Here is a 537239-nt window from a genome sequence, read left to right as displayed (position 1 = left end):
TCTGTTAACGACGTGCAATGAAAACTCCGATAATATTTGTATTTCCCTTTTGACCCACATTAAAAAGTGTCACACAAGCATGAAGATGTCGGGGGACATTCATGCAGACACCAATGGGTTCTGCAAAGGGTCATGAAGTAACACTAATTTTCCCAATAGGAAAACAAATCAGAGCTAACTACATACGGTTTTTAGGACTACACAAAACTTGTTTGTAGGACATGTTGGGATCTTTTTGTTTCGGTGAAATGTATTCGGAAAATGACGGTGATTTAATAACCATATCGACGTATATTTGGAGTAATGCAATGACAGTGTGCGTGTGGTCCTCCCACTACAACTATCGAGGCTCTCGTTCTGGTAACATGATGATCGATGCTTGACTACCGTTTGACAAATACAAATATTTTGCGTTTATCCATAATAATCTCATGTAAATTAGCCAACCTGCATAGCCTACCACTACTGTATCTGCGAGCTGTTGGCTAGAGCGCAGGTGCCAAGACCAGAGTAGGCACATTTGCTATTTCACGCAACAGTTTTTGACAGAACGACCGGTTTGGGTGAAAATGCAATAGAAGCACATCAAACTTTAGATTTTTATTTGGTACATAAAATGTAAATTGTCATAACTCACGGATTTTTATCCACAAATCCATTTGGTGAAAACATACCACAGTTGGGGAAATGCGCATAGGCTATGTCCTCTGCAGATTCTATGAGAATCTTGTCGCCAAAGGGATGGAAACCTAGCTAGAGCGGCAATTTATTTTCATACGAATATTCTACACTGAACGAAAATATAAATGAAACATGTAAAGTGTTGGTTTCATGAGCTGAAATAAAAGACCCCAGAAATTTCCCATGTGCACAAAAAACGTATTTCTCCCAAATTTGTTTACATCCCTGTAAGTGAGCATTTCTTCTTTGCCAAAATAATCCATCCACCTGACAGATGTGGCATATCAAGAAACTGATTAAACAGCATGATCATTACACAGGTGCACCTTGTGCTGGGGGCAGTAAAATGTGCTTCTTTTTTTGTCACAACACAATGCTACAATTGCAATTGGCATGCTGACTGCAGGAATAACCACCAAAGCTGTTGCCAGATAATTTAATGTTCATTTCTCTACCATGAACTGCCTGCAATGAGATTTTGGCAGTACCTCCAAGTGTAACCACACCTGCCCAGGACCTCCAAATCTGGCTTATTTACTTGCAGGATCATTTGAGACCAGTCACAGCTGATGAAACTGATTAGTATTCCTGTCTGTACTAAAGCCCCTTCGTGGGGAAAAACTCATTTTGATTGGTTGGGCCTGGTTCCCAAATATGCCCACCCATGGCTGCGTCCCTGCCCAGTCATGTGAAATCCAGATAGGGCCTAATGAATTTATTTCAATTGACTGATTTCCTGATATTAACTGTTAATCAGTAAAATAATTTAAATGGTTGCGTTTATATTTTTGTTTAGGTTAAAACGCACATAAAGAAAATATGGGCATTTTCCCTCCAGTGGTGTTTCCAACAAACTGAATTGTTGCGAAGAAAAATCAGTGTGTGATGAAGTAGTGCACACAAAATAAAAATGTTCACCTAAGTTTTCATGTACCTAATAAAGATCTAATGTTTAATGTTTTTTCCATTACATGTTCAACTCTACCGGCAGTTTTGTCACTAACACTGTTGCGTTAAACAGCAAATGTGACATTACTCTGGTCTTGTTACATGCGCTTTAGCCAACAGCTAGTCTACATAATTAGATTATTATGGATAAGACGAGCATCGATCATGATGCCACCAGAATAATTCCTCGACATTTACTGGAAAGGAGCATGAAACGTGCACGTTCAACACCCTTTGAAGGTAATGCCTTTACTCGCATGGAAACGTGGTTACTGATAGTCCAAATATGTGTTTTTTTTTTTTTTGGGCTCATTCAAACAGCGTGTCGACAAAGGGAGATGTGCTGTCAAACCGGCCCAGTTTTCTATTGCGGTCAAGTGAGCCGACACTCGCAAAACGCAGTCAAGCCATCTGCACTTGAGTTTGCGGCTGGATTCTCATGCTCGAAAACACAACACTTTACGGTATCGCGTGTTTTCTGGTAGAGAAACTGAATCGAATGAACTCTCGTGCACAGATAGAGACGATAGCTACAAATCATTCAAAGCAAACAGTTTAAAGCACACTTATTCAATCTTCCATAATCATAATTATACCAAGTCGGGTTTTTTTTCACTTTCAAAAATCACTTTATCAGGGGTAGAGTGAGGCTGCAAAACCTGCAGTGCTGTTAAGGAAATGTTAAATTGTTAAAGCAAGATGTGTTTACAGTCCTGACATACAAACACTGCACTAACACACACCATTAGGCTACTGCAACCTCACTCTACCCATGATATCAAAGTCATTTTTGATAAATTCAAGCGGCAACTGAACCGCAGTCTTTTACTGGGTTCGATTGATCTGCTTTTTGTCTCTGACAAAAAAAAGAGTTGTTGACGTCCACAAAAAAAATCACACTGCCTGCTCGATAGGAATCCAGCTATGCCCATACAAAAATGAATTTGTTGCGGCAAACTTCCTACAAATTTGCTGCACGATAAATAGTGTGCCACAAAATGTTGCTAGAAGTTTGGAAATGTTTGCCACTAGTTGTGAATCTGCTGCAAACCTTTGGCGACAATTTTTTTTAGTGGCAAACAGTTTAGCTGTTTGATTGCTAAACTGTTTGCCACTAAAAAAAATTGTCGCTAAACTTTAGCAGAAGCCGTTTCTTCTGGTTAACAGTTCCAAAATCAATAACCGCTGATGACCAATCAGGGAATTAGAAAGTGACAACCAATTAGGTGGTTTAGACAAATCTGTTGGAAAATGGAAACCAAGCTATCTCGCTAGCTACCAAAGTTCTCAGTTGAGTGTCTAACTTATCAAGTAAACTTCCTAATAAACGCTAAAATTGTGTAAGCTAATTGATGCCTTGTTAGCAATGCAATGTTTTATGATATAGAGTGAAAAACATTTTGTTGATACCAGTTTCAATCTGTCAGCACCACTGACTGGCTAGCGCTCAGCTAGCTATTAGACTGTCTCTTAATGATGAAGTCCTCAGCTGGCTAGCGCTTAGCTAGCATTTTTGCACAATTAATGTGAAAGCTAGCTACCTAACTAATTATTTGCCTAAACAATGTTCCCGTCTTTGAATACCAATATGCTAGTGTCACTCTTCAGTAGCACATCAGCTAGCATAACAGCTAAGGTAGCAACAATATGAGCTGACTTGACTTTTGCAAATTGATAACCTTTCCCTATCAGTGGTGTTGGGAGGAGGATGCACTAACACCCTGGAAAGATGTTTGTGGTGCACTCTCTCATAACACTTTTTTTGATTGATAAATGAGTGTATCGTCAAGCTTGATAAGGTAAACAAAATATTCTCATAAATGTAGTCCATGCATTAATTATTTGTAACAATTAGATCATTAATTGCTTTAAACTAGTAGCTAGCTCATGACATTTTTACAATAAAGGCAATTTTGACTTTGCGGCTTGCATAGTCAATTTTCTTTATGGTGAAACCAAAAATGTGCTTTTTGGTCATAATTTAAGGTTAGGGCTAGGCATACGGTTAGCAGTGTAGTTAGGGTTTGAAATAAGATGTTATGAATATGGCTAGGCCAGCTAGTGACCACTGCAGAGCTGCATCCCAATAAATGCCAACCTGCACATCGACATGGAAGGCTATGATTCCAAACATGGTTAATGTAAGTAACTAAATCATCTAAACTGTAACAGGGAAAGTAGCAATTAAACAATTTACCTCAGCCCACAGTTTCATCCGATACTGAAATAAAAACGTATTGACCTCATGTAGCCTACATTTAAAGTTCAAAGGATGACTCAATCTAGCCTTTTTCTGCAGTGGGCTAAATTAGGGTCACACAGTGTTTCTTGGTAGTCAATTTTACTTTAAAACAAAGTATTCACTTCACATACATGGTTATGGGCTTGAAAACTGAAGACACCTGTACCATGTCAGATATAGAGTTTAAATGTATTCAATTTTGAGTTTGCATCCCAATATTACATTTCATATATATCACAGAAAACTGAAATATAACAAAACCGTTCGTTTGACATAGAAACACCAGATTTTAAGCAGGTTTACTAATAATGTTTATTAATTATGAAAAATATTACAAACATTCCACCCATGAGACCACTAGAGGATGAATTGTTCATTTGACTGCAGGAAAGGGGTGTAGGCTATTTGAAAATTAAAACAAAGTCAGGGACTGGCCGGCCCAGCCAATCCCAATACAAAAGCACTCACAGCTGTTCTATCAGTAGGTCTACAAGTGCCCACTGGGCGCAGACTTCAGTTCAACGTCTAGTTTTAATTTACATTTGGTTGAGTTGTCAACTAATGCGAATTCAACATGAAATCAACAAAACATTTCACCATGTCATTGGATTTAGGTTCAAAGTTGGGGGGAAAATATGAAATTCCCTTATGTTGGTGAAATTTTTTCAAATCCAATTAGTTTTCCATCAACTTCATCACATTATATTTTTTGTTTGAAATTACATGGTAACAACGTTGATTCAACCAGCTTTTACCCAGTGGGTGGTGTATTGATGCTGGGGTGTTCCTGTGTTCTCCCTTGTGAACTACTCAGGCCGATTGGGAAGTGCTGACTCTTCCTGCCATTAGGAAAAGCCGTCATCAATCAAGAGTATGCACTCTTGAGTAAACATTAATTATGTTTGTGTACTTTGATATCCCAGATAGGACATGACAGGAATTTCCTTCCCCGTTGACGCCCCAGCAAGCCGACTACTAAAAGCCAACCATTATCACTGTCTAACGTGGAGTTAGACTGTGGTAATAGTCGGAGCACACTGAGGGAACCAACACAGGTTGGCTCCATTTTTTTTGTCATTGCACCTTTAATAGATGGATGATATAATGCCTAATGTTTAAAGGTTTTTCTACAGATCTTTTTTTATTTTTATTGACTGACAATATTTTGATGACTCATTGACTGCTACCCATTGATTCAAGGCTGCTTCAGGCTGAAGTACCAAATCAAAGAAGGCACCTGCCCACATAAACTAGACACCCAGAGTGTGTATGCCAGAGGCTAAAGAGTACTTCTACCAGGCTTGTACAGGAAACGGCTTATTATGACGATCTACCATGTATATGGTTGAAACGTTTGGTATGTTCTCTCAGTATGTTTAACCGCAAGTTAATTATTTGTGTGGGTCGTTTTGTATGTAATATTAAGTACATTCAATAATATACCTATATTGTTTTGCCTATGTGCCTCTTTACTAATCAAAACCTCTGTTCTTCAATGTCATTTAAGATCACGAAAGGAGCAGCGGTTTTCACTGAATTGGTTCATTTCATAAGGAAGCTTAAAAGGAGTTGGGAAGGAGTTGAAGCAATACAGGTATTTTCTTGTGTTAATTAATTAAATGTAATGTGGATGAGGGAATATATTGGAATAGCTATCTTTCTAAGTTTTTTTCTGCATGTTACACAATCAAATATTTGATCTGTCTTGTTTCAGGTCATGTGAAGGACACACGTCCATGGAATTAGCCTTTGATCTGTAAATCACCCTGTTCAGATTTTTATCATCCATTTTAGTATTTCTTAAGGAAGGGCTTGTGAGCAGACTTGGCATTTTGACTTGACAACCCTGCATGCCAGTAACTCATGAGGGATAACTATTTCTGAAAATGGACTGAATATAAGTTCCACTAGACCTCCAGAGACCCCCAGAGAGCCAGGAGGAATAGCCCAGACCGAGTCCTCGCATCATGGGTGAGTGGAGCTTCCTCAGCGGCCTATTCGATGCCCTCCAGGTCCACTCCCCTATGCTGGGCCGCTTCTGGCTGCTGCTCATGCTGGTCTTCCGCATCCTCATCCTGGGCACTGTCGCCGGCGACTTGTTCGAAGACGAGCAGGGGGAGTTTGCCTGTAACACACTGCAGCCGGGCTGCAAGCAGGTGTGTTACGATGATGCCTTCCCCATCTCCCAGTACCGCTTTTGGGTGTTCCACATAGTCCTCATCTCCACGCCGTCCCTCATCTTCCTCATGTACGCCATGCACCACCACAACAAGAGGACCATGCAGTTAGGCCAGCCAAGGTTCAGCCAGCTGATTAGCAACGCTGCCAGGGAAGAGCGCCATCTCCGACAGCTCTATGTTATAAACGTGGCCTTCCGTTTGGTGACAGAAGTGGGATTTCTGGTAGGTCAGTGGTGGCTGTACGGTTTCCAGGTTGAGGCCCAGTTCCCATGCAGCCGCTTCCCATGCCCCTACACGGTGGACTGCTTCGTGTCACGCCCCATGGAGAAGACAGTCTTCCTCTGTTTCTACTTCGCCGTGGGAGTGGTTTCTGCCTTGTCCAGTTTCGTAGAGCTCGTCTACGCTTCATTGAAGTGGTTCCGTCCCACCGGGGAGCAGCCAGAGGAGCGGGTATGCGACTGTCAGAACCTCCGGAACCTGCAGCAGGAGGAGGTGGAGATGGAGGAGGAGGAGCAGAAAAGGAGGGGAAGGACCATGTCCGAGGGTGGGAGTAGTAGCGTCAGAATGAAGGGAGGGGCGGTGAGGGGCAGCGCCAGCAGGAAGGTGTCTAGCATTGGACACAAGAGCGTCGGATATCAGGGAAACAACCAGAACACCAAGACCAGTGTTTCTCCTATATTCATTTAGCAGGTGTGGAAATTGTTGCCACTGCTGCAAAAAATTATGATGTAATTTTTGGTTTTAATATATATTTCTGCCAGACACACTTTTAAATGGATAGTCGTTGACTCAGTGATTGGAAGTCTATGGGACCGGCTAGCATGTTGTTGCGCTAACGCTAGTAGAAATCCACCCCCCGCTACCCTTGCCACCACTGCTGAAACAAATCCTAGGGGAAACACTGAAGACAGTTACGGTGTAATTTAGATTCATTTGAAAGAAATCATATATTCAATTAGACAGTGGATTTGAGTACATTTTGATTTGATTTATTAGGATCCCCAATCATTTCTCTAGAAGTAAATTATCTCTCCAATTTCAATTACAACCGAAAGAGCTCATGCTGTGTCTCTAGCCCTCACTCACCTCTTCTGTTTGACGGTGATACCCTTCTGCTGCAGCGACTTCTCATTGGTGAGCTGCAGGAGGGTAATCTCTTTGCGTCTGAACAGGTGGATGAAGAAGGCCTCCAGCAGCTTGTCCAGGGTGATGCTGAAGCCAATGACGACAGCTAGTTAATGCATGGTTGGTATTACTACAATAACGGTAACTGCAGTAACAACTTTTTCCCTTTTCGATTACAAGACCGGGAAATGAGGGGAAAGGAAATTGGCCCACACTTAAACGTATTTTCATTGGATTTACACAAATGAAGGCCCTGTGAAAGGCTAGTTCCTGTCCACGAGGTGTACATCAAATTGGGTGTACAGCAAATTGCATCACGCTCACGCTACATATACAGGAGATATGCTCCAGACCAGTGGGCCATTCTGGCTTGGACCAGGCTACTTACTTACTTTAAACAAAGGAAAGTCATGTGTAATGTAATGTTATTAGGTTACATGTAACAGGTTTGCAATTTCATGCACTTGGAGTACTTTTTTTGTTTATTTTTTGTTGGTATTTAGACAAGTTATTTCCCTAAAATGTGTCCAGAAAAGATTTGTGTCAATACTCCATACAGGAACTGCTCGGAGACGAGACCTGTAAACAAGTCATAACGAGACTGATTGGGCAAGACTCAGGAGGATGCATGAACAACAGGGGGGGACTGATATTTGGAGCATGTACACAAAGAATCTCTGAAGTGCATACAGTATAGGCACGGTCATAACTGTGGCTCCATGGTTTCCAATAAGGCCTTCCTACATCCAGCCAATGTATTTCAGGGTTCTTGTGTGTGGACAGTGATATTTTCCAATGGCATTCAAATGTGCTGGATTATACCAAAGTATTTTGCTGTTGGCGTTTACAGCAAATGTCTTATTCATCTTGATCCATTTTATGCAGACCAAGAGTGAGTTAAAATGAAGTGCAATACAGATCAAATAACTTGAATTGAATATACTGTAACTTGGTATGTGTGGTGTGTATGAATCTAGTGTGCAAAATATGACCTACATGAGATCCATGATTACGTCATTTTCATAATTTAATCTCTGCTCGACTGAACCTTTGCACCCGGTGGAGAGCCAAAGAGCCTGCTACATGCAAGGTTTCCTGTTAAGAGTGAATGAAGAATGTTGCACACTGTCTGATACCATCAGTGTTGTGAGACTGAGTAATATCTTATTTTCACTGGCAGTGAAACGTGTGCACATGAATATGCACAGGGGTATGCAAAGCCGTTTTTGTGACATGGAAATAAATGTTTTAGAATCAGTCTTGTAAACCTTTGTCTTATTTTAAAAATATACAGTTTGTAGGACTCTCATAATAACATTGATGTACCTTTGCTATTACAACTATGTAATCTACTTGAATGCAAGATGGTAACACCTTTCATTTCCCTTTCTCATCGGGTGGAGAAGCTAGACCCGATGCCTGTCTTAACTGCAGTGTGTATCAAAGAACAATGGGGGTCAGCAGAGTCATAACTATGTGTGCCTGGCCTTGTTTCTCATCGGCTGCTTTTAGACAGGCATCCCAAGTCTTGTATTTTTTTCCGCTAATTGGTCAAAAGACCAATCACATCAGATCTTTTTGCACCAGATATTTTTCAGAGCTTATCTGATTGGTCAGAATACCAATTAGTGAAACAAAGATCAGAATTGGGCTGCCTGTCTAACGCAGCCATGATATATCAGAATTATACTCAACGGCAGTTACACTGAACATGACACAAACTGCCTGGGTTTTGAGACCTTCAAAAAATATTCATACCCCTTGATTTATTGCACATTTTGTTGTGTTGCAGCCTGAATTCAAATGGATTAAATATATTTATTTTCTCACCCATCTAACCACAATACCCCACAATGATAAAGTGAAAACATGTTTTTAGACATTTTTACTAATTTATTGAAAATGAACTACAGAAATATATAATTTTCATAAGTATTCATACCCCTTAGTCAATAGTTTCTAGAAGCACCTTTTGGCAGCAATTACAGGTGTTAGTCTTTCGGGATAACTCGCTATGAGCTTTCTTAATCTGGATTTGCCCATTCTTTTCAAAGTACTTCAAGATCTGTCAAATTGGTTGTTGATCATTGCTAGACAACATTTTTCAAGTCTTGTTATAGATTTTCAATTCGAATTAAGTCAAAACTGTAACTCTGCCACTCAGGAACATTCACTGTCTTCTTGGTAAGCAACTCCAGTGCAGATTTGGCCTTGTGTTTTAGGTTATTGTCCTGCTCTGTCCGATGGAAAGCAGACTGAGACAAAAAATACATATATGGAGAGTGGTACTCAGTAATGTGTTGTATTGGATTTGCCTCAAACATAACACCTTGTATTCAGGACACAAATATGTTTTGCAGTATTACTTTAGTGCCTTGTTGCAACCAGGATGAATTTTTTGGAATATTTGTTATTCTTTACAGGCTTCCTTATTTTCACTCTGTCAATTAGTTTAGTTCTGTGAAGTAACTACAATGTTGTTGATCCATCCTCCATTTTCTCCTATCACAGCCATTAAACTCTGTTTGGCCTCATAGTGAAATCCCTAAGTGGTTTCCTTCCTCTCCGGCAACTGAGTTAGGAAGGGCACCTATTTTCTTTATAGTGACTGGATGTATTGATACACCATCCAAAGAGTAATTAATAACTTCACCATGCTCAAAGGGATATTTAATGTCTGATTTTATTTTTACCCATCTACCAATATTTTGTATCTTTGCAAGGCATTGGTAAACCTCCCTGGTCTTTGTGGTTGAATTTGTGTTTGAAACTCACTGTTCGACTGAGGGACCTTACAGACATTGCAGAACAATGCTTTTACAGAGATGGGGTAGTCATTAAAAATCATGTTAAACACTATTATTGCACACAGAGTCCATGCAACTTATTATGTGACTTGTTTAACACATTTTTACTCTTGAACTTACTACTTATTGACTCAAGACATTTCAGCTTTTTACTTTTTATTAATTTGTACAAATTTTTTAAAAAATAGTTGAGTAAATAAAGTGCTACCATAATTTGTACACAGATACTAATATGAATTCCTGTTCACATTTTACAATAAGGTACTGCTAAATCTCTTTCTTTTGCAGTTGTAAACCACTTATAGTAACTACTTTACTTTTGAAACCCCTTTATTAATTAAGAGTTCTTTAAAATAAGTGTTACCAAATGATTTTTTTGTGAGGAATTAACTAAATGGATTGTTGATGTATTTGAAATATTAACAAAAGACAAAATAACATTTCTTAAATGTCTTAAATTTCTCCAGTATCATGATTATGAAAAGCAAAGGTTAAGTAACAACTCACTTTTGATTATGTATTAAATAAATGTTTTATTGTCACACAAAGGACAGGTGCAGTGAAATGTGTTGTGTTACAGGGTCAGCCATAGTGGTATGACACATGTGGAGCAAATGAAGATTAAGTGTAACCAAACAAGTTAACCCCAGACTTTCACTCTTAAGGCAATATGTGTGATTTCTAGTTTTTTTGTCTTAAATCAAATGAGCTTACAATATAACATTGAGCCATGGATTATCAATATTTAATAAAAAGGCATATTTCAAATAGGCTTTCAAATCTTAAGAAAGTTTTGCACAATGTATGGAGAACTTCCAATGTCAAGGCTGTTACTAGCTGTTGTAAACGCTCAAAAAGGCTTCATGTTACTTTGTTTGAGAAACAGCCTTTAGCCTTTTCTAAAGACTGACTGGTCCAGTCCCTGGAAATGTGGACGACACCTCAGTCGCTTCAGTAGGCTTCTGTAGCATGTTGCTGGGTCAGGGGTTTGAACAATGAGGCTAGGGATTCTTTAGGTTCGGTCAGGTATAAAATAAAAGGTTAACCAGGTAGGAAGTCAGATCAGGAGCAGCAACCATTAGTACAGTTAGCAAACAGGTACAACACCAGAATAAACATGGGCAAGGTAAGCACTGGGAAGGCTTCTTATATGTTTTAAAAAAATATATATACTTTAAATTCTTGTTAATCTAACTGCACTGTCCAATTTACAGTAGCAATTACAGTGAAACAATACCATGTTATTGTTTGAGGAGAGTGCACAGTTTTGAACATGAAAGTTGTTAATAAACAAATTAGGCACATTTGGGCAGTCTTGATACAACATTTGGAACAGAAATGCAATGTTTCATTGGATCAGATTAAAACTTTGCACATACACTGCTGTCATCTAGTGGCCAATATCTAAATTGCACCTGGGCTTTTTTTTTTAACGATTGTTTTTTTCGTTGTATTATCTTTTATCAGATCTAAAGTGTTATATTCTCCTACATTCTTTTCACATTTCCACACACTTCCAAGTGTTTCCTTTCAAATGGTACCAGGTCCTTGCTTCAGGGCCTGAGCTACAGGCAGTTAGATTTGGGTGTCATTTTAGGCAACATTTTTAAAAAAGGGGCCGTTCCTTAAGAGGTTTTGATTGTCATAGATTTTTATACAAAACTCCTCTTAACTAGTGTTCTAGCACCCCAAGCAACAATATCATAGTTGGTTACCAGTGTGACTGAAAAGCATCCAAAAATGTTGTTTCATACAATTGTTTAATTAGGGATTCACAAAAAAGCTGTGAAACCTATTGTTATTTTAGGATTTATATCATTTGCATAAAATAGCTCAAGCATAGACTGGTAACTTTTTTTTCTAGTTTGGCACACAGAAACTACAGGCCATGAGTAACTTAGTCAGAAAGAATGGCATTGATTGGCCTATAGGTGTCAATAAGTCAAACGGTATGAATACTTTCTGAAGGCAATGTATATATCAGTGGAGGCTGGTAGGAGGAGCTATAGGAGGACGTGCTCATTGTAATGGTTGGAATGGAACAGTATCAAACACATCAAACATATGGAGACCACGTTTGATTCCGCTCCTTTCATGCCATTTCAGCCATTACAATGAACTCATCCTCCTATAGCACCTCCCACTAGCCTCCAATGGTATAGTTATAAAATTCATTCTTGCTGTCGATAATTGTAATGTTATATCTTCTAATAGTAACTGTATCCACTGGTTAAATGGGAGAGGGTGAGGTGGTTGCCATCTTAGAGCCCAATTCTCTTTCCAGCAGTTATCTTCTCTGATTGAATGAAGATATTCAAGAGGCTATCATCATTAAGAGAAAAAAAGTCACCTGGTAATATAAATGCTTATTTAAGATCTTGCAATGTCCTCAAGCCATTACTATCCATGATATTGCCAAGGGTATGGATTACGGATACCGCATTTGGACCATTGGGGTGATGTGAAAGGCTGTCTTCCCGATGATCGCAAGACATTATTGTTTAATATTGGAGTCTGGCTATGCCATTTAGTTCCCCGATTGCATAGTTTTCAAATTTTGCGCCAAATAGAAATAGCTTGAGCAATAATAGGGCCAAAGCGTGGTTTACATTGTTTAAGAGATACGTAGATCAATGAACACCACTTCTTCCAGTGCAATGGGAGCCATCATAGTTATCTCTATTCTCAGCCAGGGAGTGGAAGAGTCATGTCTCAATTTATATTTGGGTGAAATGCTAGTACTTGGAAATACAATTTGAAGTTTGGAACAGATAGCACTCCAGAGTCTATCCCTCTCTGCAAATGTGTTCATTTAATCTGGGATCTCTTACCTCTCCATATACATTTTGAAAATGCACTGTGGATTTTATCCCAATAGCCAGAAAGGCTCATGAAATTCAACCGAGATAATAAAAAAAAACATTTTCAACGTTTTTGGCAATGGTTTTATCTAAAGAAGGAAATATATCTATTCTTAAATATTTAAAATGAGAAATGATTGGGGATTCCATAAGTAGAGGTGGGGTCCTCTGTCAGGTTCTTGGGGGGGCAGTAGGTCAGATTTGGTTAGATTCGTTTTATAACTTGAGATAGAGCTGAATTTGTCTATGATCTTCAAAGCGTTTGGGAGAGATGAGATACATTGTCTAGATGAAGTAAGATATTGTCAGTGTATAATGAGATGACGTGTGGTCCTGTGCAGTTCAGTATAGCATAGCACTTGCATCACCAGGGTTGTGGATTTGATTCCCATTGGGGACCAGTGTGAAAAAATGAAAATGCATGCACTCTCTACTGTAAGTCACTCTGGATAAGGGTGAAATGACTAAAATGTAAATGTGATCTGAAGAACTGAGATATATTGGTGTAAATTCTTTTAATTATCGAATTGCCTGGACCAGGGTCTCCATCGACAATAAAAATAGCAGAGGTGAGATGGGGTCACCTTGCCTTCTACTTATTCAGAACGGAGCAGAGAGGGTATGGCAATACCCTCTCTGCTTACTATAGCTTACTATGTTACTATAGCTGAGGGATTGGCATATAATATTTTAATCATATTTAATCAAACCCATTATCAGGTTTAAGGTATGACCCAGATGCAGACGGTGTCAAAGAAACAAAAGTTTATTTCTTGTACAGGGGCAGGCAAACGACAGGTCAAAGGCAGGCAGAGGTCAGTAATCCAGAGAGGGTGCAAAAGGTCCAGAACGGCAGGCAGTCTCAGTCTCAGGGTCAGGTCAGGCAGGGGTGTATAATCTAGTGAGGTGGGGCAAGGTAAAGAACGACAGGCAGGCTCAGGGTCAGGGCAGGCAGAAGGGTCAAAACCGGGAAGGACTAGAAAACAGGAGCAAGACAGACAGGAGCAGGGGAACAAACGCTGGTAGGTTTCACGAAAACAAATTGAACTGGCAACAGACAAACAGAGAACACAGGCATAAATACACATGGGATAATGGGGAAGCTGGGCGACACTCATATGTTTCAAAACAGACCAAAGATACATTAGGATCATTGTAGAAGCTTTTTCAAAAGCGTTTTCTGCATCAGATACTAGAGAAGACCATAATCCAGCAGTTTACATAATTAAAAAATTCAAACAGTATCTTCTAGACAATTTCACAGCACAGACTGCGCTTGTCAAGGTAGTGAATGACCTACTGCTATTCTTATTAGGAGGTTGGAAGACTTGGTTGGTCTACGAGGACAGATTCTTAACTGGTTCAAATCCTACCTCTCTGAGCGCTAACAATTTGTTCAGCTAGGCAATAATTTATTTGACGTTCCAAGGTTGAATTTGGTGTTCCTCAAGGTTCTGTGCTTGGACCCCTTTTATTTTCCTTATACATGCTACCCCTTAGAAAATGTCATCCACTAGCACAACATACACTTTCACTGCTATGCTGATGACACCCAATTGTATTTTAAACCAGACGATACTTTACAGTCAGCCTGCCGTGCATAACAGATGGTAGTAACTGGATGGTTTTAAACTGATGATACTACTTGGCCACAAGAAACTCACAAACAAAGTTTCAGCGCTCACTCAACATTAATGGTTGTCTCATTACACCAAACATGGACGTTAAAAACCTTGGTGTTACCTTTGACCCCGGCCTAACTTTTGACAACCACATAAAAGGCATATCCTAAACATTTCCATTTTTTTCACTTCATCCCTCAGCCAGATGCCGAAAAATTGTTCCATGCGTTTATTTAATCTCGATTGGACTACTGCAATGCCCTCCTCTCGAGCTGCACATACTGCACTATTAAAAGCCTACAACTTATACAAAACACTGCAGCTCGCATTTTAACCAACACTAGAAAGCACATCACTCCAGTTTCATCTGCCTGTATGGTATTGGTCTGATTTTATGATCTTCCTCTTAATATTTAAAACCTCTGCTTTGCCTTGCCTGGTTATATCTGACAGACATGCTCGTTCCACACAACCCCAGTGAGGGAGCTCTGCTCCCAAGGAGCTGGTCCACTTACTGTACTTAAATGCAGAACCAAAGCAGGGGGTGGAGCATTCTCTATCAAAGCTCTCCGGTTATGGAACAGTTATTGCCCTGTCAGGTAAGAGGGGCAGACACCATTGAAGTTTTTAAATCACTTTTAAAACCTCACCTTTATAGCCTTTAATCAGTGGTTATTTTCGTCATCCTCTGTGTTTTATGTCATTTTTTTTGTTCTGTTACTTTTTACCTCGCCAATTTCATGATATTCAACGAGTAGTTACAGTCTTGTCCTATCGCCGCAACTCCCATACGGACTCAGAAGAGGCGAAGGTCAAGAGCCATGCGAAGCCACACTGCTTCTCGACAAACTTCCCGCTTAACCCAGAAGCACCAATTTCTTCGGAGACAACACCGTACAACTGGCGACCGTGTCAGCATACATGCTACCGGCCCGCCACACAAGTCGCTAGAGTGGGATGGGCCAGCCAAACCCTCCACTAACCCGGACAATTGTGCGCCGCCTCATGGGTCTCCCGGTCAGGGCCAGGATAATGACGCCTCTAGCGCTGCGATGCTGAGCCTTTAGACCGCTGCGTCACTCTGGATGCCCTGGTTTATGTTTTTTTATTCATACTTTTTACTGCTCCCTTTTCCTTTTTTCATTTTATTGTTTTAATGTAAAGTGAGTTGTGATTTAAAATGCACTTTACATAAAGTTTGATTTGATTTGCTACATAGACACAGGGAATGGATATTGTGGTTGTGACATACTTAGCGAATAATCATTCTACCCAAGGTACGTTTTTGTAACCCACAGAAAAAAATGCTAAACCCTTATGTTAATCCTTATATTAATCCCTTATAATTATATAATGCATAATATCCTGTGCATGGATATATCAATATTATGCCTTGATCCTGTCGATTCCAACATGTTGGCCTACATTGTCAGTTCCTTGTGATTATTCCTCAAATGATTATTGTTGTAAAACAGTTTAAATCTCCCAACTTTCTAAATCTCCCCATGAAGTATTTCTAGCTCAAACCTCCTCCCTCTCAGCTCCCTCTATCTTTTCCCTGGACACAGCATACAGTATATTCAGATTGTGAGGAGGTGGTGCAAGGCTTTGATGTTTCATAGAACAGAATTATAGATGTCTTTTACATAACCGCTCCCTCACTGGAGGAGAGGAAAAGACAGAGAAAAAGAGGATTATCGGCCCAAAGTTTTTAACACTCTCTCGACTGGCTGGCTGTCTCTCTCATCCTCTCCCTACCCCTCTCTCTCTCTCTCTCTCTCTCTGCCCTCCCCCTCTCTCCCTCTCATCCCCCCCCCCCTACCCCTCTCTCTCTCTCTCTCTCTCACCCCTCTCTCATCCTCTCCCTACCCCCCCCCCCTCTCTCTCTCCTCCTCTCCCTACCCCTCTCTCTCACCCCCCCTCTCTCATCCTCTCCCTCCCCCTCCCCCTCTCCCTACCCCTCTCCCCTCTCTCTCTCATCCTCTCCCCCCCTCTCTCTCACCCCCCCTCTCCATCCTCTCCCTACCCCTCTCCCCTCTCTCTCACCCCTCTCTCATCCTCTCCCTAACCCTCTCTCTCTCTCTCATCCTCTCCCTACCCCTCTCTCTCTCTCATCCCCCCCTCTCTCTCATCCTCTCCCTCCCCCCTCTTGCCCATCTCTTTCTCCCCTCTCATCCTCTCCCTCCCTCTCTCATCCTCTCCCTCCCCCCTCTTGCCCATCTCTTTCTCCCCTCTCATCCTCTCTCTCTCTCTCTCATCCTCTCCCTCCCCCCACATCCCTTTCTCCCTCCAACTCTCTCTCTCACTCTCTCTCTGTGAATCCTTGGAGGCTCCTATACGTGTTTCTGTCTGAAGTTGAATTTAGGTTGGCTGTTTGAGTGGTTGTCTCTGTAGATTAGGAGAGAGGAGAGGAAAGAGAGGTAGCATATTTACCCCTCCCCCAGGGTATTTTCTTCCCTTGCCAGACGTCTCAGGGATCCCCCAGTCAACACCTGTAGTCCCCTCTGCCTCCCTCTAGGCTGGGGTTCAGGACTGTTGCAGTACACTGACAGCTCCACGTGGTTGACAACCAGCCAGCTGATATCTTGGCACCTCTTCCTGTATATTCTGCCCAGAACTGATATTAGCCTACAAAGACGCAGGATGTGAATATGTACTATTCAGTGATGTGCATGGTTGACTATTCCACATTGTCATGAAGTTGCCCTGTTGGTGAGGGTTATGACCCCCATAAATACCTTTCCCCCTTTTCTCTCTCTACTCTACAGAATGGACTCTTGGAAGGACTCTTGTTAACATAGAGCGAGTATGGTAACATCAAAAGGTTGGGGAAAATAACTATCTTTATGTAATCCAACCAGTTGAAAGTATGCGTTGGTACTTAAAAAATATGATGTCATATCAGTTGTCGTCTGAGACATTATTACTGATGATAGGATGACAAACTATATCTTGGAAGTCTATACATTCAAGTTATCAGATTCACATGGAATTGTTGTGCAATTTAAATGTTGAAATATGAAACTATTTGTGAAAAGATTAAATGTAATTTTAGTTTTTAAAATGAGAGAATTGTTTTCATAAGTAAAATATGCTCAGTGGCCACGCATACGTGAATAGGCATTGGTTGGAAATAATGAACCAACCCCTTTTCTACATTTCTATAAGAGCCCCCATGACTCAATTCACGGCGAACTAAGCCAACCTCAGTGTGAGCTCTGGTTGCGAATGGTTGAACGACTACAACCTAACGAAATTAACATTGTGTTCCTGATGACATGAGGACTGATGTCCATACGTTTAGACGGGCGAATTTCAACGTGGAGGTGACGATCGCCACGCTGGAAGGAGGAATTTCGACTATACCAGCCAGAATATAGCATGAGCTTATAGTATGGCAACTTGGTATGAACTTTGAACTCTTATTCACTAAAGAAGTGATACATCCTAGACGTTGAGTTAGCAGCAGCAGCTGTAAACGTACATGGCCTTGGAAAGGACGGACAATCTCTTCAGAACGACAGAGTACTACAACGTATCCGTTCTACCACACCACGATGGTACTACAACGTATCCGTTCTACCACACCACGATGGTACTACAACGTATTCGTTCTACCACAAGATGACAGACTACAACGTATCCGCCCAGAAATATTCTTCAAAGGACAAGGGAGTTCTCTGCTGGGCGACCCAGCCTTCCATCTTCGACCAATCTATCGAAGCGTAGCTCAGAGTAAATATATTTCTTGCATTTTCCTTTTCCGAATGGGCGGTTATTTAGAATGCATAAGATTCGGTATTTCCGATAGCATAGCTTCATAAGATCAGATAGACCCAATCCTTTTGTTCGTCAGTCTTCCCACATTTTAATTAAAACCCAACCACCTTTCTTTGTCTAACCAGCCGTCATATCAGTTTCTTCCGCTAGGGCCGTTTTCTTTTATGACATAATTAGTAATCAATGTATGATCCATCCTGTGTAGATGTAATTCTGTGTGATTATTTCAATATTTAGTAAGTAAATAAACCAAATTTTGTATTGCTGATTCAACTTGTTAGCCAGGGTTCATGAAGATAACCAAGAATTCTATGACGTTCAGATGAGACTGAATAAGGTGACGATTAATAATTGACTGCTATTGATATAAAAGATTACCAGGTCTTTAAGAGTTTATTCGGAAGACAACAGCGCTATAAAGGAATCTATAACCATTCTTCCGTGGTGCCCCAGCTTCCTAGTTAATTACATTTACATGATTAGTTTAATCAGGTAATATTAATTACAGAGAATTGATTTGATAAATAGCATGTCATATATCACTTCATCCATAGTAAAGACAACATTTAATGTGACTTCAGTAACTGTACAAGAACCTCTTAAGGATGTCTAAAATGACATACCCAAATCTAACTGCCTGTAGCTCAGGACCTGAAGCAAGGATATGCATATTCTTGATTCCATTTGAAAGGAAACACTTTGAAGTTTGTGGAAATGTGAATGTAATGTAGGAGAATATAACATTAGATCTGGTAAAAGATAATACAACGAAAAAAACGTGTTTCCCCCCCCCCCCATCATCTTGGAAAGGCTAATATATGACTTAGGAATCTACATGCAATTTAGATCTTGGCCACTAGATGGCAGCATCGTATGTGCAAAGTTTAGACTGATCCAATGAACCATTGCACCTCGGTTCAAAATTTGGTAGCAAGACTGCCCAAATGTGCCTAATTGGTTTATTAATAACTTTTCAAGTTCATAACTGTGCACTCTCCTCAAACAATAGCATGGTGTTATTTCACTGTAATAGCTGCTGTAAATTTGACAGTGCAGTTAGATTAACAAGAATTTAAGCTTTCTGCCAATATAAGATATGTATGTCTATGTCCTGGGAAATTGTCATGTTACTTACAACCTCATGCTAATCGCATTAGCCTGTGTTAGCTAAACCATCCCCGGGGGTCCCACTGATCCAGTAGAGGTTATTAACATGCATGTGAGTGTACCAAATAGTGTGTGTAGGGTAGATATAATGGTCTAATGCAGGCCTGGGCAATTATTTTCCATGGAGGGCCATATTATAATAGATTTGTGCCATCGCGGGCCAGAATCATATTACAGGATTATACATCATGTGTATGCCTGTGTTGACAGATATATCTACTGTCTATCTACTGTCACATCCAGATATGCTACTTATTTAACTTTTTTAACATGCACAGAAATAAACCACATTCATGTTCTCATTTGGTAGGTATTTTCATTATTAAACATGCAATGAACTACACAGAGGGAAAAGTACACGGACAGAACTCTTGTCACGGGTATGGGTATGCACAAAAACACAAGAAAGAGAGAGAGCTCAACATTTCATTTAAACCACCCAAACGGTGTGAAGTCTCTGATGGGTATTGACTAGAGCAGTGAAGTCAGGTAGAGTTTCTGACGTCGCTATTCGCAGGATTGCTGAGAGGTGAGAGTCAGTAAGAGATGATCTGTGCCTGACTTGTTATATTTCATCACTGATTTTCAGTTCACATATATAGGTTGACCCAAACAGTACAAACATCTGCTGAGCATGACTCCTAATCTTTGGAAATGGTTGTTCATCGAGAGATGCATAGAACCACATTAGTGGCATTGTTTTGAATAGTTCTCCAATCATTGCATCAGACTGAAGATCGATAAGCTCAAGTTGCAGGTCAGTGGGAGCGTTATCCACATTGAAGGTGAAAGGAGAGGAAACCAACAGCAGGTCATTCTCCAACACTTTGAAATCCTCAAAACGATGAGAACTCACCGTTCAAAGCATGCAGCAGCGATGTATACTTCTCCCGCTGGTCAACTGATAGGGAACAGACTAGTAGTGTCGGAAGGTCATCTGACAGGGAACAGACTAGTAGTGTCATCTGATAGAGAACAGACTAGTAGTGTCATCTGATAGAGAACAGACTAGTAGTGTCATCTGATAGGGAACAGACTAGTAGTGTCGGAAGGTGGGTGAGATTGTTGTCATCTGATAGGGAACAGACTAGTAGTGTCATCTGATAGAGAACAGACTAGTAGTGTCGGAAGGTGGGTGAGATTGTTGTCATCTGATAGGGAACAGACTAGTAGTGTCGGAAGGTGGGTGAGATTGTTGTCATCTGATAGGGAACAGACTAGTAGTGTCGGAAGGTGGGTGAGATTGTTGTCATCTGATAGGGAACAGACTAGTAGTGTTGGAAGGTGGGTGAGATTGTTGTCATCTGATAGGGAACAGACTAGTAGTGTCGGAAGGTGGGTGAGATTGTTGTCATCTGATAGGGAACAGACTAGTAGTGTCGGAAGGTGGGTGAGATTGTTGTCATCTGATAGGGAACAGACTAGTAGTGTCGGAAGGTGGGTGAGATTGTTGTCATCTGATAGGGAACCGACTAGTAGTGTCGGAAGGTGGGTGAGATTGTCTGCTTCTACTTGCCGGGTCAGGAGGAGTAATTTACCCTTGACGGCTTTGACAAGGCTCTACATCTGATGTGCAAAAAGGCCCTTCCCTTGTAGTTCGGAAATCAGTTCATTCATGAGGGCTATGATGTCCACGGTGAAGGCAAAATCAGCCAACCATTCTTTATCTTGCAGTTGAGGGAAATCCACATATTTTCCATTCATTTGCAAAAACTCAGCCATTTCAGACTTCAGGTCCCACACACTTTTAAGCACCTTCCCCAAACTCAGCCATTTCATGTTTGTGTGGTAGGGGAGATCTGCATGACCCGACTCTGTCTCTTCCAACAGTGAGACAAACTGCATGTGGTTTAAAGATTTTGCTCTTATGAAGTTTACCACTTTAGTGACTGTATCCGCAAAATGGATCATTTTCAGAACACATTTACAGAGCACCTCTTGATGAATAATGCAATTATTCATGCAATTAATGCAATTTTCTGGTCTGGGTTCAGCTCAGCTACTTGATCTTGTATCCTTTTCAAAAGGCTAATGTTTTTTCCTGTGAAGTTTGGGCACCCATCAGTGGACACTGGATAACTTTTCAAAACTCAGTCCCAGCTTTGCCGCACACTTATTAACCTCCAATAAATGTTTCCCTGTGCTCTTCATTGACTGCACTGAAGCAAGCTCCTCTGTCATTTCAAAGTCAGGGGGTATGCTTCGTAAGAATATCAATAATTGCACCGTGTCACTTGCATCACTGCTCTCATCCAGGGCCAAGGAGAAATAGGTGAAATCCTTTACCTTGTCTTTCAACTGTTGTTCCATATTCTCTGCGAAGTCCTCAACACGCCGTCTCACTGTTCGTCTTGACAGAGAAACATTTCCTAACAGCTCTTTCTTCTCGGGTCAAAGTGTCTGGACAAGTTGTAGTCTTTCAAGACAGCGTTGCTATCTTTGCACAATAAGCAAACAGTTTTCCTTATATCTCAATAAATAAATATTTCGATGTCCACTCTTGCTGGAACACCCTACATTAATTTTCTACTTTCCTTTTCTTTGAAAAATATTTTTTTGCGCAATTTCTAGCTAGCTACTATTTGTGGCGTGTGTGTCAGCCTGTCAGTCACTGTCCTCGTGCAGTTACTATGTCTTCAAAATAAATGTCCCACAAGCGGTGGGAGTTACATCATTACACAATGGTGAGTATTCATTGGGCTTTTAATTTGAGTAAACAAATACGTTTTTCAAAACTTTACTATCATAAATTCTTTATGTGATCTGAGCATGATTCCGCGGGCCGTATTGAATCAGTTCGAAGTCCACATACGGACTCCGGGCCGGTCGTTGCGCAAGGAATGGTCTAATGACTGTAACCCATGTAACACCTAGCTTAGTGCCTACCATAGAAATACAATGGCTAGAACAGCCAAAGCCCCTTTAATTCTACTATGGTAGCCCCTCACTGGACAGTACTCCTCAGTCTATGGAGTTGCTAGAGAACACGGGTCACTCTGCTGTGCCCTCTCCCTCCCTTTCTCCTTCTCTCCCTTCCTCTTTTATCAGAACCGCAGGACTGCTACTGTGTAAAAGTGGTACCTCTCTCTCTCTCTCCCTCTCTCTCTCTCTCTCTCTCTCTCTCTCTCTCTCTCTCTCTCTCTCTCTCTCTCTCTCTCTCTCTCTCTCTCAAACCATGTTTAAATCCAACAATTTTTTGGAAAGTATTACCTAATGCATAAAAAAAATTGAGACAAGCCTGATGAAAATGGCAAATGGGTGGATATTATTTTGTTAGGGAAATACAGTTGAAGTCGGAAGTTGACATACACCTTTGCCAAATACATTTAAACTCAGTTTTTCACAATTCATGACATTTAGTCCTAGTAAAAATTCCCTGTCTTAGGTCAGTTAGGATCCCCACTTTATTTTAAGAATGTGAAATGTCAGAATAATAGTAGAGAGAATGATTTATTTCAGCTTTTATTTCTTTCATCACATTCCCAGTGGGTCAGAAGTTTACATACACTCAATTAGTATTTTGTAGCATTGCCTTTAAACTCTTTAACTTGGGTCAAACGTTTCGGGTAGCCTCCCACAAGCTTCCCACAATAAGTTGGATGAATTTTGGCCCATTCCTCCTGACAGAGCTGGTGTAACTGAGTCAGGTTTGTAGGCCTCCTTGCTCGCGCACGTTTTTTCAGTTCTGCCCACAAATGTTCTATAGGATTGAGGTCAGGGCTTAGTGATGACCACTCTAATACCTTGACTTTGTTGTCCTTAAGCCATTTTGCCACAACTTTGAAAATATGCTTGGGGTCAATGTCCATTTGGAAGACCCATTTGCGACCAAGCTTTAACTTGATGTTTAACTGATGTCTTGAGATGTTGCTTCAATATATCCACATCATTTTCCTACCTCATGATGCCACCTATTTTGTGAAGTGCACCAGTCCCTCCTGCAGCAAAGCACCCCCACAACATGATACTGCCACCCCCACAACATGATGCTGCCACCCCCGTGCTTCACAGTTGGGATGGTGTTCTTTGGCTTGCAAGCCTCCCCCTTTTCCTCCAAACATAATGATGGTGATTATGGCCAAGCAGTTTTTTTGTTTCATCAGACCAGAGGACAGTTCTACAAAAAGTATGATCTTTGTCCCCATGTGCAGTTGCAAACTGTAGTCTGGCTTTTTTATGGCGGTTTTGGAGCAGTGGCTTCTTCCTTGCTGAGCGGCCTTTCAGGTTATGTTGATATAGGACTCATTTTTCTGTGGATATCGATAGTTTTGTACCTGTTTCCTCCAGCATCTTCACAAGGTCCTTTGCTTGTTGTTCTGGAATTGATTTGCACTTTTCGATGATATGTTGTGTTGTCCTCCCACCACGACGTGGGACGTGGAAAAGCAGAAAGAGTTTATTTGGCAGATGGAATCATTTATGCAGAACTTCACATGGTTAAGTGAATGGTGATGAGCATGATGCAAATATCCAATTAATATTGAGGGTGTTATTTGTATGCTGGGGACAGGATGATCGTGTTTGCCTGCCAATTATGAAATATAAATGATCTTGCTCTTATCCTACCCTCTTCAATTTATCAGCGAACTGTTGTCTAGAGAGCATGCACCAAGACAAGATGGGCCAAGTTAGCTTTTTATCACAACAGTTTTTGTCACCAAACCATATCAGTAAAGTTGAAAATGTGATGGAAATGCATTGAACTTCTGTTTTTTATTCGGTACATGGAAACATATGCGAAAAAAGTGTTTTCATGTGCACCAAGTCATCACCCACAGCTTTTCATCCCCAACAAGACAGTTTGATGGAAACCCGTGTTTCCTGTTGCGCTCATATGTGGACCTAGGCATGTCTGTGTCCATGTGTGTGTGTGTGCATGTGTGTGTGTGCTTTTGCGACCTTGTGCACTCATACGTATGTATATGTCCTTGTATATTCATTTGTAGCCCTGTGTGTGTGTGTGTGTGTGTGTCGTCCTTGAGCGTGCATATCTGTGTGCGTTAGTGCGGCGTGCAGTGTACAGAGCCTGTCCAGAGCAGTGTGCTCAGCAGTCGTGCTCGGCAGCACACTAACGCGATGTGACAGGGCAGAAATACCAGCTCCACCGCCCACGCCCACACATCATCTCCTCTCCCCGCGCTACACCCACTTCCCATTGGCTCCTCACCTCCGATGCTCTTGTCTTCTGCTTGGAAACAGGAGGACCTAACCTCCACCTTCCTATCCCTCCATCCCCCATCGCCTGTTCAACCAACTTCACACCATTAGGTGTAGATCCAGGAAATGTTAATGTCATGTGGTCTGTGGTAGTTGGTATTGGATCAAACACATCAAACTAATGGTTGCCATGAGTTTGATACCATTCCGCTCAATCCATTCCAGCCATTGATGTCAGTCAGCTCACCTCCATACCCGTCCCTCATTCTCCATACCCGTCCCTCATTCTCCATACCCATCCCTCATTCTCCATACCCGTCCCTCATTCTCCATACCCGTCCCTCATTCTCCATACCCGTCCCTCATTCTCCATACCCGTCCCTCATTCTCCATACCCGTCCCTCAAGGCATTCTTGTTATTTTCTTATTTCTTCCTCCTCTGCTTGGTTGCTTCACAACAGACCAAGGTGACGATCATATAGCATGTCATTTGACCTTTGCGGCTGTCAATGATTTGACCTCTGACCTTTAACCCTACGTGTGTTTGATCAGTGCTGTCGAATAGATAATAAAAGTTGAGCGGCCATCCGTGGTGGCTGGTGGCACTTTAAATGGGGAGGACGGGCTCATAGTAATGGCTGGAATGGAATCAATGGAATGGTATCAAAAACCCATCAAACACCTGGTTTTCCATATATTTGATACCATTTTATTAACGCCATTCCATCCATTATTATGAGCCGTCCTCCCCTCACCAGCCTCCACTGGTAGCATACATAATTCTTATCAGTTCTTGATTCTTACCTAATAAGCAGTGTATTTTAAAGCTGAGTGGGGAATAAAAAGGCAGATCCCCCGAAGCAGAAATAGAAATACTGTAGAAGCATTGCTCTCTTGACATTCAGATTAAAGGATGAAAACTTCGATATTAAGTACTCTGCCTCTGTGCATACTGGTGTAGGTTATACAATTTACTTTTCGGACGGTGCCCTTTAAGAAATGGCCTCCTCATCAGTTTGACAATCATATAACATGTTATTTGACCTTAGTGGTTGTCAGAATTTGACATTTCACTACTGTATAATATACAGCACATCAGCATGACACATCCCACTGGTCACACACTGGTTGAATCAATGTTTTTTCCACGTCATTTCAGTTCAATTACGCAGAAACCAATAGGATAGAAAAACAATAACAAAAACATACAGTACCAGTCAAAAGTTTGGACACACCTACTCATTCAAGGGTTTTTCTTTATTTTTACTATTTTCTACATTGTAGAATAATAGTGAAGACATCAAAACCATCAGATAGCACACATGGAATCATGTAATAACTCAAAAAAAGTGTTCAACAAATCAAAATATATTTTACATTGGAGATTCCTCAAAGTAGCCACCCTTTGCCTTGATAACAGCTTTGCACACTCTTAGCATTCTGTCAACCAGCTTCATGAGGTAGTCACCTGGAGTGCTGCTTTTCCTTCACTCTGCGGTTCAACTCATCTCAAACCATCTCAATTGGGTTGAGGTCGGGTGATTGCGGAGGCCAGGTCATCTGATGCAGCACTCCATCCACTCTCCTTTTTGGTCAAATGCACCCCCACACCATCACACCTCCTCCTCCATGCTTCACAGTAGGAACCACACATGCAGAGATCATCAGTTCACCTACTCTGCGTCTCACAAAGACACATGGGTTGAAACCAAAAATCTAAAATTTGGACTCATTAGACCAAAGGATAGATTTCCACCGGTCTAATGTCCATTGCTCTTGTTTCTTGGCCCAAGCAAGTCTCTTCTTATTATTGGTGTCCTTTAGTAGTGGTTTCTTTGCAGCAATTCGACCACGAAGGCCTGATTCACGCAGTCTCCTCTGAACAGTTGATGTTGAGATGTGTCTGTTACTGTAACGTCTGCTTCCAACTCACACCCTCAAACACTTGGATCCCCTGAACGCAGCTCACTCTCCAGATCCCAATCACCTGTTCACGCACCTGTATGTCATTATCACACGCTATTTAGTTCAGTTCTTTGCACCCCATCACTGTGATGTATTGTTTGTTTTGTGACACACGGCTTTCAGAGCACTGGGTTTCCCGTGATTGATGCCTCCCATGTATGATCATTTTTGCCTGCCTCACAAATGACGCCTTTTGCCGATTCCCTGCCTGTACTTTAGCCTATCGGATTTCCTGTTATCTACCTATTGCCTGATCTCCTGCCTGATCTCCTGGATTACGCTACTAGCCTTTTCCCTGCCTGTACTGTTGCCCTTTTGGACCCCTGTGTATGACCTTCTGCCTGCCCCTGGACCCAGCTACATGCCTCCTCGTGTGGTCCTTTGCAAGCGCCCTGTGCTTGAAACCAGCTCTCTGTCTCCCCTCGTGTCAATAACAGTTACTTGAACTCTGTGAAGCATTTATTTGGGCTGCAATCTGAGGTGCAATTAATTGCAGATTTCTGAGGCTGGTAACTCTATTGAACTTATCCTCTGCAGTATAGGGAACTCTGGGTCTTTCTTTCCCCTGGCGGTCCTCATGAGAGCCAGTTTCATCATAGCGCTTGATGGATTTTGTGACTGCACTTGAAACTTTCTAAGTTCTTGACATTTTCCGAATTGACTGATCTTCATGTCTTTAAGTAATAATGGACTGTCGTTTCTCTTTGCTTATTTGAGATGTTATTGCCATAATATGGACTTTTACCAAATAGGGCTATGTTCTGTATAGCAACCTTACCTTGTCACAACAACTGATTGGCTCAAATGCATTAAGAAGGAAAGAAATACCACAAATTAACTTATTGTATACCAGGTGACCAACTCATGAAGCTGGTTGAGAGAATGCCAATAGTGTGCAAAACTGTCATCAAGGCAAAGGATGGCTACTGGGAAGAATCTCAAATATATATATATATTTTTTTATTTGTTTAACACCTTTTTGGTTACTACATTCTTCCATGTGTTATTTCATAGTTTTGATGTCTTCACTATTATTCTATAATGTAGAATGAGTAGGTGTGTCCAATTGACGTCTGTGCCCAGTGGGTTGATTCTTTCCAAATAAGAAGTGTATTCTATCGTTCAGTGGGGTTATAAGATGGAAAGTCCCCTGAAGCACACGTAGAAGTAGAAGCATTGCTCCCTTGACCTTCGCTTAAAAGCTTCTATATTAAGACAAAGTCTCTGTTTTCTCCCTTGAGCTCGGTCCTTCTAAACAGTTATTTTTCTGTTTCCTCCTCTCTCTCCTCCCTTTCTCTGTACTGTATCTGTCCTTTATTCCCTCCCTCCCTCCCTCCCTCTGTGCTGTTTTTCTCTCTGTCCTCTGGGAAAGGAGAGGGCTGCATGCAGACATGGTGTGGATCACTGAACTTTAAGACAGCGCCTCTGAAGCCCTCCATTTCTCTAGATTACGGTTTCGAAAGCTCTTCGTGGGATGCAGGAAACTGATATGATGTTCTGTTCTCTGCCATTGTTACTGTACGGGGGGGCTACTGCTCATGTTGGAACGGGGTATTTTTCATTTGTGCTGCTCATATATTGCATTGTCCGTCTCCCCGTGTGCTTGTCATATGTATGGTATTAACTTGTTTCAATATCCCTTTGCTGTTATCCCCTCTTCAAACAAACATATTGGGTTTGACAGAATGCTGTGTATGCATGTAATACTACTCTTTGACCTTAATCCTTGGATAGAGGTCCATGCTTTCGACTGCATTCTTCTCCAGTCCAGTGGGCATATTCCGCGGCTCTTCCTTAATTCATGTTTTTTCCCCCGATTCCTCAATTCTGTCTCCTTGTCTCCTTGTCTCCTTCTCAACCGTATTGGAGGAGAAGATCCAAGCTCCCTCCCCTCGGACCTTCTTCACCCACGTGTTTTGAGAGTCAGACGAGGAGGAAAGAGCATGCGAGGAACCTTAGACAGATCAATTGAGAAAGAGCCTGAGCCTCCCAGGAGCCCCTCTGCTGTCCATTAACCAATGTAATGACTTGATCGCCTAAGTGGACGTATAAAATACTATTTGTAAGCTGTGGGCAAATTGGGGTAAATCAGGAAGAATTGGAACAGCCCTGCAGAATGTGATGTGTGGTTGTCTTACCGAGCTATCTTAAGATGAATGTGCTCATTTTAAGTCGCTCTGGATAAGAGTGTCTGCTAAATGACTAACTCCAGAAAGTTAGTTTCCAAAAAGTGTGCTGCTTTTGACCAGAGCCCTGGACTATTTTTGTTGTATAAAAAATGTAATGAACCTTTATTTAACTATTGAGGCAATAGGGTGTATAATTTGATATGTAGCCTTGGTAATAAACATCACTTGTGAAATGAAACTGCAAATACATTTGTTTAATTCCTTCCTGAAAACCGCTACACCGTTATTCTTGAACTATTCACATGATGTTAGAGACCAATTCTGACATCTACCAGCAGGTGGCGATATTGGCTTACCTGTTCTTAGGTCAAACCCAACAACTCCTTGGACGCAATTGAGCCCTCTCAGAAACTTTTTGGTGTACGTGTGTGCGACCGTGCGTGCGACCGGGCTTGTGTATGTCTGCAATGCACTGTGGGAGGATGAGGATCAGAGAGTTCATGTAATATGCCGACGCAAGCATGTGACAAGCAAGGGAGTGCATTTCTGAATTTCAGAACGTTTGTGCTCATGTTTCCACGTCTGTGTGTGACCTGTCTGTCCTCTAGCCCCGCTCTCTAGGCAGGTAACCTTTAGTGTCTGTGTGCCTGCCTGCCGGTTAGCGAGCCGCACTGAGCCATGTGGTGCGCCCTTGCCCTTGTCCTTTTCTCAGGGTTCCGGGAGATGTGATGTGACATTGGGGGCGAGGAGGAAGAGGTGTAGTGGGGGAGCTAGGGAGGTAGGTAGTCCCTATCAGGTCTTTGGCAGTTTCTCAGTAGAATAGTCCATACACAGGCAGCCAAGCTTACAGCTAGAGTAACCCATATGATAGTACAGACAGTGTGCAGAAAAGCACAAAATCACATAGATAGGCCTACACAGTCACAGAGCCATATATTGCTCTATACTGTATATGGCTTATAAATGGTAGGATGTCCAATCGAAAATGCATATTATGACCAGTGGGTAAAATGTGTTAATACTGTAGATACTCACCTAAGAAAACCAGTGTTCCCAAGCCTCATGTCTCTATCATAATGCGTTTGAAGGTTATTGCCGTTTTTACCCTTGTAGGACGACCAAGTTTAGTGGGACTAGATCAATGAAGGCCAGGCAAAAAAAAGTGGTCAAAAAATCTGGAAAATAGCAGAAAGGAAAACTGCCAGGCTCCCGTTGAACTCGTCATCGTTCTTCTGGAATCCGGAGGACATAAAACAATAGAGGTAAGATAGATATCGATTTTGAGACATGACGTGTAGTATTTTCATATTTTACTGTACAGTTTTAATATATATGCAAAATTCTTCTTATTTTTCAAAGATTGCTCAGAAAATCTGTAAAAATCTCTGTGAAATGTCAACATAGCAGTGAGAGTACCGCAAGCGGTTTTATTTTCAAAGACTTTTACATTTAATTCAGCTCTTGTCATGACAATAATTATGTAGCTTTTTTACGACCTGCGGAAACAACTTTGCACACAAGCACCACAACATGTCAAAAGTCTTCTTAGATATGACGCTACAAGCTTGGCACACCTGTATTTGGGGAGTTTCTCCCATTCTTCTCTGCAGATCCTCTCAAGCTCTGTCAGGTTGGATGGGGAGCGTTGCTGCACAGCGATTTTCAGGTCTCTCCAGAGATGTTTGATCAGGTTGAAGTCCGGGCTCTAAATGGGCCACACAAGGACATTCAGAGACTTGTCCTGTAGTCACTCCTGCATTCTCTTGGCTGTGTGCTTAGGGTCATTGTCCTGTTGGAAGATAAACCTTCGCCCCAGTCTGAGGTCCTGAGCACTCTGGAGCAGGTTTTCATCAGGGATCACTCTGTACTTTGCCTCGATCCTGACAAGTCTCCCAGTCCCTGTTGCTGAAAGACATCTCCACAGGATGATGCTGGCACTACCATGCTTCACCATAGGGATGGTGCCAGGTTTCCTCCAGACGTGACGCTTGGCATTCAGGCCAAAGAGTTCAATCTAGGTTTCATCAGACCAAAGAATCTTGTTTCTCATGGTCTGAGAGTTTTAAGGTGCTTTTTGGCAAACTCTAAGAGAGCTGTCATGTGTATTTTACTGAGGAGTGGCTTCCGTCTGACCAATCAACCATAAAGGCCTGATTGGTGAAATGCTGCAGAGATGGTTGTCCTTCTAGAAGTTTCTCCCATCTCCACAGAGGAACTCTAGAGCTCTGTCAGTGTGACAATCAGGTTCTTTGTCACCTCCCTGATCAAGGTCCTTCTCCTCTGATTGCTCAATTTGGCTGGGCAGCCAGACACTAGGAAGAGTCTTGGTGGTTCCAAACTTCTTCCATTTAAGAATGATGGAGGTCACTGTGTTCTTGGGGACCTTCAATGCTGCAGAAATGTTTTGGTACCCTTCCCCAGATTTGTGCCTCGACACAACCCTGTCTCGGAGCTCTTCTAACAATTCCTTTGACCTCATGACTTGCTTTTTGCTCTGACATGCACTGTCAACTGTGGGACCTTATATAGACAGGTGTGTGCCTTTCCAAATCATGTCTAATCAATTGAATTTACCGCAGATGGACTCCAATCAAGTTGTACTAAACATCTCAAGGATAATCAATGGAAACAGGATACACCTGAGCTCAATTTTGAGTCTCATAGCAAAGGGTCTGAATACTTATGTAAATAGGGTATTTCTGTTTTTTCATTTTCAATACATTTGATACAATTTCTAAAAAACAGTTTTTGCTTTGTCATTCTGGGCCATTGTGTGTAAATTGTTGAGGATTTGTCTTTATTTAATCAACTTTAGAATAAAGCTGTAATGTAACCAAATGTGGAAAAAGTCAAGGGGTGTGAATACTTTCCGAATGTACTGTATTATACAGTACAGAAATCCTTACCCGTACTGCATTCAACAACAGCACATACTTCTGGATACACGTGAACACGCATTGGCCTAAGCCAATATGATTTAAGTCTCTTTGGATAAAAGCGTCTGCTAAATGGCATATATTATTTGTATTATTATTATTATTTAATTCACTCACATGGTTTGATAAATGAATACAGAATATTTATCTCTGTATAACAGTTGGACAGAGTCCAATAGACCCTTTTACCCCTCCTGCAACATCAGCCCCTCTACTCAAACTCAAAGTCATAGGAACGGGGAGGCATTTGGGCGCTGCACACAGATGGGTAGAAAAAATGAAATCTATTAGTCTGACAGGCCTCCTAGAAAGCCCAAGACACCCTCCTGGGAACTGCTTGGAACGCTTAGCGAAAACCAGAGAGGATAGAGAGAGTGGACCGAGCAATCTGAGGGCGAGGGAAGACAGAGATAGAGAGTGAGAGGGGGAGGGAGGGAGAGAGAGAGTGAGAGATTTGGTTTAACAATCTGAGAAAGAGTGATAGAGAAAGAGTGTGTGTGTATGAAAAAGAGAGACTATTGTAAATACAACCCATATTTATGTTTATTTATTTAACTATTTAGTTAACTATTAGCACATAATATGACATTAGAAATGTCTTTGTTTTTTTGGAACTTTTGTGAGTGTAATGTTTACTGTTCATTTGTATTGTTTATTTCACTTTTGTTTATTATCTACTTTGAGAGAGAGAGAGAGAGAGAGAGAAAGAGAAAGAGAGAGAGAGAGAGAGACCCTTAGCCAGCCAGGTGAGGAGAAAACAGCATAGCTGAAAAAAGTGTTATTTTCTCTCTTCTTCTATTGAAGGCTATCTGTCAGATCACAAAGGGGAGAGGGAGAAGGCCTCACTCTGGACTGGGGCTTCAAGGCTGGCCAGAGGTGAGAATGCAGGACTGAAAAAGACAAGAGGAGACTTGGAATGAGGGATGGATGGAAAGAACAGGGAAAGAGGTGACAGATGAGAGAGAGGGAGCAGAGAGAGGTACAGTATGGGGGAATGGACAGACAAACTTTGCCCTCTTTTACATCTTTGCTTTCTTTCACTTATTCATTCTTCTATATTTGTTCCTCGTTAGTTGTAGAGAGTTAACCCCACCATAACTACTCTGCACTGAACTGTACTGTACTATATTGTGCTCTACTGTACTCTGACACCCGTCTTCATCTGCTCCATACTAAACCCCAGTTCCACCCCAGCCCCTGCTTCAGTGTCCAAGTCCCAGACCCTGATCATGTGATTCTGACCTGCTATGTTTTACAAGGCTGCAGTGCAGCAGCAGGAGCCTCTGGGGGACGGCTAGGCTGCGTCCAATAGCAGCAGGAAACAAAATGTTGCTTAGAGGGGAGTGGAGGTGTTTTGCTTCTTAAACGTCCACTGGTCTTTCAAATAAGGTTACCTTGATGTGTATCTGTTGAAATAGTGGGGATTTTCACTAGGGCTCATGCAGGTGGTGAAGGTAGGAAACAACATCTCCACTTTGCTGATCCTCAACGCCCCACAAGGGTGTGTGCTCAGCCCTCTGCTAAACAGCATTCACTAACTCAGAGAGGCTGCTGCCTACGTTGAGACCCAATCACTGACCACTTTAATAAATAGATCACTAGTCACTTTAAACAATGGCACTTTAAATGATTCCACTTTAATCATGTTCACATATCTTACATTACTCTTATCACATGAAAATACTGTATTGTATACCATCTATTGCACCTTGCCCATGCCGCTCGGCCATCGCTCATCCATATACTTATACAGTGGGGAGAACAAGTATTTGATACACTGCCGATTTTGCAGGTTTTCCTACTTACAAAGCATGTAGAGGTCTGTAATTTTTATCATAGGTACACTGTAACTGTGAGAGGAGGAATCTAAAACAAAAATCCATAAAATCACATTGTATGATTTTTAAGTAATTAATTTGCATTTTATTGCATGACATAAGTATTTGATCACCTACCAACCAGTAAGAATTCCAGCTCTCACAGACCTGTTAGTTTTTCTTTAAGAAGCCCTCCTGTTCTCCACTCATTACCTGTATTAACTGCACCTGTTTGAACTCGTTACCTGTATAAATGACACACACGCAATCAAACAGACTCCAACCGCTCCACAATGGCCAAGACCAGAGAGCTGTTTAAGGACATCAAGGATAAAATTGTAGACCTGCACAAGGCTGGGATGGGCTACAGGACAATAGGCAAGCAGCTTGGTGAGAAGGCAACAACTGTTGGCGCAATTATTCGAAAATGGAAGAAGTTCAAGATGGGGCTCCATGCAAGATCTCACCTCGTGGGGCATCAATGATCATGAGGAAGGTGAGGGGTCATCCCAGAACTACACGGCAGGACCTGGTCAATGACCTGAAGAGAGCTGGGACCACAGTCTCAAAGAAAACCATTAGCAACACATAACACCTGCAGCGCATGCAAGGTCCCCCTGCTCAAGCCAGCGCATGTCCAGGCCCGTCTGAAGTTTGCCAATGACCATCTGGATGATCCAGAAGAGGAATGGGAGAAGGTCATGTGGTCTGATGAGACAAAAATAGAGCTTTTTGGTCTAAACTCCACTCGCCGTGTTTGGAGGAAGAAGAAGGATGAGTACAACCCCAAGAACACCATCCAAACCGTGAAGCATGGAAGTGGAAACATCATTCTTTTGGGATGATTTTCTGCAAAGGGGACAGGACGACTGACCCACCGTATTGAGAGAGGATGGATGGGGCCATGTATCGCGAGATCTTGGCCAACAACCTCCTTCCCTCAGTAAGAGCATTGAAGATGGGTCGTGGCTGGGTCTTCCAGCATGACAACGACCCGAAACACACAGCCAGGGCAACTAAGGAGTGGCTCCGTAAGAAGCATCTCAAGGTCCTGGAGTGGCCTAGCCAGTCTCCAGACCTGAACCCAATAGAACATCTTTGGAGGGAGCTGAAAGTCCGTCCGTATTGCCCAGCGACAGCCCCGAAACCTGAAGGATCTGGAGAAGGTCTGTATGGAGGAGTGGGCCAAAATCCCTGCTGCAGGGTGTGAAAACCTAGTCAAGAACTACAGGAAACGTATGATCTCTGTATTTGCAAACAAAGGTTTCTGTACCAAATATTAAGTTCTGCTTTTCTGATGTATCAAATACTTATGTCATGCAATAAAATGCAAATTAATTAAAAATCATACAAATGTGATTTTCTGGATTTTTGTTTTAGATTCCGTCTCTCACAGTTGAAGTGTACCTATGATAAAAATTACAGACCTCTACATGCTTTGTGAGTAGGAAAACCTGCATAATCGGCAGTGTATCTCATATTGTTTTCCCCACTGTATGTACATATTCTCATTCACCCCTTTAGATTTGTGTATTGGGTAGTTGTTGGGGAATTTGTTAGATTACTTGTTAGATATCACTGCACTGTCGGAACTAGAAGCACAAGCATTTCCCTACACCCGCATTAACATCTGCTAACCATGTGCATGTGACCAATAACATTTGATTTGATTTACAGAACACACTACTTTTGACCAGAGCCTACTATGGGCCCTTGTCAAAAGTAGTGCACTATATAGGTAATAGGGTACAATTTCAGATCTTCCACTTAGTGACTGTGGTTTTTTAAAGCCCCTTATAAGTAAGGGTTCGTCTAAGCATGTCATTGGGAGTTAATCTTCTCCCTCTCTCCCTGGATTAAATCTGTGGAATCTGAAACACTGCACTCCCCTCCTCCTCTCATCCTCTCCTCCTCTCCTCCTCTCATCCTCTCCTCCTCTCATCCCCAAATGAGCTGACCTCTGCTATCATTCAGATCTGGCAAGCAGTAACTCCTCTACCCTCCTCGCTTTCTCTCTCTACAGCTGGATTATATGCCTGTAGACCTAGACATATCCTGTTGCTCCCCAGCCCCCTATATATATACACACACACACACACACACACACACACACACACACACACACACACACACACACACACACACACACACACACACACACACACACACACACACACACACACACACACACACACTCAGCTACATCTGTGTAATTCCTGAGAGATTTTGGCCCATTAACCAAGTGAAGCCCAGTCCAGAGCAACAATCGCTCAGATCGCTGCCGTTCCCCCCCTTCTTTGTTCCCTCAAATCAGAAACAGCTGCAGTCGTCCACAGTTGTAAGTCATTCATTCATTGGAAATGTAAAAGCCACTAACTGAACCCCTCATCGCTAACCTGCCCCTTTGCACCAGGAGATAGGGTGTGTGTGCATGTGTGCGCGTGCGTTTGTGCGCATGTGTACTCTACTGTGCATACTGTGCTAGGTTATACAATATACTTTAAGGATGGTGCCCTTTAAATTTTTCACTGGAGTGGGCTAAATCAGGGTCACACAGAGCGTTTCTTGGTAGTCGTAAACAAATCTACTTGGAAACAAAAGTATACACCTCACACACATGGTTATAGGCTTACAAAAAACAAGACACCTGTACATTTATTTAACTAGGCAAGTCAGTTTTAAGAACAAATTCTTATTTTCAATGACGGCCTAGGAACAGTGGGTTAACTGTCTTGTTCAGGGACAGAATGACAGATTTTTACCTTGTCGGCTCGGGGAGTCAATCTCGCATCCTTTCGGTTACTAGTCCTACACTCTAACCACGAGGCTACCTGCCGCCATACCATATCAGATATAGAGTTGAAATGTATTACCTATTGAGCTTGCGTCCCAATATTACACTTTATATACATCACAGCGGCAGGATTTTTGAAATAATGTTTATTAATTAGGCTTTGGTCATTCCACTGCAGGAAAGGGGTCAAATATCAAATCCACATCATGGGAAGCAGCGCCACTGTTTTCCCCAGCACCATTGTTGCTATATTTATTTTGTTGTTGAAATGGAGGAGAAACAGAGCCTCAGGCAGTGTGGTTCTTTTTTTGTTGCAGTATTTCTAAATGGTATATATATAATACCCCACACTGCCTGAGTCTGAATATATATATATTTATATACTGTGCATTCGGAAAGTATTCAGACCCCTCTAATTGTTCAACATTGTGTTACGTTACAGCCTGGTTTTGCTTTGTCGTTGTGTGCTATTGTGTGTAGATTGATGAGTGAAAAAAACTATTGAATCAATTTTAGAATAAGGCTGTAACGGAAAAAGTTAAGGGCTCTGAATACTTCCAGTATACAGTGGGGCAAAAAAATTATTTAGTCAGCCACCGATTGTGCAAGTTCTCCCACTTAAAAAGATGAGAGAGGCCTGTAATTTTCATCATAGGTACACTTCAACTATGACAGACAAAATTAGCAACAAAAAAAAACAGAAAATCACATTGTAGGATTTTTAATTAATTAATTTGCAAATTATGGTGGAAAATAAATATTTGGTCAATAACAAAATTTTATCTCAATACTTTGTTATATACCCTTTGTTGGCAATGACAGAGGTCAAACGTTTTCTGTAAGTCTTCACAAGGTTTTCACACACTGTTGCTGGTATTTTGGCCCATTCCAGTGATGTTTTGGGGCTGTTGCTGGGCAACACAGACTTTCAACTCCCTCCAAAGATTTTCTATGGGGTTGAGATCTGGAGATATTTTATGATATTTTATTATAGATTATTGAACAGTGCGGAAGAAAACCTCCCGCCGCAGTTATTTATTTTCATCAGGACCAGAAAGAAAGGAACGCTGGCCAGTCGTTTCTTTTTTTTTTTTTGAATTTTACCCCTTTTTCTCCCCAATTTCATAGTATCCAATTGTTGTAGTAGCTACTATCTTGTCTCATCGCTACAACTCCCGTACGGGCTCGGGAGAGACGAAGGTTGAAAGTCATGCGTCCTCCGATACACAACCAACCAAGCCGCTGCTTCTTTAACACAGCGCACATCCAACCCGGAAGCCAGCCGCACCAATGCGCCGGAGGAAACACCGTGCACCTGGCCACCTTGGCTAGCGTACCGGTTACGACAGAGCCTGGGCGCGAACCCAGGACTCTGATGGCACAGCTGGCGCTGCAGTACAGCGCCCTTAACCACTGCGCCACCCGGGAGGACCCTGCCAGTCGTTTCTTTTACACTTGCTACATACATTAAGTTACTTTATGAAACACTTTGGAAGTGTTGAAAAAATAAAAATGGAAGGGAAGCCCTGCTAACGTACACAATAGAAGGTTTTGGTAGACAAAAAGTGCTGGTCTCACTCTAGGTTTTTTTTTTGACAAGCAAGTTTGTTTCACTGTGGTTGTTTTTTGTTGTGACTCGTTCAGAGTAAACATGACCTTACGTGACCCAGACTGTGACACCTCTTGCTGCCAAACAGGAAAGGGTACAAGCCTACAACCTGCTCGCCCGTCCAGCATCACTACTATGGATGACTTGTAGGCTTGTACCCTTTCCTATTATTTTTAAAACCTCGCTGCCCGCACCCGTCCGCCCGACTAGCATCACTACTCTGGACGGTTCTGACTTAGAATATGTGGACAACTACAAATACCTAGGTGCCTGGTTAGACTGTAAACTCTCCTTCCAGACTCACATTAAGCATCTCCAATCCAAAATTAAATCTAGAATTGGCTTCCTATATCGCAACAAAACATCCTTCACTCATGCTGCCAAACATACCCTAGTAAAACTGACTATCCTACCGATCCTCGACTTCGGTGATGTCATCTATAAAATAGCCTCCAACACTCTACTCAACAAACTGGATGCAGTCTATCACAGTGCCATCCGTTTTGTCACCAAAGCCCCATACACTACCCACCATTGCAACCTGTACGCTCTCGTTGGTTGGCCCTTGCTTCATACTCATCGCCAAACTCACTGGCTACAGGTTATCGACAAGTCTCTGCTAGGTAAAGCCCCGCCTTATCTCAGCTCACTGGTCACCATAGCAGCACCCACTCGTAGCACGCGCTCCAGCAGGTATATCTCACTGGTCACCCCCAAAGCCAATTCCTCCTTTGGCCGCCTTTCCTTCCAGTTCTCTGCTGCCAATGACTGGAACGAACTGCAAAAATCTCTGAAGCTGGAGACTCATATCTCCCTCACTAACTTTAAGCACCAGCTGTCAGAGCAGCTCACAGATCACTGCACCTGTACATAGCCCATCTCTAAACAGCCCATCGATCTACCTACCTCATCCCCTTACAGTATTTATTTATTTATCTTGCCCTTTTGCACCCCAGTATCTCTACTTGCACATTCATCTTCTGCACATCTACCATTCCAGTATTTAAATTGCTATATTGTAATTACTTCGCCACCATGGCCTATTTATTGCCTTAACTCCCTTATCTTACCTCGTTTACACTCACTGTACATAGACATTTTGTTTTCTTTTGTTCCACTGTATTATTGACTATGTTTTGTTTATTCCATGTGTAACTGTGTTGTTGTATGTGTCGCACTGCTTTGCTTTATCTTGGCCAGGTCGCAGTTGCAAATGAGAACTTGTTCTCAACTAGCCTACCTGGTTAAATAAAGGTGAAATAAAATAAAAAAATAAAATATACCAGACCACTTCTGCATACCTGTCACACAGTGAGTGTACTATGAACACTAATCTACGCACTTCAGCCTAAATGTTTTACTTACATGCCGATGCTAACAGACATGGGACCTTGTGCTAAGATAATGGTGCGCAATTCCACAAACTTAGAAGGAGGCCATTTCTTAAAGCTGAAATCCTTACTTGGCGAAACTGCCATGTCCGTTTGGGATATTACAACGACAACGAAGTTACTGCAAACAACAAACACATGTTTTTTTCCCTCTCGTACATCATTGCACAAACAACCACAGTGAAACGGCTCGCTCGTCCAAAACAATAAAACTACAGCGAGAAAACAACACTTCCAAAGTGTTTCATAAAGGAACTTAACGTAGCAGGAGTAAAAGAAGCGACTGGCCGGCGTTCCTTTCTTTCTGGTCCTGATGAGAAAAAATGACTGTCGGGGGAGCTTTTCTTCCGCACTGTTCATTAATATAATATAATGTAATATTTATATATATATATATATCATTTAGCAATCCAGTAAAGATGGGGGAGGAGTTAAACGGGTTGCCTTGGTTTTGGAGAATAGTTATGGAGAAATGGAAGGTTAACACGGGCAACAACGTTTATGTTTTGGTGTATTACTCAAGCCCGGTTCTTTCAGATATTTTCTCTTTTCCCTCCCTCCCTCCCTCCCTCCCTCCCTCCCTCCCTCCCTCCCTCCCTCCCTCCCTCCCTCCGTTATCCCCCGTGGAGATCTCTCATTTCCGCCAGACCCAATGTTGATTTCATACTGGAGCTCAGGGCTTATACTGGGAGACTAGGAGACTGGGGAGAGAGGTGCGTGCGCTTGTCTGTCTGTGCGTGTGCAGGCGTGTGTGCGTTCCAAGGTCTTATACAGGTTCCCCTTGGCACCATTTTTAGGTATACAGAAGTCCCACAAGATAAGATGGTGGCTAAGTCATGCTATTTCCAACCAATAAAAAAGTCGCACTGTACCTGCCCCAAAATAGGAATTGATAGTCAGATGTATGTATGTATGCCACAACAGTTTCATGGTGAGTGCTCAAAATGGTCATTTCACTACTAGCTGGTTGGCTGAGTATGACTCATAGATAGGAAAGACATGCTTGCTATTTCACACATGCTTCTTCCTTCCTTCAGCAGCTGCAGCCTCCAAGTTTTGTTTCTCCTTTTTCTGAAACTACGCGCGTCCCACAACAAGTTCCCCAAACACACCATCTCATCGGACCCTCTCCTCCCCAATGCCACACCCGAAACACCGAGATGGGTGTTTCAATGTCATCTAACTGAATCCATAGAAGTTAAGTAGTGTTTCACGTTACCCTCAAGCACTCCAGTAGTCTCGTGGTAAGATTGAGACTTCTTCCAAACAGTTTGTGTTATGAGATCATTCATCTGGAGAAAGTCTCACCACACCCAATGATGGTGTGGAATTCATTTTGGTGTGACAGGAACTGTCGACGTACTAATGATTAGAATGGTTCTTCATGTTGGGATGTAGATCAATGAGGTACGAGACCGCAAGAGCTGGGAGGGCAAACTCGGCTCTTGATTCAGTCTAGTCCACTTGGCCCAGAGTTAGGAACGTTGCTACACAGCTGTGTTGTCTCCTGCTCTGCTGTGCAAACTAAAGTAAAGATTCCTAAAATAATAATCAAGAAGTTGTTGGTGTCCTTCATTTTCTTACCTGAGCTTTGTGGTACCTTGTGGTACGAACGATGTTTCCTAAGCCCCTGGCAACCAGGCTCAAAGGCAATGCAAAGGAAGAATCCCATAGAGGGATTTGTTTTAGTAGATTAGATTGAAGTTGTGTGGGAAAAGAGTGTCTTCCCGTATGCACCCTTAATCTAGATGCTTCTATTTCTATCTCCAATGGGGAAATTGAAGATCTCAGAAATGCATTGGTATGCTGGTCATGTGTTTAGCATTTCTCTGTAATGACGTAAGGAGCTGAATGCTTTATATGCACTCAAGTTAGTTCGCTATGTTTAACGTGGCTATTTCACCCTGTAACAAATTGTCCAGGATATGTGACACAGGCGAACACATCACACACTCGCACACACACATCACAAACACACACGTACCTCTCACCACTCACTTCATATGGCACATTTCCGGTTCTGCGTACCATGGCTGTAGGGGCCGCTATCACTCACTCACGCACACACATTCATACACACACACGCGCGCGCACGCGCGCACACACACACACGCAGGCACATTGCGTGACTGAGGCTTCACACCTCACTCTCTCTCGGTCAAGCATGAACAGGCCTACACCCACAGTAATGTGAGAAGTTGACACCGTGGTGTAGTGTGTGTGTGTGTTGTGGCACACAGACACATGACTGACTGGGCCCTCATCTGCACACACACACACACACACACACACACCCACAGACCTTCTATAGCCCTCATAGCTTATCTCACACTGCCGTGTCCCCTGCTCACTGGTTCTCGCATCCTTTCAGTACTACTATGGATCAACACTGCACACCTAACACGTCAACAAACACTCATTCTACGCTGTGACATTTGTTAAAAACGCCCCTTGTTTGGGAAAGAAATCACAGATGATAAACCCTTTTTATCATGCACCACTCAGACCCAATAGACTATAACTTCCTGAATAACCTGCAGAACAGAGTAGCCTTTCCTTTCCTTTTTAAAAAAATGTTTAAACATGTATTTTTGTTTATAAAAAAAGTACATTACAGATCCGAAATGGGAAATCCTTACATTTTATTTTAGATGTATTTTTTACGATACAAAACATCCACATACCGACGACATACAGACGCTCACAAACATCCACAAAACACCCCTGCCCAGACCCACCTGCTCAAACCCCCATCTCACACGCCCATATCACTCTCCGCCATTTTGTTTCTCTCCGTTGCCCACGCACTTTCAACCCCTAGATAGTAAAGCCTTTAACCTTTCCGTTGTGTTAACGATGGAGGCTTGGTTGATTTCCATTATTTCAAGATGATTCATGAGAAAAATGGGAAATCCTGTAGACATAGTTTATGACAAAACCACTATGTCTACTTGGCTAGTATTCCTCTTCCTTTCTCACCATCCTCTTGTTGCTTTCCACCTGTCTGTGCCCGGGGTTTTGAAAGGCGGTGTCTTGTGACTGGGTGGCAGTGCCCGCAGTGCCCGGGTGGTTAATTGAGCCATTACCAGGGCAGGCCTGTGACAGCGTGCCACCCTGTGCCAAGATGGGGCGTTCTCAGGGCAGTGGCCCAAGAGGAGGCCCTCATAGCATGTCCAATCGCCAGGCCCCTCTGGCACAGAGAGGGGGCACTCACTGGGAGACCCAAAGGGCATTTCACCCAGAGTGCACTTAACCTATGCACTTTTGAATGCACTTTAAGTGACAGGGGGAGGTCCAGGGCAGGTCCGCCAATGCACACTCACTTTGAGCGCACACTTTAAAAGAGCTATTTTGAGAGCGGGATTTTCATCAATGGCCTGTTTGAGAGTGAGGGACGTTGGAGGGAAACAGATTTGTTAAAAAGGTATTGTAGCCTGTAGTTTATGATAGACTTTGCTACCATTTCAGCACATGTCAGTTGACATTTGGAGTATGAAGCTTGACATCAGAGAGTAGAAGAGAAGTGACAAAAATGTACTCAAGCATATTTCCAAGCTTTTTCTCCAGCATAGTTGTGTGTCCACTGTGTGTGTCTTGGCTGAGCAGGGCGTGGGCTGATCTGAGAACAGGCGGAGGCTGGAGTTATAGTGTTTGGAGGAGGGAGGGACAGAGGGGTGTGGAGGAAGATTCTTCTCCGGCTGCGAGGGATCAATTGTAGGATTGTAAACATACTGTCGACCCCCACTGCCTATTTGGAAATGCTTGAGCCATGGGTGTACACTTGCCCCCCCCCCATCTCTCTCTTTCCTCTTCATGTTTCCTGTTGGGCTGGCTAGACTCTTTTGACAGATTTACAACTTTGGGGTCAAAGTTTTCCGACGGCAGCAAATAAATCTAACACCACCCCCCCCTCGGCTGCTCCCCCACCTGATAAACAGACACTCTGAGTCGGAACCTATCCCCCTGCATCCTTTCATGTCCAACGCACAACCAGCAACTGGCTTCTTGGAGAAAAGGGTGTGTGTGTGTGTGTGTGTTCACACGAACATGTGTGTGTGTGCGTGTGTGTGTGTGTGTGTGTGTGTACAAGTGTGTGTGTGTGCACATACACACATTGTATGTGTGTTTGGGGAGGTATGTGTGCGCCATTGTGTGTGTGTGAGCCAGGGTAAGTGCCTTGCAGTTTTATGGTTAGAGGGAAAGAATGCAGGACATTGTTCTTGAACCATAAAGACAGACGGTTCATGTTTCAAGCGTTTCGGGGGTTGATGATTTTTTTCATTCCCTCTCTCATCAGATTTTTATGTTTCTCTTTGTGTGATATTCGCTCTTCTCCTCCCCCGGATGGATACGAGCGGGGGTATGCCTCATTCCAACAGCATGCCATCATCTGTCTTCTCTCTCTCGCTCTCTCTCCATCTCCCTCTCCCTTTACCTCTCTCTCTCTCTCTCTCTCTCTCTCTCTCTCTCCTCCTCTCCCTATAGCATACATTTATTTTTATTTGCCTGCCTTTTATCGCTGTATCTGTGTCGAACATCAGTTGCTCTGAGCGAGAGACAGAGGAAGTATTGAAGGCCTGTCACAGTGGGCCTCGGGCCATGGTGATACCCTCCCTTACATAGTGATCTCCATTTATCTACTATACCACTGATGGTGGGGGTGATCAGCGTTAATGCCGACAAGCAATTTAGAATTGATCAGGCTTTCATAAACCCTCCAACTCCAACCAATAGGTTCCATAACAGTGTTATGGGAAGAGAGTTTTCTACTAATAGCGACAGAATTGCCAGAGTTTCATATGTCTTCCTTCACTAGCACTGTCTAGCATTTGCATTGTCAGTTGGTCCAGTCATGCATAGGCTATGTGTACCATAGATAGTGGTCTGTATAGTGCATACAGATACGCAGGAAGGTACCGAAAGGTTGCTGGTTGCTGGTATGAATCCTGAGCCGACTAGGTGAAAAATCTGCCAATGTGCCCTTGAGAAAGGCACTGAAACGTAATTGCTCCTGTGAGTCGCTCTGGATAAGACCGTCTGCTAAAAAGTCTCCTGATTTGAAGCGTGGAGCGCAACGTGGCATCAAGCAGGTCCCGTGTGGCTCGGTTGGTCGAGCATGGTGTTCGCCAGGGCTGTGAGTTTGATTCCCACCGGGGACCAGTACAAAAAAAAGTATGAAAATCTATATGCACTCGCCACTGTGAGTCCCGCTGGATAAGAGTGTCTGCTCAATGACTCAAATGTTGAAAAAAAAAATCTTCTAACTTTTGCTCTTGGCCTGGTTGTGGAAACCGTAAAGACATCCACCATCATACCTCAGCCGCTGCAAAAGCCTTGTAAATCTCATGCTATTTTATTGAGTAAGCGGAGGCGATGCATTACCTCACCAAAGCCCTCTGCGGAGACAATCACTCAAGAGTAAGCTCTGCCTATTTCATTCTTTGTTACCGTGAATGTATCTCCGATTCACCTGGAAGCCTTTTCACGTTTCTCCTCACACACGGACACATGCAGTACATCGCTGACACGCGCGCAGTCACGTGCTGTGGGATCAATGGGAATGAATGATCTGCTCTGGTGTTGGCAGCCCATTCCCGATCAATGATCACATCGTCTGGTAGCCGAGGTTCTACCGACTGACTCGCAAAATGCACAGAAACGGGTCAGATTTTCCATCTTATTACAGAAGTGTGATCCTAGCATATAAATTCTCCTTCAGTGTAAACAGTCTCCTCATTCCGGCACACCCAGATATCTAACGTGACAGAGAGTCAGGCTGCTAGTGTTTCGCAACCAGTGTGTTTTGTCGTATCAGATGAATGTTGAAATGGATGAAATATTACAACATTTCGGAAGCTTCACCAAACAACGTCGATAGTTATTATCACAAGTTAAAGTTTTTTTTAAAAGACCTCTTCCTAGCAGACTATATGTCCTTGCCCCAGAAGTGAGTGATTTGATGGACACAGAGAAAGAATGACATGGGGTGGTGGGTACAGGAAAGAGGGTGAGGACTGAAAGGTAGAAATGGGAAGGGAAGGTGGAGAGTGGCGCGGGTTAAGTCAAGCGTCTGACATTCTCCAGAGGTCTTCTTATCTACAGGTGTAGGATCTTAATTTGATCATTCTTTTGCTGCTGAGCATTTTCCTGCACAGCACGAAATGCAAACTTACATTGTGTTCAAGGTTTTAAAACGCTTCTAAAGTTTGTGATTTCCACTTTCAAATGTCAGACTTGATTTGCCCTAATGGAAAAATGTATCAACCCCTACAACAAATGTCCATGAATTATAATCCACATAATAATTCAAATTTTCTGTTGCTGCTGTTTATTTCCCTGCTGTGGCAAACTGGCTCAAATTTAAGATCCTACATCTGTAGCCCTGAGTGGAGAAACTGCTTTTTACTGGAGCGAAAGATTGGGATGAACAGATCAGGGGTATGGGGGTTTAGGGGATTAAAGAATGAACAAACCTGTTGTCCTCTTTCCTTCCCCCTCACTCTTTTTTTTAATCTCTTTCTCTCTTCCTCTCCCTCCCTCGCTTTTCCTCCATGCACCTCGCTATGGCTCAGAGTCCTCATGTAACCTTTTGTCAATTATTGCCTGTCTTTTCTTGAGTTTTCTCAAACTTTGCATTATCGGATTAAGGTTTGGTTGGTGGTGCAGTCTCGAATATCCTCCCTCCTCTCTCTACCTCCAACCCTGCTCTCGTCCAGTCCCGAGGGGGAACCCTGTCTAGTCCATCCGTCTGCATGGATCGTTTATGGTTCCCCTGCCTCCAAATGTCACTCCGCTGGTCCACGATGGGACGAAATTGGCAGGCGACTTTCCACTTCACCAGGCCTGTGCCCTTAAAACGAGGCTCTAAAAAAGAGGGACGCGAGAGAGCAACCAGAGATGGAAGGATAATGAGATGTGTTGATGGAGGGTGGCAGATCGAGGAGGAGGCGAGGAAGGAGGGAGGGAGGGAGAGAGGGAAGAATGGGGAAGGGTGGGAATGGAGCCAAACAATGAGAGTTATCATGACCTTTGGGGACGAGGTTTGAGGTTAACTTTGCTCTATTTGCTCTGTGATGTGCATTCCTGAAACGCATGCACTCACTGTTTCAGAAATCTGAATTTGTGTGTCCCTGGGGTGATTCCCTAGAGGAGCTTCACAACCCAAGAGGATACTGGGAGTTTGATTTCAGCTCACCCGACCCACCTTCGACCACCGCATCAGACAGACTGTCAAATCCTCATTCTTCCACCTCCGCGACATTGCCAACGTCTAGGTCCTAACTCTCCCGCCCTGCCGCTGAAACCCTCATCCATGCTTTAATTCAATAGAATTGACAACACTTCTTTGGAGAATATGAATATACCAATCACCTATAATGTCAACATGAATTGAATAAAATATGATGAACTCTTTCTAACTCTGCTCTTACTTCTCAAACTGAGAGTTCTAGTCTTCCTCAGTGACGCATTATGCCTCTCAATCTCCGCCGTTTCAGGTTTTCCTCTACCCCTCCCAGATTGACACTGTGATCAATGAGCAATTAAACGGGACAACATCACCGGGCTCTGCTTACCTAGTCCTACTGGGTGTTTTTACGCTAAACTGTGGATGTCCATACACTTGGAAGGGGCAAGGCACAACCAGGGGTGGGAGTTGGACCAACTCAGACTCCGTCTTGTGTGTTACTGTAATCATGGTCATTCAAGTATGGGCTAATGACATGGATGTTTATGTGCTAATGAGAGCATTATTGATTGCTCAAAAATGTATCGAGGAGTAGTCATTGGTAGGAGCCCACGCACTAAAACGTGACTGAAGATATAGAGGATGTTGGCATTTAAGGAAGAAAATTAGATCGTTTTGGGATTTTGATGTCAAGGGCTGTGGTTACAAAAGCACCAACGTGTGGAAAAGAAGAAGAATGGGCAACGTGTATATGGTCCAACTAGTTTTTTTCAACCTCTAGTTCTCCTCTTGCTTGACCAATAGTCTTCTTGTCTTTCTTCTCCTCCGCCACATGCCTCCTTCAGTCATACTAAGTACAGTACACAGCCTGGACAGCGCTGTCTGAGGCAAGGTGTCAGGGAGATGTGTTTGTGCTCTGTGTTGTCTGAGAAGAGTGCTGCTCTCGGTGGAGGGAGTGTGGGGCCTGTTTTATCAGAGCGCTGACACACAACTTTAGGCGTCTGGTCTGACGAGGCAGAGGCAGATGTCTTCTGTCAGCTGGATCCTCTGCACCCTCTCCCTTTCCCTATCCCTCTCTCTCTCTCTTTGACGCTCGCTCGCTCTCTCTCTCTCTCTCTCGCTCTCTCTCTTTCCCCCTCTTTTTTTTTTGTTTGTCTTTCTTTCTTTCTCTCTCTCTTTCGCTCACTCTCTCACTCTCTCGCTCAGATATGATAGGGGTTGATCAAGCCTGGGGGAGAGACCAGGAATAAGAGGCTCAAAATAATGTGTGGGTGCTTGTGTGCGTGCATGCATGCACGTATGAGTTCGCTCGCGTGTGTGTGTGCGCGTGCGTGTGTGTGTGGTACAGCACAGATGAGAGAAAAAAAAAGTACAAAGCTGGTGTGTTTTGGATTAAAGAGAGGGATAAAGCCATACAAAAACAATCAGCTCAGTTGCTAAGGTCCAACCCCCCCCCCCCCCCCCCCCCCCCACTTTACATCGCTCCACCGCTTCTCCTCGCTTTCTCTAACACTCCTCACTTTTACAGGCTTCCATTTCCACTAAATTAGTGCCCAGGGTTTTAATTGCAGTTTATAAAGCTCAGTTATTGGTGCGAGAGTGTGCGTTTGTGTGATCTGGCGTCCAACGAGCCTGACTGGGCCTTGGGCTTCTCCCAGCTGCGGTTGTTCTTTCCTCCCCCCTCTTTTTAATACCGGAATGTTGTTGCGCCTAACCATACACGCTGCTGTTTTTACAGAGAATTAGCCCTCATCATACCCACGCCTGGTTGTGTGGCTTACATTGTAAGTGGTTCCCTTAAATTGTCCCTCCGTGTTAAAACTGCTGGGCACGCGCCATTAGTGATTTGTGAGCCTAGTTTGTTCCTCTCAGACGTCAGATACGCAGGTACGGCAGGTAGCCTAGCGGTTAATAGGGTTTCGCCAGACACTGAAAAGTCGCTGGTTCCTGAGCCAACTAGGTGAAAAATCTGTCAATGTGCCTTTGAGCAGGAGCTCCTGTAAGTCGCTGGGGATAAGGTTGTCTGCTAAATGACTCAAATGTAAATGTTATTGTATGTAAATGGCGATGTTATTCATCTTTCTTTGAGCCTCTTTCCAATTGAACGATGGACCTTCTCCCAAGACCTCTCTCCCGCTGCAGCATTCATAACAATGGCAATGACGTGACCGAGTGATGGAGGTGGAACCCTTGCTACTTTGTCTCTCTCTCTCTCTCTCTGTCTCGTTCCCCCCTCTCTTCCTACATCTCTCTTTCTCTCTCTCTGTCTCATTCCCTCCTCTCTTCCTACATCTCTCCTTCTCTCTCTCTCTGTCTCATTCCCCCCTCTCCTCCTACATCTCTCCTTCTCTCTCTCTCTCTGTCTCGTTCCCCCCTCTCCTCCTACATCTCTCCTTCTCTTTCTCTCTCTCTGTCTCGTTCCCCCCTCTCTTCCTACATCTCTCCTCTCTCTCTCTGTTTTTCCCCACCTCTCTTCCTACATCTCTCCTTCTCTCTCGCTTCCTCCATCTCTCTCTCATCGTGTTCTGGAGGCACCCCGGAGGCTAATTGAGCCTTAATTACATTTGTTGGAATTGATTTGTGATTTAGTCTTGCCTCTGTTGTTTCAGCTCATTGGCCCCCATAGAAATGCCATTAATGCACCATTATTTTCACGGGCAGTCTAATTAAAGGGACATACTCTCTTGGTTTCCGCTGATCAGCCGGTGGGAAAGGGGGCATGTTGGTAACTGGCCCCTCAATGATCCAAAATGGCCTCCGCAACAGGGAGCACATGGCCTGCACTGCAGGGTAAATGCTCTGCAGAGATACGTCACTTTGGAAATGACCGAGGAATGAAGGCAGTGACATATGTAGCTGGGGATGTAGTATGTATAAAATGTTCATGGGTTGATGGGAGATGAAGGGGCGAGATAATCACAGAGGCCTCTATGCATTCTGCTCTGTTGTTTTTCCTTTCACCTTCCTCTGTCATCGCCGAGCTACCGTGGTGTCACCTTACCTGTCATCCCTGTCACCGTCAACCCCGTAACCTGTCCTCGTTAACCCCGCAACCCCGCTGGGTCATAGCTGCAGTAACCTTGGCTTGCTGACATTGCGTTGGTGGTCTGACAAAAGCTTACTTGATAACAAAGTTCCTGGCACAAAGTTCCTGGCACAAAGTCTGGCACTTCGATGATCTTTCCTCCTAAAATACATTGTAAAAGGTGGAAATTAGAAGGGGCACACACTGAGTACACCAAACATAAGGAAAACCTTCCTAATATTGAGTTGCAGTCTTAATTCGTCAGGGCATGGACTCTATAAGGTGTCGAAAGCGTTCCATAGGGATACTGACACATGTTGACTACAATGCTTCCCACAGTTGTGTCAAGTTGACTGGATGTCCTCTGGGTGGTGGAACATTTTTGATACACACGGGAAACTCAGTGAAACTCAGTGAGAAAAACCCAGCAGCGTTTCAGTTCTTGACACAGACCGGTGCGCCTGGCACCGACTACCATAACCTGTTCAAAGGTACTTCCATTTTTTGTCTTGCCCAATCACCCTCTGAATGGCACACATACACAATCCATGTCTCAATTGTCTCAAGGCTTAAAAATCATTATTTAACCTGTCTCCTCCCCTTTATCTACACTGATTGAAGTGCATTTAACAAGTGACATAAGGGATCATAGCTTTCACCTGGATTCACCTGGCCAGTCTATGTCAGGGAAAGAGCAGGTGTTCGTAATGTGTACCCTCGGTGTGTGTAGAACTGAAAGTCTCACCCCTCCAAACATTTACCTTAATCCCTTCTGGACAGCAGCCAGGCCCCAATAGCTCAAATTCCCTTAATGGGTCACCTGAGAATTACAGAGAGTATTATACTGCTAGTTGCTTCGCATCGCCGGCCATAGGAGTCAAATACGGCTGATTCCCCGTCCCCTCCCATAAGACCAAAGCAGACTTGAGGCAGCGCTGGCAGATACTGTATTTTGCTTGTTTTAAAACACTGGTCCATCCTTAAGGGAGGGCCGTGGGAGGGGAGCAAAGGGGAGAGGAGAGTTGTGGTGCATTCACATGTGGAGCACAAAGTAGCAGCATGTACTCTCTCTCTCTCTCTCTCTCTCTCTCTCTCTCTCTCTCTCTCTCTCTTTCTCTCTCTCTCTGCCTTTCTTTCCCTCAGCTAAAAGCCCCGAGCAGCACCAGCAGCAGCTCTCACTCACTCAGTCAGTCAGACACTGACGTTTTTCCTGTGCTTTTCGGTGTTGTCTGCATGTACTCTTTCTGTCTGTTATGATTGTGTATAATGGGCTTCAACTCTGAGCGCTGGCTGGCAGGCTGACGGGCGTGTTGAACAACTGCTTCACAGTTGGCTGAGGGAGGGAGGGAGGGAGGGAGGGCAGGGAATGGGGTCACTTGAGTTTGTTGCTCATAGGATATCAATCAGCTCTGTGTCTCCACCCCCAGAGCAGTGGAGCTGTTCCGTTACCTCCCTCTTCTACCTCATAAAACCGCCATCTTTGGGAGTGTTATATCAACAATACCAGTGTCCGCAATAAAAATGCACAAGTAACTGTATTGTTTTGATCTAGGTCTATATATGCGATATGGAAACAGAGATGATTTGAGTACTACTAAGCTTAAACCTTATATTTCTTTTCTATAGCATTTTCTGACCGTGATATCTCACATTGCATACGCTTCATGACAACATGAAGTTGTCGGAGGTCAGATAACACAAGAGATGGTCCTATTTGTTGCAGGTTGCTTGGGAAACAAAAGCCAAGAAAACAGCGGAGGACAGGAGTTCCAAGGAGACGGGGGAAAAAGTTACCATGTCAGGAAAACGTATCATTGCTCCGCAAAGGTGTTTTTCTAATCTTTGTCAACGCCATGCTTTCGGCTGAGTCATCTGGAAAAAGTTGGGCTTTTCAACATTCTTTAAACTTGTGTAATGCAGCGTAAGTGCACTTCATCTTTAGCCTTACAGTAAATGACATTCAACCACACTTCAACAGGCTCCCATACTTTGAAAGTCACACAAAGAAAAGTAAGTAACATGCAGAGAGGGGCGATAAAGGTTTCGCAGGTTTTTGGATATTGCTCAAACTTTCTCCCGCGAAAGCCCTGTTAATATAATTTCTCCTCCGGCTGTGGCCAGGAAGGAAGGGGTTAAACCTGTCTGCGGACCACATCTGGGAATCATTTGAGACATTCCACAAGGCTTACCACATGTTCTTAGATGGACAAAATCCCGCGAAAGGTTCGGTTGTCAGGAGTTTGAAAATGTTTATTTTGGGGGGGGGGGAGAAAATGAAGGAAAAAAAACGAGAAAAGGAAGATTCTGGACCACAATAACCAATTACATGCATCTAATATAATCTTGTCTGCTTATTTCCTCTGATTCTCACAACTTACAACCATAAAGTAGACTAACATATAAAGTGGACTGACATATAAAGTGGACTGACATATAAAGTGGACTAACATATAAAGTGGACTGACATAAAGTGGACTGACATATAAAGTGGACTAACATATAAAGTGGACTGACATGAAAGTTGTCTCCTTTCAACGCACTTGTACATCTGCACTTAAAAACAAAAGGGACACAGACATATTCAGCGACTCCAATACATTCATCGGCCATCTTATTTCAATGTGTCCAGAAGGCCTTGTGGATGCCAGCCTTGCCACAAAGAGCCTTGCCCGTTGGTTTCACCATTACACTGTGCTATGTCTATGGGATGACACGCTAATAAAGGGCCCACAGCAGTGATGAATGGTTGGCTGCTGTGAGGTAGCGAAATTGGTTGTTTCAGGGGTGGAGGGATATTAATGGTGAGGGAGTATGTGGGTCTTGATTGACCACAGAGGCTTGGCACGGCCCTGCCCTCCCGTCTCCCGTCACAGCTTTCTCTCTCTGTCGGTCTGGGCCGTATCCATGAGGCGTGTCAGTGTAGGATTGCTGATCTAGAATTAATTTAGCCTTTTGGGAAAAGAATGAATAACGTTACATGGACAAAGGGACCTAATTTTAGATCAGCACTCCATAAAGTGCTGAGAGTAGAGTGGCAGTGCGGATCTAGGATCCGTTTAGCCTTTTACATTGTAATGAACAAGATGGGAGGAGACCTGATCTCAGATCAGCACTCTGAGACGTTGTATGAATACCGGCCCTGGTCTAGAGGCAGATCTGAAACATTCTCCAAACCTACACCAAGCTGGCCTGCCAGGTGAAAGCCTCTCGATTTCAGTGAAGTAGGCGACTTAGGCTCTCATGTGTCACATGATGCACGGGCCGCCACACTCTACTTGTCGACTGACATTTGGAGACCCTGGAGATGTTGCTCTTGGGTGGGTGACACTCATGTGATGTGTAGGTGTCACATTGTCATCCTAGTCTCCCGCTCTGGCTGTGACTGGTGTGGTTGCATGCGGCCCACGCTGGTAGTCAGTCACTGGAAATAGCCGGGCCAGTAAATGGTATCCTGTGTTTACAGGAGGTTGCGAGGGGCACTCAAACACCTGCTGGGGGCTCACCACGTGCCTTGTTAAACTGAAACAGGAGAGACTATGGGACTTCTTCTTGAGAGCTGCTCCTAAGACTAGGTTGTCAGGGAGTATTTGGGACTATTTGTGCTAGCACTGGCACTTCCCCTAGATACAAATATGGAAAGCCGAGGGAACCAGGAGAGCCAAAGAGCACATTTTTGTTGTTGACCCATCCATTTTACAGGAGAGATTCCAGGGTCAGGATACCACCGTGAAGTCTCTCTAAGCTCTTCACATGTCAGGCCTCATAAGGAGCTTCTTTTAGATTCTAAAAGGATGAGCGTTTACAATGTTGCAGAGTGAATGATGAATTGGGGCTAACCTGAAATCATTTCAGTCTGCCGCTTTAAAAAACACAAACTCAGTGATTGTCAGCAAAAATGTCATGCCAACCAAAGCCAAATATATACAGTACCAGTTAAAAGCTTGGACACACCTACTCATTCAAGGGTTTTTCTTGATTTTTACAATTTTCTCTATTGTAGAATAATAGAGAAAACATCAAAACTATGAAATAACACATGGAATCACATAGTAAGCAAACAAGTGTTAAACAAATCAAAATATAGTTTATATTTTAGATTCTTCAAAGTATCCACCCTTTGCCTCGATGATAACTTTGCACACTCTTGGCATGTTCACAACCAGCTTCACCTGGAATGATTTTCCAACAGTCTTGAAGGTGTTCCCACATACGCTGAGCACTTGTTGGCTGCTTTTCCTTCACTCTGAGGTCCAACTCATCCCAAACCATCTCAGTTGGATTGAGGTCTTGTGATTGTGGAGGCCAGGTCATCTGATGCAGCACTCCATCACTCTCCTTCTTGGTCAAATAGCCCTTACACAGTCTGGAGGTGTGTTGGGTCATTGTCCTGTTGAAAAACAAATGATAGTCACACTAAGCCCAAACCAGATGGGATGGCATATCACTGCAGAATGCTGTGGTAGCCATGCTGGTTAAGTGTGCCTTGAATTCTAAATAAATCACAGACAGTGTCACCAGAAAAGCACCCCCACACCATCACACCTCCTCCATGCGTTAAGGTAGGAACCACACAGGCGGAGATCATCCGTTCACCTACTCTGCGTCTCACAAAGACAAAGAGGTCTGAACAAAACATTTCAAATTTGTACTCATCAGACCAAAGGACAGATTTCCACCGGTCTAATGTTCATTGCTCGTGTTTCTTGGCCCAAGTAAGTCTCTTCTTCTTATTGGTGTCCTTTAGTAGTGGTTTCTTTGCAGCAAATCGACCATGAAGGCATGATTCCCGCTGTCTCCTCTGAACAGTTGATGTTGAGATGTGTCTGTTACTTGAACTCTGTGAAGCATTTATTTGGGCTGCAATTTCTGAGGCTGGTAACTAATGAATCCTCTGCAGCAGACGTAACTCTGGGTCTTCCTTTCCTGTGGCGGTCCTCATGAGAGCCAGTTTCATCATAGTGCTTGAAGGTTTGGGTGACTGCACTTGAAGAAACTTTAAAAGTTCTTGACATTTTCAGGATTGACTTACCTTCATGTCTTAAAGTAATGATGGACTGTCATATTATTCACTTGGTCTTTTACCAAATAGGGCTATGTTCTGTATACCACCCCTACCTTGTCCCAACACAACTGATTGACTCAAATGCATTAAGAAGGAATGAAATTCCACAAATGAACTTTTAACAAGGCACACCTGTTATTTGAAATGCATTCCAGGTGACTACCTCCTGAAGCAGGTTGAGAGAATGCCAAGAGTGTGCAAAGCTGCCATCAAGGCAAAGGGTGGCTACTTTGAAGAATCTCAAGTATAAAAATATGTTTTGATTTGTTTAAAAATGTTTTGATTACTTCATGATTCCATGTGTTATTTCATAGTTTTGATGTCTTCACTATTATGTAGAAAATAGTGAAAAATACAGAACAACCGTTGAATGAGTAGGTGTGTCCAAACTTTTGAGCGGTACTGTAGGCTAAATGCATACATATGTCGACGTACATAAATCACTGACAGCTGTATCCCTCCTTGTCACATCAGGTGTTAGGCTTTAAAAAATAAGCGGTTCACATTTGCAACCTTTCAAATAAAATAAAATGTTACTGGTCACATACACATATTTAGCAGATGTTAGCATGTCAAACCCTAGATTTTTTTCAGTTTATTCAAAGCAATAAAAGAAATGTACGCTGTATGTCTTTTGACATCCCCGAGCCTACTTTATTTTGGTGTAAAGTGGATTAGGCAAAGCATGCATAAAACATGCATGACATGGCACTGCACTACAGTTAGTCCATTAAGAGACTGTACAACATCCCTGCTAACGTTAGGGGGTAAACCTGACTGCACGTCCAGGATGCAGCTGTACCGAGGACACCCTGGGGGCCTTCCAACCAAACCTAGAGATAATGTTAAGGAAACACTATGGCTGCCAATAGAGTAAAGTCCCGCTGTCTGTCTGCAGGCAAATGGTAGTCTACTTTCGGTACACGTAAGGATATCACGCCAGGGCTCAATTTCATATGCCAAAATCCTGTGAAATAGGCCTATCTCACACTCTTTTTAATAGGTCTATCTCACGCTATTTTGTCAGCAACCACTTCCACCAAAACATGCTTTGAGCATTTGAAGACCTTTCACTCCGCTTCCAAGTCCTCCCATAGCCCTACCACTGTGTCCACCCACGTCACCCCCAGCACAGCATTCCTCACTTGTGTGCTGATATGTAACAGTTGACACAGCTCAATGCCACTCTGCTTTGTTGCAGCAGCCTCAGAGGCATTGTTGGACAAACATCCAGTGTAGCTGCCCGCCATACCAAGCTTGCAGGGAAAAACTTTGAGGGTGGGTTACTTACAATGGGAGGAACGTATAGTATCTCACTGACTAAATTGTGTCCTAGTGTGACCAAAAACCCAACAATCACTCACAGAAATGGTCTTATTTCTGGCAGTAGGTGTTGACATGAAAAGCAACAAACAAACCTAAGGACAGAAACGTGTGCTCTCCCTCCGTTGTTCACGCCACAAAATAATGGTCCGCTGACTGTACCTAATTCAATTCAAATACGGTCTTTGAATTATTAGAGTTGCCCTGTCAAGATTTCCTGGGGAGCTGATTTTCTAAACCATACTGTACTGTCTTTGGAAAAAAGTGACCGAACATCTGGAGTTAACAGGACATCCCCTTTCAGAGGACCACGCCATAAAAGGAGAGGGGGCGGGGAAAGTGGATTGTGTTGGAGTTCATAGCCGGAGCACGTGACCTCAATGGCTGCGGCTGCAGAAGCTGTGCTGAACTTCTCTGCACACTGAACGCCTTTCACCCGACGAATTGCCGGAGGGTGGTTTGGGTCGAAACACGTTGTTATCCACTGTTGCGAATGGTTTTACAGGTAACAACTTTGGAGAGACTATCAAAATAATCATACGCGTCTCAGCTTCCACCAACCACGGAAGCAGGAGGAGTCAACAGGTACAAGGTATTTGAAATTACACTTGTCGCTGGATGTGGCATACCGTGTTAACATTTTGAGTTTGCTGTCCAGTTGAATATTAACATGAGCTAACAGGTAAATGTCATGACTAATTGAAGTCCTTCAATCCGAGGAGATTCTAATTTTCAGTTGGCCCATGCATTGCCAGTTTATTATGTACACTAACCTCATACTGTACGATGTCGATATCATGCATACAGTTCGACGTGGTGTTAGATGTTATGAGTCCGGTGCTTGACAGTAGCTATCAACAAGCAACCCTTATCTAATTAGATAACAAAACAGAGTTATTTTATAACAATTTGCCGTATTAATTTCCCACAATTGAAATAGCACAAGCAAGCAACAAAATATAAACGTTGTAATAAGGGACAGCAAGCTACCTATAGTTTAGTTCGTGGATTGGATTTTTGACATGCTGATAGTTTTCTCAATATTTAGCTACATCGCTACTCCTTGTCGCAAGGTCAACCAATCAGCCTGCTAACTTTTTCACAATATTTATTTACCATGTTATGAGACAAGCGTACCCACATAAACAATATCTAATTAAGTGGTTTTTAGCTGCAGTTTAGGGGGAGCTAGCCATGGAACGTCAAGACAATGGAATATTAATGTTGAACAATCCCAAAACTGTGTGCACAAATGTATTCCCAAGACAGTGGCACAAAAGTATTTTGTTCTCTGCAAATAACTTAAATGTAAGTCACACTGTGAAACAGATGCCTCCCCCAATTTGTTTACACCTTTGATGCACCTTTGTCAAGATAATATGCCCACATTTGCAGCCTCCTCAGAGGAGCGTCTGACCAAATTAAATGTCACAATTATGTATGACATAATTATTAACATTGTGGCCATGTATTTAGTGAAAGTCTAGTGTAATTTCGAAATTGCGGGAGTTAGGATTTCCTTCATAACAGTCAACTTTATTATTACCAATTATTACGCTTTTATTAAGTCTTTAATTTCAGCATGATTCAAATCCATTGTTTCCTATGTAGATCTGTAATAACATTTTCATTGGGATTCGGTATGACGATGAGGTAGTCTTATCACGGTGTTATAATCAATCATTCACCATACGATATCATATATGTTAATAATGCCCTCCTATGGATTATTCCAATGCCCTGTCCAAGACTGGCTGCATAATGTGTAGAACAAACTACTGTTGTTGTTGTGAAAAAGTCATTTGCCCTTTTCTCCGTAAAACCTGTGACATTCAGAGCAAGATGCATCAGAGGCTTAGTCGCTGAGTGGGACATTTGGTGTGTCTGAGGATTTTCCCACCCTGTCACCTTCCCGCTTGGTGTGAATCACAGTTACATGTTGTGCCTAGGGGTGTGCATATTTCCCTTTTAAGACGATTCGATATGTATCTAGATGCGTTTTAGTCGAAACTGTTTGATTAGAGGAACAAATCGATACGATTCGATGCACTAACATTTGTTGCATAAACACATACATTTTCCATTCAAAGTGAAAGTCTGCTGATTATGGATCTCATGGGCTTGGGTTCTCTGAGCTGGATCTGTCTGAGCTGACCTGCGTGTCCTCGTTATGAAATGATCAACTTTACCCTACATATCTAAAAATGACTAAAATACATTGATTGTTTTAAGCAAAACTACCAAAACTATTGCTGATGGTGAACCTGAACAATCAAAATCTAATTGAATGTAAGCCCCGATCAGCATGTAGCCTACCTATAGCCAGATGAGAGTTGTCTCTGATGGTAGCTTAGGCTACTTTTATTCTGGTAAAACACCATTTTCAAAATATTAGTCACTCGACTAATAAAGCCTAATATTGCGCAAGCCATTTTACATGCATTTGAATGCGCAGTTTGACTAGGCTGCTAATATTGCCTGGGGTTGTTCAGCATGCAAAATGACGTGTGGATCAATGACTGTCATAATAATTACGTGCTTAGTTTGACACTGAAGGAAAAGAGGCAGTTGTTATTTTCAGAAGGTAGAAAAGTAATTTGAGAAATGTAAGTGAACAGGCGATTCATAACATTTAAATCGACTTTCTGACCGATGCATGCTTCATTTGGATCAGTGGTTTGGGGTCTCGCAGACCGATATGTTAAACATTTGAACCAGGGACCGATGCATATTGGTGAATCATTACACCCCTAGTTATGCCATAACTGCAAAGACCCTAGTCAGCTGTAACCTAACCAAGCAGTAGGTTCACTTAGAATTGCTATGACTGTCACTATAGTGTCCTAATCCTGAAAGCTACTGTCATGTAATGATCAAACTGCCCATTATGCCCCCGTCCCACCCCCCAGGATGCCTCTTTCCCAGATCTAAACAAATGTAGTAGGATTTGCACATGTTTACACACAATTTTTATATAAACTTCTGTTGTAACTATGTTGTACTATAAACGGCATGATCGACATGTTGTAGCCTACAAACTTATTTTGTAACTATAATAAACGTCATGATCGCAACCGTCGCATTCTGCATGGTAGTCTTTTAATAAATTTAGATCAAAGCCAAATCAATGTCAAGATCACATGATGACAAAAAAACATGAGCCGGTGCACACCCAGAATAATAGTTTGCGTGGAGGTGCTGACTAACGGCAAATTAACCATAAACTATCAAAATAAATAAAGTAGCACACTCCATGTGTAATCTCCCACCAATTTAATGGGTATTTACCAACGTTTCGGCATCACTGTGCCCTTTTCACCCTGAAGAAGGCACAGTGATGCCGAAACGTTGGTAAATACCCATTAAATTGGTGGGAGATTACACATGGAGTGTGCTACTTTATTTATTTTGAAAGATCTCATAATGATTCATTCGTATTCTACATAGTCAAGCACCAAAACTTTTCAAATGTTCACATTAAAAGGCTATTACACCCGAAAAACGTGGAACGTCAGGTGCGTCACATTCAGAGCCGCAAGGGAACGAGATCAGAATGTCTGCTAAGGAGTTATCCATCAATTAAATAGGTAGCCTAGCCTACAAAACTAAAAACGATCCATATTGATAAACATGACATTAAATAACGCAGCCACAACCCGAGGACCCCGGTGCCCACGCATTCAGAAATCAAAAGATGGTGTAGTATTTAGTTTAGAAGCTTTGAAGAAGGCCAAGAGAACAATAAACACTTTTCAATGACAACTGAAATCCACATTGGGTAAAAAAAAATACAAACGATGTAGCCTACGATGCAGTACTTGTGATCATTTTAAGGAGAACAAAAACTACTTAGCCTACAATTGAACACCACCGCGGAAGCTTCACTATTTGGCATCTTCCCAATTAAGTAGCCTAGTTTTGTTGTATGGCTAATTGAAGAGAACTAGTGCTGATCACTCGAAGCCCACCTCTTCCAATGCACTGTGGAAAAGTGTGCATAGAATTATACTAGATGTAGAGCCGAAATTAGTATAGCATCCTTGCGTTTCAAACATACTTGATTTTAGAAAATTCACATACTATAAAACATAATATTTTTGCATACTAAGAATATGTCATGCGCAAATGCGTTGTTTCACGCTAAAAGTACGGTTGTTTAGCCATTCGGAAAAGGCATCAGAAAATCCAGTCACGTAGCCACTCTGTATGTAATATAACCTGCCATTTTGGTCCTTCAGGTCGGTGGAAAATGAAACAATTATAGAAGTTTAATCTGCTGTGTCACTGTCGCCAACTCATGATACAGGATGAGCCCTATGGGAAAGATTTAGTCTACTGACTGGACTGGTACGTCAACAATCCAATCGTCCTTGGGTTCCGCCTGTCCTCCCTCAAGGGCAAGAGGATCTGAGATGTGTTATGAGTTTGGCAACTAAAAAAATCAAAATGATGGGCATTAAAATGGAGTTGGTCTGCCATTTGCTGCTATAACAACCTCCACTCTTCTGGGAAGGTTTTCTTCTAGATGTTGGAACATTGCTGCAGGGCCTTGCTTCCATGAGCATTAGTGAGGTCGGGCACTGATGTTGGGCGATTAGGTCTGGCTTGCAGTCGGCGTTCCAATTCATCCCAAAGGTGTTCTATGGGGGTTGAGGTCAGGGCTCTGTGCAGGCCAGTCAAGTTCTTCCACACTGATCTCGATAAACCATTTCTGTATGGATCTCGCTTTGGGCACCGGGGCATTGTTATGCTGAATGGGCCTTCCCCAAACTGTTGCCACAAAGTTGGAAGCACTGACTCGTCTAGAATATTGCTGTATGCTGTAGCGTTAAGATTACCCTTCACTGGAACTAAGGGGCCTTCCCGAACCATGAAAAACAACCCTAGACCATTATGCCGCCTCCAATAAACTTTACAGTTGGCACTATGCATTGGGGCAGGTAGTGCTTTCCTGGCATCCTCCAAACCCAGATTCTTCCGAACTGCCATATAGTGAAGTGTGATTCATCACTCCAGAGAACGCGTTTCCACTGCTCCAGAGTCCAATGGTAGCGATCTTTACACCACTCCAGCCGACGCTTGGCATTGCGCATGGGGATCTTAGGCTTGTGTGTGTGCGGCTGCTCGACCATGGAAACCCATTTCATGAAGCTCCTGACGAACAGTTATTGTGCTGACGTTGCTTCCAGAGGCAGTTTGGAACTCTGTAGTGAGTGTTGCAACCGAGGACTGATGATACGCGTTTCAGCACTCACAGTCCCGTTCTGTGAACTTGTGTGGTCTACCACTTCATGGTTGAGCTGTTGTTGCTCCTAGATGTTTCCACTTTATAATACAGTTGACCGGGGAAGCTCTAGCAGGGCAGACATTTAAGGAAACTGACTTGTTGGAAAGGTGGCATCCTATGACGGTGCCATGTTGAAAGTTACTGAGCTCTTCAGTACGGGTCATTATACTGCCAATGTTTGTCTATGGTGATTGCATGGCTGTGTGATCCATTTTAGAAGTCTGTCAGCAACGAGTGTGGCTGAAATGGCCGATTCCACTAATTTGAAGGTGCGTCCACCTTTGGCCATGGAGTGTCGTTAGAATTCTATGGTCATAAGTTATCAACTTCAGCCTTGCAGGCACCTCAAGTCAATGTGTTCATCAGGTTCTCTTGTGGCAGATACTCTATATGTAGTCTATAGTGCAGACGTGCTGTTGTTGGTGATTGTCTATTCTACGTTTTAGGATTAGACCATACAATGTGTTTTAGGATAGCAGAAAACTCAATTGTATAGCCCAGTACTGTATTTTGAGTGTAGATAGAGTTGGAGTATTTTTTTGAGCGACCGTCAAACGACTTGTGTGTCTACGGATGTCGGTTTCCTTCTTGTATGAGATATGCCACTTAGAAACCTCTCACGACTTGGTTTCACATTGCGATAAATGTGTCATCACTCACTCACTTGCTTTGCCGCCTCACCATACCTCCTCTGAAGTAAGACAGGACCTCCCCCCTGCTCTCCCCCACTTTTTCCTTCCTCTTCAAAATCATGTGTGACACTGGAAAATGTTATTTGATAGTAATAAACATGATAGTGATTCAAGATGGCTGACGCTTTCTTTTTTTTCTTGTAACCTGTGGAACAAATAGTTTGTAAAGTTCAAATGTATTGAAAACGTATCAATCCAAGATATATCAGTATTTTATTTATTTTTCGTCCACTTTGAAATTACAGAGTATTTTGTGTAGAACGTTGACAAAATGTTGAAAAAGTAAAGGGGTGTGATCAATATTCCCACATTTTTTTTTAAGGCACTGAGCAAATTTCAGGTCTGCTCAGCGCAAACTTAATGTAACTTCTGGAGCACGTTTACTGTGAACATTGAGGCTGTACCCGCTTTAGGTTACAGTTATAACAATGGCCAAGTAGGCTACTGTGCCAATTTGATTATAATGTAGGCCTATCAACAAAAAAACAATGGAGAAAATGCATCTCATAACATTGTAACATGGAAATGGTCTATTATTCGGCCTACAGTTGCAGCATATGTGTGGTGTTCAATGTGGGCAATCCATCAGACTTTTGAAAATAACAGGGATTGTCATTCACCTGTTAGGATTTCATTCACCTGTTTATCCACTTGTGTTGTGTGATGCAAGAAACCACTTTACAAAATAACATTCATTATCATTGCCATACCATTATTACAGCGAATCAGACAAGTGATGCTACCCTCTGCATATTGGCTATTTAGCTTGTTCAAGCCCTGCTCAAAATACAACACTGCCCTTTTTGAGACAGAAAAAATGCTCTTTACCTGACTTGCTTTTCAAAGATGGCTAAAATGCACACGTTTTGTGCTCTTGTAGGAAGTAACCACTCCCCTATTGCTGACTACAAGTGATGGGCTAATAACTCACTAACTAGCAAAGGATATGAACAAAATGTCCTCACATGTAGCACTCGCTTTGAACTCAAAACAAGTGCATCTACTCACAACCGCTCAGTTGTAAACACAGTCCAGTTCAAAGGGAATGGCACAGATCCATATATGGCAATGGTCTATTTGCATATAGGGGAACTGCTGCTCTGAATGGTTATGGCGCACTGTGTAGTGTATGGGCCTGATTTGTGCCTGTCAATGCAATGAAATCCTACTCCAATGTGCTCTGCCTACAAGAAAATCTCTTGCAGAGTTTTAGTATGTTGCACTGAAAGTGGCTAATATTGCGTTGATTCGTTCACAATTGGCACAGTAGAGGGAAACATTGATAGTGTTAACTGAACTAATTGGGATGTTCAATCTCGTGCTTCTCTGCGCGGGCTGATTTCCCTTCTACAAGGGAACATTGAGGGTGATTACTTTCTGAAGCCACTGTACAAGTCATTACCAGTACCTTATTCAATGTGCAGGGTTACAGGAGTGGTTGAGGTAGGTTTATACATATGAAGTGACTGGTAGTTGGATATACATGTAAACAGGGCTGAAAAGTGACTGGTAATAGGAAAATATCAATATTTATGGTAATATACTGTAAACAGGAGTAATAGTGACCAGTGGCAAGATAAATAGATACTAATGGCAATCAATAACAGCAGCATAGGTTTGAGGCTGCGTGTGTGTGTGTGTGTGTGTGTAAATGTTTGCCATCAGTAGTGAGTGTGCGTTTGAGTAAGGGTGAAGGGTTGTGTCAGAGTGGGTCGAGATCTGTGGATGGGCATCGAGTTAATGTGGATAGTCTGTGGGAGATCGGTAGTTGTTAGCCATTTAACAGTCTTATAGCCAGGGATAGAAGCTGTTTAGGGGTCTGTTGGTCTGAGCGTTGATGCACCAGTACTTAGGGCTGGGCGATATGACCTAAAAATCATATTTTTTTTCAAACTTATGAGTGATTCAAGGTGTATTTTTGATAAAATAATTCAGTTTTTAGTGGGTCTTATGGTTGTGGAAGGCTTATATTTAGCCTAGGTATAACTTCACAAGACCGGAATTCATTACATTATTGCTGACTGTCTGAAATACAGTGTATTGACCTTTAATTGTACAACAATGCTTATAAAAAAAATATATATTTTTTTTTATAAGCATTGTTGTACAATTAAAGGTCAATACACTGTATTAAAACCATGAATAATGTACATTCACTAACAATGACTAACTTCCCTGCAGCAGGCATTAAATGATCTCAAAACAAGTGCATCAAAACAAGACAATGAACACAGGTCTCATCAAAAATCTCTCAAGCCCACGTGATAGTGACTAGCCAGCTAATAAGTTTAGTCAACTTGGATCTGTTTGCTAGCTTACAAGGCAGAACAGTTTAATTGTTTAATTACACCCTTCGCTCTGTCTCCAACTGTTTGAAAAGCATGTTAGCCTGTACTACTTTGTTCAGATGTTGAAATCAAGTGGCCTAACTTAGTTCTCAGACTAAGAACGAGTTGACAATTCCTTATATAATTGTGTTTTATGCTTCTTGCACATTTATAAAACAGACTAGACGGCTTGTATAACAGTCTTTCCAGAATCAATGTTCATTGGTGCTCTCATTTTAGTAGTGACTGCGCTGCGTGCAGTTTGAGTAGTTGAGACATAAAAATGGTATCGTTGGAAAAGTTAACATCTGTATTACTGTAAAATATGACCGATTCTGTTGGACTAAACTACAAATGCAAATAGTAAGTTGAAACCGCTTGTCAGAGAGGAAGATGTGATCTCTCAACTTTGTTGGCGTGTGAGGCAGGGCTTGGTGTGTGTGTAAACCATAGAGAAAGAGGTGAAGTGATAGGTTTCCTTCTCGCTAAAATCTGTCCATTTATAAGCTCAATGCGTTTCTATAGGCTTATTTTGGACCTAAGCTTGACTCCCATTGTTAGGGCGGAATCTCGTCATTATATATAGATCTCTGGTGTAAATGGGGAGGTGCACAGAAGGAGCGAGAGACAAGAACAAAAATACAATGCGAGAACAAGCGGACATAAACTCTCATAAAAACGAAAAATAACAAAACCTTGATTCTTGCGATACAGACATTTGGAATATCACGCAAAAACATGCATTTGAATTAATCAAATTAATTTGATATATCGGCCAGCACTAACCAGTACCACCTGCCGGACGGAAGCATAGAGAAGAGTCCATGTCTCGGGTGGCTGGAGTCTTTGGCAAATCTTCGGGCACCGCCTGGCATGTACGTCCTTGATGGCTTGGAGCTCGCTCCCAGTGATGTGCTGGGCGGTCTGCACCACCCTCTGTAGGACCTTCCGATTGAAGGCGGTGCTGTTGCCATACCAGGTGGTGATCCAACCAGTCAGGATGCTCTTGATGTTGCAGCTCTAAAAGTTCTTCAGGATCTAAGGTGCCATGCCAAAAGAAATAGCCTCCTGCGGAAGAAGAGGTGCTGCCGTACCTTCTTCATGACTGTTTTGGTGTGAGAGGAGTATGTGAAGTCCTCAGTGATGTGGACACTGAGGAACTTGACATTCATGACCAGATGAAGTGAGATGGGTTATTGGAGGATGGTGGGAGTGTTTCCACTTTGAAATCTGAGAACAATGAGACAGATATTTCACGGGATGTATAAATGTGAAGCATCCGGTTGGCGTTTCCACTCACTACCAAATATGGTAGTGAGAGGAAGCCCAGTGGGAGAAGATGGAACGAGATTCATTCTGGCTGACATTCTGCTAATTTACTCTCAATACAGTTTTCTGTTCCCAAAACTACAATATTTTACGAACAGAGTGGACTAAGTTTAGTAGACTTTACACTTTGCCAAAGTTTGAAAAAATGCCGTTGTTTACAAGGTGTTCAAAGGTGAATTTAGTTATTGTGCACTTCACAGAATAGGTGTTCCCCAACGGAAATATGCAAATGAATACTAGAACGCAGCAATAAGATCTCGCTAGCTTGTGCTTGGCTCTGCCCACCTTCTTGCTTGTTCTGTCCATAATGGCTCATTTGTTCCCATTTGAAACAACAGGCTTTAGTCTATCTTGGTTTAGCTATAAAAATCTTTGAGATTAGTATCCCACAGAGCCGCTGATTTGTGATGTAATTTTGTATTTGGGAGCTTTTATTCCTAAAAGTGGCCTTTTACTCTCTGTAGATTGTCATTCACTGTTTATTGAAGGTAGAATTAGGAGTTCAAATGATACGGTAGCTAAATACTAAGCCTATCTACCAAATATACTCATGTCTAGCAAGATGGAGGGCTATAAGACTCCTAGCAATGTGGTGGGGTTCAGGGATGGGCAGAAATGTTTGCCAAACTGATTGTAGCGATAGAAAGTACAGCTACATTTGGTATAGAGATTCTACCAAAAAGGCAACCTCAACATATTTTAACTTTGGCTAGCCGAGGCACACAGTGGGTGTATAGCCTTACCACAGCCCTATCTGTCCCTTGTGTTCAGTCGGTGACTTCCTGCTTCCCAAAGTTGAGACTGTGCAGGAGAAATGACAGATGAGACAGGTCCCCCACAATGGCAGGTTACCCTGGAGATATCACACGGCGCTTGCTAAACGGTAAACACCTCAACCGAGTCGACCCGCTCACGCTGAGGTGCCGGGGATTGTGTGGGTTTTATTTTAAGAGTGAGGAGCTCCGATCTGAGCGAAACCACAGTTTCGAGAGCTGAGGCTTTGGTTCTCTTTTATGAAAGAAATACATTAGTCAGTCAGACATTTTGGGAGTTTGTTATAATGAGCAGTAGTGTGGTGTGTCAAGTCTTCCAACTCTGATGTTGTTTATCATGAAGTTGTTTCTTAGCCGTTGACTAACTGTTCACACAGGGAAAGAAACACTTGCTGAATAGAGAAGGTAGGAGTTGGAGTGCAGCTGAATAGTGTGGCTGACACTCATGTAGGTCAAGGCCTGGTTTCATCAAACAGGCCCCTGCCCCAGACCTCTTCAGAATGAGTAGAAATAAATTGCAATGTTCTAGTGGTTTTGGCTGTGGTACTCGCTAACGTTGCCGCTGCCTGTGGGAATAGGGCGAGTGTGGGAAAAGACTGAGGAGGAGGGTAGGAGTCGCTGCCATGGGAGTGGAGCGGTGTGGGGATTGGGGAAGTTAGGCCCCTGTGATGTAGGAATATAGGAGCTCTAGTCAGCCTGGATGATGGGAGTTTGACAGGCCAGCTCACGCATACTGATTCTATCTCCACCCGGTCCACCGTCTGCTTCCCTACTCTCCTAGTCCTCCCTGGGACCATGAAAGGGTTAAGTCATCACCCCCTTTTCTATCGCCTCCTTTTATTTCTCCCTTTATGACTTTGATGGTATTAAATAATCTTTACATGTCAGAGTGCACAGCTCTCCCGTGTTCATGTAGGAGAGCAATTAGATCAGAGTGGTAGCTCTAACTATGCTTCATTGAAGTCTTAAAGTGGCAGGGCGCCTCCCCTCAAGTTACTATTCCAATTAGAGGTCGACCGATTAATCAGAATGGCCGATTAATTAGGGCCGATTTCAAGTTTTCATAACAATTGGAAATTGGTATTTTTTTATACCTTTTATTTAACTAGGTCAGTTAAGAACACATTCTTATTTTCAATGACGGCCTAGGAACGGTGCGTTAACTTCTTGCGTCGAGCAATCCCGTATCCGGGAGCGTAATCATAGCCTCAAGCTCATTACCATAACGCAACGTTAACTATTCATGAAAATCGCAAATGAAATGAAAGAAATATATTCACTCACAAGCTTAGCCTTTTGTTAACAACACTGTCATCTCAGATTTTCAAAATATGCTTTTCAACCATAGCTAAACAAGCATTTGTGTAAGAGTATTGATAGCTAGCATAGCATTAAGCCTAGCATTCAGCAGGTAACATTTTCACAAAAACAAGAAAAGCATTCAAATAAAATCATTTACCTTTGAAGAACTTCGGATGTTTTCAATGAGGAGACTCTGTTAGATAGCAAATGTTCATTTTTTCCAAAAATATTATTTGTGTAGGAGAAATCGCTCCGTTTTGTTCATCACGTTTGGCTAAGAAAAAACCCTGAAAATTCAGTCATTACAATGGCAAACTTTTTTCCAAATTAACTCCATAATATCGACAGAAACATGGCAAACGTTGTTTAGAATCAATCCTCAAGGTGTTTTCACATATCTATTCGTGGCAGTTGGGTTTCTCCTCGGAAGCAAATGGAAAAATACACGCAGCTGGAGATTACGCAATAATTGCGACGGAGGACACCAAGCGAGCACCTGGTAGATGTAGTGTAAAATGGTCAATCTTCCAATGATATGCCTACAAATACGTCACAATGCTGCAGACACCTTGGGGAAACGACAGAAAGTGTAAGCTCATTCCTGGCGCATTCACAGCCATATAAGGAGACATTGGAACACAGCGCCTTCAAAATCTGGGGCACTTCCTGTTTGAAATTTCATCTTGGTTTCACCTGTAGCATTAGTTCTGTGGCACTCACAGATAATATCTTTGCAGTTTTGGAAACGTCAGAGTGTTTTCTTTCCAAAGCTGTCAATTATATGCATAGTCAAGCATATTTTCGTGACAAAATATCTTGTTTAAAACTGGGAACGTTTTTTTATCCAAAAATTAAAAGAGCGCCCCCTATATCGAAGAAGTTAACTGCCTCGTTCAGGGGCAGAACGACAGATTTTCACCTTGTCAGCTCGGGGATCCAATCTTGCAAATTTACAGTTAACTAGTCCAACGCAATAACGACCTGCCTCTCTCTCGTTGCACTCCACAAGGAGACTGCCTGTTACGCGAATGCAGTAAGCCAAGGTAAGTTGCTAGCTAGCATTAAACTTATCTTGTAAAAAAACAATCAATCATAATCACTAGTTAACTACACATGGTTGATGATATTACTAGATATTATCTAGCGTGTCCTGTGTTGCATATAATCTGACTGAGCATACAAGTATCTAAGTATCTGACTGAGCGGTGGTAGGCAGAAGCAGGCGCGTAAACATTCATTCAAACAGCACTCTCGCGCGTTTTGCCAGCAGCTCTTCGTTGTGCGTCAAGCTTTGCGCACAACCGATCAACTCCCGAGATGAGGCTGGTGTAACCGAAGTGAAATGGCTAGCCAGTTAGCGTGTGCTAATAGCGTTTCAAATGTCACTCGCTCTGAGCCTTCTAGTAGTTGTTCCCCTTGCTCTGCATGGGTAACGCTGCTTCGATGGTGGCTGTTGTCGTTGTGTGGCTGGTTCGAGCCCAGGGAGGAGCGAGGAGAGGGACGGGAGCTATACTGTTACACTGGCAATACTAAAGTGCCTATAAGAACATCTAATAGTCAATGGTTAATGAAATACAAATGGTATCGAGGGAAATAGTCCTATGATTCCTATAATAACTACAACCTAAAACGTCTTACCTGGGAATATTGAAGACTCATGTTTAAAGGAACCACCAGCTTTCATATGTTCTCATGTTCTGAGCAAGGAACTGAAACGTTAGCTTTCTTACATAGCACATATTGCACTTTTACTTTATTTTCCAACACTTTTGTTTTTGCATTATTTAAACCAAATGGAACATGTTTCATTATTTATTATATTATATTAAGTTAAAATAAGTGTTCATTCAGTATTGTTGTAATTGTCATTATTACAAATACATTTAAAAAAAATAGGTTGATTAATCGGCATCAGCTTTTTTGGGCCTCCAATAATCAATATCGGTATCGGCGTTGAAAAATCATAATCGGTCGACCTCTAATTACAGTATTCCTAAACCCAGATGGGAAGTCGGAGTCCCAATGCCATTGTGTTACCTACGCATTACTGGAAGGCTGTGGTGAGGGATCTTTAATATTATCAGCTATTGTATAATCTCATCAGGAAAAAATGGCCTAGAATGGATAATCAGTTCTGATATTTTAAGTCCCTCACCAGTTTAATATGCCTGAAGAATTAGGTCAGTTTTTGTCTTCTTTTGAAATGAGGCTAACCTTAAGTCTGATCACTGAGCTATTATTGTGATTCATTGTATCGGGTGTGATTGAAAAGACAATTGATTTAGACATTGAGATTCTGAGCAGATTTAGCCTACATAAGGCTGTTTTTCAGATTGCTGTGTGGAAGATGAAGCAATAGCTAATTAGTACATTTAATTTGGTGTAGCTTACTACTTTATCTATATTGAGTTCGTACTGTCTATTTTGGTACATTTCACTTTGTTCTGGCATTGCCGTACACGCACACACTGTCGGCCTAATCTATTCTACCACGAGAGACCTATTGCATTTCACAATTTGTGTGGGGATATTGTGGCAGTGTCATTTTTCCACATCCATTTTGTGCCTTTGCTTTCATAGAAGTCTCTTTTGCCCAGTCGGACAGTCCCTCAGCTTGACGGCTGACATTTCCAGTGAAAGAGCTCTATTGTCGTCAGTTAACCCCCCTCCCATCCATAAAACAATGGTATCAATTGCTTCCACTGAGTACATCCACGTTGCTGTAAAGAGCCAGGCCCATTCTCCTTCCAGCCAGGCAGCCAGTCAGCCACTCCAGGCAGGCAGTGAAACCTCGTCTTCATTCCCATTGACAGCCCCTGGTAGTTGTACAATACTAACCGATTCCAGCCCAGGCAGCTAGTCTAATAATATCTCTGTAGCATGAGAACCAACCTTTTATCGTGCCTGGCCTGCCACCTCGGAAATGCACAATTAATAATGGTCTCTGTATATATTTATTTTCCCGGGGCGGCTATCAGCGGGGCGAGACTGGCCGCTTTGGGCTCTCCTGCCCCTTTCCTAATGAATGGCTTCTATTCCATTTCCCTTCATTTTCCCCTGGACACTGACATTAACGTTGACGGATGATATGTTCGTTCATTGAAACTGGGATCTTAAGCACATTGTCATTGAAAATCGTATTCACCCTCCCACCACCACCACCACCACATGCTCTCATTCGCTTTCCCTTCTCTCTCTCTCTCTCGCTCTCTCTCTCCCCCCATCTCTCCTCCCTCCTCTCCCTGTCTCGGTGCTCTCTGTCAGCACCCAGGGACATGCCTTTAATATTCTTGTTAGAGCAGCTCCACTGCACAGTCTGAGGAGTTAACCCCCTCCTGCCAACAGCTAGCCTGGCGGCCTGGGGTCACTTCAGCACAGGGTACTTACTACACCAGCTAGCAAATGTTCTCCTCCAGGAAATGGTCCTACGAATCTAACACAATGTAGCTTGCACAGTATGTCTCTGTTTCCTTGTGCATGTATTTCTAGGGACCTTTTACTTTTTGGTCAGTCAATCACTTTTGTCGTTGTGAAATTGTACCTCTGGGCTTCTGTCAAGGCAGAGACACTGACAGATTATCTGGTTGACGTCCTGCATGGACCTTTTCTTTGTATAACAGGTCCTGCCGTGTTGGCGGGTGCCAGGCGGGCATAGATGGCGGCATCACTCTGCTTCCTGCCTGCACATTAGATGAGGCCGGTGCCAGATCTGTGTGAACGGGAGGATAATGACCCAGAACAGATCTGATAATGCTTTGGCTGCTGCTTCTGCTAGGGCAAACTGAAGAGCTCAGCTCATAGTGTCATTATCATACTGTGTGCTGTGCCCTGCTCACTTCAGCCAAACCTCTTTTGTGAGCTGCTGCCTGCTGCTGCTTCCACTGCCTCTATGGTCTGTCAACACAGCAGAGCCGGGGAGAAGCCATCCCATCGCTCTGGATCTCAGTCATGGTACACTGCTTCAGAGAGGCTGCTGTTGTTCGCTAAACTGATGAGATTCCAGTGCAAGGATCCAGAGCGGAGCTAAGTTAAGCCTCCAGTGGCCAGACTCGGACCACATCAGTCTTTTAATGGGCAGAATGGGTACAGGCTTTCACCCTGCCTGTGGTGATGTCTGACCATGTCAGCTGACATGATTTAACAAGCCGATGAGAGACTTGCTGTGTAAGTGACGTAGATCCTAATACACAGTGTGTCTTGCCATCAGCCTAGGTTGTGTAAGTATCCTATGTGTTATTACACACCAACACGATTTTCTTTAGTTTTTGGTTAACATGAATGACCATGCAATATACTGTTCCAACAACTACACTACATATGCGAGAGTATGTGGACACCCCTTCAAATGAGTGGATTCGGCTATTTCAGCCACACCCGTTGCTGACAGGTGTATAAATCGAGCACACAGCCATGCAATCTCCATAGACAAACATCGGCAGTAAAATGGCCTTACTTAGTTATATTTAAAAAATAATACTGAAGAGCTCAGTGACTTTCAGTGTGGCACTGTCATAGGATGCCACCTTTCCAACAAGTCAGTTTGTCAAATTTCTGCGTTGCTAAAGCTGCCCCGGTCAACTGTAAGTGCAGCTATTGTGAAGTGTAATCGTCTAGGAGCAACAACGGCTCAGCCAGGAAGTGGTAGGCCACACAAGCTCACAGATAGGGACCGCCGAGCACTAAAGCGCGTAGTAGAGGTCAACCGATTAATCGGAATGGCTGATTTAATTAGGGCAGATTTCATGTTTTCATAACAATCGGAAATCGGTATTTTTGGACACCGATTTGGCAGATTTGATTATTATATAGATTTTTACACCTTTTATTTAACTAGGCAAGTCAGTTAAGAACACATTCTTATTTTCAATGACGGCCTAAGAACGGTCGGTTAACTGCCTCGTTCAGGGGCAGACCGACAGATTTTTACCTTGTCAGCTCGGGGATTCAATCTTGCAACCATACGGTTAACTAGTTCAACGCTCTAACCACCTGATTACATTGAAGTCCACAAGGAGACTGCCTGTTACGCGAATGCAGTAAGAAGCCAAGGTAAGTTGCTAGCTAGCATTAAACTTATCTTATAAAAAACAATCAATCAATCATAATCACTAGTTAACTACACATGGTTGATGATATTACCAGTTTATCTACCGTGTCCTGCATAATCGATGCGGTGCATATTCGCGAAAAATAACTGTCGTTGCTCCAACGTGTACTTAACCATAAACATCAATGCCTTTCTTAAAATCAATACACAAGTATATATTTTTAAACCTGCATATTTAGTTAATATTGCCTGCTAACATTAATTGATTTTAACTAGGGAAAATGTGTCGCTTCTCTTGCAACAGAGTCAGGGTATATGCAGCAGTTTGGGCCACCTGGCTTGTTGCGAACTGTGTGAAGACTATTTCTTCCTAACAAAGACAGCCAACTTCGCCAAATGGGGGAGGATTTAACAAAAGCGCATTTGCGAAAAAAGCACAATCGTTGCACGACTGTACCTAACCATAAATATCAATGCCTTTCTTAAAATCAATACACAGAAGTATATATTTTTAAACCTGCATATTTAGCTAAAAGAAATCCAAGTTAGCAGGCAATATTAACCAGGTGAAATTGTGTCACTTCTCTTGCGTTCATTGCACGTAGAGTCAGGGTATATGCAACAGTTTGCGCCGCCTGGCTCGTTGCGAACTAATTTTCCAGAAATTTACGTAATTATGACATAACATTGAAGGTTGTGCAATGTAACAGGAATATTTAGACTTATGGATGCCATCCGTTAGATAAAATACAGAACGGTTCTGTATTTCACTGAAAGAATGAACGTTTTGTTTTCGAGATGATAGTTTCCGGATTTTACCATATTAATGACCTAAGGCTAGTATTTCTGTGTGTTATTATGTTATAATTAAGTCTATGATTTGATATTTGATAGACTGCTCTGACTGAGCGATGGTAGGCAACAGCAGGCTCGTAAGCATTCATTCATTCAAACAGCACTTTCGTGCGTTTTGCCAGCAGCTCTTCGCAATGCTGTTTATGACTTCAAGCCTATCAACTCTCGAGATTAGGCTGGTGTAACCAATGTGAAATGGCTAGCTAGTTAGCGGGGTGTGCGCTAATAGCGTTTCAAACGTCATTCGCTCTGAGACTTGGACTAGTTGTTCCCCTTGCTCTGCATGGGTAACGCTGCTTCGAGGGTGGCTGTTGTCGATGTGTTCCTGGTTTGAGCCCAGGTAGGAGCGAGGAGTGGGACGGAAGCTATACTGATAAACTGGCAATACTAAAATGCCTATAAGAAAATCCAATAGTCAAAGGTATATGAAATACAAATCGTATAGAGAGAAATAGTCCTATAATTCCTATAATAACTACAACCTAAACGAAGGAACCACCAGCTTTCATATGTTCTCATGTTCTGAGCAAGAAACTTAGCTTTCTTACATGGCACATATTGCACTTTTACTTTACTTTACTTTCCAAAAGTTTGTTTTTGCATTTATTTAAAGCAAATTGAACATGTTTCATTATTTATTTGAGGCTAAATTGATTTTATTGATGTATTATATTAAGTTAAAATAAGTGTTCATTCAGTATTTTTGTAATTGTCATTATTACAAATACATTTTAAAAAATCGACATCGGCTTTCTTTGGTCCTCCAATAATCGGTATCGGCGTCGAAAAATCATATTCGGTCGACCTCTAGAGCGTGGCGTGTAAAAATGGTCTGTCCTCTGTTGCAATACTCCCTACCAAGTTCCAAACTGGCTCTGGATGCAAGATCAGCACAATAACTGCTTGTCGGGAGCTTCATGAAATGGGTTTCAATGGCCGAGCAGCCACACAATCCTAAGATCACCATCCACAATGCCAAGCGTCGGCTGCAGTGGTGTAAAGCTTGTCACCATTGGAATTTGAAGCAGTGGGTTTGGCGGTTGTTTGCCCGAATGCATAGTGCAAGCTGTAAAGTGGAGGAGGAATAATGGTCTGGGGCTGTTTTTCATGGTTTGAGAAATCTTAACGCTACAGCATCCAATGACATTCTAGACAATTCTGTTGCTTCCAACTTTGTGGTAACAGTTTGGGGAAGGCCTTTTATTGTTTCAGCATGACAATGCCCCCGTGCACAGAGCGAGGTCCATAAAGAAATGGTTTGTCGAGATCGGTGTGTAGGAACTTGACTAGCCTGCACAGAGCCCTGACCTCAACCCCATCGATCACCTTTTAGGATGAATTGGAATGCTGACTGCGAGCCAGGCTTTAATCGCCCATCAGTGACCGACCTCACTAATACTCTTGTGGCTGATTGGAAGCAAGTCCCCACAGCAATGTTCCAACATCTAGTGGAAAGCCTTCCCAGAGGAACGGAGGCTGTTATAGCAGCAAATGGGGGACCAACTCCATATTAATGCCCCATGATTTTGGAATGAGATGTTCGACAAGCAGGTGTCCACATACTTTTGGTTATGTAGTGTATATGTCTTATTGCAGTCTTAGTGTTGATGAGTTTATTTCACCCAGCCTTTGTCCTGTGGTTTCTTGTCAGAGAACGTGTTGTTTTCTCCATGTAATGTACACACACACACACACACACACACACTGCAGCAGGCACATTAGCCTTTACATTCTTACTGATTCGTGGCATTGGGAGAAAGGCATATTGATAAATACCTGGAGTACTCACTCATCGAAATTGCTAAACTAAATTGGGCAGAACTGAGACTTATGCGGCGCAGTAAATTAAACAAGCAATCTTCTCTGCTGGGTGACGGCACAATGGTGATTAGGCTTTCGTGTGAGTTACCATTCATTATGTATGACTGTGCTGTGGGCTGCCTGCAGTTAAATAGACCCACAGTCCATTGACTGGGTGCATTATCAGAGACCGAGCGAGCGGGAGGGAGTTAAAAATTGCTTTAGTTCCTGTCCGAGTTTCATTTTCAGCCAAATGAAGGTGGAAACCCCAAGCGTGTAGTTTGGCGTCCTGCGTGTGTGAAATGTGGTGGGGGTGCTCCAGGAGGTGTTCGCTGCTTTGTGTTCCGGGGCTATTTCCACAACGTCTTTCGCTATGTACACACCAGCCACTCTTCGTTTGTCAAAGCCCTCTCTGCCTCTAACTTGCTGCTCCCGCCCTAATATAAGGCGATCTTTGTCTCATCTGTAGCTCCATGTATGTTTCCCTACAACTCGTATGTATCTTGAGAGGCTTGCTCTGTTTAGCTTGTGACATTTTCAGTAGCTTACATGACTGTGTTCAGCAAACACTAGAATCCTATGTTATGTCAACATGATTTTGCTGAGCACAAGTGTTGATGATCAGGGAGTCTGAGCTGAGCAGGACTGTTACGATGTGTCTTGTTTCATAAGGTTTAAAGGGTGTGAAGGTTTTATATGCATAGGCCTATTTGATGAAGAGTGTCACCTACTTTCCATGGCTGTCCAGTCCACACACTGTCTTTGTAGACCTTAACAGCAGACCCAGGAGTAGCCCTATGGCAAATATTTGTGTTATTGTCAACGTTATGATTTTTCTGTGAGATTGACCTGGTAGTTATGTTGTGTTGGAGTGCTCCATTACCGTATAATGTGTTGCAGTACTCTTATTTAGTACAATTATATTTAGCCTGAATAGAATAGCGGCAACAACGAAAAATAGATGTGACCTAATGGAAATACATGTGAGCTAATTGCCCCTCTGAAAACGGTATCTTTTCTAGGTGTTAGGCAAGGCTGGACAGACTCTTATGAAAGAGTGGAATGCCAAAATTGAATGCGTTTTGTGTTCGTTTGATAATTGCAATCACCAAGGAATTTTCGGCCCACACACAACTTATGAAACGGGAGCTGAAACGAACGCTATGTTTGTTTTGCTTGTCGAATTCTTGCCATCTCTTCGGCGAGGGTGGATTTCTCTAGCGTGAGCAAGTCTCTCTCCATTGTCCCAGTGTTGGCGGTTCCCACATCGTACAACAGGATGCGGTCATCCTCAGTTGGCCCCTAGCTTTCAGTAGTCACTCGCTCTACTCATCTGCAGTGCAGCAACCATTTTGGGGCTGCACTCTGTTCTGAGATGCTCTGTGGGAAGGTCCCCGAGGGGTGGGGTATTCTCTGATAAGCATTTCCCAAATCTATTTCTCACTATATTTCTCCCATTGGTTCATTTGGACAGCTAGACATTGTGTTGTAACTAGCACTCACCACAACACACACCCCCGGCATTGTTTTCCTATCAAGCCAAATTGAATTTTAACTGCCCTCATGAAGCATGAAATACTGGGCTTTATATTGACTCTGGCAGGTATTTAAACTTCTGATATGATCCAGACCACAGTCATTAAATCGTCAAACTGACGCAATGTTTCATTGCTTTTGCCTGAAGCCAGCATGGCATGTTTTTCCATTCAGGGATTCCAATATTTGTCTCTCTCTCATAAACACTGGGCATCTGGTTGCCTGTAGTAAGTCTTCATTAGCGTAGAGGTTGATGTAAAAATGCGGTTGAAATTCTATAGAGAAAGCAGCCTCCTTGGTTCTCATTTGGAAGCTAGCAGAGGTATGATAAATGTAGCCATCACCTATTGACCCATAGAGGTCAACTTGGTGCACTTAACCCCCAACCCCCTCTATCTCAGTCAGCCCGTGGATACTCTGCGCCAGGCCAAATTTGTCTAACTATTTGTACTTTTTGACCGTTGTCTTCTACTTTACGCCAACTTATAATTACCAGCTAACTGTGTACTGTCTTGTTTACAGTTCACTGTTAGATTCTTCCCCAATTCCTCTGTGCAGAAATACATATTATTGGCCTTCAGGGATGCTTGGCCTTCAGCAATATTCTCTGTTTTGATCTCAAAATAGGCCATCCACGTGAATCGTGTAGATCTGAAGAAAAATGTTTGGGAATGGGAGGGGTGGTCTGTTTCTCATATCGAGATCATCCCTACTCGTTCTACAATGAGAATATCAAACCAAGTTCAGAGCGTGGTGTCAGATATGTCAGATCAGAATGAGTGCTTCATCCAAAATCAGCTGTGATCAGCCAGACGCATCCCCTACCAGCCGTTACTCACCTGCTTCTCCGTCCTCTCTTTCTGCTCATCTCCATCCGTTTTAAAATGTCATTTAGCCGTGATGGCGAGCTGGGGTGTACAGACGGTGATGAGTCTTCTGTTGTTAAATGTGTTTAATTATTGGAGCAGCTCGCGGCGTGAGCGAAGTAGATGCACTACTTTTAATTTTGCCTGTAAGAACCAAGAGCCCAGGCCAGTCTGTCTAGGCTTCTCTGTCACGCAGCCATAGAGTGAAAAAAGAGCCCAGGCCAGTCTGTCTAGGCTTCTCTGTCACGCAGCCATAGAGTGAAAAAAGAGCCCAGGCCAGTCTGTCTAGGCTTCTCTGTCACGCAGCCATAGAGTGAAAAAAGAGCCCAGGCCAGTCTGTCTAGGCTTCTCTGTCACGCAGCCATAGAGTGAAAAAAGAGCCCAGGCCAGTCTGTCTAGGCTTCTCTGTCACGCAGCCATAGAGTGAAAAAAGAGCACAGTGACAGTTGTGCTTGCACCTTTACATAGTTGAAAACCGCGTGTCTCTAGCCCAAGCCATTCAAAAGCTGTGCCCCATATCATCCGAGCTATCTTTTCCCCTTTCTACTTCAATTCACACCCATTTCATGTCATTGAATAGACCATGTCGCGTGCGGTTTTAAACAACTGGAAGGCCACTAATTGTTGGTTTTGATAACAAACAACCATGTTTAGTCATGTTACCTAGCTAGCAAAAAATCTGGTAAGTTGACCAATAGGCTATGCACATTTGGATGCACATTTGGATGGCACAGGAGGAGTGGAAAAGGGATAGATGGCCTACTCAAAGGTAGGATGCATATGCCTAATCAATGTAATTCTAAGCTAGAGTATCTTAATAAAGAAATCGTTATATTTTTCTGTTTGTTATATTCTGTTTCGTGCCTATCTTTTCAAATGTTTCCTAATTTTTGGCACCCTTGATAGATAATCTCTTATCAAGGGTGCCAATAATATGGACATGACTGTAAATGCATAATGATCTGCGTGTCATTTTGTCAGTAAGGGAAAACGCACCTATATGAAACAATCTTTAGCCTGCTATTCAGATAACTATACCATCTCTCACACACACGCACTGCTCCCAACGTAGAAAATGTAGGACCAAACAGAACTGAACTAACACCAGAAAAAGAGCGCTTAGAAATACATTGGTAAGGCATATGCATCCTACCTTCCAAGCGTACTGTATCTCTTTGAGTAGGCCATCTATCCCCTTTCCGCTCTTCCTGCGCCGACCAAATTTGTGCATAGCGTATTGGTCAACTTACCAGGTTTTTGTTAGTGGCCTGCCAGTAGTTTTAAAAGCATATCAAGGATCTGGGAAGATTCTGTATGGAGGAATGGTCTAAGATCCCTCCTCATGTGTTCTCCAATCTCATAAAACATTTTAGAAAAAGGCTCAGTGTCGTTATCCTCGCAAGGGGAGAATGCTAGAGTATTGAAAAGAGGGGTGCTAATCATTTTGATACAGTGCCTTGCGAAAGTATTCGGCCCCCTTGAACCTTGCGACCTTTTGCCACATTTCAGGCTTCAAACATAAAGATATAAAACTGTATTTTTTTGTGACGAATCAACAACAAGTGGGACACAATCATGAAGTGGAACGACATTTATTGGATATTTCAAACTTTTTTAACAAATCAAAAACTGAAAAATTGGGCGTGCAAAATTATTCAGCCCCCTTAAGTTAATACTTTGTAGCGCCACCTTTTGCTGCGATTACAGCTGTAAGTCGTTTGGGGTATGTCTCTATCAGTTTTGCATATCGAGAGACTGACATTTTTTCCCATTCCTCCTTGCAAAACAGCTCGAGCTCAGTGAGGTTGGATGGAGAGCATTTGTGAACAGCAGTTTTCAGTTCTTTCCACAGATTTTCGATTGGATTCAGGTCTGGACTTTGACTTGGCCATTCTAACACCTGGATATGTTTATTTTTGAACCATTCCATTGTAGATTTTGCTTTATGTTTTGGATCATTGTCTTGTTGGAAGACAAATCTCCGTCCCAGTCTCAGGTCTTTTGCAGACTCCATCAGGTTCTTCCAGAATGGTCCTGGCTCCATCCATCTTCCCATCAATTTTAACCATCTTCCCTGTCCCTGCTGAAGAAAAGCAGGCCCAAACCATGATGCTGCCACCACCATGTTTGACAGTGGGGATGGTGTGTTCAGGCTGATGAGCTGTGTTGCTTTTACGCCAAACATAACGTTTTGCATTGTTGCCAAAAAGTTCAATTTTGGTTTCATCTGACCAGAGCACCTTCTTCCACATGTTTGGTGTGTCTCCCAGGTGGCTTGTGGCAAACTTTAAACAACACTTTTTATGGATGTTTTTAAGAAATGGCTTTCTTCTTGCCACTCTTCCATAAAGGCCAGATTTGTGCAATATACGACTGATTGTTGTCCTATGGACAGAGTCTCCCACCTCAGCTGTAGATATCTGCAGTTCATCCAGAGTGATCATGGGCCTCTTGGCTGCATCTCTGATCAGTCTTCTCCTTGTATGAGCTGAAAGTTTAGAGGGACGGCAGGTCTTGGTAGATTTGCAGTGGTCTGATACTCCTTCCATTTCAATATTATCGCTTGCACAGTGCTCCTTGGGATGTTTAAAGCTTGGGAAATCTTTTTGTATCCAAATCCGGCTTTAAACTTCTTCACAACAGTATCTCGGACCTGCCTGGTGTGTTCCTTGTTCTTCATGATGCTCTCTGCGCTTTCAACGGACCTCTGAGACTATCACAGTGCAGGTGCATTTATACGGAGACGTGATTACACACAGGTGGATTGTATTTATCATCATTAGTCATTTAGGTCAACATTGGATCATTCAGAGATCCTCACTGAACTTCTGGAGAGAGTTTGCTGCACTGAAAGTAAAGGGGCTGAATAATTTTGCACGCCCAATTTTTCAGTTTTTGATTTGTTAAAAAAGTTTGAAATATCCAATAAATGTCGTTCCACTTCATGATTGTGTCCCACTTGTTGTTGATTCTTCACAAAAAAATACAGTTTTATATCTTTATGTTTGAAGCCTGAAATGTGGCAAAAGGTCGCAAAGTTCAAGGGGGCCGAATACTTTCGCAAGGCACTGTATATATATTACTTAAACAATCTCCAAAAATATTGTAGCATACAATATAGCTCAGTACTTTATATTATTTATTTCATACAGTATTTTTTTATCATTTTATCAAGGGTGCCAATAAATATGGACCTGACTGTATATTCCTTCCATTCTTCCTGCCAAATCACAGGGATGCCAGGGATCACAGGGATGCCAGGGATCACAGGGATGCCAGGGATCACAGGGATGCCTTTTGGATATGAGCAAATCAACCCTTTCTGCATACTTTCTGCAGTAACCTATTCTATTATACAGTAAACAGTTTGGAGTTAGATTCAATGTATTGTATTGAGTACTGGTGTGAATATCAGGGACAGGTTTTTGTGAAGAACATGCAGTACATATAGAAAACGAGAACAGGCGTCCTGGGGGGGCTGGGCTCACAGGACGCTAATAATCCCCCACCCCGTTGTATCACAGTACATGCTCGCTATTGTGATACTTGGCCTGGTATCGCATCATTAGTCAAACTTTAGTATTGTGACAACCAGTGCTTGACTGAAATAGGTTCCGGTACTCATTTTGGAATGCCTGTACAGTTGTATATTTAGGTGCAGGAGTTCCACAATACTTTTGAGCAAATATTCTGTAAGAGGAACAGGCGCTCAACCAGTAGAAAATTTGAGGTGCTCTGCTCCGGTGAGATCCTGCCCAAGTCGAGCACTGAACAACGCTAAAAATGTTTTGTACTTTATGCAAATGTAAACGTTTCCATGTGGGGTGGGGTGGGGGGGGAGTAACCTTTTAGGGACTCGCCATTTTGCATCCTTTACCTTGTACCTTCTAAAGTGACTTTGGCTCGAGATATATCCTCCTCCCTCAGCTTTGATCTGACCTTGGTCCTCAAATATCCATTTTTTTGGGGGATCTGACCAAGGAGATAAGGAAATTATTGCAAAAAATCATATGTAGCAAATTTGGATGAAGGAGGGCAGTGACGCAGATAAACTTCCTAGTTGGATTCTGTTTCACCCCCCCTTTCCCGCCAGCAGTGTAAAGAATTACATGGAAGCTTTTGTTCTTTTGAAAATCCACCTTATAATGTCTACAGCAGGCTCCGTGTGTGAGCTTGTCTGATTAAAAACCGTCCTCCAGTGCCCAGTTATTGCTACACAATACACCACCACCCTGCCCTAGATTCTGTTAAACCCAAGCCAAATCGCTCTCCACTGTCAAGTCCTCTGGAAGTGAATGGTAAGTGTCGGTTGAAGAGACTATGCAGTCAAAGAATATGGTACAGGTGACAGGTATAATACCATTGTGTCTTTAACATGCTGCCAAGTTGGTTTTGCTCAGGTCTTCAGATGGCCCTCCCCCCACTTCAGTGTTCCGCATGACACTGATTGAGCCATTTCACACAGCTAAGCCGTGCTACGAGTCCCACTTTATAATGAAATAATACTGCTAAATCAAAGCTTGACAAATCTACTTTCTCCATGTTCTCACATTGAGGATTGGGAGGATTAGACCAAACATTTTTTTTAGTGCCACCATCTTTTCAGCTGCTTTTTAAGAATCTGTTCCAAATAGCAAAATGTGTGAATACAATAAAGGGTGGGGGGAGCATTGTTAGGGGAGCTGGCGCTGTGAAAAGGATATTATTATCTAGCAGTTAAGCCCAACATGTACATGAAAATATCCAGAATCCCTTTGCAGCGGTTTTGGCACCAGGCAGTTGTTAAGCGGAAGTCTTCTGAGACTTTCTCACCCCCCCCTCTCTCTCATCGTCTCATGCGCCCAAGCAGTTTGACATTACAGTGCGTGATAAAGTTGTTGAAATGCCACAGATCATGAAAAATTGAAGAGGACTTTTTTTTTCTCCATTCAGTGGAGTTTTCCTTAGCTTTCCTCTGAGACCTAGATCCTGATCTGAAATGCTGGAATGAACAGCGTAGTGCTTGTGTGCAGTCGTCTAGTTAGACTGACTTACTGCAAGTCAGCACAGCAGGAAGTTTGTCTAGATGAGACAACCCAACTTTTCTAGAGGGACGGAGTTGTTGGAAGGTAGGTCATCTAGATGTCGACAGTTAAGGCATTTCCATCTACAATGTGTTTTGCCCCTGACGCACCATCAATACAAATAGGCGTCAATATCCGTCCGGGCTCCCATTTTAAAACAACGACACTGTGTGGTGTTTGCTGTGCATTCAGCACTTTTGAAAAGCCATCAGGGTATTGAGCCGCAATTTCCTTCAAGGTCTGCATCAATTCCTCTCCTCTCTTTTGACTGTGACAAATGACAAGGGGCGTATGAATGTATGAATAAATGAATGAATGAATGAAACCCAGCGCTGCTCACTCACTCAATGTACCCCTCATAAAAATCACCAAGGCAGTTCTTCTGTGATTGCCTCGCTTGAAAACTTCTCATTAGACGAGTGTTTGGGTGATTAATCAGGATATTGACCATTGAAGGCAGATGGGGGAGGGGTTAGTTAGGGTCAGGGTCTTTAGGTTTGTGGTGGTGATCATCGTCTAGCAACACCCCCAAGGGCAGGAATGTTTGGGTTGCGTTGTACGACAGGTGGCGAAGAGACTAATTGATTTATGATCATGGTGATATACGATCTATCCCCTATTCTCCTCCCTACAAATACAAAAAGCAGAGAACGCCGGTGTCGCCCTGAATTATTACAAACTAGGCCAGTTAAAACGCAGAGCCTTCAACATTAGCATATGAAAGGGAGCAGGAAAAGGTGTACCAAGCTTCTGTGGTTTACCTTTTTGTGAATGCAGTTGAAAATGTGACCAAGCGTTCATTATTTTGGTGGCACATGGGAAATTATAATCTCATCATAATATTTACCAGCATTATCAAATTATAAGCACACAATATGATTTAGTATCTTGCCATTTTTTCCATGCTGCCCCGGGGGCAAACTTTACTAAATTAAATATTGGTGCAAAAAATAGCTTCCCTATTTCAATGGCTTGGTCAGATTAATGGCTTGACCAATGTGATACTTCTTATTGTGTACCTTTTTTAATTATGTTATGATTGATACTGTTCGCTTAACTTACTAAAAGTGAACGAAAATGGCAGGACAAATGCAAAACAGTATGTATGTATGGATGTTTTTTATATATACATATATACTAGTGTGAAAGTTGAAATCCCTCTCACATGATTGTAAATCAGAGAAACTCCTATCGTCACCCGGTCATATTCTGCACATTCTGTCTCATTGTCACGGCGTTTGAGAGGTTCTGTTGGAGTGAGTTGTGTGTCTCTACTGACAACCCTAATCTTTGTGTTTTGAGGTTCCACGGGGTGGCGTTGCATGACCCTCCCTGTTTATTTTGAAGGGTCTGAATGGACAATGGCGGTCTGTGACCTTGGCGTGAATGCGCATCTTTCGATCGCAGCGCCATCCTTTGGGATGTGAAGGGTCCATGGCTGTGGGGGCTTACCACTGAGAGCCAATGGCCTGGGGGCGGGTGTGTATTTGTATAGCGGGTCTGGTTAAAACAACACGTTATGTTTGTCTAATGCGAGCTCATGACTTTGGTCACAGGGCTGCCATTTCCAGATGACCCCCAGTGAGGAGACGACTGTTGTAACAACGCTTCACTCCCTCCGCACTCATTTATTCACACTTTCATATTTCATGGCCCAACGTGGCAGGGAGCCGCTGTCAGAATGAGTTAGAAAACGTCAGGTGTGGATGAATGTTTTTCTTTTGAGAGCTAAATCCGGCCTCCTGTTGAGGGGCCCAGTCTCTTGCAGGTGGAGCTGTGCTCTCAATCGGTCCCACTGTGTTATCATTTCAAACCCGTGCGACGGATACCTCCCGATTGAGCCAAACGGTGTGGGTCACGGCTATCGGGTTCCATTTGAAAAGCAGACGTACGTGTTTGGCAGCCGTCCAACCTGCCCCTCCATTTGTGTGTGTGTGTGTGTGTGTGTGTTAAGAGGTTAGCGTCTGCGAGAGCGTGGTCTCCAACAGCAAGGATAAAGATGTGATTACCCCAGGCTACTCCTGTCTATTCTCATCAGCGTTGGCTCCGAGCCTCACACCCAGCCCCCCCCCCCCCCCCCCCCCCCCCCCCCCCCTCCATAAATGAAGACATGATGGACCTAGTGGACCAGCAAAAGGCCAGCCATTACAAGCAAAGCTGACACGCTGCGCCAGCAGCAGCTGAGAGGAACGACGAGCAGAACTCCACTCAGACACAGGCCAGACCTGCAAACAGGAAGAGAGCGCTGCAGTGAGACAGGAAGTGAGGTCGGGGGTTACATGGGGCCCTAGCATGGGGCAGCTAATTGTCAGATTGGAGACACCGGATACCAGAGGAAGTGGAGCATGGAAACTAGCTTACAGCACAGAGTTTCTAAACCAAGAAATGCAACATGTGAGACTTCTGGGAATGCTTGTGAAGCAGACCATGCAGACCAGGCTGCGGTTTGAGGAGTTGATAAGGAATAACTTTTAGTGTCTCTTAGTTGAAAATGTTTTCTAAATCTAAAAGCGCAACCTAGATTCAAACCAATGTGTTAAGTAGTTGAACATGTTATTACTTCAACCCTGTGAAAGTTACGTTCTGAAACGTTTCATTTTAGTCAAAAACAACTTGATATCGAAGTGCCTTTGATTTTGATGGCCTTCACATGCGCAGTTCAGCGCGAGACGACCGCTAGACCCAATGACGCGTTTCTGCGAATCAGCATAGCTAGCCAACGTAGCCACAAGCGCGACCTGGGATTTCTATTGGATTTCTAGTCCCACTGTCTTGTCTTTGCTTACAATTATATTTGACAAAAACCCATTTTAAATGGTCAGCCCTGGCAAGGATCCTTAACTGCAGTCCAAAACAGTTTTGTTATTCTTAAGGATTCATCTAAGATATTAATGTCTTTTTAGATATCCAGGTCTGCAATTCATGTCATGTTGCTTTTGGTAAAGTATGGCCTGGCACATGTCACATTTCCAGTTTTCCCCTTGAAACTTGGCATTAATTACGATTTGCATTTGTGGCGGGACATATTAGTAAACAGTCGCTATGTTTTAGCGACGGCTTCTTTAGCGTAAACAAAACCGATGCAACTAAACCAAGTGTCCCGTCTAACCGCTATCTAACCCAGAATTTCCCTGGTTGAAGTAGTCTTTGTCCCATGTCATGCTGAGGGTGATTTCTAGCCTCTGCCACCTGATTCACATTGCTGTAATTGAGTTGCAGCCATTCACACTGCGAATTTGTAGGCCTTAGGTAATCCGCACACAGACACCACAAAAATACTTTTTTTCTCCCACTTTCACATGATGTCGGGAGGGGGAAAAAAGAGCGCCCAATCTGGTGGCACGAGAGATTACCCGTAGCCGAGGGAGGGAGTGGGAGAATGTGAGAGAGACTTGTGAGTGAGGCGACTGTCACTGCCGCGGCACAGAGAGAGGGAAAGATTGAGTGAGGCTGCATGCAGCATGTGGATAAGGACCAAAGCTCCCAGTTTGAGGGGCTCTCTCTCCCAGAGCTGAGGATCTGCAATCAATTGACTGGGAGATTTCCTCGGCCAAAAAAAAGGGCGGATTTACGTTTTTGGGGTAAGCCCGAATTTGTCGGCCCTGTGAAACCTCGGGAATGGTCAGACCGAGTCCTTCTAAGAGGCAGCGGGTGCTCATTGGTTTCATTTGTCTTTTTCGTTGCATGCCACTGTTTATCTTAGTGGGTTTTGTGGTTGATTTGTTTAAGTTTAGAGAGCCGTGTCAAGCCTCTGTCTTGTCTTACCTTGTGCTGACATGGTGAAGTGAAGATCACTTACCGTTGTATTGTTGGAATGTCTTCAAAGGCTTCACCCTGTTTGTCAAACTCAACACACTCACCCATATTACGTAACCAGTGGCATGTGGCCTACGATCTGCGAGTGTCAGATCAAGTGTAATTCCACTGTTTTTCCTCATTTGGAACATCTAGTAACAGTTTTATTCCCAAGTTAAAATGGCAAAGATAAAGCAGAACTGAACAGCTTTTCATTAGGTTTAGGCAGAGCAAGTCAAGTTGCGTTTGGTGACCTTTACAAGTGAATAGGCTTTGGTCCAGTGCCCTACTTTAGGCTATAGGCCACGGCACACAGTAAAGCAGGACAGTGTTCATTTCAGACGGCCAACCAGACTGTGACCAGAGGGATGAGATTGCGGGTTTGTCCTGCCAGCACCACAGGGAGGTGATCAGTCCCTTCCAGGTGGTAACAGGAAAGACTGATAGGATGTGCATGATGACGCCAAGGCCAGCCCTGCCCCTGCCCAGCCCTGCCCCCTGTTCCTGAAGTATGCCTGCCTCTAGACAGACTGTGTGCATCCACAGAGGATGTCCATGTGTCTAAACTATGGCTGACAAGTCGCCTGGCAAAACCCCCATTAGGCTAGCTAACCACATTTGAGCTGAGCTGGCATATGGCTGGCTGGGGCTGGCCAACTGGCCTCCTCCTCTCTTTTACTTTCTGTCCTTTCTATGTGCTCGGGACATATTTTTATTTTTTTTACTCTAGCCTTCCTTTCTCATATGACTTTGAACTCTAGGAAATATCACTCTACCCCACTCCCGATTGCTCTTTGAGTTTGCTTCAGGGTTGAAGCAACATTTGAACTTGCCTCTCAGAAGTCCCAGCTTTTAGGTGGTGAGCAGCTCCAGCAGCTGATGTGTAACACATGCCTTTAATGATTCTCACTCTGTGTGCGGTCTGAAGCAAGTGGTTACCTTGGTCTTCTTCATGGAAAGTATTATGGCGTTTTCATTGTCGGGTGTGTGATCTTGTGATTTCTTTAAGCAAATGAAACCCACAGAGTTATGAAACCCACAGAGTATCAGGCGAGTCCTACTGGAGCTAAGAATGGCTACAGTATGGTGTTGCTGTCGCAATTCCTTTGACACTCGGGTATTGTGTGATTTCTTTAGGAGACGGTATAGAGCTAGTTATTGAATGGTTCCGATATTTATGTGTGTTCTCACAAAGCCCTTTGCCCTCGAATGTTCTGATATTATTGAGCGATTCTCAGCAATGGAATGTTCGATTTCTTGTGTCGGCTGAGAAAGAACTCGACTAAAGTATTGTTCCTATGTAGCCACAGACAGGTTTGTCATCTGTGAATTTAGCTAATCATGAATGAGTGTTGCTGCCGACAGTTGAGGGGTTCTCTGTGCCATAGTTTGTTGGTGGTTAACTTCCCCTAAAGCTGTGGAATGCTGGGAATCACCCCCCCCCCCCCCCTAGCGACGTGGCATGTGACAGTGGCCCATCCAAACCTCATCACTGAGAAGAGATTGTTTCCTCTCTCCATATCTCGTAGCCCCCAGCCCCCCCCCCTCCCCCCCCCGCTTTTTACACACCTCTCCATCTATTTCTATCTCTACACTGTCTCAAAATGAAGACAGTCCCGGTGCTTGACACGACTCTAGTAGGCCAGCATAGGGTTTGAAATGTTACGAGGCTCATTCCCGGCCTACTGTGTCTACTATAGAGTCTGGCTCGTTTAATGGTGAGCAGAGGGAAAGTGGGACAAACTCTCTGACCCGGAGTCACACACAAGGGTCCTTCACAGATATGTGAAGTGCTGTAATGTTTGGTATTGTCTGACGCATGTCTGGACAGTGGCGACACTAAACTGGAGCCTGTGAAGATGTTTTGAATTTAAACACTTAACACTTTGTATGTGACTACTGTAGTACTTGGACTAAAGATCATTTAAATTGATTTGGTTTTGATGTTTAGCACCCACACTGCCCGAATTCCTCCATTGCACTGAGGCAGTCTGTTAAGAGCTATTGTCGAGCGAGAGTGTGGGGGAGACTTATGATCCCCACAGCAGTCGTGAGCATGCAGGCGAGAGGGCGTAGCTAGCTCCAGACTGAACAGTCTGCAGTTCCTCTTCTGGAGCTTTGGGGCTACTCCTGACAGGATCTTGGCAGCGGGAAACCTAAACAAATTCCCTGTGCCACTCCGGAGCGGCGGCTCGCTGAGGCTCTCCCTGTTACCATACATGCACAGCTCAGCGTGGGCCAGCTGTGGAGAATGACAAGCTGTTAAAGGACCAGGTGACCCCTCGAGGCCTTAAAAGGGGGCGGCTGTGCCTCTTCCACGGACCGGAGCTCTGTACTGCAGCCTTGTTGCAGTCTGACAGTGACTTTTGTTGCTGCCCGGCCCGTAGACTTCCTCTGAGATTACAAACAACAAGGATCAGCCCGGAGGATGGGGAGCTACACTATGAGGGCTCCAAAATGGCTGTATTTTGCCGAACCAGTGAAATAGCGAGAGAGGGGAAAAAGTCATCAGAAATGTTGCAGTCTGGGGATGTGGAGCAAGGAAGTCCAGGCCCTGTAATCCAGTATGGAAGAACGGGTGTGGAGGGCTCCTTCTCATAAAGCCTCGAAACGAGCCAGACTCTCGCTCTCTCTCTTCCCCCCCCCCTCCCCTCCCTCGCTCTCACTCACTCACACACGAAGCACAGTACTGTATTGTGTGTGAGCACTAGCTGCTCTGGTCACCGGCCAAAGCCAGGAACCCAGATCGCTGCAACAGAGGACCCACAGCCACACAACTAAAGGGCGGGGAGGTAGGAGTTGTTATATAGTTCGGTGGACGGCCGAGCCAACAGGCACCGCTCACTATAGCTGTCCGAGCTCAGCAGCACTTCAGCAAAAGAGGGGTGAGCCAGTTAACTAGATCTTTGATCAGCTGGAGAAGGTTTTTTTCAACAGGGGGATGCAGCCGCCGGGCCTTGACTTGGCACACCGGCTCCATTTCATAACAACTGGTAAAGGCATTTGCCTGGCTTTTAATGGTCACTGCGTCTCCATAACGTCATCCAAGTGCACAGTTTTCATCCCGCTCCCAGTGACGGTGGTGAGATCTGCACTGGAGGAGTGGAGAAGAAAGAAAAGTCTAAATTGAGTTTAGTGCCGAATTATATTATTGTGAATCTTGGGGCGACACTGGTGTTTTTCCTACGGTGCTGGAGCAGGGCTGGACTTGGACTGCATCATTTGTTTATTTTACTGGCCTATTGAGAGTGTCTGCAGGTCTCAAATCGCCTGAAATGTATCACGTTTTCAATCTCCGCCTCTTGATGGAGCGTCGACAGGCTACCACGTGGAGGTTTTTAAAGCATCTGATCAAACATTACCCTACATTACGTGTCTTCATTTAATTGTCATATCAAACTGGAAGGCCTACAGCATTGCAATGTGAAAGGGCACAGGCACTACATTTTGCTATTAAAACCTAAAAAGACACTATGGCACATTTAGTTATGTCATCGGCACACATTTTGTAATACGGAAATGCAGTAATACTGTTTTTCTCTGCGCTCCGAGTCTGACAAGATAGAGGAATAGAACATTCAGTGCTCCCTGACTATGTGCAGTGGGAGTGCGTGACAGAGTCTTAGGATCAAGCTGTTCCACACACACACACACACACACACACACAGACCGAGAGGGAGGGAGAGATCCTGGTGTGGTGGTATTCTCCTGGGATGCCGCTAGCTGGTGTGCCCCCCTCCCTCTATGGAGCGTAGCCTTTCTCCAGTGGAGAAAAATCTCCAATAGACGACAAGGGAGGTAGTGACAGCGGGGAGGGCCCCAGCTGCACTCAGGCCCCACTGCACACATCTCCCATAATGGCCACCTATCGATCCCCGGCCCTCCTTGTCCACACTCAATGCAGATCGATGCGCACCTAACAAAGAGTCTCGGGAGGCTACTTCACATCCTGCGGTGTGTTTCTCCACCGTAGAGGGGAGGACAGCTCTGTGTGTGTGTGTGTGTGTGTGTGTGTATATGTGTGTGTGAAGGAGGGGAGGGGTGTACGTGTTCGGGTGCGCTGGCCTATGTGTTCTCACTGTGGTATGTTTCTGTGGGCATGTGTGTGTATTGAAAATGCATGTATTGAAAATCTTGTCCAATCACGTTAACAGACCTTGGCTGGACTGGAACAGGGATGCAACAGTCAATAGTGTCAGAGCAAATAAAGCTTAAAATAGAAAAGGGTGCAGTCACCACTACCATCGAAACGCTACCACATGAAGACGTTAGCCTAGTGGAGCAAATCAGACACACAAACTGTTTCACCCTTTCGCAGTCCACATTCTCTCGCATCACTTCAAAACCCAAAAAGCAGAGGGAAGACCAAAAAATAATAAAAGGATTTGAAAACGGATTAATCAATCGAAGAGCCACATGAAACTTTGCTTGTTATTGTTAACAGTTGATTTATGAAGGTCTTGGATGTGGGTCAAGCATTCCCCTCCCACACCTCTGTTCCTCCTTACCCAGCTCGGTGCTCACCCCCCCCCCCCTGGTCTCTTCCCTGCTTCCCTTCTCTTCCCTTTGTCTCTCATCTGGTTCTGTGTTTTTGTTAGAAGACACTTGATTAATGATGCCAAAGACAAAAGGCTCCAGTTTGAGCAAGGGCCACGGCCCAGATAGAGCTAAGGTAAATAAAAAAACATGTGCTTTGGACAGCCACTGAGAGCACGACTGGACTGGAGAAATTGATGACAGGGCTTCGTCTGATATATTATATGCATTTATATAGCCTTGAGTGGGAAAAGTAGTGCGTCAATGTTCTATTTATACGATGGGTAGGCCTAGAATGCCTATTTGCTGTGTGTGTGTGTCCAACTGGCAGTGTGGACAGCTCAACAGTTGCTGTGTCATGTGACTGGGATAGAGGTCAGAGGCTTTGTACATGCACTACATTCCCAAAAGTATGTGGACACCTGCTCGTCGAACATCTCATTCCAGAATCATGGGCATTCATTTGAAGTTGCCTTTGCTGCTATAACAGCTAGAGGTCGACCGATTTATGATTTTTCAACACCGATACCGATTAATCGGACGATTTAAAAAAAATAAAAAAATTGTGTTAATAATATATATATATATTTTTAAATTTGTAATAATGACAATTACAAAAATACTGAATGAACACTTATTTTAACTTATTATAATACATCAATAAAATCAATTTAGCCTCAAGTAAATAATGAAACATGTTCCATTTGGTTTAAATAATGCAAAAACAAAGTGTTGGAGAAGAAAGTAAAAGTGCAATATGTGCCATGTAAGAAAGCTAACGTTTAATGTTCCTTGCTCAGAACATGTGAAAGCTGGTGGTTCCATTTAACATGAGTCTTCAATATTCCCAAGTAAGAAGTTTTAGGTTGTAGTTATTATAGGAATTATAGGACTATTTCTCTCTATACTATTTGTATTTCATTAACCATTGACTATTAGACGTTCTTATAGGCACTTTAGTATTGCCAGTGTAACAGTATAGCTTCCGTCCCTCTTCTCACTCCTCCCTGGGCTCGAACCAGCAACACAACGACAACAGCCACCATCGAAGCAGCGTTACCCATGCAGAGCAAGGGGAACAACTACTAGAAGGATCAGAGTGACGTTTGAAACGCTATTAACGCGCGCTAACTAGCTAGCCATTTTACTTCGGTTACACTAGCCTCACCTCGGGAGTTGATAGGCTTGAAGTCATAAACAGCGCAATGCTTGACACACAACGAATAGCTGCCTGCAAAACGCACGAAAGTGAATGTTTACGCGCCTGCCTCTGCCTACCACCGCTCAGTCAGATACTTAGATACTTGTATACTTGTATGCTCAGTCAGATTATATGCAACGTAGGACACGCTAGATAATATCTAGTAGTATCATCAACCATGTGTAGTTAACTAGTGATTATGATTCATTGTTTTTTATAAGATAAGTTTAATGCTAGCTAGCAACTTACCTTGGCTTACTGCATTCGCATAACAGGCAGTCTCCTTGTGGAGTGCAACGAGAGAGAGGCAGGTCGTTATTGCGTTGGACTAGTTAACTGTAAGGTTGCAAGATTGGATCCCCCGAGCTGACAAAGTGAAAATATGTCGTTCTGCCCCTGAATGATGCAGTTAACCCACCATTCCTAGGCCGTCATTGACAATAAGAATGTGTTATTAACTGACTTGCCTAGTTAAATAAAGGTATATAAAAAAAATTACGCCCAAAAATACCGATTTCCGATTGTTATGAAAACTTGAAATCGGCCCTAATTAATCGGCCATTCCGATTAATCGGTCGACTTCTAATAACAGCCTACACTCTTCTGGGAAGGCTTTCCAATAGATGTTGGAACATTGCTGCAGGGACTTGCTTCCATTCAGCCACAAGCATCAGTGAGGTCGGGCAGTGACGTTGGACGATTAGGCCTGGCTCACAGTCTGCATTCCAATTCATCACAAAGGTGTTTGATAAGGTTGAGGTCAGGGTCAGGCCAGTCAAGTTCTTCCACACCGATCTCAACAAACCATTTCTTTATGGACTTCGCTTTGTGCACGGGGACATTGTTATGGTGAAACAGGAAATGGCCTTCCCCACACTGTTGCCACAAAGTTGGAAGCACAGAATCGTCTAGAATGTCATTGTATGCTGTAGTGTTAAGATTTCCCTTCACTGGAATTAATGAACCATGAAAAACAGCCCCAGACCATTTTTCCTCCTCCACCAAACTTTACAGTTGGCACTATGCAATCGGGCAGGTAGCGTTCTCCTGGTTTCCACCAAACCCAGATTAGTCTGTCAGACTGCCAGATGGTGAAGCGTGATTCGTCACTCCAGAGAACACGTTTCCACTGCTCCAGAGTCCAATGGCGGCGAGCTTTACACCACTCCAGCCGACGCTTGGCATTGCGCATGGTCATCTCAGGCTTGTGTGCTGCTCCTCGGCCATGGAAACCCATTTCATGAAGCTCTCGACGAACAGTTAGTGTGCTGACGTTGCTTCTAGAGGCAGTTTGGAACCCAGTAGTGAGTGTTGCAACCAAGGACAGGCGATTTTGATGTGCTTAAGCACTCGGCTTTCTTGTTTTGTGAGCTTGTGTGGCCTACCACTTCACGGCTGAGCCGTTGTTGCTTTTAAAGGTTTCCACTTCATAATACCAGCACTTATAATTGACCAGGGCAGCTCTAGCAGGGCAGAAATTTGACAAATGTACTTGTTGGAAAGGTGGCATCCAAGTTGAAAGTCACTGAGCTCTTCAGTACGGGCCATTCTACTGCCAAAGTTTGTCTATGGAGATTGCATGGCTATGTGCTCGACGTTATACACCTGTTAGCGCAACGGGTGTGACTGAAATAGCCACGCCCACTAATTTGAAGTGTCCACATACTTTTGGCTATGTAGTATGTATATAGTGGGCCGCTGTTATTCATTTATCTGTATCTATGTTCTGCAGATGTGTTTTTTTTCTCAGTTCGGTGAAAATAAGTTTCAACACCTGAATGCTTCTGTTCTCTTTCAGGCTTTACAGGAAGGAGGCTTTTGTCAACGAGGATGTTGTAAAGAAAATTCCATTGAATGATAAGGAACCATCCTTCGTTGCAAGTCAGAATATTGATGTCTGTAGCTTTTAGTGTTGACAATAGTGCGGCTCGGTGCAGTGTCTTACTTTATCAGCCTTCGGTGTGTGCGTGTGTGGCAGCATTGGCACAGCTGTAATTGGGAAATTCCACATTAATGTAATTGCGCTGAGGCTCAGATTTTTCTCTTAAAATGTATTCCAAACGAAAAACATTAATGTCAGTTTAACACACCATACAACCCAATTTGACCAAAACACATTTACTGGAAGAACAGTGCCGATGCAAAGTTTGGTGACAGTATTTCTGTAAAAATGTCCCTCCAGTTTTTAATTTTTTTTCATGCAAACACATTTAAAAAAAAAAAAATGATGTTAAATATCTGCTCTGAATTAAGATTCAAAGATGTCTTCAGAAAGAATGGGCTATCAGCTATTACATGACACCTTGAGTGTGGAAAAACTATCTTTTGATTATTGAACTACAGTAAGTGAAGTGGTAACAGAATTGCGGTAACAGAATTTGGTCATGGGTCCCTGATCTGTACAACACATATGAATGTCTTTCTCTTCATGATGATGTTTCCTACAAAGGTAGAAATATGTAATATCCTCCTTTACATACTGTATTTGGGTATTTTTTCTACCAACTGGCTATTATTTTCATGACATTGGCAAAGTAGTTTACCTCCATCTATTGGTCACGTCATTGCCATTGTTATGAACGTTCGTCCCACAGACACCGCAGCCACATTGAGGACCTAAAGTAGAACGGGAGCTACTGACTGTTTCGCCCAGTGATGTAGTGGAGTCACTAAACCTTGAGTCTGAATCGAGTCCCAAGTCCCCAGTGCTTGAGTCCTGGTCCAAGTGCTCAAGTCTGAGTCACTGGGTCCACACGAAGTCAAAATAGTTATTTACCCTGTCAGATAGCGTAGTGGCAAGAGGAAGTTAGTCAAATTGTTTGCTTTCCTTTTTCCTTTCTGTCTGCGCTACAACATGTTTGCCTAAAGGCTACAAGTGACGTTACCAGGGCCACGTACAGTTGCGAAACGTTCGCGAACGTAGCAGATATGCTTGATAAGTGTAAAATGCGGCCCACCGACGCACGATAGAAGTCCAAATCAATGGAGCACAGGTATTATTGGTCATGTCTATTGAATGGTAGCCTTTTTTATTGATTTTGATTTCACCTTTATTTAACCAGGTAGGCTAGTTGAGAACAAGTTCTCATTTACAACGGCGACCTGGCCAAGATGAAAGATGCAAAGCAGTTCGACACAAACACCAACACAGAGTTACATATGGAATAAACCAACATACAGTCAATAATACAGTATAAAAAAGTATATATACATTGTGTGCAAATGAGGTAGGATAAGGGAGGTAAGGCAATAAATAGGCCATGGTGGCGAAGTAATTACAATATAGCAATTAAACACTGGAGTGATAGATGTGCAGAAGATGAATGTGCAAGTAGAGATACTGGGGTGCAAAGGAGCAAGATAAATAAATAAATAAATACAGTATGGGGATGAGGTAGTTGGATGGGCTATTTACAGATGGGCTATGTACAGGTGCAGTGATCTGTGAGCTGCTCTGACAGCTGGTGCTTAAAGTTAGTGAGGGAGATATGAGTCTCCAGCTTCAGTGATTTTTGCAGTTCGTTCCAGTCATTGGCAGCAGAGAACTGGAAGGAAAGGCGGCCAAAAGAGGAATTGGCTTTGGGGGTGACCAGTAAGATATACCTGCTGGAGCGCGTGCTACGGGTGGGTGCTGCTATGGTGACCAGTGAGCTGAGATACGTCAGCCTAAGGGCCTAGAATAAGCTGTTATCTCTGAGGAAAGGAGGGAGACTTGGCTACGTTGTCTACAGAATCTGTATATGAAATGCAGTGGGAGAAGTGGGAGGGTTGAACGAGACTACAAATTTAAAGACGGCCTACTTTTCTATAGCCTACTCAAGGAAGAGAAAAACATAGCTAGACTGTCGTTTTGCTGTTAAACACACTGCTGTTATTGTTTGTAATTTTGTAAAGAAGCTTGTTTCTTAACCAGTCAAAGAGTAGCTAACTAGAAGGCTGGTGGTGACTGGTTAGCAAGAGAGTCACGATGCGATGTGTATAATCGGAGGTGGAACCAGAGCGGAGCCTGTCTGCCCACACTCATCATTTGCTCACCAGCTGATGTAGGCTGTGTTTGCCGGGTGTGACTGGTCCTTCCCACTGCTAAACAGAAGTCTGTTGCGCATCTGTGCTATATTACTTGTGCTTACCACTGAAAGCTCTCAATCTCCAAAAATTCCACTTAGTAGTCAGATTTTAGTCAGAGTGATAATTTTGTCTCGTTTTAGTGAACTAATTTAAATATGTATATATTTAGTCAGTTATAGTCTCGTCAATTGCCACTGACAGATGGGTGTTTGACAAATATTTTAGTCACAATTGTTTTGATGAAGTAAGCATTGTTAGCCAATTCAATTGTAAAAATTCCGTTACAAATATTTCTAAAATTCTGTTACCAATATGGTAACAGAATTTTGAGTTTTAATCACTTAATAATGCATAAAAATGATTATATCTGTAAAACTTTGAGCTTTCTATCCTCATGAGGGAGAGAAATGAGAAAATATCTTAAATATATGTGGATTTTTGGTAACGGAATTTAAGGCACAAGGCAATGTTTATGTTACAAACGGCAGAAGAAAATGATCCTAAACTAATAAAAAGTGTTTATTTGTTGGCAGGGGTCTGTCTTTCTAATGCCTTTTAAGAATATTTCTGGTAGATGGTTTATAAGACTCCCTTTCCATTTGTTTGACAAGAAATCAAAGCCTTTGCTTATTCAAACATTCTAGGATGGAAAATGGTTAAAAAAATCCATTCATTAAAAAAAAACATTGACTCTTAGCTTTCATTTGATACTCATTTTGTCATGCTCCTATAGACCTCACATGTTGGTGCTCATGGGTCCTTTTACATGGAAATGACCAGTTACAGTTTCCAAGGAAATGCGTTATTTTCCAGGAAGTATCCAGCTAATAACAAACATGTGCTCTGCTCTTACAGTTTTCAAACGAGTGTGTGTGTTCATAATGCACTACACAGACGGAAGGAAAAGGGGGAACAATGACACGGAGTGACATACAGAAACAGCAGTAGTAGTTGTAGTAATAATCGTCGTCATCACATTACTGTTTGTCACCACTCAGCATCCTTAAACTTTTATAGGCCCATTCCCTCGAGCAGCTAAAGCCAAACTAGGCTATTCTTCTTCTTCTCTCTCTCTCTCTCTCTCTGTTTCTGTCTCGCTCTGTCTCTGTCTCTGTCTCTGTCTCTCTCTGTCTCTGTCTCTCTCTGTCTCTGTCTCTCTCTGTTCGGTGTCTTGATGTTTTAAGTATTTACTCATCGTCACCACTTTCCCTTCCCATGTGCCTCTGCTTGGCTGAACAGATGACTATACAGCCAGAGCTGAAGCTACGACCGTTTCAGTTGTTTTTATCCATTCTATCGATCTCATCCCTCTGTTCTAAATCTCCACTGATGTGTCTTCGGCACTGAGCTTTTTCCGTCTTTTCCCCAGAGGGTGTCTGTTCTGTTCCTTTTTTCCCCGGTGCATTCTTTTCATTTTTCTTCCCCGTGTCGTTTTTCTTGCGGTAGTGTCAGATTTTTGTTATGTATGCACCTGGTGCCTTTGATCGCAGCCCTCCTCTGTTTTGTGTACATTGCATAACCACCCGCTGCTACCATGGCTAGAGGTGTACCCTCCTTCCCTCCCTCCCCCTCGTTCTGCCTCTTCTGTTTCTTGGCAGCCATCCAGGTCACCCTCTGCCTCCCTCCCCTGTTCCCAAACCCTGAAAGTCGGCTCAGTCGCTCTCTCTCTCTCATTCTCTCTCATTCTCTCTCATTCTCATTCTCCCAGTTGTCTCATTAGCTGCCGAGGAGTCTCTGTATGTGTCTCCTCCCAGGCAAAGTCTCACTTGACTGAGCGTACCACTTGCAGTAGCAGGGGCTCGGTACATTATTACCACAAAGCTGTCACCAACAGTATGAAGTAGCCTCTCCTCTCATGAGCCTTGAGTGAACACAGGGCAGGGAGCCTCTTAACAACACACACACTACCCATCCTGGGTGTTTTTGGCACCCAACCTAGGTGGTCCGAGGTGAGGAATGCACTGTGATGGATACTGTTCCATCTTCCTCCCTGTGTGTGTGTGTGTGAGACAGTCAGAGGCCTGTTTTGGATTGGCTCAGGTTTCAGGGTTGTGCTGGAATGGGCCTCTGCCTTATTGGCACTCTGACCCCCAGGGGTCATCGTCCATTACCACATGAAACCACATAAATGTCACCGGCCCTCCTGCTAAAGCCATTTGTCTTCTCCTGGGTTATTCGTCCACATCCCAGACCCCCACCTGCTTTAGTCTGACCAGTTCTCTCTCTCTCTCTCTCTCTCTCTCTCACGAACACACACGCACAGCATGCACAGTAATGGGTGCACACACACACACACACAAGTGCACGAGCGTACACACACCATCCGAAGAAGATAAACCCAACCGCTCCACTTCAAACAGCCTCAGAGGAGCAGGGGAGCTCATCCCACCATCCCTCCCTCCCTTCCGCCGGAATAAAAACACACTGTTGAGAGGAATCTTATCTGCTCCCATTGTTCTTCATCACACAGTGGTACTTCACTCCAAACGCGTTTTGAAGTTTCAGTGTCTATTGATGCATCCCCAAGTCTTTAGGATAGCGAATGATTGTCCAAATGACCAAGGAGGTCACTTAACCTCTGACCTTCTGACCTTAGCTTGATTCATGTGGTCATCTGAAGATTAATGTTGTCAAAAGACAGAGATGGAGTTGCACTCAAACAAATTCAGTTGTAGTACTTGTTGGTAGTAGTAGCTCACCTAATGTCATCACAAATACAACGGATCTAATGGAAATCCATGAGGCTGTTTTTGTAAACATGTCATCCCAGGTATTTTTTTCATATATATATATTTTTTTTAACCTTTATTTAACTAGGCAAGGCAGATAAGAACAAATTGTTATTTACAATGGCGGCCTACCCCGGCCAAACCCGGACGCCGCTGGCAGACGATGCTGGGCCAATTGTGCGCCACCCTATGGGACTCCCAATCACGTCCGGATGTGATACAGCCTGTAACATGACCCCATTCACATTCAGTAGCCTTTTTTGTCCGTTGTTTGAGTGCAAAATAGTTGGTTAAACCATGAACCTAAATAGAAAGCCCAGTGCTTTATCAGTGCACAAGACAATGCTAACTTACACATGCATACTGTGTATTATACACATTATCAATGGTACTTACCCATACTTATGCCAGCAGCATACCACTCTGCATCTCACTGTTGACTTGCCTCTGAAGCTAAGCAGGATTGGTCCTGGTCAGTCCCTTGATGGGAGACCAGATGCAGCTGGAAGTTGTGTTGGAGGGCCAGTAGGAGGCACTCTTTCCTCTGGTCTAAAGAATATATACTAGGGCAGTGATTGGCGACATTGTCCTGTGTAGGGTGCCGTCTTTCAGATGAGGCGTTAAACTGGTGTCCGGACTCTCTGTGGTCACTAAAGATCCCATGGCACTTATCGTAAGAGTAGAGGTGTTAACTCTGGTGTCCTGGATAAATTCCCAATCCGGCCATCATGGCCACCTAATCATCCCCAGCTTCCAATTGGCTCATTCATCCCTCCTCTCCTCTGTGACTATTCTCCAGGTTGTTGCTGTGAATTAGAATGTGTTCTCAAATCAACTTAACTGGTTAAATGAGGGTTTAAAAAAAAAAAAAAAACTTACTGAGTGGTTGTTTACAGGAAGCTGTCAGGCGCGAGTCTCGTTGATGATAAATAAACAGGGAAGTGTCCTCCCTAATGATGGCGTACACCCGGCGATGGTGTATATCGATTGAAAGATTGAATGCGCCTCTCAAGGGCCTTTCCAACATGAAGCATCACTCCACCGTTGTTTTTAATTATTTATTTTTTTACAACCCCCCTCCTTATTTATCTTAGATGTCCACATTGGTTTCTAGAAGGGGGAAAATGAACACATTCATCACTGGAGGATGTCGATAGAGAGAGCGTTGGTAATATGAATGCAGAGAATGTGATAACAGATGAATAGACTGCCACACAACAGTCCGAGAGAAGTGCTTGCTATAGTGCTTACATTTTAAAATGGAGTAGTTTGTTTCGGTTTTCAACTGTCTTTCTTTTGAACTGAGTGGGTTAGATAAGCAAGTCCTCGAAATTGTGTCGTGTAAGGCTATAGCTGAGTCGAGGGTCAATTCAGGAATGTCAGTCAATTCAGGAATTTAACTCTACTCTTAATAATGGATTCCACGTGTCATTCAACTGAGAATGGAATTGACTCCAGCTGCCGATACTGTCATAATGCAACGTGGGCTGCCTTTTCTATTCTATTTTATGTACATTTCTTTCTGCTCTCATTGTTTCTCTCTCCTCTCTCTGGTCTATGCGTGTAGAGCTGATTGTGTCAGGGGACCAGAGGTGTATTGTTTTCCTATAGCAGTTTTATTCCTGCGTTAGTTGTCTTTATCTCTGGTTCTTTCCAGACTTCTCATGCTGCGATCATAGAAACCCCTATATTAATATGCTGGGGGTGTTGAGTGGCTTAGGGAGTGCTACTTTTGAGGTTCTCCACAGTTTCCCAACGGTTCATTTTCAGTGTTACGATAAGAAATCAAGGATCTATTTAAACTATATCTGTGTTTTTAGTTGTCTCTGCCTTTGACCTACTTTAATTCTATACTTAGCTGTGCTTTAACCAAGCCTCTATCAAGGCGAGGAAGTGTATTTACAGTGTATTTACTACAACAACGCTGCCAAAAGCTCAATGAATAGCCCATCTTCATATAAATGGACCCAATCTCTGTCCCATTCCAGTAACATGCACCAAAATCAGTGGGCTCATCAGATGCAAGATTTGTCGAGCTGTCTTTTCTAAAACTGGCGTTTAACCCCTTTATCTTTGGGGGGGGGGGGGGGGGGGTTGAAGAGATCTCCGTCTACTTGGGAGGGAGCCCCCCCCTTCACCCCTCCCCCACTGATCAATGGACAAGGGGGTGAGTGTATTGGTCTGCCTGAGAGGGGGTCTCTTTAATGTTTAGTTTTTCAGCAGACCTAGTAAAGTTGTAATGTGGCTGCGGCGCTGCAGCCTCGGAGCTGGGAGGCTCCGACAACCTCGACCTCGGCATCATTTGTTTGGACGAGGACCCGTCAGCGCCTGTCGCGCGGCCCATGATGAAGTGTCACCCGGTAATTGTCCTGCGAAGCATCCACATCTCCACGGGGCTGGGAGGAGGGAGGGAGGGAGGGAGTGGTGGGGGGAGCTGACGGGGAGAGAAATGATCCCCTGGTCTCCCCCTGGTCTCTCTCAGCTGCACGTTTTTAGGGGGATGCCAAGTGATTCCAGTTTTACCAGTGAGTCCTAAGGAGTTGGGTCTGTTCAGTTGTTTCAGCAGAACAAAGCATGTGTGTTGCGTGTGATTACTGTATTTGTGTGAAAGCTTATCGTAACCTACGGTAATAGGCTACAGAGCCTGTGTTTAATCACAGCAGATCCGTACAAACCCCATACACACATTTCCATCTTACCATTATCTACCATCATTTTCTCTTTCCGCTCTTTGTGCTTGCATTGCTTGCCATACATACGGCACTTAGACTTCAAACCATATTTTTGTCCTATTCCACAGAAACAAATTAAACTACTCTGCTATCTGTCTGAAAAAAACGTATTTGTAAGGCCGGCACAGTTAGTAAACAGATTTAGCGGCTATCGATCGTGAGATGTCTCTCTATGTAATGAAAGGCTTTTACATGACTCACGTGGCTATTTATAGGCCGATCCATAACGTTGGGTGTACAGTGGGGCCTAATGTGCCTTTCTCTGGCGGCTGCTGCATAAATTGTCAGCGGGAGCATTAAATCAGAACTACTGCAGTAAATGGCGGGCCCTGTGATGGAGGACAGGAAGGAGGAGAGGGAGGAGGTCAAGGAAAGGGAAGAAGGTGAGAGGAGAAGGAAAATGGAAGGAGGGATGAGAGTAGAAAGAAGCGGGAGGGAGGAGAGATCAGTCCATGGAAGGAAGAGGAGAACGGTAGTACAGTAGTAGTAGAGAGCCATGGTGGGGCATTAAGAGGATAAAACAGGTAGAGACTTGAGATTTAAGAGGAGGAAAAACAGCTGAATTCATTGCAGACCATTGCAAAAAAGAAACGTCCTCTCACTGTCAACTGCGTTTATTTTCAGCAAACTTAACATGTGTAAATATTTGCATGAACATAACAAGATTCAACAACTGAGACATAAACTGAACAAGTTCCACAGACATGTGACTAACAGAAATTGAATAATGTGTCCCTGAACAAATGGGGGTCAAAATCAAAAGTAACAGTCAGTATGTGGCCACCAGCTGCCTTAAGTACTGCAGTGCATCTCCTCCTCATGAATTGCACCATATTTGCCAGTTCTTGCTGTGAGATGTTACCCCACTCTTCCACCAAAGCACCTGCAAGTTCACGGACATTTCTGGGGGGAATTGGCCCCAACCCTCACCCTCCGATCCGTCAGGTCCCAGACGTGCTCAATGGGATTGAGATCCGGGCTCATCGCTGGCCATGGCAGAACGAGCAGTATGGCTGGTGGCATTGTCATGCTAGAGGGTCATGTCAGGATGAGCCTGCAGGAAGGGTACCACATGAGGGAGGAGGATGTCTTCCCTGTAATGCACAGCGTTGAGATTGCCTGCAATGACAACAAGCTCAGTCCAATGATGCTGTGACACACCGCCCCAGACCATGACGGACCCTCCACCTCCAAATCGATCCCGCTCCAGAGTACAGGCCTCGGTGTAACGCTCATTCTTTCGACGATAAACGCAAATCCGACCATCACCCCTGGTGAGACAAATCCGCGACTCATCAGTGAAGAGCAGTTTTTGCCTGTCCTGTCTGGTCCAGCTACGGTGGGTTTGTGCCCATAGGCGACATTGTTGCCTGTGATGTCTGGTGAGGACATGCCTTACAATAGGCTACAAGTCCTGAGTCCAGCCTCTCTCAGACTATTGCGTACCGTCTGAGCACTGATGGAGGGATTGTACGTTCCTGGTGTAACTCGGGCAGTTGTTGTTGCCATCCTGTACCTGTCCCGCAGGTGTAATGTTTGGCTGTACCGATCCTATGCAGGTGTTGTTACACATGGTCTGCCACTGCGAGGACAATCAGCTGTCTGTCCTGTCTCCCTGTAGCGCTGTCTTAGGCGTCTCACAGTACAGACATTGCAGATGTGGCCAGGGCAATAAATTGCAGTCCTCATGCCTCCTTGCAGCATGCCTCAGGCACGTTCACGCAGATGAGCAGGGACCCTGGGCATCTTTCTTTTGAGTTTGAGTTGAGTTTATTTTTTATTTTTACAGGGACAGTGCACATTAATCAACGTTTCAGTAAAAGTGCCGGTTTTAGCCAGCCGGCTAATTTTCAACCGCAGTCCCTGGGCAGGTTATTAAAAACAATTACAATATAGACAATAGCAACATAGAACAAGCAAGACGTAGCAACATAGGACAAGCAAGACGTAGCATACAGACAGAGCAACATAGGACAAGCAAGACGTAGCATACAGACAGAGCAACATAGGACAAGCAAGACGTAGCAACATAGGACAAGCAAGACATAGCATACAGACAGAGCAACATAGGACAAGCAAGACGTAGCATACAGACAGAGCAACATAAAACAAAAAGCAGCAAGACAAAATTCATAAAAGTAACAGTGTTTCCACACCTCACAAGCTACAGACAACAGACAACATGGAAAGCGGCAACACACAGCTAGGGACCATGTTCACAAGCTGATTGACCTTTAGCCATGTCTTCAAGCATTTTGTGAAAGTGTGATATGTGGTGCAGTTATGTGTGTCTGATGGCAGTGTATTCCAGACATGGGAAGCTCTCACAGAGAATGCAGATTTACTAAAGGTGCTTTTCCTTAGGGGAACTATACAGTCACCTCTCATGGCAGACCTTGTGGATCTGCTGCCATATGTCTGGGTTTTCTGTTTAACAAAAATATTGAGTGGAGGGGGAGCCAGGCCATTTAGGATCTTGAATACAAGACATGCGTCGGTGTATTGCACAAGATTTTCCCAACTCAAGAGCTCATGCTTTCTAAGGATGTGACAATGATGATGGCTATTGGGCTTCCTATCAAGCACTTTGAGAGCCTGTTTGTAGACAGACTGAATAGGTTTTAATGTTGTACAGCAAGCTTGGGCCCAACTAGTCAAGCAGTATGTTAAGTGGGGGAGTATCATAGATTTGAAGTACAGTTTTGCTACCTCTGTAGTCAAACAATTTCGTATAAATCGGAAATTAGCTAGGTTGAATTTGGTTATTTGAATTACCTTTTTCACATGCTTTTTAAAAGAGAGGTTGGAATCAAGTATGATGCCAAGGTACTTAAAATCGGATACCACCTGGAGCTTCTCCCCTGACACATAGACATCTGGCTCAGTAGCATCTGTTGCCCTCTTTGTGAAGAACATGCAAACAGTTTTTTTCACATTGAGATGCAAACACGAGTCACTGAGCCACTTTGTAACCTGGACCATTACAGTAGTGAGTTATTGTGCAGCTTGTTGTTTGCTCTTTGCATGCACATATATCACTGTATCATCTGCATACATTTGAACTTCAGACCCAGTACAGACAGAAGGCAGATCATTAATGTACAGGCTGAACAGGAGGGGCCCCAGTATTGACCCTTGGGGCACGCCCACATCATAGCTACGAGTGGGCGACAGCTCATTGCTCACTCTGACACACTGAGTTCTGCCTTCAAGGTATGATTTCATCCATCTCAAGGCATCAGGGGAAAAGTTGAACTTGGACAATTTTGTGATGAGAATCTCATGGTTAACAGTATCAAAAGCCTTCCTTAGGTCCAGAAACACAGCCCTAACAGCACCCCCTTTGTCCATCTTGGACTTCACATTTTCCAGAAGAAAGCAGTTGGCAGTTTCTGTGGAGTGTTTCGCTCTGAAGCCAAACTGCATAGAGTGTAATGTGAAGGGGCTGTTGTTGAGGTGGGTAATCAGTTGTTCTGCTACACACTTTTCAACAACCTTTGACACCACAGGTAGTATACTAATGGGCCTGTAGTTACTCACGTCAGCAGGGTCACCTGATTTAAAGATGGCCGTTATTATGGCCGACTTCCATACCCTTGGAAACACACCGAGACCAATAGATGTGTTGGTGACCTTAGTAATAGGGCCAATGAGTGACTCTTTGTAGTTTTTAAGAAAGGTAGAGTCCATCCCAAACATCTTTGGCTTTAGAGTTCTTTAGTGAGCTAATCACCTTGTTCTCCTTTGACTCAGAAAGGTGTTAGAAAGGTGTTTTGGTGTTAGTGTCTTAACGACCCGTTCCACAGGTGCATATTCATTAATTGTTTATGGTTCATTGAACAAGCATGGGAAATAGTGTTGGAATCCCTTTACAATGAAGATCTGTGAAGTTATTTGTATTTTTTACAAATTATCTTTGAAAGACAGGGACCTGAAAAAGGGACGTTTCGTTTTTTGCTGAGTTTATATTAGTTTCTATGGTTGCAGTGCAGCAGTGTGGCCCTGGCAGTGCCTCTCTCGAAATGAGGAGAAGGCCTCCCTTTAATTGAGGAGAAGGCCTCCCTTTAATGGGCTAGCCGGGGGCTCTCTCCTTTTCTTTTTCTCTCTCTTTCTTGCTGTTCCTCTCTCTCGCTGCAGCTCCCCACGGGGTTTGCAGCATTAACACTGACACACAGGGAGAAGAGAAGCAATAACGCAGTCCAAATTACCACCAAAATGCACACACACACACACACACACAGCCAAGATGATGATGAATATCTCTGCTGATTAGTTGGCTTAGCAGAGGAGGGAGGGAGGTGCTCAGGCAGAAATTGGGGTGCAGATTATGTTGAGGATAACTATCTTCAGACGCTGCTTGACAGTTGAAACTAAGGAGGGGTACTACTTCAGTTTGGGGTTTGCCTGAATAGAAAAGTTGCTGTTCGGGGAGATGGGCAAGTAGGGGGCACTCATCCCCATGGACCAATGAAGCTTTACACCTGGGCCCGTATTAGCGTCTCAGTGTAAGAGTGCTGATCTAGGATCAGATAAGCCTTTTGGCTCATAATGAAAACGCATCCTAGATCAGCAGTCCTGCCCTGAGACTCTTTTTGAGTACGGAACCCTGATGGTCCCATGAACCCATCTCCCACAGTTTTCACACGACAAAGAGCCTCTATTGTCCAAGATGGTGGTTTTAATTAACACCGTCAAGACCCTCTTCATTAGAGGAAGTCCTCTTCAGTGGAGGGAAGCTGAGCCCCCTATTAGCCCCAGATGGTTATATACAATGGGAGCTATTGCTAGCTAGGCTCTAGACTAGAAGCTAGGCAAATGGAAAAGGGGTGTCTTTAATTGTGCCTTGGATGGGATCCTCTCCTCCAACACTGCTCCCAGGGCTCCCAGCTGCTCTGACGCGGCTGGATAACTGGCTCCTGAAAGGTTCCTCGAGCCAGAGCTAAGAGACAAAACGGGTAATGGTTCGGAGGGCCTCCGCTAGCCCGGCGGTGCTCGCTAGCGCAATAAACGAGCCGTGGATGAGCCAATTTCCTCTGGCACGGCACCCCTCCGAGGAGTTTGCAGAGTCAACGAGAACCACCTGGGCCGTACAGTGATTGGCCCTGGCAGTGCGGCATAGCGTTCTACTCGTCAAAGTTTACTGAGGTATTGTTGAACCCAATTTGGTGGTTGGACTGAGGAATAATGTTTACTGTAAGAGAACGTTTGGAGGTTTGTCTCAGAAACCCAAAGACCAATGTTATTGTTCCCCTGGTGGTGTGGACAGTATGCTAAGTGAGCTACATCAACGGGGATTCAACCATCTGTAAAATCTATGTTTTTTTCACCCATCTGATCTTCATTGGGCTCTTTGGCCTGTTTTGAGGCTTCAGTTCAGCATTGTGTTGCTTGTTGTTTGGACAGAATTAGACTAGTTGGATTAATTGAGTCTGGCATGTATTTGACTGTGTTTGTCAAATTTTCTCTGTGGTCAGGGGTCAGTGGTCAGCAGTGGCCTAAGGATCTAGGTCACTACGAGGAGTTGGGGACATGTCCGTGTGTGTGTGACCCTCCATTCCTCCTCTCCTCAGGGAGTATCATGGATGGATGACTCAAATCAAATTTTATTGGTCACATGCACATATTTAGCAGATGTTATTGTGGGTGTAGCGAAGTGCTTGTGTTCCTAGCTCCAACAGTGCAGTAATATCTAACCAATCTAAAAGTAAAATAATGGAATTAAGAAATGTATAAATATTAAATTGAGCAATGTCGGAGTGGCATTGACTAAAACACTGTAGAATAGAATACAGGATACACTGTATTTTATTCAATGCCACCCCGGCTGCATGCTGGCTGGAGTACAGTAGAGCTGATTGCATTTGATGATAGCAATACGTATCTTAGTGTGTGTGTGTGTATCTGTCTGAGGAGGGGGGTGTATCTGTATCTGACCAGAGGCAGGCTCACACGAGGGGCCTTCACAGTTCACTGCCCAGGTCTGTTTCTGGCGGGCATATGTTCAGTGTGTCTGCTTTCCTGGCCCTCTTTGTCCACTGCCTAGCCCCCTCATCTCTCCATCTCCCTGCTCTCTTTATTGTTCTATCTACCCTTCTACGTGTCCCTCCATCTCTCTCGCTCTTCATCCTCTCCTTTCCTCTATCTACCGCTCTCCCTCCATCTCTCTCGCTCTTCATCCTCTCCTTTCCTCTATCTACCGCTCTCCCTCCATCTCTCTCGCTCTTCATCCTCTCCTTTCCTCTATCTACCGCTCTCCCTCCATCTCTCTCGCTCTTCATCCTCTCCTTTCCTCTATCTACTGCTCTTGCTCCATCTCTCTTTGGTCACCCTGTGCTCCCTCGCTCCATCTCTCTTTGGTCACCCTGTGCTCCCTCTCTCCATCTCTCTTTGGTCAACCTGTGCTCCCTGAAGTCAAGTGTCCTCGTTGTTTGTCAGTCAGTCTCTCCAGCTGAAGAGGACCCCGATCTGCTCCTTGGCATTTGGCCCTCTAATTCTGTTGGCGGCCCATTAATACTCTTTAAATCCCAGCTTCATGAGAATCCCTCCATTGTTTCCCACCGAGTGAGTGAGTGAGTGAGTGAGTGAGTGAGTGAGTGAGTGAGTGAGTGAGTGAGTGAGTGAGCGAGCGAGTGAGCGTTGGACGATTATGCTGCTGAAGCCTCATAAAGAAACAAATCATAAAGAACTGAATCATAAAACAACAAGTATAACCTCCTATTTTTCTCAAAATCCTCCACTGCCAGGTTACATGCATCATATCTGGTCTGATCCTTCATTCATTGTGCTTTGTTGTGTTATCAACAATGAGTGAACGTGTAGCTAGCCTATCAGAATGCCAAGTCCGTCATTAAGTATGCGTAGCTAGCCAATAGGAGTGCGTAGATAGCCAATAAAAATAAAATGAGCTTCATTCCCAGAGCCAAAGGTTATAATGTGTCTACAGTGTGTTTGACAGCTGCCTCGGTTTTCAGCGGACAAACAAACCCTCTAACTGATAACATTGAACAAATCACTTTCTAGTTCTGGCACATTACTGTTCTGCAGGGCTGCTGGGCTACAAATCAATCCAGCTGGCCATGTCTTCATTTCAGATGCAGCACGATCGTTACCGTTGCTCTGTCTGTAGTGCCGATCGAGGCCTTTGTAGAACTGAACGGTTTGATTTTACATGTGCAGAATCCAAAAATGCCCTCTCTAGTTGCAAACGGAAAACGGCCCAACGCTTGCACTCCTAGAGGCAGGAACAGCCAGCCTGGTCAAGAGAGGAGGAAAAGGAGAAATGAAGGAGGGATGAATGGATGGACAGGAGGGGAAATATGAAACAGTGGAAGCTCTCTCTCTCTCACGCACACACACACACACTCATACTCACTCTCTGTGTGTGTGTCTGTGTGTCTTTGTTCGGCGGCGGGCTCCTCTTGGCACGTAAATCATAATGGATATCATGAACCAGCTGGGTTGGTGGGGCCTGTCTGTCTGGTGGCTGTGGGGCTACTGCCATGACCTACCCTTTCTCTATCACACGCATCAGTTGATCACACACACGCACACACGCAAGCATGCGCGCACACACACAGACACATCAGTCAATCACTATGTATACACACACACACACACACACACACACACACACACGCACACACATGCACATATACCCATATGTTTTCATGTCATACACACACAGACACACACACATCCATAGACATACTGTAGTAAGATAGGTTTACACACACTCACACACACTTGTGCCAGACACACATTTAGTCGGGCCCTCCTCACCAGACACAATGGACATTAGTGGCTCAGCTTGCCTTCAGACTTGATGGGAGGGATGAAAAATGGAACTTATCCTGTTTTACCCCCCCCCCCCCCCCCCTCCTCCCCCTCTTTCCCTCTCACTTCATCCCATATCTGTCCCTTGTCTGGAGGACACAGGCAGCTGTGGGTACAATACATGGGACTGCATCTCCTCTCCCTGTATTCAAGACTGGGCCTTTACAACATGGCTGAAGCCATGAGTCCATGGTCATATTCATTAGGTACAAAACGGAAGAAAATGGAACAAAACAGGCAGGGACAACATGAACTTGTACATTTAGGAAGTGTTTTCGCTACAGTGTACCCTAATGAATACTTAGTTGCACAGCAAAACACATTGCCAGTGAGTGAAGAAGGCTTTGTAGGGCTCTCCGCCTGTATCTCCGCCTGTATCCTATGAATTTAAAGCACTGCGTCCTAACATTGTTACAGTAGCAACATTTGTCAGTGTGAGTGACCATTAGGAAACCAAATTAAGTGTGGTATAGTGAGTGAGTAAGCTGTAATGTAATGGATTCCGTCATGGCTGACCCTCCCAGCTGAGCCAGGCTCAAATGGCTGTCATTTGTGGGGGAGACTGCAAGGAGACCTGGGAGCCTAGGGGTAGGAGTGGTGGTGGTGGGGGGGACAGCTCCAGCCCTCCCTGACTAATACAGCTAATAAACTTCATTTAAGCTAATGTCCTTTTCCTTTTGTCCCTCTCTGTCTCTGTCTCTGTCTCTGTCTCTGTCTCTCTCTCTCTCTCTCTCTCTCTCTCTCTCTCTCTCTCTCTCTCTCTCTCTCTCTGTCTTTTGCTTCCCCCCACACGCTTTTGATCTTTCCCACTTTCTTTCTCTCTCTCTTTTTACTCCCTCTTTCTCTCACTATTGCTTACTCTCGATTTTTTTCTGCTTTGTTTTTTCTCTCTCCTTCTCGCTCTCTCTTTTTCTCTCTCTCTCTCTCTCTCTCTCTCACTCTCTCACTCTCTCTCTCTCTCTCTCTCTCTCTCTCACAGAAGAGGGGTACCCAAGCTATCGAGGCCACCTGCCATCCACCCGGAAGCACAGTTGGCCGGTGAGTAGACCACTCCATCAGTCTGAGCACTGTCATTAGAGCAAGGAAGAGGAGATCACCGGTAGGCAGGCACACACACACACACACACACACACACACACGAGAGAGTCAACTCCAGCTTACCGTATCACTCATTATCACAAACACTGCACTGTGTCCTACTGGTAGTGAAAGCTACTCCTTAAGGGTAATGTTGTATACACTTGTGGTTAGTTTTGGATTGCTGTGCGTGTGACGTGATTGCTGTGTGTGTGTGTGTGTGTGTGTGTGTGTGTGTGTGTGTGTGTGTGTGTGTGTGTGTACACTTACTCTCTCCCTATAGTTTCTGTGGTAGTGTGCTTTCATGCGGTCATTGGAGTGTGTGTAAATGCACTGTCGGTGTTCATTTGAAGAGGAAGCTGTAGTCTCACTGTGGCGGAGGGTCAGATGGAAAATGGCATAGGTACAGGCCCCTGTAAAGGTGTCTGTTCTTTGTTTGAATGTCAACACTGTGGCGAGGACAAGCAAGCGCTTATATTTAGCAACGGTTTGTTTCTTGTTCCTGCCGATCGCGTGTCACACGAGAGGACAGAATACATGCTCGCCGTTTCTACCGGAAAATGGTACGCAGGTAGATTTAGATTTTCCACGTCCTTTTTGGATGTTGTGCTTATGTACGACAACTCTTTAACGTGACCTGTGTTTGCCACCGTTGAACGCCAAGAGATTTGCTTTACATAATATACCAGTACATCCTTCCTCTGGCTTCCCCTTAAATGGAATCATCTTCCCATGTGCCGCAAGTCCGGACCCGTGAAGATCAACTTAGACCACAAGAACAAGCATTTACAGGCAGGCCAACGTTAAGATAATCAGATGCATCTACAACTGAGAATACGCCTGAGGTCGACATATCTCCTCTTCAAATTGAACTCGCTGAACTAGATCCCGATACGTAGCCATTTGTGGCGAGCGAAGCAGTCTGGGCTCCATGGATCCTGTTGAATGAGGCGTGATCATTTTGACATGTGAAAGTTTGAGACCGTTTCCGACTATTTTGTGCAGAGAACCTAATGATATCATCCCATTTGCAGCCGAAACCCCCTGTTCCACAGGGATTTCTCTCTGCCCCGTGGATGTTGTTGAAGCCTACTCCACGCGAGAAAAACACTATGCTTCATGTCTCCGAGCTGAAAGCAGGAAGGGGGTAGGAGGGGAAAAGCCACATTTCATGACCATGAATTATAGATCACTGTGTTTCTTGTCGGACACATTTTAAGTGGAAATGTCCTCTCATTGCCTGTGTGTGTGTTTTGAAGTGGAGGCCGATTACTGCGTGTTGTCAGGGCTACCAAGATTTCAATGAAATCCTGAAGAAAAAAGGGCTGAGGTGTGAGCTTGCCAGTCCGTCTACAGGACTCTGTCTGCCAGTGTTAACCCACCCAGACGCGCAGCAATAACAATAAATCCTACAGGCTAATCACCCTCGGCTCTCGCCTCCAAACCGGAGCGACGCAACATTACCCAGCGCTCCCTTCAATTAGGCCATTCATCACGGGTCTTATCTGGCCGTGGGTTTGATTGAGTGTTGCGAGGGGAGGCGTTGAGGCTGCGTTTCGACGTGATGGGGGCGGGGAGGGGGAGGGGGGGCTGGGGGGGGTGTTGATGGTAATGGAATTGGGAATGGGGGGTGAGGGGTAGAAGTACTCTCTAGAGGTGAGGGAGGGGGGTGAGGAGAAGGAGGTGAGGGAGCTGCGAGCCAGACTGAACCAGATCGACAGGAGTGTATAAATCAAACCAGATGATAGGCTCCTATCCCGCTACTCTGATTTGCTTGTCTGAGCCGGCAGATTTTTCTCTTCTTCCCCCTGTTATGTGTGGGCTGGCTGGTAGACGAGGCCTCCCTCTTTTTCTCTCCCCCTGAAACAGATTTGTCTGGGGCCCCTGTCCAATCTCCAGCCGCGCTGGGTGTTGTGAGACAGGCGACACATTTTAATAACCAACTCGGAGGTGTAATTTAAGGGCCCGCGAGGAAGATTGGACTGATTTATGTGGGCCAGCCCTAATGGCAGCACAGATATGGCTCCCAGCCTAAATTGGTGGTAATGAAAGTTTTGTGCAAATGGAGGCTGGGAAAAGGCATCCTCGCCCAGTCGCTGGCTGTCCATCTCTATTTCTTTCTTCCCTTTCCCCCATCTTATTTCTCTCTCGTTTGAGATCGATCTGTCTCTCTATTCCGCTCTGCCTCCCTCCTTACCTACTGTTTCTGACTACAGTGTATCTCTCCCTCTCTCTTCATCTGTCCCGCCCTTTCTCTCTCTCTCTGTCTCTCTCTCGCTCTATCTCTGTGTGGAGATGTGGGGGGTTGGTGCAGATGGGTTGGGGGACGGGGGGGGGGCTTCTCCGGTGGTGTCGAGACAGATTCATCCATAACCACTGACAGATGGCTGTCTCCCTCTCCTTCTGTCCCTCCCTCCCTCCTTCTCTGGAATCACTTTCAGCAGGCCTGCAGCACTGACAGTCCTGCTTGAAATGCACCAGACCAGAGATATACATATTTGAAGCTGTCCACTATATCATCATGTCTACCTACCTGTGCTCATCTTATATTCACTTTGCATTTTCCGTATATGTCAAGGAGATACAAAAGCTGCACATACTTCTGGTTCAGACCCAGTTGTAGTAGACAATGAACCTAATATCGCCGTGAACATGACACCCATATTTAGATTCCCTAGCAATTCCTCGAATGCTGAGAAGTGTGTGTGTGTCCAGACTGGTCCACGGCTTCCTCTGACCACCATCACAATGAGAAGGAAGAAGAGAGTGGGAGAGAAATAGTGAGTGGACCGAGATGGATAGAAACAGGCATAAACAAGTGCAGGGTAAGAGGATATAGGAGTGAGTGAGAGCGCTCCCACGTGGGAGGGCGAAACCCCCACGAGAATAGATTGTCTGTACCGCCCCTCAATGCAACTGAACAAAGTCAAATGTAATTTGATTTGAATGCGCGCCTCCCAGGCCCAGCACTTCTGTCCTTTATCCCTCCTCCTACCACACACGCGTCTCATGGACGACTAACAGAAATGTTTTCAGTGGCGGTGTTGGTCGCCTCCCCTCCTGTCCTCTGCCACGTTGAGTCAGGCACCGATCTGTGACTGAGAAGTCCGTTGGCGTTTTCTCTGAGGCGGTGGTGTGACACGCAGAGTGCTAATTAGATCAAAAGGAGGATTTAGTTTTACGAGCATTGTTTCAACCCTGTAATGAGACTGAAGAAGGCTGCACATATAGCCTATACTAGCTAGGAGTGCATATACAGTATAGAGGGCTCACACACAGATAAGAAAAAAAAGTGTTGGAGGTAATACTGTGTGTGTGTGTGTGTGGGGAGTTATCGTTTCTACGAAGAACTCTGGAGTACAGAGAAAAACAAAGACATCACATAAGGCGCCAGAGCTCTGCCCACTCTCCCCCCTCCACCCTCCCTTCGACCAGGGCCCCCTATAAAGCCAATTTCCTAACTCAAGACATATTGCACAACAGCCATATCCTTCTGCAACATCCTGAGCAAATATGAACCAACAGTACAGTTCGTGCCACACCACAGTAGTTTCCTACTCTTCACCCAATCAATGAACAGCGTTGGGCGGTGCAACATTTAAAAAAAAAAAACTTTTTCAGCCAACCGTGTAAATAGTGTGACAATAACAACCCTAGTGACGCGGAGCTCCGTTGTCCCACTCGCCCGGGCCTGGACAGCGGTCGACACGGCCTCGTAAATGAGTGTCAACCGCTTGTGAAGTTGACCTTGGCCGCCGTAGAGCCGTTGATTACTCCAGCAAGTCTGCGGCTGTCTCCCAAAACACTGCTCACATATACACACACACACACACACACACACACACACACACACACTGCTTGCTCAGTCCCCCGAAATGGCACTAAAATGCATTTTGGGCTAAGATCATACCACTAATTCAGCGTCTTCCCAAGGCCCTCTCTGAGCAAAGCTGTTCTGGCTGTTCTGTCCTAGATGCTATGTTGTTAATGGTCCAACATGTCTGTCAGGCTCTGGTGGAGTGGCACAATGTTCTGGGGAGCATGGTTGCTTTGAATTTAACAACTTTATTGTCCAAGGGTTGTACTTACATTGGACACTGGTGAAGGTATGGAGGGTTCCTCACTGGCTTCGGTGACAGAGTGGATGGTGTTTGTGTGTGTGTGTGTGTGTGTCCCCCCCACCCCCACCCATTCTGTACATTATATTAGTGAATGGTTGCGCACAGAGAGAGGTGGGGGTGGTTCTGTTTATTTGTTACCCAGCGTTGGCTAGTGGCGGAGGCGTGGGGGCAGGCTGGCATTTATTGGGACGACTCATGTACTGGAGGTTGCTCTGCAGAGTGGTCACTAGCTGGCACAGCCACAAAGTCATAATCTGATTTAAAACCTAACCTTAACCACACTGCTAACCCTAATGCCTAACTGTAACCTTAAGTTAAGACCATAAAGCACATTTTTGTTTTCATAAATCTTTACAATACAGACAATTTTGACTTTGCAGCTGGCCCATCTAGCGGAAATCACTCAGTTCATCCTCCAGAGCAAGATTCATGACAAACGTCAACCTGCGGCATAGGGGGGACTGGTGGAGGAGGGGGGTGCCTCAGCGAAGGCGCTGATGGGAAAGAGATGAATCGCTCGCCGGTGTCAGAAATGGTCACATGACGTGGGGGGGGGGGGGGGGTTGACTGATTAACCTGTTTACCTCCCTGAAAATGCTCCAGGCGCCATTCTGATTAAAGTTCAGACTTCCATCTATCACCGCCACCGCCCTAGCCACGCAGGCAACCAGCCCCACCACCACAGCAGAATGAATGGGATCCGTTGCAAACATAATATTGTTTGCCGGGTGGAATCATTTGCATTTGGCCATCATGATCCTCTCCGAATGGAGGCATAGAAAGAAAATCCACTGGCAATTACTAATGGGTTTACCCTATTCATCTTTCTCTTTCTCCGTCTCCCTCTCCAGTTCTATCCTTCTCCCTCTGCAGTTCTCTCCGTCTCCCTCTGCAGTTCTCTCCGTCTCCCTCTGCAGTTCTCTTCGTCTCCCTCTGCAGTTCTCTCCGTCTCCCTCTGCAGTTCTATCCGTCTCCCTCTGCAGTTCTCTCCGTCTCCCTCTGCAGTTCTCTCCGTCTCCCTCTGCAGTTCTCTCCGTCTCCCTCTGCAGTTCTCTTCGTCTCCCTCTGCAGTTCTCTCCTTCTCCCTCTGCAGTTCTCTCCGTCTCCCTCTGCAGTTCTCTCCGTCTCCCTCTGCAGTTCTCTCCGTCTCCCTCTGCAATTCTCTCCGTCTCCCTCTGCAGTTCTCTCCGTCTCCCTCTGCAGTTCCCTCCTTCTCCCTCTGCAGTTCTCTCCGTCTCCCTCTGCAGTTCTCTCCGTCTCCCTCTGCAGTTCTCTCCGTCTCCCTCTGCAGTTCTCTCCGTCTCCCTCTGCAGTTCTCTTCGTCTCCCTCTGCAGTTCTCTCCTTCTCCCTCTGCAGTTCTCTCCGTCTCCCTCTGCAGTTCTCTCCGTCTCCCTCTGCAGTTCTCTCCGTCTCCCTCTGCAATTCTCTCCGTCTCCCTCTGCAGTTCTTTCCGTCTCCCTCTGCAGTTCCCTCCTTCTCCCTCTGCAGTTCTCTCCGTCTCCCTCTGCAGTTCTCTCCGTCTCCCTCTGCAGTTCTCTCCGTCTCCCTCTGCAGTTCTCTCCGTCTCCCTCTGCAGTTCTCTCCGTCTCCCTCTGCAGTTCTCTCCGTCTTCCTCTGCAGTTCTCTCCGTCTCCCTCTGCAGTTCTCTTCGTCTCCCTCTGCAGTTCTATCCTTCTCCCTCTGCAGTTCTCTCCGTCTCCCTCTGCAGTTCTCTCCGTCTCCCTCTCCAGTTCACTCCGTCTCCCTCTGCAGTTCTCTCCGTCTCCCTCTGCAGTTCTCTCCGTCTCCCTCTGCAGTTCTCTCCGTCTCCCTCTGCAGTTCTCTCCGTCTCCCTCTGCAGTTCTCTCCATCTCCCTCTGCAGTTCCCTCATTCTCCCTCTGCAGTTCTCTCCGTCTCCCTCTCCAGTTCACTCCGTCTCCCTCTGCAGTTCTCTCCGTCTCCCTCTGCAGTTCTCTCCGTCTCCCTCTGCAGTTCTCTTCGTCTCCCTCTGCAGTTCTCTCCTTCTCCCTCTGCAGTTCTCTCCGTCTCCCTCTGCAGTTCTCTCCGTCTCCCTCTGCAGTTCTCTCCGTCTCCCTCTGCAATTCTCTCCGTCTCCCTCTGCAGTTCTCTCCGTCTCCCTCTGCAGTTCCCTCCTTCTCCCTCTGCAGTTCTCTCCGTCTCCCTCTGCAGTTCTCTCCGTCTCCCTCTGCAGTTCTCTCCGTCTCCCTCTGCAGTTCTCTCCGTCTCCCTCTGCAGTTCTCTCCGTCTCCCTCTGCAGTTCTCTCCGTCTCCCTCTGCAGTTCTCTCCGTCTCCCTCTGCAGTTCTCTTCGTCTCCCTCTGCAGTTCTCTCCGTCTCCCTCTGCAGTTCTCTCCGTCTCCCTCTGCAGTTCTCTCCATCTCCCTCTGCAGTTCTCTCCGTCTCCCTCTGCAGTTCTCACCGTCTCCCTCTGCAGTTCTCTCCTCCCTTTCCAGTTCTCTCCGTCTCCCTCTCCAGTTTTCTCCGTCTCCCTCTCCGGTTCTCTTCTTTTCTCTCTTCAGTTCCACCCTTCCCCCTCTCGCCAATCCTTCTCTGGCTCTGTGTCCTTTTTATATGAAAAATCCCTGAAAATGGCAGTTGTGTGTTGTCGTCTTCCTCTGGTGACATAAGCTACATTCCCCAGCTTGCGGCCGGCTCTTAGTGCCTCCAACATAATATGATTATGCATGGATGGGGATGATTTTGTCAGTATGTTGCTAAACATAGCTCTCCCAAACCCCAAAAAGTAAGGGGAAGAAATGGAACGCCACAGTAGCGATTGCACACAATGTTCTGGTCACTCATGCTCAAACGGGAAGCCTTTAAAAGCTTTCATCGGTGTGTGTAAGGACACTATGGGACGTGTGAGGTAGCAAGCCTCATGATCTCATAGTGGGGGGGAGAGAGAGAGAGAGACACACACTTTTATTCAGGACATGACCCATGTTGTTGTCTTTGCCTCCCATCACACCAATCCTCATTAATCATGGCAAAATACTTCATCTTCTCCCGATTTCAGGTCCCTCTCAAATGTTGCTTTCTGATCTCCCCCCCCCCATCTGTGGCAGATAGAAATGAGGTCAGTATTGTATTTAATCACGCTCACGCTGTGTACCTTTTTTTCTTTTCATCTCCGGGAGCCGTCCAAACGGTTTTATTTTAGGAATGCTTCTTTGTTTTACTGTTCCCCCCACCCCACCCCACCCCACCATTGTTTATCCTTTCCATCGCTCTCTCGTTTTCTCTTGTTCCCTCTCTCTCGCTCTCTCTGTGTGCCTCATCCATATGCCATTGAAAACTGACTGAAAACATATGTGCCCTGCATATTCATGTCTATTCATTTGATCCCTGTTGTCATCTACTCACAACAAGTGATACAAAACAAAGGTTGTGTTGTGGTGTCCTTCATTACATTTGATCCATGTTTAATAGGCCTACTTCATCGTAGGAAGCCCAAATTAAACAGCATGTCATTTCCGGGCTGTTTTATAGGCTAGTATGATTAACTTTGCACTCGAGGAAAGTAATTCAATTCAAAGTCATGGAGCGCTATATTTTTGGCTGGCTTGAAACAAATGCCGAATGCACGCTCGTTGGCAATTTTTCTTGGCTATTTTTTTCCCCAAACGGTTGCGCCAGGATTGCCAGTTTACCCGTCTTATATGAGCTCGCTGAGGTGGGAGGGGTGGCGATATCTGAGGTGTGTCCTTAGAAATGTGTGCCAATTTCAGGCAGCGCTGGTGGAGATATTTAAGACCAACCAAAAGCCGGTCTTAGCGGTAACGCGGTTGGTTATGGCATGGATTTTGACAGCGGAAGCACAGCCTATCCAGCCGTGATGCACGTTGCCCATATGCGACGTGCTATTTGTGCCTCTAAACCTTCTATTCACATCGGCCTACCTGCAGTGCAAACTCCGTTCGGCTTGTATCCATCCCCATTTCCAAAGGACAGCCTCTTGTCCAGTTACCAAAGACAAGCTCCACCAAACATATTCAAATGTCCTATAACACCACATCAATGGAAGATGTGTCTCGCACAATACAATTTACGGGAGACTAGTATTTTTATTTGAGGAAAGTGCAATGCATAAAGACCTGTAGGCATATACTCATTGAAGCCAATTCTTATTATTTTTAGTTTTTATTTTTTTTGTTATTTTATTTAAAAAAAAAATTTTACCCCCTTTTCTCCCCAATTTCGTGGTATCCAATTGTTGTAGTAGCTACTATCTTGTCTCATCGCTACAACTCCCGTACGGGCTCGGGAGAGACGAAGGTTGAAAGTCATGCGTCCTCCGATACACAACCCAACCAAGCCGCACTGCTTCTTAACACAGCACGCATCCAACCCGGAAGCCAGCCGCACCAATGCGCCGGAGGAAACACCGTGCACCTGGCCACCTTGGTTAGCGCACACTGCGCCCAGCCCGCCACAGGAGTCGCTGGTGCGCAATGAGACAAGGACACCCCTACCGACCAAGCCCTCCCTAACCCGGGCGACGCTAGGCCAATTGTGCGTCGCCCCATGGACCTCCCGGTCGCGGCCGGTTACGACAGAGCCTGGGCGCGAACCCAGGGACTCTGATGGCACAGCTGGCGCTGCAGTACAGCGCCCTTAACCACTGATTGAAGCCAATTTCAACAATGTTGACTGTCAAGACTTCAAAAATATTAAGCAAACACTAGATGGTTTTTTTTGTACTGTTTGTACCTACAGTAGCCTATGCTATTTAATAAACTGTAGTATCAATCCACAATGGACTAGGATGAGAATATTCTGTGCTCCCCGCCGTGTTGGAGTTGATGACAATGCAAAGACCGTCAGTAAAACCTACAGAACCAGTGAGTGGCCCAGCACTCGTCATGCCTCCAATTGATTTATTCATCAAAACCCAGCCCTTTTGAGCCACCACCAGCTACTTCGCCCATAATTCTGGATAAGACCAGCTATAATACCCGCTATTTGAGGTCCTGCGATGGAGAGGAGATATGTGACCTGACCTTTTTCATTTTAAACATCTCATATTTTCCTTCAGAACTGGATCTGTTTTACTCATTGATGCATCTGTCCTCTTGTAGGAGATCAGTATGAATTTAACTTTATGTAGTGGCTTAATGTTTGGTATTTCATTTAGCTTGTTTTAGCCCGAAGAGGCCTGGCCAACCCTTTAGAGCCTTGTTCCTCTCTAGGGTTCTGCCTAGGTTCCTGCCCTTTCTAGGTCGATTTTCCTAGCCACCGTGCTTCTACGTCTGCAGTGCGAGCTCTTTGGTATTTTAGGCTGGGTTTCTGTTTAAGCACCTTGTGACAACTGTTGATGTAAAAAGGGCTTTATAAATACATTTGATTGATTTGATTTACTTTGTAACAATATAGTAGCATATGTCTGTATGTATACCCATCTGTCATTGTTCAATGTCAGCTGCGGTGGGTACTGGGTATGCGTTTGACTGCTGCCCCTTTATGATCTGCTTCTCAGATATCTTCCTGTTACCTGTCATCCTATCTCTCTATTTTGCATTCTCCCCCCTTTCCTTTCACAGATGGGGCTCTCTTAGCTTCTCAGTTTAACTATAACACTGAGCTTGTTTGAAGGAAGATTTTGGGCAGGGTATATGCAAATTAAGGCGGCAATATGTAACTTTTGGGGTGGCCTGACCAAATTCACATAGACATTTGTGTTATAGATCTGTCATTCTAATTGGAAGCAAGTCTAAGAAGCGGTAGATCTGTTCCTACGTGCACACTTTCTAGGCTTCCCATTCTTAAGTTTCGTTTTTGCGTCTTTTACTTTCGGTTTTGTACAGCAGCTTCAGACAGCTGGAATACAATATGGAAAATATATTTCACAGCAGTTTAGATGGTACAACAATTCTCTACACTATACTTGCTTGTTTTGTCACAAACTGAAATTAGGTGAACTATTCTAATTTTAGCAACCAGGAAATGGCGGAGCGTAGTGCATAGTGCATCTTTAAATACTGTAGTTAATACTGTATAGTTAAAAAACAGTAGTGCTTTTGCGAACAGTACTGTAGTATTCACTGTACTGTTTTTTGCGGACTGTAGTATTTACTATAGTATTCTACAGTATACCGCAGAATTCTATAGTAAGTGCGACACGTGATCAAGGGATACTACAGTGTATAGTATTATACAGTTTACTATAGTATGTACTGTAGTATTCTATAGTAAACCAACAAATAAATCATGTGGGAGACCTCACACAGTTGGATAGAAACAGAAAGAGTCGGACATAACAATATAAAGTGAATGGAGTTGTATTTTACATCAATACTTTGCACAACGGCTTCATTCAATACAGGAGAAAGCCACAGATTCCTTTGGCATTGGTGCATATAATTATTGTGTATGTAACACTTCTATCCAGCAAGCACCTCATTCTCATGGTGGTATTTTCTTACTGTATGCCATCATGTAGGCTAGCTTTCCACTGTTACAAAGTATCTGTTGACTTAGGCAGATAAATCAGACTGCGATACCAGCTGGAACGAAGCACCTCAAAAACGTGGAAAGTTGCCTTACGTGCCAGAATGTTGAATAATATAAACTTTTAACTTACGCTACCGGTTGTGTGTGTGGTTGGTCATTCTGCTGGTCGGAATTTGAGACAAAATATCCACGGGAAATGATTATTTACCCAACTTGTTAGTGCCGGTACTGCCATTGAGATTTGTATCAGCACATGCGCAAAACCACCTGCAACAAATCTTGATTGCCACACACAGACACCTGCGTTTAAAATAATACGTTCCTGAGGATATTTTGTCAAAAATGTCAACCCGAAAAAGAACCAACCCCACAAACAATCGTCAGAGTAAGGTCAAAATGAAAATGTGTGTCTTTAAAAAAAATGTACATCTTTATTCTTATTTGCTATTGGAATGGTTATTACAGTAACCGCGGTCATTTGGCTGGCCAATATCCATCATCCAAAATTCCATGACTGTCACAGCCCTAATGATGTTGTTTACTCACGGTCTCCCAGATGCCAATCAATCAATCAGTTAACCAATCAATAGTCATCTAGTAAACCCTTGAGGACAGAGCAAAAGACTCATAGAACAACTACACTCCAATCAATTACTTTTCACCTCTTAGCTGCACGGGCTAAAGACGTAGCTAGCTAGAGAGAGTGTCCCCACAGCGCGCACACACACACATACACACACACACACACACACTGAACTTTGAGCAGTGTGGTGACACTGTAAGGGAACAGAACAAATGAGTGGAAGATTCTCAGCTAGCTCCCAGCTTTAATGGGAGCCTACAGCATAACACAGCTAATGGATAGCCTGGCATGGGACTTTAACGACCGCAGGGGGGAATTTTCTTCATATTTGTGTGAATGCAGAGATTGAGTGGATGTGTCTTTTTTAATTTGATTTAAAAAACAATTCTCTGTCAGTTGTTACTTTAGGCTATATTTGAGGCTATGAAATACTATACAGGAGAGCATGATGGAGAGTGTGGTTTAGCGCGGTCATTTGAACGTGTTTCAGTATGAATGAGGTATGGAGAAGCTTTAGAGTCGCTTAGCTGGGGCCACACTAGAGGGAACTTGTGTGACAGTAAATGTCTCTATTATAGGTTTACCCTTCCCGCCTCTAGTCTAGGTCATGCTGCCATTGCTGAACTCTCTACCATGCTGTAGCATGGCCTATTAGGTAATTGTGTTTAGTGGGCGTCCATCTGGTAGTGTGTGTGGGATTGAGTGTGTAAGCATCCAGCTGCTATTCTCAATTAGCCTAAAAAAAAAATGTGGGTGTGTGTACGGTACTTTATACAGCTGCCATTCTCACGTGTGTGTGTGTGTGTGTGTGTGTGTGTGTGTGTGTGTGTCTTTGTGTACAGTCATTGGTTATTCTGTACTGTACATCAGTGTGTGGCTGTGAGCTTATGCACAGCATGTCCAATGTGACTGACAAAGTAAGGTCATGGTATGCTATTGCCTAGCTGCAGCCTCCATCTACTGCCCTCAACCCTGACCCACAAACCCCTGGCCCCATGGCATTCCATTCCACTACTCTACATGCGCACAGAGGCACACACACTGCTCCAGGCTGTGCTGACATACCACACTGGTCTACCACCACATTGGCCTACCACCACACTGGCGAAAAGCCATGGAAGTTCATAAATCCAATACCCCTGGATAGGGAGTCATACAGTACAACAGTTAGCTCCGGTCCATTACAGATCGGCTACTTACAATGACAGTAGGGAGCGACAAGAGAGGCTGGTGCAAGAGCTGCAGAAAGGAAGAAAATGAGTTACATGATCTTGCCTTCTAGGTGCCACCTATCATTTCTTATCCTCAAGTAATAACAATAATCCTTCCTCAAATTCCGGAGGTTCTTGTGGCACCCAAAAACTTAAGCCATAGTCCAGAAAGGCAATAGGGAAGATGTTGGGACTAGGGCTGTGGCGGTCATGAAACTTGGTCAGCCGGTGATCGTCATGCAAAACACTGCCGGTCTCACGGAAATTGACCGTAATTAACATAAACACATTTAGTATCTCCTGGCTTCCATGCATAGCCTACAAGCCACCGATGCAGACTATTGGAACATTTACATTTTTAAAAAGTCTAATAAATCCATGTAGTGTAGCCTAGACCTTCACAATAAATCCATTCTTTATTTTAGACAGGTCTTAAGAAGAATGAGGAGAATGTAGTCTATTTCAGAAGAACAGAATAGCATACTGAGTTGTCCTTATGTTAGGTCCTGATCTGGCTATGCCAAATGGCTGTGGGCTACACTAGTTCATTTAGCTTAGAATTACGTGGCATTTTATATTATTTTATAGTATGAAGAACAGGCCTATAATTGAACATAGCTGAATAAAATGGATAGGATATTTTCTCCAAACGATTTCCGAGGGGGGAGTGCACATGTGGCTATTCTGTGTTCAAATCAAATCAAATTTTTTTTGTCACATACACATGGTTAGCAGATGTTAATGCGAGTGTAGCGAAATGCTTGTGCTTCTAGTTCCGACAATGCAGTAATAACCAACGAGTAATCTAACTAACAATTCCAAAACTACTACCTTATATACACAAGTGTAAAGGGATAAAGAATATGTACATAAAGATATGTGAATGAGTGATGGTACAGAACGGCATAGGCAAGATGCAGTAGATGGTATCGAGTACAGTATATACATATGAGATGAGTTTGTAAACCAAGTGGCATAGTTTAAGTGGCTAGTGATACATGTATTACATAAAGATGCAGTACATGATATAGAGTACAGTATATACGTAGACATATGAGATGAATAATGTAGGGTATGTAAACATTATATTAAGTAGCATTGTTTAAAGTGGCTAGTGATACATTTTACATCAATTCCCATTATTAAAGTGGCTGGAGTTGAGTCAGTGTGTTGGCAGCAGCCACTCACTGTTAGTGGTGGCTGTTTAACAGTCTGATGGCCTTGAGATAGAAGCTGTTTTTCAGTCTCTCGGTCCCAGCTTTGATGCACCTGTACTGACCTCACCTTCTGGATGATAGCGGGGTGAACAGGCAGTGGCTCGGGTGGTTGTTGTCCTTGATGATCTTTATGGCCTTCCTGTGACATCGGTTGGTGTAGGTGTCCTGGAGGGCAGGTAGTTTGCCCCCGGTGATGCGTTGTGCGGACCTCACTACCCTCTGGAGAGCCTTACGGTTGTGGGCGGAGCAGTTGCCGTACCAGGCGGTGATACAGCCCAACAGGATGCTCTCGATTGTGCATCTGTAGAAGTTTGTGAGTGCTTTTGGTGACAAGCCGAATTTCTTCAGCCTCCTGAGGTTGAAGAGGCGCTGCTGCGCCTTCTTCACGATGCTGTCTGTGTGAGTGGACCAATTCAGTTTGTCTGTGATGTGTACGCCGAGGAACTTAAAACTTACTACCCTCTCCACTGCTGTTCCATCGATGTGGATAGGGGGGTGTTCCCTCTGCTGTTTCCTGAAGTCCACAATCATCTCCTTAGTTTTGTTGACGTTGAGTGTGAGGTTATTTTCCTGACACCACACTCCGAGGATTGGTCGGACCAGCGTTGAACAGACCTCAGCGCGGGAGCTTCTTGTTTTAGTTTCTGTTTGTAGGCAGGGAGCAACAAAATGGAGTCGTGGTCAGCTTTTCCGAAAGGAGAGCAGGAGAGGGCCTTATATGCGTCGCGGAAGTTAGAATAGCAATGATCCAAGGTTTTGCCAGCCCTGGTTGCGCAATCGATATGCTGATACAATTTAGGGAGTCTTGTTTTCAGATTAGCCTTGTTAAAATCCCCAGCTACAATGAATGCAGCCTCGGGATCTGTGGATTCCAGTTTGCAAAGAGTCAAATAAAGTTCGTTCAGAGCCATCGATGTGTCTGCTTGGGGGGGAATATATACGGCTGTGATTATAATCGAAGAGAATTCCCTTGGTAGATAATGCGGTCGACATTTGATTGTGAGGAATTCTAAATCAGGTGAACAGAAGGATTTGAGTTCCTGTATGTTGTTGTGACCACACCACGTCTCGTTAACCATAAAGCATACGCCCCCGCCCCTCTTCCCCTCGTTGCGTGGAGAAACCAGCTGGCTGCACCAACTCCGATAGCGTCTCTCCAGTGAGCCATGTTTCCGTGAAGCAAAGAACGTTACAGTCTCTGATGTCCCTCTGGAATGCTACCCTTGCTCGGATTTCATCAACCTTGTTGTCAAGAGACTGGACATTGGCGAGAAGTATGCTAGGGAGTGGTGCGCGATGTGCCCGTCTCCGGAGTCTGACCAGAAGACCGCTTTGTTTACCTCTTTTACGAAGTTGTTTTTTTGGGTCGCCGGCTGGGATCCATTCCCTTGTCCTGGGTGAAAGGCAGAACACAGGATCCGCTTCGCGAAAGTCATATTCTTGGTCGTACTGATGGTGAGTTGACGCTGCTCTTATATTCAGTAGTTCTTCTCGACTGTATGTAATGAAACCTAAGATGACCTGGGGTACCAATGTAAGAAATAACACGTAAAAAAACAAAAAACTGCATAGTTTCCTAGGAACGCGAAGCTCTGCGGCCATCTCTGTTGGCGCCGGAAGTTAACAAAGAAACAGGCCCTCCTGCTTTAATTTAGAGTTACTTATACAACTTTAGATGTGATACAAATGTTATGAAGGCTATATGTTATGATTTGTAATACATTATACGGCTGCATGATGTGACTAATGATGTAGCATGAAAGGCATGGGCTCTGTTTCCTGCCCTGCCGCACGTACTTCATCAGTCTCTCATTCATAATTTGACAAGCACTTGATAATACTCTCACCCATCAGACTATTCTTCATTTAATCTGGTCTTTACATATAGCCTATGGGTGGAATTAGTTTTGATTTAGAATGGCCGACAAAAAAAAGTAATCCGTAGCCTGCACTCGAATAGCGAATGGTGGTTACTTACGGTTATGTTTTGAATATGTAAGCGTAGGCAGCACGTCCATAAGGCTAGTGGAAGCTCATGTTTTCCAAAAGTAAATTGAATTAAATTGGCAAAATTATAAAGCCTAATTATTAGAGGTCGACGGATTTATGATTTTTCAACGCCAACACCGATTATTGGAGGACCAAAAAAGCCAATACCGATTTAATCGGCCGATTTAAATATATTTTTTTGATTTTTAAATTTGTAATAATGACAATTACAACAATACTGAATTAAGACTTATTTTAACTTAATATAAAACATCAATAAAATCAATTTAGCCTCAAATAAATAATGAAACATGTTCAATTTGGTTTAAATAATGCAAAAACAAAGTGTTGGAGAAGAAAGTAATATGTGCCATGTAAAAATGTGTGCCATGTAAAAAAGCTAACATTTAAGTTCCTTGCTCAGAACATGAGAACATATGAAAGTTGGTGGTTCCTTTTAACATGAGACTTCAATATTCCAAGGTAAGAGGTTTTAGGTTGTAGTTAATATAGTATTTATGGGACTATTTCTCTCTATACCATTTGTATTTCAAATACCTTTGACTTTTGGATGTTCTTATAGGCACTATAGTATTGCCAGTGTAACAGTATAGCTTCCGTCCCTCTCCTCGCCCCTACCTGGGCTCGAACCAGGAACACATCGTCAACAGCCACACTCGAAGCAGCATTACCCATTACTCCACAAAAGCGCAAGGGGAATAACTACTCCAAATCTAAAAGCGAGTGACGTTTGAAACAGTATTAGCGCACACCCAGCTAACTAGCTAGCCATTTCACATTGGTTACACCAGCCATTAGGCTGGTAGGCTTGAAGTCATAAACAGCGCTGTTCTTGCGAAGAGCTGCTGGCAAAACGCACAAAAGTGCTGTTTGAATGAATGATTACGGGCTTGCTGCTGCTCAGTCAGACTGCTCTATCAAATCAGACTTAATTATAATATAATAACACACAGAAATACGAGCCTTTGTTCATTAATATGATCGAATCCGGAAACTATCATTTCGAAAACAAAACGTTTATTATTTCAGTGAAATACGGAACCGTTCGGTATTTTATCTAACAGGTGGCATCCCTAAGTCTAAATATTCTTGTTACATTGCACAACCTTCAATGTATGTCATAATTACGTAAAATTCTGGCAAATTAGTTCGCAATGAGCCAGGCAGCCTGTTGCATAACCCTGGCAAGAGAAATGACACAATTTCACCTGGTTAATATTGCCTGCTAAACTGGATTAGTAGTTATAACTAGTGATGATCATTGATTGTTTTTTATAAGATAAGTTTAATGCTAGCTAGCAATTTACCTTGGCTTCTACTGCATTCGCGTAACAAGCAGGCTACTCGTGGAGTGCAATGGTTAGACCGTTGGACTAGTTAACTGTGTGGTTGCAAGATTGGAGCCCCTGAGCTGATAAGGTGAAAATCGGTCGTTCTGCCCCTGAACGAGGCAGTTAACCCACAGTTCCTAGGCAGTCATTGAAAATAAGAATGTGTTCTTAACTGACTTGCCTAGTTAAATAAAAGGTATACTTTTTTTTTTTTTTATCGGAGCCCAAAAATACCGATTTCCGATTGTTATGAACTTGAAATCGGCCCTAATTAATCGCCCATTCCGATTAATCGGTCGACCTCTACTAATTATCCTACTCCTGTCTATACAGAACAAACAAAACAGTTAATTGAAGCATGATTTGGCCATTCGCTTCTTTAAGAAAAATCCGTTGTGGATTGTTTTAAATCGCATTGCGATTTAATTGAGTGAACAACAGTATAGCCTATCTTATTGGCACCAGCGGAGCGCATTGGCAACATTCCCGGTGGCTGCGTCCCATTTGACTTCAAAACTGCCCAAGTCACTCCCCTCCTCAAGAAACAAACACTCATCTGACGTCAAAAACTAAAGACTTGTAGCCATTCTTTCTTTTCCTTCCAAAACACTTGAGTGCTCTCTCTGATCAACTCTCTCGTTGTCTCTCTCTGAACGATCTTCTTGATCCAAAGCAGTCAGGCTTCAAGACGGGTCACTCAACCGAGACTGCTCTTTTCTGTGTGATGGAGGCTCTTCACACTGCCAAAGCTGACTATCTCTCCTTTATCATTCTCCTAGATCTATCCACTGCTTCAACACTGTGAACAACCAGATCCTCCTTTCCACCCTCTCAGGGCTGGGCGTCTCAGGCGCTGCACACTCTTGGATTGCATCCTACTTGGCAGGCTGCTCCTACCAGGTGACGTGGAAAGGATCTGTGTCTGCAACACCTACTCTCTAGTGTCCCCCAGGGCTCGGTTATATGCCCTCTCCTCTCTATACACCAGGTCACTATGCTCCGTCATATCCACAGTCTCTCCTATCATTGCTATGTAGATGACACTCAACTTCCCCCCCTTCTGACACCCAGGTTCATGCTCTACAACATCCGTAGAGTACGACCCTACCTTATACAGGAAGCGCTGCAATTCCTAATCCAGGCACTTGTCATCTCCCGTCTGGACTACTGCAACTCGCTTTTGGCTGGGCTCCCAGCTTGTGCCATCAAACCCCTGCAACTTATCCAGAATGCTGCAGCCCTCCTGGTGTTCAACCTTCCCAACCATGCCAAATTCTGGCTTCCAGTCTAAGCTCACATCCGCGACAAGACCATGGTGCTTGCCTACGCAGCAGCAAGAGGAGGAACTACCTTCAGGGTATCCTCAAATCCTACACCCGAACCCGAGCTCTCCATTCTGCCACCTCTCTATTCTCTTGGCCTTTGAATGCACTAACTGTAAGTAGCTTTGGATAAGAGTGTCTGCTGAATTACTAAAATGTAATTGTCAGTGATTAGAGGGACAATAGATCGCAGAGTACCAGGCCATTAACGACTGGCAGTTAGCAGGTTCGGTTGGCTACTAAAGACCATCAGCGGCATCAGAGCTCCATTTTGGAGATGCATAGTTACCGTGAATAAACAGTCATGTGGAATTTGACTGTGGATATGAATTTGACTGTGGTAATATGGTCACCGTAACAGCCCTAGTTGGGACACGCAGACCAATAAGACCTTGTGCAACGTTCCCTCTCGAATCGTCTGCCTTCCCGCTCCCCCCTTTTACACACACACACACATACACACACACACACTCATAATTGAAATCACTTTAATTGCTCCGGACCTGAAGCTGCTCCTAGATGCGAGCGTCCCAGTAAACAAGCTTCTAAAATAGGCCTTCAGTAATACATGTGACATTTAGGTTGGCAAGCTGGATGTGTTTTTTTGCCCGGCAATAAAAACAACAGCTACGCTAAAACACAGTGGACTGGTAGCCATGTGGTAGCACTTGTCACCCTGTTTAGCGGCGCACTGGTTTGGGTCAGTACACACAAGTAGACAGCGCGCGCGCACACACGCACGCACACACGCACACACACACGCACACAGTGAAGGCCTAGACTGGTGTAACGCCTCTGCCGTGCTTTGGTACGTCATTGGATCTTTTGTCATTGGATCTTTAGTTTTATTTTTGTATTATACTTCATAGAAATATTTGAAGAAAAAAAAAATCTGTTGCAAGAAAATTGAGGTTATACAAAACATTTCACTGTGTTTCAACATAACTCCAAGGTTATACAAAACACTTAACCAGGTTTCAACATACAATCTCCAATGACAAAAGATCCAATGACGCACCCAAGCACAGCAGAGGCCTCTTCCTGTTTTTAGAAAGGCTCAAGCAGATCAAATAATGTAGCCAGACGCATGTCTTACACAGGTTTAGGCCGTGTGTGTGTGAGTGAGACGTGCTCCGGATATAAGGAAATTATTGAATATTAGGAGATGATTGAATGAGAATAATACGACATCCTTTTCAGCCAGCTGTGTCACTGCTCATGAGATTGAAAAATTATGTAACCGTCTCTTGGAGGTGGGAGTGTGCTTGTCTTGAATGTGTGTGTGTGTGTGTGTGTCAGTGGGTGGGGGTGTGGGGGAGTGTGTCAGTGGGTGGGGGGAGTGTGTCAGTGGGTGGGGGGAGTGTTGAGTCTAGCTGAAGGGGTTGTGGTTGTGTTCAGCAATATGGACCTGATTAGGAGTGGGCTTTTCCTGCTCAGTGTGACGGGGGCTAGAAGCCCCTCTGCTGTGGAGAGCTGTTGTCCTCTTCCTGGAAGTAATAGATAGCTGGAAGACTGCTTGCTGTCTCTGTGTGTGGAGATGAACGTTCTCTCTCTCTCTCTCTCTCTCACACACACACACACACACACACACACACACACACACACACACACACACACACACACACACACACACACACACACACGTGTTAAATTAATGGTATATTAGGGTCTTGCTCTTACAACTAGCCTCTCTAATTCCCAGAAGGGTAACTCCACTCCCAGTACGCAACCGTGTGAGGCAGACGGTCATGCAGAAATTGAAGATTGATGAAATGTTTCAAATGTAGATAGGCCTTCTATTTAGGATTATTTGAGTAGTTGATGGTGGGCTGTTGAATTCTACAAAGATGACTCAACTCTTAAGGCAAGCAGGGAGAAATTACCTCTCAAGAAGACATGGCAACCAGGGAGATTCAGAGACTGGCACCGTTCCAATACTCTGGACAAAGCTGCCTTTTCTCATTTCCTTTCTTTCCATTCCTTTCCTTTCTTCCCACGTGACTTGACCTAGAAAGACTCAGGGCCCTACTGTGTAACCACTGATAGATAAATAAAATAATTTCACAGTCTTATCTTGTTAGGCTAGTGGTCGTGAAGGAAAGGAGACTAGGTCGGTAAGCTTTTGAAGACTATTGGGACCTAGCCAGAGAGGCAGTGATGGGGTAGTAGAGGGTAGAACTGAGTACAGAGACGTTTTGCTAGTATGGGACTGACTGTGGGGGAAAAACAGCAAAGACCACAACTCCAGACCACAGGAGCACAACCTCAGTGTTTCTCTCTCTCTCCCTCTCTTTCTTTCTCTGCGTGTCCCTCTTCTCTCACGCCTCTCTCTCGCTCCTCTCCCCGCTGCCTCTCTTCCTCATGCACACCTTTTCACTGCTGTCTCCTTATTCTCTCGCTCTCTACATTTAGCCTTTTAGCTTCACCTCCACACTGGCGCTGTACGGTATGCAAGTGGTGCTTTGTTTTGCAGGAAGTAGCCTTGTCGTTTTTAAAACTTTTGTAGGCTTTTTGACTGTTATTCAATGGGCAAAAACGTAGCGCAATGGATTTTCAGTGGAACAACTTCATAAAAGGCATCTGGCCAAAGTTAATTCAAACACAAATATAATTGTACATTCAAAAGGTTGGGGGACATGATACAGAAGTAAAGCAGAAGAGGCTGCCCCCCCCCCCCCCCCCCCCCTCACCTCTCCACTCTGCTCTGTTCATATTTCATATGAAGCAATCATTTCCATACGACCAGCTGTGTAAACAGCGGGACCAGCCCTACATGTTTTCTCAGAGAGAAAGGCAGAATTGATGCCGGAAAAACTTGGACACAGCGTGCGCGCGCGTGTGTGTGTGTGTGTGTGGGCATGTTTTTACTGGATGTGGGCCTGTGTGTGTGTGTGTGTGTGTGTGTGGGCATGTTTTCACTGGATGTGTGTGTGTATGTTTTTACTGGATGTGGGCCTGTGTGTGTGTGTGTGTGTGGGCATGTTTTTACTGGATGTGGGCCTGTGTGTGTGTGTGTGTGGGCATGTTTTTACTGGATGTGTGTGTGTGTGTGTGTGTGTGTGTGTGTGTGTGTGTGTGTGTGTGTGTGTGTGTGGGCATGTTTTTACTGGATGTGGGCCTGTGTGTGTGTGTGTGTGTGTGTGGGCATGTTTTTACTGGATGTGTGTGTGTGTGTGTGTGTGTGTAGGCATGTTTTTACCGGATGTGGGCCTGTGTGTGTGTGTGTGTGTCTGTTTTTAAGCTGTCTGTTTTTAAGCTGGATGTGGGCCTGTGGGTGTGTGTGTCTGTTTTTAAGCTGGATGTGGACTAATGTTGTCACGATACCAGTATCGCGATACTAAGGTGTAAGGAAGCAAAGTAAACAAAACATGAAACTGACCTAAAACAGTCCTCATGTCGGGAAAAAAACAGCATTATGCTATCACCCAGAGTCACATTTGTTTATTTTCTTAGCTATAGCACACAGTATTTAAAAAAATAAAACATTTGGCCAAGGAAAATCTGGTATTGTAGTATCGCGATACTGGTATTGTGACAACACTAATATGTGGGGTAGTCTGTGTGCTTTTTAAAAAATTTTTTTTTTTACATGACTCATGTAATGTGCTTCCTTCTAAACCAATTGGAGTCTGATGTCAATCGTGATTTTTAATATAGCTTTGTGATTTTTAGTACAGTGGTGTGATTCTAGGAATGGCTGTATGTCAGTGATGCTGACTAGTGGGTGGAAAGATGCTTAGTCTGATGGCTTACTCGGTGTGCCCGTGTGTGCGTGCGTGCATGTGTTGGTCGTAGATTTGTCAGTGCAGCGGTGTATGTGTGCTTATAGACATATGGCTTTAGGCGGACAGCAGCGCAGAGTGGTGTGTGTGTGTGTGTCTAATATGGCAAGAGCTAGGAGAGGAGATGGCCACCACACTCGGCACGGACACACACACGGACATACAGACAGATCATCCCTGAGCCTATTTTTGCAGGTGCATGCTCGCTGGCATTTGAGATAATTAAAGCTTGACCTTTTTGATGGGAGCCAGAAATGTCACGGTTCCTCTCTGCCTCTTCTGTCGACAAGTGCAGTCACCTCCTGTCACCTCTCCGTTCAAGCACACACACACACACACACACACACACACACACAAACACACACTCACACACACACACACACACACACACACACACACACACACACACACACACACACACACTCGCTGAGGAGGCAGGTGTCACGACTCCTACTGAAGGTGGCTCCTCTCCCTGTTCGTTTGGCGCTCGGCGGTCGTCGTCACCGGCCTACTAGCTGCCACCGATCCCTTTTGTCTGTTTAGTTTCACCTGCTCCTTGTTGAGGTTGATTAGTTGGGCTATGTAAGCCGGTAGGCCCGCCTGCTCTTCGTGTGGGCTTAACTATTTTTCCCACTGTGTTTCTGTGTGGCAGTATGTATTGTGCTGGGCATTGGTTATTGTGCGCCCGGTATTCTTGGGGAGCGCTATTTTGTCCCTGTGCGTAATAAACGCTTTCCTGAACTTTCTGCCTCCTGCACCCGACTCCGCACCCCCTACGCCCAGATCGTTACAGCAGGGCTCTACGCTGACATTTTATACAAGTAGCACATGTGCTCCTACGTTGAAAAGGTTACGCGGAACAGAATTAAATTTAGGCGCGCAATGAAAGTATTTGAGGAAGAGTGTTTTTATGATAAGAAGTCACTCAAAATGTATCAATAAAAGTTTTTTTTAAGTGTTCCGTGCTCAATCATTTATAATGTACCCTCATGTTTGAGTCACTTAGGTCAGTGGTTCCCAAACTGTGGGTTCCCAAAACCTGTTTTCGCTTTGTCATTATTGATAAAAAATTTTATCCATTTAAGAATAAGGCTGTAACGCAACAAAATGTGGATCTTAAAACCAGTCAGCATCTGGTATCTCCTTTGCGTAGAGTTGACCAGGCTGTTGATTGTAGCCCGTGGAATGTTGTCCCACTCTTCAAATGGCTGTGAGAAGTTGCTGGATATTGTTGGGAACTGGAACACACAGTCGTACACGTCGATCCAGAGCATTCCAAACATGCTCAATGGGTGATATGTCTGGTGAATATGTAGGCCATGGAAGAAATGGAAAATGTTCAGCTTCCAGGAATTGTGTACAGATCCTTGTGACATGGGGCAGTGCATTATCATACTGAAACATGAGGTGATGGCGGCGGATGAATGGCACGACAATGGACCTCAGGATCTCGTCACGGTATCTCAGTGCATTCAAGTTGCAGTATATAAAATCCAATTGTGGAATCATAACCCCACCGCCACCATGGTGCACTCTGTTCTCAACTTTGACATCAGCAAAGCGCTTGCCCACACAACGCCATACACCTGGTCTGCGGTTGTGAGGCCAGTTGGACATACTGTCAAATTCTTTAAAACGACGTTTGTTGCAACTTATAGTAGAGAAATGAACAGCAACAGCTCAAGTGGACAGTCCTGCAGTCAGCATGCCAATTGCACGCTCCCTCAAAACTTCAGACATTTGTGGCATTTTAGTGGCCTTTTATTGTCTGCACCACAAGGTGCCGCTGTGTAATGGTCATGCTGTTTAATCAGCTTCTTGATATGCCACACCTGTCAGGTGGATGGATTATCTTGACAAAGGAGAAATGCTCAATAACAGTGATGTAAACAAATGTATGCACAAAATTTGAGAATAATTTCTGGGATCTTTTATTTCAGCTAATTAAACATGGGACCAACACTTTACATGTTGAGATTATATTTTTGTTCAGTGTAGTAATGTTCGAGTCACTCAAATATCACATGAATACACATTAGACATGGCAAGATGTATAGAACTGCAATAAAATTAGCTTTAAAACGTAAACATTTCCCAGCACCCCATGACAACATTTTTGAAATTGCAGGAAATAAGCTTTGAACCTGCAGAATGTTCTCTCAGCCAACAAGAGGGGTGTGAACAGTTTGTCATGAACAGTGCTCGTGCCAATAGAAATAGACGTTAGATGTTCCCCAGTGCTGAAACTGGGTCTGAGTGAAAAAGTTTGGGAACCCCTGACTTAGGTGAGACAAATTGTTCAGCTGTCCCTTTAAACGGTCGGGACGCTGCCATTGTAACGGTGGGATTCACGTCTGTCTGTGAGAGATGAAATTCTCCGTCTCTCTTCACTAGCAGTTGAGGAACCTCCAACTAACATTGAAAAACAACCTAGTGTATGAGCAAAATGATGTAAATGCCAAGAAAAACAAGGACAAAGTCACACTTTAGTAGACTTTCGGGTAAATTCAGCAAGCTTCTATGCCTGTGCGCTTCTAAAAATGTCACATTGCTCCACGAGGTGGGATAGCTGTATGGTTTTTGTGATTAGCTACCGGCTATAAAACAAAACGGAAGAAATACTTTGAAAATACCTACGACAGCATTTTTCTTGCTATAGATCACAACTCGCACATGTGCACATACTTGACTTTTTCAGATCTCACACATCTATGTTTAGGCGCATATGCATGTAAAATGGTCGCACTGTAAAGCCCTGGGAGGGCCCGCTCAGTCCTAGCCCTCCCCCTTGTCCAGTGTCTTTCCTTCCTCCCTAGCCAAACGCTGCCAGCTACAGTACAGCCAAGTTGTACTGTAATGTTCTATCACTGTCCTGGGGGATGCTGCCATGACATACCTAATGTGCATTGTAATTGGGGACATGACTTTTCACGTATAGTGTGTGCTGGCTTCTGCACAGACACAGAAGCGTGTGCGTGCACCGACACACCTACACACAATTGATCCGGTATGTATATGCCTTCCCCTGTACCCACACAGCCCTCTCCTCGTAAACGTTTTAGTGCTTTGTGCTGCTGCCGCAGCCGCTCTGTACTATGTGTGCCAACCACCAAGCCATATTCACTCTACTGTATCTTTTCTATGGAGCAGCTGATGTTGTCATTGTGCAAAGGTGACTCTGTTTAATGAGATGATATTTGACCCCCCCCCCCCCCCCCCCCCCACTGTGCCTGAGTTGACCGTCATCAGGACTCTGTTTTCTTTAGACCTTTCACCTCCGGGTGCTTTGTTGTAGAAACCGAGGCATGTTGCAGACAGCCAGTGTTGTATAATGGTTGTAATGGCTCAGCAAACTTTGCTGACCTCTTTCACACTTAGCTTAAGCTACAGCTGTGTAGTGGAAAACACAGTACTCTACGTGCTTGCAGATTTTCCCGATTTTCCCAAGAGAAGAACATTGTGTACCAGACTCGCTGATCTTCAGAGGCAGGCTAATCTTCTTAGCATGTTAGCATAGCGTTAGCCTACTGTAGGGTTTGTAGACCGTCTCTTAGACTATAGGTTGGTCTAGGACAGTAGGGCTAGTTTCATTGAACTGTGCTAGCGTTAGCGCCACTTTAGCGTCATCATGCGGTCGGGGTCAACCAGCCAAAGAACCCCTGTTCACCCCCTCTTGTTTTCCAGGGCCATAGCTCGTGTTTGTCTCTTCACTGACGTTGACCTTTTTACTCCGAATGTGTGTGTGTCTGCATGCGTATGCCTTTGCCATTCCCTGCAGACATGTTACGAACGCAGCCCTCACCTAACCCCCTCTGCCCATCGAAGCTTTTCGATTATTCATTCAGCATCGGCTGTCAGATCCTCTTAAAGTCACTGCCTCCTGCGACTACATAACCTCCGACCTGCATTCTCCCTATGCGCGCGCACACACGTGTCAGTGCAGCACAGGCACAAGAAGTGATCCATAATGTTTGTTTAGTGCGGCTCTCATCCTCTCTCCTAACAGATCAGATACAGTCCCTTAGGACTCAGCTTCTAAATGCACTTGAGATGCACTGAAAGAAGGACACTGAAAGAAGGACACTGAAAGAAGGACACTGAAAGAAGGACAAACAGAAGTCTAAAAAAATAAATACAGGATGGATAAATGGATGTCAGAGAGAGATGTCTGACTAGATAGAGGCTTTTTAAAAAGTATCCATCATTAGAGAGCCCTTTTGAAGGTCCCAGTATCCCCATCCACTCGTGAGTGTACATGCGTGTGTTTCTATTCCAGGGTTAGTCATCCATTCGATCACTCTGCAGGCTGACAGCACAAGGACGTTCAGTATGATCATCTTGTAGGGCTCCAACCATCCTCCGCAGCACTGACCTTCATATAGAACACATTACATGGGATTGCAAGGAGAGTGGGGCTGCCAGGGTTGGGTTATATATTTTTTCAAAGGCAAGTCAGCTGAGAACAAATTCTTATTTACAATGACGGCCTAGGAACAGTGGGTTAAATCTGCCAGATTTTTACCTTGTTAGCTAGGTGGTTTATCTTGCAACCTTTCGGTTACAAGTCCAACGCTCTAACCACTAGGCTACCTGCCGGGTTATACATGGTTGGGTTATACATGGTCAATTGAGGGAGAAGGAAGGGGTGGAGGGGCGGTGAGCGTGTGCGTGCGTGGATAGTAAAAGAAGGAACATTTGGGCAAGTGGGGACGTTTTGCCTGTCCCCACAAGGAAATAGCTATTTTGGGGCTTAGGTTTAGAGTTCCAGGTAGAGTAAGGTTTAGTTTTGGGTCTAGGTTAAGGGTTAATGTTATAATTGCAAAATGGTTTTCTAATGATCAATTAGCCTTTTAAAATGATAAACTTGGATTAGCTAACACAACGTGCCATTGGAACACAGGAGTGATGGTTGCTGATAATGGGCCTCTGTACGCCTATTTAGATTACTCAGCCGTTTCCAGCTACAATAGTCATTTACAACATTAACAATGTCTACACTGCTACAGCGGAGGACCCTGCGATAGCGGAGGACCCTGTGTGGTACAGGGATTACGTGTGCTCAATTACACTTCTCCTGTCTGCAGAACACTGTTATGATGTGTGATTGCATGTTTTTGAAAATCCTGAACGGCTGTCACTGTGGCTTTGCTTTTGTGAGAATGAATCCGTGTACATATATTTTTAAGAGTGAATGCATGCGTGTTTTACAATTCTACACGGAGTTGATTTGTATGCATTGGTGAATATGTTTGTGCTAGTTTGCATTTGTATGGTAGTGTTTGTTTGAACTTTGCCTCGAAAAACTGACTGTTACATACTTGTTGGCATCTTTCTTGGTCCAAATGAAACAAGAGCCTTGTATAAGAAGTGTCCTTTTGAGATCTACCACGATAATGCCTACACATGACAAAATCATATGTGCTATTTTCCATTTCAATGCCTTGTGACCTCCAGGGGTGGGTAGGTTACTTTCTAAATGTAATCCGTAACAGTTTCTAGTTAACTGTCCAACATTTGTAATCAGTAACGCAACTTTTGGATTACCCAAAACTCAGTAACGTAATCTGATTATTCCTTTACTTTTAGATTACTTTCCCCTTAAGAGTCATTAGAAGAACACAAAAATGTATGTTACCAATTGAAGGACATCTATTGCAGGATAAATCGATGTTAAATTTGACTTTATGGGTTGGTTATGTAGGCTTCTTCTAACCCATCGCTTTCTACTAGAGGTCGACCGATTATGATTTTTCAACGCCGATACCGATACGATTAATCGGACGATTTTTTTACATTTATTTTTTATTTGTAATAATGACAATTACAACAATACTTAATGAACACTTATTTTAACTTAATATGATACATCAATATAATCAATTTAGCCTCAAGTAAATAATGAAACATGTTCAATTTGGTTTAAATAATGCAAAAACAAAGTGTTGGAGAATAAAGTAAAAGTGCAATATGTTCCATGTAAAATATGTGCCATGTTAGAAGGCTAACGTTTCAGTTCCTTGCTCAGAACATGAGAACATATGAAAGCTGGTGGTTCCTTTTAACATGAGTCTTCAATATTCCCAGGTAAGAAGTTTTAGGTTGTAGTTATTATAGGAATTATAGGACTATTTCTCTCTATACCATTTGTATTTCATTAACCTTTGACTATTAGATGTTCTTATAGGCACTTTAGTATTGCCAGTGTAACAGTATAGCTTCCGTACCTCTCCTCGCTTCTCCCTGGGCTCGAACCAGCAACACAACGACAACAGCCACCACATCAAAGCAGCGTTACCCATGCAGAGCAAGGGTAACAACCACCCCAAAGCTCAGAGCGAGTAGCGTGCGCTAACTAGCCAGCCATTTCACTTCGGTTACACCAGCCTCATCTCGGGAGTTGATAGGCTTGAAATCATAAACAGCTTGACGCACAACAAAGAGCTGCTGGAAAAACGCAAGAAAGTGCTGTTTGAATGAATGTTTACTCGCCTGCTTCTGCCTACCACCGCTCAGTCAGATACTTGTATGCTTGTATGCTCAGTCAGATTAAATGCAACGCAGGACACGCTAGATAATATCTAGTAATATCATCAACCATGTGTAGTTAACTAGTGATTATGATTGATTGTTTTTTATAAGATAAGTTTAATGCTAGCTAGCAACTTACCTTGGCTTACTGCATTTGTGTAACAGGCAGTCTCCTTGTGGAGTGCAACGAGAGAGAGGCAGGTCGTTATTGCGTTGGACTAGTTAACTGTAAGGTTGCAAGATTGGATCCCCCGAGCTGACAAGGTGAAACTCTGTCGTTCTGCCTCTGACACACTCAATCCAATTGAGATTGTTTGGGATGAGTTGGAACGCAGAGTGAAGGAAAGCAGCCTACAAGTGCTCAAGACTGTTGGAAAAGCATTCCAGGTGTGGCTTGAGAGAATGCCTAGAGTGTGCAAAGCTGTCATCAAGGCAAATGGTGGCTACTTTGAAGAGTCTCAAATATACATATATTTTGATTTGTTTAACACTTTTTTTGGTTACTACATGATTCGATATGAGTTATTTCATAGTTTGTCTTCACTATTAACACTACTATCAACACTGTAGAAAATAGTAAAAATAAAGAAACCTACTCATTCAAGGGTTGTGTACACACTTTTGACTGGTACTGTGAATTAACTTTTGACTGGTACTGTGTATTAACTTTTGACTGGTACTGTGTATTAACTTTTGACTGGTACTGTGTATTAACTTTTGACTGGTACTGTGTATTAACTTTTGACTGGTACTGTGTGTGTGTGTGTGTGTGTGTGTGTGTGTGTGTGTGTGTATAAAGAAAAGACTTGAATGAGTAGGTATGTCCACACTTTTGACTGGTACTGTGTGTACATACTGTATGTACGGACGTATGTATACACAGTACCAGTCAAAAGTTTGGACACAACTACTCATTCAAGTCTTTTCTTTATACACACACACACACACACACACACACACACAGTACCAGTCAAAAGTTAATACACAGTACCAGTCAAAAGTTAATACACAGTACCAGTCAAAAGTTTGGACACAACTACTCATTCAAGGGTTTTCTTTATTTTATATATATATATAATTCATTAGTCCAAAAATTGATGTAGTAACTACAGATTGCCCCTTTTAAGTCAAAAACAATGATTGATAGGCAGCTTAAACTTATTGAATTCAATCATTATTGGGTTCAAATACACATTTAGATTTGTGAACAGCCATCCACAACAACCACAATCCGTAAGGCACAAATAGCTAAATGAGAGATCAACAGTGTGATTCACATCGATGCGCTATGTAGATAACAATAATAAGTGATATCCGTATCTCCGTAGACTACACTGCTGTTGTCCTTACCTCCAAGCGTTTATTCAAGTTGGATAATCTTTGGATGCCGACAGCAGTCGTACCATTGGAAGACATAGTTTGGACTGTACAAAAGCCCATTCCTGCTCTTGTCCCACGATCCATCAAACCCATTTTGTGTGTCCTCATAGTGGTCTCTGACTTGTGGTCAGACTCGCTCATGTGGAACAAATTTATACTGCCGCCTTTTTTCAATGCGGATTTGAATGTCATTGAGAAAACAGAAGTGTCAAAGATATTTTTTTCCGCAAACCTCCTTTCTGAATTTAAAAGTAATCCTCGGAATTAATCATCTAGTTTTTCGAAAGTATCTGTATTCTGATTACAAGATTTTTGCTGGGAACGTAACGGATTAGAGTTACCCTTTTATTGTAATCCCTTACATGTAACGTATTACATGTAATCTGTTACTCCCCAACCCTGGTCGCCTTTAAGTGAACTGTAGACCAATCTCTCTCCCAGGTTTCCACGTATCGACAGACAGAGAATGTAACGGAAATCTCTTGAACACAGTGAGAGCAGCTAGATGTGAGAAATACGTATTTCTGTACAAGGGGTCAGTTGTAAGGTCGTTTAGTTTATGGTTTAAAATGGCCGGCTTAGGTGACGTAAGTTCCAGATGGCTTGGGGATAGAATACATACAGTGCCTTGCGAAAGTATTCGGCCCCCTTGAACTTTGCGACCTTTTGCCACATTTCATGCTTCAAACATAAAGATATAAAACTGTATTTTTTTGTGAAGAATCAACAACAAGTGGGACACAATCATGAAGTGGAACGACATTTATTGGATATTTCAAACTTTTTTAACAAATCAAAAACTGAAAAATTGGGCGTGCAAAATTATTCAGCCCCCTTAAGTTAATACTTTGTAGCGCCACCTTTTGCTGTGATTACAGCTGTAAGTCGCTTGGGGTATGTCTCTATCAGTTTTGCACATCGAGAGACTGACATTTTTTCCCATTCCTCCTTGCAAAACAGCTCGAGCTCAGTGAGGTTGGATGGAGAGCATTTGTGAACAGCAGTTTTCAGTTCTTTCCACAGATTCTCGATTGGATTCAGGTCTGGACTTTGACTTGGCCATTCTAACACCTGGATATGTTTATTTTTGAACCATTCCATTGTAGATTTTGCTTTATGTTTTGGATCATTGTCTTGTTGGAAGACAAATCTCCGTCCCAGTCTCAGGTCTTTTGCAGACTCCATCAGGTTTTCTTCCAGAATGGTCCTGTATTTGGCTCCATCCATCTTCCCATCAATTTTAACCATCTTCCCTGTCCCTGCTGTAGAAAAGCAGGCCCAAACCATGATGCTGCCACCACCATGTTTGACAGTGGGGATGGTGTGATGAGCTGTGTTGCTTTTACGCCAAACATAACATTTTGCATTGTTGCCAAAAAGTTCAATTTTGGTTTCATCTGACCAGAGCACCTTCTTCCACATGTTTGGTGTGTCTCCCAGGTGGCTTGTGGCAAACTTTAAATGACACTTTTTATGGATATCTTTAAGAAATGGCTTTCTTCTTGCCACTCTTCCATAAAGGCCAGATTTGTGCAATATACGACTGATTGTTGTCCTATGGACAGAGTCTCCCACCTCAGCTGTAGATCTCTGCAGTTCATCCAGAGTGATCATGGGCCTCTTGGCTGCATCGCTGATCAGTCTTCTCCTTGTATGAGCTGAAAGTTTAGAGGGACGGCCAGGTCTTGGTAGATTTGCAGTGGTCTGATACTCCTCCATTTCAATATTATTGTTTGCACAGTGCTCCTTGGGATGTTTAAAGCTTGGGAAATCTTTTTGTATCCAAATCCGGCTTTAAACTTCTTCACAACAGTATCTCGGACCTGCCTGGTGTGTTCCTTGTTCTTCATGATGCTCTCTGCGCTTTTAACGGACCTCTGAGACTATCACAGTGCAGGTGCATTTATACGGAGACTTGATTACACACAGGTGGATTGTATTTATCATCATTAGTCATTTAGGTCAACATGGGATCATTCAGAGATCCTCACTGAACTTCTGGAGAGAGTTTGCTGCACTGAAAGTAAAGGGGCTGAATAATTTTGCACGCCCAATTTTTCAGTTTTTGATTTGTTAAAAATGTTTGAAATATCCAATAAATGTCGTTCCACTTCATGATTGTGTCCCACTTGTTGTTGATTCTTCACAAAAAAATACAGTTTTATATCTTTATGTTTGAAGCCTGAAATGTGGCAAAAGGTCGCAAAGTTCAAGGGGGCCGAATACTTTCGCAAGGCACTGTAGCAATTGACCCATTTTCAGCCTCCAACCTTTCCTTTGATCTCGGTCGGCACGTTGTGGATACACAACCTATAGCTAATCCACCATATCTAAATATGCAGTGAGCATGCATTTCCATGATTATGCTGTGTTTTAAGCCTGGTTAGATGATTTACTCTGATGTTTTGACATGTGAAACAGACCAATATGTAACTGTACCTCAGCTATTATGTAGCCTATGTCCTCTCAATATGGCTCTAAACAGTAAAACAGGTGGGTAGTACAAGTGAGGTTTTAAAAGTGAAATAAAACAGCTCCCGTGGGTTTTTAAAGCTCTTTCGTTATTGTAATATGCCCCTCGTGCAGAGCCCTCTGTTTTTAAGTGTGGGTGGGTGGGTGGTAGGTATCCGGCTTCCCAGGGATATGACAGGGAGAGCACTTTGTAGAGCCCATAAAGCCATGCTCTCAGCCTGATGAAGAGACAGACACAAACCAGGGGCACTGCACCATATAAACCATGTCTGGGAGATGGACATAAACAAACGTGTGCTACATTTATTTTATTTATTTATTTAACCAGGTAGGCCAGTTGAGAACAAGTTCTCATTTACAACTGCGACCTGGCCAACTTAGTTTCACTTGCATTTAAAAGCAGTTGAAGGCCTCAAAGGAGTGTTGTATGGCATTGAAGCTCATTTGGGGGTTTGTTAGCACAGTGACCAAAGAAGGGCCAGTTGTATACAGAATGGTGTCGTGTGCGTTGAGGTGGATCAGAGAATCACCAGCAGCAAGAGCAACATCATTGATATATACAGAGAAGAGTCGGCCCGAGAATTGAACCCTGTGGCATCCCCATAGAGACTGCCAGAGGTCCGGACAACAGACCCTCCGATTTGACACACTGAACTGAGAAGTAGTTGGTGAACCAGGTGAGGCAATCATTTGAGAAACCAAGGCTATTGTGTCTGCCGATAAGAATGCTGTGATTGACAGAGTCGAAAGCCTTGGCCAGGTCGATGAAGACGGCTGCACAGTACTGTCTTTTATCGATGGTGGTTATGATATATTTTAGGACCTTGAGCGTGGCTGAGGTGCACCCATGACCAGCTCGGAAACAAGATTGCGAGAGGGAAGAGGGAGAGAGGGAAGACCGCGGCAGCTTTCCAATCTTCAGGGATCTCAGACTATACGAAAGAGAGGTTGCATAGGCTCGTAATAGGGTTTGCAACAATTTCGGTGGATCATTTTAGAAAGAGAGTGTCCAGATTGTCTAGCCCAGCTGATATGTAGGGATCCAGATTTTGTAGCACTTTCAGAACATCAGCTGTATGGATTTGGGTGAAGGAGAAGCGGGAGGGGGGGGGCTTGGGCAAGTTGCTGCAGGGGGTGCTGAGATGTTAGCCGGTGTAGGGGTAGCCAGGTGGAAAGCATGGCCAGCCGTAGAAAAATGCTTATTGAAGTTATCGTAGATTTATTGGTGGTGACAGTGTTACCTATCCTCAGTGCAGTGGGCAGCTGGGAGGAGGTGCTCTTATTCTCCATGGACTTCAGTGTCCCAAAACTTTTTGGAATTAGTGCTACAGGATGCAAATTTCTGTTTGTTTGAAAATGCAAGCCTTATCTTTCCTAACTGACTGAGTATATTGGTTCCTGACTTCCATGAAAAGTTGCATATCGCGGGGGCTATTCGATGCTAATGCAGAACGCCACAGGATGTTTTTGTGCTGGTCAAGGGTAGTCAAGTCTGGGGTGAACCAAGGGCTATGTCTGTTCTAAGTTCTACATTTTTTGAATGGGGCATGCTTATTTAAGATGGTAAGGAAAGCACTTTTAAAGAGCAACCAGGCATCCTCTACTGACGGGATGAGTTCAATAACCTTCCAGGATACCCGGGCCAGGTCGATTAGAAAGGCCTGCTTGCTGAAGTGTTTTAGAGAGCGTTTGACAGTGATGAGGGGTGGTCCACAGATCCATTGCGCATGTAAGCAATGAGGCAATGATCGCTGAGATCCGGGTTGAAGACAGCAGAGGTGTATTTAGAGTGCAAGTTGGTCAGGAGGATATCTAAGAGGTTGCCCATGGTTACGGATTTAGGGTTGTACCTGGTAGGTTCCTTGATAATTTGTGTTAGATTGAGGGCATCTAGTTTAGATTGTAGGACGGCCGAGGTGTTAAGCATGTCCCAGTTTAGGTCACCTAACAGTACGAACTCTGAAGATAGATGGGGGGCAATCAATTCACATATGGTGTCCTGGGCACAGCTTGGGGCTGAAGGGGTCTATAACAAGTGGCAACGGTGAGAGACTTGTTTCTGTAAAGGTGGATTTTTTAAAGTAGAAGCTCGAATTGTTTGGGCACAGACCTGGATAGTATGACCAAACTCTGCAGGATATCTCTGCTGTAGATTGCAACTCCGCCCCTTTGGCAGGTCTATCTTGTCGGAAAATGTTATAGTTAGGGATGTACATTTCTGGATTTTTGGTGGCCTTCCTAAGCCAGGATTCAGACACGACTAGGACATCCGGGTTGGCGGAGTGTGCTAAAGCAGTGAATAAAACAAACTTAGGGAGGTGGCTTCTAATGTTAACCTGTCTAGGACTGCTAGCGGAACCCCTCGCCAACAGCCAATGAAATTGCAGGGCGCCAAATTCAATCCACAGAAATCTCATAATTCAATTTTCTCAAACATACAAGCACTAGGCACCATTTTTAAAGATAAAATTCTTGTTAATCCAACCAATTGTGTCCAATTTTAAAAAAGCTTTTCGGCGAAAGCAGAACATATTATGTTAGGTCAGCAACTAGTCACAGAAAGCATACAGCGATTTTCCAAGCAAAGAGAGGAGTCACAAAAAGCAGAAATATTGATAAAATTCATCACTAACCTTTGATATTCTTCATCAGATGACACTCCCGGGGCAACTTGTTACACAATACATGTATGTTTTGTTCGATCAAGTTCATATTTATATCCAAAAACATCATGTGAATTTGCACAGAGCCGCATCAAATTACAGAAATACTCATGATAAACATTAATAAAAGATACAAGTGTTGTTCACAGATTTAAAGATATACTTCTCCTTATTGCAACCACTGTGTCAGATTTAAAAAAAAAACTTGATGGAAAAAGCAAACCATGCAATAATCTGAGTACGGCGCTCAGACGACATACACAACCCAAGAATATATCCGCCATGTTGGAGTCAACATAAGTGAGAAATAGCATTATAAATATTCACTTACCTTTGATCTTCGTCAGAATGCACTCCCAGGAATCCCAGTTCCACAATAAATGTTTGATTTGTTCCATAAAGTCCATCATTTATGTCCAAATTCCACCTTTTATTAGGGCGTTTAGAAAACAAATCGAAACTCACGAGGCGCGGGCAAGTCCAGCGGAAATGTCGGACGAAAATTCCCAAAAAGTTATATTACTGGTCGTAGAAACAAATCAAACAATGTATAGAATCAATCTTTAGGATATTTTTATCATAAATGTTCAATAATGTCCCAACCGGAGAATTCATTTGTCTGTAGAAAAGCAATGGAACGAGAGGTAACTTTCTCATGACCGCACGTCACGAGACCGAGGCTGCTGGCAGACCTCTGACTCATTCCCCTCTCATTCAGCCCCCCTTCAAAGTAGAAGCCTGAAACAATGTTCTAAAGACTGTTGACATCTAGTGGAAGCCTTAGGAAGTGCAAGATGACCCATATCCCACTGTATATTCAATAGGGGCTGAGTTGAAAACCTACAAACCTCACATTTCCCACTTCCTGGTTGGATTTTTTTCTCAGGTTTTTGCCTGCCATATGAGATCTGTTAAACTCACAGACATCATTCAAACAGTTTTAGAAACTTCAGAGTGTTTTCTATCCAATACTAATAATATGCATATAATAGCATCTGGGACTGAGTAGGAGGCAGTTTACTCTGGGCATGCTTTTCATCCAAAAAATGCTGCCTCCTATCCATAAGAAGTTTTAACATTCATGAAACCAAGGCTTTTACTGTTACAGAAGTCAACAAATGAGAGCACCTGGGGAATGGGAGTGGAGCTAGGGGCTGCAGGGCTTGGGTTAACCTCTACATCACCAGAGGAACAGAGGAGGAGTAGGATGAGGGTACGGCTAAAGGCTATAAGAACTGGTCGTCTAGTGCGTTCGGAACAGAGTAAAAGGAGCAGATTTCTGGGTGCGGAAGAATAGATTCAAGGCATAATGTACAGACAAGGGTATGGTATGATGTGAATACAGTGGAGGTAAACCTAGGCATTGAGTGATGATGAGAGTGGTTTTGTCTCTGGAGGCACCATTTAAGCCAGGTGAGGTCAGCGCATGTGTGGAGGGTGGAACAAAAGGGCTAGCTGAGGCGTATTGAGCAGGGCTGGAGGCTTTACAGTGAAATAAGACAATAATCACTAACCAAAACAGCAATAGACGAGGCATATTGACATTAGGGAGAGGCATGTGTAGCCGAGTGATCATACATGACAAAAAGTATGTGGATACCTGCTCGTCGAACATCTCATTCCAAAATCATGGGCATTTACATGCAGTTGGTCCCCCCATTACTGCTATAACAGCTCTTCTGGGAGGCTCCCCACTAGATGTTGGAACATTGCTGCAAGGACTTGCTGCGGGGCACTGATGTTGGGCGATTAGGCCTGGCTCACAGTCGGCATTCCAATTAATCCCGAAGGTGTTCAATGAGGTTGAGGTCAAGGCTCTGTGCAGGGCAGTCAAGTTCTTCCACACCAATCTCAACAAACCATTGCTGTATGGACCTCGCTTTTTGCACGGTGGCATTGTCATGCTGAAACTGGAAATGGCCTTCCCCAAATTGTTGCCACAAAGTTGGAAGCACATAATATTCTAGAATATCATTGTATGCTGTAGCATTAAGATTTCCCTTCACTGGAACTAAGGGGCTTAGCCCGAACTATGAAAAACAGACTCCGATCATTTTTCCTCCTCCACCAAACTTTACAGTTGGCACTATGCATTCTGGCAGGTAGTGTTTTCCTAGCATCCACCAAACCCAGATTAGTCCGTTTTACTGCTAGATGGTGAAGTGTGATTCATCACTCCAGGGAACACGTTTCCACTGCTCCAGAGTCCAATGGAGTCAAGCTTTACACCATAGAAACCCATTTCATGAAGCTCCCACGAACAGTTATTGTGCTAACGTTGCTTCCAGAGGCAGTTTGGAACTCGGTAGTGGGTGTTGCAACCGAGGACAGACGATTTTTATGTGCTACGCGCTTTAGCACTCGGCGGTCCCGTTCTGTGAGCTTGTGTGGCCTACCACTTTGTTGCTCCTAGACGTTTACATTTCACAATAACAGCCCTTACAGTTGACTGGGACAGCTCTAGCAGGGAAGATAATAAAATAACTCATTTGTTGGAAAGATGGCATCCTATGATTGTGCCACGTTGAAAGTCATTGAGCTTTTCAAGTAAGGCCATTCTACTGACAGTGTTTGTCTATGGAGATTGCATGTTTGTGCTCGATTTTATACACCTGTCAGCAACGGGTGTGGCCGAAATAGCCGAATCCACTAATTTGAAGGGGTGTCCACGTACTTTTGTTTATATAGTGTAAATCCACACGCAACCCCACTTTTATACAAAAAGTCAGGCTTCGCTGAATAGACCTACAGGTGTGATTGAAGAATGAAGCAGGTGTTAAACATGGGCTTTGCTACACGGAAAGCAGCAGTTGACGACTTAATTGTCTACACTTCAATAAAATCGGTATCCCTATTTCAATATCTTTAGTAATACCAGTATCATGACATTAGCTTCTATAACCTTCAATCTGTCTTTTTTTCTTTCTTGGACCAGAATGAGTCTTTCTCTCTCTCCTACCTATTGTTACTGCAGTGAGGTTTCAACATCTTCATCGAATGTTTTCATAATTTATCTGCAGATAATTGCCAAAAAACAGTAGTAGCCTACCAGAATGGAAATTAGAGCGCCAAATGAACCGTCGTCAACCAAATAACATTGAATAGCCTATGCACTCCGACTCCGTGGCTGGCTATATAGGCAGATGAAACAAGCGAAAGCATTGAATGTGGCACAAACAATGTATTAAATGGATTTCAACTCATCGTTACCACCTTCATTACATGGGACATGTACATTCACTCCTCCGCAGCCAACCACAGCACACACAAATAACACAGGTAGCGAGAGGCGGAACAGACTGACAAACCAGCAGTGCTTCCCTGTCATCACTTGCTTTGTGACTGACAGGCGCCTGCCTATCTTATCAATAGATCGCTAGAAGACGCATATCGTTCATTCAAGAGGGAGAAGGCTATATAGACTTTTCTGACACACATCTCACCAAGGAGGATGGAGGTGTGGGGTTGGTGGAAAGGATTGCTCAAGGAAGCATTATACACATGAATCACGCATGTCAATGAGACATTTTATTTCAACAGATTCTTCCCCCTTGCATGATTCATGTGTATAATGCTGAGAGGGAGTAAGGTGGTTGTGTGAACCCGTTAAGGTTCCTCAGACCGTTGCTCCGTGTGTAACACACCGGACTCATGACAGGGTCATTAGGGTCAAAATATGTCATAGAAATGTCATCAAACTGTTTCCTAGATTTATACAGAGGCCTCCTGTAGCTAGACATGTTCCAGTTACCTGGCTGTAGCTAGACATGTTCCAGTTACCTGGCTGTAGCTAGACATGTTCCAGTTACCTGGCTGTAGCTAGACATGTTCCAGTTACCTGGCTGTAGCTAGACATGTTCCAGTTACCTGGCAGTAGCTAGACATGTTCCAGTTACCTGGCTGTAGCTAGACATGTTCCAGTTACCTGGCTGTAGCTAGACATGTTCCAGTTACCTGGCTGTAGCTAGAGACGAGAGTTGTCTGAGTAATGGACTAGAATAGGTAGTCTTACAGTATATTGTGTTTGTCTAATGTTGGTAAAACAATGGGTATTCTTGCATGACATATTCTGACATTTCATGGTGTATAGAGACTCAGTTTAATATAGTGTGTGTGTGTGTGTGTGTGTGTGTGTGTGTGTGTGTGTGTGTGTGTGTGTGTGTGTGTGTGTGTGTGTGTGTGTGTGTGTGTGTGTGTGTGTGTGTGTGTGTGTGTACATGTGTGTTGTTCAAACCTGCTGTATGGCTTTGATGTGTGTGTGTTTTCACGTGTATCAGTGTGTCTTCCAATCTAATTTTATTGGTCACATACACGTGTTTAGCAGATGTTATTGCGGATGTAGCGAAATGCTTGTGTTTATAGCTCCAACAGTGCAGTAATATCTAACAATTCCACAACAATACACACAAATCTAAGTTAAGGAATGGAATTAAGAATATATAAATATATGGACGAGCAATGTCAGAGCGGCATAGACTAAAGATACAGTAGAATAGCATTGAATACAGTATATACATATGAGATCAGTAATGCAAGATATGTAAACATTATTAAAGTGACTAGTGTTCCATTTATTAAAGTGGCCAGTGATTTCAAGTCTATGTATATAGGCAGCAGCCTCTAATGTGCTAGTGATGGCTATTTAACAGTCTGATGGCTGTTAGAAGCTGTTTTTCAGTCTCTCGGTCCCAGCTTTGATGCACCTGTACTGACCTCGCCTTCTGGATGAAAGTGGGGTGAACAGTTGTTGTCCTTGATTATCCTTTTGGCCTTCCTGTGACATCGGGTGTTCTGGAGGGCAGGTAGCTTGCCCCCGGTGATGCGTTGGGCAGACCGCACCACCCTCTGGTGAGCCCTGCGGTTGCGGGCGGTGCAGTTGTCGTACCAGGTGGTGATGTAAAAGTTTGTGAGTGTTTTAGTTACGAAGACAAATTTCTTCAGCTTCCTGAGGTTGAAGAGGCGCCGTTGTGACTTCACCACACTGTCTGTGTGGGTGGACCATTTCAGTTTGTCAGTTATGTGTACGCCGAGAAACTTGACGCTTTCCACCTTCTCCACTGCGGTCCCGTCGATGTGGATAGCGGGGTGCTCCCTCTGTTTCCTGAAGTCCACAATCATCTCCATTGTTTTGTTGATGTTGAGTGAGAGGTTGTTTTCCTGGCACCACCCTCCCAGGGCCCTCACCTCCTCCCTGTAGGCTGTCTCGTTATTGTTGGTAATCAAGCCTACTACTGTTGTGTCGTCTGCAAACTTGATGATTGAGTTGGAGGCGTGCGTGGCCATGGGTGTGCGTGGCCATGGGGTCATGGGTGACCAGGGAGTACAGGAGGGGCCCCAGTGTTGAGGATCAGCGAAGTGGAGGTGTTGTTTCCTACCTTCACCTCCTGGGAGCAGCCCGTCAGGAAGTCCAGGACCCAGTTGCACAGGGCGGTGTTCAGAACCAGGGCCTCAAGCTTAATTATGAGCTTGGAGGGTACTATGGTGTTGAATGCTGCACTATAGTCAATAAACAGTATTCTTACATAGGTATTCTTCTTGTGCAGATGGGATAGGGCAGTGTGCAGTGCGATGGCAATTTCATCATCTGTGGATCTATTGGGGAGGTAAGCAAATTGAAGTGGGTCTGAAGTGGGTCTGAAGTGGGTCTCAAAGCACTTCATGATGACAGAAGTGAGTGCTATGGGGCGGTAGTCATTTAGTTAATTTACCTTTGATTTCTTGGGTACAAGAACAATGGTAGCCATCTTGAAGCATGTGGAGACAGCGGACTGGGATAGGGAGAGATTGAATATGTCCGTAAACACTCCAGCCAGCTGGTCTGTGCATGCTCTGAGGACATTACTAGCGATGCCGTCTGGGCCGGCAGCCTTGCGATGGTTAACAGTCTTAAATGTCTTACTCACGTCGGCTACGGAGCAGGAGAGCCCACAGTCCTTGATAGCGGGCCAAGGACTAACACACCTTGGACTGTGAGTACACACTGACACAAAAACCTCCCATGTGTTTAATATAACTGGGCTTTGGGAAAGACCTCGGGGACTAACAACAGTCATAATTAGCGACGTTTTCTTTTGATTCATGTTCATTTATTTCTCGGACATTTCCCCAGGGTTTTCACTCCAGCCTTGATAATGAGTGTGTGTATTGGTAGAGCTATCACATACCCACACATTCTGTTCATGGCTTTTAATGCTCCGTAAGATAATTAAGCTGAAATGGTTGTTTTTGTACCATTTCAGATGAGACATTTCCAGTAATTAGCTTCACTTCCATGCTTTTAAATAAAGAGGGGAAATATGTTGGCATCTTAAAATAATGAACTCTCTCTCCCTCTCTTTCCGTCTTTCTTTCTCTCTGTCTGTCTGTGTGTCTCGTCTGTCTGTCTGTCTCTCTCTGTGTCTCTGTGCTTCTCTTTGTGTCTCACTTGTGAGGGATGAAATGTAATGTTTTTGAAACTTATTTTTGTTATGTATGACATTGTCCCAAAGTGGTTTTTAAATTCTAAATGATCTCACTCTCTTTCTCTCTAGGTGAAGATTGAGGGCCACTAAAAGAGACACTCTGAACGGTTGGGGGTATATACCAGAGCTGACTCTTGCATAGGCACCATGTCTCTACACATTCCCCATCTCTGGAACCGACTCCACAGTGGAAGACTCATTATAAAATCCTTGTGAATCTTCATAACCGCCTTCATAACCACTATCCTGTTCCTCTCCTCTCCATCAGTCGGTAACAGGCGGCCATTTGGGGATTTCCACAATTGTAGTTTCCTAATTGAGGGCATTTCTCCAAAGTCACCACGCCACGGGAATACCCCACACGTCCATCGTCCGTATGGGCACTAGAACCACTCCGTAACCCACACTGACTCCGTTCTGTATTGCCACAATATTGTTTTTTTGGTGTCGAGGTGGATTGAGCCAAAATGGCTGGGAAGAGCAACCCGATCCCGGGCCCTCACCTCAACGGCTTCCCCATGCCCCACTACTCATACTTCTTCCCCCACATGCTGGGGGGGCTCTCGCCCCCGGCCCTACCCGGCTTGTCCCTCAGTGGCTACAGCACGCCATCGCCAGCCAGTAAGTACCCCTACTGTACGTCCTTTAAACCTTCTCTCTGCTGTTTCATTGGACTGTGTGGTGTATTGTTAGTGCTCACTAAAGCACATGTGTTTTGGCTGCATTGTTGACTGGTTTACCTCAGAATATTAGCCTATTTCTGGAATAGCCAACTCCTTTGTTGCTGCCATGAAACAGGCTGGCACTCAAGGTATCAAGAGTATTGGCCTGTTGCAGTATTTTGAGTCTGAACATTTAGTTCCAAACAGCCTACCACTATAGTTATTGTAGAGACTGCGTTTGAAAGGTCTTGTATAAAGGAACAGAGATTTCCATTGTGTGGATCTGAGCTGTTCTGCTCCTCAGAAAAGTGGGTCTATATTAGCAGATAAAATGTCTCTGTGTTGCTGTGCTGATGGCGGGAATGGAATGCTATAATTGCGGTGTTACCGGCCTCCTGCAGTTGTTGGCATATTTGCCTCAACAATTTAGCTTAGCTATTTATTGATTATTGAAGGTTGGATGTTGGAGAGAGCTTTCATCTTGTCCTGGTTAGGTCATGCACGTGTGATATACTGTCTGTGATGGTAAACCGAGCATAACACACACACACACTGAATACTGCCTAGATCAAACAGGACAGGAGGGCAGGGTAATCAACCTGACATCTCAAAATGGACACACCTCTAAAGCGGATCTTATCTAGCCTATGTAAAATGACTACAGGTTGCTATAGGAGACGTAGTCTCCAATCTCCGGCCAGCCAGGTGGTTTGGGGTCAGTGTATTGACTTTCCATCTGGGTGTATTAGCATGGTGTTCATTGGGATTAGCATGGTGTTCATAGGGATTAGCATGGTGTTCATAGGGATTAGCATGGTGTTCATTGGGATTAGCAAGGTGTTCATTGGATTAGCATGGTGTTCATAGGGATTAGCATGGTGTTCATTGGGATTAGCATGGTGTTCATTGGGAAAAGCATGGTGTTCATTGGGAAAAGCATGGTGTTCATTGGGAAAAGCATGGTGTTCATTGGGAAAAGCATGGTGTTCATTGAGATTAGCATGGTGTTCATTGGGATTAGCATGGTGTTCATTGGGGAAAGCATGGTGTTCATTGGGATTAGCATGGTGTTCATTGGGATTAGCATGGTGTTCATTGGGAATAGCATGGTGTTCATAGGGATTAGCATGGTGTTCATTGGGATTAGCATGGTGTTCATTGGGATTAGCATGGTGTTCATTGGGATTAGCGTGGTGTTCATTGGGGAAAGCATGGTGTTCATTGGGATTAGCATGGTGTTCATTGGGAATAGCAACAGGAGGAACTGTGAAACGCAGTCAGTTGTATCCACATCCCCCATTATTTCTCATTTGAGTTGTGTCTGTATCAATTTGAATAAGGAACATTCTGATGGCAGTGGTACATTGCATAGTGTGTGGGTGTGGGGGGGCACTGCATTGCTGTCTGTGGTGTGTGTGTCTTGTCGGGACTCGCTCCCAGTGTTTGGCGAGAGGGGCGGCAGGGTTCCTTCCCTTTTGCAGGACAAACATTTCCTGTCAGTAAACACTGGGGAGCTAGCCAGGGACACTGACCACCTCTTCCTACTCAATCAGTCACTAGGAAGAGTAGTTTCTGCTAAAGCTAATGGGGATCCAAATAAACACAATAATGCTACGAGACAGCGAAGCAGTGTACACACACTCACACACGTACACTCAGTGACGTAATAGTTTGATTTTCCTCCTTGCGTGATTTATGTTTGTAATGCTTACTTGAGTAATCATTTTTACCAAATGCCACATATCCTTCCTCTGTTGGTGAGAGGGAGTGAGGTGGTTGTGCGTACCCGGTGTCAAGGTTTCTCCATCTGTGTTAACACCCCTGACTCATAGCGGAGTAATAATGGTCAAAATATGATATCATAAACATTTCATAAAACTGTGTCCATGAATTATACAGAGGCCTCCTGTAGCTAGACATGTTCCTGTGTAGCTGGCTGTAGCTAGACATGTTCTTGTGTACCTGGCTGTAGCTAGACATGTTCCTGTGTACCTGGCTGTAGCTAGACATGTTCCTGTGTACCTGGCTGTAGCTAGACATGTTCCTGTGTACCTGGCTGTAGCTAGACATGTTCCTGTGTAGCTGGCTGTATCTAGACATGTTCCTGTGTAGCTGGCTGTAGCTAGACATGTTCTTGTGTACCTGGCTGTAGCTAGACATGTTCCTGTGTAGCTGGCTGTAGCTAGACATGTTCATGTGTACCTGGCTGTAGCTAGACATGTTCCTGTGTACCTGGCTGTAGCTAGACATGTTCCTGTGTAGCTGGCTGTAGCTAGACATGTTCCTGTGTACCTGGCTGTAGCTAGACATGTTCCTGTGTAGCTGGCTGTAGCTAGACATGTTCCTGTGTACCTGGCTGTAGCTAGACATGTTCCTGTGTACCTGGCTGTAGCTAGACATGTTCCTGTGTAGCTGGCTGTAGCTAGACATGTTCCTGTGTAGCTGGCTGTAGCTAGACATGTTCCTGTGTAGCTGGCTGTAGCTAGAGAGAAACACACACACACAAGGAATGGGCTGGAATATATAGTGTGTTGTATTTTGTTGGTAAAACAATTGGTATTCTGAAATGACATTGTGTGTGTGTCTTGGCCTAACAACAGTAAACATTTGTGAAGTTTTCTTTAGGGTAAATCTATTTGAAATCAATCACTTTTTGACAGCATGCCTTTTTGATTTGAACGAAACCGTCCATACATATTTGCAGAAAGTAACATTTTGGACATGAATGCCAAAACATTCAAGAGATAATGGTGCTAAAAGTTGATCTATTTTGGATACCCCACCCTACCATGAGACATCCATGTCTTCATCACTGGAAAATATCAAATATTTATATCATTTAAAAGCTTACAAACAGGGTTGTCAAACTATTTTATTTATTGAAAAAAATAACAATTGTCATTTTCTAACCTTAAACATCAATTATCTAAAAACACAGAAATTCATTTTTTAAAATGTTTTATATGTTTTTAGTTTAGACCCTGTTTTAATACAAGTTACATTCCCACTTTCAAATGGTACCACAAATATGGTTGGAGGTCCACACATCAGAAAAACTTTACTTGAACAGGAATATCTTCTGTATTAAATTATGTTGTGAATCCTCCATAGGAAACCAATTGAACTCATAGAAATGTAGATAATAGAATAGACATGACCATTTAAGTTGACGGTGGGTGGCTCGGCGGCCATCTGTGTGGTAGTAAAGTTGAAATTTCAATTTAAAAAAAAAATCTATTGTGTTCCAGCTGAATTGATGTGGTCTGAAGGAATAGATCCTTGATTTAAAATGACACCCACTCTGTATTCAAGAGCATGTTGTGCCCTCAGTCGGTTGAGACAACACAAAAACCTGAGATGACGTAAAGTAGGGTTTAAACTACAACATATGTGATTATGAAAAAAAAGAGCTTATGCATTTTTAGATGATGTAAAAGTGTTATAAAAAAACATTTTTTACATTTTGTTTAATGAAGTTGTTTTACAACCCTGTTTGTACGCTTTTAAATGATATCAAACTCAACCGTTTATCTTTTCCAGTGATGAAGACGGATGTCTCTCGTGGTATGGTGGGGTATGCAACAAGGGTCAACTTTCGCACCTTTTGTCTCCTGAACATTTTTGCACTCCGGTCCAAAAAGTCAATTTCTGACCACTTTTTCCACAGGCAAACATGTATAAAAAGTTTTATTTAAATCAAAAGGGATGCTGTCAAAAATGTATCGAATTGAAATGGATTTACCCTTTTGGTTTTGCGTTCATTGATGTTTCTGTGACTTTCTCCAGGGTTTTCACTCTGCCTAGATAATGAGTATTATTTAAATTTTATTTTTATTAGTAGAACTATCACACCCACGCATGCTGTCCATTGCTTTTAAAGGGCAGTTCCACCAAAATTAACATTTGGGATGTTATTATGGACTGTTTAGTGAAGTCCTACACATTTTCAGTCTCATTTTGACTGTTTTGTCCTGGACAAAATGGGAGAGTGCTGCTCTATGACATAGATGAGTAGGATCCCTGCCACGATGTCATTTCTAGCGACTTGTATAACGTGTCTGTAGTTTTCTGATCATATATTGCTCTTCTTTTCTCCTAATAACAGCTGTAAATATTTTAAATACAGACTCAAAAACCTATAGAATTACATTTATAGTCAGTTTACGCTAATATTTTTCTGTTGTTCAAGGCCCAAACTCCCATGATTCCAGCCAAACCACTCACACCACCAGAGACGATAGAGAAAGCGAGACATTTCATAGGCTTCCTTTTTCTGGTTCATATCCAGTCAATGGACTAAGCAGACCAGACCCAGCTGCTATGTCATTGAGAACCACCCCTTAAGCTGACCAGAACTGTGACAGTTTGGGCTATATACCATCCTTGTGCCATACCAGGGTATGCAGCACATGCACAGAGAGCCTCAACAAGGTAAAAATCTGTCGTTCTGCGCAAGCCAGTTAACCCACTGTTCACTAGGGCCGAAGACGTGGATGTCGATTAAGGCATCCTCCCGCGTCTCTGATGCAAAGCGGTTGGGTTAAATGCGGAATACAGATTTCAGTTGAATGCAATCAGTTGTACAACTGACTAGGTATCCCCCTTTCCCCTCTTCTCTTTCCATTTACCCATTATCACCACCACTCTCTCTCTCTCTCTTTCTTACCATCACTTTCTTTCCCTGACACACACACATGCATACACACACACTCTCACACACAACCACTCTCACGAAACACAGTTAATCCCCGGCCACTCAATTCACATTACAACCTAAAAAAAGAGGGAAAGAAAGAGAAAGTTTGTTTGGAGCTTTAGAATATGGGGATTTACAGAATGTCAGATTGTTGGAGGAAATCCAATCCTTTTTGGGGGTTTATGGATTTCAAAGCTGCAGTGTACTAAATGTAGGCTGCAACACACAAACTGGACGTTTTAGGGAAGCGATTTGTCTCTCTTGGGCTTCACAATTCTATTGCAGATCTGTGGGCAGAAATGTAGTGGACATTCTGTTAGTGCTAGCAATAGCACTGGTGTCGACGCAGTGCATGGCGGCCAAGTTATTTGTTTGTATGTAGAGCATATTTTCCACTTATTCAACTTTTTCCCCTTAGCAACATGGTGTATCGTAGACTCCCAAGCCACAGGGTGTTTTGGGATTGGCAGGACGATTTAGGACAAACCAAATCATTTATAAAATAAATGAGTTACTTCATTAGAGGATGAAGTAGCCAAATGATCATCCATTTCAACTGTCACCCTAATTTCTCTTTACTTTGCCAGCCTTGATTCCAACATGGTTGCTCACAAAACACATGACCAACTCAGTTGAGTGAAATATTATGTGCTCATTCAACTGTCATTTCACTATTTTCAGATGGATCATACTCACACATTCTGACTCGCACCCTAGCAGACCTGGGTTCAAATACGGTTTGAAATAATTTAAAATACTTTATCTGTGCTTGATTGAGCTTTCCTGGCTTAATGGACCAATAGAGTAGTCCCAAAACTGCAAACCCAACCCATCTGGCACTTCAGGCAGGCTAGAGCAAACTCTCATATCATTTCAATGATTGCAAATACTAGTTGAACCCAGGTCTGCACCCTAGAGAGCCCAGCCCGTCCAGTCAGTCAGTGTTCCAGGTGCTTTCTCCTGAGTGGCCAGAGAGCAGTCACCTGGTTCAGTCAAAGCTATTCTCGAGTTCAGTCCCTGCAGGCCAATTATTGGGGCCAAACAGAGCAGAAGGGTTAATCCATCCATTCTCGGCTAACACACAGCTCAGCGTAACCTTACCTAACCTCCAGAGGTGTCTTTACCTCCATTATCGGAAAATTGTTGGCGAAGGCAACCAACCCTGGAACTAGTCACTAATCCATCCTTTCTTTCAGTAGGGAGCTCATTTAGCATTTATGCTGCTGGGGAATGGGAAACTAGGCTAGAGGCTAGGCTACCTGTCACTCCTGGCTAATGTTTCGATGTTGGTATTATCATGAAGCTAGGCTAGGCAACTGGGTCAACGATAATTTCTGTCTATTCTATTGATGTTGTTATTAGCAGGAAGCTAGGCACGCTAGATGGTAGGTTTATTAGCTAATAAGCTGAACCTTGTTACATCAGATGTAGCATGTAGGCAAACCATAGTGGCTCTAGTATTACTGGGAAACTGGGTACATCATTCCTGGTTACTGATGTTATTATATTATACCCTTATGGTATAGTTGGCTGTATTGTTTTCCCCCATGGAACTCACTCTGTACTCCAGTCATTGCTTGGTGGGGAAATCCAACCCCGGCTGGGGCAGTGTTGCTGTAGATTTGGACTTTACGAGCGGCAAATTGGAATGTATTAAGCCTTTCAGAGGGGTGGGGGAATATTAAATTATATTTTCAGAGGCCGGAAACATTAGGAGCCCTGTTGTGTGTGTGTGTGTGTGTGTGTGTGTGTGTGTGTGTGTGTGTGTGTGTGTGTGTGTGTGTGTGTGTGTGTGTGTGTGTGTGTTAATGTTGGCGACCTCTGTAGTGTTTTAAACTGTACAGATAGAATGTCCTGCCTGTGAGTAAATATGGATATGGTAGTGTGTGTGTGTGTGAGTGAGGCGGCGGCATGGTCAGACAGGTGGTGTGTGTGTCTGCGCTGGTGGTCCGTGGCACTCTGGGGACATCCCAGGGACAAGCCCGGATGCCATGTGGGTGGGCGGGCAAGCCAAAGAGGAAACTTTTGGGTTTGTAGGTAAACAGAGAGTAGACAAACAAACAGAAGACAGTTTACTAGTCGGACCATATATACGCTGAAGGGAAGCCGCAGTTGCAGGCTGGAATGGACAGGTTAACTCCAGATTTGGGCCTTGCACTGCACGCGCACACACACACACACACACACACACACACACACACACACACACACACACACACACACACACACACACACGGTTTGTTCTGTAGGGATAAAGATAACATTGAGTAGCCTACCACTTGTGAATCATACCACAACCATTAATTTGCCACCTACTTCAACACAGGTCACACACACAATGTACCCTGAATGTAAAGCTCAATTGTGTGACTTCGGAACCACATTGAATGTTATCTCAGGCCATATCACCCATCAGTATAGATAATTCCTGCCTATATGAGTATAGAAGGTAATCAACACAGTAGCATTGAGGTACACACACACAGAGAACCTCTCAGGAGATCAGGTCATTATTGGAAAATAGAAACTCATTTGAGCACTGCTCATATTGTGCTTATTAAGCACGCCATGTAAAACACATTTCTCCCCAAGCCGGCTCTCCTTCATTTAGTCATTTAGCCCTAATGACTGATTAACGGTTGGTAATTAACTGCAGAGTCGAGAAGAGCGTCATCTATGCGGTGATATTTTCATTTGTATGTTAAATACCCTCAGAAAACTTTTGGTTTAGCATGTCAAATGTATGTCGGTCACATGTAGAGATGTTTCAAAAATGAAAAGCATGTTATACCCCACATTTTGCCTTTGTAATGTTCACATGTTCTATTGCAAGGTCAACGCTCACAATACCACCAGTCTGATACTTTTCTGTCTGGTCATCAGATCCCAGACCAGTGTAAACTGTGCTTATTGTCATCTGAGCAGTTAGCCCTGGAGCCTGTCTGGCGCGATGGCCGCTATGACAGCTCCAAGGTGACTCTGCTTTGGGTGTGGGTGGTGTGAGTTCTTTATCAGAAGGCTGGGGACATCCCCTCCGGACACCACACAGAGGGGAGGGAGAGAGAGAGATGGATAGAGGGGGGATGAAGAGAGAGGGATAATGTGAGACAGTGAATCGGAGAGAGAGCGAGATGACAGAGAGTGAAAGAGGGTGGGAGAAAGGCTGGGAGAGATGGAAAGAGGGAGAAAGACAGAGATGGAAAGTGAACCAGACAAGGCCCCCTGTGCAGAGGCAGCAGAAGCGGGCGCCTGGGGCGTACACACACTGGCTTTGGCAAGGGCCAGTGTTGTTGGTGAGAGCTGCCAACCACCAGCAGCTAAGCCAACAGTGCTCCCACAAGAGAGGCCACAGACTTCGGTGTCTTTCCCTCCCTATCTTCCTCCTTTTTATCGTCCCTCCCCCCCACATCAGCCTGACAGTACTATCATTATTCAATTTATTTACTAATTTCACATTATTTCCATTTGCTTTGAGGGAACCGGGGGGCCGAAACCCTTCCCTGCCCTGAATACTTGAACCTATCCAAAGCATTATCCCCCATCCATTGGCTTGGCAAGTGTCGCCACTGCTCTCTCTCCCTCTTTCTTTTCTTTTCTGTAGGTCTTTTTTTTGCGGCCGCTTATGCAAATGAGGACCCTCCTTTTCAAAGAGCTGTCTTCTGATAATCCGGTGGATGGCTCCATTTTCTGAGCCCCACACATTCATGCAGACACACTCGTTGACACTGACACACACACACACACACACACACACACACACACACACTCAGTAAATGTTGAGCTAGTTGAACTATAACAACTTCAAAAACACCATCTTGCCACTAGCAGCTATGCGACAGACTATAAACAGCAATCTAAATCTCCCCTCTGATGCTGCAGGAACTCAACTCTTTATTTAAGCTTTCTTCAAAGAAAATGTGTGAGTCAATACAAGGGTAAAGAGATACAACTCACACACACATACACTCTCGACACCCCCTTTGATGTTCTATGTAGGGTTGGGCGGTATCCAGATTTTCATATTGTAATACCGTCCTTCTCTCATTCTGGGATTTACAGTATGTACCGACATAGTACCCAAGGAGGCGTCATTAAACGCAAAAAATATATATTTCTAGAATGCTAAGAAAATGTGCACAAGTTATTGTGAATCTCCATGGAGGCTGCTAGCTAAACATGCTAATGAGCAAACGAAAATAAACTAATTTGCAAAGACAGGCAATCCAGCTCATAAAGTTATACATATAGGTAGGAGCTACCAAATGTAATTTTTGTTGAGTTTGGACATTTACAAGCGAATGTGAACGCGAGACATTGTGCAAATGAACAAAATGTTGACGCATGCTTGCCTGAAGGAAGAACCGTACTGACTCTGAATCAGCATGTGTTCACACTGTGTCTGTGTGGAGTCGCTAGGACAACGGGTCTGTCTGCTCTGCTCAGAGAATAACTGGGAGGAGCAGGCAGTCGAGAACGGAGAGGAGAAAAAAACGCAAGGAAATCAAGATAGCAGTGGCCAATATTCCCTCTAATTTTGGGGGGCACTGAGCAAATTTGTGAGAGAGAACTTGAATGTTGTAAAAAATTTCGTGCAACTTCTGGCATGCGTTTCCAGTGAACACTGAGGCTGTACCCTTACAGGTTTAGACAGTAGCCAATAGGCTATTGTGGCTATTTGTGCATAATGTAGGCCTACCAACAAAACCAATGGAGGAAATCTTTCTAAAATGATCACATGGAAATAGTTTGGGATTTCTATGATATTGTCTACAGTAGCCTATATGTGGTGCTCAATGCAGGCCTACATTGCATGAGACTTGAAACCTTTTCACATGTACCAACAAACGGGTGTGACTACCACTACAGTGGTCCCTGCAGCATACGCTCAAACTGGTGTGATTAGAACGCCAGTTTAGATTGACGCAACAGTCAGCTTTTGAGTTGGCAACACTTTGTTTTCACAGAAACATTTTGCAGTAACACATTCCTTACAAAGTTATGTCCTGAATGTGACCATTTTTGGGATGCAATGTTCAGACATTCACAGAAGTAGCGACAGCATAACACAATCATCCAAAATGGAAAATGTAGGCTACATTAGTCCTAGCGCTAACTGAGGAAAGATTGAAGTAACACAAGCGGTCATATTTAGAGAACTCTCGGCTGACAGAAACCACAATATGAATTAGCTAATAGCAATTACTATTTATAATTCATCACATCACGGGTGAGCTCACTATTGATCTAAATTATTGAGTAAAACACTTTCTAGAAATCAAAAGTAACCTGACGATGGGTAGTTTGTGCGCACTGACATGTTTGTTTTTTCGCGTCAACCAAAGATAAGAGGAGACAAGATGTTTGGTCTGTTTGCATTATGCATGTTGAAGGGGGTGTGTCATCTACGATCATTCACTTCAGGAAGTTTAGCATACATACTTCATGCTACAGTAGAAACGACAACACGATTTACAGAAAATAAGGCACAGTAAAGCCTCAAACATAAATTGTCCGCAACACTGAAATGGGCTACTTCTATGTGAATTAACGAGGAGGCGGAACACACCTCAATTCAAACTGTTGTTAGAAAATACAACTCGAAAATAATTTGAAATTGACGAGTTGAAACACAGCCGATAGATAATTAGCAGGCAGCGCATGTTAACTGTCCTGTTGTGTAACAATCACATTTTGGAACAGTGAGCGCGTTCTGACATCAAGTGCATAAAACAACTCGCGCTGGGGCGACCATTAGAGATATTTGCAACTCACATGTGAAAAGGTTAAAGTTTTTACGTAAAAAGAAGTGCCTGATATTAGTGTGTTGTATAATGCAAGAAACCACTTTACAAGATACTTTTCATTATTATTACCATACAGAGAATTAGACAATGTAGGCTATCTAAGCCCGTCTCAAAGTACAACACTGTCCCTTTTAATTATTAAGACGTAAGCATTTTACCTAACTGGCTTTTCAAAGACAGCTTGAAATGTAGCCTACACGTTTTGTGCTTTTGTAGGAAGCAGTAACTCAACTGTCCTATAGTATCTATAACTGAGGCGGCAGGTAGCCGAGTGGTTAGAGTGTTGGACTAGTAACCGATAGGTTGCAAGATCAAATCTCTGCCTACAACAAAATCAGACTCAATCTTGCAAAGTTAGATTTGTTTTGGTTTGTTGCATTAAAAATGGGGCTGATATAATGTTGATTCGATCACAGAAAAAAACGTTGATCTATATAGTGCAAACTAACTGTGCGAACTCAGTGAAGTTCAATCCCTTGCGTCTCTGCTTGGCCTGGCATTTCCTCTGCGCTGCAGTCCTGGAGGAGGTGCGCGGACGGCGCACACCCGCAGTTTAGAGGGAACATTGGCAGTGGCAGCTGTACAGATAACTCATCCAAAGGGCTTTGACTTCTCAAACAGGGCAGAAAGATAACACAATATGATGCGCATGTAACAGTATAACTTTAGACCGTCCCCTCGCCCATACCCGGGCGCGAACCAGGGACCCTCTGCACACATCAACAGTCACCCTCGAAGCATCATTACCCATCGCTCCACAAAAGCCGCGGCCCTTGGAGAGCAAGGGGAACCACTACTTCAAGGTCTCAGAGCAAGTGACATCACCGATTGAAACGCTATTTAGCGCGCACCGCTAACTAAGCTAGCCGTTTCACCACTTACTTATACTGAACAAAAATGTAAACGCAACAATTTCAAAGGTTTTACAGCTCATATAAGGATATCAGTCAATCTATGGATTTCACATGACTGGGAATACAGACATGCATCTATTGGTCACAGATACCTTGAAAAAAAAAATGGGCCTCACAATGGGCCTCAGGATCTTGCCACGGTATCTGTGAATTTAAATTGCCATGGATAAAATACTATCGTGTTCAATTGTCCGTAGCTTATGCCTGCCCACACCGTAACCCCACCGCCACCATGGGGCACTCTGTTCACATCGTTGACATCAATCAGCAAACCACTCACCAACACGACATCATACACCTTGTCTGCGGTATTGAGGCCGGTTGGACATACTGCCAAATTCTTTAAAACGATGTTGGAGGTGGTTTATGGTAGAGAAATTAACACTCAATTGTTTGGCAACTGCTCTGGTGGACATTCCTGCAGTCAGCATGCTAATTGCACACTCCCTCAACTTGAGACATCTGTGGCATTCTATTGTGTGACAAAAGTGCACATTTTAATGGCCTTTTATTGTCCCCAGCACAAGTTGCATCTGTGTAATGATCATGCTGTTTAATCAGCTTCTTGGTATACCACACCTGTTAGGTGGCTGGATTATCTTGGCAAAGGAGAAATGCTCACTAACAGGGATGTGAATAAATTGGTGTACAAAATTTGAGAGAAATACGCTTTTTGGGCATGTGGAAAATTTCTGGGATATTTTATTTCAGCTCATGAAACATCGAACCAACACTTTACATATTGCGGTTATATTTTTGTTAACTAGCAAGTTTCAATGTTTTTCACGCAGAAAAAAAACATCTTGCTGCGTTTTGTAAACGCAGATCTAAAATGCTTCTTATTGTAATTTCTGCTCGGCCTCCGACTAATTTTGTGGTTCAGTTGCACTTCTCCACTTGGATGGTGAGAATTCACGACACGAACGGGCATTCTATCAGCAGACAGCAAGCACCCTGACTGATGTGTAGCTACTTTCTCGGTGTAGCCTACCCTACTTTTCTCTGGTACTTTTCTCGGTGTAGCCTACCCTACTTTTCTCCTGTACTTTTCTCGGTGTAGCCTACCCTACTTTTCTTCTGTACTTTTCTCGGTGTAGCCTACCCTACTTTTCTCTGGTACTTTTCTCGGTGTAGCTTACCCTACTTTTCTCCTGTACTTTTCTCTGTGTAGCCTACCCTACTTTTCTCCTCTACTTTTCTCGGTGTAGCCTACCCTACTTTTCTTCTGTACTTTTCTCGGTGTAGCCTACCCTACTGTTATCTGGTACTTTTCTCGGTGTAGCCTACCCTACTTTTCTCTGGTACTTTTCTCGGTGTAGCCTACCCTACTTTTCTCTGGTACTTTTCTCGGTGTAGCCTACCCTACTTTTCTCTGGTACTTTTCTCGGTGTAGCTTACCCTACTTTTCTCTGGTACTTTTCTCTGTGTATCCTACCCTACTTTTCTCCTGTACTTTTCTCGGTGTAGCCTACCCTACTTTTCTCCTGTACTTTTCTCGGTGTAGCCTACCCTACTTTTCTCTGGTACTTTTCTCGGTGTAGCCTACCCTACTTTTCTCTGATAAAATGCAAGATTAACTTCATGCAAAGCATTAGGAAATGTAGCTGGCTACATTCTTTCTATGGTAAACATTAGAAATATGATGGCCATGCATTGTTTTACCAAAAAATACCTTGCCTTTTCATCATAAGATCATTTACTTGTGTGGCCAAATAGTGTCATCTAATTTTCTGCCGAATGTGTTTCAATCATGTATTTTCTGTGAAGGAAAACTATAGTTGCACCGTCGTCCCAGAACAATCTCTCTTAGTTCTATTTACAAACCCTGTAAAATAATGCGGCAGGTGAAGTGAAAATGTGATCTGCTTGATCTCCCAACGTATTGCAGAAGTTGACTGCAGGCATTTACTTAAAAAGTAGCGACAAATATCAAAGCTTATTGGGAAAAACTTCAAAGACATCTTTGAAAAGGTATCGAAAAACCATCCCGTAGCTATTTCCAAATACCCCAGTATACCGCCTAAACCTAATTCTATGCATTCAGATATAATATATGTCAAATGCCGTCCCGTATCATTGAGACTTCATTAAGTGTATTACGCTGACAGTGTGTTTTGAATGTCGGTCACAGAAATACAGGCCAGTTACCTAAGGGGTAGAAGGGCGGGAGAGAAGGGGACGAGCAAGGGTTGGGAGAGGTCGGATGAGAGTCATTGAATTATCACGCAGAGGGCCCTGTGCTCGTTGTTGGTGTTTGCGAACCCTTTCTTAGCGGGTAATGTCCGTTTCCCCTACGCTACAGGAGCCACGGTATAGAGCGGGGGTAAGAAAGAGGTCTGCTGTGCTGAGATTATTTGGGGCCAGTGGCTGGGGTGCTCTGAGGGCCCACACCGCTCTACACACACACACACACACACACACACACACACACACACACACACACACACACACACACACACACACACACAAAGCCAATAGAGATAAGAAGCCCTATTCATTACTGAGCGGTGTGAGAAGCACTTCATAAACAGATCTCCTTCTCACTCCCACCCTGCCTCTCGCTTGCTCTTTTCTCGATCCCGCTCTCTTGTTCTCCCTCGCATTATCTTGCTCCCCCTTATTCTCACTCTCGTTCTCACTTTGTAGCACTTGAACCTTGACAGATCACATCCACAGTGCTCTGTTTGATTAGGTAGCCTAATTAGAGATGTCCGGCTCCACTCTGTGATCAGTAGACTGACCTGAGGTCTACCAGACTCCCCCTCTCTCTGAGGGATACCTAAACAGATTCCGTCTGTCCGTCTGTCCGTCCGTCCGTCCGTCCGTCCGTCACTTTTGATCTGGAGGAGCTAAGCAGTCATAGCCAGGTCCCTCCGAAGAGATGATTAACAGTTTAACTGAATGGAATCCCCCTATCCTGTACATCTGTCATCAAGAGCAGAGCCTTATATTGCCCTCAAAATAAGTTTCTGATTGGTGGTTTTCAACAACAACAAAAAAGCCACAGTGTCAGTTTCTCTTAGCTGGTGTTTAAGACCTGAGGGACCAGGAATTCGGACGCTGGAAAATGAATGACATTGATCAATTAAGTACCGTTAGAGAAGAAGCGAAGCTGGCAGTACCCTCCAGGACTAGAGTAGAACACACACATACTCTTTCTCATACTGTTAACACAGAGCCTACTCAGGATAAGGCAATGATGTGTTTGTGAGTAGCATTGCTTTCAATAAACCTGTATTGTCAAAGTTCACTTCCTGAGACACTATGCAGATGTTTACAGTAGTGCTTCGTGGTTGACATTGACAGTGCTTTATATGGACAGGTCTGCAGCGATCAAGGCTTCTATGTGATTGTATGTATTTAGCTGAATGCCATTTTGTCCTTCAGCTCTAGCTTTCATGTTCCCACCTCCACGGCCCGGCTCCAGTGACTCAATGGGCTATGGCGCTGGTGGACCAGCTCTGACACACGCACACAACTCATCCTTGTAGTAAAAGCGGGTGATCTTATCTTTTCCATCAAGGGGGAGATCAATGCGATTAATCACCCAGAGGGAGAGCAGCCAAATACCTGCAGTCCTGCGGAGACACACCCAGGAACTCCCCCTCTCACCTGGAGCCTAATCCTCATCCATCACATCATCCCCCTCACCCCCACAGAGCAGGAGGAGACAGGGGAGGGAGGGAAGGGAGGAGGGTGACCGTGGGCCCCCTGGGCGTCTTAAATCAGTCATGACCCAGATGCACCCTTCACCAAAGAATCAGGGGACATGTGTGTCTCACATGGACTATTGTGGACTGCTATTAGAATGGGCGGGGATGTTCAACCACAAGTAGGTTAGTCTTCTCTTATTCACACCGATAGTTCATATGCCCAGATGGTCCAAACTGGTTTTGGACACATGATCAAGTGGGATTTAAGTAATCTAAAACTGTTAGTTGCTATCAATACCTTGATTGTACTGCGCCTGAATACGAGAGGTATGTTTACCCACCAGAAACAAGGTCAATCTCCTCATAGTGCGTGTTGCTACGGCAGAGAGAGATGAGATGTGGTGGAGGTGGGATTTTGCTGATTCTATGTTTCCTGTGGGCATAAGAGCATCTCTCTCTCTCTCTCTCTCTCTCTCTCGCTTGCTCGACCTCTCTTCTCGCTTTCCCCCTCTAACTTTCCCCCTCTTGTTCCATTCTCTCTTAACCCTCTCTTTTCTTCCCTTCTCTTCTTTTCTCCTCTCCATTAGCTCTCTGTGTCAGGATCCTCCCTCACTCCCTCTATAGGGGTATCTGTAATGAGGGAGAGGCCAGGCAGGGAGAAGACAAGTGAAGTGCCTCTGACTGTGTTGTTTCAAACTGATTTGATAATTGAGCCGTTTACACAGTGTGAGATGCTAGACGGGCCAGCTGGTTTGATTACATTGACGGAGATGTGTGTGCATGCATTTCTGTGTGTGTGTGTGTGCTTTGGTCATGTGTGTGTGTGTGTGAGTGTTTCTTTGTGTGCCTGTGTGTTTGGAGGATATGTGTGTGTGCGTCTGTGTGTGTGTGTGCTTGTATTTCTGTGTGTGGATGTTGGTCTGCGGGTATGTGTCTGTGTGTGTGTGTGTGTTTTGGGAGCAAGTGTGTGTGTCTGTGTGTTTCTTTGTGTGCGTGTTTCTTTGTGTGCGTGTTTGGAGGATATGTATGTGTGCGTCTGTGTGTGTGGGCTTGTATTTCTGTGTGTGTGTGTGTGTGTGTGTGCGTGCGTGCGTGCGTGCGTGTTTTTGGAGAATGTCACCCCAAATAGGGGCTTTGCTGGTTGTCTTCCCATGTCTGGGTTGGATTAAGTGGTTTTGGTCGAGGGACATGTATCAGTTCTCAACGAGAGCATAAAATGAGACTCCAGCTGTACTAGCTTTTCTCAAACTCTTAAAGTCTCAGAGCCTTGAAAAATATATCTCACGTCAAAAACAAATACGCTACATTACCAAAAGTATGTGGACACTCGCTCTTCGAACATTTCATTCCAAAATCATGGGCATTAATATGGAGTTGGTCTCCTTTTGCTATTTGCTGCTATAACAGCCTCCGCTCTTCTGGGAAGGCTTTTCACTAGATGTTGGAACATTGCTGTGGGGAACTTGCTTCCATTCAGCCACAAGCATTAGTGAGGTTGGGCACTGATGTTGGGCAATTAGGCCTGGCGTCGGCGTTCCAATTCATCCCAAAGGTGTTTGATGGGGTTGAAGTCAGGGCTCTGTGCAGGCCAGTCAAGTTCTTCCACACCGATCTTGACAAACCATTTCTGTATGGACCTTGCTTTGTGCACGGGGGCATTGTCATGCTGAAACAGGAAGGGCCTTCCCTGAACTGTTGCCACAAAGTTAGAAGCACATAATCTTCTAGAATATCACTGTATGCTGTAGCGTGAAGATTTCCCTTCACTGGAACTAATGGGCTTAGCCCGAACCATGAAAAAGAGGCCCAGATCATTATTCCTCCACTTTACAGTTGGCACTATGCATTGGGGCAGATAGCATTCTCCTGGCATCCTCCAAACCTAGATTCGTCCATCGGACTGCCAGATGGTGAAGCCTGATTCATCACTCCAGAGAACGCGTTTCCACTGAGTCCAATGGCGGCGAGCTTTACACCACTCCAGCTGATGCTTGGCGTTGCGCATTGAGATCTTAGGATTGATTGCGGCTGCTCGGCCATAAAAACCCATTTCATGAAGCTCCCGACGAACAGTTCCTGTGCTGACGTTGCTTCCAGAGGCAGTTTGGGAATCGGTAGTGAGTGTTGCAACTGAGGACAGCACTCGGCGGTCCCGTTCTGTGAGCTTGTGTGGCCTACCACCTCGCGGCTGAGCCGTTGTTGCTCCTAGACGTTTCCACTTCACAGTTGACCGGGGCAGCTCTAGCCAGGCAGATATTTGACGAACTTACTTGTTGGAAAGGTGGCATCCTATGACGCTGCCAATTTGAAAGTCGCTGAGCTCTTCAGTAAGGCCATTATACTGCCAATGTTTGTATATGTCTGTGTGATATTATGATATCTTAGAAGCTTAGTCTTCATTTTGGACTGTAAACTTAGAGGACATTGTTCGCTATGTGGGGTGTGTGGTTATATGTGGTGTGAACATGAAGAGCTCTGGTTGAGTCTTAAAGGTCTGTGGCTCTGTTCAGTTGGCCTCTTATTGATTGGGGGATGGGATGTGCAGCCCAAACGACCCATAACCCTCCGGATGAATAGACTAGCCCAGCTGTTTGCAAACTTTTTAATGTCTAGGACCCCCAAATATTATGAGCTATGAGGCTGAGAGAAAATGTTGCAGTTTTAAAGCACATTTCCTGCTATTCTGCACATTTTGCCCTGGCTTATGCCTTTTTCAAATGCTATCTAACCTTTTGGTCCCCTAACTTTTGGTTGGGGGCCTCCCCAGCTGCCGCCAGGAATAATAATAATAATTGGGGTTGGGCACGTGCCCTGCGTTTACGTCAGTAGTACCGCATTGACTACCACTGGTGTACAGAGTGAGACAGGCAAGTGCAAAGGCTATTTGCATATTGCTGGAAAAAATATTATTGTCATTGGGGGTGGAAAGACAGGAAGATGGATCAAGATTTTACCAGACATGTATAATTTGTAATTTAAAAAATATTTTTCTCACATTTTTACACGGACCCCCACGGGTCCGAGGACCCCAGTTTGATAACCACTGGACTAGCCTACATCTGAAGAGACATCAAACAGACATGAGGGACAGTGGTTCTGTCTTTAAGTCTTTGTATCCTCTCTCTCTCTCTCTCTCTCTCTCTCTCTCTCTGTCTCTCTCCCTCCGGTCTATCTATCTTTCTAATTGATAGCAGCTCGTTGCCGGTGGAGAGGGGGAAGAGGGAGGGGAGAAGGGTCAGACAGCTACTAATTTTGTTTCATCCACATGTGGCTCTTCCACCATCTTGGATCTAATTGTTCCTCCCATCTCTCCCTCCCTCCCTCCATCCATCCCTGCCATACTGCATCTGTTCTCGGTAAATGGGTTATTGGTCATAATACATGAAGGATAGGTAGTGGGAAGGAAATGAAACTGAGATATTTATTAATACTGTAAAGAAACACTCCTGATTTTTTTACGGGGCCAATATGCACTTGGTTTAATTAAATGGCCACCTTACACCACCTACCTTGTCGTTTTAAGATTATGATTATCATTACTCTACTATGTTGTATTGTAATATAACATTAAATATATATTAGGCATTTTTCTCACTTTGCTTTAATACATGATGTTTTTTCACTCTAATACCAGGCCTGTATGGTATAATGGTATTATTTTACAGTAGTTTCTTTATTCACCCTGACCCACTATTCCCCATAGGGTACCCTGTTCCCTGTATAGTGCATTACAGGCCCTGGTCAAAGTAAAAGTAGGATGCTGTTTTAATGTGTTCTGTCTGTAACTAGGAGGAGTGAGAGGTGTTTAAGGTTGCACTTGCGTGTAATTTGTCTAGCCTGTGCTCTTTATAGTCGTCCTACTTGAAGCCTGGGATCCCCTCTGGCCCTGTTCCAGATGTTAAAGGAGGAATGCACAGCAGTAAGACATATGCGCGCGCACGCGCACACACACACACACACACACACACACACACACACACACACACACACACACACACACACACACACACACACACACACACACACTCTGGAGGGTTGGGGCTCAACAGGCAAGCGTGGCATATTAAGGGATTAGAATACCCACCTCAACACACACACAAACATTCAGATAAACATAAGCAGGCACACACACACAGATGCACATAGGCAGGCAGGCAGGCAGGCAGGCAGGCAGGCAGGCACACAGGCACACACTCACACGGCGTCCTTCCTCCTTCAGTCTTTCCCGAGCCCTTCCCTTCGACTTCAAAGCTCTCAGCTCCTTGAGGACTTCAAACGCTGGAGGGAGCATTAAAACAGATAATTTATTTTCTGTAAGGTCCTGATTTATTTGATTGAAAAACTAAACCACAAACCAAACAGACATTATTTTCCTTCCCTGACCTGGTTCACCAGGAGACCCCAAATTACTACCAGGTGTGATTCGACCTAAAATGGCCCAAGCCTAGCAGGACTCAGAAGACATATAGCTCTCTACTCTTTCTCTGTTTTTGTCTTCATCTATCCCTCCCTTTTCTCTCCCTCTATAGTCATTCCTTCATTATTGGCAGGGATGGATAGATTAGTTAAAATCATACACGTGCGCACAAACACTACTGTGTCTGCATGTAATCCCACATACACACCATCTCTCTTTGCCTCTGCTGATGCTAGACTATGGAGACGGAGGCTGTGTCCCAAATGGCACCCTGTTCCCTATATATGGTCAAGAGTAGTGCACTGTATGGGGGAAAGGGTGCTATTTGGGACGTAGCGTCTGCACGTAATCAGTGGTATTAGTGTGTGGAGTACAGTGTGATGGATGAGGCTGGATTAAAGGCGATCAGTCTCTTTCAGGGAGATCTGTGTCTGGTCTAACATCTATAACATCTAACAGCAGCCCGCAACTACTGTATTACTGCACTGCACATCTTCCTAGTCACTCACTGGAGGGATGGAGGGGGGAGGAAGGGAGTGAGCAATTCTTCCCCTCACATGCGCCAAGTCCAACCGGTGTAGGCTTTACCGTGAAATGCTTACTTACGAGCCCATTCACAACAATGCAGAGTTAAAAAGAACAAACAATTTGCAAAAAATGAAATAGGTATGTAATGAAAAGAACAATAACGAGACTATATACAAGGAGTAGCAGTACTGAGTCAATGTGCAGGGGTACAAGGCAGTTGATGTAGAGGTAATATGTACATGTAGGTAGGGGTAAAAGTGACTAGGCAATCAGGATATATGATAAACAGAGTAGCAGCAGCGTATGTGAAAGTGTGTGTGTGTCACAGAGTCTATCAACTGGAGGGAACAGTTACTGCTTCTGCATCCAACTTGATGACAGCAACGGTAGGCAGGCAGGCAGGCAGAGAGGCAGGCAGAGAGGCAGGCAGGCAGAGAGGCAGGCAGGCAGAGAGGCAGGCAGAGAGGCAGGCAGGCAGAGAGGCAGGCAGAGAGGCAGGCAGGCAGAGAGGCTGGCAGGCAGGCAGAGAGGCAGGCAGAGAGGCAGGCAGGCAGAGAGGCAGGCAGGCAGAGAGGCAGGCAGGCAGAGAGGCAGGCAGGCAGAGAGGCATGCAGGCAGAGAGGCATGCAGGCAGAGAGGCATGCAGGCAGAGAGGCAGGCAGGCAGAGAGGCAGGCAGGCAGAGAGGCAGGCAGGCAGAGAGGCAGGCAGGCAGGCAGAGAGGCAGGCAGGCAGAGAGGCAGGCAGGCAGGCAGGCAGAGAGACAGGCAGGCAGGCAGAGAGGCAGAGAGGCAGGCAGGCAGGCAGGCAGAGAGGCAGGCAGAGAGGCAGGCAGGCAGAGAGGCATGCAGGCAGAGAGGCATGCAGGCAGAGAGGCAGGCAGGCAGAGAGGCAGGCAGGCAGAGAGGCATGCAGGCAGAGAGGCATGCAGGCAGAGAGGCATGCAGGCAGAGAGGCATGCAGGCAGAGAGGCATGCAGGCAGAGAGGCATGCAGGCAGAGAGGCATGCAGGCAGAGAGGCATGCAGGCAGAGAGGCATGCAGGCAGAGAGGCAGGCAGGCAGAGAGGCATGCAGGCAGAGAGGCAGGCAGGCAGAGAGGCAGGCAGAGAGGCAGGCAGGCAGAGAGGCAGGCAGGCAGGCAGGCAGAGAGGCAGGCAGGCAAGCAGAGAGGCAGGCATGCCTGCAGAGTGAAGAGACTGAGAGGGGGAGGGAGGGATCATTACTGCAGCCTGAAACTGGCCCAGAGATGAAGCCATCAGTCAGTCATCACACCACGCTCATTTACTGAGACGAGCAGCCGAGGGATGGTGTCTCTCTCCGAGAGAGAGAGAAAGAAAAATGTGGGTGTTTGTAAGAACATATTAGATGTGCACTCTTGCGTGTGGAGGTTGAGTTTGTGAGTGTGTTTTTGTGTACTTTTGAATGTCTGTATTCTCATTAGTGCATCCAAGTGTGTGTGTGTGTGTGGCCTACACGTGTGACCCTTTCGTGTGTGTGTGTTCATACATGTATGCTTGTTGATGGCATTGTCTTCTTCTCCCGGGGGTGTTATCTCACTTCCTCTGGGCTTGGGACCAGACCGCAGAGCAGAGAGAAAAGGAACTGCTTTATTGGCAAGCCTGTCAGGCCTTCCTCTGGATGGGGAGCAGGAGAGCGACTAATTTCTCCATTTCCATCTCTATCCCTCCTGGCTAACATGTGACTCATAAAGTAGTACAATGTATTTGTATGATAGCTGTCCAATCCATTTTTAGGCTAATTGTATCTCTAATAGTATATCCAGTGTCTTGTCAGGACATGCTGTCCAGTTTCTAAATGATACAATGTAGAGAGAAACATGTCTGTTCCTTTGTTTGTTTATTTATGTGCTGTGCATTGTAGCACATTTTCAAGGATGTGTGGTGAAGCTCGCCAACCCTGTTCCTGGAGAGCTACCCTCCTGTAAGTTTCCGCTCCAACCCAGATGTAACTAACCCGATTCAGTTTACCAAACAGTTTATTATTAGAATCAAGTGTGCTAGATTAGGATTGGAGTGAAAACCTTCAGGAAGGTAGCTCTCCAGGAACACGGTTGGCAAGCCCTGGGCTAGATCATTCCTTGTTGTACATTAGCCTCTTCTGTTACAAGCAAACAAACTGAGAAATGTGATGGAAAACGATTTGTGAAAGAAAAATACAGTTGTATCCTTTGCCATCGAACTTTGGATCACTGGAGCCGCACTATCAAGCAATTCGAGCTATTTCATTTATGTAGCATCTCTGCCGTATGCAAGCCAAGTTGACCGAAACAGTCTTGTTACAGTTGCTCACCTTAAATTTCATGAATGTGGTGTCCATGTGTTTGTCTCTGGGTAAGTGTCGACATCAGGTTTTAAATCTTTCTCTGTAGTACAAAAATACATTGGCAAGAGATTGGACTTTCGTGGAATCCATATCCCCTGCCACATTTTCAGACCAGAACTGGATCCCTCTCTCTAGTGTGTGCGTAACCTAGGTTGGTCCCTGTACAATATGTTGAATATGAGTCCTGAGTGAGCTGGATTAACTAAACGCCGGTGAGGTTGGACTTGATATCTTGATATCTTTGATGGGGTGATATCGTTCCATGTTTGGCATACTGAAGACGGGCTGGATGGAGAAAAGCCTGTCTTGTGTTTGAAGTTAAATATGCCCTTTGCAGACTTTGAACACCTAAATGTATTGGTCATCTGATTCATCCGCCCACCTACAGTGTAGCCTACGCTAGCTAGCTAGCAAAGCTGCACATATGCACACATGCCACCAGTCATCCACTCACCTAGCCTCCACTACGCTAGCTAGCATAGCCGTACAGCTCTGCACAGCAGGAGGACCAGCCCTAGTCACTCACCCAATGATAGCCTTCACTACCAGTCATCCATTCACCTCTGTTATGCTAGCTAGTATAGCAACACACAGCAGACATGGAGACATGGCTAGGGCTAATACAGTGACCGTATTACTGCCACACCGGCAGTCAGGAGTCATGACCACAGTCAAATTCCATGTGACCATTGAGTCACAGTAACTAGGCTTCTCCAAAACTGAGCTCTGATGCCTCGGATGGTCATTAGTAGCCTACCAAACTTGCTAATTACCAGTATACGATCACCTGTTGTGACATATCATTTTTTTACCCCACCCCTGTTCCGACAGGTGCATGATACTGGCCCATTCTAAATCAAAACTAATTTTGCACATTATTTAGTATATGTAAAGACCAGTGCTTAATTTGTAAATCAGGAGGGAACAAAAAGTAAGCTTGAGAGGGGTGTGACCTACAGAGCTCACCTTTATAATAAAGCATTGCATGCATATCATTGCATTTGCATAATGGCACAGAGCAGTAGATTTGAGGCACTTACAGAAGTTACATCGATGGGGGGGAAAAGTCTCCTTTTTATGAGCACATTTCATGCATTTCTAGGTCATTTTACATGACTGGAGACTGGCAGAATGTATTTTAATACCGCAAAAATGATCGAAATGACAGGCTACTTTGACACGGAGAATCTGAGATCAATAAACGACCTTGTCTTGAATCCATCAATAGCCCCATGTGTGTGGAGATGCACCTGCACTCGAAATAAGGATTTTTCTTTGAATCATTGAAGCAAATAAATTGTTACTCCGCAGCAAGTTTGGACTCTGCTCTTGATAAAGTCTGGGCTATGGACTTTACATTACAAGGCAAAAGCAAAACTTTTTTTTTTTTTTTACAAAAAAATCTGTGGTGCGCTGTACCGCCTACGCTCCTTACAGCTCTGACATGAAGAACATTATAAGACCACACTGGCATGTATATTACAAACTGTGTTTCATGATCTCCCCCGTTCACTCATTCTAGGTCCCGCAGCCTAAGGGACATGCTGGTGCGCGTAGACACTTATGATGCATCGAAATCTCCTCAGGAATGACTGGGTGATGCCCGTAGTTTCTTCCCCTGCCGGCCTCATGAGGAATTGAACCTTGTATGCTTGTTGTAGTTTTGTCTACACGCACCAGCTCTCTGAGATTTTTAGCCTACTGAGTATTTCATATCAATTGCTTCTGATATTGCTATGTAGCCCAGACTGTTGTCTTGCCAATTATATGTGACATTTGAATTGTCCATTTTTTTGATACTCTTCTATATATTCCTTGTTAATATGCATTGACTCCCGATTCGCCAGTCTCTAATCAACTATCAGCTTGCACCTGTGTCTAAGTACGTGTCTTCTTCATTTGTTTGTATGGCACTGATGAGGGCATAAGGCCGAAACGTATGCTCTGCACCTTTTATTTCATGTTTATATAGCACCTTATACTTTCACATTAATTATACTGTTTTTGCATCTCGGCCTCCTTGGGATAATCCTTTTCATGGTTTTGAGTGGGAGTGCTTTTTGAACTCTACAGATACACACCGGCCGCCTTTCATCCGAGCCTAAGCGCAAACCCTCAAACTGGCTTTCTACGTACAATATGAGGAAGAAATTATAATCCTAAAAAATCTTTCCAGTTCCACTGACTCACCCAATGATGCGCAGCTCAGTCGCTGGTGATGGCCAATGATGCGCAGCTCAGTCGCTGGTGATGGCCAATGATGCGCAGCTCAGTCGCTGGTGATGGCCAATGATGCGCAGCTCAGTCGCTGGTGATGGCCAATGATGCGCAGCTCAGTCGCTGGTGATGGCCAATGATGCGCAGCTCAGTCGCTGGTGATGGCCAATGATGCGCAGCTCAGTCACTGGTGATGGCCAATGCGCTCGTGCCAAAAGCCCATCTCTTGTTTTACTTTGTAAAACAATATTTGGAAGTTGATAAAATATTTTTGTACCCTACAGCAGCATATGATGAGACTTTTCTTTTCAGCAGGAGCTATTTGCTTTCCAACCTGTGTTTTCCAGCGATTGAATTTGAAATATTGCGAAAGGCCGGTTTTGCCTGCATGCTGTTCACTGACAGATTTTGGCTACACACAATCCACAGCTAGGCTATTTTGTGAAATAAGCTATTGTTCCTCTGCATCTAAATGATATGCTTTTTCATGGTGTAGAACACCATTCTGAATGATTTGATTTCTTTCTGAACAGACAGCAGTAATTCTATAACTTTGGCAAATGTATTTCAAGTCGTAAGCCCAGTCATTGTGCAATCGCAATGTTTTGTCAGGCCACTATTTAATAAAAGCGGATCCCAGCTGCCGGTGAACTAATGCTACAGCATGCAATGACGTTCTAGACGATTCTGTGCTTCCAACTTTGTAGCAACAGTTTTGGGAAGGCCCTTTCCTGTTTCAGCATATCAATGCCCCTTTCACAAAGTGAGGTCGGTGTAGAATAACTTAACTGGCCTACACAGAGCCCTGACCTCAACCCCATCGAACACCTTTGGGATGAATTGGAATGCCGACTGCGAGCCAGGCCTAATCGCCAAACATCAGTGCCCAACCTCACTAATGCTTTTGTGCCTGAATGGAAGCACGTCCCCGCAGCAATGTTTCAGCATCTAGCGGAAAGCCTTCCCAGAAGAGTTGAGGCTGTTAAAACAGCAAAGGGGGGACAAACTCCATATTAATGCCTATGATTTTGGAATGAGCTGTTTGACAAGCAGGTGTCCACATACTTTTGGTCATGGAGTGTATTAGTAGGCTATATGTAAGAGTCCAGATTACATTGAGGATACAGTGTGAGCATATTATCAAGTGCTTTTCAAATTGTGAATGAGAGACTGATGAAGTGTGTACAGCCTGCAAAAGAAACAAAGCAGAGCACTTCCCTTTCATCCATTTTTTTTCAAATCATCCATCACACCATGCAGCCTTAGAATGTTTTAGCCAGCCTAACGTTTGCATCACAACTAAAGTTGCATAAATAAGTTAAGCATAGAGGAGGACCTGTTTCTTTTTTAAAAACTTCTGAACACAGAATAGCCTCTGGTGCGCACTCCCACGGAAATCGTTTGGGGGAAAAATATCCTTTTGATTTTATTCATCTGTGTTCAATTGTATTGTTCTTTCCATAAAATAAAATAATGCCAATTTTATAAGCCTCGCCTGCTAAATTAACTAGTGTAGGCTACAGCCTTATGAAATTGCCAGATCAGATCTGTTCTTCTACATTTTTCTTCATATCATAATGTCTCTTTAGACCTGTCTAAAATAACTAATGGATTTATTGCGATGGTGTGTAAGCTATATTACATGGATTTATTAGACTTTTTAAAATGTAGATGTTCCAAAGGTCTGCATCAGTGGCTTGTAGGCCAGGCGTGGAAACCGGAGATGCTAAACGTGTTTTATGTTAATTAACGGTCAACTACCGAGAGACCGGCAGTTATTTGAATGACCATCACGGACTGACAACATTTCATGACAGCCACAGCCCTAGACATGCCACCAGTGATCTTTCTCAACGCTCCACTAACATAGCATCACTGCTCAGCACAGCAGGGCCAGCTCTAGGCACTCACCCCGGTGTCGGCAGCGCACAGCGGGCCCAAGTCAAGGCCACGCAGGAGAACAACAATGCCATTTCTGAATGCAATCACATTGCACTTTGGGAAATTATTAATACACTACAGCAGCAGGCCTAAGGGACCTCCTCCTCTTCCTCCTCCTCTTCTCCTCTCAGCTGAGATGATGATTCAGGAATGACAGAGCCTGGGTGCAAGCTTTTAGAGAAGAGGGAGAGGGAGGGAGGGTTAAAGGAGTCCCTAACACAAGATTATTTAACTGGTTTGATTTAGCGGCGTGCCTTTCTGCCATCTCAGGGCATCCTCCTGTGGATTGGGGAGGAGAGAAAGAGGGGGAGGAGAGAAGGGGACATTTTTTTTCTTGCCATTTCCCTCCTTTTCTTTCTATCGATCTGTTCCTTGTGCTGTCTTTCTTTCTCTCTCTCTTACCCTTTCTCTCATCCTCCCTCCCTTTTTCTCGTCTTCCCTTCGTCTGTCTTTTCCACTCTCTCCCTCCCCTCCTCCTCTTACATTAATATTTAATGCCCTCCAACAAGCTTTCTGTGTCGTTCCCACTGAGAGTGTCAGCAGGGCGCTCTGTGCCCACCCTCTGCCTCCGCTGTGTGAGTATCGCTCTCCGAGCCGCTTACACTCGCGTGCACACATACATAGGCTTCGCCTCGGGATGGTGCTACATCACAACACGGCTGGCCCTCTCTCTCTCCCCCTAACTGTCTCCTTGCCTCTCTCCTCTCTACCCAACAAATATGCTCCAATCAATAGGGGCCTCGGTCCTATCTCCGCCACATCATCTAGCTCCCATCTAGGCCAATCACATTTCACCCTGCCTCAGGGGTCCTACTGGGCACCACAGGAGGCCCAGCCAGTAGGAATTAGATCATGGAGCCCTTGAGTATTGGATTTGAGCTGCACCCCTCCTCCTCTCCTCCCCTAGTCCCATCATCTCTCTCGCTTCCCTACCTCCATGGTTCCCCATAGGCTTCGTTTAACTTCTCCTCCTCTCTCCGTTTCTGTTATGACGCTAGAGATGGCAAGAACTAGGGCTTATGTCTTTTGGCCCTCCCTACCTCTCCTTTGCGCTGCTTCTCTCACTTCGCACTTCATCCTGTGCATTCTTCTCCTCTCCTCTTATTCATCATCCTCCTCTCCTAAAGCCCTTAATCAGAGACCCCCCCCCCCTCGCTTCCCAATATCCACCATAGTGAATAATGGATGTCGGCAGGCTGACTTGATTAAAATAACACATCAAGCTTATCCCACAACCACTACCACTCCATTGAAGAGAGGCTATGAGTCAATGTATGCGTTCCAAATGACACCCTATTCCCATTATAGTGCACTATTTTTGACCAGGGACAAAAGTAGTCCACTAGAATGGGAATAGGCTGTAATTTGGGATGCAGACAATAATGAGCAACCAGTACTGTCCCTGTCATAATGGAATGTAAGGGAGAGATGTATTGTCATTCTATTTCATTTTAGATACCCTCGGATGGTCGAACCTCTAACATTAATATATTAGCATTTAGCTCAGTAAAGGGGAAGTATGACCGTTTCAGACTATAGGTACACTACGTGTTAAAAGTTATTATCTCCTAATGTCGAGCCTGTCTGTGCATGTTTGTGTGTAAGCGTGTGCATGTAACATACACGTCATCCAGTGTTCCCACCAAAACCCAAACCCCCACCAATTACCATACAGGCCTTGGAAGAGGTTCCCAGAACCAAATCCGAGCCCAATCCCTACCCCCTGTGTTAAAGAGGAGAAGATGAAGATTACGGTTGACACATGATGCATGTTCAATTTTGCTAATTTAGCTCTGTGCTGCCTGGCTGTCACCTTTGATTCTCTGCTCTAGCAGCTGTACGCCAATTCCACCTCTCTCTCTCTCTCTCTCTCTCTCTCTCTCTCTCTCTCTCTCTCTCTCTCTCTCTCTCTCTCTCTCTCTCTCTCTCTCATGTGACCTCTTCTCTCTCTCTCCCACAGACTGTACTGTAGGAGTTGTCTTTGGAAAGTAATATAAAAAATATGAGATTATATGTAGGACTTATTGAGGCTAATGTCTAACTAGGTGGAAAATATTTGTGTTTCAGTCGTTGTTGCTTACAGTGTCGTGTGTGTGCGACGGCATCGCTCTAAATCAGGGATAGGCAACTTTGATGGGGGTGGGGGCCTCAAAAACGTTTAACTCATCATGAGGGGCCGCAGTGGCTCGTGGGTCTGCGTACCCACATCTTGTGAACCAACCCTCATACACACACAGACACACTACCACTACAGTAAGTCAGGCTCGGTCTGCCACTGGAGGTCATTGTTCCCCATATCCCAGGGCAGTCACTTAGTTCAATTCAATTCAAGGGCTTTATTGGCATGGGAAACAAATGTTAACATTGCCAAAGCAAGTGACGTAGATAATATACAAATGTGAAATAAACAAATAAAATGAACAGTTTACATTACACTCCAAAAGATTAAAGACATTGCAAATGTCATATTATGTACATACGATGTGCAAATGGTTAAAGTACAAATATATATGTTTTTGCTGTTTGTTTTGTGTTATAGAGCCGAAATGATTGGAGAAGTGGTTTACCCATACATCTCCATTTTGGATAGATAATTCTTCCTGTTGTTTGTTTAGTGTTTTCCAATTTTCCCAGAAGTGGTGAGAGTCTATGGATTCTTCAATTACATTGAGCTCATTTCTGACGTGCTGTTCCGTCTTTTTCCATAGTGTATTTTTGTATTGTTTTAGTGGTTCACCATAGTGAAGGCGTAGACTCATGTTTTCTGGGTCTCTATGTTTTTGGTTGGACAGGTTACTCAATTTCTTTCTTAGGTTTTTGCATTCATCATTGCTGTGATCTGATAGGCGTGTCAGTGGGCCGACTGTGAACGCTCTGAGAGACTCTGGGTTGAGGTCAGTGATAAAGTAGTCTACAGTACTACTGCCTAGAGATGAGCTGTAGGTGTACCTACCATAGGAGTCCCCTCGAAGCCTACCATTGACTATGTACAGACCCAGCGTGTGACGGAGCTGCAGGAGTTGTGACCCGTTTTTGTTGGTTATGTTGTCTTAGTTGTGCCTAGTCTCTCTCTCTGTGTGTCAGTGTGTTGGTTTTAATGGCACCAGGCCTGCTGTCCTATCTGGAGCTTACTGGAAGACGTTGTGTATATTAGAGATGACATTTAGGCCTCTGCAGGAACAGGAAGTTGGCTATTGCTTTAGGATGTTTACTATCCTACTGGGCCAAGGAGTCTAGCCTGATATGGATTATGCAATGTGACACCTGTTGCATCATCGATTTGACCTATTCTGTATATTGTACTTTAACCCCTGTCCAGGTTCTGCTTGTGAAGGGATTGGAATATGACCCCATTTTTCCCTCTACATTCTCTAAAGCTTCATCTTGTCTACTTGGTGCTTCTTTAGCAACCCCAGTACCATTCGCCCACACACACCCATCCTCCTTGAAGTGTAAGGTTCAATGGAATAGAGACATTTCAAATGTCATAATATGGCAATGTACAGTGTTATAACGATGTGCAAATGTTTAAAGTACAAAAGGGAAAATAAATAAAACATTAAATATGGGTTATATTTACAATGGTGTTTGTTCTTCATTGGTTGCCCTTTTTTTGAGACAACAGGTCACAAATCTTGCTGCTGTGATGGCACACTGTGGTATTTCACCCAATAGATATGGGATTTTATCAAAATTGTATTTGTTTTTGAATTCTTTGTGGGTCTGTGAAATCTGAGGGATATCAGATATGCCTCTAATATGGTCATACGTTTGGCAGGAGGTTAGGAAGTGCAGCTCAGTTTCCACCTCATTTTGTAGGCAGTGTGCACATAGTCTGTCTTCTCTTGAGAGCAAGGTCTTCCTACAGCAGCCTCTCAATAGCAAGGCTATGCTCACTGAGTCTGTACATAGTAAAAGTTTTCCTTCATTTTGGGTTAGGTTTTCTGACACTATTTACTCTCTGTTTAGAGTCAAATAACATTCCATTTTTTTTGGTAAATTGTTTCCAGTGTGTCAAGTAATTCTATTTTCGTTTCTCATGATTTGTCTGGGTCTAATCTGGGTCTAATTGTTTTGCTGTTGCTGTCCTGGGGCACTGTGGGGTGTGTGTTTGAAGCCCGAAGAACAGCTTGCTTAGGGGACTCTTCTCTAGGTTAATCTCTCTGTAGGTGATGGCTTTGTTATGGAAGGTTTGGGAATCGCTTCCTTTTAGGTGGTTGTAGAATTGAAGGTCTATTTTCTGGATTTTGATAATTAGCGGGTATCGGCCTAATTCTGCTCTGCATGCATTATTTAGTGTTTTACGTTGTACACAGATGTTTTTGCAGAATTATGCATGCAGTCTCAATTTGTTTGTCCTATTTTGTGAATTATTGGATGGTGAGCGGACACCAGACCTCACAACCATGATTCAAGTTTTTTTTGACAGATCTTAATTTGGATGTAAAATGTTATTTTTGATGGCGTAGAAGGCCCTTCTTGCCTTGTCTTTTAGATCCTTCACAGCTTTGTGGGAGTTACCTGTGGAACTGATGTTTTGGCCGGGGTATGGAATTTGTATTAGTGGTCCTGGCAACTGCACTTTTTTTGGAACACCATTATTTTTGTCTTACTGAGATTAACTGTCAGAGCCCAGGTCTGGCAGAATCTGTGCAGAAGATCTAGGTGCTGCTGTAGGCCCTCCTTGGTTGGTGAAATTTGATATTAGATAGATATAGATATTTGACTTCAGATTCTAGTAGGGTAAAGCCGGGTGCTGGAGACCGTTCTAGTGCCCTCGTCAATTCGTTGATATATAGGTTGAATAGGGTAGGGCGCAAGTTGCATCCCTGTTTCACCCCACAGCCCTGTGGAAAGAAATGTGTGTTTTTTGCTAATTTTACACTTGTTGTTTGTTTATATGGATTTTATAATGTCCTATGTTTTTTCCCCCAACACCGCCTTTTGTCTATTTGTACAGCAGACCCTCATGCCAAATTGAGTCAAAAGCTTTTTTTGAAATCAACAAAGCATGAGAAGACTTTGCCTTTGTTTTTAGTTAGTTTGTTTGTCAATTAAGGTGTGCAGGGTGAATACAGTGCATTGATAAAGTATTCTGACCCCTTACCTTTTCCAACATTTTGTTATGTTAGAGCCTTATTCTACGATGGATCACCTTTCTTTTTTTTCATCAATCTACACACAATGACCCATAATGACAAAGCGATAACAGGTTTTTTAGAAATGTTTGCAATTTTATTACAAATAAAGAACAGAAATACCTTACTTACATAAGTATTCAGACCCTTTGATATGAGACTCAAATTGAGCTCAGGTGCATACTGTTTCCATTGATCATCCTTGAGATGTTTCTACAACTTGATTGGAGTCCACCTGTGGTAAATTCAATTGATTGGACATGATTTGGAAAGGCACACACCTGTCTGTACAAGGTCCCACAGTGGACAGTGCATGTCTGAGCAAAAACCAAGCCATGAGGTTGACAAAATTGTCTGTAGAGCTCTGAGACAGGATTGTGTCGAAGCACAGATCTGGGGAAGGGTAACAAAACATTTCTGCAGCATTGAAGGTCCCCAAGAACACAGTGGTCTCCATCATTCCTAAATGGAAGAAGTTTGGAACCACCAAGAGTCTTCCTAGAGCTGGCTGCCCAGCCAAACTGAGCAATCAGGGGACAAGGGCCCTGGTCAGGGAGGTGACCAAGAACCTGATGGTCACTCTGACAGAGCTCCAGAGTTCCCCTGTGGAGATGGGAGAAACTTCCAAAAGGACAACCATCTCTGCAGCACTCCACCACTCGGGCCTTTATGGTAGAGTGGCCAGACGGAAGCCACTTCTCAGTAAAAAGCACGACAGCCCGCATGGAGTTCGCCAGAGAGAACCTAAAAGACTCTCAGACCATGAGAAACAAGGTTTTCTGGTCTGATGAAACTAAGATTGAACTCTTTGGCCTCAATGCCAAGCGTCACATCTGGAGAAAACTGGCACAATCCCTACTACAAAAACCTGTTTTTTGCATTGTCATTATGAGGTGTTGTGTGTAGATTGATGTGGGGGGACAATTCAATCCATTTTAGAATAAGGCTGTAATGTAACAAAATGTGGAAAAAGTCAAGAGGTTTGAATACTTTCCGAATGCACTGTATGTGGTCTGTCGTACGGTAATTTGGTAACAAGCCAATTTGTCTTTTGCTCAGTACATTGTTTTCACTGAGGAAATATAAATGTCTGCTGTTAATGATAATGCAGAGGATTTAACCAAATTTGCTATTGACACATATCCCACGGTAGTTATTGGGGTCGAATTTGTCTATACTTTTGTGGATTGGGGTGATCAGTCCTTGGTTCCAGATATTGGGGAAGATGCCAGAGCTGAGGATGATGTTAAAGAATTTAACTATAGCCAATTGGAATTTGTGGTCTGTATATTTTATAATTTAATTTAGGATAGCATCAACACCACAGGCCTTTTTGGTTGGAGGGTTTCTATTTGGTCCTGTAGTTCATTCAGTGTAATTGTAGAATCCAGTGTGTTCTTGTAGTCTTTAATATAAGATTTTTACATTTGTAATTTATTATAAATATGTTTTTACTGTTTTTTTCTTTGTTATAGAGCCAAAAAGATTGGAGAAGTGGTTTATCCATACACTCAGTTTTGGATAGATAACTCTTCGTGTTTCTGTTTCGTTAGCGTGTTTCAGCTTTCCCAGAAGTGGTTAGATTCTATGGATTCTTCAATTACATTAAGCCGATTTCTGACGTTCTGTTCCTTCTTTTTCCATTGTGTATTTCTGTATTGTTTTAGTGATTCACCATAGTGAAGGGGTAGACTCAGGTTTTCTGGGTCTCTATGTTTTTGTTTGGATAGGTTTCTCAATTTCTTTCTATAGGTTTTTGCATTCTTCATCAAACCATTTATTATTGTTCTAAATGTCCTTAGGTTGTCTGCTTGAAGTTGTTTGCTTTGATAGGGAAGTTGAGAGGTCAAATATACTGTTTAGGCTTTCTACTGCCACATTTACATTTTCACTATTACAGTGAAATCTTTTGTCCACAAAGTTGTCCAAAAGGGATTGAATTTGTTGTTGCCTAATTGTTTTTTGGTAGGTTTCTACACTACCTTCCTTCCATCTATAGCATTTCTTAATATTGTTCAGTTCCTTTGGCTTTGATGCCCCATGATTGAGTATTGCTCTGTTCAAGTTGACTGTGATTTTGCTGTGATCTGATAGGCGTGTCAGTGGACTGACCCTGAACGCTCTGAGAGACTGTGGGTTGAGGTCAGTGATAAAGCATTCCACAGTACTACTGCCAAGGTATGAGCTGTAGGTGTACCTACCATAGGAGTCTCCTCGAAGCCTACCATTGACTAGGTACAGACCCAGCGTGTGACAGAGCCGCAGGAGTTGTGACCCGTTTTTGTTGGTTGTTTTGTCATAGTTGTGTCTAGGGGGGCGTGTTTGGGAGGGAATACTGTCACCTCCAGGTAGGTGTTTGTCCCCCTGTGTGATGAGAGTGTCAGGTTCTTGTCCAGTTCTGGCATTTGGGTCACCACAGACTAGTACACTAGTACATGTCCCTGGGCCTGGAAATGGTTGATCTCCCCTCTAGGATGGAGAAGCTGTCATCGTTAAAGTATGGGGAATCTATTGGGGGGATATAGGTAGCACACATGAGGACATTTTTCCTCTGTTGAGAAAATGTCCTTATTATTTCTAGCCAGATGTAAAATGTTCCTGTTTTGCCAAATTTAATGGAGTTGGTTAGGTCTGCTCTATACCAAATTAGCATACCCCTTGAGTCTCTTCCCTGTTTCACACCTGGTAGTTTGGTTTATAGGACTACCAGCTCTCTGTAACCTAGAAGACAACCAGTGGGTCCGTCTCCTCTATACAATGTTTCTTGTAGGATGACAATGTCTGCATTTTCAATGTCTTTGATTAAGTCTAGGCTCCTGCTCTTTAGGTAAAAGGCATATGACCTCAGACCTTGTATTTTCCAGGATGAGTTATCTCTCCTCCCTGAGAGAACCATAATAAAGCTTTATTAGAGGCTGGACACAGTAAACTGAAGTGGTGGAGGGAGGGAGGAGGGTCTGTTGGGGGGTGGATGTAAATTACACCAACAAAACTCCCTTCACTGGCACTCAGCCCCCAGAGAGAGAGAGAGACTGTACATAGCTGATAATATAACACTTCAAATGTCTATTTTTTAAAATCTTTCTGAGGTTTTTGTTGATGTTTTGCGTCTTCTCACGTTTGTTTATTGTATTTCACTTGCTTTGACAATGTAAACACGTTTCCCATGCCACAAAATCTCCTTTGAATTGTATTGAGAGACAAGGAAAGACCGGGAGGGGAGAGAAGGAGGAGGAGGGGTGGGGAAGAAGAGTGAGAGTGTGCATGCAGAACAGAATTAGGCCGATACCCACTAATTATCAAAATCCAGAAAAGAGACGTTAAATTCTACAACCACCTAAAAGGAAGCGATTCCCAAACCTTCCATAACAAAGCCATCACCTACAGAGAGATGAACCTGGAGAAGAGTCCCCTAAGCAAGCTGGTCCTGGGGCTCTGTTCACAAACACAAACACACCCCACAGAGCCCCAAGACAGCAGCACAATTAGACCCAAGCAAATCATGAGAAAACAAAAAGATAATTACTTGACACATTGGAAGGAATTAACAAAAAAACAGAGCGATATAGAATGCAATTTGACCCTAAACAGAGAGTACGCAGTGGCAGAATACCTGACCACTGTGACTGACCCAAACTTAAGGAAAGCTTTGACTATGTACAGACTCAATGAGCATAGCCTTGCTATTGAGAAAGGCTATGTGCACACTGCCCACAAAATGAGGTGGAAACTGAGCTGCACTTCCTAACCTCCTGCCAAATGTATGACCATATTAGAGACACATATTTCCCTCAGATAACACAGATCCACAAAGAATTCGAAAACAAACCCAATTTTAATAAACTCCCATATCTACTGGGTGAAATACCACAGTGTGCCATCACAGCAGCAAGATTTGTGACCTGTTGCCACAAGAAAAGGGCAACCAGTGAAGAGCAAACACCATTGTAAATACAACCCATATTTAATGTTTTATTTATTTTCCCTTTTGTACTTTAAACATTTGCACATCGTTATAACACTGTATATATACATATATAATATGACATTTGTAATAGAATAGAATCGGATTGGCAGATTAATTAGTGCCGATTTCAAGTTTTCATAACAATCTGTATTTTTGGGCTCCGATTTCCGATTATTATTTTTTTATTTACATTTTATTTTTTATTTTTTTATACCTTTTATTTAACTAGGCAAGTCAGTTAAGAACACATTCTTATTTTCAATGACGGCCTAGGAACAGTGGGTTAACTGCCTCGTTCAGGGGCAGAACGACAGATTTTTACCTTGTCAGCTCAGGGGTTTCAATCTTGCAACAGCACAGTTAACCAGTCCAACGGTCTAACCATTGCACTCCACGAGTAGGCTGCCTGTTACGCGAATGCAGTAGAAGCCAAGGTAAATTGCTAGCTAGCATTAAACTTATCTTATAAAAAACAATCCATCATAATCATTAGTCATAACTACTAATCCAGTTAAGCATGCAATATTAACCAGGTGAAATTGTGTCATTTCTCTTGTGTTCATTGCACGCAGAGTCAGGGTATATTTAGCAGTTTGGGCTGCCTGGCTCATTGCGAACTAATTTGCCAGAATTTTACGTAATTATGACATACATTGAAGGTTGTGCAATGTAACAAGAATATTTAGACTTAGGGATGCCACCTGTTAGATAAAATACCGAACGGTTCCGTATTTCACTGAAATAATAAACGTTTTGTTTTCGAAATGATAGTTTCCGGATTCGATCATATTAATGACCAAAGGCTCGTATTTCTGTGTGTTATTATGTTATAATTAAGTCTGATTTGATAGAGCAGTCTGACTGAGCAGCAGCAGGCCCGTAATCATTCATTCATGCAGCTCTTCGCAAGAACAGCGCTGTTTATGACTTCAAGCCTACCAGCCTAATGGCTGGTGTAACCAATGTGAAATGGCTAGCTAGTTAGCTGGGTGTGCGCTAATACTGTTTCAAATGTCACTCGCTTTTAGATTTGGAGTAGTTGTTCCCCTTGCGCTGCAAGGGTTTTTGTGGAGCGATGGGTAACGATGCTTCGGGTGTGGCTGTTGTCGATGTGTTCCTGGTTCGAGCCCAGGTAGGGGCGAGGGATGGATGGAAGCTATACTGTTACACTGGCAATGCTGTAGTGCCTATAAGAACATCCAATAGTCAAAGATATATGAAATACAAATGGTATAGAGAGAAATAGTCCTATAAATTCTATATTAACTACAACCTAAAACCTCTTACCTTGGAATATTGAAGTCTCACGTTAAAAGGAACCACCAACTTTCATATGTTCTCATGTTCTGAGCAAGGAACTTAAACGTTAGCTTTTTTACATTTTTACATGGCACATATTACTTTCTTCTCCAACACTTTGTTTTTGCATTATTTCAACCAAATTGAACATGTTTCATTATTTATTTGAGGCTAAATTGATTTTATTGATGTTTTATATTAAGTTCAAATAAGTGTTAATTCAGTATTGTTGTAAATGTTATTATTACAATTTTTTTTAATTTTTTTTTTTAAATTGGCCGATTAATCGGTATCGGCTTTTTTGGTCCTCCAATAATCGGTATCTGTATCGGCGTTGAAAAATCATAATCGATCGACCTCTAATTTGTAATGTCTTTATCGTTTTGAAACTTCTGTATGTGTAATGTTTACTGTTAATTTTTATTGTTTATTTCACTTTTGTATATTATCTACCTCACTTGCTTTGGCAATGTTAACACATGTTTCCCATGCCAATAAAGCCCCTTGAATTGAATTGAGTAGAGAAAAGACTGAGGAATGAGAGAGAGGGAGGAGAAGAGGTGGAGAAAGAGGGAAAAGAAAGAATCAAGAAAACCGGAGTGAGGAGGAAACGAGAGGGTGGAGAAGTAGGAGGAAACGAGAGGATGGAGAAGTAGGAAGGACAGAGAGAGTGAGGAGAGAGGAGGTGTCTGGTCTTCAAGCCTAGAAATTCTTCCAGCAGCCTGCCACACCAGGCAGCCATGCTGCAGGTCCCCCAGCCTGGCCAGCCGCACCCATACTGCTGCTATCTTAACACAAGCCTCTTCCCCTCGCCATCCCTTCCTCTATCCCTCCCTTCCTCTCCATCCCTTCCTCTATTCCTCCCTTCCCTTGGCTCAATTGGCTGTAGTCTCCAGGCATTGGGCAGCTGATGGGGAATGAGCTGATAGCCCAGTCAAGGTGTAAGAATACAGGTGAGCAGCACGCCTCATGGCAGGCAGCACGCCTCATGGCAGGCAGCACGCCTCATGGCAGGCAGCACTCGGACCTGAGCTGGCCCAAAAACCCCATCAGCAGACGGCCAAGCAGTTAAGTTAATTATATAGACTGGTATGGATCCCTAAAGAGAGGACAGAGAGGGAGAGGAAAAAAGAGAGAATGTGAGAGCGGGAGATGGGAAGTTTCTTCCTGTGTATGGGGCACATAACTAGACCTCTCCCACAGTCTCCCATTAGTGTGAGGCAAACGAGGGATAGCATCTGGGAAATACAGATTTCTCCTCTCCTCTTCCACACCAAACGTATCTAAGGTCAGTTTATCCAACAGGTATAATGTCCTAATTGTCAAAGGCACGTATAACCCATTTATAATGTCTGAAAAGCATCTCAGCAGTCTCTAACAGAAGCCACATAGTGGGTGCGTCAGATATTGTGTGGACTGTGAACGGTCCAAACTCCCCCAGGCTTATAGTGTGTTGGGTGGGGGGGGAGGCCTTGATGTTGTCCCACTCAGCTGTTTTGCCAGCCCACTGCTCTTTTAGCAGAGCAGCAGCCTGTCCCCCATTGTTTTCATGTTGCTGGAATGGTCGCGTTGCTGATGCTGTGCTACTGATGCTGTTTTGTGGGGGGTTTGTTTGCCGCGTCTGACTGTGTGTCTGTCTATTAGGTCAGTGTGTGTGAGCTTTTTCCACGTGTCTGTATTTCTGTTTATGTACAGTAAGTAAATGTGGTGTTTGTGAGTGCTCCACACACAGCAGACAGCTGCCGTTCAGTCAGCGGTAGGTAGCATTTGCCAGGCTTTCTCATCATACATACCCAGCCGTGTGTGTGTATGGCCAGTGATTAGCCATTGTTTGTGGTGGCTCCACTCATATTGCAGTTAAGGCCCACAGGTAGGGAGGCTGGTGGTTGGATGGCTTGAGGGACTGCAGGGCTGACTGACCTCTAGTGCCCAACCGGCTCTCTGGGTAATTCTCTGTGCTTGACCTCTGAGCTGTGGGGCTGGGAAGGCAGGTGGGTGGATGACTGGCTGACTGTTCTCTAGTGCCCAACCGTTACTCTGTGTTGATCATAATGGGGAAAGGGAAAGGGGGATACCTAGTCAGTTGTACATGCATTCAACTGAAATGTGTCTTCCCCATTTAACCCAACCCCTCTGAATCAGAGAGGTGCAGGGGGCTGCCTTAATCGACATCCACATCTTCAGTGACCGGGGAGCAGTGGGTTAGCTGCCTTGCTCGGAGAACGACAGATTTTTACCTTGTCAGCTCGGGGATTCGATCCAGCAAACTTTCGGTTACTGACCCAACGCTCTAACCACTAGGCTACCTGCAATTTGCAATTCAATATTTCGATTTGATGTTCCAAACATATTGCTCACCATATGTCTGCTGCAGAGGGACGAGAGAGCATGAGACAATGAGTTTTGATCAGTGAGGCAAATGAGGGCTGAAAGCATGTCGGCTCGTGCATGCGCGTGCATGTGTGTGTACCAGAATTTGTGTGTGTCCCTCCCTTCTAACCGGGTTATTTCATGAGAATCTTTATGTGGGGCAGCTGAATGTCAGCAGGTCCATTATCCTGAGAGTGAGAGAGAGAAGGACGTAAAAACAGTGTGTGTGTACATTGGATGTGTGGATGGAAAGGCCGCTGCGGTCCTGTGACTAACACAGCCCTGTTCACTGTCCTTTCTCTTTGTCTTTCTTTCTCTCCGTCTACCTGTGTCATGCACACAGTATCTCTGCTCCGGTACACACACACACACACACACACACACACACACACACACACACACACACACACACACACACACACATACACACAGACGAGAAGAAAGGCAGACACACACCACACTGGTGCACTCTGCACTGTGCACACACAAATGCAAGCATGCACACTTGCAGATTGCGCACAAGCTTCACACGCACACACACACACACACACACACTGCCCCCTGTTATCCCTGCATAGCTAGCCTGATGAATCATGTGTACTTAGTGAGAGCCCGTCTCCCTCCGATCACATCACACTGTGGGTGGATCAACTGGAGCATGACACTGCATCAGCTGCCTAAAACCGTCCTCAACATACTACATAGGGATATGACTGACCTACTGATAATAGATTACATTTTATACAGGGTTATTCCACTTGGTTTCAAAGCACTTTACGTTAGACTCTATGGGTGTCACTCACGCTGTGTAATGTCCCTTTGTGCTATACCACTCACGACACATCAGCTATCACCGAGGAGAAGCCTCCTACTGCTAGTATGATTATTAAATGCTTGGTTACTACTACCAGGTAACTATACCTACTATTGCCACTGGAAGCATTACTGCTACTTCGACCTCATTACAACTACGACTGTACCTTACTGTACCTCCCTAACACTACCACCATCATATCCCTAACACTACCACCATCATATCCCTAATACTACCACCATCATATCCCTAATACTACCACCATCATATCCCTAATACTACCACCATCATATCCCTAATACTACCATCATCATATCCCTAACACTACCACCATCATATCCCTAACACTACCACCATCATATCCCTAACACTACCACCATCATATCCCTAATACTACCACCATCATATCCCTAACACTACCACCATCATATCCCTAATACTACCACCATCATATCCCCACCACCTCCATCATATCCCCACCACCACCATCATATCCCCACCACCTCCATCATATCCCCACCACCACCATCATATCCCCACCACCTCCATCATATCCCCACCACCACCATCATATCCCCAACACCACCACCATCATATCCCCAACACCACCACCACCGTCATCATATCCCCACCACCTCCATCGTATCCCCACCACCTCCATCATATCCCCACCACCACCATCATATCCCCACCACCTCCATCATATCCCCACCACCACCATCATATCCCCACCACCTCCATCATATCCCCACCACCACCATCATATCCCCAACACCACCACCATCATATCCCCAACACCACCACCACCGTCATCATAACCCCACCACCTCCATCATATCCCCACCACCTCCATCATATCCCCACCACCACCATCATATCCCCAACACCACCACCATCATATCCCCAACACCACCACCACCACCGCCATCATATCCCCACCACCACCATCATATCCACACCACCATCATCATATCCACACCACCTCCATCATATCCCCACCACCACCATCATATCCCCAACACCACCATCAAATCCCCAACACCACCATCATATCCCCAACACCACCATCATATCCCCACCACCTCCATCATATCCCCACCACCTCCATCATATCCCCACCACCACCGCCATCATATCCCCACCACCACCGCCATCATATCCCCACCACCACCGCCATCATATCCCCAACACCACCACCATCATATCCCCAACACCACCACCATCATATCCCCACCACCACCACTCTTTCCTCCAAATGTCCTTAATAATAGTACTAATCAGGATGCGGTCTGAGGAAAGAGGGGAGGGAGGGAGTGATGAAGGATCTATAGAAAAAAAAGAAGGAAATAGAACAAGATTGAAAATGCAGGACCCTCAGCCAAGTAGGTTATGGGTCAGAGTGTTTATTTCTGCCCAGTTCTCAACACACACACACAGACACACACAGACACACACACACACACACACACACACACACTTCTCCCTATAGTTATAACAGGGAAGCTTGTGATTTCAATTCTACTTAAAATCTAAACTGATCTTTAGTATATTTATTTTCCAGTACAAGGCTGCACAGCACAGATGCTCTGGACTGGTTTCCCTATTCAATTTCAGTCTGGGTCGTGTGTCTGTACACTATAATCTATTCAGCATACATTTATGAGATACTAAAAAGAACTTCTCATTGTGTCCCTTTTAATCACAATGTATTTTTGATACCGTTTCCAAACCTCACTGCCGTCCCAGTTGTTATATTGAGTTAACAAGGCGAAGGCTGCAGACCGAGAGAGACAGACTGCAGGGGTGTCAGCTGTGAGCAGAGTACTGACACTAGGGCTGGGTGATATGGGCTGAAAATCATATCTCGATTTTTGTTTTTCTAACTTATGGGCAATTCACGATGCATCTAAACATTTTGTTTTCATGTTTTCTCTCAATAATCTTTGATGTATAGTTAAAGGTCAAATACACTGCATTTCAAACAGTCAGCAATAATCTAATGAATTCTAATGAATTCAGGCTGTAATTATACCTAGGCTAAATATACTCCTCCCACAACCATAAGACCCAATAATAATTCAATTATTTTATAAAAATAGTTTAACTTGCTTTTTGCAATAATCACTAATCTGGCTTTAAAGTCTGTCTATGAAAAACATTTTTTTTTAAACAAATTTAACCATGCATGCATGCATAATGCACATTCACTAATAACGACTAAGTTCTTGTAGCAGGCATTATAGAATTATACAGATGTCATAAACAATCTCTTAAGCACAAGCCCACGTGCTAGTGAGTACCCAGCTAATCTTTATATGACAAGTTTAGCCAACTTGGATCTATTTGCTAGCAAACAAGGCATAACAGTTTAATTGTATTGTACACACCCTTCTGTCAGTCTCCAACAGTCTGAACAGCACGCTAGCCTGTCCACTTTGTTCAGATGTTGTAATCAAGTGGCCTACTTTATTTCTCAGTGAGAACGAGTTGCCAATTCCTTATATGTAACTGTGTTTTATGCTTATTGCCCATTAATGAAACACAGACAAGACAGATAGTATAATAGTCTCGGGCTAAAATGCACACGACAAACTGAGCATATTTTTCATAATAAATGTTCGTTGACACTCCTGTTTTAGTAGCGTCTGCTCGGCGCACAATTTGAGGAGTTGAGACATAGAAAGGGTATCGCTAGAAATGTTAGCTACTCTATTACAGTAAAATAATTGATGAATCTCTTTCGGTGTCCATGTGACCGTTTCTGTTGGACCACACCTCAAATGCAAATAGCGAGTTAAAACCGCTTGTCAGAGAGGAAGAAGTGATCTCTCATCTCTGTTGTTGTGAGTGGCAGGGGGAGGGGCTTGGTATGTGTGAGTAAATGGGAAGGTGCACACGTCACAGAATTTAGTGACAGAGACGAGACAAAAAAGACACGAGAACTAGCAGACAAACGGAAACAATGTGATTCTTGCGATACGCCAAGCCCTAACTGACACACACACAGCGCCCCCACCATTAGGGCACCTCTCCAGCCCCTATAATGGCTGAGGCCCCAGCAGCGAGCAGGGCATTTCAGGAAAAAAACAGATAATGCACTGCCTGGCCATCCAGATGGCAGACAGAGAGAAGGACTCTGTTAGCTCCAGATGAACTCTGTCATGCCAGGCCTCAGATTCCCCCTCACATTCCTCTTCTCACCTCTGGTATTAACAGATACATATCTGAAACACCCTAGACAAAAGTTTTGTTCCAATTTACTTGAAGCTATCACAGATAAACACACAATCACTTACAGATATAGATGAACATGCAGACACACTCATACGTATGCATTTGCACACAATTTCACACACATGGGCACAGAGGCCTGTATTTCCCTGTGAGGAGTAGACAGAGGGAGCGAGGGGGAGAGAGAGAGGCAGCTTTCGCAAGCTGGGGAATAAAGAGTGTTTTTAATAGGTGCTGCGAGGATGAGTTGGATAAATGACATCTTCTTTCATCCAAAGAGCCAGGCAGAGAGCCTCAGGATGGGTGGGGCAAGTGTGGGTGGTGCGTGTGCAAGCCTCTGTATGCTTATGTGTGAGTGAAGAAAGTTGTTTCGTTACCTCCTGATACGGCCATAACATATTATGTTTTTTTCGGCTAACCCTTCCTTTGAGAATTGAGTGTGAAAAGTAATGTACTTCAGAGGGGGCATGTAAGGTGGAACAATGTGCCCAAAATGTTGAATAAGGAGTGAATGGGGGTCGGGGCTGGCATGACAATGGGGAACAACCCAGGGGTGAAGAGAGCGGGGGAGATTGATGATACATCTCCCCTGGTTAAATATTATCAGGCTCTTTTCTTCATGTATCAACCCCCCCTCCTCCTCACTCTGAAAATAGATTGGTCCACCAGGCTAATGATCTGTCCTTCTGGGCCATTCACTTTGTAATGCACTGTTTACCAACTATTGAGACACTGGCGCTTTCTTTTTCTTTTCTGCTTTAAGATGGCGCTGACAGATATGGCAGCTCTGCTCCTAGCTCCTAAGCAACTTTGTAGTATTTAGTTTTTTGTGTGTGTTATTTCTTACCTGAATTAACTTTTGGATATCAGAGCGGCGGTAACTCACCAGCATTACAACCAGGAATACGACTTTCCCGAATTGGATCCTTTGTTCATGCACATCAGGACAATTTAACTTATTCCAGAGGCTGCTCCAAAACACCGCTGGCGGAGAAGAGGTATTCAGTGTGGACTTCTGGTCTGACTCAGGAGGCGTGCACACCATCCACCGCTTCCGCGTATATTACTCGCTAATGTTCAGTCTCTGGATAATAAAGTAGACGAGCTCAGGGCGAGGATATCCTTTCAGAGAGACATTAGGTATTGTAACATACTCTGTTTGTCACGATTGTTGTAATATGAATCGGACCAAAATGCAGCATGGTATGGTTCCATCCTCTTTATTTGGAAGTGAAACACACAGAAAACAATAAAGCAAAAAATGAAACGTGAAGCTAATGTAGTGCTCCCAGGCAACTATACGTAGACAAGATCCCACGAAAAAAGTCTCAGGAGGCTGAAGAAATTTGTCATGGGCCCTGCACAATTGAGAGCATCTTGTCAGGCTGTATCACCGCCTGGTACAGCAACTGCACTGCCCGCAACCGCAGGGCTCTCCAGAGAGTGGTACTGTCTGCCCAACGCATCACAGGGGGAAAACTACCTGCCCTCCAGGACACCTACAGCACCCTGCCTGTTCAACCTGCTATCATCCAGAAGGCGAGGCCAGTACAGGTTCATCAAAGCTGGGACCAAGAGACTGAAAAACAGCTGTATTGTTGTGAATTGTTTTTAGATACTACTACACTTTTCAATACTACTGCACTGTTGGAGCTAGGAACACAAGCATTTTGCTACACCCACAATAACATCTGCTATATGTATGTATATGTATGTAATACCATTTGATTTGATTTGCAACACAGATGGTTTGAGTATCCATTGTGATTATTTATGTCTGTCACTGTCAGCGAATCTGGGAAGCATTCAGTTTCAGTTTAGAAGTTCTCAAATTTCCCAAGACGATAGTAAATTGATCAAAACGTGTTTAAAGATAGAGAAACCTTTCAGAAAGAAAGTTAGTCCAGCACTATTGGCAAAAGAAAAGATTCCCTCTGGATCTTGGTTGATTTGTTGTCTGCTAGATCTTCATAAATGGCTTTATTGAGTTGCTCCCTTGTTGCTGTTTGAGTGAAGGTTTTATTTGTGCAGCCCTAAACTGTAAAAATTCAGTGAAGGCCATGTAAATCTGATGGCTTGGTGACAGGTGGCTTTACAGTGGGCTATATATTTTCTTTTTGACTGACTTCAGACCAGTTACAAATGCATGTTCTATTCAAAACTATGCACACGGCCACATGTGGAGCTGATAGGGTTTGATAGGGTTTTTCCGGGGGTGCACCCTCAAAGTCCAACAACAGTTTGTCATCGCATTTTGTCTTTGCCTCCTACTAGCTAATTTCATTAGTCAAGGGCAAGAATATGAGTGGCATTCAGAACACATTGTAATATTTTCACAGAATTTCTCCGTTAGTCGTTGCGGCAAAGGACAGTCGTGTTTCCTCACTTAGAGAGATATGTCAAGGGACTTCTCAAGGCTCTTCCATTGTTGAAGCTAGCAGAAGTGTAGCTATAAGCTCTATGAAAAGTATCTCTCCCCTGATAGTGCACTTCCACTGTCAGGGTTGTCTCCAGTGAAGTTGACCCACAGCGACCCATGGGAGTTGTGGGTAAAAGGGCCAGCTTTCATACAATCAACTGTTCTCTTCCAGTGGAGGAGGAGGAATGGAGGGAAAGATTCTTCTCTCATTGTCCCCTACACACACAGGGCGACAGGCTAGTATCTTCATCAGCCTCTACAGAGCCACAGGGTTTCTGCCCGGCACAGGGGAGGAGATGGAGGGAGGGATGGGGGAGGAGCCCAGCCACCGCTATCATCTGCATTCTCTGGCCCCCATTCTTTTGAAATGCTGATGATTGCACCCCCACCTCACCCTCCCTCCACCACCACTCCCCATCATTGCTTCATTTCTCTTTAATGTAATTTGGTGCAATGGAGTTATCCATTCCATTACCACACCCCACCACCCCCACCAATGGGTTAAACCCTAACCACACTATCAACCCCCCCTCCCCCAACCCTGATAGCAGCACCACAGCAGCTGTTGCTCTCTTTGACAGGCTTTTGTTCCCCACAACCTGCTGGCTAAGCAGGGGATTTTAGATGTTCCATTAACATTTGAACTGGCTCTGCACATTTTTACATTTCACATCCCTCCCCTACCTCACCAGGTTAGGCCTCAACTGGGTGGATGGAAGGGGTGGTGTGGGGTGGTGGGGAAACACAAATATCCCTGTACTCTACAGTATAGTACCACCACAAACGGGGAATTATGCCTAATGATAACCTGCACAGCACAGCCCGGCGCTGTGCGCTCACTGCACTGTGCAGCCATCCACCCACCCACCAACCAATCCGTCGGCTCACACTTCGGCTTTGTGCCGTGCAGCAATCAGCCATCCCCAGAAAAAGCGTCCGCTGTCATGTCCCGGGGCACGTCTCAAGTGGAGGTCACTGGCGGGGGTGTCATAATGCCATGGACCTGGGAACAACACGCGGCAAGGGGAAAGGGAAAATCCACTTAAAGCGAACCCCGCCGGCCAGCACTTCTCAATGGGAAATCCTCTTCTTCAGCACTCTCTTCACTTCAGTTCAGACTCCAGGCTCTGAGAGAGAGAATAAAGGCTTTTATACAGGGCCTAGAGCCCTGAGATGAGACAGACTGAGACACAGCCTGCCAGGCAGCAAGGCAGGACTGAGATCTTTGTTGGGGAAGATGGAGATGAAACACTAGACTGGAGAGAAGCACAGAGGAGTGAATCAAAGCCAGCCAAGTCGGTTTTGATGAGGAGGGCTCTAACTCTGTTTTCACTTTCTGTCACTCTCCCCCTCTCTTGCTCTCTCGCCGGTGCCCCTGGTTAACCCTGAGTTAGTGATGCTCTGAGGGCAAGGCTGAAGTAGAGGCAAGACCGGGAATGAAGAGAGAGAAATAAATGGAGTGATGGATGGATAGAAAAGGTAGATGGATGGGTGTAATGAACGCAGAGCTGTAATTGCTTCACTGATCAGAAGTCTAAAGGTGTCCGCATCCTTCCCAGCCGAAACAGTTCGGAAGAGTTTGTGCATACGATACTGGCAAAAGTTTTAGAACACCTACTCGTTCAAGGGTGTTTAATTATTTTTACTATTTTCTACATTGCAGAATAAAAGTGAAGACATCAAAACTATGAAATAACACACATGGAATCATGTAGTAACCAAAAAAGTGTTAAACATATTAAAATATATTTTATATTTGAGATTCTTCAATGTAGCCACCCTTTGTCTTGATGACAGCTTTGCACACACTTGGCATTCTCTCAACCAGCTTCACCTGGAATGCTTTTCCAACAGTCTTGAAGGAGTTCCCACACATGCTGAGTACTTGTTGGCTGCTTTTCCTTCACTCTGCGGTCCAACTCATCCCAAACCATTTCAATTTGGTTGAGGTCAGGTGATTGTGGAGGCCAGGTCATCAGATGCAGCACTCCATCACTCTCCTTCTTGTTCAAATAACCTTTACACAGCCTGGAGGTGTTTTGGGTCATTGTCCTGTTGAAAAACAAATGATAGTCCCACTAAGCCCAAACCAGATGGGATGGCGTATTGTTGCACAATGCTGTGGTAGGGGTGATATACACTGCTCAAAAAAATAAAGGGAACACTAAATTAACACATCCTAGATCTGAATGAATGAAATATTCTTATTAAATACTTTTTTCTTTACATAGTTGAATGTGCTGACAACAAAATCACACAAAAATTATCAATGGAAATCAAATGTATCAACCCATGGAGGTCTGGATTTGGAGTCACACTCAACAAGTCAAAATGAGGCTCAGTAGTGTGTGTGGCCTCCACGTGCCTGTATGACCTCCCTACAATGCCTGGGCATGCTCCTGATGAGGTGGCACAGGGTCTCCTGAGGGATCTCCTCCCAGACCTGGACTAAAGCATCCACCAACTCCTGGAAGGTCTGTGGTGCAACGTGGCGTTGGTGGATGGAGCGAGACATGATGTCCCAGATGTGCTCAATTGGATTCAGGTCTGGGGAACGGGCAGGCCAGTCCATAGCATCAATGCCTTCCTCTTGCAGGAACTGCTGACACACTCCAGCCACATGAGGTCTAGCATTGTCTTGCATTAGGAGGAACCCAGGGCCAACAGCACCAGCATATGGTCTCACAAGGGGTCTGAGGATCTCATCTCGGTACCTAATGGCAGTCAGGCGACCTCTGGCGAGCACATGGAGGGTTGTGCGGCCCCCCCAAAGAAGTGCCACCCCACACCATGACTGACCCACCGCCAAACCAGTCATGCTGTAGGATGTTGCAGGCAGCAGAACGTTCTCCACGCCGTCTCCAGACTCTGTCACGTCTGTCACATGTGCTCAGTGTGAACCTGCTTTCATCTGTGAAGAGCACAGAGCGCCAGTGGCGAATTTGCCAATCTTGGTGTTCTCTGGCAAATGCCAAACGTCTTGCACGGTGTTGGGCTGTAAGCACAACCCCCACCTGTGGATGTCGGGCCCTCATACCACCCTCATGGAGTCTGTTTCTGACCGTTTGAGCAGACACATGCACATTTGTGGCCTGCTGGAGGTCATTTTGCAGGGCTCTGGCAGTGCTCCTCCTGCTCCTCCTTGCACAAAGGCGGAGGTAGCGGTCCTGCTGCTGGGTTGTTGCCCTCCTACGGCCTCCTCCACGTCTCCTGATGTGGCCACTACGCTCCTGGCCACTACGCTGACAGACACAGCAAACCTTCTTGCCACAGCTCGCATTGATGTGCCATCCTGGATGAGCTGCACTACCTGAGCCACTTGTGTGGGTTATAGACTCCGTCTCATGCTACCACTAGAGTGAAAGCACCGCCAGCATTCAAAAGTGACCAAAACATCAGCCAGGAAGCATAGGAACTGACAATTGGTCTGTGGTCACCCCCTGCAGAACCACGCCTTTATTGGGGGTGTCTTGCTAATTGCCTATAATTTCCACCAAATGTATTGTCAATCAGTGTTGCTTCCTAAGTGGACTGTTTGATTTCACAGAAGTCTGATTGACTTGGAGTTACATTGTGTTGTTTAAGTGTTCCCTTTATTTTTTGAGCAGTGTACATTGTGCCTTGAATACACATGCAGAGATCATCCGTTCACCCACACCGCGTCTCACAAAGACACGGCGGTTGGAACCAAAAATCTCCAATTTGGACAAATTGGCCGATCTAATGTCCATTGTTCATGTTTCTTGGCCCAAGCCAGTCTCCTCTTCTTATTGGTGTCCTTTAGTAGTGGTTTCTTTGCAGCAATTCAACCATGACCATGATGATTCATACAGTCTCATCTAAACAGTTGATGTTGAGATGTTACTAGAACTCATCTCAAAATGGACAAACCTTACTATTGCCACTTTTTTGAAACGAAAGTTATTTTAAGGGAGTATATGCGCATACTCTTTCGACAAACAAAGTTCGGCTAGGCGCCAGCCGAACCAAAGCATGCTGACGCCTTAATGAGGTAGTAGGGTCTTGATAGAGCAGGGCTTTCTGCCAGCCAGACAGCAAGCCCGGTCCATCTCTTCCTCCCTCCCTGCCTTCTTTGTCTCTTTGTCATAATTGAATTATCCTTCTCTTCAGTTAGCCCTAAGGCTCCAGTCCAGTGTAGGTGGGTTAGGCCTTCTTCTCTCGGAGCTGGATAGAAACAGTGGTGTCCATTTGTGTGTGTATGGACATAAGACAATGTCTCAATCCCAGTTCATGACCCATTCTATTGGCTATATTTCTAGGTTGAACTTTCGAGGTGATCCCTTATTTTCAATTATTTACTCTCTTACATAGGCCCAATGGCCTTGTCTATGATAGATTTTATTCCTGAAGGCTACATAGATAATAATGTCCTAGAAGCTGAGCCATAACAACAACAACTGCTTCCTCCCAGCCCTAGATCTTCAGTGCAGGGGTATTTTCAGAATGCCGCAGGCCCTGATGGATTTATGAGCTCCCAATACTTTGGTAAACACCAATGTCAGCCTTCTTTGTCCTCCCGGCTAGTGATATAGTGAAGGTCCCCATAAAGCAGGAAACTGGATTACGGCCACCATAGACTGGGCCAAACAATAAAAGCCTTTATGGGGAGATAGGCTTGTACCATAAATGCCAGAATCTGCTGTTTGAGGCACATTAAAGGGGATAATGACATGGGGGTTTCACAAAGATCCCCGCAAGCCACTAAACAGCCCTTTAGAAAAATCCCCACCACACACACACACACACATATGGGAGTGCCTCTTCTCTGATGCCGGAGCCATAGGAGGCTCCTGCCCTGTGTCCGATGGAACCATAGGAAAAAGGTGGAAGAGATGGAAGTGGGGCGATGTCCATCAATACTGCGGCTCGTTCTGACATGGAGGGCCAGGTCTTTTACACCATCGACACATTGTCGGCGAGCGCAGCTGGCCGCGGCAAGCATACGGGCTGCGTAAAACCAGCTGTGTAAACGCGCACACACACACACACACACACACACACGGCAGGCAGGCAGCAAGATGATAACAGCAATGTCACCGAGCCCATGTCGTCTAAGGCATAGTGAAAACACCAGGGCTTGTGGGCAAGACAGACAGAAACACGCACTGAAAAGTGGAGCACTGGCAAGAGCAAGTTTTCCATGCAGCAATGCCAGCCGTGGGAGTGCAGATTTAAGTACTGAGCTGCACAGTCTCATGGGATAATGGCAGAGAAACGCAGAGTACACAAACTGGTTTAACACCGGAGAGTATAGAGACGAGAGCATATGCACTATCTTTGTCTCAATGCTCTTGTGTTTTATGTTGCGAAGCTAGTGCACCTTCTTGCCTCTACTTCCTCCTCTTAAGCTCTTTCTTTCTTTGCCTCTCCTGCTGTTCGGTCTTATGAGGTCGTTAATAAGAGAGATGGAAAGCTTTGCTGAGCTGGCTTCCCCCAGCTATCTCTGATCTCCTCCCAGTCTGGGTGCTGGTACAGATGTGGGATTTTAATTTGTGCCAGTTTGCTACACCAGGAACACAATCCTGCAGGAATAGGAAATGTGAATTATTATGTGGATTATAATTAACAGACATTTTTCATAAGGGAAACTACAAACTTCAGAAGCATTTTTAAACTTCAAATACACTGCAAGCTTTACATTTCCTGCATTGCAACAGGGTGATCACATAATGAGCCTACATATGTATTAACCATCTGTTGGCACATGTGAAAGGTAGCGTGGGGGAGGAGGGTGTGGAGGACAGGGATCTGGGAACTAGCGGATGAAGGGAAATCCAAAATTAGACGAGCAGGGCTGGACCGACTCAAATATGTCCGTCCTTATCTTGTCAGCCGATAGGTCTACTCCCTGCCAAATGTTGTTGAGCAGACTAGCTGATGGAAAACACTACTTGGCTGGCTTTTCTCCACTCTTTTTCCCAACTTAGCCGTTGAATACCTGACTTTTACCAGACTTTTGACGAATTGATGGTGTTTTGTTTTGATTCGTCTGTCCACTTCGCTAAAGGACATATTGTCTAAATGACTATCTGTAGCCATGAAATGCTTTGAAAGACTGTTCAAGGCTCACATCAACACCATCATCCCGGACGTCCTGGACCCACTCCAATTCACATACTGCCACAACAGATCCACAGATGACACAATCTCTATTGAACTCCACACTGCCCTTTCCCACTTCAATAGAAAGAACACCTACATGAGAATGCTGTTAATTGACTACAGCTCAGTGTTCAATGCCATAGTGCCCTCCAAGCTAATCACTAAGCTAAGGACCCTGGGACTGAACCAGGTGTTGAAACTGGTTCTGGCAACAAAACCGAAAACCAAAAAGGAACCAATACATTTTAGAGGAACAGAGTCAGAACCGCGAACAAAAGTGATCTATACTGTTCTGGAACAGCACCATTATTTTAAAAGCACAGGAACCAGTTCATAACGTTATTTTACGTTCCGGGCATTCTTTTCCACTCCCACAAAAAGCCCTTACTTTGTCATTCAGGAACTTATTCCAGTGTCTGCCTGCCTGCCAGAAAATATTTGCAAGTGTGTGCCAGGGTTTCTGTTAGGAAAAGGTGGTGCCAGGCAACATGATTGCCTGGAAAATTTGAGACATTTACCGGACATTCATATGCATTAAGAGCTAACCTGGCACAGCCAGCATCATCAATAAACGAGGGATATTGGCCAAATTAACCACATTTACCTGTCCTTAAACAGCCTATAGCAAATTACAAAAACAATTGATTGTGTTTCGATGTGTAGCATATGCAAAACAATTTTTTGTTTTATTACATTTTTTCCTAAAACAATAATTGTCCACCTCACAGTTCAGCTGTTAGAGATTTGAGCACTAAATGCACCAGGGCATTGCATGCATAGGCCTATGCGCTTAGACGTCCACTGTATGATATTAATATTACAAAATACATATGTAAAGTAAGAGGAGCTTAGGCCTAGGTCCAGATAGAGAATTTGTTTTTATTTATAATTTGTTTTATTTAATGTTTATTTAACTAGGAAAGTCAATTAAGAACAAATTCTTATTTAAAATGACTGCCTACCAAGAGGCAAAAGGGGACAGGGTCTGGGATAAAAAAGAAAAATGTAGGACAGAACAAACATCAAGACAAGAGACAGCATAAAGCTACATAAAGACAGATCTAAAACAACAACACATGGCAGCAACACAACATGGCAGCAGCACAACATGGTAGCAGCACAAACATGGTAGCAACATTGTTAGGCATAGACAAGAGCACAAAGGGCGAAAAGGTAGAGACAATACTACATCACATCAAACTGTTACAGACCTATATCCATCCTGCCCTGGCCTTTCTAAAGTCTTCGAAAGCCAAGTGAGCAAACAGATCACCGACCATTTCGAATCCCACCGTACCTTCTCCGCTATGCAATCCTGTTTCCGAGCTCGTCACCAGTGCACCTCCGCCACGCTCAAGGTCTTAAACGATATCATAACCACCATAGATAAAAGACAGTACTGTGCAGCCGTCTTCATCAACCTGGCCAAGGCTTTCGACTCTGTCAATCACCATATTCTTATCGGCAGACTCAACAGCCTTGGTTTCTCAAATGACTGCCTCGCCTGGTTCACTAACTACTTCTCAGATAGAGTTCAGTGTGTCAAATTGGAGGGCCTGCTGTCCGGACCTCTGGCAGTCTCTATGGGGGTGCCACAGGGTTACATTCTTGGGCTGACTCTTTTCTCTGTATATGTCAATGATGTCGCTCTTGCTGCGGGTGATTCTTTGATCCACCTCTACGCAGATGACACCATTCTGTATACATCTGGCCCTTTTTAGGACACTGTGTTAACAAACCTCAAAACGTGCTTCAATGCCATACAATACTCCTTTCGTAGCCTCCAACTGCTCTTAAATGTTAGTAAAACTAAATGCTTGCTCTTCAACCGATCGCTGCCCGCACCCACCCGCTCGACTAGCATCACTACTCTGGACGGTTCTGACTTAGAATATGTGGACAACTATAAATACCTAGGTGTCTGGCTAGACTGTGAACTCTCCTTCCAGACTCATTAAGCATCTCCAATCCAAAATTAAATGTAGAATCGGCTTCCTATTTCACAACAAAGCCTCCTTCACTCATGCTGCCAAACATACCCTCGTAAAACTGACTATTCTACCAATCCTAGACTTCGGCGATGTCATTTACAAAATAGCCTCCAACACTCTACTCAGCAAATTGGATGTAGTCTATCACAGTGCCATCCGTTTTGTCACCAAAGCCCCATATACTACCCACAACTGCGACCTGTATGCTCTCATTGGTTGGTCCTCGCTGCATAATCGTCGCCAAACCCACTGGCTCCAGGTCATCTATAAGTCTTTGCTAGGTAAAGCTCCGCTTTATTTCAGCTCACTGGTTACTATAGCACCACCCACTCGTAGCACGCGCTCCAGCAGGTATATTTCACTGGTTATCCCCAAAGCCAACACCTCCTTTGGCCGCCTTTCCTTCCAGTTCTCTGCTGCCAATAACTGGAACAAATTGCAAACTTCACTGAAGCTGGAGACTTATATCTCCCTCACTAACTTTAAACATCAGCTGTCAGAGCAGCTTACCGATCACTGAAGCTGTACACAGCCCATCTGTAAATAGCCCATCCAACCAACTACCTACCTCATTCCGATATTTGTTTTTGATTTTCTGCTCTTTTCCACACCAGTATTTCTACTTGCACATCCTCATCTGCACATCTATCACTCCAGTGTTAATTGCTAAATTGTAATTACTTCGCCACTATTGGCCTATTTATTGCCTTACCTCCTTACTTCCTTTGCACACACTGTATACAGATTTTTCTATTGTGTTATTGACTGTATGTTTGTTTATCCCATGTGTAACTCTGTGTTGTTGTTTTTGTCGCACTGCTTTGCTTTATCTTGGCCAGGTCGCAGTTGTAAATGAGAACTTGTTCTCAACTGGCCTACCTGGTGAAATAAAAAAATTAAAAAATAATAATGGAAAGCTGCCACAAGTGTCAGTAGGAGTGTCCATGATTTAGTCTTTGAATGTAGCAATGGAGATAAAACTTTCCAGTTTGAGAGTTTTTTGCAGCTCGTTCCAGTCGCTAGCTGCAGCGAACTGAAAAGAGTAGCGACCCAGGGATGTGTGTGTGTGTGTGTGTGTGTGTGTGTGCTTCGGGGACCTTTAACAGAATCTGATTGACAGAATGAGTGCTGTCTGTGGCAGAGTACGTGAGCGGAGCTGGAGCGGAGCTGGAGCGGAGCGTGCCCAATTTGACTGGAGCGTGGAGGGTGATTCCCAAAGGCTGGAGCGTTGGCCTTCTCACCCGCTCCAATTTCGCTCCAGTAGAGCTCACTTCACGAGCTCAGGGCATGCCCGGCCCAGGATGTGTTTGTAGTCTACTTGTGTGCTGCTGTAGCCCAATGCTTTAGCTACTGGCATGGAGTTTGCTGAATATTTTCAGAAAGAAACTGATAGAACACACAGGTGTGAAATGAAGGTGACTTAAAAAGATGAGGACCAAGAGCAAGAGAGGGAGTGTGGTGATGTAGCGTCCACAACTAATAATTCATTGCGGAATCTGAAAAGACACGTACCCCGGAAGCATGATGATGTACTTACTACGTGCACATGCTAAAATAAAGGAACGAGGTGGGTAGATAACTAAGTGTCATTGTAGCAAAGTATTTATCAACAAAATATATGATCTCTTAAACGATTTGTTAATTCTTGTTCTGTTATCTATACAATAGGTCATATTTGATTTTGGACCAAACGGCCTAGCATGTTCTCATGTTCAAGGAGCTATTTTTTCTAAAAACCTTGAGGCTTACCTATATAAAAACATAACTCTGCATCTCTGCCGAGCCTGGCAAGAGTGGCCAAAATGGTGTTTAGCATCCCCAGTGGCTCTGCAAGTGAGGAGAGGATATTCTCCGCTGCTGTCCGGCTCTCCAGGCACCATGGCATGAGCCTGAAGCCACAGACTGGTCAAACTTGTTTTTCTATAAAGTGAATTCAAAGGCACTAATAAGTCATTTTTAGTTTAATTTGTATTTATTTATAGGTAAGTCACAGCCTATATGTGTAATTTATAGACTAATGATTTAATACAACAAAATGTTTAAATGCTGAGCGCTTTATGGCCATACCAGCCTATTGTGTCACACTCGCAAATGCTTCACAATGTATTTCTTTGTAGGCTATAGACTTGAAGTAATATAAACTAAATAATACCTTTTTGTTCCTTCTTAGGTTCCCTGTTTGACTCCTGGGTTTATATGCTGTTTAATATGACTTGTAAGCTAATTAAAATGATGCGCGCTTCTAACATTCACCTTTTCATGTTATTTCTATTTTTCAATACTTTTCATTCAAATCCATATGGATTGGTTTCAATACTTCAAAACCAAACGGTAGGTCCAGGTAGTCCAAAAAATAGATGGGTGTTGGTTAAATTGTGATTTTAACAAATAGAGTGAAAATGCGGCAATTTAAAAATAAAAAAAAATTGAGTGCTGAGTGGTTTTTAGCGGAGTAGTTGGAAAGGGAGTAGTGCTCAAGCATGGAACGATGAGCGGGATTTCCAGCTCAACTCACATGCTCTGGTCTGTGGAGGACGAGGATTGCAGTAGGCGGCATGCTAAGGCACCAACATGCATTTATTTTTGTCAGATGGGTACGGCGTCTGAATATTTATAAAGATGAGCATTATATCGTTAGATTATAGGAGCAACTCTGGTAGGCCTTAAAACGTTCTTCCTCACCTCAAGTTCAAATGTTGTAGTTGGAGCGCCGGTGCAGTAGCTAAAGTACAATAATAGCCACACCACACCTAACCTTCACAAAAGTTTTACAACTTTTATTAGGGTAATATCAAAAGTAAGTCGAGCCATTGTTTATAGGTCAAATACGAGCAGGCTATTATATTACAGCAAAATAATGATATACAAAAAATAATAATGATAAACGAATTATTATCAATACTAAAATAAATAAATGTAACTTCCGAAATTGCATCCTACCGGAGTTGCACAGTAGCCTGCATTAGGCCACGCCAACGTTCTCTTCACATTCCTCTTGTAGGTTTTTCACTGTAGTTATACCCTATTTCCTCTAAATTTGGTTTTACGTCAATGAAAAAGACCTCCATTTTGGCAATCAACAGTAGCCTAGGCCAAGGCTCCTCTATTATTTCTCTATTTTCTTTCTGTCTGCATTGTTGGCAAGGGCCCGTAAGTAAGTATTTTCACTGTCAGTCCACATCTGTTGTTTACGAAGCATGTGACAAACAACATTTGATTTGTTACAGGAAGTAAGTGGAGCAATACAAATCTGAAAAGTGTGAGAACACAAGCATCAAGGGACAGCTGATTGCAGATGTTGCTGAATCGGTGGCAATTTTAGCTGAACGTGAAAAGAAAACGTATTCCTTTTCTTGCATGGTTCCAAGCCTGTATGCCTAGATTTTACGATGGTTTGTTTGCCGAAAAAAACCCTTTTTATTTAGCCTTCTCAGCACTATAGCAGTTAGCCCAATGGCATAATGACCCATTGTTCTAACCTGTAGACCTATAGCTAGCTATCACCTGTCCTGTGGGGGGAATGGTGAGGGACCAATTTTTACTGCTTCCTAACACCCTTGATTGGGGTATGGAGAGAGGGGCTGTAAAAATAGTTTGACACCCTCAAGGTTCAGGCCGCAATCTCCTCTGCCCTCACTCATAAAGCTCTTTGAATTCCTTCAAACCACCCCTTCTTCCACTCTCTCCCTCTCCTTTCTCTCCCCTTCCCCCCCATTCAATCTCTCCTCCATGTCACTCCCTAATCAGGGACTTTCTCCCAACCAATTGTGCAAATTTGTTATTTTTTTTGCGTTTTGTGTAACTTATTTTTTTACTTACTGTGTACATAATGTTGCTGCTACCGTCTCTTATGACCGAAAATAACTTCTGGACATCAGAAAAGCGATTACTCAAAGCGGGCTGGAAGACACTTTTTCCTTTAAAGAGTCCGATGAGAAGGATATCCTGCTTTCACTGGAACAGGCCCAGCTCCACGCCTTTTGCGTGAAGAAAAGACGCCGATTGGGGATCATTCTGAGAAGCCGGGGGCGAGTGAGTAAACTCCCAATGCCTTCCGTTCTCCTTGCTAACATGCAATCGTTAGAAAATAAAATTGATGACGTAGTATTAAGATTATCCTACCAAAAACTGTAACATCTTATGTTTCACCGAGACGTGGCTGATCGAAGAAACAGCCAATATAGAGCTTTTCCATGCACCTTCAGAACAGAGACGCTACCTCTGGTAAGACAAAGGCTGGGGGTATGTGTCTTTTTGTCAATAACAGCTGGTGTGCAATGTCTAATATTAAAGACGTCTTGAGGTATTGCTCACCTGAGGTAGAGTACCTTATGATAAGCTGTCGACCACATTATCTACCCAGAGAGTTCTCATCTGTATTATTCGTAGCCGTCTATTTACCACCACAAAGCAAAGCTGGCACTAAAACCGCTCTCAACCCACTCTATAAGGCCATAAGCGAAGAAGAAAAGGCTCACCCAGAAGCGGCGCTCCTAGTGGCCGAGGACTTTAATGCAGGCAAACTTAAATCAGTGTTACCACATTTTTACGAGAATGTCACTTGTGCAACCAGGGGGGAAAAATCCTAGACTACCTTTACTCCACACACAGAGATGCATACAAAGCTCTCCCCTGCCCTCCATTTGGCAAATCTGACCACAATTCTATCCTCCTGATTCCTGCTTACAAGCAAAAGTAAAGCAGGAAGTACCAGTGACTCACTCAATACGGAAGTGGTCGGATGACACGGATGCTACACTACAGGACTGTTTTGCTAGCACAGACTGGAATATGTTCCGGGATTCAGCCAATGGCATTGAGGAAAACACCACCTCAGTCATCGGCTTCATCAATAACGTCATCCCCACATTGACTGTACGTACATATCCCAACCAGAAGCCATGGATTACAGGCAGCATCCGCATCGAGCTAAAGGCTAGAGCTTCCGCTTTCAAGGAGTGGGAGACTAATCCGGACACTTAGAAGAAATCCCGCTATGCCCTCAGACAAACCATCAAACAAGCAAAGCTTCAATACAGGATTAAGATTGAATCCTACTATACCGGCTCTGACGCTCTTCGGATGTGGCAGGGGCTTGAAAACTATTACGGACTGCAAAGGGAAACCCAGACGCAAGCTGCCCAGTGACACAAGCCTAGTAGACGAGCTAAATGCCTTTTATGCTCGCTTCGAGGCAAGCAACACTGAAGCATGCACGAGAGCACCAGCTGTTCTGCATGACTGTGTGATAATGCTCTCGGTAGCCGATGTGAACAAAACCTTTAAACAGATCAACATTCACAAAGCCGCTGGGCCAGACGGATTTTCAGGACGTGTACTCAGAACATGCGCGGACCAACTGTCAAGTGTCTTCACTTACATTTTCAACCTCTCCTTGACCGAGTCTGTAATACCTACATGTTTCAAGCAGACCACCATAGTCCCTGTGCCCAAGGAAGCGAAGGTAACCTGTCTAAATGATTACCGCCCCGTGGCACTCAAGTCGGTAGCCATGAAGTGCTTTGAACGGCTGGTAATGGCTCACATCAACAGCATCCTCCCAGACACCCTAGACCCACTCCAATTCGCATACCGTCCCAACAGATGAACAGATGACGCAATTTCAATCGCACTCCACACTTCCCTTTCTCACCTGGACAAAAGGAACACCTATATGAGAATGCTGTTATTCAACTAGAGCTCAGCGTTCAACACCATAGTGCCCACGAAGCTCATCACTAAGCTAAGGACTCTGGGACTAAACACCTCCCTCTGCAACTGGATCCTGGACTTCCTGACCGGCCCCCCCCAAGTGGTAAGAGTAGGCAACAACACGTCTGCCACGCTGATTCTTAACACTGGGGCCCCTCAGGGGTGTGCACTTAGTCCCCTCCTGTATTCCCTGTTCACCCATGACTGCGTGGCCAAACACGACTCCAACACCATCATTAAGTTTGCCAATGACACAACAGTGGGAGGCCTGATCACCGACAACGATGAGACGGCCTATGTGGAGGAGGTCAGAGAACTGGCAGTGTGGTGCCAGGACAACAACCTCTCCCTCCGTGTGCGCAAGACAAAGGAGCTGATCATGGACTACAGGAAAAGGCGGACCGAACAGGCCCCCATTAATATCGATGGGGCTGTAGTGGAGCGGGTTTCAAGTTCCTTGGTGTCCACATCACCAACAAACTATCATGATCCAAACATACCAAGACAGTTGTGAAGAGGGCACGACAAAATATTTTCCACCTCAGGACACTGAAAAGATTTGGCATGTGCCCCCAGATCCTCAAAAGGTTCTACCGCTGCACCTTCAAGAGCATCCTGACTGGTTGCATCACCGCCTGGTATGGCAACTGCTCAGCATCTGACCGTAAGGCGCTACAGAGGGTCGTGCGAACGGCCCAGTACATCACTGGGGCCAAGCTTCCTGCCATCCTATACAGTAGGACCTATACAGTAGGCAGTGTCAGAGGAAAGCTCATTAAATTGTCAGACTTCAGTCACCCAGATTATAGACTGTTTTCTCTGCTACCGCACTGCAAGCGCCAAGTCTAGGACCAAAAGGCTACTCAACAGCTTCTACCCCCAAGCCATTTGACTGCTGAACAATTCATAAAAATCGCCACTGGACAATTTACATTGACACCTCCCCACTTGTACACTGCTGCTACTTGCTGTTTGTTTGTTACCTATGCATAGTCACTTCGCCCCCACCTACATGTACAGATTACCTCAACTAGCCTGTACCCCTGCCCACTGACTCGGTACATGTGCACCCTGTATATAGCCTTGTTATTGTTATGCTTATTGTGTAACTTTTTATTATTACTTTTTATTTTAGCCTACTTGGTAAGTATTTTCTTCTTCTTGAACTGCACTGTTGGTTAAGGGCTTGTAGGTAAGCATTTCACGGTAAAGTCTACACTTGTTGTATTCGGCACATTTGGCAAATAAAGTTTGATTTTGTATGTACATAACAGTGCAATTTCAGCCAAGCAATAGTGCCTGAATGCTGCTTTAATCAAGGCCTTTCCATCAGTGGGATGTTGAGGCTTTAAAGGGATAGGTCAGGATTTTGGCAATATTTTCCGTTATCTAATTCCCCAGAGTCAGAAGAACTCGTGGATACCATTTTTATGTATTTGCGTCCAGTAAAAAGGAAGTCAGAGAGTTTCGCAAGCCAATGCTAACTAGCGTTAGCGCAATGACTGGAAGTCTACAGGAACATGCAAGCTGTTCCCATAGACTTCCACTCATTGCACTAATGCTAGTTAGCAACTTCCTTCCATCTGACTCTGGGGAAGTAGATAAAGGGTGTCATTGCCAAAATCCCGAACTACCCCTTTAAATAACCATGCTTTGAAGCCTGAGCCGTGCAGCAGAGTAGTACACACACACAGGTCCAATCTCTCTGAAGCCTGAGTGGCTTTCCGTATTCTCAGGAGTGTGGAACTTTTGAAGCCGCTCTCTCTGTCTCCAGCATATTTGAACGGGCTGGTTAGCTGGCACCGGCTCCTCCTCCTCCTAGGCTTTGCCTTCACACACGGCTGCTATGTTGTGCCAGAAGCCAGTGACCACATTCACTTAACCTCTAATTAAGCTTGGCTCCTTTGGCTCAATGTTACTTTTGACAATGCCTACTCTCTCACCTCTTAATGTCAAAACAAGCCACCAGGGTTGGGTAAGTTACTTTCTAAATGTAATCCGTTAGTTACTAGTTAGCTACCTGTCCAAAATAGTGATCAGTAATTTAACTTTTGGATTACCAAACTCTATAACGTAATCAGATTACTTTCAGTTACTTCTGGATTACTTTCCTCTTAAGAGACATTAGAAGATGACCTAAAGGATTCATCAAACACATTTGGTGTGTCATCATAGTGTTTTTATTTTATGTATTTATTTATTTTTTGTTAAAAAAAAATGTTAACTTTATTTAACTAGTGGTCTCTGACTTGTGATCAGACTCTCTCAAGTGGGGAGGTGCTGAGGGACATTTTTGTCAATAAGTATTTTTCTCTGCTCATGCAGGAGTAATAAATTAGTGCACTAAGATTTTTATTTGTTTTTATATTAATTCTTTTTTAATTGTGGTTTATCAGGGGGTGCTGCAGCACCTCTACTTCCTGCAGCTATGCAGATATGACTGGGCACTGCATGACAGCATGCCAGCAACCTCCTTCTCCCAGCTAACGCTGATATAATACCCCTTATGCAGAAAGGGCAAAGCACCTCCCTCTCTCTGTTTTTCTTTCTCTATTCCCCTTTATCTTTTACTATTCTCTACCTCCCTCTCTTCCCCTCTTTATCTATCCCTCTCTCTCTCTATCTCTCTCTCTTTCATTCTCAATTCAATTCAAGTGGCTTTATTGGCATGGGAAACATATGTTAACATTGCCAAAGAAAGTGAAGTAGATCAAATACAAAAGTGAAATTAACATTAAGAATAATAAGACTTTCTCTAAGCCTGGAAAACAGCTCTCCTGGCACATGCATATATTCAGAATGATTAGGTATGTTAAGGAATTCTACAAGTCACTCTATTTGGCATTGACTTCTGCTTCTTTTCAAGTCCTTGCAATGTGACTTTTGTCTTTGAAGTCCTGAAATGGAGCTTAGTCTCTCAAGCTTTCCCATGCCTCCTCTCTGTTATAAGCAATGATCAACAATCCATTATCTCCCACTCTGGCTGTGCCATCACAACGTAGGGGTCAAATTAATACTGCCCAAGCTGAGAAGAAAAACAGGCAGAGAAAATTAGCATTTTCTGACACCATTACTCATTGTGGCTAATCCTGTGAAGGAATTTCCCTTGTGGTATCTGACCAGAGCTGGCTCTCTGCTGAGTTGTTATCAGTCAAAGTAAACAGTCTGGTCCCTGCATTAAATAAGTGTCACAGTCAAAGGTGGAGCAGTCCACCCCTGCTGTGGACAATGCCAATAATTCCTCTAACACCTTTTCACTCAGTCCTAGTCATGGCCCTGTGGTTCAGATGTGAACCAGAGGCTGGGATGTACCAATATTGAGCACCTGATGGGGGATGAGGCACTGGCTAAACCCTGCCAGCACTGTGGTATGCAGAGGTATCTGGCCTGAAACATCATGTATTAGTCAATTGGTCATCATAGTTTTGGAGTTATAGTGTTTGTATTATCTATTGTTTGGATCTCAATGGGTAGTCTTGTTTCAACATGCTATTTGATTAGTGTTGTAATGGTTATTACAATGGAATAAAAACTTGTTTTGTGTATTTGCTATTTGTACCACATTGTTGCATGCTTCTGTAAGAATGTTGCATGGTTATATTCAGTAGGAAGTGGCAACAATGTTGCAACCTCACCAGCTTGATGTAGCAAACTTCATTCTAATTATTTTAGAACACTTATAAATAACTTTTATATATACACTACACCAACGTATGTGGACACCTGTTCGTCAAACATCTCATTCCAATATCATGGGAATTAATATAGATTTGGTCCCCCCTTTGCTGCTACAACGGCCTCCACTCTTCTGGGAAGGCTTTCCACTAGATGTTGGAACATTGCTGCGGGAATTTGCTTCCATTCAGCCACAAGAGCATCAGTGAGGTCGGGCACTGATGTTGGGCGATTAGGCCTGGCTCGCAGTCGGCATTCCAATTCATCCCCAAAGTGTTTGATGGGGTTGAGGTCAGGACTCTGTGCAGACCAGTCAAGTTCTACCACACCGATTTCGACAACCATTTCTGTACCTCGCTTTGTGCACGGGGGCATTGTCATGCTGTAACAGGAAAGGGCCTTCCCCACACTGTTGCCACAAAGTTGGAAGGACAGAATCATCTAGAAATTCATTGTATTAAGATTAAGTTAAGATTACCCTTCACTGGAACTAATGGGCCTAGCCCAAACCATGAAAAACAACCCCAGACCATTATTCCTTATCCACCAAACTTTACAGTTGGCACTATGCATTCGGGCAGGTGTTCTCCTGGTATCCACCAAACCCAGATACGTCCGTCGGACTCCCAGATGGTGAAGCATGATTCATCACTCCAGAGGACGCGTTTCTACTGCTCCAGAGTCCAATGGTGGCGAGCTTTACACCACTCCAGCCGACGCTTGACATTGCGCATGGCGATCTTAGGCTTGTGTGCAGCTGCAAGGCCATGGAAACCCATTTCATGAAGCTTTCATGTGCTGACATTGCTTCCAGAGGCAGTTTGGAACTTGGTAGTGAGTGTTGCAACCGAGGACAGACGATTTTTGCTTCAACACTCTGCGGTCCCCTTCTCTATGCTTGTGTGGCCTACCACTTTGCGGCTGAGCTGTTGTTGCTCCTTGATGTTTCCACTTCACAATAACAGCACTTACAGCAACTCTAGCAGGGCAAAAAAATTAAATGAACTGACTTGTTGGAAAGGTGGCATCCTATGATGGTGACACGTTGAAAGTCAGTCAGTTCTTCAGTATGAACCATTCTACTGCCAATGTTTGTCTATGGAGATTGTATGGAAGTGTGCTCGATTTTATACACCTGTCGGCAACAGGTGTGGCTGAAATAGCCGAATCTACTAATTTGAATTAGTGTCCAGCTACTTCTGGGTGGATTTTATTGTGGTGGGAAAAAGTGGCATTTCTTGGTTAAAGGGCCTGGTTGACTTCTGGTTTCTGCTCTGAGTCTATTTTCGTTGGTTCAGTGAGAGCAGCACTTGAGGAAAGTTGATTGTGTAATAGCAAGTGTACAAGGTGGGAAACATTGAAATATGTCAGATAAGAAACGCAGAGGCGAATCCGAGTCAGTGTGAGGATTATTTGGGGGGTGAGGCTGCTTTCTTCCGTGGGTTCAAGAAAAGTTCAGCTGCATAGTATTAGGCAAATTAGCGAGACAGGGAACGAGGGAGAAAAATCGTAGGGTAGTGAACGATGTGAGCACGGAGAAAGGGGTCAAATTAGTTCGAAGGAGGAGCCCAAATGACGAGTGACGGTAGACATAATTTCTAGGAAAAGAGGTAGCCTACAGGCTCATAGAAAACTCAATTATGTTCATATACTCTCTGAAAAGACATGCCAAGAGAGAGGAGTTTACGTAACTTAATTGTGTCGTTCAAAACGTTACTTTTTAAAGTCCCACCCACTTTTACATTAGAGCGAGGCAAGGCACCAGCGGGCTTGTGTGCTCGCTTCCATGACCAACGTCCCGCTCGGGTTGAGTGGTGCCTGTGAAGGGTTAAATGTGGGAGGAGCCACCACTGAAAAGGGAGCGAGAAAAAAATAAGCGATTGAAGGTGGAGCCAAAGCCCAGCTGCTATTCCTTGTCACATTCTGCAGAACATGATAGCCACACAATTTGTGTGGGAACGAATTCGGGTCCTCTCTAAATAAAAACAAGAAGAACAGATTGTGTTTTGCGAATCGGAGATTTTAAAAACAAGAAGGGCAAGATATCTAACAAATCAAGTCGTCGTGCATTGGTGGTGTTGCGCGGTGGACAACATAAGTAGATAGGCAGGCAGACAGACAGCAGGCTGATTGTCCCGTTTGAGCTCTTGCCTTGGGCAGACAATCTTCCTTACCCCAGAGGACGAGTTGGAACTAAATACGGAATTCCATTCGGATTTATCTGCAACTGCTCTCTTTTGTCTATTCTGATGTGGTTGCAGTGTTATTGAAATGGACTGGGACCCCTTTGCGTGATTTCAGGTATTTTGTAGGGTAGCCTATATTGGTTTGGATCTTGTTTATTATTTGAGCAAGGCCATTGAATTGATATGTCTGGCTGAAGTTATTAAGCTTTTTCGATCAAACAAATAATTTGGAGAATTCCAAACGAAGTTTGACATCATGTTGACCATTCTTTTGAACGATGTGTTCAAATTGAGTGTAGGTGAATATTCCATACATTTATTATAGGTTTGCATCGGATTGATTCTACCAACTAGTGGATCCGATACCTCAAGTCTATGAACGGATTTATTCCCTTTCTTAATTCATTGCCGTTTTGACCAATTTGCAGCCTTTCTACTACCTCTGCTGGTAGCAAACTGAAAACCACAAGGCTGCTGCTCCTATTTTCTTGTGCCCAAGTCATTATTTCTCTCATCTGACAATAATCCTCACGCTTTCTCTCTACATATGATGTATGAGAGTGTGGACGTCGTGGGACTGAATCCCAGCCCGAACCCGTTTTTAATGATGGATTACTACAACCAGAGCAGAGGATGTTTGATCCCGGAGAAAGGACTTGTGCCTGGAGTGCCCCATCCCTACAGCTCGTCCATCAGAAACCAACACTGGAACGGCTCAAATCACTGTAGGTGGCATTTTCACTGCCTCGTTAACTTAATTTCACTAATCGGCGAAGTTTAACGCGAAGCCTTTTGCGCGAACTACGCCAATGTTTTTCTATAGCTGTATATGATATTTGTTTTATGAAGTGTAGAACTATGCCTATTAAATTCGTTCTCATCAAGTTAATAAACAGTCATGTATATCCCATGTAGCTTATAACATGGTTATTACTGTACTATTTACCTCTTAACACTGCATTATAGTTTACGCATTTTTGTTATTCCGGTCTTCTATAACCCACGTTTAAATATGATTTGAAATCGTCGACAAGGATGTCTATCAGTCGCGTAATAGCCTATGATGCAGGCAATGTTATCCAAGCTATTGCTTTTTTGATTAATATCCACGAGGTTTTATCCAGGCATACCAAATGTAATCAGATCAAACTTCCCTGCTGTCATTAACCTTCGCTGCTGCAATAATCTATTCTAGAGCCATTGCTGTAGATACGTAGCCTTTTATAAACACGTCTTCAAAATGATTAAATGCTTTTCCATTGAGGGCACAATAATAATAATAAATATTAATTTGAAAGCGTAGACCTATATTATCATCGGATTTACCGATAGTTATGTAGCAAAATGATGCAGATCTGTAATCATTATATAGTTATTGCTACTGTATAAATATCTCAATGCACCGATAAAAAAAAAAATACCTATAATGTTGCTGTTGTGGAGTTTGTACTTTTGCAATAACATTTGGAAGAACTTTGCTGCTCTGACCCTCTTTTCTATGGAGTAGGCTCATATGTTAAATGGGGGGGGGGCATGAGGATAGTGGTATACTGCTGAACATCTAGCACCCTCAAACTAAACTCTGGACTTCGAAGCCAGTTCCACTGCATTTTGTCGTTGTTCCCCTCTAATCAGGGACCGATTTAGACCTGGGACACCAGGTGTGTGCAATGAATTATCAGGTAGAACAGAAAACCAGCAGGCTCCAGACCTCCGTGAGGTAAGATTTGAGTACCCCTGATCTAGCATATATCGTGATTTGAGTTCAAGTCCATGTAAAAATGTTATCAGATAGAAGTTATTATTTCCTCTTGAAACACAGTAGTTTACACATGGAGGGAAATAGTCCCCCCTGCCGCACTTGCAGAATCGGCTATAGAGTGCATCTGTAGCAATTGAGATGATTTTATTGTGGCAACAAAGTATCATTTGAAGGGTCATTTCATTCTGTATCTCCACAGGGGTAACCCTCTGTGCCACTCAGTCACAAAGCACACTGGGACTTTATAGTAGAAGTGGTCTGCTTGTTGATTACAGCTGAGTGACCATAACAGCCAGGCGCTCTCATATCCTGAGACGGGATCAATTCCTCACTAAATCTGGGCTATATAAATGTACAAGAGAAGTAGATGAAAAGGTGTCTGTTTCTCATCAGGGTATTGAAAAATGTGCCTAGGCCCCAGAGTTTGTAAGTTAATATCCGCCCTGCTTGACCTGATTCTGTGTTTACTTAAGTCATGAGGTTTGGACAGAGATAAGGACTGGACATTGAGAAACACATCGACAACAACACCAATCACAGACAGAAACTACTCCCATGCTGCTGGTTTTGATTAGGAGGTCATATCTCGGCTAGGGTTAAAGCAATACAGCTCCTCTGAACACAACACAGAGAGCACCAGCCCTCGCTGAGCTGCGGTCTCCAGCCCGTACGCTATTATCTTATTGGCCCAGTGAACGGCTCTAGTGGCGACATTGATTTAAACCATATGAGCTAATATGCAGGAGGCTAGCAGAGGGTGGGACCAGGAAAAGACCTCTGAACCCAAGCTCTGGTTCACATTGTTGTGCTAAACCAAAGAGGGCTGGGATAGTCAAACAACGTCTGGTGCGCCTCTCTTTTTATTTACCTGTTTTTATCCCACTCTTTTGAAATGGAACTTCAGATGCAGGGAATCCTATGCCGTGTAATCCACTGCACATGGGTTAGGAAATAGATGATACACTTTTACCTTGGCAGTGTGGTTCATTTTAGAGGGCCGGTCTCATAGCAATATAATGGCTTTTTCTTGGCAGGCCTCTACCGCATGTATCTACAGCAATTAGGCTATTAATCAGGTGACCCTTCAGATATTCTCTCAACTCTGAGTACATTCAGTGACATCTCCACCGGAGTAAAACTTGTCTCAAACTGCCTCTAAGGGCTCAGACACACCGGCAGCGTTTGCCGGGAGAGAGTACTTAGCATCTCTGTTGTAATTTCCAAACCTAATGTCGGAAGTCAAACGTCCACCAGCGGGTGGTCCCTAAATGGCAGATTAACATTCGGTGCAGTGCGTGTGGTCTAAGACTCAACATTATCAGCTACTACTACTTACAGTATTATATACAGTGCCTTGCGAAAGTATTCGGCCCCCTTGAACTTTGCGACCTTTTGCCACATTTCATGCTTTAAACATAAAGATATAAAACTGTATTTTTTTGTGAAGAATCAACAACAAGTGGGACACAATCATGAAGTGGAACGACATTTATTGGATATTTCAAACTTTTTGAACAAATCAAAAACTGAAAAATTGGGCGTGCAAAATTATTCAGCCCCTTTACTTTCAGTGCAGCAAACTCTCTCCAGAAGTTCAGTGAGGATCTCTGAATGATCCAATGTTGACCTAAATGACTAATGATGATAAATACAATCCACCTGTGTGTAATCAAGTCTCCGTATAAATGCACCTGCACTGTGATAGTCTCAGAGGTCCGTTAAAAGCGCAGAGAGCATCATGAAGAACAAGGAACACACCAGGCAGGTCCGAGATACTGTTGTGAAGAAGTTTAAAGCCGGATTTGGATACAAAAAGATTTCCCAAGCTTTAAACATCCCAAGGAGCACTGTGCAAGCGATAATATTGAAATGGAAGGAGTATCAGACCACTGCAAATCTACCAAGACCTGGCCGTCCCTCTAAACTTTCAGCTCATACAAGGAGAAGACTGATCAGAGATGCAGCCAAGAGGCCCATGATCACTCTGGATGAACTGCAGAGATCTACAGCTGAGGTGGGAGACTCTGTCCATAGGACAACAATCAGTCGTATATTGCACAAATCTGGCCTTTATGGAAGAGTGGCAAGAAGAAAGCCATTTCTTAAAGATATCCATAAAAAGTGTCGTTTAAAGTTTGCCACAAGCCACCTGGGAGACACACCAAACATGTGGAAGAAGGTGCTCTGGTCAGATGAAACCAAAATTGAACTTTTTGGCAACAATGCAAAACGTTATGTTTGGCGTAAAAGCAACACAGCTCATCACCCTGAACACACCATGCCCACTGTCAAACATGGTGGTGGCAGCATCATGGTTTGGGCCTGCTTTTCTACAGCAGGGACAGGGAAGATGGTTAAAATTGATGGGAAGATGGATGGAGCCAAATACAGGACCATTCTGGAAGAAACCCTGATGGAGTCTGCAAAAGACCTGAGACTGGGACGGAGATTTGTCTTCCAACAAGACAATGATCCAAAACATAAAGCAAAATCTACAATGGAATGGTTAAAAAATAAACATATCCAGGTGTTAGAATGGCCAAGTCAAAGTCCAGACCTGAATCCAATCGAGAATCTGTGGAAAGAACTGAAAACTGCTGTTCACAAATGCTCTCCATCCAATCTCACTGAGCTCGAGCTGTTTTGCAAGGAGGAATGGGAAAAAAATTCAGTCTCTCGATGTGCAAAACTGATAGAGACATACCCCAAGCGACTTACAGCTGTAATCGCAGCAAAAGGTGGCGCTACAAAGTATTAACTTAAGGGGGCTGAATAATTTTGCACGCCCAATTTTTCAGTTTTTGATTTGTTAAAGTTTGAAATATCCAATAAATGTCGTTCCACTTCATGATTGTGTCCCACTTCTTGTTGAGTCTTCACAAAAAAATACAGTTTTATATCTTTATGTTTGAAGCCTGAAATGTGGCAAAAGTTCGCAAAGTTCAAGGGGGCCGAATACTTTCGCAAGGCACTGTATTTACAGAATATTTCATTTCTGCCCCAAGCTAACTGTTATCTCTATCCAGCCACGTCAGCGAGTTGTGTTCATCATAAGGAACAGCAACACCAGTAGGAATCTGATTTGTTATTGTGCTGAAGAACAATGCCCAGTATCAGCGAAGTAGATTGAATGCACTTGGTTCCATTCCTTTCAGAGGGCTGCTCCTGTCAGAATCCTTACAGCAAGTACAGGCTCTTGCATGAAGGAATGTGCATGTCTTTTTTCACATGACTGTCACACACACTGCAATGGGAGGTGGGTTGATGGGGGGGGGGGACACAAGGTGGGCTCCAGTCGCAGAGGCTTGGACTCCCTCTCTCAGGCCTATTGCTTTTTCCCAGGCTGTCGTATGGCCTGTAGGGTGTGTGCCGACAGCAGCCCAAGGAGCCAAGCTTTTACTTTTTCTCAAGGCAGAGCTGCCAAGTAGTGGCCTATTGGCTCTAATCGCCTGTATTGGAGGGGGTTTGTTAACTGCTCGCCTAATCTGAATCATGTGGTATTTAAGTGCGGAAGTCCTTTCAGTAGGGTGAACCCCCCCCCCCACACACACACACACACACACACACACAAAAACAGATGGTATTTTCGTTTTCCAAAAGCAGGAGCAATTTTGGCAGGGCGAGTGAGGGGTGCAAGAGTTTGAGGGGAAGAGTTCCAGTTTGCTGGTGAAGTGTAAACCCGTGCGGTTTCTCCAAGGGTTGAAGTCTTGGAAGCGCCAGACAGCGTAGTGAGATCGCCCGGTAGTTGTTGGTGCTGTTGTTTTACAGTACGTGGAAACTGCGGCTGATGTGTTTGGATGCCGCTCTCGCCAAACGATTGCAGTGTTGTTGGCTTTGCGAATGCGCTACAAATATTGTTTTTCGCCCCAGACGTACAAATTGCATCTGGCAGTGTGCACCAGGGACTTGAAACCGTCCATAAACAACTTAGCATTAAAAAACCGTCTGTTCCACTAAACCCCAAATTAGCATGGCCAAAAAGCTGGAGTTTTGTGACAATGCGATGCAGAGATGCTGAGCATAACAACTGGGAAAAATTGTCACCCTACCAGGCTTGTTCTAGCATGATCTATAGTGAGGTCTGATATTGACACCCCTGATAAAGATATAAAGATGTGCAATAAGGACTGTTTAAAATAAATAATTCAAAATACTGAGGTGTATGGTATGCTTTAACACAAATACAATTGCTCAGAGAAAGATTTTGTTTACAAGTAATCTTTTTTTTTTCTCTCCAAAAGGAAAAGGTAGGGATCAAAATTTGACACCCCTAAAGATCCTTATAAACAAAGTAGTCAAAAAGTGTAGTATTCGGTCCCATATTCCTAGCACGCAATAGCTACACCACTGTGATTTATTATTTGACCCTGCTGGTCATCTATGAACGTTGAAACATCTTGAAGAACAATCTGGCCTTAATGGCCATGTACTCTTATAATCTAACCCTAACCCCACTGTTTATAGATTAGTTTACAGATAATCACTGGTCATGCGCTTAAGTTTTTAGGTGTTCTTTCAATAGAACACTGCAGGACTTGTTCTACCCTACCGTTTTGAACCACACCATTTGCCCTTTTTGTCAATGCCTTTTCTGCTTTCTCTTTCATGTCCATACACCTTGATGACCTTTTAGTGCTTTTATGGACTGGGTATTTTTCCCTTGAGGCTGTGTTGATGTGAACCTGATGGGACAGGCTAGATGGATGGACAGGCTTGCATTGGGCAAGGTCCCCTGTTTTAACAGGGTGAGCAGCAGACACAGTCTCACGTGCGTCTGCCTGCTCCTGTCAGCCCTGCAGACACAGTGATTTAGTGGCCCAGTCGGATGGCTGAAAGCATAGAGCGCCCTGTCCCACAGAACGACCTGCTTTGTCATCAAGGTATGTTTGTAATGGCGCAGGGTGAAAGGAGTTCAACGCCGTGCCTGGGAAAGGCCGTGGGGCAGCATTTCACAACCTGCCATCACTCGCCTCCCCAAATGGCACCCTGCCGTCAACCTTCAAAGCAGTCATCGCTTTAATGCAATGCATCATTTACCAAATACAGACGCCTCTCTGAACTGGGCGTTCGCCAGCCCAAGGTTACCAGTGGCAAGCTGGTCACGCGGCGCGCTCACGCGCTAATGTTTTTGAAATATGTGCCAAATGGGTGTGGTTCGTCACCTTGAGTATTTGCACTTGGCACCGCATCTGCTTCACGTACACACAAACAACAGCGCTGACTTCAACAGTTCTATTTGCTGTTGGCGGCACGTTGCAAAAATCTTTAGACGTCGAGCATGAGGGAAATTCAGCATATTTGTGCGGAGACTGTTTGCACTCACGCTTGGATCCACCAACAGGCCGTCGGCTTGTTTGCAGAGAGATTTAGTCTGGGGCATTGGTCAGAGTACTGTACGTGGGCTGGGTTTGATGCTAAATCCCCAAACAAGGGTGTGTTTACTCTGTAAAGCCCACTTTCATGAACAAAGCAAAGCGGACAGAAAGGATTCAGCCAGTGTCATTGATTCATCGGAGCTTAAAGTAGACAAGCAATTGCAGACATAGTGACAACAGGCCGTAATCTCACTATCAATAATTACATTCTCTCTCTTGTCCCACACACACACATACACACACACACACAGAGAGAACAGGAGATTGAAATGGCTTAAGCTAAGGGGGTTCCACTCTAAAATATTCATTGCCTCTTCATTTAAATCAATTCGGTGTATATGGAGGCAGTCAAGCGTCAGACTGTCAGAAATTGAGCCAGCCTTTTGTAATCACTTCTTTACTTATCTCTTCAGATGGTTTGTGCGCTGCTTGGCTGGCTACATAACAAGAGCTCTTCTCAATGTTCTCTCTCTCTCTCTCAAAATAACTCTTCTCCACCATCTTCGTGTCTCATCCACACCCACTCATACTAGAACATGCATAAATTCATTGAGGTATCGAACCAAGGACATTTATCAACCCAGACTTCCTCTACCATGCATTCTCATTCCCATTTTTTGGGGGGTTGCATTCTTTATCATGCTGCCTAGGTGGTAAGCTAGAGCCTGGTATTATTAATCTTTTAAGGTCGGCTGTCCTCATTTGTTTTTTATTTTACACTATTCTTTTGTTAATTTGTTCTCCGTATAATGGGTTATTACAGGGAAAGTCAAATTATTTCATCAGAAACTTGTGCATAATTCTCACAGGGTTAAAGCCCCCCCACAAACTCTCCCTCTGACCGAAAGCAAGATGGCCGTCTGCCCATCCCCTTGCCCTCTGGTCCTCCTCTGGAGAGTCAGCATGTTGCAACATCATCACACGAAGGGCCAGCCAACGGTGTACTTCTCAGGTTGTCTGTCTCCACACAATGGAATCCCCTCCTATTTAGAGAGTGGGACATCCGTACCAAACGCAGCAAAGGGCCCAGAAAATGGGCCAGAGGTTAGCACGCTAAAAATACCGGCATCTTCCCTGCTTCTGTGAGAGAAAATAGCATACTGCGGCTGCCTGCTGCCACCACCAAAGTGAGTTTTAATCTCTCACCAAAATGGCCCCTCGAGGAGCTTATAATACTTTTACATTATGGAGTTAGTATACTGCTATTACATCCATTTTTAGAGAAATTGGAGGTCATATCATATAACCACAATCTGCTTTATTTCTTGTCATGAAAGTGTATCCGTCTCGTTTTCTGCACCAGGACATAGTTTTAATAACATAGCGGGCCGACCTATGCCTGAACACAAAAAGAAACGAGACATTGAGTCTGTGGCCCAGATGATCTCATTGCGGTTACAGAAGCCGGGTCCTTATTTGCTCTGCCGTCACAATAGCGTTGTGTCTGTGTGTTTAAGGGTTCCTGGGCTGGGTAGCTCGTCTGAGGAAGATGAGCCGATCCTGTCCCTTGATTTATGTGCTGCTTCTGGTGGAGTAACTTAAAGGCCCAGTGCAGTCATAAATGTGATTTTCCTGTGTTTTATATACATTTCCACACTGAGGTTTGAATAATACCGTGATATTGGGAAATGTATGCTCTTTTAGTGAAGGAGCTGTTTGTAATGTCAACCTGTTTTGGTGGGATGGAGTTTTAGCCTTCAATTTTGATATCACTGTGAGGTAAATTAGTTAATAGACCAATAACAAAGAGTTCCAAACCAATAACTGCTAATGTCCTGTTTCCCCCTCCCACTCAGACCACTCCCAGACAGCCCTACAATATTATTCCTTGAGAAATTGCCCTTTGCTAAGAATCTATTTGTTTCTTTTTGACCATTTTTAATTGAAAACAATCACTGTAAAGTACGTAATTGTTACCCAGAAATGATTTTTAGGATCCCTCCAGATTGTCTTCACTCTATCCTCTCCTCTCCATCCCGCTCCGCACAATCCGGACCCAGCTGGAGAGGAACCCTGCATGTCTGGATCAAGTCAGCCTTTCTCTGGCCAGCGACTGACTTACTCGCTGTATCATTTGATATTCATTTGGCTCATCTGTCTCTTTTCACCCACTTCGTCTGACATTTGAGGGTTAAAGGCCCACCTGGGATCTCCTTTAACCAGCATCCAGAGATGTGGAGGTGGAAATAAAGTATGATCAACACCGTTTAAAAGATGGAGAATAAGAGACTCTCTTACTTCCCCGCCTCCCCCTCTTGAGAAGCATGCGAGGGAAGGAGAGGCTCGACTTAGACGGATAGTTCACCGTCTAGCGTTGAGGATATTAGTGTGGCTCTCATTGTGCGAAGTGAGAGATGCCCTCTAGCTCGACAGCTCGGAACACGTGTGGTTGACGAGAGGTGAGAGACAGATGCTCATTATCCCTATCCTGTTTACTATGAATGGCGTTAGTGTGTAAAATAGGATCTATGCCCATCATTAGATAGTGTTTTGTCTCTAACCGTTGCACCTTAGGCAAATCAGAGAATAGGGCCTACTGTCTTACTAAGGACATAGTTAGTGTTTCCCATGATAGTAATTGTGCAGATATCACGTCAGGTTAGCAGTAGACTAAAGCTCACTGCTTCATAGTCCACTTACTGCCTATTTGATCCGAATACAGGCAACTACGGCTATTTCTCCTCTGAAGACATTTCAGGCTACGTGCAGAGAAACAGCACCATGGTAATTTGAGCCTACAGCTACCAATGTTTTGATGTTTCAGACAGACATCGAAGTCGCTATGACGGTCTGTTCCTCATTTAAGCCATCTTATTTAAACGACTGGCTGTTATCTAGGACCTGGGAGAAAATGGAAATGTGCATTTGTGCCGTCTGCTCGGCAGGGAGTCTGGTTGTGTTATTTCAGGGGGAATTTCTAAGTTACCTGAGGAAAGCATTTTGTCGTAAGCTTTTTCTTTTTTTTTTTTTTTTAGGTCAGAGAAAAGGCATTTGTGTGTCAGTTTATCTCAAACAAACATCTCACTCTATAACAACACCATCTCCCAATGTCCCCACATCACCCAAGTGTTGCCCAATGATAGTCACACAATGTGCTGAAAGGAGGATGTCTGGCCTTTACTGTAAAGTAGATCCATCCACAAATATTGCCTTTGCTGCTCACACACAGTGAGCAATGTTTGCGCACACACTTAAGACCAGAACTGATGGAGCGCTCTACTGTACAGCATACCACTGATCCTCTCAGTAGTTAGGGAAACAATCTTATTACTTCAGGAGTTTACTTTTCTCCTTTCTCTCCACCCAAGGATGTAACTAAACGGAGAAGGAAACGGACACTTGTTTGAACTGCAGCGACCGAGCCACCACACAGCGTAAACTAGTTCCTCTCTTTATTGTAGTATAGTGGAGTCCCGCTGTGTCTCTGACTCCCTGCTGCCTCCACGGGCCACTGGCACACAGGCTGCTGTGCCCTCGTACCGTACGTGTGAAACCTTTGCACAGCCACGGTTGTTGCACAACAGCGCCGGATTTCTATGTCTGTGCTGTCAGCACTGAGTGACGAGGTTTCACTCTGGGAAAAAGGGCTGCGGGAGCTGGCGTTTTGAAACCCTCATCCCTCTGGAGCAGTCGCGGGGGTTTGATGTCATTTTTAAGTTGGTTGAGAGATGAAAAGGGGGAGAGGGCGAGGCAGGAAGTGAGTGAGTGAGAGCTGAGGCTTTGCTAGGATGACTCATATTATTTGAATGCTCTCCGTTTCAACTGATGGGGGACTTGGCCTGGATCCAGTTAGATGTGAAACAGGCCGGTTGAAAAATGTAGTGTGGTACAGAATGGCCGATATCTTTGTCCTATTTAGCAGTGTTACTGTAGCCAGTTGTTTGTTTTTACCTGCCTGCTCCACCTCCTCACGTTGTCTCCTGTGACGTATGGAGCCAAAGCCTCACACAGTCTTAATGACCCAGCAGGTGCCGACTGCACGGTTGCCCAAATTCTCTCTCGTGCGCAGTGTGGTTCAGTAGTAATCCCCCCTATGTGAATTATGGATTGGGTGTAATGCAGGGATTAGCGCCCACAAACTTTCTGGTGCAGCTGTGCTGTAGTTGGTGCATAGGCGACCAATCAGGTGCCTGCAGAAGGAGACTGAAGCTCTCTGGGCCACAGAAGAGAGGTTAGGATAAGACCAGCTTTAAAGCCCCCATTAGCTGTCTTCCGCTACTCTCCTCACCTTATATCCACGGCTGAAACGTGCGGAGGTAGACTGAGGTAAGGAATATAGTCTGAATATACACTGCTCAAAAAAATAAAGGGAACACTTAAACAACACAATGTAACTCCAAGTCAGGAGTGGACAGTTTGTGAAATCAAACTGTCCACCTAGGAAGCAACACTGATCGACAATACATTTCACATGCTGTTGTGCAAATGGAATAAACAACAGGTGGAAATTATAGGCAATTAGCAAGACGCCCCGCAACCACTTCTCAGTTCCTATGCTTCCTGGCTGATGTTTTGGGCCCTTTTGAATGCTGGCGGTGCTTTCACTCTAGTGGTAGCATGAGACGGAGTCTACAACCCACACAAGTGGCTCAGGTAGTGCAGCTCATCCAGGATGGAACATCAATATTTAATTTTTTTTTTTTTACCCCTTTATCTCCCCAATTTCGTGGTATCCAATTGTTGTAGTAGCTACTATCTTGTCTCATCGCTAGCACTCCCGTACGGGCTCGGGAGAGACGAAGGTTGAAAGTCATGCGTCCTCTGATACACAACCCAACTAAGCCGCACTGCTTCTTAACACAGCACACATTCAACCCGGAAGCCAGCCGCACCAATGCGCCGGAGGAAACACCGTGCACCTGGCCACCTTGGTTAGCGCACACTGCGCCCAGCCCGCCACAGGAGTCGCTGGTGCGCGATGAGACAAGGACACCCCTACCGACCAAGCCCTCCCTAACCCGGGCAACGCTAGGCCAATTGTGCGTCTCCCCACGGACCTCCCGGTCGCGGCCGGTTATGACAGAGCCTGGGCGCGAACCCAGGGACTCTGATGGCACAGCTGGCGCTGCAGTACAGCGCCCTTAACCACTGCGCCACCCGGGAGGCGTGGCAAGAAGCGTAGTGTCCAGAGCATGGAGGCGCTACCAGGAGACAGGCCGGTACATCAGGAGATGTGGAGGAGGCCGTAGGAGGGCAACAACCCAGCAGCAGGACAGCTACCTCTGCCTTTGTGCAAGAAGGAGCACTGCCAGAGCCCTGCAAAATGACCTCCAGCAGGCCACAAATGTGCATGTGTCTGCTCAAACGGTCAGAAACAGACTCCATGAGGGTGGTATGAGGGCCCAATGTCCACAGGTGGGGGTTGTGCTTACAGCCCAACACCGTGCAGGACGTTTGGCATTTGCCAGAGAACACCAAGATTGGCAAATTCGCCACTGGCGCCCTGTGGTCTTCACAGATGAAAGCAGGTTCACACTGAGCACGTGACGGACGTGACAGAGTCTGGAGACGCCGTGGAGAACGTTCTGCTGCCTGCAACATCCTCCAGCATGACCGGTTTGGCAGTGGGTCAGTCATGGTGTGGGGTGGCATTTCTTTGGGGGGCCACACAGCCCTCCATGTGCTCGCCAGAGGTAGCCTGACTGCCATTAGGTACCGAGATGAGATCCTCAGACCCCTTGTGAGACCATATGCTGGTGCGGTTGGCCCTGGGTTCCTCCTAATGCAAGACAATGCTAGAACTCATGTGGCTGGAGTGTGTCAGCAGTTCCTGCAAGAGGAAGGCATTGATGCTATGGACTGGCCTGCCCGTTCCCCAGACCTGAATCCAATTGAGCACATCTGGGACATCATGTCTCGCTCCATCCACCAATGCCACTTTGCACCACAGACTGTCCAGGAGTTGCCGGATGCTTTAGTCCAGGTCTGGGAGGAGATCCCTCAGGAGACCATCCGCCACCTCATCAGGAGCATGCCGAGGCATTGTAGGGAGGTAATACAGGCACGTGGAGGCCACACACACTACTAAGCCTAACTTGTTTTAAGGACATTACATCAAACTTGGAACAGCCTGTAGTGTGGTCTTCCACTTTAATTTTGAGTGTGACTCCAAATCCAGACCTCCATGGGTTGATAAATTTGATTTCCATTGATCATTTTTGTGTGAATTTGGTGTCAGCACATTCAACTATGTAAAGAAAAAAGTATTTAATAAGAATATTTCATTCATTCAGATCTAGGATGTGTTATTTTAGTGTACCCTTTTATTTTTTTGAGCAGTGTATATACAGTGGGGCAAAAAAGTATTTAGTCAGCCACCAATTGTGCAAGTTCTCCCACTTAGAAAGATGAGAGGCCTGTAATTTTCATCAAAGGTACACTTCAACTACAAAATGAGAAAAAAATTCAGGAAAATCACATTGTAGGATTTTTTATGAATTTATTTGCAAATTATGGAGGAAAATATGTATTTGGTCAATAACAAAAGTTTCTCAATACTTTGTTATATACCCTTTGTTGGCAATGACAGAGGTCAAGATTCTGTATGGTCTAAGATTGTTCTCCAATCTCATAAAACATTCTAGTAAAAAATCCTCTGCACCGAGTATTGAAAACCTAGCTTTTTTTTTTTTTTTTGAATTTTACCCCTTTTTCTCCCCAATTTCATAGTAGCTACTATCTTGTCTCATCGCTACAACTCCCGTACGGGCTCGGGAGAGACGAAGGTTGAAAGTCATGCGTCCTCCGATACACAACCAACCAAGCTGCTGCTTCTTTAACACAGCGCACATCCAACCCGGAAGCCAGCCGCACCAATGCGCCGGAGGAAACACCGTGCACCACCTTGGCTAGCGTACACTGCGCCCAGCCCGCCACAGGAGTCGCTGGTGCGCGATGAGACAAGGACACCCATACCGACCAAGGGCGACGCTAGGCCAATTACGACAGAGCCTGGGCGCGAACCCTCCCGGTTGATAGCACAGCTGGCGCTGCAGTACAGCGCCCTTAACCACTGCGCCACCCGGGAGGCCCCAATACCTAGCATTTTGACACAAGTATTATTTGTTTAACAAAATCTTTCTCTCAACAATTTGTATTTATTATAAAATAGACTTTTACAAAAAAAAAATGGTTGTTGCTCAGTATTTGTATTTATTTTATACGGTGTATTTGTCCCCCTCATCTTTATATAGGGTGGCAATAATTTTGAAGGTGACTAAATCACCTTTCTCTGGCCCGAAGCCTGATCAACCTGATCTACCAGCTGTAGTCAGTCAGTTTGATCTCATTTTGAAGCAGCCAACAAACCCAGCGGAGGCCTGGCTGAGAGAGAGGCGGCGGAGGCGTCTTGATTCCCTCTCTCACGCCCTTAACAGCTCCCATCTCTCAACCCCCTCTGCAGGGCTCTTATTTACTTACTCATAGCAGACTCGCGTTCATGTTGTCCTCATTCCCCCAATATCCTCATTAGATTCAGGCTTTGTAGTGTATGAATAGTTGCCTGTCCTATCATGTAGTTTAGCATAGACACTATGGTCTCTACCTAGAGTGTGCTACACTACATTATACCATGGCATTTTTGAATACTCCTTTCTGATTGGCTTGAAGGGCATTCTAGAATGTGCATTATTTCCCTTTTAACGGCATTATTTATGGAAAGCTCCCGCTCTGAATAACCCATTGGGGAGGCTTGCATTATGAATGGGCCACTTAGCTTAATGGACAGTTAACTGGGAAAGGGGCCGGGATGCTCGGGTGTCGCTGTTACACACACAGCACAGGGGCCCTTAGTACACACACGGTCAGGCGGCCCTGGGTTCAAACGTTGAGTTTGAGGTCAGGCGTGCGAGCAGGTTAACAGCACCCGGGGGGGGGGGGATTAACGCCTCTCACCTGACCAACCGCAGGGTCATGTTACCAGCCAGTTAACTCTTTACACACTTAGTCCATTGAACACACTCACACATATGCGCTTTGTCGTGCACGCACACACGCAACTAGGGAAATCTAAACGCACACTGACAGAGGAAGCTAAACATGTCCTTCATTAAAGTCTGGAAACATCCCTTTGCGATCCCTCTGCCGACACCGCTCTGACTGCTCTCGTCAGCCAACTTTCCTAAGTCTCTGGATAGGCCCCGGCTCCGCCGACCCATAGGGCTCTGGTCAAAAGGAGTGCACTACATCGTCTCAAATCGCACCCTATCCGTTTTTCCGCATTAGCTCCCAGTGCTAAAGACAAATGAGTGCTCCTCAGCCCTGTCCTCCCCTCGCTCTGCCCAAATCCACCGGTAAGGAGACCCCTGACTCGGCTCGGCAGACAGCTGAATCAAATGTGTGTCATCAGTCATCATTAGCGGGAATGAGGAGGAGGCTGATCTGAGGTCCGGGGCTTCGGTACTTTGCTGTCATGTGTTCCTCCATAATGACACAGCCTAGAGCTAGGCGGCTGGTGTTCAACTACAAATGGAGCTCTGTTGCTAGGTCTGTGCTCTCTCTTTGGTAATAATAGCACGGTCACTGTCTCTGCCCTATCTCACCCCATCATCCACCCCTTACGTCACGTGGATAGTCTTAGGATATACCACAGTAATTATGGCATGTTTTTAGCCTGACCTTGTATTTGATGTAAATCACATGCTCCGATTACAACCGGTGTAGACCCTACTGTGAAATGCTTACTTACTAGCCCATAAAATGCAGTTTTAAGAAAATAGAGAAATGCTTACTTAAAAGCCCTTAAAATGCAGTTTTAAGAAAATAGAGTTAAGAAAATATTTACTAAATAAACTAAAATAAAAAATAAAGTTACAATAATGAGGCTGTCTATATAAAGGGGGTACCGGGTCAATGTGCGGGGGTACAGGTTAGTCAAGGTCATTTATACATGTAGTTAGGGGTAAAGTGACTATGCATAGATAAACAGAGAGTAGCAGCAGTGTAAAAACAGGGAGGGGGGGGGTCGATGCACATAGTCCAGGTGGCCATTTGATTAATTGTTCAGCAGTCTTATGGTTTGGGGGTAGAAGCTGTTAAGGAGCCTTTTGGACCTAGACTTGGCGCTCCGGTACCGCTTGCTGTGCAGTAGCAAATTGAACAGTCTATGACTTGGGTGACTGGAGTCTTTGACCATTTTTTGGGCCTTCCTGTGACACCGCCTAGTATAGAGGTCCTGGATGGCAGGAAGCTTGGCCCCAGTGATGTACTGGGCTGTACGCACTACCCACAGTAGTGCCTTACGGTCAGATGCAGAGCAGTTGACATTCCAAGCAGTGATGCAACTGGTCAGGATGCTCTCGATGGTGAAGCTGTAGAACTTTTTAAGGTTCTGGGGATCCATGCCAAATCTTTTCAGTTTCCTGAGGGGGAAAGGCATTGTCGTGCCCTCTTTCTTGGTGTGTTTGGACCATGGTAGTTTGGTGATGTGGACACCAAAGAACTTAACTCTCGACCCGCTCCACTACAGCCCCGTCGATGTGAATGGGGGTGTGTTCGGCCCTCCTTTTCCTGTATTCCACGATCATCTCTTTGTCTTGCTCACATTGAGAGAGAGGTTGTTGTCCTGGCACCACACTGCCAGGTCTCTGACCTCCTCCCTATATGCTGTCTCATTGTTGTCGTCAGGAAACTTAATGATGGTGTTGGAGTCGTGCCTGGCCACACAGTCATGGGTGAACAGGAAGTACAGGAGGGGACTAAGCACGCACCCCTGAGGGGCTCCCGTGTTGAGGATCAGTATGGCAGATGTGTTGTCTACCCTTACCACCTGGGTACGGCCTGTCAGGAAGTCCAGGATCCAGTTGCAGAGGGAGGTGTTTAGCTTAGGGTCCTTAGCTTAGTGATGAGCTTTGTGGGCACTATGGTGTTGAACGCTGAGCTGTAGTCCATGAATAGCATTCTCACATAGGTGTTCATTTTGTCCAGGTGGGAAAGGGCAGTGTGGAGTGTGATTGAGATTGCGTCATCTGTGGATCTGTTTAGAGCGGTATGCGAATTGGAGTGGGTCTAGGGTTTCCGGGATGAAGGTGTTGTGAGCCATGACCAGCCTTTCAAAGCACTTCATGGCTACCGACGTGAGTGCTAGGGGGTGGTAGTCATTTAGGCAGGTTACCTTTGCTTTCTTGGGCACAGGGACTATGGTGGTCTACTTGACACATGTAGGTTTTACAGACTCGGTCAGGGAGAGATTGAATCCTTGTGAATGTTAATCTGTTTAAAGGTCTTGCTCACATATGCTACGGAGAGCGGGATCACACATTCGTCCCGGAACAGCTAGTGCTCTCATGCATGCTTTAGTGTTGCTTGCATGGTAGGCTCGTATCACTGGGCAACTCGCAGTTGGGTTTCCCTTTGTAGTCTGTAATGGTTTGCAAGCCCTGCCACATCCGACGAGCGTCAGAGCCGGTGTAGTAGGATTCAATCTTAGTCCTGTATTGATGTTTTTCCTGTTTGATAGTTTGTCTGCGGGCATAACAGGATTTCTTATAAACTTCCGGATTAATGTCCCGCTCCTTGAAAGCGGCAGCTCTAGCCTTTAACTCGTGCAGATTTTGCCTGTAAACTATGGCTTCTGGTTGGGATATGTACGTACGGTCTCTGTGGGGACGACGTCGTCGATGCACTTATTGAATAAGCCGATGACTGAGTTGGTATACTCCTCAATGCCATTGGATAAATCTCAGAACATATTCCAGTCTGTGCTTGCAAAAAAGTCCTGTAGCATCCGCGTCATCTGACCACTTCCGTATTGAGCGAGACACTGGTACTTCCTGCTTTAGGTTTTGCTTGTAAGCCGGAATCAGGAAGATAGAATTATGGCCAGATTTTCTAAATGGAGGGTGAGGGAGAGCTTTGTACGTGTCTCTGTGTGTGGAGTAAAGGTGGTCTAGAGTTGTTTTTTTCCCCTCTGGTTACACATGTGACATGCTGGTAGAAATAGGGTAAAACATATTTAGGGATGCCTGCATTAAAGTCCCCTGCCACTAGGGGTGTCCCTTCTGGATGAGCATTTTCTTGTTTGCTTATGGCCTTATACAGCTCGTTGAGTGCGGTCTTAGTGCCAGTGTCGGTTTATGCTGGTAAATTGCCTGCTACGAAATAAATAGATCAACTCTCTTGATAGATAGTGTGGTCTATAGCTTATCATGAAGTACTTTACCTCAGGCGAGCAATACCTCGAGTCTACCTTAATGTTAGAAATCGTGCACCAACTGTTGACAAATAGACACACTCCCCCAACCCTCGTCTTACCAGACGTAGCTGTTCTGTCCTGCAGATGCATGGAAAACCCAGCCGACTCTATATTATCCGTGTCGTCGTTCAGCCACGACTCGGTGGAACATAGGATCTTACAGTTTTTAATGTCCCGTTGGTAGGATAGTCTCGAACAGAGTTCATCCAGTTTATTCTCCAGTGATTCCATATTGGCTAATTGAACGAATGGTAGAGGCAGTTTACCCACTCGCCGACTAAATCTCAGAAGGCACCCTGATCTCAGCCCCCTGTATTTCCTCCTTCTCTTCATGCGAATGACGGGGATTTGGGCCTTGTATCGGAGCAGCGTTATATCCTTCATGTCAGAATCATTAAAGAAAAAAAACTTAGTCCAGTTCGAGGTGAGTAATCTCTGTTCTGATATCCAGTAGCTCTTTTCGGTCATAAGAGACAGTAGCATCAACATTATATACAAAATATGTTACAAACAATATGAAAAAACACAAAATAGCACAATTGGTTAGGAGCCTGCCATCTCCCCCGGTGCCATTCTTGTAAAAAAAAAAACATGTCTTGTACATGGGGTGTACACTGTACAGTACAGGAATGTGAACTATTATCTAGCTATGAGGGACATGATATAGAGATAAAAACATACATAAATGACAATTGGAGTTATTAGGGTTTAAATCACGTTGACAAGTGTTTAAGCAATTGCGGTTATCTGCGATCTAATGTCGGCAATGGAAGCGAGATGACCCGGTCGCAATGCTAAGCACATGTCAGTCACACACGAACATGATCCAACACACACGCACACTGCACTCTCGACCTCACTCTCTCATCTCCAGTGTCAGTGTCAGGCTGAAACTAGCAGTTGAGGAGATCAAATGGTACTAATCCTGCCCCCCTGTGATTGACTTACTGTCTTCCTCACAGAGGGAGAGGAAGACAAAGAGAGAGAGGTGGGGAGTTTTAGTTTAACGTGACAAAGCCTGATTTCAGCGACCCACTCCTTCACTCCTCACTCTTTCTCTCGTCCCTTGTTCACCGAGCCCCCCTCTTAACCCTCCCCTGGCTCTCAAAGTCCACTTCAACTCTCTAATGCAAATAGCCCTTTGGTCCCCTTGTGTATATTTATGACCCACTTCCTCTAGTGTTTGAATATGCGCTTGAGAACAGAGGGCTGAATAACTGCCAGTCACAATGGATTAGGCCCTATCAATGAGCAGATAACCTCTCTGTGGAGAGCAAGCACATGGGAACGTTTGAGCCTCTGTCGGCTCTCACAGACGTGCCCACCCTGTCACTGTGTGTGGTGTTGGGCTAATGCAGTTTATTAGCCCTAGTTAATATACAACTTAAGCCAAGTCTAGTGGTTAAGCGCATTGGGCCAGTAATTTGAAAGGTCGCTGGTTCGAATCTCAAAGGTGGAAAAATCTGCCGGTGCCCTTGAGCAAGGCACTTCTTTACCCTAATTGCTCCTATTAGTCGCTCCGGATAACAGTGTCTGCTAAATTACTAAAATGTAACTGAAGGTTGTTTGCGTACAAACATGGCATAGTAAATCCATTGAGTTTTATCCATATGAGTAGGAGGACTACGGCGCTGCCCTAATCATTGTTGATGGTCTATCTTTGAGGATTTAGTACCTTTTTGTTTACTTTGGAGTGGACGTGTGTTTTGCTGTTTGCTAGTGTACAGTACAGATGAAGAATATGGCGCCAGTGCCATCACTCTGAGGGCATCTCCAGACTTAACCTTGGCAGCATTGCATTGGCATGCCCCGCCATGCCCGCTGGCACAGGCCTTGTGTGTCTGCAGCTGCACATCAGAGAGAGAGAGACCGTGTGAGAGAGAGACACACTTACATAATTCATCCAGTTAACACATACTTTATAAGGAGGGATCATCTCAATGTTTGATGCAGCCCTTTCACACTTGACACAGTTCTCATTTAAAAGCTGGTTTGATAAGACCTCAGTCTAATTCACAATGGTTCAGGATGATCATCGGCGTGGGCAACGACACTGGCTAGGGCTAGGCTATCCACAGCAGAAGTGTGTCGCGAGGTACGAGGCGGTGAAGGCCAGAGAGTTGTCAGAAGAGGCTGTAGTAGTGCAAACACACACATACATACACCAGTGGTGTAGCTGAAGGTAAGCGCAAGTAAACACAGTTTAGCCACCTTTTCCCCCCCCCAAAAGTATCAAGTCCAATGTTATTTGTCACGTGCTTCATAAACAACAGGTGTAGACTAGGCTTTTGGCTGTATACTGTATGTAGCATATACAGTGCCTTGCGAAAGTATTCGGCCCCCTTGAACTTTGCGACCTTTTGCCACATTTCAGGCTTCAAACATAAAGATATAAAACTGTATTTTTTTGTGAAGAATCAACAACAAGTGGGACACAATCATGAAGTGGAACGACATTTATTGGATATTTCAAACTTTTTTTTAACAAATCAAAAACTGAAAAATTGGGCGTGCAAAATTATTCAGCCCCCTTAAGTTAATACTTTGTAGCGCCACCTTTTGCTGCGATTACAGCTGTAAGTCGCTTGGGGTATGTCTCTATCAGTTTTGCACATCGAGAGACTGAAATTTTTTCCCATTCCTCCTTGCAAAACAGCTCGAGCTCAGTGAGGTTGGATGGAGAGCATTTGTGAACAGCAGTTTTCAGTTCTTTCCACAGATTCTCGATTGGATTCAGGTCTGGACTTTGACTTGGCCATTCTAACACCTGGATATGTTTATTTTTGAACCATTCCATTGTAGATTTTGCTTTATGTTTTGGATCATTGTCTTGTTGGAAGACAAATCTCCGTCCCAGTCTCAGGTCTTTTGCAGACTCCATCAGGTTTTCTTCCAGAATGGTCCTGTATTTGGCTCCATCCATCTTCCCATCAATTTTAACCATCTTCCCTGTCCCTGCTGAAGAAAAGCAGGCCCAAACCATGATGCTGCCACCACCATGTTTGACAGTGGGGATGGTGTGTTCAGCTGTGTTGCTTTTACGCCAAACATAACGTTTTGCATTGTTGCCAAAAAGTTAAATTTTGGTTTCATCTGACCAGAGCACCTTCTTCCACATGTTTGGTGTGTCTCCCAGGTGGCTAGTGGCAAACTTTAAACGACACTATTTATGGATATCTTTAAGAAATGTCTTTCTTCTTGCCACTCTTCCATAAAGGCCAGATTTGTGCAATATACGACTGATTGTTGTCCTATGGACAGAGTCTCCCACCTCAGCTGTAGATCTCTGCAGTTCATCCAGAGTGATCATGGGCCTCTTGGCTGCATCTCTGATCAGTCTTCTCCTTGTATGAGCTGAAAGTTTAGAGGGACGGCCAGGTCTTGGTAGATTTGCAGTGGTCTGATACTCCTTCCATTTCAATATTATCGCTTGCACAGTGCTCCTTGGGATGTTTAAAGCTTGGGAAATCTTTTTGTATCCAAATCCGGCTTTAAACTTCTTCACAACAGTATCTCGGACCTGCCTGGTGTGTTCCTTGTTCTTCATGATGCTCTCTGCGCTTTTAACGGACCTCTGAGACTATCACAGTGCAGGTGCATTTATACGGAGACTTGATTACACACAGGTGGATTGTATTTATCATCATTAGTCATTTAGGTCAACATTGGATCATTCAGAGATCCTCACTGAACTTCTGGAGAGAGTTTGCTGCACTGAAAGTAAAGGGGCTGAATAATTTTGCACGCCCAATTTTTCAGTTTTTGATTTGTTAAAAAAGTTTGAAATATCCAATAAATGTCCTTCCACTTCATTATTGTGTCCCACTTGTTGTTGATTCTTCACAAAAAAATACAGTTTTATATCTTTATGTTTGAAGCCTGAAATGTGGCAAAAGGTCGCAAAGTTCAAGGGGGCCGAATACTTTCGCAAGGCACTGTATATAGCATATACCAGGGTATTTGGAAGTAGCAACAGGATGGTTTTTCAATGCCGTCAATACCGTTGAAACTATTTATGTTTTAAGGAAATGCCTGCCGTCAACTTGTGCAAGACATTAGGAGATAAAGCAGATTGCGTTATTAATTTCACCTGTCACATTATTTTACATTGAGTTGAGCCAGTCGTGTGCTTGTTCGTAAAGGGAGCAGGTGAGTCCAACTGTGAATTGACAGGGGTCGCATTTTATATTGAAAGTCAATAGTGTTTTTTTCCCCTCCAATATTGTGATCAGAGACGTGCGGCTATAGTTTTCCTTCACAGAAAATACATTTGTGCAAACAATTTGGCAGAAAATATCTTCATTGTCATCAGACAACAACAGAAGTGCAACACTCTGGCTGGCAGCCACACAAGTAAATGAGCTTACAATGACAAAGCAAGGTCTTGTTGAAATGAATGATGCATGGTAAGCATATGGTAAGCATATTTCTAATGTTTATCATAGAAAGAATTTGACTAAACAAAACATTAGGAAATGTAGCTGAAGTTAATCTTGCATTTTATCAGAGAAAAGTAGGGTAGGCTACACCGAGAAAGGTACCAGAGAAAAGTAGCTACACATCAGTCAGAGCGCTGTCTATTGATTGAATGCCCTTCGTGAATTCTCGTTCTTGAATTCTCATCCAAGTAGAGAAGTGCAACTGAAGCACAAAATGTGTTTTGACGCTGAGCAGAAATTACAATAAGAAGCATTTTGATCTGCGTTTACAAAACAAAAATATATTTCTTATCCATTTTTTTTAAATTCCTGCGTGAAAAACGAAGAATTCTGCGTTAGAGCGACCCTTCGTTTAACTTGCTAGTTATCTAAGTAAGTAGCTGAATTAATAATGTCAAGGGGAAACATATTGTGTTAGCTTTCTGCCGTGTTTGAGAAGTCAAAGCCCTGTGGATGAGTTATCTGTACAGCTGCCATTGCAGCTTGATTTCCCTGCATTTTTTCTTTCGTTCTGAGCGGTCTGCTCATCCCTATCTTCTCGAGCAGAGCAGGCAGGCCCGTTGCCCTAGTGACTCCCAGACTCCACACAGACACACTGTATACACAGTACTGTTCTTTGTTCAGACAAGCATGCGTCAAAACTTTGTTTATTTGCACAATGTCTCGTTCACATTCACTTGTAAATGTCCAAACTCACCATTCGGGCCTATATGTATAAATGTATGAGCTGGATTAACTGTATTCGCTTTAGTTTATTTTCATTTGTGCTCGTTAGCATATTTAGCTAGCAGCCTCCATGGAAATTCGATATTATGCATTCTCTTAATAGACACCAATGGGAATTTTAGATTTTGGTTTTGCCCCTTGTGGACTAAACCGGTAATACCGTAAATCCCAGCGTGAAAGGAAGGTACGAGGAATGAAAATCTGGATACCGCTCAACCCTAGTGTAGACTAACTGAAGTACTTACGGGCCCTTTCCAACAATGCAGAGAGAAAAACAATAGAAAGATGATAATAACACGGTTCAGATCATGATTCCCCCCGTCTACTTTCAGTAGGCTGGATGTGGGTCACTCCACTCCATGGTTTGAGCCTTTGCGTCCCAAATGACACCCTATTCCCTTTTTCGTGCCCTACTTTTGACCAGGGCCCATATGGCTCTGATTTACATTTAAGTAATTAAGCAGACGCTTTTATCCAGAGCAACTTACAGTAGTGAGTGCATACATTTTCGTACTGGTCCCCCATGGGGATCTAACCCACAACCCTGGCTTTGCAAGCGCCATGCTCTACCAACTGAGTCACACAGGACCAAAAAGTAGTGTACTATATAGGGAAAGGTGTCCACTGCGAAGTGGATGTTAATAGCCCCTCTAGAGACTCATTCTAACTGAGTCTAAGTTGCACCAACACTGGACAGCATCATGTGTGAACGGCAAGAGTCTCTCCTCTCACACCCCTCCATGCCCTGGCATCTTCTTTTCTGGCTGCCCTTTGCCCCCCTCTCTCAGCCTCTCCCTCTGGGGTGCTGTTGTCACCATGTTGTCCCCCACCATCAGCTCATGCCAAATGTCTCTAGGTTCCCCGGGCAGGTGCCAGCACACATGACTCCGGGCGTCAATCAGCAGCTATAAACAGCTATTGGATTTAGTTACTACACTGAACAAAAATTATAAACTCAACATGTAACAATTTCAAAGATTCAAGACGAGGCAGATTAACCCCTACCCTACTCTACCTGGGCATAATGTCATTATCAACTTCAATCACTGAGTGTGTATCGGTGCGTGTGTACAGTCGTGGCCAAAAGTTTTGAGAATGACACAAATATTCATTTTCACAACGTTTGCTGCTTCAGTGTCTTTAGATATTTTTGTCAGGTGTTACTATGGAAAACTGAAGTATAATTACAAATGTTTCATAAGTGTCAAAGGCTTTTATTGACAATTTACATGAAGTTGATGCAAAGAGTCAATTTTTGCAGTGTTGACCCTTCTTTTTCAAGACCTCCGCAATCCGTCCTGGCATGCTGTCAATTAACTTCTGAGCCACATCCTGAGCCACATTCTGACTGATGGCAACCCATTCTTGCATAATCAATGCTTGGAGTTTGTCAGAATTTGTGGGTTTTTGTTTGTCCACCCGCCTCTTGATGATTGACCACAAGTTCTCAATGGGATTAAGGTCTGGGGAGTTTCCTGGCCATGGACCCAAAATATCGATGTTTTGTTCCCCGAGCCACTTAGTTATCACTTTTGCCTTATGGCAAGGGGCTCCATCTTGGAAGGATAGACTGTTTCGTATAGACAGTTTCGATGATCCAAATGTGGTTCTAGAACAATTCAAAAGTTGTTCTTAAAACTAAAGGGTATCTCAGCTGCGGTAGACGAGGCTATCGTACCGTCAGATCCGATGAAGGTACATTTTAGTATGCCAAAGATACTGCATCTCTCTCTTTCTCTTTCCAGTGACCTCGCCTTTACCATCTTATTTCCTAGCCTCTCCTCCTTGCCCGGTCCGGCCATACATGGTCAGTCTCCTCCGTTTGTCTTTTCACCACCAAGTGATTGGCTGATAGTGAAACCCTGTGCATTATTACAACCCGGCCAACGACGGGAAGTTATCTTGGGCCCCTGAGAAGGGGGCTGGGAACATGAAGGGGAACATAAGCAGGGTTAGAGTCTCCGAGACCCTTGCCTGATTCAAACCAGACCTGGTAGATAAGAAACAGCTCCCTCCACACACCCCCTCCCACTTCACTCACGTGTAAAGGCAACATCAATTATCCTCCTAATACGCAGCCTGCCGCGTTTGCCCCAGTTCGGGCCCTACACAAACACTGCCATTTCCTGCCCGAGAGGAGCAATCCTGGGTCCAGGCAAGAATGGGGCCTCTCTTACTCGCCCCGTACACTTCTGCTTCTCCTGGGGCCCTTGTCCATCAAGGGGCCATCGTCCACCTAGTGATGCATGCGGGTTTGACTGTGTGTGTGACTTACGATGTGGCACTTGTGTAAAGATTGGCGGGTTATTGCGCACCAATGCAAATCATTATTCATCACCGCATGTAGGGTGAAGTAAATTAATGTAGGCTATAATCGTTTTTTTTTAGTTTAAGCATTACTGAGAACCTGAAAGCTGTCCACTCAGTATATCTCCTCCCCAGCCCCCATTGCAATCTAATAGTGCCCGGACCAAAAGCGATAGGACCTAATTTCTCACTTTCCCAACCAATCGCATTAAAACGGGATTACGGGCTGCAGTTTTGATCTGATCTAAAACCGAATAATCTCCTTCCAATCTGTCTGGGAGTTTATAGGGCTGTGGTTGGTGGGTCTGGGAGTAGAAGGCAGGTCATCTGGGAGCTGGTAGGGCTGTGGTTGGTGGGTCTGGGACAGGGGGCCGTGGCGGTTGTGTAAATCTGGTATGTCGGGTTCCCATTAACCCAGTTAGAGCGGCGTGAGCCTCATGTTGACTGACGGGCCTTGCTCCTCCTCCTCCTCCTCATCACAGAGCACATGTGGCTGAGATGGACACCGCAGACAAGCAGAAGCTTTGTGGGGCGTTACCGGTGCTACCAGGCAGGGGGGCACTCACTGGTAATCCTCCCACACTCAAACACGCAAAAACACAGTCGTACATAGTGAGGAAAGAAAGATGAAGAGGAGGGTATACATATTTGCTGGTAGAGCGAAAGAAGAGAATGTATATCTGAGATATTTTCTGGCTGAGAGAGAGGAGAGAGATTGGCTGAAAAGAGAAGGACAGTAAAGGAAGAGAAGGCTTTCTGGCACAGACTGTGAATGGATGACGGGAGGTGAGAGAATGCCAGCCACAACAGGGGCACAGGTAGCCCGGGTCAGAGAGAAGGGGGAGAGGAGAGAAAAGGAGAGGTGAAATAGCTGGGTCTCAGTCCGAGAGCATCTTGTTGTCGTGGTGGTGGCACAGGGCTGCTAATTTCTCTTAAGTGGAGATTTTCTCTTTTCTCCCACACTCACCTGTCCATCTCCTCATTTGAATTCCATGCTGTCACCGTCACTTGTCCACTCAATCCTAACATTGTTGTCGTCTGTCGCCCACCAGGTGCCTTTAGAGAGTTCTTCAATGAGCTTAACACCTTGATAAACTAATTTCCTGAAAATGTCTCACCGCTCTTTGTGCTGGGCAACTTCAACCTCCCGATGTCTGCCTTCGATTAATTTAATTTTTTTCCCAACTCTTTCTTTCCTCTCCTTGCCTCTTTTGACCACATCCCTTTCCCAGTCCCCTCCCGCACACAAGGCAGGGAGTACACTTGACCTCATGGTTACTAGAGGCTGTTGGTCTACTAATCTCACAGCAACCCCCCTCTAGGTCTCTGATCACTATTGTGTTTCCTTTTCGGTCTCCCTCTCCTCCGACCCTAGCCCCTACCCAGATGGTCATGCTCCATCGCAATCTTCGCTCTCTTTCTCTCCCACTACTCTCTCCTCTTCTATCCTATCATTTCTCCCATCTTCTATATCCTTCTCCCTCCTGTCTCCTGATTCTGCCTCTTCGACCCTACTGTCCTCCCTATCCATGTCCTATGACTTGCACTGTCCCCTTTCCTCCCACCCGGCTCGGCCCTCCCCTCCGTGGCTGAGTGACTCATTGCGGGATTACGGAACAGGGCTGTGGGCAGCTGGGGAAAACTAACCCCCCCCCCTCTACCTTCTATTCCTCAGTATCTGCTGCTAAAGCCACTTTGTATCACTCTAAATTTAGGAACCTTCGGAAACTCTTTTAAACCTTATCCTCTCCTTAATCCTCCCCCTCCTATCTCTGCAGACGACATTGTCAACCACTTTGAAAAGAAAGTTGACCACATCCGCTTGTCATTCACTCAACCTATTGAATCCCACTGGTCCCACTCGCACAGAACTACCCTACGCCTTGACCTCTTTCTCAACCTCCCCGCTCGACCCCATCTCATATCCCGATATAGGTCATTTCATATAACGATACCTATCACGATACTGCACATTTTCTGTAAATTCAATGAATAAATAGTTTATATAAAATGACCAGATGTAAAGGCCTATTTCTTATTACATTTTGAATTATACTCAACAAATAAAAAGGTACTTAATCAAATATGAGTATTTTATTTATAACCTGTGCAAATTTTCAATTAAGCATGTAACAACATATGAATGTATAAAATCTAAAAAGTTTAATAGAAAACACTTCAACTATAGTTGCAAACAAAATAAATATAGGCCTAAAATATATAATTTTTTTTGGGGGGGGGGGGTGGGGCTTGCCTGGTTTTGCATGTTATTTTGGCATTAATACGTGTCACATATCAATTTGCATTTGGTACCTTGGGTCGAGTGTTAGCCCCAACTCACGAAACCCCCGTTTCTCGACCGTGTAAATTTGGGCCATGTCTTTGCAGATGTAAGTTGTAACGGCAGCTGTTGTCTCCTTCCATCTTCGTGATTCTGTGCCATATGGTGTGCCGCGGGCAAAAGCCTCTTGCAACGTCTGTGTCGGTGGTTTGTTTTGAGCACTGTACTTTTCTGGGTCTCATCCGTAGACTCTCTCCGTACTGTTTCACATGATTTTTGCATAGGTGGTGAAAGAGGTTAGTGGTGTTTGAGCCTGTTGTCGGGACCGGCCTGCGTCATATTTTGCAGTGTACGGTTTTCTGCTCCGTGTCAGACTTTTCATACCCAAACCACGTCCATGCGACCGAAGTTGCCCCTCTTTTAGGTACGAGCTCCGTGTCTCCATGCTCTGTGTCACGTTCACTCTCTTCCATGTTTGTTTTGTGTTGCAAATTTCCTTACACGCGGCAGGCTGCTCCTACCAGGTGACGTGGAGAGGATCTTTGTCCGCACCACTTACTCTCACTACAAGTATCCCCCAAGGCTTGGTTCTAGGCCCTCTCCTCTTCTCTCTATACACCAAGTCACTCAGCTCCGTCATATCCTCACATGATCTCTCCTATGATTGCTATGCGGATGACACTCAACTACTTATTTTCTTCCCCCCTTCTGACACTCAGGTTGCGTCACGCATCTCTGTGTGCCCGGCAGATATCTCAGCTTGGATGTCGGCCCACCACCTCATGTTCAACCTCGACAAGACTGAGCTGCTTTTCCTCCCGGGTAAGGCTTTCCCTCTCCAGGACCTCTCCATCACGGTTGACAACTCCACGGTGTCCCCTTCCCAGAGTACAAAGAACTTTGGCGTGACCCTGGACAACACCCTGTCGTTCTTTGCAAACATCAAAGCAGTGATTCGCTCCTGCAGGGTCATGCTCTACAACATCCTTAGAGTACAACCTTACCTTACACAGGAAGTGGCACAGGTCCTAATCCAGGCACTTGTCATCTCCCGTCTGGACTACTGCAACTCGCTGTTCCCATTCTGTGCCATCAAACCCCTGCAACTTATCCAAAATGCTGCAGCCCGCCTGGTGTTCAACCTTCCCAAGTTCCCCCATGTCACCCCGCTCCTCCGCACACTCCACTGGCTTCCAGTCGAAGCTCGCATCCACTACAAGACCATGGTACTTGCCAAGGACCAGCGTAAGGAACTGCCCCTCCCTACCTTCAGGCTCTACTCAAACCCTTCACCACAACAGTATTCCGTACCGCCACCTCTGGTCTCTTGGCCCTCCCACCCCTAGCTCCTGCTCAGCTCAGTCCAAGCTCTTCTCTGTCCTGGCACCCTAATGGAGGAAACCGCTTCCCCCTGAAGCAAGGACAGCAGAGTTCCTGCCCATATTCCCCAAAACACCTGAAACCCTACCTCTTCCACAAGTATCTTACATGGCTCGTCTGTCCATCCATGCCTTCGTCCGTCCGTCCGTCCATGTGCGTGTGTGTTGAGATGATATTGATCTATTAGTTGTTTTGGGAACTGGCGTCAAGTTATGCTGTTGAATGGCAGGATTTCCCTGTGAGGTAGGAAATGGATGCGCCCCCCCCCCCCCCCCAGCAGTTAGTAGAACACTGACAATGCATACTGCTGTGTTTGTTTGTTTGTCTTCCCTGCTTGCCCACATTTCTGACAAATATTTTGTCATCCATCTTAGGCCCCTCTGTGATTCTCATACAGTACTTGACTGCACATCAACGGTCTCTAAACGTGAAGCATGTCTGGTCTCTTGAGACCTATGATACTTTAACGAAAAACTTTATGCCCCTTGGCTTATAGACGAGACACTTTCCATCCCTCAACCACGTTGTCAGTTCATTATTTTGGTCGGACTTCAAAGCATCCCTAATATGTCTGTCTGTGTCTGCCAGCCTGTGGCGTAGTCTGGTGGTCTGGACTAGAGTAGTGTCTGGAGACTGAACAGAGAGACAAATGGGGGGTGTGTGTGTGTGTCGGGGGTCTAATCTAATAGGAAACACAGAAGCCTGTGACTGGTCGTAAAGGACAGTACACTGGAAGACCCCGTGAATTCCCCCTCACCCCACCCGATGACTGCTAGCCCCGCCAGCCTGTTGGCTAATGTAGTTACAATTCCCCCCTAATAATGCTGAAATCTCATTAATATGCTTCACAGCTGGGCCCAATCACCCATGGGGATGACGTTAATCAAATCTCCCTGCCTATAACCCAGACCTGAACCGTACACAGCCCAGGAATAGGCCAACGAATGAGGCCTGCTTTGAGCCACTCAGGCTTAACTTTACAAGATGGCCAGTAGGGTTTTCTGTATGGTTGTCTTTATACAGTCTGGGTGCCAGTCTGCTTCTCCTCTAGCCAATAACAGAGGATTTAAACTGACAGGTTATTAGGCTAGTTTTAATGCATTGTCAGAACTTTTGATATAGCCTATTTTTTTTGTGTGATTTATTAGATGTGATCTGCCCCTTGAATAAATTCTTTGTCCTGTTGTTCGGCCTAATCTACAGTGTAACTGAGTACTAAAAATATGTCTAATGTGAGCACAACGGTTGAAGTGTACTTGTGAATCGAAGGAGCGGCATTGTGAACACTCAACACTCGCGCTAATGAAATGGCCGGTGCTTTGGGTGCTGCTGCCGTGTAAGCACATTAAGTTAACCCATTAACATGTTTTGGCTGTCGACAAATGCAACACACACTGTTTTTGTACGTTTGTCTGGGAATGTGAACATCAAAGGGCATTCTGAGAAACCAGAGAGAGAGATGATGTGATTAATGCTTTTTTGAGGTAGGTTCGTTTTTTTTTTTTTAAATAGCTTCTCAATTGTATTATTATTTTTTTTTTACAATAAATGCATTATGTGGGTTGAATGCTGTAATACAGAATAACACAGAATAAAACAATTGGGTTAACTGCCCATTAGCACTTAGGCTCATTTATTAACATACTTTACTTAAACAAAATATTTTGGTTGTCTATATTGGATGTTTTTTTAGTTTGATGACTTTATTATTTCATTAATAAAACCCCAAAGATGGTAGAGAGCCCATTATCGCTTATTGATAAACCTACATTTTCACATTAATGAAGTATTTCAGGTGTGTGTGTGTATTTTTTTTTTAACTTTCATTTCATTCCAAGTCATCATCTCATCTCTGTTCATGCAGTAGCAGCCAGCAAGCCATCTATTACTGTGCGTCCCAAAGAGTTATCCCATTTAGGCTAGTAGTCTAGCTCAGGGTTTCCCCAACCCTGTCCTGCCCCCCCCCCCCCAGCACTACACAGCTGATTCAAATAACCAACTAATCATCAAGCTTTGATTATTTGAATCAGCTGTGTAGTGCTAAGGCCAGAACCAAAACGTGCCCCCAGGGGGGTCCCCACGGCCGAGTTTGGGAAACCGCTGGTCTAGCTGGCTTGCTGCCTACAGTCTGACAATCACTACTTCTGTAGTTCTTCAAAATCCATAAGGCATACTTTTAATACTGCTGAATAACAACTATCAATTAGATGCATTGTCGGGTAGAGATACCTAAGCATCTGCTTTCTATCCCTCTCGTTTGCGTCGCGTCCTGTGTGAATTTCTGTCCCTCTTTCCCTCTCCGTGTCTGTCTGCCGGCCCTACCGGCTTGCCCGTGCAAGAACCAATGAGAACAGGCAGCTGTTATTTAAAGAAACGAAAATAAACTGAAATTCGGGCTAGTCGCTCCGCACTAATCACGGTCATACTGATCACAGAGACTAGGAGGTTCACTGAGGTCGAGATGATTCAGATAGAACGTCTCGGCTATATCCAGCTCTATCTAGACGAGGTCTCTAGAGATGGTGTATTAACATGGTCTTTACCCCCCTGAGTACAGCTCTATCATATTTAGAGGGTTCATCAACCCCCTGCCAGTCCAATGAAGTACTGTATTTACAGGACTAGGGACAGCCTAGCTGGCCTTTTATACAGTATCGCTAAGCTAGCCTCTGTATTTACAGGACTAGGGACAGCCTAGCTGGCCTTTATACAGTATCGCTAAGCTAGCCTCTCTGTATTTACAGGACTAGGGACAGCCTAGCTGGCCTTTATACAGTATCGCTAAGCTAGCCTCTCTGTCATGGTGTCTACAGAGGCGAGCTAGCCTTATCAGTGCTAGGGAACAACAGGCAGGCCTGTGGCTTTAGCACTGCCCAGAGGTGCTCTATATCTGCTGTGGTAGAGCTGGTGTGTCCCAGCAGCCGTAGCAGCAACCCTGTGGGCTCTGTCTTCTGAGTCAGCCCCTTCATCCCACAGGGCCGCCATTGTTCTGTTCAATGCCCCAGCTCTGCTCTGCGCTCCAGAACTGGGCCATTGTGTTTAATTACAGTAACCAGTCCCCTCGCAGACTCTTGTCCTGTGTCCCAGATTTTGTCCATTTTTTTTCCCTTCATGTGTGCTCTCATTAGGACAGTTAGTGTGTGTGCCTGTGTAGGTGTGTGTGGCAGTGGGGCTCGGTGGATCACTGAAGGGCTGTTGCCCTTGTGCGCATATGTACTGTACGTGTTTGTTTGTATGCGTAGTTGCATACGTCTGATGAAGGCAGTTTTAGTAGGGGTGAATAGGTTTGTGGACCTGGTAATAATGTAGGGTGTAATAGGAAGGGAAAGGGTGAATGGGTATTTGCTAATGCGAGAAAATGTGGTGCGTTACGTAAAGAGGTGCTCTACTTGGGTTTCATTTGTTTGACATGAGAGTAATGACTGCCAGCCAGGGCCAATGGGATCAGCGAAGACTGAACGCTGATGACAGCAAAAATAGGCGATGAGCGCCTCCCTCTGTCCTCAACCCTTCACCCCTCCCTCTGTCCTCAACCCTTCATCCCTCCCTCTGTCCTCAACCCTTCATCCCTCCCTCTGTCCTCAACCCTTCACCCTTCCCTCTGTCCTCAACCCTTCACCCCTCCCTCTGTCCTCAACCCTTCACCCCTCCCTCTGTCCTCAACCCTTCACCCCTCCCTCTGTCCTCAAACCTTCACCCCTCCCTCTGTCCTCAACCCTTCATCCCTCCCTCTGTCCTCAACCCTTCATCCCTCCCTCTGTCCTCAACCCTTCATCTCTCCCTATGTCCTCAACCCTTCAACCCTCCCTCTGTCCTCAAACCTTAATCTCTCCCCAAATGAATAAGAGGGTGCTCTGAGTGCATCTCTCTTTAACTTCTTCTCGTGTCCCCCCTGTCCGTCTGTCGTCAGTTGAAGCGAATAGCGGACCCTATTTAATTAGTGCAGTGTTGAGTGTATTTGTACTTTTTCCTCTAAGCTTGTCCTCTGGGTACATTAAATACATACATAAGGTTAATACTGTTTTTCCTTTGGGTGAGCTTACACACGTCTAGTGCTTCATGCTGTATCAGAGCGGTAGGTATACATAACATTGCGTTTTTCCTGCTCTGCCCCTCTACCAGTCGTTCTCTCTCTCCGTCTCGCTCCCTCTCTTTCAGGGCCAAGGTGGAGAGCCATGTGAGCTGCAGTGAGTAAGACTGCCGTAAACAGTCACTGTGCCTCCAGTCTTGCGCAGGCCTTGTTACTATCGGAGGGCTTATATTTAGCTATACTTTATATTGAACTTTTGAACTTCATGCTGACTGGCTTTTGGCCATACAGGTGCTTCTGTATTAGGTGCATTGTGAGAGACAGGAGTGAGATAGTTAGCCTATATTTCATTACGCCGGTATTCCTTAGGCTTTGAACCCGTGTCATTTTCCATGGAATTTTCCATGGCTGATGAATGACAATGAAGATGCCTTTTTAAAATAACGAGTGCAATGGGGGCACATATATGTACAGAAGTGGAGTCCCCTAGAGAGCAGTTACGAGATCACCTTTTCATTTCCTCTATAAAATGATTTTAAAGGCACAGGCTTTGAAGTGCTGACCCGAGGCTAGTTTGTGTTTACACATAGGCAAGAGATAAAAATAAATAAATAAAGTTTTCCTAAGAGGAGGAGGTTTTTAAAGGTCGTTCTCCATATGCCGGTGGTGCGGTTAGTGCCCGTTGAGTGTGTGTGTGTGTTCTGTGTGTGTGGTTTTGTCTTGGACTGGGTAAGAACCCGGCATGGCGTTCTGTCTCTGTTCCTGGAGAGCTACCCTCCTGTAGGTTTTAACTCCAACCCTGTTCCGGGTGAGCTACCCTCCTGTAGGTTTTAACTCCAACCCTGTTCCTGGAGAGCTACCCTCCTGCAGGTTTTAACTCCAACCCTGTTCCTGGAGAGCTACCCTCCTGCAGGTTTTAACTCCAACCCTGTTCCCAGAGAGCTACCTTCCTGCAGGTTTTAACTCCAACCCTGTTCCCAGAGAGCTACCTTCCTGTAGGTTTTAACTCCAACCCTGTTCCTGGAGAGCTACCCTCCTGTAGGTTTTAACTCCAACCCTGTTCCTGGAGAGCTACCCTCCTGTAGGTTTTAACCCCAACTCCAGTTTAACGCCAACTCCAGTAACTAACCTGATTCTTCTTACCAAACAGATCATTATTAGAATCAGGTGTGCTAGATTAGGGTTGTAGCTAAAACCTACAGAACAGTATCTCTCCGGGAACAGAGTTGGTGAGCCCTGCTCTAGGGAGTAGGGCCACACAAGGGAGCTTGTGGCATTTAGCAGAAACCCACAGAACGGATCTCATAATAACTGTGGGACACAGCTGGTATGATGAGGGAGGTATGGGTACAACAGGGTTGACTAATGAGACCACCCTAGGTTGTACAGGAGCCTGCTAGCCACATGGGCTAAATAAGCTTCAATTTGTCCCCTAATGCTAAAGCACTAAGAAGCCAAAGTAATAGAGGAACGGTATTCGCACATGTTACAATATGCTGCTGGTCTGTTGAAAACAGTGGACCACTTTTAAAGACATCCACCCACTCTGTCATTCGTGCTCCCGAGTGGCGCAGCAATCTAAGGCACTGCATCTCAGTGCTAGGGGTGTCACTACAGACACCATAGGGCGGCGCCAATTGGCCCAGCATCGTCCGGGTCTGGCCGGTGTAGGCCATCATTGTAAGAATCTGTTCTTAACTCACGTGCCTAGTTAAAGGTTAAAAAAAATATTATAATAATAATTCTTCCTGTTTTGAGTGAGAGACAGGAGTGAGATTGTCTTTTATATCCTGGGTCTGATTAGTGTTGCAGCTGGTCCCTTCAATATGAGCTTCATTGGTGTTGTCTTTACAGTTAACTGCGTTACGGCTATCAGGATATCTGCACCTCGTGGATAAACTGTATGTTTGCCTCGTGAAAAGGGAGATCTCAGGATCATTTGGGGTTGGTTGTAACATTAATTTTAGGTTTTTCCAGCGGTGAGCGTGAGCATATTGGTGTGCATCGGCCTGGTGTATTTGGGTTGTCTGAATGTACTCTTCCCAATAGTTTTTCGGGACCATGCAAACTGCAGAAACATGAACAGACACATTACAAAGAGAGCGCGAGCTGTGAGTGAAGAGGGGGAGATTATGTGGATGATGGACATGTGTGTTTGCGTCAGTGAGCGAGACCGTGGTGTTTCCATCCAGAACGGCTGTCTGCTGCGTCACGTGGAGTCTGTTCCCAGCTGTACTGCAAGCCTGGTGAACCCGTGAGGCTTGTGTTAAATATAGTTTGTTTATTTACACACGAGTGCCGCCCGGGCCTCTGGGCAGCTCCGAGAACGAGACGTCACAATTTCTCAATCTGTCTGTGTGTGCTACACTGGTGTGTGTGTGTGTGTGTGTGTGCTAGCTACAATGTATGACTGGTGTGTGTGTGTGTGTGTGATTACAGAGGTTTTGTGAAACACACAGAGGATATTAAGGGCATAGTCCACCGTGCCTGTTACTTCAACCCAACAACAGCATTTCTCTACCCCTCCCACCCTCCCAGAGGCCTGCCGTATACTAGTTGAATAAAACATAAAAGAACTTCATTCGACAGCCCGTATGCCTTGGCCTTGGATGAACAGCTGAGTGCAGCTGCTCACCTGATCCCTTTATAGCCTGTCTAGCTCAAGAATAATCATCTTAGGTCTCATATCAAGGGCTCCCGACTAATTATCTTCGTTAATTCGCCCGTCTTTAGCGTCTTAAGGCCTGTTTGTTTTGTGACTCTGAGAGAGGGGGGGGGGAGAATTAGAGGAAGAGAAAGGATGACTGTGGACAGCCTTGGGGTGTCTGGTTCTCAATGTCCAACTTGACCTTAGCTTTTGTCACCCTTACTCTCTGTGAAAACATGACGATACCGCTCGATTTCATTAGACCTTGGTGACCATATACACCAGGACTCGTATATCTTATACAACGGCGTGTAATGGACGCTAGTCCAGCAGAACATTATTCCTCGCTAGAAGCACCATTCATTCACACACAGCCTAGAGAGAATACTGTTATCTGTCGAGTTCCTTCCCTGATGGGTGAGCCAGTTCCTCTATACAGCCATTCAGGACATCCTTATGTGATCTCCGCTGCTTACATTGTCTCGATTGATATGTGGAACCCCCCAAGGTTACCGGTAAACAAGGATGGCCTGCTTTTCTCTTCGGCTCAAGCCTTGCTTTGATTCACCGTGTAGACCTGTTTCTTGCCAAGAGCTCAGAGAGAGACTCTCTCGACAATACCAAGTCTTTCTTGTCCGGGATACGATAGTGGCCTATAAAATATATTGTCCTTGTCGTTTCTGTCGCTGAATGTGTTGTTAGGAAGTGTGTGTCGTGTGTGTGTGTGTGTGTTAAGTAGTATGTACTAAGCATCTCCCCCCCTTATCTCTCCCACAGCTATAGAGACCCAGAGTACCAGCTCAGAGGAGATAGTGCCGAGCCCACCGTCGCCCCCTCCTCCCCCGCGGGTCTACAAGCCCTGCTTTGTGTGCCAAGACAAGTCCTCAGGATACCACTATGGAGTCAGCGCCTGTGAAGGCTGCAAGGTGAGACACACCACCTAACCTTATATCCATACACGATATTCTATACTATAGTCTATTCTATATTTCATTCTATTCTATGCTATATTTCTTTCTATTTGATCCAAGGTTCAAATTGTACATTGATTCTGGGGGATGTTCTGTAAATGGTGGGCTGGCCCAATGTTCTGAATGCATATAGGGGTGACCATGTGGATATTTCTAACACATATCCTGCTTGTCCTGGTTTGGAATGGGAGTAACCAGTCCCAGGGGCCATCACCCTAAGGCACCCCTGAACATTTGAACGCATGCTATGTCTAGTATTTCCAATGAACGTTATCCAATGTTCCAATTGGGGGGTGGCCTAAAAATAGTGGACTGGACCATCGCTTATGTCATTGCTTATTCTAACCTCCTATATCTAGGGAATATACCTAATCAGTTGCTCAACCCGAAATGTGTCTTCTCTAGGGTACGTGGAACTGCAGGGCGCCAAATTCAAAACAACAGAAATCTCATAATTAAAATTCCTCAAACACACATGTATTTCACACCATTTTAAAGATACACTTGTTGTAAATCCAGCCACCGTGTCCAATTTTCAAAAAGGCTTTACGACGAAAGCAAACCAAACGATTGTTAGGTCAGAGCCAAGTCACAGAAAAACACAGCAATTTTTTCCAGCCAAAGAGAGGAGTCACAAAAAGCAGAAATATATAGATCAAATTAATCACTAACCTTTGATGATCTTCATCAGATGACACTCATAGGACGTCATGTTACACAATACATGTATGTTTTTGTTCGGTAAAGTTCATATTTATATCCAAAAATCTGAGTTTACATTGGCGAGTTATGTTCAGTAGTTCCAAAACATTGGGTGATTTTGCAGAGAGCCACATCAATTTACAGGAATACTCATAATAAACATTGCTAAAAAGATACAATTGTTATGCATGGAATTTTATATCCACTCCTTAATGCAACCACGGTGTCAGATTTCAAAAAAACTTTACGGAAAAAGCATACCATGCAATAATCTGAGTACGGCGCTCAGAGACCAAAACAACCCAAACAGATATCCGCCATGTTGTGTAGTCAACAGAAGTCAGAAATAGCATCATAAATATTCACTTACCTTTGATCTTCATCAGAATGCACTCCCAGGAATCCCAGTTCCACAATAAATGTTTGTTTTGTTCGATAAAGTCCATCATTTATGTCCAAATACCTCCTTTTTGATTGCACGTTCAGTACACAATCCAAACTCATGACGCACGATCACTAGGAGCAGACAAAGTCAAAAAGTTCCGTTACAGTCTGTAGAAACATGTCAAACAATGTATAGAATCAATCTTTAGGATGTTTTTAACATAAATCTTCAACAATGTTCCAACCGGAGAATTCCTTTGTCTTCAGAATTGCAATGGAACAGAGCTAACTATCACGTGAACGCTCAAGACTGAGCTCGTGGCTCTCTGGCAGACCTCTGACTCATTCCCCTCTCATTCGCCCCCACTTCACAGTAGAAGCATCAAACAAGGTCCTAAAGACTGTTGACATCTAGTGGAAGCCTTAGGAAGTGCATTATGACCCCATAGACACTGTGTATTCGATAGGCCAAGAGTTGAAAAACTACCAACCTCAGATTTCCCACTTCCTGGTTGGATTTTTTTTCTCAGGTTTTTACCTGCCATATGAGTTCTGTTATACTCGCAGACATCATTCAAACAGTTTTAGAAACTTCAGTGTTTTCTATCCAAATCTACTAATTATATGCATATTCTAGCTTTTATGGCGGAGTAGCGGAGAGTTTAATTTGGGCACGCTTTTCATCCAAAATTCCCAATGCTGCCCCCTACCCTAGAGAAGTTAACCCAACCCCTCTGAATCAGAGAGGTGACAGGGGCTGCCTTAATCGGCATCTATGTCATCAGCGCCCGGGGAGCAGTTGTTGTGGGGGCCAACTGCCTTGCTTAAGGGCACAGCGACAGATTTTTCACCTAGTCGAAGTGGGGTTTCAAACCAGCGACCTTTCGGTTACTGGCCCGACAGTCTTAACCACTAGGCTACCTGCCGCCCTATACTCTATCTATATATGATGGGACTGCCAGATGTGGGCTATGCTTCAATAATATTGTGCTATACAGTTCTCCATAAACTATATGGAAAAATATATTCTGTTAGTGGCTTGAGTTGGAGAGTGTGGATCTGCTGTGTCGTTCGAACTCCAAATGAAGTCATTATCGAAAGCGGGTGCTCCGGCCGGGTGCAGAGGAGCTGCACCCTCATTCAGCAAGAGTCAACCCGTACACTTGTCATCCCCACTCCCCATGCATGTGTCGTAAGCCATCTCCAGCACGTCCTCAAATATCATACGTGTTCTTCACTCCCGAGCTCTCCATTGATCAGGCCTCGCAAGCCTTTTCGTGTGGTTATGTGAGACGTGTTATGAAAGCAGCAGGTACACTGACTTGCACTCTGTCCTGTAATAAGGCAACCGTCTGCCTTCTGAAGTGGTATCTGGCCGCCTTATCTGCAGTACAGTGTTTCATAAGACCGGGTTGTGTAAGCTTGTGTAAGCAGTGGTGCGCTGGGGGACTTGCTGTTCATCTGTAGTGCATGGAGGTCGAGGGATGGGGGTTTAAGGGGATGGTGTTAGAGGGGTTGAGGGCAGGGCGATGGTAGGCAGAGAGGGAGGCTGGATGACTGGCTGTGGTGGTGACAGGTGACCATTAGGCCTGCCTCACATGGCTGGGCCCAGGGAAGCGAACACCTGGCCTGGGGCGGGGGACGGAGTGAGGGAAAGAGGTGCTGCAGGAGCCCAGTTGACACTCGAAGGAAGGCGGGTCACGGCATCCACAGTGGAGATGAGAAAAGAGGGATTAGGAAGAGGGCGAGAAGGAAAGAAGAGGAGGAGAGATTAGAAAGACAGGGACATAAGGACCGGAGAGGAGGAGAGTAGAGATGACCGAAAGGGGACAACAAAGAGATGAGTGGAGCTTCTGGAGCCGAAAGAGTCCTGTTTTAACACAGCAAGATTTCGCCGCCTTCAATGGAACTTAACCTGTCCTCTAATAGAGACTTATCCTTATCCTGCCCTTTTATGGGGGCAGAAATGCACCACTTGCCGGAGTTGCCTGTTGCAAGTCCTCAATAGTTTTTATTGTCTCTTAACTTCACACTACTCCTTGTTTTCTAATAGTCCCTGATTTTAAATATGCTAATGATGAATACTAGCTATTGATGGAGAGATGTAGAGTGAGTGAGTGCGTGCGTGCAGTCTGAGTCAATATGAAAACAGGACCATGACTTCATGTTGGCTATATAAGAAACAAACTGGCTAAAACTCACTGGGTGCTGTGCGTGCAAGCGTGTGCGTGCGTGTGTACATCCCTGCCGGGTGGTAGCTACCCCGGCGCCAGCTGCTAGTCACCGCCCCCCAGCAGAACTTTCACAAATTCAGCATTCGCCTCCCCTATGTCCTGTTCACCATAGGAGGTGATGAAGCTTGGCATTCTCAATAATTCAACCCTACAGGCATATTCATGTATATACAGCCAGTCATCGGAGACTGGGGTAAGTTGAGGGTTAGCATTTTAGCATCTCCTTAACTAGCCCAGCTACAAAGCCCAACCCTGGGGGGGGGCGTTGAGGGATATGGTCGGAACAAGCTACTTAGAGATGGCTCATTTGTTTGTTGTTGAAGTGGAGAACTCTCTCATGTTCCCTCTCTTTCTCCCAGATATAAACACTTTAACATAACATTTGCATGCTCTCTTCATATTTATGTTTTTGCCTCCGAGGCATCGGTGCACAGCATGAACCCTCTCTTTTTATTTTCTTTGATGCGAAAGAGATTAAACCCCCCCCCCCCCCCCCCCCCCCCCCCCCCAACATTGCTCGTCTCTCTGATGTTGTTGTGGTGTTTTTAGCTGTCCTTGTTAGTCACTTCTTTAGTAATGTGCCTGTCACAGACGTAGTCGCCGAGCAGGAGAGGCAGAGTCTCTGGGCATTTTCAGATGGTCGCATGAGGACACCTGCACACTCAGTGGGAGTCTAGGGAGGCTGGCTTTACTCTAGGCACAGTTTGTGAACTACAAGTATAAGAGGATTCATGCTTTTTTCCCTGTGCAGTTTCAGACCTTTCCCACGCAATCAACCGTTACCACACACACATTGCACATGAGTCAGGTCCAATATTATTGGCACCCTTGATAAACGTGAGCAAAATAATATAAATACTGAGCTATATTGTATGCTCCCCCAAAAATTCTAATAATATTTTATACTAATACAATTGCTCATAGAAAGAGATTTTGTTTACCAAGTAAAACATATTTTCTCTCAAAAAGATGTGGGTCAAAATTATTGGCACCCCTGTTTTCCATACCTTTCAATACCTCACGAGGATAACGGCACTGAGCCTTTTTCTAAAATGTTTTATGAGATTACAGAACACATTGGAAGGGATCTTAGACCTTTCCAGAACAATGATATCCTTCGTCTGCACTTATGGGACCGCCCTCTTCAGTTCAAACCACAGGTTTTCAATGGGGTTCAAGTCCGTAGACTGAGATGGCCTCTTGTGGATGCTGCTGTCCCTTACAGTTGTGCCACGTTGACGCAATAGCACTTTAATCGATTGATCAAACGCACATATATAGTCTACAGTATACTGTAATAATACTGTTCTTCTCATCTCGCTCACCTTCAAATACGATCCCTCCCCACCTATCAGCCTGCCTGTCTCTCCTCTCAGGAGGGGTAGGACGAGGAGAGCGAAGGATAGCCCATGATCCGGGAAGGACAAATTGTGGGTTTTAGTCCATCTGTCGGCCAGAGACCTAATCTCCTGGAATTGTGGCGCTCCCCTGCCAGCCGGCCCCACCCAAACATGACCCACCCCCTTTCTTCCATGATACACATTGACCCACCCCCTTTCCTCCGTGATACACATTGACCCACCCCCTTTCCTCCGTGATACACATTGACCCACCCCCTTTCCTCTGTGATTCAATATGACCTATGACCCACCGTCGCTCCTCCGCCCGTCAATGTTGCCGGTGATTAACCCATTGAGTGACTAATGAAAATAAATATAAGTTATAACTTCCACATTGTGCTTGATACTGATGGCATCCTCTACAGTCTCTGCCTTGCCAGAATACACAAAGGGGGTAGATGCCTCGAATGGTAGATGTACCGTTTTTAGGTTTTTGGAGCTTTGAGACGCATGGGTTGGCGACTTTTGTGTATCTGACACCCTCCTCCTGTCCTTTCGTTTTGTTTCAGATATCTGCTGAAACAAAATGATCTGCGGGAGTGTTTTTTTTTTTTTTCTGAGTGTAAGCATTTTAAACCCATGTTCTCTCTCTGTAATGATTTTCAGTTGGCCCCGACCCAGAATTTCTTTTTGCTGGGCCATTTTAAATATATAAAGTAGGTCATGGAAAATAGCTAGAGGCCCATTGGCCTCTGCGTTTCATATCCCCGAACCGTTTTGACTTACTTAAAGTCCTAAAAGCATCTCTCAATGTCCTAATGGGCTATTACCAAGGTACGTGGGGGATCTCATGAGATGGCAACAGGAGTTAATATTTCTCCTGCAGATTATTCATTGCTACGACTTTCAAGAGCGTAGTGTTTGGGTAACGCACTGTGGACCCTATGGAACACTCTGGGACTATCTATAGGTTCTTGAATCTCCTCACGCTCACTGACAATATCTCTCTCTTCTCATCGCTCTCTTTTTTTCTCCCTCTCCTCGCTCTCTGTCTTCATACCTCCGTCCTCCAGGGCTTCTTTCGGAGGAGCATCCAGAAGAACATGGTGTACACGTGTCACCGGGAGAAGAACTGCATCATCAACAAGGTCACCAGGAACCGCTGCCAGTACTGCCGGCTGCAGAAATGCCTGGAAGTGGGCATGTCCAAGGAGTGTGAGTAGCACTGCTAAACTACACCACCCTGCCAACCCTAACCTCAGTACACTATACGCTACACCTCCCGGGTCAGGACGTCATCCACAGAGGCCATGTCATTATCCAAACTATGCACTGACAATCAGGGCAATTAAATCCTTTCCGTTCGACTGCCATCTGGGATGAAATGTCTGGGTGTTTGATTGAGCTCTGATTGATGATATATCATGCGTCACTGAAGTACGCGGCACTGTCCAGTCGAGCCTATACTACACAACAAAAACTCTGATCACAATCATCATTCTCTATCATAGGGCCTCAGAACTGTGTGTGTGTGGGGGGGGGGGGGGGGTAGTGTACACTGCCCCAATACACATTTTGGCTTTGCACAGTAATAGTGGTAGCATAGTGAGTCTTAGTGGACCTCTGTGATGAATATGTTAGCACCTGCGGAGAGTGAATGAGCAGGCGTCGCCTCTGATCAGTGCATCCCTGGGGCTGTGTCAACACACTCCCTCCCCTCACACATACACATACACACACTGTCAGACCAGATGAGCTAATTGGTGGAGGTGAGACACAAACACACACACACACAGGTCCACACTGTAGGCATTGTAAATATACTGACACACACACACAAACAGGCGGGCACACTCCTCCCTCTCTCTGTCGTCTCTCTACTATGGTATTTACCCTCTTCATGGTACTGTAAGCGCTCTGCGAGTTTCCCACGCGGCTGGCCGTCTGAGGCCTACTGTAAAGTAAGTTATCCTCAGCGCTCCTTACCTCTGAATGGGCCCATTAATCATGATTATGAGGATTACGGCAGGCCGGCTCTGCAACACCCACCACAGGGACAGACAGGAGATAGTTTGAAATGGCACTGCCATCTTGTGGCTTGAAGTCGGTACTGCATGGCTGAAGGTAAATAGACAGGATAGGTAGAAGTGGAACCTAACAACTGATACAGGGTGAGATCTTTCTTCTGTTCATCTCCCTAATGGTTAAGGGCCAACTTCTATCTCAAGTTCAAAAAGTAGCCATATAGGTTCACTCTTAAGGCGTCAGCATCCTGGACTCCGCTAGGTGAACCGAAAGAGTGTGCTCGCATGCTCCCTTCAGCCTTCGCTTGAAAAACAAGAAAAAAGCGACAATACTGTACATATTGTCCATTTTGAGACACCGTAGCCAGTATACACTTCCTCACAATAGTCAGAATTAATCTGAGATAACTCAAGAAATCTGTCATCAATTTGAACGTTTTTGCAGAGGAGATCTTAGTCACGCAATTTCACAGCTAACTAAGATGTTTGGTGCAGTATTTCGTCTCTCATTGAAAGATTGAATGACAACAGACTTTATTGAAGAATCCCTACTGTTGACCAATCACCGACTAACGGCATTAGACTTTATTGAAGAATCCCTACTGTTGACCAATCACCGACTAACGGCATTAGACTTTGGCTCCGGACTTCGGCTTTCCTCGAGAAACAATGTTGGGTTCCCGAACAGACGATTTTAAAAACCTCACCGGAGTCCAAAACTAACAAAAATGTCGTCATAATATATGCATGCACAAACTCTTCCGAACTGTTTCGTCTGGGAAGCATGCTGACGGACGCCTTTACTCTCCCATACTCCCTCTATTTATTCTGTGTGTGTGTGTACTGATTGGGTTATGTGAGGGTGTAGTGTCGAGATGTCTTTCTCTGTGTGTCCCTGTGTCCTGGCTGATGACTTTGGTTGTGTTGCGGGGCTCCATCGGGGGGGGGGGGGGGGGGGGGGGCTGGCCATCTGGGGACCTGCGGGGAGCTACCGAGAAGGCTGGGAGGGCCGGCCACTCTGCTAGGGGACGTCTCGGTGACCTTGCGTCTGCTCGACAGCTCCAACACCGTCAGGACCGGTGCCAGGTGGCCATGCCGAGGCAGAGAGGGGGAGAGCGAGTGAAAGAGAATGAGGGGAGAGATGGGGGGGTTACCAGGGAAAGCCTGAGAGAGGAGTCAGTGATGTCGAGGAAAGGCAGGGGCTGGCCTGGAGTTTTTTGGGGAAATGCTCTTTTACAATATCAATGTTGACTATGTTTGTTTCCTTCGGCGTGCCGTTAAACCTCTGCTGGTGACTAGGCGTGTAGAATGTAGACTTGATCCATGTCATGAAGTTGTGTGGTTTTCAATACAGTCTGTGTACGACAGAGAATATGCCTATTCAAGTTGTTTGTTTTTTTAAGTTGTGTTTTGAATTTGGTTATTAACATTCAGATTATAGGACAGTCCATTTCACTGTACACACGTAAACGTTCCCCGCTGTAATTACTGTGGTAGGGTGTGTGTGTGGCTGTACTGTACTACGGGGGAGCCCTGTGTTAGTTAGTGTGTGCCCTGTCGAGGGGGTAAAACTGTGCCCCTCCTTGTCGCCTCAGCTCCTCGCTCCAGCTCCAAAGGCGGGATGGCGTTGGGCCCCCAGCCGCCGCCCCCACCCTTGGAGACCGGGAGAGGACAGACTGGGGCGCCAGGGGCGGACAGGGCAGCTCCCCCGGGTAAGCAGTCACCCCCTCCTTCCCCAACTCCATTCCTCCGTCCCCTCTTTCCCTCCATCCATCCCTCATCACCTGTTTTCATCTCCCGTGCAGGGCCCTAGCATCTCCAGCATGTATGAACGGAGGAGGAGGAGGGTAGGAGAGGATAGAGGGAGAATAAGTTTCATCATTGCCTGGCCAAAACAGAGCAGCGAGAGAGAGGCAGGCAGGAGAAGCAGGGCAACATTGACATTTTTATCTTTCCATTGAATTTAATCTGTGTGATGGACGACCTGTCATGGGTTTAATTTTCCTCCTTCAAATTATCCCTGTCTGTCAGCTAGCTGGCCCTCTCTCGCTTTCTCATGCACACACACACACACACACACACACACACACGTGCACGCACGCACCCACACATTCATACACACGCACGCAGACACATTGTCAAACGTAGCCTTTTATATTGTGAAATCCACTATGAGTACAAGTGATTGATTGATGGGAGTATGTGTATTGCTTCTAGCATACCCAATACAATACTATACGCTACAATGAATAGACTGCTAGAATGTGTTTCATATCAGTGGGAAACCCAATTCCACACGGTCGTACCATTTTAAGAATGCTAGAAAGAATCCTTCATAGCTCAAACACATTCATATTCAAACAAAGCATTCGTGTAGACACATTCCACGATTTACACACACACACACACACACACACACACACACACACACACACACACACACACACACACACAAAATAATGCTGTGGGCTGTATTTCTTCTCCCCCTCGCTAGCCCTGCTATGGATCGCCCTCCAGTTATTGCACACAGCAATTCTCCGTGACTGATCGCGAGTCCCGGCTAATAGTTCTTTAATGACTGCGTTCAATTGTGTTGTGCAGCTTTTGATTGCGGTGTCAATTTGTCAGCACGGGTAATGTCTCTGCGTTAAGGATTCTCCACTTTTATTTAGGGAATTCATTTAACGTCTCCAACGGGCGCCGTGTTGGGGGGGGTGGGGGGGGGGGGCTGAGTCGCTTTGACAGGTACGGGAGAGCAGGTGAGGGCCCGAGACACACACATACGCACACACACTCACATCATTCTCAGCTCTCCTCACCTGTCAGCTCCTTTAAAGGTGGATGGACTTTGTGGCAAGGAGAAATAGCTGTTGGCAATGCGTAGTTGTATAGATGTAAGAAAGTGCTTTACTTTACTTACTTGATTTTTATTTGTTAGTGACGCACATTAATCAATATCTCTGTAATTGTGCCAAATTTTGCCAAAATTATCATTTTCATCTGAAGTCTTAGTGATTTGAGGGTGCGCTTACCTAGCAAATGCAGGATCTGCTGTTGTATAGTGTGTGAGTATCAGACCTGGATGCCCCCCCCCCCCCCCTTGTGTCTGTGGACTGATTTAATGAACGTTGTCCCTGTACTGTGCATCCCTTTCTGGCCCTGGGTCAGATGTTGTCCCTAGACAGACAGTAATCTGTGATGAGTTTTGTGTACCCCTATAATGGTTAGGATTTGGACAGGGGAACTGATCCAGGGTCTGTGCCTAAGGTTAACCTCTGGGTCGAGGTCTGGGACCACTGGGTCTGCGCTGGGGCTCGAGCTGTGGTCTGCGGAAAGGGGGAGAAGAGGAAAACAACAAACCCAGGGAAGACCTATCAGAGAACAAGTGAAGCTTGGAGCGACAAAGAGGGAAATAAGCTGGCGATTGAGGATTAAAGAGAGGGAGAGGAGAGGAATGCGCAACAGTGATGGAGATAGAAAGAGTGCATGAGAGCGAATGCTAGAGGGGGTTGTGCAGCTAGTGGGAGCGGGGGCTCAGTCGAGCCCTTAAAACCATTACCGCCTGGATATTTGTCATATTATGTTATTAGATTAGCCAGGGCCTCTAATGAAAGCAGTAGCAATGTGTCAGCATTATGAACGACCTTATCCGCCAACGCTATTTATCACCTAACCCGCCTCCCCTCGTCAGACCTATACACCCCAGGGTGGGTGAGGGGAGGGAGGGGGAGGAGGGAGAGAGCTGAATATACCCTAATGGCTTTCCAATGCTAAACACAGCAGCGGCTGGTGTATTTGTCATTTCGGGAGTGAGTGTAGCTACATTCACAGCAGCGGTCGGAGCGCCGCGGGGAATGGCATTTCTCAGGCTTTCCTTTTGGATTATTTCCTCAGTAATATCTCTGTCCCCCCTGGGCCGACCTCTCATGGTCGTTTATCTTCCCGGATGGGATCAGAGCTGGAATGTGTTCTGCCGGCTTCTTAGCTACAGAGGCCCTCGGAGCTTGATGTTTTCCTACTGCCACTTAATCATCCTCTTCTATCGGGTATCTGTCCTGTTAGCTAGCCTACATACACCACCTCCTACTCTTGTCCTTTTGCTACCTCTATTTTATATCTCAATCCCCTCTTAGTTTCTGTCTAGATACCGCCACAATTTAAATACTGTTCCACAATTTGTCCCCCCCAACACAAGTGAAATCCTGGGTGCTTTACCCGCAGTTTAATTTCACCGATGGTCTTGCCATTTCATTTTGGTTTTATTTCTGTCTTTGATATCACAATTACTTTCTAGTTTAGGCAGGAAATACAGTATCCTTCCTAGACTGTTTGTAAACCAACCAACTGAAACCGAGACATACCAAATTTACCTCCGAAGCCCCCTTCTTTTTAACACACCTTTTAGACATTCCACTGCTAAATGGCCTCCCTGTTCCTAAACCCTGCTTCTCTTCCTTCTCTCTCCCGTCAGCGGTGAGGAACGACCGGAACAAGAAGAAGAAGGATGAGAAGAAGCCGGAGTGCACTGAGAGCTACGTGCTGAGCACTGAGACGGAGCAGATGATCAACAGGGTCAGCAAGGCGCATAAGGAGACCTTCCCTTCCCTCTGCCAGCTCGGCAAATACACTACGGTGAGCACCGCAATACTTAGTCAGAGGTGTGTGTGTTTCTGTATGTAAAATCTCACAGATTACCAGGACAGTGCATTCGCTCATCTGTTGTGGTTTGGTATTTTAACTGAATGATTCTTCAAAGTGTTGTTTAAGTGTAGCTTCAGAACCTTGTTGGTGCTGCTACCTGTGATTCTCATAATCACAGAGTTCATTCATTTGATTTATTGTGTCATTCATGTTGTCTGTGTGGAGTCTTGAATGCAGGGGCGCAACTTTGTTTTTAGAAGTGGGGGGGACATAATCTGGCAGAGGATTCCCCCCCCTCCCCCCCAAAAAAAACCAAAGAATTGGGGCATCTAAGATAATTTCCTGCATTTCTGCACAATCCAATATGACCCATGGCCCTTCTAGCCCTCTTAATTTAGAACACAAAAAAAAGCAAAAATGTCCCAGTCATCAAGCTAGTTAAGAGATAATTGTTAAATATGTTTAAGTGATAAGACTGAACAAGATCAAAGCTAATTCAATAATCAATATTGTTGCACCTTTAACCAATAACCTAACAAATGAACAACTCTTTTAAAATGAAGTACAAGGACTTTTGATTGTGTTTATTAAGAAATCCTCTATCAAATTTCAGCCAGCCCACCCAGCCAGCCGGATCCTTCTACACACCCGACCCCCACCAGCCTAGTCAATAACTAAACTCTCTTCCAACAGATTTTTTTTTCACAGTCTTTAGGTTTGGGAATAAAGTTTCAAAATAATACATAATAAGCGCAAAGCTACACATACATTATACATATTTTATTTCAGCTCATGAAACATTAATTATACATTATCTAAGAATAGAATCAATGGTTCAATAATTGAAAGGACCGTTATTCCCAGATCCCAGACTGTAGCATGAATCTACTGTCCTGTAGGTACTGTAGGTCTACCCATCAACTCAAGATGGAACTTTGTATCATTCAATGATTAATATACTGCAAAAATCACCAGAACTCCGTAGACTGGTCTTCCCTGGCTGTCTGACCCTGCTGGGACACCTGTCACCATCTGATCCTGCTAAGACATGATGATCATGGTGCACCGTCAGTACACAACACTATGACAGTGAAGCCTGTAGAGCTGTTTATTACTAGAATTATCTAGGGAAACTGACAAATCAATAAGATTACATTGCTATACTGACTAATAAAAACTCACATTGCACAAAACCGCCATTTTTGGCCAGCTCTCTTTCTCTGTATATCAACTGGCGAAAGCAATCAAAGTTAATTTACTTCTGTTGAAACGGGACAAAAAGGCTACAAAACATTTCCATACAAACAACAGCTGTTAAATGGTAATAATAGCCACCTCATATCGCAATCTGATACTGATAGCTACAGGCTAGACTAGAGCTAAATTGGCTTTGGTGGCTACTAGCTCTCTAATTCATTCACCTCAGTCGAGACACTACTAGCTCAGTACTGGCAATTTCAGAATGTGACCCCCCCCCCCCCCGTTCCCCCCGTCCCCAGTGAAAGTTGCGCTGCTGCTTCAATGTAAAACCATCCTCTTTCAATAAAAACAGGTTAGCCATCAAACTCTTACTAGTTTCTCTATCTCATTCACAGAGTAACAGCTCGGAGCGGCGTGTGGCTTTGGACGTGAACCTGTGGGACAAATTCAGTGAGCTGTCCACCAAGTGTATCATCAAGACGGTGGAGTTTGCCAAGCAGCTGCCCGGCTTCACCACGCTCACCATCGCTGACCAGATCACCCTGCTCAAGGCCGCCTGTCTGGACATACTGGTAAGGGGAACACACTCTCTCGGATCGCTCTTCACGATCAGAGTTGGTCAATTAACCAACCATGGTCCTGGTCTATCTGAGAGGGAGTACAGGCGTTTGTTCCAGCACTAAAACACCATATCACCAACAAATCACCTTATAAGTAGGAACTCGATCAGTTGAAATGGATGTATGAGTGCTGGGGTGGTGTAAAAACCTGCACACAATCTAGTTTTTTCAGGCCTGGGATTAGTGAGTGGTGACCACTCTATTATATAAGATCTGTTCATAGGATTATTGAAAGTACTACAGCTACTTATCGATTCATACCCTGTGCTATTTCATGATTGGCCTATGTATTTTATTTCTGGCATTCTCAACCAATCCTGCGCTCTGCTCCCTCAGATTCTGCGGATCTGCACGCGCTACACACCGGAGCAGGACACCATGACGTTCTCGGACGGCCTGACGCTAAACCGGACCCAGATGCACAATGCCGGTTTCGGACCGCTCACCGACCTGGTGTTCGCCTTCGCCAACCAGCTCCTTCCCCTGGAGATGGACGACGCCGAGACGGGGCTGCTCAGCGCCATCTGTCTGTTGTGTGGAGGTACTGCGGCTGTTTGGATTCAACCAATGCTACTGCATATACAGACGCACCCATACACACTCAGTGATTGAAGTTGATAATGACATTGTGCCCGGGTAGAGTAGGGTAGGGGTTAATCTGCCTCGTCTTCATGTGGCTGTGAAGGTGTCTCTGTCTAAAACAAATAGAGCTGGTCACATCGCTTCTCATTATAGGCAACTGTCACTGTACCGTATTCCAGAATTTGGCAGTACGTCCAACCAGCCTCACAACTGCAGACCACTTGTATGGCGTTCTGTGGGCGAGCAGTTTGCTGATGTTAACGTTGTGAACAAAAGTGCCCCATGGTGGGCAAGCATAATATGGCATGAAATAGGCAGGCATAAACTATGGACAACGAGCACAATTGCATTTTATCGATGGCAATTTGAATGCACAGAATGCATACAGTTTAGCATGAGCTCTATTTATTACATTTCAACTCACTGAACACACCCCTGTATTGTGTTTGTGGCTGTGTGTAGATCGGCAGGACCTGGAGCAGGCAGACAAGGTGGACGTACTACAGGAGCCCCTACTGGAGGCTCTGAAGATCTACGTGAGGAAGAGGAGGCCTCACAAACCACACATGTTTCCCAAGATGCTGATGAAGATCACCGACCTGAGGAGCATCAGTGCCAAAGGTGATAGGCAGTCCGAGACATCCGTCTACACCGTTGACCATTTCTTTCTCGTTCAAAGGTTGTCTGAAATAGGCCAAGATCAGGCATCTTGCGATTGGTTCACTGATGATCGATAACGGACAGGACACAAATGTAGTTTCCTCAGTATTACGAAAGGTGTGCAGCAGGGATCGATTTTTGGGGCCCTGTTCTCTTCACTATTTATATGAAACCTGTAACACTCCTCTCTATGCGGATGGTACAGTTATTACTGTTATTTACTCCTGTGCCCCCTCAGTACAGCAGACCTTTCATGACAATTTTGACAATTCAAAAATCACTTACTGATCTTGAAACTAGTGCCTAATGCCAATAAAACCCTAATTGATGTTCTCTAGGTCTTGTAATATTGACCCTGAGGACCTGCGTATTTGCACGTGATGATACTCTCTTTTAAAACACACATTGAAAAACTGACAAAAAAGCTGAGAATTAAGATGGGTTTTGTATAGAAAAAAATCCTGCTTCACTTTGAAAAATAAAAGGAAGATTGTTCAAGGAACGCTTCTCCCAGTGTTTTATTATGGTGATATAATCTACATGCATGCGGCAGCCTCTGTTTTTTAAAACTTCAGACTCAGTCTATCACAATTTTCTTACACATCACTGCATTTTGTATAGTTATGTTGGCTGGGAGCCTCTGACTACCAGAAGGTCCCACTTTGTATATGAAGTGTTTCTTCAGAGACCCCCCCCCCCCCCCTTACTCAGCTCACGTCTTAATTGGAAGTCCTGTTTCAATTAGCGTTATATTATAATGGACTACTATATATAGTAGTTAAAGCTGCAATATTCAACTTTTTGGGCGACCTGACCAAATTAACATAGAAATGGGATTTTTAGATCTGTAATTTTTATCGAAAGCAAGTCTAAAGAAGCATAGATCTGTTCTATGTGCACTATTTATATGCTTCCCATTCTTAAGTTTTGTTTTTGCGTCTTTTACTTTCGGTTTTGAACACCAGCTGAGAATACAATATTTTTGGTTATGTAAAATATATTTCACAGCGGTTTAGATTGTACAACGATTCTCTACACTATAGCTGCTTGTTTTGTCACAAACTGAAATTAGGCAAACTATTTTAATTTTAGCAACCAGGAAATGGAGGCGCAATTTCTGCATAGTGCACCTTTTAAATTGTAAAAAAAAAAAAAAAAAAATTTGTAATGTAGATCCAAGTCAAGTGTGACTCATTCATATAAAGGGGTTGAATGTCCGCAACTGAGGACAGACTAACACCATATCTTGGTCCTCCCCTCCTCAGGAGCCGAGCGTGTCATCACCCTGAAGATGGAGATCCCGGGCTCCATGCCCCCTCTCATCCAGGAGATGCTAGAGAATTCTGAGGGTCTGGAGAGTGGGGCCACAGGCTCCCGGACCAGTGGGGCCCTCCCAGGCAGCTGCAGCCCCAGCCTATCCCCAAGTTCCGCCCAAAGCAGCCCCAGCCCCACCACACAGTCACCGTAGCAAGCCGCCCTCTTTTTCGCTCATCCCCCCCCTTTCTCCCTGTGGTTGGGGGGTCCTCAATGGACACAGAGACTGGCGTGTTCTTGAGTGTTCCTCCCTATGTGCGATACACCCTCTCCTGCTCCACCCCCCCAAAGACACTGTCGGGAAAATGGCGGACGGGCGGTGGTGGGATTTCTCCGTTTTCTGGAACACTGCTGATATCTCCTCTGTCCCTCACCCTTCTCTCTCTCTCTCTCTCTCGCTCTCTCGCTCTCTCGCTCTCTACCTGAAAGACTGAGGGAAGGAATCGAGCAGTCAGAGCTGTGGACACTGGTCCACTCAGAGGGGCTGGTGGGAATGGAGGAAACAGACAGACAAATGGACACGACAAGCGGACAGACTAACACCAGACACTTTTCTCGTTTCTCCAAGGAGGACTGCAGGCATGGACTTGTCGAAGAAGAACCCACATAAAAAGACTGGGTCATTCTCCTTTTCCATCTTTGAAAAACAGATTTCGTACTAAATATATATAAATATATATAGAAAGTAAGGAACTGTTGTGATTGAATTCTTCTTGATGGAATAGCAGGTTGAGAAGAAAAACTACTTTTTTGTGTGTTTTAATTGTTTTATACCCATGAGGGTATCAAAAGAGAATTGTTCCATTGTTTTATCACATACTGATGATGTTTTAATTAACAAAAGTAAAGAAGTTAAAATTACTTTTTCAATTTAAAGACATACACACGCAAATGTGCACAGAAAAGAGTTGCGATAAATATCGAACTATTCCAGGTTGGGTTTGCTTTTTCTCTCCTTTTTCTTTTCTGCTGCAAAGAGAATGGGAAAAAAATGATTGTATGAGCTTGGATGTATGATATGGTCACAGGTCCTTCAAGAAATCAAATGAATGAAGTTCAGGTGTATTTTAAGTAGCCTTTGAGTTCATGTATATAAGCTGTATTCATTTCTTAAAAAAAAAAAAAAACTACGGATACCTTTTTACGTTTTTTGTTCATGGGTTTCTGTTTCAAGAAAAATATATTTTAAGCACATTTTCCTGAAGGAAACGCATCTGTTTGTCCCTTTAAATGAGGGACAGGTCCATAGAAATCACAATGGTTCTTAAAAACAGCAGCCACAATTTAGTTCACTCACCCCTTAAATTACAACATAGATTTCCATGAATACGAAAAAGAAAACCAAAGCACTCATATTGGGGCTTTTTGGTGATTGGATTTGGGGAGTTGGAGGGTTGAGAGCCAGGCGCTGGGTTCATCCAGCTAGGCACAGAGACTAGACACAGCATGGTTCCCAAATGGATTACAATGTGAAGGATGGAGTACAGTACACACATTTTCCCCAAAAAAATTATATGGGGGAGGGTAACTTGAGTGATCTAGTGTTCCCTATTGATGGTGAAGAAAGTTGGCCTTGTTGACTATGCTCTCACGACTACACCAACAACCTGGGTCGTATTCATTAGGCATGAAAAATTAAAAATAAGTGATTGACACAGGGAGAGTCTACCCTCCCCCCCTTGTAAAATGTTTTGCAGTGTGCACTAATGAATGTGACCCCGTTTTGAGAAACGGGACCTTTTGACCTTTGCCTCAGAGCAATACCACCTGTGATTCTTCATAGAAGCCCAACATCACCACCGAGCCTAGTTTTTGATTCTCACACGCAGCTCGCTCAAACATTCATCACTGTACACAAACACATACCGATGTCTCAGGAAGGAATCGTTCTATATGCTTTGCTTGTTCTTTGTAAGAGTTTCCACTGTGCTGCACCCCACTGCCTATCACACACACTGACACACATATGCATGCTACTGAATTCTACAACTCCACAATCACTCGTCTCTGCTAGGCCAGTACTTTGCAGAGAGACCGGTCTGAACAACAAGAGCTATGAAGAGGATGTCAATATGGATTCTGTTTGAATCATAAATGTGTTCCTTTTTTTTTTCATTTCTTTATTTGTACGGTCAAAGCTGCTTTTTTTTTACCCTCAATTTTTCACCTGTCCACAACAGCGCACAAGCCTCTCCCCAGCGAATCTGGATTAGCAACACAAACCCCTCGATTTGAGAAGTATGGAATATGTTGCAATTTTTTTCCAAATTCATCAGGCAACTTAAAATAAAAACATTTCATAATAGTGTTTGTGTGTGCCTGAAGCAGTGTTTGATTACACATTTACGATAATACATCAAGATGTGTAATATATATATATATTTTATAGTCTTATACTTGAGTAGTCTTCTGCACCTGAGCCTTGTCCTTTGAGAAGCATTACTTGGCGTGTAAACAAATGTCTGTCATATACACCCCACTGATAGATGAGTAGGCCTCTTCTGATAGAAGAAATACATTGATGGCAGCAACGGCTACCATTTACGGACAGTCATAATGTCTTGCATAATGTTAAGTACGCAGTAATGAATGGGTTCCGTGGTATGGTATATGTGCTGTTGCAGACTGCAGTACAGTACCAGGACAACCATACAAACGTTAGGCCCTCAAATACCAACGAAGGCTATGGAGTTCTACTGGTAGCAAGCAGGCCAACGAGAGGGGTTATTTGTCATCTGGCATAGAATGTTTAATATCACTCCTCACAGACGGTAAACTACGAACACAGAGCATACTGCGTCTCTGCTTGTGCTTGGGAGGGATTATACTAGTTCTTGTAACTGCATGAGATAAGAACAGCTTTTCAAATTAGCGAGAAAGATGATTGCTGCAGTTACTCAAATGGCTTCATCATTTGATTGGTAGAAGATATAGTAGAAGATATGTTCCTCATTTTTAAGGAACAGCGTACAGGTGTCTAATTTATTTTGGATTACCAGCCTTTTGAGTACGTTTAAATGCACAGTAATAATTTTATATTAAACTGACTATGGCAGTAGGCAGATTATGCAATAGGAATGTAAATACCTTACTCTGTTTATCAATCTGTGTACGGTCAAAATCGAAGTAAGTATACTCTGATTAAAACACCTGGATTTCTGAGCAATCTTTAGAATTATTAAGACTTGTAAACACCTTAAATCGGCGTTCCAGCTGTGTATTTATACTGAACAAAAATAAATATGAAACAATTTCAAAGATTTTAATGAGTTACAGTTCATATAAGGAAATCAGTCCATTTAAATACATGGATTATTCCCTAATCTATGGATTTCACATTTATTTAATCTGTATTTAACTAGGCAAGTCCGTTATGAACAAATGCTTATTTACAATTTACATTTTCCTCACGCAGAGCGACACATCTCCTTCGCATAGAGTTGCTCAGGCTGTTGATTGTGGCCTGTGGAATGTTGTCCCACTCCTCTTCAATGGCTGTGCGAAGTTGCTGGATATTGGCAGAAACTGGGACACGCTGTCGTACACGTTGATCCAGAGCGACCCTAACATGCTCAATGGGTGACATGTCTGGTGAGTATACAAGTCATGGAAGAACTGGGACATTTTCTGCTTCCAGGAATTTTGTACAGATCCTTGCGACATGGGGCCGTGCATTATCATGCTGAAACATGAGGTGATGGCGGCGGATGAATGGCACGACAATGGGCCTCAAGATCTAGTCACGGTATCTCAGTGCATTCAAATTGCCATTGATAAAATGCAATTGTGTTCATTGTCCGTAGCTTATGCCTGCCCATACCATAACCCCACCGCCACCATGGGGCAAAACATTGACATCAGCTCGCACACACAAGGCCATACACGTGGTCTGCGGTTGTGAGGCTGGTTGGACGTATTGCCAAATTCTCCATAACAACGTTGGAGGTGGCTTATGGTAGAGAAATTAACATTCAATTCTCTGGCAACAGCTCTAGTGGACATTGCTGCAGTCAGCATGTCAATTGCACGCTCCATCAAAACTTGAGACATCTGTGGCATAGAGCCCCACTGTGGAGGTGTCATAATACCCATAAAACCTAGCGGTCAAACAGGGAAATGGTTCCAATTGTTTTTCCACTATTCATTTTTCCCCATACCGGATTAAAGAAACACTTCAAATAAGGGCTGTGTTTCGTGTAGGCTTACCATGGTTTGAGGTTTTGTAAATCTCTTTCGGACAAGGTGACTTATTCAGCTCTACTTACTCTCAGTTTCAAAACTGCTAATTAGCATCAAAGTAGACACCATGCAAAACTACAATTCCCTGCAAGCTCCATCACATCATTTCTAGCTGACACCTTTGCTAACAGGTATTGTGTCCATTTAAAACGTGCACAAGACATTTCACAGAATTGTCCATTTAAAGAAATGTAGCCAATGTATTAATTACTACATTGAACAAACATTAGATAGTTAATCCAGAGATTCTTACCTTTGCCTCGATTCGGCAGTCTCGTCCAGATCATCATGGCATTTGTAGTTCTTTATGATAGCCACATTAGCAGTTAATTAGCATTTCATATTTGGGGCGTAAATACAGACAAATATATTGAGAAAAGTCACCTTGTCCAAGAGAGATTTACACAGTTATCAGAACATCACGCCAAGGTAAGCCTACACTTCTTCACTGAGGTTTAACGGCGGTTAGCATCCAATAAATGTTGCATTACCACCACCTACTAGACTGATGTATAACTCCCTTATACTGTGTTAAAAAGAAAATACCCTACCATCTAACACTACACTCACTAAATTATATTCATATTTTTTTTTATAAATCAATAAAACCACCCTATTCCTATTTAAATTTAGCAGCTCTAGGAAGAGTCTTGGTGGTTCAAAACTAATTCTATTTAAGAATGATGGAGGCCACTGTGTTCTTGGAGACCTTCAAAGCTGCAGACATATTTTGGTACCCTTCCCCAGATCTGTGCCTCAACACAATCCGGTCTCAGAGCACTTTGAACAATTAAAAAATATATATATATTACCTTTATTTAACTAGGCAAGTCAATTAAGAACAAATTCTTATTTTCAATGACGGCCTAGGAACAGTGGGTTAACTGCCTTGTTCAGGGGCAGAACGACATATGTTTACCGTGTCAGCTCAGGGATTCGATCTTGCAACCTTTCGGTTACAAGTCCAACGCTCTAACCACTACCTGCTGCCCAATTCCTTCACCCTCATGGCTTGGTCTTTGCTCTGACACCTGTATATAGCCTCATTTATTATTTTTCTTTACTTATCTATTGTTTACCTAATACCTATTTTTTTTACTTAAACTGCGCTGTTGGTTAAGGGCTTGTAAGTAAGCATTTCACTGTAAAGTTTACACCTGTTGTATTCAGCGCACGTGACAAACTTTGACTTGATTTGACATGCACTGTCAACTTTGAGACCTTATATAGACAGATGTGTGCCTTTCCAACTCATGTCCAATCAATTGAATTTACAACAGGTGGACACCAATCAAGTTGTAAAGACATCTCAAGGATGATCAATGGAAACAGGATGCACCTGTGCTCAATTTCGAGTCTCATACCAAAGGGTCTGAATACTTATGTAAATAAGGTATTAGAGTTTTTAAAGTTTTTTTATTTTAATTTCTAAAAACGGTTTTTGCTTTGTTATTATGGGGTATTGTGCGTAGATTTTTATTTAATCAATTTTAGAATAAGGCTGTAGCTTAACAAAATGTGGACAAAGTCAATGGGTCTGAATACTTTCCGAAGGCACTGTATATAACTTGTTGGCTTATCCCTCTGTACTGGTAAAGATCTACTACTCATAACACTCCTCTCAGGATCCCTCCCCCTTGACTCATCTTCCTCTACTTTCTTCACTGCCTCAGCATATGAAAACTTCTGCACTACTCTAACATTGGAATCCTCAACCTGCCTCTCTCGCACCGGACATTTCTAATTCAACACCATAGTACCCTCCAAGCTCATGAGTAAGCTCGGGGCCCTGGGTCTGAACCCCGTCCTATTCAATTCGGTCCTGGACTTCCTGACGGGCAGTGTGGTGTTGCGCCTCTTCAATCTCAGAAGTCTGAAGAAATTTGGCTTGGCCCCCAAAAAAACTCACAAACTTTTATAGGTGCACACTTGGGAGCATCCTGTCGGGCTGTATCACCGCCTGTTACGGCAACTGCACCACCCGCAACCGCAGGGCTCTCCAAAGGGTGGTGTGGTCTGTCCAGCACATAAACGGGGGCAAACTACCTGCCCTCCAGGACACCTACAGCACCCGATGTCACAGGAAGGCCAAAAAGATCATCAAGGACAACAACCACCCAAGCCACTGCCTGTTCATCCTGCTATCATCCAGAAGGCGAGGTCAGTACAGGTGCATCAAAGCAGGGACCGAGAGACTGAAAAACAGCTTCTATCTTCAAAGTCATCAGACTGTTAAATAGCCATCACTAGCACATAGAGGCTGCTGCTTATATATATAGACTTGAAATCACTGGCCACTTTAATAAATGGAACACTGGTCACTTTAATAATGATTACATATTTTGCATTTCTCATCTCATATGTATATACTGTATTCTATTCTACTGTATCTTAGTCTATGCCGCGCCGACATTGCTCGTCCAAATATTTATATATTCTTAATTCCATTCCTTAACTTTGGATTTGTGTATATTGTGTGTAGTGTTGTGAAATTGTTAGATATTACTTGTTAGATATTACTGCACTGTTGGAGCTAGAAACCCAAGTATGTCGCTACACCCGCAATAACATCTGCTAAACACGTGTATATGACCAATAAAATTTGATTTGATTTGATTTCCGCCGGTCTAATGTCCATTGCTCTTGTTTCTTGGCCCAAGCAAGTCTCTTCTTATTATTGCTGTCCTTTAGTAGCGGTTTATTTGCAGCAATTTGACAATGAAGAACTAATTCACACAGTCTCCTCTGAACAGTTGATGTTGAGATGTGTCTGTTACTTGAACTCTGTGAAGCATTTATTTGGTCTGCAATCTGAGGTGCGTTTAATTGCCAATTTCTGAGGCTGGTAACTCTAAATAACTCTGGGTCTTCCTTTCCTGTGGCAGTCCTCATGAGAGCCAGTTTCATCATAGCGCTTGATGTTTTTTGCGACTGCACTTGAAGAAACTTTCAAAGTTCTTGACATTTTCTGGACTGCTTATTTGAGCTTTTCTTGACATAATACGGACTTGGTCTTTTACCAAATAAAGCCATCTTCTGTATACCACCCCTACCTTGTCACAACACAACTGACTGGTTCAAACGCATTGAGAAGGAAAGAAATTCCACAAATGAGCTTTTAACAAAGCACACCTGTTAATTGAAATGCATTCCAGGTGACTACCTCATGAAGCTGGTTGAGAGAATGCCAAGAGTGTGCAAAGCTGTCATCAAGGCAAAGGGCAGCTATTTTGAAGAATCTCAAATATAAAATATATTTTGATTTGTTTAACACTTTTTGGTTACTACATGATTCCATATCTGTTATTTCACAGTTTTGATGTCTTCACTACTTTTCTACAATGTAGAAAATAAGAAAAAAATAAGAAAAACCCTTGAATGAGTAGGTGTGTATAAACTTTTGACTAGTACTGTATATGCTAACATGAATTTGTTGGGCAAAGACTCAACTGTTTCGCCACTCATGCCACCCTGTCTGCGTCGCACCAAACGACGAGCATCACAAACACCGGGAATCTTACATTTTTTACAAGTTATTTTTTAATTTCACCTTTATTTAACCAAGTAGGCCAGTTGAGAACAAGTTCTCATTTAGAACTGTGACCTGGCCAAGATAGAGCAAAGCAGTGTGACACAAACAACACAGAGTTACACATGGGATAAACAAACATACACACTAGAAAAGTCTATATACAGTGTGTGCAAATGTAGTAAGATTAGGGAGGTAAGGCAATCAATAGGCCATAGTGGTGAAATAATTGCAATTTAGCAATTAAACACTGGAGTGATAGATGTGCAGAAGATGAATGTGCAAGTAGAGATACTGGGGTGCAAAGGAGCAAAAAAATGTAAAACAATATGGGGATGAGGTAGTTGGGTGGGCTATTTACATATGGGCTATGTACAGGTGCAATGATCGGTAAGCTGCTCTGACAGCTGATGCTTAAAGTTAATGAGGGAGATATAAGTCTCCAGCTTCAGTGATTTTTGCAATTCATTCCAGTCATTGGCAGCAGAGAACTGTAAGGAAAGGTGGCCAAAGGAGGAGTTGGCTTTGGGGGTGACCAGTGACCAGTGAAATGTACCTGCTGGAGCGCGTGCTACGGGTGGGTGGTGCTATGGTGACCAGTGAACTGAGATAAGGTGGGGCTTTACCTAGCAAAGACTTATAGATGACCTGGAGCCAGTGGGTTTGGCAACGAATATGAAGCGAGGGCCCGCCAACGAGAGCATACAGGTCGCAGTGGTGGGTAGTATATGGGGCTTTGGTGAAAAAATGGATGGCACTGTGATAGACAACATCCAATTTGCTGAGTAGAGTGTTGGAGGCTATTTTGTAAATGGCATTGCCGAAGTCAAGGATCGGCAGGATAGTCAGTTTTTCGAGGGTATGTTTGGCAGCATGAGTGAAGGAGGCTTTGTTGCGAAATATGATGCCGATTCTAGATTTAATTTTGGAGATGCTTAATGTAAGTCTGGAAGGAGAGTTTACAGTCTAACCAGACACTTAGGTTTTTGTAGTTGTCCACATATTCTAAGTCAGAACCATCCAGTGTGGTGATGCTAGTCGGGCGGGCGGGTGTGGGCAACGATTGGTTGAAGAACATGCATTTAGTTTAGCTTGCATTTAAGAGCTGTTGGAGGTCACGGAAGGAGTGTTGTATGGCATTGAAGCTTGTCTGGAGGTTTGTTAACACAGTGTCCTAAGAAGGGCCAGATGTATACAGAATGGTGTCGTCTGCTTAGAGGTGGATCAGAGAATCACCAGCAGCAAGAGCGACATCATTGGTGTATACAGAGAAAAGAGTAGGCCCACTGGGGTAGTGGTAAAAATAGTTTACCACTACCCCAGTTATCACTCCTTTTAATGGCACCCTTTTCTTTTCTTATTCACATATCTTGTCCCCATTCGTTTAACGCAGAGTGCCTGCTGGTTACCCTCACCGATTCCACAGCACTCAATTCTGTTTGCACCAACCCTGAAACCACAAATGGATCAGCCAAAAGACAAGGGTCCACTTTTTCCCAAAACTTCACTCCTACTGTCAGACTCATCTTTCTCATCTGACTCCGAGAACTTCACCACACCTACCACCTCCAATACTTCTCCCTCATTCACTTCCATTTCTCCTCCTGTCTTCAGTTCACTCTGCTTACACTTTCTACCATTCTTCTTTAACAAACCATGTCCCGTTTTCCCTCCATTTTATCATTATGATAATACTGCACTTCTCCTGACATAACTTCTTGTTATTGCCTTCTCAAGGGACGCCATTTAACCTGCTGTCATAATCTCAGTACAATCAGCACAAGCCCCTCAGGATTTAAACACTCAACAGTGCATCGCACTGCTTTCGGTAAGCCTACACGAAACACAGCCCTTATTTTAAGTGTTTCTAAAATGCCCTATGGGAAAATGTATGGTGGGATAACGATTGCTTTTATGGGTATTATGGGTATTATGTCTCATCCTGTGGTATTTTAGTGTGTTGTGTGAAGAAACTGCCCATTTTAGTGTCCTTTTATTGTCCCAAGCATAAGTTGCATCTGTGTAATGGTCATGCTGTTTAATCAGTTTCTTGATATACCACAGCTGTCCGGTGGATGGATTATCTTGGCAAAGGAGAAATGCTCATTAACAGGGATGTAAACATATTTGTGCACAACATTTGAGAGAAATACACTTTTGTGGAACATTTCTGCGATAATTTATTTCAGTTTATGAAACATGGGACCAACACTTTACATGTTGCGGTCGTTTATATTTTTGTTCTGTGTAATTTGCGCATTTACTAGCACGAGCCGAGCGAGACTCTTTCTTTGGCGTGAGTGAGTTCGGAACAATTGAATGTATGCGTCTTAGAAGTAGTTATCACATACAAACTTTAGTTATATGTCCATACTCCGAATCAAATATGATTCCCAAAAATAACATGGTCGCTGTGGTAGAACGTTTATGTTGGTTGTCGATGTTCTGCATTTATCAGTGCCATCAGGTAGACTGATTTCAGACGTGTCCATGTAAATATGATTATTAGGGAAATCGTTCTTCTTGCAAAGCATGTAAATTTTTTAATCGAACTATTATATTAATCTGACTACACAATAATCGTATTATTGTATTTCTTCAGGGAAGTTAACATTACCATACTCACAAATATACTTGTTTGATATTTTGATTAATTCACATTGACCATTCAGTTTCAAGGAACGAAAAGACTGAACTAATATTTGTACCTTTTTGTTTCTGGGAATTTTACTTTTAACATACACTGCTGACAAACAATTAATAGTTTGATATAATTGTTTAATTATATCACTGTATAATTTCTTACAACGTTATTTCACCTTCAACAAATCCGCTCTGCCTCCTACTACTGTGCGTGTACCTTTAACAGGATTTCAGCCAATGGAAACACTTCGCGCGTAATTTCAAACGTTTTCAAATTGCTATCTGTTAGAAGGCGAAGAAGTCCTCCGCCGGGCTTGTAAACAAAATAGTCCTTCATATTTTAAAGCACATTTGACACACTGAAATCTATAAAACGGGGTATATGTTTTACAAAATATAATATCCAATATATTGTTTGACCTACCAAGTCCACAGCACAACTATGTATTTTAATAAGATTGAATTGTGCGGAGGGATTTCATGTACACTGAAGTACGCTAACCGTTTTGCCAAGCGCAGTAAGGAACCGTCCACATCTACACATTAGCTAAAGATAGGTAGGGCAAGATAAAGAGAAACAGTTTTAGGAAGGTAAGGCGAGTCTTTTAAAACAAGGTTGATGATTTTATCAATCATTGTTATAGTCTAATAAAGGGTAAAGTATTATCCTGTAGTTTATGGACGACCAGCTGTTTTGAAGAATATTTGAACTGCCTCAGGTAACGTTAACAAAATAATGTATAATTGCTTGCAAATGTAGCTAGCTAACGCCTGCCAAAAGTTAGATCGCGTAGAACGTTTCAAAGTGGCAACAACATTTAGCTTCGACTGCCCGTTCACAACGGTGTTTAAATAGCCATTCTACATTGGTTGGTAGTTTGCTAAATATGTTTATTATGAATAATTCGGTAACACTGAAGCGCGTGGGTAGTTGGCTAGCTAGGTTAGCACAGTGCCATGCGTGTTGGAATACATGTTGGTTGGCGATTTCAATTTTAAACTGTAACTAATTTACAAAGACTGACGCTAGCGTTTACAATCCTCAAACGTATCCTTACTTGGCAGTTGTAACCAGTTGGCACAGATTATTGATCAATACATTGTTGCGATGCTGTTACAAATCAGAACAATGTGGCTAACTAGAATCATTGTTGAATCAGTCATATTTTACACGATCGCTCATTATCTTAACGTTTGTTTCTTTGTATTTTAGGTAAAGTTGAATTCAAAATGTCCCTGCACGGGAAAATTGTTGTAATCAAAAGGAGTGGCGGAGATGGGACTGAGTTTCCTCTGACTGCATCATGCTTATTTGGAAGGTGAGAAAAAGCATTCCAATTCTGTCAACAATACGTCTAATGCCATGGAAGCGAGAGTCATTAAGTATGTTTTCGTTTTTTTTATTGGTACTGTTCAATGTATGAAAGTCAACTTTTGCTGCATGTATGGAACGTGTTTTTACTCAGTGGTTCAATGTTGCAGTCTAGCCATTTTAAATTTGTAAAGAGGCGGGCTTTCTTCTGCTGTCGTTGATCAGTATTACAGCGTTTCAAAAGACATGTCACCACAGATCCTAGAGGCCCATTCAACTTCATCCACTGAAAGTCAACTGGATTGGGTTTAGCACACTCATGTTGATAAATTGCCACACATTTAACATTTACTCAACTGGACTGTTCCTGTATGTGCTGCTGTTAACCCCAATAAGTTTTGCTGGAGTAACAGTTTATGGTAGGGTGTCCACCCATGGGTGACAATTGTACTAACTTGTGTTATAAAATACATTTGACCAATAAATGACTATTCATGTTCTAAATCTTTCAGTGGGATCTTTCTCTAACATATCATTAACACGATATCCCAATAAGATTTGGATTTGGTAACCTAATACATCCGATAATAAGCACCTAGCTCTGACTTAGTTGTGCAAATTTCTCATAACTTTAGAGGATTTTGTGGTCGTCTTCAAAGTTGCATGACATGAGCTGAATTAAATGTGTAGTTCAGAGATTGTTTTTTGAAATATTTTTTGAATTCATCTGAAAAGCATATGCTAAAATATTAAAATACTACATGCCTCAAAATCGACATCCATCTTAGCTCTAAATAGTTTGATGTCCTCCAGATTCAAGAAGAAAGTGAGCCTGTCAGGTGCAATACCATTTTTAAAAAACAACAACTTTATTACCCTTTCTCAGGCTTCCATTTATTTAGTAATCCTAATTTTGGCCATCCTACAAGGGTCTACCATCATTTTTTTTTTTTACGTGGTTTGGACCCTTACTCTTTTTCAGGACGATCTACACAATTAAAAAAATGTGTTTTTGATTGGACACCCTATTAATGGGGTTATGAAATATAATTGACATGCCATAAACACAAATGTTGTATTGACAGAACCAAATCTTTATGTATGCAATGAAATGGGAAAATGTAGACAACATTTTTACATAATATAATGGTGTTTTTGTCTCTTAGGAAACCTGACTGCGACATTCGCATTCAACTTCCTCATGTCTCCAAGGAGCATTGCAGGATTGAGTTGAATGAAAATAAAGAGGTAACTATAGTCAGTCAATATACATTGCATTCGGGAAGTATTCAGCTCTACTTTTTCCACATTTTGTTATGTTACAGCCTTATTCTACATTGGATCAAATATAAAATAAATCAGATCTACACAATACCCTGTAACGACATCTAAAAACCTGTTTTTGTCATATCTTTTTTTGCAAATTATTAAAAAACGGATACCTTATTTACATAACTATTCAGACCCTTTTGAAATTGAGCTCAGGTGCGTCCTGTTTCCAGTGCTCATCCTTGAGATGTTTCTTGAGTCCACCTGTTGTAAATTCAATTGTTTGGATATGATTTTGAAAGGCACACACCTATCTATATAAGGTCCCACAGTTGACACAGCAAAAACCAAGCCATGAGGTTGAAGGAGTGTTCGTAGTGGTCCGAGACAGGATTGTGTCGAGGCACAGATCTGGGGAAGGGTACCAAAACATTTCTGCAGCATTGAAGGTCCCCAATAATAGTGGCCTCAATCATTCTTAAATGGAACAAGTTTGTAACAGCCTAGACTTGTCCTAGAGCTGGCCAAACTGAACAGTCGGGGGAGAAGGGTCTTGGTCAGGGTGGTGACCAAGAACCCAATGCTTAGTCTGAAAGAGCTCCAGAGTTCCTCTGTGGAGATAAGATAACCTTCCAGAAAGACAACCATCTCTGCAGCACTCCACAGTAAAAGGCACAGGACAGCCTGCTTGGAGTTTGCCTAAAGGACTCTGACCTTGAAACAAGATTCTCTGGCCTAAAGAAGCCATGATTGAACTCTTTAGTCTGAATGCCAAGTGTAACATCTGGAGGAAACCTGACACCATCCTTATGGTGGTGGCAGCGTCTTGCTGTGAGAATGTTTTTCAGTGCCTGGGAGACGAGTCAGGATTGAGCGAAAGATGAACAGAGCAAAGTACAGAGAGATCCTTGGTGAAACCTGCTCCAGAGTGTTCATGACCTCGGACTGGGGGTGGAGGGTCACCTTCCAACAGGACAACGTCCCTAAGCACACAGCCAGGACAACACAGTGGGTGGCCCGGACATGAACCTGATCGACCATCTCTGGAGAGACCTGATAATAGCTATGCAGCGATGCTCCCATCCAACCTGACAGAGCTTGAGAGGATCTGCAGAGAAGAATAGGAGAAACTCTCCAAATACAGGTGTGCCAAGCTTGTAGCGTCATATCCAAGAAGACTCGAGGCTGTAATCTCTGCCAAAGGTGCTTCAACAAAGCACTGCGTATAGGGTCTGAATACTTATGTAAATGTGATATTTCAGTTTTACATTTTTATTTCATACATTTAAATAAAATAAAAAGTCTTAACCTGTTTTGCTTTGTCATTATGGGTTATTGTGTGTAGATTGTCTCTTCCCCCCCAATGTAATCAATTTTAGAATATGGCTGTAATGTAACAAAATGTGACAAGTCAAGGGGTCTGAATGCTTTCCGAATGCACTAATTGCTGTTATTTTAACGTCTGTAGCGCAAGTATTGAACGACAGTTTTCTCTTGCAGGTTATTTTAACTAATTTGAGTTCAACGAACCCGACCCGTGTCAATGGGGAGGTTTTTCAGCAGTCTGAACGATTGAAACATGGAGATCTAATCACAATTATTGACCGTTCTTTCAGGTTTGTGCATCTTCTGTCGGTTTAACAGTCAGAGAATAAGAATTGTGTTTAGTCTGCTTACTGTCTTCCTCCAATTTGATGGACAGCATGTCATAAATGGACAAGTTTTTGGCATTTTGAACATGCATAGAAAATATGATAATGGGTCTTTGTAATTATTTTTCTTCAGGTTTGAATACCCTCCAGCACCCACTCCAAAGAAAAATCGATATTCTACTGCTAGCAAAAGTGAAACTCCTCAGGTATTATGCATGTTGCACACTAAAAGTAAAAGCCTGAGGCATATTTGATAATAAAGCATGACTTACTATTCATTATATGCACCATTGAGGAAATCTACCTCATGAATTGCCTAGAAAGTCTGCTCAAGCTGTCTTTGTCACAGGTTTTACATGAAACCCAAGCAAGGGATACCAGCGCTAAAGATGGAACCAACACTTCTGATGTCAAACCCAAGGAGGATGGTCTTGGACAGAACAAGCCAAGCTCCCCTTTCTGTGAGCTGTACCAAATGTTCAAACAAGATCTGGATTCCAAGACTCCAAAGAAAGCACTTGGAACACCTGCTTCGAGGCTTTGCCCACAGAACCCTATCTCAACCAGGAAAGTGGATGGGGCGTCTGTCATTTCCACACCCAAGAAGGCGGAGACTGAAAATGTGTCACCTGTCCCTGGGGTGACTCCAAAATCAGCTCAGAAGAAGCGAAAGTCCCTCAAAGGTCGGGTTGTTGAGGGGAATGTGCCAGTCGAAGATTTCATCCAACTGCCTCCCTCTATTCTTGAAACTCCCAAAGGTAAAAGGCGTTCTTCAAAGTCCATAACACCCACCACTGTTGAAGAAAAATCCGCCCCTGTTTCTCAGAGGAAAAGTCACCTGGCAACCCCCGAGAAGTTCACTGCTAGTGAAGTGGCTGGGCAGATTTCTGAGTGTCCGACTGCAGAAATCCTTACGACCCCCACTCGGAGGAGGAGCAGGGAAGCCACTCCTATCAAATCTTTGATAACTGGGGTAGAACCACCTGCTGATGCTTTCATCTCAAACCAAGAGCAGATCGTACTAACTGAGAATTCCACGCCAAGTACTCCTAAGACCGAGCATTCCCGCTCTCCAAGGCCTGCTGGGGAAAAGCTTCAAGCCCAGGATGTGCTTTGTGAGCTGGAGGTGACTACACCCATCAATGGTGAGGAAAAAATGCCCAGTTATTTCCCAATAGCGGTCACATTTTTCACATATACATATTAACCTACTTTGAAACTTAAGCAATGTCAATTATTTGATTTACATTCTGTATTATTCCTATGTTTAACCCAATGTCTGTATATATGTATAAACAAAGCCATTGATCATGTGACACCATTCATTCCTATGTGGAGACTCGATAGCCATCTTAACAGACTTCAATGCGCTATCATGGAGACATGCACAGTTTGAGCTACTCCGGGAAGTGGCTTTACACCCTAGCTGCCCTCTCTCCATCACTGACTCAAAGTTCAAGGCCGACCAGAGTACTGCAGGCCGCCGTTAGCAACTAAATTATCCTTAACTACTTCTGTGTGCAATTTAAAATAACCTTTTCAAGGATCTCTGGTCTATTGGTCCCATGATTCTTCTAAAAAATGTTTCCATTCACTATAATAGTGGTCCTGTTTTCTGCTAACAATGCCTGTAGTACTGCAAACAGCCATGAACCTCTGGCTTCAATGAGAGTGGGCAGTTCTCCCCTGGTTTAACCTAAGGTGTCATGTCTTCTTGTGATTGCATGTGTTTGACCACTATAATAAAATATTCTTCATTTCCATCTACTCAGTTAAACAGTCGTCTGCTAAGAAACGGAAGAGTGGAGACCTTGAAACTGAATTTCCAACACCTCTGTGCAAGAGGAAAAGGGTTTCATTTGGAGGTCATTTGGAGCCGGAACTGTTCGATAAACGTCTTCCTCCTGACTCCCCACTATGCAAAGGTGCCACTCCTGGACGGCGAAGCTTGTGTGCCCCCAAAATGAAACAGTCACTGCTCAGGAGAGCATCTGCAATTGGTCTGATAAAGGTAAGTTCAATAATATACTCTTGGTTTGTGTGTTGACTTTGCTCGTTTCACATATATTGCTGATTCTCACTTAAATAATTTTTGCATTTCATAGGAGCATGAACAATCTGCCCCAGAGAGTCTTGGCGTGAAAGGAAGTCCAGGAAAGAAGGCGACTCCCTCGCCTGCCAAGAAGTCGCCGAAGGCATCTCCCAAGACTCCCTCGCCTGCCAAGAAGTCGCCGAAGGCATCTCCCAAGACTCCCTCGCCTGCCAAGAAGTCGCCGAAGGCATCTCCCAAGACTCCCTCGCCTGCCAAGAAGTCGCCGAAGGCATCTCCCAAGACTCCCTCGCCCGCCAAGTCGCCGAAGGCATCTCCCAAGACTCCCTCGCCCGCCAAGTCTCCGAAGGCATCTGCCAAGACTCCCTCGCCCGCCAAGTCTCCGAAGGCATCTGCCAAGACTCCCTCGCCCGCCAAGTCTCCGAAGGCATCTGCCAAGACTCCCTCGCCCGCCAAGTCTCCCTCGCCCGCCAAGTCGCCGAAGGCATCTGCCAAGACTCCCTCGCCCGCCAAGTCGCCGAAGGCATCTGCCAAGACTCCCTCGTCTGCCAAGAAGTCACCAAAAGCTAAAACGCCATCTCCAGGTAAAGAGAAGACCCCAAAAACCGCTGTCAAGACTCCATCTCCTGCTCGAAGAAAGTCTGCATTAAAAGATGAATCTCAAACACCCAAGGCTGGGAAAACTCCCAAGACCCCTGCAAGTTTGCCATCGGCCAACACGACACCCACCATGCAAGGCCGGTTCTCAGTGTCCCTCGTCAGCACCCCATCACCCACCGCAGACCAGGACTCTGTCCTACAGCCGTCTGTCACTGTAACGCCTCGTGTTCCCTTGAGGCGAACGACAATGTCGTCTACCTCGAAGACGACACAGAAAAGCACATTGAAAAATTCCCTTCAAGTCATCCGTAGAAGAAGTGGTGTTTCTCGGGCATCTATGAAAGGTATGCATCCATTTACTTTATTTCCTATTTGGGATTCAGTAACTTTTTTTTTTTGTTTTTGTATTTTGATTGCAATCTAAGTGTTTAATTTCCTTTGTTTCAAGTTGTGAATTCCTGGGCTGACATTGTGAAGTTTGGCCAGACCAAGACCCAAGCTGTTATCCCAACCAAGAAAACCACCCGAGTGACTAAGACGAAGACTGTTGTACCAAAACCGAAGGTATGTTTCGATAGTATTTTGCCCTCCATGACTGCACTTTATGAAATGTGTCTAGTGTAGCAAATTGAAGCTTGTTGTTAAATTGACTTCAATGGTAGTCTTGATTTAGTTTTTCTATGGCTACATTACCTAACTTGTTGATGTTTGTTCTGTTACAGACACCTGTGAGGAAACTCATAGGACATGTCAGCACTGGTCATGCAGATTCACCTGTGACCATTGTTGTGGGCAAAGCTCACAGGCTGAAAGCCATTCAGCCAAGTGGGGCCGCCCCAAAGCTTGTCCACAACATGGCTGTGCTAAAAAAGAACATGAGAATGGATGAGGATTTGTCAGGTAATTGGTCTATTTCCTAATCCCACTGTTCTATGTGCATATGTTTTTCATATGGGGTGTTGTTAAATATACTCTTTTGTAAGAGAATGCCTCACTCTGAACTTTTTACTTGCCCTAGAGAGTAGAGCCGATGAGTGTTTGTTATGAAGAGGGTTAGTGACTTACTCTGTTACTGGCAACCATTTTAATAGGTATACATAAACATGCGCTAAGAAAGCTGTCTTAATTTTTTACATTTATTCGGCGCTCTGGAACTCAAACCAGGGTGCTCAGAATTCGGCGTAGATTGCCAGGGTGAATTTATGAACTCATCCATTGTATATAAAGGACTTGTTACATTGTCATATTGTTCTCAAGTAAAGCAACCTGTTTTTTTTTGTGGTTTCAGGCATTGCAGACATTTTCAAGACCCCTGCTAGGCAGAGGAAGTCTGTGGTCAATGTGCAGAGTGCCCTTAAGACCCCACTGAGAGCCCAGTCTACATCTATGATTGAATCATCAGTGATGAATACCCCAGAGGAGACTGGTAAGTGATTTGGGGGGGGGGGTGGGCTCAATTGCATACTCCTTGTCCCTCCCCTCTGACCTTCTCCAATGGGTTTTGAGAAGAGGCGAGAGGACACAAGGAGTATGTAATTGAGATTCTCCCTATTATCATGTCAAGATGAGCATGAATGATGAAGAATCTGGTGTGGGGGACTTTTTCTGAATTGTACACTATATTATGTTTCATACGTTGTTTTTATGCTCAAACTATTCAGTGACCACTTGTGCGCTGTGGATGGGGAGCATTGTCATCCTATGGGGGCGTAGCCGAAATAATGGCCTGCCCAGCATTCTTATACAAGGGTTGGTAATTCCAGTCCTAGGGGGCCTGATTGGTGTCAGTTTTGCCCCAGCTAACACACCTGACTCCAATAATCACTTAATCATGATCTTCAGTTTAGAATGCAATTAGATTAATCAACTGTTTGCTAGGGATGGAGAAAGTGACATCAATCAGGCCCTCGAGGTCTGAAGTTGCCCTGCCCTACATTATGTTAATTGCTTAATGAACTCAGGAACCACACCTGTGTGGAAGCACCTGCTTTCAATATACTTTGTATCCATTTACTCATGTGTTTCTGTTATTTTGACAGTTAGCTATATCATGCTGAAAGCAGTTGACACTAAACATATCCTGTCTTCACAGGTGAAATGGTGGTGTCTCCACTTGTTGTTTCTACTGCTAAACGGGGCGCGTACAACAGCGATGCAGTCACTAGACTCCTTCGGGATGGTCAAGAATCCAGTTTCATCACGGAGGAAGCTGATGACTCCCGTACCACACAAAATGAGATTCTTGCCTTAGAGATGTCTTCAGAGGAATCGAAGGAAGAACAGCGGCCAGAATCAAAAAAATCTATTTCGACTCCCAAACAGAAGAAACCCGAACAACCCGAGTGTCTCACTGGAGTGAAGAGGATCATGAAGACCCCAAGACAGAAGGTGCAACCCATTGAAGACCTCAGAGGAAAACTGATGACAACTCCAAGAGGGCCTAAGGCTTCTCAGGAAGTAAGCTTAGTTGGTGTAAAGGAACTCCTGACCACCCCCAAACAAATTGCTGAACCTGTTGAAGAGATGTCTGGTAAAGTCCAAGATGACAACGTCCACAGCGAGACAAAAGAGGTAAAGGCAACACGGCTATTTCTGTGTAGTTTCAGCTCCATTGTTCTCTTTTATAACACAGATGTTGTTTGGTATAATGGTAAGTTTACATACCAAAAAGTCTTTGGCATAACTTATTTGCCTGTTATGTTTATTAGCTGTTAAATGGTTTATTTCATCTTATCCTATGACTACTATAATAGGTTCTGAATGTTTATTAGCTGTTGAATGGTTTATTTAATCTTATCCCATGACTACTATAATAGGTTCTGAATGTGTATTAGCTGTTGAATGGTTTATTTCATATTATCCCATTACTACTATAATAGGTTCTGAATGTTTCAACTGTATCAGCTTTTTAATTGAAAGGGTATTTGTTTCATTTTCAGATTCACGGCGACGCTATTTCTCCTAAATGCCTCTCAGGTAACATATCTGCTTGCTAGATAGCTAACATAAGCATTCACAATGCACAGAGTGACAATAAGTTAGCTTGGCCCGTCAGTCCACATCAATGTTTGAATAGCAATTCTACATTGGTGTTTGACGCTCTGCTTATTCTGCTACCGGTAATTAGTTTACACGGAAGAGCGTGGTTACTTGGCTGGCTAGGTTGTTAAGCACAGTGGCATGTGTGTTCAATGCAGCAATGCATATTGGTTGCCGATTAAATTCTTAACTCATGTAACCTACGAGTAGTTTACTACTATCAAGAGGCACTGCAATCACTCAACTTAATCTTGCTAGGCAGTACTAACCAGTTTGCACACAGATTATTGGTTGCTGTTCTTTTTACGAATCGTAACAGCTTGCCCCCCCCCCCCAGCTAGCTCGTGCCAGTAGCTAGAATCATTGAGTCACACATTTCACATGATTGCTCAATGTCCTAACATTTTATGTTTTATTTAGGTAACGTTGAATTCCAAATGCCCCTGTACGGGACAATAGTTGTAATCAAAAGGAGTGGTGGAGATGGGACTGCGTTTCCTCTGACTGCATCATGCTTATTTGGAAGGTGAGCTTAAGCTATTCAAATCTGTCAATATGTGAAATGCCATAGCAGTGAGTGCCATTATCTAAATGTAATATATTCATAGTTTTGTATGGTACTGATCATTTTATGAGTCTACTTTTGCTGCATGTATGGAACATGGTTTTTACTTGGTGCTGGGCTTGGGCGAAACCCCGGTGTACATTATATTTTGAAATACCAACAGGTTGATTTACAATACCGGGAGGAAGAAAAAAATGTCATCTGAAATGTGTCAAATTATATCCAGCCCAGGGCTCCAGCTATGCATTTGGTTTGTTTACTTGCTAGCCAATCAAGCTTCTTGATTACAGCAGAGACATTCGCTTAATCTTGACATCTAGCAAGTTAGCAAACCAAATGCATAGCTTGAGCCCAGAGCAGGATATCATTTATTTGACACATCTTAGATTTCTCAATGTTTTTGCCAATTCCTACTTGGGGTCATTTTTAAATTTGTGAAGAGGCGGGCTTTCTACTGCTGTCTTCGGTTGTTGAGCTTTGTTCACTATTACAGCTTTTCGAAACGTTTCAGAAGACATTTCACCACAGACCCTAGAGATCCATTCAGCCTTATCCACTGAAAATGAATTATGGATTGGATTTAGCCTGCTCTTGTTCATAAATTGCCACACATTTAGCATTTACTCAACTGAACTTTTGTTTCCATATGTGTGCTGTGTTAACCCCAGCAATTGTAGCTGTTGCTGGAGTAACAGCTTATGGGGATAAAGATAAACCATGAAATACAACTTAAATGCCTTAAACAGTTTACATTTTTTTTTTTTTTTAGTTTAAAAATGTGAATCATATAATTGCAGAGCTGATGACGGGTATACAATGAAATCAGGAAATGTTGACAACCTTTCTACAGAATATTTATTATGGTCTCATTGTCTCTTAGGAAACCTGACTGCGACATTTGCGTTAAACTTCCCGAAGTATCCAAGAAGCATTGCAGGATTGAGTTGAATGAAAATAACGAGGTAATTGCAGAGTCAGCCAATATAATTGCTGCCTTCAATAAGTCAAGTTACTTTAATTTTAGTGTCTGTAGAGCAAGTATTGTAAGGTACTTTTTTTCTCCTCTTGCAGGTTATTTTAACTAATTTGAGTTCAACGAACCCGACCCGTGTCAATGGAGAGATTTTGCAGCAGTCTGAACATTTAAAACATGGGGATCTAATCACAATTATTGACCGTTCTTTCAGGTTTGTGCATCTTATGTCGGTTTATAAGTCAGCGAATAAGAATTTATTTAATGTGTTTAGTCTAGAGCCTGACCGATGTGGGATTTTTGATCTGATTTTAATGTAAATATTCACTGTTAACCTCTTGAAGCTAGGGGGCACTATTTTTATTTTTGGAAAAATAACGTTCCCAAAGTAAACGGCCTGTTTCTCAGGACCAGATGCTAGAATATGCATATAATTGACCGATTATGATAAACACTAACGTTTCCAAAACTGTCAAAATATTGTCTGAGTATAACAGAACTGATATTGCAGGTGAAACCCTGAGAAAAATCAAACCAGGAAGTGGCTTCTATTTTCAAAACTCCATGTTCCATAGCCTCACATTGTTCCATTTAAATGGATATTAACCAGATTCCTTTGTCTGTGGCTTCCCTAAGGTGTCAACAGTCTTTAGACATAGTTTCAGGCTTTGAACGTGAAGGATCACATTGCATAAGTGGAGAGGTGGGGGCTCTCAGAGTGAGTTTGTGCGCAATTGAGTAAAGCCGCCATTGTTCCTCCCGCGGTTGATATATTATCGAATATATATATATATATATATATATATATATATATATATATATATATATATATATATATATATATATATATATATTTTAAAAACTACCTGAGGAATGATTATAAAAAAACATTTGGCGTGTTTCTGTGGACACTATTTGGAATTTCCGTCTGCTTTGTCATGACCTCTTTCCTGTGGATTTCTGAACATAACGCGACAAACAAACGTCAGTATTTTGGGTATAAAAATAATCTTTATGGAACAAAGGGAACATTTGCTGTGTAACTGGGGGTCTCGTGAGTGAAAACATCCGACGATCAAAGGTAAACGGTTAATTTGATTGCTTTTCTGATTTTCGTGACCAAGCTTCCTGATGCTAAGTGTATATAATGCTATGCTAGGCTATCGATAAACTTACACAAACGCTTGGATTGCTTTTGCTGTAAAGCATAATTTCAAAATCTGAGACGACAGGGTGATTAACAAAAGGCTAAGCTGTGTTTTGCAATATTGCACTTGTGATTATATGAATGTTTGTTAGCAATATTATTTGACTGTTGCGCTATGCTATTCAGCGGTTGCCGACGAAAATGATCCCGCTACAGGGATTAGGTAGCGTCGAAGTTAACGATATCTGCCAAAAAATGTATTACTATAGCTGGAAAGAAAAAAATAAATTTTCTGTGTGGATTGCGCTTAAAACAGCCCTGCAAAAATACTTGAAGCTTATTTCCTAAATTTGATTAAAGAACATTAAATGTAAGCAACAAAATTTATGAGCACCAGAATGACAAGATATGTTTATGGAAAAACTGTTACTCTAGTGAAATGAGGATAAACTGTACTGATTGCAGCAAAAATGTGCCTCTGAAGATGGCTGCCTTGTGCTAGCCTGCTGGAAAATGACACGGGACACATTTTCAATGTATTGGTATTTACGGTAGCTATGTTGTCGTCAATTGAAGAGCTGTGGTCACTGAATTCTGGTAGTTGTCACTTAAAATGAAAAACATAACTCACAATTGGCTGCTGGCATATTGCTGCCTTTCGCCCCAAGCGTTGCCTCAGTGAGGCAAAATATATATTTTAGAAGCTATAGAAATGCATTTATTAATGTGTCTTGTTTGCCACATTTATTCTATTAGACACCTTTTTTAATTAATACTTTTAAATTGTAAGCTAAACACAACTAAGAATAAATATACAGTGCCTTCAAAGTATTCACACCCCTTGACTTTTCCCACATTTTGTTGTTACAAAGTGGGATTAAATGTGATTTAATTGTCGTTTTCAGTCAACAATCTACACTGTACAAACACTCTCTAAGATTGGTTTTATTTTTCATTATAGTTAACAAATCTTGATTAGAAATGTATTCAACCCCTCAATACATGTTGAATCAACTTTTGGCAGCGATTACACCAGTGAGTCTTTCTGGGTAAGTCTCGAAGAGTTTTCCACCTGGATTTGCCAACATTTCCCCATTCTTTTAAATTCTTCAAGCTCTGTCAAATTGGTTGTTGATAATTGCTAAACAACCATTTTCAGGTCTTGACATAAATTTTCAAGCAGATTTAAGTCAAAACCATGACTCTGCCACTCAGGAACATTCAACATCTTCTTGGTTAGCAACTCCAGTGTAGCTTCAGTCTTGTTTTAGGTTATGATCCTGCTGAAAGATGAATTAATCTCCCAGTGTCTGGTGGAAAGCAGACTGAACCAGGTTTTCCTCTAGGATTTTGCCTGTGCTTAGTTCCGTTTCTTTTTTATCCTGAAACTCACGTCCTTAATCATTACAAGCATACCCATAGCATGATGCTTGAAAATATGGAGCGTGGTACTCCGTGTTTTATTTTTGGGGCAAATGCAATAACACTTTGTTCGGGGCAAAAAAATTGTATTGCTTAGCCACATTTTTTGCAGTATTCCTTTAGTGTCTTGTTGCAAACAGGATTCATATATTTTATTATCTACATGCTTCCTTTTGGTGTTGATCCGTCTTCAGTTGTCTCCCTTCACAGCCGTTGTTTTAAAGTCACTATTGGCCTCATGGTGAAATCCCTGGCAAGGGAGTTAGGAAAAATGGCTTTGTAGTGACTGGGTGCTTTAAAATAAAAATAATAATAATACATTTCCTCTCTCCCAATAGGTGCCCTTTGTGGCATTGGAAAACCCCCCTCATCTTTGTGGTTGAATCTATTTGAAATTCCCTGCTTGACTGAGGGATCTTACAATTATCTGTATGTGTGGGGTGCAGAGATGGGGTAGCCATTTAAATGTTTAACAATATTATTGTACACAGTACTTGCAATTTATTGTGACCTTTACTCCTGAACTTTTGCCATATCAAAGTGGTTGACATTTATTGATTTTCATTTTTAATGAATTTGCAAAAAATGTCTAAACACAATTCCACTTTGACATGGGGTAGGTATTGTGTGTAGGCCAGTGGGAGGGGGAAATCTATTTTGTTTTCTATTTTTAAATTCATGCTGTGACACAATGTGGAATAAGTCGAGGGGTGTGTCAACTTTCTGAGGGCATGGTAAATATTTTCCTTAAAGTAAAAATTTTAGACATTACTAATGTTACTGTCCCCACTACAAAAAAAATATTTTTTTTTACTCATTTGTTCCTTGAAATGTTTGAAATACTGTAGAATTTCATGAATTCCTATGGAGAACTGCTCCTACTGGGGAGTGCCAATATGGCCGACCGTTGACTTGAAAGCCTCAATAGAGCTTCTGGTTTGTTCAGCCATCGCTATTGGGAAAGTGTATATAGGGTTTTAGAATAAACAAACTCTATTTTTCCATCACTGGCTTAGGCGGTCTTATACATGTTTTCCTATGAGATGATAGCAGTCAGTTAACATGACCTTTTTATGAAGCCTTTATGTTCCTTATGTGCTTTATTACATACATTCACAGTGACGTTAGCTGATGATTATCTCATACAACAAAAAGTTTATTAACGCCATTTTCCCCATCTGCTTTGTCCAACGAAACATGACTGAGTTAGTGCCTACAAACAGACCATTACTATTTTTTTCGGGCCAATACATAGCATCAGCAATCCATGGTTTATGCACATAAATGAATACGGTGGCAAACTGACTTTAGAAACTAGGCGTTCAGAGGCATCAAATCTTCCAATGCGTATCAAACAAATCTAGAAAATAACTGAACGAAGCATCACCTACTGCGCTATACATCTTTAATCAATACTTTTTGACATTATTAATTACAGGTCTGGCTGCGGTTCGGGCTGCCGCACAGACGGAACCGGCATGGACACGTAGCCAACACCACTATCAACAATAGCGACAAGTGTCACATCAAAGGTGACGGGCTCACTGTGCTGAAAGGACAGGGACTGTAATACCTGTGCACTCCATGGCACTGATGGAGAGACAATTCTGGTCAGACACGGCTGATACAGGCGACAGCCGTTAAACACCGCATCAAATAATGCTAAAGAATAAGCAGCCCATTCACTCCAGTAGGCCCCATGAAATCATACCAATACAACAGCACAACCATTTTATGTCAAATAAAAAAAAAACAGCTGTTACCTTCCATTGCAAATATATTTGATCATGTCTATCACACTGACAAGGGATCTAAAGTTGTACATGCAACAATGTTTCAGTCATTGTTTTCAGAGATGGCTAACAGCAAGCGAGCTGCAACAACAGTGCCACTCATCAGATAATTAGTTGTAAACATAGTATGAAAGTAAATCTTAACGGTTAGCAAATTAGCAAAAACATCCATCTTGAAGTTAACAGCTGCTGCAGCTGCCTTCGCTATTTTGTCACACTATAACAAAAGCTAGTGAACGTTACTAGTGTGAGCAAACTACTGCTTGTGACACTGATTATTTTCTCTTGTCGAGTCCTGTCAATGTGATTGGGTAATTCCACTGTCACTCATTCTGCTCTATAATACAGTTGAATGCCAGAAGCCTTCTGTCCAGCTTCTGAAGGCCTAGCCAATGGCTGGCTGAGCTAGCTCAATTTTTCTACCCAGAGACCACCAAAGAGAATCATTTTTTTAATCATTTTCTCTCAGTATTAACACTGCTCTTTACAACACAAACTGAAGGCATGGAATCAGAAAATGATTACAATTATTTGTAAAGATTAAATACAAATGACATTTCATTTTAATTTCTACAAAAATATCTGAAGGCCTACAACTGATGGTTCCCTACTGATTGAATATAACACATCAGATTTCGCGGGCTTCGCTAAAGGACTAATGAAATGCAAAGAGTATTTTTCATCAGATGTTTTCTCTGCACCTTATCTCGGCCCTTTTCGGTGGATTAAACGCTGATGCAAATACATCCGTAAAAGGCTGCTATCGTCCGTTTTTATTATATCGGCCCACCGATTAAAAATGTCAGGCTCTAGTTTAGTTTGCTTATAGTCCGTTTTAAAATGTGATGGACAGCATGTCATAATTTAACAATTATTTGTCATGTTAAACCATACACTTGGATCCATAGGTGTAATTGTGTACTGTTAACATTTTAATTTTATATTTTCCTTTTCAGGTTTGAATACCCTCAAGCACCCACTCCAAAGAGAAATAGATCTTCTAAACAGAACACTCCAAGAGGGCCTAAGGCTCTTCAGAAAGTAAGCTTAGATGTTGTGAAGACCCCCAAGCACGTCGCTCAACCTGTTGAAGAAATTTCTGGTGACGCCCAAGAGATTCCTGATGCCATGACAACCGAGGCAGTGGAAGAGCTTGCTGCTGCTCTTGCTGAGGCAGTGGAGGAAGAACAACCTGCACCTCTTGCTGAGGCAGTGCAGGAGGTAGAAGAGCCAGTTTCTGCACCTGCTGAGGCAGTGGAGGAAGAACAACCTGCTCTTCTTGCTGAGGCAGTGCAGGAGGTAGAGACCGTTTCTGCACCTGCTGAGGCAGTGCAGGAGGTAGAGACCGTTTCTGCACCTGCTGAGGCAGTGCAGGAGGTAGAAGAGCCAGCTTTTGCACCTGCTGAGGCAGTGGAGGAAGAACAACCTGCTCCTCTTGCTGAGCCTGTTGCTGCACCTGCTGAGGTAGTGGAGGAAGAACAACCTGCTCCTCTTGCTGAGCCCATTGCTGCACCTGCTGAGGCAGTGAGGATGGCACATCTTGACAGTGAAGAGCCTTCTGTTCCAGTAAAAGGTAGAGTAAAGAAAACTGAGGGGATTGTGCCACCACCTGCTAGAGGGAGATTGGCAAGGTGTAATGAGACCAGTAGCGTTGAGGCACCAGCAGAAACTATGGACTCTGTGGATGTCCAGGAGAAAATGGCAGTTGACCCAGTTCCTGCTGAAAAGCTCAAGAGAGGAAGAAAGGCCAAACAGGCTTCTGTAGAGAGAGTTGAATCAGTGCAGGAGAACGCTGTTGAAAGTGAGAGTGCTGAAATTCCTCCAATTGAGGACCAGCAGCCAACTTCTGATGTCCCTGTGGAGAAACCCAGAAGAGGAAGAAAGGCCAAACAGGCTTCTGTAGAACAAGTTGAAACCGTGTTGGAGAACACTGAAGCTATGAGTGTTCCTGTCACTGAGACGTTTGAGGCCCAGACTCCAGTCGTTAGGTCTGAGAGAGGAAGAAAGCCTAAACAGGATTCAGTAGAAGTTGAAGCGGGGGTTCTTGAAATTCCTCCAATTAAGATTGTGGAAGCCAAGGAGATGCCTGCTAGTGTTCCTGTTGAGAAACCACAGGCAAGAGGAAAACGGGGTAAACAGGAATCTGAAGAAGCCAAAACAGAAGAAAATGTTGTGGCGGTTGATATTCCTACAGAAGAGGTGGAGGCCTCAGTCCTGTTTGCAAAACCCATAAGAGGAAGAAAGACTAAGCAGGAGCCTGTAGATCAAGTGGAGTCTGTGAGTGTTGAAACTCCCATTGAACAAGTTGAGGCCCAGGAGCAGGCCACTGTGGCTCCAGTTGAGAAACCCAAAAGAGGGGGAAGAAAGACTAAGCAGGCTTCTGTAGAGCAAGTTGAAGATCACCCTGTTGATTCTCTGACTGTTGAACTCCAGGAGCAGACTACTGTGGCCCCAGTTGAGAAACCCAAAAGAGGGGGAAGGAAGACTAAGCAGGCTTCTATAGAGAAAGTTGAGCCTGTTGCGGATCACCCTGTTGAGTGTCTGACTGTTGAACTCCAGGAGCAGACTACTGTGGCCCCAGTTGAGAAACCCAAAAGAGGGGGAAGGAAGACTAAGCAGGCTTCTGTAGAGCAAGTTGAAGATCACCCCGTTGAGTCTCTGACTGTTGAACTCCAGGAGCAGACTACTGTGGCCCCAGTTGAGAAACCCAAAAGAGGGGGAAGGAAGACTAAGCAGGCTTCTGTAGAGAAAGTTGAGCCTGTTGAGGATCACCCTATTCAGTCTTTGACTGTTGAAGCCAAGGAGCAGACCACTGTGGCTCCAGTTGAGAAACCCAAAAGAGGGGGAAGAAAGACTAAGCAGGCTTCTGTAGAGCAAGTTGAGCCTGTTGAGGATCACACTGTTGAGACTCTGACTGTTGAAGTTGAAGCCCAGGAGCAGACTACTGTTGCCCCAGTTGAGAAACCCAAAAGAGGGGGAAGAAAGACTAAGCAGGCTTCTGTAGAGCAAGTTGAAGATCACCCCATTGAGTCTCTGACTGTTGAAGCCAAGGAGCAGACCACTGTAGCTCCAGTTGAGAAACCCAAAAGAGGGGGAAGAAAGACTAAGCAGGCTTCTGTAGAGCAAGTTGAGCCTGTTGAGGATCACACCGTTGAGACTCTGACTGTTGAGCTCCAGGAGCAGACTACCTTGGCTTCGGTTGAGAAACCTAAAAGAGTGGGAAGAAGGACTAAACAGGACCCTGGGTGTGTCGTCCCGCCAGTATCCACAGAGACTCCGGAGGAAACATCTGCTCCCCCTACAGAGAAACCTAAAAGAGGAGGAAGAAGAGCAAAGCAGCAGAAGGTTCCTGAAGTGGTGGAAGTTGAGAACATGGTAGTGCAGGAGGTCCACCTTCCTGCACAAACTGAGGTTGATGCTAGACCAGAGCGTGAAGAGGCTGTTGCTGATGCTGAAGAACTGCTGGAAGCTCCGGTTGTCAAACCAGGATGGAGAAGGAAGGCAAAAGCCGTTGTGAAGGATGAAGTGCCTGCCAAGCGAGCACGCAGAGGAGCAGCTGATTCCACAAAGGTGCCCACTGTTGCAGAAGCAACTGTGGAAGTTCCATCTGAGCCTGTCAAGCGAGGTAGAAGGGCAGCTAAATCCAAAGTCTCTGCAGATGAAACCACCATTGCAGCCGAGAGCACTCCGTTGGAGGCTGAGGTTATGACTGCTGTGGTTAGAAGAGGAAAAGCCCCTAAAAAGGGAAATGCTGTTTCTGAAACGACCTCTGACCAGGCAAATTCTATTGAAGGCATGGAAACCATTGACGAAGACTCAAAGACCTCAAAATCTGTGAATTGGAAACCTGATTTGGAAGTTACATACAAGGTCACCCCTCTTCCTAAACAGAAGACATCCAGACGGAATGATACTGTTCCTGTTACTAAGGTTGAAGAACAGCCTGAACGGAGTGAAGAACAGCAGGTTGTGAAGACAGTGCGAGGGAGAAGAGCAAGATCTTACGTCGCGGTCAAAGAGGAGACCGTACAATCAACACCCTCAAAAAGGGCACGCCATAGCAACATAGAGACCTCTGCTGCTGAAGCCACGGTCCCCATTTCAAAGCCAGTAAATGAAAGAAATGCAGCAAGATCTATGACAACTGAAGAGGCAGATCTCTCTGATAAAGCTGTTCCAAAGGAGCCTGTCAAGAAAACAAGACGAGCAGCAAAGTCTACTGCAGCAGCTCCCGTTGAGGCCACGAGCACTACTCCTGCTGTCCCGGAGGGAGAGACCATCCCCGATGCCACAGTTGTGGCTGCTACAAAAGGAAGAGGTAAAGCGACAAAAGGAAAAACGGTATCTCAGGAAATTGACATTGAGCAAGGTACTGAGTCGGAGCAGCCGTGTAAGCCCCGCAGAGGGAGAGCAGCAAGAAAATAGAGCTTAGGCAGTCATAGATTTTTTGTTTTTAATGCTTTGTTATAGAAATGCTAATGCTCAACTTATTATTTTTTTGTACTTGCCTGGAGTTACAGATGTATAATTGAAGGCCAGTGCTTTACAATATTATTCTGATTTTTGGTCTTAATTGTGGTTAGTTTTGCTACATTCTCTGAATATTTTTTTACATTTTTAAATCATTTGTATGGTGTTCTATTTAGACTGAAAATAGTTTGGGGGAAATGATTCATATTAAAAATCAAAAAAATTAAGTTGTCAGAATTTCTTATTATGCTGTAGCATTATTGAGTATGTTCTGGTACTGTACATTTTTATATTTGTCTTTGATTTAACTCCAACACATACAATACCACATGCATGGAGGTTATCCCCACACATTATTCATTCAGATTAGTGAGGATACATTCACAAACGATTCAAGTATTTCCATTGTGGTTGTCTTGGCCAAAATGACATCGCCATTTAAAAGAATAACAATGCTTTGTTTGACACACACAAAGCAAGGAGGCAGCTCTTGTATGAAATGGTTTCCAGAACCTGTGAAGAGAACAAATGGTGCAAAACTCCCCATCTCTGCCCCAGACCCTCTGAGGAAACAAGTGGTCATCTTTACTGTCAAAAAGAAGCCTTGTAAGCTTTAAACATTTGGGATCTGCATAAAGTACGTGTCAAACTCATTCCACGAAGGGCCGAGTGTCTGCAGGTTTTTTTTATCCTCACTTGTACTTGATTGATGAATTGAGGTCACAGATTAGTTAGGAACTTCCTTCACCTAGTTGTCTAGTTAGGTCTTAATTGAAAGCAAAAACCAGCAGAGTTTGACACCCCTTGTCATAAAGTAATTGTCTGTCAGTTGTCTCGGAGTAAAATAAAAGAAGGAATTGTTCTAAAGTTCACATACTGTGCAGAAAAATGCATTGTGGTTTAGATGACTAGTGACTGCATCTAGAAATAAAAGATGAGATGCAGTTTTCAGCTGGCAAGTATTTTAACCCTGCCAGATATTGTATTCCTCTTATAATTTCTAGTATGTGCAAACAAGCTGTGTAGGAAATGTTCCATGTTTATTCTAGCTGCATTATAAACATACAATAATTGGGATCATTGACCATCTAATACCGAAGCTGTGTTTGAATACTCGTATTAACCTGCACTAACTATATGTGACAGAAATTGAGTATGTAGTATGCTTATTGGTCATCGTATGGATATAGTTAGTATACCAAAAGTTCCCGGATGTCGCACTAAATTCGCCAAAATACGAAGTATACAGGCAGTGGACAGTGTTTCTGTGCTTTTAGGGCCCATAATGGAATTTCTTCAGAAAATGGGCGTGGTTTCACAAACATTTCAGATTTGAAAGAGTGGATACAAATACGTTGCTTTAACTAATTATGGCAAATGTTAACGTAATGTTGAGCAATGTAATAAAGTAATTACTTTTAAAATAAGTTACATTACACGTTATGTTGGCTGACAATTGATTAGATATGCTATCTCTTATGAAACACATTATGTACCGGTATGTTGCTAACATTAGCTACCTACTAATACATTGAACTTGCCAGGCATTATATTAACTATATGCTATTTAACTAACTCCGCAACATGTGTTGACTTGATTATTCAGGATTATTCCAATTTCATAGCGCAGAATAACGCTCAACACCTGTTGAATATGACCGGTGTCAATATTGACAGTAAACATAGGCACAAAACAAAGCGTATTTAAATTGTTGCCAGCAGCACAGTTACAGTCACCAACGCTCTGGATAACACAAAACAGCCTAACCAACTCTGCTAGAGCGAGTAGTCTGACATTCTGAGCAAACTCTGGCACTCCAGATTGAATTTACGAACACACCCAAAATCATAAAATTAGTCATTTGCTAGCAAGAGTCAAGCTAGCAAGAGGTTGCATAGCAACAGTATTAACTTCCGGTACAGGCGAAGCCCTAGTACCTTCGTTTACAGTATACTAAAATGAACTAATATTGTGTAGTATACACTATCAGTCAAAAGTTTTAGAACACCTACTCATTCAAGGTTGTTTTATTTGTACTATTTTATATGTTGTATAATAATAGTGAAGACATCAAAACTGTGAAATAACAACGAATCATGTAGTAACAAAAAAAAGGGGGGGGGGGGGGGGTATACAGATGATAGACAAAAAAGTCCAACTCCATATTATGGCAAGAACAGCTCAAATAAGCAAAGAGAAACAACAGTCCATCGTTACTTTAAGGTCAGTCAATACGGAAAACTATCAAGCACTATGATGACACTGGTTCTCATTAGGACCACCACAGGAATGGAAGACCGAGTTACCTCTGCAGCAGGAGGATAGGAGGGATAAGTTCATTAGAGTTACCAGCCTCAGAAATTGCAGCCCAAATAAATGCTTCAGAGTTCAAGTAACAGACACATGTCAACATCAACTGTTTAGAGGAGACTGTGAATCAGGCCTTCATGAACGAATTGCTGTAAATAAACCACTACTAAAAGACACCAATAATAAGAAGAGACTTGCTTGGGCCAAGAAACACAAGCAATGGACATTAGACCAGTGGATTTTTGGTTCCAACCGCTATTGCTTGTGAACGGATGATCTCCGCATCTGTATTTCCCACTGCAAAGCATGGAGGAGGTGTTATGGTGTGGTGGTGCTTTGCTGGTGACACTGTGATATATTTAGAATTCAAAGCACACTTAGCCAGCATGGCTACCACAGCATTCTGCAGTGATTCACCATCTCATCTTGTTTGGGCTTAGTGGGACTATCATTTGTTTTTCAACAGGACAATGACCCAACACACCTCCAGGCTGTGTAAGGGATAGTTTACCAAGAAGGAGAGTGATGGAGTGTTGCATCAGATGACCTGGCCTCCACAATCCCCTGACCATAACCAAATTGAGATGGTTTGGGATGAGTCGGAGCGCAGAGTGAAGGAAAAGAAGCCAACAAGTGCTCAGCATATGTGGGAACTCCTTCAAGACTGTTGGAAAAGTGTCCAGGTGAAGCTGGTTGATAGAATGGCACGAGTGTGCAAAGCTGTCATCAAGGCCAAGGGTGTCTATTTGAAGAATTTCAAATATAAAATATATTTTGATTTGTTTAACACTTTTTTGGTTACTACATGATTTAATGTGTTATTTAATAGTTTCGATGTCTTCACTATTATTCTACAATGTAGAAAATGAAAGAAAAACCCTTGAATGAGAAGGTTTTCTAAAACTTTTGACCGGTAGTGTATACTCATTAAGTATGTAGTATACAGTACGTTGGTATGGGTATTCGAGCACAGCTCCCCTAAATATCGCAGAAAGACATTCTCAGACCCACCCATCCAGCGATAAAGGGGAGCAGTTTTTAGCAGATACTCTGTGCAACAAGTTTTAAATGCCAGGTCTGTCTTAGGTTATTGACATATTTAGATTTTAATTTGTAAAAAAAAATGCAATCCAGAATGCAATATTATGTCCATTTCAAATTATGAAATTCATATTTCTAGCGGAACTAGTAATTGAGGTTTGCACATTTACCCGGATGAGATAGCGGATGGACTAAGGAGAAGAACGCACGGTGAACGAGGGAGGGAGATTTGAGAAAAACATTTTTTTTTACTTTGTTGAATTGTTTATTTGGTTTCTTGCAAAATGGAAGATTTGGACAAAGACATACGATCCACTGCGAGAGGTTTTCATTGCATCCTATGCAATGTGAATGTACCCAATAGTAAGTGAAAGTCGTCGTTTTGCTATTTGGTTGCAGTTAACGTTAGCTAGCTATCGGCTAGCCACAAACCAACCAGATATATGGCTAACTTACTTTATAAGATAGCTAACTAGTTCATTACTCTGTCGGCTGTAAACTAATCAGCCAATCGTACAGGTGGCTAGGACAGTAACGTTAGCTAGCTAACCTTTTAGAATTTCTATGATATTTTATCAATTTCAGTTTACAGAAGTAGATACCTACAGTAAATGCTTAGCTAGATATATGAATTCATGACAATTGATACGGACGCTGGCTTAGTTTTACACATGTCTGCTGGATAATCTAACGTTATCAGTTTTGTGACCAATTTTCTTTACTGACTGGAAAACACTGAATCTACAGAGGCCAGTCTGGATGCCCATGTGAAAGGGCGAAAGCATGTGAAGCTGAGCACAGTGCGGGCGACTCGGAAGGCTCAGGTGGAGAACAGTGTGTTTGTCAGTGGGATCAAACCGGATACAGCTCAAGCTGACCTTGTAGACTACTTCCAAAGGTTTGGACCAGTGTCAGAAGTCATCATGGACAAAGACAAGGTGAGCTCTAAGTAGTTGGAGTGCTGATCTAGGATTGGGGCCATTGTCAATATCATCTTGCTGCCATCTCTTCTCTCAATATTATATTCTCTCAATCAGAAATTGAAAAGATGGCGGCATATACATTGTCAGATTACTTCATGGCGCAAATTTAGCGTTTGCTAAATTCCAAAGTTCCACCTGCAACTAGCCATGGGAGTTTAGAAAACACTGGTACCTTCCAAGCTGAATTAAGAAGTATCTGCAAGTAAAGGTTGGTTGAAAAATAATGCCTGATTGAACATCCCAAACCATAATTATTAAAGGACAACTCTTTCATTAGTCCATTGTTGATATAGTCCCAAAATGTTTTGTATGTCATCAATCAAGTTTTCAAGATATGTAACTTTCAAAATAAAAAAATCAGGCAGATTTCTGTATTTTGAAAGTTAGACCTCTTAAACTTGTTTGCTGACATGCAAAACATTTAATGGTAGGATAATCCATTGCTTTATAAAGGTTTTTTCCATAGCTAGCTGGAGAGGAATATTCTTTGCAGTATTCTTATGGACCCCCAGCCCAAACAGTTGGTTGACACAAGCCTCGGACATACCCCTTGTCATATGTCTATAATACATTGTCTTCTGTCCACAGGGTGTGTACGCTATTGTGGAATTCAGTGAGAATGACAGTCTGCAGGCCACGCTGTCCCGGTTAGAGCACGACATGAACGGTCTGAAGCTGCGGGTGAAACCCAGGGAGAACAAGGAGTTCAAACTGATCCCTAAAAAGAGGCAGGATTCCAAGAACCTGCAGCAGATACTGGAGCGGCTCACCAAAGAGCTGTGCCAGACTGCTTCGGTACGTGTTCCTTAGTTTAGTGTCCCTCCTCATTTCATGTTCCATGACTCTCTCGGTCTGATATGCGCTATTAATGTAGGGAATGATAAAAAGGGTAAGTATCAAAATGGTGATGGATATGATGTGTTGTTGAAGTGGTTCTCTGTCTCCAGGTGAATGAACAGATGCAGAGTGTGGTGGAGCGATTCCAGTTGGGGGAGAATGAGAAAAGGGCCAGAGAGTTACTAGTGCAACTGCTCCAGGAGGTGTTTACAGAGTTCTTCCCAGGTAGGCCAACTTTCATTGAGCCCAATCATGTAGCTTGAAGTACAAATTGCCCCTAACCACAGATCAAGGATCAGATTACCTCCAGTCATAATCTTAACCACAAGGGGGATGAAAAATAGCTGACCCCGTGTCAGTGATTAGGTGCATAAATGATGGCCTTTGATGTTTGTGTGTGGTCTTGGTACAGATAGTCAGATCCTAGCCTTCGGTTCCTCTGTCAACACATTTGACATCCACTCCTGTGACTTGGATCTGTTCCTGGACCTGGACAACACCAAGGTGTTCCAAGCTCGGGCCAAGAATTCTTCTGAACAGGTGTGGTGGTGTCAACTTTTATAACGTCCCCCAGCGTCTCAATGTATTTTAAATTACCCATGCTATCTCCAGCACTCCTCTTCCTCTGATGTCCTCCAGGCAGGGGAAGGCCCATCGGACGACACCCGCTCTGAGGACTCCATCCTGTCCGACATCGACCTCTCCACTGCCTCGCCGGCTGAAGTGCTAGAGCTGGTGGCGGCCATCTTGAGAAAGTGCGTCCCTGGGGTGCACAAGGTCATGCCAGTCAGTGGCGCTCGCCTCCCTGTGGTTAAGTTCATCCACAAGGAGCTCAACCTCCAGGGGGACGTGACCATCAATAATAGGTCAGCCTATACAATGCTACTGTCATAATTAAATAGTACGAGTTATTTAATGCATCTCTATTGCTACTGTACTGTGTATGGCCCAGAACCAAGCTGACCACTACCCCTTCGTCCTAGAAACCTAATAATGATCAGAAAAGTCCCAGAGAGTAACTCTTAGTACTTGGGTATGAAGATAAGCACGACGGGCCACAATGGGTCCCCCACCAGCCAACCTTCCTAATCTCACTTCCTCCACCCTTCAGACTGGCGGTGAGGAACACCCGTTTCCTGCAGCTGTGCTCAGGGCTGGACTCCAGGCTGCGCCCTCTGGTCTACACCGTCCGCTACTGGGCTAAACAGAAGCAGCTGGCTGGTGAGTGGCCTTCACAGCTACCCTGTAGGAGAGACTAACATCATTTTAGATCAAACACCATTTTGAACAGTATTCAGTAGGGGTCAGCAGAACCTTGCTTGTGGACTTTCTGTGACCTTTTTTTTTTGTCTACAGATGATATGGTATTTTGCCTCTTTGTGCTACATGCTTGTCATAACTGTTTTGTCTCTCTGGTGTTTCTCCCGTAGGTAACCCCAGCGGTGCTGGACCCTTGCTGAATAACTATGCTCTGACACTGCTGGTGATCTTCTATCTGCAGAAGTGTGACCCTCCAGTTCTCCCCACGTTGGACCAGCTGAAGGACATGGCCTGTATGTACTACTTCCTGTCTGCACCTCTTTAAAGTTTCATCACAAATGGAACATGCATGACCTTAACACGCATCTCATCTCAAGGCATTTCTATTCTGAACAAAAAATCTAAACACAACATACAACATGTGTGGTGAGTATGCTAGGCCACGGAAGAACTAGGACAGTTTCAGCTTCCAGGAATTGTGTACAGATCCTTTAGGCGCAGGGCCGTGCATTATCATGCTGAAACATAAGGTGATGGCAGCGGATGAATGGCAAGACAATGGGCGTGAGGATCTTGTCACGGTATCTCTGTGCATTCAAATTGCCATTGATAAAATGCAGTTGTGTTCGTTGTCCGTAGCTTATGCCTGCCCATACCATAACCCCATCGCCACCATGGGGGCCTTCTGTTCACAACGTTGACATCAGCAAAACCGCAAGCCCTCACGACTCCATACACGTGGTCTGCAGTTGTGAGGCCAGTTGGAAGTACTGCCAAATCCTCTAAAACGACTTTGGAGACAGCTTATGGTAGAGAAATTAACATTAAATTCTCTGGCAATTCTCTGTTTGTTTTTCTCACTGTTCTTCTCTTCCTCTAAGGTGAGGAAGAAGAGTGCGTGATCGAAGGCTGGAACTGCACCTTCCCCAGTCAGCCTATTGCTGTGCCCCCCAGCAAGAACACCCAGGATCTGTGTAGGTTATACCAAAAAATTGCATGAAAAATACATCCAACCATGCAGGGGAAAAAAGGATGGGCAGCATTCAATTATTTATAATATATATTCATATATATACACACACAAAGTATTTAGTCAGCCACCAATTGTGCAAGTTCTCCCACTTAAAAAGATGAGAGGCCTGTAATTTTCATCATAGGTACACTTCAACTATGACAGACAAAATGAGCAAAAAAAATCCAGAAAATCACATTGTAGGATTTTTTATGAATTTATTTGCAAATTATGGTGGAAAATAAGCATTTGGTCAATAACAAAAGTTTATCTCAATACTTTGTTATATACCCTTTGTTGGCAATGACAGAGGTCAATCGTTTTCTGTAAGTCATCACAAGGTTTTCACACACTGTTGCTGGTATTTTGGCCCATTCCTCCATGCAGATCTCCTCTAGAGCAGTGATGTTTTGGGGCTGTTGCTGGGCAACACGGACTTTCAACTCCCTCCAAAGATTTTCTATGGGGTTGAGATCTGGAGACTGGCGAGGCCACTCCAGGACCTTGAAATGCTTCTTACGAAGCCACTCCTTCGTTGCCCAGGCGGTGTGTTTGGGATCATTGTCATGCTGAAAGACCCAGCCACGTTTCATCTTCAATGCCCTTGCTGATGGAAGGAGGTTTTCACTCAAAATCTACATGGCCCCATTCTTTCCTTTACACGGATCAGTCATCCTGGTCCCTTTGCAGAAAAACAGCCCCAAAGCATGATGTTTCCACCCCCATGCTTCACAGTAGGTATGGTGTTCTTTGGATGCAACTCAGCATTCTTTGTCCTCCAAACACGATGAGTTGAGTTTTTACCAAAAAGTTATATTTTGGTTTCATATGACATTCTCCCAATCTTCTTCTGGATCATCCAAATGCTCTCTAGCAAACTTCAGACGGTCCTGGACACGTACTGGCTTAAGCAGGGGGACACGTCTGGCACTGCAGGATTTGAGTCCCTGGCGTCGTAGTGTGTTACTGATGGTATGCTTTGTTACTTTGGTCCCAGCTCAGGTCATTCACTACGTCCCCCCGTGTGGTTCTGTGATTTTTGCTCACCGTTCTTGTGATCATTTTGACCCCACGGGGTGAGATCTTGCGTGGAGCCCCAGATCGAGGGAGATTATCAGTGGTCTTGTATGTCTTCCATTTCCTAATAATTGCTCCCACAGTTGATTTCTTCAAACCAAGCTGCTTACCTATTGCATATTCAGTCTTCCCAGCCTGGTGCAGGTCTACAATTTTGTTTCTGGTGTCCTTTGACAGCTCTTTGGTCTTGCCCATAGTGGAGTTTGGAGTGTGACTGTTTGAGGTTGTGGACAGGTGTCTTTTATACTGATAACAAGTTCAAACAGGTGCCATTAATACAGGTAACGAGTGGAGGACAGAGGAGCCTCTTAAAGAAGAAGTTACAGGTCTGTGAGAGCCAGAAATCTTGCTTGTTTGTAGGTGACCAAATACTTATTTTCCACCATAATTTGCAAATAAATTCATAAAAAATCTTAGTGTGATTTTTCTGGATTATTTTTCTAATTTTGTCTGTCATAGTTGAAGTGTACCTATGATGAAAATTACAGGCCTCTCTCATCTTTTTAAGTGGGAGAATTTGCACAATTGGTGGCTGACTAAATACTTTTTTGCCCCACTGTGTGTGTGTGAGATATATATATATATCAATCAAATTTATTTTATATAGCCCTTCGTACATCAGCTGATATCTCAAAGTGCTGTACAGAAACCCAGCCTAAAACCCCAAACAGCAAGCAATGCAGGTGAAGAAGCACGGTGGCTAGGAAAAACTCCCTAGAAAGGCCAAAACCTAGGAAGAAACCTAGAGAGGAACCAGGCTATGTGGGGTGGCCAGTCCTCTTCTGGCTGTGCCGGGTGGAGATTATAACAAAACATGGTCAAGATGTTCAAATGTTCATAAATGACCAGCATGGTCGAATAATAATAAGGCAGAATAGTTGAAACTGGAGCAGCAGCACAGTCAGGTGGACTGGGGACAGCAAGGAGTCATCATGTCAGGTATTCCTGGGGCATGGTCCTAGGGCTCAGGTCCTCCGAGAGAGAGAAAGAAAGAGAGAATTAGAGAGAGCATATGTGGGATGGCCAGTCCTCTTCTGGCTGTGCCGGGTGGAGATTATAACAGAACATGGCCAAGATGTTCAAATGTTCATAAATGATCAGCATGGTCGAATAATAATAAGGCAGAACAGTTGAAACTGGAGCAGCAGCACAGCCAGGTGGACTGGGGACAGCAAGGAGTCATCATGTCAGGTAGTCCTGGGGCATGGTCCTAGGGCTCAGGTCCTCCGAGAGAGAGAAAGAGAGAAGGAGAGAATTAGAGAACGCACACTTAGATTCACACAGGACACCGAATAGGACAGGAGAAGTACTCCAGATATAACAAACTGACCCTAGCCCCCCGACACATAAACTACTGCAGCATAAATACTGGAGGCTGAGACATATATATATATATATATCCCTTTAGCAGACACTTTTATACAAAGCAACTTAGTCAGTCATGCGTGCATACATGGGTGATCCCTGGGCTCAAACCCTCTATCATGGTGCTGCGAGCGCTATGCTCTACCAACTGAGCTACAGAAGACGTTAGAATATCAATAGTAGAATTGAAGATGCCATTTTATCCATTTATTTATTTTAGATTGAACAATGGCTTGAAGCTTTTTTTTTTTTTTTTCTGTAGGTGCCCTGCTGTCAGGCTTCTTCTCCTTCTATGCCCAGTTTGACTTTGCCAGCTCTGTCATCTCCATCAGGGAGGGCTGCTCTCTCCCTGTCACCAGCTTTCTTAGCCGAGACAAGGTAAAGGGGGAAGGGGAGGCCATGGAGCAGGAGAGGTCCTCAGGCCCCAAGCTGGGCCCCCTCAATGTGCTGGACCCCTTTGAGCTGCACCACAATGTTGCGGGCAACCTGACTGAGCGCAGCCAGAGGAGCTTTCAAAGGGAGTGCCAGGAGGCAGAGAAGTACTGCCGCAGCCTGCAGTACATGCGCAAGTCCACCAAAGGTAAGGTGTGGGGCCTGGTGCGCCTTTTCACCCCCCGGGATGAGGGCCCTCACCACCACAAGGGGGCTGAGGGGGCAGAGCGGGAACTAGCCATCAGCATCCCCTTCAAGGCGGCGTCGCTCCCCGAGGTGGTCCGCAGCCAGCTGCACTCTGCCGGGGACGGCTTCCGCTTGCTCTGGTTCCAGAGGGTGTGCTCTGCTGTGGAGGGGGTGATTCAGGGAGTCCTTAAGTGCAGCCTAACTAACACTGGCATGGGGGAAAGCACTGGAGCTGACGGAATGGATACTGCGTCTCCGATTAGCAAATCGACAAACGACCACGGTGAGAACGCCAGCCTCCTTGCCTCCAGTGACTGCAGCCCACAGAGCAAGGGCACCCCAGGAACCAAGAGACCCCTGCTGTCCTCTGAGAGCAGTGGTGACTCCGTGTCCCCGCAGGGCAAGAGGCCCAGGTTGGACAGTTACATCGGGTCCCAGCCCGATTCTCCACACTGGACCTACATCCAGAGGCACAGGGTGTGGGCGGGCCGGCGGAAGGTAAGGAGGGAGCTGCTTAAAGGGGGAATGGACATGGACTCCAGGCCAGAGGGCAGCAGTGTGGAGCTGGAGACCCAGGTGACCAAGCACATTGTGGACAAGGAACCAGAGGACAAGGAGCCGCTCGAGTTCCAGGTTCAGGCCCAGGTGGTGGGTGGCACAGAGAGCACCAAGGCCGTGATCAAGTTTCGACCCTCTGCCGATGGTGCCGGACTGTTCCAGGACTTCTTTCACTTCCTGGAGATGTTCCTGCCCAAGATGGCCGACACACTGATGGGGAAGACTGGGTAGATGATGTCAGATGACGTCAGACTGTTTTGTAAAAGGGTTGTGTGGGTTCTGATAAACATCACTTTTAGGTTTTTTCATCTGAATAGTGGAAGAGTGGTTGCACTATTTTCATATTATGGGAGATTTTTTGTTGTTGATAAATCTAAAGGAGTTGTCTCTTCTCTAAAACGGATCTGACCAAGATGGCTCTGAAGTGTTATGAAAGAGCTTGAGTAATGGCTTTGATAAAGCCATGAAAATATTGTGAAAATTGATTGTGCGCTGTCATGCTATTAAGTTAGGTATGTTTTACTTGTTTTAGATTAGGGTTGGCAAGTGCCCTGCAGCAATGCACTCCGTTGTATTGTTTCAGTGATTTGTTTAGTTTGACATCTTGTTTTATGGGGTTTGAAGGAAATTAAAGGCTATTGAATACTGTTCTCAACAGTTGGAATTAAATGAAAAACATATTTTATCAAGCGATGGGACAACTTTTTCTTTCTTTTTTTCACATGCCGACTTTTGCCCCTTGTCTTGGCGCCGTTGTGCCACAGAATCTATCCAATGTTTAACTATTGGACAAGCTCCCATGTCCATAAATCACAATGGTAGGCTGCCTACCTAAGGTCTCCGGGGGGACTTGCCTGTTTATGATGTTACACAGGTCATAATTACATGGTGCATGCATCATTGACCCTCTGTCCACCATGGAAACAGCCTGGCAGACACAGGTCTATGCCAGGGGAAGTGTGTTTACTGGAAGCCTGGTCCAGATAGGCCTCTGCTCATACGACTGAGACCAACAACTGCAATTGCTCAGGCAGATATGCTGCTTTATTACCTAGGCTATCTGCCGCCATAGTTGGCAGTGGATAGGCGTAGTGCTGGGCGGTATGGCCAAAATATCAGTTCACGGTACTTTTTAAAAATGTTGAAGGTATTTGATAGTATTTTATGTTTTTAAATTATATCGTTTGCAACACTCATTATCGAGTTCCAAACTGCCCCTGGAAGCAACATCAGAGCGATAACTGTTCATCAGGGGGCTTCCTGAAATGGGTTTCCATGGCCGAGCAACCGCACGCACACAAGCCTAAAATCACTGTGCTCAATGCCAAACGCCGGCTGGAGTGGTGTAAAACTCACCGCCATCTGGATCAGTGGAAATGCGTTCTCTGGCGTGATGATATCATGCATCACCATCTGGCAGTCTGACAGATGAATCTGGGTTTGGCAGATGCCAGGAGAACGCTACCTGCTCCACTGCATAGTGCCAACTGTAAAGTTTGGTGGAGGAGGTATAAGGGTCTGGGGCTGTTTTTCATGATTCAGGCTAGGCCCCTTAGGTCCAGTGAATGGAAATCTTAACGCTACAGCATACAATGACATCCTAGACGATTCTGTGCTTCCAACTTTGTGGCAACAGTTTGGGGAAGGCCGTTTCCTGTTTCAGAATGACAATGCTTTTGCGCACAAAGCGAGGTTCATACAGAAATGGTTTGTCGAGATCGGTGTGGAATAACTTGACTTCCCTGTACAGAGCCCTGACCTCAACCCCATCGAACACCTTTGGTATGAATTGGAACGCCGACTGCGAGCCAGGCCTAATCGCCAAACATCACTGCCCGGCCTCACTAATGCTCTTGTGGCTGAATGGATGTTGGATCATCCCTGCAGCAATGTTCCAACATCTAGTGGAAGGCCTTCCCAGAAGAGTGGAGGCTGCTATAGCATCAAAGGGGGGACAAACTCTATATTAATGTCCATGATTTTGAAATGAGATGTTTGACGAGGTGTCCACATACTTTATGTCATGTAGTGTAGCTACTAGAACCATGCTATCACTGAAGACTGAAGTGACCACAGAACAAAATGTACTGTAGCATGTTTAGTACATGAAACAAAGCCTAAAGGCTCTGTCACCATTGCACTCATCATTCCTGCACTGTCTTTGAAGTCTGTCTTCGCAGTACATCAAAGACTCATAGAAGCCCTGCTTGTTAGATGTTTTACACATGTCCTAGTACACCGCTGTCAGAACATAAGAAATTGAGTTTTCCCATATAGCAAAATATTAGCTATTGTCCCCCATGATCTGTCCCAACGATGAAGTCCAACAGGGAACATCCACCATTTTCTCTTAATTGCTTTTGTAGATGCGTGTATATTATATGCAGACTATTGCAATGGAGAATGATTTCATGTAGGCTAATTGCCCAACTATTGTCAGTTTCACAGAGCTCTCTGAGTAATCAATACCATCAATCACGAATTGATTCTGCTTCTGAATCTTTTAACGTTCTTACGTTATTTTTTTATTTTTTTTGTGACACTTAGCGTCAATCTTTAATTAGGGGGGAAAAAAACACCTAATTTAATATTTGGTGTCATTGGTGTCCATGATACAGCCACTGCGTCAATTTGTTCCCCAGACAACCCTACATTCTCACTTATTCAGATCAATGGCATCAATTAGAGTAAATAAAGTTACCCATGGAAATAAGGTTTATGTGGCTGTCTTTTCTGTCTTAAACAGATATATCAGGTGGCTTTCTATTGGTTTAATTAGTCAGATCTTTTTAAGAAGGGGGGGGGGGGGGGTTAATTGCTTCTACTGGTAAACTGGCTTTGTTCCTCTGTGGAGATGACGAGCTGCATCTGTTGCGAGGGAATCAAAGCAACGTTTCTCGTCCACAGCTAGCAGAACTGAAGGCTGTAAACGTAGAGGGTTTTACGTGTAAGAAGAGTGAAGCATTTTTGGACACATAAGCTACAAATGACATACCGATCGGAAGGCATGTCTTACTCTACCAATATATTCTCTCCCATGTGTGGTGACTCAAGGATTATGTTCCCCACGTTAAATGGAAAAACCCTGGGAAATGCCATCTCCTTGTTTGGTTACTGTTATGCGGTAGTGCTTCTGAGTGACGCTCGAGGGCTTTTCAGGGCATTTCATATATTCATAAATTATTTCACTAACAGACAGTGATATCCATTGATGAAGTCTGCAGTGCAAACAGACCGGGTTGACTGGATCACTGGAAAGCACTCTGCTCACATTAGTGGCTGTCTCAATCAGATGATAACGCTAAATTAGCCTTGCAATACTACTGGAAGGAGTCAGATTTGTCTGGGGAGACATCCATGAAATGAAGCGCGTGGGCTTCTTTCTGTGCATTAGTCCTCCCTCTACTATGCTACTATGTTTGGAAGCAGCAAGTGTCATGAGTACAAAATAGGGTACAATCATATTGTCTCGTCTTCAAAGCGAGAGGTTTTTCAAACAGAGTATTTTGGTCTTGCCTTCTAACATGCATACTAACATAGTATTACCATATATGGTATTCCATGGAATACATATTTATATTTACATACAGTACCAGTCAAAGTTTGGACACACCTACTCATTCAAAGGTTTTTCTTTATTTTCTACATTGTAGAATAATAGTGAAGACATCAAAACTATGAAATAACACATGGAATCATGCAGTGAACAAAGAAGTGTTAACCAAATCAAGATATATTTTAGATTCTTTAAAGTAGCCACCCGTTGCCTTGATAATAGCTTTGCACACTCTTTGGCATTCTCTCAACCAGCTTCACCTGGAATGATTTTCCAACAGTCTTGAAGGAGTTCTCACATATGCTGAGCACTTGTTGGCTGCTTTTAATTCACTCTGCGGTCCAACTCATCCCAAACCATCTCAATTGGGTTGAGGTCAGGTGATTGTGGAGGCCAGGTCATCTGATGCAGCACTCCATCACTCTTCTTCTTGTTCAAATAGTCTTTATACAGCCTGGAGGTGTGTTGGGTCATTGTCCTGTTGAAAAACAAATGATAGTCCCACTAAGCGAAAACCAGATGGTATGGCGTATCGCTGCAGAATGCTGTGGTAGCCATGCTGGTTATTTGTGCCTTGAATTCTAAATAAATCACTGACAGTGTCACCAACAAAGCACCATCACACCACCTCCTATGTAAAGTAAATGTCAAATGTTCACTGTTAAAGAAGAATCATCAGCACATACATTGTTATTAGTTACACCTGTAATTGAGTAATGGGCACACCAACATTAGTAACAAAATGTGGTGTGTGGTTGTGACTGAGTTGTATTTGCTGCCTTCTTGGAGTGCATTAGCCTGAGACTTATCTGGAGGAGTTTATTGGGTCTAATGAGCCTTGGAAAAACTCAACTGTTTGCCTTTTCGTTATTTTCTGTTACTTCTGAATGTTTACCCGTGGAGACGGCGATCGGGTGAGGAGATGAGTTTGCCTTCTGCCTGTTGTTTCTTGTCATTGACTTTTATTGCGAGTTGGGTAAACAGAAAGAGTCAGTAGATTACTATCACGGGAGAACGGACTGGGACAAGTTTTACTGGGATACACTGTGCTTTTCCTGCTATCCCATAGGCCGGATGTGAGGGGTGCAAGAGAAAGGTACAGTGGGGCTCCAAATTATTGACACCCTTGATAAAGATGAGTATAAATGGCAAAAATAAATCTATAATAATATTGTATTCTCTTAAATGTATACTAATACAATTGCTCAGAGAAAGATTTTGTTTAACAAGTCGTTATATTTCTCAAAAAGAGCGGGTCAAAATGTTTGACGCCACTGTTTTCAATACCTTTCAATACCTCACCTTGCGAGGATAACGTCCCCGAGTCTTTTTCTAGAATGTTTTATGAGATTGGAGAACACATTGGGAGGGATCTTAGACCATTCTTCCATACATAATCTTTCCAGATCCCTGATATCCTTTGTCTACTGTAAAATATACTGGTGGATCTTTGATGTTATGGGGGCCTATTTTGCTTCCACTGGTCCTGGGGCCCTTGTTAAGGTCAACGGCATCATTCACTATACCCAGTACCCGGATATTTCAGCCTAAAACCTGGTTGCCTCTGCCAGGAGGTTGAAACTTGGCCACAAGTGGATGTTCCAGTGAGACAATAACCCCAAGCACACATCAAAATTCACAAAGAAATCCACATTTCCAGTCTCAGGACTTGAAACCCATTGAAAACACTTTGGGTTTCTACAGCACAACGGCAGAGTCATGTCATAAGTGTAAAACTAATAATGACTTAATAATCCATGCTTTCTGGGAAGTCTGAAAATTGTGGGCGGAGCTAGAAAGTTGGCTGTCAAAAAGGTGTTACAATGTAAACTTACTTTTAATCCGTCGGTCTGCATATTTCAAGACATGGCTTATGTGGATGTAGTGAGATACCCAATGGGCTGGACCCACAAAAACAAAAAGTATACTAAATATGTGGAAATCAATCAATCCGCCATCATTAACACAATGGAAAAATCTAATGATTTAAAAAAATATTTAAATAGCATGGGCGACAAAGAAAAACAAATTGATACAATTTAAGGTCCAAGTGGCAAACAATAATGCAGGCACTAGGGATGGGGGTGTGAACATGCGGGTCTGGGCAGATGAGATGTAGTCATTGTTTGTGTGCGTCTGTAAGTTGTTCATATAAGTTTGAATATGGAGTGGATTGAAAAAATGTATTTTTAAAATAGAATACCTGTGGTTTGAATTGAAGAGGGCAGTCTATAAGTGCAGACAAAGGATATCAAGGATCTGGAAAAATTCTGTATGGAGGAATGGTCTAAGATCCCTCCTGACATGTTCTCCAATCTCATAAAACATTCTAGAAAAAGGCTGTGTCGTTATCCTTGTAACTCACTAACCATATGGCGAATGTCAAAATGTTCCCTTAAGGTATGCAAGGGTAGGGTGCTGGAATATGGAAAACGGGTGCCAATCAATTTTAGCCCTATCTTTTTTAGATTGGTTTGTATTACTTATTAAACCAAATCTCTTTCTCTGTATTAATATAAAATAATATACATTTTCAGTTTTTTTGAGCATACAATATAGCTCAGTGTTTTTTTTATACACTTTTTGCTCATCTTTATCAAGGGTGCCAATAGTTAGTGACCCCTCTGTACAGACGCTAGAACTTTTCATTTGTATACCTAATTCTTATGAGGGATTCTCTTTACTCAATATGGTAAAAATGTGATTAAAATGTAAATTATATCTGTATATCATTTAGCATTTGTTCTCAACAATGATCCTGGTAAAAAAAAAAAAAAAAAAATCCTGGTATTGACACGTTTCTTATTGCTTTTCAGACTAGATAAGAGGGATACACTTGGGGATAAGTAGTCGCAGACAGAGAGATGAGGGAGGTTAAACTACGTATCGACATCACAGTCAACTTCTCAGACAAACATTTTTAAATCAGGAAATAGTCTTCATGTCACACACACACACATAAGAATGTGTGCACTTTCACATGCAAAATAATGTACGCACTCTCACACACACACACCCCACTCTTTCTGCATGCGCCGTTCATCTTTGCCTCAACCCTGACTAGTATCCTGGTCCCTGCTGCTGAAAAACATGCCCACAGCATGATGCTGCCACCAGTATGCTTCACCGTAGGGATGGTGCCAGGTTTCCTCCAGACGTGATGCTTGGCATACAGGCCTTAAGAGTTCAATCTTGGTTTCATCAGACCAGAGACTTGTGTTTCTCATGGTCAGAGTCTTAAGGGACCTTTTGGCAAACTCCAAGCGGGCTGTCATGTGCCTTTTACTGAGGAGTGGCTTCCATCTGGCCACTCTACCATAAAGGCCTAGTTGGTGGAGGGTTGCTGAGATGGTTGTCCTTTTGGAAGGTTCTCCCATCTGCACAGAGGAACTCTGGAGCTATGTCAGAGTGACCATCTGGTTCTTGGTCACCTCCTTGACCAAGGCCCTTCTCCCCCAATTGCTCAGTTTGGCCGGGCGGCCAGCTCTAGGAAGAGTCTTGGTGGTTCCAAACCTCTTCCATTTAAGAATGATAGAGGCCACTGTGTTCTTGGGGGCAATTCCTTCGACCTCATGGCTTGGATTTTGCTCTGACATGCACTGTCAACTGTGGGACCTTATATAATAGACAGGTGTGTGCCTTTCCAAATCATGTCCAATCAATTGAATTTACCACAGGTGGACTCCAATCAAGTTGTAGAAACATCTCAATGATGATCAATGGAAACAGGATGCACCTGAGCTCAATTTCGAGTCTCATAGCGAAGGGTCTGAATAATTATGTAAATAAGGTATTTCATTTCTGAAAACCTGTTTTTGCTTTGTCATTATGGGGTATTGTGTGTAGAATACTATTACGCAATTGCTGTGACTCCGTCTCATATCAAGTCTCAGCTCCCCTTTATCCCACCCAGGGCAATGGCCTCTGTTTATTCTAGACCTTCATGGTCTACTGTTCACATGACGCCTATGTCCCTACAGTCCTTATCATAGGGTATTCATATCAGTCAACTTGTTCAATTAAATTCAAACAACTTTTATTCCTGAGAGGGAACTTCATGTGTGGTGACGGAGCGGTACACAGAACGTAGAACACATCAACGTAGAACACAAAATCATGTTCGGTATTAGAGGATTAGAAGCATTATATGCAATCACAGGTTATACACATCTATATTTGCTATGATAACGTAGAGATGTGTACAAAATAAATGTGTGTGTGTGTGTGTGTTAAGGCTGTATTTTTATATGATCAGACTAACAACCATATTATTAATCTGTGACTAGTCTTTCTTCTGACCTCTCACTCCACCAGGTCACATGGAGACTGCATCATATCGTTCTATCTATAATGCATTCTGGAAATATGTAGGTGTAGGCCTACAGAATTTTGCTATTTTGGGTTTATTTTTTTCCCTCGGCTGGTGTAGTTTATAGGCTACCTCATATGAATATATTCAACAAATAATGACTCATTAGGGTCATTCATACATACACCTACACCGATATGGGTGCGTTTATGATCATTTTACACGATTCTCGGCAATTGCATATACAAAGACTTCTTGGCTATTCTTCTCTATACATAACTGACTTATTCAGGTAAGTATGCAACAACGTTATCAATGTAACGTTTCTTGAAGAAAAACATTTATAAGCCTAGTTTTGATATTAAATTAAAGAATGTAGGCTTTTATGCACTGGCCTATCCTGTTTCCAAATTACACACGGATCTAAATTCCCATTAATTACATTTCCACAGATGAGACCAGAGTCAATAGAGACAATTTGAACACCGATTAAAATCTTCTCCTGAGCAGCGACTCATTAAGACAAATACTCCAGATTAATTTACACAAACTCCTCCTGTAGGCTGGTATTGCTGATTTGCTGAATGCTTGCCCCATCCCACTGGGCACACACTTGTTGAATCAACTTTGTTTCCACGTCATTTCAATTAACTTACTCATCAAATCACATTTTATTTGTCACATGCGCCGAATACAACTTGCTTACTTACAAGCCCTTAACCAGCCCTTAACCAAGTAAATTATTACGTTACAAACAAAGTCCCACCATTCACTCCTAACGATCATTCTAAATATGAGAACTGGAGAATTTCCATTGCAATGCAGAACCAGGCGTCGAATAGTGAATGGAGGGATTTGTTTGGTGTTCAACTTTCATATTTACGTTTTTTTATCGGCCCATCCACCACTCCCCCTCTTCCGAGGACAAAAATAACTTCATTTTTTGTTACGTACAGACATTTTTACATACATGCCACTTTTTTTACACAGTAGTTACATAGAAAAAATATAGCAATTCGTTTTTTTGATGGACTGTAAAACTAAGATATTAGGGTGGTTGTTTTCAAACCACAGGGCATGACTCGAAACTCCCCGAGTAGCACGTAAGAAATAGAGTCTAGCAGCAATTTATATTGATTGGTTTGTTACTTTTAGAGCTTTATAGCTAGGCTACTTTGCAATTTTGTGAACGATTAAATAGTATCTCTGAAACGCAGACTCACAAAGTTATGTAAAACACACTTGTATTCGGTGCATGAACGCTGTGTGCTACTATTTGACGAATCACCGCACTATTTCCGCATAAAACATTAAAATCACCGCACTATTTCCCCATAAAACATTAAAATCATCGCAATATTATTGCATAAAACTGATCCATCACCGCAGTATAAAATCAATCAAACAATCTCTGCCCAGAAAGCAAAATTATGTTGAAAATATATATACATATATTATTTTCCGGACATTTAAATCAGGTGTATTTTACCTGAATTAAAGGTGAAAATATTTTTTTTTCCAGATGTATTTTCCAGATGTTGAAAATATGTAATTTACAGACCTTGAAAATGCATATTTTTCGGGTCATTGATTCTAAGGCCAAATTTCAACTGCTGTATATATTCTCAATTAAGTAAGTATTATATCACATCATATTTGTTGAAGCCTCTTAATATACTGAAGATTGCAACATAATATTTATTATTGTTATCTGTTACATGCACTTTAAGCTTTAAAACTGGCAGCAATGATGTTCAAAGTAGTCCAACCTACAGAATAAACCAACAGACCACTTCAACTACAATAACATTCTCAGTTACAGAATTACAATTACATATTTTTTTATTTTTTTGCTATGACTGATATCTTGTTGTTTATTTACCTTTTACCTGTTTATTTAGTTAAATGCACTGACTGTAAGTCGCTCTGGATAAGAGCGTCTGCTGAATGACCAGAATGTAAATGTGAAAACAAACACTTGCTGGGTATTATTCTAATGAGCTCCGCCCCAAAACAAGTACACATTGGTCTGTGCGGACCTGATCGAGATCTAAACGAATCATAGACGTCTATGCTATGTTTCACAAGTTTGAACATCACAGTACAGTATGGCACAGTTTAGTACAGTAGAGCACAGTATAGTACAGTATGGTACGGTACAGGACAGTAAAGTTTTATTCAGTAGAGTACAGTAGGGTACAGTACGGTACAGTAGAGTTTAATTCAGTAGAGTGCACTACAATAAAGTAGAGTACATTAGAGTAAACTAGGGTACAATACAGTACACTATACATGTATTTTATTTACCCTACTCTACTGTGCTATTCTGTATTGTGCTGTACTGTACCCTACTTTTCCTTAATGTACTGTGCACTGTACTGCAATGCACTGTGCTGTGCTGTACTGTATGAAAGAACCCCTCAACTTACCGAAGGTGCAAACATGAACCATTGACTAGCAATGATTGCCTGAGGAACTCCAGGGGTTCCTTGAGAATCTCCAGGGTTCCTCAAGTCACCACTAATTCTAAGAGTGTACTGCATAGGCCTACCCCTTCAAAAAATACAAATAATTGTGTGCACAGTGTGCTATTAGCGTGCTAACAATCATTAAGACAGACTGGTGAAATGACTAGCATAGCTAGCCATCGCTAGCATTTACTTGTTGAAGTAACTTTTGAACGTAATGGAGTTGATTGTAGCCTCTTCACTCTGGGAGATCTGTAGAAATTGGTCTTATCCTGTACCCCGATAACATATTGACCTATTTCTGATACACTTTTACAGTCACCGATGGCAAATCTATAACGGCTTACCAGTCGATATGGGCTATACTATGGTAAAAAAAAACATGTTTAAATCTACATTTTTCCAAGTTCACTGATCTCAGATGGCAACGCACCTTTAGGGAGATATGGTGTGAATTCTGTAAACTCTATAAAAGTTAATATAAACTTTTCTTTTCACACATTGTATAGCCTGTACCGACTGGTAAGGCATTCTGGATTAGTTTATAGATTTGCCATCGGTGACAGGAAAAGCTTCTCAGAAATAGGTAAACCAGAGTGCTGATAAATATGTTTTTGGGGTACGGGATGTCTCCTTCAGCGACGGGAGACCATATGTACAGGACCATATCTACAGCAAAGATGCTAAGTAACAGGTCAACTATGACATTGATATACACTACATGCAGTGGCGACCCGTCATTCAGGGCAGGTGGCAGTGTTCTGTCACTCATGGGAACACTATGTAACCGCAAAATCTACGAGGAGAACTCGAGGGTGCTGCCACAGAGTTACATTAGAAGTGCCCATCCAAGAATGCTCAAGGTCATTGGCCACGGATAAAATTATGTCAAATCAAAGTTATATCTACAGTAGCTTTGATTGGACTGATCATGTCAAAATCTTAGCTAGCAGTCATCATCATGAATCAAGTCGACAATCTACTGGCAAATCCTTTTCAATCCTTGTCATATGAAGTGAAATTATAGATAAAACATATCGGTGCTCATCGGCCATTGGATATAAACATTAGACAACAAGTTGGAAATCGTAAATTCAGTAATGAGTAGTTTGTAAGGAATCAGTGGCTAACTGCATGCATTGCAAAGCAATCACTAGCCTGCTATTCAGTGGTGGGTGTGTGGTCAAAGTCTGGATTTAAGGGTCTCTTTTCCAAGCTTAAAAGGATAAAGATTCACATGCCATGGGCCAGAAAAGGTTGAATACATGGGCCATGCTGTCAATCCAGCATGACTTCTGCCTCATTCAAAACAATTGGAAACTCGGAACTGGGAAATCTCAGTTCAAGACAACTGGGAACTAGGGGAAAAAACGAGCTCCAACTGGGATAATACGTTTTGAACGGTCATCCAACTCGGAATTCCATGTCTGGAACTCGGGCCTTTTCTTCAGCCCCGACCTGAAGATCACTGACGTCATTTTTTCCCCAGTTGTCTTGAAAGCACCATAAATGACAACATTTGCCCACGAAAGACGGCCACGCCACCATCCTGTTCACGTGAGCACAGCACAACAAGGTGAGTCCAAAAATGTATTGTATGCTGCTGCATAAATTATGTAATATGCCAGGGAGATATGTATACTGTAGCTAAGAAAGTAATGCTAAGTGTATGTTGTGTAGTAAGATGTTAGTAGCCCATGTGCCTCACCCTAATAATTTGGTCTCTTTCCCCCTCATAACTTAGCCTAATGTTTTGACTTGGTGGTGCACATGTAGCCCATAGCCTGTTTTTGAGAAATGTAATCAGCGATTATTGTAAGAGCTTTCATTGCCTGCTTATATGCCCCCTTTACTTATCTTATGGTTCTGACTAGGTCTACAGGGAGAATACTGTAAGAACGGCCCATGTTTAGAATTATATCACTGTACATTTTAAAAGTGCTCAACAAATAGTTATATTGACTACGTCCATTCTAGCTCGCTCATTCATGTCTTAATCGAAATTACAAATTGCCTCTTATCTGCTCGGCGTCCCCTTATGCCATAGTTTGTACATCTCAGTTGTCAGTAGAAACCACATTTGTTTATGCATGTCAGCCATATCAGCTATGTTTTTTAAAAGGCAGTAAATGAGGCTGAATGAAATGTCAGACTAGGCTCCGCTGATAGCCAGGTGTAGCAGTGGTAAGGATTCACTCCATGGGGCTGAAAAGAAAGCTATGCTGTTTGGACAGCTTTATGTAGGCCCTAACAGTTTGTGGGCACCGTTTGTCCCCGTTATAGTGCAATTAATGCTGTGTTGTGTGGCTTTTCTGGCATGCATCTAAAAAAATGTTTGGGAATTTGCCCCACCAAGATTTACATGTTCAAATCGCCACTGACGACATGGCTAAAAGAATGTGGACACCGCTTCAAATGAGTGGATTTTCCTATTGAAGCCACACCTGTTTCTGAAAGGTGTAAAAAATTGAGCACACAGCCATGCAATCTCCATAGACAAACATTGGCAGTAGAATAGCCTTTACTGAAATTCTCAAAATGTTCAAAGTGGCACCTTCACAGGATGCCACTTTTCCAACAAGTCAGTTTGTCAAATGTCTGTCCTGCTAGAGCAGCCTCGGTCAACTGTAAGTGCTGTTATCGTGAAGTGGAAATGTCTAGGAGCAACAACAGCTCAGCCTCGAAGTGGTATGCCACACAAGCTCACAGAAAGTGACCGCCGAGGGCTGATGTGCGTAAAAATAGTCTGTCCTTGATTGCAACACTCACTTACGAGTTCCTCTGGAAGCACAAGTACTGTTCATCAGGAGCTTCATGATATGGGTTTCCAACATGCACAATGCCAAGCGTCGGTTGGAGTAGTTTAAAGCTCGCCGCCATTGGACTCTGGAGAAGTGGAAAAGCGTTCTCTGAAGTGATGAACCAAGCTTCACCATCTGGCAGTTCAACGGACTAATTTGGGTTTGGCTGATGCCAGGAAATCGCTACCTGCCCCAATGCATAGTAACAACTGTAAAGTTTGGTGGAGGAGGAATAATGGTCTGGGGCTGTTTTTCATGGTTCAGGCTAGGCCCCTTAGTTCAAGTGAAGGGTTCTGTGCTTCCAAGTTTGTGGTTAGAGTTTGGGGAAGGCCCTTTCCTGTTTCAGCATGACAGTGCACCCATGCACAAAGCGATGTCCATATAGAAATGGTTTGTCGAGATCGGTGTGGAAGAATGTAACTGGCCTGCACAGAGCCCTGACGTCAACCCCATCAAACACCTTTGGGGATGAATTGGAATGCCGGCTACGAGCCAGGCCTAATCACCCAACATCAGCGCCCGACCTCGCTAATGCTCTTGTGGCTGAATGGAAGCAAGTCCCGGCAGCAATGTTCCAACATCTGGTGAAAAACCTTCCCAGAAGAGTGGAGGCTGTTAAAGGGGCAAAAGGGGGACCAACTCCATATTAATGCCCATGATTTTGCAATGAGATGTTCGACCAGTAGGTGTTCACAAACTTATGTTAATATAATTCATGACGGTATCTACAATCCATTTATAATTTAAAAAACACACGATAAACTCAGCAAAAAAAGAAACGTCCTCTCACTGTCAACTGCGTTTATTTTCAGCAAACTTAACATGTGTAAATAAACGGAGACATAAGCTGAACAAGTTCCACATACATGTGACTAACAGAAATGGAATAATGTGTCTCTGAACAAAAGGGGGGGGGGGGTCAAAATCAAAAGTAACAGTCAGTGTCTGGTGTGGCCACTGCATTAAGTACTGCAGTGCATCTCCTTCTCATGGACTGCACCATATTTGCCAGTTCTTGCTGTGAGATGTTACCTCACTCTTCCACCAAGGCACCTGCAAGTTCCTGGACATTTCTGGGAGGAATGGCCCTAACCCTCACCCTCCGATCCAACAGGTCCCAGACGTGCTCAATGGGATTAAGATCCGGGCTCTTCGCTGGCCATGGCAGAACACTGACATTCCTGTCTTGCAGGAAATCATGCACAGAACGAGCAGTATGGCTTGTGGCATTGTCATGCTAGAGAGTCATGTCAGGATGAGCCTGCAGGAAGGGTACAACATGAGGGAGGAGGATGTCTTCCCTGTAACGCACAGTGTTGAGATTGCCTGCAATGACAACAAGCTCAGCCCGATGATGCTGTGACACATCGCCCCAGACCATGACGGACCCTCCACCTCCAAATCGATCCCGCTCCAGAGTACAGGCCTCCGACCATCACCCCTGGTGAGACAAAACCGCGACTCGTCATTGAAGAGCACTTTTTGCCAGTCCTGTCTGGTCCAGCGACGGTGGGTTTGTGCCCATAGGCGACAGTGTTGCCTGTGATGTCTGGTGAGGTCCTGCCTTACAACAGGCCTACAAGTCCTCAGTCCAGTCTCTCTCAGCATATTGCGGACAGTCTGAGCACTGATGGAGGGATTGTGCGTTCCTGGTGTAACTCGGGCAGTTGTTGTTGCCATCCTGTACCTGTCACGCAGGTGTGATGTTCGGATGTACCGATCCTGTGCAGGTGTTGTTACACGTGGTCTGTCACTGCGAGGACGATCAGCTGTCTGTCCTGTCTCCCTGTAGCGCTGTCTTAGGCATCTCGCAGTACGGACATTACAATTTATTGCCCTGGTCACATCTGCAATCCTTATGCCTCCTTGCAGCATGCCTAAGGCACGTTCACGCAGATGAGCAGGGACCCTGGGAATCTTTCTTTTGGTGTTTTTCAGAGTCAGTAGAAAGGCCTCTTTAGTGTTCTAGGTTTTCATAACTGTGACCTTAATTGTCTACCGTCTGTAAGCTGTTAGTGTCTTAACGACCGTTCCACAGGTGCATGTTCATTTAATTGTTAATGGGTCATTGAACAAGCATGGGAAACAGTGTTTAAACCCTTTACAATGAGGATCTGTGAAGTTATTTGTATTTTTACTAATTATCTTTGAAAGACAGAGACCTGAAAAAGGGACGTTTCTTTTTTTTGCTGAGTTTATGTGTTGATCGTTACTGCTTGAAATCAGACAAAAGTAGACCATCTCAGCCACCCGGGTCATAGACCAGGGGTTCCCAATTATATTTGAAAAAATGATATTCCCTAGTTAACGCTGTTTGATCATATTCACTAAATTTTGAGTCTGGCATGTTCTCCCAAATCATAATAATGACATGAAAGTACATTAAAGGCCCTTAGTTGACACTGAAAGGTTGTATTTTATGCTTTGCGCAGGTCTGGAACCAACAAGACCCTGAACAGCTTCTACCCCCAAAAGCAATGACTGATAAATAGCTAGTTCAATAGTTAACCAAATAGCTACCCGGAATATATGCATTGGCTCTTTTTGGACATTTTTATTTTATTTTTTTACCCATCACATAAGCTGCTGCTACTGTTTATTATCTGTCCCTTTATTCCTAGTTATTTGTTAAATGTACATATCTACCTCAATACCCCTGCACATCGACTCGGTACTGGTAACCTGTGTATATAGCCAAGTTATCTTTACTCATTGTGTACTTATTATTGCTTTTATTATTACGTGATACACTTTTTAAAAATTATTTATCTATTTTCTTTCTCTATTCGTTGTTGGGAAAGGCCCGTAAGTAAGCATTTCACTGTTAGTCTACACTTGTTGTTTACAAGCATGTGACGAATAGAATTTGATTTGATATTTTCAATAGGGAAAGAGTGCTTCCGTACTCCGCTCGTTCTCGCTTGCGTAGATTGAGTTGGAAACGTGACTTTGCCGTGTCTCAAGGCGCGCGCATCAGGTAGCCTTGACCATATAAACCATCCGGATTTGGGAACAATAAAACGCACAACAAGAACACAGTGAAAACCGGTGAAGCAAGCCTGCTGCAGAGTGAGTAATGAGTTACGTTTTGCTCTCTGTGACTATGCTGAGTTGGGAGGTTTTGACTGTTGAATTAGTTTTAGCAATTGGGTCGTTTTTGAAATGCGATGGCAATGCCATTTAGGAAATAATAAACTACAATTTTCCTTATTTAAATGTAGGCTATTTTGGTATCATCCCATTCTAAATCAACTAATTTGGCAGCTTAATGACGACTATCAGTAACATTTGAACTATCTACTAACCCTAACCCTTATCCTAACCCTAAACTTTTCCCTAGCCCTATAACTCTAACCTTAGCCCTTATCATAACCCTTATTCTAAACATTACCCTATAACCCTAATCTAACTTCAGGAAGCAGTTGCTTATCAACAGTTTGTTAATAGTATGACCACTTACAGATGGACTATCCAAATAAAGTGTGACTAATCATTTTTACCAGTATGATAACTTTGCGCATACTACAAAGTAGGATCAATGAGTTACCTAGCTAACTTTGATGAACAACCATAAATAACTATTGATTTTCTGGTTCATTAAGAAAGCTAAACTTGGATATGCGTTTTTGGTTGTTGAGTCAATTACAACATGCCCAAAATAAAAAGTTAATTCAGAACATTTAGGGAAGCTAGTTGGCTAACTCCTTGATCCTGCTTTGTAGTTCGTACACTCTACAGGTGTGGTGGTGCATTTATGCTTGAGGATGCTGTATTACGGTCATTTTGCAACCCAATCACTACAACTGTTATTGGGTTGTTGCTGAATGTTTACTCTGCATCATTTGTATCTAATGAAGGAATTTCCTTTATATATTCTAAAATACATAAACATATGTTGTTTTAGTAGTTTATAACATCACAAACTGGATTCTACTAGACGCTATACGGCACATAAACAGTATAGTATGATTGTGGAAGAAATTAGAGGGAAATAACAAGAGTTGTAAAGAAACGAAGGACAATAACATGTAAGAAAGTAAGTATTGAAAATAGGCTCAATTTATGTAAGGATTTATGCATTTGTGGAATAATAGAGCTGTTTTGTGATCAAGTAAAAACTGTGCAGAATCCTTTAGTTCGATTTTCACCAAGAGCTTGGAAGGTTCCCAAATACATTTTACAAGGGCATGGAGAGGGTCTAGTATAATGTCATTGACACAATTGTTAAAACAGAGTGTGTTATTTATAAGCCTCTACAATGCCTCTTTGATAATTTCATAGCAAGTGGCAGGTGAAGTGGGACATTCATTCATTTCTAATGAGAAAATAGTGCCCCACTTCATCTACTAAATTGCCCCACTGCAACTGAAAGACACACTTTAGCAAAAGTAAGGGTCTGATGTTGTTTTTAGGTATTGTAGCAACCACTGAATAATCCATTATCCACTTGTTTTCATCATAAACATGTAGATTAAGACCGTAATTAATGAAAATAAACATTACTTGAGTAGGGTAGGCTGATTTTGATTGTCTACATAGCGATTTACCAAAAGTGTCCCTATAATGCTGACTTCACCCTCGGAGTAGTAACACCACAGATGCTCAAATCTAAGGTCATTAACCCTTTAACCTTTCATTTACTAAAGTGATATGATTAAGCAATTTTGCTCACAATTGAATTTCCCTTCATTTAAATTGAGTAACACGCATGACACTTTGTATTTAGACACACTAAATGATCAATGGAATCGTTAAATGACTAAATGGGATTGACTAATCTGAAGGGAATGTTCAAGGTCCTTGTATATCTATGTAATGAGTGATTTTCAAGGCAGTAACACCAATGACATAAAACTGAGGGACATATGTCATATCAATAAAATACAAAGGTATTTTAATAACCTTTGTTTTTATTGATCTATACAATATATGAAAGACATGTAACTACAACACTACTGGGACAAGCCAATTTGCTTGCCCTAGGTACTTTAAATCATGCATAAACATAAAGGATTAGCATTATGTTCTATCATTGATAAATACATCAGTATAAACAAAAACGTGTTTAATGTGTAAGTATTTGTAATTTTAAAGTGTTTTTCATGGTTGCAAAGGCAAAGGACGCAAATGTCACCGCAATTGCAGTAGCAATTAGCAAGAGTAAACAAGCAATTCTTTCATTATCATTACTTAACACAATATAATGTTCCATAGTATTGTAGAATCAATAGGTTGAAGACCAATTGGTTTATTTCGTAAGCAACTTTGGCACACATTTCAGCACCATAGACAGTGCAACTGCTAATGTGTCTCTGATACAGACTCCTGTCAAAAAGACGAAGACTTACTCATCTGGGTCATCAAAAATATTTGCTTAAAACTGATAACTTTGAGATTCTGATGCCAAGAAGGCCAAGCTTTTGTTCAACTTCTCTTTAAGTCTAGCAGACGTCAGGGAAATGCTAGCCTACATTCTTTATTTACAGATGGCCAATACACTGAGACCCTGGTTGATCCTTGTCGTCCTCGTCCTGGGCGTGCTGGTTTGTCTGGGCACTTTCACGGATGCCTACTTTACCAAGCCGGTGAGCCCCGACGACAACGCGCCTCCGGAGGAATGGGCCAGATACAACACAGCACTGCGACACTACATCAACCTCATCAATAGACAGAGGTGAGTGAGTTCAGCACTCTGTAGGTTAGCATTTTATCTACACGGGAAAACCTTGTCTTAGATATGGCACGAGAGTCCGAGATAATGCAATGTTTCAGCCTATTGGGGGGAAACAATTTCTCAAACCAGTTTTATGGGAACGGAACCTCCCACTGACAATCAATAGACTCAGTATATTCCTTCACTCAATTTGTTTTCAAAGGTAAAAAAAAAAAATCCCTCTGCCAAATTACAATAAAATGTTGCTGATATTCTGAAGAGGGTTAAATTACCACTATAGCCAAGGTCACAGAAGAAGCTCTGAGGGGACAAGAGATATTTGAATTAATCCTGAGGATAATGATATTCTCTTGGCTCTCCAAGTTCATGTCCTGTCTCTGTGCCTTGGGGGCAAAAGGAAAGCACAACAGGATTTTCCCCTGTGTCTCAGTACAATTGAGTCTGTGTGTCTGCGACACTGCATCAACCTCATCACTAGATAGAGGTGAGTGAGTTCAGCACTCTGTAGGCTAACATGTTATCAACAGGGGAACACCTTGTCTTAGATATGGCACGAGAGTCAGAGATAATGCAATGTTTCAGCCTATTGCAGGGGGGGGGGGGGACAATGACCCATTAACAAGGTGGCCGTCTTTGTAAGTAAGAATGTGCTCTTAACTGACTTGCCTGATTAAAAAAAGGTTAAATAAAATAAAAAAATATGTGCAGATATGTGCACTACGACATTTCCCTCTCTCTCTCTCACTCGCACTCTCTCTCTTTCTCTCTCTCTCTCTTTCTCTGTCTCTCTCTGTCTCTGTCTCTGTCTCTGTCTCTGTGTGCTGTGTCCACTGAGCCTTTGGGCGCGCCCTGCAACCTCATAGGATAACACTGGGCCGGCCTCTTGCTAGCTGTCACTCAAATGTGAGGGGCTGAAGCTCATTGGCTAGAACTCAAATTCCTAGGGGGCAGGCACACGTGGTGGGAAATTTAGGGAAAAATGCACAGCACAGCTTCAAGAAAACAGTTGCTTTCTAACTAGGGATTTTGTGGCTAATTGAGGTGAGACAGTAATTCTGCTCATAGATTATGCATGTAAGAACTACACATGGACACATTCAGCCCAAAGCGGGAGGTTTAAAAAATACTTTCTTACTCGCCAAAAAAATCGGAGCATGTCTTTAAGTGGGCTGGAGCTGTCAATGCACTACAAGGGCTGTGTGCCATGCAGTTCAGCCCCTCTTGTTCTCACACAAAGGGAGATTCACTCCTCATTGGAAAAGCATTGATTTCAGTGATTTAAAAATTATTTAAAAGCTGTGTCACTCTCTGTGGAACCGAGGATTGCTTGCCTTGCTGAGCATTGGGCATTTGACTTTAAAATCTCTCCTTGTTTAGAGCTAATTGCTTGAGATATGTGTTCTTGCCTCTGGAGATAAAAAGGGTATAGGCGAGTAGTGAGTACACACACTAGGGCAAGGGTCCACATTACATTCAGCCGTGGGCCTATTTTTCCTTGGGCGGATGGTCGGGGAGCCAGAACATCGTTCTAAACCATTTGCACAATGCAAAAGAACAGCGAGAATCCCAAACAGATATGGTTTTTGACAAAAACAAAAATATATGCCTCTCTCTATTTATGCGTGGGAATACTTGGGAACACACAGTACCAGTCAAAAGTTTGGACACCAACTCATTGAGGTTTTTGTTTATTTGTACTATTTTCTACATTGTAGAATATTAGTGAAGACTTTAAAACTATGAAATAACACATTTGGAATCATGTAGTCACCAAAAAAAGTGTTAAACAAATCAAAATAGATTTTAGATTTTAGATTCTTCAAAGCTTCCACCCTTTGCCTTGATGACATTCTCTCAACCAGCTTCATGTGAAATGCTTTTCCTTTCCAACAGTCTTGAAGGAGTTCCCACATATGTTGAGCACTTGTTAGCATATTTTCCTTCACTCTGCGGCCCATCTCATCTCATCCCAAACCATCTCAATTGGGTTGAGGTTGGGTGATTGTGGAGGCCAGGTCATCTGATGTAGCACTCCATCACTTTCCTTGGTCAAATAGCCCTTACACATCCCGGAGGTGTGTTTTGGGACCCTGTCCTGTTAAAAAACAAATGATAGTCCCACTAAGCACAAACCAGATGGGATGGTGTTTCGCTGCAGAATGCTGTGGTAGCCATGCTGGTTAAGTGTGTCTTGAACAAGGCAAAGGGTGGCTACTTTGAAGAATCTCAAATCTAAAATATATTTGTTTAACACTTTTTTGGTTACTACATGATTCCATATGTGTTATTTAATAGTTTTGATGTCTTCACTATTATTCTATAATATAGAAAATAGCAAAACAAATAAAAACCCTGGAATGAGTAGGTGTGTCCAAACTTTTGACTGGTACTGTATTTCCTAAATTAAAATCACTGAGCTGATTTCCTGTTGATTTTACAGTCTTGTATGTCCAACAATGAAAATTATATATATTTTTTGCTCAGAAAACTTGTGGGCCAAATAAAATTTACCGGCCCACGGGCTGCCTATTGGGGAACCCGGCAGTAGGGTATTCACACCATTAATGTCTGCGTAGTTTCTTGAAACTTTGGCTCTTTCTCAATACATTTTTCTCCGATTCCTGGCATCCGCTCGCCTCTTTCTTAAAACGCATTGGAGAAGGAGTTCTGAAGGGAAGGACCTTGGATCTTCTCTTCCAGTACTCAGAAAGACTAATTGAGGTAGTGCCTTGCAATTCATGGGTCTGTCAACGATCAGGTGGCCAGGCTATTCATCGCAACAAGGGGACATGATATGATCTTAAGACCCCTGTTAGCACACTCCAGCAAGTAATGTACATATCCTGGTGACATACAGCATGTGGTGGTCTCTGTGTCCAATAGGTATGGAAAGAGGTCTGCACCTGAGTCAGCTCTGGGGTGGTTGCTGTTCAGAGATGAGTCGGAAGGCAATTTAACACAACGGTGAGAGGATGAAGAGACTGAGGGAAAGGGTGATTCAAAGTGACTGTCTGCTCGTTGTTACAACAGACTCATCATACCTTGAGTATATCAACATGACCCATGCATACACCCGCAGTAGGAATGTGACAGTCCACTCAGAGATTCCTAAAAGTAGTGCCCACACTGAATAGCAATATCTAAGTTTGATCACTAGATATGGAGTTTAGTGAGTTTGGAAGGCCAGCTACTGACTTTCTGTGTCTTTTTCTAACAGTTCGGGTGGCAGTGATCTCGGATAAATCTGGGTCCCGTCCCACTGGCATGCTGTTCCACTCAAATGGTGGGCCTTACAACAACTCAAATAGGCTGCTCAACTGGCAACCTTCACTGGACTGTGTGGCCCACTATTTATTTTCAACATCTCTGTCTCTCTTTCTCACTCTCTCATTCCAACACATAATTGTCTATTTTTGGTTGTTGACATAATTTGTAATTAAATTCAACAATGAATAATAAATAAATGTGTTATAATACCTCTTGTCACAGTGAATTTTGTTGAAAGCCTTTCCGTTTCTGTGACTCAACAGATAAGCAAACCAATATTTATATCCAAAAGCCATGATTGGAAATGATCCTAGACCAACCACCACTTCAGGCTTATTATTAAACATGGTTACAAGAGTAATATCATTGTATGTGACATATTCATACCACTAGGTGGCAGTATATTACAAGGAAAATGCTCTCTGTACGTTATTTGCCATTGGACTTGTAATTTTTGCATTAGACCACATATTCTACTGACCTTGCTGCAGGACGTGGCCAGCCTACACATTTACCATAATTCCTCACAACGGTCTCAAAAAGAGTAGGGATGTATTGAAGTATCAGCATTTTAATACAGTATCCTATGCTGAAGATGAAACTCATCATTTTGAAACTTTTGGACACAGTATAGTGTACTATTTCCTTACTTTGTTTATGGTACATTGTATACTGCACTGTCTTATCCCGTGTGATATTTAGATATTTAAGTCATCTAGACTCAAGACCTGCACGACAAGAAGCATTCAAACCGCAGTTCGGTGGGTTCTGCACTGTGTCACACATACCGTTTTCCCTTTAATCTTCAGCAACGGTGCTCAGGGATTTGACATTTCAGCCGCGCCGTCTTCGCTCTCGCCTCGAATTGGACAGTGGAAGCAACAGAAGCAAGGTAACCTAATATGAGCTCCTAAAGTAGTGATTTGTTGAACAGAAAGAATGGTTATTGATATAGAAGATGATAATTTCTTGTCGCCATCGTTTTCTTTGTGTCCCGGCTATTTAGAATCGATTGTGATTCCGCGGTGATGCGCCCGTGGCACCAGGTGGTTTGTTTTACGCTAGAATCTATCATATTACGAATGAATGGATTGGACATTGTGAATTATTGATAGTGGTGGCATCGCAATATCAATCATGTTGATCTTGCACATGATAGCATATTCCTGGCACTTTACCTCCTCTAGCTTCGGCTACCGTTATTACGCAGGAGCCTATTGGTGTGCATACAAAGCCCACAGATGGTGAGGAATAGTCTAAGAGAAAAGCATTTAAGCAAAAGCACAAGCTATTTCTGATTTATTTTCTTATCCCACGTACCGCACTCAATAGCTGCCAAATTGTGTGAGGAGATACAATGTAGTCTAACCCGTGTCCGGTCTTCCATTCTTTGCGCTTGTGAATTAGAATACTATATCACTGACTTTACAAGTTAATGATGGATTATCAATCATACTCTTGGAAATGTACTTGTGACTGGGAGCGAATGGCTGTTTTACAATAGCAGAATTCCAGACCTTATGTAGCCATAAGGATAGTCGGATCGGACATCATGTGCACCTGTTCCCTGGTGCATGCTCACGTCACTCCCTACGCACCACATTTCTCTTTCAGTTTTAATGTGAATATATGAATAAACAAACAAATGATAATGTGTAATTTAGTTCTGAGAGTAATAGCCTACAGTAGCTTATTGGGTAATGACATTGTAGCAAATATGAGGGGTAGCCGCGACCGGGACTCGAACCCGGGTCCACGACTGTCAAGCAAACACTTTAACCCAGAGATGGGCGTTTGCGAGCAAAACACTTTAGCGGCCCCCTATTGACAGTGGAGCAAAAAATATAAATTATAGTGTTTACAGACTTCAGACTTCAGTTCAACATCAGGTTGGTTCAGTTGTCAACTAAGGAGAAATCAACAAAACATTTCACCGTCATTGGATTTAGATAAAATGTTTGGTGAATTTTTTTCCCTTTACATTTTTGACTTTTAGCAATTCCAATCAGTTTTCCACAAATATCTGTTTTGTTGAAATAACGTGGAAACTCAACCTTACCATTCAATCAGAACATCATACCTGGTGGATGGGACCATGATGTAAACACATTCATTTTTGACATCTTCTCTAACAAGGTAATTGGGAGAGGGTGTAGTCTAGCCCAGGGTTTCCCAAACTCTGTCCTGCCCCCCCCCCCCCCCCCCCCCCTAGCACTACACAGCTGATTCAAATAACCAACTCATCATCAAGCTTATGATTATTTGAATCAGCTGTATAGTGCTAGGGCAAAAACCATACCTGCACCCAGGGGGGGCCCCAGGACCGAGTTTGGGAAACCCTGGTCTCGCCTACTAAGGACACGGCTGGCAGGAAGAGAGGTCCTTTTCAACCATCATAGTGTCCTTTGTTACTTTACACTCAAACTTACAGTGAGATGGTTATGTCTAAAATCATAGATTATATCATATTAGGTGTTTGGGTTGAGATGAGCTTCAGCAGTTATTCAAGTCTTCTAATACAGTTTTTCCAAATCACTCTGGCGGAGTTACACATCAAAACTGTGATAGATCTTATTCTGGAGTGCTTTTAGCTCAGCTTAAAGGAACTTCATCCTTCTTAATAGTCTCCCTTTTGAGAACTTGCAGCTGCAACAGGATTTTTGGCGGGTTTGACAGCTGTGTGATGCTGCACGATCAATGAGCTCCACAGAAATGTGACCTAAGCACTTCCTTACACAGCATGAAAACACTGCCAGATTTGGGGTGATTCTCAATTAGTAAAAAGTACGTCCTCTCCTAGACTCCTCTGTCATCCTCTCCTCTGTGACCGGGAAACCGATAAGTAGTCGCCATATGAAGGAGTGTCAATTCGTTAATAAGAGGCAAATTGAGGAGTTTGCTCCTCTACTGGATTGCCTCCCCCGGAGAAGGATGTTCAGGTGTATCCTACTGTGGAAGAGTTTTGAAATCCGCCACACCCCCTTTGAAACAGCTGTTGTTTTATCGGATGAGAAAATCATGCACACATTTAAAAACAACATGCTACTTATCCATTTATTAATGTCTTGCACAACTAGCTACATATCATTTGACCATTTTACAGATGTATTTTGGGGTTCTACATCTGTAAACGTAATTTGCCTGATGACACACTACAGTAGGGTAGCCTCATTTCACATACAAGCGCATTTGTTTCCACATTTCCTCTCCTCCTCACCTTGATTAACTTGGACCTTTTTCAAAAGGAGGCGAGGAGAAGATAGGACAGAGGAGAGGACTTGAGGAATAGAGGAAATCTAATTGAGATTCTCCCACAGTCTTAAGCCTCCCTCACTTCCTCCTTCTATCCTTACTTCTCTTCTTCCTTGAGGCAATGACTGCAAGGTAACCAGTTTATTCATTCACCAATCCAACCGTGTCAGATCAGTGGTTAAGGAAGGAAGGAGCTCTAAAATATTTAAGCAGGGCCTAGGGCAGCCTCAAATCTCACAACTATAATGTTTTGATGGGGTAACCTAACTTAGCAGGCGTAAAGTAAATGCATGAAACAAGATTCCCCCCCTACTGCAGGGATCATCAACTTGTTTTCTTGAGCGGATGGTCAGGGGGCCGGGAACATACTTTGAAATAATTTGTATAATGCAAATTGACCGCACAAATCCCAAACAGATATAATATTTGACTAAAACATAATCATTTCAAACCTTGCTTACATTTGTATACGATCACATATACAGTATCTCTCTATTATGCATGGGAATACTTTGGAACAGATTTCCAAAATAAAAATCACTTGGAGCTGATTTGCTGGTGTTTTTATAGTCTTTTATGTCCAACAAAATAAAACTGGGGGGGGGGGGGGGGGGGGGGGCGCGGGCCACCAGTTGAGGAACCCTGCCCTACTCTAGATACTGTTGACGAGAAGAACAAAACTGTCCGTAGAGTTTTTCTTCTGCACTGTTTAACCAATCCAGTAAATGTGGATGAGGAAGTTGCATCACAGGCTCTCTTTCCATTTCCTTGAAAACCGGAACATCCGGTTGTTGACAACTCAGCAGAGGCTATGATGGGGTAGTGTAATTTGTTTTGGTGAAGCTACTCTGAAAATGTAGTTTACCAAGCTACCAATTACTTCACACTGGAAGAAGTTAAGATACACTAACACTAGCCTTTATATAAAAAAACTATACAAATATAGTCTACTTAAATAGATTCTCCGGTACTTTTGTATATTTTTTAGCCAGTAGTTCGGAATGTAGTGCTCGCATGCCAAAAGTGGTCCCCAAAAATTGCGTATTACATCACATATGTGCAGATATGTGCACCAGGTCATTGCTCTCACTCTGTTGTGTGTGCATCTTGCTCATTGTCTAGAACTTAAATTGCTAGGGGGCTGGCCCACATGGGGGAAATTTTGTGGGAAATGTTGCAGCACAGCTTCCAGAAACAGTCGCTTTCAAACTAGGGATTTTGTGGCTAATTGAGGTAAGACATTCATTCTGCTCATAGATGATGCATGTATGAACTACACATTGACATATCCAGCCCAAAGAGGGAGGTTTAAAACATTTACGGAGCATGTCTTTAAGTAAAGTACTTTGAAAAACTACTATGTGAAAAATAATCATATCTAAATCTGAAATGTTATAGACTACAAATTGTCTGATGTTAATAACAGAATGTGTAAGCATTTAGCCGATTAAACACAAAAAAACAGTTTCAAGTGACAATTAGGCAGGTCTGCTGTAAATGTAAAAAAAAAAAAAAAAAAAAGGATATTCTTGCCTACTTTGCAAAAAAGAGTGTGTAGTTCCAGTAGTTAGCTACACCGCTACATGGCAACAAAGTAACTACTGAAAACACAATCAAGATTTTAATTTGGTTCAACTACCACCAAGCTATTGAAAATGTGTAGTTAAATTACTAATTGAACAGAGAACAGCCAGAGATGGAAGAGGAAGCAAGACACCCCACTGACTGTTTTTTTCTGCTTCAATAAAAGTCAATGACTTCCTCCCCACTGACTGTTTTTTTCTGCTTCAATAAAAGTCAATGAGCTAAGTACACCAGACCCAGCTGCTATTGCGTTGGTGTCTATGGGAGACCCACCCCGTTAAGTAGACTGGAACTGCATTTTTTTTTTCAATGGTAAATGGCCCTTAGTGAACTATCTTCATTTATCCACCATATTTGGTAGGGCCTCCATTGTAGGCACGGTGAGTCGGCATAGAGATGAACCAAATCAAATCAAAATCAAAATCAAATGTATTTATATAGCCCTTCGTACATCAGCTGATATCTCAAAGTGCTGTACAGAAACCCAGCCTAAAACCCCAAACAGCAAGCAATGCAGGTGTAGAAGCACGGTGGCTAGGAAAAACTCCCTAGAAAGGCCAAAACCTAGGAAGAAACCTAGAGAGGAACCAGGCTATGTGGGGCTAACCGGCGACGGTGTAACGCATCTATTCCAGTGGCACCCCTCCGTCACACCCCCCATATTTAAAGCAACTGGAAAACGTCCATGGCAGGCACTGTTGTCACCTTAGCATGCTACATAAGGAATTATAGAAAGCACAAGCACCACCACCAATCAGTTTACACCACAGCGCACACACCAGTCGTTACTATGACAACTAGTGTAATCCGATTTGGTCACTTTTAATTTGCTGTTTGGACAGTCAGTTCCAAAACGGATTTTAACAACTGATTTGAGTATTAGGGTCTGCAGTGTGAACAATGCTTATGTCACCCCTGTCACTACCACAACAGATCAGTCTGGATGAATTTAGGGTTCGTAACCATGGTGACACAGCTACTGTAAAATGGGCTGGACTACTGCATTCTTTTGTATGGATTGGCTCTATAGGGACAGGAGTTTTACTTGAGGTGAGCTCATGTGCTCTGGAAAAACTCAGGGCCACTAGATCCAAGACGGTATAGTATAAAGATAGGCAGAAGCTACTTCTCCAATAGAATTCCCCGATCACACTTGTAGGCGATGTCATGGTGATGTTGGCTAGCTAAACTCATGTCCAAAAACATGTTGTCTCGCGCTAAACTGTGCGTGTGCAGGTTGTCAAATCAAAGGCACTCCTTCGATATAAAGTTGTTTTTGACGGAAATGAAAACGTGTCAGTTTGTCACTTTCATGAGCTGGAGTAATAACATGTTCAACTAATTACTTTTCTCGGATGTAGGTTGTGCCTTTGGATTTTGGGAAAACTAACAACTAAGGAATGATTTTTGACCTTTCTTACCATCTGTTTTCATCCAATTGGCGACAGATTTGAATGCGAATATTCTAAAATCCCCATGAAGAAAATATGCCTATATTCCCACCAGTGGTGTTTCCACCAAACGGACTTGTTGCGGATACAAATGAGTGCAGGGTGAGGTAGTGCACACAAAATGTTAAGTTTTCTTGTACCGAATAAAAAGCTAACGTTTTTATGTGTTTCCATCACATTTTCAATTCCATCGCAAAAACTGTTGCGTTAAATGTATGAGTTTAGCTAGCCAACATCACCATGACATCGCCTACAAGGGTGATCGGGGAATTCTATTGGAGAAATGTACCTACTCTGGTTTTGGCACATGTGCTCTAGCCAGCAGCTCACAGATACAGTGCGGGTTGGCTGTGCAGGTTGGCTAGTCTACATGATGAGATTATTATGAATAAGAGCGATGTCACCATAATAAGGACCCTCGATATTTATTGGAACGGAGCATCAAGCTCATCACCGTGCACTTTCACCACCCCTTGAAAGTTCCATCATACTTTATCTAATCTGTAGCCTAATAAATTGCATGCTTTCCCAAATCATTGTGGGAGGAACACACAATATATCAACGCGTGACTCCAAGTCTACTTTGATATGATGTTTATTATATCAACATTTGCGCGTTAAGGCATGTCCATTGCCATTTCTCGCACAATTCATTTTACAGATGCAAAAAGAGCCCATCATGTCGAACGAACAAATGATCTGTCTGCATTTATAACATTGTACCTAGACTTCCTGTTTCCATCACAGCTGTCAGGATGTTTTATTATATGGTATGAAGTAAAGTACTCGCATAAAATGTGTGGATGGAAATGTGGTTACTGATTTCTCAAACCCCCAAATCCCGGCTTGGCTTGCTTGGTCTGTTTCGCAAGTGTTCCCGGAAGTCTAACGATGTTGCACCTCAGGGTTTAGAAACTTTGTGACTAGAGTTTCACATCACAGCTTTGCCTTTGAAGGCCTCAATATCATATCTGATCATATTATACTGTATTGTATATCGTATTGTGTATCGTGTATTATAAACTGGGTGGCTAGAACCCTGAATGCTGATTGGCTGACAGCTGTGGTATATCAGACCGTATACCATGGGTATGAAAAAAACATGTATTTTTACTGCTCTAATTAGTGGATAACCAGTTTATAATAGCAATAAGGCAACCCAGAGGTTTGTGGTATATGGCCAATGTACCACAGCTAAGGTATATGGCCAATACACCGCAATGTGGTATATGTGGTACATATACAGCAATGTGGTAAATGTGGTATATGGCCAATATGTGTCATGTCTAAGAACAGCCCTTAGCCGTGGTTCATTGGCCGTATACCACACCCCCTCGTGCCTTATTGCTTAAATATATTGTATAGTGTACCATATCGTACTGTACTATATCCCATCTGTAACATTTGGTCAGAAACTTTAGTCTTTAGTCAAGAGGTATGTTGGTGACGTTGAACCAAGGTCTGTCATTACTCAGACTTATTCAATCAGTACTTCCTTGACTGAATTACCAGCAACAGGGACCTTGACTGAAATACTGGCAGTGGAACTGCTTCACTGCTAAGGCTATTGTGTGTGTGTGTGTGTGTGTGTGTGTGTGTGTGTGTGTGTGTGTGTGTGTGTGTGTGTGTGTGGCTAAAATGTTATTTTCCAGTTGAGTTGGGGCTATCACTGTTGACATTTAAGTAGCTAACTATAGTAGCACTTTGTGTGCATCAATATACATGAGGTGGTGAGAATGAAAACAGTGTTGAACATTCAGATCTCAGTTGACCATGTGGCACGTACTAGCTTCAAATGGCATTTCAATTAGTTTCTTTCTACTCCCTACAAAATAAATATTTTGTTTTGATGTAGCGAATTCAAGTTATTTCGGGCTCCCGTTGTGTGACACAGATTCACAGAAGTTTGAGTTTGTTAAGGAGGAATTTAGGTCACACCTGATTTCACAGCTCTTAAGTAAATAAGTAAAACCTTTAATCTGTTATTTAAAAGCTCCTTATAAATGTTCTGTAATTCTCTACCTTAAGTTTTTCATGGAGAAATCAGGGCCGGTGTCAGAGTGGGATCAGGTCCCTCCTGTCCATGTAATCACATTCATTATGATCTAATAGGCAAAACTGATCGTAGATCAGCACTCTTACTCTAAGACACTATATGAATACCGCCCCGGCCCCAGACCAAATACACCATACGCTTGCCACTTAAATATAGCACCAGTGTACCTGAATATAAACGATATAAAGTGTACAATCAGACACACACTCCTGAAGTTTATTCAAGCACTTTGGTGAGACATGATGCATATCTGAAATCTGAAATCAAGTTAATCAGTCTTTCGGGTGAGAGATCAAGTTCACAAAGACATTTCTCATTGAGAGCTTTCATCATAGACCTCTGAGTTGGCCTTTTTAAACTGCCGTTTAAGCCTTGTGATCCAGCTTGTGTATCTCACTGCGCTGTGATCGATTCCACTGTGATTCGTTTTGAAGGCAATACTCTGGATTTCAACGGTGCTGTTCACCCTCTACAATTTATTCTCAGTATTGTTTTGATATAAAAAAAAAAATACTACAAAACAATAGCAGAGACACATTAAACTACTACCATTTGCATTTCATTATTCCCCAATTGAGTACAATTGCAATCCCCTCTCCCCTTATTATTATTTTACGCATTTTTCCTTGTTGCCATGGCAAACCAGTGGAAAAAAGAAAAGAGGTCCTTGCGGTTGTCTTGGATACGAGCGCTTTCCCCCCGTGATGCAATGAGAGGAGGAGAGGAACCTGTGGGAGTGCAGGCAGGGTTATTTTTAGGCGTGACGTGAGCCACGCGTGGATTAGGATTTGGTTGTGGTGTATGTGTGTGTGCGTGCGTTTGTGTGTGTCTGTTTCTGTCAGAGTGTGTGTGTGTGGGTGAGAAAAAAGAGTTTGTGTGTGTGCGTGTTGGCATCACAGATTTAAGGTGCAACCTACCTGTTGGGGGTAGATATAACACCTGTGTGCCAGGACCACACATTAAGAAAGTAGGTGCTGGCTCCTGGCCAAGATGTGGATCCAAGACACCTAGCTTATGTAACAGAAAACCTTTCACAAATATATATCAGAGACCTGTAAATGACTGTATAGAAATATAAATGCTACCCTCAGTGTTTCGCACTCCTCTCTCTGAGATTGTGTTAATCCTGTTGTCGTCCGTCCCTCTGTTTGTGTGGCCCTGGCCCAGTGTCAGTGTTTCTCTCCACTTCAGCGTTGCGCTTCTCTTAATTGGTTGGCAGGGTGGAGAGATGATGATTGCAGGCCTGCGCTGCGAGCATGATGTCATAGCAGCTGTGGTGTCGATGTAGCCTGGGCTCAGTATGACAGAGAACGTGGGACTTTGGATCACACCTAAAGACAAAGCGGTCCCCACAATATAAAAGACCTAGCAGGAGCACAGCTACAGGCCCTGATCTCTGTTGTAGAATCTAATGCAACTATTGTACATTTATATACCCTTATTATTTCGATTGGAAAGTGCTTTATAAAGGCCTAATCGCTTGATTACAATTTCATCCGTTTTCATAATAGGCTAAGAAAATGATATCATTCGGTGTGCAGCGTCATTGGGCTGATTTTGCCCCTGCATAAGAAACGCTCCGGAAAAAAAAGAGAGGGAGAGAGCTGGCGAAATAAAGCAGGAAAATGCTGACCCCTCTCTCTCTCTCTCTCTCTTCACCCTCTGTAAACCCAGCTCAAACATGGCCAAGGCTGCCTGCAAGCTGCCTGCATACTTTTAACAAGCTCTGTCATTTGTGTGTGCGTGTTTGTTGTGCGTCTATGTGTGAGAGAGCAACTGTATGTGTGTGTGTGCGCGTCTGTGTGTGCTTTATCGTGTGTGTGCTTGCCTGTGTGCTCTGTCATTTCCCACTGTGAACACCGGAGGGCTGGGGAGGGAGGGATAAGCTGGGGGGAGGGAGGGGGGGGGGGGGGTGAACTGGTGTGAATGTTTTAAGAGCCTGATCTGCGTAGATCAGTGTTATACAAAGCCCTGGGCAGTGGTAGAGTACATTTCACACTCTGGGTTTCAGTGTGTTTCAATGGCACAGCAGGAACTACAATTCGAGCTTCTGTCTAAGTGTTGATGTGGTGGTAATATACTAATCTGCATAGACACACACTTTTTAGATGATGATTGTGCTTTGTGCTCTATAGTGTAGGAAGTGTATGTGTGTGTGTGTGTGTGTGTGTGTGTGTGTGTGTGTGTGTGTGTGTATGTGATGAGGCGGTTGAATGATAGACTTTCCCTCCTATTTGGCTACCACCCCTTCACCCTGACCACAGTCTGCTGTATATTGTCATGGCAACCAGGCATTAGCATCATTGGATGCTGTTCTCCTTCATCGACTTCACTTTTTCCACCTCTGTTCCATTTCTCTCTCTCTCTCTCTCTCTCTCTCCCCCGCCCCTCTCTCTCTCTCTCTCTCTCTCTCTCTCTCTCTCTCCCTCTCCCTCTCCCTCTCTCTCTCCCTCTCCTCTCTCCCTCTCTCTCTCTCTCCCTCACTCTCTCTCTCTCTCTCTCTCTCTCTCTCTCTCCCCATCGCTCTCTCTCTCCCTCTCTCTCTCTCTCCCTCTCCCCCTCTCTCTCTCTCTCTCCCTCTCCCTCTCCCTCTCTCTCTCTCTCGCTCTCTCTCTCTCTCTCTCCAGCTCTCTCACGCACTAACGTCTCACTCGACTCTTCAATCCGTTGCTATTTGTCCTTGATTTCTCACTGCTGCAATGTAACACAATTCTAGGACTCTTCTTCACAAATCCATCGGCAAACAATTGATTTAGAACATGTCTGAAGTTGTTGAGCCTCTCCAGTCAGTTCCTGATGACATTAAGCGTAATGCCAATGGGTTCAATCAGATGCCTTAACGATCCTCTCCAAGCTAGTACAACATGTTATCCTGCCCACTCACTTACTGTAGCCAATCTCTTTAACTAGCTATAGTTGACTTCGTGGAAACTGAGTTGGACAGTGTGGGTGTTACCTATAATTAGACACTGACAACAGGGGAATGGGCATGTGTGGGCATGGGAACTATACTGGGACTGGGTGGGCGTAAATAACATGAGGGAGAACTCCCTCAGTCTCCCTCTACCGCTTTTTGTCTGCTTCTCTTATCGTCCCTCCCTCCTCTTGGTCCATTTCTCCAGTTGGGTGTTTGAGGGTGGTCGTTTTCATAACTGATGAATAATTAATGTTTGTTTACCATGTTCTTCTCCCTACCTCTCTCATTATCTCTCTCCAGCTGACCTAACAAGATTCAAAGAAGAGGATTTGGGAAGACCAGATTTCCAAAATGCCCGTGGCATCATCCAGCTCGGACTCTGGTAAGTGGCTTGGCCTCAGCGTGACGGAGTGATAGAAAGAGATAGATGGCGAGAAAGGGGTGAAACCTGTGTGTCTGTGTGTGTGTGTACAGTTGAAGTCGGAAGTTTACATACACCTTAGCCAAATACATTTAAACTCAGTTTTCACAATTCATGACATTTAATCCTAGTAAAAAATTCCATGTCTTAGGTCAGTTAGGATCACCACTTTATTTTAAGAATGTGAAATGTCAGAATAATAGTAGAGAGAATGATTTATTTCATCTTTTATTTATTTCATCACATTCCCAGTGGGTCAGAAGTTTACATACACTCAATTTGTATTTAGTAGCATTGCCTTTAAATTGTTTAACTTGGTTCAAACGTTTTGTGTAGCCTTCCACAAGCTTCCCACAATAAGTTGGGTGAATTTTGGCCCATTTCTCCTAACAGAGCTGGTGTAACTGAGTCAGGTTTGTAGGCCTCCTTGCTCGCACATGCTTTTTCAGTTCTGCCCACAAATGTTCTATAGGATTGAGGTCAGGGCTTTGTGATGGCCACTCCAATACCTTGACTTTGTTGTCCTTAATCCATTTTGCCACAACTTTGGAAGTATGTTTGGGGTCATTGTCCATTTGGAAGACCCATTTGCAACCAATCTTTAACTAATGTGATGTCTTGAGATGTTGCTTCAATATATACACATCATTTTCCTACCTCATGATGCCACCTATTTTGTGAAGTGCACCAGTCCCTCCTGCAGCAAAGCACCCCCACAACATGATGATGCCACCCCCGTGCTTCACGGTTGGGATGGTGTTCTTTGGCTTGCAAGCTTCGCCCTTTTTCCTCCAAACATAACGATGGTCATTATGGCCAAACAGTTTTACTTTTGTTTCATCAGACCAGAGGACATTTCTCCAAAAAGTATGATCTTTGTCCCCATGTACAGTTGCAAACCGTAGTCTGGATTATTTATGGTGGTTTTGGAGCAGTGGCTTCTTCCTTGCTGAGCGGCCTTTTAGGTTATGTCGGTATAGGACTCGATTTACTGTGAATACAGATACTTTTGTACCTGTTTCCTCCAGCATCTTCACAAGGTCCTTTGCTCTTGTTCTGGGATTGATTTTCACTTTTCGCACCAAAGTACGTTCATCTCTAGGAGACAGAACGCGTCTTCTTCCTGAGCGGTATGACGGCTAGATGGTCCCATGGTTTTTATACTTGTGTACTATTGTTTGTACAGATGAACGTGGTACCTTCAGGCATTTGGAAATTGCTCCCAATGATGAACTAGACTTGTGGAGGTCTACAATTTTCTTTCTGAGGTCTTGGCTGATTTCTTCTGATTTTCCCATGATGTCAAGCAAAGAGGCACTGAGTTTGAAGGTAGGCCTTGAAATACATCCACAGGTACACCTCCAATTGACTCAAATGATGTCAATTAGCCTATCAGAAGCTTCTAAAGCCATGACATCATTTTCTGGAATTCTCCAAGCTGTTTAAAGGCACAGTCAACTTAGTGTATGTAAACTTCTGACCCACTGGAATTGTGATACAGTGGTACAGACATAAGTTAAATAATCTGTCTGTATACAATTGTTGAAAAAATGACTTGTGTCATGTACAAAGTAGATGTCCTAACCGACTTACCAAATCTATAGTTTGTTAACAAGAAACTTGTGGAGTGGTTGAAAAATGAGTTTTAATGACTTCCGACTTCCGACTTCCACTCTATCTGTATGTGTGTGTGTGTGTGTGTATGTGTGTGTGTATGTGTGTGTGTGTATGTGTGTGTGTGAGAGAGAGGGCGAGTGAGAGAGACAGAGGGAGATAGGGAGAGAGATGGAGAGAGAGAGAGAGGGAGAGAGAGAGATAGGGAGAGAGATGGAGCAGGTAGGGACAGTTTATCACGTGGGGCCCTGCAAGTTATCTCCACTCCTCTAATGTGACTTAATGATGTGCCTAATGAAGCAGTGAATTCGGACTCAAACTCAGACTTGTCAGTCTGGCTGTCTGGAAGGATCTGTTTGTTATTAGAACTCACTACCCTCACTGACCTTGGTGTGTGCCTCCCCCCAATGAGGCTTCTCTAGTGGGTATTAGTGTTGGGGTGAGATGGGGGTTTGGGAATTTTGAGATTGGGTGGGCTGATTTCTCTTCAAATAAATCCTTTCAATTCCCTGATTGTGGGCTGATTTCTGTGTTTGGTATTGGACAGAGAGAGGGAGTGGGAGACGGACATTGACAAGGACAGGGACACAGGACAGACATATACACAATGACAAAGACAGAGACAATTTGTTTATCTCACCATTGGGAGATGGAAGAGAGGGGAATTTCTCTCGTTTGAAGTGTTTTCACCAATGGCTGGCTGACTCAATGTATTACCGAAAGTTGTATGGCATCTGATGTAAAGTATATGTAGCTCATGAGTTTGAGCAGGCGAGGTGAGGAGGGGAATTTAGATTTATGGCGGTTCAACACCCCTGAGATATTGAATGTGCATTAAATCTGTATTTAGAAATGGCCCGCATGTCAATCTCTGATTGTAAACTAGCCAAGGGGGAGATCTCCCTGATGGACGTTTTCTGTAACCAAGAATAAATTGTGCCTCGGAACAATTTCTTTTCTCCCAGTTATCAAAAAAGTTAGCATTTTATAGTATGGCTATTGTTTGGCGCTGATATGCAGCCGGTTACAATTACATTTTGATTTGAAGCGAGGAGGTAGTTCATGCACTCGGTCAATGAAGCCGTAATGTTTTTATGTGCACTGCTTCGTGAGCATAATGCTAATAGCTAGCTACAGCCATAATACAATACAGAGGAATACTTTATTGAGTTTCATAGCTTTCCTAGTCTCTCTTATTACTTGGATTTTGGCAACATCTCGATTCTCCACCCTTTCCCAGAAGCGTGCACTTGCACACTCCTGTAATGAATTTAAAGGTATAGGATTGGTTGGAAGGAGTTTTCATCAGTGTTCAATTCATACGAGAAAGAGTCCAAGTGTAGGGTGGAGAATCAGGACACAGCCAATGTGTGGTGAACCATGATGATGTCACTAAACAGGAAGGACGTTCTTGATATAAGCACCAATCAGAAGATTCCTCCCTAAGCCCCCGAGCCATCCCTCCCTCCCTCCCTCCCTCCCTCCCTCCCTCCCTCCCTTCCAACACACACACACACACACACACACACACACACACACACACACACACACACACACACACACACACACACACACACGGTAGTGGCTAGTAGAAGATCATTGTGCCTTGACTCCCCCTTCCTTTCCAAGCATCGCACCTCCTACGTGAGATGCATCACTCTATCCCTCCTCTTTCCCCCTTTATTTCTCTCTCCCCCTTCTTCTCTGCTCTGAGAGGCTTCCATTCAGGGGGAGAGGCTCAGTCATCCTTGGCAGCTCTCAGGAGCTGCAGGTATTGAGAGGGGGAGGAGGAAGAGGAGGAAGAGGAGAGAGAGGCGCTCTGAAGGAGGGCAGGAGAGGAGAGGAGCTTCTCTCAGGCTGTCTCAGGTGTGAGTGTGTAAGTCGTCGCTAGGTGTGTGTGTGTGTGTGTGTGTGTGTGTGTGTGTGTGTGTGTGTGTGTGTGTGTGTGTGTGTGTGTGTGTGTGTGTGTGTGTGTGTCGTGGAGGTGTGTGTGTACCACACGGCTGGCAGCCTGTTTTGAAGGTTCTCCCTGGAGAACTCTGTCCTGTCCCTGGAGTGCCTGGAGCTCAGTGGGAAAGGTAAGGACAGGCGGATGGGGTGATGCTGATGGGGGTCATAGAAAGGATGAGGGTTTTAATGGTTTATCTATGGTGAAAGTATTAGGGTTTTAATGGTTTATCTATGGTGAAAGGATTAGGGTTTTAATGGTTTATCTATGGTGAAAGGATTAGGGTTTTAATGGTTTATCTATGGTGAAAGGATTAGGGTTTTAATGGTTTATCTATGGTGAAAGGATTAGGGTTTTAATGGTTTGTCTATGGTGAAAGGATTAGGGTTTTAATGGTTTATCTATGGTGAAAGGATTAGGGTTTTAATGGTTCATCTATGGTGAAAGGATTAGGGTTTTAATGGTTTATCTATGGTGAAAGGATTATGGTTTTAATGGTTTGTCTATGGTGAAAGGATTAGGGTTTTAATGGTTTATCTATGGTGAAAGGATTAGGGTTTTAATGGTTTATCTATGGTGAAAGGATGAGGGTTTGCACTCTGTTGATAGGGGTCATAGAAAGGATGATGGTTTCGATTCTATGGTTCATCTATGGTGAAGGGATGCGGGTTTGGATTCTATGGTTTATCTATGGAAGGGATGCGGGTTTGAATTATATGGTTCATCTATGGTGAAGGGATGCGGGTTTGGATTCTATGGTTCATCTATGTTTGGATGGGTTCCACTTACCCTGTATGTTTTGGTGTAGAAATAGAAGTGTAGTGTGGTTGTGAGAATTATGAGCTATCTGGGAGATACAAGCGAGACAAATGAGTACCAAAGGCAATAGGGTGTGGATGTGCGAGACTCATTGCTAAGGTGTGAAACTGTATTCACCCAATGTCAGAAATAACTAACAGCGGCATCTCAAGCATATGGGACTACTTATCATTTTGTATGGTGTTCCTGTCCTTTACTTTGACCATTGATCAAGTGGAATTATTACATACTAGCTAAACTATTGTATGTATAGATTCAATGTCCCTTATGGCTGAAGGAAATAGAGTGCATAGAGAGAAAACATGTACTACTTTACGCAGAGCCCTCATATAGCCATAGAAATAGAACCAATCTATTTCATTCTATTTCTATGATAATAACCATTATACTCTTCATGACAAATATAGCTGCCCGTAACAGTAAATGGCCGTGCGTCACAATAATCAGGAGATAGATAGTGACAGCCTCCCATAGAACAAAACTGAATGATAGTACATTGATAATACCGTATGTGCTCTCAGTGTGTGGGGGACGTGCTCTTATAGATTCTATCCATAATTGATGGTATTAATTCATGTTGCATTTATTGCATACTATACTGCAAGGGAATGTGTCACTGTACAAATGGATAGTGGTTGAAATGGAACGTAAAGGAAATTGGATACCTGGTCAGTCGCACAACTGAATGCGTTGAAGCTTTCACAGGACGTACTGGAAATATATGCCTTTGTTAGACAAAATGTTGCGTTGACGATCATAAGTAATTGTACTATACATTAAATAAACAGCAAGAGAGAGAGGTGATGGGGGAGTGAATAAGATAACGCTTGAGGTACGTACTGCTGTACAACACAGTGAGGTCGAGATGTAGAAGTCGGACGTTTACATACACTTAGGTTGGAGTCATTAAACTAGTTTTTCAACCACTCCACAACTGTCTTGTTAACAAACTATAGTTTTGGCAAGTCGGTTAGGACATCTACTTTGTGCATGACACGAGTCATTTTTCCAACAATTGTTTACAGACAGATTATTTCACTTATAATTCACTGTATCACAATTCCAGTGGGTCAGAAGTTTACATACACTATATTGACTGTGCCTTTAAACAGCTTGGAAAATTCCAGAAAATTATGTAATGGCTTTAGAAGCTTCTGGTAGGCTAATTGACATAATTTGAGTCAATTGGAGGTGTACCTGTAGATGTATTTCAAGGCCTACTGTCACGCCCTAACCTTAGATTCTCTGTTTTTCTATATATTTTGGTTAGGTCAGGGTGTGACTAGGGTGGGTACTCTAGTTGTTGTATGTCTAGGGTTTTTGTCATCTAGGGTTTTTGTATGTCTATGTTGGCCTGATATGGTTCCCAATCCGAGACAGCTGTTTATCATTGTCTCTGATTGGGGATCATATTTAGGTAGCCATTTTCCCCATTGTTAGTTGTGGGATCTTGTCTATGTTTAGTTGCCTGTCAGCACTAGTTTGTATAGCGTCACGGGTCATTTGGTTGTTTGTTGTTTTTGTTCATTCATTAAAAAGAGAATGTACGCATACCACGCTGCGCCTTGGTCCGATCCTTATGACGAACGTGACACCTACCTTCAAACTCGGTGCCTCTTTGCTTGACATAATGGGAAAATCAAAAGAAATCAGCCAAGACCTCAGAAAGAAAATTGTAGACCTCCACATGTCTGGTTCATCCTTGGGAGCAATTTCCAAACGCCTGAAGGTACCACGTTCATCTGTACAAACAATAGTAGGCAAGTATAAACACCATGGGACTACGCAGCCGTCATACCGCTCAGGAAGGGGACACATTCGGTCTCCTAGAGATGAACGTACTTTAGTGCGAAAAGTGCAAATCAATCCCAGAACAACAGCAAAGGACCTTGTGAAGATGCAGGTAACAGGTACAAAAGTATCTATATCCACAGTAAAATGAGTCCTATATCGACATAACCTGAAAGACTGCTCAGCAAGGAAGAAGCCACTGCTCCAAAACCACCATAACAAAATCCAGACTACGGTTTGCAACTCCACATGGGGACAAATATTGTTATTTTTGGAGAAATGTCCTCTAGTCTGATGAAACAAAAAAAATAACTTTTTGGCCATAATGCCCATCGTTATGTTTGGATGAAAAAGGAGGAGCTTGCAAGCCAAAGAACACCATCCCATCCGTGAATCACGGGGTGGCAGCATCATGTTGTGGGGGTGCTTTGCTGCAGGAGGGACTGGTGTACTTCACAAAATAGATGGCATCATGAGGATAGAAAATGATGTGGATATATTAAAGCAACATCTCAAGACATCAGTCAGGAAGTTAAAGTTGGTCGCAAATGGGTCTTCCAAATGGACAATGACCCAAAGCATACTTCCACAGTTGTGGCAAAATGGCTTAAGGATTAAAAGGGCAAGGTATTGGAGTGGCTATCACAAAGCCCTGACCTCAATCCTATAGAGAATTTGTGGGCAGAACTGAAATAGTGTGTGCGAGCAAGGAGGCCTACAAACCTGACTCAGTTTACACCAGCTCTGTCAGGAGGAATAGACCAAAATTCACCCAACTTATTGTGGGAAGCTTGTGGAAGGCTACACAAAACGTTTGAACCAAGTTAAACAATTTAAAGGCAATGCTACCAAATACTAATTGAGTGTATGTAAACTTCTGAGCCACTGGGAATGTGATGAAATAAATAAAAGTTTAAATAAATAATTCTCTCTACTATTATTCTGACATTTCACATTCTTAAAATAAAGTGGTGATCCTAACTGACCTAAGACAGGGAATTTTTTACTAGGATTAAATGTCATGAATTGTGAAAACTGATTTTAAATGTATTTGGCTAAGGTGTATGTCAACTTCCGACTTCAACTGTATCTCCTAATAGTAGTTGACGTGACAGGCAAGACAGTCTGTCAGTACTTTCACATTAGTTATTCGTTGAGGAGCTCCCACCTACCTGGTGCGTTTTGCATTCGCTGTTATTCATATGCAACAGTGCGCTTCACAGAGCGGTCACATTCGGGAGTGTCACCGACAGAGACACAACCTTCAAATAACATCCGTCTCTCTCTGCCCTCTCTGGACCAGGACCTGTTAGATGAATACTCAATCACATGTCCCAAATGGCAACCTATTCCCTATGTAGTGCACTACTAACCATAGGACTCTGGTCAAAAGTTGTGTACCATAAAGGAAATAGGGTGCCATTTAGGACTCACAAATCATCAACACCATTGATGATGAGTAAGGGGAGTTTTCATGTATGATGAGGCTGTCAGTAATAAAAGTGTGGGGCCATAGACAGCACTGTTGAGTGTATTATTTCTGAGTGATCCGGATTTGATTATGTGGTTTGGTTATCCTAACAATAAAACCTGGGTTTTATATAGCCATTTTCAAAGACCCAAAGATGGATGGTTTGGTGACACAATGGTGTCATGTTGCTATTGAAATGTTATTATAAACTGAATGCTGATTGGCTGACAGCTGTGGTATATCAGACCGTGTACCACAGGTATGAAAAAACATTTATTTTTACTTCTCTAATTATGTTGGTAACTGGTTTATAATCGCAGTGGTTGGTGGTATATGCCCAGTATACCACTGCTAAGGGCTGTGTCCAGGCACTCTGCGTTGCGTCATAAGAACAGCCGTTAGCCGTGGTATATTGGCCATATACCGCACATTCCTCGGGCCTTATTGCGCAATTATAGATTATAATTGTCATTATAAAAACAAAGTGTGTCTACGCTACACATTTGCCTGTTACCTTCCTGACAGCCATCATATAATAGAGCTGTTGTTCAACCCTGTCATCTTTTTCTGGACATACTACCATTCAATATAATGGGAGGTGCAAGAGTGAAATGTCACTAAATATCACTGGTTGTTGTCTGGACTGATGACCTTCAGCTTGGTAATGAGGTCTGAGCCCTTCTGAGGCACGCAGACAGGGCACAATGACCATCACCATGGAGATGTTGTTGTGATTTCAGTGGCTGGTATACTGCAGGCCCTTCAGAGGGTTTGTTGTGTTCTCAACAGGGAAGGGGGGGGGGGGGGGGGGGGGGGGGTTGGGAATATCTGACTGTCAGGAGGTGTTACACATATATATTGTACATTAGACACAGGCGCATTAGACACAGGCACATGCATCCTCACATGAACACACAAATGTACGCAGATACACACACACACACACACACACACACTGCATGCACGCATTCTTTACACAAACATCAGTCCAAATCAATTGTCTTAGCAGTAAACTTACTGTGTCACTGTGTGAATGTTGACTTCAACTCTGAGATCTACATGCTAGAACTCTTTCACACTCTAGGTTGGCTCAATTTATTATACAATACCTTGTGTTGGATGGCATTTTGGATTCTTTTTGATGTAGCCTAGATCTCAATTAACATAGAAATGACTCAAACCAAATCGAAACTGTGTAGAAATGATAATGAACCTACATTTAGTCTGGTCACTCTGTCCAGCTTGCTAACAGTCATGGAAACGAGAGCTAGACAGTCAGGGACCATCAAAAATGGAAAAAGTGATAGTTAGAGGACAATTTTGAGCAGTGTTTTACGGCAAGGAACTCTAATACATTTTAAATGTTGCCCTCCAGCCCTCGGTGAATTGTGAATTCGGCCCGTGGGGAAATTGAGTGTGACACCGCTGACCTAAACCATCTAAACTGGAACTATGCTGGTCTATGCTGTTGTTTTCAGCAGGGAGGACAAGCTATTGATTAAAAGTGCGTGTTCCATCATAAGTTGTTGAACAGTGACAGACCACTCAGGAATAAGCTCCACTCCAAGACGTCTACTGAATATTGTCCACCGACACTCATCTTTACCCGAGGCCTTAGTTTAATTACACAACTGTAAGGAAGCAGGGGATATTATCATAGTACAGTTTCATATCTGTCAAATGTAAAGTTTTAAAAGGCTTACTCCCGATAGGTGATCTAGGCGATTTTGTCGGTCATCGTCAGTGTGGAACATATTTGATTTATAAATCGCTCCCACAGCAGTGCACTCACTTCAAAAAATTGAACAGCAATTACTTAGTCATATCAAACACCTCATTGATTCTGTTACGGTGAGTGAATGAGGACCCAAAAGCGAACTAACTTAAACAGAGCTTCTTTAATAACCAAACATAGGTAGGCTCAGATAGACCGGCAGATTCCGACAGGACAGGACAAGGTTACAGCAAACATGACGATAGTCTGGCTCAGGCATGAAACACAACAAACAAGAATCCGACAAGGACAGGAACAAAAACAGAGAGAGATATAGGGGACTAATCAGAGGGAAAAAGGGAACAGGTGGGAAACGGGGTGACGAGGTAGTCAGGAGGAGACAAGGAACAGCTGGGGGAAAGCGGGGGAGAAAAGGTAACCTAATACGACCAGCAGAGGGAGACAGGGTGAAAGGAAAGGACAGAGACACAACATGACAATACATGACAGTACCCCCCCACTCACCGAGCGCCTCCTGGCGCACTCGAGGAGGAAACCTGGCGGCAACGGAGGAAATCCTCGATCAGCGCACGGTCCAGCACGTCCCGAGAGGGAACCCAACTCCTCTCCTCAGGACCGTACCCCTCCCAATCAACGAGGTACTGGTGACCACGGCCCCGAGGACGCATGTCCAAAATCCTGCGGACCCTGTAGATGGGTGCGCCCTCGACAAGGATGGGGGGGGGGGGGGGGGGGAGACGAGCGGGGGCGCGAAGAACGGGCTTAATACAGGAGACATGGAAGACCGGGTGGACGCGACGAAGGTATCGCGGAAGAAGAAGTCGAACTGCGACAGGATTAATGACCCGAGAAATACGGAACGGACCAATGAACCGCGGGGTCAACTTGCGAGAAGCCGTCTTAAGGGGAAGGTTCTGAGTGGAGAGCCAAACTCTCTGACCGCGACAATATCTAGGACTCTTAGTTCTACGCTTATTAGCAGCCCTCACAGTCTGCGTCCTATAACGGCAAAGTGCAGACCTGACCCTCTTCCAGGTGCGCTCGCAACGTTGGACAAAAGCCTGAGCGGAGGGGACGCTGGACTCGGCGAACTGAGATGAGAACAGCGGAGGCTGGTACCCGAGGCTACTCTGAAAAGGAGATAGCCCGGTCGCAGACGAAGGAAGCGAGTTGTGGGCGTATTCTGCCCAGGGGAGCTGTTCTGACCAAGACGCAGGGTTGCGAAAAGAAAGACTGCGTAAGATGCGACCAATAGTCTGATTGGCCCGTTCTGCTTGACCGTTAGACTGGGGGTGAAAGCCGGAAGAGAGACTGACGGAAGCCCCAATCAAACGGCAAAACTCCCTCCAAAATTGAGACGTGAATTGCAGACCTCTGTCCGAAACGACGTCTGACGGAAGGCCATGAATTCTGAAAACATTCTCGATGATGATTTGTGCCGTCTCTTTAGCAGAAGGAAGCTTAGCAAGGGGAATGAAATGAGTCGCCTTAGAGAACCTATCGACAACCGTAAGAATAACAGTCTTCCCCGCTGACGAAGGCAGTCCGGTGACAAAATCTAAGGCGATGTGAGACCACGGTCGAGAGGGAATGGGCAGCGGCCTGAGACGGCCGGCAGGAGGGGAGTTACCGGACTTAGTCTGCGCGCAGACCGAACAAGCAGCCACGAAACGACGCGTGTCATGCTCCCGGGTGGGCCACCAAAAACGCTGGCGAATGGAAGCAAGCGTACCCCGAACGCCAGGGTGGCCGGCTAACTTGGCAGAGTGAGCCCACTGAAGAACGGCCAGACGAGTAGGAACGGGAACGAAAAGAAGGTTCCTAGGACAAGCGCGCGGCGACGGAGTGTGAGTGAGCGCTTGCTTTACCTGCCTCTCAATTCCCCAGACAGTCAACCCGACAACACGCCCCTCAGGGAGAATCCCCTCGGGGTCAGTGGAGGCTACTGAAGAACTGAAGAGACGAGATAAAGCATCAGGCTTGGTGTTCTTAGAGCCCGGACGATAAGAAATCACGAACTCGAAACGAGCGAAAAACAGCGCCCAACGCGCCTGACGCGCATTAAGTCGTTTGGCAGAACGGATGTACTCAAGGTTCCTATGGTCAGTCCAAACGACAAAAGGAACGGTCGCCCCCTCCAACCACTGTCGCCATTCGCCTAGGGCTAACCGGATGGCGAGCAGTTCGCGGTTTCCCACATCATAGTTACGTTCCGACGGGGACAGGCGATGAGAAAAATACGCGCATGGGTGGACCTTGTCGTCAGAGAGGGAGCGCTGAGAAAGAATGGCTCCCACGCCCACCTCTGACGCGTCAACCTCGACAACGAACTGTCTAGAGACGTCAGGTGTAACAAGGATAGGAGCGGATGTAAAACGATTCTTGAGGAGATCAAAAGCTCCCTGGGCGGAAACGGACCACTTAAAGCACGTCTTGACAGAAGTAAGGGCTGTGAGAGGAGCTGCCACCTGACCGAAATTACGGATGAAACGACGATAGAAGTTCGCGAAGCCGAGAAAGCGCTGCAGCTCGACGCGTGACTTAGGGGCGGGCCAATCAATGACAGCTTGGACCTTAGCGGGATCCATCTTAATGCCTTCAGCGGAAATAACAGAACCGAGAAATGTGACGGAGGAGGCATGAAAAGTGCACTTCTCAGCCTTCACAAAAAGACAATTCTCTAAAAGGCGCTGGAGGACACGTCGAACGTGCTGAAGATGAATCTGGAGTGACGGTGAAAAAATCAGGATATCGTCAAGGTAAACGAAAACAAAGATGTTCAGCATGTCTCTCAGGACATCATTGACTAATGCCTGAAAGACAGCTGGAGCGTTAGCGAGGCCGAAAGGAAGAACCCGGTATTCAAAGTGCCCTAACGGAGTGTTAAACGCCGTCTTCCACTCGTCCCCCTCCCTGATGCGCACGAGATGGTAAGCGTTACGAAGGTCCAACTTAGTGAAAAACCTGGCTCCCTGCAGGATCTCGAAGGCTGAAGACATAAGAGGAAGCGGATAACGATTCTTAACTGTTATGTCATTCAGCCCTCGATAATCTATGCAGGGGCGCAGAGACCCGTCCTTCTTCTTGACAAAAAAAAACCCCGCTCCGGCGGGAGAGGAGGAGGGGACTATGGTACCGGCGTCAAGAGCTACAGACAAATAATCCTCGAGAGCCTTACGTTCGGGAGCCGACAGAGAGTATAGTCTACCCCGGGGGGGAGTGGTTCCCGGAAGGAGATCAATACTACAATCATACGACCGGTGTGGAGGAAGAGAGGTGGCCCTGGACCGACTGAACACCGTGCGCAGATCGTGATATTCCTCCGGCACCCCTGTCAAATCACCAGGCTCCTCCTGTGAAGAAGAGACAGAGGAAACAGGAGGGATAGCAGACATTAAACATTTCACATGACAAGAGACGTTCCAGGAGAGGATAGAATTACTAGACCAATTAATGGAAGGATTATGACAAACTAGCCAGGGATGGCCCAAAACAACAGGTGTAAAAGGTGAACGAAAAATCAAAAAAGAAATGGTTTCGCTATGATTACCAGAAACAGTGAGGGTTAAAGGTAGCGTCTCACGCTGAATCCTGGGGAGAGGACTACCATCCAGGGCGAACAAGGCCGTGGACTCCCTTAACTGTCTGAGAGGAATGTCATGTTCCCGAGCCCAGGTCTCGTCCATAAAACAGCCCTCCGCCCCAGAGTCTATTAAGGCACTGCAGGAAGCTGACGAACCGGTCCAGCGTAGATGGACCGACAAGGTAGTGCAGGATCTTGAAGGAGAGACAGGAGTAGTAGCGCTCACCAGTAGCCCTCCGCTTACTGATGAGCTCTGGCTTTTACTGGACATGAAGTGACAAAATGACCAGCAGAACCGCAATAGAGACAGAGGCGGTTGGTGATTCTCCGTTCCCTCTCCTTAGTCGAGATGCGGATACCTCCCAGCTGCATAGGCTCAGCTCCCGAGCCGGCAGAGGAAGATGGTAGTGATGCGGAGAGGGGGGCAACGGAGAACGCGAGCTCCTTTCCACGAGCTCGGTGACGAAGATCAACCCGTCGCTCAATGCGAATAGCGAGTTCAATCAAGGAATCCACGCTGGAAGGAACCTCCCGGGAGAGAATCTCATCCTTTACCTCTGCGCGGAGACCCTCCAGAAGACGAGCGAGCAAAGCCGGCTCGTTCCAGCCACTGGAGGCAGCAAGAGTGCGAAACTCAATAGAGTAGTCTGTTATGGATCGATTGCCTTGACATAGGGAAGACAGGGCCCTGGAAGCCTCCTCCCCAAAAACAGATCGATCAAAAACCCGTATCATCTCCTCCTTAAAGTCCTGATACTGGTTAGTACACTCAGCCCTTGCCTCCCAGATTGCCGTGCCCCACTCACGAGCCCGTCCAGTAAGGAGAGATATGACGTAGGCGACACGAGCAGTGCTCCTGGCGTAAGTGTTGGGCTGGAGAGAAAACACAATATCACACTGGGTGAGGAACGAGCGGCATTCAGTGGGCTCCCCAGAGTAACACGGCGGGTTATTGATTCTGGGCTCCGGAGATTCGAAAGCCCTGGAAGTGGCCGGTGGATCGAGGCGGAGATGGTGAACCTGTTCTGTGAGGTTGGAGACTTGGGTGGCCAGGGTCTCAACGGCATGTCGAGCAGCAGACAATTCCTGCTCGTGTCTGCCTAGCATCGCTCCCTGGATCTCGACGGCTGAGTGGAGAGGATCCGAAGTCGCTGGGTCCATTCTTGGTCGGATTCTTCTGTTACGGTGAGTGAATGAGGACCCAAAAGCGAACTAACTTAAACAGAGCTTCTTTAATAACCAAACATAGGTAGGCTCAGATAGACCGGCAGATTCCGACAGGACAGGACAAGGTTACAGCAAACATGACGATAGTCTGGCTCAGGCATGAAACACAACAAACAAGAATCCGACAAGGACAGGAACAAAAACAGAGAGAGATATAGGGGACTAATCAGAGGGAAAAAGGGAACAGGTGGGAAACGGGGTGACGAGGTAGTCAGGAGGAGACAAGGAACAGCTGGGGGAAAGCGGGGGAGAAAAGGTAACCTAATACGACCAGCAGAGGGAGACAGGGTGAAAGGAAAGGACAGAGACACAACATGACAATACATGACAGATTCATTCAGAGGGAGCAATGTCGAACGATGATTTCAGGGAAACTACCCAAATAGCTTACCGAAACACTACCTGTTAAGACCCTCGAGACATGCCAGTGTAAATGACCGAGTAGTCCTTTAGCAAATTCAAATCCGACATTTTGGCTGTCTTCAAACGCTTTGTCTCTAGACATCATTAGTCTGTATTTCCTACATCCTTCAAACCTCTACAAAACCAATATCCACAGTATATCCTGTTGTTATTGTCAGGCGCTCCATAGAGGCGTGTGTATTTGTATGTGTGTGTGTGTGCATGCACGCACTTGGAAATGACTGTCTATCTGCTAAAACCAGTGTCTGCTCCTCTGTGACCCAATCCCCATATCACCTGACCCCAGATCTGTATGTACTTTAGCTAACCCCTCTGACATACAGTACCAGTCAAAAGTTTGGACACACCTACTCATTCAAGGATTTATCTTTTTTTTCTACGTTATAGAATCATAGTGAAGACATCAAAACTAAGAAATAACACGTTTGGAATCATGTAGTAACCAAAAATAATATTGAATATTTGAGATTCTTCAAAGTAGCCACCCTTTGCCTTGATGACAGCTTTGTACACTCTTGGCATACCAGCTTCACCTAGAATGTTTTTTCAACAGTTCCCACATATGCTGAGCACTTGTTGGCTGCTTTTCCTTCACTCTGCGGTCCAACTCATCTCAAACCATCTCAAATTGGGTTGAGGTCTGGTGATTGTGGAGGACAGGTAATCTGATGCAGCACCACATCACTCTCCTTCTTGGTCAAATAGCCCTTACACAGCCTGGAGGTGTGTTGGGTCATTGTCCTGTTGAAAAACAAATGATAGTCCCACTAAGCACAAACCAGAGGGGATGGTGTATCGCTGCAGAATGCTGTGGTAGCCATGCTGGTTAAGTGTGCCTTGAATTATAAATAAATCACTGACAGTGTCACCAGCAAAGCACCCTCACACCTCCTCCTCCATGCTTCACGGAGGGAACCACACATGCAGAGATCATCCGTTCACCTACTCTGTGTCTCACAAAGACACGCCGGTTGGAAACAAAATATAACATTTGGACCAAAGGACAGATTTCCACCGGTCTAATGTCCAGTGCTCGTTTCTTGGCCCAAGCAAGTCTCTTCTTCTTAGTGGTGTTCTTTAGTAGTGATTTCTTTGCAGCAATTTGACCATGAAGGCCTGATTCACGCAGTCTCCTCTGAACAGTTGATAATGAGATGTGTCTGTTACTTGAACTCTGTGAAGCATTTATTTGGGCTGTAATTTCTGAAGCTGGTAACTCTAATAAACTTATCCTCTGCAGTAGAGGTAACTGTGGGTCTTCCTTTCCTGTGACGGTCCTCATGAGAGCCTGTTTCATCATAAAAAAATAATAAGGATGAATTGTAATTTCTCTTTGCTTATTTGAGCTGTTCTTGCCATAATATGGACTTGGTCTTTTACCAAAAAGGGCTAACTTCTGTATTCCAGCCCTACCTTGTCACAACACAACTGATTTGCTCAAACACATTGACCTCTTATGGCTGCATCCCTTGTTCTCAATTTCCGCCTGAAGACATACCCTAATCTAACTGCCTGTAGCTCAGCCCCAGAGGCAAGGATATGTATATTCTTGGTATCATTTTAATGGAAACATGAAGTTTGTGGAACTGTTAATTGAATTTAGGAGAATATAACACAGTAGATCTGGTGGAAGAAAAGAGAGAGCATACGTTTTCTGTTTTTTATTGTTGTAGCATCATCTTTCACATGTACTAGAATAGCCACACAGTCAGATAGGATGCTGGAGATAATGTTGATGGATAACACAAGAGGGCAACTGTAGGTGTGCAAAGTTTCAGACTGATAACTTCAGGAATGGGTGAGCTACATGACATTTAGCATGAAGTCACCCAGGTGTCCCACACAAGTTGTCCAAATGTACCCAAGTGGCCAAATTGGTGAAATGACCTATAACTATATACAACAGTGCAAATAACTATATACAACATATCAAAAAGCAATTCTAACACACACAAAAAAAATAAAAGTTAAAAAAAATATTAGAAAAAATATATTTAAAAAAAATAGTACACCCTTTGGAAGTCCTCTACACAATATTTTGCTGCCTGTGCCATGTCCCATAGCAGTCTCTTTCTGATATAAAGCAGAGACAAACTGAACAAGTGGTGCAGGTCATGCGACACAGAACACAACGACGCCTCCATGCTGTGCCCTTTTGGCCCTGAGGCACAGTCATGCCTTCAGTAATGAACTGTGGCATATGAACACCACTGGAGGCAGGAGTAGAGAGGGCAGAAGTAGAGCGGGCAGCTTGGCACCGGGGGCTGCCAGTCGGAGTCGCTATCACTGTGAAAGAAAACATTTAAAAAAATATTTGTATTGTATGAGCCTTTTATCATTACATAAACTAAACAGATATGTACTGTATAGAGCAGAGGGAACAGTCACTAAAGTGAAGTGCTGTTCCATTCAACTCCGGCCATTGTTGTGGGCCTGCCCTCCCCTGAACAGCACCCAATGGCAATTTCATATGTAAATGGAGAGGAGTAGCAGGTGCAGTGGCCATGTGTGTGTTTGCTGTTCTACTCCATTCTATTTGAATAAAAAATTGAAAATATATCTGACATGGAATATATATATATATATATATATATATACATACATATATACACACACACACACCCAAACAAACCAACACACACACACACACACACACACACACACACACACACACACACACACACACACAAACCACACATTTCATTGCAAATTGCAAAATATATATATATATATATATATTTTTTTTTTTGCAAAAAAAAAATATATATATATATTTATATTTCATAAAACGGCATTAGCACTTACCCGTCCAGAAGTACGTCCTGTCCTTGCAGAAACAGCTCCTCAGCTCCTGTTTGAATCATAACGCTCAAAGATTCCTCAAACCAAAAAATCTGTCTCACTTTCACTTTTTCACTTTCACTTTAGACTTTGACTTCGCTTTTCCTGATTTATTCGCCATGATGTCTTCAATGAAATCATTGAAAATACAACTTTCCAAAATACTGCTGCGTGTAACAAGCGTCACAGCAACTCCTCTGATAGTCAAGGCGAGAATGGAGTTCGTTACGCGTGCATTTACAAACAAGGAATGGTGTTCCAACCCAAAACCATTACATACTGGCGTTTACCTCAGCTCATTGGCTATCTACCCAGATAGATTTCAAGAAGATCAGTGGTCATTGGTCAGAAATACAGTCAATCAACGAAGCTTCGCTAAAATTATTGGTGCGCAAGGTAGTCATTGCTCGTTGTCTTCAAATCAATTCACTTCGGTCAATACTCCCCGCAAAAAAAACAAAGACGTTTGGCTGTGTTGCAAACATCCAGAGGAATGCACTGAAACCAACCATGACTAGATAACTGATTGTTTACCATGTGTAATTACGTCGAATGCTCTGTAAAAAATTGATAGAGATGGAATTCACGGCACAAACGGGTTACAAAATGTTTCGATTTAGGCTATAAAAATGGATTTTATCAAAGAAAACGTGACTTCATTTGTTCACTGGGACCCCCAGGAAGAGAAATAAGAGCAAGATATCAGAATGTAAGTCATAATTTTACCTTCAGATGTGAATGTGTAAAAACTGTTATGGCGGAAAATGTTTTTGTTGTTAATTGCTCTTCTCAAACAAAAGCATGGTATTTGTTCTCTGTAATAGCTATTTTAAATCGGAAAACGTAGTTTGATTACCAAGATTCTAATCTTTTGAAGGGTGTAAGACACTTGCATTTTCAAGAATGTTTAATGTTACGACGTTGTATTTTTAGTTGTCACTCTGAAATTTCCCCTGATGTTGATCCCTGTACGGGGATCGCAGCCATAAGAGGTTTCAAGAAGGAAAGAAATTCCAAAAAGTAATTTTTAACATTTTAAATGCATTCCAAGTGACTACCTCATGAAGCTGGTTGAGAGAATGCCAACAGTGTGCAAAGCTGTCAATTAGGCAAATGGTGGCTACTTTGAAGAATCTGAAATATAAAATAGATTTTGATTTGTTTAACACTTTTTTGGTTACTACATGATTCCATATGTGTTATTTCATAGCTTTGATGTCTTCACTATTATCCTACAATGTAGAAAATAGTAAAATAAAGAAAAACCCTTGAATGAGTAGGTATGTTCAACCTTTTGACTGGTACTGTATGTATGGCATGACAATGACAGACAGATCTCAGACCAGTGTATTCCCTATGTGGATTCACTACACAACACAAACACCCACACCGTAGTAGTGCTCCATAGCAACCGGTTGCCTCCTCTATTGCTGAGGTTAATGTTCCCCACTGTGTTCCCGAAGCACTAACCTAACGTAGCAGGCGTAAAAACGGAATTTCTTTCTTTCGGGTCCTAACGAGAGGGAAAAACTTTCTGCGGAGGTTATCTTCTGCACTGTTCAACCAGTCCAGTAAATGTGGAGGAGGAGTTAAGATGGAGGGTCGCCTTGGTAACGTCCAAAAGCGTAAGTTGCGTCACAGGCTCTCTTTTGCATTTCCCCTGAAAACCGTATGCATCCGGTTGAGAACAATCCCCGCAGAGGGTGCTGAAACACAAACAATAAGAACTTTCATGTGCAACATTGGTGCTTTAATTGCAGCTGTTGTTAGCATGGGAATGCTAAACCACATAGCATGAGAATGCATGAGTGTGTGTGTAACTCAAGGTAGTCCCTTCTCCCTATTATTTTTTCTAGTTTAAAGATTTACCTTTTCCCCTAAAGCAAACAGAGGTTATTACAACCGGTATTACAACCGATTGTATTGTTTTCGTTGTGGTACCTTAGCGGCTTCCCCATGACATCAACTGAAGCTTAGCAATCAATGGCTGGTCACCTGTGGCCTCATGCTGCTGTTTTGGGTGAATATGGACAAGAAGGGAGCATTCTTTGATGTAGTTTTATCTTTTGTGATGGGCTAGTGGCCAAAGCCTTCGTCTCTCTGCCATCTTAGGCTGTTAATAAAGCCAGTGGAATGTGGTAATCTTGCTGACTGCTCTACACGCTTATACAGGGGTGCAACAGCCTACCCAACACTCAGAGGCGTTTGTATAGTCCAAAAGCACACCGTTGCCTTGTTTTGTATAACATTCCAATGATACAATTGGGGGTGGAATGCAATTTCAGAATGTGGGGAGCCCGTCCCCAGTGAAAGTTGTGCCCCTGCTCTTGTAAAAAAGGGCTCTTTGGCTGTCCCTACAGGATAACCCTTTTTGATTCCAGGAAGAACCCTTTTGGGTTCTATTCAGTACCCTCTGTGGAAAGGGTTCTACGTGGAACCCAAAAGGGTCCTATCTGGAAACCTGTTGTTGAGCCTCGCACTTCAACGCTCTTAGTTGTTGCGGAAATTGACCCACGATACTGTTTCATTTCTGCGTCTATGTCATATCGCCGAGTCTGTCTTCAAACCGTAATTCAACGATAGTTGATCAGTTGATTACTGTACAAATGCTTGCGTTTTTACTGTTTTTACTGTGTACATCAATTGTGGGATAGAGATAGATGAGTACTTCTTTAGCGTGGTTGAAACTATTAAATCCTGGCAATGGTAGCTGGACACAGTTCATAGGGGAGGATTTCACAGTAATCGTTCCCCTACTAATTTAATACGTAAAGATGATACTGTATTTTAATTTGAAACACAATAGCATGCATTACACAGATTCCACATACACTATGGGAAAGGGATCACCTGAACTAATACTGACATCTAAACCTACCTATGTTGGTGAACTTCTGACCTGTACTCTTCTTACTCTTAATTCTACAACTCTTTTATTGTAGTGTAGGTCGGGGAAAGTGAGCGAGGCAACCCAATCTGGCAACTGACACAGAGCAGCAAGGCATTGAGACACAAGAAGGAGGCCATGTTGGACTTGTGATAATCCTTCTGAATAATACAACAATGGCAGCAGTAACCAACCGCTGTTGAATAGGGCCATTATTCTCTTGTCGCTTTCACAACTTCGCTCGTAATCTGCCTAGATGGCAAACCTATTCCAAAAGCATGGCTAGGCTACTTATTTCCCATCCTCTGTTATTTAGCTCTCCTTTATATCTTATTCAAGCCATGTAAAGAGCCTACTGTGATGCCTACATGATGTCAGCATTGTCGGAATGATGGGAATAAGAACAGGAGTAAATGCGAGGGGAGGGAGGAAGAGAGGGAGAGAGAGAGAGAGAGAGAGAGAGAGAGAGAGAGAGAGAGAGAGAGACTTACTGGATTCTCCGATGGATTCTCCAATTACATTGAATGAACTACAGGACAAAATACAAACCCTCCAACCCACAAAAGGCCTGTGGGGTTGATGGTATCTTAAATGAAATGATACCACAAATTCCAATCGGCTAAACTCTTTAACATCATCCTCAGCTCTGGCAAATTCCCCAATATTTGGAACCAAGGACTGATCCCCCCCCAATCCACAAAAGTGGAGACAAATTTGACCCCAATAACTACTGTGGCATATGCGTCAACAGAGAACTGCTTCATCATTAACAGCAGACTTGTACATTTCCTCAGCGAAAACAATGTACTGAGCAAATGTAAAATTGTATTTTTAGCAAATTACCATACGACAGACCACGTATTCACCCTGCACACATTAATTGACAAACAAACAAACCAAAACAAAGGCAAAGTCTTCTCATGCTTTGTTGATTTCAAAAAAGCTTTCGACTCAATTTGGCATTAGGGCCTGCTATACAAATTGATGGAAAGTTTTGTTGGGGTAAAACTATATGACATTATAAAATCCATGTACACAAACAACAAGTGTGCGGTTAAAATTGGCAAAAAAACACATCCATTTCTTTCCACAGGGCCGGGGGTGAGACAGGGATGCAGCTTATGCCTCACCCTCTTCAACATATATATCAACAAATTGGCGAGGGCACTAGAACGGTCTCCAGCACCCGGCCTCACCCTACTAGAATCTGAAGTTAAATATCTACTGTTTGCTGATGATCTGATGCTTCTCTCTGCAACCAGGGAGCATCACTTAGATCTTCTGCACAGATTCTGTCAGACCTGGGCCCTGACAGTAAATCTCAGTAAATCTCTCCATAGCAAAGCCATCACCTAAAGAGAAATTAACCTGGAGAAGAGCCCCCTAAGCAAGATGATCCTGGGGCTCTGTTCACAAACACAAACAGACCCCACAGAGCCCCAGGACAGCAACACAATTAGACCCAACCAAATCACGAGAAAACAATAAGTTAATTACTTGACACATTGGAAAGCATTTACTAAAAAAACAGAGTACACTAGAATGCTATTTGGCCTGAAACAGAGAGTACACAGTGGCAGAATACCTGACCACCGTGATGGACCCAAAATTAAGGAAATCTTTGACTACGTACAGACTGAAAGGCAGTGAAAGGCAGCCTAACGCAACCCTGGCTCTCAAGAGAAGACATGCTATGTGCACACTGCCTACAAAATGAGGTGGAAACCTAGCTGCGCTTCCTAACCTCCTGCCAAACCATATTAGAGACACATATTTCCCTCAGATTACACAGACCCACAAAGAATTTGAAAACAAATCCAAACACCATTGTAAATTCAACCCATATTTATGTTTATTTTCTTCTCCTTTTATTACTTTAACTATTTGCACATCATTACAACACTGTATATTAACATAATATGACATTTGGAATGCCTTTCTTCTTTTGGAACTTCTGTGAGTGTAATGTTTACTGTACATTTTCTATTGTTTATTTCACTTTTGTTTATTATCTATTTAACTTGCTTTGGCAATGTAAACATATGTTTCCCATGCCAATAAATCCACAGAGAGAGAGAGAGAGAGAGAGAGAGAGAGAGAGAGAGAGAGAGAGAGAGAGAGACGCAAAGAAGGGCCCTGTACACTGAAGTAAACAAACCCTGTGGCACACTGTGGTGAGTGTTGGTGATTAAAGAGAATTATGCAGGGCCTAAAAAAGCTTGGTCGGCATTTTGATCTGTTCTCTGCAACCGCTCCAGATTTTGATCTGCAACCTCTTCTCCAGGGGAAGAGGAGGAAAAGGAGAAGAGAGGATAAGGGGAGGAGGGGAGGGATAACAAGGTTTTACCACTGCACTCTACATCTAATTATTTGTTTAGGGAGGCATTTCTTCCTTCCTTCCGTTCTTCCTTCCTGTCCCGGTGGAAGCCAAACCAAGACCAGGGCTGCAGCTTTATGTTTTGCTATTGACAGCTGGGGGCGGATGTGTTGAAACTGCAGAAGTTGCCTAGGATCAGTATAACTACAGTAATGTCTCTATTATTGGGGAGAGGTCTGCAATGATAGGACAGATGTGAAAAAGGACAGGGAGCGCAAAACAAACCATTCGTCAGTATCCTCTTGAAAATGAACAGTATCATTACGACCATCAGAGGTTTTTGTGGTAACATAGCGTTTGTGTGTTTGTTAGTGCGTGATTCCTCATAGATTCGTAGTGTGTTTCTCTTAAAATAGGACATACTCGAGGATTTGGAGTGGACTAGAGTGTGTGACTTCCATTTATTTTGACACAAGTCAAGGCTGTGTCTGATGTGCAATGCATGCCTGACCTCAGAGTTCCTTATAGCCTTTGTTGTGTTTGTAAAGTGTCTCTATGGTGATGTGAGTACAGAACTACTTACCTGTCTGTGCCACCAGAGCTATAGTGTTATGGAGTGGAATTCGTAGAAGTTTCTCCCAGCCACTATTAGAGGGTCACATGTTCTCTTTCTTTTTTTGTTCAAAATAATATTTTATAAAAAAAAAATGTATTTTTTTATTTTAACAAATATGATAGATTCATTCATATGAATACAAATCTGTTTTCACGTCAATACATGGGTTCGTTATTTGACTACTTAACATCATTTACATACTTCATAGTGTCCAGCTTTCTTCTTCTTTTTTGAATTCTGTTTGGATATGTTTCAAAAGAAAGTTATTTTATGGTCGTCACACATCATCACGCATCTTGTCCTCCAAATCTTATTGTTCACCATGCATATTGTTGTCCACCTTAGATATTCAGTATTGTCGTCCATGTTAGGATCAAAAAACACCAGCCTCCCCCTTTGCTAGAGGAGCAATAGAGGAGCAATAGAGAACAGAAGAGGAAGGCCCACCCCCACACTTGTGCTATTTCATGAATTACCTGGAATTACCTGGAATTACCTGGAATTACTTGGAATTACCTGGAATTACCTGGACCAGATGCGACTTTTGTTAACTAAATCAGGTGAAACATGAGCTGAAAACTGGACTTTATGGTTTGGATCTGTTTTATAGTTTTTTTGATGGTCTCTGGTAGGGTAGGGTAATCATACCCTTGATCTATGGTTATGAGAAAACAATATTATAGTGGGAGGCAGTAAATGATGCAGGGTCGTTGTGTCTCCAAATTTGCCGTACAGTCCCTCCTAATGGAGCTGATTAAATTGATGAACTGCACTCTAATTGCACAGATCATCTCTGAGTTACATATCACGCCCTCGTTAGGGAATGATGCCTCGTTAGCAAGTGATGACATGGGGAAAAGGAACTCTAGTGCAGGGGTTCTCAAACCTTTTTGGGTCGGGGACCCGTTTTATGATAGCAAATTTATCAGGGACCCCCTCATAATCAGAACACAACTCGAGTCAGGGGCGCTACTTTGGTTTTAGAAGTGGGGGGGGGGGGCATAATTATTATTATTGTATATATATATTTTTATCCAGTTGGATAAACACTCCAAACAGCCTACCTGACCGCACAGAGGCGTCCACATTGTCCTGAAGCGCACTGCTGCCTTGTTTTGTATCACATTCCAGAAATAGCAAACAAGGAGTTTCAATATGCCTTTGGTAGTGAATGGCAGGACGAACCAAGTCTCAGGCCCTGGGGAAGAACATTTCTAAGGCCCGTCTCTTGGCATCGGAGAGAAAATGTTGTGGTTTTCAAGCTAATTTCCTGTAATTTTGCACATTTTGTCATGGGGCAGAGAGATGTTTTGTTGTTGCAGCTTTAAAGCTAATATCCTGCAATTCTACATATTTTGCCTTGAGGCAGAGAAAACTTTGTAGTTTTAAAGTTTAAATTGCAATGCTTTTATGTTTGATGAAAAAAAATGCAAATTTGGGAGTACAATAACTATTGAGTTGAAACATTTTATAATTGTTGGAGTACTGCAGTGGAAACCAATATACCTGTGAGCCTCCCAGGCCCATGTTGCCCTTGGTTAAGAACCTACATTGTAGATGAATGATATGTAATGAAATTACATTGTGTTATTGTATTACACCCTTTAAACTTATTTCACAGATATGTATGTTTCATCTGTTTTTGTTAGTAATATTCAGTTAAAAAAAATGTAGTGCATACAGTATATCAATTTTGGGATATGGCCTTTTATTTTACTAGGCAAGTCAGTTAAGAACAAATTCTTATTTTCAATGATGGCCTAGGAACAGTGGGTTAACTGCCTGTTCAGGGGCAGAACGACAGATTTGTACCTTGTCAGCTGGGGGGTTTGAACTTGCAACCTTCCATGTCACTAGTCCAACGCTCTAACCACTAGGCTACCCTGCCTTGGACCCCCAGTCCATGGAGGTACTGCAGGGGGAGTCCACGGCAATATAAAAGTATATATATATATGCATTACGACTTGGAGAACCCATGCTCTAGTGGACTTCTCTGACAATTTACAAGTTTGATGCATTGCGATAGGTTGAGACGGTGAGATGAACAAGAAGCTATCCAACACGATGAGGGAAGGATAGTGTTCTGAGAAGAAATGCCACTGTCTCCATCAGTCTGTCAGTCGGTTAGTGGCAGTCCGTCAGTCAGTCAACTGCTCTGTGTCCCCTTTGTTATATAAAATCAGTGGACAAAGTGCCAACCTTCCTAGTTATACAAGTGGAGTTGCTTTGAAGGGTTGTTGATGTGACTTCCTCAGATCGTACAGTTCCTGTTGCCCCCCCCCCCCCTCTGTGACTCTACCCCAGAGAGATAAGAGGTAGAGAGAGACGAAGGGGAGGTGAGATGCTGTCTCCACTGTCAGAAAGAAAATTGACAGGGAATTCACTGACAGTGGTGAGATTGCTTTGGAAAGGATGTGAGGCATTTCATCTCTCTCTGTATCGCTTTCCTCTAGACTACTTTTTCTCTGGGTTCTTTTGCTCATTCTTCCGGTGAACATCTCTATTCTCTCACACTCTCTCTCTCTTTATGTGTTTGTTTTCCTTACGAGCTGACCAATGGTGACTAATCAAATGAAAACCACTGCACTCTCCCAAAGGGTTAGTATGTGTATACAACCAGCGAGTATAGATATACAAACGATATAGTAGCTTTCATTTTTGTTAAAATGATTTTCACTGCACAGGGGGGAAAAGTGGAACGGTGAGTAACCTGTAGTCCTAACTGTCCTCTTCTCTCCTGTGTCTGTCTCCAGCTATGCAGCAGGTTCTAGACACTTTGAGTGACAGCACCAGCTCCACCATGGCCAATGACCTGGACCTCATCTTCCTCAAGGGCATCATGGAGAGCCCTGTGGTGAGAATATACCTTTACCTACAGTATACCTACTTTTCTATGGATCTGTTGGGCTTGTCCGTGTGAGGTTATAGCTTTCTTGTTGAGTTCTAGTTGTCTTCATATGACTATATTCTTTGCTTTTACATAGATGGAATTGCAATTCATGAATCGTTTGTTTTAGTCAACTTATCAGTCTGTTCTTGTCAAAAACGGTCTGCACTGGACTCAAATGTCTGTAAAATTACTATTTTACAAGTAGCAAAACATTTAGCCAAGAACAAAAGACACCTGCATTGTCATGGGTGTTTTGATTCAAGGACGTTATCAACTTTCTGTCTGAGACACAAAGTCACAACCTTAGGAGGCACAAAGTTCACAAAGTTCACCAAAAAGCACAAAGAAGCTACTTTCTTGTGAGAGAAGAGACACCAAAACAAAAACTTGCCGTATCGACTTTTCTTTTTAATGACGACTAGTTTTCCAACATATAATGGATGCATGTTCTTCGTTTTACACTTTGAGCTTTTCAGCTTTTGAAGAGACTGAGATTGGAGGGAAGGAGGAGGGGAGGGATAAAGGGAGTTTGAAGTAGCAGACTGGCTATTGAGAGCAGCGCCCCACTGAGCTCCGAGTTCGGTCTTTTTTAATCCCCGATTTTAAACCTTTTCCCGAAAAGAAAGGAGCATGATTCCAAATTCAGCGCCCTTTAAAAAAACTTGAATTTTCCAAAAGCTACTAGAATGAAAAGTCCACAATCGATAAACAAAATAATAAAACGTCAATTTAAGTTTAGAACCTTGAGAAGGAAATGAACAAATCAACATTGACATTAACATTGTAATTATTAAAATGACAATATAGTCGTGATTGTTGCGCTATCTATTCTAATGCAGTTGAGGCCTAGGAACTGTCAGAAGCTCTGAGATTTTACAATCCTGGGGGATACTCTGTTCTTTGCCATGCTCTCAAAGAAAGAACAGACTCGCAAGGCTCACTAATGCTGTGTGGTCTTTCTCTCTCTCTCCGATTCAGAGCATTCAGACAGACAGGGTTTTCTGGAAGCGAGAAGGAGATTAGAGCTCTTTGGGGAGCACTGCATCAAATGCATTCAGTTGCATCTCTCTCTCGCTCTCTCTCTCTCTGCTCTCCACCGCTTCTCTCAAGGCTGATTTATTATCTGTGCGTGTGTGTGTGTCTATCTGTGTGTGTGTCTATCTGTGTGTGTGTCTATCTGTGTGTGTGTCCCCCTTTTGTCTATCTATATATGGGAAGCTCCTAAAGGATTCATTCACAGATGCAAGCTGTATGAACACTGTCCTATGTTCAAGGACTTGAAACAGGCTTTTTGAACAGAGTGTACTGTTGCTTGCCATTGACCTCCAAGCAGGTCTATTGTAATTATTCTTCATGGTAATAGAGTGTATGGAGCAGCTATGCCAAAATCCATTCACAAAGCAACAGTGCATCACGATCAATTATCAACATGGCAGCTACTGCTTGGCTCCTTATGTTGAGGTCATCAGAACTATGGATGCATTGAAAGAGCGCATCAGATCACAAGCGCGCAATTGCTCTCGCTCTCACTCACGTCTTGAGGTGGCCTATGTCTTTTCAACGAGACGACACAGACCTGGTATGCTACACTATTAGAAGAAAAAAAAGGGTTCTATCTAGAACCTAGAAAGGTTCCGCAGCTGTCCCCATAGGAGCATTGTTTGAAGAATCCTTTTTTGGTTCAAGGTAGAACACTTTTGGTTCGGTTCCAATGTAGAACCGTTTCCACAGAGGGCTGTACATGGAAACCAAAGGGGTTCTACCTGGAACCAAAAAGGATTATCCTATGGGGACAATCGAAGAACCATTTTGGAAGAGTGTGTGCATACAGTACAGTCCTCTCCGTGTTTGTTTTTGTCAATGCTGCCATATAATATTTCAAATGTGCATATCAAGTAGCTTACAAAGCCAGACAACAACAACAGAGACTAAAGGTAGCTACAGTATTCTTGTCAATTTAGGTGGTCTACAAAATTGATTTTAAACGGGACAAAGACTTAATATGCACACGCAGTCCTTTCGCTCTATTTGGATTCTTCAGCCTCCCATATTTTCAATGTGCCTGTGAAGGACCTTATAAAGACAGACAACAACAGCAGAGACTAAAGGTAGCTATTCCAAGAGGGCTGAACCTTCTGGCTGTCTGTCTCCCCACCCCCTGATCTAAGCAGCAGTATTTGTGTTGTTCTGCTGTCCAAGGACCACTTTCTGACAGCTTGCTCCACAAGGTTGCCAGACCCTTGCCAAAGCACATTGAGTAAACCCAGTCTTCCTGCAGAAGAGTCCTACACAGTGTGTGTGTGTGTGTGTGTGTGTGTGTGTGTGTGTGTGTGTGTGTGTGTGTGTGTGTGTGTGTGTGTGTGTGTGTGTGTGTGTGTGTGTGTGTGTGTGTGTGTGTGTGTGTGTGTGTGTATGTGTGTCTGTTTTTCTGTCTGTCTGTCTGTCTATCTGTCTGTCTGTCCGTCCGTCCGTCTGTCTGGCTGTGTGTGTTTCTCTCGTCCGAGCAAGTGTTTGTGTGTACTCATATCCTGTTCAACAGCAGGGGCCCGTTCCCTTCCGTCACGTAAACAAACAGCCATAGCTGCCAGACCAGACAACAGGCCCATGGGACCATGTCTCTGTGGGATTGACTGTCTCTGTAAATCTACCCATAAAACAACATGGTTATTTGTGTCTGTTTGGGAGTAACGTAGCAGGGCGGTGGAATGTTAAATGATATCTGATCTATTTTTATAGGCTGTGCAGCAGCAGATTAACTGCTATGTATTGATATCCTTCTTTGAGTTGTTTTCTCAGTGTTCTTATTCATTTCTCTGGTGCTAATTTGGATCAGCATTGTAGTTACGCTGTACTTGCCTCAACACTGTAACACTGCCTCAGCACTGTAAACTGCCTCTGCACTGTAACACTGCTTCAGCACTGTAACACTGCCTCAGCACTGTAACACTGCCTCAACACTGTAACACTGCATCAACACTGTAACACTGCCTCAACACTGTAACACTGCCTCAACACTGTAACACTGCCTCAACACTGTAACACTGCCTCAACACTGTAACACTGCCTCAGCACTGTAACACTGCCTCAACACTGTAACACTGCCTCAACACTGTAACACTGCATCAACACTGTAATACTGCCTCAAAACTGTAACACTGCCTCAACACTGTAACACTGCCTCAGCACTGTAACACTGCCTCAGCACTGTAACACTGCCTCAACACTGTAACACTGCCTCAACACTGTAACACTGCCTCAACACTGTAACACTGCCTCAACACTGTAACACTGCATCAACACTGTAATACTGCCTCAAAACTGTAACACTGCCTCAACACTGTAACACTGCCTCAGCACTGTAACACTGCCTCAGCACTGTAACACTGCCTCAACACTGTAACACTGCCTCAGCACTGTAACACTGCCTCAGCACTGTAACACTGCCTCAACACTGTAACACTGCCTCAGCACTGTAACACTGCCTCAACACTGTAACACTGCCTCAGCACTGTAACACTGCCTCAACACTGTAACACTGCCTCAACACTGTAACACTGCCTCAACACTGTAACACTGCCTCAACACTGTAACACTGCCTCAACACTGTAACACTGCCTCAGCACTGTAACACTGCCTCAGCACTGTAACACTGCCTCAGCACTGTAACACTGCCTCAACACTGTAACACTGCCTCAACACTGTAACACTGCCTCAGCACTGTAACACTGCATCAACACTGTAACACTGCATCAACACTGTAACACTGCCTCAACACTGTAACACTGCCTCAACACTGTAACACTGCCTCAGCACTGTAACACTGCCTCAACACTGTAACACTGCCTCAGCACTGTAACACTGCCTCAACACTGTAACACTGCCTCAGCACTGTAACACTGCCTCAACACTGTAACACTGCCTCAACACTGTAACACTGCCTCAGCACTGTAACATTGCCTCAACACTGTAACACTGCCTCAGCACTGTAACACTGCCTCAACACTGTAACACTGCCTCAACACTGTAACACTGCCTCAGCACTGTAACACTGCCTCAACACTGTAACACTGCCTCAGCACTGTAACACTGCCTCAACACTGTAACACTGCCTCAACACTGTAACACTGCCTCAACACTGTAACACTGCCTCAACACTGTAACACTGCCTCAGCACTGTAACACTGCCTCAACACTGTAACACTGCCTCAACACTGTAACACTGCCTCAACACTGTAACACTGCCTCAACACTGTAACACTGCCTCAACACTGTAACACTGCCTCAGCACTGTAACACTGCCTCAACACTGTAACATTGCCTCAACACTGTAACACTGCCTCAACACTGTAACACTGCCTCAACACTGTAATACTGCCTCAACACTGTAACATTGCCTCAACACTGTAACACTGCCTCAACACTGTAACACTGCCTCAACACTGTAACATTGCCTCAACACTGTAACACTGCCTCAACACTGTAACATTGCCTCAACACTGTAACACTGCCTCAACACTGTAACACTGCCTCAACACTGTAACATTGCCTCAACACTGTAACACTGCCTCAGCACTGTAACATTGCCTCAACACTGTAACACTGCCTCAACACTGTAACACTGCCTCAACACTGTAACACTGCCTCAACACTGTAACACTGCCTCAGCACTGTAACATTGCCTCAACACTGTAACACTGCCTCAACATTGTAATTACACTGTATGTACCGTATAAAGGTTGAAGCCAGCATAAGTTGATATAAAGTGGAACCATTTAATTAAGCACTATGCAGCATTTCAAACTTCTAAATGAATTAGAGGGTTTTCTGTTAATGGGAAATAAACACTTGGAGATTGAGGGGCAGGAGCGAGCACATTATGATTTAGTTCATAAGTCCCACATGGGTGGTGGGCCAGAGGCCAGTCGTGTTAAAAGGTGAGGACATGTTCAGTAAAGTAGGCCCAGTGCCCTCAGTGCAAAAGACGAAGTGAAATATTCATATAAACTAAAATATTGATGCTCCACAGCACAGAGAGAAAACACACAGTGTATCTGATTGTTTTAGGGCAGACACATATTTTTCGGTGAAGTCGTGACTCGAAGTGTGTTTGTTGCTGCATGGGAGTTGCACTGTGTTTCTTTAGATGTTTTCTGTGGTTTTACAGGACAGTGACTTTATTGCTAGAAAGTAACTGAGTTCATAGTAAATACTCTGTGACTCTTTGTTCGGCCTAAGTGCGTCGCGAGATTTGCCATATATTTGCTCTAATTTGGTACTATTGGTCCTGTGTGGCTCAGTTGGTAGGAGCATGGCGCTAGGAATGCCAGGGTCGTGGGTTGGAATACTAAAATGTATGTACTCACAATGTATGTACTCACTGCACTGAAAGTTGCTTTGGATAAACGTGTCTGCTAAATAGTACGTAGAAATAATTACTGCAATGGGCTAAAATGACCAACAAAGATTGCTAGTTATTAACAATAACTTTTTGACCTTCAGTTCCCGTCTCCCTGCTACCCGCAGGCCCATGAGAACCTGGAGGAGTCCAGGCTGGAGGCGGTGAGTGACAACAACATGGAGCTCGTGCAGGACATCCTGAAGGAGCTCACTCCCCTCACGCACAGGAGCAAGGCCGCAGACGAACTGGCGTGCATACTGAAGGAGCCACACTTCCAGGTCTACACACTCAACGGTTTCGTTTATGCTCGATATCATAGCTGATCTAGGATCACGCAATCTGTCCATGCAATCTTATTCATCATGATCTAAAAGGCTAAACTGATCCTAGATCAGCACTCCAACTCTGCGACTTCTACTCCATTCTCAAAGAAATCCCTTACTGAAGGGAAACTGTCCTAACTGGTGTTGCTACCATGGGTGCCATGCTAATTTGCTTAATGTATCCAATGCAGTCTTCTTAAGATCAGTTGTGAATATTACTGTCTTACTCTAACAATTCTATCGTACAGTATGTGCCATGCAATCATCCACATCTTGATCCTCTGTCCCTATTGGTCCAGTCTCTCATGGAAACCCATGATTCGGTGGCCTCCAAGACCTTTGAGACTCCTCCTCCCAGCCCCTGTTCCTTCATGGACGCTGCCTTCAACAACCAGCCTGTGCCCCCAGATGCAGTCAGGATGGTGGGCATCCGCAAGGTGTCTGGAGAGCACCTGGTAAGACTCAGTGATGGACAAGAAATGCTGGACACCATGGCAGCCATTTTGAAATGGCTTTACAGTGGTTTACATGTGCAAATGTGTGTTGAGTTGTCGTGTGGTTCTTTATGAAACTGAAAAACAAAATGGTGGTCCTTGTTAAACCTTTGTTAGTACTTCTAGTCATGGTCCTGGATGTTTTCGTCTTCTTTGACTCGGCTCAGGTAGATAAAAACCAATGGTAAAATAAAGGGCTACATCTTTGTCTTTGTAGGGTGTGACATTTCGGGTGGAGAGTGGAGAGCTGGTGATCGCCCGCATCCTTCATGGCGGGATGATCGACCAGCAGGGCCTCCTCTACGTGGGTGACATTATCAAGGAGGTGAATGCAAAAGAGGTGGGCAATGACCCCAAGGTGCTCCAGCAGATGCTAAAGGAGGCCAGCGGCAGCGTGGTGCTCAAGATCCTCCCCAGCTACCAGGAGCCTCACACCCCACGCCAGGTGAGTTGAGCCCTGGCCCTTGATCCCTCGGTGTACCCCATACATTGACCCATATGACCTCAGCAACAGCTGCTGAAATTCCTAGGGTCCTATGATTCATTCTAATTGGAACCGTAGCCCATATCCGTTTTTTGACTTCATTAGATCTGAAAGCATTGGATAGGTGTATCCAATATGCCCCAAAAGATCCACTTAGTCTGTCGGAGTACAGTTAGAGCTATTACCATATTTCTTATACCTATCAAATCTTTTCAGATATATATGCAATTCAAAAGGATTGGTTGCTGGGAAAGTTTAACAGAAAAGATTTTTGCATTAGTTTTCAAATATTTTTTTTAAAATAATTTGTCATAGAGTTTTGCTCTCGCTTTAAAATGATTTGCTAAGTTTTGCGGTTTTGCTTTTGATATCTTATTTTTGTTTACAATTCTATATATTATGCTTTCAATTGTTTGGTTTTTGATTTCAACATACATTATTTCACCCGCCCTGGAAAATATGTTTACATTCTCCACTTTATTTTTCATGTTCACGATTGATTTGATTTTGAATTCAATACATATGGCGTGAAATTGACCCCATATAATCCTACTAAATGATTTTCTCTCATGAATAATGAATTAGCTACTGGAGTGAGTAGGATTTAGAGCAAACCAAAAACAACCTGGGGGAAAACAACTGATCTGTACAGTAGATCTGTTTCAACTAGAAAGAAAATGTTAGCGATGTATGATTTCCAGCCACATCCTCCGTATTTCAGCTCAAAACATTGTATATAAGAGTGTTTAAGAGTTTCACACCATTTGCAAGAGTTTAAACTTTTGCAGTAAGTAAGTTATTCAAAATAGTGGATTGTTCCCCTTAGTATGCACCCTGAATGAATACACACAAAACACATTACTGGTTACTATTACTTATTTTAAACAACCCCTTTCCATTTATAGGCCCAGCCTTTGAATTTGTTGTTGGTATAGTGTCCTTAGCTCTGTGAGTGTTTGGTCACAGGGGTCTCAAAGGAGCCAAAGAGTGTTATAGACTGAGTGTACTCAGCGACAGAATGGCCCAAATGAAAGCGAAGAAGGAAAAGCTCACAGGACAGGACACCTGTCTCAAATAACAGTAATTCATGTCATGCCAATAACCCACAGCTCTGTACTGTCTATCCCATTCCACTGACCAGCCAAGGCCCAATATGAGCTGGACTGAGGCCCTGGGCCAGACGCCCGTTTGAAAGAGTGCCTTTGAATCGGCCCCTCATGGCCGACTGGATAACATCAGGTCTGGGCTATTCGTTTGAAATATGTTGGGGCGTATTTCAAAAGGTTCGGACAACAAATTTTGAGTGGTTACTCCCTTGAATTTCTTCATGACGACCAACGCGGGTTCATTTGGAAGTGTTTTGATTGCCGGAGGCGACTTCAAGCTGTCCGAGCAGAGAGCTGCTGCAGAATGTTATCTCTGAGAGGGAGAGAGATGACAGATTAGACGCTGTTGTCTGTATAGACATTTCCCTTGCATCGGAAAACTGCTCCATCATCACAGCACATTGCCAATCATGAGAAAAACTGTTCGTCAAAACACAATTCCATTCCATATAAGGATCTATGTGCAGGTGGGTGCTACAGTACATGTTGATAGTAGATGATACATTCCCCTTAAGTGCAAAATAAATCCAGTCCAGTAAAAAGATGTTCAACTCCGTGTATTACACAGTATCAACAATAACCGCCTCTCTGTACTGTGTGCGGGTGTATGCTGAGGTGACCGAAGTAAGTAGACAACATATTTTACCCAGTGCCCTCTCCATCTTCCTCAGGCCTATGTGAAGTGTCACTTTGACTATGACCCATCCCATGACAACCTAATCCCCTGTAAGGAGGCAGGCCTGGGCTTCAGCAGTGGAGACATCCTGCAGATCTTCAATCAGGAGGACCTCAACTGGTGGCAGGTCAGTCACTTCTGAATGGACACTCTTAATTCGTTCACTTTATCCCGTTTATCCCGAATAGTTTACATTGTGTTGTTGTTTAAAATGGTGACAGGACAGCTTTATGCATTTCTTTTCATCACAGGCATGTCACCTGGAGGGGGGCAGTGCAGGCCTCATCCCCAGCCAGCTCCTGGAGGAGAAGAGGAAGGCTTTTGTCAAGAGAGATCTGGAGCTGGTTACAGCAGGTGCTGTATATTATATATGCGTCATTCCTTATACCGTATTATAACCCATACGGGCTGGAAGACACAAAGTAGCTTGACATCTTCTACACGCCAAAGATAACGCTCTGAATGCACAAGTTGAACACGTTTACTCCTCTGACATCTGCCGTGGAAATAACACAAGACGCTGAAGAACTCAAACAGAGATAAGGTGCGATGATACTTTATTATTGTCTGAATGCGCAACAATATGGTCCACAAGACGAAAAAAAAAACGGGAAAAAAAACCATGAAGCATAAATGTAGACTAAAGGAAGATTTGTTGCTCTGGGTGTTTTGCGCTGTGCGCTTTAGGCCTCTGCTTGTCCCCCAGTCAACCTTCAAGACGGTTGTTTCATCAGTGAAGAGGGACTAGCAAATAAGCAGCAGGCTTAGAGAGGAATGACTCAGACAGGCGGGCTGATTCAATCTGTTCCTCGTTAAGCTCATTCTAAACAGAGGGGCCAGGTCACGTTCATACTGTAGTGTCCTCTGTCTGTCTGTAGCACACCAGTACACGTGGTGGGTGGTGAGTCAGCCTGCAGCCTTGCCTGCAGCTGCTTCCCTTCTCTTCACTTGTGACTCAGTTGGTAGCGCATGGTGCTTGCAACACCAGGGTCGTGGGTTCAATTCCCACAGGGGGACCAGTACAATAAAGTATGAACATGTATGCAAGTCACTCTGGATAAGAGAATCTACTTAAATGTAACTTCAGTTGAAGGAAGTGCCAGTCTGCTAAGGCGCTAAGACTCGTCTTGGGTCTGTTGTAGACACTTGTGGGGTGTATTCATGCGGTATATGATATAATTATACACTGCTCAAAAAAATAAAGGGAACACTTAAACAAAACAATGTAACTCCAAGTCAATCACACTTCTGTGAAATCAAACTGTCCACTTAGGAAGCAACACTGATTGACAATAAATGTCACATGCTGTTGTGCAAATGGAATAGACAACAGGTGGAAATTATAGGCAATTAGCAAGACACCCCCAATAAAGGAGTGGTTATGCAGGTGGTAACCACAGACCACTTCTCAGTTCCTATGCTTCCTGGCTGATGTTTTGGTCACTTTTGAATGCTGGCGGTGCTTTCACTCTAGTGGTAGCATGAGACGGAGTCTACAACCCACACAAGTGGCTCAGGTAGTGCAGCTCATCCAGGATGGAACATCAATGCGAGCTGTGGCAAGAAGGTTTGCTATGTCTGTCAGCGAAGTGTCCAGAGCATGGAGGCGCTACCAGGAGACAGGCCAGTACATCAGGAGACGTGGAGGAGGCCGTAGGAGGGCAACAACCCAGCAGCAGGACCGCTACCTCCGCCTTTGTGCAAGGAGGAGCACTGCCAGAGCCCTGCAAAATGACCTCCAGCAGGCCACAAATGTGCATGTGTCTGCTCAAACGGTCAGAAACAGACTCCATGAGGGTGGTATGATGGCCCGACGTCCACAGGTGGGGGCTGTGCTTACAGCCCAACACCGTGCAGGACGTTTGGCATTTGCCAGAGAACACCAAGATTGGCAAATTCGCCACTGGCGCCCTGTGCTCTTCACAGATGAAAGCAGGTTCACACTGAGCACATGTGACAGACGTGACAGTCTGGAGACGCCGTGGAGAACGTTCTGCTGCCTGCAACATCCTCTAGCATGATTTGGCGGTGGGTCAGTCATGGTGTGGGGTGGCATTTCTTTGGGGGGGCCGCACAGCCCTCCATGTGCTCGCCAGAGGTAGCCTGACTGCCATTAGGTACCGAGATGAGATCCTCAGACCCCTTGTGAGACCATATGATGGTGGGGTTGGCCCTGGGTTCCTCCTAATGCAAGACAATGCTAGACCTCATGTGGCATGAGAGGAAGGCATTGATGCTATGGACTGGCCCACCCGTTCCCCAGACCTGAATCCAATTGAGCACATCTGGGACATCATGTCTCGCTCCATCCACCAACGCCACGTTGCACCACAGACTGTCCAGGAGTTAGGTCTGAGAGGATATCCCTCAGGAGACCATCCGCCACCTCATAAGGAGCATGCCCAGGCGTTGTAGGGAAGTCATACAGGCACGTGGAAGCCACACACACTACTGAGCCTCATTTTGACTTGTTTTAAGGACATTACATCAAAGTTGGATCAGCCTGTAGTGTGGTTTTCCACTTTAATTTTGAGTGTGACTCCAAATCCAGACCTCCATGGGTTGATACATTTGATTTCCATTGATCATTTTTGTGTGATTTTGTTGTCAGCACATTCAACCATGTAAAGAAAAAAGTATTTAATAAGAATATTTCATTCATTCAGATCTAGGATGTGTTATTTTAGTGTTCCCTTAATTTTTTAGAGCAGTGTATATAAAATGCCTAACCCAAGCTACTTGTATTGAATGTATGAATCAAACACACAACAGGGGCGTTGCCATGGTGCTACCGACTAAGCCATTGGAACCAGCATGCAGTTTAGGATTTTAATGTGATTGAGACATATTTAAAAATCAGAAGTGATCATTGTCAAATGGCCAGCTCTTTTAATGCATCCCATCAACATATTGATCCACTGTGTCGATATCAAAGTCGTATTTATTTTCATAAAACAAACATCAAAAGGTTATGTCATACCCATTGTTGTCCCCGCTTCAAACAAACGTCCTCAAAATCCACCTGCCGGCCAATACGGAGGAGACGACTGGGCAGTAACAGTGATTCCCAGTTGTACTGTTGCAATAAAATGGAGTGTCATCCTTACTGTAATGCAGAGGCATAATGCCCTCTAGTGGTACATGCTACCTATTGCACCCCCAGCAGACCTGATTTACGATTCAGAACAGCAACACTGTAAAAGGCAACAGACCCTGACTGGCAGGCGCTGTTCATTAAATTGATAAAGATTCAATTGAAGTGGGCTGAGAAGTACTGAATAAAGACCGAACATTTTGTGTGTTGCTTTTCACAGGTCCTCTTTGTTCTGGAATGGGCGGGAAGAAGAAGAAAAAGATGATGTATCTAACGACCAAAAATGCAGGTGCGTTTTTTGTACCAACATGACCATTTGTGAACGTAACAATGTTTGAAACTGCGGCGAATGTTGTCTTTACTTGTTGTAAACATTATTAGACAAACGTGTAAACTGTTGTCAATGCATTATGCTAGATTGAGTAGGTGCAGCATGAATTCGACTAGGTAAAGCAATACCGTCAGTAATGCGGATATCTGATATGAATATTTTGACTGTTCAGAGTTTGATCGGCATGAGCTGAGGATCTACGAGGAGGTGGCCAAGGTTTCCCCGTTCCGTCGGAAGACGTTGGTTCTGATTGGAGCACAGGGAGTGGGCCGCCGTAGTCTGAAGAACAAACTGTTGGTGTCAGACCCCCTGCGCTATGGGACCACCATCCCCTGTGAGTAGTACTAACATTCAACACTGACAGAGCTACGAAACACTGACACTTTGATGTACTCTGGTATTCTGTAAACAATGCCACATTAGAAAAGTATACAAAAAACATAAACAATTAAAAAATACAAAATACCTTTACTTTGTATGAGTTACAAAGACTACGTTTTGTGATTCTGTGTGCGTTCAGCACTATATTTGTCAGTTGCTATACCTTAATGTACATGACAACAACAACCATCAATCTGTATTCATCACCAGCAGTGGTGTAAACTATTTAAGTATTTTTGGGGGGTATCTGTACTTTACTTTACTACTATATTTTTAACAACTTTTACTTCACTACATTCCTAAAGAAAAATAATGTACTTTTTACTCCATACATTTTCCCTGACACCCAAAAGTACTCTTAACATTTTGAATGCTTAGCAGGACGGAAAAATTGTCAAGAGAACATTCCTGGTCATCCCTACAGCCTCTGATCTGGCAGACTCACTAAACACAAATGCTTTTTTTGTAAATGATGTCTGAGTGTTGTAAACAATAGCCAGTGTATCCCTGGCTATCCTTCAATTTTAAAAATAAGAAAATTGTGCCGTCTGGTTTGCTTAATATAAGGATGTGTTTTGTTATTCGTACTTTTACTTTTGATAATTAAGTATATTTTAGCAATTACATTTACTTTTGATACTTAAGTACATGTAAAACCAAATACTTTTAGGCTTTTACTCAAGTAGAATTTTACTGGGAGACTCACTTTTACTTTTTCTATTAAGGTATCTTTACTTTTACTCAAGTATGAAAATGGGGTACTTTTTCCACCACTGATCAACAGTTACCTCAAGGAAACCCAAGGTGGATGAAAAGGATGCACAGATGTACTCGTTCATGACTCGCAGTGAGATGGATTTGGACATTAAGAACGGGCGCTTCCTGGAGCACGGCGAGTACGACGGGAACCTCTATGGCACCAAGATCAACTCCATCCACGAGGTGGTGGACTCTGGCAAGATCTGCATCCTGGATGTCAACCCACAGGTAGACTATAGCATCTGGGCATCTATATTCATTCAGATATCATCCTCTATACATTTTTTGGGGTATCAATGTCCAGGGAAGAGGTTGATCTGGACCTTTTTTTTTGTCATTTAAAGGAGAACTGAATTCGTTCCCCCCATTCATATTGTATTGTTTTATTTTTAGATTGTTGGCTACATTACCACTATGCCAAACTTCGGCACATAGTAAAGTAATAGGGTTATGACATAATCTTCTTATTGTTTAACCAAAGCGAGAGTTTGAATTACAGAGATGAAACGGAATGAGACACATTTTCAAGTGATTCGTGGCCAATTTCAGTATCTCGTTACGTCATTAGCGGGGTTAATAATAATATATTGCTACAGCCACTTTTCAACGATTTCATTCCACGCTACAGGCACTTAAGGTTCTGCGGACGTCAGAGTTCCTTCCCTACGTGGTGTTTATTGAGGCTCCAGATTACGAGGTCCTCAAAGCCATGAACAAGTCTGCCAAAGAAGCCGGAGTGATGACCAAACAGTTAACGGTGAGTCCCAGACTGGATAGTTGTATCACAGCTACTTTACTGGTGCTGTTACTGTTAGCAGACATTGTTGTTAGACACATGGTAAAATGTAGGACTGGTATGTTCATAATGCATTAACCCTAGCAATTCATCATCTTTAATATGCCCATTCACGGCAATTCATTTCTGACCGTGTACAACCAATCTCAGTGTTTACGTCATCCCTTGTTACCTTCTCGGTCATGCCATGGGATCAGTTTGACCTTTTAGACCACAATGAATAAGATTGTGATGGACACGGAGGATCTGATCCTAGATCAGCATGTCTACTCTGAGATGCTTTTTGAATGGGCCCAATTGTTCATATGCAAACAAGTCGTAGTTGTCCATGATAACCACTATCATCACCCTGTTGTTCCTCCCATGCAGGACTCAGAGCTGAAGAGGACAGTGGATGAGAGCGAAAGGATCCAGCGGGCCTACGGACATTACTTTGACCTGAACATCATCAACGACAGCCTGGAGGGGGCCTTCTGCGGCCTGAAGATGGCGCTGGAGAGACTAGGCGCAGAGCAGCAGTGGGTTCCTGTCAGCTGGGTCTTCTAAAGGCCGGTCAGAGGTCAGAGCTAGAGGTCAGGATGTCATCATGAGGAGGTCAAAATAAGCATCAAAGGCCTGAGGAGTTGGTACAGGCCGCAGGTAGAGAGGGACCAATCAGGAGAGAGTAAATTGTAAAGGGGTGGAGCTTCCCTCCACAGCTTGTGACGTTATTGGTTGGAGGTCTGTTGTAAGGGGCCAATCCCGATGTTCCAGTGCAAGGGGTCTGCCTCATGGTAGGCTTTTGCACAAATTATATACTCCGCAGACATGATGTCAAACTGCAATTTTTGTTTAAAAAAATATGTAAAAAATAAACAAATAACCAAATATATATTGGTATTTGTTGAGGAGGCTTTAGAGGGGATTTGAGGTACAGTGCGTAGTGTGTGAGTGATACGAGTGGCAGTATATTATATATGTTGAAGTAGGCTTATATATTTTGCAAATACTGTGCTGGCGGTCGTGGAGTATAATGGATATTGTTATACTACCAGGAGTTCCCTGACAATGTTTAGCCTTCCCAAATCTTACAAAAACTATGTAGTGCAATGTTTACATTGAGTGTTTCGTTTCGTGGCTGATTTAGAATACAAAGGTACCAACTGTCACACTATTCTTTATATGAAATTCGGTGTATTTTGTCATATGAGCGTACGATTGTAAATATTTGACAGTTGTCCTGATGTTACTGTACTTATTCTTATTTATGTTCTCTTTGTTGAAAAAAAGATAGCATAGCAATACATGATCTGAGACGAATACACCAATTCACACATGAATGCATACCCACTCACACAAAGACAAACACACAGCAATCAACAATGCATACATGTCAATACGCTCTATTTTCATCTTACATTTCTTTGTTCTTTGTTACCATGTTTTAAAAAAAATCAAATGTGTGTTTTAAAAAAAATTAGTTTAATGTGCGAGATGTTGGAAATATTCAGTTGATCTTTTTAGCACAGATGTGACCACAATCGCTAAGTGTGAATATAGGCCCCTAAGAAATGTTTTAGATGATTGAAACAATGTTTAATTGAAACGGTGTAATTGTTTGATTTCTCTGCACACTTGTTCGTTTTACTTCATGTGGACTGTAGTGTCTGTCACTTATAGTGTCTGACTCTTTCTGAGTAGAATGTTTGTTTTGATGGACATATTTAGTTTATTTTCAATGTTGATTATACAGGATATATATATATATATATATAGTACCAGTCAAAAGTTTGGACACACCTACTCATTTCAATGTTTTTCTTTATTTTGACTATTTTCTACATTGTATAATTATTTTCTACTTCAAAATTATGAAATAGTTTATCCAAAATAGCTACTTTGAAGAATCTAAAATATATTTGGATATGTTTAACGCTATTTTGATTACTATATGATTCCATGTGTGTTATTTCATAGTTTTGAAGTCTTCACTTTTATTCTACAATGTAGAAAATAGTACAAATAAAGAAAACCCCTTGAATGAGTAGGTGTGTCCAAACTTTTGACAGGTAGCATATATATAAAAAATAAGTGGCTTCCAACATGCTTACTTTGCCTTAACATGGTACAGAGGCCAAGGATATACTTACTGTACACTAGTTATAGGTTGAAATGTTATCTATTTTTCACATGCTGCAGCATGATTACTGTATGTTATCCCTTTCCCTATGATTAAACAAATATATATGTATAATTCCAGTGATTTTATCTCAGAATTTCGTAAATATTGTACTGTAACAAAGGTTATATATATAAAGAAAACTTTAGTGCTCTGGATTACTACACTACTGTGTTGAGGTAGTGGGGCAGCTACACAAGATTGTAATTCTGAATTTCATAGAAAAATATTAAAGATGAAATATCTTGTAGAACATTGCCTCGTCCTCATGGCTTAAGGTAGATTTAATTCTAAATGTTTTTCCTTGTCTTACGAATGGAGGTTAGTTAAGTTTAGTTAGTAGTTAGGTGCACAGGTAGGCTGAATCCCAAATCAGCCCCTCTGCGCACCATTTGGGCGCTCACGCACACCTCTGCCATATAAACAAGTGTCCCAAAGCTGAGGGTGTCGGTGCTAATTCGAACCTCCGATAGCCACTTCGACCGAGCCAGCAAGGCTGGAGGCTCCAGGCGAAGTGCTATCCCGACATGCACTGCAATGTGTTTGGAATTTGCGCAATTTCATGCAACATGTCACGTGCATTTGTTTGTGTCTGATTTCGAGGCTTGACACATGTAACAAATGAAAGTCCACCCAAATTAAACGTTTAACTGTTACTGAGGTTCACATCTTGTAAAAGGACAGGGGGGGGATATGTTCGTTTGAATTTCATACTTGTTTTATTATTTAAATATGGAACATGAATTACATCATTCAAGTCACCAGTGTGTCCCAAAGTTGATGGCTGTATTTGATTCGCTTGCCACTCTGGAAGTCACCCTTTGAGTTTCTTCAGTGAAGAAGGTACACCGAGCGAGTAGGTCGGGGCGAGGGGCTGGTTTGGGATGCACAACACATCCACACTCCATCTCTAGGTGGCGTCAGTAACAGGTGAAAGAAATGCTTACTTACAAGCCCTTAGCCAACAATGCTTTAATACGTTTTAAGATTTTTTTAAAATAAAAGTGTAAAGTAAAAAAATAGATACCTAAAAAAATACAAATAAACAAAAAGTAATGAATAAATAAATAGCAGCAATAAAATAACAAGCGAGGCTATATACAGGGGGTACCGGTACAGAGTTAATGTGCGGGGGCACCGGTTAGTCAGGGTAATTGAGGTAATATGTACATGTAGGTAGAGTTACCGCCCCAACAGACCCACAGATGAAGAAATCTCTATTGCACTCCACACTGTCCTCTCCCACCTGGACAAGAGGAACACCTACATGACAATGCTGTTCATTGACTACAGTTCAGGGTTCAACACCATAGTGCCCACCAAGCTCATCACTAAGCTCAGAACCCTGAGACTGAACACCTTCCTCTGCAACTCAATCCTGGACTTTCTGACAGGCTACCCCTAGGTGGTGAGGGTAGGCAACAACACAACCGCCACATCATCCCTCAACACGGGGTCCCCTCCTGTACTCCCCGTTCACCCATGACTGTGTGGCCACGCACGACTCCAACACCGTCATTAAGTTTGATGACAACACGACAGCGGTAGGCCTGATCACCTGCAGTAATGAGACCGCCTATAACGAGGAGGTCAGTGAACTGCCAGTGTGGTGTCAGGACAGCAACCTCTCCCTCAACGTTAGCAAGAAAAGGAGCTGAAGGTGGACTACAGGAAACAGAGGGCCGAGCACCCATCCACATCGAAGGGGATGTAGCGGAGCGGGTCGAGAGCTTCAACTTCCTGGGTGTCCACATCACTAAGTATTTAACATGTTCCACACACACCAATGCAGTCGTGAAGGCGGCACGATAATGCCTCTTCCCCCCTCAGGAGGCTGAGATGTTTTGGCATGGGCCCTCAGATCCTCAAAAAGTGCTACAGCATTGACAGCATCTTGACTGGCTTCATCACAGCTTGGCATGGCACCTGCTTGGCATGCGAACGCAAGTAGTGTAGTGCGTACGGACCAGTACATCACTGGCGGTGTCAGAGGAAGGCCCTAAAAACTGTCAAAGACTCCAGCCACCCAAGTCACAGACGGTTCTCTCTGCTACCGCCCGACAAGCGGTACCCAATGCACCAAGTCTGTAACCAACAGGACCCTAATCAGCTTCTAACCCCGAGCCATAACACTACTACATAGTTAACCAAATAGATGCAGATAATCTGTGTAGCTAACTATCTAACTCTTTTGACTCATAACAAACACTGCTGCTACTGTTTATAATCTATACTTTTGCCTAGTCGACTCAGTACTGGTACCTCGTCTATAGCCAAGTTATCCTTAATCATTATGTATTTATTCCTTGTGTTATTATTTTTACTTTATTTTTCCCTCTGCATTGTTGGGAAGGGTCCGTAAGTAAGCATTTCTCTGTTAGTTTACGCCTGTTGTTTACAAAGCATTTGTTACAAATACAATTAGATTTTAGGTGGACAGCAGCCTCATGGCATGGTGGGGCCTTTCTCTGAGTTAGTTTGTGTAAATACTTTTGTTTGGGCACGCCATTTGTATTTTTCTTTTTGCATGTCATTGTTTGGTCAGCACAACTGAACGGAGTATATACAGTAAGCTTCTTGGGCTGGAGTAGTCAGAACTAAGCTTGCTCTCGACAAGGCCATACAGCCATTGGGTTCTCATTCGAACCATTGACCACAGCGCTGCCAATGTGTACAACAGTCCTGATGCTTTGTCTGACCGTTAATAATCGTTGTGTGCAATGCCATTTTGGAAACCTCAGAAACTCTACTTTTATATCACTCCAAAATAAGATACACGGAGTTGTTTAATAGTTGCACTCTTTTCATCTGAACTACAACACTTCCTGAGCGAATGGAAACTTGGGAGGAACACATAAAGAACGTTGGCTTGAAGCTGGGTTGCACAAAAACCTCAGCGGCAATCTGTGGTAAAACAGCTAACAGTAAGTGTAACTTCTGTATTTGTAAAGTTATTTTTGGGATGATAATTAAGTTGAGCGTTTATGTTTTCCAAAACTGTATTGCAGTCAAGGATCAATTATTTTTTTAGATAGAGAGTTCCACGCTTTGATCAATTCCCCTCAACAATCAAAATGGAGATTCAAGGACTTCAATACAGAAAAGCAAGAACTAGCCATGGACCCGGTAAGTTGGCTGTCTCCTATAAACCCACATACAACATGGACCGCATACTCTTACTCTTTAATGCCCACATACAGACAGGCCTAGCACCTAGCAAGTTTAGCGTTAGCAGTCGTCTGGCTAGGTGGTTTCGTAACAGTTGGTACTGTATAACCATTTCAATCCCAAAGGTATTTCAATTCATTCATTGGTACTGTCTCGGTTAATGAATTGAAATACCTTTGCGAGGCCTACCTGCATGTGTCCTTTCGCATGGTAAGTAAGTGTATGTGGGTTTATAGTAGACAGCAAACTTTTGTGCGCCTTAAGAGAGATTTGGTCGAGGGGCCCCCCACCTCACAGGCAAAATGTTCTAGTGAGTTTTAGTCTGTGTATATGAAGAGGCGGCTCTGAATCGAGTGAATTTAATTTGGTAGCACACGCAGCCTACCTTGGGAACAATTAATTTAAGATACTGCGACAAAGGGGCGGCAGGTAGCCTAGTGTTTAGAGCGAAAGGTTGCTGGAAAGGTTGCTGGATCGAATCCCCAAGCTGACAAGGTAAAAATCTGTCCCGACCTGACAAAATAAACATCTGTTGTTCTGCCCCTGTCTCAACAGGACCTCAGATAGGGTTTGTTAGTCTAGGGTTGTAATAGTCAACTAACAATGGTCATAACTGAGGTTATAAAAACCCATGTTATCTTGACCATCTAGTTGATCATTTTGTGTTCCCCAGGAGGCCGTCATTGTAAATAAGAATAGGTTAAATAAATAAATAAATATATGTTTTTTTAAAGGGGCAGTGTTTCACTCCTATATGGAGTGAATGCATTTTGTTTTTAGATTTTCTGCAGCTTCTTCCTTGAGTGCTCTATCCGCATTACAAACAAACAGGAGGCATGTTGCACAGTAAGTGTTGCATCGGTTTTTTTTCTCATTTTGAATAGAAATGACATATAAATCAAAATAATGTACATTAATGTAAACAATGTCATTTATATCAGCACTATTTGTCAAAATATGACAAATATAAAGGTGCATTTATTCAGTGTTATACCTTCTTCACAAGAAACTCTTTCCAAAAGATAAAGGGAAAATCATCCATACAGTGTTCATTTTGGCACTCTTTTTTTTATAGATTTGGTCTAGTCTTAGTAATTTTGACTAAAATATCATTATGTTTTAGTCACATTTTTGTCATTTGAATATCTCATTTAGTCTAATTATTGTCAAAATGTATGAAAACACTGGGTCATTTTTGTCAACTATATGCCCTTTCATTGTAGTCACATCACATTTGCCTCAACCTATAGTAAACACAAATCACTGATTTCCATGTGTACAAACATATAGTACAAAACATGGTTCTATCGACATATTTTTCTGCATAATATCCTATTGTCTTCCCAACAGAAGAACATTTGACAAACATACAGTACCAGTCAAAGTTTGGACACACCTTCTCATTCCAGGGTTTTTTAAAAATTTTATTTAACTATTTTCTACATTGTGAATAATAGTGAAGCCATCAAAACTATGAAATAAATAATGTCGTAACCAAAAAAGTGTTAAACAAATGATATTTATATTTGGGATTCTTGAAAGTAGCCACCCTTTGTCTTGATGACAGCTTTGCACGCACTTGGCATTCTCTCAACTAGCTTCATGAGGTAGTCACCTGGAACGCATTTCAATTAACAGGTGTGCCTTGTTAAAAGTTAATTTGTGGAATTGACAAGGTAGGTCAATTGTGTTGTGACAAGGTAGGGATGGTATACAGAAGATAGCCCTATATGGTAAAAGACCAAGTCCATATTATGGCAAGAACAGCTCAAATAAGAAAAGAGAAAGGACAGTCCATCATTACTTTAAGACATGAAGGTCAGTCAATACGGAACATTTCAAGAACTTTCTTCAAGAAAGTTTCTTCAAGTGCAGTCACAAAACCCATCAAGCGCTATGATGAAACTAGCTCTCATGAGGACTGCCACAGGAAAGAAAGACCCAGAGTTACAGTTCATTAGAGTTAACTGCACCTCAGATTGCAGGCCAAATAAATGCTTCACAGAGTTCAAGTAACAGACATATCTCAAAATCAACTGTTGAGGCTGTGTGAATCAGGCCTTCATGGTCAAATTGCTGCAAATAAAGCACTACTAAAGGACACAAGAAGAGACTTGCTTTGGCCAAGAAACATGAGCAATGGATATTAGACCTTTGGTCCTTTGGTCTGATGAGCCCAAATTTGAGATTTTTGGTTCCAACCACTGTGTCTTTGTGAACGGATAATATCCGCATGTGTGGTTCCCACCGTGAAGCATGGAGGGGGAGGTGTGATGGTGCTTTGCTGGTGACACTGTCGCTGATTTATTTAGAATTCAAGGCACACTTAGCCAGCATGGCAACCACAGCATTCTGCAGCATTACGCCATCCAATTTGGTTTGCGCTTAGCGGGACTATCAATTGTTTTTCAACAGGACAATGACACAAAACAAACCTCCAGGCTGTGTTAGGGCTATTTGACCAAGAAGGAGTGTGATGGAGTGCTACATCAGATGACCTTGCCTCCACAATCATCTGACCTCAACCCAACTGAGACGGTTTGGGATGAGTTGGACCGCAGAGTGATGGAAAATTAGCTACGAAGTGCTCAGTATGTGTGGGAACTCCTTCAAAACTGTTGGAAAAGCATTCCTCATGAAGCTGGTTGAGAAAATGCCTAGAGTGGGCAAGGTGTCATCAAGGCAAAGGGTGGCTACTTTGAAGAATCGCAAATATAACATATATTTTGGTTACTACATGATTCCACATGTGTTATTTCATCCCTTTGATTTCTTCACTATTATTCTACAATGTAGAAAATAGTAAAAATAAAGAAAAACCCTTGAATGAGTAGGTGTGTCCAAACTTTTGACTGGTACTGTAAATAAGAATACAATTGTATTTGAATTATCTGACCATGTATATTCCTAATTCAGCCTACATAGATATTGCACAGTACATACAAAACAAACAGACATGAGAGAAAAACTTAATCACCAGATGGTGCCGCAAAGTAGTATGGATTGCACCGCCGTCATTCGGTCATTACCATTGTTATGAATGTTTCACAGACGCCACATTGAACAGGGGCTAATGATTTTGAAAGGGAGCTAATAACTATTTCACCCAGTGATGTATTTGAGTCACTGAACCTCAAGTCCGAATCAAGTCCCAAGTCCCCTGTGCTCGAGTCCAAGTCACAAGTAAGGGGCTGAAGTCAGAGTCCCAGTGCTTGAGTCCTGGTCCAAGTGCTCAAGTCTGAGTCAATGGGTCCACATTAACTCAAAATATAGTTATTTACCCAGTCAGACTTTGTGTAGTGGCAAGAGGAATTTCAATAAATTGTTTACAATCCCTTTTGCTTTCTCTCTGTGCCACAAAAGGGTTGCATGTACAGTGCCTTCGGAAAGTATTCAAACCCCTTGACTTTTTCCACAATTTGTTAGGTTTATTATTCAAAAATTGTTCTAAAATTGATTTTAAAAAGTGTTTTCCTTCATCAACCTACACACAATACCCCATAAGGACAAATCAAAAACACGTTTTTAGAATTTGTAGCAAATGTATATAAAAGAAAAGAAATATCACAGACCCTTTACTAAGTACTTTGTTGAAGCAACTTTGGCAGCGATTACAGCCTCAAGTCTGCTGGGTAGGACGCTACAAGCTTGGCACACCTGTATTCGGGGAGTTTTTTACTTTCTTCTCTGCAGATTCTTTCAAGGTCTGTCGGGTTGGTTGGGGAGCGTTGCTGCACAGCTATTTTCAGGTCTATCCAGAGATGTTAGATCGGGTTCAAGTCCAGGCTCTGGCTGGGCCACTCAAGGACATTCCGAGACTTGTCCCGAAGCAACTCTTGCGTTGTCTTGTCTTGCTGTGTGATTAAGGTCGTTGTCCTGTTGGAAGGTGAACCTTCGCCCCAGGCTGAGGTCTTGATCGCTCTGGAGCATGTTTTCATCAAGGATCTCTCTGTACTTTGCTCCGTTCATTTTTTCCTCAAGCCTGACTAGTCTCCCAGTCCCTGCAATGAAAAACATCCCTACAGCATGATGTTGCCACCACGATGCTTCACAGTAGGGGTGGTGCCAGGTCTCCCCCAGACATGACACTTGACATTCAGGCCGAAGAGTGTAATCTTGGTTTCATCAGACCAGAGAATCTTGTTTTTTCATGGTCTGAGAGTCTTTAGGTGCTTTTTGGCAAACTCCAAGCGGGCTGTTATGTGCCTTTTACTAAGAAGTGCCTTCCATTTGGCCACTCTACCATAAAGGCCTGATCTGAGGAAAAGAGGAACACTTGACAACAGAATCTGTATATGAAATGCAGTGAGAAAAGTGGGAGGGTTGAACGAGACTACAAATTTAAAAGACGGCCTACTTTTCTATAGCCTACTCAAGGAAGAGAAAAACATAGCTAGACTGTTGTTTTACTATTAAACACAATGCTGTTACTGTTTTTAATTTGGTAAAGCAGCTTGTATTTCTTAACCAGCAAAGAGTATTCTAGCTAACTAGAAGGCTGGTGGTGTTGACTGGTTAAGGTGAATCAAGAGTCACCTGGGTGATTATTTTAGTCACTATTTTTGTTGGTGAAATGAACAATGACTCCATGATGGCCCAGTCCTCTACACAAGCCGAACCAGATACTTTACAGTACAATGTCACGTCAGTGACGAAAGTGTTCAACTTAAATAAGATGTACCACTATACAATATTTCAGGCCCTGAGTTTTCACCAACCGGGAACAACTCTAGGCCCTACCTGTATCACATAAATCCAAAGTTTCCTCAAAAACGTAGATTAATCAGCATTGTTCTTTGGCCGGCCTGAATATGCATGTTCAGAGCTCTATATGAACCCCATGGAGGTGCAAGGGAATAGCAGACATAGCCTGGTCCCAGATCTGTTTGTGCTGCCTATAGGTGTTGGCAAGACAGCACAAACAAATCTGGGACCAGGCTGTAGCAGAAGTGCTGTGGGATTAAATGGAATTCTCAATTGTGCAAGTCGCGTCCATGTTAGGGTCTTGGTAACGGGAGTTGGGCGTAACCTGGACTTGGGAGTAAGGGGGGTGAGACTGGGGGCAGTGGCGGATACCAGACAGATGGAAGGTCATCTGACACCACCACTGCTGAGTAGATGGGTGGTATGTCCTCTATCACCGCTCGGTAGGAAGGTGGAACGTCCTCTGGGTCCTTTGGGTCAAACTGCAATGGAGAGGAGTCAGGTTCATGTTAGTGCCAAGTTGAACGGTTATAGTCACTGATACCTCTGTGTGTAGTTTCTGTTTCTTCAAGAGGAGTAGATCACTTAAAAACTGAATGTGAAGTGATCATATGTTGCTAGTAGTTCGGTCACTAGACTGCTTAGAAGATTGCACTGCCCTTTTTTCTAGCCTAATTCAAGTGAAACATAGTGAGCACAGCATTCAGTCTGGTTTTGCAAGGCTGATGTTTCCCCCCTAAATTACAAAATGGGGGAAAGTGTTGACAGCCGCTGAAAGTCTTTATAATCAAGATGTCTGTTGACAGTTTGAGGAGGTCAACCTAGCAGTGGAGGGATGTCGTACCGGAGTGTATGGCGGTGCAGGGTTGATGAGATCCACTGAGCTATACGGCGGCAGTTCTCTATAGGGAGGTCTGTAGACTGTCGTGGGTAACGGTGGAGGGGTTGGCGCCCTTGAGGGCCGAGGAGGTCTACTGGGGGGACTTGCCTCCTCTCTTCGTCCTTCTGTCCTCTCTTCTTCATGCATAGGGATGACGTAGACAGAGGAGTCATCTGACTCTTCTTCCTGAGTGCATGGCCATTTTCTACGGCAACACAGCAGGTACAGTGCTATGCACATCAAAGGCGTGATTAAGAACCTGGGAATTGTAGTTTGAGGAATGTAGGATTTAGTCAGGAGTCAGTCAACTACAGCCAGAACTACAGTATATATTACACTTAGGTTTGATGATGACTGATGACCATGGAAGTGACAAGGATTGCCACTTAGTTTTGCTCTTGTACATCTTTGTAAAACTATTCTCTGTACTGTACAGTTGAAGTCGGAAGTTTACATACAGTTAGGTTGGAGTCATTAAAAGTTGTTTTTCAACCACTCCACAAATAACTTAGTCGGTTAGGACATCTACTTTGTGCACGACACAAATCATTTTCCCAACAATTGTTTACAGACAGATTATTTTACTTATAATTCACTGTATCACAATTCCAGTGGATCAGAAGTTTACATACACTAAGTTGACTGTGCCTTTAAACAGCTTTGAAAATTCCAGAAAATGATGTCATGGCTTTAGAAGCTTTTGATAGGCTAATTGATTTGAGTCAATTGGAGGTGTACCTGTGGATGTATTTCAAGGTCTACCTTCAAACTCTCTTTGCTTGACATCATGGGAAAATCAAAAGAAATCAGCCAAGACCTCAGAAAGAAAATTGTAGACCTCCACAAGTCTGGTTCATCCTTGGGAGAAATTTCCAATTGCCTGAAGGTACCACGTTCATCTGTACAAACAATAGTACACACGTTTAAACACCATGGGACCACGCAGCCGTCATACCGCTCAGGAAGGAGACGCGTTCCGTCTTCTAGAGATTAACTTAATTTGGTGCGAAAGTGCAAATCAATCCCAGAACAACAGCAAAGGACCTTGTGAAGATGCTGGAGGAAACAGGTACAAAAGTATCTATACCCACAGTAAAACGAGTCCTATATCGACATAACCTGAAAGGCCACTCAGCAAGGAGTGCTCCAAAACCCCCATAAAAAAGCCAGACTACAGTTGCAAATGCACATGAGAACAAAGATCATACTTTTTGGAGAAATGTCCTCTGGTCTGATGAAACAAATATAGAACTGTTTGGCCATAAAGCCCATCGTTATGTTTGGAGGAAAAAAGGGGATGCTTGCAGGCCGAAGAACACCATCCCAACCGTGAAGCACGGGGGTGGCAGTATGATGTAGTGGGGGTGCTTTGCTGCAGGAGGGACTGGTGCACTTCAAAATAGATGGCATCATGAGGAGAGAAATTATGTGGAGATATTGAAGCAACATCTCAAGACATCAATCAGGAAGTTAAAGCTTGGTCACAAATGGGTCTTCCAAATGGACAATGATCCCAAACATACTTCCAAAGTTGTGGCAAAATGGCTTAGGGACAACAAAGTCAAGGTATTGGAGTGGCCATCACAAAGTCCTGACCTCAATCCTATAGAAAATATGTGGGCAGAACTGAAAAAGCATGTGCGTGCAAGGAGGCCTACAAACCTGACTCAGTTACACCGGCTCTGTCAGGAGGAATTGGCCGAAATTAACCCAACTTATTGTGGGAAGCTTGTGGAAGGCTACCCGAAATGTTTGACCCAAGTTAAACAATTTGAAGGCAATGCTACCAAATACTAATTGAGTGTGTGTAAACCTCTGACCCACTGGGAATGTGATGGAAGAAATAAAAACTGATATAAATAATTATCTCTACTGTTATTCTGACATTTCACATTATTAAAATAAAGTGGTGATCCTAACTGACCTCAGACAGGGAATTTTTACTAGGATTAAATGTCAGGAATTGGGAAAAACTTCTTAAAATTATAAACCGGGTGGTTCGAGAACTGAATGCTGATTTGCTGAAAGCTGTGGTATATCAGACTGTATACCATGGGTAGGACAATACATTTATTGGTAATCAGTTTACAATAGTAATAAGGCACCTCAGGGATTTGTGGTATATGGCCACTAAGAACAGCCCTTAGCCGTGGTATATTGGCCATATACCACACCCCCTCGTGCCTTATTGCTTAAATATAACCTCATGTTATTGCACACATACTGTTGTAATGTGTAGCATATAGTACATCCACATCGGTGTGTAAATTGGAACATCAGTATGTTTGTTTCCGTTTGGTAGAGGTGGAGATCACAAAATAATATGGAAAAAGAGAAAGACTTACTTTATCATATCAAGTAACCAACTTTCATTCTGCATGGTGCGCAGTCTGTTGTTGTGGCAGGCGTCTGTCTCCGTGTGGAGAACACACAAAAGAGAAACCTAAGGTACAGTTCAAGGAAATTCCTTACGTTTCTATCCAGCAGCCTCCTCATCACTATTAGAACTTTCAACAGCTCTCTGTGAATCAACAGCAAGCGCTAGTCAATCGGTCATGCTCAGTTCCTATTCAACGTCAGACTCAGCTTCATGACCCAGAAATAACCCATCTCACCATCATGACCGGTTCAGAACCACTTACATAGTAGGTTCTCAGAAGTCATTTCATTTTCTAGGTGCCCCAGATGACATAAAATGTAGGTAAGAATTACACAAGTCTGCATCCTTTACATTTCCTCTAAAGGCCAAACGGAGCAGATTTTGAGCAGGACACTGACCACTGATCAGCAGAGACAGATGTGATCAGGGGTGTATTTATTACGGAAACTGTTTACCGTTTAAGAATCAATCGGAAGCAAACAGAGCAAACAAAACGTTTTGCAACAGAGTCGGAGTAATGATTTATACCCCTGAAGTCACAGGCAACCGAATAAGCTACATTTAATTGTACAAGTTTGGCCTCTTTTACAAATGAAAACGAGTAAACTGGAGCATAAACCTTTGACCCTTTTGTCCATAAATGCCCAATGACAAGTGTGATCATTACAAAGCCCCTGTCAACAACCATTTAATACAATGGTACAATCCAATGGAAAAGTATACACTTTATACACTGTTACAAAGAGGGAGAGGCATAGTTGTTATGGTGCCTCCCTCTACCCAACCATGACCATGTTAAAATAATTGAACTGGGTTGAATGAATTTGGACCTTGAATGATGTACTTACGTTTCATTCGGACTTCAAAGTCTAATGAAAATCAGTTGGATTTGGAGTAAGACAACAGTCATGCAATATCCTGTCACCAATGATTACTACATTATTACTGCATTTCGTATTGATAGATGTATTCAAAATGCACCTTACCTTAACAACCAAGACCTCTGAATGTACAGCAACCTGTATGTCAACCTGTGAGTTGCTTTCATACTCTTGTCACAGGAAGTAGGCAAAGACAAACTTTTACAGCCTTATTGACCTGTTCAAAGATCCTAAGCATGTTTACTGTCAGGTACTATCAGTGACGCACAACACTTTGAAGCTACGTCTGCGTCCCAAATAGCACCCTATTCTCTATTTAGTGCACTTCTTTTGACCATAACTGCACCCAAAGGGCTCTGGTCAAAAGTAGTGCACTATATAGGGAATCGGGTGCTATTTGGGACACATCCTACACCAGCCAATTGCTTTGAGGCACATGGATATTAATAAACATACTGTATAAGAGATATGATATAGATGTGTAAGACTATTAGAGGGAGGGAAATGATGAATATAAGGCTAATGAGAAAAACAAGGGGTCCACGTTAAGGCATGTAACTGAGGAATGCAGTCTAGGCATTGTTGGGACACGTCGTGGTAGTTTGGATGAGTGAGACCCACAGCTGCTTTACATCGGTAGGAATGTGCACTTTTGGAGGGATTTTGTGAGATATATGTAGGCTATAGTAGCCTGGTCCCAGATCTGTTTGTGTTGTACGGTCTTCGTAGTGGTGTGGCGTTGTCAAATGCATAATAGAGTAAGTATATAATTGAATAACTGTATAACTGAATGGCTGAATAACTGTATAACTGAACGGAGAACCATAACATAACACTGGTGGACATAGAGGTAGTTTCTGCAAAACACAACATAGCAAAATATAGATTTAAAAACGTCCTTTAATGCAGAATCCTGTCATCAATATACTTGCAAATTGAAATAAATCAAATTTTGTTTTATACATATTCATAAAAACTCAATCATGATCACACACTGTATTCAGGTTACATACCATATTCAGTTCAATTCATTGCTGTGCCATGTTATCATGTAATCCCTACATAGCAGAAGGTAGATAGAGAAGACACGTAACAATATAAGTTATGGAAGAGGAGGAGGTGGGGGTGGTGGAGGAGGTGGGGGCACCTTAGTGGAGGTACCAGGGAGGGGAGGAGGAGGTGGTGGAGGAGGAGGAGCATTACCCATCGCACCAGGTGGAGGAGGAGGAGGGGGGAAGCCATTTGATGAACTGGGAGGAGGTGGAGGATGAGGAGGAGTATTACCCATTGAACCATGTGGAGGTGGAGGAGGAGGGGCGAAGCTATTTGATGAGCTGGGAGGAGGTGGAGGTGGCGGAGGAGGTGGAACATTACCCATTGAACCAGGTGGAGGAGGAGGAGGAGGAGGGGCGAAGCTATTTGATGAGCTCGGAGGAGGTGGAGGAGGAGGTGGAACATTACCCATTGAACCAGGTGGAGGAGGAGGGGCGAAGCTATTTGATGAGCTGGGAGGAGGTGGAGGTGGCGGAGGAGGTGGAACATTACCCATTGAACCAGGTGGAGGAGGAGGAAAAGGAGCAGGGGCGAAGCTATTTGATGAGCTGGGAGGAGGTGGAGGATGAGGAGGAGTATTACCCATTGAACCATGTGGAGGAGGGAGTAAGCTATTTGATGAGCTGGGAGGAGGTGGAGGTGGCGGAGGAGGTGGAGCATTACCCATTGAACCAGGTGGAGGAGGAGGAGGAGGTGGAGGTGGCGGAGGAGGTGGAGCATTACCCATTGAACCAGGTGGGGGTGGAGGAGGAGGGGGGAAACTATTTGATGCGCTGGCAGGAGGTGGAGGAGGGGGTGGCGGAGAGGGAACATTAGGGGATGCATTCGGTGTAGGAGGAGGGGGAGGAGGGAGGTTATTCGATGAGGTCATGGAGGGTGTAGGAGGAGGAGGACCAGTGCCCATGGAGCCAGGTGGGGGAGGAGGAGGAGGTGGGATGTTGGAGTCAAACGTTGATCCAGGAGGGGGTTGTGGGCAGTTTTGGGTGAGGTTTGAGGAGACTGGCAAGGTGGGCACCGATGGTAGGGCCACGTTAATGCCAAGATTGGACCTGGGAGGGTAGAATGAGAAGGTTCCATTCAATGGATGTATCACTTTATCTTTGAGACAGTTAAAGCCATGTAATACTAACAGATGGTACTGGTTTTAAGGGCACGATTTCATGATGAGTTTTACTACAGTATGCTAACAGGTCCTATCCCATCACCACTCACCACCCTAACTAGCGCTGTGCTTACCTATAGAGATCCTTATTGACGCTGGCTGAGGAGGGTTCCCCAGGCTGGGTAGCAGGAGCAACGGGACACTCCACAGGGCCACAGCTCCCTGTACTTCGCACGCTCTCTGTGGTCCCTGTTCTTTTCCGAGGCTGCAACTCATTGAGCTGGGGAAGACAATAAATTAAGAAAAACACCACAAACATATTACTGCTCTAAAGTCTAGATGGCCCAATAACATTGCTCTGGCGGGATTGAATTACAAAGCAAGTAGGTGCTAATAAGTAACTAAGTGCTAGTAATTGTAATTACAATAATGTAGACTGCGGTTTATTATCTGTGGACAGTCGATCAATATCATATTACAGAAAAACAATGCTAAGCCTAATGGGATAAATGTATCCATAAAGCGAAACATTCTCCCAGCTGTCCTCACGTTAAAGCTGTGGCCCAGTGTGTCCAGTTCGGTGAAGGACATGGGTCTTCTGATGTAGCAACCCTCGAGCTCCCGGCCAGCTTTGGGAGGGCTCATTAATTTGGCGCAAGCCAACTTCGTTACTGTGGTGAAAATTCCCATCTCTCTCCGAGACACCTTCTCCTGATGGATAGCTACAGCCTGGGAGATAGCACAGGTATTACAACACTGAGTTTAGGTCCCAAATGGCACCCTGTTACCTATATAGTGAGGTAGTGCACTATATATGGAATAGGGTGCCATGTGGGATGCACAACTGTACTGTACTTCACTGTACTTGTACTGTAGCGTAGCCTCATGAGCTAACTGACGGATAAAGCGACAGTGTTTCTCACCAGAGAGAGGAGGTTGAGGGAGTTCTCCATGTCTTTCAGCTGCATGGCCTGGGTGTCCAGCAGTCTCAGGACAGAAGTGGCTAGGCTGTTGATCTGGTAGGCCACACTGGCCAAAGCCTGAGTGGTCAAAGCCTTGGTCTCCTCCAAACCCTTCCATGTGTCCTCATCCTTTAATCATGTTTCAAGCATTATTTTCTTGGCAAAGGTATGATATAGCAAAACTTCTTACAGTGTTCGTATACTTTTCGACACAATCAGAATACTATGATAAACAGAAGAGTGCACAACTTGCCCTTTCATATGCCTCAATGTTCCCTCAAAATGGGTAGGCCTAAGGCTTTAAATTAAAATGTCAAATGTTTTATAACTACGTTATAAAGAAGGCATCGTACCGTTTTTGTTTCAAAGACAGAAAGAGAAAGAGCACAGCAAGCAAGTAAAAGTAATTCACAATTTCCCCCAAATATATTAAATAAACAAATAAATAGACCAAGCCTATTAGAATAATTAAGTTGGCTAATTCTGTTATCATTGTCAAAAAATACTCACCTGTAGGCCTAAATAATTGTTTTCACAGTAATCGGCCACTTTGTGAAGGTTGTTATAGTTGTCAATAAGCGCCTTTCTCGACGCGGGAGCCTCTTTTAATATTTGCGTAGCAAGTTCTGAACACTTCGTTTGCTCCGTCATTTTAGACTTTGTTCGGTCCGGAAAGAATGTGCAGAAGTTAACTACAAAGTAAAGGTGTGTCAAACTGTGGGTGTGTTCTTATATCAATAGTCAGGGAGGACGAACGAAAGCGTCCCGCCAGCGAGCTAGACTACATGGGTGCATTCATTACTCCGATTCCGTTTAAAAAAGTTAGAAGTTTAGCAAAACTGTTTCTAACGGAAACCGTTTACTCCAAACAGAAAACGTTTTGCAACGAAAACGATAGTTTCTAATAGACAAATACAGGTAGGTTCCTCCCCGGTTCGTTCAGTTTGCTCTGTTTGGTTCACTTTGGTTCCTAGAGTGAACCCTAAACGGTTTCTGTTGCAAAACGTTTTGCAACGGAATCTGACTATGAATACACTCCAGGTGAAGTGACAGGCGAGGCATGCTGCTGCAAGGAGTTTCTGCTGAATGCGGAACAACCGCAAGGTATGAGTTTTGACTCCAACTAGGCTACGGTGTTAAAATTACAGGCTAAACTTAAAAAACAACCATACGATTTAGCACGGCTGATAATCATCTAATAAGGTAGCCTAAAGCTAGGCTACTTGAATAATCACAATTTTATACAGTGAAATTATTTAATTTATAGGTCTACGTTTTTAATGTCAGCACCGAAATATCGATTTAATTTATTTAAATAACATTGCTTAGGCTCGCCTTTTTGGTTATTTTTCGAACATAGTCTTTATTTCAAAGACCCCAAATGAAAGGAAATGTGCAAGGTCCATAAATACATTAACAGGATAAAGCTATAGCCTTCTCTACTGAACCTCCACTAGAGGTCAGTCTTATAATGCATTTTCTACTATGGCCTCAGCAGTTCAAATAGGTCCCTTCTCATTAGCTACCTACCTACCTACCTGCCTATCTGTCTGGGCTATGTGGCTCCTGTATATTTGCTGCATTGCAAGTTACCTTCCGTTTTGCCATGGTCATTGATAGGCTCCTAACAAACAAGCCTGCCGCGAAGATTGTAAAAACTATACATCCTTTGATCCACATGAATGAAGTCAATCAATCAGTGAAGTGCTGCCATGTATCAATGTCTAGGGGCGGACTGGCCATCTGGCATTTTGGGTATATGCCAGATGAGCTGGCCCATTTTTAGCCCAGTCCGCCCATGTACAATGTCCCTGATAATGTTCTGATCCTGCTATGATTGCTTATCAATAAGCCAATAAAAAAATACCTGATAATGTGTCGAAAGCCATTTTGAACAAAAGTGCGGTGCGTCAGGTATCTTGTACATTTAGTCATAGCTGTTTCCTCTGAGATAGGCCAATGCAAACATGAGATTGAAGCATTTTGTCCAACAAAAGACTTGTTGCAATTTGAATTACCTTGAAATTGATTGATTGGTTGATTGATTGTAAGGTGAGACTATATATTTTTTAAATCCAGATAATTGAAAATAGTCAGTCTCAACCACCACAATATTTTTATTGATTTAAGTCTGCACCTTTCTTCCTCTATTCAGTATTTTCACTGTTAGATATTGTATAGGGGTAGCTACAGAGCTTACATGAACTCGTGTTTGAAGGTAACCTCACGTCTCCTTGACTTATCTTTTATATTTCTACCTTTTGTTTAGGATAGAAAATGATGATATGATTGTGTACGTCTGTAATCAGCCAAGGTTAATCACATTGTTTATGGCTCCTGTAGAGGGCTGACCATATTACTGCCACACCGGCAGTCACGAGTCATGAAGGCAGTCAAATTCCATGTGACCGTTTAGTTACGGTGATGCTGCTGATGGTCATTAGCAGCCTACCAAAATTGCTAACTGCCTGGTATTCAGCACTCTATTGTCCCTCTAATCACTCTGACATCAATGCCAATGTGATCGAAAATCAAACATTTAATGGGAGCCCATGAGCTCATGTTGCGCAACATTTATATGCCAGATGAGCGAGAAAACAGAATGATGGCCTCTATTAAAAAGAGGAGGTTCCCATCAGCTTTCTATAGGCTAGGCCTACTATATTTATTTATCAACTTTCCTAATATTAAGCACATTGCTTATCTATACCACAGGAGTATAGCCTACCATTCGCTATCGAGATAGGTGCATGATAATGTTCCATTCTAAATCAAAATAATTCACACATATATTATTTAGTATACGTAAAGACAAGATTAAATCAAGAATTAGTCTGATGGGTGACAACATTAGCTTATCACTTGTGAATCATAGTCGCACACCTCATGTAGGCTAGACCATGATAAGGTTTGTATCTAACTAAAGTGGCCAAATAACTTCTTAAAATTAAGCACATTACATTAGAACCTGACATACATAAGCAGAGTTTCAAATTTGGGGCAGATCATTTTCACCATAAAAATGCACCTTTATAATAAAAGCATTACATGCATAATCAAATTTGCGGTCACTTTTGATAATGGTGTTTTCCCGCTAATGGAACATTCGCGCATTGCTGCGCTTATAACGCAAAGAAATAGCCTAATAGTTTATCAACATTTTAAGCTAAATGTTCTGATCTGTTGTGCCAGCCACATTGCGTAAAAAAGTTTTTTAGAGCCTCCCAAGGGGCGCAGTGGTCTAAGGCACTGCATCGCAGTGTACCACTAGAGGTCCTGGTTCGAATCCAGGCTCTGTCGCAGCTGGCCGTGACCGGGAGACCCATGGGGAGGCGCACAATTGGTTCAGTGTCGTCCGGGTTAGGGGAGGGTTTGGCCGGCAGGGATGTCCTTGTCCCATCTCTCTAGCGACTTCTGTGGCGGGCCTGGGCGCAGTGCACGCTGACACGGTAGCCAGGTGTACAGCGTTTCCTCTGACACATTGGTGTGGCTGGTTTCTGGGTTAAGCGGGCATTGTGTCAAGAAGCAGTGCGGCTTGGTTGGGTTGTGTTTCGGAGGACGCACGGCTCTCGAGCTTTGCCTCTCCTGAGTCCGGAGATGCAGCGATGATACAAGACTGTAACTACCTATGAAATTGGGGAGAAAAAAGGGGTAACATTTTTTTTTTTAAATCCATGGGTTTTTTATGCTAGTGGTTGTATTAATTTGGGATCTATCGCATCCCACAACTGTCCCAGACTATGTTAGGAATATTTATTTCTCGCACAGAATAGGTCAACTTTTGTACTATGGGGATAGTAGATTGACATAGGCTAGTGCTTTTGCTGTTTGTTAGGCCTACTCATCTTGTTGGCTGATGAAAAATATATGTGGACCGTTCTTCCAATATCTTCAATATGCACCTCGTAATTAGATAAGGACGAGCGCTGTTGCGTCCCCGATGTGTCTGTCTTCACTTGTAGCCTGTTAGAAAGACCCGATCGTGTGATGGAGAGCCATGTGAGTGAGCGGTGTACTCAGGAAGAAGGGCACAACGCAGCAATCCGCAAAAGGCATGTCTTTTTTTAGGGTGCATTGCAGCTACACAAATCCGAGGCATTATCAAGTGCTTGTCAAATTGTGAATGAGAGACTGATGAAATGTGTACAGCCTTCGCAAAAAATATGTTACAAAGGTCTGCATCAGTGGCTTGTAGGCTATGTTTGGAAGCGAGGAGATGCTAAATGTGTTTATGTTAATTAACGGTCAAATACCATGAGACCGACAGTTATTTGCTTGACAATCACCGGCTGACGGAATTTTGTGACCGCCACTGCCCTACTCATATACACTGAGTATACAAAATTGTAACTATTTCCATGCCATAGACTGATCAGGTGAATCCAAGTGAAAGCTAGGATCCCTTATAGATGTCACTTGTTAAATTCATTTCGATCAGTGTAGATGAATGGGAGGAGACAGGTTAAAGAAGGATTTTTAAGCCTTGAGACAATTGAGACATGGATTGTGTATGTGTGCCAGTCAGAGCGTGAATGAAGTGCCTTTGAACAGGGTATGGTAGTAGGTGTCAGGCACACCGGTTTGTGTCAAGTACTGCAACGCTGCTCGGTTTTTCCACGTTCAACAGTTTCCCGTGTGTATCAAGACACCCAAAGGACATCCAGCCAACTTGACAAAACAGTTGGAAGCATTGGAGTCAACATAGGCCAGCATTCCTGTGGAATGCTTTCGGCACCTTGTAGAGTCCATGCCCTGACGAATTGAAGCTGTACTGAGGGCGAAAGGAGGGGGCTACAACTCAATATTAGGAAGGTGTTCCTAATGTACATCTGTTGGCGATGAAATTAACTACAGATTGTTTAGCTCATTGAATGGTGTTGTCGCTGAGAAGAATTGTGAACAATAATAATGAAGTCTCCGATCCTTGTTCAAAGAGAATTACAATTGATTTGCATTAAAAAATTATACGTTTCTTATTCTGTAGTTACACTCTTGACAGACTGTTGAGAGGTAGATACAAAGAAAAGTGTCAGAGTCCTTTCCTTGTTCAACATTAAGCAGTAAAACTATACTTTGCTGCATACTGTGCAGCATCTCCCTGAGGATGCATTCATTTGTATAGGAATACTCCCTTTTCTTCCTAATGGAGTGTTTTGTGCAGCACTAAGCGTTCTTCCCCACAGTCTGACATTGACCAATGTCTGTTATTTCATAGCAAGTGTTTGTTCTTCTGCTTCGTTTAATAAGCCCTGCAATGGATACCCACAGAGAGCTTGTTACAATACGATAACACTGACTACATTTAGAATAAATGAAGCAATTATTAATATTGTGAATGATGAATTGTGATGAAATATGAATGGTTAAACACTCATTATAATACCAAGCCCTTGTTGTTATGCCGGGGACAGTCTATAGAGAGACCACACCGATGCACCATAGAGAATGAAGTGAGACTTCAAGGTTGCTCTCTTCAATGTTCCTCTCACTGTGTTCCCATTGACCTCCAGTCATTACATCAGTAGCTCTCTGAGCTTGATGAGTGCAGTGATTATGCTGAACCCTGATTACTTTGCTATGACAAAGCACTTTCTAGCTGCTATGTTACGAAAGATTGCTTTTAAGATCGCATACAGTGGTTCTGTGTGTTCCGGAAGGTTCCACGTGTTATAGTAAGATCATCTCTTGGCTTGTGAATAAGGTGCAGTTCCACATTTGATTTGACAAAAATTGTTTGGCTTATATCGAGGCGAAAGTGAAGTTAAATAGTACCCAGACATTGCTATGTTGAGTAACCCCATAGCCACCACAAGGCAACCAATTATTGTTTTCTCCAGAATCTGTTTCACAGCAGTGTCCCATGCATGTGTTTCTTCTACAGCCAAGAGGCTGGGATATAATATTACTCATTGGGAATAGTCATTACAGAACCTATACGCCATGTACATTCCATCTAAATTCAGCCATCCATGGACATTTATTTGGGTTAAACCTTAAATGCAAACAAAGTGCATCACAAAATATTCCCAAGACATTAAACTTCCTCAACACATTTGGTAATTATTTTATGATGAGGGCCAGGGAGCCTGAAACTTCCGTTAAGGAATTGATCACAGTACCCTTATTGAAGTGAGTTGCACTTCTATTTTCTATTGTAACGTACTGGGTGTCGTGAGTGTGAAGTCAGGCGCAGGGAAAACAGAGAGTTCAATATAGTGCTCTTTTAATGCACACACGGGGAACCACGACCCCCCCACTAAACACTGGGTGCTCAAAACAAAATGCCCCAGACACGGTGAACCACGACCCCCCCACTAAACACTGGGTGCTCAAAACCAAATGCCCCAGACACGGTGAACCACGGCCACCCCACTAAACACTGGGTGCTCAAAACCAAAATGCCCCAGACACGGTGAACCACGGCCACCCCACTAAACACTGGGTGCTCAAAACCAAAATGCCCCAGACACGGTGAACCACGGCCCCCCCACGAAACACTGGGTGCTCAAAACCAAAATGCCCCAGACACGGTGAACCACGACCACCCCACGAAACACTGGGTGCTCAAAACCAAAATGCCCCAGACACGGTGAACCACGGCCCCCCCACGAAACACTGGGTGCTCAAAACCAAAATGCCCCAGACACGGTGAACCACGACCACCCCACTAAACACTGGGTGCTCAAAACCAAAATGCCCCAGACACGGTGAACCACGACCACCCCACTAAACACTGGGTGCTCAAAACCAAAATGCCCCAGACACGGTGAACCACGACCACCCCACGAAACACTGGGTGCTCAAAACAAAATGCCCCAGACACGGTGAACCACGACCACCCCACTAAACACTGGGTGCTCAAAACAAAATGCCCCAGACACGGTGAACCACGACCACCCCACTAAACACTGGGTGCTCAAAACAAAATGCCCCAGACACGGTGAACCACGGCCACCCCACTAAACACTGGGTGCTCACAACCAAAATGCCCCAGACACGGTGAACCACGACCACCCCACTAAACACTGGGTGCTCAAAACCAAAATGCCCCAGACACGGTGAACCACGGCCACCCCACTAAACACTGGGTGCTCAAAACCAAAATGCCCCAGACACGGTGAACCACGGCCCCCCCACGAAACACTGGGTGCTCAAAACAAAATGCCCCAGACACGGTGAACCACGACCACCCCACTAAACACTGGGTGCTCAAAACAAAATGCCCCAGACACGGTGAACCACGACCACCCCACTAAACACTGGGTGCTCAAAACCAAAATGCCCCAGACACGGTGAACCACGACCACCCCACTAAACACTGGGTGCTCAAAACCAAAATGCCCCAGACACGGTGAACCACGACCACCCCACTAAACACTGGGTGCTCAAAACCAAAATGCCCCAGACACGGTGAACCACGACCACCCCACTAAACACTGGGTGCTCAAAACCAAAATGCCCCAGACACGGTGAACCACGACCACCCCACTAAACACTGGGTGCTCAAAACCAAAATGCCCCAGACACGGTGAACCACGGCCACCCCACGAAACACTGGGTGCTCAAAACCAAAATGCCCCAGACACGGTGAACCACGGCCACCCCACTAATCACTGGGTGCTCAAAACAAATGCCCCAGACACGGTGAACCACGGCCACCCCACTAATCACTGGGTGCTCAAAACCAAAATGCCCCAGACACGGTGAACCACGGCCACCCCACTAAACACTGGGTGCTCAAAACCAAAATGCCCCAGACACGGTGAACCACGGCCACCCCACTAAACACTGGGTGCTCAAAACCAAAATGCCCCAGACACGGGGAACCACGGCCACCCCACTAAACACTGGGTGCTCAAAACCAAAATGCCCCAGACACGGGGAACCACGGCCACCCCACTAAACACTGGGTGCTCAAAACCAAAATGCCCCAGACACGGGGAACCACGGCCACCCCACGAAACACTGGGTGCTCAAAACCAAAATGCCCCAGACACGGGGAACCACGGCCACCCCACTAAACACTGGGTGCTCAAAACCAAAATGCCCCAGACACGGGGAACCACGGCCACCCCACGAAACACTGGGTGCTCAAAACCAAAATGCCCCAGACACGGGGAACCACGGCCACCCCACGAAACACTGGGTGCTCAAAACCAAAATGCCCCAGACACGGGGAACCACGGCCACCCCACGAAACACTGGGTGCTCAAAACCAAAATGCCCCAGACACGGTGAACCACGGCCACCCCACTAAACACTGGGTGCTCAAAACCAAAATGCCCCAGACACGGGGAACCACGGCCACCCCACGAAACACTGGGTGCTCAAAACCAAAATGCCCCAGACACGGTGAACCACGGCCACTCCACTAAACACTGGGTGCTCAAAACCAAAATGCCCCAGACACGGGGAACGAAAACAGTCCAGCACTATACACGAACATACACCAACACGTTCGTCTGTAACAAACACCAGGGTTACAATAATCAATCCCGCACAAAGAAACGGGCTGACTAATAAAGCCCAACTAATTACAACCAACTCAAAACAGGTGTAATCAATAAACACATAAGGAGGGGGAGAAAAGAATCAGTGGCAGCTAGTAGGCCGGCGACGACGACCGCCGAGCGCCACCCGAGAAGGGGAGCCACCTTCGGTCGGAGTCGTGACATCTATCATCTACGGTACTACTATACTATAACCACACCAAAAGACACCGATGGTATTTGGATGTTTTCTAAGATGACACTGTCAGAACATGATTTCAACGTTGTGTGCACCATGGTATTGTGTGATCACAACCCACCGGAACAATGAAGATAGCGAATTGATTGAAAAAAGTGTAGGGGACCGCGACATAAACACAGTGACAACATCTCTGTTTACTCCAATCCCTGCTATAGCCTCACAATATGGGCAGAGAAACAATACACAATCCCTGCTATAGCCTCACAATATGGGCAGAGAAACAAGACACAATCCCTGCTATAGCCTCACAATATGGGCAGAGAAACAAGACACAATCCTTGCTATAGCCTCGCAATATGGGCAGAGAAACAAGACACAATCCACAATCCAGTCGATGAGTGAACCATGTACACTGGGTTCTCAGACCCCCCCCCCCCCCCCCACCACCACCACCACACACACACACACACACACACACACACACACACACAATCCATATCCAATAAGCCTATGCCTCTTTTATTTGTAGTGATTGGATGCCCAGGGCTATCACGGCTTCGTCACGCTTCACAGAGTTCCATTACAGCTTCTCAATTCAATTATAGTCCTGAGTCTGGAGGGAGGATTGACTGGGGTTGCCTTGCATAGACGGTAGTAGACAGACACTATCATTACAGCCAGCTTGCTGTCTGACACTATTGGCCCAGGACACTTTTTTTGTCCCCAGTAACATTGACCTTAGATCCAATTCTGATGGATTATCCAGAATTAGACGTTCATCCATGTTTTTCAAATGTCAAATTTCAAAATGATTGCAAACATAACATTTCAAAGTGTTTAAGGTTAAGTTTAGGTGTTAACTCCCTCATCTCCTACCCCACGTTGAAACCTATTTAAAAGGTAACAACGCTTACTGTTGCCCCTAGTGACCGGTTTCCACGTCATCTCCCGACGTCTGAGGACATGGATGGATGCCCAATACTGGCTTGTATCAGGGGTGAACTGGCCGGGATTATCAGCTTCAAATTTACAGTACTGATTTCTCAAGACCTCAAGGCTTATTTTTCTCCACTCAGTTTTGTAAAAAATAACTGTTGTTGATCAGCTTGGGGTGTGTACCCTTACAAAAAAAAAGAAATGGCGGTTTTCCCATGTTGAGTTTAAAAGGTGCTACACATTGGAATTGCAATTTAAGAAAATGTCCATAATATATCTGCAGTAATAGTGGAATGATAGTTTCACAGTATTACTTACCCACCAGTGTTGTGATTGGCTGTGATATTCACCTCTTGATTTCTCCTGATGGAGTGGCATCTGTTGTCAAAGTTGTTCCGACTTTGTGGCTGTGTTGTCATGTGAATATCGCTCTGTCATTATGACCGAAAATAACTTTTGGACATTAGAACAGCGATTACTCACCACGAATTGGCAGAATATTTTTTTTCCTTTAACGAGTCCGACGAGCCCAATGTGAAGGACATATTGCTTTCCCGGGAACAGGCCCAAATTTCTGTCATTTGCGTGAAGAGAAGAAAAAGAGGGCGGTGGTCAGGCTGCCTTCTGAGAATTCATAGGCAATTGAATAAACCCCCACTGCCTTCCGTTCTACTAGCTAACATGCAATCATTGGAAAATAAAATTGACGAGCTACGAGGAAGATTAAACTACCAACGGGACATTAAAAACTGTAATATCTTATGCTTCACGAAGTCGTGGCTGAATGACAACATTATCAACATACAGCTGGCTGGTTATACGCTGTATCGGCAGGATAGAACAGCAACGTCTGGTAAGACCAGGGGTGGCGGACTATGTATATTTGTAAACAATAGCTGGTGCACGATATCAAAGGAAGTCTCAAGGTTTTTCTCGCCTGAGGTAGAGTATCTCATGATAAGCTGTAGACCACACTACCTACCTGGAGAGATTTCACCTGTATTTTTCGTTGCTGTCTTACATACCACCACAAACCGATGCTGGCACTATGACCGACTCAATGAGCTATATTCTACCATAAGCAAACAGGAAATCCAGAGGCGGCACTCCTAGTGGCCGGACACTTTAATGCAGGGAAACATAAATCTGTTTAACCAAATTTCTATCAGCATGCTAAATGTGCAACCAGATGGAAAAAAAACTCTAGACCACCTTTACTCCACACACAGAGATGCGTACAAAGCTCTCCCTTGCCCTCCATTTGGCAAAACTGACCATAATTCTATCCTCCTGATTCCCGCTTACAAGCAAAAATTAAAGCAGGAAGCACCAGTGACTCAGTCAATAAAAAAGTGGTCAGATGAAGCAGAAGCTAAGCTACAGGACTGTTTTGCTAGAAAAGACTGGAATATGTTCCAGGATTCTTCCGATGGCATTGAGGAGTACACCACATCAGTCATTGGCTTCATCAATAAGTGCATCTATGATGTCGTCCCCACAATGACTGTACGTACATACCCCAACCAGAAGCCATGGACTACAGGCAACATCCACACTGAGCTAAAGGCTCGAGCTGCCGCTTTCAAGGAGCGGGACTCTAACCTGGAATCTTATAAGAAATCTCACTACGCCCTCCGACAAACCATCAAACAGGAAAGCGTCAATACAGGACTAAGATCGAATGGTACTACACTGGCTCCTTCGCTCGTCGAATGTGTCAGGGCTTGCAAACCATTACAGACTACAAAGGGAAGTAGCACAGCCGAGAGCTGCCCAGTGACACGTGCCTACCAGACGAGCTAAACAACTTCTATGCTCACTCGAGGCAAATAACACTGAAACATGCATGAGAGCACAGGCTGCACTGGACGACTGTGTGATCACGCTCTCCGCAGCCGATGTGAGTAAGACTTTTAAACAGGTCAATATTTCACAAGGCCGCAGGGTGCGCTGACCAGCTGGCAAGTGTCTTCACTGACATTTTCAACCTCTCCCTTTCCGAGTCTGTAATACCAACATGTTTTAAGCAGACCACCATAGTCCCTGTGCCCAAGAACACTAAGGTAACCTGCCTAAATGACTACCAACCCGCAGCACTCCCGTCTGTAGCCATGAAGTGTTTTGAAAGGTTGGTCATGGCTGACATCAACACCAGTGGTCCAAGAGGCTTCTAAACAGCTTCTACCCCCAAGCCATAAGACTCCTGAACATCTAATCAAATGGCTACTCAGAGTATTTGCATTGCCGCTGCTGCTTTCTGTTATTATCTATGCATAGTCACTTTAGTAACTCTACCTACATGTACATATTACCTCAATTACCTCAACGAACTGGTGACTGGTGTACCGGTACCCTCTGTATATTTTATTTCACCTTTATTTAACCAGGTAGGCAAGTTGAGAACAAGTTCTCATTTACAATTGCGACCTGGCCAAGATAAAGCAAGGCAGTTCGACATATACAACAACACAGAGTTACACATGGAGTAAAACAAACATAGTCAATAATACAGTAGAAAAATAAGTCTATATACAATGTGAGCAAATGAGGTGAGATAAGGGAGGTAAAGGCAAAAAAAGGCCATGGTGGCGAACTAAATACAATATAGCAAGTGAAACACTGGAATGGTAGATTTGCAGTGGAAGAATGTGCAAGGTAGAGAGAATTAATGGGGTGCAAAGGAGATAAATAAATAAATAAATACAGTAGGGGGAGAGGTAGTTGTTTGGGCTAAATTATAGATGGGCTATGTACAGGTGCAGTAATCTGTGAGCTGCTCTGGCAGCTGGTGCTTAAAGCTAGTGAGGGAGATAAGTGTTTCCAGTTTCAGAGGTTTTTTTTTTTTTTAGTTCGTTCCAGTCATTGGCAGCAGAGAACTGGAAGGAGAGGCTGCCAAAGAAAGAATTGGCTTTGGGGTTGACCAGAGAGATATACCTGCTGGAGCGCGTGCTACAGGTGGGTGCTGCTATGGTGACCAGCGAGCTGAGATAAGGGGGGACTTTACCTAGCAGGGTCTTGTAGATGACCTGGAGCCAGTGGGTTTGGCGACGAGTATGAAGCGAGGGCCAGCCAACGAGAGCGTACAGGTCACAGTGGTGGGTAGTATATGGGGCTTTGGTGACAAAACGGATGGCACTGTGATAGACTGCATCCAATTGATTGAGTAGGGTATTGGAAGCTATTTTGTAAATGACATCGCTGAAGTCGAGGATCGGTAGGATGGTCAGTATGTTTGGCAGCATGAGTGAAGGATGCTTTGTTGCGAAATAGGAAGCCAATTCTAGATTTAACTTTGGATTGGAGATGTTTGATGTGAGTCTGGAAGGAGAGTTTACAGTCTAACCAGACACCTAGGTACAGTGCCTTGCGAAAGTATTCGGCCCCCTTGAACTTTGCGACCTTTTGCCACATTTCAGGCTTCAAACATAAAGATATATAAAACTGTATTTTTTTTGTGAAGAATCAACAACAAGTGGGACACAATCATGAAGTGGAGCGACATTTATTGGATATTTCAAACTTTTTGAACAAATCAAAAACTGAAAAATTGGGCGTGCAAAATTATTCAGCCCCTTTACTTTCAGTGCAGCAAACTCTCTCCAGAAGTTCAGTGAGGATCTCTGAATGATCCAATGTTGACCTAAATGACTAATGATGATAAATACAATCCACCTGTGTGTAATCAAGTCTCCGTATAAATGCACCTGCACTGTGATAGTCTCAGAGGTCCGTCAAAAGCGCAGAGAGCATCATGAAGAACAAGGAACACACCAGGCAGGTCCGAGATACTGTTGTGAAGAAGTTTAAAGCCGGATTTGGATACAAAAAGATTTCCCAAGCTTTAAACATCCCAAGGAGCACTGTGCAAGTGATAATATTGAAATGGAAGGAGTATCAGACCACTGCAAATCTACCAAGACCTGGCCGTCCCTCTAAACTTTCAGCTCATACAAGGAGAAGACTGATCAGAGATGCAGCCAAGAGGCCCATGATCACTCTGGATGAACTGCAGAGATCTACAGCTGAGGTGGGAGACTCTGTCCATAGGACAACAATCAGTCGTATATTGCACAAATCTGGCCTTTATGGAAGAGTGGCATGAAGAAAGCCATTTCTTAAAGATATCCATAAAAAGTGTTGTTTAAAGTTTGCCACAAGCCACCTGGGAGACACACCAAACATGTGGAAGAAGGTGCTCTGGTCAGATGAAAACAAAATTGAACTTTTTGGCAACAATGCAAAATGTTATGTTTGGCGTAAAAGCAACACAGCTCATCACCCTGAACACACCATCCCCACTGTCAAACATGGTGGTGGCAGCATCATGGTTTGGGCCTGCTTTTCTTCAGCAGGGACAGGGAAGATGGTTAAAATTGATGGGAAGATGGATGGAGCCAAATACAGGACCATTCTGGAAGAAAACCTGATGGAGTCTGCAAAAGTCCTGAGACTGGGACGGAGATTTGTCTTCCAACAATACAATGATCCAAAACATAAAGCAAAATCTACAATGGAATGGTTCAAAAATAAACATATCCAGGTGTTAGAATGGCCAAGTCAAAGTCCAGACCTGAATCCAATCGAGAATCTGTGGAAAGAACTGAAAACTGCTGTTCACAAATGCTCTCCATCCAACCTCAGAGCTTGAGCTGTTTTGCAAGGAGGAATGGGAAAAAAATTAAGTCTCTCGATGTGCAAAACTGATAGAGACATACCCCAAGCGACTTACAGCTGTAATCGCAGCAAAAGGTGGCGTTACAAAGTATTAACTTAAGGGGGCTGAATAATTTTGCACGCCCAATTTTTCAGTTTTTGATTTGTTAAAAAAGTTTGAAATATCCAATAAATGTCGTTCCACTTCATGATTGTGTCCCACTTGTTGTTGATTCTTCACAAAAAAATACAGTTTTATATCTTTATGTTTGAAGCCTGAAATGTGGCAAAAGGTCGCAAAGTTCAAGGGGGCCGAATACTTTCGCAAGGCACTGTATTTGTAGTTGTCCACATATTCTAAGTCAGAACTATCCAGAGTAGTGATGTTGGATGGGCGGGCATGTGCAGGCAGCGATCGGTTGAAGAGCATGCATTTAGTTTTACTTGTATTTAAGCGCAATTGGAGGAGAGTTGTATGTCATTGAAGCTCGTCTGGAGGGTTGTTAACACAGTGTCCAAATATAGTCTCGCTATTGTTATTGTACTGCTGCTCTTTAATTACTTGTTCCTTTTATTTCTTATTCTTATTCATATTTTTTAAACTGCATTGTTGGTTAGGGGCTTGTAAAGTACGCATTTCACTGTAAGGTGTTGTAAGGTGTTGTATTCGGCGCATGTGACTAATCCAATTGTATTTTATTTTTGGTTATTAAAATTCTACACTGCCTGCTCAATTTCAGTTAATGTGACAAAAAAAGCACTGAAAAGTGTAGGGAGTCATCGTAACATCTGAAATCGCTGTGAAATATCTTTTCACTAACAAAAAGCTGGTGGACCAAAACCGAAAGGCTCATGCACGAGTCTCCCCATGTTACGGGAAAGGGTGTACAGGGGAGGGGGAGATTTGTTTTGAACTGCAGCCTATAATGCTGTTGCAATTCACCTAGCACTAGGCTGCATTAAAAACAAATCTCCCTGTGAAACAAATTCATTCCACTATTACAGCAGATATATTTCTGAAATTACAATGCAAAAATCTAAAATATATCCTGTGTGTAGCACCTTTAAATTTGACAAGTGAAGCAATATTTTCACATGTATTACATTTGTTGCCTTTTCACATGTAAGGAGAATAACACGTTTTCACCTCACATGTGAATTGCAGTTTCACGTGTATAAATCGGATATGCAGTTTTACATGTGAAAAACATTCACATGAAAATCTCACTTTCACATGTGGAATCATTGCTATTCTCCTCACATGTGAAAAGATGGTGTTAACATGTTGCAGTAGCAATGTTTCCACCAGCGGAATTAGGGTGACCACATCTAAAAAGCCGAATGATTTCGTGGGACATTCGCAGAACAGTGGACAGAATCATTTTCGGGCGGCGGCAGGCTAATGGATCATGTTCAAAGGGCGACATAGTTATTCTGCTGTAACAGGCCGCTCGCTGCCTGTTAAAAGGGCAATCCTTAGTTGCTACATCAATTTTTTAAAACTTATAAATGAATGTACCCATTGATTCTTGAAGAATATAACGTAAATGCCTCATGAGCTTAGTTCAACTGTCGTGCCCCATCAGAACCCCAAATATAATCTTGGTTGACTCCAATGTTGGTTAACAAAGTAAATGTAAACAAACACTGTATAGCCTCAAAACAAACATAATGATGTTGAAAGCAAAACATAAACCCCAAAGTATTGATAGAAAAACTAAATAATTGCAAGGAAATCATTTCAAAATGCGCAGAGCAAATGAATTGCAAATGGATACAAAAAAAAATGTTTTCAGTGAAAAATGTTTTATGATAATGCCATTAAACAAAACGGCTCTTTCCTGCAATTTTCCCTATCTTTGGTTATGGTACTCTCATCGTGTAGGCTATACGTGCAGATAGCGCTGTTGGCTAGAGCGCACGTGCCAGTACAAGAGAGGCACACTCGCTATATAATGCACATTGTTTTGTGTGAAAACCATCTGTAGAGTTGAAAATGCGACTGAAACCAATAAATCAGGGTTGGTTGTTGTTGCATGATGGTTCTTAGCATTCTGAAATACGTTACATGAAATAGGTGTGCGAATATCATGAATTGGTATCCATTATACTGGTAGTTACAGGTTAGGGAGGTGTAGTACAGATAAACAGGAGTCTCATAAAATGTCCTTGTCCAGTTGCAGGGGTCAGTTTGAATGTAGAAAATGCTTTGTTATTAAAATATATATTTTTTGCTACTTGAAGTAATCCAACAATGTGTACACCATCTTGTCTATTTCTTCTCTCATTGATTGGGGCTGTGAGAAAGGGAGAGGTGAGAGGGGCGGGATGTAACAATTGTGAGATGTGAGTGTCAGGATAACTTAATGGCATGTCTCAGGCTGGACACATTGGCAGTCAGGATCTCTAGTCTCCACCGAGTGTTGTTAACACCTCATGGTTCCCCTTATCCAACAGGTGGAGAAACCAACTTTTGAGGGTTCAGAGATAAAACACTTAAGTTCTTCCGACTGGCATGGACGTGGTTAGAGTCTTCAGAGGTGTAAGGATAATTAGGAGTCTGTACCTAGGGTATTTGGTGCAGTGAAAGTCCTGCAGGGGGTTATGTTTCCCAAGTGCAGGGGGTTTGCAAATGTTCATGCTATAACAATACATTTTTCAAAGTAACCCTACCTTCAAGAAAAATGTAAAGGTGGTTGAGGCTGACTAGTTGCAGACACGTGTCATCTTACAATACTTCAGAAAGGAAACACCACATAGAAATATTTAACCATTTATCAACAAATGAATAATTCAAGTCTTGTGATATAGGCTCTGCTCCTTCAGGGTAGCTCACTGTTTCAAGCAAAGCATTAATACATACAATTGCATACAAGCAGTGAGAGCGGTAAGCTACAAATATGTATACCAATCCCTCAAACAGAACCTGAATGTTTGGATTAAACCTGGATTGTAAACTATCATGGTCAAAACAAATTGATGCAACAGTAGCTAAGATGGGATGAGGTCTGTCCATAATAAAGTGCTGCTCTACCTTCTTAAGAACGCTATGAACAAGGCAGATCCTACAGGCAGGTCCTGAGTTTTGTCGCACTTGGACTACTGTCAAGTCGTGTGATCAGGTGTCACAAAGAGGGATTTAGGAGTATTACAATTGTCTCAGAACAGGGCAGCACGGCTGGCCCTTAAATGTACACAGAGGGTTAACATTCATAATATACATGTCAATCTATCCTGGCTCAAAGTAGAGGAGAAATTGACTTCTTCTCTATTTGTATTTGTGGGAAGTATTGCCATGTTGAATGCACCAAGCTGTCTGCTTAAACTACTAGCACACAGCCCAGACACCCATGCATACTCCACAAGACATGCCACCAGAGGTCTCTCCACAGTCCCCAAATCCAGAACAGACTATGGGAGGTACACAGTACTTCATAGAGCCATGACTATATGGAACTATTCCACATCAAGTAACTCATGCCAGCAGTAAAATTAAATAAATAATACAACAAATATGAAAATACACATTATGGAACAGCTGGGACTGTGAAGAAACACCCACACACACACACACTTGCATAGACACAGGCAAACATACACATGATAACATCTGAGTAGTGGCCTGAGGGAACACACTTAATGTGCTGTGAAATGTGTTGTGAAATGTAATATGTTGTTAATTGTATATAACTGCCTTCATTTTGCTAGATCCCAGAAAGAGTAGCTGGTTTCAGAAAGGAAACACCACGTGGAAATAGGTTTAACCATTTATTAAGAAATTAATCATGTAAATCAAGGTGACGTACAGTGCATTTGGAAAGTATTCAGACCCTTTGCTATGTGACTTGAAATTGAACTCAGATGCATTCTGTTTCCTTTTATCCTCCTTGAGATGTTTCGACAACTTGATTGGAGTCCACCTGTGGTAAATTCAATTGATTGGACATGATTTGGAAAGGTACACACCTGTCTAAGGTCCCACAGTTGACGGTGCATGTCAGTGCAAAAACCAAGCCATGAGGTCGAAGGAATTGTCCGTAGAGCTCAGAGACATAATTGTGTTGAGGAACTGACCTTGGGAAGGGTAGCAAAACATTTCTGAAGTATTGAAGGTCCCCAAGAACACAGTGGCCTCCCATCATTCTTAAATGGAAGAAGTTTAGAATCCCCTAGATAGTCTTCCTAGAGCTGGCCGCTTGGGCCAAACTGAGCAATCGGGGGCGATTGGCTTTGGTCAGGGAGGTGACTAAGAATCTGATGGTCACTCTGGCAGAGCTCCAGAGTTCCTCTGTGGAGATGGGAGAACCATCCAGAAGGACAACCATCGCTGCAGCACTCCACCAATCAGGCCTTTATGGTAGAGTGGCCAGACGGAAGCCACCTCCACAGAGGAACTCTGGAGCTCTGTCAGAGTGACCATCGGGTTTTTGGTTACCTCCCTGACCAAGGCCATTCTCCCCAGATTGCTCAGTATGGCCAGGCGGCCAACTCTAAAAAGAGTCTTGGTGGTTCCAAACTTCTTCCATTTAAGAAAGATGGAGGCCACTGTTCGTTGGGAATACTGCTGAAATGTTTTGGTACCCTTCCCAAGGTCTATGCCTCAACACATTCCTGCCTTGGAGCTCTACAGGCAATTCCTTCAACCTCATGGCTTAGTGTTTGCTCTGACATGCCCCGTCAACTGTGGGATCTAATATAGACAGGTGTGTGCCTTTCCAATCAATTGAATTTACCACAGGTGGACTTCAGTCAAGTTGTAGAAACATCAAGGATGATCAATGGAAACAGGATGCACCTGATCTCAATTTCGAGTCTCAAGGGTCTGAATACTTATGTAAACAAGGTATTTCTGTGTTTTGTCTTTAATACATTTGCAAACATTTCTAAAAAACTGGACTGTGTGTAGCTACGGCAGAAAGCGCTGCTTCGATATTATCAAATAGACCAGCTAAAGTCATCCTACCATTACAAGACTGTATACTATGTATGAATATTAACCATGTGTGGCATGAGCTGTGCAACGTGTTTCTTATATTTCTCATATGAAAACCACCGGGTACCCTCGCTTGAGGCAAGATGAGCTGTCATCTTGGTAGATGGGAATATTTGACCTAACTAGCAACCGTAAGCAGTACTAACCCAGGTGCCCTGGAGACGCACCACCGGGTGTTCTCACTGAAACTAAATGAGTAACCATCTGGTGGGTCTACATAAAAATAAAAACGTATCTAACAAGAAACCTTAAGCATTGTGACCCAGCCAACCACCTGTAGCTATATGCAATGTACTTTATATCATGTAGCCAGCAAAGATGGCAACATGTAGGCCATTGACCACGGCTGACACCATCATAGCAAACTTAAAGAGGCATGGTACTGGCAGGTAAACTCATCGCCAGGTGGGAGTGCTCAATAGACCAGTGAAGGTCATTCTACCATTACATGACTGTCTACTAGGCCTGTGTGTAAACACTAACTATGTGTTGCATGAGCTAATGACATAGCATCACAGAGCATAAAAAAGTACAGTATACTAACAACACTCCCAAAACCACCTGTATTATCTAATTTGCCTAATATAACTGATACACTCAGCTGTAGCCGAGGCTTCTGCAGCATGCACGAGCATGCACAGTGAGAGTGACATGATAATCTCAAACCTAGGCCTACAATATAGTCTACCTGAGTGTATATGCCGGTAAACCATGAGAGAATATAGATGATGACCTGCTAGCAAGAATAAGTAGACCCCATAGATACTGAAATATCCCTGCATATTAGAGTGTCTGAAATAAGCTCATAACAGAGGTTTCCATTAAGGGCGATTAACTCTTGATCGCCAACATCTGATTGTCATGTGGGTGTGTAGCAAGCCTATGGCATGCTAGGTAAATTCTAGTATCAGAAGCCAATCCAACACAGCTGGAAGCTATAGCGAGCCTTGATTGGTCATCACACTGCGCCAGCTTTCCAAGATAACAAAAAAATCAGAGGAAAAATTATTAGGGTTGGTAATAGTAATAATTTTTAAATGAGATGTACTTCTGTGAAATATGTGCTAAAACGATGAAAGACCAGGGAATGTTTAGCCAGCAACAGACTAACGCCCTCCGAGTATCACAAAATATCACGCTGCTGGACAGGGCACGTAGCAACCCACATCATTTGGGCCAGCACGATGGTGGTAGATATGAGGCACGGCAGCTACACAAATGACTAGCAGAGTGAGCTGCATCAGGGTATAAGGTGCCTGCATACGCACAATGAACAAGCATGCACGATGACTCGCGTGAGTGGCTACGACTATCCTAAAAATAGTACACTCCTAAGATATGCCTAACCTGTTGCTTCATGAGCACTGCAGCGAGAATGAAGATGACATAAGTAATTCATTGACAACTGAAAGAATGCCTGTTGATCCTGTAAGGGAGCAATATGGGATCAACCAGACAATAACATTGATTGTACCAACCAATGCATAAATCACAATGATACACCATAAACACACAATACATTAACTCTTAAAGCAGAATATATATACTAGTGAATGTGCAAGTATCACCACAGCATTAAGAGTTGCAGCATAACATGATAGAACCAGTGTGAAAGACACGATAATAAAACAACAGAAGATGAATTAATAACAGGTGCTAAAACATGATACTTGAATGAAGCGATCACTACAATTAGCATACAGTACAATAGCACATAGTAGAATAGTTGTCACTATGCTGTCACTGAAAACTACAAGATGGACCGACAGGGAGGGACTACCTATGTGTAATACATGACATATGATTTAACATGGCTAATAAACACAGGGCCTAAACCTACTGCAGCAGATAAGATGACTAGCGTGACTGAACGATAACGTTAACATGTATGCTAATAGTCTGACTCCTTGCAACAGCGTGCACTAATGAGCTTGCAATACTCTGGTTAGCTCAGAACCAGAGAACAGCAAGTGTAGCTATACAAGCACACTACTCCAGACCAGTCTGTACGTTAAATTGAATGCGTTCCTAGCTAAACGTGTAATGGAAGGTTCCAGAATCTTGTGAACTGCATAACACATAATAGCTACTATCAATATTGATTGCTCCACTAAACGAATTAGCGGCCGCATGAGACCAAATGCTATCAAATCGCAGAGATAAGCTCCATCTCCTTGCTCATGTCATGAAGAAAACATCATTACTCACTGTATATCGATGCATAGAGGTTTGCCTAGCTACTTCCTCCTATATGGGGAGGGATGATTTTCTGTGAAAAGCTTATTTCTCTCAAATGTTGTGCATAAATTTGTTTACATCCATGTTAGTGAGCATTTCTCCTTTGCCAAGATAATCCATCCACCTGACAGGTGTGGCATATCAAGAAGCTGATAAAACAGCATGATCATTACACAGGTAATGATCATGCTTGTGCTGGGGACAATAAGGCCACTCTAAAATGTGCCGTTTTATCACACAACACAATGCCACAGCTGTCTCAAGTTTTGAGGGCGTGTGTAATTGGCATGCTGACTGCAGGAATGTCCACCACAGCAGTTGCCAGAGAATGTAATGTTAATTTCTCTACCATAAGCCGCCTCCAACAACATTTTAGAGAATCTGGCAGTATGTCCAACCGGGTTCACAACCGCAGACCATGTGTAACCACACCAGCCCAGGACCTCCACATCTGGCTTCTTCACCTGCGGGATTGTCTGAGACCAGCCAACCGGACAGCTGATGAAACTGGGTTTGCACAACCAAAGAATGTTTCTGACAGTTTGTGCAGACAGTCTCATGGAAGCTCATCTGCGTGCTCGTCGTCCTCGCCAGGGTCTTGACCTGACTACAGTTAAGCGTCGTAACAGTCTTCAGTGGGAAATGCTCACCTTCAATGGCCATTGGCACGCTGGAGAAGTGTGCTCTTCACAGATGAATCCCGGTTTCAACTGTACCGAGCAGATGGCAGACAGCGTGTATGACATTGTGTGGGCGAGCGGTTTGCTGATGTCAACGTTGTGAACAGAGTGCTCCATGGTGGCGGTGGGGTTATGGTATGGGCAGGCAGGCATAAGCTACGGACAACAAACACAATTGCATTTTATTGATGGCAATTTGAATGCACAGAGATACCGTGACGAGATCCTGAGGACCATTGTTGTGTCATTCATCCGCTGCCATCACGTCAAGTTTCATTCAGCATTATAATGCACATCCCCACGTCGCAAGGATCTGTACATAATTCTTGGAAGCTGAAAATGTCCCAGTTCTTCCATGACCTGCATACTCACCAGACATTGAACATCTCTGGATCGACTTGTACAACAGCTTCCTGACAATTCCTGCCAATTTCCAGCAACTTCGCACAGCCATTGAAGAGGAATGAGACAACATTCCACTAAAGGGCCATAATCAACAGCCTGATCAAGAAGGAGATGTGTTGCACTACATGAGGCAAATGGTGGTCACACCAGATACTGACTGGTTTTCTGATCCACGCCCCTACCTTTTTTATTAAGGTACCCGGTACCAACAGATGCATACCCATATTCCCAGTCATGTGAAATCCATAGATCCACAGAGGCTGCTGCCTACATACAGACTTGAAATCATTGGCCACTTGAAAAAATAGGTCACTAGTTACTTTAATAATGCCACTTTAATAATGTTTACATATCTTGCATTACTCATCTCACATGTATATACTGTATTTTACTTCCATCTATTGCATCTTGCCTATGCCACTCGGTCATCACTCATCCATATATTTATAAATTATTATTCCATCCCTGTACAGATTTGTGTGTATTAGGTAGTTGTTGTGGAATTGTTAGATTACTTGTTAGATATTACTGCACTGTTCGAACTAGAAGCACAAGCGTTTCGCTACACTCACACATGGTTAGCAGATGGTATTGCATGTGACCAAAACAATTTGATTTGATGTATCAAGCTAACAATGTGCATAATATCTAACAGGTGGAGCAAGGGTAGGGAAAGTTGAGGACACACAGACACAGAGGAGCGCACATACACACCCGACCCTTGGCGCTTCTCCTAATCTACAGCTTTCTTTGCAATGAGAACATGCAGGGAGTTATTTTGCCAACATTTATTTTAAGCCTGTTAAAACGCGTCAGTTTTTTCTGATCATGAGTATCATCCGATTCGACTATCAACATCTATGCTCTCTCCTCCTCTCACCTTTTCCCTTCACTTGTGGAGTTCAGTGCACAACATCAGCTGTCTGTGACCAGGGGAAAAAACCTTTCCAGGCCAAATCTTCATTTCATAACCACTACACCAAGCCTACATGTTTGTCACCGTATTAGCTAATGACAGGTCAATATAGCTACTACAACTAACGTGTTAGTAAACCCACTACAATCATGCAGTACAGTGTACAGTTAGGAAGCAGTTTAGCAGTTACACCGATGGGCCTTGTTGGCAATTAATTAATCAAACCAAAAGCTTACCTTGACTTGGAAGAGTCAAGCCATAGCCAGCTAGGTAATATATAATAATATACCATCCCTCTCTGTTTGAGTAGGCTAAACTAGCTAGATGCATTTGCTAAGTAAGTGAAAGTGAAATACAAAATATAGCTCTCTCTCTCTCTTGCTTCTCCATTTTTGAATAAATTAATTTGTTCAAAACTGTTAAACTATTGTCTTTCTCTCACTTTGAGTCAACTACTCACCACAATTTATGCACTGCAGTGCTAGCTAGCTGTAGCTTATGCTTTCAGTACTAGATTCATTCTCTGATTCTTTGTTTAGGTGGATAACATGTCAGTTCATGCTGCAAGAGCTCTGCTAGGTTAGAGGACACCCTCTGGAAATTGTCATTATTACTGTGTAAGTCTATGGAAGAGAGTTTTCACCATGAGCCTCCTGGGTTTTGTATTGAAGTCAATGTACCCACAGGAGGACGGAAACTAGCTGTCCTCCGGCTATACCATGTTGCTGCCTTACATAGTGCTGTTGAGGCTACTGTAGACCCCTTCCTCCTCTCAAGAGCCTCCACTGCTTTCTTCCCTCCCTCTTTCCCCCTTTCTTTTCTCTCTTTCCCCATCCCCAGCTTACTGTAGAGAGAAAGAGGAAGCAGAAGAGATAGAGAAAAAGAGAGAGAGAAGTGTGTGGAGTGCCTTACAGACCTCGAGCTCGCTGTGCAGTAGGTTATTGAGCTATCTGCAACAGCAGTGGTGCAGGATTTGGCTTTGGGCAAAGGAGTGAGTGCTTTCCATTGCAATCATTACTATTGCTGACCAACCAGGAAGAGTTGAATAAAGAAAGAGAGAGACAGAAAGAAGGGTGGGAGGGAGAGAAGAAAAGAGGGGGGTGGAAAGGGATAGATAAAACGAAAAAGAGATGGGGGAGAGTGGGGTATGTTGAGCCATTTTTTTTTACATTCAGCAACACTACATCAAGGGAAATATAGTATTCGTTCTAACAGTGTTGAGGAGTAGTGAACTTCATGTAGTTCAACTAGTAATTGAATTACATTTTGCTGTAGCTTGGTGGTAGTTTAAAGTCAAATCTTGGTTGTGTTTTCTGTTGTGAATAACTTTTCTGCCATGTAGTGGTATAGCTAACTACTGGAACTGCACACATTTTTGCAAAATGAAAATAAAACATAGGAAATTCTTGCCTACTTTACACTTCTTCTTTGGTATCAGACCTGCCTAATTCTCACTTGAAACAGACAGTGCATTGGGAAAGTATTCAGAACCCTTGACTTTTCCACGTTTTGTTACGTTACATACAGCATTATTCTAAAATGGATGAAATGGTTTCCCCCCCCCCCCCCCCCCTCAATCTACACACAATACCCCATAATGACAAAGCAAAAACTGGTTTTTAGAATATTTTGCAAATGTATAAAAAAATGTAAACTGAAATATCACATTTACATACAGTATTCAGTATTCAGACTCTTTGCTCAGTACTTTGTTGAAGCACCTTGGCAGCGATTACAGCCTCGAGTATTCTTAGCTTGGCACACCTGTATTTGGGGAGTTCCTCCTATTCTTCTCTGCAGATACTTTCAAGCTCTGTCAGGTAGAACGGGGAGCGTTGCTGCACAGTTACTTTCAGGTCTCTCCAGAGATGTTCAATCGGGTTCAAGTCCAGGCTCAGGTTAGGCCACTCAAGGAGTCAGAGACTTGCCCCGAAGCCACTCCTGCGTTGTCTTGGCTGTGTGCTTAAGGTCATTGTCCTGTTAGAAGGTGAACCTTCGCAAGCAGACTGTCATTTACCTTTTACTGAGGAGTGGCTTCCGTCTGCCCACTCTACCATAAAGCCCTGACTGGTGGAGTGCTGCAGAGATGGTTTTCCACAGAGAAACTCTGGAGCTCTGTCAGAGTGACCATCGGGTTCTTGGTCACCTCCCTGACCAAGGCCCTTCTCCCCTGATTTCTCAGTTTGGCCGGGCAGCCAGCTCTGTGTTCTTGGGGACCTTCAATTCTGCAAAAATTGTTTGCTACCCTTCCCCAGATCTGTGCCTCGACACAATCCTGTCTCCGAGCTCTAAGGACAATTAATTTGACCTCATGGCTTGGTTTTTGTTCTGACATGCACTGTCGACTGTGGGACCTTATATAGACTGGTGTGTCCCTTTCCAAATCATGTCCAATCAATTGAATTTACCACAGGTGGACTCCAATCAAGTTGTAGAAACATCTCAAGGATGTAACGTAACAAAATGTGGAAAAAGTAAAGTGGTCTGAATAATTTCCAAATGCAATGTATGAAGGGCCTACGTGTATCAACTTTCTCAGCGTATGCTTTTGTTTATACATTTTGTGCGAATGAATTGAACATCGCCAAATGCATCATAAAACAAATATTGCACCTATTTAATGCAACCCTTGCTGTTAATAGACCACAAAGCAGTACACAACTGAGCTAAACGTTTGGAAATGACAAGTTCACTTTCTCCTTCATAGCCTGAAAATGCATATCAAGTTCAAATGAGCTGTTTAGCTCACATCTGAAGGTTGGGGGTCTTTTAGGGGGTCTTAAACTGCGTACCGCTAAAATATCATAATGATTATGATCACACTTCCTCAATTAAAAAATGATGGCGACACTATTCCAAAGATGGTTTACAAACTTGGGAACCAAGGTTGAGTTATCAGTGGAGCCAGTTATCGCCCTGATTTGTTGAAATACCTGTGTCTTCACGCCTAGAAAAAAAAACCTCCAGGCTTCCATCATAACTGTAAACTTATATAAAATGGACAGTTTTATAGATAGATAGATAGATACAGTTGAAGTCGGAAGTTTACATACACTTAGGTTGGAGTCATTGAAACTCGTTTTTCAACCACCCCACAAATTTCTTGTTAACACAACTATAGTTTTGGCAAGTCGGTTAGGACATCTACTTTGTGCATGACACAAGTAATTTTTCCAACAATTGTTTAGACAGATTATTTCACTTATAACTCACTGTATCACAATTCCAGTGGGTCAGAAGCTTACATACACTAAAGTGACTGTGCCTTTAATCAGCTTGGAAAATTCCAGAAAATTAGGTCATGGATTTAGAAGCTTCTGATAGGCTAATTGACATAATTTGAGTCAATTGGAGGTGTATCTGTGGATGTATTTCAAGGCCTACCTTCAATCTCAGTGCCTTTTTGCTTGACATCATGGGGAAATCAAAAGAAATCAGCCAAGACCTCATTTGTAGACCTCTACAAGTCTGGTTCATCCTTGGGAGCAATTTCCAAACGCCTGAAGGTACCACGTTCATCTATACAAACAATAGTATGCAAGTATAAACACCATGGGACCACGCAGCCATTGAACTGCTCAGGAAATAGATGTGTTCTGTGAACGTACTTTGTTGCGAAAAGTGCAAATCAATCCCAGAACAAAAGCAAAGGACCTTGTGAAGATGCTGGAGGAAACAAGTACAAAAGTATCTATATCCACAGTAAACGAGTCCTATATCGACATAACCTGAAAGGCCGCTCAGCAAGGAAGAAGCCACTGCTCCAAAACCACCATAAAAAAATCCAGACTATGGTTTGCAACTGCACATGGGGACAAAGATCGTACTTTTTGGAGAAATGTCCTCTGGTCTGATGAAATAAAAATAGAACTGCTTGGCCATAATGACCATTGTTATGTTTGGAGGAAAAGGGGGAGGCTTGCAAGCCAAAGAACACCATCCCAACCGTGAAGCAGGGGGTGGCAGTATCATGTTGTGGGGGTGCTTTGCTGCAGCAGGGACTGGTGCACTTCACAAAATAGATGGCATCATGAGCACGAAAATGTGGATATACTGAAGCAACATCTCAAGACATCAGTCAGGAAGTTAAAGCTTGGTCACAATGGGTCTTCCAAATGGACAATGACCCCAAGCATACTGCCAAAGTTGTGGCAAAATGGCTTAGGGTCAACAACATCAGGCATTGTAGTGGCTATCACTAAGACCTGACCTCAATCCTATAGAACATTTGTGGGCAGAACTGAAAAAGCGTGTGCGAGCAAGGAGGCCTACAAACCTGACTCAGTTACACCAGCTCTGTCAGGAGGAATGGGCCAACATTCCCCCAACTTATTGTTGAAAGCTTGTGGAAGGCTACCCGAAACGTTTGACCCAAGTTAAACAATTTGAAGGCAATGCTACCAAATACTAATTGATTGTATGTAAACTTCTGAGCCACTGGGAATGTGATGAAAGAAATAAAAGCTGAAATAAATCATTCTCTCTACTATTATTCTGACATTTCACATTCTTAAAATAAAGTGGTGATCCTAACTGACCTAAGACAGGGAATTTTTACTAGGATTAAATGTCAGGATTTGTGAAAAACTGAGTTTAAATTTATTTTGCTAAGGTGTATGTAAACGTCTGACTTCAACTGTAGATAGATAGATAGGAGAATTATAGGGGCCAGTTTTGAAAAAACTAATCCCGTCTGAATCGTCCTCTAGAATAACGGACATTGTTGGTTAATAAATACATAACCAACATTCTCTAGTAATATCAGTGCCATGCAAATAGGGCTTAAGCCCCGTCTAAGCCGGGGGGGGGGGGGGGGGTTCTACTGAGCTGTTCTATGGAATTGTTTTATTGTTTTATTGAATTGTTTTATTTAACAATTCTATGGAATTGTTTTATGAAGGTCATACCAAAGACCATTTAGCTTTATGAATCTGAATTGAGACATCTTGAATTTAATTTGTTTTTGTTTTGGCCTTGGAACAACAGGTAGTTGTTCCAAAGAAATCTAAATGAAGTTTGTTTTGGAGTGTCTGTCCTATATCTGAGAGATATTAGAAAGGAAACCTTTTTATATATATATATTTTTTTAACATTTTAACCCTTATTTTTGTCACTAAACAGTCTTCATATATACTTCCATACATTTTTTCAACTGGTGTCAGGGGACCTTCAGACGAGTCTTGTGAGGCCTGTGGGCATCTTAGAGCAAAACCGAGATGTACGTATTTGTAGTTTCATCTTTCCACAGAGGGGTCATATTAGTGTGTAGGCCACTGATCGGACGCTACTATACAGACAGATGTTGGCAGGTCGGCTGTACCAACTTCAGACGTGTCCCAAGACGCTTGTTGTAGACCAAAACAGAGAGCACCATCGTGCTCATGAGAGTCTCATATTTCCATTGAGGGCTCATAATATTGTGTAGGTCAAACTGTTTGTGAGAAGACTGATTTTCGGGATGTCTCATGGTCTGACTAACATCACTCTACCTCTTGTCACCTTTCACCACAGAGGTTCAAACTATTGAACCCAGTTCCAACATTTGAATATAAAATGTATTTTATCAAACAAAACTATGCTACATTTTATCTCTGGGACCCACAGGATGACAAAGATTACTGAATGTAAGTACAGTCATGGCCAAAAGTTTTGAGAATGACACATATCAATTTCCAAAGTTTGCCGGTTCAGTGTCTTTTTAGGTATTTTTGTCAGATGTTACTATGGAATACTGAAGTATAATTACAAGCATTTCATAAGTGTCAAAGGCTTTTATTGACAATAACATGAAGTTGATGCAGAGTCAATATTTGCAGTGTTGACCCTTCTTTTTCAAGACCTCTGCAATCCGCCCTGGCATGCTGTCAATTAACTTCTGGGCCACATCCTGACTGATGGCAGCCCATTCTTGCATAATCAATGCTTGGAGTTTGTCAGAATTTGTGGGTTTTTGTTTGTCCACCCGCCTCTTGAGGATTGACCACAAGTTCTCAGTGAGATGAAGGTCTGGGGAGTTTCCTGGCCATGGACCCAAAATATCAAAGTTTTGTTCCCCGAGCAATTTAGTTATCACTTTTGCCTTACGGCAAGGTGCTCCATCATGCGTTTTTCATCACCAAACTGTTCCTGGATGGTTGGGAGAAGATGCTCTCGGAGGATGTGTTGGTACCATTCTTTATTCATGGCTGTGTTCTTAGGCAAAATTGGGAGAAGCAACCCCACACATGAATGGTCTCAGGGTGCTTTACTGTTGGCATGACACAGGACTGATGGTGGCGCTCACCTTGTTTTCTCCGGACAAGCTTTTTTCCGGATGCCCCAAACAATCGGTAAGGGGATTCATCAGAAAAAATTACTTTACTCCAGTCCTCAGCAGTCCAACTTTTGCAGAATATCAGTCTGTCCCTGATGTTTTTCCTGGAAAGAAGTGGCTTCTTTGCTGCCCTTCTTGACACCAGGCCATCCTCCAAAAGTCTTCGCCTCACTGTGCATGCAGATGGACTCACACCTGCCTGCTGCCATTCCTGAGCAAGCTCTGTACTGGTGGTGCCCGGATCCTGCAGCTGAATCAACTTTAGGAGGCGGTCCTGGCGCTTGCTTGACTTTCTTGGGCGACCTAAAGCCTTCTTCACAACAATTGAACCGCTCTCCTTGAAGTTCTTGATGGTTGATTTAGGTGCAATCTTACTGGCAGCAATATCCTTTTTTAAAATTTTTATTTTACCCCTTTTTCTCCCCAATTTCGTGGTATCCAATTGTTGTAGTAGCTACTATCTTGTCTCATTGCTACAACTCCCGTACGGGCTCGGGAGAGACGAAGGCTGAATGTCATGCGTCCTCCGATACACAACCCAACCAGCCGTACTGCTTCTTAACACAGCGCGCATCCAACCCGGAAGCCAGCCGCACCAATGTGTCGGAGGCTACACCGTGCCCCTGGCAGCCTTGGCTAGCGTGCACTGCGCCCGGCCCGCCACAGGAGTCGCTGGTGCGCGATGAGACAAGGAGATCCCTACCGACCAATCCCTCCCTAACCCGGACGACGCTAGGCCAATTGTGCGTCGCCCCACGGACCTCCCGGTCGAGGCCGGTTACGACAGAGCCTGGGCGCGAACCCAGGGACTCTGATGGCACAGCTGGCGCTGCAGTACAGCGCCCTTAACCACTGCGCCACCCGGGAGGCCGGCAGCAATATCCTTGCCTTTGAAGCCATTTTTGTGCAAAGCAATGATGACAGCACGTGTTTCCTTGGAGGTAACCATGTTTGATAGAGGAAGAACAATGATTCCTTTCAAAGCTTCCAGTCTGTTATTCGAACTCAATCAGCATGACAGAGTGATCTCCAGCCTTGTCCTCGTCAACACTCACACCTGTGTTAAGGAGAGAATCACTGACATGATGTCAGCTGGTCCTTTTGTGGCAGGGCTGAAATGCAGTGGAAATGTTTTTTGGGGGATTCAGTTCATTTGCATGGCAAAGAGGGACTTTGCAATTAATTGCAATTCATCTGATCAGTCTTCATAACATTCTGGAGTATATGCACATTTCCATCATACAAACTGAGGCAGCAGACTTTGTGAAAATGAATATCTGTGTCATTCTCAAGTTTTGGCCACGACTGTACGTTATTTACCTTCAGAGGTGAATGTTGCAAACCAGTTGCAGTGATAAGCGTTTTGTTGTGCACTCTCCTCAAACAATAGCATGGTATTTTTTCATTGTAATAGCTACTGTAAATTGGACAGTGCAGTTAGATTAACAAGAATTTAAGCTTTCTGCCCATATAAGGGGGGGGGGGGGGGGGGGGGGGGTGACACCGATCCCGTAGAGGTTTTTATGTAAACTATATGTTTCTTAAGGGTGGCTTTAGTGTAGCGTACATTCTTCCAGTGTGAAGTAACTGGCCAACTAGATTTTCATAGTAGCTCCTCCAAAACTGCTAACAAGTACACTGAACACAAATATAAATGAACATGCAACAATTTCAAAGACTTTACTAAGTTACACTTCATATAAGGAAATCAGTCAATGGAAATAAATGCATTAAGCCCGAATCTATGGATTTCACATGACTGGGAATACATCTGTTGGTCACAGATACTTTTTTTTTTTAAAGGTAGGGGAGTGGATCAGAAAACCAGTCAGTATCTGGTGTGACCACCATTTGCCTCATGCAGCACGACATCTCCTTCTCATAGAGTTCATCAGGCTGTTGATTGTGGCCTGTGAGATGTTGTCCCACTCATCTTCAATGGCTGTGCGAAGTTGCTGAATATTGGTGGGAACTGGAACTGTCATACACGTCGATCCAGAGCAATCCAAACATGCTCTATGGGTGACATGTCCGGTGACATGTCCGGTTAATAGACCACAAAGCAGTACACAACTGAGCTAAACGTTTGGAAATGACAAGTTCACTTTCTCCTTCATAGCCTGAAAATGCATATCAAGTTCAAATGAGCTGTTTAGCTCACATCTGAAGGTTGGGGGTCTTTTAGGGGGTCTTAAACTGCGTACCGCTAAAATATCATAATGATTATGATCACACTTCCTCAATTAAAAAATGATGGCGACACTATTCCAAAGATGGTTTACAAACTTGGGAACCAAGGTTGAGTTATCAGTGGAGCCAGTTATCGCCCTGATTTGTTGAAATACCTGTGTCTTCACGCCTAGAAAAAAAAACCTCCAGGCTTCCATCATAACTGTAAACTTATATAAAATGGACAGTTTTATAGATAGATAGATAGATACAGTTGAAGTCGGAAGTTTACATACACTTAGGTTGGAGTCATTGAAACTCGTTTTTCAACCACCCCACAAATTTCTTGTTAACACAACTATAGTTTTGGCAAGTCGGTTAGGACATCTACTTTGTGCATGACACAAGTAATTTTTCCAACAATTGTTTAGACAGATTATTTCACTTATAACTCACTGTATCACAATTCCAGTGGGTCAGAAGCTTACATACACTAAAGTGACTGTGCCTTTAATCAGCTTGGAAAATTCCAGAAAATTAGGTCATGGATTTAGAAGCTTCTGATAGGCTAATTGACATAATTTGAGTCAATTGGAGGTGTATCTGTGGATGTATTTCAAGGCCTACCTTCAATCTCAGTGCCTTTTTGCTTGACATCATGGGGAAATCAAAAGAAATCAGCCAAGACCTCATTTGTAGACCTCTACAAGTCTGGTTCATCCTTGGGAGCAATTTCCAAACGCCTGAAGGTACCACGTTCATCTATACAAACAATAGTATGCAAGTATAAACACCATGGGACCACGCAGCCATTGAACTGCTCAGGAAATAGATGTGTTCTGTGAACGTACTTTGTTGCGAAAAGTGCAAATCAATCCCAGAACAAAAGCAAAGGACCTTGTGAAGATGCTGGAGGAAACAAGTACAAAAGTATCTATATCCACAGTAAACGAGTCCTATATCGACATAACCTGAAAGGCCGCTCAGCAAGGAAGAAGCCACTGCTCCAAAACCACCATAAAAAAATCCAGACTATGGTTTGCAACTGCACATGGGGACAAAGATCGTACTTTTTGGAGAAATGTCCTCTGGTCTGATGAAATAAAAATAGAACTGCTTGGCCATAATGACCATTGTTATGTTTGGAGGAAAAGGGGGAGGCTTGCAAGCCAAAGAACACCATCCCAACCGTGAAGCAGGGGGTGGCAGTATCATGTTGTGGGGGTGCTTTGCTGCAGCAGGGACTGGTGCACTTCACAAAATAGATGGCATCATGAGCACGAAAATGTGGATATACTGAAGCAACATCTCAAGACATCAGTCAGGAAGTTAAAGCTTGGTCACAATGGGTCTTCCAAATGGACAATGACCCCAAGCATACTGCCAAAGTTGTGGCAAAATGGCTTAGGGTCAACAACATCAGGCATTGTAGTGGCTATCACTAAGACCTGACCTCAATCCTATAGAACATTTGTGGGCAGAACTGAAAAAGCGTGTGCGAGCAAGGAGGCCTACAAACCTGACTCAGTTACACCAGCTCTGTCAGGAGGAATGGGCCAACATTCCCCCAACTTATTGTTGAAAGCTTGTGGAAGGCTACCCGAAACGTTTGACCCAAGTTAAACAATTTGAAGGCAATGCTACCAAATACTAATTGATTGTATGTAAACTTCTGAGCCACTGGGAATGTGATGAAAGAAATAAAAGCTGAAATAAATCATTCTCTCTACTATTATTCTGACATTTCACATTCTTAAAATAAAGTGGTGATCCTAACTGACCTAAGACAGGGAATTTTTACTAGGATTAAATGTCAGGATTTGTGAAAAACTGAGTTTAAATTTATTTTGCTAAGGTGTATGTAAACGTCTGACTTCAACTGTAGATAGATAGATAGGAGAATTATAGGGGCCAGTTTTGAAAAAACTAATCCCGTCTGAATCGTCCTCTAGAATAACGGACATTGTTGGTTAATAAATACATAACCAACATTCTCTAGTAATATCAGTGCCATGCAAATAGGGCTTAAGCCCCGTCTAAGCCGGGGGGGGGGGGGGGGTTCTACTGAGCTGTTCTATGGAATTGTTTTATTGTTTTATTGAATTGTTTTATTTAACAATTCTATGGAATTGTTTTATGAAGGTCATACCAAAGACCATTTAGCTTTATGAATCTGAATTGAGACATCTTGAATTTAATTTGTTTTTGTTTTGGCCTTGGAACAACAGGTAGTTGTTCCAAAGAAATCTAAATGAAGTTTGTTTTGGAGTGTCTGTCCTATATCTGAGAGATATTAGAAAGGAAACCTTTTTATATATATATATTTTTTTAACATTTTAACCCTTATTTTTGTCACTAAACAGTCTTCATATATACTTCCATACATTTTTTCAACTGGTGTCAGGGGACCTTCAGACGAGTCTTGTGAGGCCTGTGGGCATCTTAGAGCAAAACCGAGATGTACGTATTTGTAGTTTCATCTTTCCACAGAGGGGTCATATTAGTGTGTAGGCCACTGATCGGACGCTACTATACAGACAGATGTTGGCAGGTCGGCTGTACCAACTTCAGACGTGTCCCAAGACGCTTGTTGTAGACCAAAACAGAGAGCACCATCGTGCTCATGAGAGTCTCATATTTCCATTGAGGGCTCATAATATTGTGTAGGTCAAACTGTTTGTGAGAAGACTGATTTTCGGGATGTCTCATGGTCTGACTAACATCACTCTACCTCTTGTCACCTTTCACCACAGAGGTTCAAACTATTGAACCCAGTTCCAACATTTGAATATAAAATGTATTTTATCAAACAAAACTATGCTACATTTTATCTCTGGGACCCACAGGATGACAAAGATTACTGAATGTAAGTACAGTCATGGCCAAAAGTTTTGAGAATGACACATATCAATTTCCAAAGTTTGCCGGTTCAGTGTCTTTTTAGGTATTTTTGTCAGATGTTACTATGGAATACTGAAGTATAATTACAAGCATTTCATAAGTGTCAAAGGCTTTTATTGACAATAACATGAAGTTGATGCAGAGTCAATATTTGCAGTGTTGACCCTTCTTTTTCAAGACCTCTGCAATCCGCCCTGGCATGCTGTCAATTAACTTCTGGGCCACATCCTGACTGATGGCAGCCCATTCTTGCATAATCAATGCTTGGAGTTTGTCAGAATTTGTGGGTTTTTGTTTGTCCACCCGCCTCTTGAGGATTGACCACAAGTTCTCAGTGAGATGAAGGTCTGGGGAGTTTCCTGGCCATGGACCCAAAATATCAAAGTTTTGTTCCCCGAGCAATTTAGTTATCACTTTTGCCTTACGGCAAGGTGCTCCATCATGCGTTTTTCATCACCAAACTGTTCCTGGATGGTTGGGAGAAGATGCTCTCGGAGGATGTGTTGGTACCATTCTTTATTCATGGCTGTGTTCTTAGGCAAAATTGGGAGAAGCAACCCCACACATGAATGGTCTCAGGGTGCTTTACTGTTGGCATGACACAGGACTGATGGTGGCGCTCACCTTGTTTTCTCCGGACAAGCTTTTTTCCGGATGCCCCAAACAATCGGTAAGGGGATTCATCAGAAAAAATTACTTTACTCCAGTCCTCAGCAGTCCAACTTTTGCAGAATATCAGTCTGTCCCTGATGTTTTTCCTGGAAAGAAGTGGCTTCTTTGCTGCCCTTCTTGACACCAGGCCATCCTCCAAAAGTCTTCGCCTCACTGTGCATGCAGATGGACTCACACCTGCCTGCTGCCATTCCTGAGCAAGCTCTGTACTGGTGGTGCCCGGATCCTGCAGCTGAATCAACTTTAGGAGGCGGTCCTGGCGCTTGCTTGACTTTCTTGGGCGACCTAAAGCCTTCTTCACAACAATTGAACCGCTCTCCTTGAAGTTCTTGATGGTTGATTTAGGTGCAATCTTACTGGCAGCAATATCCTTTTTTAAAATTTTTATTTTACCCCTTTTTCTCCCCAATTTCGTGGTATCCAATTGTTGTAGTAGCTACTATCTTGTCTCATTGCTACAACTCCCGTACGGGCTCGGGAGAGACGAAGGCTGAATGTCATGCGTCCTCCGATACACAACCCAACCAGCCGTACTGCTTCTTAACACAGCGCGCATCCAACCCGGAAGCCAGCCGCACCAATGTGTCGGAGGCTACACCGTGCCCCTGGCAGCCTTGGCTAGCGTGCACTGCGCCCGGCCCGCCACAGGAGTCGCTGGTGCGCGATGAGACAAGGAGATCCCTACCGACCAATCCCTCCCTAACCCGGACGACGCTAGGCCAATTGTGCGTCGCCCCACGGACCTCCCGGTCGAGGCCGGTTACGACAGAGCCTGGGCGCGAACCCAGGGACTCTGATGGCACAGCTGGCGCTGCAGTACAGCGCCCTTAACCACTGCGCCACCCGGGAGGCCGGCAGCAATATCCTTGCCTTTGAAGCCATTTTTGTGCAAAGCAATGATGACAGCACGTGTTTCCTTGGAGGTAACCATGTTTGATAGAGGAAGAACAATGATTCCAAGCACCACACTCCTTTCAAAGCTTCCAGTCTGTTATTCGAACTCAATCAGCATGACAGAGTGATCTCCAGCCTTGTCCTCGTCAACACTCACACCTGTGTTAAGGAGAGAATCACTGACATGATGTCAGCTGGTCCTTTTGTGGCAGGGCTGAAATGCAGTGGAAATGTTTTTTGGGGGATTCAGTTCATTTGCATGGCAAAGAGGGACTTTGCAATTAATTGCAATTCATCTGATCAGTCTTCATAACATTCTGGAGTATATGCACATTTCCATCATACAAACTGAGGCAGCAGACTTTGTGAAAATGAATATCTGTGTCATTCTCAAGTTTTGGCCACGACTGTACGTTATTTACCTTCAGAGGTGAATGTTGCAAACCAGTTGCAGTGATAAGCGTTTTGTTGTGCACTCTCCTCAAACAATAGCATGGTATTTTTTCATTGTAATAGCTACTGTAAATTGGACAGTGCAGTTAGATTAACAAGAATTTAAGCTTTCTGCCCATATAAGGGGGGGGGGGGGGGGTGACACCGATCCCGTAGAGGTTTTTATGTAAACTATATGTTTCTTAAGGGTGGCTTTAGTGTAGCGTACATTCTTCCAGTGTGAAGTAACTGGCCAACTAGATTTTCATAGTAGCTCCTCCAAAACTGCTAACAAGTACACTGAACACAAATATAAATGAACATGCAACAATTTCAAAGACTTTACTAAGTTACACTTCATATAAGGAAATCAGTCAATGGAAATAAATGCATTAAGCCCGAATCTATGGATTTCACATGACTGGGAATACATCTGTTGGTCACAGATACTTTTTTTTTTTAAAGGTAGGGGAGTGGATCAGAAAACCAGTCAGTATCTGGTGTGACCACCATTTGCCTCATGCAGCACGACATCTCCTTCTCATAGAGTTCATCAGGCTGTTGATTGTGGCCTGTGAGATGTTGTCCCACTCATCTTCAATGGCTGTGCGAAGTTGCTGAATATTGGTGGGAACTGGAACTGTCATACACGTCGATCCAGAGCAATCCAAACATGCTCTATGGGTGACATGTCCGGTGAGTATGCCATGGAAGAATTGGGACATGTTCAGGTTCCATGAGCTGTGTACATATCCTTGCGATGTGTGGCCGTGCAGTATCATGCTGAAACATGAGGTGATGGCAGTGAATGAACGGCATAACAATGGGCCTCAAGATCTAGTCATGGTATCGCTCTGAATTCAAATTGCCATCGATAAAATGCAATTGTGTTCATTGTCCGTAGCTTATGCCTGCCCATACCACAACCCCACCGCCACTATGGGGCACTCTGTTCACAACGTTGACATAAGCAAACCGGTCGCCCACACAACGCCATACTGCTCGGTACAGTTAAAACCGGGATTCATCCATGAAGAGCACACTTCTCCAGTGTGCCAGTGGCCATCGAAGATGAGCATTTTCCCACTGATGTCGGTTGCGACGCCCAACTGTAGTCAGGTCAAGACCCTGGTGAGGATGACAAGCATGCAGATGAGCCTCCTTGAGACAGTTTGTGCAGAAATTATTCAGTTGTGCAAACTCACAGTTTCATCAGCTGTCCGGGTGGCTGGCCTCAGATGATCCCACAGGTGAAGAAGCCGGATGTGGAGGTCCTGGGATAGCGTGGTTAAACGTGGTCTGAGGCCACGAGGCCAAATTCTCTAAAATTAATTTAGAGGCTACTTATGGTAGACAAAACTTAGAGTGGCCTTATTGTCCCCAGCACAAGTTGCACCTGTGTTTAATCAGCTTCTTGATATGCCACACCTTATCAGGTGGATGAATTATCTTGGCAAAAGAAAAATGCTCACTAACAGTGATGTAAACAAATGTGTACAACATTTGAGAGAAATAAGCTTTTTTTTATGATTATATATATTTTTTTACCCCTTTTTCTCCCCAATTTCGTGGTATCCAATTGTTTTGGTAGCTACTATCTTGTCTCATCGCTACAACTCCCATACGGGCTCGGGAGAGACGAAGGTTGAAAGTCATGCGTCCTCCGATACACAACCCAACCAAGCCGTACTGCTTCTTAACACAGTGCGCATCCAACCCGGAAGCCAGCCGCACCAATGTGTCGGAGGAAACTCTGTGCACCTGGCAACCTTGGTTAGCTCGCACTGTGCCTGGCCCGCCACAGGAGTCGCTGGTGCGCGATGAGACAAGGACATCACAACCGGCCAAGCCCTCCCTAACCCGGAACGACGCTAGGCCAATGGTGCGTCGCCCCATGAAATTAGCTTTTTTTGTGTATGGAAAATTATATTTCAACTCATGAAACATGTTACCAACACTTTACATGTTGTATTAATATTTTAGTTCAGTGTATTTCATGCTATTATGTATCCCTGGAAATAATCTGAAAAATCTGAAAACATTGCCCACCGGGTATGGAGTAAATTGAGCATAGGGACAGAGTAAGTTAGCTTGCCTGGCTACCCAGATTCCTTGCTCTGGCCAAATGCTACACCACGCCCACAGACGTTAGTTTCTTCTCCGTAATAAGTCTGGATCTGAGTATCTCTGGAACATGAACACATTCGGGCCGTCTGATTGGTCCAGAAACCAATGTTTTGGGCCAGAGCGGGAACACACATGGGTAAATTGGCGGTTAAAAAATGAATCATTGGCTTTGATTCTTCTATTTCTTAGAGATGATCCAATTACTGATGACTTTCTTTACAACGCCCCTCGTGACCACAAACTAGTTCAATTATGGCACTCTCAGACTTCAGTATGGAGCAAATGAAAGAGCAGGGGAAGAATTTACTGGGAGTCATCAGGCTAAAGTTAAGCCACCTTGGGGTAAGTGGCTGAATGTGCTGGTTAGTCAAGGTTGAATTCATGGAATGGGGATGTGGTATGTATGCCTACCTTCAGATATAGAGCCCTCTGTTCATTTTCCATTTCTTGACCAGTTGTCTGGGACAGGGATGTTGTTTCGATGTGCCAATTTGTGAGTTCTCAGCATTTGAGGCTACGCAAGATACTGGTTTGCAAGATTCTTGATATGTTCAGCAAGCTCAGACTCCATGTCATCAGATAAGATCTTGTGTGCCTCTGCTACTCTATCATAGCTTCTCTTTCACACAGGCACATTGGCTCTTTTTTTGTCAATGTTCCTCTTCGGTGTCATTGTCACATTTTTTCATCCCTTGCTGCTGCTCAAATGGACTTCTTCCTTGGCCGCTCTCAAGAAGCTCAAGGGGGGCTAGATCCCTGCTTGTTTTACTTTTTATTTTTTAAGGGGCATGATTGAGTTCATATGCAGAAATCAAAAAATACTATAAATAAAACTGACAAAATGTACTCATCATTTGTATGGGGTATGGTGGCCATTGGCTCAACCCCAATGCAAACATTTGGACTATATTTGCCCACAGCCACAAGGACACACTTTCATCCTAGGTTTATTGTAGCTTATAGAGACCCCCAACTGATGTGTAAACAATCTTAAAACAATATATATACACTTTGGTTTAGATACAAGCATCATGAAACCTATTACACATTTTTCCATGTGGTTTCTTCCTTCAGACTCCATTACATGATGACCTCTTCCTAAATATCACATGAAAACATTGTGTATGGTTTCCTAGAAAGTAGGGGAAGATCTCAATTCCATACTCCTCGCGTCCTCTCTCCTTGTCTCCTTCTCAAAACCCATTGGGTGAGAGCACCAGAGGTCCCTTCCCTCTGACCTTCTCCTCCAATGGGCTTTGAGAAGGAGACAAGGCGAGAGCATGCGAGGAGTATGTGATTGAGATTTTCCCAAGGGGTGGCTCAACTAACCCTTTGGCCTAACTTACCCCACTCTCCCCTACTGTTAGTAAAGTAAGTGTGCAGGCAGGCAGTGCTGGAAAGGGGAAGGCTGCAGAAAAGTGTGGGCTGGGTTAGACTGCTAGCCACTTAAAAAGGAGCCGGCTGTGGCGGCTCAACATTTAAGGAACCGACAGAGGCAGTAGAAGAGAAGCAGGAGGGAGACTTGGATGAGAAAAACCCAGGGAAGGTGTTACTCTACTCTCACAGCAACAAGTGTATTTTTAGCCTTCTCTACTTCTCTCTAGGGCCGGAATGGCCAGAATGCTTTGGGGAGCGGTGGTGGTGTTACTGCCACTCTTGGGACTCTGTCATTTTGTCCTGCCGCCCGAGTGGGGGCCAGGGACCTTCCCTGCCACAGAGGCCGGGGCCAAAGACTTTGTCACTGCCTACAATACCGCCGCTGAGCTGGTCATCTACCAAAACCAAGAGGCCAGCTGGACATACCAGACCAACATTACGCCCCACAACGCAGAGAAAAAGGTAGGACCCTTCCCCCACTCAGCACACAGAGGTGTTTGAATGAAATGTTGACAGTTGTTTAATTACTTAGTTGTTGGCCTCTTCAGTCCAAATCTAACCACTATGGACACGTTTTGTTGTGAGTAACTGAAAGCTAACTGTGCTTCCTCACTAGTCGCATTACACATGTTGATATTGCTTGGTCACCTCACCAAACATTCATTTTGGTTGAGTAGGTTATACCTATAATCTAAACTAAATCGTTCCTGAACATTTGAAGATAAATAACAGTAGGGGAGAGTGGGGTAAGTTGAGCCATTATTTTTGCATTCAGCATTATTCAGGCAAGGGAAATATTATTTGTAACAAAGATATCTACATATTTTAGGATGTTTGTATCCCTGGAAATAAGCAGAAGTAATGTAAACATTAGACAGACTTAACATAAACCAGGCACTGTTACCTCATATCCCAGTAATAATGCCTTGCATTACACCTAGGAAGAAAACACTTACCCTATGGCTCAACCCTAGTCAACAAAAATCCTATAGAAAATGCTATCAGATTTATTGGATTATAATGATTGGAATCCTATAAAATACAATTCTATAGGTTAGAATAGCATAGGAGTCCATTAGGACTGGGTCCAAAATCTGATAGGATTTCTCGGTTGGTCACACTGCAAATGAACTTGCAGCCTTGAATCCCTCCAATATTACGATGGTGTGTGAGAACCTCAGGGAACCATCACCGGTGGGAGTAGGTAAATATATGGAGATTGTGCTCTGGAGACACAGGAGAGAGGCTGTTCTTCAGTTTGGTCTTTAACCTTGATTACAGTTGAACATAAATGTGCAGGTTTCTGTGCAATATTTAGCTGTGAGATTGTCCAATAAAGCTGCATTTATCCAATTGTGGTCTGAAATAACAATGAATAGAATACTATGGGTTCTAATAAAGTAGGCAGGGTGACTGAACAGGCTTGCTGCACGGTCACTATGGGAGCTCTTTCTAGAGCGCCTGGTTAAAATTGTGCATGTGAGTGTTTTAACTCTGAATGGTTAAACTAGTGAGACGTGTGTGTACACAATCCGCCTAAATTGAAATGTTGATTTATTTGGACTGTACGTGTTACAGAACCTCATGTTTTGACCACATCCTTTTTTACCTCTGGTCAGTGATGTTAAGTATGTACGTTTATAGTGATCACAATGACATAAAATCGATTGCTTAAAACGGATCAATATCATTTTTTTTACCTTTTGATTTTGGTCATACGGCGTTGGAGAATGCTGGTTGTCTTCGGCATGTTGTCGTCTAACGAGTGATACTCAATATTTCCAGTTCCATGTGGTTTTTGAATTGTTAGTTTCAACAGCGCATACAACTTGATTCCCCCCCCCCCTAATCAATATAAGTGGTGCATATGCATATTAAGGTGCTCGTAAAAATAAATATGATTACTATTGTGGCACGTGTATGTAGTACATTTTATGTTTAGGTTTTCAAGATATCACAAACGGATTATTGATTCAGACACTTCACAACGGTATTTTGACACTGGGCTATTTATCAAAAGTTATTGTCAATGGGAAGCAGCAACAGTGTCATTTAACTTACAGTATGTTTTAGAAATAGAACTTTCAACATTCATTTCCAATAGCGTTCTACTTAGTTAAAAAAAAAAAAACTTCTAAACTGCTGTATGAGTCCAAAAACGTGATTTTGATGAGCTACCAGAAATCATGAAAACGGGATTGACTTGCCTATAAAAAGGCACATCTACTTTATTTAGCAATAACAAACCAGAAAACATTTATCATCTGAGATAACAATCCAGTGACTCAAAAAAGACACGCATGGCTACAACTAGTCTAATGACAGGCAAAATGTGGCGAACAGTTGTTTCTTAGTTCGCATACAATGATGAAAATATGACTAAAACATTGACAACTTCGTCAGGAAACAAATGATGTACTCACAGTTCTTGCATTCACACACAGTAAAGGATAAAACAGATAGTATAATAATGCTAGCAAACCAGAGATTCTCTGCATTACCACAGGTGGCAAACTGAATGTGGGAGTAAGGCTAATTAACACCGTTAGCTGTGACGTCAGTCACTCTTAAAGGGACAGGCTTTCTTACAAGTGAATAAAATAGAAAGGAATATAACTTTTTTTTAAAGTTGTATTATTAACCCATCCACCACTGGATGGGTTAAACTATTTCCAGTGGCTGGAGAGTATAAATGCTCAGGTGTAGGCCTTTGAGAGATTGAATTAAAAATGTCCGCCTGTCTCTGCTGTGAGTCCTAGGGCTAGTCAGACTGATCGATTGTCAGTCTTTATCTTCTTTTGACTAGTTTCTATCTGTTTCATTACTTTACTTGGAGCCTGGTCCAGCATCTTGTTGGATGAGTTGAACCTTTTGTAAATACCTGCACTTGCTCCAAGAGCTTTAAAGGGATAGTTCACCCAAATTACATATTGGCTTCCTTACTCTGTAAGCAGTCTATGGACAAGGAATGACCGAAAACCATGATTTGGTCTAGTTTCCCTGGCATTGCTTCCATTGCTTGTCAGTCTTTATCTTCTTTTGACTAGTTTCTATCCGTTTCATTACTTTACTTTGAGCCTGGTCCAGCATCTTGTTGGATGAGTTGAACCTTTTGTAAATACCTGCACTTGCTCCAAGAGCTTTAAAGGGATAGTTCACCCAAATTACATATTGGCTTCCTTACTCTGTAAGCAGTCTATGGACAAGGAATGACCGAAAACCATGATTTGGTCTAGTTTCCCTGGCATTGCTTCCAAATGTTAATGTTTTAGCATTTGTGGGCCAAATCCCATTCAAGTAATCAGACTGATATTTACATTTTTCGTGCATCATGTCCAAATCATCCCGAAATGATCTCCTTTGTATTGTGAAGCTTACCAATGTCACTTATAGATTATTTGAACATTATGCGCAAAAAAATCCTAATATCAGTCCAATGGCTTGAAGCCCTTTAAAATAAAAACCATGTATTGGATATTCTACTTCCTGCCTCTCCTTGCTAACCAACACCAGCCAGACAGCCTGAACCATTCAGGGCAAGTAAGGGGCCTACCATTCACCCTTACAGTAACACTTTATGAATGCCTACATAAGGGAGGATTCAGTAAAGGCTTTGTGAATGTTGTATAGCTGGTTAAAAAAAAAGGCTTTATGGGGAACTGTAAAGTGTTACCGAGTTGTGTTTGCCAGGGCGGACTGGTTCCTTGTATGACAACAGCACCCATAGAGGGATGTTTGTTGGGTTGAGCCCCGCACGGCTTTTTCAACCAACCCTATTCATCCTCATCCAAAATTATATGCGCAGTTCCTCCCATTTCTGCCAACTCGGCTTGTGTGTTTTCTGAAATCATCAAAATGACCCAAACACATGTGGTTCGAGCGTCTCCGAGTCTTGAATGAAGCCCGATGGTGGTGTGTGTGTGTGTGTGTGTGGAGAGGGGAGAATTGGCCAAGTTATTTTTATTAAGTTCAGAAGCCTGCTTATTTTCCAAGCATTGTACAAAATGCAATTTCACAGGTTGATGCACTTGACATTTTATAACATGGATTTCCTAAGATAAACAATAAAAGACTGTAGTGCGGTTTAAATGGGACTTTTCAGAGTGGAGTAATGAGACATTTGCATGCTACTGCCACCAGCTTATCTTTTACTGCTCCTCCCGTCTCACCATATGATAGCAGGAGAACATTTGCATAATTGTATGGGCTGGTTATGTTTGCTGGAGACTGAAAAATTAGAAAGTAGAGCCACCCAGGCATTTGGAGGGATCAATGAAACTGCAGAGGTGTGAGGCAGTATTCTGTAGCGCTGAGAGATAAAAGCACACACAACACCAGGCATTGAGTGTCTATGCCTCAAAGTTATTCTCCCTAGCCAGACGGCTGTCTCAACAGGGTTTTCCTCCACTAGCCAGGCTTAGAATGGAACGATGGCTCCACCCCATGTTGGCCACAACAGGTGTAACCTCTCCGGAACCCAGCCCGTGTCACCGGTGTCAACTTACACAATGCCTGCTGCTTTCCTCTGTCCAACAGTGAGCCGAGGATGTGAGGTGAAAGAAAAGCAAGCTCTGGTCTGACTGGTAGGTTGCCAGTTATGAGCGCTATTATTCCTTACACATCAAAGATGGGATCAAAGGGGATCAGGGGCTTTGCGTTCTATAAGATCTGGCAGGCAGAGGGGAGCCTGCCAGGTCTCTCTCCGAGTCTCCTCCCCACACTGAATTGGCATGACCGTCACATTGACTGGCGGGGGATGTACTGAAGAGTTAACCCCAACATTCCATTCAACTTGGGCTGGGATTACCACGTCACTGAGTTCATCTTTGTCTCAGTCCTTGTCTCAGACATGAGCTTTGTCCTAGTGGATTAGGCTGATGTGCAGAATCTGAGGCGAAATGTACTCTTGTACCATTCCATAGTAAAGCATGTTAGGTAGTTGAATTTGGGTAGATACCCCACCCCGCATCTCTATGTAGACACACGTAGGGACGCACGCATGCACACACACCTATGATAACCTCGCAGTCTCAGAACACATTATTCAATCTCAGTGCAAATTAGCCCATGCCGAGGAGCGCAAAGGATCAAACGGGGGATATATTAAGCCTCCGGACAAATCTCAATTAGGCTCTGAAAACAAAACTCTCAAAGAGCACCACTGGTTTTGGGCAACCATCAGTTACTTTGAAACGTCGATGGAATATCAACTACCCAAAAAGTACATGAAGCGTGTGCACCCACGGCTGTCGAAGCAGGTCCAAATCCATGGTGTTGTGACGTCCTCACAACCTCTTGGCTGCTACACCATCTGTATCAAGGACTGATTTCACCTATAGGCCAATTCTTACACTTTGCACTTAAAAGTAAATCTCAGCTATGTTAAAAATACACTGAATACAAACTATTATATTTACATAGTGATTCAGGAGTAACATTTAAAAAAGAATATGGCCCACCATCATTAGACAAGTATACTAAAACTCAAATTGTTGAAATAAGTCAATGAGAGAATAGTCAGATTAACTGATAATTTAAATAGCAGTGCAGATGGCATTATTTTGTTAAGTGCAATTATTTATTATAGGTAGGACTTTGTGGCGCAGCAGAAAGATCAGCATACCCTAAATCATATTGGGGTACATAGTCAGTACTAAGTGATTATTTCAAATGTAATCATATTGTCATTGATTCTAAATCTTTACACTATTTTAGCTGAACAGCGTAGTACCTTACAACCCTGATACCATTTTTACTTTACTTATAATGGTTTGGGACACCCGGGACAATCAGGGGAGCTTTGAGACAATAACACAACGTAACAAGACTGTCCTAAAAACATCCTAAGGGATGTCCAAGGGACACACAAGGAACTAGACAGAACCTCCAGAGGACCATGATGCAATGTCCCAAGAACGTCCTAAAAACGTCTTCGGGGATGTCCCCAGGACAAAAAGGGAACTAGAAAAAAGGTCCCCCAGAAAACGTTCCCAACTTCACGCGAAGTCCTAAGGACAGTAAAATGTAAACTTCCTGAGAATGTCCTACAAAAAGGTCCTGACACAGTCCTCTATGACGTCCTGGGAACTTACAGGGAACTAGACGAAAATCCCTTTCATAATATTTCTTTGGAACCCGTATGCAATGTTCTTAAAACGTTCTCAGAATGTCAGAGGGATAACGTAGTGCCAAAACCGTTAAGGTACCTGGTGGAAATGTCGCCGACTGGCCTCAGGACATTCCCTGTTTGCTGAATACACTATTAGAGGCAAACTTTCATAAGCGAGTGAACACATTCAACGGCCTTGAGAGAGGAGGGCAGTCAACAGCTTTTCACCTTTATTATCCTATAGAAAAAATAGAAATATACAGTGGGGCAAACAAGTATTTAGTCAGCCACCAATTGTGAAAGTTCTCCCACGTAAAAAGATGAGATGCTTGTAATTTTCATCATAGGTACACTTCAACTATGACAGACAAAATGAGAAAAAAAATCCAGAAAATCACATTGTAGGATTTTTAATGAATTTATTTGCAAATTATGGTGGAAAATAAGTATTTGGTCACCTACAAACAAGCAAGATTTATGGCCAAGACCAAAGAGCTGTCAAAGGACACCAGAAACAAAATTGTAGACCTGCACCAGGCTGGGAAGACTGAATCTGCAATAGGTAAGCAGCTTGGTTTGAAGAAATCAACTGTGGGAGCAATTATTAGGAAATGGAAGACATGCAAGACCACTGATAATCTCCCTCGATCTGGGGCTCCACGCAAGATCTCACCCCGTGGGGTCAAAATGATCACAAGAACGGTGAGCAAAAATGCCAGAACAACACGGGGACCTAGTGAATGACCTGCAGAGAGCTGGGACCAAAGTAACAAAGCCTACCATCAGTAACACATTACGCCGCCAGGGATTCAAATCCTGCAGTGCCAGACGTGTCCCCCTGCTTAAGTCAGTACATGTCCAGGCCCGTCTGAAGTTTGCTAGAGAGCATTTGGATGATCCAGAAGAAGATTGGGAGAATGTCATATGGTCAGATGAAACCAAAATAGACCTTTTTGTAAAAACAACTCGTCGTGTTTGGAGGACAAAGAATGCTGAGTTGCATCCAAAGAACACCATACCTACTGTGAAGCATGGGGGTGGAAACATCATGCTTTGGGGCTGTTTTTCTGCAAAGGGACCAGGACGACTGATCCGTGTAAAGGAAAGAATGAATGGGGCCATGTATCGTGAGATTAAAGTGAAAACCTCCTTCCATCAGCAAGAGCATTGAAGATGAAACGTGGCTGGGTCTTTCAGCATGACAATGATCCCAAACACACCGCCCGGGCAACGAAGGAGTGGCTTCGTAAGAAGCATTTCAAGGTCCTGGAGTGGCCTAGCCAGTATCCAGATCTCAACCCCATAGAAAATCTTTGGAGGGAGTTGAAAGTCCGTGTTGCCCAGCAACAGCCCCAAAACATCACTGCTCTAGAGGAGATCTGCATGGAGGAATGGGCCAAAATACCAGCAACAGTGTGTGAAAACCTTGAAGACATACAGAAAACGTTTGACCTCTGTCATTGCCAACAAAGGGTATATAACAAAGTATTGAGAAACTTTTGTTATTGACCAAATACTTATTTTCCACCATAATTTGCAAATAAATTCATTAAAAATCCTACCATGTGATTTTCTGGATTTTTCTTTTCTCATTTTGTCTGTCATAGTTGAAGTGTACCTATGATGAAAATTACAAGCCTCATCTTTTTACGTAGGAGAACTTGCACAATTGGTGGCTGACTAAATACTTTTTTGCCCCACTGTAGTTGGGTGTGGGACAGCAAAACCGAGGTTAAGAGAGGGGGGGGGGTAGAGGTCAGAGGTCAGAGTTAAGGCCTCAACACTGTTACCAGTTTTCCGTTCAGCCCATTGTTAATCAGTGGTGTTAGATACACATCAGATAAGCTGGAACTCAATGAAAACATCACAGTAACAGAAGCTACTTTCCTGACAGGATGTCTATGTCCTGGGCTGTGACTGCAGACAGCCCCAGTGTAGTCAGTGTCCTGAAAGTGGCTCTGTGGTTAAGAATACAACTACTGGACCTCCTTCAACCCCTAACACAGTGGATGTAGACAGATTCCCTGTAGGAAAACACAAAGTGAGAAAGGCAATAGGTGATTTGTTTTTAATAGCACAACAAAAACAAGGGTACCCAAATGGGTTAAATTAACAATGCATTGAGAGCACCCAAAGTACACAAAGGCAAGTTACCTAAGGTCCGTCTACTCAGTTTAGGAACAAATGGGAGGGAAAGGAGTGGCTTTGTTTTCCCCAAATGTGATAATTGAGTATTCAGAAACCCCAAACTACTGTAGCTGGTGGCATATTCACAGTAAGGGAAACATTGTAATGCATGTGTGACTGTGTGCACTAGGTTAGCAACACCCTGTGTTGCTGGCGAGAAGTTCACTATACTGTAAAAACATCCTAAACTGATAATAAAAACAACCCTACTTAATATGTTTGTGACAGTCTAGTTTTTGTCAGTATTGGTAAAAAATCAGCTGTCAGAAGCAGGAAGCTAAGGTGAACTGAGGCGGCTTAGCTAGAGCTTCTCAACCCTTTGATACATCTTCAATGTGCTTCAGTCAAGTGTCAGAACTGAAAGGATAACATGTTATGTACTGTGTGACGTTCTGAGCGGCCTTGCCTTCCAGTGTCACCCATTTTGTCATCGTTATAATTCAGTAGAAAGAGAACAATTATGTCTGTATGCCATCCTTGAACTGTGAGCGATGGTGCTTTCCCAGTGCAGTAGTCGTCTTCACTACTTATGTATTAGGCACTGTTTTTTTTTTTGATCCGGCGGTCAGGGTTCTCTAGCTTTGTTCTCCCACTCAACCCCTGTGCTTTAACTGTTACCAGAATGAGGGCCTTCTGGCCCCACAGCTAATTGCCATCATCCACATTAACATTCAATATGCTGTGGGCCTTTGCCTGTGATTGCACCAATCAGTCTAACAACAGTAGACCAGAAGTAGGGAATAAGAAAAAAATACAGTAGGAAAATGATTGTGTGATTGGCCATTGTATAAAAAGGGCAACTACAGTTAATGGGTTCCTTGAGTCTGGCAAGTCGTTTTGGTAGGGTTATTAATCGTTTTCTGAACAAAACATATCAATGTCCCAAATGATTGGATGTCAATGGTACCTGTGTGTACTATTTTCACCTTGGACTGTGACTACTAGTTACGTGTGGTACTTTGTCCAAAATACGGGATGCTGTGAAGCGAGGGCTGTTGGGCAGCTAGATTATATAACCTGATCACCTGTCTGTGTCTACAGGTGGAATCTGATGGGATGAAGCAGGCCTTCACAGAAGCCTGGGGGAAGAAGGCCAAAGATAACTTCTCTCCTTCTGTGTTGGCCACCTTCAACACTACTCTGCAGAGGCGTCTCAAGAAGATCAACATCCTGGGAGCGGCTAACCTACCTGCAGGAGAAAGAAATGAGGTCAGTCTCCTATTGTCTACATCTTATCAGATGAGTCAGACTCAGATGTGGTGTATAATGTGATACTGAAATGTCAGACTCTGCAGCAGATGTTATAAAACATTATATGTTTATTTCAGCTGTTGAAGGACGGCGTCAGCAAGGTCTGAATGAAGTCAGAGTAATTGAGTCTTTTCACAATCTCCTTATTTCCCCAGTACAACGTCATACTAAGCAAGATGTCTGAAATATACTCTACCGCCAAAGTGTGTCCAAAGACTAATGAATGCTGGTCTATTGAGCCAGGTGAGTGGCTGTCTTCATGTAATTACAGTTAAAGACATGCTCTGGTACTTTGGCGACTAAGGAACCTCCCGCTTTGGGCTGAATGTGTCCATGTGTAGTTCTTACATGCATAATCTATGAGCAGAATTACTGTCTTACCTCAATTAGCAATGACTTGCATGAGACAAGGTGTCATTATAGAACAGACAGACACCGAGCGACAGAGACGGACTATACTTTTGGCTAGTGAGTGCTGCTTTCAGAACTACAAAAGTACCAGAGAATCTCTAAGACAAAAAGTAAAACATTTTTGTTTTTAAAGTAGGGAAACGTAAAAACAAAGAGGGGTATAGTTGTCCAAAAAAAGAGAGACAAGAGAAGCGGTAAATATTATATCAAGTTAGAAAAAGCAACAGGATGAGGGCAATTACTTTGAAGAGGTCTCTGGGGGAAGTGGTTCAATTTCAGCTCTTTCGGAACGTTGAAACGTCCTGCTACTGGTCATCAGACTACAGTGCAGAGCACGTCGACTTCATCAGTCATTCCCAATTATCTACGTGTTGGTTTAAACCCTGGCCTGTGCTTTGTGTGCTGTGCCCGCCCAAAAAATAATTGTGAACTATCATGATTGCCAAAAGACAGATGTGTGAGAAGATTGTGTGAGAGCCATTTCCAATGCAACATTCAGTAATGCAAACCAAACAATGCACTTACTGTAAGTCATTTACCAATGTTATACAGTGTAGTGGACGTAAATCAAACGTCAACAAAAACGCTCTTACAGGCCTGCTACACTGTGTACATTTTGACGCCCTAATATACATTTCAAACCAGTTCATGGAAACGGTTTCTGCTAATGTGTTTACACTCCAAAATGAGAGTCCACTTCCACCCCAGATTATTCCTCATTTCACAATCTACTAAAGTAAACATTGGGTGGTCCTGGGTTACTAAAGAATCTGACCGGTGTTGAAAAACAACACTTTGGGTTGTATTATAATAACAAACAGGGACCCCAGCCATTGGATCATTGCTTTTCCCCCCCACCAACCTCATTTTGTTCAGTGGCCTTCAACTTTCCTCACCTTCACTTCCTATGCTCAGCCTGTAAAATAGAGTGCCTTGACTTCTTCCACATTTTGTGCTACAAAGTGGGATGAAAATTGAAATCTACAGTACACAAAATATTTAAATGTCAAAGTGGAAGAAAACATCTAACATTTATAAAAAGTAAAACACTATGATTAGATACGTATTCATCCCCTGAGACGATGCATGTTAGAAACACCTTTTGGGTAAGTCACTAAGAGCTTTGCACACCTGGATTGTACAATATTTGCCCATTTATTCATTTTACAATTCTTCAAGCTCTGTCAAGTTTGTTGTTGATCATTACTAGAAAGACATTTAAGCCTTGCCATAGATTTAAGACGATTTCAAGTCAAAACTGTAACTTGGCCACTCAAACATTCAATGTCGTCTTGGTAAGCAACTTCAGTGTAGATTTGGCCTTGAGATTTTAGATTATTGTCCTGCTGAAAGGTGAATTTGTTTCCCAGTGTCAAAGCAGACTGAACCAGGTTTTCCTCTAGGATTTAGTCTGTGCTTATCTGCATTCTGTTTATTTTGATCCTAAGGACAAGCATACCCATAACATGATGCAGCCACCACCATGCTTGAAAATATGAAAAGTGGTACTCAGTGATTTGCCCCTAACATAACACTTTGAAATCAGGACATAAAGTTCATTTCTTTGCCACATTACTTAAGTGCCTTGTTGCAAAACAGATGCATGTTATGGAATATTTCATATTCTATACAGGCTTCCTTCTTTCCACTTTGTCATTTAGGTTAGTATTGTGGAGTCTTTACAATGTCGTTGATCCATCCTCCGTTCTCATATCAGAATCATTAAACTCTAACTGTTTTAAAATCACCATTGGCCTCATGGTGAAATCCCTGAGCAGTTTCCTTCCTCTCTGGCAACTGAGTTAGGAAGGATGCCTGTATCTTTGTAGTGACTGGGTGTATTGATACACAATCCAAAACCTACTTAATATCTTCACAATGCTCAAAGGGATATTCAATGTCTACTTTGTAAAATATATATTTTTTTATACATCTACCAATCGGTGCCCTTCTTTGGAAGGCATTAAACATCCCTGGTCGATTGAGAGACCTTACAATTATCTGTATGTGTGGGGTACAGAGATGGGGTAGTCATTCAAAAAAGTATGTTAACCACTATTATTGAACACAGAGTGAGTCCATGCAACTTTTTATGTGAATTGTTAAGCACATTTTTACTCCTGAACAAAGGGGTTGAATACTTCCACATTGACATTATGGGGTTGTGTGTGTAAAATGTAGATCAGTCACACAAAATCTCAATTGAATCCATTTTAAACTTCAGGCTGTAACACAACAGAATGTGCAAAAAGTGTGTGAATACTTTCTGAAGGCATATGTGTTGTTTTTTGGCCACTCTGCCGCTGTTGCGTCATCATAACTCAAAGCTAATCTCTTAGAAGATGTATCTGTAACCCACCTGTCGCACGGAGAGGAGATCAGGAAGTCATTTGAACACTTAAATGCCTCATTGTTTTAGGAAAGTTACAACTGTTCTCTCTTCGTTGGCAACATTTGGAAAAACAGGTGTCCCCTATGTGCTCTAGGAGTTTCTGTATTCTGTAACTGAGGGTGTCTGACTTTGGCTCCGCAGAGCTGACAGAGACCATGGCCAACTCACGGAGCTACAAGACACTGCTGTATGCTTGGGAGGGTTGGCACAATGCATCGGGTGTGCCACTCAGGGCAGAGTATACAAAGTTTGTGGAGCTTAGCAACAAGGCCTATAAAGCTGACGGTAAGAATGTCACGTTCACCTTACATATGTGTATCACTGTGAATGTCACCATTTCTAACATACAATATTTCACAGGTATTGTAAGTTATGGCCATAGCTGTAGTGAAAGGAGTGGACGAGGTGAAATGTCATTGTTGATCAATATTATGGTTATGTCCTCTATAGGTTTCGATGACACGGGAGCATACTGGCGTTCGTGGTACAAGTCAAAGACTTTTGCGAATGACCTGGAGGCTATTTACAAACAGGTGCAGCCGCTCTACCAGAATCTTCACGCCTTTGTGCGCCGCAAGCTCTACGACCATTACGGACCGAAATACATCAATCTTAAAGGACCTATCCCTGCTCACCTGCTGGGTGAGTTTACCTTTACAAGTCTGTGTTTACTTATAGCCAATGCACAATGTCCAGTCACTGATTTATCAGCCATTTTTCAAACTAACTCAGTCCATCGTAGCTTAGCTTCAGCTAGGGCCCTGAGTTTTTCATTATTACTTGACCCCTGATCTGGGCCCTATAATAGACGTCACTGTCAGCCACTCAGTAGGTTAGAACGGGCTCCGATGTTTCCTGATCAAGTGACTGTCAGGAAAGCAGGTTCGCATTTATTGTCATGAATCTTGCCCTGGAGGCAGCTCTGCAGAGTGGTCACTAGCTGGCACAGCCACAAAGTCATAAAATCAGATTTTAAACCAAACCTTAATCACACTGCTAGTGCTAACTCTAACCTAAAAGGAAGACCAAAAAGCAATTTTTTTTATGAATTTTTACAATATCGACCATTTTTACTTTGCAGCAAGCCCATCAATCGGAAATCTCTCAGTTCTGCCTCCAGTGGCAAGATTCATGACAATAAACATAAACGTGCGCCAGGAACCCCCGGCTGCTAGCTATAATGCAATAGCGAGATTTGCTCAGTGTCTGTGACTAGGAAGGCTCAACCAGTAGATTTATCAAGCCTCTGGCTAATGCTAAGTGCCTGGGCTTCATTTCCTCAGGAAACATGTGGTCGCAAACCTGGAACAACATCTATGGCATGATGATCCCCTTCCCCGGCAAACCCAATGTGGACGTGACCGATGAAATGGTGGCCAAAGTAAGCTGGTGAAATGAGATTTTATTACTGTAGATCCGTTTACATGTAGAACTGTGAGAAATTGTGAGTTGAAAGTTAAGGAATTACATTACTGTATATCAAAAAACTACATCCAAAAACTCAGTGTTTGTTAAAAATAAAAGCCCAAAGTTATCTAGCCTAGTTGAACTCCCTTTTCCCAAATTATTCCTAATCACTTTAACTCAGGTAAAAGTCAAAGTTCGTCCATTGGAGGTCTGTTAACATTAGCTTGGCCGTATATACCTGAAATACAACGATTTTCCTCATAGAACTGGAATGTTACTCACATGTTCCGGGTGGCTGAGGAGTTCTTCACCTCCCTCGGCCTCATCAAAATGCCCCAAGAGTTCTGGGACAAGTCTATGTTTGAGAAACCAGAAGGTCGCGAGGTGGTGTGTCATGCATCTGCCTGGGACTTCTACAATAGAAAGGACTTCAGGTGAGCAAGTGGAAATGAACTCAAAGAGAGGGGATGCGAAAGAAGGTTCCGGTGTCTTCATATGTGATGTCTCCTCACATTCAGGATCAAACAGTGCACCACAGTCAACATGCAGCAGCTTTTCACAGTGCACCACGAGATGGGCCATGTTGAATATTACCTGCAGTACAAAGAACAACCTATAAACTTCCGCCGCGGTGCTAACCCGGGCTTCCACGAGGCCATTGGTGATGTCATGTCCCTCTCTGTGTCCACACCTAAGCATCTGGCCAGCATCGGCCTATTGTCTAACGCGACCAATGACAACGGTATGCTCCAATTGATTTGCTACCTTGTTTTGAAGTGTATATACAATTCATAAAATAATTTCCTTTTGTGGTTAGTAGGTAGTGTGTTTCTAAGTGAGTACATTTGTCACAGAAATTCTAATTTAATAATGAGGAGAGACCAGGGTAATCACCTATCGGGATATTACTTTATTCAAAACGTATTAATAAGAAGCAGGTCACACCACACACACACACACACACACACAAGTGAATGGAGTGAATGCTCTGCAATAATGAGGCTGGTCGACCCAGCGCTCTTGAGCCTGACCTTACAGAGGAATCCTGGTTCTTATACACCCAGATTAGCTGCAGGGAGCTAGAGTGGAGACCATAAAGACGCAGCATTAGTAGAACAGAAATGTCTTATCTGTTAACTATTCATATCACACAAATCAGGTAAATATGTAATTTCTCTCTCACATTAGGAGTGTAAGAAAGTTCATAAGTAAGTAGCCTAAGTAAGTTATTATGTAACTGAATAAGTTACTTACTTACTTACATGCTGACCGCACCGCTCGTGTTGCAAAATAAATGTACACATACATGTTATTCAATCATTGCACCCACACTCCTAGCGAGCGTCTGCATGGTCAGGCGGTAAAATAGAAATTGGTTCTATTTGTGACGCTCAATGCGCTGCAAGTCCGGCCTCTCCCATCTCCTCATTGGTTTTTAGGAGCACATACCCACGTGGGTGATTGGTTTTAGTAATGTTGTGAAGTTGGTTGCCAACCGCCACAAAGTCCAAAGAAAGAAAGCCTGAAGGAAGGAGAGAACAGTAAACTGAATTAGTTTCTTATCTGTGGATTAATTGTCGGAGTAAAAACTGTCAACCTTGTGCATTTCAAGTAAAATAACAACCCAATGTTTATATACCGGGACAAATTAGCTAGCAACAGCAAGCTAGCTAGCTAAATTGCCATAAATGTTTAATGGTTTTTGACCTGTCCCCAAATTAATATAATTGGTTCAGAGTTTGTTTTGATATTTCAACCTGAGTGTCCTGAATGCTTCTGGTGTGGGTGAACAAAATCAAAGTGTCAGCGTGTCCAGTTGTCAGCGTGTTAGTGACTAAGGTGCTTAGTTACTTATTATTGTGGTTATTCTTTTGTGTGTGATTTAATTGGCTTGTTTATTGTAGAGAGTGACATCAACTACCTGCTGAAGATGGCTCTGGACAAGATGGCCTTCCTTCCCTTTGGCTATCTCATTGACCAGTGGAGATGGAGTGTGTTTAGTGGGCGCACCCCCCCAGAGCGATACAACGCAGACTGGTGGCACCTCAGGTGAGTGGCACAAAAATATTTAACATGAGGGAAATTGTTAATATCCAAAATAAGTTTCATTATATAAAATGCACTGTTTCAGAAAACACTGTCAATTTGCCTTCCCTTGTTCACTTTTCAAGGACAAAATACCAGGGTATATGTCCACCCACCAAACGCACAGAGGAGCACATGGACGCTGGAGCCAAAGATCACATTCCAGGAAACACCCCATACATCAGGTGGAATTCTCTTTCAAACCATCTCACTTCTTTTCCTCAGATCCATATACAGCAGTATTATAATGGACGATGGATAGTCATTTCTCAAAAAAAACACTAAGAATAAAGGCCACTGAGGGAATATTAATATTTCAAATACACATCAATATAAAATCGATCCTCAAACACCATCAAAATCAATTTGACAACATCTTTGATTAACTGTGTCGTTTTTCTCTCCTGCAGGTACTTTGTGAGCTTCATTCTGCAGTTCCAGTTCCACAAGAAGCTGTGTCAGGCAGCCCATCAGACAGGACTCCTGCACACATGTGACATCTACCAGTCCAAGGAGGCTGGAAAAATTTTAGAGTATGTACACTGTTAGTCACCTACACTATGGCGTTACCTGATCAAGTGAGATGAGACACAAAAGATGGCCTTTGAATCTCTTAATGACCCTAAGAAACAAGTTGATCATTTTTCACATTTTAGACTAATTTGAACTGTGGTATTTTCCCCCTACCTGAATCAACCATCAAGCATTGTCTCTAGACTTGCTAAACCATACAAAGTTATAGGGAAATGTGTCATGCACAATTTACTAAGTGCCTCTGTTGACTTTTACAGGACAGTCCTTAAATCCGGAGAATCCAAGCCCTGGGAACAGGTGCTCCAGGAAGCAGTCGGGACAAACAAGATTGACGCCAGCTCCCTGATGGAATACTTTGGTCCCATCATCACATGGTTGAAGGAACAGAATGCAGCAATGAATGAGACCTTGGGCTGGCCTGACTTTAACTGGGTTCCACCCGTACCAGAGGGCTACCCCGAGGATATTGGTGAGCAAGTAAACAGGTTTAACTGAAGGAGGATGATATTTCAATAAAATAATTGATATTTCAATAATAATTTTCAACATGGTTCTTTTGCATTGAATGTCTGTCCCCCTACTTTTGGCAAATGGATAAAAAAAAAATGTATCCACTTTAAACAAGAAAATATCCAATTCAGCTTAGAATTTGCAGGACAAATTCAGGAAAACCAGTCTTAAATCTATTAATTTTTGTTCTGTTTGTACATTAATCTTTTAAAAAAAAAAAAAAAATATATATATATATATATATATATATATATATATATATATATATATATATATATATATATATATATATATACTTATTTATGAAATCATTTTGTTTATCATTTTTCAATAAATGTTCCCTTTCTGACTAATTATGGTATTACAAAAATCTGTAATTATAATATGAACACTTAATTGTTGGTCATGAATGTCTTTGTTGATTGAATCCACTTACATTTGATGAAATTGTAGACTGCAATTATTGTGATTGTTGTAATCGTTATTATTAATCATGATTATTGTAGTTATTATTAGTGATGGGTATTTTTTCCCTTGTTTGGACATTACATTTAGAACTCATTGTTATAATGTGCATTGAAACATGGGAAAAATCAATACAAATATATGTACTTCTCTTTTAAATTGTGTATGGTGACATTGAAAGATGAACTTGCATACAAATTTAAGCTATACTCACTTAAGTTAGAATCGGGCCGCAGTCACAGAGCCATGTACAGTGGGGCAAAAAAGTATTTAGTCAGCCACCAATTGTGCAAGTTCTCCCACTTAAAAAGATGAGAGGCCTGTTATATTCATCATAGGTACACTTCAACTATGACAGACAAAATTAGAAAAAAAATCCAGAAAATCACATTGTAGGATTTTTAATGAATTTATTTGCAAATTATGGTGGAAAATAAGTATTTGGTCAATAACAAAAGTTTATCTCAATACTTTGTTATATACCCTTTGTTGGCAATGACAGAGGTCAAACGTTTTCTGTAAGTCTTCACAAGGTTTTCACACACTGTTGCTGGTATTTTGGCCCATTCCTACATGCAGATCTCCTCTAGAGCAGTGATGTTTTGGGGCTGTTGCTGGGCAACACGGACTTTCAACTCCCTTCAAAGATTTTCTATGGGGTTGAGATTTGGAGACTGGCTAGGCCACTCCAGGACCTTGAAATACTTCTTACGAAGCCACTCCTTCGTTGCCCGGGCGGTGTGTTTGGGATCATTGTCATGCTGAAAGACCCAGCCACGTTTCATCTTCAATGCCCTTGCTGATGGAAGGAGGTTTTCACTCAATCTCACGATACATGGCCCCATTCATTCTTTCCTTTACAAGGATCAGTCGTCCGGGTCCCTTTGCAGAAAAACAGCCCCAAAGCATGATGTTTCCACCCCCATGCTTCACAGTAGGTATGGTGTTCTTTGGCTGCAACTCAGCATTCTTTGTCCTCCAAACACGACGAGTTGCGTTTTTACAAAAAGGTCTATTTTGGTTTCATCTGACCATATGACATTCTCCCAATCTTCTTCTGGATCATCCAAATGCTCTCTAGCAAACTTCAGACGGGCCTGTACATGTACTGTCTTAAGCAGGGGGACACGTCTGGCACTGCAGGATTTGAATCCCTGGCGGCGTAATGTGTTACTGATGGTAGGCTTTGTTACTTTGGTCCCAGCTCTCTGCAGGTCATTCACTAGGTCACAGTTGATTTCTTCAAACCAAGCTGCTTACCTATTGCAGATTCAGTCTTCCCAGCCTGGTGCAGGTCTACAATTTTGTTTCTGGTGTCCTTTGACAGCTCTTTGGTCTTGGCCATAGTGGAGTTTGGAGTGTGACTGTTTGCAGTTGTGGACAGGTGTCTTTTTTATACTGATAAGTTCAAACAAGTGCCATTAATACAGGTAATGAGTGGAGGACCAAGGAGCCTCTTAAAGAAGTTACAGGTCTGTGAGAGCCAGAAATCTTGCTTGTTTGTAGGTGACCAAATACTTATTTTCCACCATAATTTGCTAATAAATTCATAAAAAATCCTACAATGTGATTTTTCTGGATTTTTTTTCCTTCTCATTTTGTCTGTCATAGTTGAAGTGTACCTAATAATGATAAATTACAGGCCTCTCATATTTTTAAGTGGGAGAACTTGCACAATTGTTGGCTGACTAAATACTTTTTTGCCCCACTGTAGCTTGAGCTATGAAAGCTATTCTACTTGTACCCTTTCTTTCTATACCTAGACATGATTGCAGATGAGGTGCAGGCGAAGAATTTCCTGGAGGAGTACAACAGCACTGCGGAAGTGGTCTGGAATGCCTACACTGAGGCATCATGGGCCTTCAACACCGATATCAATGAGAAGAACAGGCAGAACATGGTAACAGTTGTCTTGTGTCTGAATGGAGCATCTCTCATATTTCTACTGTACACAGGCAACTAACCCACACATTCCTCTCTGTATTTCTGAAACCTGGTTCGGAGGAGCTACAGGATGAGCAGGCTTTTGTTCTAGCCCACCACTAACACACTTGATTCTATAGCTCAACCTGCATCTTTTCTGGCACATTTCTTGCACTTGGACAAACCAATTTTGACAAGTGTGTTGTTTACTCTGTCTCCAGCTGCAGAAGAATTTGGACATGTCTAACCACACACTGACCTACGGAAAGGAGGCCCGCAAGTATGACACCACAGACTTCCAGGATGGGGCCTTGAAGCGTATCTTGAATAAACTCAGTGACATTGAAAGGGCCGGACTTCCCGACGAGGAACTGAAAGAGGTAAGAATTAGCTGAATGCTTTTATTGAACTTCAAATAATCCCCTATTCACACTCCAAAACAAGAGCAAAAATCACATATTATATTGACCTTTATTTAAATTATTCTAAAGCGATTTAATAAGTAGGCCTATTAACAAAACTTGAATCTGCATTGGGCAGTTGCAAGTTCTTATGCCGTTGGTCATTGTTTTTCGCTTAGTACAACAATTTGCTGGCCAACATGGACACCAAGTACAGTGTGGCTGAGGTGTGCAGAGCCAATGGGACCTGCCATCCACTGGACCCAGGTAAGATCCCACAATATATTTGCCCAATCCCATGCCTGGTTCAGGGCCCTAAAACACTTACCTAATTGAAAGGTCCATCTGTTGTCGATTTATATAACTGGTTTTGTATTATTAGTCCATGTGATTATTTTGATTTTATTTACATCCAATATAATAAAAAAACTAACTGGAGAAAAATTTGACAAAAGGGGTGACATGACTAACTCATAAGGCATTCCACTTTCCCAGGGGATTTGAATCAAAGATGGAGTCTTGATCTTGAGGTCCTGGTCCAGGTCCCAATACATTGGGTCTTGGTCTCAGACAAAACCATAGTTTCTATAGTCTTAACTCATGTAGTCAAGATGCAATCATTTTTTTTTTTAATAGTTGGTCCAGGTCTTGTTCTTTTACATTTATTGGTCTCATGGTCTTGACACACTGGTTCTGGGTCTCAAGAGGTTGGGTTTTGGACTGGGTCTCCAGGGGTCTTGGTTTGGGTCTCGAGTTCTGGGCCTGGTTTCCCGATAGCGATGGAACGCAGGCTTATGAGTTTTTAACGATGCATCGTTCCTACAATGGCCGAAGATGTAACATACGTTTCCCAAAACACCACGCAGAAAGAACGTTCGTTAAGTGCGTCGTTGGGGCATGTGTTGATATTGATAGGATCCAAAGAAAGGCATAGCTGCTCTCGGATCAGCTTTCTCCATTCACATCTTACTGTAACATTATAATAATTCCACAATACTGATTCCACAATACTACGAATAAGCTCCAAGAGATACAGTTGAAGTCGAATGTTTACATACACTTAGGTTGGAGCCATGAACTAATTTTTCAACCACTCCACACATTTCTTGTTAAGCTATAGTTTTGTCAAGTCGGTGAGGACATCTACTTTGTGCATGATAAGCATTTTTTTCCAACAATTGTTTACAGACAGATTAGTTCACTTATAATTCACAATTCCAGTGGGTCAGAAGTTAACATACACTTTGTTGACTGTGCCTTTAAAACAGTCAACAAAATGATGTCATGGCTTTAGAAGCTTCTGATAGGCTAATTGACATAATTTGAGTCAATTGGAGGTGTACCTGTGGATGTATTTCAAGGCCTGCCTTCAAACTCCGTGCCTCTTTGCTTGACATCATGGGAAAATCAAAAGAAATCAGCCAAGACCTCAGAAAATATTTGTCGACATCCACAAGTCTGGTTCATCCTTGGGAGCAATTTCCAAACGCCTGAAGGTACCACGTTCATCTGTACAAACAATAGTAGGCAAGTATAAACGCCATGGGACTACGCAGCCATCATACCGCTCAGGAAGGGGACACATTCGGTCTCCTAGAGATGAACGTACTTTGGTGCGAAAAGTGCAAATGAATCCCAGAACAACAGCAAAGGACCTTGTGAAGATGCTGTAGGAAATGGGTACAAAAGTATCTATATCCACAGTAAAACGATATCGACATAACCTGAAAGGCCGCTCAGCAAGGAAGAAGCCACTGCTCCAAAACCACCATAAAAAAGCCAGACTAGTTTGCAAAAAATCCAGACTAGCCAGACTGGTTTGCAACTGCACATGGGGACAAAGATCATACTTTTTGGAGAAATGTCCTTTGGTCTGATGAAACAAAAAAAGAACTGCTTAGCCATAATGACCATCAATATGTTTGGAGGAAAAAGGGGGAAGCTTGCAAGCCAAAGAACACCATCCCAACCGTGAAGCACGGAGGTGGCAGTATGATGTAGTGGGGGTGCTTTGCTGCAGGAGGGACTGGTGCACTTCAAAATAGATGGCATCATGAGGAGAGAAATTATGTGGAGATATTGAAGCATCATCTCAAGACATCAATCAGGAAGTTAAAGCTTGGTCACAAATGGGTCTTCCAAATGGATATTGACTCCAAGCATACTTCCAAAGTTGTAGCAAAATGGCTTAAGGACAACAAAGTCAAGGTATTGGAGTGGCCATCGCAAAGCCCCGACCTCAATCCTATAGAACATTTGTGGGCAGAACTGAAAAAGTGTGTGTGAGCAAGGAGGCCAACAAACCTGACTCACTTATACCAGCTCTGTCAGGAGAAATGGGCCAAAATTTGCCCAGTTTATTGTTGGAAGCGTGTGGAAGGCTACCCGAAACGTTTGACCAAGTTAAACAATGTAAAGGCAATACACTCAATTAGTATTTTGGTAGCATGTAAACTTCTGACCCACTGGGAATGTGATGAAAGAAATAAAAGCTGAAATCACTACTATCATTCTGACATTTCACATTCTTAAAATAAAGTGGTGACCCTAACTGACCTAAGACGGGGAATTGTTACTAGGATTAAATTACAGGATTTGTGGAACTGAGTTTAAATGTATTTTGCTAAGGTGTATGTAAACTTCTGACTTCAACTGTATATTATCCCCTACATGGCTACAAATGGCTTATTCTAGCCTAATACTTAACCTACCCTATAATGACACACTAAATCGTAGATATGGCATATCATTGAGCACGTTGCACCATTAAATATATAGAGGCAAATTTGACAGCCTACAATTAGCAAAATAGAACTCAATTGAATGAAATTGATTTCAGTATGTTTGAAATACTGAGCATACCAAACATTAGGAACGCCTTCCTATTATTGAGTTGCAGCCCCCTCTTTTGCCCGTCAGAACAGCCTCAATTTGTCGGGGCATGGACTCTACAAGGGGTTCGAAAGCATTCCACAGGGATGCTGGCCCATATTGACTCCAATGCTTCTAACAGTTGTGTCAAGTTGGCTGGATGTCCTTTGGGGCTGGATGTCCTTAGGGTGGTGGACCATTCTTGATACACACAGGAAACTGACAGTGGAAAAACCAAGCAGCGTTTCAATACTTGACACAAACCCCGTTCAAAGTCACATTTTTTGCCCATTCTCCCTCTGAATGGCACACATACACAATCCATGTCTCAAGGCTTAAATTCTTCTTTCACCTCTCCTCCCCTTCATCTACACTGATTTGAAGTGGATTTAACAATTGATATCAATAAGGGATAATGGCTTTCACCTGGTCAGCCATGCTCTTAATGTTTTGTATACACAGTGTATAATGCAGTCATCTGTTTTTACTTCAAGCATAATTGTATTCTTGTTTGTAACAATTGCAAAGACATTGGCAACTTTGTATTTGTAGTCAACTTCGTTCTGAAGTTATCAGCGGTCACAGACAAACTTGATTTAATTTGTAATGGAGATCTTCTCTGTTTAAATGACATAGAAAGGCAAAGATGTATCTAATGACGCTGTTTTACAAGTGTTTAAGTGCAAGTGTAATAACGAGGGTTTTGGGAAACAGCTCTGAGATTTAATGATGCTCCTAATGAAGGTTCTTACAATAAACTTAGTCTTAAGAATACTTTTGTGAAACCGGGCCCTGGTCTTGACTCCATCTCTGGTTTCAGACCTCCAGAAGATCATGGCTGAGTCCAGAGACTACGATGAGCTGTTGTTCGCCTGGCAGGGCTGGAGAAATGCCTCTGGCAGAGAACTGCGACAGGACTACAAGAGATATGTGCAACTGGCCAACAAAGCTGCTGCGCTTAACGGTAAGGTCTTAATACAGACCCATTCCTAAAGACATTTCAACCTCCCCAACTGCCAGCATCTGTCTTCTAATTGGTGCAGGCCGGTTTCAAGTGCTAACACAAATAAAATGGCTGATGGGGGAAGCCTTGTCAGTTTCCGCAAATTACTTGTGTGCTATTCAGGCACTGAATTCCCCTCACCCTAATGCTGTCTGTTCATACTGAAGGACATTCTGACAATGGGGCGTTCTGGCGCTCCATGTACGAGACCCACTCCTTTGAAGAGGATCTGGAGCATCTGTGGAAGGAGCTGGAGCCCCTCTATCTCAATGTGCACGCCTACGTGCGCAGGTCTCTTTACAGGAAGTATGGAGGCAAACACATCAACCTGAAGGGACCCATCCCTGCACATCTTCTAGGTGAGACTGTCAGAATACAGCATGGATTCAGCACCAAAGGCCAAAACTCCTTTTACATTCTGCATGACCACTGCACATTGATGTTCTGCTGATTTGTGGAGGTTTTTTGGAGGGAATCAACTGGATTTCGTTTGCTTTCAGAAGCATTGCACGTGACAGTGACAGGCTAGGGATTGACCTGGCTTTGAATCTAAATCCACTGGTTTGAGCTCCGTCGGTGGTGCAAGGCTGGAATATACAGTAGTTTCTGTTGAACATTTCATTTAGTTATGGATAAAACAGCACAGCCATGTTTCTCTTGTCCTATCAGGCAACATGTGGGCGCAGACCTGGTCTGGCATCATGGACTTGGCCATTCCGTACCCCGATGCCACTCAAGTAGACGCGACACCAGCCATGATAGCCAAGGTAAGAAGACCGTCACCACTGCAGGTGTTTTTGTTTAAGGGCTGTATGTTGAGTCTCCATGTGACCGGACCAGGAAAACATTTTTGGGGTTTTCTCCACAGGGCTGGAATGCCACCAGGATGTTCCAAGAGTCAGACAACTTCTTCACTTCTCTGGGGCTTTTGCCCATGCCTCCAGAGTTCTGGGTCAAGTCCATGCTAGAGAAACCCAATGATGGACGCAACGTGGTGTGCCATGCCTCCGCCTGGGACTTCTACAACCGCAAAGACGTCAGGTACTTTGGAGGGACGTAGAGTCTGTAGCTTCCTCAGAACATTACAACGCCAGAAACTTTGTCAAGGGCTTTGGAACTCTTGGTCTAATATTGGAACTGACATGTACTTGGTTGCAGGTTTGAGTCCCAACCAAGCTACCCCCCCCCCCCAACCCATAGTCTTTGTTTTTTACCTTTCAAGATGTTTACATTCCCTATGGAAAAACAAAGATGACAGCCCCTTTTGGCCATTAAAATGATGAATTCTTATCTTTAATTTCCAGGATCAAACAGTGCACCGTGATAACCATGGATGACCTCATCACAGTGCACCATGAGATGGGTCATGTGCAGTACTTCCTGCAGTACAAGGACCAACCTATTTCCTTCCGCGACGGCGCCAACCCAGGCTTCCACGAGGCCATTGGTGATGTGCTGGCCCTGTCCGTCGCCACTCCCAAGCATCTAAAGGAGATTGGTTTACTGGATGTGGTGGAGGACAACCCAGGTGAGCGCATACTAATGATTAGTTTTGACCCTGGACAGATTTTTTTCGCTCTTATAAATGAGGAAAATAACTAAACCTTTTTTTTGTTGACAATTTTCAATTTACTACTAAGACCTTCTGCCAAACAGGACAAAAAGGGTTATGTGGTGACAGTGCAGCTTCAGCCATAGCATTAACAAAACATTTATTTTAAAGCAAGCTGTGTGGTGAACATAAATGAACTAGCTATATGCTGTGATTGCACTATACCACTCTAAACATGAATGTGTCTGTTCATTTCCAGAGAGTACGATCAATTACCTCATGAGCATCGCCCTGGACAAAATTGCCTTCCTGCCCTTCGGCTACTTGATGGACCAGTGGAGGTGGAAAGTGTTTGATGGACGCATCTCTCAGGGGGAGTACAACAAGGAATGGTGGAACATGAGGTAAAGACCACTTTTGTCACTTATGTTTACATACCCTACATTATTCATCTCATATGTATATACTGCACTCGATACCGTCTACTGCATCTTGCATATGCCGTTCTGTACCATCACTCATTCACATCTTCATGTACATATTCTTTATCCCTTTACACTTGTGTGTGCATATGGTAGTTGTTGTGAAATTGTTAGATTACTCATTGGTTATTACTGCATTGTTGGAACTAGAAGCACAAGCATTTTGCCACACTCGCATTAACATCTGCTAACCATGTGTATGTGACCAATGCAATTAGATTTGACTGCTACAAAAAAAAAACTTTTAGGGCAGGATGGAGAAGGGGGTTATTCGTCATCTATGTAAAAGTAACAAATACAATTTCTTTATACTGTCTGTCCCTTCCAGAGTGAAGTACCAGGGCGTGTGTCCACCTGTGGCCCGTACTGAGCAGGACTTTGACCCAGGTGCAAAGTTCCACATCCCTGCTAATGTGCCCTATGTCAGGTGCGTCGTCTGACGTTTATTACTCTTTAACTAGAGGAAGCTAAAGGAACGTTTGATGAAATCAGTGGCGCAACGCACTTGCAGAAAAGTGAACCAAACATTCAACTGTAAACCACCTAACTTTCATTTGATCACTTTTCTGTCTCGTTCATAAAAACACAAGTGGGCCTACATTGCGTTTACTGATACTCTTACCGTGTCGATCAGTAGATTTAGATGGCATTCATAAAAACAGAGCGTATTGTATGTGGGATGCGGTGGGAACGTCATGTGACGGAGTGTCTTCCTATCAGGTACTTCGTGAGCTTCATCATCCAGTTCCAGTTTCATCAGGCTCTGTGTAACACCGCCGGGCATGTAGGCCCTCTCCACCAATGTGATATCTACCGCTCCAAAGAGGCAGGGAAACTTCTAGGGTCAGTAATGTACACCCTCAAACCAGTAGCATTCTATCGCCATGACAAGCACTGTCAATCTTTTATGTGATTATGTTGTTTACGTAAATGTGTTCAAAGTTGTCGTTCAGATATGTGGAAGTGTTGTATAGTGTATATAAACTGTTGCATCTGAAACATTTGTTTCACTGTAGAAAAATGATCTTTCTGATAGACTTTTGGAACGACTGTGTCATCCATTTCATGTGTTTCGCAGTGACGTGATGAAGCTGGGTTTTAGTAAGCCCTGGCCTGAAGCGATGGCTATGATCACTGGAGAGCCTACCATGTCCGCCAAGCCACTGGTACAGTACTTCAAACCTCTCACTGATTGGCTGGAGGTAGAGAACAACAAGAATGGCGAGGTCAGAGGCTGGCCAGAATATGACTGGAAACCACCAAGTAAGTCTGATAGCCAGGCCCAGTGTTGTGGGGTGGGGGCTTAAGGGACCGTGCCCGCCCTACCGTACCTCCTTTATCCAAATAAAATGGTTAAATAAAATGTAGCATGACTGAATCAGTTGTTACTATGACACTTAAGCTATGTATTTTTAGCCCATTTAAAATAAAATTACCCCCAAAAAATATTGAATTGTTAAATGAAATACAACTCGTAATTATGACGAACGGTTTTAGACCTATCGTGAAGTGCACGTCTCTTTACCCACCCTCAGCGGGGCTGAACCAAAACGGATGCATCCAGTTTTCTGGGTAAGTAGAAAGAGCTTGTAACGTGACTTCTGCTTTTGGACGTTAAGGCGACACTTCATCTTAACTCCTCCTCCACATTTACTGGATTGGTTGAACAGTGGAGAAGAGAATCAACATTTTTTCCCCCCCAAAGGTTTCAGGCGTTTCTTTTAAACCTGCTACGTTAGGTGACTTTTTACTGATTCAAATGAATAGTGAGTGGAGCGTTAGGTAAAGTGTTCGAATGTCAAGTTTGTCGTAATTTGTCTCACACAATCAATTGTGTTAAGGGCCATCCACTGGGTAAGTCTGTCTGTCTGACAACCACCGCTATGTCACCTTCCACCACAGATGCAGAAGGCTGACAGATTTTTTTTTTTTCCATGGTTCATCCGCCTATCTTAAACTGACAGATTTTGATGGGGGTGGTTTTATGTTACTTAGATTGACAGACGGGTGAATCAGACTCTTAAGGATTCAATTTGATAGGCACGTTAAGGAGTGCACACACCGTGGGTGTTGAAGTTCAGTCACCTGCCGACATGGCAGCCACGTTTGCAATCTAGCAAATCACCTAAACTTACCCTGTTGCTTCCTCGTTATTGGATTGTACTTTCATGTCACGTACAGAATACTTGGCGACGAAGTGGATACGGACTAGAATGGAAGAAGATTCATGAGTAAAATGCCAAAGTGGAGTTTCCTCTTTCGTTGCAATCATGCTGGAGTTTGTTGATGAAAATGATAGCTCCTGGGAGGAGTACGTTGAAAGGCTGGAATGTTTTGAGGCTAATGAAATTGATAATGGTGAAAAATAAATGAGCTGTGCTGCTGAGTGCAGACCTACCTAATGCAAAGAGTTATGATGATGCCCACGTGTGACAGAGCTGGCCATATCCCGTGCACATCAAGATGTTAAAATAATAACTGAACTGACGAAGATTGTCAGAATTGAATAAATATTTTAGGCTTATAAAACAGATGGGTTCAAAGAGGTTAAAACACAGGCCATGCTAAAAGCGTAATTAAAATAACAAAAACCTTTCCTGCAGAGTATATAGCATGTCTACCTCTTCCAAGCATTTCTTTTCCCACTGTTCAAACAGACCACCTTTCAAGACCTCAACCAATTAAGATCAGGTATGGCCAATTACTAGCAATGGCCAACACACTTGAACACTCTGAAATTGACAAGACAAACTACTGACTGAGGATGAAGTTGATGGTAATGTGTACATCACAGGAGGCTGCTGAGGAGAGGAAAGCTCACACTAATGGCTGGAATGGAGTAAATGGAATGGTATCAAACATGGAAACCATGTGTTTGAGTTCAATACCATTCCACTTACTCTGTTCCAGCCGTTACTATGAGCCCATCCTCCACAATTAAGCTGCCACCAACCTACTGTAGTATATATATATGGAATGGGTTGAATAATGAAACTGTTTTGGACCCAAATAAAATACAAGTAACAATCACATTTGAAAAAAGTAGAAGTAAAGATGCATTGGATGCAATTAAATGCCACCTTCACAGCCTACTTCACCCTGAAGGCCCGGTCCTTCTCCAACTGTGTCTGGAGCATGTAATGGAGGACAGACCCAGGCTCTAGATGTTCACTAATTAGTGAGGAAACTTACCATGCATTGTGGCTTTTGCAAGACAATGAAGTGTTAAGGCAATGATCACAGGTCCAGTTAGAGATGGGGGGGTGGGGGGGGGGATTTTTGTGGTTGTACGCTATCGAGGCAACCACAGAAGGCTACCCCTTGTTTTACCCTAATTCTGACTAGAACTACAAATGTAATGATTATAATTTTATACATTCTAATCAATTCCATACAATTATATGGTTTCAGGGTGGAATATTCTAATCATTCAATTAACAGATAAATCCCAGTAACACCTGGATAGGCTAGTAGTAGTAAATAAAATGCTTGAAGTGTACAACAAGCTATTGTAGTCTAGCTTTTCCTGAGGTTCCAATAGCTAAGAGGAATATCTGTAGCTGAGAGGCAAACTTTTGTACTTATAGTGGCTGCCACTATAATGTAAAAAAAACAGTGATTTATTTCAGCTTTTATTTCTTTCACTGCATTCCCAGTGGGTCAGAAGTTTACATACACTCAATTAGTATTTGGTAGCATTACCTTCAAATTGTTTAACTTTGGTCAAACACACTTGAACACTCTGAAATTCCACAAGCTTCCCACAATAAGTTGGGTGAATTTTGGCCAATTCCTCCTGACAGAGCTGGTGTAACCGAGTCGGGTTTATAGGCCTCCTTGCACGCACGCACTTTTTCAGTTCTGCCCACATATTTTCTATAGGATTGAGGTCAGGGCTTTGAGATGGCCACTCCAATGCCTTGACTTTGTTGTCCTTAAGCCATGTTGCCACAACTTTGGAAGTATGCTTGGGGTCATTGTCCATTTGGAAGACCCATTTGCGACCAAGCTTTAACTTCCTGACTGATGTCTTGAGATGTTGCTTCAATATATCCACATAATTTTCCTCCTCATGATGCCACTAGGCCCTCTTGTAGCAAAGCACCCCCACAAAGTGATTCTGCCACCCCCGTGATTCACGGTTGGGAGGGTGTTCTTCAGCTTGCAAGCCTCACCCTTTTTCCTCCAAAAATAACGATGGTCATTATGGCCAAACAGTTCTATTTTTGTTTCATCAGACCAGAGGACATTTCTCCAAAAAGTATGATCTTTGTACCTTCAGGAGTATGGAAATTGCTCCCAATGATGAACCAGACTTGTGGAGGTCTACATTTTTTTTTTTTTTTAGGTCTTGGCTGATTTCTTTTGATTTTCCCCTGATGTCAAGCAAAGAGTCACTGAGTTTGAAGGCAGGCCTTGAAATACATCCACAGGTACACCTCCAATTGACTCAAATGATGTCAATTAGCCTATTAGAAGCTTCTAAAGCCATGACATAATTTTCTGGAATTTCCCAAGCTGTTTAAAGGCACAGTCAACTTAGTGTATGTAAACTTCTGACCCACTGGAATTGTGATACAGTGAAATAATCTGTCTGTAAACAATTGTTGGAAAAATGACTCTCGTCATGACTTGCCAAAACTATAGTTTGTTAACAAGACATTTATGGAGTTGTTGAAAAACGAGTTTTAATGACTCCAACCTAAGTGCATGTAAACTTCTGACTTCAACTGTACTTTGTGCCAAATTTTGTACAGTTGACCATTGATTCCACATTTTCAGCACATTTTCATACTTGCGTGCACCAATAGTATACTAAAGAGAGATCATACAGTGCATCAATCTACACTCAATAACCCATTATGACAAAGCAAAAACAGGTTTTTGGAAATGTATTAAATACAAACTGAAATATATTTATGTAAGTATTCAGACCCTTTCCTCAGTACTTTGTTGAAGCACCTTTGGCAGCAATTACAAACTTGAGTCTTCTTGGGTATGACGCTACAAGCTTGTCACACCTGTATTTGGGGAGTTTCTCCCATTCTGCTCTGAAGCTCTGTCAGGTTTGATGGGGAGCGTCGCTGCACAGCTATTTTCAGGTCTCTCCAAAGATGTTGAAGTCTGGGCTCTGGCAGGTCCACTGAAGGACATTCAGAGTTGTCCCGAAGCCACTCCTATGTTGCCTTTGCTGTGTGCTTAGGGTCGTTGTCCTGTTGGAAGGTGAGCTTTCGCCCCAGACTGAGGTCCTGAGAGCTCTGGAGCAGGTTTTCAACAACGATCTCTCTGTACTTTGCTCCGTTCATCTTTCCCTCAACCCTGACAAGTCTCCCAGTCCCTGAAAAACATCCCCACAACATGATGCTGCCAACACCATGCTTCACCGTAGGGATGGTGCCAGGTTTCCTCCAGATGTGACGCTTGTTATTCAGGCCAAAGAGTTCAATCTTGGTTTCATCAGACCAGAGAATTTTGTTTCTCATGGTCTGAGTCCCTTAGGTGCCTTTTGGTAAACTCCAAGCCGGCTGTCATGTGCCTCTGACATGCACTGTCAACTGTGGGACCTTATATAGACAGGTGTGTTTATTTCCAAATCATGTCCAATCAATTACATTTACCACAGGTGGACTCCAATCAAGTTGTAGAAACATTTCAAGGATGATCAATGGAAACGGGATGCACCAGAGCTCAATTTTGAGTCTCATAGCAAAGGGTCTGAATACTTATGTAAATAAGGTATTTCAGTGTTTTTATTTTTGATACATTTGCAAACATTTCTAAACTTTTTCACTTTGTCATTATGGGGTGTTGTGTGTAGATTGATGTAGAACAATATTATTTAATCAATTTTAGAATAAGACTGTAACGTAACAAAATTTGGAAAAAGAGAAGGGGAATGAATCTATTCCTAGTGCACTGTATATTTAATTTCCCTATCTTACCACAGTATTCAGGTAGCCTAGTGGTTAGAGCGTTGGACTACTAACCGCAAGGTTGCGAGATTGAATCCCCGAGCTGACAAGGTAAAAATCTGTCATTCTGCCCCTGAACAAGGCAGTTGTTTCTATGCTGTCATTCAAAATAAGAATTTGTTCTTAACTGACTTGCCTAGTTAAATAAAGTTAAAGTGGATAAATACATTTATGATAAATGTTTTATTGTTGGTATATAGTTGCTTGACAAACTCCTAACATTTCCGAAGGATCAGAAGTTTTTTTCGAAATTAGGACATTGTTTATAACCTCTTGGGGTCAAAATGGACCCCTAATGACACTTTTTAGGGTTAATTAATTTAACTGAATTACTAAATTACGAGTTATAGTTTAGTAGTTAAGCTTGACGATTTGATGACTTGGAGACATGTGTTGGGTGAAAAAAAAACTACTATGGCCTTGTAGCGTCTTATTTTTAATGACACTTTATCAGAGTAGCAGTTCAGCTGACTCAGGACAGTTTTGGGACCAAAGCCAGAAGAACCTAAAGCTCAATATTGGCATTATGATAACAAGATGGAAGTACACATTTCCTTAAATATTTTTTTCCAATAGCCCTCTTTCCAATGTACCCAGAGGGCAGTGTTTCAGTACTGTAGTTTAGCTGAAGTCGAGCCAAAAAAAGACAGCCCAGCCCCATAGAGAAGTCCAATTAGAACATTCCTAAAAATACACTTTCATTATCACCATTGTGCTGGGGCCGTTTATCATTTTTTAATGATATTTTACTCCTAGCCGACGATATTAACATTTTATATTCAACTGATGTCTGCCGTGTTTTTGGAAATTGTGATGACATCATCGCTGCTCATGCTGACCTCCAGTGCACACTAAGTGCGGGTGCGCAAGCGTTATGGGCTCTGTAAAGCAGATGGCAGCCACCACGAAACTGCATATGCGAATTTGAGTAGATTACGTTGAAAACAACAGTCGGCCATTTTTGACGGTGTCTCCAGTTCTTTTATAGGTCAATGATTAGAGCCACTAAAATTCCAATGTACTTAAGCTGAAACCAATCCCTCTGCAGAGAAACAACTGTTGTCAGGCCTGAAGCATTGTTTTTAGTGGGTTTAGAGGCTCCTAGCAATGAAATCAATACCTCCAATCCTTTATGATGAGTTCCTGCTGAAAGGAGGAGTTTGAGATTAGATAGAGCGAGGAGACAGGTGGAGAACAATGGAGAGAGATGGACTGGGATGTCAAAGACGGGGGGAAAGAACACGATAGAGGGGAAACTGGAATGTCAAAAAAGAGGGGGAGCGCAGAAGAGACCTCTGTTCTCTGACCACACTGACTGAACAAAGATGAAATGGCAGAAAGGATAAAACTCTTTCCTTTCTAATTATGCATTAAACACGTTTTTATGAGATTAATACTTGGTCTCAATGTTCTCAGTTTTGACACAAGCAATCTTAAATTAATGTACACTGAACAAAAATATAAAGTGTTTGTCCCATGTTTTATGAGCTGAAATAAAACATCCCAGAAATTTTCCATGTGTACAAAAAGCTTATTTCTCAAATTTTGTGCACAAATTTGTTTACATCCCTGTTAGTGAGCCTTTGTCAAGATAATCCATACACTTGACAGGTGTGACATATCAAGAAGCTTAAATGGCATGATCATTACACATTACCCCTTGTGCTGGGGCCAATAAAAGGCCACTCTAAAATGTGCAGTTTTGTTACACAACACAATGCCACAGATGTCTCAAGTTGAGGGAGAGTGCAATTTTGCATGCTGACTGCAGGAATATCCACCATAGCTGTTGCCAGAGAACTGAATGTTCATTTCTCTACCATAAGCCGCCTCCAATGTCCAACCGGCCTCACAACTGCCGACCACATGTATGGCGTCATGTGGGCAAGCGGTTTGTTGATGTCAACGTTGTGAGTAGAGTCGCCCATGCTGGAGTTGGGGTTATGGTAAAGGCAGGCATAAGCTACGAACAAAGACCATAATTGCATTTTGTTGGTGGCAGTTTGAATGCACAGAGATACCGTGACGAGATCCTGAGGCCCATTGTTATGCCATTCATCCGCCACTATCACCTCATTTCAGCATGATAATGCCCGGCCCCATGTCGCAAGGCTCTGTACACAATTCTTGGAAGCTGAAAATGTCCCAGTTCTTCCATAGCCTGCATACTCACCAGACATGTCACCCATCGAGCATGTTTGGGATGCTCTGTATTGAAGTGTACGACAGCAAATGGTGGTCACACCAGATACTGACTGGTTTTCTGATTGACGCCCCTACCTTTTTTTTTTAAGGTATCTGTGACCAACAGATGCATATCTGTATTCCCAGACATGTGAAATCCATAGATTACTATCAAATGTATTTATTTGAATTGACTGATTTCCTTATGAACTGCAACTCAGTAAAATCTTTGAAATGATTGCATGTTGCGTTTTTATATTTTTGTTCAGTGTAGTTTCTGAATTTTCAATCAGTAAGGCTGGTCTAAATGCTATTTTTTTAAATACTTTATCCATTAAGTACAACGTCATTCACATTGTTTCCTATTCTACGGGCATAGTGGGAATGTATACAAAGGTATCATCAGCATAGGTCTTGTTTCATGTTCTCTTTTCTACTTTGCAATGTGTGGAATGTCATTACCCCATTTACCTTGTTAGACTATGAGCACGGCACAATAATGCATATTCCTTATGCTTGTTGTTTAACCTATGGGTACACACTTGCAATCATCCCCTTCCTCTCTCTCAACCAATGGGCATACATCTTGGGAAGTATTTATATGTCAAAGTAACACGCAAGTGAAAGAACTTGTGTACCAACTAAAGTTAACAACAACCCTCCACCAGCTATAATAAAGGTAGACTCAGCGAAACGACGTTGCCAAGAGCAGCACCGCAGATATTGAGATGAGCGAGATACAAGACTTACACACAGGAGTTGTGCAAGAGTTCGCTTCATGCTGTTCACAGCGTGGTAGCCAGGGCAGCAAACAGCAGAGAAATTGAGCCTCACGCTTCAACGGTCTTAGTAGTTGCGGAAAAATGTACCCACTATGCTGTTTTCGTTCCGCATCTATGTCATATCGTTTTCTACCTTTTTTAAATGAAAGATTAGCCCTTTTTTTATGTTATGTAGTATTTATTCATCTCAGCGCGATGTTCTGTCATTCCTGTGGTAATTTTCATGTGACGCAAAACTCGTCATAACTGCCATATCGCTGCCTGCTTGAATAACGAATAGCTCAGATACACATGAAAACATTAAATGACCCTGGAAATCAATAGAATATCACTCAGATGCACAAATACGATATAACATTCAAAATGGGTGAATCTTTCCTTTTAAGGCCCGTCATTGGAACGCCTCATCAGTAAACAATTTTAATAAAATGTCATATTGCATTCCGTCTCTTGTTCGTTCATTTAAGCCTAGTACTAGATTGAAACAGGATAAGAGTGTCTTCTGATTCGCATCACTCACCTCTGTGTTTCCAGGTGACGGCTCAGAAACATCTCCCCCAGCCCCAATCCCAGTTCTAGATAATGGTAAAGTTAACTTTCTGGGCATGAGTCTGGATGGTGCAGCGGCTGCAGCAGGCCAGTGGGTCCTACTGGTCCTGGGCCTGGTGTTCCTAGTGGCCACCATCCTCCTGGGCTACAAGTACAAGAAATCAAAACGAAGAAATCTGTCCTCATCTGAGCTGGAGCTGAAGTAAGGCTGCACGTACTGCACTATTGGGAAAATACATTCCCCCGGTAACAGCAGTGTCATCATCAGTGTTTGTTTGTACCATGCATCCTGATTGGTTTAGTTTATTTTGGTCTGCTTCTCCCATATGTTGGATGTCTTGTATATTTATTGTATAAATTTGGAATCAAAATCATTTTTACTATGCAAAGAACAAAGAATCTAACAGTTATGTAATTTATTTTGTAATAACACTGAACAAATGTTTCAACTGGTCGTTTGTAAAGTCATTAATTGTGTATGCATTGTTTTTGGAAATATTGGATTTTTTTTCATTCAATACTTTGCCTTTCGAGAATAAAGAGAGGAATGTCCATTTGCTCTCTATTCATTGGTCAATGAGGTTCTGTGTGATAAGATGGATAAAACAATTAATAGCAATGTGTTTAATCGAGCAGGTAATAAGTTGTATATTTAGTCAAATAATGGGTATTAATAACGGGTAAAAACGGTTTAATTACAATACATTGACACAGCATGGTATAAAATAACACTACAGTGCAGTGGCGACCCGTCTTTCAGGCAGAGCCCCACCTGTTTTGAGTCCCACATTTTAAGCAAAAAAATAATATATTTTTATATATATTTTTTGGGGTACTTGCCTGTTTTGCATGTTATTTTGGCATTAATACGTATCACATATCAGTTTCCAAACACTGTAAAAATATATCATTGTGTTAATAAAGCTGCATGCAAACATGGTCTCTTTTTTTTTTGTTTTCTTGAGTAAAGCAGCTCCAAAATGCAGGTGTTTCAGCCTAGCTCAGTGCTTTCTGTGGTGGTGGTGGGGCAAGCCAGCAGAAAATATGAAGCGCTGCGCCGTGAATGGCTAAGTGTTCTGTCACTCATGGGGACACTACGTCACCTCCAAGTCTAAAGGTAGAGCAAGAAAAATCAAGCTCCTTGGGTGCTGCCATAGAGTTACATTAGGAGTGCCCATCCAAGAAGGCTCAAGGTCATTGGCCACAGATAAAATTATGTCAAATCATGTTATATGTACAGTAGTTTTGATTGGACTGATCATGTCAACATCAGACTTTCAAAATCTTAGCTAGCTGTCATCCTCGTGAATCAAGTAGACAATCTAACTGGCGAATCCTTTTTAATCCTTGTCATATGAAGAGAAATAATGAGAAATTATAGATAAAATGTATCGGTGCTCATCGGCCATTAGACATAAACATCCAACAAGAAGGAAATCGGAAATTCAACAATGAGCGGTTTGGAAAGAATCAGTCGGTAACTGCAAGCATTGCATAGCAATCACTAGCCTGCTATTCAGTGGAGTGGCTGTGTGGTCCCAAGTCTCTTTTCCAAGTTAAAAATGATAAACATTCAACATTGGCTGTGCTGTCAATGAAGCATGATTTGTGCCGCGCTCAAAACAACTGCAAAATCGGAACTGCAAAATCAGACTTTTAGTGAGTTCAAGACACCTGGGGAACTCAGGAAAAATTAGCTACGACTGGGAAAATAAGTTTTGAACTTTCATCCAACTCGTAATTGTAAATTTGGAACTCTGGCCTCTTACTAGAGCTACGACCTGAAGATCACTGACGTCATCATGATTCTACTTTAATTTTTATTTTTCCAGTTGTCTTGAAAGAACCATAAAGAAAAGAAGAAGAACTACTTCGCCACCTTCCTGTTCAAGTGAGCACAGCACAACAAGGTGAGTCCAAAAATGTATTGTATGCTGCTGCATAAATTATGTAACATGCCAGGGAGATATGGATACTGTAACTAAGAAAGTAATAAGTGTATGTTATGCAGTAAGCTGTTAGTAGCCCATGTGCCTCACCCTAATAATTTGGTATATTTTCACCTCTTAATTTCGTCTACTGTTCTGACTTGGTGGTGCACATGTAGCCTTTAACCTGTTTTTGAGAAATGTAATTATCGACTATTGTAAGCGCTTTCATCGTCTGCTTATATGTCCCCTTTATTTATCCTACGGTTCTGACTTAGTGTACAGGGAGAACACTGTAAGAATAGCCCATGTTCTAAATTCTGTCGCTGTACATTTCAAAAGTGCTGAACAAATAGTTATATTGACAACTGACGTCCTAGCTCACTCATTAATGTCTTAATCTAAATTATGGATTGCCTCATCCGCTTGTCGTCCCCTCATGCCATAGTTTGTACATCTCAATTGTCAGTAGAAACCACATTTTTTAACAAGTCAGCCATATCAGCTATGTTTTTTTTTAAATAGGCAGTAAATGAGGCTCCGTTGATAGCCAGGTGTAGCAGTGGTAAGGCGTTGGGACTGCTGTTGGGACAGCTTTATGTAGGCCCTAGCAGTTCGCCACTGTCGCTATACAGGGCTTGTAAGTAAGCATTTCACGGTAAGGTCTACACTTGTTGTATTCGGCGCATGTGACAAATAAAGTTTGATTTGTGTGCTTAATGAGTCTGCCAGATCAGAGGCAATAGGGATGACCAGGGATGTTCTGTTGGTAAGTGCGGGAATTGGACCATTTTCCTGTGCTGCTAAGCATTCAAAATGTAACGAGTACTTTTGGGTGTCAGGGAAAATGTATGGAGTAAAAAGTACAATATTTTCTTTAGGAATGTAGAGAAGTAAAAGTCGTCAAAATAATATAAGTAGTAAAGTAAAGTAAGGATACCCCAAAAATGTACTTAAGTAGTACTTTAAAATATTTTTACTTAAGTACTTTACACCACTGCCCATAAGGTCTGCTCAAAAGTCAGTGATGGGAAAAGTACCCAAATGTCATACGAGTAAAAGTCACCCAGTAAAATACTACTTGAGTAAAAGTCTAAAAGTATTTTAAACATATTTAAGTATCAAAAGTAAATGTAATTGCTAAAATATACTTTAGTATCAACAGTAAATGTATAAAATATTAAAAAATTCCTTATATTAAGCAAACCAGACGGCAGTTTTCTTGTTTTTTTTTAAATTTACTGATAGCCAGGGGGACACTCAAACACTCAGACATCATTTACAAATGAAGCATTTTTGTTTAGTGAGTCCGCCAGATCAGAGGCAGTAAGGATCACCAGGGATGTTCTCTTGATAAGTGAGTGAATTGGACCATATTCCTGTCCTGCTAAGCATTCAAAATGTAACGAGTACTTTTGGATGTCAGGGAAAATGTATGGGAAAAAAGTACATTATTTTCATTAGGAATGTAGTGAAGTAAAAGTAAAAGTTGTAAAAAAAATATATAAACAGTAAAGTACAGATACCCCCCCAAAAATACTTAAGTAGTATTTTTAATTAAGTACTTTCCACCACTGTCAAAAGTAATGCACTACGTGGGGAATAGGGTGCCATTTGGTGTGCTGACAGACAGTTGTGTAACCACTCCAGTAGCTGTCTACTCTCTGTATACTGAGAAATGTTCTGTGGGCATTAGTTATGCAGGTTGACCACAACAAGAAATGCTCTGTGGGCATTAGTTATGCCGGTTGACCACAACAAGAAATGCTCTGTGGGCATTAGTTATGCCGGTTGACCACAACAAGAAATGCTCTGTGGGCATTAGTTATGCAGGTTGACCACAACAAGAAATGCTCTGTGGGCATTAGTTATGCCGGTTGACCACAACAAGAAATGCTCTGTGGGCATTAGTTATGCAGGTTGACCACAACAAGAAATGCTCTGTGGGCATTAGTTATGCAGGTTGACCACAACAAGAAATGCTCTGTGGGCATTAGTTATGCCGGTTGACCACAACAAGAAATGCTCTGTGGGCATTAGTTATGCCGGTTGACCACAACAAGAAATGCTCTGCCGCACACCAAACATTCCACATAACTTCACAATATGAAGCACAGTAATGAACGATGGAAGAAACTACGCAAGTAAAATGTTACAATGTAAATGATTCAGGAGAAATGCAGTCATTCAAACAGTCAGTCATTCCATTTGAGCAGTCACAGGGTAATTTACAACGAGAATATGAATACATCAAATCCCGTTGTTCATGCTCACAATCTACAGTACACTGTGTGGTACAGCGTTTACCGTGAATGCAGTCTCCGCTAACGCGGGAGAATTGCCTTTAAATTCAAATCACGCTGTAACGCTGAATTTCCACAATACGGATTGAATATGGCCCTAAGTGTAGTGTCTGTAGCCCGCTGACATTGCTGTCATGTACAGTAATCAGGCCAAAGACCTATACATTAAGTTCAGTGTTACGACTCCCTCTATATGATTACATCAAGAACAACCGCACCGGCACTCTACTGTCGTAAAATCGCACAGTTCAGTGAAATAAATCCTAATTTAGGGAAGTGTTCATCTCTCGTCAGACACTCACAGTTCAAGTGCACTACAACCATCCCATCCCACCACCGATTATTGGCTTGTTTCAAAGATGGAGCATAAAAACAAGCTACCACTAGGCTATTCTATGTCTTGCTGGAGTGCTTAAGGGCCATTGTGAGAAGCAGATATGCAGAGGATGGATAGGGCCAGTAGGGTCACATACAGTATGTACTGCCATTTCATACCGCAGGTAAATGTCTTGTCCTGGAGGCAGCTACAAAGTCGAAATTTGCTATATTGTAAAAAATAATGAAAACAAAAATGAGCTTTTTGTTTAAATTCCGATTTGATGACTTTGTGGCTGTGCCAGCTAAAATCAAATCAAATCAAATGTTATTTGTCACATACAGATGGTTAGCAGATGTTAATGCGAGTGTAGCGAAATGCGTGTAACCGAGGCGGCCATCTCTGTCGGCGCCGGAAGTCATTAGCTAGTGTCCACTCTGCAGAGCAGCCTCCAGAATAAGATTCATGACGAAAAACACTATTCTGCTTTCATACAAATTGTTTTTCTTGTTTCCCTTCTGTAATGTGCTTTCTGTCCATCCAAGATCTACTGGAAACAACAGTGACTTTAAACTCTAACTTTAAACCCTGAAAATATGCTCTGTCTAAAGCTGTGCAGATACAAGTTTCCTGTTTGCAATGCACCAACATACTGCTTGATCTTGCACTGGAGTGTACTGCATGCAATCCACAGACATACAGTGCCTTCAGAAAGTATTCACACCCCTTGACTTTTTCCACATTTTGTTATGTTACAGCTTGAATTTAAAATGGAATAAATTTTGATTTTGTGTCACTGTCCTAAAAGTGGAATTATGTTTTAAGACATGAAAAGCTGACATTTCTTGAGTCGTCAAGTATCCAACCCCTTTGTTATGGCACTCTAAATAAGTTGAGAAGTAAACATTTGCTTAACAAGTCATATAATAAGTTGCATGGACTCACTCCGTGTGCAATAATAGTGTTTAACGTGAATTTTTTTGAATGACTACCTCATCTCTGTACCCCACACATACAATTATCTGTAAGGTCCATCAGTCAATCAATGAATTTCAAACACAGATTCAACCACAAAGATCAGGGAGGTTTTCCAATGCCTCGCAAAGGGCACCTATTAGTAGATGGGTAAACATTTAAAGAAGCAGACATTGAATATCCCTTTGAGCATGGTGAAGTTATTAATTACACATTGGATGGTGTACCATATCCAGTCACTACAAAGACATAACTCAGTTTGCCCGGAGAGGAAGAAAACTGCTCAGAGATATCACCTTGAGGCCAATCGTGTCTTTAAAACAGAGTTAAATGGCAGTGATAGAAAACTGAGGATGGATCAACAACATTGTGGTTACTTCGCAATACTAACCTAAATGACAGAGTGAAAAGAAGGCTGTACAGAATAAAACAAATATTCTAAAAATGCATTGTGCTTGGAATAGGGCACTAAAGTAAAACTGCAGAAAAATTGTCAAAGAAATTAAATGTATGTCCCGAATACGAAACGTTATGTTTCGGGTAAACGAAAACACATGAGTACCACATTTTTTTCAAGCATGGTGGTTGCTGCATCATGTTATGGGTATGCTTGTCATCGGCAAGGACTAGGGAGTTTTTTTTAGGATAAAAAGAAACGGAATAGAGCTAAGCACATGACCTAAGACACAATACACTGGAGTTGCTTACCAAGACGACATTGAATGTTCCTGAGTGGCCTAGTTAGTTTAGACTTAAATCGGCTTGAAAATCTATGGCAAGACTAGAAAATGGCTGTCCAGCAGTGATCAACAACCAACTTGACAGAGATTGAAGAATAAAAAAAATAATTATGTGCAAATGTTGTATAATCCAGGTGTGCAAAGCTCTTAGAGACTTACCCAGAAAAACTTACAGCTGTAATCACTGCCAAAGGTGATTCTAACATGTATTGACCCAGGGGTGGGAATACTTATGCAAATGAGATATTTCTGTATTTAATTTTCAATATATTAGCAAACATTTCTAAAAAGATGTTTCCCCTTTGTCATAATGGGGTTTTGTGAGTAGATGCGTGAGACTTTTTATTTATTTAATCAATTTTTGATTTCAAGCATTGTAACACAACAACATGTGGAATAAGTCAAGGGGTATTGCATACTTCCTGAAGGCACTGTAGAGTGTCATCACTGAATCGATCTCTTTTAAGGCACTGTCATTGTTCTGTCATAACAAAGTCATCCTGATGATTAATAAAGCTCTGCACAGTTCAAAATAATCTCCCAAACTACGGTTGTAGTGACGTCATCGCTAAACCACTGACAATCAGTGACATTCTAAAACAAAGAGATATGAAAGGAACGGTACATTCACTAAGAATTTTTACAGACTCTCTACAGACTCGTTCACCTGATTATTTTTTTAAACAGTGACAACAAAAAAAACTACTTTGCTCAGGAACTTGCAGATAGATCGTATGGAAGAAAAATATACATGCAAAGATTTTTAGTTTTTTTCCAGTACTTAAATATGCAGTGGTAGGAAAATAAATCAAATTTACAACCAAACTGGGATTTTTAAACACTCTTTCAATGTACAACACTGCTTTCATCAAAATACTTTAAACATTGCAATTTCTGAAACAGAATATTTGGCATATTGCACAAAAAAAAAAAAAAAAATATTTTGATGAAATCTACAGAGGAGAGAAAGGTTCCAGAATCAATGTGGTCAGTGATCAGTATTCACAATTGGTCTGTGTGCTGTGCCCTCCAAGTTGTGTGACATCCCAAAAACCCTTGTGTCCTTCCGTCACAATGCCCCTGAACTTTGGCAGAGGTCAAGAGTTCAGAGTTCAGGGTCATAGGTCAGGGTTTCAGTAGTAGTAACGTTGCATCTCTGTCCAGTTGGTGATCCAGTACTTCTTGTCCGGATCCTCTGGCTGGAAGCCCATGTTAAACTGGTAGCGTTCCTCCTTGCGGATTTTCACTCCATGGTACTTTGGCATAATCCGGTAGTAGATGGCCCGCTTGAAGAAGCCAAGCTGTTGAGAAGACAGACAAGTAGACAACACAGCATTAGGGAAAGCCATATTCAAATAGTGTTGTACTGTTGATTTTTTTTTAAATGTAAGAATTGGAATATCTGGAGGCTAAACTCAGGAATTAGACAAAGTTAGACAATTTCTGTTAGAAATGTATTTTCCCATAGAGTAAAAAAAGTGATTGAAGAGGAAAGAGAGTAGTCATTCATCAGGAGAGTGAGAGATGCTGCAGAATAGATACTCAGTAAATATGGTAGAAAAGACAAGTAGAAAATATTAGGTACAGCCTGAAAAAGAAGGGAGACACAAACGCTAGTTAGAATTGACAATGAAGAAGAGTTAGTATGGAATAAATCCAAATTCCCCTTCGACACATTACTAGCCAACAACCAAATTCATCCCACAATCTACAAGGCGTTACATCTAGTGTGCTATACGCTGCCCACGGCGGAGGCCGGAGGACTGCATTACCCAGGCGCCCTAGTGGAGTGTAGCATGGCCCCTCATTGGGGGCCTCTCCTGTCTCAGTAGTCCTCAGTCAGCCTCTCCGTCTCTGAGGGCTGGCTCTTCATCTCAGCCTTCTGGCCTTTGGCCTCGTACATCTCCCTCCTGCTGGCCCTCCTGAAGAAGCCACACTGGGGGACCACGCGGTACAGTTAGACTGGAGCTACATGGAGAAGCTAATGACTACAGTAGCTAGCGGTAGCGAGCTAGTGCTATCGGGTTTAATGGGGCAGCACTTATACATACTGTAGGCTAGTCACTAGCAGTAGCATGCTAAAACTAGCGCAGTTGAGTTTAATGGGGTATTACTGATAGGTACAGTATAACATACCTGATACAAACACAGTCAATATAAAAAGGCAGTCACAAATGTAGGCAACATAGAATAATGTATTTTACTGGTGCATTGGAGTAAATGGGATACTATTGCAAGCAAGCAGTGTACAACAGACATGTCATAACAGGTTTACATTCAAACATGATACCCACAAAAAGTATAGTTATAGTTATCAATCAGAAAGTCATTAGGGTTCTCACCTTCCATAGTATGATGCTGATGACTCCTAACAGCAGGATTCCTGCTACCACGGCAACGATGATGATCCACAGGGGAACCTCGTAAGGTGTTTCCACCCCAAGGACTGGGTCAATGTCCACTATGAACTGGAGGATGGAAAAGAAAGAAAGAGAGAGAGAAAGAAAGAGAGGAATATCATAATCAATATACATATTATCCATACCATACTAAGAATACCATTTGTCTACGTCATCATCATCATCGTTATGACACTAACCTCTCTGGTCTCATTTTCCATCTTGATGGTGGGGTTGTCCGTCACAAGTTTCAGTGTGGCCTGACCTCTAACCTTAATCCTCAAAGCATTTTTATAGTCCTGCCAAACACACACAACCCAAAAAGGTATGGTCATGACCCTATTCGGATTTGGCAATTTGACCCTTTTGGTCAAAGAGTCTTGCTGTATCATCTGACCTCTCACCTCTAGCATAGTGCTGTTCCACACCCGTGACCTCACAATGATCTTGGCAGAGGTAGACATGTTGATCAAGGGACAGGTGAACGTCACACAGCGGGCTGTCCACTTTGAACAATCCTTCACAACAAAAACATGCCCAGAATTAGGACCGGACACTAGACACTAGGCTCATCAATGGTGCTTCTAGAGCCCTTAAATTACAGTAAGTGTCTGGATGAGCTTTTATGATCACAGCATCAGAATTGGTAGATCATGGACATAATTAAATTGTCTAATGGCCTGTCCTCACCAGTAGGTAGGTCTCTTTACGAGGAGTCAGCACGGTAAGGACAGCCTGTGGCTCGATGATGCGAGGGTGTTCGCCCTCCACCGCTCGCTTGGGACGTTTGCTCCTGTTCTTGGACAACTGGGCAGAGAGAGACAGACAGGAGAGGAGGAGAGGAGGAGAAAGAGAGAAAAGGTAGAAGAGGGGGAGGCGACAGACAAAGAGGCACATTACAACAGTAATTACTGGAATGGAAATAAAGACAACTCCTGCTAACTTCTCAAAATATCATTGACATTTTCAGTCTATCTTTGTGCAGACATAGGGCTCTATTCAATCTGTATTGCTGAAGCGTTACAGATTCCAAGACAGAAATGTATAGGTCATTTCCGATTGAGCAGACATACGCAGCGTTTACCGTGAATGCAGTCTCCGCTAAAGCGGGAACATTGCCTTTAAATGTCAATCATGGTGTAAAGCTGAACGTCCGCGGTGCGGATGGGCTGGATTCAATCAGATCTGCTTTGCCCGACATCTGCTTAGCGATTGTTTTGGTGGTGTCGGAGGTCAAATCCAAAAGCGTCTCCTGGCATTATACCGAAAGCAGACATTGGCTGCTTCGGAGTCGAACCCGACGCAGCCTTGTTTAGAAGTAGGAACACCGGAATGTGAGATGTAATCTACACCTCCATTAGGATGATAGAAACGCTCATCATTTTGTTTATGACAACTTTAACCTCATTATTTCCTTATAGCCTACACTTTCTTGTTCTGAACTTTTAACGCAAGTGGGACGGGTGTGGCTTCGTGACAATGATCAAGACCCAGCTAACAATTTTAGGGAGTGAGAACATGTTTGTTACGTTACCCGTAATGTTCTCTTGATGTTTGAGTGTCCAGTTCTGTTAGTTAGGGGGAACATCCCATTTATGTCAGACCTTCTGTGAACCTTTTTTACCATGGTTTTTTGTGTGTGTGTGTTAAAGTTAGGAGAACATTCCCTTAATGTCACACAGAACTTATCTAGAACGTGATTACAAAGTTCTCAGAGTACACAAGACCAATGTTCTAGACACGTTGCATGGGAACGTTGCAAGAGCATTTATTTGCTTCAAGTTGTCAGGACGTGGTCCCAAAGACATATACTCACCCTCAAAAAAAAGTCATTAAACATCACACCTTGCTACTGTTAAAACAGAGCCAATCACAGTTATTTTTGTCTGTTGGCAAGGTTAGGGACACACACACACACACACACACACACACACACACACACACACAGTAATTATTATTCAACATGTCCTCACCTGGGATTTGTACTCACAACCTCTTGGTTCACGTCTTCCTGTTACGCCACCATGTGTTTCAGTAATCAATTCATTTGACTGTTCTCTTATCGTTGATTTGATTGACTTACTTCAACAATTTCAGCATTTTCTGCTTCGTTGTCTAATGTTGGTGAGGCATATTAACCTGTTTTAACGCCTGTGATCAATAAACTTTTTTCTTCAGTGTACTTTTAACAGAGCTGAGATTTACGTCAAAGTGCATTCGCCCTTTTGCTTACGGAGGTGGGTTTTGGGTTTCTTCTGGACAGGCCCTAACTATCCTGGCCATATAAGCACATGCTCTAGAGATATCCCTTATTGGGACAGTGACTTGGTTGTTCGTCATTGATGGTGGCCTGGATTCTAGACCCGCTAGTGGTGTCAGACAACTCTAACTTCCTGAGCAATAGATGTTCACGTATTCATTTGGCAACAGTTACAACACAGATATCTGATCTAATTTAAAAGAGTTTCTCATTGAAAGATGGGAACTGGTAGAACTCTAGACCGTATTTGTTAAATCCACACAACATATATACTGTGTAGAACAACATACGTCTCTGATAAAGACTCCCATCACTGGATTTCGATCTGCAACACCCCTAATTGGTTGCTGTAAGGTGGCTCAGGCGGTAGTGTTGCTTCTGATAGAAACATACCTAGAACATGGTTGCCATGTCGTCAGAAATGTGTATATTTACAGTACAGTAGCATGTCTGCCAGTTGTAGCAAAAACAATACACAACACAGAGTTCCATCTCCAAGTTTTAATGTGGAAAAAAAATGGACAAATTGCAACAGAATCGCTTGAGACCAATGTTTGGGGTAACATATTACTTACAGTTGTATTACTTTTATTTGTAGGAGTGATATAACGAGTTCATGTCTTCAAATACTGTATTGTTATTACAGTTATCTTTTCAAGTAAACATATCTCTACCGGCGTGTTATATATATTTTTAAAGCTTTGTCTCATACTAACAGAATTCATGTTGTAGGCTAACACGTTTCCAATAGGCTACCGTAAAGCTGAAAATCAAAGAAAGATGGCAGCTGTGTTCTTACCCCGCTTAGCCTTTTCCTTGTTGAAATGCTCCCATTATTTTGAGTTAATCAAGGTGAAAGAGAACAACGTTTAAGTCAAATGCAAACTCTGTGACCTCCCAAGTGGTGCAGTGGTCTAAGGCAGTGGTCTAAGGCAGTGGTCTAAGGCACTGCATTGCAGTGCTAGCTGCTCTGTTGTATCGGTTATTGTGCACTTGTTTTTATGGGTCTCGTCCCCTGTATTATTTTGAGGTTTACACCTCACTCTTGTGTTTTTGTTACATCCCTGTGTTATATAAATACATGTTTGTTTTTGTTACATCCCTGTGTTATATAAATACATGTTTGTTTTTGTTACATCACTGTGTTATATAAATACATGTTTGTTTTGGTTACATCCCTGTGTTATATAAATACATGTTTGTTTTTGTTACATCACTGTGTTATATAAATACATGCTTGTTTTTGTTACATCCCTGTGTTATATAAATACATGTTTGTTTTTGTTACATCCCTGTGTTATATAAATACATGTTTGTTTTTGTTACATCACTGTGTTATATAAATACATGTTTGTTTTGGTTACATCCCTGTGTTATATAAATACATGTTTGTTTTGGTTACATCCCTGTGTTATATAAATACATGTTTGTTTTTGTTACATCACTGTGTTATATAAATACATGTTTGTTTTTGTTACATCACTGTGTTATATAAATACATGTTTGTTTTTGTTACATCCCTGTGTTATATAAATACATGTTTGTTTTGGTTACATCCCTGTGTTATATAAATACATGTTTGTTTTGGTTACATCCCTGTGTTATATAAATACATGTTTGTTTTTGTTACATCACTGTGTTATATAAATACATGTTTGTTTTTGTTACATCACTGTGTTATATAAATACATGTTTGTTTTTGTTACATCCCTGTGTTATATAAATACATGTTTGTTTTGGTTACATCCCTGTGTTATATAAATACATGTTTGTTTTTGTTACATCACTGTGTTATATAAATACATGTTTGTTTTTGTTACATCACTGTGTTATATAAATACATGTTTGTTTTGGTTACATCCCTGTGTTATATAAATACATGTTTGTTTTTGTTACATCCCTGTGTTATATAAATACATGCTTGTTTTTGTTACATCCCTGTGTTATATAAATACATGTTTGTTTTTGTTACATCCCTGTGTTATATAAATACATGTTTGTTTTTGTTACATCACTGTGTTATATAAATACATATTTGTTTTGGTTACATCCCTGTGTTATATAAATACATGTTTGTTTTGGTTACATCCCTGTGTTATATAAATACATGTTTGTTTTTGTTACATCACTGTGTTATATAAATACATGTTTGTTTTTGTTACATCACTGTGTTATATAAATACATGTTTGTTTTTGTTACATCCCTGTGTTATATAAATACATGTTTGTTTTGGTTACATCCCTGTGTTATATAAATACATGTTTGTTTTGGTTACATCCCTGTGTTATATAAATACATGTTTGTTTTTGTTACATCACTGTGTTATATAAATACATGTTTGTTTTTGTTACATCCCTGTGTTATATAAATACATGTTTGTTTTTGTTACATCCCTGTGTTATATAAATACATGTTTGTTTTGGTTACATCCCTGTGTTATATAAATACATGTTTGTTTTGGTTACATCCCTGTGTTATATAAATACATGTTTGTTTTTGTTACATCACTGTGTTATATAAATACATGTTTGTTTTTGTTACATCACTGTGTTATATAAATACATGTTTGTTTTTGTTACATCACTGTGTTATATAAATACATGTTTGTTTTTGTTACATCACTGTGTTATATAAATACATGTTTGTTTTTGTTACATCACTGTGTTATATAAATACATGTTTGTTTTTGTTACATCACTGTGTTATATAAATACATGTTTGTTTTTGTTACATCACTGTGTTATATAAATACATGTTTGTTTTTGTTACATCACTGTGTTATATAAATACATGTTTGTTTTTGTTACATCACTGTGTTATATAAATACATGTTTGTTTTTGTTACATCACTGTGTTATATAAATACATGTTTGTTTTTGTTACATCACTGTGTTATATAAATACATGTTTGTTTTTGTTACATCACTGTGTTATATAAATACATGTTTGTTTTTGTTACATCACTGTGTTATATAAATACATGTTTGTTTTTGTTACATCACTGTGTTATATAAATACATGTTTGTTTTTGTTACATCACTGTGTTATATAAATACATGTTTGTTTTTGTTACATCACTGTGTTATATAAATACATGTTTGTTTTGGTTACATCCCTGTGTTATATAAATACATGTTTGTTTTTGTTACATCCTTGTGTTATATACACACACACACGCGTGTTTGTTGTTGGGCTTTGTCCCCGTCATTTTCATGACGTACTTTATTTTGGGTTAGAGAAATAAATAAAAACTATTACGTATTCCTGTGCCTGTCTCCCATCATTATACAGCGTGACAATATCTATAGGGAATGTGCTTATTGGGCCAGTATAGTTAGGCCCTGACCAGAAGAAACCATAGCCCCTCCTCCCTAGGCAATTGTGATCTGATTGGCTCAACAACAGTAACAAGATGTGATGTGTAATGACATTTTGGGGGGAAACATGAATGTTCTTGCAACGCTCCCATGAAACATGTCTAGAACATTACTATCTTGTATTCTGGGAACATGGCAACCATGTTCTGTGTATGTTTGGTGGGACGTTGATTGAATATTCTCCTAACCCACCGAAAACTGGACACACAATTAAACTTGTCTATAACATGAATAACTTATGTTCTGTGAACATGGTAACCACATTCTGGGTAACTTCCATGTGACATTAAGGCAATGGTCTCTTGGAGACATTCCATGCACATCATGGAAAGGTTCTCATGAAAACGTTAGTTCATGACCTAATGAGACTATTATGGGAACGTTCTCTAAAGTTGTAGAAACCTTTGTTGTTAGCTGGGGAGCAGCTGCTCACCGATTTGACAGCTCCAACATAGTTACACCTCCGTCACCGCCAAAATATCAGCTATGCGGGTGTCGGCTATCACTGGTTAACGGTTGAACTGATTGAATCTAGGCCATAATGAATATTTAGCCTCTTTTAGACTTGGGTGTTTTGTTCCAAACAGTACTCTCTATTGCAAATATTTCTGATTAACTGTGGGTGTAAACAGAGATTGAGGAGTCCTACGTTAATCATATTTTTATAACACACTGGTCCCAGTTGGCCATAGAGATACAATATAATTTGGTGGCCTGTATAGAGCCTCAGAAAGACTCTGGTAACTCACTGTGAGGTTGAGAAGATTGACGATGTCCCCTGGAGGGACACAGTGGGTCTCAGTTGTCCCCTTGGTGACGATCTCAGTCAGGTAGAGAAGCCACTTCCCACTGGTCACCTCGAAGGGCCACTCAAACTCTACGGCCAGGATCCCCAGCGCCCCCAGAGGCTCTCCCTCCACTGACACCTGGTGGTAGAAGGGTGGTATCAAAGTCACCACAGGACAGACACAGGGCAACAGGACAGATATCGATATAGAAATACAATGTATACAAAGCTGACAGGATTCCTCATTCTGTGACAGCAAAGCATGTCTGTTCTACATAAAGAATTGGCAAAGTCTTTCCATCCACATATTACCTCACAATACTGTTACGCCTACAAGTACAGGTCAGAATGTAAGGGAAACATGACTCACTAGCCCACAACATGGCTGACGTTAGCTAAGTGTTGGTGTCTCACCTTGAAGGTGTATTCCACAAGACTGCCCACGTCACTGGTCGTGTTCATAGCTGATTCTCCCATCACCTCCCCGCTGAAGTAGGTCTGGACCAGGGGATTCTCTCTGTTTAGAGAGGGAGAGAAGGGGAAGAAGAAGAGAGAAGAAGAAGGATAAGGGAGGGGGTCAACAGAAGTTAGTTGGCTACAGTGTTATACCTCCTTATCCATTTTGAATGAATCCAGCCACACAGCATGGCATCAGGACAACATCAAACATGTGTTTAAAGTTCCACTTACATGGAGAAGGAGGTCTGGATGGAGGTCTCAATCAACAGAACCACAGACACCGGGTACAGGTCATTCTGCTCACTCAACCTGGGGAAACAACACCGACACAAGTGTTTATTCAGCGAGCTTACCCACTTAACCCTATTCATATTTCAACCTTGGACATAAAGACTGACTGTTGCCGATCTGATAATGAGTTCACGATATAGAGCGACGACAAATGCCTCCTGTTACTTACGTGGACAACAGCAACTGAGACTCAATCTCCCTGGTTTGGAGGTTGATCCCTGTTGTTTCAAAGATGAGCTGCAGAGAGACCTGCAAAACCCCGGGATGGTCATAATATTTGAACTACTGCCAATCAATATTCCAATAGGTTCAAATTAATGCATGTATAAATTATACGTGGAATAACAACACCGTGGCCTTACCTTCTCATTGCTCCTCAGTGGATTCCCCAGCTCACACATAACAGTCTCTCCAGCACGGCATTCTACACCAGTATCCTGCACATAATATAGGTATGGTACTACTATCTGCATGTACAGGACGTACTGCAGTTAAAGGAGCAATTCAAGTCAACAGCCAGAATTCCCCCTAACCCTCTGTCACCCTCCGGTGGACTTACATGTGAGCGCACGCCAGAGTAACGGAGCGTGGAGGGGGTGGAGATGTTGAGCATGGCCTGGTGGGCGTCCTCAGCTACCTTCCCAGGGCCTGGCACGTTAGTTATCTCCACAAGTAGCACCACCTTTTTCACATTACTGCTGTACTGCAGCAATTGGCGTTTCCCCTGACTGCGTACAAACAGAGAGCAAGCATCACAGTTCATGCATGATTTATTTAGCCTTTATTTTACTAGGCAAGTCAGTTAAGAACAAATTCTTATTTACAATGACGGCCTACCCCGGGCCGATACTGGGACAATTGTGTGCCGCCCTATGGGGGCTCCCGATCACGGCCGTTGTGATACAGCCCGGGATCGAACCCGGGTCTGCAGTGACACCTGCGCTACTCGGTCCCTTAAATTATTAGGGGCCTTATACAAAATACTGCACCAGAGAGAGACTGTGTTGAATCTGAAGCACTGTGGTCCCCACCATTTTTTTTTTTAGGTCTACCGGGGTCACACTATATTTGGATAGTCCATCTGTAGATGCTCTACGGATTGTCATACTATCAACAAACTATCTGTTGATAAGCAACTGCTTCCTGAAGTTAGGTTAGGGTTTTCGGGTAAGTTTTAGAATACGGGTAGGGTTTAGGTTAGAGTTAGGATAATGGTTAAGGTTAGGGTTAGTAGATAGTCTGTAGAGTGGACTATGCAAAGAAATTGTCACCAACTATTCTACATGATTGGGGCTTGATCAAGTCTCGATTAATTCAATTCCAACTTACAGTTATTAGAGTAAACTTAATTTTCAACGTAGTCAGACTGATACCCGGTGTTTTACATATCTTCCTCTGTGTTTTCCACATACCTGGGGTAAGGCTTCAGTAACTCGTTAGCAAACGCTGCTGTTAGCTGCAGGTTACTGGTGCACCTGTTGTCTGAGCCACACTCCTTCTGGAAGTTGATCTGCAAAGGAGGAGAAAGAGTTCCAAAACGTACTCATCACTACATACATACTCGATGGAATTATTCCTAAGTCCGTAACATACCTCTTTCCTCTCAGTCACTTTCTGTTTGTGGCTCAGTACAGGGTAGGAGTCCAGGTTCTGCAGGGCCTTTCTAACTTTGGGTTTCTGCTCATCCAGGGACACGTTGAGGGAGAAAACCACCGGCTCCAGTTTGTCCCTCACAGGATCCTGGAGATGATGATATAGATGAGTGTGTGTGTGGTCATATGTGTGTGTGTGTGCCTGTGTGAGCAGTCATATACAGTGCACTCGGAGAGGATTCCGTTTTGGTGCCCTTTCCCAGATCTGTGCCTCGACACAATCCTGTCTCGTAGCTCTACAGACAATTCCTTCGACCTCATGGCTTGGTTTTTGCTCTGACATGATACGGTTAACTGTGGGACCTTACATAGACAGGTGTGTGCCTTTCCAAATCATGTCAATTCAATTGAATGTACCACAGGTGGACTCCAATCAAGTTGTAGAAACATCTCAAGGATGATCAAAGGAAACAGGATGCACCTGAGTTCAATTTCGAGTCTCATAGCAAAGGGTCTGAATAATTACGTAAATAAGTAAATCTGCTAAAATTCTTTAAAACTTTTTTTCGCTTTGTCATTATGGGGTATTGTGTGTAGATTGATGGGGGAAAAAAATATGTAATACATTTTAGAACAAGACTGTAACGTAACAACATGTGTAAAAAGTCAAGGGGTCGGAATACTTGCAAATGCACAGTATGTGTGTGTGTGTGTGTGTGTGTGTGTGTGTGTGCATGCGTGCGTGCAGTATTTACCTCTAGTCTGAGCTCCAGCACCTGACACTCGGTCTTGGGAGATGGCATGGTAAGGAGGCCTGTGTAGGTGGCAAGCTTATTGACAAGGAAGAGAACTCGAGGGCTCCGGCGATGCATGTCGGCTTCCACTGTGTACTTCACCACTGCAAAGGGAGGAAAAACAAAAGTAGTTAGATGTACAGCCATACATACAGTACACCCCCCTCCATACTGTATGTATTTAGACAGTGAAGCTTTTTTTCTATACTCCAGTTTCATATTAGGGGACATTATAGCATGTCAGCTTTTAGTTGAGGGTATTTTCATACATAAAGTGTATCTGTTTTACAGTTTAGAAATGAAAGCACTTCAGGTTTCAAGTCCTCCCCATTTAAAGAAGTCCTAAGTACATTTTTATATTTTAGCAGACACTCTTATCCAGAGCAACTAGGGTTAAGTGCCTTGCTCAAGGGCACATCGACAGACTTTTCACCTACCCGGCTCGGGGATTCAAACAAGCAACCTTTCAGTTACTGAACCAACGTTCTTAACTGCTAGGTTAAATTCACTTATAATGTATTCAAAAGCTTATTATTGGGTCCCATATTGCTTGCATGCAATGAATACATCATGCTTGTGACTGCACAAACCTGTTGGATACATTTGCAGCTTGTTTTTGCACAGTAGGAACACAATGGTGAATACTGTCTTGTGCCATTTTAAGTAAGAACAGAATATTTTTCTTATGCTTTATTGACAGACAGAGTAGAAACAGTGGGAGATGAAGTTGGAAGGCAGCACACTGGGATTGAACTCTGGCCTCCAGCTGGGAGTCACATATCTGCATGGAGCTAGGAGTGTTACCACAGGACCACAGCGCCACACTAGTGGAAGGTTCTGAACATTTCTACATTCATGTGAATGCTACCATGATTATGGATAACCCTAAATGAATCGTGAATAATGATATGTGAGAAAGTTAGATCGTACCCCAAAATGCTAACCTCCCCTTTGTTGGTCATGTTTTATTGAAGCCTCTGACTAATCATTATTTATTAAGAACTTTTTTTTTAAATCATGGCATTACCAGTTTCACATGTTTAACCCTTTTTCTTTTTTAGTTACAGTCTTTGTCTCATCACTGCAACTCCCGTACGGACTCCAGAGGGAAAAAGGTTGAGAGCCATGCAGCCTCTGAAACACAACCCAACCAAGCCACACTGCTCACTTAACCCAGAAGCCAGCCACACTGCTCACTTAACCCAGAAGCCAGCCACACTGCTCACTTAACCCAGAAGCCAGCCACACTGCTCACTTAACCCAGAAGCCAGCCACACTGCTCACTTAACCCAGAAGCCAGCCACACTGCTCACTTAACCCAGAAGCCAGCCACACTGCTCACTTAACCCAGAAGCCAGCCACACTGCTCACTTAACCCAGAAGCCAGCCACACTGCTCACTTAACCCAGAAGCCAGCCACACTGCTCACTTAACCCAGAATCCAGCCACACTGCTCACTTAACCCAGAATCCAGCCACAACAATGTCTCAGAGGAAACACCTGGTGACCATGTCAGCATGCATGCGCCCGGCCTGCCACAGGAGTCGCTAGAGCACAATTGGACAAGGACATCCCTGTCGGCCAAACCCTCCCCTAACCCGGACAAATTGTGTACCGCCCCATTGGTCTCCCAGTCGCGGCCGGCTGCGACAGAGCCTGGACTCAAACCGGGATCTCTAGTGGCACAGCTAGCAACTGCGACGCAGTGCCTTAGACCACTGCACCACTCGGGAGGCCGCAGTTTCAATTTTAATAGTTCAGAAACATCTTATCTCACCACTTAGAAAGAAAGTTACTCCAGTCATCATTCACCATTCAGTTACTATTGGGCAAATTATAACTAAAACCCAAAACCCAACCAAAACCCAACCAAAACAAACAACAAATGCATCCAAAGAGTTTGTAGAGTCACAAGCGTGATGACGTCATGGGACCCAATGCTACTTTATTCCACTGTAAGTGAATTTGTCCAAGTACTCATGACTTATTCACATGGGGAGACTAGAAACATAAAGTGATTTAATAAAAAATAAAAAATTGGTAGTAGTTACAGTCTTCTCTCATCGCTGCAACTCCCGTACGGACTCAGGAGAGGCGAAGGTCAAGAGCCATGCGTCCTCCGAAACTCAACCCAACCAAGCCGCACTGCACATCCAACCCGGGAGCCAGCCGCACCAATGTGTCAGAAGAAACACCGTACACCTGGCAACATGGTCAGCGTGCACTGTACCCGACACAGGAGTTGCTAGTGCACAATGTGCACGAGGATATCCCTGCCAAGCAAACCCTCCCCAACCCGGACGACACTGGGCTGAATGTGCACTGCCCCATGGACCTCCCGGCTGCAACAGAGCCTAGGTTCAAACTCAGAATCTCTGGTGGCTCAGCGAGCACTGCGATGCAGTGCCTTGGACCACTGCGATGCAGTGCCTTGGACCACTGCGCCACCCGGGAGGCAGGGCTTTCATCTTTAAACAGTAAAACAGTATGAAAATACCCTCAAATAAAAAGTTACATTCTGTACTGTCACCTCATATGAAACGTTCGATCTCAAATCCAAAATGCTGGGGTATAGAGCCAAATGTAAAAAGTTAGCTTCACTATCCAACACAGGAGGTTGGTGGCAACTTAATTGGGGAGGACGGGCTCGTGGTAATGGCTGGAGCAGAATAGGTGGAATGGTATTAACTACATCAAACTCATGATTTCCATGATTTCCTCACCAGTCTCCTGTGCTGTTCAAATACATATAAAGGCGAGTGCATTAGTCCGTATTAGAAAGGGAATGAAACTCACTGATGTTTTTCTTGAAATCTTTGTTTCCATTGCTGAGTGTGTAGGAGAAACACACTGTCACAGTCACACTGTAGAAGACATAGAAGAGACATTAGTCAAATAACAGTTGACATGAATTTACTTCATACAGCGTGATCTGAGAGGAACCTTTCTCACCAGGATTTGTTTCCACGGGGACAAAGGTTAGGGTCCACAATCTCTGGCAGCACGGTGAAGTTCTTAGAGAGATGGATAACTGGACGAGCCCTGGAAATGAACAATGTCAAAAGGTTACTCGAAGAATAAGAAGACAGGGACAACAATAAAGATATTATTATCAAGAGAAGACGTGCTGGAGAGACAGGTGAAATAAAGTGAGACACAAACCAGATCCTGGATGAATATATCCAAGTTTGTTATGGCAGTTTTAGCTGATTCAATTCAATTCAATACATACTGTATTTATTGTCCCCAACTTACCTGAGCAGAGCGATGCGGTCATCCAGAGAACCAACCAGGAGGTCAGGGTAACTGTTCTCATCCATGTCCATACCTCCACTGATGGAATAGCCAAAGGTCTGGAACCCACCACTACCCACTGACTTCCCCTCAATAACCTATAGGGGGCAACACGAACACGTTACAAACTACATAGATTGTGATACAGTATCTTTCCCCCATTTCCCTGCATTCAACTCTGTTCTCCCCGTCCTTTTGGCTTCATAGCAGATCATGTATTGTGCATTACTGGGGGAATATTAATGAACTATGAACTATTCATGTATAAAAGGAATCAAACCAGTCTAATGTACCTGTTTATATCTGATTGTCAAACAAATCACTTCAAAAAGTAGGTTACCTTCGCACATTCATTCAAAATAATTCCAGAATCCGAACAGTGCACTGCGCACCCGCCAACTTTCCTTCAATTCGCAAATGGTTGAAACTATCTCATTGGAGAAAGCATCGGAGCGAGCGAAACAGCGCCCCTCTGTCTTACTATATGTAGCCCATGTATCTGATGCTGTCTGGCCAAAAAGATGCCATACTCATTTTGGCTGGAGCGCATCAGATACATGGTCTACACATACATGTCCTCCGCCTCTACGATGAGGGCAGTATTATCAGCAGCACCTGTGTTTTTACTAAAGAAATGCATATCGTATCCTCTTAGAGAGTCTAAGGGCCCGAGGCTAGGTGTCTACTAAGCTATATGGAATTGTTTCAAGATGGTCATACCAAGGATCATTTAGCTATTTGATTTTGAATTTTAGGACCCCTGCAGGTATCCCAAAAAATAGTTTAAAAACGCGAATTATTTATTATATATACAATTATATACAGGTACTTTTTTTTATTGCCCAGCTCACGAGGCCCCATGATGATGTGAGGCCTCTTCTGCCTGATGCTAAGTATGCCAGTGTGTACCTGACTAGGCTCCTCAGAGATTCCCTTCTTGCTTCCCATCCAGATGTAGACATTCCCAGTCTCATGGAATGGGGCTCCTACTGCAAAGTCTATAGAGGACAAATAGGCATTGGAAATACATGACCATACATTTTGAAAATGACCAATTAAGTTTGCTTCAACAATTAATAATCTGCATATTTGATGCATGTAATACATTAAGTAAGTAGTGTGTAGAATACCATCTCTGATAGGCAGAGAGCAGAGCGAGAGCAGAGAGGAAGAGGCAAAGCGAGAGGTTTTACACCCGCCAAAATGTGTTTCTATGGGATTATTTTGGACCTAAGCTTGTTGCCTGCCTTTCCGCCTTCTGGAAAACGACTCCCATTGTTAGGGCGGAGACATGATCATCTCATCATTATTTACAGATCTCTGCCTATAGTTCCAGTGTAAGCCCTTGTGCTGGCTGTATTTCGCCACTAGGTGACAGCAGGATGACAGTAGAAATGTTTTTAATGGCCTGGAGAGCCATTTGTGACATTCCTTGCTATCCGGAATCCTTTGGATGTCCAACTCTGATGTCCAACTCTAACCCCATTGAAGGTTACATATAAAATGGTTTAGGTAAGGGTTAAGGTTAGGGTTGGGTATGGGTTATGGTTAGGGTTAGGTTAGGGACATTCCAAGATCCCAGAAAACCCATTTTAACCTGTCTGATTACACCAATGCTTTTTCCCTCTATCATATTGGTGAGACTGTAACATTTAACCACGCACGTCCAACAATAAGAGTCTGAGCTTGGATCAGAATCACACAATGGATTCTGATAGGAAGTTAACCATACAGTGCATCTTTCCTCCTCCCTTCTTTGTAGAAATCACTGATTAGAATTGACCGGACAGGTGAAAGCCACGTGGTGGAGCCCTTGCGTTCACCTGCCCAATCATGTGAAATCAGTGATTACTTCAAGTAAAGGAGGAAGGAATTATTCCCTTTTAAGGAATTTGAACAATGCCCAAAAGGTTACCCGTTATGGTAGGCCTACCTTGGAATCCATCTTGGTTGACGTCGCCAATGGCTGCCACGGCGAATCCAAAACCAGATGCCGTAGGACCCTTCAGTACCATGCTAGGTGTCTTCTGGAAAGAGCCGTTCTCATTCATGAAGACGTACACCGCTCCTCCCTCCTCCTTCTGACGGTCAAAGTAGAATGGGGCACCTACGATCAGGTCATTCCAGCTAGGATGGTGCAAATGAAAACACACAAATATTAACACACAACCGTACACATTCTGTATCATTGTAGCATATAGGATCATAATCATTATATGGATTACCAACCATTTTACCCACCTTATTCTTCATTCTAATTGGCTTTTATAGAGGGCAAAAAAACCTATGACATGCTTTATATCTTTTGGCTTGTCTTTTGTACAGCCAAAATATTTTCTTGACAATGTGTTATTCAGTATAATCTTTTTCTCGGACATGCTGACAGACCATGAACACAAATGCTCAAGGTTTTATTCATGTATTATGAGAAATTGAGAGCACACATGCCTCAGCCATAATGTCATGTCAGATACCGTATCAGAGGTGGTGAAACGACGAGGACAACCTCTCCAATTCAACCACTACAGTACTGTATTCTCTGCATCACTGGTCAGGTAGAGTGTGTATTCCAAATAGTAGAGGTAAACGCTACAGATGACGGGCTATCGGTAAATTTGCATTTTATTGAGTGATACAATTCAAACTCAATCAATCCAGTATCAAAAGAATAACAAACAGTTCTCAATACTATTCTCAAAAGATTAGCATATGCTATTCTTTTGCCTCTGAGTTTGCTATTGTTTTGTTCTAGATAATCAAGCTTTTGGCATATGGCACACTGAGAGATGCACTAAAGCTGGGGATTTCCTATGGACAGTGATGACATACTTGTCATTGTTGAGGTCGGTGACAGCTAGGCTGTTCCCAAAGTACGAGCCCACTTGTTCTCCTGGGATGATGAACATGGTCACCAACGCTATGTTGCCCTTCTTAGCCAGCATCACTGAGCCCTTGGATTCATCTCTGGGAGACCCCGTCACTACCGTGAAGTCGTCTTGACTCAGCAGCTTCTTGTCCTCATTGACAGAGTAACCTGTGGTGTTAAAACAACATTAAAACAATGTTACAGTACCATTTATGGCAGGTAGGGCTAATCATCGCCCTTCTGCACAAAGGCCAAAGGTAACTTCCTGTGATACAGTTGCCACTATGCTAAACGGAGCGCCGCCATCTAGATAGCATCGGTAGTTCCTTTTTCTAGTTCTCTTTCAATTCATACGTTCAAAAAGATGTTTATCTTTCTGAATGGGGGAGTGGTTATGTTTGAGAGTGTTTTGAAATGGAAGAGCAAGAGACACTCCCTTACAGTAAGCTTCCTAGTCTACCCTGTTAATCCAGAATTGGCTCTACTAGCCAGGTCACTGATATACCCATGTAGCTGTATCGTCTGTTCAGTTGCCCAAAGTCTTTGACACTTGAGTCCCACGCGTTTCCTGGCTCAGGGTCTCTCCACGTTACATGAACGTTGCCTAGGTAACAAAGACAAAAGAAAACGATACAGTTTCACATGAACTTTTAAGCCATGACCTTCCAGAAACGCGTCCAGAAGAAACCTTGTTTACTATGTTACGTCTAGTCTATGAGACCGGGCTGTAACTCCTTTTGGTGCCCACCTTGCCACACGTAGCTGCCCACAGAGCCGATGTAGACGTCCGTGTCGGTCATGCCCCCCGAGATGCCCATGTTGCACAAGCCCTCCAGATCCATGTCGAAGTTGGGGTTGCACACCTCGTAGCTGTGGTCCTGCCACTCGTCGTTGGGGTCGAAGGTCAGGTCATTGCCCCTGACGTAGCACTTCCCCACCATCCGCAGCTGCTCCTCCGCGCCCCCCCACACCACCTTCACGTAGCGATGCCCACAAGCCTGGACACGAATTAGACATTATAACGCAGGAGTAACTTTTTGTTCTAGTAGTGGTATAATTGAGTAAATTTGACATTTTTTACAGTAGCAGCTGTACTAAGATGAGTTTGCTGTAAAACCTTAGTGCCTATGTCAAATGTAGGTAGGGCTGCTCATTTGAATTTCCTGTCTTTATATGTCAATTAGAACATCGTTTTTTGTATTTAATATTATGTCTTTATTGACCAAACAACAACATTTTCTTCCCATACTGTTGCATTGTGGTCATATCACTGTAGTGAATCCTGAACTGTCAATGCAGCTGAACACTGGGACACAGAACATATGCAAACCAAATACATGGTCAAACAGCAGGCCAGAGACTCTGAATATGTGACCTACAGTATGTACTAAGTTACCAGTGTTTTTCATACTGCATGTATATAGTGTATTGTGTATTTGTATGTAGGTTTCACAACGAACAATAAAGTATATCGCATCGTATATTGTATCGTATCTAGTGTCTAAGCCTATGCTTTATCTATGGTCTTAAATTGACCTTATCTTACCCTCACATGGCTAGCCTTATCAGGAACAAACTTGATGTCCATAACTCAAATTTTGGCATAAATCATGAACTGATGTCACTGTCAAAGACAGATCTGTGCGAAATGTTTTGTTATAAGCATCTAGTATCTCAAGATAGGAGACGGTCCCCTTTCAGTGAGGAAAGAGAACCAGAGGGTGTTGTCCCACTCTCACCAGCACTCGACCCCCTGGCAGGTCTCTCTGGCTGGCCACAGTCACTCCCAGCCACATCCCCTCCACCATCTCAGACGAGTCCGCTGTGGGAGACACACATCACACTCATTGCTTTAAAGGGAATGCTTTATCTTAAATAGAAACATAACGCTGTGAACTGTTGTCTTCTGCGACTGTTAATTATCATGACCGTATAGTCACATCAGGAGTGATCAATAATAAGTTACTGGTTGACTCAATGAACAAAGAATGAATCGTGTATTCAATGTAATTAAAAGATTATAAAGCTTCCAGATGTACTTTTTTTTTTACACTTACATGAAAAGTAGCAACAGAGCAGACATATACATACGACAATGTCTGACTGTTATTTGAAACTTAAGGTTCCAACTGAATAAACCCCAAAATATAACAACAGGATGTTCATCATGAAAGTAAGACACCTAGCAACAAAAACAGCAGCAGTCTCATCCAATGTGGATCAAGCCTGAACAAGTGGAAACCCCAAAAATGTACAGAGACTGACTAACATCAAAAAGTGCATTATCATTCTTACTTTCAGCCTCTGAGGCTATAATTGCCTCCTCGGTGAGTCAGTCTACCGTAACCTTTAATTAAGACTAATTCAATATGTTCCTACTTGGAGCATGTCTTTCAGAGATGACAGAGGCTAATACTTGCTGGTTGGGCTTAGCCTATCAGGGCAGAGGTAAGGGTTTGGGAAGCAGGGGAATTTGTCTAATTTGATAGTCTACCTTTGGGAGCAGGAGGCATTCTGCTTGGTCTGGAATAAGTATGAGATAGCTAGACCTTGATATCAAATACAGGCTATCCTACAGTGTTTTTTTTTAAATGTATTATTTTAGATACAGAGCAGTGTCAGAAACTGACAGTAAATGCTTTGGCAAGTTTGTATGGATTGTTTTGCAATTTTGAAAATTCCACATAGAGAATTCCACTCAAGGGTGAATCCCCACTCAGGTGAGTGAACCCAGTCTCCACAGTAACACATAACATACAAAGCATAATTCAGTGGTTCTAACAAACACATCCTTATCTAGCCACCTAAAGAACCTCCCAACCAAGCCCCATGTCACCCATTCAACCAGGAGAACCCTTTTATATAGAGAGGACACTTCAATGACAGTGAGAGTGCCAGTACTTACTGGAGCTGACCAAGTCCATCCTTTCACAGTCGTTAAGCTCTGTGGTGACAGGACAGGAGTAGATGGCGCCCGTCTCATTGACGTTCCTCAGAGCCAGGGCTTTCTCCTTGGGTGCTCCTGACAGGAGACTGAGTACAGACAGACAGACAGACAGACAGACAGACAGACAGACAGACAGACAGACAGACAGACAGACAGACAGACAGACAGACAGACAGACAGACAGACAGACATAACAGAGCCATAAAGTCTGTCAGGTTTATAATATAGCCTACTGTATATCAACATAGGGAACATAGGCATTCATGACAGGAACTATAATTCATGGATATTCACGATTAGGAACTATCACTCTAGGAAGTTGGAACTATTTGATTCAGAAACTATTTAATACAGCAAAACTGTTATTGTTCATATTGTACAACAACTTGGGACACGTAGCTAGAATTGTTTGACTTCACTTAATGATTTGGTCAGCCTTCTCTAGCCCACCCCGACCATGTCTTCCCCACAACCACCCACAAAGCCTCTGGGCTGGGAGAGAGCAACCACATGACCTTTAAAATTTCTCAGAGGGAGGAGATCAGAGTGTGGGGGAGCCAAAGCATGAACCATGGTACAAGTCTGGACGCAACAGACAGCGGCTTAGGGAGCCAACCCTGTCTTTTTCTTCACTCACCCGGACAGCCACAACATTAGCACCAGGGTAAAAAAGCTGTGAAGCAGCCAGCGTTATCTACAAGGGAACTGACCCTGTGGCTAGCCGCAGCATTCACAGTCAGCACACGATTTATCCAACCTAATTTGTATAAATGAAGTAAGTATGTAAGCATGAGATACATTTGCATGAAATATGGTTAGCGATTAGCTAAGATGCTAAAAATGAATCAATGTTGTCAATGAAGAAATAAAGCACTGAGTGGGACTATGGTCTGTTGTGAACAGTCCCAGCTCAATGGTCAAAATATCCTACTCCATTGCTCCATTTGACTTGAAATGGTTCATTTTCCAAAATCAACCTTCACAAAGTGTTCACCGTGTGACTGTAACATTGGGTCGTGTTATTGGCACAACTCGCTGACGTCAACAGGAAGTGGGCTGAGTGTTTTTGGTGCCTTGAGTTAAAACTCAAGTCTCACACCCCATGTAAATATCAAGTCTCACACCCATGTAAATATCAGGGTTCATACCTCACTGAGAAGTAAAAGTAAATCCATTGCAGAGTGGAGAGATAGGAGCCGCCCAAAGAAGAAACACAGTCTACATTCAAGGAGAGTGCTCTATGTTGAGAAATACAAAGAGAGTTTCAAAGTAAATGTCTTAAGCTTCTGAGGGGAGTGGCAGGATTTCATTTGAGGTATAGGCATTTGAAGGGAGGATGAGATAGTCCAGGTGAATATTTCAAAGATGTCCAGACGTGATAAAAATGACTCAGATAACATACAGTTCACCTTGTGAGTCATACTGGTGAAAACATTAAGGGGTGGTTTGTGTGTATAAAGTGGAGATTGTGGACCGTGAGCCTGGCACCACCAGTCCTACAAAGGCCTCAGTGTTTATTCACTTAACACGACACAGGATGGCTAGCCGACCTTCCCAAACGCCAACATCAGGCACCCTTACTGTTTATCAAAAATAACATATGCCATTTCCCAGATGCTTTTATCCAAAGTAACTTACAGTCATGTGTGCACACATTTTACCTGTGGGTGGCCCTGGGAATTGAACCCAGGCATTACAAGCACCATGCTTTACCAACTGAGCCATATAGGACCCCATTAGAAAGGTGAACACTAACAGCAGTCTACACATAACAGAACTATACTATGTCATATGCCAAGGGGGTTTTCCTGGTCATGTGACCTGAGGAGGAGAAACCTCCTGTCTCATGTCACACAGTGACAATGTACAGAAGTCTCCCACTACTAAATGGACCAAGGTAATTCAGCCCACATAAGACTATACAATAAACATGGACTCGAAAGAGATATAAAGACAGACTACTGGTGCAAGGGTATCCTGCGCCCAACCGTTAGAGAAATTACTGGCATCCCCTCTCCCAAGAACATGGCTCTGACATACTTCAGCTACAACAGCAATCACTGCCTCATCTGAAACAGCGACGGGAGCCAATTATCCCTCCTTTCTCTCGATGTGCATTATCAGCCATTAATGAATTATCTTGCCTGGGTGATGACAACCAGGGCCAATGTGACCCAGGTCTGCACACTGTGCACGACCCTGTGCCTCTTACTGGGACTTACGAGAAGTGTTCCCACACACAGTAGGCTCTTTAGGGAGGCAGAGAGACTTTGGCTCTGGGGGTCACTCTGTAGCCAGGCTGTATCTGAGATTCCACAGACAGTCGCAGGACCAGACAGATATGCTGTAGTAGGACCCAGCACTAGGTTTAAAGAAAGGAGAGGAGAGGCCCATTATGCAGCAACAGGGTTGTGTGTGTGTATATATATATATATATATATATATGTGTGTGTGTGTGTGTGTGTATGTATGTATGTAGAGTCAGACACCTGTGTGGGCCTTTGTGTGTGTGTCCACACACTGGAATGTGCAGTAGCTTGTTTGAATATATGTCTGGCTGCTAAATCTTGAGACAAGGCCCCCCAAGGAGATATTCAATTGAAAAGTCACACCAAGGGTGAATACAAGGACTTATGGATAAAGTCTAAGTGTAACGGCTTTCTTTCTGGGAATGAGAGGAGGACCAAAACGCAGCGTGGTTGAAGTTCATGGTTCTTTAATAAGAGACACTTAACATGAACAAACTACAACACAATAAACGTGGCAAAACCGAAGCAGCCCTATCTGGTGCAGAAAACACAAAGACAGGAAACGACCACCCACAAATCACAACACAAAACAGGCTACCTAAATATGGTTCCCAATCAGAGACAATGACTAACACCTGCCTCTGATTGAGAACCATATCAGGCCAAACATAGAAATAGACAAACTAGACATACAACATAGTATGCCCACCCAGCTCACGTCCTGACCAACACTAAAACAAGGAAAACACCAAAAGAACTATGGTCAGAACGTGACACTAAGTCCTTTATAAATGTCAAATATGGGGCTTGCTATTCCTGTGGGAAAACTCAACACCATTTACATGGATAAGCCGACCTCGACAATACCCGGGAGACAATAGAGTTATAGACCTTTGCTCATTGTGAGAAAGTAAACAAAACAATACACAAAACACTGGATTCATTATTGTTGTCCAAAGCTGTGAGGAATTGGGGCACAGAGTTCACTAACCGCTAATCTGGGCAATGGGAAGCTAGGGCCAGTGAACTGCTGGAATAGCACACTACCGAACAAAAGTGTATCAGTTTGACCTCATTCACAGACCCGTCCCCACAAAACGGAATGTCCTCACTAGCCCTCATCTCCAGCACTGCAGCACGTGGGTCACCTTTTGTTTATTTTGGCAATTCAACCCTGCTGCTAGACAGACTTCACACCCATAACAATTCTCACATGTAGACCACAAGAGGTTGGTGGCACCTTACTTGGGAAGGACAGGCTCGTGGTAACTGCTGGAGCGGATAGGGGAAATGGTATCAAACACATGGTTTCTATGTGGTTTCATTCCAATCGCTCAGTTCCAGCCATTATTATGAGCCGTCCTCCCCTCAGCAGCCTCCGCTGATGTAGTCATGTTTTTGAAAGTCCCCTTTAGACAACATAGAGAACATGTAAATAGAGTTACTAATCGGGTTTCATTTAATTAAAGTTGCTTTGCAGATTAAAGCTGGAATCCATAGCGGGGAAACAGCCACGTCCTTTTTTAGCGAAATTACAACAAGACACTTACCTCAAACAACGAACCCCCCCCCCCTCGGACATCATTGCACATGCGATAAAACAGCAGAGTTTGTATTACGATCCTTTTTTACTACGATGATGGATGCTCCTCTCGTCTCCTCTGTTTCATAACCACTGGGCGACCGATGGCCTGGTTTCCCCTTCCATCTTTAAGGAATTGTCACGCCCTGACCTTAGAGATCCTGTTTATGTCTCTATTTTGGTTTGGTCAGGGTGTGAGTTGGGCCGGGTAGGGTTCTCAATCAGGGACAGCTCTCTATCGTTGTCTTTGATTGAGAACCATACTTAGGTAGCCCTTTCTTCCACCTGTCTTGGTGGGAAGTTGACTATGTTTAGGGCACATAGCCTGGTTTTGCAGTGGTTATTGTTTTGTTCGGTGTCTTTTTTTTCCCAAATAAAAAGAGAAATGTAGGCTCATGACGTTGCACCTTGGTCCTCTTCCTTTAACAGCCGTGACAGGAATAGGCAACATTAAAGAAATGTGACAACCAGAAAACATAGTTTGTAAAAAATCAAGTACAAAAATTGTCTCCTTATGAGCATGTTGTGACATTATTGTAGCTATCCTTATCGATGATAGATTACACACAACCCTCAAAGTCTCTCAATATAAAACACCCACTGTATCCTGTAAGCAGTTGAGCTCAAAAACAATGGCAATGTTGTCTATTCTTGACCTTCACTCAATAATATTCTCTCGCTTATTCAAATTGAAACAATATGGCCACCCATATTTCCCACTCTGCTCATCACCTTTTAATATACAGTCTCAACTCTCTCTCTGGATCAGGAACAGGGTGGTTGGAGCTGCATTCCAACTCAAAGGACATGTTGAAATGTGCCCCTCTGGCCTTCCTTAACCAAACATTTGCTGTAGATGACAAGGTGCGTCGCCTCTGCATTCTTGAAATGTAGGGCTCTATTCAATCTGTGTTGCTGAAGCGCTACAGATTCCGCGATGGAAACGGTAAGGTCATTTCAGATTGAGCCGACGTGTGCAGGGATTACTGTGATACAGTCTCTGCTTAAAGCGGGAACGCTGCCTTTACATGTCGATCACGCTGCAAAGCCGAACCTCCACGATGCAGATTGAACCCTTTAGAGAAAAAAGAAGTTGGAAAGAGGAGTGTCTGAATGAATCATATTCTTATCAAAATGGTTGCAATAATGCGATAACCTTTTCCACGAAGAGTTGCTGAGTCACAAATGACCATTCTATGCCAGACTTGCATAAGACAAGGTGTCATCTTAGAACAGAGGAGGGAGAAAGGAGAGAGGGGTAGGGGAGAGAAAGAGAGAGGAGAGAGAGAGGGCGGGGGGAGAAGAGAGGAAGGGATGGGGGAAAATGAGAAGGGAGAGGTAGAGGGGAAAGAGAACTGCATAGCCAGACAAAGGAGAAAGTGACACTACAAGCAAGGCGGAGGGTGTCTTGTTTTGGTAAACAATCCTCTGTCTTCCAGACACCTAAGCCAACACACTTCCAGTCGCACCCCTACAACATGTTGGAATGGGGCCATATAATCTCCTTCACTGCCGATTCTCTCCCTCCTCAGCTTCAAATCAAACGTCTTACGGTCTTTGAATACCCGGGAGAAGACATCGTTCTGTGGAAGAAGATCCTACTACAACCAAAAAAAATAGTTTGAATTGCTGGGTCATCTCTCCTGTTCGTCTGAAAGCTGCAAAATACTTAAAAGACAAGTCCAGACTCCACACAGTGCCAATGAGACAGGTCTACAAAGGAGCATAGTTCCTGTCAGGGTGCATCCATCTCTCTCCAGTCTAAACAGTGGCGTGATAAGGTATGACACAGGGCTGGTGGAAATAGACGATAGCCATCGGCCCAGCTGGACTGGCACCCTGCCCGAAGAGCCTGGAAGTGTGAGTGGGTGTGTGTGTACGCATGATTGCATGCGTGTGTGTGCTAATGCCTGTGCCTGTGCCTGTGCCTGTGTGTGTGTGTGTGTGTGTGTGTGTGTGTGTGTGTGTGTGTGTGTGTGTGTGTGTGTGTGTGTGTGTGTGTGTGTGCATGCGTGAATGAGTGAGTGTTTGTGCATGCCCGTGTGTGCGAGCATGCATGTACTGTGTATGCAGGTGATTGATCACCTGTCTAGATAAACCCAGGGAACCTGTTCGTCATGGGGACCAATAGCAGGTCTGAGATCAGGCTTACAGGGCCCGCATAGCGTTGAGGTTTACATGATAACCCAGTGTTCATTGACAACCAGTGATGTGCAGTCAGGGTAGTAGGCAGAATAGGAAGTACTTACCCTGAGATAAACTAATAAAGAAAGCAGTTATGAAAAGCCAAATAAGAAATACAATTATATATTTTTTAAGTCACTATTTTTGGATATCTAATGTTTTTTCTCAATGATTCTGGTGGTTTTTATGCTACAAAAATCCCCAAATGTGCTAAAACTGCACCAGAAGGCGCCAGGGCATTCATGCCTTCCTTTCCAGCCATTCAAATACATTCAAATCGTTGACGCCATGGCTGTTCCTGAGTCCAGTCACTGTTAACGGACAGGGTCAGCATAAGCGTCGTTGCTTCGCCTAGCTTAAAGTAGCTTCATTGAGGCTATTTCATATTTTGCGCATGCATATTGTCTAAACAATGTTGCGTGGGTATTTCCTGGGGTAAGCTGTGCACATTTGGCCGTGTCAACATAATGTGGCCCTCGCTTCCCTTGAACTTAACAAAGCTAGCTAGCAAAAACAATCTGACAAACGGACACTATTGCACCTCAAACTATTTTCCAAGTTGGAATAATGTAACGTGCCGTTTGGAGCGTTCGAAGAGTGGAAAGTCAACTATAATGACAGTTAAGACCAGACAGACAAAGGCAGCATACAGGAGCTCTACACACAATACCTGACATGACAAGCAACCACCATCTCCCTCGCTGCTAGCTGTCAGGCAGGCGAACAGTGAGTACTGGACTGTCCACTTGTCTGAAACGTCATTACCAATTAATACTTTTTACACAGACTTTTACACATCTTGGACATTTAATTTTGCTTTGTGGACATAATAGGAATGGGAAGGACTTTTTGTGTCCGTGTGAAAATTTGATTTTTGGGGATGTGTCTCCCTGCTGTGTGCCTGCAGAATAAAATAATGAGGGTTCTGCTGTGACTTCTACAATGCTGTCGCGAGAGGTTCACCAGACAAATGGACTTAATTTACAAGCAAAGGTAGGCCTAAATGCATTTTCCTTTGCAATTTGCAGGTTCGGCTACAGTTGAATCATGAGAACAGACAACATCCCTTTGAATGCATTTGAACTATCAAGCAAGATTTTTGGATTAGACACTTTTTAAAACATTTTGAACTGCATTTTTCAGTCATTTCGATTGTCGATATGGACATTTCATTAGAACCTTATGTATTATATACAGTGGCAAGAAAACCTATGTGAACCCTTTGGAATTACCTGGATTTCTGCATATATTGGTCATCAAATTTGATCTGATCTTCATCTAAGTCACAACAATAGACAAACATAATGTGCTTAAACTAATAACACACAAATTATTGTATTTTGTATATTGTATACATCATTTAAACATTCACAGTGTAGGTTGGAAAAAGTATGTGAACCCCTAGGCTAATGACTTCCCCAAAAGCTAATTGGAGTCAGAAATCAGCTAACCTGGAGTCCAATCAATGAAACGAGATTGGAGACGTTGGTTGGAGCTGCCTTTCACCATAAAAAACACTCACAAAATTTGAGTTTGCTATTCACAAGAAGCATTGCCTAATGTGAACCATGCCTCGAACAAAAGAGATCTCAGAATACATAAGATTAAGAATTGTTGACTTGCATAGAGCTGGAAAGGGTTACAAAAGTATCTCTAAAAGCCTTGATGCTCATCAGTCCACGGTAAGACAAATTGTCTATAAATGGAGAAAGTTCAGCACTGTTGCTACTCTCCCTAGGAGTGGCTGTCCTGCAAAGATGACTACAAGAGCACAGTGCAGAATGCTAAATGAGGTTAAGAAGAATCCTAGAGTGTTAGCTAAAGACTTACAGAAATCTCTGGAACATTCTGGCATGTCTGTTGATGAGTCTACGATACGTAAAACATGAAACAAGAATGGTGTTCATGGAAGGACACCACAAAAGAAGCCACTGCTGTCCAAAAAAACCATTGCTGCACGTCTGAGGTTTGGAAAAGTGCACCTGGATGTTCCACAGCGCTACTGGCAAAATATTCTGTGGACAGATGAAACTACAGTTGAGTTGTTTGGAAGGAACACACAAGATTAACACACAACACACTATGTGTGGAGAAAAAAAGGCACAGCACACCAACATCAAAACCTCATCCCAACTGTAAAGTATGGTGGAGGGAGCATCATGGTTGCTTTGCTGCCTCAGGACCTGGACAGCTTGCTATCATTGACGGAAAAATTAATTCCCAAGTTTATCAAGACATTTTGCAGGAGAATGTTAGGCTATCTGTCCGCCAATTGAAGCTCAACAGAAGTTGGGTGATGCAACAGGACAACGACCCAAAACACAAGAAGTAAATCAACAACAGAATGGCTTCAACAGAAGAAAATACACCTTCTGGAGTGGCACAGTCAGAGTCCTGACCTCAACCCGATTGAGATGCTGTGGCATGACCTCAAGAGAGCAGTTCACACCAGACATCCCAAGAATGTTCCTGAACTGAAACAGTTTTGTAAAGAGGAATGATCCAAAATTCCTCCTGAACGTCGTGCAGGTCTGATCCGCAAATACAGAAAATATTTGGCTGTGGTTATTGCTGCCAAAGGAGGGTCAACCAGTTATTAAATCCAAGGGTTCACATAGTTTTCCCACCCTGCACTGTGAATGTTTACACGGTGTGTTAAATAAAGACATGGAAACGTATAATTGTTTGTGTGTTATTAGTTTAAGCTGACTGTGTTTGTCTATTGTTGTGACCTAGATAAAGATCAGATCAAATTTTATGACCAATTTATGCAGAAATCCTGGTATTTCCAAAGGGTTCACACACTTTTTCTTTCCACTGTATGCGTGTGTAAGGATATTCTGTGTGTGTTTGCACACAGTGCATTGGAAGAATTGTAAATCCATTGTGAAAGGCTATGGAGTTTGAGTTGCGAATTATTTGGATTAAATGTGTCAATATATTAGTATTTTATTGGCAGCTATCAGTTGTAACTGTTGATGCTACATTGGTCTGTAGCTGAGCTGTTAAGCAGTGTGTAATTTTTTCGACGACACAGCAAGACACATCAAAAAACACAACAAATAGATAGATAATGTAAACAAAGAGCAAGGTGACAGTACCAGTGTGTGGGCCTTGAAGTATAAACCAATTACATTATAGACGAGCAGTACGACCAGATCGATTCCTGGAAAATGTTGCAGTTTGTCCTGCTAAACTAATAAATGGGGTAGTAATACTGAATTCAGCTCGACTCAATTATCAGATTCGATTTTGCATTAGAACAAGGGGAACGAGGTTTAAAATCTATTTGTCTCTTTGTAATGGTGTAATGACTGCTTTGAAAGAACGGTAATGTTGAAATGCTAGCTACAAGAATACACAGTCCGACTCTACACTAACTGGAAAGGGACATCCTGTCCTCACTTGATATGAAACGTTGTGTGTGTGTGTGTGTGTGTGTGTGTGTGTGGGTGGGTGGTTGAGAGAGAGCGAGAGAGAGAGGGAAGGAAGGAAGGAAGGAAGGAAGGAGGGAAGGAAGGAAGGAAGGAAGGAAGGAAGGAAAGAAGGAAGGAAGGAAGGAAGGAAGGAAGGAAGGAAGGAAGGAAGGAAGGAAGGAAGGAAGGAAGGAAGGAAGGAAGGAAGGAAGGAAGGAAGGAATACTCATTTTCTGTGTCGGGGGGGGCTATTTGAACACAACATTCTCTGTAATTGATGTGTTTTCAGCAAATATCTGTCTTTTCTTTGAAAGCACACAAACCCACGAGGGTACACATTGCTAGCGGAATATTCACGGTGTGCACACCTAGCTGTTAGCACATTCTTTGTGCGCACACACATAGCTTTTAGATGAGTCGTGACAAGGCAAACAGTTTAGTTGAAACAGGCTAGTTGAAACACCTGCTGCCTTTGGAACTGTGGTTAGTCGGCAGACAAACACGCCTACAACATTATTCACCTCCTATGATCCACTAGGTATCAATGCTGACTTAGTTGACTTGTTCCTTCCAGATCGTAGTGAAGCAAAGGTCCTCAACATCATTAATACATGGAAAATACACAAAAGTACTCACGTTATTTAATTGAATGACCCTATGCAGATAAGAAACACTGAAATCATGCTACTTCCACCAGATATGAAAGTGATGACATCATCAATGCACTCAGTAGTGACTTCCATTCACTTTGTGAATGATCCCTGGATGTTGAATGGTGTTTACTGGTGAACCACCTACTATAAAATAGTCGTTGTTGTGGCAGCATGTGGCTGAAATACAGTTTCTCATTCAAAAACTACAAGAGATAGCAGTGTATAGATAGTGTACAACTCTGTAACTATAACAGGATATAGTCAAAATAACATCATATTTTGAAGGTGAATGCTAGTTTTCTGGTGGATGCTAGTTTTCTTGCAACCAAAAACCAGCCAAAGATCTTTTTGAACTCGATAAACCCACTGAATAGGGGTCTAGATCAAATTTCAGCTAGATATCTCCAGGCTAGCTGACTGCCACTGATGTTAGGTTGCTGAGGGGAGAGTTGGCCAGTCTTCTCTTTCCAGAGGCACTTTTCACATCACTCCGCTTGTCAAACATCTCTCTTCACAATGGTGTCAGACATTTTAGACAACATTCCAGGAGACACTTGGATATGCATACAAGGCAATGGACACGTCCCAAATGGCACCCTATTCCCTATATAGTGCACTATATAGGCAATAGGGTGCCATTTAGGATGCATCCAATGCGTCCAGTGAAAGCCGGGGATACAGGAAATTAATTAACGCATCATTGGGATCAATGTCAACAATTCCTTGAGGGGTCCATCTAATCGGACAGGAAATACACATGAAGAATACGTGCGTTTTAATACGGTGCTGTACATCACAGGAGGAAATGACACACTATCCCCCTGGCACGGAACAAAGACATGTTTGAGGAACAGTTCATGTTAGGCCTCGCATGACTGGAACATTGAATAACCCCCTCTGGTTTCTCTTTCACACAGTCACAGACCTGCACACGCATGCACGTGCATAGGCCTACACACACACACACACATATACACACGCACGCACGCACGCACGCATGCACACACACACACACACGCGCACGCACGCACGCACGCACACACACTCACACCCACACACAAGGATGTAAGTATGCACACACACACTGTTTTTTTCTGGTTCACTGAAAGTCAGTAGACCAAACCCAGCTGCTATTGCATTGATGTCTATGGGAGACCCACCCTGTTAAGTAGACCGGAACTGAATATTTTTTCACTTTTCTTTTCACTTTTTTCAGGCTGTGTAAGGGCCATTTGATCAATAAGGAGAGTGATATGGGGCCGCATCAGATGACCTGGCCTCCACAATCACCCGACCTCAAACCAATTGAGATGGTTTGGGATTGTTGGAAAAGCATTCCTCATGAAGCTGGCTGAGAGAATGCCAAGCGTGTGCAAAGCTTTCATCAAGGCAAAGGTTGGCTACTTTGAAGAATCTCAAATCTCAAATATATTTTGATTTGTTTTAACACATTTTTGGTTACTACATGATTCCATATGTGTTATTTCATAGTGTTTATGTCTTTACTATTATTCTACAATGTAGAAAATAGTAAAAATAAAGAAAAACACTTGAATGAGTAGGTGTGTCCAAACTTTTGACTGGTACTGTATATTAATTTATCCACCATCATTGGTGTCACCTTCTTAAAGTCCAAAAGCGGATGCCGCGTCACAGTCTCTTTCCATTTCCTGTGAAAACCGCATGCATCCGGTTTATACCGACCCGCTGAGCGTGTCATTGGTCTAACAGTGGCGGGAGAGCAAACTCTCATTTGGAGCCTGTGAAATAAATAGAGTGTGGTTGTTCACTTTATCATAATGCACAACATACGCTTTACTGTAACAGTCAAATGTGACAATGGCCTCACAACAGGCACTGAATGTGGTTTAAGCAGGGACTGAATTCCATTGACATCAATGGTTTGGCCCTTAAAGCACTGGAACACCTCACTCCACTATGCCTCACACGTAAGTGCTTTACCAGACTGAGTGATGTCACAGGGTGACCATTGGGGGGGTTCCCTAATCCCTACCCTACCACTATAAAAGCATAACACTGATCTATTGACTTAGAATAACTTTATTTTCCACAAGGGAACCTCAGAAAAAACATTGTTTGACTCATACCCCAACCATGCACTGTACCTTGGTCCCCTGACTAGAACCCCCACAGCTGCAAGTCTTGAGTCTGGACATGTGTTTCTGGGTTGACCTGGGAGATCATTGGCCTCAAGGTCTCAAATCTTTACAAGGCCGCAAAATCAGTGGCCCACGTTGAGCAAACCAGGAGCAGCCACTTCCATCTCCCTTACTGCCCCCACAAAGCCATGAGGTTTCACATAGTGGAATTTCCAGCAAGTTAACCCTGAGTTGATCAAACCTGTCTTGACCACAGAGTTTAGCCATGATGGAGGGATAGAGGTGGGACGGCTCAGGGGGTTATTTAAAGGCTGTTTGCACCTGGCTAACGCCATGTTAGCGTGTTTGGCTATTGGAAATGGCCGTTGTGCTTTGACTGTGCGGATAGAATGGATCGTTTCGGTGTGAACTTTGTATGATACTTGAAGACCGCAAAGTTTTTGTCACAGGAAACATGTAATGTAGCCTACTAACCTATCACAATAGTTACATTTGAAAGCGTCTCAAGTTCTGTTCTCAACTAGCAAGAATCACTGCAGAAAAGCATTGAAATCAAGACGGCACGTAACCTACTGATACTGTGCACTGTTCAACACGAGACACATTGACACAGCTTGTTTGTGTTCATTAAAAGGGCAACCACCAGACTGGTCGTCTCATACATAGCCAAACTACAGTATCTCCCAACTGTACCATGTAGAGAGAGAGAGGTGCAGAGAGACATACCAAGTGTAAACGGATCTCTCCATCCATATCACATTACCCTTCCTGAGATGAAGAATGACATGCAGAGTGAAAGACAGCATGTTGCTCCCTTGGCGACCACATACACCCCATTAGGGGCCTACGGCACCATGGCAAGTGGTAACTCTATGCTTTTTTAAAACCTGTTTATACAACCAGAGAGGGGACAAAGGATGTGTTCCCGTGTTTGTAGGGTAGAAGCAGAGTCGTCTCTGCAGGTAGTCCTGAGTGAAAGCCCCTCTAGAGGGATTCTCCATGGTAGAGGTACTGGGCGATAGTGGGTGGGGGATGACCAGCTGGGGTTCATTCATTATAACATGTTATTAGAAAGTCATTCATCTCTAAGCAACTTGATACGGATCGTAAATGCCATTATGATTATTGTTCATTGCAATGGATAGTCATAATACACTCAGAAACCCAATGAAATAGCAAGGAAGTGAAAGTAAATAGACCTACAGCAAATTTGACCCAGCATAAACAGAGATAATTCTTGTTCCATTATGAGATACTGTCTAAACTAATCACAGTGTACACATCTTGTAGTGTATTTGAGGTTTAAGAAAGTTTTTATTTTAATAAAAATGTAGCAACCCCTACAAAAATTTCCATTAATTATAATCCACATAATAATGAATATTTCCTGTTGCTGCAGGATTATTTTCCTACTGTAGTAGCAAACTGGCTCAAATGAAGATACTACAGCTGTACAAGATGCACATCCATTGGTAGATAACCAATGACTCATTATATTTCAGACACATGACACATCCTTTTCAGACAGGTGCACGGTGTAGCTTCCGACACATTGGTGCGGCTGGCTTCCGGGTTGGATGCGCGCTGTGTTAAGAAGCAGTGCGGCTGGTTGGGTTGTGTATCGGAGGACGCATGACTTTCAACCTTCGTCTCTCCCGAGCCCGTACGGGAGTTGTAGCGATGAGACAAGATAGTAGCTACTACAACAATTGGATACCACGAAACTGGGGAGAAAAAAGGGGTAAAAATTCAAATTAAATAAATAAATAATAATAATAATAAAATAGAAAAAGTCTAAATACAGTGTGTGCAAATGAGGTAGGATAAGGGAGGTAAGGCAATAAATAGGCCATAGTGGCAAAATAATTACAATCTATCAATTAAACACTGGAGTGATATATGTGCAGAAGATGAGTGTGCAAGTAGAGATACTGGGGTGCAAAGGAGCAAAATAAACAAAATAAATTACAGTATGGGGATGAGGTAGTTGGATGGGCTATTTACAGATGTGCTATGTACAGGTGCAGTGATAAGCACTTCATGGCTACCGACGTGAGTGCTACGGGGCGGTAATCATTTAGGCAGGTTACCTTCGCTTCCTTAGCCACGGGGACTATGGTGGTCTGCTTGAAACATGTAGGTATTACAGACTCGGTCAGGGAGAGGTTGTTTCTTTAGTTTTAATATTATCTACATAGAATAGAATAATAGTGAAGACATCAAAACTATGAAATAACACATATAGAATAATGTAGTAAGAACCAATAAAGAGTTAAACAAATCAAAATATAAAAGACCAAGTCCATATTATGGCAAGAACAGCTCAAATAAGCAAAGCAAAATGGAAGTCCATCTTTACATTAAGACATGAAGGGCAGTCAATCTGGAACATTTCAAGAACTTTGAAAGTTTCTTAAAATGCAGTCGCAAAAACCATCAAGCGCTATGATAAAACTGGCTCTCATGAGGATAAGTTCATTAGAGTTAACTGCACCTCGGATTGCAGCCCAAATAAATATCTCACGGAGTTCAAGTAACAGACACAACTCAACATCAACTGTTCAGAGGAGACTGCATGAATCAGGCCTTCATGGTAGAATTGCTGCAAAGAAACCACTAGTAAAGGACACCAATAACAAGAAGAGGTTTGCTTGGGCCAAGACGAGCAATGAACATTATTAACACATGGAAATCTGTCCTTTGGTCTGATGAGTCCAAATTTGAGATTTTTGGTTCCAACCGCCGTGTCTTTGTGAGACGCGGAGCAGGTGAACGGATGACCTCCGCATGTGTGGTTCCCACCTTGAAGCATGGAGGAGGAGGTGTGATGGTGTGGGGCTGCTTTGCTGGTGACACTGTCAGTGATTTATTTAAGGCACACTTAATGGCTACCAAAGCATTCTCGAGCGATACGCCATCACATCTGGTTTGCGCTTAGTGGGACTATCATTTGTTTTTCAACAGGACAATGACCCAAAACACACCTCCAGGCTGTGTAAGTGCTATTTGACCAAGAAGGAGAGTGATGGAGTGCTGCATCAGATAACCTGGCCTCCACAATCACCCGACCTCAACCCAATTGATGGTTTGGGATGAAGGCAATGCTGTCATTAAGGCAAAGTGTGGCTCCTTTGAAGAATCTAAAATATGAAATATATTTTGATTTGTTTAACTTTTTTTGTTTGTTATTACATGATTCCATATGTGTTATTTCATAGTTTTGATGTTATTCTACAATGTAGAAAATAGTCAAACTAAAGAAAAACCCTTGAATGAGTAGGTGTGTCCAAACGTTTGACTGGTACTGTATACATTTGTATTAATGTATTTATGTTTAGCTAACATAATATAATGTAAAAGTATTAAGGTGTCTGTAATATAATAAATGTGGCGAAATCAAATGTAGATATTAATAAATGCATTTCTATAGGTTACAAAATATTTTTTACAATAGTAGTGAGTGCCAAGATGGAGGCACAGTGGCTTCAACACAACGCTCCCTATCAGTCATTTTGTGTACATATAAATCATTGGTTCTACCTGGAACCAAGAAGGGTTCTTCAAAGGGTTCTCCTTATGGGGACAGCCCTTTTAGGTTCTAGAGAGCACCTTTTTTTCTAAGAGTGTAGGCTAATAATTACTGCTCATAATCTAAACTCTAAACCAATGAAAAATTATAAATCCTTCTGTCGATTCAATGCTACAAGATCAAGTAGCTTGCATCCCATACATTTTCAGCATTACTGTGCTTTTTTAAAGAATACTTGGAAATAGCCAATGTCCTAATGCACTACAACGTTAGACAACAGAGAGAGACAAAGTTATAGAAGGCTAATGCACTGACGACGACAACTATTGACATGAATAAATCCCACTTCCCCTAAACTGCATCAAAGAATCATCATTTACACCTCACAGCTGCCGAGACTTCCAATTAAGGTCTTATTTCAAGAGATTACTTCATGGATAAAGAGTAAGTTACAGTGACTCATAAATATACTTGATGCAATGCTCACGAAGGAATAAAAAAACTTGAGATGAGTTCCGTCACAAAGATTTGACAGCAAACATGATCTGAATAGAATATAATGTCATACATGTATGTGGGCCTAATGGACACACGCAGCACGTCACACGTTATCAGCCAGTCTTGTCACTGTGGCATGACGTTGGTGCTTTGAAAGGCCTACTTCTGAAGACAAAGCCAACAACCAGAACGCTGAGAAGAAATGTTGGGAGCCCAGCCAAGTCCAACAAACCCGTCTTCTTCATTTGTCTACCATGTGGAAGGACATTCTTCTGCCCTAATTATTTTGTTTGTCCATATTTTACAGTTCTCAGGCAGCAGAGAATTAATTGGAAGGAAAAAAGTAGACCAGGCAGTTGTGTATGATGAACAACAATTCATCCTCATATTGTTTTACATAGTGCCTAAGCACAGTGAGAGAGGGAGGTGACACACAGTGCCTTCAGAAAGTATTCATACCCTTTGACTTACTCCACATTCTGCATGAATTCAAAATGGATTGAATAGATTTTTCTCTCTCGCCCATCTACACACAATAGCCTATCATGAAAAAAAGGAAAACATGTCTAAATCTAAATGCAAATTTACTGAAATCGAAAAATAGCAAATTTCCAGAAGTATTCACACCCCTGAGACAATACTTTGTAGAAGCACCAGTGGCTTTCTGGGTACGTCTCTAAGAGCTTTCCACACCTGGATTGTTTAACATTTGCCCATTATTATTTTAAAAATTCTTCAAGCTCTAGTTGTTGATCATTGCTGGACAACCAATACATTTACAAACATTTCTAAAAACATGTTTTCACTTTAGTCATTACGGGGTATTGCGTGTAGATGGGTGAGAAAAAAACATATATGTAATACATTTAGAATTCAGGCTTTAACACAACAAAATGTGGAATAAGTCAAGGGGTATGAATATTTTCTGAAGACACGATATATGTGGGGTACAGAGATGAGGTAGTCATGAAAAAATAATGTTAAACACTAGTATTATGTGACTTGTTATGTGACTTGTTACTCCTGAACGTATGTAGGCTTGCCATAACAAAGGGGTTGGATACTTATTGACTCAAGATATTTCAGCTTTTCATTTTTTGTTAATTTGTAAAAACAATTAAAAACTCAATTCTGCTCAGACATTATGGGGTATGGTGTGTAGGCCAGTGACTAAAAAATCTAAATATAATCAATTTTAAATTCACGCTGTAACACAACAATGTGGATAAGGTCAAGGGGACTGAAATCGTTCTGAAGGTACTGTAAGTGAAATGAACTGAACCGAAGCTCAATGCTTTTTCTAACATGGAAATCTGTTAGCAAACCTGCAGTTTGTCTATAAAAGGTCTGACAGCAATCTACAGTACTTTACACCTCAGTGAAGAGAGGAGAGAAATAGGGGAAGGCCCCATCAAATTAAAGGCAGAGTTTTCATGGCCAGGGGCCACGGCCCCCAGACAGAGATGAGATGGCTAAACTGCACCTCTCCACAATGATTAAAAGCCTTGGTGGCTTGAGGAATTATGACCATTGATTGGCCTATTTAGGAGTGCTGTGGTTCATAAACTTCATCTAGGTTGAGAAGTGACAGACACGATTGTCTGTCTACTGTCGAAGGTTGAACAAGACAGAAGATAGAAGACACATCCAAGAGTTGCTGAATTGTGAATTCCCCCCAAACTCATTTCATCCATGTCCCAACCTGCAACCTGGCAAGTCGAGTGTACAGGGAAGGGTGAAACATTCTAGGCATACCATGGGTCAGAGGCCTGAAAGGAGCCAATCAGAGACCAGCTGACAGCATTGCTACCTCCTCCCTCCTTGAAGTGGGTGGTGGATGTGAATGTGATGGGAAGGGAGGGGTGAGGGTGCAGGGAAGAGTGCCATATTTGGCTTCAGACAGGTACAGGTACTGTGTGAGGAACGTGCAACGCTATCCAGGCACCAGATCTTGTCTTGGGGGGGGGGGGGTCTGGGTTTTCTCTATTGCCATCAAGCTTCTCCACAATGGCCAGAGAAACTCTCAAATCTCGTTGCTTCACTTGAGTTTAAGTACTGTCCTGGAATCAGTCAAACTGGATGATGGTATTCACTTTAAACCAGTGGTCACCAAATGGTCGAAAGCGATCGACTGGCAACTCCAAGGCATTTCCTAGTCGTTCACGAAAAATGTATATAAAAACAACAGTGATAAAGCCTTGCGTTCCTTCTTTTTTTTGTCTCGCACTGTTAGCTGTAGGTGCACTTGTTTCAGCTGCCCTGCACGCCGGGTAGGCGAAGTGTGCTCATTTTGAACCGTTTCATGTGTCTGAAGAAACAAATTCCGCCTATTTGGCGTGCCTGGAGAGCAAATCAAGTGCATCTACAGTATAGGCCTACCGTTAGCCAATCGGATTGCTCAGATCACCGTGTCTGCAATCCGCAGCTTCCTTCTAGCACATAGCAAAGTAAGTTGATACTGTGATTTCAAAACGTCTAAAACCATGACTAGAGAGAGACTGTCAATGAATACAGCAAAGAGCTGCTGTTTTTATGAGTGAGTTCATGTTTAAGTTTTTATTCAGCACTGTCAACACTTTGTATTCAACACTGTTATGAAATGCGCTTCTCCACTCACGCTGCAACCAGCACTGCAGTTTCAATGAATGAGTAGAAAAGTGTATTGATAAGCTTGGGTTGTTATTATTAGCGGCTGTGTGTATTTCTAATAGTGAGGAATATTTAACTTTCTCTGCTCATAGGAGTAACAACATGAATTTCTACATGAGCCAGAAATAGTGCGGTGTGACTCGAGTTTCGCCATCAGCTCGAAGACGGTTTCCCCTTTTTGGTCAATATTAGCGAAGGGGGATGAGGTGAGGGATGGTCCAACGGTGAGAGGAGGACCCTCTGATGCTATTACTAGTTACCACAGCCACAAAGTCATAAACCCGCCTATTTCTACAATGTATCTTTTTAAAAATGAATGTGATTTTTAACCTAACCTTAACCACACTGGATCTTGGCCTGCATTTTGACTAAGAAGGTGATCCCAGCTCAGAAAATGTTGATGAGCACTGCTTTAAACCATCTCAGCTCTTTTCCATTGCATGAGACAAACTGTCTCGAAACCCTTTAATCCTTGACCTGGCATACATACACAAATGCCCACTTTAAATGTTATACATGTAGTGATTGGTTGGTTTATTAAGCCCTCACACATTCTCTCTCTCTCTCTCTCTCTCTCTCTCTCTCTCTCTCTCTCTCTCTCTCTCGTAATGGGGAAATGTGTGTACTAAACAACTTTGTGCTCAGCCCTTAGTGTGGTGACACTAGACAGACCCATACTGTGAAGCCCTGACAACACAGAGATGGAACAGACAGGACATTGAAATCCCCCTAACTTAAACATTCTTGTGTCTCTTCAGAATTGTCCCAAAAACATGCCAAATGAACTTATCCTACAGTAAATACGGTATACTATGTTACAAAAGCATGCTGGTTCACATTATTTGCATGAATGGCATAGAATTAAGACTGATATTTCATCTAACATACTTACACAACATATTGTAGTTTATTTATGCCTTGTTATAAATCTATCATGACTTCAGTGGGACGGGCTCTTTTGAAGGTAAGGAGTTAAGCTAAGAGTGTAAATAACCTTTGTTGACATTCTGGCTGAAGGGTCTTCCACTCCTTCTGCTCCTCTATACTGATAAATCTGTTACAGCTCCAAACAGGGTCCTTGTCACCAAGTCCCACAGGCCTCCAGCCTCATTACCATGGCCATATGGTCCCCTTCTTATGTTGCAGCTTCTGGACGATGACACCATCCCTCAGGGGACAGAGCAAAGACGGTGCATTGATCTGGTGTCAGCAGGACGCAACCGTCCCATTGCACTGACTGACCAAGAACGAACTCTCAGTTTAACATATCAATCCACCACTTAGAGCACATGAAACAGAGAGGCGGAGGCTTACTCGGACGAAGGCAGGAGTCATCAATTCCCAATTCTGCGCTTCCACTGTTAGCTCACAGGAAGTGCAGGGCTTGGTTTACAATTCTCTTTCCTGCTTAGTGCACGCAAGAAATTACTAGCAATTACGACGAGCACAAAACAAAACTCAAGAGATCAAAAGAACTAAACCTCTCGTGGATGCTGCAGAATGATATGGCCAGTTTAATTGGCAAGAGGAAGTCCTAAATACAACTTAGGTAGTCTAGGGTTCTTCAAAGAGCACACATAAGGACAACAGTGTTTGCTGTTCGGAGGGAGATCTATTAGAGCCTCCAATAGGTAGCTGTTAGGAGAGAGCAAGTTAAACTTGCCTACAGAAGCAAGCAACCACCAATTCAAACAGGCAAAAACATCCTAATGAAATGAATGAAAAAGGAACCGTCTGAAGGCTGATGCTATTTCAATTGCTAATTATTATGTCAATTACTCCATACAAGCCCTTCGGTAATAGCAACATACATGCATTGGTTACTGGCCAAGGCCAATGAACACTGTATTGCAAAACACAAACCAAGGCATCCGTTGAGTGAAATGGCCTGGGCATATGTGGAAAGTAATGTGTGTCGAACCCCTGTTTGCGTTCTATAATGACTGCAAGGTACAGTGCCTTCAGAAAGTATTCATACACTTACTTATTCCACATTTTGTTGTGTTACAGCCTGAATTTAAAATTGATTAAATAAATACACATTCTCTCACCCATCTACACATTACCCAATAATGACCAAGTGAAAAAAGATTTTTAGAAATGTTAGGAAATGTGTTGAAAATGAATTCAAATCTAATTTACATAAGTATACTCCCACCCCTGAGTCAGTACTTTATAGAAGCAGCTTCGGCAGCGATTACAGCTGTGAGTCTTTGTGGGTAAGTCTCTAAGAGCTTTCCACACCTGGATTGTGCAACATTTCCCCATTATTCTTTTCAAAATTATTCAAGCTTTGTCAAATTGGTTGTGGATCAATGCTAGACAACCATTTGCAGGTCTTGACAGGGATTTTCAAGTAGAATTAAGTCAAAATTGTAACTTGGCTACTCACGAACATTCACTGTCTTCTTGGTATGCAACTCCAGTGTTGATTTGGACTTGTGTTTTAGGTTTCCTGCTGAAAGGTGAATTAATCTCACCGCGTGTGATGGAAAGCAGACTGAACAAGGTTTCCCTTAGCTCCATTACATTTATTTTTTCTCCAGAAAAACTCCCCAGTCCTTAACAATTACTAGCATACCCATAACATGATGCAGCCACCACGATGCTTGAAAATATGGAGAGTGATACTCAGTAATGTGTTGTATTGGATTTTCTCCAAACATATAACACTAATTGCTTTGCCACATTTTTTGCCGTATTATTTATTAGTATTATTTTATTCTGTACAGGCTTCCTTCTTTTAACTACAATGTTGTTGATTCATCCTCCGTTTTCTCCTATCTCAGCCATTTAACTGTTAAAGTCATCATTGGTCTCATGGTGAAATCCCTGAGTGGTTTCCTTCCCCTACAGCAACTGAGTTAGGAAGGACACCTGTATCTTTGTAGTGACTGGGTTTATTGATATCCCATCCAAAGTAGTATTAATAACTTCTCCATGATCAAAGGGATATTTAATGTCTTCTTTTTCTATTTGTACCCACCTACCAATAGGTGCACTTCTTTGCGAGGCATTGGAAAACCTCCCTGGTCTTTGTGGTTAAATCTGTGTTTGAAATTCACTGCTTGACTGAAGAACCTCACAGATAAGTGTATGTCTGACGTACAGAGATGAGGTAGTCATTCAGAAATCATGTTAAACACTATTATTGCACACAGAGTGAGTCCATGCAACTTATCATGTGACTTGTTAAGCAAATCCTGAACTTTTTTAGGCTTCCATTAGCAAAGAGGTTGAATACTTATTGACTCAAGACATTTCAGCTTTTCATTTTCAATGAATTTGTAAAAACGTGTAGGCAAGACATTTCTAGAACACTTTGACATTATGGGTAATTGTGTGTAGGCCAGTGACAACAAAAAAATCTACATTTTTATGTCCGGCTGTAATACAACAAAATGTGGAAAAAGTAACGGGGTGTGAATACTTTCTGAAGGCAATGTACATGTTCAAGACCGAGAAACTCCAATGCATATAAAGCATACTTAAGAGAACATAAGCGAAGGAAAACTTGTTTGTGTGTGAGAGGAATGGTATGGTATTCCAACTGAAAATCAATAGCTGCTTTTCCTTGGGCCATAATAAGTTAAACCCTTGAGGATACATTTTCTTCGGCATGGATGCCTTTTAGGACCTTCAGTGCACTCACCACACAGACATGCTGCAGGCTGTAACACAGATCACCTGGCCACACCTGTTTCACCTGCAGCCGGGGGCTTCATGCACCACAAACAAATCTGAAGGGGCACAAAGTAATGGTGTGTAATGAGGAGCAAACAGATGCTGCACTAGGCACATTTATGAAATTGCTTATTCCAGTTACTAATAAGCATGCACCCATTCAGGAAATTACTGTAAAAACTGTTGAATCCCTACGGATTGGTGAGGAATTGAATAATTGTATGGTTGAGAGGGATGAGGCAAAGGGAATGACATATAAGTCTGGCTGCACAACCGATTGGCAAACGTACTGCAAATTGAGAAATTATGTCAATAAACTGAATAAAAAGAAGAAGAAACTACACTATAAAACAAAGATAAATTACATAAAAATGATAGTAAAAAGTGCTGGAGCACCTTAAATAACATTTTGAGGAAAAAGGCAAACTCAGCTCCGTCATTCATTGAATCAGATGGTTCATTCATCACAAAACCAACTGATTTTGCCAACTACTTTAATGATTTTTTAATTGGCAAGATTTTTTATTTTATTTTTTTATTTCACCTTTATTTAACCAAGTAGGCTAGTTGAGAACAAGTTCTCATTTACAACTGCGACCTGGCCAAGACAAAGCATAGCAGTGTGAACAGACAACAACACAGAGTTACACATGGAGTAAACAATAAACAAGTCAATAACACAGTAGAAAAAAAGAAAAAAAGAAAAAAAGAGTATATACATTGTGTGCAAAAGGCATGAGGAGGTAGGTGAATAATTACAATTTAGCAGATTAACACTGGAGTGATACATGATCAGATGGTCATGTGCAGGTAGAGATACTGGTGTGCAAAAGAGCAGGAAAGTAAATAAATAAAAACAGTATGGGGATGAGGTAGGTAAATTGGGTGTGCTATTTACCGATGGACTATGTACAGCTGCAGCGATCGGTTAGCTGCTCAGATGGCAGATGTTTAAAGTTGGTGAGGGAGATAAAAGTCTCCAACTTCAACGATTTTTGCAATTCGTTCCAGTCACAGGCAGCAGAGAACTGTAAGGAAAGGCGGCCAAATGAGGTGTTGGCTTTAGGGATGATCAGTGAGATACACCTGCTGGAGCGCGTGCTATGGGTGTGTGTTGCCTTCATGACCAGTGAACTGAGTTAAGGCGGAGCTTTACCTAGCATGGACTTGTAGATGACCTGGAGCCAGTGGGTCTGGCGACGAATATGTGGCGAGGGCCAGCCGACTAGAGCATACAGGTCGCAGTGGTGGGTAGTATAAGGTGCTTTAGTAACAAAGCGGATGGCACCCTCGATAAACTGCATCCAGTTTGCTGAGTAGATTATTGGAAGCCATTTTGTAGATGACATCGCCGAAGTCGAGGATCGGTAGGATAGTCAGTTTTACTAGAGTAAGTTTGGCGGCGTGAGTGAAGGAGGCTTTGTTGCGAAATAGAAAGCTGATTCTAGATTTGATTTTAGATTGGAGATGTTTGATATGAGTCTGGAAGGAGAGTTTACAGTCTAGCCAGACACCTAGGTACTTATAGATGTCCCCATATTCTAGGTCAGAACCATCCAGGGTGGTGATGCTAGTCGGGCGTACGGGTGCAGGCAGCGAACGCTTGAAAAGCATGCATTTGGTTTTACTAGCGTTTAAGAGCAGTTGGAGGCCACGGAAGGAGTGTTGTATGGCATTGAAGCTCGTTTGGAGGTTAGATAGCACAGTGTCCAAGGAAGGGCCAGAAGTATACAGAATGGTGTCGTCTGCGTAGAGGTGGATCAGGGAATCGCCCGCAGCAAGAGCAACATCATTGATATATACAGAGAAAAGAGTCGGCCCGAGAATTGGACCCTGTGGCACCGCCATAAAGACTGCCAGAGGACCGGACAACATGCCCTCCGATTTGACACACTGAACTCTGTCTGCAAAGTAGTTGGTGAACCAGGCAAGGCAGTTATTAGAAAAACCGAGGCTACTGAGTCTGCCGATAAGAATATGGTGATTGACAGAGTCGAAAGCCTTGGCCAGGTCGATGAAGACGGCTGCACAGTACTGTCTTTTATCGATGGCGGTTATGATATCGTTTAGTACCTTGAGCGTGGCTGAGGTGCAAACTTAGGCATAACATGCCAACAACAAACGCTAACACTACGCATCCAAGTATATCTGACCAAATTATGAAAGACAAGCATTGTAATTTTGAATTTCGTAAAGTGAGTGTGGAAGAGGTGAAAAAAAACTTTGTTGTCTATCAACAATGACAAGCCACCGGGGTCTGACAACTTAGATAGAAAATTACTGAGGATAATAGCAGACGATATTGCCATTCCTATTTGCCAAATGTTCAATTTAAGCCTACTAGCAAGTATGTGCCCCCAGGGTCGGAGGGAAGAAAAAGTCATTCCCCTACCTAAGAATAGTAAAGCCCCCTTTACTGGCTCAAATAGCCGACCAATCAGCCTGTTATCAACCCTTAGTAAACCTTTGGAAAAATGTGTGTTTGCTGGAAAAACTTATTTGTGTTATGGTGTTACACCCCCTGCTATATTGTGGATAAAGAGTTACCTGTCTAACAGAACACAGAGTGTGTTCTTTAACGGAAGCCTCTCCAACATAATCCAGGTAAAATCAGGAATTCCCCAGGGCAGCTGTCTAGGCCCCTTACATTTTTCAATCTTTACTAATGACATGAGGAAAGCCAGTGTGTCTATGTACGCAGATGACTCAGCACTATACATGTCAGCTACTATAGCGACTGAAATGACTGCAACACTTAACAAAGAGCTGCAGTTAGTTTCAGAGTGGGTGGCAAGGAATAAGTTAGTTCGAAATATTTCTAAAACTAAAACCATTGTATTTGGACAAATAATTTACGAAAACCTAAACCTCAACTAAACCTTGTAATAAATTGACTGCAAAAGGAAAACCAGCCATGTCGCAGACACTGACGTCTTGCTTCCGGACAAGCTAAACACCTTCTCCATCAGCTTTGAGGATAACACAGTGCCAACGACCGACGCGGCCCGATACCAAGAACTGTGGGCTCTCCTTCTCCGTGGCCGACGTGAGTAAGACATTTAAGCGTGTTAACCCTCGCAAGGCTGCCGGCCCAGAAGGTATCCCTAGCTGCGTCCTCAGAGCATGCGCAGACCAGCTGGCTGGTGTGTTTACAGACATATTTATTCTCTCCCTATCCCAGTCTGCTGTCCACACATGCTTCAAAATGGCCACCATTGTTCCTGTACCTAAGAAAGCAAAGATAACTGAACTGAATGACTATCGCACCGTAGCATTCACTTCTGTCATCATGAAGTGCTTTGAGAGACTAGTCAAGGATCATATCACCTCTACCTTACCTGTCACCCTAGACCCACTACAATTTTCTTACCACCCCAATAGATCCACAGACGATGCAATCGCCATCACACTGCACACTGCCCTATCCCATCTGGACAAGAGGAATACCTATGTAAAAATGCTGTTCATTGCCTATAACTCAGCATTCAACACGATAGTACCCTCCAAGCTCATCATTAAGCTTGAGGACCTGGGTCTGAATCCCGCCCTGTGCAACTGGATCCTGGACTTCCTAACGGGCAGCTCCCCATTTGGTGAAGGTAGGTAACAAACTCCACTTTATTGATCCTCAACACTGGGGCCCCACAAGGGTGCATGCTCAGCCCTCTCCTGTACTCCCTGTTCACCCATGACTGGCTCAAAGTGGAGGAGAAACCAAGCACGCCTCCAATGCAATCATCAAGTTTGCAGAAGACACAACAGTAGTAGGCTTGATTACCAACAATGATGAGACAGCCTACAGGGAGGAGGTGAGGGCTCTGGGAGTGTGGTGCTAGGAAAATAACCTCTTACTCAACGTCAACAAAACAAAAGAGATGATTGTGGACTTCAGGAAACAGCAGAGGAAGCACCCCCCATTCACATCGATGGGACTGCAGTGGAGAAGGTGGAAAGCTTCAAGTTCCTCAGATAATACATCACTGACAAACTGAAAAGGTCCACCCACACAGACAGCAACAGTGCATCTTCAACCTCAGGTGGCTGATGAAATTTGGCTTGGCACCTAAAACCTTCACAAACTTTTACAGATGCACAATTGAGAACATCCTGTCGGTCTTCCCAACGCATCACCGGGGGCAAACAACCTGCCCTCCAGGACACCTACAGCACCCGATGTCACAGGAAGGCCAAAAAGATTATCAAGGACAACAACCACCCGAGCCACTGCCTGTTCACCCCGCTATCGTCCAGAGGTGAGGTCAGTACAGGTGCATCAAAGCTGGGACCGAGAGACTGAAAAACAGCTTCTATCTCAAGGCCCTTAGACTATTAAATAGCCATCATTAGCACATTAGAGACTGCTGCCTATATACATAGACTTGAAGTCACTGGCCACTTTAATAAATGGAACACTAGTCACTTTAATAAAGTTTACATATCTTGCATTACTGATCTCATATGTATTTTCTGTATTCTATGCTATTCTACTGTATCTTTAGTCTTTGCCGCTCTGACATTGTTCGTCCAAATATTTATATATTCTTAATTCCATTCCTTTACTTAGATTTGTGCGTATTTGCTATATGTTTTGAAATTGCTAGATATTATTTGTTAGATATTACTGCACTGTCGGAGCTCGAAAAACAAGAATTTCGCTACACCCACAATAACATCTGCTAAACACGTGTATGTAACCAATAAAATTTGATTTGAAATAATATGCAAATTGAGGTGACTAAACTGCTTGGAGTAACCGTGGATTGTAAACTGTCATGGTCAAAACATATTGATACAACAGTAGCTAAGATGGGGAGAGGTCTGTCCATAATAAAGCGCTGCTCTACCTTCTTAACAGCACTATCAACAGGGCAGGTCTTACAGGCCCTAGTTTTGTCGCACCTAGACTACTGTTCGGTCATGTGCCACAAAAAGGGACTTAGCAAAATTGCAATTGGCTCCGAACAGGACAGCACGACTGGCCCTTAGATGTTCACATAGATCTAATATTAATAATATCCATGTCAATCTCTCCTGGCTCAAAGTGGAGGAGAGATTGACTTCATCACTACTTTATGAGAGGTATTGACGCGTTGAATGCACCAAGCTGTCTGTTTGAACTACTGGCACACAGCTCGGACACCAATGCATACCCCACAAGACATGCCACAAGATGTCTCTTCACAGTCCTCAAGTCCAGAACAGACTATGGAAGGCGCACAGTACTCCATAGAGCCATGAATACATGGAACTCTATTCCACATCAAGTAACTGATGCAAGCAGTAAAATTAGATATAAAAAAACAGATAAAAATGCACCACAAACATATGAGCAAACACATGCACACACACACACGATAACATACTCACTATACACACACGTACACATGGATTTTGTACTGTAGATATGCGATTGTGGTGGAGTAGGGGCCTGAGGGCACACAGTGTGTTGTGAAATCTGTGAATGTATTGTAATGTTTTTTAAATTGTATAAACGTAATTTTGCTGGACCCCAGGAAGAGTAGCTGCTACCTTGTCCGTAAATTGGAGAATGAAGGTTTTTTCAAACACCTGAAACAGCCATAATCACTGTGCTGACTTTCTTGGTTAACAAATATATATATACACATGTATTTTTTTCTGCATATCTAAGCATACCTCTTTAGCTGTCTGTATCCTCCTGACTGGTGGTTATTTTTTTAATGAAACTGGGTCAAAAATTTAAAGGAATGTGAGTCTTTTTCAGTACATTTAGTTATTGCTTGCTTTTCAAGTCTGCCAACCTTGGCAGCAGGCCTACAAGCTAAGATAGTTAGACAAGCTAGCTACTGTAACTTGATTGATAGCCTGAAATGGCTTCTTGGTAGCTAGTTATGAGGTTGGGAGATTGGGAACCTATCTGGGCTAGCTAAAGCCAACTTCATAGAATTGCTAGGTGGCTAGTAGAATTACAGAGAAACAACCCAATTATTATTATTTGTATTTATTTTTTAACATGACAAATCTGAGGGGGCCCCTGTGCCCCCTATGAGCGTGAAGTATCTGCCTGCAGCTATAAAACACAGCCCACTCAATAAGTAACAAGCATTTAAGTACTGATCTTATTCAACAGCTCTGCAGTTGTTTATCGTTTATAAACTGTTGTTGAGATCAGGGTACAAGAATCAGTGCCATGTTTATTATTATTAACATTTTACAGCGTTGTAATAACCATTGTGTAAAATGACGGGTATGGATTGTCATGACAGCCAACGAGGGACAACATCATCAATTTAAGACCATTCATATTATCATAATGGGACAAAGCCTTATTCGTTGAGCAGCACGTTCTGTTTTTAACCACAGGCACCGAACCCATTGTTTCTCTTACACTTACTAACTAGAGAGAACAATTTAACTGAAATTAAAGAAAGTTGAGGAAACGTGGAAAATAATGTTAGTGATCGTAATGTCGGCCTACACTATAAATGTATGCTTCTTCTCGAGGGGTTGCCTAAATATTTTCTGGATACAAGTGTTGGCTACACTTTATCCGTACAAAAAGGTGTAGCGATATTGGCGGAGTATATTTCATGAATTGCGTACACGCAAGCAAGGACAGTAGGCTATGGTCACTGAAGTCTATGTTATAGCCTTTTAAACCTGTTATTTTAGATTATATGCTATGTATGTTTATATAAATTAAGCATTTTGTACGATTGACCAAATAAGAAGCTCTTGAATGAAAGTATAGGATCGCTGGTTCCCGAGTTCGGACAGGTGTCTGACATGTTGAAATTGTACTGAATTATGAGATTGCGGCCAGCAGAATATAAAACAAAATAAACGTGGCCAATACCCGCTTATTTTGGACAGGTGTTCTAGTGAACTTCATAAAGTGGGCTAATCTAAACAGGCTCTACATCAAAAACTATTGAAGTTTCAAATAACTTGGAACCTTTCCGACATTAAAGACGTGCACATGAAAGGAAGAAAGGTGTTTTAAAGAGCAAGAACAGATGGAACTTCTAAGTAGCTGGTTTTCCTTTTATGTCGTTTCTAGTGTGTAGTGTACCTATCCAAATCGAATTATCAGTGGAACGCCACAATTTATGGCGCCTGAAGAGGATAGAACAGTTGCATAGGAGGTACACCGCGGATACTCACAGGTATTTCGTGGACCCTTCCGTCTGTTTGTGTAAGGCAACAGCAAATCCAAAGAAACTGCCCTTGGTTTTCCCTTCTTTGATAACTGGAAACCGTGAGTCTATATTAAATCCATTGCAGGTTAGAGTCACACAAAACACAGCCAAGGCCCCGTGGAGATATAGACTTGGGGCCATGTTTATTCCTTGCGCGCAATTGTCCCTTCCCGCAGCTGCACGATCAACGCCGGATTGAAAAATATTTTTTCCACTCTGAGGTCCCTGTACAGGCTATGGTTCAAAATACGCACTCCATTGAGAAACGTCTATCCCCTCTCGTCTTGTGGATATAACTGCCACTGCCTAGGTGTCGATGTCTGCTTCTCCTCCCTCCCCTCCCGCTTGTCCGCTCCTCCACACCCACACCCAAGTAGCCTACACGGACAGAATTCAAACCTGTCGCCTAAGCACTTTCACCAGTTCTTTCCGGTAGGTTGGAAGCATACAGTGAGTGGTCAGTGGAATTAATTATTGGCTTGATAGAATATGTTGGTACTGCAGTGCACAGCACTTTGATAATGACAATGCACTTTATGCAATTAGTTGTGTAAATTCACAGCAGGGACTCTCTTTCTATCGCACACACGCGCACGCGAGCGCGCACACAAACACAATACTTGACTTTACCATATGCATTTGCCAAACTTTCAAACATACCGAGCTCTGGACATATCAGTAAATATGCTATTGACATTTCTCTAATGTTTGGTAATTAGATGTCACACACACACAAACAGCGCCCTTTTTATTTCTCTACAGGGGTTGAATTAGATTTATTCCATGTGAT

At 43.3% G+C, this 537239-nt stretch overlaps 10 protein-coding genes and 1 pseudogene across 41 annotated transcripts; 7 read left to right on the top strand and 4 right to left on the bottom strand.

Moving 5' to 3' along the window:
* The first annotated feature begins 4805 nt into the window (after nt 1-4805).
* Nucleotides 4806-8433, top strand: LOC110491558 (gap junction delta-3 protein). The gene is made up of 4 exons (XM_036946448.2): nt 4806-4926; nt 5072-5228; nt 5379-5465; nt 5586-8433. The coding sequence occupies exon 4, from the start codon at nt 5839-5841 to the stop codon at nt 6736-6738; it is 900 nt and encodes a 299-aa protein (XP_036802343.1). The 5' UTR covers nt 4806-4926; nt 5072-5228; nt 5379-5465; nt 5586-5838; the 3' UTR covers nt 6739-8433.
* A 10187-nt stretch (nt 8434-18620) lies between these two features.
* LOC149976565 (general transcription factor II-I repeat domain-containing protein 2A-like) lies at nt 18621-24869 on the bottom strand (annotated as a pseudogene). Its single transcript, XR_016487066.1, has 3 exons — nt 24818-24869; nt 24581-24655; nt 18621-21484 (listed from the first exon to the last, which is right to left on the bottom strand). The product of XR_016487066.1 is annotated as a general transcription factor II-I repeat domain-containing protein 2A-like (transcript).
* A 30832-nt stretch (nt 24870-55701) lies between these two features.
* On the top strand, nt 55702-273402 carry raraa (retinoic acid receptor, alpha a). Of its 18 annotated transcripts, none has more exons than XM_090202163.1 (12): nt 56149-56392; nt 110558-110616; nt 117794-117853; nt 152257-152808; nt 255203-255351; nt 261130-261271; nt 263676-263792; nt 266552-266712; nt 268317-268493; nt 268878-269082; nt 269586-269744; nt 271049-273402. In XM_090202163.1, the coding sequence occupies exons 4-12, from the start codon at nt 152655-152657 to the stop codon at nt 271249-271251; spliced, it is 1467 nt and encodes a 488-aa protein (XP_090058289.1). In that variant the 5' UTR covers nt 56149-56392; nt 110558-110616; nt 117794-117853; nt 152257-152654; the 3' UTR covers nt 271252-273402. The 18 variants fall into 18 exon arrangements, with proteins under 18 accessions (XP_036802339.1, XP_036802336.1, XP_036802341.1 ...); XM_090202158.1 differs by having other exon boundaries at nt 152257-152823; XM_090202162.1 differs by having other exon boundaries at nt 56154-56399.
* Nucleotides 273403-281798: 8396 nt separating this feature from the next.
* mki67 (marker of proliferation Ki-67) lies at nt 281799-302672 on the top strand. 9 transcript variants are annotated; one of them, XM_090202154.1, is made up of 18 exons: nt 281803-282227; nt 282722-282827; nt 283987-284068; nt 285590-285705; nt 285875-285947; nt 286091-286886; nt 287514-287752; nt 287847-288735; nt 288840-288955; nt 289114-289291; nt 289680-289817; nt 290484-290962; nt 291331-291367; nt 291851-291956; nt 292876-292957; nt 293067-293182; nt 298287-298551; nt 298669-302672. In XM_090202154.1, exons 2-18 carry the CDS (start codon nt 282739-282741, stop codon nt 301753-301755), a joined length of 6888 nt encoding a protein of 2295 aa, XP_090058280.1. In that variant the 5' UTR covers nt 281803-282227; nt 282722-282738; the 3' UTR covers nt 301756-302672. The 9 variants fall into 9 exon arrangements, with proteins under 9 accessions (XP_036802335.2, XP_090058280.1, XP_036802333.2 ...); XM_036946438.2 differs by having other exon boundaries at nt 298287-298629; nt 298708-302672; XM_090202152.1 differs by having other exon boundaries at nt 298287-298687; nt 298730-302672.
* A 2436-nt stretch (nt 302673-305108) lies between these two features.
* On the top strand, nt 305109-313551 carry tut1 (terminal uridylyl transferase 1, U6 snRNA-specific). Of its 2 annotated transcripts, none has more exons than XM_021565089.3 (10): nt 305109-305515; nt 305900-306090; nt 306724-306930; nt 307083-307197; nt 307385-307512; nt 307612-307838; nt 308084-308193; nt 308403-308525; nt 309114-309206; nt 311949-313551. In XM_021565089.3, exons 1-10 carry the CDS (start codon nt 305437-305439, stop codon nt 313091-313093), a joined length of 2418 nt encoding a protein of 805 aa, XP_021420764.2. In that variant the 5' UTR covers nt 305109-305436; the 3' UTR covers nt 313094-313551. The 2 variants fall into 2 exon arrangements, with proteins under 2 accessions (XP_021420764.2, XP_021420766.2); XM_021565091.3 differs by having other exon boundaries at nt 305329-305515; nt 305900-306343.
* Nucleotides 313552-328928: 15377 nt separating this feature from the next.
* LOC110491553 (peptide YY) lies at nt 328929-335146 on the top strand. Its single transcript, XM_021565088.3, has 4 exons — nt 328929-329065; nt 331483-331670; nt 334554-334634; nt 334888-335146. Exons 2-4 carry the CDS (start codon nt 331483-331485, stop codon nt 334910-334912), a joined length of 294 nt encoding a protein of 97 aa, XP_021420763.2. The 5' UTR covers nt 328929-329065; the 3' UTR covers nt 334913-335146.
* Nucleotides 335147-335398: 252 nt separating this feature from the next.
* mpp2b (MAGUK p55 scaffold protein 2b) lies at nt 335399-389031 on the top strand. Of its 4 annotated transcripts, none has more exons than XM_021565086.3 (13): nt 335399-335829; nt 346498-346579; nt 372645-372745; nt 378305-378457; nt 378802-378957; nt 379214-379441; nt 381258-381389; nt 381514-381616; nt 384577-384645; nt 384860-385021; nt 385853-386055; nt 386456-386584; nt 386993-389031. In XM_021565086.3, exons 2-13 carry the CDS (start codon nt 346549-346551, stop codon nt 387167-387169), a joined length of 1644 nt encoding a protein of 547 aa, XP_021420761.1. In that variant the 5' UTR covers nt 335399-335829; nt 346498-346548; the 3' UTR covers nt 387170-389031. The 4 variants fall into 4 exon arrangements, with proteins under 4 accessions (XP_021420761.1, XP_021420760.1, XP_090058275.1 ...); XM_021565085.3 differs by having other exon boundaries at nt 378281-378457; XM_090202149.1 differs by lacking the exons at nt 335399-335829; nt 346498-346579 and adding an exon at nt 372222-372489.
* A 3757-nt stretch (nt 389032-392788) lies between these two features.
* On the bottom strand, nt 392789-401067 carry LOC110491550 (uncharacterized). The gene is made up of 4 exons (XM_021565083.3): nt 400900-401067; nt 399879-399976; nt 397498-397792; nt 392789-397135 (listed from the first exon to the last, which is right to left on the bottom strand). Exons 2-4 carry the CDS (start codon nt 399911-399913, stop codon nt 396947-396949), a joined length of 519 nt encoding a protein of 172 aa, XP_021420758.1. The 5' UTR covers nt 399914-399976; nt 400900-401067; the 3' UTR covers nt 392789-396946.
* A 609-nt stretch (nt 401068-401676) lies between these two features.
* Nucleotides 401677-404628, bottom strand: abi3b (ABI family, member 3b). The gene is made up of 5 exons (XM_036946429.2): nt 404422-404628; nt 403873-404040; nt 403499-403678; nt 403084-403229; nt 401677-402896 (listed from the first exon to the last, which is right to left on the bottom strand). Exons 1-5 carry the CDS (start codon nt 404560-404562, stop codon nt 401897-401899), a joined length of 1635 nt encoding a protein of 544 aa, XP_036802324.2. The 5' UTR covers nt 404563-404628; the 3' UTR covers nt 401677-401896.
* A 39589-nt stretch (nt 404629-444217) lies between these two features.
* Nucleotides 444218-479930, top strand: ace (angiotensin I converting enzyme (peptidyl-dipeptidase A) 1). The gene is made up of 25 exons (XM_021565081.3): nt 444218-444770; nt 453646-453813; nt 454011-454098; nt 456800-456943; nt 457109-457300; nt 457942-458039; nt 458330-458499; nt 458584-458807; nt 459970-460114; nt 460237-460335; nt 460561-460683; nt 460942-461153; nt 463423-463559; nt 463804-463962; nt 464163-464250; nt 467675-467818; nt 468025-468216; nt 468527-468624; nt 468726-468898; nt 469162-469385; nt 469669-469813; nt 470220-470318; nt 470612-470734; nt 470970-471154; nt 479364-479930. The coding sequence occupies exons 1-25, from the start codon at nt 444543-444545 to the stop codon at nt 479582-479584; spliced, it is 3879 nt and encodes a 1292-aa protein (XP_021420756.3). The 5' UTR covers nt 444218-444542; the 3' UTR covers nt 479585-479930.
* A 2593-nt stretch (nt 479931-482523) lies between these two features.
* Nucleotides 482524-536972, bottom strand: itga3b (integrin subunit alpha 3b). Of its 2 annotated transcripts, XR_016487162.1 has the most exons (26): nt 536415-536972; nt 506666-506793; nt 505500-505582; nt 504509-504758; nt 504266-504364; nt 503724-503928; nt 502828-503021; nt 501804-501892; nt 500856-500992; nt 500553-500642; nt 500397-500464; nt 497562-497704; nt 496808-496954; nt 496627-496724; nt 495774-495942; nt 495577-495651; nt 495384-495463; nt 495155-495232; nt 494879-494981; nt 494427-494603; nt 488730-488846; nt 488444-488557; nt 488240-488338; nt 487983-488108; nt 487413-487576; nt 482524-486941 (listed from the first exon to the last, which is right to left on the bottom strand). XR_016487162.1 is itself a non-coding variant. In XM_090202148.1 (25 exons), the coding sequence occupies exons 1-25, from the start codon at nt 536588-536590 to the stop codon at nt 486774-486776; spliced, it is 3213 nt and encodes a 1070-aa protein (XP_090058274.1). In that variant the 5' UTR covers nt 536591-536877; the 3' UTR covers nt 485970-486773. The 2 variants fall into 2 exon arrangements, 1 of the variants encoding a protein (XP_090058274.1); XM_090202148.1 differs by lacking the exon at nt 487413-487576 and having other exon boundaries at nt 485970-486941; nt 536415-536877.
* Nucleotides 536973-537239: the final 267 nt, after the last annotated feature.

This window comes from Oncorhynchus mykiss, chromosome 16 (assembly GCF_057628025.1).
Source record: "Oncorhynchus mykiss isolate SJ-2025 chromosome 16, ASM5762802v1, whole genome shotgun sequence".
NCBI classification, from domain to species: Eukaryota; Metazoa; Chordata; class Actinopteri; order Salmoniformes; family Salmonidae; genus Oncorhynchus; species Oncorhynchus mykiss.
Note: the sequence above shows the minus strand (reverse complement) of the source record. Positions and strands in the feature narration are given on the sequence as shown.

What these genes read in the sequence shown, in the direction of transcription:
- mki67 (XM_036946433.2), top strand. Translation starts at nt 282,739, where the DNA reads ATGTCCCTGCACGGGAAAATTGTTGTAATCAAAAGGAGTGGCGGAGAT. An exon ending in TCCACAGCGAGACAAAAGAG is followed by an intron (nt 290,963 to 291,330) that starts GTAAAGGCAACA and finishes TTTCATTTTCAG; the next exon opens with ATTCACGGCGACGCTATTTC. An exon ending in TTCTCCTAAATGCCTCTCAG is followed by an intron (nt 291,368 to 291,850) that starts GTAACATATCTG and finishes TGTTTTATTTAG; the next exon opens with GTAACGTTGAATTCCAAATG.
- raraa (XM_021565093.3), top strand. Translation starts at nt 218,835, where the DNA reads ATGATGTATGAGAGTGTGGACGTCGTGGGACTGAATCCCAGCCCGAAC. An exon ending in CTGGAACGGCTCAAATCACT is followed by an intron (nt 219,013 to 255,202) that starts GTAGGTGGCATT and finishes TCTCTCCCACAG; the next exon opens with CTATAGAGACCCAGAGTACC. An exon ending in GGACAGGGCAGCTCCCCCGG is followed by an intron (nt 263,793 to 266,551) that starts GTAAGCAGTCAC and finishes CTCTCCCGTCAG; the next exon opens with CGGTGAGGAACGACCGGAAC.
- ace (XM_021565081.3), top strand. Translation starts at nt 444,543, where the DNA reads ATGGCCAGAATGCTTTGGGGAGCGGTGGTGGTGTTACTGCCACTCTTG. An exon ending in CCCACAACGCAGAGAAAAAG is followed by an intron (nt 444,771 to 453,645) that starts GTAGGACCCTTC and finishes CTGTGTCTACAG; the next exon opens with GTGGAATCTGATGGGATGAA. An exon ending in CATCCCTGCACATCTTCTAG is followed by an intron (nt 468,217 to 468,526) that starts GTGAGACTGTCA and finishes TTGTCCTATCAG; the next exon opens with GCAACATGTGGGCGCAGACC.
- LOC110491550 (XM_021565083.3), bottom strand. Translation starts at nt 399,913, where the DNA reads ATGCAGAATGAAAGTTGGTTACTTGATATGATAAA. An exon ending in TGGTTACTTGATATGATAAA is followed by an intron (nt 397,793 to 399,878) that starts GTAAGTCTTTCT and finishes TACAATTCCCAG; the next exon opens with GTTCTTAATCACGCCTTTGA. An exon ending in CTGCACCGCCATACACTCCG is followed by an intron (nt 397,136 to 397,497) that starts GTACGACATCCC and finishes TCTCCATTGCAG; the next exon opens with TTTGACCCAAAGGACCCAGA.
- LOC110491553 (XM_021565088.3), top strand. Translation starts at nt 331,483, where the DNA reads ATGGCCAATACACTGAGACCCTGGTTGATCCTTGTCGTCCTCGTCCTG. An exon ending in AACCTCATCAATAGACAGAG is followed by an intron (nt 331,671 to 334,553) that starts GTGAGTGAGTTC and finishes TGTGTCCAATAG; the next exon opens with GTATGGAAAGAGGTCTGCAC. An exon ending in GAAGGCAATTTAACACAACG is followed by an intron (nt 334,635 to 334,887) that starts GTGAGAGGATGA and finishes TTTTTCTAACAG; the next exon opens with TTCGGGTGGCAGTGATCTCG.
- itga3b (XM_090202148.1), bottom strand. Translation starts at nt 536,590, where the DNA reads ATGGCCCCAAGTCTATATCTCCACGGGGCCTTGGCTGTGTTTTGTGTG. An exon ending in GATGGACTTGGTCAGCTCCA is followed by an intron (nt 505,583 to 506,665) that starts GTAAGTACTGGC and finishes TGTCTCCCACAG; the next exon opens with CGGACTCGTCTGAGATGGTG. An exon ending in TCAGCATCATACTATGGAAG is followed by an intron (nt 486,942 to 487,982) that starts GTGAGAACCCTA and finishes TCTTCTCAACAG; the next exon opens with CTTGGCTTCTTCAAGCGGGC.
- abi3b (XM_036946429.2), bottom strand. Translation starts at nt 404,562, where the DNA reads ATGACGGAGCAAACGAAGTGTTCAGAACTTGCTACGCAAATATTAAAA. An exon ending in ACAATTATTTAGGCCTACAG is followed by an intron (nt 404,041 to 404,421) that starts GTGAGTATTTTT and finishes ACATGATTAAAG; the next exon opens with GATGAGGACACATGGAAGGG. An exon ending in GTCAATAAGGATCTCTATAG is followed by an intron (nt 402,897 to 403,083) that starts GTAAGCACAGCG and finishes CTACCCTCCCAG; the next exon opens with GTCCAATCTTGGCATTAACG.
- LOC110491558 (XM_036946448.2), top strand. Translation starts at nt 5,839, where the DNA reads ATGGGTGAGTGGAGCTTCCTCAGCGGCCTATTCGATGCCCTCCAGGTC.
- mpp2b (XM_021565085.3), top strand. Translation starts at nt 346,549, where the DNA reads ATGCCCGTGGCATCATCCAGCTCGGACTCTG. An exon ending in TGAAGGAGCCACACTTCCAG is followed by an intron (nt 378,458 to 378,801) that starts GTCTACACACTC and finishes CTATTGGTCCAG; the next exon opens with TCTCTCATGGAAACCCATGA. An exon ending in AGGACCTCAACTGGTGGCAG is followed by an intron (nt 381,390 to 381,513) that starts GTCAGTCACTTC and finishes TTTTCATCACAG; the next exon opens with GCATGTCACCTGGAGGGGGG.
- tut1 (XM_021565089.3), top strand. Translation starts at nt 305,437, where the DNA reads ATGGAAGATTTGGACAAAGACATACGATCCACTGCGAGAGGTTTTCAT. An exon ending in TCATCATGGACAAAGACAAG is followed by an intron (nt 306,091 to 306,723) that starts GTGAGCTCTAAG and finishes TTCTGTCCACAG; the next exon opens with GGTGTGTACGCTATTGTGGA. An exon ending in AGCTGTGCCAGACTGCTTCG is followed by an intron (nt 306,931 to 307,082) that starts GTACGTGTTCCT and finishes CTCTGTCTCCAG; the next exon opens with GTGAATGAACAGATGCAGAG.